General features: G+C 49.9%; 23 protein-coding genes and 3 long non-coding RNA genes across 71 annotated transcripts; 12 read left to right on the forward strand and 14 right to left on the reverse strand.

Annotated features, from left to right (window-relative positions):
• Positions 1-16558: 16558 nt before the first annotated feature.
• On the reverse strand, positions 16559-19213 carry LOC125337132. Its single transcript, XR_007207982.1, has 3 exons — positions 18845-19213; positions 17992-18080; positions 16559-17861 (listed from the first exon to the last, which is right to left on the reverse strand). It is a non-coding gene; the product is annotated as an uncharacterized LOC125337132 (long non-coding RNA).
• A 9646-nt stretch (positions 19214-28859) lies between these two features.
• Positions 28860-51660, reverse strand: NPHP4 (nephrocystin 4). 5 transcript variants are annotated; one of them, XM_048326498.1, is made up of 29 exons: positions 51563-51660; positions 51085-51299; positions 50091-50222; positions 48159-48331; positions 47769-47833; positions 47337-47492; positions 46490-46626; positions 45600-45766; positions 45391-45517; positions 43809-43991; positions 43557-43686; positions 41300-41346; positions 40431-40621; positions 40136-40327; positions 39338-39525; positions 38931-39091; positions 38345-38525; positions 37376-37492; positions 37106-37185; positions 36729-36946; positions 36448-36637; positions 36213-36296; positions 35961-36117; positions 35557-35642; positions 34602-34687; positions 34349-34520; positions 33605-33784; positions 32649-32792; positions 28860-32483 (listed from the first exon to the last, which is right to left on the reverse strand). In XM_048326498.1, the coding sequence occupies exons 2-29, from the start codon at positions 51220-51222 to the stop codon at positions 32343-32345; spliced, it is 4023 nt and encodes a 1340-aa protein (XP_048182455.1). In that variant the 5' UTR covers positions 51223-51299; positions 51563-51660; the 3' UTR covers positions 28860-32342. The 5 variants fall into 5 exon arrangements, with proteins under 5 accessions (XP_048182455.1, XP_048182458.1, XP_048182456.1 ...); XM_048326501.1 differs by lacking the exons at positions 48159-48331; positions 51563-51660 and having other exon boundaries at positions 51085-51156; XM_048326499.1 differs by lacking the exons at positions 51085-51299; positions 51563-51660 and having other exon boundaries at positions 48159-49961; positions 50091-50146.
• Positions 51661-52014: 354 nt separating this feature from the next.
• Positions 52015-70747, forward strand: KCNAB2 (potassium voltage-gated channel subfamily A regulatory beta subunit 2). 5 transcript variants are annotated; one of them, XM_048326103.1, is made up of 16 exons: positions 52015-52045; positions 57479-57597; positions 57971-58012; positions 65952-65995; positions 66357-66394; positions 66584-66663; positions 67120-67164; positions 67325-67369; positions 67453-67496; positions 67622-67708; positions 68863-68948; positions 69165-69285; positions 69422-69516; positions 69707-69827; positions 69908-69996; positions 70305-70747. In XM_048326103.1, the coding sequence occupies exons 2-16, from the start codon at positions 57521-57523 to the stop codon at positions 70392-70394; spliced, it is 1104 nt and encodes a 367-aa protein (XP_048182060.1). In that variant the 5' UTR covers positions 52015-52045; positions 57479-57520; the 3' UTR covers positions 70395-70747. The 5 variants fall into 5 exon arrangements, with proteins under 5 accessions (XP_048182060.1, XP_048182061.1, XP_048182059.1 ...); XM_048326102.1 differs by lacking the exon at positions 52015-52045 and adding an exon at positions 54004-54368; XM_048326104.1 differs by lacking the exons at positions 52015-52045; positions 57971-58012 and adding an exon at positions 54003-54368.
• A 2743-nt stretch (positions 70748-73490) lies between these two features.
• Positions 73491-97350, reverse strand: CHD5 (chromodomain helicase DNA binding protein 5). Of its 4 annotated transcripts, none has more exons than XM_048326098.1 (42): positions 97245-97350; positions 96022-96152; positions 93092-93271; positions 92524-92642; positions 91781-92019; positions 91298-91422; positions 90049-90172; positions 88487-88653; positions 88188-88406; positions 87468-87677; positions 87169-87380; positions 86067-86198; positions 85434-85542; positions 84945-85136; positions 84659-84859; positions 84148-84285; positions 83620-83741; positions 83260-83433; positions 82433-82574; positions 82101-82232; positions 81497-81614; positions 80924-81048; positions 80334-80565; positions 80131-80256; positions 79825-79997; positions 79493-79667; positions 78992-79084; positions 78507-78595; positions 78180-78313; positions 77821-77965; positions 77479-77638; positions 77274-77353; positions 77030-77156; positions 76608-76715; positions 76154-76291; positions 75796-75904; positions 75483-75615; positions 75099-75294; positions 74757-74917; positions 74552-74666; positions 74391-74441; positions 73491-74141 (listed from the first exon to the last, which is right to left on the reverse strand). In XM_048326098.1, the coding sequence occupies exons 1-41, from the start codon at positions 97306-97308 to the stop codon at positions 74434-74436; spliced, it is 5877 nt and encodes a 1958-aa protein (XP_048182055.1). In that variant the 5' UTR covers positions 97309-97350; the 3' UTR covers positions 73491-74141; positions 74391-74433. The 4 variants fall into 4 exon arrangements, with proteins under 4 accessions (XP_048182055.1, XP_048182054.1, XP_048182056.1 ...); XM_048326097.1 differs by having other exon boundaries at positions 73491-74144; XM_048326099.1 differs by having other exon boundaries at positions 73491-74144; positions 96022-96149; positions 97245-97345.
• A 189-nt stretch (positions 97351-97539) lies between these two features.
• RPL22 (ribosomal protein L22) lies at positions 97540-100105 on the reverse strand. The gene is made up of 4 exons (XM_048326664.1): positions 99999-100105; positions 99476-99583; positions 98696-98820; positions 97540-97756 (listed from the first exon to the last, which is right to left on the reverse strand). Exons 1-4 carry the CDS (start codon positions 100008-100010, stop codon positions 97612-97614), a joined length of 390 nt encoding a protein of 129 aa, XP_048182621.1. The 5' UTR covers positions 100011-100105; the 3' UTR covers positions 97540-97611.
• A 2095-nt stretch (positions 100106-102200) lies between these two features.
• Positions 102201-107349, forward strand: RNF207 (ring finger protein 207). 2 transcript variants are annotated; one of them, XM_048326556.1, is made up of 18 exons: positions 102201-102289; positions 102794-102986; positions 103132-103264; positions 103349-103493; positions 103577-103658; positions 103729-103804; positions 103888-104013; positions 104123-104169; positions 104296-104368; positions 104442-104510; positions 104617-104685; positions 104774-104895; positions 105941-106130; positions 106220-106405; positions 106488-106539; positions 106628-106745; positions 106814-106894; positions 106970-107349. In XM_048326556.1, exons 2-18 carry the CDS (start codon positions 102796-102798, stop codon positions 107130-107132), a joined length of 1923 nt encoding a protein of 640 aa, XP_048182513.1. In that variant the 5' UTR covers positions 102201-102289; positions 102794-102795; the 3' UTR covers positions 107133-107349. The 2 variants fall into 2 exon arrangements, with proteins under 2 accessions (XP_048182513.1, XP_048182514.1); XM_048326557.1 differs by lacking the exon at positions 102201-102289 and having other exon boundaries at positions 102613-102986.
• A 1137-nt stretch (positions 107350-108486) lies between these two features.
• Positions 108487-112171, reverse strand: ICMT (isoprenylcysteine carboxyl methyltransferase). Its single transcript, XM_048326558.1, has 5 exons — positions 111945-112171; positions 111718-111806; positions 111459-111628; positions 110577-110794; positions 108487-109861 (listed from the first exon to the last, which is right to left on the reverse strand). The coding sequence occupies exons 1-5, from the start codon at positions 112164-112166 to the stop codon at positions 109679-109681; spliced, it is 882 nt and encodes a 293-aa protein (XP_048182515.1). The 5' UTR covers positions 112167-112171; the 3' UTR covers positions 108487-109678.
• A 650-nt stretch (positions 112172-112821) lies between these two features.
• ACOT7 (acyl-CoA thioesterase 7) lies at positions 112822-120623 on the reverse strand. 5 transcript variants are annotated; one of them, XM_048326518.1, is made up of 10 exons: positions 120106-120623; positions 118656-118773; positions 118083-118239; positions 117482-117573; positions 117233-117347; positions 116758-116772; positions 116063-116149; positions 114428-114544; positions 114049-114233; positions 112822-113431 (listed from the first exon to the last, which is right to left on the reverse strand). In XM_048326518.1, the coding sequence occupies exons 2-10, from the start codon at positions 118767-118769 to the stop codon at positions 113327-113329; spliced, it is 987 nt and encodes a 328-aa protein (XP_048182475.1). In that variant the 5' UTR covers positions 118770-118773; positions 120106-120623; the 3' UTR covers positions 112822-113326. The 5 variants fall into 5 exon arrangements, with proteins under 5 accessions (XP_048182475.1, XP_048182471.1, XP_048182473.1 ...); XM_048326514.1 differs by lacking the exon at positions 120106-120623 and adding an exon at positions 119435-119541; XM_048326516.1 differs by lacking the exon at positions 120106-120623 and adding an exon at positions 118864-118968.
• Positions 120624-120955: 332 nt separating this feature from the next.
• Positions 120956-132723, forward strand: ESPN (espin). Of its 9 annotated transcripts, XM_048326349.1 has the most exons (15): positions 120956-121264; positions 122073-122266; positions 124501-124687; positions 124776-124958; positions 125043-125174; positions 125276-125495; positions 125568-125845; positions 127366-127527; positions 127605-127779; positions 128067-128093; positions 129331-129476; positions 129565-129846; positions 131883-131962; positions 132044-132055; positions 132150-132723. In XM_048326349.1, the coding sequence occupies exons 1-15, from the start codon at positions 120971-120973 to the stop codon at positions 132295-132297; spliced, it is 2520 nt and encodes an 839-aa protein (XP_048182306.1). In that variant the 5' UTR covers positions 120956-120970; the 3' UTR covers positions 132298-132723. The 9 variants fall into 9 exon arrangements, with proteins under 9 accessions (XP_048182306.1, XP_048182309.1, XP_048182308.1 ...); XM_048326352.1 differs by lacking the exon at positions 128067-128093 and having other exon boundaries at positions 125276-125450; positions 125541-125845; XM_048326351.1 differs by lacking the exons at positions 125568-125845; positions 128067-128093 and having other exon boundaries at positions 125276-125392.
• A 245-nt stretch (positions 132724-132968) lies between these two features.
• Positions 132969-137032, reverse strand: TNFRSF25 (TNF receptor superfamily member 25). The gene is made up of 7 exons (XM_048326360.1): positions 136559-137032; positions 134785-134980; positions 134551-134682; positions 134323-134475; positions 134148-134232; positions 133992-134053; positions 132969-133907 (listed from the first exon to the last, which is right to left on the reverse strand). The coding sequence occupies exons 1-7, from the start codon at positions 136586-136588 to the stop codon at positions 133297-133299; spliced, it is 1269 nt and encodes a 422-aa protein (XP_048182317.1). The 5' UTR covers positions 136589-137032; the 3' UTR covers positions 132969-133296.
• Positions 137033-137123: 91 nt separating this feature from the next.
• On the reverse strand, positions 137124-148251 carry PLEKHG5 (pleckstrin homology and RhoGEF domain containing G5). 5 transcript variants are annotated; one of them, XM_048326353.1, is made up of 23 exons: positions 148013-148251; positions 146178-146254; positions 144028-144157; positions 143742-143844; positions 143601-143661; positions 143400-143491; positions 143187-143323; positions 142962-143110; positions 142140-142208; positions 141195-141380; positions 140850-141020; positions 140681-140776; positions 140549-140599; positions 140288-140437; positions 140100-140210; positions 139883-140032; positions 139671-139808; positions 139351-139470; positions 139117-139249; positions 138934-139046; positions 138702-138853; positions 137833-138627; positions 137124-137725 (listed from the first exon to the last, which is right to left on the reverse strand). In XM_048326353.1, exons 1-23 carry the CDS (start codon positions 148143-148145, stop codon positions 137716-137718), a joined length of 3327 nt encoding a protein of 1108 aa, XP_048182310.1. In that variant the 5' UTR covers positions 148146-148251; the 3' UTR covers positions 137124-137715. The 5 variants fall into 5 exon arrangements, with proteins under 5 accessions (XP_048182310.1, XP_048182312.1, XP_048182314.1 ...); XM_048326355.1 differs by lacking the exon at positions 148013-148251 and adding an exon at positions 147411-147429; XM_048326357.1 differs by lacking the exon at positions 148013-148251 and adding an exon at positions 146496-146510.
• Positions 148252-150665: 2414 nt separating this feature from the next.
• NOL9 (nucleolar protein 9) lies at positions 150666-156084 on the reverse strand. The gene is made up of 12 exons (XM_048326358.1): positions 155665-156084; positions 155369-155594; positions 155069-155196; positions 154826-154964; positions 154501-154597; positions 153948-154045; positions 153038-153199; positions 152595-152880; positions 152400-152511; positions 151862-152039; positions 151296-151429; positions 150666-150972 (listed from the first exon to the last, which is right to left on the reverse strand). The coding sequence occupies exons 1-12, from the start codon at positions 155986-155988 to the stop codon at positions 150841-150843; spliced, it is 2016 nt and encodes a 671-aa protein (XP_048182315.1). The 5' UTR covers positions 155989-156084; the 3' UTR covers positions 150666-150840.
• TAS1R1 (taste 1 receptor member 1) lies at positions 155969-160408 on the forward strand. Its single transcript, XM_048326361.1, has 6 exons — positions 155969-156144; positions 156214-156520; positions 156848-157624; positions 157970-158182; positions 158375-158495; positions 159379-160408. Exons 1-6 carry the CDS (start codon positions 155987-155989, stop codon positions 160302-160304), a joined length of 2502 nt encoding a protein of 833 aa, XP_048182318.1. The 5' UTR covers positions 155969-155986; the 3' UTR covers positions 160305-160408.
• Positions 160409-160464: 56 nt separating this feature from the next.
• Positions 160465-165591, forward strand: ZBTB48 (zinc finger and BTB domain containing 48). Its single transcript, XM_048326362.1, has 10 exons — positions 160465-160948; positions 160998-161194; positions 161885-161996; positions 162372-162464; positions 162781-162867; positions 163204-163358; positions 163514-163650; positions 163974-164138; positions 164267-164355; positions 164443-165591. The coding sequence occupies exons 1-10, from the start codon at positions 160481-160483 to the stop codon at positions 164728-164730; spliced, it is 1791 nt and encodes a 596-aa protein (XP_048182319.1). The 5' UTR covers positions 160465-160480; the 3' UTR covers positions 164731-165591.
• On the reverse strand, positions 165488-172348 carry KLHL21 (kelch like family member 21). Its single transcript, XM_048326359.1, has 5 exons — positions 172297-172348; positions 170714-171762; positions 169113-169518; positions 167568-167640; positions 165488-167218 (listed from the first exon to the last, which is right to left on the reverse strand). The coding sequence occupies exons 2-5, from the start codon at positions 171753-171755 to the stop codon at positions 166925-166927; spliced, it is 1815 nt and encodes a 604-aa protein (XP_048182316.1). The 5' UTR covers positions 171756-171762; positions 172297-172348; the 3' UTR covers positions 165488-166924.
• Positions 172349-172420: 72 nt separating this feature from the next.
• On the forward strand, positions 172421-177062 carry PHF13 (PHD finger protein 13). The gene is made up of 4 exons (XM_048326096.1): positions 172421-172568; positions 172982-173083; positions 173647-174199; positions 174600-177062. Exons 1-4 carry the CDS (start codon positions 172530-172532, stop codon positions 174824-174826), a joined length of 921 nt encoding a protein of 306 aa, XP_048182053.1. The 5' UTR covers positions 172421-172529; the 3' UTR covers positions 174827-177062.
• Positions 177063-179554: 2492 nt separating this feature from the next.
• DNAJC11 (DnaJ heat shock protein family (Hsp40) member C11) lies at positions 179555-198176 on the reverse strand. 2 transcript variants are annotated; one of them, XM_048326093.1, is made up of 16 exons: positions 198067-198176; positions 194663-194792; positions 192562-192635; positions 191271-191372; positions 187094-187222; positions 186396-186518; positions 185432-185505; positions 184251-184440; positions 183822-183907; positions 183280-183396; positions 182175-182330; positions 181953-182022; positions 181772-181829; positions 180999-181141; positions 180425-180554; positions 179555-179805 (listed from the first exon to the last, which is right to left on the reverse strand). In XM_048326093.1, the coding sequence occupies exons 1-16, from the start codon at positions 198136-198138 to the stop codon at positions 179780-179782; spliced, it is 1680 nt and encodes a 559-aa protein (XP_048182050.1). In that variant the 5' UTR covers positions 198139-198176; the 3' UTR covers positions 179555-179779. The 2 variants fall into 2 exon arrangements, with proteins under 2 accessions (XP_048182050.1, XP_048182052.1); XM_048326095.1 differs by lacking the exons at positions 192562-192635; positions 198067-198176 and having other exon boundaries at positions 194663-194755.
• A 144-nt stretch (positions 198177-198320) lies between these two features.
• Positions 198321-433645, forward strand: CAMTA1 (calmodulin binding transcription activator 1). 13 transcript variants are annotated; one of them, XM_048326078.1, is made up of 25 exons: positions 198321-198354; positions 201766-201859; positions 222245-222363; positions 260445-260512; positions 279932-280067; positions 324142-324213; positions 377512-377665; positions 387739-387879; positions 390172-392027; positions 393010-393136; positions 393865-393999; positions 406626-406765; positions 407014-407210; positions 407555-407633; positions 408454-408769; positions 409134-409657; positions 410794-410981; positions 411354-411600; positions 412068-412139; positions 413122-413142; positions 415546-415739; positions 415931-416005; positions 420717-420747; positions 424020-424201; positions 430148-433645. In XM_048326078.1, exons 2-25 carry the CDS (start codon positions 201793-201795, stop codon positions 430209-430211), a joined length of 5205 nt encoding a protein of 1734 aa, XP_048182035.1. In that variant the 5' UTR covers positions 198321-198354; positions 201766-201792; the 3' UTR covers positions 430212-433645. The 13 variants fall into 13 exon arrangements, with proteins under 13 accessions (XP_048182035.1, XP_048182045.1, XP_048182037.1 ...); XM_048326079.1 differs by lacking the exon at positions 198321-198354 and adding an exon at positions 216339-216491 and having other exon boundaries at positions 201792-201859; positions 424131-424201; XM_048326080.1 differs by lacking the exons at positions 198321-198354; positions 413122-413142 and adding an exon at positions 216339-216491 and having other exon boundaries at positions 201791-201859; positions 424131-424201.
• Positions 231460-235583, forward strand: LOC125336943. The gene is made up of 2 exons (XR_007207890.1): positions 231460-233578; positions 235212-235583. It is a non-coding gene; the product is annotated as an uncharacterized LOC125336943 (long non-coding RNA).
• Positions 433646-437095: 3450 nt separating the features above from the next.
• Positions 437096-440886, forward strand: VAMP3 (vesicle associated membrane protein 3). The gene is made up of 5 exons (XM_048326049.1): positions 437096-437212; positions 438428-438509; positions 439107-439265; positions 439869-439920; positions 440674-440886. Coding segments are annotated over exons 1-5 (315 nt in total). The 5' UTR covers positions 437096-437210; the 3' UTR covers positions 440694-440886.
• Positions 440887-441944: 1058 nt separating this feature from the next.
• Positions 441945-464437, forward strand: PER3 (period circadian regulator 3). 2 transcript variants are annotated; one of them, XM_048326046.1, is made up of 20 exons: positions 441945-443109; positions 443676-443791; positions 444645-444846; positions 445883-445931; positions 447665-447807; positions 448169-448247; positions 448841-448947; positions 449186-449342; positions 450275-450380; positions 450771-450896; positions 451429-451555; positions 452568-452712; positions 453321-453448; positions 453889-454092; positions 454705-454956; positions 455477-456213; positions 457323-457488; positions 458054-458234; positions 458857-459007; positions 460524-464437. In XM_048326046.1, exons 1-20 carry the CDS (start codon positions 442992-442994, stop codon positions 460623-460625), a joined length of 3396 nt encoding a protein of 1131 aa, XP_048182003.1. In that variant the 5' UTR covers positions 441945-442991; the 3' UTR covers positions 460626-464437. The 2 variants fall into 2 exon arrangements, with proteins under 2 accessions (XP_048182003.1, XP_048182004.1); XM_048326047.1 differs by lacking the exons at positions 441945-443109; positions 443676-443791; positions 444645-444846; positions 445883-445931 and having other exon boundaries at positions 447778-447860.
• Positions 464438-467946: 3509 nt separating this feature from the next.
• Positions 467947-471674, reverse strand: UTS2 (urotensin 2). The gene is made up of 4 exons (XM_048326686.1): positions 471572-471674; positions 469274-469384; positions 468746-468789; positions 467947-468123 (listed from the first exon to the last, which is right to left on the reverse strand). The coding sequence occupies exons 1-4, from the start codon at positions 471672-471674 to the stop codon at positions 468007-468009; spliced, it is 375 nt and encodes a 124-aa protein (XP_048182643.1). The 3' UTR covers positions 467947-468006.
• Positions 471675-488251: 16577 nt separating this feature from the next.
• On the reverse strand, positions 488252-491752 carry TNFRSF9 (TNF receptor superfamily member 9). The gene is made up of 7 exons (XM_048326340.1): positions 491638-491752; positions 491458-491565; positions 491116-491253; positions 490550-490616; positions 490317-490453; positions 489963-490097; positions 488252-488557 (listed from the first exon to the last, which is right to left on the reverse strand). Exons 1-7 carry the CDS (start codon positions 491735-491737, stop codon positions 488433-488435), a joined length of 810 nt encoding a protein of 269 aa, XP_048182297.1. The 5' UTR covers positions 491738-491752; the 3' UTR covers positions 488252-488432.
• Positions 491753-491873: 121 nt separating this feature from the next.
• Positions 491874-500544, forward strand: PARK7 (Parkinsonism associated deglycase). Of its 3 annotated transcripts, none has more exons than XM_048326342.1 (7): positions 491874-491977; positions 495142-495275; positions 495995-496096; positions 496720-496779; positions 497704-497773; positions 499279-499365; positions 500093-500544. In XM_048326342.1, the coding sequence occupies exons 2-7, from the start codon at positions 495186-495188 to the stop codon at positions 500251-500253; spliced, it is 570 nt and encodes a 189-aa protein (XP_048182299.1). In that variant the 5' UTR covers positions 491874-491977; positions 495142-495185; the 3' UTR covers positions 500254-500544. The 3 variants fall into 3 exon arrangements, with proteins under 3 accessions (XP_048182299.1, XP_048182300.1, XP_048182298.1); XM_048326343.1 differs by lacking the exon at positions 491874-491977 and adding an exon at positions 493032-493050; XM_048326341.1 differs by lacking the exon at positions 491874-491977 and adding an exon at positions 493222-493385.
• A 12796-nt stretch (positions 500545-513340) lies between these two features.
• On the reverse strand, positions 513341-523444 carry ERRFI1 (ERBB receptor feedback inhibitor 1). Of its 2 annotated transcripts, none has more exons than XM_048326385.1 (4): positions 523351-523444; positions 516673-516869; positions 516470-516546; positions 513341-515885 (listed from the first exon to the last, which is right to left on the reverse strand). In XM_048326385.1, the coding sequence occupies exons 2-4, from the start codon at positions 516792-516794 to the stop codon at positions 514690-514692; spliced, it is 1395 nt and encodes a 464-aa protein (XP_048182342.1). In that variant the 5' UTR covers positions 516795-516869; positions 523351-523444; the 3' UTR covers positions 513341-514689. The 2 variants fall into 2 exon arrangements, with proteins under 2 accessions (XP_048182342.1, XP_048182343.1); XM_048326386.1 differs by lacking the exon at positions 523351-523444 and adding an exon at positions 522775-523021.
• LOC125337084 lies at positions 515806-516553 on the forward strand. The gene is made up of 2 exons (XR_007207941.1): positions 515806-515893; positions 516334-516553. It is a non-coding gene; the product is annotated as an uncharacterized LOC125337084 (long non-coding RNA).
• Positions 523445-557192: the final 33748 nt, after the last annotated feature.

Below are 557192 nucleotides of genomic sequence, written 5' to 3' on the forward strand. Positions count from 1 at the left end.
CCAAGTGGAATTGCTGACTCTATTACCCTGGTCAGAGAAAACCGTCTGTCTTCATCCTCCCTCTGGTCCATCAGGAAGGGGATAGCAGTTCAGTGGCCTGCTGTACTGCGCATCCCAGATCTGCAGCTGGTGCTGACCAAGATGAGTTCAGTGGAAACCCTTTGGGGGTGCAGGACACGAGGCCGCGGCTCCTCTCCATGTGCTGCAGAGGTCAGATTGACACATAAGATTATTTAAACCTATGGGAGGGATGCAGGTACAGCCCCTGTGCTGAGATCACAGCCATCCAAGGCAAAGGCACCAGGGCAGGTGCTGCTTTAACGCACCTGAGGAAGGATGGAGAGGCTCTGCATCCCAGGCTGATCCCTCCTGGCCTCTGGCTGCTCTCCTGCAGCCCCTCTCCCAAAGGTCACATTGCTGCCTCAAGGCAAAGGCAGAGATGTTTCATTCCAGCCAAGGCAGCTCCAGAGTTGTCGTACTAAACTCCAGACCTGTTCATCCGTGGGATGGCATTTTTCCCCTTGCTGGCTCTGGAATAGCCACAGAGAAGCCATTTATCAGCCTGGTGTGCACATCCAATCTCCGGGGCGCTCTGCTTCGCCTCCCATTATCAGCCGTCTCCGCGGTGCTTAACGAGGCAGCTATTTTGAGGCCTAATGAATTTGAAAAGTTTTTGACCCTTCTATTGCAGTGTCTCCAGTAGCAGGAACCTGGAAAATAGCCTTAATGTCACACAGAGCATTATGAGCCTGTGCAGTTATTGCAGGTGTTCTGCTCAGGTGTTTCACAGGGCTTTGGGAGAGCTGCCAGCAAACAGGAGCTGTGGGAGGTTCAGCAGAGAGGGATTTTCCTTTGGAAAAAAGCTTTTCCTTCCTCCCACGGGGAAGCCAAGCGTTTGGTGACTTAGAGATGACAGGAGCTGTCAAGGACAAGGCAGTAAATTGTCCCTCGGTCGCAGCCCTGCTCCAGAGAGACTCGGCTGTGTCACTGCTCCCAGGCCAGGGCGTGCTTGTTGAATCATTGCAAGCATGTCTCAATAAATCCAGAACCCAGCTCCCATCGGCTCAGCACGCAGTCCCCTTGCCTGGGCTTGCAGGTCAGGGACATCCCAGGTGCTTTCTGGGTGCTGCATCCCTTCCCTTCACACCAGTGGGTCAGGAAGCACGGAGCTTCTCCAGGGTTCGTCTTTCCAACTTTCTTCTTTTCCCCATCTACTTTCCCAAAGGACTTTGTTCCTCAGTCATTTATTTTTTAAAGGAAAACCAAGATGAAAATCCCCAGCCCTCCAAGGGCTGTTAATTGCTGCTACTTCAGAGTGCACAGGGCTGGGAATTACTTTTTTTTTTTTTTTGCTCAGCAGCTGATGGAGTTGGAAACTTCCTCCAGGGCAGCAGGATCCTGTAACAAGGGCTGGGAGTGGGGAATAGAAGGCCAAAAGCAGCCCTTCAAGGAATGTGGCCTCTTCCCATTCCCCTCCAGAACACTCCAGCAAATCCTCCTGGACTCCCCTCGCTGTTGCCTTGTGCCAGACATTTGTTTTGTCAGCCCCAGGGAACAACCCCAGCCTAAGCCATCATCAGCCCACAGAGACATCAGCCATAATTGTAAGGTCCGTTAAATATGATTTAAATATTTTTTTACTCATTAACAACAATTTAGACTGATTCTCTCTTTTTTTTTTCCGGAAACTTCAAGTATGACTGTAATAGCTTTGTAATTTTGGGCTCTATCATTAAAATTAATGATATCCTAATGCTCTATGTGCACTAGAAAAGTCTGATCAGTTTTTTCCCCTTTATATATCATTACTAATAGAACATTTTAATGGCTGTAATTTCCAGCCCTGTAGATGGAAACCTAAAAATAGGAAGAAAGCCTATTTCATCACGCCATGCCAGCCCCTAAATAATTCAATTACATAGACTGGAATATCTGAAGCTGGGTGTGTTCCCAGCTGCAGATAACCAAAAGTACTCGATACTGCTTTTAAAGTGGGTTGGTTATTACAGGGTCTCATTCTCTGGTCCTGGGGAGGCCAGCACCAGGGATGCTGGGGTGCAGCCCCCTGGGTGCAGAGCTCCAGCAGCTTCCCCTGCTGGAGCCAGGGCTGGAGTCCCTGCTGGGGTCCAGGTGGATCCAGGGCAGCAGCAGAGCTTCAGAGACTCAGCCCGACCTGTAGTAAGTACAACCCACCCACGGCTGGCAGGCAATGCCTGCAGCCAGCATCAGCAAAGGCTCCTCTGCGGATGCCTCCAGAACCCTCAGATCCCTCTTGCCGTGTTTTCCCTGCAAGCAAAGTCTGTCTCTCCGGGCTCTGCTCCTCCGCAGGGAGAGGCAAGAGCATCACCACAACCGAAGCCTAAAGCTCCCCTAAACCTTTGCTAAGCACCCTGTTTATTACTCCCCACGGTCTTTCTCCTGCTGTAGGTACTTCCAAAGCCTTTCATCATCCCACACACTCCCACGCGCAGCCAGCACACTTCTCATCTTCACCTCACATCGTTTATCAGACACATTTCTTCCATTTATTGGTTTATGCTTCACTTCCACCAGCAAGAGTCCACAATTAAATGATCACTCTGGATATATTTTTTTACATCTCTCTTTTTTTCCTTGCCTAAGGCTGAGGAATGGCTCTGGTGAGCTCGTTACAGAGCTGGTCTGTCCCTGTGGTGGCTGGACCCAGCCGTGGGCGGGAGGGGAGGGATGTTGCGGGTCAGCTTCCAGCCCACGCATTTTCTCACCTCAATAACTCACCGTTTTGCTCCAGAGCAGCAGGGTTTCGCTTGGCTCCAAGCAAACAAAACACAGCCGTATCATCTGCTGTTTGTTAAATACTGAGCTGAGATTTTCCCTTTTTTCTATCCCTTTTCTAGGTTAGCTTTGCCCGGGCTCCTCATCCCAACGCAGCTGCGTGGGCAGCCCCAGCCAGGTAGGACTGCACCAAGACCCAGGTGAGATGCTGAATATTGACTGTTGGATGCTGATGCTGAGTGTTCGTTTTATAATCATGGCCTGGTCTGAGCTTTTCAGGCATTTGGCTTTTCTGTGGTACCCCTTGGGTGCCATACCTCAAACATCACCTTGTGCCACTGAACAGGGAGGGACAGCCAGGCTTGGAAAGGACAGGGCAATGCTGGCACCAACACACCTAAACCAGCAAGAAGCCCTGTGCCAGTGCAGGGATGGCAATGAGGCACCGAACAGGCGGTTTTTGTAAGACCTCAGAGCTGGCCACATGTTCAGGAGAGAAAGAAAATTTATTCCACCTCATCCTTGGGTTCCTAGTGTGGTGATTCCACAGCACCAGTCCACGGTTTGGTTTGCTGTTCAGGTTGTTGTTATCACCCAGAGAGCTGCTTCCCCAGCAGCCAGTGGTAGAATTATACATGAATTTCAACCTGACGAGAGCAGGCTGAGTAAAACAAGGTGCTGTTCCATCAAGGCGCTGATTTACAATGCATCAGCCCTGACCCTGCTGACACTTCCCATGGAAGGAAGGAAGCGATTGCCTGCTCCACGTCCTCCACTGGAGCATGGCACAAGGAGTCTGAGCCGTGATGTTCTGACCATAATATTTAAGTGTTTGGACTTGTTCCCAAACAATTGCAACATTAAAAGATATTTAATCCATTATGGATGCAGATTTAAGGGCACGGTTACTGAAAGGCACCAGGGTTGTCTCCTTTGTCATTTAAATGACACAGGTCTGAAAATGTGGTGCTTTGGCTGTGGGAGAGGAAGGATTTTCCTTTATCATGCCCACACTGGGATACCCTGGTGCTCTTGCCTACCTGCTCTGGTGTCAGCTGAGCTCCTCCCTACAGGAGGCTTATCCCATGAAACTGGGATACCCTGCTCCCCCTGGGTGCTGCCCACATATCTCACCCAGGCCAGGATGCCCGGGCTACCCCTCGGCCCATCACTGCTGCCCTGCCAGTGGCCAGCAGCCACACGACAGAATCACCCTCAGCACTCCCACCAGCGTGTGGGAAACAGCTTCAGATACACAGCCCTCTCTCAAGGCTCAGGGGGCTGAGCTGCCTGTTTCTGAAGCAGGTCCTCGAGTGTTTGCAGCCCTGTTCCTGTGTACAAGGACCAGCATTTCCACAAGAACATAAGAATTTCTCATCACACTTCTCTGTTCCTTTTGCAGTGGGAGGTTTTCCTGCCTGGCATGGGGGGAGTGTGGAGAAGACTCGTGAAGTGGTGCTGACCCCGCTGAGCTCTGCAGGTTCTGGGAGCACGCACAGGATGGTCAGGTTGTGAGTATAACACTTCTCTGCAGTGATGAATCCAGCGCCTGCATTCGGAATTGATGCGGTTTTCTATCTTAAAAATCCTGATCGGTTTTTATCAGTGGCATCACGCTTGTCAGTGTGAGAGCTGCTCCGCTATCAGCTGGAGGAGTGCTACAGTGCGGTAAAAGATACTGGAACATGTTCAAAGGTGTGTTTGGCTGCTCCTCTCCCCCTTGGAAGCTCCATTCCCAGTGGGTTGTTGCCTGCAGTTGTTGTCCGCAGGCACTGTGACACGGAGCCAGGCACAGATCAGGCAGAGATCCGCTCCCTTCTGAACATCCCCAGCTCTCAGCCAAGCTCTGTGAAGGCGATTCCCAGGCGCAGGGGTAGGTGCTGGCTGTGACCTGCAGCAGCTGTCCCTGTGCTCTCTGTCACTCTCCAAAACTTCTCCTCTCACAAGGGTTTTTCCTTGTGCCCTGGGTGGCGATTAAAGTGTGATCAATCATTGTCAAATAAAAGTCGTCGGAATATGGCTGTGAGGCTGATTGCCTGTAACCAGTGTAATTAGACAGCAAGGATTTTCTTCCTTTTCTCTTTCTGCAAGAGGACTAAAAGCCTCCCACATTGGAGCTCCTGTGTCTGCAGCAAGGTGAATTCACATCTGACCTATTGTTCAAATAAGAATTCTCCTCAAATCCCACCAAAGACCTCTCCAAAGAACAGCAGAGAGACATAATCCCTGAAGTTTATTGCCATTTCAGTACGTGTGGTCAGGTTGATTTTGGGGATGATGGGCAGGAGAGCAGGTCTGGGTCTCCTCAACCCTGGTGCGGTGCTGGCACTGCTGTCCCCAGCCTGGGTGTCCCCAATGTCCCATACCATAGCTGTCTTCTTTGCATCTCCAGTAACTCTGTACTGATTTCCTCAGGCTGACAAAAGTCGGCTGTTTCCGTATTCCCTGTCACTGCTGATCTGTCCCTCCTCACTCTCCAAATCCTCTTTCCATTTCTATTGGCATTAATGAACTGCTGCTGTCCCCTAGCGCCGCTGCCCCCTCACCCACCCAGAGCAGGCTCATGCTCCAGCCAGCTTCACCAGCTCCTCAGGCCTCAGCATCCCCCCAAAAAGTCCTTGGTATCAACAAAAGGTCCCCGGCATTACCCGCCACGGGCCCCTGCCTGCGCCAAGCATCAGTGGGCTGCCACAGCCCATGCACTGAGATACTTTCCTAAGCACTGGATAATTAAAAAATAAAACAGCAAATGGAAGTAATTCCCACTTAGGAGGAAGGACCTGCTGGAATTCATGCTGGGAAGGAGGATTCAACAGCTGTGCATTAGCATAATGTGGAAATGGCATGGAGAGCAGAGCTGAGTGGAGCTGCCCCCCTCTTCCTCAGGTTTCCCAGCAAGAGGGGAAGGCAGGAGAGAGCCCAGGAATGGGGGGGTGGCTGGGAACCCCCTCAAGCAAGCACCAGCCTTTCTCCCAGGTCTCTCCAGCTCAGCATGTGCCAGGAGAAGTTTCCTTCGGAAAGGTGAGCTGGGATGTGGGAGCCCTCCCTGGGGCTCCCAGCCCCCCACTCCTGCCTCTCCCTGCCAGCTGCTGACATTTCTCCTTGGGCTCTGGCATTTATTTTAATCCATCTTGGGTTTGCACTTCCCTCTCAGGATTAACAGGCAAAGTGGCAAGATGTTGATACAGAAAGGTGAACTCACCCAAAACCAGAGCCCCTGCATTAGCCACAGCCCGTGGGGTGAGAGGGAAACTGAGGCAGCTTCAGCATCCCATGGGAGGGATGGTAAGCCCAAAATCCCTGTGGGGCAGCGTTCTGTGCCCTCTGAATGCAGGCAGAAGTCACCATGCCTGGCACTGACTTACCCTGAGATGGCATCCCTGGCCTTAGGGTCCCCTCTCTCCATCACTGCCTGGCACCACATGGGAGACAGACAGATGGACAGACAGACAGACTGCTCTGTATCGCTCTCAGGGCACCACATGGGAGATGGACAGACGGACAGACAGACCACTCTGCATCGCTCTCCGGGCGTCACCTGGGTGACAGATGGACGGACAAACCCCTGTGTGTCGGGGCGGCCGGATGGACAGCCAGCCTCTCGCTGTCCAGCGTCCTCCCGGCCGCACATCGTTTGCCCACAGGCTCCATCTTGTGGAAGATGCTCCCTCGAGGAGCTGAAGTGGGAAGCCACCCCCTGGCACGGGAGCCGGCGTGCGTGGATCCACTCGGCGCTGCCAGCGTGGGAGTCCTCACGGGGGGGCCGTGCTCGCACCTGCAGGCACCCCGGTTACCCCGCACTGCCTCCATCGGCTTAATACCACGTTCCGCCCCTGTACAGCTAATGAGAGAAGCAAATGTGGTGGAATTTATTTCAACAGATGGAGGACAATTTTCTTCTCATAATTTATCCGACGCACCGCGCCGTACCAGCTTGCGGAGCCTCGGGCTGTGACGTGGAGCCACCAGGGCTCTGCTGGCAGTGCCACCGGCAGCTCCCACCATCCAGGCAGAGCAGCCTTTCCCCGTTGTACCTCTCAGCTGTGGGATAAAACCAGGCGGTTTTCAGGCTGCTGGATGTGCCGCCTTAGCCAGGTTTATTTACCATATAATGTGACACAGTGATTTCACTGTATGCAATTTAATGACACATTAGGAAGGAGTTAATCATGGGAAGCAGAGCTCGTGCTGAGTGTTTGGCCACAGCCTGGCACGAGAAGCCTCTCTCCCAGCCCTCGTTCCCTGACCCAGAGTGGTGCAGACCCGCAGGAGCAGCAGGTGGAAGCTCTGTCAGCACCATCATCACCAGCTTTCTGTCCCCAAGTGGCCCTTGGCAATCCTGCTGTACCCCTAGGCTGGGGACACGGCTGGAGGGACGCAGTTGGAGACTGATGCTTGTAGGAAAACAAGACACGCAAAACTCTGAAGAGCACATCCAATTTCCACTCATTAGGCCATAATTTCCATCATTTTAATTACATAAAAGGCAGATAAATGGCGAGTATGCTCCTACTTGTGCCTTTTCTCTTAATTATTGGTCCTTTGCACGGGCCAGTTTGCAATGAATCAGCCTTTAAGCAGCGCTCACTCGGAACATGCTCGGCTTTATTTGAATTATCTTGTTGGACGATCATTCCCCAGAACATAATAAAACAAACATTAATTACTACTTCAGCGAGTGTAATCTTCTTGAAAGCACTCGACGCTACTCGAATGCCACTGTAGCCTCACGCTCCGCACTTTGAGGCACGCGGGTAAACGTACTCATCCTGCAGGTCTGAGTGCACAAGGCTGTGGCTTCGGGAAAGGATGGTTAGAAAACGTGCAGGTGTTCAAAGGAAAAAGCTGAGCCTGCTCTCCAGAGAGCGTGGAAGATCTGGTGGCTCAGTGGGATGCAGCAGGGCAGACCATGCCGCGTTGGACTGTGCCGCGTTTTGCAGCACTCGGCGCATTCGTGAGCGTGTAAATGGCAACTCCCAACCTCCCCTCCATTCCCGATGGCATTTCCAGCCCTGTCACTAGAACGCCCTGGATGCCATGGGATGGGTGCTGCTCTGGTGAGTGCCAGTTCACCCACCAGCAGGATTGGCATTGCTGCTGGCCGTTTGGGCTCGTCCGCAGGCAAGAAGAGATTCAGCTGGATGCAGCCCAGCCATGTTTTAGCCAGGAGAGGGAAGAGACGCAGCTGCAGCCAGGCAGCAGTAGGACATTCTTCCAGCCAGTTGAAGTTCAGCATCATTAGACATTCCTCATACATGCATGTATTGTGCATGGAAACCCCTGGCAAGGTCTTTCCCTGGCAGTTCTCCCTCCTGCTCCTCCACCTGCACAAACCCAGCCCTTGGGTTTGCTCCTGGAGTTACCCAAAGCTTTAGAGGCAAGGATGGTTCCCCTTGCCCATGGCCCCACTGTCTCCACGGTGTATTTCCAAGAGCATCCCTGTGTTTCACTAGATGCAGAGCTGCTGTTGGGGAGAAGGCAGCTGCAGCCTTAAAGAAAAAAATCAATTGAGGAAAGGGGAGCCCTTTCCAAGTGTTGGCCCATATGCACACAGAGACTGTAGCATCCAGCAGCCCTGGCTCTGGAGGGTCTCTACTCAAATCCAGGTCCATGTCAAAAAGAAAACAGCTTTCAGTGTCTTAAATATTCACTACTGGCACTTTTAAAGACTGATTTTGCATCCGTGAAAGGGAAAGGAATTGAAATACACTTTTAATAAAAATGTTGTTTCATGTCATTTTGTTACCATCCCACCCACCTTTAAAGGGCTGTTTTCCCAAGGATGAGCACATCCAGCATGAAGGGCACAGGGAGCCAGTGAGAGCCCTGGTCCAGCCCCAGCATTCTGGGGAGGAGAAGGAGGAGCAGGAAGAGGAGGAGGAGGTGGAGGAGATGCTCTGAGGATAGAGCCATATGTTGCCAAGTTAATAAAAGACCTTGAAAAGCATAAATCCTCGGCATCCTGGCTGCTGGCCCAGGTGCATAATTTCCTTGCCATTGGGGGGGAGCAGGCAGCATCTGTGCAACTCCAGCACGGAACACTAATGAAAAAGCCCAGGATGAAACGCTCAGTCCCCGGGGACAGCGAGGGAACCCAGCTCTCTCCGGCAGAGCCACTGTTTGTGTTGGAGAGCCTGGCAGGCTGGAGTGAGGCTTCTCCCCTCTTTCCGTGCCAGGGAGAGACCATCCACCCCGAATCCACTTTCCCCGAGCACCTGGGGCCCGGGGAGGTGCAGCATGGTGGGAGCATCGCCAGGGTGTCCCCTGAGAGCACGGCCAAAGACCTTGCCTGTGGCACAGAGGGAAAGGACAGCCCCTGCAAAGGGGGAAAAGCTGTGTTCCCGCTGCACAGAGCTGAGCTGCAAACCTCCCTGCTCAGAAAGGGAATACTGGGATGTGTTCAGTGGGGTAAGTGGGGACGGGAGCCAGCAGTGAGGGGTGCAGGACCCTGCAGCTCTGCCTCTGCCGAGTCCAGTGCAGCGTCAGGAGGCCCCAGGATCTGCCAGCTGTGGGACATTTTCCAAGAAACAGTTTTTTCTCAGTAAAGCAAATACTCCTTGACCCACATGAGGCTGAGAAGGAGTAGTGAAGCGATTGTGTGTATGACTCAACACAATGCAAAGCTATTTGCCTCCGCATTTGCCAACCTGAACATCCAGATGTACACAAATTAATGAGCATTATGATGAGCCTCATTAAAAGAACTGTTCTTCAGGGGGAAGCATCTTCCCCAGTACCAGTGCTGTGTTCTGTTTGCTCAGCTATTAGCTGATGGCAAACTGTGAAATTCTCGGTTTCATTCTGATGCTTTGGTGCAGTCGGTCCCTTGCTGGAGCAGGAGGTGACAGTGCTGGATGCCACGAGTTGTGGTGGTGGCAGAGCTGGCTCCAGCTCCTGGCCATTCCATAGGGGACATGTCCCCCACGACTGCAGCTCCTCTTTGCCCAAAAAGAGCCCCTCACATCTGATGCTGGGTGAATCCATTTTGTATCCCACAGTGCAATCAAAGATGCCAGGCTTTTTCAGGGAAAAAAATACCACAGTGGTATCTTTTTGCCTTTTGTGGACCGATCCAAGGTAAATGTTCATCCTTGCCTTAAGTAGAGAACCAGAGCCACTTCTCGAAGCCTCATTTTGCCTTTTGCCATTAAATTATATTAAAAGGGTTTTCAGGTTATCTCTTAAGTAGGTGCTTCTTATTCCAGCCACATTCCCTCCCTTCCAGCCAGGCTGCTCTCCCCAGAGCAGGAGCTTCCCTTGCCTGTGCAGAAACATCTCAGCTGTTTCTCTTGTGGAGATTTCAGGCACATTGAGCATGACGGCGTGTTGTAACAACCCCATTCCTGGGGGCACCCCTTGCTGAGCCCAGGTCCCCCTTGCCTCCTGGCCCCACCTCTGTCCTCTGGGAATGCACAGTGGTGGAGAAAGGAGCTGGATGCTGGTGCGGCTGCAGCCCTGCTCACCTGCTGAGGCTGAGATCCATGTTTTCTGTGAGGGAGCAGTGAGACTGGGACCAGTGTTGATGAAATCTGCAGCTGAGCTGCTGAAGAGGAGAAGAAGGAGAAGGAGGGAATCCAGCTCATGACCCAGCAGTGGAGAAACCACCGAGCCAGCCTCACTGGCTCCTCAGTGCCGAGAACACCACTGACTAACTGGAAGCAATCCCTGGCCCGGGCCCCATTTGAAACCTGAAGCAGGTTTTTTTCTTTCAATGGATGAAAAAAATACTCAGTTTCCAAGAAGAGCATCAAGCCCTTAATTAGGATTTCAATTCTGAAATGGCAGTGGGTGCAGCAGAGCTGGTTATTTGGAGAGCAGATGCCCCCAGCCCAGGGAGTGCAACCATGGCCACGTGGCAATGAGGCATCTGGCAGCCCCCAGAGCCAGCACTGATTCTCTCCTGCATCTAAAAGCAGACATGAGTGGTGCTTATTAATTTGAGTCCACCTCTGAATGCACTTAACGATTCAAGTCCAATTAGTTTTCAGAGTGCCCAGGTAGGAAGTAATCATTAAAAACATGTAAATTAAGTTACTGGGGAGCTTAATAGATTAGCCATTGACTTTCTAGCTTATGTTGGCTCTTAACCTTCAGCTTAAATTCATCACGAACAATTTCTCTGAGCTGGCTACGCAAGGTTAGAGCTGGGGGCTGTGGCTTTGCTGAAAGGAGAGCTGGCCATGCCGTGGCACCTCCCTTGGGAGAAGGAGCCCGTGCCAGAGCCCCTCTGTCCTTCCAAAAGGGAAGACCTTAGCTGCTGCAAGTGCTTCATCTGCAGGCAATGTGCCCAAACTGGGGAGCTGCCTTCTGGTGGGGGGTGGCCCCTGGGCACAAAGCCACCTGGGGGTGTCCCACTCCCCTCTTGCCCCACTCTGCCAGGATCCAGAGTCCAAACCCCTTTGCTGTGTGGGAATGAGCATTTGATTAACTCCCAGAATGATGTGTATCTGGAACGGGTGCCTCAGTGATGAGCTGCGGGAAGGGCAGGTCCCTGCTCAGCTCTCCCACTGCCATCTCTCCTGCCAGGCTTCTTTCTGTCTGAGCAGCCCCATCCCCCAGTAACCGAATTTTAGTTGCAACTGGAATTAATAGGAGTTAATCTGAGATTATAAGTGGACTCCTAACTAATGCCCTAGTAGATTAGGAGGGCAGCCTAATGGAAAGACAGAGTCTCCTGGGGCAACACAAACCTCTTGATCAGTGGTGAGAGGCACCTGCAGAGCCCCCACTGCCCTGGGGCACCCCCTGACCTAGACCCACTCCCCATCCCAGGAAGGAGCTTTATTACAGAAGGGAAAATGAAGGAAAGATATCAAAAAAGATCTCAGGCTGGGAGCATTTGGAAAAGCTATTTCTAAAATTGCAATTACCAGGAAGGAGAACAAATTGCCACTTCAGGGACCGTCGCACATGGAGAATCAGAGCTTTGGGAAATAATCAGAAGAATATATTCACAGAAGTGCATTATTTATATTGAAACATTTTGAAGTAAAGGTCACAAGGAGAAGCTGAAAATTAGTAAATAGGAGAACGCGAGGATCGCTTTGCTGCCATAATGATTACGGTCCATTTTGATTATGACTGCATTAGTCACCGAGGTGTGTAAATCACCGCAGAGCAGCCACGGGTGTGGCTTTTGAGGAGTTAAGGAGTGGGGGATCCTCCTGCACCCCTCAGCTCCAGACCAGGCCATTGGCTTCCTCTGCAGGTGCCCCCTTGGCAGAGCCACGTGGTGCTCTCCTTGAGCCCTTCCAGGAGTCGGTTCCCCATTCCCTCAACCCTTGTGCTCAGCTCCTGGGACCTCAGGGGTCCCACAGCTCCAGCGCTCACAGTGACACTCAGGGACCTCACGTGCATCACCATCCTGCTGCTCAGCTCACCAGGTGCCAGGTCCTGGAAGGTACTGAAGGCACCAAACACCTGCACAGAGGAATCCCAAGCACAGAGTTTTTCTCCCCAAACCCAAGAGCGCGTGTGCGATGCAGCAGCGCTGCTAATCTTCCGTGCCTTCAGAGATGACTCCTTGTAAGGCAGCGGCCTCTTTTCCTCCCCTTTTATTATCGTAGATCATTTTTAATACTGCGCCGACCTGTCAAGCTTCCCCCAGCTCCATGTCAGCTATTACAAGGGACTTAGAAGAGATACACGGAGGGAGGTCTCACTGGGTGGTGCAAAAGCCCAGGTGAGGCAGGAGATAATGGTGCTGGGATGTCTCCTGAGCCTCCAGGGTGCTGAGCAGCCCAGGCAACAGCCACTGCCCCTCACGCATCCTTCATGGGATGAGGAATGAGCCAAGCTGGACCATGAGGCTAACCAGGCCGTGCTCATCTTTGGAGACAGCCCCTGGCTCCTGGAACCCTCCCTCCTCAGCAGCCCTGAGAAAATATTTGCAGCTTATAAAAGCAGCGAAAATGGGATTGATTTACTGTAGTGACATCTCAAAGCATGAAGTGGCACTTTTACACTCGCATCACCCATTAGACATCTGAAGGCATCAGCACAGCCCATTTCATTTTTAAAGACATACAAAATGCTCGGAGGAAGCCATTTGACATCCCCATTCTGGGAGCTGTGATAGCGTGCTGGGAATAATACAGATGCATCACGAGTCTCACATCTCGTCGTTCCGGTCCCCGTTGTGTCAATATGCTGCTGAAGAGCTGGCGAGTGTCGTTCCTGTGTGTCACAGCTGCTGAAGGAGCTGCCCATGGACAGTGCCTCTAAATCAAAGTGGCAGCCACAGCCATGTCTGGTGGGTGCTCCAGCCCTGCACGCCAGGAGCAGCTTGCAGAGGTGGCAGCAGCATCCCATGGGAGATGCTGGAGCACCTTATGGGAGGTGCAGCGGCTCCCTCCATCCCAGCCATTTCCAGAGGCAGTGTATTGGAGCAATGCCTCTTGCCCAAGAGAAGGAAAAGGCACTTTGGGCAAGGAGCTTCCCTAAAGATGGGCTGTGCTGGCCACCGAAATCGCTGCCTTGCACTGGGTATCCCATCTGCATCCAGGAGTCGGGAGCACAGGGTACACCACCCCGGCCTTGGGTACCTCAGCACTCACCCTCCAGCTCCACGGCTCTTCCCCAGAGACAACTCCGTGTTGGAAACATTCATAACTTTTAATGGGATTAGTCCATTTCTGATGCCAGGGGAAGGAGCCTGACCATGTCCTGCACTGCAATCGCTGTGCACCAATAGCGCCAAGCCCTGATTTATTAGCCCAGAGATTTCACTGCCTGGCCACTGACAAATGGCCACAATTTTACCCGCCCCTGTCCTCCCAATCAATAGCTTTTAATCAAATCCAATCTCACCATATTAAATTAAGTGTCCAGAATAACCCCGAAGTGCTGAGGGTGCTGGTGCTGGCACAAGCCGGTGTCAGGAGCTGTGGGAATTAATCACCTCTGTGCTGCCGGCACAGGGAGCCCAGGGGGAGAAAGGGAGGTTGGGCATACAGGAACTGTCTCAGGATACTTCTAACCGTGGATTAGAACCATGGAAGCTCCTGGATTGCTCCCATACTTCCTCCGAATTTGTGCCGTTTCCTTACGGCTCCTTGGGGTTTGCGCTATTCAGCTCTCACGCTTCCAGTTAGTTTTAGAGCTATTTCTGCGTATGAATTATTCCCTGACACAATTTTGCAGCCCTGGTTATATTTAGAGAGAGCTCATTCATTGGGTGAGGCTCCTTGTTTTCTGTTTCGTTGAGTGAGATCCTCCGGTTTCTCTATCCCATCTTTCAGGCTCCGGTTGATCTGAGCTCACTAATTACGTTGTGGGACAGCAGATGAGGTCGAGCCCCCATGTTCTGCAGCAATATTTATTTGTGATAAGACAGAAGGCAGCCGTGGGGAGACGTCCCCCTGTGAGCGTGCCATGGCTGCATCAGCTTTCCCCATATCAGCTGCGGAATAAATTTCCACCACGGAAAGAGAAAAGCTGCTGCAGTGGGACCTGGAGTACTTTGTGATGTTTCTGTGTATTAAGAGCTCGGTTCTCTGCTGCCACGTCTTCTCCGAGGCTCTCCAGATGGCTTTGTGGGACAGCCAGAGCCTCGTGGTCCCCAGGGGGTTCCCTGGGGGCTGTGGCAGTTTGTTTATCCATCCTCACCTGGCTGAATGACCCCCTCCACCTTCCTCTCCTTTGTACCCACCCCTCCTCAGCCAGGCTCTCATTTCCCAGCCACCTCTCTCACCTCTGTACCTTGAGATGTGTTTAATGCAGCTCTGGGTTTTCCTCCTCGTTCATCTGCCTTCTGGAAAACATTTGACTTTTCACTACATCGTCGGCATTTTCCAGGTACTCCTCTTGCAGGTGTCCCAGCAGCTCTTTGGAGAATCCCAGCAGCCCCCAGCTGCTCACCCAGCTCTGGGTGCTGCTGACGTGCCCTCATGGGCAGCACGACCTTGGTTCTGTCACTGGCTTTGGTGACAAGCCCTCTCCTGCAGCTCCTCACCCGTGCCCAGCGTCCCCACACTGCCTTCGGAGAGGACGGCGGTGCCGCTGGAGCTGCGCCAGCTGTGGCAGCTGGAGCCTGGCAGATCGAAAGTCTTCATTGCCTGTGATAATTAAAAATCTGAGAAAGTTTCCCCAAAGCACGGAGCTGTCCCAGCCCAGCCACGGCTCTGCCCTCCCATCAGCCCAGCCACACATTGGGGAGTTCAGGGTGCATTTGGTTCCACTCCTGCAGCTGACAGTGAGGCAGAGCTGACTGAGCCCTTTTCCCAGGCAGGAATTTGATCCAAGCCCTGGACTAGGGATACTGAACAGGCACCTTCTGCAATCTGCATCACCATCCCACCACTCATCCCATTGCAGGGAGGGCAATGCCGGGGAGCACAGGATCCATTTTGGGATCTATGTGTGGTTGTGCCACAGGGAAGGTGCCATGAGGAATGAGCTTGACCAGCCAGCAGCTGGGGAGGAAGAGCCAAGACAGGGACAGGGTCTGCCTCTGTCCTTGCCTGTGTGCACCAGAACCAGTGATGGCCACCAGTCAGGGAGGCAGAAAGACTTTAATATCCATCTCCAGTCCTGTGTGAGCAGTAACTGCAGCTGCAGATTTAAGGTTCCAATTAATTGTGCGAGTAAATTAGAGGCACCCAGGTGAAACCACAGAGAGAGGCCATTTCCTGCGTGCTGCTCCTTCCGTGGTACCGGCCCATCCCTGCCCACCCTGGGAGGTAAGGGGGGCTCTGGCAGAGCTTGCTCCCCTCACCAAGAAAGGTGTCAGGGACTGGTGTTTGTCCCCAAAGGCTGGTGCTGCTTCCCTGTGTGAGTGGTCTTTCCCAGCATCACTTCCCCCCTTGAATCCTGCACTTCTCCTGTCCTGGTCCCCACACTCTGGCCACCCATCCCATCCTTGTTTGGATGCATGGCTCTCCGAGCACCCTCTAAATGGCACAGGGGGCTGCAGACTCCTGCCCGCAGCCCTCCTGGGAGGGAGTTGTGTCTTGTGCTGGGGGCTCCACACTCCTTCACTGCATCGCTTCACCAGCCCTCCAAACCACAGGCAAGCCACTGCTTCCCCAGGGAGTGCTCCATCACCCCTGCCGACAGCACACCCCAACTCCCTGTCATCAAGCAAATCTTATCACACTCCCTCCTAACCTTTGTGCAAAGGTTGTGAGAAATGCCAGGGCCATATTTCAAAGGAAATACGAGTCCGAGCAGTCCTGAGCTTGTACCATCTCCAGAGGGGCTGAGCGGGGCTGCCGGCTCTGCCTGCAGCGGGCATTCCCAGCCCCCGGCCAGTGCCGCCGCAGCCGCCTGGAGACGGCTCGTGGGGAAGGGACCGGCACTCTGAGGCTGGCTGGGATGAATCAGGAGAGCCGGGCTTGCCTGTGCTTCCTTATCTGCCCAATAATTGAACGGAATAAGCTCTCTTATCTCTCTGGCCCGGCTTTTCCCTGACAGCCCCCTTATCTCTCAGCCCTTGAAGATTGCGAGCAGCCGTCAGGGTGCTGCATCCATCCACTCCTGACGGGATTGGGCGTTTCGGGGCACGGCCCCTCCTCTGCCCCTCGTCCTGCCGGAGGGGCTGTCTGGGAGGATGCTCCAGCCAGCAATCGAGTCTGCCGCAGGTTACCCGCATGGGAGGGTGGGTGCCTCTCCCCTTGGTGAAGGTGGAAATGACCCCCCGGTAACAAATACAGAGAACTGGTGCACCTCTGCTTTGCACCCTTCAGCACGGGCACCCCAGACCCCTCCGTCAAGCGCAAAGATTATGGGGAAAAACATGGAACATTTGCGCTTGGTTATTTTATTTATTCTGGATTGGGTGAAAAAATAAGTATAAAAGCATCTGTGAGTGCATGCCACTAGATGGCAATGAGAATGGCAGAGGTCCAGGGGGCTCGAGGCCAGGCCACCAGTGGCACGGCCTCTGGCTTTTGGGAAAACCCCTCGGAGAGTGAGCTTGGCCCCTCGGTCAGGGCACCCCAGTGCCCCACAACCTCCTGCCGTTCCCAAGCCTTCCTGGGTAACCCAGGGAAGCAGAACACGAGCTGTTCTGCTGTTCTCCTCCTTGTTTTTCTACCCAAGCCCTCGGGGTGTTTCTCCTGGCCCAGGCGAGGCCAGAGGAAGCTCTGGTGCGGCCGCGGGGCGGGCAGGGGCTGCTCTGCAATGCTGCGCGTCAGCCCGCGCCGAGCCGAGCAGTAATTGGGTCTCTTAGGTAAAACACGGCGGATTGCAGGCGGCTGCAGCTGCACGACTGATGGACCACGGAGGAGACATTAGCATGTAAAATGATGACCATTAACTTGATTAAAGAAAGGACACAACACGCATCTTGTTCTCGTATCGGAGCCACTTCTTCCCACGAATCGTTGGTTGGGGATTTTGATTTCCTTATGCCGGAGACAAAACACCTCGGAAGTGCTGGGTAATTGCTTGTGGGCTGAGTTTTTCTAGGCTAACCTAATCTTGCCAGGGATTTGCTTTTAGCCCTCAAATGTGAGGATGGATTTTCTTTAAGATCAGGATGAAAAACACTGTCATAATTTAGCAGCAGAATAAACGACTTCTGAGTGCTGGATTCATGCAGGATTTTCCTAAGCAATGGCTAACTCGAAAATGCAAGCCCCAGTCCTATTCACAGGACGCAAGGACCAGCTGGGACAGTGCAATCCTGACCACACCTGCTCCTGGGAAACCGACTGTACTTGTGGGAAAATAGTTGGGCAATGCAGCACAGGAGTACAGCACAGGAGAGTTGGCATGCAGAAACCTCTCCTCGGGGATGTCTGGACAGCATCTGGGACCAGAGGGATGTCCACAGGTCCTTAGAGATCGAGTCCTGCTGTCCATCCCTCCTCCGTCTCTTCACCAGCCCAGATGCCAGCACAGGTCAGCCGGAAAGCCACAGGAGCGGGCAGATGTGCTCGTAATTAGGATGCATCGAACCAGTTAAAGCTGAAGACAAAGAAAATTAGAGAAAATGAAGAGGAAATGAAACGGCTCGAGCAGATGCAGGGGAAATATTTTTAGGCCTTCTAAGTCCATGGCGTCTGTTGTTTGGAAGAGTCCGTGCTGAATCCTCCCGGGACTTGCTTCCTTTCAAATGAGGTTGCCATCTCCCAGCGCTGCAATTAGTCGTGTCCGCGCAGCTTCTGTGGAGTACAACCAAAGCACTTAATTTTCATTAAAAAGATGACATTGGGAGCAGTTATGAAGGACAGGCACAGGAACTGGTAACCACGTTCCTGAGGACGGAATGGGACACGCAAATGCATAAATTACCGGGCTCCTTTTCCATGTTCAGTCTTCTGCTTTTCTGCAAAGAAGATTGGCTTGATTGTAGGTGCTTCTCTGATATCTCTTTGTAAATCCTACTCACATTTGCATTAGATAATTCAGTATATCCATAAATTAGTGTCGAACATCAGTTGTTTTTACGGAAGCCTTGCATAATCCCCGCCTCATAGGTGTTCACAGCCCATCCCAGAATCCCAGCAGAGGCTGGTGAGTGTTGGCAGCAAGGACTCATCCTTCTGCCATCCCCCAGGGCTCCTATCAATTTATGGCTGACCTATCACACACTGGGCACTGCTCAAATCCAAAGGGGCATCAGCAGCTCCACTTGATTTAAGTCTCCATAAGGTGGGAAGTGATGGGGCAGTGTGCACCTCCCTCAGCATCGTGCTGGGGCAAGCATTGCCCTTGCTCCAGGAGCAATTCCCTGCACTGGAGCAAGCCAGGGATGCTTCCAGAGCCTGAACACCACGCTCTGCGTCCCACTCCATCCCATCCCATCCTGCCACTGTGCTCCAGCATGAGCCCTGTCCTTGAAACCAGGGCTGGATAAAATAGGGTCATTTTTATTTTTCAAGTTTTCCCTGTTCATGAAAGCAAAGATTCGTGTGGCTGAGCCTGAAGACAAACTGCTTCAAAGAGCAATTTTAATTGAAATGATAATGATGAAAATTTTGCCTCCAAAATTGAAGAGTGTGTTACCGTATCCTTTCCCTCCTCCCGTGACACATGCAGGCAAAGCAGCAACAAAAATAGGGGCCTTTTGTGAGAGTCTCTGTATGACTCAGTTTCTTCAGTCCACAGATTATATTTTTCTCTGTAAAAGACACTAAAGCACTACCTTGTCCCTCTTCTGTGCAGCTTTCCTCACGTTCCTCCTCTTCCTGCGCTCCGTGCTCAGTGCGGGGTCCTGCTGATGCTTGGGGAGCCCCTCGACAGAGGCTGCATGGCTTGAAAGGGTGAAATTAAAGAAGGAAATTTAAGAAATTTTAGGAAAAAAAAGGCAGAGGTGTCCTGGGATATATCCCCAGGATGGGCTGGATGCCAGCGGGGTTGGGATGGAGCCCTGAGGCCGTGTCCCCGGCTGGAGTGCTGCCAGCTCCCGGCAGGAGCACAGAGCCCCAGGGAGCAAAAAGCTCATCCGCTACCCAAACAGAAAACGGCTGCTGGTTCCCCTCTCCTCGGCATTAATCTCTGTCCCTCCTGGGAAATTACGCCACGATAAATCTTTATTTCTCATGATGGCTTGCCAGCTTTAATAACGATTTTGCGGGGGATGGGAGATGCTGGCAAATCGGAGCATGGGCTGGAGAATGCTCCTCTCCCCCAGCACACACTGATGGGTTGGGACTGATTTATCCTCCTTTCCCGAGCCCTGTTTGTCCAGCTGCCAGATAGGGCCAAGTGAGTAACTGTTTCCTCAGTAAATTTAGTCACCTCTTAATCCTCAGGTTGCCTTGCTTTCCTGGAATTTATTCAGTACCCACACAGAGCTGTATGGCATGAAAATGTGGGTATTCAGACCCTCCCCTCAAAAGGGCTGCCTGGTCGCTCCATGTGCTGGAATGCAGGAATTGAGCAGCACTGGGGAGTTACTGTAATACTGTTTGTGTTACTCAATACAAACCATTTGTAGAACTGTGCTTAAGAACAATGGAATTTGTGCTTAGCTCCTGTGGCATCCAACTGGCAAATGTGAACAATTGAGTTTTCTGTTATTTGTGGAAATAACTGAATGGTCAAATCCAATTACTCCTGGAAATTCTGCTGTGATGCAGAGAGCAGCCTGAGCTCCAAGTGCTTCTTTCTGAGCCAGAGTGGCTGTTGCTCCTGGGTAGCTTCAGGATGCTCACGAGCCTGCACTAGGCCATCCCACTCTGCTCCTACTCCTCTCCTGCTCTGAGGAGGGAGTTGAGAATACACATTAAACGCCCAGTGAAAATGTGACCTACAGCTGAGGAAGATGAGAAGAAGACACTGCAGGGAGAGAGAAGAGCTGCTGGGTTTCACCCCGGGGACTGTGACAGCCGGTCCGTGGGGCTGCTACATGTACCCTTACTGAGCAACCCAGCATCAGGCTGGCAGGATCCCACCTTCTGTCCCACCTGCTCAATGGGGTTTCTCAGGGAAATGTTGACAAATAAACCCCAAAATGACACTGCTGCGGCTCCTGCATCCTCTTACATAGACCCTGTCATACGGGTCCTGTAAGGGATGAAGAAAGGGGAGCGCAGGGCTCCATGGTCAGACCTGAGCTGGGGCAGCTCTGCTCGCCTGGCAGTCGGGGCAGCAGAACAGCTTTGGACGGTTGAGCACCAAATGTTTTCACAGGGAGTTACTATAGAAACTATCTCAACACCTTTTTCTGTGCAGCCTCGTTGCTGCTAATAAATAGCCTCATTATTTTGTAAAAAGTGCTCGGGAAACCAGGGGCAGCACGGCTCAGGCCGAGACAGAATTAATGGTCGAAAATAGTGGGACCATTTTTCCCTGTGCCATGGAAAGCAGAGAGGCCGGAGCTCCATTAGGGAGAGTTATGGCTCATTTCTCTTCTTTTGCTGTATTTATGTTTTATGTATTCAAAAGTGATTTCAGCCACAATCCCAAATTACCAATTCTCACATTACATTAAACGGCTGTGAACAGGAATGGCTCCTGCCTATCAAAATAAACCAGTGAGTGCCATGCAGGGAGCTGGCTCCTCCCTGGCACTTGCAGCCAGCCCTGCTTTCAGTGAAATGCTCCAGGGCCTGCTGAGGGGCTGCTGTCCCAGCTGGTACCAGGGTCATCACCAGTGCCCAAGGCAGAGTATCCCTAATTTCCGTAATTAATTTCTCCCTCTCTGCCCCACCAGCCCCAGCCACCTTCACTTCCCTGCCCAGTGCCTTAAGCCAAGCCATATTCATTTCCCTTCAAGCCCCAGTGCCCCTGAGCAGGAGCAGATTGTTAAAAATATTAACAGGAGTAACACAATAGCAGGAATAACACAGTAACAGGAATAACATCCCTGTGGCGAGAAGCTAAAATACACATTGCTCTTAATGTATTCACAGGTCCTGTTGATACTCTGTGTTAGTGCCCTGCCTCTCCCAGACAGAAACGTGATCCATCCAGGCAGGGCTGGGCTCCAGAATGTGCTGGGAAGCACATGGGCTTGTAGGATCTGCACTGGGTCTTGGATCTTCGTGGACATCAGCTTGACTCTGACTGCTTGGCACCATCATCATCCCATGGTTCACACCCAGACCTCACTCAGCACAGTGGTTCCTTGCTGATCCCGTCAGTGCTAGAGACGCTCACAGCTTCCATGAATCTGGATGATCTTGTCTGACTCGGGTCCAAAATCAAGCTTCCTTGTGTCATCTGAAAAACTTCTGGATTTGGATATAGGCTACATTACAAATATCACTCTCATCCTCCAACCTGAGTGCAGTCCTACTCACAGTCCTACTTACAGTGCTACTCACAGTCCTACTTACAGTCCTACTCACAGTCCTACTCACAGTCCTACTCACAGTCCTATGTGCAGTTCAGTGGTGGGTCGCCCTGGTGAGTGAAAACGGAGCAATTTTAGCCAAAAGCTCTGCCACCAGCTCTCAGACCATGGTTTCCTGACAGATCCCTGTCTGCCTCTTGCTGTGGGGAGCATGACACTCAGCTGGGATGCAGTTTGCACCACCCTGCCTGCAGCTGCCTGACTCTGGCTAAATTGAATACCATCATCCATGGATCTGAGAGGCAAATACCGCCCAGGAGAAGATGAGTTGGATATTTACCTTCAGGGAGGCTGGAAGCTGGCAGTGCCCACATCAAACCCTCAGTGTGGGCAGCAGGTGGCTGTGACCGTCCCCGTCATGACTGTGGGCAGGGGCATCTTCCCCATCCACCCACTTACAAAACCTCTTGCAGCCACAGTTTCCTCTGCTTTGCCCAGGAAAAGCTGGGCATCGCTATGATATGCTCATGCCACATCCCTGTGCGTTGGCATTTTTGTGAAGATCTGAAGGAAAACTAGAACTGATCACGCTGGTTTGCCCCTGGCAGGAGCCACCACAGACAAATAGAGAACACGGCTCTCCACGGCTCTTCTTGGGGATCACGCTAACGACTTGCATGGCGCAGACCCAACATCTCGACGGGAGGCAGCCAGGCATCAGCGAAATGATGGGGAATATAATGAATCATTTGTCTTCCCTGAGAAGGAAGAGTGGCGGTGGAAAACACAGACCCTTAACTCTTCCACAGCCGCCTGCCGCTGCTGTCAGCGTTCACAGAGTCTCCAGTGGACTGGCAGGAAAGGAAAAAGGAGATGAAAGAGGACATCACCATGCTGGCATGTCCCAGTTTCTAGGATGGATGTGGGCTTGCTCTCCAGAGCAGCCTGGCTGTCAGCAGTGGATTATTTTGCTGTTAATGATATAGAACCCCTTATGGAAAAGGATTTCACTTCCTCGGTAAGGCTAATAAAGTGGATTTGGCTCCGTGCACTGCATCCTTTGTCTGAGGGGCCAAAGACACCAGAGGCTTTTGGGGAGCTGCTCCTCCAGCACACAGTGATGGCGGAATCCAGATGTGTTGGGAGGCAGCTGAGCAATCCAGAAGGGAGCCCGAACCCGGAATGCTTCGGACCACGACGCTGCTTCTCCCTGGAATGTCCCTGTTGTGACAGGCTTCCTCACCCAGCTTCTTGGACAGGGAGGGATTCATGGAGAACAAGGAGCCACCCCATCAGCCATGACCACAAACACATTCTTAACCCCAAACCAGTCCCAGAGGGGCAGAACTGCTGTGGCTGCCCCAAGGTTCCAGACTCCCTGAGGGTGCTGGAACTGTTGACAACTGGGAATAAATTACAGTTCCCATCTAATCAACTCTTCTCATCATTTCCAGTTGAACGAATTAAAAATCTTCCAGCAGCACAGATGAACTGCGGCCCAACCTCGCGTCTGATAAATGTTCCTTTTGAAATCACGCCCAATGGGGGAGCCGATTAAACTTCTAACTTTTTTAATCCTATAATTTATTTAAAACGCATTTGCTGAAAGAAAATAATGTAGAAGATTTTTTTCTTTGTGATTTCTTTGTGATTTTTTTTTAGGGGGAGCTGATGTGAGAGGCAGATAACACGGTGCAGCAAGCTCGCCTCTGATGTTATCGCTCAAACCAAGTCCTGCAGCTCAGGCTGAAATTCCCAACTTTCAGTGAAATCTGAGATTCAGCTGGGGCAGGAGCTTCCCTGAAAAAGTCCAGCAGTGTAACCCCAATTGGAGCAGGCAGGACCAGAGGAGCTACCAACAACCATCTCTGCTCCCAGTGCCGTCACAGTGCTCTGCCTTGCCAGCCCACCAGCGCAGCACTCACTATCCCACAGGAGTTTCCCAGCCATGCAGACAGGTCCCATTAACTGCCACACTTCCCAAGGGGAATTTGCATGGAATAGCACAGCATATACATGCTCTGCAGCCCAACAAGCTTCCTGGGATTATTATTATTGCTGTAATTACCAAAGGAATTAGTAATGCTAAACTATCAAGAGGTTAACTGCACCAGAGGCTAACGAGCCATGCGACACATCAAAATGCTGGGAAGCATTTTCCCAGCTCAGAGTCACACCATATTTACCTGGTCTACTCATCCCTGGAAGTGGTCAAGGCCAGGTAGGATGGGACTTGGAAAAACCTGGTCTATTGGAAGGTGTCCCTGCCCATGCCAGGGGCATGGAACTGGATGATTTTTAAGGTGTCTCCCTACACAAAACATTCCGGAATTCCATGATTCCATGCTTTCCCCAGGAAGCAGTGCTCAGGTTTGCTTTTTTCCAGCCCCATTGCTTGGCACACAGTGCTGAGCTGGCAGGGTCGTTTTGACAGTCCAGCTCTGGCCAAAGCAGGGGCACATCTTCCCTCCAGGAACTCCCCCTCTCCGTACGGCTCCTGCCAGGGGCAGCAGCCTTAACCTGGGTTTTGACAACCTCCTCTTTATCTGCTACTGACAACAAAGCTGTAATTGCAGCCCTCAGCAGAGCAGATAGAAGGAGCTCTCCAGGCCCCACAAGGAATAAAGGGCATTGCATGATCCAAGACTTGTCCTGAGATAACTGTGACTCTGCTCCAACAGTGGTGGGTGACAGAGAGTGATGCTCCTGGCCCCTCAGTCCCTGAGCCCAGCCCCCTCCTCAGTGCTGACCTTCCAGAGCCACAGAAAACTCATATGACATCCCGTGGTCACACCAGATCCCTGCACATCCCTTTAGTTCCAGCAGATACAGGGACGGGGGGTTCCATGTGTTCCCATTTGTGGGATGAGGAGCGGGCATGCTGCGGATGCGGAGCAGTTACCGCCTCCTGCAAGCCTCAGTGCCATCTCAGAATCAATACTCTGCCAACAATGATGGCAATAAGTTTAATTCTTGATGAATGGCAGACATAAAACTGAGCTATTGTGTTGCTGAAAGAAATTGAATTAAGGGTGAGCAGAAGGGACGCATCACTTGGCAGTGTGGCTGATAACGCTGCCTGCTTGGCCAGCTGCCACCAGCAGCCCTTTGGCTCCTGACGCGGCTCCTGACGGTCCTGGCAGGTCCCTGGGTGCCCAATACTCCCTAAAACCAACCCATTCCATGGTTCAATTGTTGCTGTACAGGGAAGCAGGTCTCCAGCCCCCTCAACATTCCCCTCATCATGCCCTCCCCAGCATCCCTCCCAACATTACCTGCATTAGGGCACATCCTGGCACTGGGGACTTGGTGGCCCCTTCACCCCACCCCGTGGACATGCAGGAAAGGGAGTTTGGTCTTGGCCAAGTGTTTTGGTTTGGACAACCTTTCCCTTGGGATGGACACTTACTTATGTCTGATTATTTTTCCCAGCGCGTCTGTGACAGACTCCAGGTTTCCTCTGCACGCACAGGAAGACTTTCTTCATTAGCTGCTAGACTCCAGCTCCCGAAGAGCAAATTAGGGGACATGAATATGCAAATTAATGCTTCTAAACTGATAGCAGCATTGCTGCCTCCAAGGGGATCAAAGCTGGGTGACATTTGGCTTCCAGCTCTTCACATTCGGGAGTGGGGTTTGACACTTTCTTTAATTGTTTTTTGCACTGGAGACAGCTAAAAATAAACCTTCCACAAAGTTGTTTTCCCATTCACTCTGTTGGGCTTGAGTTGGGGTTTTTCAAATTGTTTTTGCCCCGTGTTGCCCAAGCTGGCAGCATTCCACCGGATGGGCTGAGGCTTTTCCAGTCTGCAGGGGCCATCCCAGTGATGCCCTGCCCAGTCCCCACGTGGGCCACAGCAGTGGCACGGACACAATGGCCATGGTGAGATGGTGTGGCACCAGGGACAGTTTGGGGACATGCTGGATGGCAGGAACTGCATGGGGTCACAGATAGCTGAATTTGGGCTGCAATTCCCCCAAAGAAGCCATTCCCTACCTTCAAAGGTGCTTTCCAACAACATCTGAGCCCATCAGCTTTCCATCCCTGCAGCCAGCCATGAAGACCCAGGAGTACATCCTGTGGCCACCACCAGCACCCAGATGTTGCAGGCTGACAAAAGTGCCCATGCCTGGGGCTTTGAGAGGCAGAGAAGGCTCCACACCCTCACATCCTGCATCCCCACAGGGCATCTCCATCCTGGGGCACTGCTCAGGTAACTTGTCAATAAGTATTGGGAATTGGGAGGAATAATAAGGAATTCCAACAAATTCCCTGCCAGAAGCAGCTGTCGGTCCATGTCCCACTGCCCTGGGCTGTAAATGCCCTTGGCTGGCTCTCTCCCTGCTCTCTGCCAGCCCAGCCTCTACTTAGAAGTAATTAGGAGATAATTAACATTTGTAGCAAACAGCAGGAAACATCTGGGCCTGATAATGTACGAGGAGCCCTCGAGGGTGATTAATGGGGCTGGAGGAAGGAGAGTGGCAGGTGGCGTGGCAGAGCATCGTGCTGGTGGGGTTGGGATGGGATGGGATGGGATGGGATGGGATGGGATGGGATGGGATGGGATGGGGATGGGGATGTCTCTAGGGGATGCTCCAAGGATGGGGATGCCTCCTTTCATCCTCCTCTCAAGCAAAGGTGGGAAAGCAGCACCGTCCTCCCAGGAAGTTTTTCAGTCAGGAGCCAATCACTTGGAAGCAAGCTGGACTCAGAGGAAGAACAGAGGGCAATTTGGTGGAGCTGTAATTTATTTTGTCTGACTCCTACTTAATTAAGTACTTCATTTGCATAACCCTATGCAGTAAGTCACTTCTGTCATCATGAAATTCAGCCATGTGCAAACAGTCTGCAAAAATAACACACATAATTCAAACTTACGTTTGTTGTAAGAACGAGTTTACATGATGCGATTAAACAGGCCTCACAGGCAGCCCAGAACACCCTTCCCTTTCTCCTTCCTCTCCCTTTCCCCTTTCCTTTCTCGTTCCCTTTTCCTTTCCCTTTCCCACCCCTTTTACCCCTTCCCCTTCTTCTCTAAAGAGAGGAATGAACCTTTGCATTGATTTCTGGAGAAATATTTGGGGTGTTGCTGGGCTTCACTTGCTCCTCTCCAGCAATTCTCTTTCTGACCTCCCTGCTGCAGAGGTCTGCAGTGCAGAGGGAGCCTTGGGTTCCCCTGAGCCACTCACACATTATTTCCCTGTAAATCAGCAAAAGGCCAAGCCAAGGGGTCCTCAAGGCCTCCCATAACCTTATTAAACCTTTCCCTCACTCGTGCCCTGGCCTCTCCGGCCTTTCACTAGCAGTGTGTGTGTTGGACACTGAAGAAGCCGAAAATGCAGCTGTGCGCAGGCAGAGGTATATTTTTAGGGCTGCGCTGACCTTCCGCATCTTGCTGCTGTCCTCCCCATGTGACACCAGCAGAAATATCCCCGGTGACACTCGGTGGCCGTGCACGGCTGGCCTGCGAGCGAGCAGCTCCACGTGCACGGGCTCGGCAGCCGGTGCAGCCGGGAGCGCTTAGCGCCGTGGGATGCTCAGCAAACCCTGCTGACATTTCCCAGTGTGACATTAATAAAGGTGGGCTGGAGCAGGGCAGGGAGCTCCCGAGGCGCTGGGGAGAAGCCAGAACATCCCTGAGGAGGGGGACTTTGAGGTCTGTCCGGTCCTGCCCTGCTTGTTCCTTATTCACACCCGTGCCAGAGCAATGCTCAGCACTGTGGCAGCAGCCCCTGGGCTCCCCCACCCAGTGCCGTGCGGGTGAGCAGCCCTGCTCCAGCCTGGCATTTCTGGGGCACCCGTGTCCACAGCAGCTTGAGCAGCGACTGCCAAAGGACACACATGGACCTGGCGTGGGGAACAGCATCCTCACAGGCAGAGGCTTTTTGCCAGTATTGGAAAGTTTCTGAGGTGTTTGTAAAGTTCTGATTTGCTAAGCACAAACAGGTCAGCTTTGCTGGTCCCTCTGCCAGCCTGGATGGCTGCTGCAGCACTGCTGAGCCCAAAGGTTGGGAGGATTTCCAGACAGCCGAATGCCAGATGCTGGTGGCCCCCAGGACAGTTTCCCTCAGATATACACATCACAGAAAATTCGTTTGGCCGTGATCGAAGAGGCTCCAGGAAGAAGCTGAACACATCCCCTCTGGTGAGCGTCCCCTGGGATTCCCCAGGGCCACACAGCCAGGGTTGTTGCTGTCCCAAATCCCCCTCTGAGCAATATTAGCAAAGAGCAACAAACCTCCCCATGCCCCCTTCGGCTGCCAGACCCACATGGCCAGGAACATGCACATGTGGTTTTCACAGAGAGAACAATCCCAAGTGCCTATAAATACCTAGAAAGGTAAATGCATTAACCTTATCATGATCCCAGAGTGTAATTACATACAGCCTGGCTCCCAGGTAAATTAGTACATTAATAACAATTTTGTTCCATAATTACTGTGGTATCTTGATCTTGCAGCTATTTGCCCACTCACTTCCACGTGCAAGGGCATTCCCACCACCATTCCCACTGCTGGAGCAGCCTTGGCCAAACAGCTCCAGGCAGTGCTTGGGAAATCTGTGTGCAGACTACCAAAGTCTACTCGTAGTTTAGATGAAGATGCCACAAATAAACCAGCCTGGTCCTCTGTCCAGCTGTAGGGCTGATTCCCACCAGAGAAGATTTTCTGCTGGCCAAGCTCCCTGGGGAGTCAGGTGGGATCAGTTCCAACATGGGAGGAAAACTTTTACTGGGAACCTGTTCCTGGCATGTGTGGGATGCTCCACTGTGGAGTGGGGCACTGGGACAGGGTGACCACCACACCAGGACTGAAGCTACCAGTGGATGCTCGGACACTCCCAGACCCCTCGAGGGCCATCCCCAGGAGGGGCTTCTCCATCGGCTCAAGAGGAAGAAGGAAGGGAGCATCCACTCGGATCTCCATGGAAACCAGGGAGCGGTGGGGAAGACTTTAATTTGAAGTGCTGATTTGGCGGAGGCCCTGGGAGCCATAGACAGGAGATGAGCTGCATTAAGGAGCAGCAGGGGGGGGGAATGCAGCTCTGAAAATGGGTGCCAAAAGGGTATCTGATACCATTAGGATTGAAAAGTTGCTGTGAAAGGCAGGGAGTCAAATGGGACCAGTGTAGCAGCAAAGGATGTATTTAATTCATTTGGCCCCTTTTCTGGGCACAAATTATCCATGTAGAGAGTTTTTCTTTTTTTTTTTTTCTGAATTTGCTCATTAATTTGCAGCAAGGGGGCAGATGGCTGATGCAGGCAGAGCTCAGAGCATCCTCCTGCCTGCACCCTGGGCGAAGGCAAACCCTGACACCATCCCCACGCCGCAGGGACTGCATCCACCGGCACCATCTCCCAGCTCCCTCCACGCATACTTCATATTTTGGAGATAAACAGAAGACTGGAGCCTCCAAGGCTTTGATTCCAGGACTTTTCATTTACTGTAATTACTGAAGGATGTTTCCCCTGAGATAAGATCTGTGTGACATTTGCGCAGCCGAACCTCTTGGCACAGCCCGCTCTGCTCACACCTGCCAAACAGATTCACAGCCGCAAACAACCAGGTCCTGCAGCAGGAGACAAGGCCAGCGTCTCTGGGGAAGCCGTGGGGCAGCTCCCTCCACCTTCCCAGGGACGAGTGCGGGGTTCGGCGAGCCAGGGGAAAGCAGGATGAGAACCCGATGCTAATCTGGGCTGGGAGGTGAGGAGCAGCTGTCAGTGCCCAGATCGCTGTGCCCCTAAAATCAAGTGCTCTCTAAGCATGAATTTGGGGTGCACTCTGATGTACCCTTATGCTGACAAGCCAAGTGATCCACTCTTGCTCCCACAAACCCTTTCTCACCACCCAGCAGGATCCACTGCAGCATCAGCCTTGCCAGAGCGGCCTTCGTTGCCTACAGCACCCACACGGTTTATTTAAAAACCTTAATAGTATTTGGAAATTACAGGCAAATGCTCCATGTTGACCTTCACTAAGGTGGCTGCAGTTTCCCACCTCCGTACAGTAAATCAGTGGGGTAAATGAACACGGAGACTCAATTCATCATCAAATGTCAAGCCTGAGACAGAAAGACGGGAAATGATTTAAAAGCAACTGGCAGTTTAGAACTGCTGCAAATTTCTCATTATGGAGCTGCGAATTGTTATGAAAAACTAATCTGTGTTTTAAGCTTTGGTCTGCCCAGAGCTGACAAGGCTCCTTCCTTCACCCCTCCCTTCAGTTGGGGTGAGTCCCATCTGACACCCCCAAAAGCCTTTGAGCATCACCCCCCCTTGGATGCCCCACTCTCCACAGACCCTGCAGGAGCTGAGCTCCATAGGGTGGATATTGAGGTGTGTTTTTGAGCAGCATCCCCAGCTGAGCATCCTTCCCTGGGAGTTCTCCCCCAGGCCAGCTCCTGTCCCGGGCAGAGGCCACAGCCATGCAATGTCACCATCCTGCAATGTCACCAAGGTGCCCATCACCCTCCTCCCTGCGGGACCAACCAGGGAGTGAGGATGTGCTTTGCAAAGTCCTCCACACCCCATCCATTGTGGCTGAACGGGAGCACAGCCACTGCAGCTCGGAGGCTCCTCATCCCTCCTGCCTGACTCCTTTCTCCGGAGACACTAATAAAATGCATTTCCTCCAGCCAGCGTCTCGCTTAGGGAACCTTCGCCTGGGCGTGATTGAGTGCACTTAATATAGTCGCTCTCACCGTAGAAAGGATTCTGAGCCTCCTATTTGACAGCCTTGATCTTAAAGAAATCCATTAAGAGCAGCTTTATCTCTGGGTTTTGTAACCATTAAATCAGGTTTTATCAAGTCGGTGATGTGCTTTCAGAGAGACAAGTGGGAGAAACGGGGAATAAACCTCCCAAACTCCCACGCTGGGGCTGCTGGGCTGGATTTGAGTGACATGGAAATAACCAAGAGAGGGTTTGTCTTAGTGGGAAGCCCCTCAGGGTGATGCTGCCTCTCCAGCAGGTCACAGGAGCCTTTGCTGGATGCTGCTGTGCTGCTTCCACGCGTCCCAATCAGCTTTCAGTTTGGCAGAGGCGCTAAATACTCATTTCAGCTAATAAAGATGCCCGGTAATGTCATATTACAGGGCTGGCAAGCTCCCAGCAAATATTATGGTGAGGCTTTGTTTAATTAGAGGGTTCTCAGGCAGTCGCAATTTCCTTCTCATAACGGGGAAAACAAGCTGGGTTTAAAAGTTTGGGCTGGCGGCAAACCCTGCTGAGGCTCAGGCAGCCTGAGAGCTGGTTTCCCAAAGGGCCTTCAGCTGCTGCAGGGAGCTTCGCCCCCAACTCCTATGTTGGTTTTACTTTTCTTTTTACCTTATTTTCTCATTACTAGTTGCCATTTTTTAGTTGCCCCTCCCTAGCCCAGGTGCTGGGGGCCAGGTCTCCCTGCTCTCCTTATTCCTCTGGTGCCATTCCACCAATGCCTTTGCCAAGGCAGTGACACTCCAGTCCCCAAAAGGTCTCATTTGCATCTACTCCAAGAGGGACAACACCACAGAAAATTACTGAACCCATGGCAAGGGCTTCTCAATCCTTCCCTCTCTGTACACCTCGGTGATGAGACACAAACCGAGATTTTTAGAGCAAATTAATTCCGTCATTACTGGAATCCAGTTTCCTTCCTGACATGAATGCAAATGGGAAGAGCACACCAAGCTGCATGCCAGGCACGGGTGCTCGAGTTCATTGTCATCAGCAGGGATGACTTTATTAACAAGTGGGAACCCAGGAAGCTGCCCCCACGCTCATTGTGAGTTTGAGAGGCAGCAGCAGCAGCAATTCCAAGGGCCATGGCCATAATGCCAAGCAGCTGGGACACAAGGCATTTGTATTTCCTACAGGAAAAGTTTTATCAACTTTTCTTAATGACAGTTCTGTAGCTCTTGGGCCACAGATGTGTGCTTCAGGGCAGCAGGCAGCACTATTCAAGCACCAGCTCAGCTCGAGTCCCTGTGCTGGCATCCCCTGAACGTTGGCACATCATTCACCACTCGAGCTGCCTGTGCTGCAGGTACAGCACCAGCTCATTCATAAGCCTCAAGAAATATCGTTGTGTGAAAATGTAATAAAAATTATTCAGCTAATCTACTTTAATAACCCAACTCCGGGGCCTCTCTGTGCTGCAGACAGTATAATCAGTTCTAAAATATGAGCTGTCATTTCCCATCAGTTCAAGGGAGGCAGAGGAACTCGGCACCCGACTTCATCGGGGCCACTAATTCACCAGCCTCAAGCCTGTGGAGAGTGAGGCAGCATTTCCAGAGCTGGTGGGCTGCTCTTCCCTCCCAGTCCCATTTACAGTCCCTGCCCTGACCCCCAGGATGCTCCAGGGGATGGGGGTGACACAGGGGACCTCCAGCACTCATCTCCACAGGACAAGGATGCTGAGGATTTCCAACTCCCCGAGAAGAAAATGCTGCCACACTCTGACAGTTACGTACAGCAATTTTTATGGTTCAAGGATGAGTAAGAAGTATCAAAAATCCCATAGAACTGCCTTAGTGTGTACAAAACTCTCCGTAGAATATAAAATATACTTTAAAAATACTCCGCAGAATCAAATCTGCAAACTTTTTAAGTTAAAAAAAGATTCAAAGTGCCTAAAATATCGTCACCCTTAACAAAAATACAGATCCTGCAGTCACAAAGTGCCGTAACAAACACATCCACTCGTCTCGATTGGGGCGGATGGAGCCACTCGGCACCACCGGCACTCACAGCACTGCCCAGGGACCCCAGTGACAGAGAGACCTCCTGGCCTGGCAAGGTGACAGTGAGGGGCTGAGGGTCATGACCACGCTCAGACAGACACGGGTACCCCCGAGGCGGTGCTGACGAAGCCGCTGGGCTGGCGCAGGAACCAGCAGCTTTGCAGTGGCAGGTGGGCAGCCTCACTGGTACAGGACCTTCACGCAGAAGGTCTCCTCGTTCTTGTCCTCGTGGTCGTTGATGTGAATCAGGATCTCCTCCTCCCCCACGGTCGGGCTCGGGGCGAAGCGCAGGCCAATGGTGTACACCTCCCCTCCGGCCACCTGCGGGAGAGAGGGCCGGAGGAGGTGGCAGCACCTGGCCAGGGCCCTTCAGGTGCCCACTCTCCCCAGGCCAGGGTGGCCCTCGTGCCGGGCACCCACCCAGCATCGCCTGGCCTGGCCAGATGAGGGGCCTGAAGAGGGGGGAGTGTTGGCAGCAGGACGTACCTCGAAGGAGTCCTCCTTGAACTGCAGCAGGTCGGGGCGGTTGGTGCATAAGAAGTAGAGCCGGGGTGAGGGGTAGGGGTTGGTGTAGGTGATGCGCTTGTTGCAGCCTCTCCCACCTCCCGCGGGCAGCGAGATCTCAAAGGCCTGTGGGGCAAGCAGGGGCCGTGGCAAGGCGGCACAGATGGCAAGGTGGGCAGCAGCCACAACGGGCACTCCCCCAAACCCACCACAGAGAATTGCCTCCCACACGCTGCCTTCCCTTCCCTCCCCTCCCACACCTCACATCTGCTCTGCCAGCCAGCAGAAAGAACCCACCCTTGATCAAAAGCAGCAACAATTAATTACGAGTGTGAAGGACAAAGGGCTGGCAGAGCAGTGGAGACTAGCCAGCTCCTTCTCATTCCCAGGGAGAGTTGTGGTGCTCCCTCAGATAACTAGATGGACTTGATGACCCTGAACAGCACCTTCCAACCCCAACTACTCTGTGATTCTCTTAACACCCCACAGCACAAGCAGCATGTGGCAGGACAATGGGGTATCAGTGCAAATGCCAATCTGAACCTTTCCCAGTACCAAGGGGTTCAGGAAAACATTTTTAGAAGGAACACATTAGCCAGGAAAACTAATTTTCTGTCTTTGAGGCAAGGCCTCCGCCAGCACAGCGCTAATCGAAAGCAGCATGCTGCAGCTCTAATTTCACAACCGGGAATACTTCCGAGCTGCCGCTCCTCAGCATGGGGCTGCCTCCAAAACAGCCTAAAAGACATTTTACCAGGGGCTTCAGTGAGATTAGTCAAATATCCCAAGGGCTAAATGTGTGTTTATGGTGGCAAGTGCCAAAAAAACCACAGATGGAAAGAGAGGAAGAAGCAGAAGATGGCCCCAGGTTATTGGCTGAACTGAGACCACTGATCCGGCGCCATCACCACATTTCTCAGTCGCGAGAGCTGCCATACCTTGGAGATGAGAGGCTGCCTGCAGGACAGGCAGAGCAGCCAGGAGGACACCAGCTGGTGGGACTCCACATCCACCAGGTTGAGGTAGATGAACTTGCTGCCAGCCCGCCGTGGCCTCACACCGATGTACAGGTCCTGGATGCCATTGGCAGGGAGGAGGAAGGCACCGTTTGGATCCACCTGTGGAACGACACCTGGAGGTACAGCCACCCACAACAGCTGATCCCAGCCCTGAAAAGTCCAGCTTGGAGCATCAATTAGACCAAAATGCTCTTAAAAGCCTGTACCCCTACTCCACCACTATTGAATCCCGTCCCTCCCATCCCCAGGAATACTCTGGGACTAATTTGTGTCAGGAAGGACAAGAGCCACTTGGGAACAGCCAGGGCCTCCCCAGCCCAGGGGTTCCCCCACATAGGCTTTGCCTGAGGAGCCTTTGCCTTTCCCTTACGGGACAGCAATGGAGGTTTTCTCCCTTTTTATTATTCACATTTCCAATTACGGACGAACAAATTCTAAAGAAATTGTGAGTCTTCAGACAGTCTCATTAACGTAGATAATTTGCCCTCCGGGGTTTCGCGCCAATGATCCTACACAAGACAGCTCTAATCAAAAGATAATTATCACAAACGCTTTACGGCTCTCAGTTGTTCACAACTCCGAGTGGGTTGCCTTTTGCTTTCTGGAGGGGGTTTCTCTGGGCTGGCCCAGGCCAGCCAGCCCCCAGCCCGCCACAAGGGTTACCTCCAGCTCCTGGGGGTGGGAGGTGAAGGCCTGCACCCTCCGTGGGGCCGCGGTGCCGCGCAGCAGCAGGGAGAGGCGGGTGAGCTGCCCGGCCGTGCAGGCGACGTCCAGGCGCTGCAGCGAGTGCAGGTAGAACTGCCAGATCTGGACAGGCGCTGCCAGCCAGGTGTCCCTGCGCACGGACAGATGGACAGGGCTCGCCACACACCACGGGAGTCAACGTTCCCCACCCTTTTGGGGTCCTGCTACTTACGTATAAATAGCAACAAAGAACTTTTTGATCTGAGGGCTTGGTCCTCCAGCTACTTTGAGGAAGATGTCCTGTGGCTCGCCAGGCCCCTGCATAGACACCAGAGCATTGTCCCAGCAGTTGACCAGCTAATGAGGACCCCAAAAGTGTCTTCCCCTTAATGGGGAAACCACCACCTCCCTTATGAAAGCAGATGCTTTCAGCACCTCGTTAAACTATGTTATTAAGTTATTATACAGCTTGGCTGAGCTCCCCCAGTATTTTTAATTACAAAAGAGGATACAAATGACTATCACATTCCAGGTCTGTATCTGTAATCAAATTTTGGCAAATTTTCTGCAAGTTTTCTAACAAGCCCTAACCCAATTACCATACTAACACATTTCCGCAACAGCAATTAGCAACTATCCCTCGTCGCCATTTGCATGGACATGCCCAAGCTTATTTTTCCCTTCCATCCCCTCCTGCTGTGGAGCCAGCCCAGGAGAACCTTCTGCTCAGGGAGAGAGCGGGATGGTGCAGGGCTGGGCACGGAGCTGCCCCACTGCCCCAGCATCCTTCAGCAGGGACAGGCTTTGCTGTGCACCCCAAGGACACACCGTCCCACCACACGCTGCCGGCGGCTGCGGATACCCTGAGCAGCAGGAAGGTCTATCCCAGTCCAACAAAAGGCTGCTTTTCCCCAGCATCTGAATCATCTGGTACTTGCTCAAAAGAACAAGCGAGCACAGGCTGCTGCATGATGCGATAAGGGGCAATGCTCAGCCTCCCCCGCCAAAACAATGCAGCTCCTTTTAATTGGGAATAAAAAGCAATTCCAGCTTCATCGCTGCCACTGTGTCAGTGCCACGGGCTGGTACACAGCTCTGTGGTTGCACCCACATCGGCAGCTCTCTGCCAACCAAAATAAACTGCAGGAGAAGGACGCGAAGAACAGCGATGGCGAAGTGTAACATACCAAGGATTTGGTTTCACAAATGATGTCAGGGTCACTGCAGCGAACAAACATCTCGGGCTGCCCGCCTGGCACCCCCACCGGCGTGCCTGTGGACAGGGACCGAGGAAACCACCTTCAGCTTCTCCTCTGCCTGTGCCTCTCCTCTGCACCCCACACAGCTGCACACAGAACCCCTCCTGCTGGACTGCCAGCAAACCACACGGGTGTGCAGGTGCAGGGAATTTGGGTTGAAGTTAACGGAGAAAGATGGAAGGAGAGCAAGTGAGGAGCCCAGGGCCATGAAGGGGTGAGGAAGCAGCAATGTACTCCCTGAATGCTCCTGTGCCTCCAGAAAGGCTCCATGAACCACAGACGATGACTAACAGGGAAGACCCCAAACCCTGCCAGACATGTCATGGACTCACCAGGGAGGGTGTGCCAGGGAGGCAGCCGAATGGTTTTCTTCAGGAAAGTGAGCTCTGGGTGGTAGAAGCGGAAGGTCTGGTCCACCACATGGGGCTGCGGCTCCACCTTCACCCGCAGGAGCGCAATGGGCTTCCCCCCGCTCACCTGGAAGGAGACCTGTCCCGGGGGCCAGCGGGAGAGGGATGGGGTTTTCTAGTGATTCTGCTCCTCCCATGCAGCCCCTCAAGCACTGTTTCACCTGGCTCCCTAACCTGGATGAGCTTTGTCTGCTTGGCCCCGCTCTTCCCAAGGGAGTGAGTGTCTGCATTGGCACCGGTGCCCAGCCCAGCTGGCCCCTGCGGGATGCAAGAGTGAGTTCCCTGAGGGTGCAGCATCGCTGCAGCTGCGTGGTGCTCCCCATGACTGTACCAGCCTGCTCTGCATCGGCAAACACAGCCGAGGGGAACACTTCCTACCAGGAACAGCTCAAAACGGGCCCATGCCTACCTGTGCCGCAACCACGGCGGGGTCTGCAGAGAAGGTCTGGTATTTGAAGGGGATGCGGACAGTCTCACTGGGGCGCAGGTAGACCTGAGGCTTGAGGTCATCACGGAGATGGAACATATCCTCCTCCACCGGTGTAACACTCTTGGTCAGCTCTTTGAAGTGGCGCCACTCCCTCGGGTCCAGTATGACACTGGGGCAGTGAGCAGCAGAGGTGCCGGTGACGACTGGGTGGGAGCTGATGCCACCCTGGCATCTCCCCAGGCACACACAGGAGCCCCCACCTGAGCTCAGGGTGGTCGACCTCAATGGTCACGGTGTGCTGGACGCTGTATGGATTCTTCAGGGCGAACTCAAAGAACTCAGCTGTCCCCAGCACGGCGTGGACAGTGCGGGTGGCTGTGATGGCCTGGCTGAGCATCTGGTAGATGCTCTCTCCCTTGATGTGATCCCGGTAGGCATTGATGACCTGCAGGTCCCAGGTACGCTGCTTCGGCCAACCCTGCCAGGAGAGAAGGAACCATAAGCCCGGAGCCACCACAGGGGCTCCAGCCCGCGCCCTCCTGCCACCAGCACCCTCGTGCAGCCACACCAGCACCATGTGCTGCAGCCAGTGGGTGGACACGGCCTCACTGAGGGTGGCCAGGGTGTCCAGGCTCACTTCTGGCCGGCGACTGCGCAGTGCGGCCTCCAGCTCATTGTCCACATCCACCAGCCTCCGTGCCCACGCCGTCCTCCCACCTGTGGGGAGAGAGCACTGTGGCACCAAGGAAGGACCCCAAGATACTGCAGTCCCCAAGACCCCCACAAAGCTGCAGGGATGGGAAGGGGAGCAGCAGAGGGGGCAGCTGATGCACAGGTGACACTGCAGCAGCAGAGACCCTGCCCACCTCAACCCATGGTGGACAGGCCAAGCCCCAGCAGGACTCACCACCAGCAGTGTTCGGGGAGCGCCAGCTGCCACGTGGGGTGGTGACAGTGCTGTCTGGTGCAGTGACAATATGAGTTTGGGATGGCAACTGCCCTGGGGTCTCCTCACACGGGTGACCTGCCACGAGCAGAGACAGGAGTGGAAACCATCCGTTTGCATTGTTATAAAATCTACTGCCAATTTTTACCTCCCTGCAGCTCTGTTCAGCCAATTTACACAAGCAGGAGGGAATATCTGGAAGCCAGTGATGCCCTAAGAGCCTCATGTTCTCCCCAGGGCCTGTTCTATCACACAGCCACCTGCCCAGTGATGGAGCAGCACGGACAGCACACACCATCCTGAGCCCCTCACCGGCTCCTGCTTCCATTTCTGTGTTCTGCCTCCCACAGCATGGCCACACGCTGCTGCATCTCCCCACTCCCACAAAGGCTGTGCCAAGTGCAGCCACACAAGGCTCTAAACCCACCGGCTATTTGCCCAGCCTACACATCCCATCCCCATCCTTCAGGAAAGGGCACCAAGCTTTGCCATCCTATTTCTAAAAATATTTTGAAATTTAAAAAAAAAAGAGGATGGGAAAAACACCAAAGGGCAGCTGCTGTCCTGGCACAGCAGCTCTACTTCTTCCCTTGGTCCTTCTTCTTTGTCAGGGTGTGAGTTAAACCACTCCCTGGGTTGTGGATCTCAGATTCTCTTTCCCAGGAGCTTATCGGCCCTTTGCAGGCAAAGTATGGAAATGACGATTGAAGATATCCTATATGGAGCTAATCTCTCCTCTGAAGATAAGATTTTAAAACCTGGAGTCACTGCACATTTATAGGACACAGAATTAAATACATAAAATAAAAGCAGCCAGCAGGTTCTGGGAAGGATGACATCCCCATCAGCCTGGGTCTCACTCAGGTACAGCCCTGCACATGCTGCGTGCCCCACCCAAGCCTTTGGGTCGCATGAGCAGTGGGTTCTCACCAACATTGGCCAGGCAGAGGTGGAGGCGGCCCCTCACAGCCACACGGACACCGAGGGGCCGCAGGGCACCGTGCCGCAGAGCCTCGCGGCCCATCACCGTCCCGTCCGGCTCGTACTCAGTCGTGGCCACCTCCAGCTCATGGTAGGTCCTGACAGCCCTCTGGCCCTGGCGCAGCAGGGGCTGGGGAAAAGGCAAGGACAGAAAAGGTGCAACGAGTTACTAGGGAGTCTGGTCCGGAAGGGTCAAGGGGTCTGGGTACGAATGACACTGGATGTCCTGGCTCTGCAGGGCTTAGTGCTAAAATACTGCCAGAGTTCCAGGGAAGGGCAAGGAAAGTTAATGCTTTGTCATCACTTTGGAGGAAAAGATAACAAATCCTGTGATTAAGGGCTTGTCAAGCTGACACCAGACTTGGCTACACAGAGGGGCTGACAGCATCTCCATTACTGAAGACACAAGGACAACGCAACAGCATCTCAACAGAGGACCAAAGGGAGAGCTGGGCTCCTCCCAAGCACTCCACACAGGCAGGGGGGTCCTTCAGCACTCCCAGCCATGGGAAAAGACCTTCAACCTAACCAATACCTCCAGTTTAACAGCAGCAGACCCAACATGGAGCAGGGAGTCTCCATCCCAGACATCAATCTGGAGGCTATGCTCGGCCAGGTACCGCAGGAACCAGCGCTGCTCCCCGGGCCGCAGGAAAGCCGGATCCACCATGTACTTCAGCTGCAAGCCCGGTGGTCCTGCAAGACACCACACTGTCACACACATGGCATTTGCCGTGGTGGGCAGCCTCAACGTGCACCTCACGCAACTGACACTCAGTGCTTTACTTCAAACATTTGACGTTTTGAATGTTTTTCATGATGTGCAAACCAGCAGAGGTTTGCTATTAACAGACACCAGCCCATCCCTCAGGCTAGAGGCAAGCCCTAACCCACTCAACAGAATAGGAGCAGCCACACACAGATGCTAAAAGCAGAGCTTACTGGTGCTGAGGGTCCCGTCCTCGTTGACCCGGACAAGGAGCTGCGCCAGCACAGCCAGCCCGGTTGCCGGCCCCCTGTCCGTGCTGACCAGCTGCAGCCGGGGCGTGGTGACCGGTGGGAAACGGTAGAACTGGAAGGTGAGGAAGACAGTCCTCGGCCACGGCCCCTCCGTGCTACCCTGGGCATCCCTTGAGGAGAGAAAGGGGTTTGAGTTACTTGTGGCACAGCACTGCCACTCTATCACAAGCTCCTCGTGCATTTGGCACATGCCAAGAGGCGGAAGAACAAGAGAAGATTGGCAGCACCACAAGTATTTGGACTTTTCTGAAGACAGCGGCCATACGGTTTGCCTTAACTTTCCAAAAAGCTTTGTAATTCCAGCTGTCTCCTGCCATATGCTGTGATGGAGGCGCCCAGCAAAGGCAGCGTGTTACCTTCCCACAGCACACTGCCAGCCATGGAAAAAACAGAAGCGGGGCCTTATCCAGCCAAAGCCACTCCCTGGGTGCCAACTTTCCCAACTCCATTTGCATTTCTGGAGAAACCCTGCATTAATGAGCTCTGACATCACATTGTGGCTCATGGATCCAACTAAAAAAAACTGGATTATGACTTAAAAGTGCCTGGGAAGGACAAAAGCATCATCACAAAAACCCTCTAGGGCCTTGCCTCCATGGCAGGTGCTAGAAGAGGCACCTCTGCAAGGACAGCGAAGTGGGTTGGGGGAATCTGGGGAAAGGACTCTGCCCAGGAGGCCTTTGGGATCTGCCCACACAAGACCCCAAGCTGCCATCCCACCTGCCAAACGCCAGGAACTGCAGGACTATTTCATTGCCTTGTAGAGGGTCAGCTTCCTCCAGCCGCAGGTTGAAACTGCCCAGCTCCACTGGCTCCGAGATTTCCACTGGCTCCTGGTTACAGTCCAGGATGTCCGGAAAGCCGGCGGCGTGCAGGCGCGCCAGCGAGGCGCGAGACAGGGACACACGGGAACTGATGGAGGAATAGCAGTGAGCTCCACAGAAGGGGCCACGGGAACCCTGGTAGGCCGGGTGATGGGGCCACAGGAACCTGGGGAGGGGCAGCCGAGCATCACCTGCATGCCTGCAGCCCCACAGCAGCCATGGGCAGCTGCAGCGGGGTGAAGGGCAGCGCCCGCAGCTGGTCGCTGGCACAGGGCTCCGCATCCGGTGAGCCAAGGTCGGCCTCCAGGTGGGTGATGCCCGCATCCTGCTGCAGGGTCTGGCCTGTGCCCCGTGGCGAGGCCACGAGCTGTGACACCGAGAGCTGGTGGGAGAGTGGTGAGTGTGAGCACCCGCAGCCCCCTGAGGCAGCCTCTGTGGCAAGGTCGGCCAGCAGCCCCTCTTTGCTAAAGGAGCTCGGCCACTGCGTGCCCCAGTGCTGTCATTCCACCAGGAAGTGGCACAGCTTGGCCACACAAGGGTTTGCACCTCCGCTGCCATTTCCCTGCTGCTCGCTCCCTTGGCAAGAGGAGGGATGAGCACATGCAGCAGGAAGATCAAACTGTTTAATGTGGCCTTATGAGGCATTTCATTTCATCAAAAATATTTGTGTGCATTGATTCCTGCATCAAGATATAAAACAGCATAAAGAGGGCTCTCAGTATTCATAGCTCTCCTTAAATCCTGGGAGCTCTGCATGAACAAACTGTGTGTCACTGTCAGCACATACCGGGGACGACAGCACCCAGCAAATCTGGACTGTCAAAAACCAGAGCTGCCCTCACTCCTGGGGTGTGAAAAGAGCACAGGGAACCTCACTCAGCACATCACAGGCAGGAGCTGTTTTGCTGCCTGGAGGAGGTGGATTTGAGGACACTTGGTGCCTCTTGGCCGCAGCAGAAAGGAAAACAGGCAGAGGATGGGTCCAGAAGCACATCCTACATATGGGCCATCCCCTGGGGAATGCCCACCACCCACCCCCACTGGTGCATGTGGCACTTACCCCTGGTCCCCGTGGGGAGACTGGCACTTGCCGTGGGGTTGGCACTCCTGTGGAGAGGGATAGGAGAGATGCTGTAGAGGAGCCATCACCCCCAGGCCCCGTAACTGCAGCTGCACCCACCACCACCAAACCTGCCCTGTCCTCCCACCAGCCCTTTTCAATTCTAGGGGTGAAGGCAGCACAGCAAAGCAGCTTACCCAAGCTTACCCAAGCAGCATTTCACTTTACTTATTTCCCAGTAAGACTGCTGCTTGGGGGTTAACACAGCACGTCTCCAGATCCATCCGTTATTTTGCCGGGAATCAGGCTAACTCTGCCACAAACAGCAGCTCCCCCATCCCCTGACAGCGCCGCGGTGCCCCACGGCCACATGGTGCTGCCTAAGTGGGATGCTTAATGAGACGTGAAAGTTTTAGGATACTTAAGGTTTTCATTGCTTCTCTGTTATTTTTTGTCACTCCCTTCATCTGCTCGAGCATTTGTGCCCCGAAACGGTGGGAGCTTTATCCTGTTTATATTTGGCTGCTCCCTGCGCCGGCACAGCTGAGCTCGCTGCGCCGTGGAGCCGCGGGTCCTTCGCGGCAGAGCAGGGGCACAGATGTTCCATCTCTGCATCCACGTGATGCTGAGACCTTAATTTGCTTTCCCCACCACGTATATCCCAGCTATTCCGTGCTGGCTGCTGTGTGAAGGAAACCACCCCGTCTCCCTCGTGCCTGAAATACTGTTTCCTTCCAGTTAGGATGGCTTTGGCTGGCGTTAAGAAGAGGATGGACAGATACAGCAGCAGTACCAGCATCTGAGCTGACAGAAGAAGCTCTCAGCCTCCCCTGGGCCAGACAGCAGCACGTTTCTCAACAGAGCTCTACAAAAAGTTAACCCAATAGTCCCTTCAGCACCTTGGGATACAGGCTGGAGGGGCACAGCTCTGGGACCACCGCTGCACTTTGCAAGCTCTCCCTGGTGCCATAAGCCCCCAGGAGCCGGGAAAATGCCATGGAGTTTGTCCCTGAAAATCACCTTGATGGGGATCTCCCCTCACTAGGGACACAGCCCACAGCCCAGCACACTCCCCCAAGCTGGAGCACACCAGACCAGCACCAGGATGGAAACTCAGCGTCAGCATTTGCTTCCCTCTCCCTTCACCACAACTCCATCAGCATCCCAGCCACCTACAGCTGAAAGGCACTAGGAAAAACTTTTCAGGCAGCACCAGGAAGGTATCTGCATGATGCAGCCTGTGCTGCAGGGAGATGAACCCCACATAACCCAATATCACCAGACTCCTTCATCCTTCCCTAAAGCTCTCTTCTCCAAGGCCCCTCCCAGCAGCAGTGCTGGCTCCTCACTGGCAGAAACACAGGATTTGTCACAGCAAAGCCATGGTGCCACTGCCATCGTGTGGAAGACACCACAGCACTGAAGCCGGCATGGAACAGCAACCCACTGGTAGACCATGGACTGGCTCATCAGAGAGCCGGGGAGATGTGACACACACTGAAACACTGCCTGCTGCCTGGAGCATCACCCTGAGACACAGCTGGGACCCCAGCAGGAGCAGCACTGCAAAGAAAGGGGAGTTTGCTTCCCACCAATCCCAAAAGGGGGATGAGAGAGAAACCAGCCAGAGAGGATTTTCAGGAGCACAGTGCATGGACACAACTTTGTGCCCAAACCCAAGCCCACAGCATTTTTCCTTCCATCTCCAACAGACCAGAGGGGTGCTGGAATCCTGACCACACAGCTCCAAACTGTAGACAGATGCATCGGTGTACACACACACAGATGCTGCCTGCTCTTCCCTGGCCAGGCACCAGCACGTCCTGCACACATCAATCCAACCCACACTGCTGTCAGGCTCCCTCAGCAGTGGCACAACCAGATTATTTTTCCTCAGCTTATGACTGACATCTCTCTTGCCCCCGTGTCTGGAGAGACTCTGAATCCAGAGAGAGGAGCAGCAGTACCTGCAGTGAGAATGTGCTGCTGGTGTGGCCACTGCGCCCGGTGACCTGGAATGGGAGCGGGCTGGGGCAGTGCTGGCAGTCCCTGGGGATTTTGCACATGGCTCAGCAATACTACCACATGGGAACTTAACAAGTTAAAAGGAGCTGAATTCAACTTGACAAAAACTTGCTTCACTCCAGTAATTCATAACTAGCTCGCTGAAACTCACTGAAAGTCTTGTTTTCTCTCCCAAGCAGACACCAGTGCCACACTCTATATTTTAAATGTCAGCGATCTGGAAAACACTCACTCAGCGATGGCGTAGGAGGCTGCTTCGACTCGTCCCTGTCTTTACATAGGATCTCCGCAGCAGTTACAAGATGTTCTTCCGAAACAGTGGAAACATGGAATTGGACAGTCCCAGACTCCACGTGCTTCCCCTGAAATCGGCAACAAAAATGCTTTCAGACAGTGTGTTACACGCAGCCTCCCTCGTGCCTCCGACAGCGGCTCCCTCGCCCTGACGCAGAGGCAGAGCTGCCAGGGGCCAGCACACCCTTACCTGCCGGGAGCTCCTGCTGCTCAGCGGGGTCTGGTAGACCAAGGCTCGGCAGGGGCCACGGCGGGCACCACCATGCAGGGGCAGGACCACCTCGGTGTCACCGGTGCCCGGGACAGGGCTCCAGACAGCCCAGCGCACCGAGCGCATGTCGGCCGCCTCACCGCGGGCACTGCCAGACAGGGCCTGGGGATGGGGGAGCACAGTGAGCACCAAGCAGCCCCACCTCGCTACCAGACAGGCACTGGCTCTCGTCCCCCACCATGCCTCCTCACACCTGCCTCTGGCATCACAGAAGCCACTGCTCTTCATCCTGTTCTGGAGACATTTCACTTTCCAGGACCTTATGCATCTGCAACCCCTCCCTCAAGCAGCTGCATGAAGGGATATGCGTTGGACCCCCATCCCTGGCAGAGGGGAAAGGTTTCCACTTACCCAGCACATCCACAGCCTCCCTCACTCAGAAGGAGAGGCACAGAAACAAGAGAGGGCTCTGCCAGCACCCACCATCCCCCTCACAGCTAATTATGGCACCGAGGACAAGGACAAGGTGATCAGCTTTGCAAGCAGCTTTGGGATTAACCACTCTGGCCCAGGGCTGCACCACAGGAACTGGCTCCACCACTGCACCAGCCAGCACTCCCCACACAGCCATCTGCCTCTGGAACCCCAGATCTCTGTGGGACCTTGGGCTTTAGCTTTCCAACAGAGCTGGACCCAACAACAACTTCCAACAGCTTAGATCAGTGTCTCCTTCCTTCTCAGGACAAATCTCTCTGGTCTGGCACACACATCCTGCTTTATAAATGCCCATTTCCCCTACTTTGACTCTGGACAGCTTAACAAGAGGCGTTTGCTACATTTTCAATGAACATCTTAGTGGGACGATTAAAGCCTCCTAACAAATGCTTGGCCATCGATTCAGCCAGCCAAGAGCTGATGGCTCCAACAGCACAAGGTCTCTGGAGGGGATACGTAGTACTCATTGAGCTGGGTTTAACTTGCAGAAAGGTTAAACTAAGATGTGAGTAAACGAATCAGTAAGTAGGTGAGAGTGTATTGACTGCAGAGACCACCCTCAGAGATTTCTCCCACCTTTACAGTTTGAGAACATCAGGCTGAAGCACCCAGAAAAACCTCAGCATTCAGGGCAAAAACAAAAAAAAGAAGCAGGAGGGGTTAACCTCTTTTCAGCATAAATGCCAAATTCTAAAGAAAAGCCTTTTTTATATTAGAAAAAAAGCTGAAAGTTTCCAAATTAGCTTGCCAGAACACTATGGGAATGCTGCAGGCTACATTCCTCCATCTACATATAAACAGTGGAGAAATGCAACCACATGTAATTAAAATAATTCACCGAGCCCGTATGCAGGTGGTTTTGTGCAGTGCTGTGGAAGGCACCCGCACACTTTGCAGGGCCCTGCATTACAGCACAGCCATGCAACAAGGAGCTACTGCGACTTGGAGGAGCAGGATGGTGAAACAGGGGCAGAGGAAGGAGTTCCTCAGCAGGACTCACTCCTCCAGCACGGATCCCTGCTCTTCCATACGCACAGAGACAAGGAGCAGGCACTCTCAGCCCTACCTTCCCACCGGCTCTCCCCATGCTGCAGAAGACATATTCCAGCTGGAAGCAGACCCCAAATGCCGGGTGAGGGACCATTTCACTCAGCTGGATGCGGCTCCTCAGCGCTAGGGCTTGACCTGCATCCCTGTGCAGGATGGAGAAGCGGCTGTGGCAGGCATCTGAGGCAGGAGGGAAGCGGCACTGTCAGCAGAGGGGCTCCCCCTTACCTGGCTCCAGAGCTGGGCACCCCCCGGCTGCCACCCGGTGACAATTCCGCCTCTGGCACCAGCACCGTGACCTGTGGTGCCCGGACAAAGCGCAGGCCATTGTGGACGCCAACGTGCAGCCGCCGCTCCCGAACCACCACCTCTTCACCGTCCGGCGTGGTGTTAGCCTGAGACAGGAATGTTTTCCACCTTGGGCAGCGAGGTGGCACGGGGTGGCACAGCATCACTCCCCGTGCTGACCACAGTGAGAAGAATTAAGGTAACCCTTCAGAAACTCAAAAAGCAGGACCCATTCCCCCAGCAGTTGATAGATACTAAAATCTTTTGTCTTTATGGCAGAGTTGGTCCATATCTGGCAAGAAAGGACCTGGCCACTCCAAAGAGATGGGCTCAATACCCACTGCATCTGATCTCTGCATTCCCCACAGCAAAGCAAACCCAAATTCTGCTTATGAGTGTCTGGATGTTCAAAACAAAGCCCACGCAGAGCACCCACGTGCTAATCCAATAGGGACGCAAATTAAAGGCTTCCACAGCAAAAAAAAATTGGAGACTCCAAGGGAATCAAATGCATGAACATCATTTATCTGACACTTTTCACCCCACCCACAAAGGAGACACTAGAATTACTGCTCTACACTGTGCCTTCCCCTGCCCCAACCACATTGGCAGTACCTAGAATCATGGAATCACAGAATGGTTGGGGTTGGAAGGGACCTTGAGCTTTTTCTTGTTCCACACCCTACCATGGGCAGGGATACCTTCCACTATCCCAGGTTGCTTCAAGCCCCATCCAACCTGGGCTTGGACACTTGGACACAGGGATGGGGCAACCACAGCTTCTCTGGGCCCCCTGAGCCAGGGCTGCACCCTCACAGCACTCCACTTACCTGAAGTAAGCGATCGCTGTTCAGTAAATCCAGCAGTTCCTCCTCAAACTCCTCCAGGGAAGGGTACAACCGGATGAAAAGCCGCTCCAGATAGCAGGTGACCGTCTTCATCAGCCGGGGCTTCTGCAAGCAGTCGCCTGAACAACAAGGGGGTGGCCACAGGTTTCCCAAGCCACCACTGCTGGGGTGCCCTGCAGTGTCAGCAGTGGCTCTGCCCACTCAGCTTCTGAGCACGGGCCTGAACACCTACAGGGACTCAGCTGCTTTCGAAACTTGCTCAGCTTCAGTACCAACAGTTACAACCCCAAAGCCATCAGCAGTAGGTTTTCCAGGCAGGAAGGTGAAGAATAATTCAGCTGCAGAACTCTGAAGAATTTTTTACCTTCTGAATCTTCAGCTCACGTATTTTAATTGCAGAAGCTCGAAGGGCAATGTGCCATAGGGAGAGATTAACAAAGGCCAAGTGGGCAAGAGCTCATCCCCCCAAACCTTCGATGATGCACCCACCTCCGAGGAGTTTAAACAAGCTGCAAAAGCTGTTTCCAAGACTCTGCTGAACGACTGCAATTAAACCATTACTTATGCCTAGCAGCTTCCCAGGAGCAAATCAATTAACGGACAGGGAACTGACTGAGCCATTTGATGGATTCCAGACTGAGCTCTGAGCATGAGGGCTGCGGCCCCACACAGAGGAGATGCTCTTGACAAGGGGAGACACTGCAGGGAAACCACTGTGCTCCCAGAAATCCCATCCCAGTGCCCTGCCTGCCCTGCCCACAGCCTCCCAGGGACCCGCTGCCTTAAAGCAGGAGCAGCACAGGCAGAGGGAAAGGGAAGGAGCCCTTACCTGTGTCTCCACGTGCCGGCAGCAAGCCAGGAACAGTCTGCAGCCCAGATATCAGCAGGTTTTCAGGCAGGAGGTGAAATATCGCTTCCAGGGGCTGGTGGGACTTCAGGGCATACTGCAGGTGGCTCTTCTCCATCACTGTCATGTATTTGTTCTCTAAAGAAAAGAAAACATCCCAAAATGACCAAAACTGGGGAGACAGCTTCACAGTCCCAATGTTGAATGAATCATTATCTGTGAAGACACGTGCTAGGAGCAAAGGAAAACCCGAGTGTGCCCAGCCAGGCCATTCCCAGTTGGCAGTAAGGCACGTCCACTGAGCAATACCAGGACACGGACCACGTCCCACATCAAGCAGACACTCACAACACACATTTGGGTAAGAGAAGCCACCAAGAAGGGACCGAGATGCCATGACTGGCTGCTGCTTACTTTCCACAGGGTCCTGGAAGCGTGGGTGCAGTAGGGCACGCGGCGTCCCATGGTACAGTTTCAGCCTGAAAGCAAAGAGCACATGTGCAGCGGCCAGTAAATCCACCCTGAAGCACTTCTCCATCTTCCACTACATCTCCATCTTCCACAAAGTCCCTGCTCAGCAGCAAAACCCACCCAACCCATTCCGGAAAAGCCGTGTCCTTTAGGGAAGGGACAGGAATCCCTTCCAAACCCATCATTGCTTCCCCAGAGTGAAGAATTCCAGGCTTCTAAATGCCAGCTCTGTTTCTGCAGCCCCAGGACCACCCTTTCTCCCCCCAAAGCAGCTGTGCACGTTGCCACCTCAATTCCTAGTGTGACATGTCACACAGCAGCAGGAGAACCTACGCTCTGTCCTCAGTGGCCGGGTCTGTCACCTCTGATCCACCGTGGAAGAGGGGGATGATTCCAAACCCACAGGAAAGATGCTGAGAGCCCCCATCCCCTTTCCCACCCATCACTACCACTTCCACGACAGCAGCGATGCCAGGGTGGTTCAAGGAGGTGTGGAAATAAACGACCTGGAATGGAAAGGAGAGAGATGGGCTATTTCAGAGCTGGCATGGGCAGCCACAGGCAGAGCAGTGCCTGTTGTGCTGGGACAGTCAGTGGCACAACCAGAACATCCATTAAAACTTCCAGACAGAAGCTAATGGCAAATGACTTCCGGCACTGCTATGAAATCTCAGCCCTTAAATCTCAAACATCATCTCTTTTTTTTCTAACTTTTTTTTTGTTGCCAACACCTGTTTTCCAGGGTAACTAGCAGGCTGCAGACCCTGAATGAGCAGGGCTTTGATGCACCCCAGACCTACAGTATTAGAGCAGGAAAAATTAGCTGGAAACCACCCTGCAGCAGAGAGGGACATGGGAGTATCCTGGACCTAAGGGCAGGAGGGGATGGGACACAGGTCACCTCCCCAGGATAGAATTTAAAGCTAGGTTAACCTTTCTATTAAAAACTCATTATCTCAGTGTTCCAGGGAAAACGTTTACTGCAATATGGGCTGTCAGGAAGGAATAACAGAGAGAGACATTCCTGCATCAACCCCGGGACATAAATCGTTATTCCATTAGCCTTTATCGCAAGGTGCTGGATTAACGACCTGATCACGGTGCCTACAGAGCAAGGCTCACCCTGCAAAGGCACAGGGAGCCCTTACAGGGGATCCCCTGTGCCACTGAGCTCAAGGGCCCCTCCTGAATGCACACAGCAGTTTCTGTCACTGCATTCCTCTCCCCTAGACCCTGAGGACAAAACCCACCACACACGCAGACTCTGATCCCTGTCCCCATGCCTTCCTGCTCTGGTGAGGCCGGCGAGCACACGCAGGCAGAGGAGCAAGGACGTTCCTCCTTCCCTCACCTGTCACAAATCAATTCCAGCTCCACCTGAACTGTTCACAACAATGAGCTGCTGACTACTGCACAGTTAGAAGATCCCACCTCGCACGCAGACCACCCCTCCTCTGCCAGACCCCAAGCCCTTCAGCTGCAGGAACAGGCAACGCAATTCAGCCACCACAGAGAGGCTGCAACACAGTCCCCCAACACCCCAAAACTCCTGCCAACTGCTCCCAACCGCATGGCAAACACCCAGGAAGCCTGCAGACATTGGGAATGTATTTGGAAAGGCAGCTCTTCCCAGCATTCAGCTCTCTCTGCAGCACTCTCTGCCCTAGTTTTAATCCATCCGTCTTCAAAACAAGCCAGGGTGGGACGGTACTGAAACACTCAGGAGAGAGACGCACGCATCAACGCCCCTCAATGTCACTGTCAATGTAAAGGAAGGAAAAGCACAGGGCCAAGCTGTGCTCCACTTCACCTCCAGCCCTGAGGAGGTGGAAACAGGAGCTATGAATTGGAAAACATGGATCATGCTACCGGGCAGCAGGATCTCCCCTTTAAGGGACACCCTGGTTTGCCGGTATCAGCAGCGGATGGAAGCATGGCCTCGGGAGAGTTCAGTCCCCAGATAAGGGGAGAGAAGCGCCGTGCAGGAGGGTGGGCAGCTGCTCCTTCCCTTCCTTCCCACTTGTGGGGAAACACTGCTCTCTGCCGCCAGCTCTGAACACAGCAGGTGGCACACGGTGGCACATCGCTGCTCCCGCGGTGGCACCAGCCTCAGAGGAAACCCAGCAGCCCAGTTTCCTCAATAAAACGTACAGAAAGCTTAATAAATGGGCAGTGTCTGGGATGCACTCTGGGCAAAAGGTCAGGAAGCGCTGGGAGGGAAAAGGGTTTGGTGCTGTGTTTCTCCAGACCCTCGGCAGCCCCTACCTCATTGAATGCCGCCCTGGCCGAGCGCGGTGGGGCAGCGCCGGCAGCTCGCCAGCTGCTCCTCCACGTCCTCCCAAAGAAGTGGTGGTAGGTGGCATCGAAAAGGGAGAGGCGCAGCTGGTACTCCGCTCTCTGCAAGGCACAACACACCAGCTTTGGGGATGCTCAAGGACAGGCCAGCTCTGTGTCCCCAAAGCTCAGAACACACTTTGGTAAGAGATATAATTCCCGTTTTCTAAGGGATGCCCAAATCAGGCACATGGCCACAGACAGCTTCGTGCATTGCTGCAGAACCTCCCTCCAAGCCAGAGGCTGACGGAGCAAAGGAGAAGCGGGAAAACTGAACATTAAGCATAAAATAAAGAGGCAGCTGATGTTAAAGTGCTTTCCAGAAATTTTAATTCAAATACACTTACCTAAACTAACAAAAACCTAAATGAAAAATTAATTAAATGCTAAGTCAGATTTGCAGGTAATAAGGCATGGGATTGAAACACAGCTTTGTGCTTCCAGGAGATTTCCAGCTAGTTCCCCCCAAAACCACCTTGTTTTAAAAGACACTGCTGGGACCTCACGCCCACACACACAGACAGGAATGCTGAAAAGGGGCTTAGAAAAACGATGGAGAGTGACTTTGTACATCCACAGAAAGTGACAGAATAAGGAGGAGGGGGGCTAAACTCAAAGAGGAGCAATTTTGGTTTGATCTTAGGGAGAAAATCTTCCCTGTGAGGTTGGTGAGGCACTGGCACAGGCCACCCAGAGAAGCTGTGGCTGCTCCATCTCTGGAAGTGTTCAAAGCCAGCAGGTTGGAAAAGGCAACCTGATCTAGTGGAAGGTAGCCCTGCCCATGGCAGGGGAGTGGAAGGAGATAATCTGTAAGGTCCCTTCCAACCCAAACTATTTCATGATTCTATGAATAGTGAGACTCAGCAGAAACAACGGGCGCAGCAAGACACTTGCGGGGTCCCCTCGCGGAGCCGATCTCCCCTACCTGGGAGAGGGCAGCGCCGTGCAGGTACTTGAGGACGCAGCGGAAGGCGGTGGAACGGGGCGGGGGACGGGCCCGGCCCCGCTGCGGGTGCGGCGGCAGCGCCAGGTGCTGCCGGAACACCCGGTCCCACTCGCCCATCGCCTCCCGAGGGTCGCCGCTGCCTCCCGGCGCCAGCTACGGCGGGCGCGGGGCTGGAGCACCAGGGGACACGCAGCCTGCGGGAGGGAACACAGCCACACGGACCGCGCACGGTCAGCACACACAGCCGCACGCACCGACCGAACGTGGGTGGGGACGGCCGCTGCCCACGCCCGCCCCGCCCCGCCCCGCCCCGCACCCGGCTGGGTATGCACACGGGTACCGCCAGGGCAGCGCCGGCCCGCGGCCGCCCGCCCACGCCCCCACAGGATCCCCGTGCGTGGGAGCGGGACCGCCACCGGCCCCGTCCGGCAGCGCCCGCACCCCCCCACTCACTCACCGCGCCCCGACGCCATCTTCTCGGGCCCGACCAACCGCGCGCCGGCCCGAGGGGGGGACGGATGCACCGCCGCCGCTCACCGCCCCGCCGCCCTCCTCCCGCGCCCCATCAGCGGCGGGAAGTGGAGACAGTCCGCGGCGAGGCGATCCCGAAGCGATTCCGCCCCAGCGCGGGATGCGGCAGCAGGAGAGAAGCGGCGGCAGCAGCGGCGGCCTCCCCTCTCCAGCGCGGGTGGTCGCGCCCGGCTCAGCATCGGGTTACTAGGGCGATGGTGCCGCACCGGGCGGGGCGGGTCCTTGCGCTGGGCCCGGCCAGCTCCGCAACCAATGGGAGCGGCGCAGCGCCCTCGTCATTTGCATGCGGCGCGAGAGGCGGGCGGCGCGGCCAATGGGCGGTGGGAGGGGCGGGGCGAGGCGCAGCGGGGCGGGGCCGCCCCCCACGAGGGCGCGCGGCGGAGCGGCGGGAGCGGCGGACGCGGGGCAGGTGCGGGGGCGCGGGCGGAGCGGGGCCGGGAGCGGGGCCGGGGCCGGGGCCGGGGCCGGGGCCGGGGGATTGTGGGGGCGATGGAACCGGGCAGGGCCGCGGGCAGAGCTACGGGCGAGGCCACTCCGCCGCACGCCCCTCCCGACGCTCCCTGGTGCGGAGAGCGGGGCCCTCGCTCCGCCGCCTGCTCTCGGCCCAGTGGGAGCCTGGGCCGTGCGGGGACGGGGGGAGAGGTTGGCTGTCCCTTCGTTCCCACAGCAAGGCGAGGTGAACACTGTTCGTGATGTGCCTGCGGCCTGTCACCGTACACCGGGAGCGGCAGGGCACGAGCCCCGGTGACACGGTGAGCCGCCGGCGAAGCCCCAGTGACACGGGGGTGGCAATATTGGATTTTCTCCCGAGCCGATTTGTGCACAGCGAGTCAAACGTCGCGGTTCCTTCAGTTTCCTGCCGTTCCTTAGTCCGTTCCTTGTCTCCCTTTGCCGCCGTGACCGGGGGGCTGCGGGTGGAAGGAGCCCCGAGCCCTGTGGCGGGTCCCCGCTCCCCTCACAGCCCAGCTGTTGCTGCCGCTGCTGCCTCACCATCTCTTCTGCCACGCCGGAAGCTGGCGGGCCTCTGTCTCGCCAGCCTCCATTTTTTTGGGGCTGTTTTCTTCGTGGTGGGCATCCCTGTAGCCCCTTGCCTGTTCAGCCTGCGGCCGGCACGGGACTGCTCATGCCGGCGCCGCAGGCTCTCGTCCAGGTGAGACGTGGTCTGTGCCACTGGCAGGGCACCCAGCCTGCTTCCCAAAACCGCAGGTTTCTTCCCCAAGCATTGCTGGGAGCCGCGGCGCAGCACCGTGGGTGAGTGCCAGAGCAGGCTGGGCGAGATGTATCCAGTCTGTATCACATCCCTTATACAGGCCTGTTGCATATATGCAGTGATTTTCCAGCTGGTGAGCAGAAAATGCCTCTCTACGCAGCTGCCAACAGCAGATTCAAGAGAGTTGCTGGTTTTTATTAGTTATTACTATTATTGTTTTGATGAGGAGGGTGGCAGGGCCAGCTGTCACCTCCTGCTCATGGCCTGTGGGTCTGTGGGTCAGACGCATCACGGAGCAGGAGCAGATCGACTTGGCACTTGGTTCCCACCATCTGTGGGGGTAGCAAAGCTACTGATGGGCTCGTGCTGGGAGCATCCCCAAATGGGACAGGGTTTATGACCTTCCCCGCCTGTTATGGGCTTTTCCTGGAGCTGCTGTGGCATGGAAAGAGGGCAGCCTGCTGGGATCACCCACCCTGGCAGTGCTGAGTGGTCCCTGTCAGCATCAGCATGGTTTGGAGCAGGCAGTGTGTTTATTGGCCCCATCGCTGCCAGGACCGTGCTGAAATGGCAGAGGAAGTGCCAAGATGCTGCCATGAAGCTGAACAGGACCCGGCTGAGGGAGAGGAACCAGGTTTTCCTAGTTTATAGCTGCCAGAGCACCACTGCGTGAGCAGCCTGTCCCAAACCCTGACCCCTTTTTGCTGGCTTGGCCTCTAATTTTCCTGTTAGATCCAGCTGCGTTGGTGTTGTTATCACTGTGGCATCGCTGAGCCGCGCTGCCACAGGGACCAGCCTGCTCCAGTTACCAGGGTGTCTCCAAGCCACACGCTCCGGGGTGGGTTTTTGCCCAAGATAGCCAAAAAGCCAAAGGCGCTGAGAAGGCGTGATGAGCGCGAGCAGAGGAGGATGGGTGGCCAGTGGCAAAACGCGCCAGCCGGGTGACCCTGGTGCTGGAGGCAGCCCCGCAGCATCACTGCCGACGCTGTATTTGATTTTTTTAGGAGAAACACACCCGGCGCGGTTTAAGGCAGCGGTGATGCAGCTCTTGCCCAGGCTCCCTGTCGCCCCAGACGAGCCTCCCCCCCGCCTGAGCTGCGCAGGGGCGGCTGGTGGCAGCCGCTCGCTCGCCCACGCGCTGCCGGTGCCGGGCTGCGGCGCCGACACGGTTAAGGCACCGGCGGGATCGGGAGCCGGCTGCAGCCACCGGCGGAGCCAAAGTTGCCGAGTCAGGATGTGAGAGCGGCAGGGACGGCTCTGCAGCATCCTTGGGTGCTGTCGCGTCGGGGCGCGGAGGGCTCGGCTTCCCCCTCCGCCAGACGCCTTTTCCCGGGGACAGAGCGGGCATGGGGTAGGAACCGTCATCCGCTGCGTTTGCCGCCGGCTGTAGCAGCTGCTCTGCGCCGGCACCGGCGCCGCTTCCCGAGACCCGCGGAGCCTGCAGCCCGCCGGCAGCCGGGTTTGACTCATTTCCTTGTGCCTCCCGACCGCGCATCGCCCTCCGTCCGAGCACCGGAGACAGGTAGGTGCCGTGCTGGGTGCCGGCGGGGCCGCGGCGGTGGCTCAGCCGTGCCTGGCGGGCAGCCACGGCGAAGCAGGGACCTGGCAGTGTCACACACCGGGGACCCGCGGGCAGCCCGGTGGACCCCGTTACTTTGGAACTGGTGTACGTGACGGCAAAGCCGGAATAACCCCCGGCCGACGCGCCGCGTGTGCTTTTGGGCTGTGTCATTGACTCGGGCAGCTGAGCAGCGCCGATGCCGGCGCTTCGGCGGTCACGGGCGACCTCACGTGTCGCAGCTGAGTCCCCAGCGCCCGCCTGCCGCGTTGTCGTGATGATGGGCTGGGGAAGGCGCCGGAGCCCACCCGGGCGGTCGGAGGGGCCCGGTGGGCTGGGGGATGCTGCGCCGCAACAGAGGCTCCCGGGCCGAAGGAAGGGGCAGGGCTGCCGCTCTGCGGATCCCTGCGGCGCCGGTGCAGCCGGGGGAGGGGGGGGCACGGGACCAGCACGGGGCATGAGCGCAGAGGTGACGGCAGGAGGTGGCAGGAGGTGCCGAGGCGACAGAGCAGGGCAGCGTGAGTCATTGAGCTAAAGTCACCTTCCCCTTGGCGTGGAGGAGAGCATTTGCTGCAAACACATTGAAAAAGGGGAAGAAATATAGGCACAGGCACCTGGCATGGGGAGATGCTCCCTGCAACGTTACCTGCATCCCTCACCTGACTTGGGCAGGATGCTGGGGTACCCAGGGCAGGGGTCCCGTAGCTCTCCTTGCCCCAGAGCCTCACCCTTGGAGGATCAGGCTCACCAGAAGCAGCAGTTTCATCCCTACATTTGCATTAATTCCATGTCCAGTTCCACCCGGTCCTGCCCTGATGGCAGCATGTCTGGCGGGCTGCAGTGTGTAGTACCCCCCATGCTGGCCCAGCTCCCGGGGGCTTCCCAGCCATAAACTATCCATGTCACAGCACCCACACTCCTATACCCCGTTGTGCTGCCAGGGATGGCAATGGACCTTGGTGGGAGCACAGATCATGAGGGCATCCTTCACCTGGCTCCTGGGTGCATCCTGCAGAAGAAAACACTTTTCTTCCCTCTCGGGCCATTGCTGAAACTCCCACAGTTGCAGACTCACAGCTGAGTTGTGCCGTGAGGAAGCTGGAGGTGCAGGAGCAGTCTCAGGGAAGCACCAAGCTGCCGACACAGAGGGGATTGGGCTTTTGGTGGTGCCTTTGGCTCAGAGAGCTCAGAGGGATGAATTGGCCCTAAAGGCTGGGACACTTTGGCTTCTCAGGGTGCAGAGCCCTGGCCCGTGTGCCCGTGGTCCAGCCGTTCTTGCCAACAAAGTCCCTCCAGCACTGCCAAAGACTTGCCAGCCACTGCGCTTGGTACCCGCAGCACTGCTGGGAGGCAGCAGGGAAGGGGCATCAGGTCCTGCTGAAAATCGCAGAGATCTGAGCTCCTGGCACCACAGCCCCCTGGGATACAGAATCGGCCGGTCCTGAGCCACGCAGGAGTCCGGCACTGGGGCCGTGCAAGCAAGGAGCTGCACGGCTGCGCTGGGACACGGGCGTCCGGCTGTCCCCCCCCGCAGGCGTCCTCCAGCTTCCCTCAGCTTTGTTAAGCCGCCGCTAACGAAGTGACGTTGAGCTGGCATGAGCGGGCAGGACAGTGCCCGGCCGGTGGCTGCTGCTGACCCGGCGGCGCTGCTGCTCCCTGCCCACTGCCAGGCGAGGCCGCGGGAGCTGCGGAGCCAACACCCGCAGCACCCGGGAGAAGCCGGGGGGTCACAAGGGCTCGGGGGCCTCAGCCGGGTCTTGGTTGTAGGGCTCGGCAGGGTCCCGCTCCGGGCTCAGGTCAGTGCTGCGGGTTCGGGAGAGAGCGGCTCCCTCCTGACTTCTCGAAAATAAACCCGGTTTTACTGAGGCTGTCTGGGCTCCGGCTCCAGCGCGACTGTGGCCAAGGGAGACGCACTCCTGCAGCGCTCAGGAGGAGGGCGATGGGGATCTGTGCCGGGGGCTGCAGCCCGGCTGGGAGCTGCGGTGGGTGGGTGGGCGGCTCCGCGGGGATGGGCTCGGCTGCCGCAGCTGCTGCCATTGGGCTGCGTGGGCTGCAGGGGCTGCGCCGGGATGCAGGCACGCCGGGCCGGGATGCCGGAGGGATGCAGGATGCGGGAGGGATGCAGGATGCTGGCACACTATGCTGGGATGCAGGATGTGGATGCAGGATGCAAGCATGCCCTGCTGGGATGCAGGCAGGATGTGATATGCAGGCACACCGTGCCGGGATGCAGGATGCAGGCATACTGTGCCAGAATGCGGGAGGGATGCAGGATGCAGGCGTGCTGTGCCAGGATGCAGGCGGGATGCATGCCAGGACATGAGCACACTGTGTAAGGCCATGCTCCTGCTGAGCCCAGGGCAGCTGGGAAGGAGCCCAGAGATCTCTCGAGTCCCCATCTCGGAAAAAGGGCAGCTTGTGACCTGCAGCGTAAAGATGGCATCTCACCGGCCTAAAGAAAGATGGGATAAATTTAAATCCCAGCCCCAGTTCTGTAGGAAGTGTCACTGTTTTCTGTGATACTGGAAACTGCTGACAGTGTTGCAGGAGCAGGAGCACAGCTCCCAGGGAGTCATGCTGGATGCCCCTGGCATGGGGACAGGGAGGGTCTCCAGGGACACCCAGGAGGGTGCCTGGGGTTGAGCCCTCCCTTCCCTCGAAGCTCCCTCACCTCTGTGCACACAGTCACATGTGGGCTGCAGAAAAAGCCAGACTGTTTTCTTCGCTTGTCCCTTTCAGAGGAACCCCCAGGGACAGCTTCAGGGTTTTCAGAATGTTTCGGTTTTCAGGACTGTGTTTCCTCACCATTTCCTGGAATCTCAGGACCCCCACAAGTTTGGAGGGAACAGCCAAGCTGGGAAGTCAGGGGAACAGGGCTGGGGCAAGATGGTTTTGGGATCAGTGGTGGGTCAGGGGGTGAGCCCCAGGGTCTGGGGCTGGCAGGGCTGCCGTGCCCACGCTGCTGCCCGTGCCACATGCCCATCCGGCTTGAGATCTTCTGCAACAGGAAGCGCCGTCATGCGCGTGCCCCAAAAAAATTCATTTCTTCCTCTTTTCCTCTTCCCCTGTGGCAGGGGTGAGGCGGCGAGTGGCTCCGGGGAGCCCAGGCTGGCTCCATGTATCCCGAATCCACCACTGACTCCCCAGCGCGACTCTCGCTGCGGCAGACGGGCTCCCCAGGGATGATTTACAGGTAAGGGTGCAGGGCAGTGTTGGTGGGACTCTGTGGGGCTTCAAACCCAAGCCTGTGGCAACCCAGAACCACCACACTCCCTGAAACTGCTCTGATGCTCCTGAACCACCTCGGCACACTTTGTGTAAAAGCTTCCAGCACAAAATCCCCACACAGCAGCAGCAGCGTTTTGGGGTGCTGGTGCCTGTTATGGGCATAGGGAGCACTTTCAGGGTCGTGCCAGTGCCTACTGCTCAGTGCCCAGTGTGATGTGACATGGGTGGGTGCCACTGACTCTTCCCACAGCCACTGACTCTGCCACTCAGTCCCTCTCCTCCTTTCTAACGGGGTTTGTGGGACTTTCTTTCTTCTTTCTCCCCTTTGCTGTCGGAAGTGCGAGGTACGGGAGCCCCAAGCGCCAGCTCCAGTTCTACAGGTAACCAGGCCCTTCCTCCTCCCCAAAATCCCCCTGGCAAGTGGCTGTGGCCCCTCCCCCTGCCCAGATAATGCCAGCACAGCACTGCCCTCCCTGCCCACTCTGCCAGGGTCCCTCTGTGTGGGATGGGCATCACAGGTGTGGCATCCCCTCATCACCTGCTCGCGGATTCGGAAGCGCGGTGCGGGGATCCTGGGGTTTGGCTGGATGGGGGGGACCGTCTTCACGGGCTGTCCACGTAGCAGAGTGTGGCCACACAGCTGCAGGGGGCAGCCACTGTGGGGTGTGGGGCTCGGCTCGGCTCGGCTCAGCTTGGGGGGAGTGTCCCATGCCAATGCTGTGCCTGGAGGAGCCCCTGGCTTTTCCGAAGAGCAGCTCTGGGAAACCAGCCAGCTGCTCCCCAGCTCCTGCCATTAGGAGCAGTCTCATTAAGTGGTTCAGGAGGTAACATTCGCCCCCACCATCCTTTTACCGTCTGAAGTGAGGGCAGTGCTTTCCCCACACGCTGTGCCAGCAGCTGCTCCAGTGCTCCCAGGGCCACAGCAGCCTGGTGGTGTGAGACTGGGTCTGGCCTGGCTGCTGTGGGGTGGGGGACCAGGGGCTTCCCCTCGACAGAACCGCGGCCCCCCCCACTCCATCCCGCACATGACAGGAGGAGGTGAGGCCGGCCAGCACTGGGGTGGCTCAGTGGCACTGACAGTGTCCATCCCAGTGCTGCCACCAGCACTGCCGAGCCCCAGCCACGGGCAAGTTTTGGCTGCCAAACTGGCCTGAACCACTGGACACATCTGGTGCAAAAGGCTCCCAAGGCCAACAGGCAGGAGCTTGTCCTTAGGCTGCCTTCAGGCAGCAGCCACCTGTGTCCACCACCCAGTTCCGTTTTGGGAATCCTTCCCGGGGGAGGCTGCCTTTCAGTCCTGCCACAGCCCAGCTCCGACTCCACTGCCGCGGGTACCACAGGAGGGCTGTGTCTGCCGCCAGGCACCGTCTCCGCTCCCCGATGGCCCCAGTGTCCAGCTGTCCCCACCGCCCTGTGTGCTGGTGATGGGGGACCTGTCACCGCAGGGCGAGGGGCGGCGGTGCCAGCGTTGATAAAGCAGCGGCACATCCTCGGGCTTTTAGCAAGGCGCCATGAATAATTTAGCTCCCCTTCGCATGGAAGAAAATCCCCTAATAGGGCTAATGGACCGCGGCGAGAAGCCGGGCGCTGGGGGCCCGGCGCAGCCGCCAAGTGCTTTGGATGCCAAGCGCCGACACTCCCCTAATGCAAAACAACGCGGCGGCCGCGGCTCTTATACCTGCCCCGGGGCAGCCCGGCCGCCCAGAGCTGCGCGGCTGCTGAGCAGCTTCCCCGGCGCGGTGAGTCGGGGCCAGCAGCGCGGGCGGCGAGCGGGGCTGGGCATGGTGGGTGATGAGCAGGGATGGGCACTGCCATGGGGCAGCCGCTGCGGGCAGCAGGGAAGATTTTCCGTGCACGGTAACTTGGGATTTGATGGCTTAGGGTGGTTTTCTTTTGGAGTTTGGGGTTTTCCTGGCTTTAGGCAGGCTGGTGGCTGTCAACTTCCCGGCTTGGCAAGCCAGGCTGGCCAGACATCTTTCCAGGCAGCTGCCCTGCCTGACACCCACTTGTTGTGCCCCTGACGCTGCTAACAGTGCCATTATCCTGCAGAGCCTGCGCTCTGTCCCCCATCGCTGCTCCTTCCTCGCAAAACAGCCTCTCCCGCTTGGGCATGGCACAGCTTATCCTTGGCAGCTCCTGCAGCCCTGCTGCCGCTTGTCCCAGGAGCACCGGGATTTCTGCTTTCAAACAGCCGTGACTGCACCCGCCATCTCCGCGCTCTCTCTGCCATCCAATACTGTTCTGCCGAAAATCAGGGAAGTGTCCAGATAGGGCGGCTGGTGGGTTCCCACCCCATTCCTCAGAGCAGCCCAGATCAACCCCCCAGCTCTGCTTGCTGCAGCCGTTTCACTGCTGTAGAGCAGCAGTGCAGCCAATTCAGGCTTCTCCCTGCTGCTGTCAGGTGAGGGGATCCTATCAGGGAAAGGGGATCCCACTGGAAACAAGGAGATCCCACCACGTACCCGTACCCAGCAGGAGCCACTGGCGCTGCCGTAATTAAAGCTACCAGCCACAGAGAAGTGCTGGTGCTGGAAGTGCCGGCTCCAGTCTCCAGCTTTGAGGTGTGGCTCTTTGAGGAAGAGGCTGGTGACCAGGATTTGGTTTGGCTTTGCCACAGCAGAGGGAAAGGTTCCCTTTCCATGTCTCCCTGCTTTCCCAAAGCCTTGCTACAGAGCAGGAGCACAGAGTGGTCTCTGGCAGCACGGGATGTCAAAGGAGACCCTCAGGGTTTTGGTCATACCTGGCCAGCTGCTACTCCATATCCTCTGGGTTTCCTTCTCCTTTCCTCTAGAGGTCACACCTCAATGGCAGAGAGCATTTCACTTTTGCCTCCTGCAGCTGTCAAGGTGAGCTTCGCAGGGAAAGAAAAAACCACCAGTGGGAGCCTGGCTGGAGCCTGATGCCGGGGTAGATCTGTCACAGTGCATCCCCAGTGGCCACCCCGGCACCAGCACCGCAGTTTTGGCCCCAGTCCCTGCTCCTTGCAGACACTGAGAACAAGAGAAGTTGCAGAGAGAGGCACAGAAATCGATGCCAGTGCCACCACCAGTGAGGTCCCAGCCATAGAGGCAGCAAGGGCTCGGGTGTGTGAGGAGCCCACCCTGCGGCAGGCTATTCTCGGCAGCCGCACCTGCTGGGAGGTTGCTGCCGCGGTGGTGGGGAAGGTGTTGGCTGGTGGCACACATTGCGGCAGCGTGACGCAGGCACAGTGAGCACCCAGTGCCCACAGATCCTCTGCCGATGTCCACCCTTTCCGGGGAGCCCCACGGGGACCCCTTTCCCGTCCTGATTTTCCTTGCCCGCTGGCACACATTGCCAGATTCTCACCAGCAGTACTTGCGCCACTGCTCACCATGCCTCGGCCAGCTCCTGCGACCCACTGCATCCCTCGCAGGGTTGCAAACCAGTGCAGCCCAAATGGTGCGAGCTGGGAGCCAGTGCAGCCAGGGCACAGGCCACACTGCTGCATCATGGCTTGGGGCAGCTGTGGCAGGTACCACTGCAGCCTCAGATACGGACTGTGCCGCATCCCTGTCCTGCTGCTTCTCCCATTGTGCTTCAGCTCCCACAGCAAGGCTTTGCTCTGCTGAAGAGACTGGCTTTGCTAGGGTCCCCCACATGTCCTGGCAAGGGCGGGTGCCACCACTCCGGCATGGCAGTGCGGGCAGGGCTGTGCCCTGTGTAGCGATGGAGCCCACGTTGTGCTTTCCCAGCTCTCTCCGTAGCACCACAGAGTGTTTGGCGGCGTGGCTAGCCGGCAGAGCCCACGCTCGGGTGGCAGGATGCTCTCCATGACCTACAGTGAGAGCCTGCGCAGCGTGGCCAGCCGGCACAGCCCCGAGTGGGGGCTGCCCCCAGCCCCCCGGGCGGCCGACGGGCTGGAGCTGCGGCGGCTGCGGGACGTGCGGGCGGCGGCGCGGGCGAAGACTCTGGAGGAATTCCTGCGGATGCACGGGCTCTCCCTGGCCGACAGTACCGCCCGCGCCACTGGCATGAAGTACAGGTAAGGCAGCGCCGCGAGGGCCGAGGTGAGGGGATGACACAGGGGACGCTGCTCGGTGCTGGTTTGACACCTCGTCAGGAGAACGGCTCTCACCTACGCTCACCTCGGCTCCCCTGTGCCGCGCCGAGGCTGGGAGGAGCCGATGATGCCCTTGGAACGGCATGCGCCGGAGAGGTGGCAGCCGATCAGCGCCGTTAGCACTTTCCTACTTGGTGATCTTTGAGCTTCTCACTTGACATTCCTGTTTGCTATTTGGGCATTTGCAGATGCAAACACCCTTTGAGCTTTAAAGATTAGGCACCTGGAGCAAACAGCCGCCAAAGGGCTGTTTCTGCCACAGAGGTGTAAATCTCCATCTGATGGGGATACATCCCTGCCTGACTGGGGGGTACATCTCCGCCTGACAGGGGTTCATCTCCATCTGATGGGTGTAAATCTCCATTTGACGGGGTACATCTCCGCCTGACGGGTGTGCGTCTCCTCCTGACTGAGGGGTGTGCATCACAGAGCGGGTGCATCATTAATTTTGTATGTGGGTCCTGGTGCAGGGTGTATCAGGATTTCAGCCAATGTCCTTCTCAGGCGGAGAAGGACAGCTGGAGAGGCAGCCACAGCCCCTCAGAGGGATGGGGCTGCTCTGCTCCGCACTCTCACCTGGTATTGCGGGTGGGGCAATGGGGTGCAGGGCCCAGCACCCCCAGTAGCCCAGGTCAGGCTTTGGGGGCACCAGGGCTGAGGACAGTGGCTGTTCTCCAGTGAGAATGCAGGGGTGCCCCTTGTCCCCCACTGCAGCGAAGCCCCCAGGAGCTGGCAGCTCTGCCGGCTCCTGCCGTGCTGCGCTGTGCCGTGCCGCGCCGCGGGTCAGGTTCCCCTCCGCTCACAATGACCGCGGTAACATTTACACAGTGGCAAGAGCCCATCTAATATTCATGGGGACATTATTTATTCATGGGAGCAGCTGGCACCCCAAAGGTGCTCCTTCTTTGGGCATGTCCCCGCTGCCCCCAAAATTTGCGGGGTTTCTCGTCCTCTGGGGGCTGACAACTGCTGCCAGGTCCCCCCCGCAGCGGAGCCGGCGCTGGTGCTCCGGATTACCAGCTAAGGAGCTTTGCGACAGAGGGAAGCGGAGGAGATTACAAGAATTTTCATTAGGTTTGGGGCAAATGTGCATAATTTCCTGCAAGCCCCGTCGCTGCATCTCGCTCCATCCTGAGGGGCACGGCAGGTGCTGGCAGCCGGCCCGTGGCCCCAGCCGCAGAATGGTGCTGTAGTGTGGTGGCTTGTGTCCCTGCTTCGGCACGAGGTGCTGGGCTGGAGTTCACCTCACTCGACTTCGCTTGCACTGGGAAAAATACGGGGAATGTGCTGCTGGGGCTGTGGCCCCGAGGGCGACAACTTTGGCAAACAGCTGGGCTCTGCCGCGGGAGAGCCATCAGCATCGCCGCCACCTGCGCTGTCGCCCAGCCGTGGGGTTGGCGATGCACACGCCTTGCTGCCAGAGGGTTTGGTTTCGGACCCGTGCGGGGGAATCTGTGCTGCTGTGCGTGGCCGGAGGGAGGCAAGAAAGGACCTCTTCACTCCGCAGCCTCGGCCCTCGCTGCGCCCCAAACCGGGGCTCGGCCAGCAGCCGCGCCCGCGGGGGGATGCTCAGCGGGGCGCGGGGGAGTCCCGCCCCGCCACGGCCACTCTGGGGGGTACCGGCAGCGGCTCTGCCCCTCCTGCCCCCACCTGCCCGCGTGCCGCTCGCTCGCTTCCTGAGCTCATCAAATATTGAGGGCAGGAGGGCTGACGGGAGCGCTCCGCGCCCGCCGCCTCGCAGCCCCCCGCCGTCACGTTGGCGGCGCGCGGGAGGAGCTCCCCGCCTCGCCCGGGGCGCCGGCTAAATTTAGGCAGCTGGCGCTGCTGCCCGCCGGAGCAGCATGCAGGTCTCCTTTGTGTGCTCCGAGCACAGCATCAAGAGCCGGAGCGCGGAGGACCGGCTGAACCGACAGAATGCCGGCAGCCCCAGCCTCGGCACCCGCGGCAAGTTCCGCGCGGTGGCCATGGTGGCCCGCAGCCTGGGGCAGCTCTCGGTGCAGAACGCCCCCTCCTCCAGCGAGTCCAGCGTCAAGCAGCCGGGGATGAAATACCGGTAGGAAACGGGCACTCCTGGGGCTTTCCCTGCTCCTCACTGCGATCGGGGTGGCGGCGGGGGACTGGGGGCCGGGGGCGCCGCACTCCCCTCATCTCCGGTTCGCGTCCGGCTCTGTCGGTTTCTCGTCGCTAAAAGTGCTGACCGTGCGCCTCCGTGCGCTTCCTCGCTGTTTGCTCCCGTCCCCTCAGGGCAGCTTTGATCCACCGCGCGTAAAATCTTCAGGATGGGGGAGAGAAGGGACCCTAAAATTCAGGGCAGGATTAGTAGTATCCTCAGTGTCTGCCAAGCCGGGCTGGCTGCCCAGCCGGGGGGGTCTGGGAGTCACGGTAGCGTTAATCCGGGATGCCATGGCATCCTTTCGGTGCTGCCGGAGACTCAGTGCCCTGCGAAGCAAATGCAGAGCTGTAAGCAGCTCTGGCTGCCCATGGTGGTTCTGGAAACGGGGCGGTGATGTGGGGCCCCCCTGGCCAGCACCCACAGGGCTCACGCACTCCATGTCCTGGCTCTGGGGCAGAGTGCTGGGGGCTTCCCCCATTGAGGCTGAGTGTGCACCCAGGTGTGGGGCTGGGGCTCCCCCCAGAAGAGCAGGGACCCCAGGACAGGGTAGGGCCCCCCCACAGATGAGCTTGCACGCCACGGTCCGGCTGCCAGCGGCCGTGTGCCTCCACTGCAGCCCAGATGTGCCAGCATTAGGCACAAAGTGTGTCAGGCCAGCAGAGCGCTGGGGTGAGCCTGGCCGTCACCCACCAGTGATGTCCAAATCAGCCGAGTCCCCTCAGCTGGACACTGGGGAGGGGGCTGGTCCGGTTCTGTCCATCTCTTGAACACCAAACCCTTGTGGTGCTGACAGCAGTACTGGGACAATGCACAGTGGCATCCTCAGGGTGCCGTGCTCCTGCCCCGCAGTCGTGTCCTCATCCAGAGGAGGAGCATACCAGCAACACCCTCTCCCAGGCAATGGGTGATTAGCTCGGGGGTCCCCACTGGTGGCTGCTGGAGGGACGGTGGCACAGGGGGATGCTCCAAGCAAATGGATGGGATAGGAAAGCCATAGCACAGTGTGGGGGGATGCTTGGCCTTCCCAAAGTCTGTCAGTATCTCCATTGGGCAGCCGGTCAACACACTTCAGGGCTGGGAAGCCGAGAGCAGTGATGGCCACCTGCCCAGGGGAACCCCAGCGATGCTCTTGGAATGGCCAGGATGAGGTGGATGCTGTGCACTCCCTGTATCAACCCCCCATCACAGGGCCTTGAGCCACTGCTGCCCCACAGCCATGGCCTCTCCCCACCGCGAAATGCTCTAAAAACACCGCGGGACAGGGGACCACCGGTTCCTCCAGACGTTGGGCAATAACATGGCAGCACAGAAGGATGCTGCCCTGACTCGGTGCAGCCCACGGTTGCCCGCGGCCGGGCCACAGCCGCTCCCTGCCCGGCTGCGGGTGCCCGTGTCGGCGGTGCCGGCGGTGGCGGTGCCTCTGGTTGCTATGCGACACCCGCGCGGGCGAGCTGCCGCGGCTCACCTACACTTTATTTATTTTAACGCTCATTTCTTGAGCCTTTGTCATTTTTAACAAGTAACTGGCTCTCCATCACCACAGCGAAGGCGTCTGCCAGCCTGGCCCCCTTCCCGAAAGCTGTTCTCCAGTTCCTTGTGCCGGTCGATTTTCTGGGGTGCTCCATTTCTCCAGGATGTTGCTCCACTCCTGAGCACCCTCGCCTGGTGCAAGCCCTGTGCTTCCCTGTGCCACAATGCAGAGAACAGGCACAACTCATGCCATGTATGGGATGCTTCAGTCCTGACCACCAGCATGCCGGCTCCTCTTCCTCCAGTCTCATTCCCCAGTGCCAACGGCACTCTCAGGACAGCCGGACACCCCGGCCTCATCACAGGGAGCTGCTTTAACGAGGTCACTGCTCTCCCAATAGCCCTGCCAGGCACAGCATCACTGCGCAGATGCAGGCAGTGCCACTACCAAGCTGTGGGATGCCCAGCCTGGGATGGCTCGTTGATCAGATGAGAGGGGACTCCCATTGTGGAACCATCCCGGGTGGGGATGGGGACCAGGGGCCACCACCACACCTCCCTGTCCTCACACCCAGTGTGTTTGGTGGCATGCAGGATGCATGATACAGCATTTTGAGGCTTTCTGGCACATTTCCTAATGGTCTCTGTCTTCCAGGAACCTCGGGAAGTCTGGGCTGCGTGTGTCCTGCCTGGGTCTGGGTAAGTGCCAGGGTTTGCCACAGTCCCTCGGCATCCCCTCAGTCCCGCAGCAGCTGCCAGAGCTCCCTGGCCAGGGCAGCGCTTGCTTGCCCCAGCAATGTTTGCAAAGGGAAGGAAAGGGTTTTCCTCAGCCCTGCGGCTGTTTTGAGTCACGGCCCAGAAATTGCCAAATTATTTTCTCTTTTTCTGACGCGATAAGAAGCGACTGGGCCGTGCTGGGAGCACCACAGTGCACGCGGCAGGGCCAGCTGTGGTGACCACGTGCCAGGGCTGTGCTGAGGGAGCCAGGGTGGGTGGCTTGGGGTGGCAGAGCTCGTTGCTCACCACATTCACCATGCACACATCTCTCTCTCCCCTGCAGGAACATGGGTGACTTTTGGAGGGCAGATCACAGATGAGGTAAAGCTGCACCCCTTCACCCCATCCCTCCCCAGCCTTTCCCTGGTGAGCGGGGAGGGTTTGGGGCCAGCACAGCCGCGGCTGTGGCCTGGGTGCGTGCGGCATGCGGGAGCTCACCAGCGCTCTGCGCACGCGCCCGTGTGCCGGCTCTCGGCCACCCCCTTCACCGACCCCGCTCTCTCCTCGCAGATGGCAGAGCAGCTGATGACTTTAGCTTATGACAACGGCATTAATCTCTTCGACACGGCAGAAGTCTACGCTGCTGGCAAGTAGGTACCCCACTTTGGCAGTGCCACAGGCGTCTCACCCCACACCCAGTGGCACTGGGAATCTCCCAGGTTTGCCAGCTGCAAAGCAGCTTCCAGGACGGGGCTGTGAGCACTTGCTCACAGGGGAGTCATGGTTCTGGCAGTCCCATGCTTCCCGTGGTGGCCTGTATCACCCTCCTGGCCGTGCACCCTCCTGGCACAGTGAGCAGCAGCTGTACCCAGGGCACGCTGGCCCAGGGCATTGGCGTGTGCCCATGCATTCACTTAAAATTAGCAAGTTCGTGCACTGGGGGTAGCTCAGCTGTGGACACTGCAGCTAAGGGCCAAACAGCATCCCCACAGCCACTGCATTTGCCTCTTATTCTCCCGGGGTCTGGGGCCGTCGCTGCCGGCTGCCACCACTCCCCATGGCCGCAGCAGCCAGGTGTCAATGGCTGATGTCCCCTTCCCTTGTAGGGCCGAGGTGGTGCTGGGGAACATCATCAAGAAAAAAGGGTGGAGGTAAGCCGGACACCATCCCTGTTTGGCAAAGCCATCGTCATGGTGCCGATGGACCGGGGAAAGCTGGCAGAGCAACCCTGGGCAGGAATGTGCCATCCCAGGCAGGGTGTACGGGGCTTTGCACGTGCCACCACCAGTGACTCTCTGTTTGTCCCTGCAGACGGTCCAGCCTGGTCATCACCACCAAAATCTTCTGGGGAGGAAAGTAGGTAACACCTGCCCTTCAGCAGAGCAGCCGGCACGGGTCAGGCTCTCACCCCGCGCTCTCACCCACCTTTCCTTTTCCAGGGCTGAGACGGAGAGGGGCCTGTCCCGAAAACACATCATAGAAGGTAGGGGTAGGGGTGAGGGCAATCGCCAGGCGCTGCTGTCCCCGGTGCCAGGCTGTACCTCACCATCTGCCTCGCTGCCGGCAGCACGGGGCCCAGCACACCTGACAGCCCCGTCCGTGCCACAGGTCTGAAGGCATCGCTGGAGCGGCTGCAGCTGGAGTACGTGGACGTGGTGTTCGCCAACCGGCCCGACCCCAACACGCCCATGGAAGGTGGGTGCGCGCCGCGGTGCCACACTCCTTCCTGCTGCCTTTCATCGCCGTCGCGGTTGGTTTGCGCCAGGCTTGTGTTTCAAGGGCATCTTCCCTCCCGAGCAGAATCCACTCCTCCGCCACCACGGTCGGCCCGCGCCACAGTCACACTTCGGCCGCCCCCTGCCCAGTGCCAGGGCCCTCTCGGGCCGCAGCGGGGCGGGTTGGCGGTGCGGTGGCAGGTCACTGCCCCCGTCCCAGCAGCGGTGACTCCACTTTCTCTAAATCTCTCTTTTATCACCAGGGGACCCATTTAGTTCCTCCAAGTCCAGGACTTTCATCGTAGAAGGTACTCCCTGCCCGCACTCTGCCCGCCAGCCGCTGCCTGTCCCAGCGGCGTTTCCCGGGGCAGAGTCCCCACTCCTCTGTGATCCCCCATCCCTGTTCCTCCCTCTCAAGCAAACCCCGCCATGAGATGCAGAGGCAGCGGCAGCACAACACAGACACCCCCCGGCCCTTCAGACTGTACTGCAGTTTAAAGGACAAAAAGCAGAGAAGCTCCCACCCCCCAGGGTCCTGCCATGGGGTGCCCTTGGCACATGCCAGGGTCTCCGGCAGGGTCCCTCCTCACCGGGGCGGCTGTGAGCAGGCTGGGATGTGTGCCCTGGTGCCGGCCGGGAGAGCCTCGTGCCCCTTGCCCTCCCCGCTGCCCGCCTTTGGCTGCAGGAGCACGCCTTGGCTTGGCCCCAGCCCGCATGGCTCAGGGCTGGCTCCCCCCAAGACCCCTGAACACCTTACACAGGGTCCAGGCTTCCCTCCCTGGGTCTGTGTGTGTGGGCAATGCATCAGTCCCTCCCCTGCAGCAGTGCCAGTGCTGGTAACCCCACAGGGCATGGGGCCGCTGGCAGAAGCCTCAGGCTGCTCTCCATGCTGGGAGAGCCCGGCACTGGCACGTGGCATGTCAGGTCAGCTGTGGTCCCCGGCACGTCCTGAGTGGCTGCTCCCTCTGTCCCCATCCTGCTCTTCTGAAAGCATCCCCCAGACACAACCCCGGACAGCTCCCGCCGCAGCATTGGGCAGGGACGCTCGCCAGCCATCAGCACGGTGCGAGCCCCGTTCTATCAGTGCAGCCCCTGCTAAACCCCACCTGCCACTCTCTCCTTCCTTCCCGGCAGAGACGGTGCGAGCCATGACCCACGTCATCAACCAGGGGATGGCCATGTACTGGGGGACCTCGCGCTGGAGCTCCATGGAGATCATGGTAGGGGCCCAGGGGACCAGGGCAGCTGCAGCAGAGCAGCCCCAGTGACGCATCTGACGTTGATTTAATTAGACAGCAGCTGTTGGGAGCCAAGCTTGTGCAGATGCACTTAAGCCTTAATTATTTTTCGGGGCAGCCGCTCAGGACTTGGCTGGGGGGCTCTGCAGGGGGCTTGGGGGGAGCAGCGGGGCGCTGAGGGTCCTGGCTCTTCCGCAGGAGGCATACTCGGTGGCCCGGCAGTTCAACCTGATTCCACCGATCTGCGAGCAGGCTGAGTACCACATGTTCCAGCGGGAAAAGGTGGAGGTGCAGCTCCCTGAGCTCTTCCACAAGATAGGTATGACAGTGGGGGTTCCTCCCCAGCCCCCCAAAGCACAGTGCTCCTCAAGCCCAGTGATGCTAAGGCCAGGCACCACGGTCCCTGGGAGAGCTGGGAGCAGCAGTGTCATCCCCCTGTTCTGCTCTGTCCCCAGGCGTTGGAGCCATGACCTGGTCCCCACTGGCCTGTGGCATTGTCTCGGGGAAGTACGATGGGGGCATCCCCCCCTACTCCCGTGCCTCGCTGAAGGTGAGCTGCACCAGGGCTGGGAAGGCACGTGGGGATGGACAGAGCTGGGGGAGCAGGGCCAGGGGCCTTGCAAAGTCCCCAGGGGAACAGGAACTCCAGGAGCCACAACCCAGGGAGTTTGGGGATGCCCTGCCTGTGCAAGGTGCTGGTGCACCCTGATCCCTCCACAACACCCCTTCCTGCTCCCCAGGGATACCAGTGGCTGAAGGACAAGATCCTGAGTGAGGAGGGCCGGCGGCAGCAGGCAAAGCTGAAGGAGCTGCAGGCCATCGCTGAGCGCCTGGGCTGCACCCTGCCCCAGCTCGCCATCGGTAAGGGGATGGGGGACAGCTGAGGGGGACACCAGGGGTATCTGGGCCATGCTCAAGCTCTGCTCTCCCTCCTGTCCCAGCCTGGTGCCTGCGCAATGAGGGTGTCAGCTCTGTCTTACTGGGGGCCTCCAACGCCGACCAGCTGATGGAGAATATCGGAGCAATACAGGTCAGTGCTCCCAGCAGGAGCAACATTTGCCCGCAGCACTCATTGCTGTGCTGCACTGTGTGGGGAAAGAGGGTTGCAAACCCAGCTCCATGACAGGTTTTGCTTGTCATGAAGGCGAGAAGCAGAGACGAGGCTTTGCTGGGCTGAGGGGGCAGGGTCGGGCCTGACTCAGGCTCTCCCTAACTGGGTCACCCAGCCGGCAGGCTGGGGCTTGTGGCACGAATGTGGCGGGGTGGAGGCGGTGAGCACCCTCCCGCGCGCACCAGGGTCACAATCCCAACTCCCAGCTTTTTCCCCGCCCCCCGCAGGTCCTTCCAAAGCTGTCGTCTTCCATCGTCCACGAGATCGATAGCATCCTGGGCAACAAACCATACAGCAAGAAGGACTACAGATCCTAAGCGCGCCCGAGCGCGCCGCCCGCCGCGCAGCCCTCGCCGCCCGTTCGCTTGCTTACGCTTTGTTGGAGCAAAGTGGAGAGTGTGGTTTGCACCGCGAGCGCCGAGAGCCAGCGCTCCCGCCCGCGCTGCCCCGGACACGGCGCCGCAGCCGCCCGGCCCGGCTCTGCGGCGCGGGGGACGGCCGGCGGGAGGCGAGCCCGGGCTGCCCGGCCGCCCTGCCCGCAGCCGGAGCCGCCGCGGGGACCCGTTGCATGCGTGGCTCCTGCCCCCGCGTTGCCGGAGGCGGTGGGCGCGGGGTGCACGCGGTGCTGTACGCCCACGAGGCCGACAACACGAAGCTGTTCCCCAGCCTGCGCCCGGCCCTCGCCTCTGCCCTGCGCCGCCGGCACCTCCAGCGCCGCACCGGCACCGCGGATCCCGGCGAGCGCCTGCTCCCGGGGAAGGGGGTGGGTGGGACGGGGACAGGGAGGGAGTTGGCTGCGGGAAGAGCCTGCGGTGCCCCGGCCGAGCACGGGGCAGGGCTCTGCTGCGGGGAGGGGCCGGGCCGGGCCGGGCCGGGGGAGTGTGTGTGGGCACGTGTGCGAGTGTGTGTGTGTGTGTGTGTGTGTGCATGGACACGTGCAGACGCAGGACATACAGACGCGTGCATTTGCAGACAGCAGCTGTGGAGGTGAACGCAGCCCACACGCGCCTTCAGCTGTACCTGCACAAAGCTACTGAAAGCCTCTACACATGCGCCCACACACACCCATTACAGGGGTGTGTACAGACGCAAACACAGTCACACACGGACAGATAAAGATACGGGTGTAGCTCTACCTCCACCTCTATCCCTGACATCAGTCTCTGAGAGATCAATACGTATTTACATATATAGATACCTGTATGTAGATGCGTACCCACACCTCCGAAAATTACATATATAATGTATATAAACACACACGTGTGGACACGTGTGTGCCTGTGTATATACAGACATACATAGCTCTATGTACTGATCCATATATGTAATATATAGATGTGTACATATCCATGTAAATATATTGCTACAGCAGCATCCATGTTTGTATGGATATATGCACACATGAAAATTACAGGTATGTACATAAATGTGTGTATATGCAGATAGATGTGTATATACAGATATGTGTGTAGATGTATCTATATCCATACCCAGCTCTATAACTATACACTCATCTCCGTACATCTATAAACACATGCCATATATACATATGGACACAGAGGTATTTGTAATTTAGTTATAGCTACATATATATAGCTGTATGTCTAGCTATAGCTATATATATATATGGATACATGTATGATAGATACAGAGAGATAGATGATACATAAAGCTATAGAGAGAACAATAGAACTATAGCTACATATCTCCATCTCTTTATAGCTCTGTGTACTCTGTGCAGAACAAACTTTTTTGCCAATACCTACATATGTATCCATATCCACATGCATTATACCCAGTTTCCTCTCTCTGTACATACATAAAAACTGTAAATGTATGTATATATTGCAAACCCTCAGCTCTGTACAGTGTGTGAGCTCTGTGCACTGTATGTGAGCTCTGCACAGTGAGCTCTGCAGTGTGTGAGCTCTGTGCACTGTGCGAGCTCTGTACCCTGTGTATGAGAGTTCTGTGCGCTCTGTGTGTGTGAACTGTGCACTCTGGGCATGCCTATGAGCTCTGCACTGTGTGTGTTTGAGCTCTGTATTACTTGTGTGTGAGGACTGCACTGTGTGAGAGCTCTTTGCACTCTGTGAGCTCTGCACCGTGCGTGTGAGCCCTGCTCACTGTGAGAGCTCTGTGCACTTCATGTGTGAGCTGTGTGCGCTGTGAGAGCACTGTGAGAGGTCTGTGAATGTGTGTGTGCTCTGTGCACAGTGCACGTGTGTTTATCTGCTCTGTAGCCATGGCTGCAGCTACAGCCCCACCATAAACATGTGTGTACAAACACGGGAGGGTCTCTCCTGACCCACTCATGACATCAGAGCTCCCCTCTGTATATGGTTCAGTGTGCACACCTCCCACATCCACACCCCTACACCTTTAGGTACATGGATTTACCTGCAGCTATACCTATACAGCTTTATCTATACATGTACATCTGTCTACAGAACATCAATGTTTGTAAGCAAACAGAAACATATACACTCATCTGTATGTGTGAAATGACAAATACGTATGTGTCTGTGTGTATATACACATGTATACTGTCTAGGACAGCTATACACCTTTACCTACATCTACCCTTATGTATAAATATATAAACATTACAAATACATACGTGTCTGTACATATACACACAGACCAATACACCTATATAGCCATACAGAGATACAGATATATAGAGATGTGTAGATATATAGATATATCTACACATGTATGTGTATGCATGTGCATATGTTCAAATTACAAATACACATTTATGTGTATTTGTACATACACAGATACATGTATGTGTATATACACCTCTGTAAATATATATCTATACACCCATACCACATATAGACCTATATATCTGTTATCTACCCAGAGCTGTGTCTACATACACACAAGTATGAATGTACATAAATACACGCGTATTAAAACTGCAAATACATTATACAGACGTATAATATACAGATGTGTATGCAGATACACACCCACATAGCAGTACCTAAATAAATCGGTATTTATAGCCATGTATACTCACATAAAGATTTATATGCACACATATAGATCTAAAACTTACAGTTCTGTGCATATCTACACATGTGTGTACACAGATCTACACATGCTATAGATGAAGAGGTACATACATGTATGGGGGTGACAGACATATGCACATGTATGTGCACTCATGCAGAGATTACAGTATCTGTGCAGATACACACAACATTCTCATGTCTGTGTCCGTGTGTGCGTGGACACGTGTGTGGACACGCACACATCTGCGTACGTGTGTGTGTAGACATCTGTGTCTGTGGACACATCTGTGTGTGTGTGGACACGTGTGCAGGACAACAGGGGTACCAAGACCGTGGCCAGGCCCCACCAAGGCCGCCCCACCATCCCTTCCCCTGCCAGACTCCACTGCATCCTTCCCAAAGGATTTATTAAAACACAGAACAGAAACCGGGACGCACAGAGCACGAAGCGGATGCAGGGGCGTTGCTTACAGCTGCCGGTGTCACCACGCTCGAGGTATCCCCATCCCAGTTCCAGCTGTCCCCTCTGTCCCACCCACGTCCCCTCCATCTGCCTGCCCCAAGCCCGGCACATGTGGACCCCCAGCCACACCACAGCAGTGCCCGGGATTCCAGCGGGGCAGCAGCAGGCGTGGGCTTGCTCCAACACCACGAGGATGCAGAGACAGCCCTTAGGGGGAAGCTGGGGAGCACAGCCGGCTGGGACACGGCAGCAGTGGCTTCCCCTCACCCCCAAACGTGCCAACACAACCAGACAAACACCGCAACTCCAGCCCTCCCTCCCTCCCTCCCCTCCACCCACCTTGCCCAAACTCTTCAAGTCTTCAATAAGAAAGTGCAAAAAATGTACACGGACACAAAACCCCGGCCCCACCGCTCCCACAGGGGCCGCAGCAGGCGAAGCACACTTGAAGCGGGAGCGGGACAGCCCGGCAGCGCCGGCGGCAGCTTGTCTTCCACGCAGGCAACACTGGCACAATTTCCCCACCGACCTCTGGCGACAGCGGCTCATGGCCAGGGACAGGGGACTGTCCCCCAGGGCTGCTGGGAGAAGAGGGGAGGGCTACCCATCAGCCAAATCTGGACCCTCCCCACATGCCAACCCCTCGGGCACCTGGGAAGGGCTGCAGGAAGGATCTGCTCCCACCTCCACTGCGGCTGCTCGAGTCAGAGGCCACAGCCAGACACTGGCACTGGAGGGGCAGTGCAAAATGGAGCCTCCAATTTACCCCCCCACCCCTTCACGTTCCCCAGCAAATGGAGCACAGAGAGCGGGAAGCACAGCCTTACCTCGGCTAGGAGTGGGAGCTGCAGGGGAAAATCGTGGGAACTGCTAAATATCTGTGGTGACAGAGGAAACACCTTGCTCACTACTGTCCTTTGGCAGCACTTCTGGACAGCCCAAATCCACCCTCTGAATTTCTCTGCCCAAGAGTAAAACCCCAACCTACCAGTCACATAGGGTCCCAGAGGCATCTGGCTGTAGTTGACAATCCCACCTGGCCCAGGACCACGGAAATTTGGCCCAAAGTTGTTGCTGAAGATCTGGGAGGAGCCAAAGGAGCCCTGGGGAGGCAAGGAGGGAGAAAAGACATGGACCTGCAGCCCTGACCTGACCATGACCATCACAGTGAGGGGCTCTGTGCCCCCACAGACCTGGGCAGCTGGATCCCCTCCACGGGTGGCCAGGCGGCTGAGGATGCTCCGCTCTGACATCTGCAGCCGGGCGGCCACGGGCGGGATGCGGGACAGCATAGAGGGCAAGCGTGTCACATCAGCCTTCATGTCACTCAGCAGCTCCTCGAGCTGGTTCAGCACTGCAAGTAAAGCAGGAGGTACTTGGGGGGATGCCTGCCAGACCCAGCAAGCTGAGAGGAGCAGGCAGCTCCTGGCTGAGGGAACACAAAATGGGGACACCTCCAGGCCAGGCTCCCCAGGTCAGGGTGGGGAACCCTTCCTAGCCTCAGGGCAGACTCCCCCAGCCCTGCAGGCACGCACCCTTGTGCAGGACAGCGTTGGCAGGCTTGTTCCCAGCCAGGGACTCTTTGGAGAGGTGCTGGTGGCTCTCGGCAAGGCACTCCACTTCTGCCAGCCGCGCGTTGAGCGCCATGGCCGGGTGACTGGGGTCTTGGGTCATGTTGAGGTACGCCGCCCTCCGCAGCTGCTCCTCGATCACCAGGGCCTGCTCCAGCAACTGGGAGGTGCAGGAAGGGAAGGACTCAGGACCAGACCCCGCCCCACTATAAACCAATAAACCACGGAGCCCCTCACAAAGTCCACTCCCCACTTCACTCACAGAAGGCGCTAGCAAACCCCCTCCAGGCTTCGGGGCACCGCTCTGGTCCTCCCACCAGTAAGGACTCACCTTCACCTGCCACTCACCTTGAACCGCCGGGCAAGGAACTTGTTCTTCATCTCGAGGTAGTTCCCCTTGTGTATCTCCGACTTGAAGGGCTCATTGAGGATCACGTAGCGTGGGTCATTCTGGATGTCCTGCCAGCGGGCATAGCCGTGACTGGTGTGGGGGAAGTGTCAAGGGCAGAACCAGCCAGCCAACAGCCTGCCCACCACCCCACAGCGACACCATGGCCCCAAGCCCCCTCCCTGCTCATTACTGCAGCGCCAGCCCAGCTCCCACACCCCAGAGAGGCCTCTCTCGCTTCACTGCCTCCTGCTCTGCCGGGTCAAAGGGTACGTGACAATTCCTGCCAACAGCCAGTAGTCGTGTCGGCGGTGCCAGATGTCATAGATCTTGCCAGAGGACATGGCAGCCCTCTCCTCGTTCTGCCACAGCGTGTGCAGCTCTGTGGAAGCAGAAGCAGAAGGGAGACAGCCTGATCAGGCAGCCGGGCTGCGGGTCAACGCACAGCATGCGGGCAGGGCGAGCGATGGAACCTCCCAGGGCCACAGGCACAGCGCAGACCCAGCTCTGCTGCTGCCAGCAAAGCACCAGCCCATCCATGGCCCATGATAAGGGTCACATTCCTTGGACAGGTTCAGAGCCTCTGCAGCAGCTTTGCAGGAGAGGCCAACACCTCATCTCTCTCTCTTACCTGTGAAGCCACCGTCGGCAATGTTGAACATGAATCTGAAGTTCATGTTTCTGTCATCCTTCTTTCCTTCCTCCTCTTCCTCTTTGTCACCATTTTGCTGGGCATCACTTTGCTCCTTCTCCTCCTCCTTGCCATCCTCTGCTTGGCAAACACAAGGAATTGGCCCTGTCTAACTGTGCTCCACCACCAGACACACTGGTGCCACCCCTGCCCCATCAACAGCCAGTCACTGCTGCAAAAGCCACCAACCCCTCCCAGCAGGTCCCATTGTTAGCACAGGCAGGGCCCACCCCAAGAGGGTCTTGTTCCCACTCACGGCTCCTGAGCACAAGCGCTGCTGCTGCTGATGGCATCACTGCCACCATCCTGTGGGCACACTCTGTCACTGTGCCAGGCACCAGCCTCATTCCCGGAATTCTTCCCACTCTTCTCTCTCCAAAGCCTCATGCCTCACCTGGTTTGACTTCTTTATCCTCCCCCTTCCCTGGGCTGCTGCTCAACTCCGCCTTCTCCAAAGGCTTCTCTTGCTCTTGAATCCCCTCGTCGGCAGGAGGGAACAGGCCTACAAGAAATGCTTGACATGGAAAATGCTCTGCAGGGAACAACCTACTTATCCAGACAGACTTTCCCTTTTAGGGTAAAGTAACTGTATTGTTTGTATGTCCAAGGCGCTAAAAAACTTCAAACAGAACATTCTTCTGCATTTTATCAAATAAATGTATTTAGTTTTCACTCTTCCTTGAGACATCTGGAGAAACGAATGCCCCCCAAGATCACCATTTCATGCAATTTACAACCTGTTTTTTCAAGAATTTCTGCAGGACTTTGTAACATTCAGGTTTCCCATAGCGACACAGAGAAGAGCCACAGCCTCACCTTTCACCAGGGGCTCAGAAGAAGGCTCAGCCTTTTCACAATCCTCTTGCTTCTCTTCCCTTGGCCTCTCCTTGCTGTCACAGCTCTCCGGGTGCTCTTCGCTCTCCACCTCGGCACTTGCAGGCACCTAAATGCCAAGCACCCATTCCAGATCAGCAGCCCTCCCTTCCCTAGGGAGCACCCCAAGTTCCCAGGCAGACCAGGGGAAGCTTCCTGGAGGAGATGCTGAACAAAGCCACCTCACCTGGCTGTCAATCACCTTTCTGGGCTTCTGCTCCACCGGGTCCTTTTCCTCATGGAACCCCAGTTGTGCTTCTATTTTGTCTGTAGGAAGAGCAAAGCCAAGAAGTTGTTGAACAGGGCCTGATGGGCCAAGCACCTGCAAAACCTTCTAGTGTCTTCATCCAGCTCCCTCCCAAGCCAGACCCCAGCCACAACCCCCTGGATACCTGCAAGGGCCCCTGGTCCCGTGTGTGTGTGTGCTGGGCTGGCCGGGACAGGCGTGTTGGGATCTGAAGACACAACCTCACTGGATCTCTTGCTCTCCGGGCCCTCAAGAACCAGGTCTGGGGTGCTGTACTTCCCATTGACATGCTCGAACTCCTGGACCTGGGCCAGACACACATCATCAGGTCAAACAGAGCAGGGACATTCCCAGCTGCTGCCATGGAGTGGGCATGTCCAGGCTGCTCATCCAGAGTGACCAAGTGGCAGGACTGCTGCACCCACCCAACTGGGAAAAGTCTCCAGAACATTCCTGAAATGGCCCATTCATAATCTTACTCACCCACCTTCTTCCTTACTAGTGACATGACCCCGATGCGAGTCAGCACGTGCTGGCGCGACAGCCCTTCCCGGGGAACGCCGTCCGCAAAGGTTTCGGCACCGTCTGCCCCAGGCTCACACAAGTGTCTCATGAAGAGAGAGACGTACGCCCTGCCAGGGAAGCCAGACTTCAGTCCTGGCCCGCGGCCTCCCTGCTCAACCCAGCACGCCCATGGTCCCTGTCACCCATGGGTGAGGGAAGTCTCACACCCAGGAAGAGAACGAGAGACGCCATCTCGATGAAACAGACACTGCCTCCTCAAAAAGAGCCCACAGTGAAGGGGTGCAGGCTCCCCACCCTGCCTGCCTGCCAGGACCTCCATACCTGAACTCCTTCTCGCTCTTCCCTCGCAGATCCCGGACCAGCCAGTGGGAGTTGAAGGCATCCTGGGGCGGCATTCCCCAGCGCATGATGGCATTCAGGAACGCCTTGCGCTGCCGGGCGTTGAAGCCCAGAACCTGCAGGAAGCGAAGGTTATCACTGGGATCACAGAGTGGCCTCAGCAGCATGTGGCATCCTGGAGCCTCACAGCTGTGATAGGCATTGCTGGACCAGGACTAACATCCCAGTGATTCAGCACAGATGGATCCAGCCAGCAGGCAGCCCAGACAGGACAGCATTGGACATGCTCTGGCTGAGGCTGGGGCTCACCTCGATGTTCCCCCCAACTCTTGCCAGCAAAGGAGGGAGAGGTTTGTCTCTGTCAGTCTTCAGCTGTCTCCGGGATTGTCTTCTGCCACCTACAGCCAAGCAGCCTCAGTGATGGAAGGGCCAGGCAGCAAGGAAAGACACCTCATGTGCCCCAGGCTTCCTGCCCTCCCTCCCGATGGGAGCAGAACCTGCCAGAGCCACCTGCCCAGGCTGCAGGGTCCCTTCCAGCCACTCCCTAGGCGAGGACACTCCTCTGCCCTTCCCAGGCAGGGGGGGAACCATGCCTGGTCCTCGTGGCGGACCAGACCACAGTCCTGCAGAGGCCAAGGAAGAAGCTGGCTGCCTTCCCTGCCCTGGAAAGCTCCTCACCTGATAGAAAGCAGGGACACAGTCCCCTCAACAGAGGCCCTGGGCACACCAGTCCCTCCAACCCAGACATTCCTGATGCTTCCAAATCCCAGGGAGTATCAAACACATCAACTCACTCTGGCCTTCTGGCCTCTCTTCAAAGTCTTCGTCCTCATCCTCAGAGCCAATGGAATACTCTGACTGGTTGTCAGAGAGCTCGTCCTGCCACTCTGCAGAGCACAAGGGAGGCCAGGTTAGAAGACCCTGCCTGGGAGGGATGTGCTAGACAGGTCAGAGCCTGCTTGTGGGTATGACACGCATTCACTGCCAGGCAGCAGGAGAGGGGGACAGAGCAACAGGAAATCATGTCCTCAGGTTTTATAGAATTAGCATTCTGTTATGCAGCAAAAACCCAATTTGAAGTATTTTGCCCACAGACATCTCTTTCCTAGATTCTTCCAGCAAAACCAGAGTTTACAGACCAACAAAGGAAAAGAAAAAATCTTTGAAAATTTCTACATTGGAAAGTTTAGGAATCTGGGAAGTACAGATCCAGGCAATCTACCAGCTGCAGAGAGACACCAAGTGACAGCTCTGTCCCATGAGCCTAGCCAGGAGCTGAGCATCTGTGGCCATACCTTGGTCCTCCTGTGATGTGTCATTGTAGTTGACCTGCTTGCGGATTCTCTTCCCTTTCCCCAGGTTCCTGGCCAGATCTTCCTGCTGCTGCTCGTAGTGGTGCCGCAGCAGCTTCTCCCAGTAGTCAGGGTCCACATTCTCCTCTTGCTTGATGATCTCACGTTCCACCTCCTCCTGCAGAGCCAGAGACAAGGGGCTCGAGCAGTCACAGAGAGAGAGCAGGGAGGGTCCTGCCCCGTGCCAAGCGCTCGCAGGGACAGGAGAGGCAGCAGAGGGAACACGGAGGGATGTACAAAGGGGTGATTGTAAGACGTGATACTGATCACATTACCACACCGTCCTCTTCTCTCACAACATACTGAGCCACTTTAAAGGAGCTGAGATACTCATTCATGTTCTGCAGCTCCGTGTCGTCAGTCGCATCCTGGTTTCGGTCCAAAAGCTTAGAGATGGCAGCATCATCGTAGTGGATCACACTGCTGTCATCCACATCCTTATTGTCACCTGGAGACCAAAGCGAGGGGAATGGCAGCGCAGATCAGGGTGCTGGACAGTGCACTCCTGAGCCAGGCAAGCTCAGGTGAGGTGAGGGGACAGGGAGGGGGACGAGTCATCCCAGCAAGGAAGAGTTACACACCTGGTGGGGTGCCACCATGCTTTTTTTTCATGCCAGGAGTTGCTGCACCCCCTTTTGTTGAGAGCGTGTCCGAGAAAGGGGTAACAGCATCTGGCACGGCAATCCGCTGTCCCTGAGACACCATGCCTGTGGCACAGGGAGAGGAGAGTGAGCCCCAACAGATCAGAGAGGGCCCTGCCTCACACAGAGCATTCCCACCTCACCCTCCACATCATCCTTGAAGAGTTCTTCTGTCCCAAACTTGAGGATGTCGTCCAGCTCTTGCTTGGTCATGGAGCCCGACTTGGAGCCGAGCCCCGGGCGGACCACCAGGTGGGTGAGCATCATCTTCCTTTTGGCCACCTGGGTGATGCGCTCCTCCACAGAGGCCCTGGTCACGAAGCGGTAAATCATCACCTTCTTGTTCTGCCCGATGCGGTGAGCTCTGCTGAACGCCTGTGGGCAGAGGATGGAGCTGGCGAGGGTGGCACCGGGCCAGCTGGACAAGAGGGCCATGCTTCTCACCCTCCAAGCTGCATGAGGGGCACCCATTTGAGGACAAGTATGAGGAAGAAGTGAGAATGTCACAGGGAGAGCCAGTTTTATGTGTCAGGTCTCCCCTAGACTGCAGAGTGGCTGGGGTGAGGCCACAGGGTGCAGGAAGGGGGCTGCTGAGCAGAAACACCCACAAACACAGCAGAAAGTGTCAGCAGCTCTCCAGAGAAGATACTGAAATCCCAGTAAGGGTGTGCAAAGAGAGGGCAGAGCCAGAGAGGTACTTACTACACAGGAAGGAAAAGGGAAAGTCAGAAACCTGGATGTCATTGTGGGGATTCCAGTCAGAATCATAAATAATGACAGTGTCGGCCGTAGCAAGGTTTATGCCCAGACCACCGGCGCGGGTGGAGAGGAGGAAGCAGAACTGCTGAGCCCCAGGAGCTGAGAACGACAAACCCAGAGGTGGGAACAGGTGAGACAGAAAGGAGCACGGCTCACAGAGAGGAGCAGCACCGTTTTGGAGGGACAGAATGGCACTCGAAGCTGACAAGCAGGAGGCAGGGGTGGCAAGGAGTGAAAACACATCGCTCCCTGGGAACCAAGCACTGCAGAACCCAGCTGCAGAGCAAAGGGGAAGCTCTGTCATCTGCTGAAGTCTTGAAGGGAAAGGCAGGAGCCCCTCCAGCTGAACAGCTGCTGGCACACTCAGGGTTCCTTGTGGGAACCAACTCAAGGGCTTAACAGCACAATATGAGCAGCCCCCACTGTGCCCAGGAAGCCAAACCTGTGAGTGTTCCACAAGCTCTGGCCACTGGCAGACAACCTGCTGCTGGCCACACACTGCCATCCCCCCCATGCCCACCCCTCAGAAAGGCAGGAAGGCAAGTACCATTGAACCTGTCGATGGCCTCCTGGCGCAGGCCGCCGGTGATGCCCCCATCGATCCGCTCGTACTTGTAGCCTTCATACTCCAGGAAATCCTCCAGCAAATCCAGCATCTTTGTCATCTACAGGACAAGGCAACCTCGGCATGAGAGGGTCTGCATGGCCAAACCCCCCTGTCTCCCCTGGGGACCTGCCCTGCCCTGGCATGGTCCTTGCCTGCAGCCACGGTGGTGGTGGCACAGCGTGGTCAGCAAAGCAAGCACAGCCAACAGGCAGCTGCCAGAGGAGCAACACTGGCATCTCGTCTTCTACAGGCAACTCTGCCAGCAGGAAGGAATCGTGTCTGACTGTCCCTCCCCAAAGAGAAGCCTCGTGACTGTTGTCTCCTTTCTATCCCCAGCTAACAGAGCTCTTAAACACGACAGGCATTCCCTCAGGAGCGAGCTGGGACACGGCCCTTCCACCGTTACTGCCATGGCTGCCTGGGGGAGAAGCTGCCACCAGCTATTCCACCTATCTCTCTCTGTTCCCAGCACAAATTTCCCATACATAATTTTAAAAAATTCCTTAAAAAAAATGTATTTTTTATTCTCTCTCCCTGCTCTCACCTGCGAGAAGATCAGAACTCTGTGACCCCCATCCCGTAACTTCTTCAGCATCTTTTGGAGCAGCATCAGTTTCCCAGAAGATTTGACCAAAGAATTCCCATCATAAGATCCATTGGGCAGCACCGGGGCCTCCTGTGAAGGCAGCGTGGTCAGTGCCCACAAGGACAACCCATGTTAACCTCATGGAGAACTTCACTTGCATTTCCAAAACAAAGCCCTTGTATGAAACCGCTCTCACGGAAACCCACAGCATTAATCAAAGCAGGGTCATGGAAGCAGCCACCACCCAACAGCCTGAGACATGTCCCAGGGTGCAAAGGCAGGGGACGTACCACAGCTGCCACAGGGAACAGGTATGGGTGATTGCAGCACTTCTTCAGGTCCATCATGATGTTGAGCAGTGAGACCTGGTTCCCACCACCTTTCGAATTCAGGGCTTCGAAGTTCCTCGTCAGTATGAATTTGTAGTACTTCCTGCAGGAGAGGGGATGGGACAGACACCGTGCCAGCTGGGGCAGGTGTGGGACTGGCACAAACAGGAGGGCACTGAATTAAACCCCCCTAGCGTCACTGGAGATGCAAAAGGGACATTTGGAGGGTTTTAAAAGCAATTCAGCACCCAGGGCTATGTGCTCTGGGGGAATCACAGCCCTAACAGGGGGATGGAGTGGGGGGCACAGCACCTCCACCACGCACCTCTGCTGGGTGCCAGCCAAGCCCTCCTGCCCACCACACTGGGAAGAAGCGACAGGCCCTTCCTGCAGGTGCCCTGAGCTGCAGGAGATGCCGCTGAAGCTGAACAGGTCAGCCTGGCACAACCAGAGCTGGGGCAGCAGCGACACTCCAGGCTGACCCAGGCACACGAGCAGCACAGGCCATGTCCTGGTGCCGGGAATGGGAGAAGGGGGTTCAGCCCCAGTGTTTTCTCCGTGCCCCCAGAACCAGCAGAGCCACACTGCCAGCCTGCAATGTCCCCAGGACTGCACAGAGCCCTGTTTAACCACGTGGAACACACTCCTTGGTGAGACACAAAGCACTCCCACTCTTCCTGCAGCAGGCCCCAAGCCAGCAGGGTGCCTCTGACCCCTCAATCCCCACTAACACCTCACCATGTCAGGGGAAGCCAGACACCCCTGGGGAATGCACTGGAATCACTCACTTCTGCATCTGGCTCAGCTCCACTCGCACGATCAGCTCCGTCTTGGCCGGCATGTTCTTGAACACATCGGCCTTGAGCCGCCGCAGCATGTGGGGACCCAGCAGGTCATGGAGCTTTTTGATCTGGTCCTCCTTTGAGATGTCTGCAAACTCCTCCAGGAACCCCTCCAGGTTGCTGTGGAAGCAGCCAGACCCCCATGGCGCTGAGCGACAGGGGCACGTGAGAGCGAAGGGATCTGCTGCTTTATGACTTAAAAACCAGGGCAGAGCTCTCGAGGCACATGAGGAGATAATGCTCATGTGCCTGCACCAAAGCCAGAACGAGGAGCCACCCCGATGGCCCAGGTTAAGTGCAACTTACTTAAACCTCTCTGGAGTCAGGAAATTGAGCAGGTGGAAGAGCTCTTCCAGGTTGTTCTGAAGCGGAGTCCCTGTGAGAAGCAGCTTGTAATCGATCTTGTAGCTATTCAGTACTCTAAAGAACTGGAAAAGAAATGAATTTGGGTGACAAGGACTGCAAGGAACCAACGTGTCACTGTGGAACTCTGCAGGCTGCACATGGAGACTGAGCAGTGACCCCCACGCTGGGCATGCAGGACAGGGTGCAGCATGTCCTGCTCCCAGCCACTCCCACTGAGCACAGGCAGCAATCCTGGGTGTCCCTGGGTCACACCACTTGCCTCCTCCTGCACCAGGGACAGTGTGAATGTCCCAGGGGCTGGAAGCTGCATTGAGCCTCAGGTAAAGGGGAGAGGAAGGAGAGGGATCAATTCCCTTCCACAACAGCCTGTCCAAGGACTGTCTGCCTCTCCTGCTGCTGAAGGGCTTGTAATGCCAGAGAATGTTAAAGAGAGAAAAAAAAAATCACTCACAAATGCCTGCCACCTACTTTGGACTGGTTGTTCTTCAGCCTGTGTGCTTCATCCACCACCAGACAGGCCCACTCTATGGAGCCCAGCACAGCCTGGTCAATGGTGATCAGCTCATATGACGTGAGCAAGACATGGAACTTGATCTGGGCTTCCTTCTGGAGGAGCAGAGGGAGAGAAAAGCTGGGATAAGAGAGCAGGGAACAGGACAGCCTCCACCTTCACTGCTGCTGCACATGACCCAAGGTGAGAGGGGCTGCACTGTCTGGCACAGAGCCCACAGCAGGGCCAAGTCATGCCAGCAGAACACCCAAACACAAGAACCAAGCAGGAGACTACAGAAATTAGAAAGCTCTGGCAGAAATCTGTAAAGCTCATCACAAATCTCATGCATTTGTAAACAATGCCAGCTTCCCTCCGTGGGACACAGCTGAGCAGGGACCTAACCAGCCTCCCTCTCCAGGTCAAATTCTCCTCTCCCCTTCTTACTGACAGGTAAAGCAATGGGGCAGGCACAGACTCAGCTCCCACCTTCATCCGGAAGACCTTCTTCCCACTCCGTATGGCGTTGTCTTCAAAAGAAAACTCATTTTCCCGGATCACCGACCGGCTCTCCTTGTCCCCCGTGTAGGTCACGACGTAGAAATCAGGTGCCCACATCTCAAACTCACGCTCCCAGTTGATGATGGTGGAGAGGGGGGCACTGACTAGGTACGGCCCTTTCGAGTGGCCCTGCTCAGGGAGACAGAGCCCAGGCTGCTCTCCCCGTGCCCAGCAGCTCTCAGCCACCTCGGGGACTGCCGGGCGCTCCACTCACCTCCTTGTACAGGGAGTACAAGAACACAATGGTCTGCACCGTCTTCCCCAGCCCCATCTCATCAGCCAGGATTGTATCTGTCCCTTGTGCCCAGGAGAACCTCAGCCAGTTCAGCCCTTCCAGCTGGTAAGGGTGCAGCGTGCCTCCTGTGGCATCGATGTACCACGGCTGCTTGTCAAACTTCACCGTAGGCTGAAAGGAGAGCCACGGCACAGAGCACTGAGAACCACCTGCCCCTCCTTCCCCTGCACCCAAGCACATCCCTCTTTAGCTTTGTAACATCCAACAGCTCCAAAGGAGACACAGACACGGTCCCTGGCACAGCCCAGCCCCACGGGCTCCTCACAGTAACTCCACCCCAGAATTTTCAGTGAAAACAAACTGGGTCCCCAAAGGAACCAGAGGAGGAAAACATCACAGGACAACAGCAGACAGCCCACCCTCCCTCTGGGGTCCCATGCTGCCATGCTGTCCCCACCACTCACTCACATCCACAAGAGGTGTTTCTGGAGGCTTTTCCAGCTTCTCCTCTTTCAGCTTTTTCCCTTTCTTGTTCAGCTTCTTCAGAGGGCGTGTGTCCTCCCCCAGCATCAGCTCCCTGGGACAGCCAGCACACGTCAGGGAGGGCAGGAGGTGACTGTTCTCTCAGCTCCGAGCCAAGGGACAGAAACACCTCCCACACTCCACTGCCCCTCTCCCCACAGGAGCTCTTCTGGCCCATTTAGCACGGGCATTCACAGGGCATTGAATTTCCCCTCCCAACAGTCCACACAACCGTCTCCAGAATGAAGAACAGCAAACTCAGAGTACTGTGGCTTTCCCCCAAAGCAGACAGGCAGCAGGGCCATGGAGACCATGAATGTCACAGCAGTGCACACACAAGGGAAGGGGAGCACAGGCTGGAAAAGAGCAGGTGGGATTGCCTAGCAGCCCTGAAATGGCACATCAGGAGGGCCAGCCTTCCTCAGTGCTGGGCCACTGCTCTTTGAAGAGAAGTCGCTGCGAGCAGTGCCAGTGTGCTCAAAAAGGGGGGCACCTCTGTGTCCCCCTTGTCCCAAACACCCACTCAGGCTGCCCTGGCTCTGCCCGGCTCCCCCAGCTCCACTGCCCATGGGCTCATACCTGTGGTTCCAGTAGAGGAGTTTGAGGTTCTCGTAGTAGGGGATGTCTATGTCATCGATCTCCCAGGTGCACTGGTCATAGGGCAGGTCCTTCCACTTGATCAGGTAATGGATGTCTCCCTTTTTATCAAAGCTGTAACGCAGGGCACAGAAAGCTGATCAGTGAATGCCACACCAGCCCCCAGGAGCAGCTCACCATGACCTGCTTCCACAGAGCTGGATGCTTCATCCTCTGCTTTCACCTACAGGCCAGGACATCCAAGCCGAGGTAGAAAACATGAAGTATCGACACTTCCAGCAGAAATGCCTATTCATCTGTGAGTGTGTCAAACCATTAAGCTTTACAGGCTGCTTTTCCATTCCACTGGACAAACCTCATTTCCCTGTTTCACCAGGCCTGGATGGATACCAGTGCTTCCCCTCTCGCCTGCAGCATTCACCACTCTAGGAAGTTCTGCTTACACTACAATCAGAATAAACCCACTTCCAAGTCTGACTATGTGCCTACAGGGAAACCTGCTGCCTTGTTAGTGGACAAGCTAAAGCTCACACGAAAATCAGACAGGCAGCTTTAGTTCTTTCCTGCCACGCAGCCTTCAAGCAGAGCTGCTGCTACTGCTTGATACTTCAAGCAAGCTGCCATTTGAAATGAAGAAATTCAAAAAAACATGTCTCCAGCCACTCGATGCACAGCCCATCTGCGCAGCACACTTCATTCACAGGGAATTTCTTCCACAGCAAAGAAACGTCAGTGTAAAGGTTCTGTAAGGGAGTTGGCCACATGCTCCAACTCTTCCCCTCAGCACCGTCCCCATCAGCATCAGAATTTACAGAATAATTAGGCTCTAACGGGACCCAAACAGTATGACTGGGAAGAGTGGAACAACACTGTGCATCTACCTTTGGGAAAATTGGCTATAACTCTATTTTTAATGTGCAACATAGCAGAAATGAAAACAAGGCAGCATGGATCCCCTTCCAGCCTGAGCTTCGCCCCTGGAGCAAACCTCCAAGGCAACAGAGACCTCAGCACAAGCCAGAGGCTGAAATTCCACCAGCCCAAGGTTTTGGCCCTGCAGAAGGCTGGCTCACAGGCTCCTCACCTGTGGTTCAGGATGCGGTGGATCATCATCCACTCAGGCTTGATGCCATAGCGGTAGAACCGCTCCTCCATCTTGGCATACTGGGGGTCCTTGTTCTTCCGCTTCTCCCTCTGGCTGTCCTCGTCCCCAGAGCCGTAGTCGAAGGCTGGTGGCTCATCCATGTCATTCTTCCGTTGGTAGTTGCGGTACATCACGGTGTGGTACAGCTCCAGCTGCAGCAGGAGGCAGCCACGCTCAGCCCGTGGGCGGTGGGGCAGAGGGCCAGGCAGGGGCTCTACACCGATGCCACGTGGGCTCACCTGCAGCTCCTTGACCCAGGAGCAGTGCCAGTAGGAGAGGCCTGCCCACTTCACAAAGAACTCGCGCTCCGGGATCCCCTCCAGCACCTTGGGCGGGGGCAGAGCCAGCTCCGGGTCCGCGGCAGGCAGCACAGGTGGGAGCGGGGCGGCCGGTGGCTCCTTCCAGGCCCAGTGCAGGATGCGTTGGACTTTGCCCTTCAAGGGAGGGCACTGGGGATACAGAAGCAAACAGGCAAGAGTACCGAGTTTAAGGTGAGACCCTGTCAGGGGCCAGGGGAGCTAGAGCAGGGAACTGGGGGGCAGAAGGGGCCCCTCAATGCCGAGTAGACGGCAGCCAGCACAGGGTGCCCGAGAAGTGTCTGTGACACTTCTGCATCCCCCATGGGGACAGGTCTTGCCACCAGGCAGAAAAGGCCCCTCTCCTTAGGCCACATATCAAACAAGGCTTGAGGTCCCATCAGGAACCAGGCCAGGAAGCTGCCAGCCAGCAATACCCACAGGGAGACCACAGTGGCAGCAGAGCCTACCAGAGACACCCTGGGACCTCAGGCACAAGCGCCTGTCAGCGACACTCCTCAGGGAGGGGTTTGGAACAGAGGGCAGGAGGCCAACCCTGGGGCAAGGCTGTGAGGGGCAGCAGCAGCCACAAGAGCCACTGGCAGGCCAGGCAGGTGTGGGAGCAGGGACAGAGCAAGGAATGGGAATGCTAGTAACACTCACTGTACAGCGTGGGCAGAGCCATTCACCGTTTGGGATCTCTGGCAGCGGCGGGTTCAGGCAGTGGAGGTGGTAGGAGGATGGGCAGGTGTCACAGCACAGCAGCTCCCCTCCGTCCTTACAGACCCGGCAGAACTCCATGTGGTCATCCTCCTCCTCCTCGCCACCATCCTCTTCCTCCTCCTCCTCCTCCTTTGGCTCCCACTGGATGCCCTCCTTCTCCTGGAGAAGCATAGCCAGTGTAACACCGAGAGTTTCCACCAGCAGGCCACCCACTCCCACGGGGCCCCGACCCCACTCACACAGTGGGGGCAGCTCCACTTGCCCTCAGGGGCCTTCTCCAGCTCGGGGTCCAGGCAGACCAGGTGGTAGGCACGGGGGCAGGTGTCGCACAGGATGATCTCCCCGCCCTGCTGGCACACCTCACAGTAGTCCTGGTGGTCCGTCTCGTACCCGTCTCCCTCTTCGCCTGCAAGCAAGGGACAGGTGACAGTCAGAGGGGTGGCAGAGCAGCAGGCTCTCCCGGAGGGAATGCGACACTTGCTCCTCTACCATACAGTTAAGGAAATAAGGACAGCGTTTCACCTCAGGCCCCTCCTGTTAATTCCCACTACCTCTCTGTCCCTCAGCACCACAGTTCACCTTTGCACACAGCATCATCTCACCTCTGTCTCTCTTTCTCTCTCCACACTGTATCATCCTTTGGTTCCTTCAGGCTCTCAATGGAGAATGCCAGAACCTGGAGAGGTTGCAAGGGAGGCCGGTCAGAGAAACCTCCCCAGGCACCAGCACCAGCTGCAAACGCACCATGCAAGGGTGACACGGCCAAGGACAGGACTCCTCTCCTGGGACTACTCTGCTCTTCCTCGGGGCTCCTGGCACAGAGGCAGGAGCACTCTCAACACAGCATGGATGGGACAAGGAGGAGAGGAACAAGGCCTTGCAAGTGCCGGAATGGCTCATCTCAATTCCCAGCTCTGCCACAAACTCCTGGCACGGAACTCCGACCTTCCACTCCTCCAGCACGCAGCAGGAGCTGCCTACCTCCAGCACTAGGGCCCTCACAAGGGCAACAAGCCACAAGCAGTGCCCTTCACACACAAGACATGGGGCCAGCCAGCCAACCCAGCCTCGCTGACCAATGGGGAGGCTGGCCAGTGTCACACCCTAGCTCTCAACCCCAGCCCAGAAGCCACCCTTCCATTTCTTGGAAGCAAAAATCCATCAGAAAAGCTAGGAAGCCAAAGGATGCGCCTGGATCTGAAACATCTCATCCCAAACAAGGACACAAGACAGAAAGGCAACGTGCTCAGCACAGGGGGCTGCTCTCCAGAGCAGCACGAGGACAGAGGTGCCATGGTACAGCATCCACCCGAGAAGGGATGAAGGGACACACACACAAATGTGGTCACACAGCCGCTGGCAGATCCTGACAGATCCTTTCCACCATGGTTCACATGCCTCCCTGTCCCTGCATCACTACCACAGCTCTGCCACCTGCCTCTGCCTGACTGCACACCTCACCCAGACAAAACATTCCCATCTTCACACGGTCTCACCCACAGCCTGCCCTGCTCTGCTGGGAGCTTGCCACAAGCCACAGCTCTCCAGGGGCTGTTCCTCAGAAAATCACTTCCCTGGAAACCCCACAAATTCTGAAACTTCCTTGCAGGCACAAGCGCACCAGCAGCAGGGCCTGGACACCAAGAGAGCACCTCACATGCCACTCACACAGACAGGCACAGGCACATCCTGTCCCACCGAGCCAGTGCCAGACACAGCCCGGAGCTGCACGGGCCAGGGAAGCACCATCTGAACAGGCAAATCCAAAGAGAATAGGAACAGAGTACAAAGGATGGCCTACTCCTCTTTTTCTTTTTCCTCTTCTTCCCTCTCTTCCCCAGGCCAGCCGAGCACTCAGAGCGCATGGAGGAGCTGTTGATGCTGGCGCTGTCAAAGTCAGATTCTTCCCGTTCCTCCTCTTCGCTCTGCAGAGGGAAAAAGCAAAGCACACCCAGTCCAAGTGCTGGCATCCCAGCTGTCATTCCACTGCTGGGACTGTGTTCTCCTGGATAGGAACAACCCTATACTCCCATCCAGTGCATCCAAAGGCCCCTTTTTCCAGTACTTGGCAGAACTCTGCTCCCTCTCTCTCTCTCTCGACACCCATTTCAGCTATGCCCGCCCTCCTGCGTCCATGCGTGCAGGCCTTCATACTTGGCATTCCCAAAACGTGAAAGGAGTCAAACAGGCCCAGCATTCCATGGAGTCAAAACAAAATAATACATCTGAATTCTTATTCAGGAGACTCAAGCATGCAAATTCCCAGCCTGCACACTCCTAACCAGGTGCTCAGGCTCCAGCTGCAGGAGGCAGCCCAAGCTCTTTGTGACTCTCTGGAAGGTGAATGTGTGGATCTAGAGCACGGGATGAATTTTTTGTGATACATGATTGAAAACCTGCAGCAACGAGTGGCTCCTGCACTTCAGCCTTCAATGCAGAGAGGTGCTTGCAAACAGGTTGTGTTATGGGAACTAGAGCAGGAGCTGCAACACAGTGAACTAAGGGGGTTTGACCAATATTATCAACACCTAGAAGAGCCCCACCCCTAGCCACTAGTTATCTAAGGAAATTATTCTTTAAAATGCTGTTAATTCCTTGAAACATGCCCCATACTGGTGCGTTGAGAAGAGCTCGGTGCGTTCTGGCTGGGCAGCTCCAGCATCCCGGGCGATGCCACGGGACTCCAGCTGCCCATGGGCAGGCCCTGCTAATGCAATTAGAGCATCCCAGAATTCTCTGTGATGTACGGTTCAGCTGCAGTGCAAGCCCTGAAGAATTCCTTTGCTAATGAAATCTGAAATGATGGCATTACCACCCGCACTGCTGAAAGTAAACAGGGTCATGTGATTGTAGCAAAAATTGTGGCCAGACACGAGTCTCACAAATCTGAGCCGGGACACGGCTGCAAGTGAACGTGCTGATCAGGGCCTGGTGCCCCACAGAGGGGCACGAATGAGGCTGTGATACCCCCGACACAGGGTGGCTGTGCCATCCCCAACAAGGGCTTATCCCAGCACTTCCTTCCCAGACCCAAAGCCCCGCAAACTTACAGAGGAGCCCTTTTTCCTTTTGCTGGGGATTCCTCCAAATCGGAATTTCAAGCCTGCCATCTTTTTCCCCTTCCCTTTTTTCTTCCCATCTTTGGAGCCCTTGATTTTCTTCCGCACACCTGGACCTGGACAAATTGAAAACTTGCTTGGTACTCTACAAACAATCGCCACCCAAATCACCCCCCAGCACAGCGAAACCGCAACTTCCCAAGGCAGAACATGGCACAAAGGGAGATCCCTCCCTTTCCCACTACTGCTCAGCTGAATTAATTGCCACAAACTGCCAAACATCCAGCAAACCCAGAGGCTCAATCTGCCATGGTTCATGAACCACATGCCTCTCAAGGACCTCTGCAAGGGCAACGGGAGCTGCAGACACCCCTCTGGCACCCCCTTTCCCCCTAGTTTGCTAAAGTTTGCTCTGCTGGCAAAGCAGCAGCCGCACATCGCTGGCAAGAGCAGCCCCCCAAAAGTGGCACCCACCCTTCCCCTCCTTGGTCTTGGCCTTCCTGACGACGGTGGGCAGGGCAGAGTGCTGGGGGCTGGCGGGGAGCGCCGGGACGATGGTGACAGTCTCCACAGCTGCAGCCACAGCTGCCGCAGCCGCCGCCGCCGAGCTGCCCTTGAAGGGGTTGTTGGCACTGAACTCTCGCCACTTGGCACCGAGCACCGTCATCATCTTGGACATGGGGATCTTGGGGTTCTTCTTGGCAATCAGAGGCCTGCAGGGCAGGGGAGAGGGAGAACCACGTGTTAACAGCAGCGTTGTGTTGTGTGTCTGCTCCTGCCCTCCCTTGCTGGTGCTTCAGCCCAAGAGACGTGGCAGCAGTGCCTCCCAGCAGCAGTTTCATGGGGAGGAAGCAGAAACCAGAGCTTCCTTAAGCAAACATATGCAAGGGGGGGCACACCTAAACCTCCTCAGAGACTGCCCTTCCCTGAAATACCTGCTGTGCTCTGAAAGGCTCATGGTACAAGCAGAAATTCATTAACACTCTGTTTTTCTCATCAAACTTTTCAAATAAGCACACACAAAATATTGGGCTTTGAAGAGCAGGAGAGACAAATGCTTCAGCTGTTTCCAGTTAATCCTGCAAGTAAATGGAGTTCTGAGGACTGAGCTGGGAGGAAGAAGCAACAAGGAGCTGGCGATGCAGAATTGACTTCACAACTTCATCTCCTGACTGAGCAATGCCCAAACCTCAACCACCAGGTCCACAGTCCCCTACCTGAGGAACTGGCTGAAAGCCTTGTAATTCGTCAGAGTATGATAATCCTCTTCTGAGAAAACGTAATCTACGTCATCGAGGCCCCATTCCTCCATGAGCTGGGCTGAGCTCTTGGGCTCCTGGAGATTCAGAGAGTCATCATTAACGCAAACAGCCACGGCTCTGCAGATGAGCAGCACAAGGCTGGGTCTCTCACGTGTTCCATATCTCCCTAGTCAGTGATATGCAGGGATTTGTTTCTGGGATTTATGAAACACCACATGCAAGTGCTTAACAAACTAATGCTTCATGCAGTCCCAAGAAACAAATTAACGTGGCACCATGCAAATGCTCCCCACCATGTAGCACTATACAAGGCCTTGGCAGGTTTCACAGCTCCAAGAGACTCAATTTCTCCCTGCACATGAGATAAGCACCAAGGAAACACAACTTCTCCTCTCCCAGTCATTCACCTGCAATCTCATCCTTGCCAAACCTAGGGCAAGCTTCTCATGAAACTCCCAATTCCTCTTGTCCAAGCCTGGCTTTAGGCACTAGCACCAGCTCAGAGTAAAGGAGTAATTTGTACCTTTAGACTTCCATCCTCATTGTCATCCTCCTCTTCATCCTTCTTCTTCCGTTTTGGCTTTTTCTCCTTCTTGTCTTTCAGTTTTTTCTTCTTCTTTTTGTTGGGAGAATAGTCACTCCCTTCACTTTCTGATTTCTCCACGATCTCCTCTTCATTTTCTGACATTTCATCATTGCTCCCCTAAAACAGGAAGGGGCAGTGAAGAACAAGCCTGCCCCCACTTCGCTCTCCTCTCACAAACCCTCCCTGCCACATGAAACCTCCCATCTCCAGCAGATGGATGCACTCTGCTTCCCGACAGTCAGAAAGGAGCAGGCTCCGATGGCTATACGGTGCTGGAAGAGCCGGGACTGCTCAGGGGGTATTTCTGTTTATTTCTGGGAGAGATCATGACCACAACACTGACGGTAACAGAATTACCATCCCAGGGAACGTGGCCGCCTGCTGGGCAGCGCACTCAGGTGACTTCCCGGGCTGCCAACATACATGGCCAGGGCATGTCCAGCCTCTCACCAACCAGCACCCCCAAGTCCTTTCAGCCGGTCTGCTCTCGATCTGCTCATCCCCAGCCGGGATTGATACCGGGGGTTGCCGCTATCCAGGTGCAGCACCTGCACTTGGTTTTGTTGAACCGCATGAGGTTCCCCTCCTCGCGCTTGTCCAGGTCCCTCTAGATGCCATCCCGTCCCTCGGGAATACCGAGAAGCACGCGGGCTCGGCGGGAGGGACGGACCCCCGCCAGCACAGCGGACAGCGCCCGGCCCCGCCAGCCCTTCCCGGGCCCGATCCCGGCTCCCTCCGCCCCTCCTGCCCCCGGCCCCTCCTGCCCGGAGCCACCGCCCCGGCCCCGGGCGCTGATCCCCAGGGCTGCCGGGGCTCGGCGGCCATCGCGGCCGGCCGGTCCCTCCCGGCTCGGAGCAGCCCGCGCCTCTCCTTCAGCGGGGTTAGGAACAGCTGGAATTGGGCACAGGATAATTGGTTTCCATGGGAACTGCTGCAGTACAGGTTGAATCTCCCTCTCCGCTGCCTTCCCTGCCAAGGACCTTCATCTGCCTGCGCTGAGGTTCCAACCACAGCCCGGCTGTTCCGCGCGGATTTTTTTCCGGGGGGTTGCAGCACCGATTCCTGCGGCGCCGCGAGCTCCACTGCGGCTGGAGCCGGCGAATTCCCGCGGCAGTGCGGCGTGGCACCGCTCCTGCCCCGCGCCCCCATAGCGCCCGGCGACTGCAGCGGGCACAGGCACTGGCCTCACACCAAGGCTTGCACGTCACTCCCACCCGCCTCTAGCAGGGGGAAGGTTCATCTGCCCCCAAAACTCTTGAGAAGTTCAGGAAAAGGAAGCCCCATTCAAGGTCCTCTATCTTTTACCCTCTGACCCCAAGGGCAGCCTAGGTGCTGCTTCGTGCCAACAGCTCCAGCACCAGCTTCTCCCTGGATTTGACAGATGAGGGGACAGTCGGCCACAGGTGGAACCGAGGTTGGTTAGAGCTGCCCACATAAGGCATTAATTAATAAACAGGAGTGCTCTCAGCCTGTTATTTCCTCCCCACCCCCAGCGCAGCAGCAGCCAAGCTCAGCACAAGCTGCACACACAGCTGCAGGGCTCAGGCAGGTCAGCAGTGACAGCAAAGGGGCAGAGGTGAAAACACCTTGGAGTTGTGTTTTATTTTTATTTTCCCCCTCTCAGAAAACAGTAAAGGGAAAAAACTGTGCCTAACGATGGGAGAAGTAGAGGGAGCAGAGAGCCCCAGCCAGCTTTGTGTGGTAGCTGCAGAAAGAGAACATCACCATGGCCACGATGGAAACAAGCTTCCTCAGGGCCACGACTTCTGCAAGAGACAGTGCAGGATGGAATCACCTGCCTTTAAACCAGCAGTTCATCACACTCCTACCCATACCACATGCACTTCAATGTGATACCTCATCCAGCAGATCTGTTTACAGCTCTCTTGGGGAGATCAGCAACACCCAGCCCCGCCTTGGCAAGAGGAGGGCATGCCCCGTTGTGCTGGATGAGCGACTTCTCCCCAGCCACAGCAGGGGAAGTAGGGGGCTGAGGAACCGTCACTACTCGCCCTTTCTTCCCAGCAGCCTGTCTGCATTTAGGCAGGAAAAGGGCCAGCACACAAGATGTCTGCTCCTGTCCTCACATCCAGCACTGTCTGGGCATAGGACAGTGAGAGGCAGAGCCCGTGTGGCACAACACGGCTCTGGGAGCAGTGCCAGTCAGCCTTCTCCACCCAGCAGCACACCTCCAGTGCAGCCTCAGGGCCTGACCCTCGAGGACACAAATCCTCACCTTTGTTTTCCTACAGAAGGCCCAAGAGTCCTTCCACGTGCCAAGCCCTGGAGGCCCCTGGACTATCTCACTTGCAAACACCTGGAATGAGTGTGGCCAATACCAGTATCCACAGAAACCTCCAAGCTCTGCCCCAATCATGTCCCAGCGTCGTGGTTTGCATCTCCTTCCTTGGGAACATGAGCCCCAGATGCTGTGTTGGTGCAGCACACGTCAGCAAGATTTACTGCTGTCCCCTGGATGCTGAACTGTGGTATGGGCAGGAGGAACTCAACACAAGGGGCTGGACAGTACCGCTGCAGGTACCAATGTACTCATGAGAGCCGAGCTGCTCCTGTGGGGCAGGCGCCTGCATCACTGCCAGGAGGCATGGAGGTCCCTTTTCTCCCCAGCTGTTCCCCAGAGACCACTGCCACCCCCGAGCAGTTAAGCTGGGCAAGAGGCACCATGCCCTGGTGCTGGGTCATCTCCCAGGGCTGGGAGAGTACCTGCACAGTGAGGGAAAACCCTGATAATGACCCTTCTTTCCATCCACAGAGACCCAAGAGGTGCTTGCCAGCAGCACTCTGAGCTGCTGCCTCTGCCCCACAGCTGAGGAGCCCCAGCCCAGTGTGAGAAAATGCAGTGTTACCTCCTTCTTCCTCCTCTTGATTTTGGCAGCCTTGCCATCTTTCAGCTTCTTGGATTTCTTCTTTTTCGGTACCACAACTTGGTCTTCTGTAAAAAACTCATCCAATCCTTCCAGCACCCCATCATCTTCTTCTGGGGACAAAAGGGACAGCTCACGTGGGCAGACTGCACAGGCACAGAACACTGTGCTCACCATCAGAGGAACACACCTGAGCAGCAGCTTCAGGCCACGAGACACGGAGCTCTGTGGCCTCTCCTGCAGACCCTCACGCTGGCAGCTGCCCCGCTGGTGCCCCTCGAGGGTCCTGCCCAGCAGCACCAGCCCCAGCTCTTCCCATGCCCAGATCCTCCTGCCACTCACAGCCAGCACGGAGGTGTGGTCAGCCTACACTGCGCGCTTGGGAGATGGGCACGGGCACACCCCGTGTGCTGCTGCTCCTGCTAACCTGGGCCTGCAGACACTGGGGGAGCACTCGGCTTTTACCTTTCCGATCCCCAGGCAGAGCTCACAAAAACGCAGTGAGTGGAGGAGAGGAAGGATCCATGTGGAAAATGGGTGCCAGGGTGCCACAGCTCCCAGGTTGTTCTGGGCTGCTCACACCAGCTCAGGGACCCGGCCCTGGGCAGAGGCACAGATGCTAGCACACACCTCCCCCTCCTGTCATTATCTCCCCAAACCCGGTGCATCCCAGCAGCCCAGCCAGTCTCCACACGGCTTTGGGCCTGTGTCTTTATTTTTAATTTCTGAGCTCATACAGCACCACCTCGGAGCCGTCAGGACATATCGCTCACTCGACTTTTGTGAGACCCTGGCACAGGCTGTCCAGAGAAGCTGTGGATGCTCCATCCCTGGAAGTGTTCAAGACCAGGCTGGCTGGGGCTTGAAGCAACCTGCTCTAGGGAAGGGTGTCCCTGCCCATTGCAGTGGGGTGGAACAGGATGGTCTTTAAGATCCCTCCCAACCAAAATCACCCTGTGATTCCATGATTCTCTGACTCACTCTGTGCTGGTTTAGGTCTGGCAGGGCGGGCATCGCTGCATCAAGCCCAGCCCGGGGGACCAGCCCGCCCCCAGGCACCGCTCGGGGGGAAAAAACCACCTACTGGGGAGGACCCGGCACAGCCCCCGCTGGTCCGGGGAGCGCGGATCGCCCGTGCAACGGCCGGACCGAGCCGGGCAGCGATGCCACTGCCCCGCCCGTGCCTCCCGCCCACCGCCGCCTACCCGACACGTCCTCCTCGTTGTCCGCGTCGTCCAGCAGCTCCCGGGCGGCCGCCGGGCCCCGCATGCCGGGCGGGGCAGCGCCCGCCCCGGGCCGAGCGCCGGGGCCGAGCCGGGCGCGGCCGCTCCGCGCCAAGATGGCGAGCGCCGGCCCCGCCCCCTGCGGGGGGCACGCCCCCGGCCACGCCCCCCGCGACACGGGCCACGCCCCGGACACGCCCCCCGCCCGCCGCTCCCCGAAAACCCCCAAATCCCCCCAAACCGCCCCCCGGGGCCGCAGCCGCCACCGAGCACGGGCTATGAACAACTCTGCCGCTGTTTATTCCAGAAAAGTGAAACTGTACAAAATGGCCGTCAGCGGCGGTGGGGCTCAATCCTCCTCTTCCTCCTCCTCTTCATCCTGGTTGATCTGGAAGTAGCGCAGCTCGTAGCTCTCCTTGCTGTTGGCCACCACGCGCAGCCAGTCCCGCAGGTTGTTCTTCTTCAGGTACTTCTTGGTCAGGTATTTGAGGTACCTGTGGGAGAACCATGGCTGACAGTGGTGCCCCTCTGCCCCCTGCCAGCTATTTTGGCCATGAAATCCTTATTTCTGTGGGCTCCCACCTCCAGAAGGACCAACACATCCCACCGGCCACCTCCTGGCAAAGTTCCTGCCAGGAAACACTGCAACCAGGGGAATCGCATCACAATGCCATGACGCAGATCCTGGAGGATCATTCCCGCCCCAACAAGGCTGCGACCCCAGTGCCTTGTACCCACCCCACAGGGAATCTGCACTGGGATGGTGAATACCCGCTGCTGGGATGTGCCAGGTGCGGCACCGACGTGGACCAACAGCGTTGGGAGAAAGGCGGGTGCTCACAGGGCAGGGCACGCCCACCGCCCACACAGCTCTGCTCTTCCCACGGCTCTGTACGCCCAGCCAGCCCCTGAGCCACCTCTGCCATGGCACAACCCCAGTTTGTTGATGCTGGTCCCCAGGACATGCAGCCAGGACAAGTGGGAAAAGGGCCAGAGCACCATGGGACGAGGGGAACAATCTGGGACACCCTGGCACAACCACATTTTGCCAATGCCAGCCCAAAGACAGGCAGCCAGGAGAAGGTGGCAGAGGACCGGAGCCCCACAAGATGGGGGGGGAACAAGCCGAGAGACCTCGGCTGCAGACACCCCTAAATTCTCCACTGAGCACTTTTTGGCTGCAGCTCCCCCCACCGCCCAGCCCAGCAGCCTTCCCAGGTGGAGTATCGAACACATTCCTCTCTCATACATCATTTGGGGAGACAGCCACTCAGCGAGTGCCAGGTAGCACAAATCCCAGCACAACTTCGACACTGAGACATCTCTTCCCTGCTAGCCCTCTCTCAGTGCACACTGACCATCTCCTGCCGAAAGCCATCTGTGGCCACACTGACCAACTGGCCCCAGCGGTACATGGGCCTGCCCCACCTCACCTCTTGGAGAACGGCACCTCTGACGTGACCGTGATCTTGCTCTTGCTCCTCTCGATGGTCACCACGCCCCCACCCAGGTTTCCTGCTTTGCCATTCACCTTGATCCGTTCCTGCAGGAACTGCTCCTGCAAGAGGAACACAGCTGTGAGCCAGTGCCACAGCTCCCACTGGACACAGCCCCCCAGCTGGCTTGTGCCTGGTGCTTTGGAGCTGGGGAAGAGACAACAGTGCCCCCATAGCCCAGGAGAGCAGCGGAGAGCCCCTTCCTCAGGCCAGGCTAATCCACCCCATCAAAGCCACACCTGGGTGAGGTGCTCAGGCCTGAACATATCAGACTGGCATGGTGGGGATGTTCCCGACCCTCCAAGGGGACAGTCAGGACAGTGGGGTCAGGTTCCTCTGAGCTCCCCTCAGCCCCATCCTCACCCAGGCCCACGCTGGAACATGGTTAGGACGGCCATAGGTTCATGATCTCAAACTGCAGCATCCCTGACCTCGCAACATCCCTGGCATGATGGGAACTCACCGAGCAAAGATGGACAGGAAAACTGTCCATGGACAGGGACAACACTCGTGCTTTAACCACGAAGTGTCCCAAATCCAGCCTCATGCCCAGCCTCAGCACTCCCTGCTCCTCTGCCCACGGGACGGCGTCAGGGGCACGGGGCAGGGCCAGGGGATAGCCGGGGATGTGTGAGGCCGCCGGGAGCGGAGCATCACCCTGGGAAGGCCCCCCGAGGCGGCGGAGCCATCGCGGCTCCCCGGGGACCCCGCACTCACGAAGTTGGCGGCGTCCATGATGCCATCCTCCACGGGGTGCGTGCAGTCCAGCGTGAACTTCAGAACCTGCTTCTTCTTCTTGCCACCTTTCGCCGCGGGCTTTTTCTGCTGTAGTGGGAAAGAGAGTGAGGGAGAGTGAGAGAGAATGAGAGAGAAAGGGAGAGGGAGCGCTCTGAGGGACCGACCCCGGGTGGCGGGGAGGGGCCGGGCCGAGCTCCGGGCGGGCGGACAGGGGAAGGGCCCAGGCACGGATCGGGTTCGGGGACAGCGCGGTGGGGATGGGACTCACCCGCCGCCCGCCTCCACGACCCGCATGGGCGGCGGGCGTCGCGTGGGGCCCCGGGAAGGCGCGGGCTGGGCCCGGCCGCACGCGGAGAAGAGCGGGCGGGGGCAGGCGGCGTGGCTCGGCAGGCGGCGGGGCCGCGGGGGGTGGCGGGGGCTCGGGGCGGGGCGGGGGTGCCCCGGTGGCGGCGGGGGGAGGCTCGGGGGGGCCGCGGCCGGTGCCGGTCTCGCGCTCACTCACCGCGGGCGCCATGGCGGCTCCGCGCGGGGCAGAAAGGGAGCGCGCGCCGTGCGCCTGCGCACAACCACGCTCGGGCCGCCCCAGCCGAGCGCCGACAGCGTCGATCGCTTCCGGTCCCACCCGCGCACGGCGCCTGAGAGCGGACAGTGCTGCCTGGCCGGGCTCTGAGGGGGCGGGGCCTGCGGGGCGCGGGCGGGCCCGGCCGGGAGCGGGGGCGGAGCCTCGGGGGGCGGGGAGCAGCACGTGGGGTGCGCGTGCGCTGCGCCCCTGCACCGCCCGCGGGGAGACCCCGCCCCCGCCTCAGCGTGCGCGGAGTGACCCCCCGGCACCCCGGAGATCCTCACTGTGCCCGGAGTGACCCCCCCGGCACCCCGGAGATCCTCACTGTGCCCGGAGTGACCCCCCCGGCACCCCGGAGATCCTCACTGTGCCCGGAGTGACCCCCCCCGGCACCCCGGAGATCCTCACTGTGCCCGGAGTGACCCCCCCGGCACCCCGGAGATCCTCACTGTGCCCGGAGTGACCGCCCGGCACCCCGGAGATCCTCACTGTGCCCGGAGTGACCCCCCCGGCACCCCGGAGATCCTCACTGTGCCCAAAGTGACCGCCCGGCACCCCGGAGATCCTCACTGTGCCCGGAGTGACCGCCCGGCACCCCGGGGCTCCTCACTGTGCCCGGAGTGACCCCCGGCACCCCGGAGATCCTCACTGTGCCCGGAGTGACCGCCCGGCACCCCGGAGATCCTCACTGTGCCCAAAGTGACCCCCGGCACCCCGGAGATCCTCACTGTGCCCGGGGTGACCCCCCCGGCACCCCGGAGATCCTCACTGTGCCCGGAGTGACCGCCCGGCACCCCGGAGATCCTCACTGTGCCCGGAGTGACCGTCCGGCACCCCGGAGATCCTCAGCGTGCGCGGAGTGACCTCCTGGCACCCCGGGGCTCCTCACTGTGCCCAGAGTGACCCCCGGCACCCCGGGGCTCCTCACTGTGCCCAGAGTGACCGCCCGGCACCCCAGAGATCCTCACTGTGCCCGGAGTGACCCCCCCCGGCACCCCGGGGCTCCTCAGCATGCCCGGAGTGACCCCCTAGCACCCTGGGAGCCTCAGTGTGCGTGGAGTGACCCCCCCGCACCCCGGGGCTCCTCAGCGTGCCCGAAGTGACCCCCTGGCATCCCGGGACTCCTCAGTGTTCCCGGAGTGACCCCCTGGCACCCCAGGGATCTTCACTGTGCCCGGAGTGACCCCCCAACACCCCGAGACTCCTCACTGTGCCCGGAGTGACCCCCTGGCACCCCGGGGCTCCTCAGTGTTCCCAGAGTGACCCCCTGGCACCCCGAGACTCCTCACTGTGCCCGGAGTGACCCCCTGGCACCCCGGAGATCCTCACTGTGCCCGGAGTGACCCCCTGGCACCCCGGGGCTCCTCAGCATGCACGGAGTGACCCCCTGGCACCCTGGAGATCCTCACTGTGCCCGGAGTGACCCCCTGGCACCCCGGGGCTCCTCAGTGTTCCCGGAGTGACCCCCTGGCACCCCAGGGCTCCTCAGTGTGCCCAGACTGACTCCCACTCCCCGGAAGCTTCACTGTGTGCAGAGTGATCCCCTGGCACCCCGGGGCTTCTCACTGTGTGCAGAGTGACCCCCTGGCACCCCGGGAGCCTCAGTGTGCGCGGAGTGACCCCCTCGCATCCTGGGAGCCTCAGCGTGTGCGGAATGACCCCCTGGCATCCTGGGACTCCTCACTGTGCCCGGAGTCACCCCCTGGCACCCCAGGACTCCTCACTGTTCGCAGAGTGACCCCCTGGCACCCCGAGGCTCCTCACTGTGCCCTGAGTGACCCCCCTGGCACCCCGGGGAGCCTCACTGCACATGGGGTGAGCCAGCACCACGGGAAGCCTCGGTACGCACCGAGTGACCCCAGGGCTCTCACTGTGCACAGGGTGACTGACACCCGCGGCCCAGGGCTCCTCACTGTGCATAGGGTGACCCCCGCTCCTCCTGCGGGCTATCACCAGGCCATGCATATGGCCATGTCCCCGCAGCCTGGGTGATCCCGTGGCTATGCAGTCCCGTGTCCCCACACGCCGAGGGCCGTCCCTGCCGCAGGGCCCCGAGGAGCGCACGGGGCTATTTTTGGGCCGTGGCGTGGCAGCCGATCGCCAGTGCCAGGGGGCCCCACGTCACAGGGTCGGCCAGGCCCTGCCGCCTCGGCATCGCTCTCATTCCTGCCAGCACACAGTGAGCAGCAGCACAGCTCGGCTCGGATCCCCCGGCCTACAGACAGGGAGAGGTAAAGCCTTCACCTGGCCAGGACACACCTGTGCCCAGAACGGGGACTCCCGGCATGTGGGGCACCTGACTGCCTTCAGTGCCAGGCTGCCATCGTAGGGCACATGCCTGGGCAGGGCTCACCCCATTGTAGGGAATGCTTCCTCTGGGGGGACATCCTGTCCTGAAGGAACCCCCGGCCCCGTCCTGTGGGATGCTCTGCTGCAGGGGATGCTCCTTTGTTGGGGACAGCCCATCCCAGGGGATACTCCTGCTCTGGGGAACACACACCAGGGGGACAGCTCGCTGCGGGAACTATCCCACCCGGCCCTGCAGCCCTCAGCCTGTGATACCAGGGGAAGGGGCACGCTGGGGGCAGCCTCGTGCCACGCAGCTCATAACCTAAAAATAGTCAGCAGCTCACAGGCCCTGGGGCTGGATTAGTCCTTTCTGTGGCAGCCACAGTGCTCGCACAAACTGGTGCCACACAGGGTCTCTGGGCACAGTGCTTGGCTCTCAACCCCAGAGATGGCGGGCGGCATTTTCTCCCCACTGGGGAGCTGCTCGGAGCTGGAGAAGGCCAACTGCCACCCGCTGGTGTGCCTGCTCTGCCACGAGCCCTACCAGCACCCCTGCCTGCTCGACTGCTACCACAACTTCTGCGCCAGCTGCCTGCGAGGCCGCGCCAGCGATGGCCGCCTGCGTTGCCCACTCTGCGGGTAAGGGACAGCCCTGTCTGGGGCACGCCAGGATTAGGGGCACAGCACAGGGCTGGAAGCTTGGCACAGCACTGCTCCCTGCATCCCCAAAACTGGCCTGGGTGGGTGTTCCTATTCTTGTCCCCATCCCATCCCATCCCTGCAGGCACCCCTCAGTGGTGAGGGGAGGCACGGGGCTGCCCCCCGTGGACCGGCTCCTGCAGTTCCTGGTGGACAGCTCAGCCGACAGCGAGGAGGACGTGCAGTGTGCCAACTGTGACCGGTGCTGCACCAAGGCGGTGAGGGCAGCGGGGTGAACAGGCGGGTGGGCAGAGCTCCCCTGCCAGGGCCATGCCTGCCACCAGCTGTGTCCCCTCACACAGGAGCTGGACACCATGTACTTCTGCAACACCTGTGGGCAGCCCCTCTGTGCCCCGTGCCGTGAGGAGACCCACCGTGCCAGGATGTTCGCCCGCCACGAGATCGTCTCCCTCTCCAAGCGCACCAAAGACATCCACAAGAAGTGCCGTGAGTGCCATGCCAGGCTGCCCCATGCCATGCTATGCTGCACTGCGCCATGCCAGGCTATGCCATGTCCCTGTTCCCTGCAGCGCTGCACGAGGAGCCCTACATCATGTTCTCCACTGAGAAGAAGTCCATGCTCTGCATCAACTGCTTCAGGGACATGCAGGGGTGAGTAGCCCCAGCCCCCTCCTTGCTGTGTGCCCCATCCTGTGCTTTGCCTTGATGTCTGTGCCTGCAGGGAGAGCCGGGCACACTGCATCGACATTGAGACGGCGTACATGCAGGGCTGCCAGCGGCTGGACCAGGCAGTGATGGTGGGCAGGGCTGGGGGGTGGGGGGGTGTGGTGGAGGTGCAGTGCTGTCTCCCGTGCTGCAGCCACCCCGCCACCCCGGGCAGGCTGTGAAGGAACTGCAGACATCCACGCGCGAGGCCATTGTCCTGCTCAAGGCCATGATCGAGGAGGTTCGCAACAGTGCAAGTGAGGAGGAGGCGGCCATCAACTCCCTCTTCAGCCGCATGCAGGTGCGAGGCAGCCACCTGCACATCAAGCCTTGTGCCTGCGGGACAGTGCTGGGGCAGTGGGAAGGGACTGGGGTGGCTGCAGGACACAGGGCAGCTGTGCCATTTGCAGGAGCAGCTCTCAGAGAGGAAGAAGACACTCCTGAAAGCTGTGCAGAGGTGAGGGACCACAGGCTGAGCCCTGTTCCAGGGCTGTCCCTGCTTCCCAAGGTGTTTTGGGATGCCTGGGGCTGGATGGCTCCCTGGGATCCTGCAAAGGCTGTGCCATGCTCTGCTCTGCTGCAGCCAGCACGAGGAAAAGGAGAAGGCATTCAAGGAGCAGCTCGCCCACCTTGCCTCCCTGCTGCCCACACTGCAGGTAGGGCCTCACACCAGGCAAGGACATCCTGACACCAAAGCCAGGCAGTGACAGACCCCCTCCACACACACAGGTCCATCTGGTGACCTGCTCGGCCTTCCTGAGCTCTGCCAACAAAGCCGAGTTCCTGGACCTGGGCTATGTGAGTGTTGACAGCACTGCAGGGTGGTCGGAGCATCCTGCAGCAGTGCTGAGTTCATGGGCAAGGTGCCGGGCACCCCTCACCACGCTTCATCGCTGCCTTTCAGCAACTGATGGAGAGGCTGCAGAGGATTGTCAAGCTGCCGCACCGCCTGCGGCCGGCCCAGACCAGCAAGGTAGAGCCCTGCCTGCAGTGCCTGTGGGCAGTGCCAGCTGCCAGCTCTGCCCCAGCCCCAGCCACAACTCTCCTCTCTTGCCCCCCAGATCAACAGCGAGTACCGGGCAGAGTTTGCCCGCTGCCTGGAGCCCCTCCTGATGCTCAGCCCCCGCCGCTCCGTGGTGGGCAGCGCTGGCGGCATCGGTCCTGGCATCACCGGCACGAACATGTGAGGTGCTAGGATCACACCCAGGGCACATGTGCTACTGTGTCCCCTGCCACGTGCCACACTGCACAGCCCCCTCAGCATCTCGCCATGCCAAGCTTGCCCCTGCTGCTGCCCTTGAGCCTGTCACCTCAGTAGTGGTACCAGGACAGCACAGGCACAGCTGCACTGATGAACAACAGGCTTCAAGTGACACTTCTGGGAAGTGGGGTGGGTAGCTGCGGGGCGGGCAGCAGCAGGGCTGGCACCCAGGGGCCTGATTGAGCCTCACTCTGTTCCCCAGCCCAGCCCCTGCCACGGTCCCTGGAGGGCTCTGCCCCCCTCTCATGGGTGCTCCACCTGGGCCAGCTCCTGCTCGCCCACATGCCCGTGATGCTGCAGCCTCTTTGCCCGCCACTATTTTTATCAGAATTTCAGGGAAGTGCTCGGCCATTCTTCACCCAGGATATATTTAGGCCTATTGATGTCACGGCAGCACCAGCCCTGCCAGGCCCTCCTGGCCAGAGAGGACAAACAGGCACTGCCGCCCCATGGGGACCGCTCCTCGCCCCCAGCCAGCCTTGGCACTGCAAGGTGGCTGAGCTCCTGGGGGCTGCTGGCCCCAGCACAGGCAGGGGGAGCACAGCGCTGCACGGTAGGACCAATGGTGGTGGTGGTGGTTAGCATGGGGAGACCATGGGATGGGGGGAAACACGGGCAGTAGGGCCTGCCAAGGGGCCAGGAGATACCAGCAGTGAGGGAGCGAGCTGTATCCCGCCCTTTACTAACTGGAGGGTGCCGAGCTCAGCTCTTGGCTTCTCACTGCTGCAGCTGATTCCAAAGCTGCAGGAATCAGGAGAGCAGCCCACAGAAATTTAATTTTTGGGGCAACAGAAGGCACCTCTGACTGAAGCTCTGTGCTCGGGTAAGGGAAGGGACATGTGGGACTGGTGCATCCCCAGGCTCACCGGAGCCAAGGGGCAGTGGGGCTGAGCAGGCGGCATGGTCTCTAGCACCTCACCCCCACTGCTGCTCACCTGCAGCATTTCACTGTCGCCTCTCCATGCAGGCTCCCCGGTGGCCAATGCTCCAAGACCCTCATGGTGCCCAGCTGTCCCCCCACCAGTGATAAAATGTCCACTGGCCCCATGGTGAAGAAGCCAACGATGCACCGGTACATCAGCACCAAGGTGCTGCTGGCCGAGGGGCGTGAGACCCCCTTTGCCGAGCACTGCCGCAACTACGAGAACACCTACCGGGTAGGGAGCGTGGGTCAAAGCGGGATGGGGCGGGACATGATGGGCCAGGTTGGTGCTGCTCATATGGCTGTGCCCCCCGGTCCCCACAGATGCTGCAGATGGAGATCCAGGGTCTGAAGGACCAGGTGCAGGAACTGCACCGTGACCTCACCAAGCACCACTCACTCATCAAGTCGGAGATCATGAGCGAGATCCTGCAGAAGTCGCTGCAGATGGACGTGCAGATCGCAGCTCACTACTCCGCCGTGGAGATGATGCGCAGCGTCTTTGAGGAGGTACAGCTGGCACATGCTGGCGGAGCAGGGCCCCTCTGTGCCATACTGCCACACACTGCCCGTCTCCCTCTCCTCCTTCCAGGTTTGGGAGGAGACCTACCAGCGGGTAGCAAATGAGCAGGAGATCTATGAAGGTACTCGTGACCCCGCGCTCCCTCCCCGTGCCCCCTGTGCCTGCACTGTGAGGGTGGCTGTGCCCCAGCCCACTCCTCCTGCCCCCAGCCCAGCTCCACGACTTGCTGCAGCTGCGGCAGGAGAACAGCTGCCTGAGCACCATCACCAAGCAAATCGCACCCTACGTCCGCTCCATCGCCAAAGTGAAGGAGCGGCTGGAGCCTAGGTGAGGAGTGCAGGGGCTTTCAGGGCCAAGGGGGATGTAGCTCATGGCTCACACCTGTCCCACCACAGGCTGCAGGAGCCCCAGGAGCCCAAAGAAGAACAGGCCCAGATGCTGCTCAAGATCTGTGACAACAATGAAATGCTGCCAAGGTAGGTGACAACAAGTACCTGAATGCCAAGCTCCTCCCATGCCCTTTCCCAGACATTGACCTTTCCCTTCTCCAGGGATGCCTCGCCTGGCAGCAACAAGGGGGCTTCAGCCAGCCCCAGGGAGGGCTTCATGCCCAGGGACACCCCTGGAGACCCCTCCCCAAAAAACAAAGACTGCTGCAGGGGCCAGCAGAAGAGTGGAGCAGAGAGTGCTGCCCCTAAACAGCCAGCACCATAGAGCCCAGTGCCAGGCATGTGGCAGAGCTGCTGGGCAGAGCTGTGCCCCAGTCACTGAGCAGCTCCTCTCACCCTGTGCCATGAGCCAAGGCAGGAAACAGCCTGGGCAGCCACGTCTGCAGCACATACAAAGACCTCAGGTGGACTTGCTCCTGAAAAACTGCCTTTGTGCTCTCCCTTGCATGTGTCAGAGTGAAATAAAAGGGTGCAGTTGTCCATGTCTGCGTGGTTCTGCAGTGCTGACAAAAGGGATCTGCTGGCTCAGGGTGCCTAGCTGCTCCTAAATCCACAACATCTGCAAATTATGGCAAAAAGTAACAACCCCCGGTGCAGGGCAGAGCCAGGGGTACATGGCCGGGTGTTGGAGCATCCTGTGAAGTGCCGGGCAACAACACAGCAATGTGGGCTGGGTGCCAGGAACAGCTGCTCCAGAGGTTCCCTGCATACCTGGGCTAGCTAAGAACTCACCAATCACTGCAGCACAGAGGGCAGGGTTTCATGGATTACTCCAGCTTTTCCCTAAAGCTTCACATGCCTTCCCCACACCCAGTAAGCTGCTGCCTCCTCACAGAGCTTCTGGTTACAGGGTTTGGGAAAAGGAAAGGTTAAGAGAAGCTGCTGGTCTCAAAAGCGCCAAGAGACGCTGAAGGTTTTGCTCAGGACGAAGTTTACCCCTTCCTTTCGGTGCCAACGCAGCCTGCTTGGACAGAGTCTACACAGCTGGAACTGGCACTTGTGGAATTAGGATCATAGTGCATTTACTATGAAGAATAATCTGGGAATGAGGCTTTGTTTCTGTTGTCAGCACATCAAACTCAAGTGACAACTGCTTGTTTCAAAGTTCCTCTGATCAAGGGCACAGCAGGAACATTACTGCCTACAAAAAAATTAGTTACAGGTTAACCTGCCCGAGGCACCACTGGCTGCAACATCAGATTGAGCTTCCCTGAGACACGAACAGCCCAAGCAGGAGCCTCTGAGTGCCCAGCACAGATCAGCACTCTCCAGCTGGTGTGTTTTCACCTTTGTTCTTTTCTCCCAAGCCAAAAACCCGCTCAGCAAAGGACAAGTCACCAGCAAGGGCATCAGGCAGATCCTCTGTGATCAAGCAAACCCAGTGCAGGATGAACTCTGCATCAGTTTGGATGAAAGGAGAAATGGAGGGTCGGGATTAGGGTTAAGGTCAGGGTCAGGCTCATCCCTGTGGCTGCACAGCCCCACAAGTCACTAAGTCAAAATCGTGCCTCAATGCAGCACTGGAGTGTTCTGAGAACCCACCAGGAATTATAAAGGATTCCAGTTTCCATGATGGCATCAGTACCGAGAGAGACCTTCAAATAACCAGACAAAAGTTGGCAATGTTTTCTCATGGTTTTTTTTTTATAAAAAAAGAAAACCTAAACCCAAACCCAAGCCATTCTCACCAAGTGCCCCTTCCTGAGCCGTACCGCAGCACCTTCCCCATGGAACACCACAAGCTCCAAGCATGAACTGACAAGCAACTCATTTCCATTCCAGCAAGGAAGAATAATGTAGAACTCAAGAAAACAGTGAACCTCTTTGGTATATAACAACAAAGTTATATCACACAGCTCAGTGGGAACCATTTCCAAATGGTCACTACAAAAGAGCGTTAGCTAGCCCAACTCTTCTACTGGTTGGAGATTTCCCTAAAAGCATCTCCTATTTGCCCTGACATCACAGCTTTTGCCCAAAAAAGCAGGGGAGGATCTCAGGGACTAAAGCCCTTAGCAAGCCTGGCAGCTGTGGTTCTTTCACAACCCAAAATCCTGGGATCTCTGCAAGACAGAGGCAGCCTGGCAGGATAGGAAGCAGCGTGATTTGGAAGCAGGAAGAAGGAACAGAGGTGGCAGCGGGAGGCAGCAGTTGGAGCAGTGACACTGCATCCGCAGCAGCATCCGAGGGAGGAGGAGCGGACCCAGAGGCGCTCGGATCCAGCAGTACAAGGGGAGCAGCAGAACCCTCTCTGCAGACCCCAAGGCCTAGAGAGAGCCAAGCGGTGTCATACTGCAGGTATTCTGGTGCATCGAGGGCAGGCAGAGCCAGAGGCTGCTCCCACGGCCGCTCCAGCTCCAGCTCAAGGAGTTGGGCCTGAGCAGATTAAAGCTGTGTCACCAGGCTCACGAGGTCAGAAAGCTTTAAAATCGAATTACGCAACAGGAACAATCTGCTGCCCAGCACCTTCCCCACCCAGGAGGGCAGTGCCGTTTTCTGGTAGAATCAGTTCCAGAGGCATTCCAAGACAATTCAGCTGCTGCAGGCAGTAGGATTCATTCTCTTTAGGGTTGCTACAGGCTAAGTTATCTGGAAGATCCCTGAATGTGCAACGAAGGACTGATCTCAAGGAGGAGGAACAAGCTTCTGATCTGTGAGTGACCCAGCAGGCTGCCCAACGCCGCAGCCCTCCACCAGCTCCTCCAGGGTGGCCGGGAAATACCAACAGGCACCTCCCAATGCCAGTACCACACAGGCACTGGGCGCAGCAGGAGCCGGGCGTTTGCTCAGCCAGTCTGGTTTTCGCCCATGTTACAGTTCCAATTTGACTCCTTTAATAAAAGGGAGACCTGACGGCACCTTCCTTTTGTACTCCAGGTACTCTTCTCCAAAGAAGTGAATGAGTGTGATCTCCTCCTCCTCGATCCGCTCCCTGAAGAAGCGCCAGGACGCCAGCGCGTAGCCCACCACACAGATGGGATTGCAGAGCAACACCTGCAACAGATGCTGCTGGTGAGCGTCCCCTCAAGAATCCAAGGCTGCCCCAGCCCCACAGCTCATCCCCCTCCAGTAACATTGACACAGAAAAAGAAAAGATCCCAACGCTCCCTGTGAAACTTCATTAGTAGTTTCTCCCCAGAATGAAGAAAGCAGCGCGCAGGCAGCACTGGCTCCACCCAGCTCTCAAAAGCTCCATGTGCCACGCTTATGGACTCTCTCCAGAGAAATACAATGCAATGCCAACCCCCACCCAGCTACAAGAACACACAGCTCAGCCGCAGCTGGCCAGAGCTGACCCTCTAGTCAGGGAGTTTCCTTGCCCTCCAGCACAGGACTGGTGTTTGGAAGGAGCCAGGTTGAGTCTGATCACTCATGAAAGGCATTTTCACCACAGGGATACAGAAAACTCTGGACACCAGCTTTAGACCAGCAGCAAATCACACCCCAAGCCTCCGAGGAGATTCTGGCTCAAACTCTGTCTCCACCACCTCTCCTTACAGCACAGAGAAAACTAAGGCAACAGGATCTTCCCAAAGATCAGATGGGGCAGAACGCTCAGGCATTCCTGATTTCCTGTGTGCCAGTGGGAGGCAGCAGAATCCATGCCCAGGCCATAGAGTGCTGTCTGCACCCCATCACAGCGCCGGCAGCACTGAGAGCAAAGACTAGGGTCATGACACAAAGTATCTGAGCACGTTGGATACAGTACCTGTGTTCCAATACTCCAGTAAAACCATCCCACGTAGGACGGGTGCCGGAACCACCCATACACTCCACTTGTCACCAAAGTGTGGGTGTCAGATTTCTCGTTCTGAACGATGTGGTTGAAGTTGGAGCCGGCCGTGAGCATGGCCGCCTTCCTCAGGCAGTCCCCGAAGATTACCATCAGCAGCCCCACGGTGCTCAGCCAGGTGATCTGCTTCAGCTCTGCATGGACAGGGAGGGGCACAATGGGTTTGCACAGGTCTCGAGGGGGTGCAGGGGGCTGCTGGGCGAGTGGGCTTTGCCCCCCATCTCAAAGCAAAATGTGTGACGGCAGCAGCCATGCGCTGCCATTCCACACCAAACAGATAAAACCAGCAGCTCCTGCCTGGTGTTAGCACGATTAGCCCATAGGGCCCAGCCACAGGGGCTGAGCAAAGCCAGCACGAAGCACAGCCAAGGATATGCTCAGGCTGCTACAAAACAAGAGTGGGGAACAGCTTCCCTCTCTCAAGAATGAACAGAAGAGCAAGCACAGCCAGTTTGCCCCAGACTGGGCAAACAGCAACAGATTTTGATGACTTGATTTTATCCCTGTCAAAAGATGACACCCAGGTGTACCTGACGCGTCATTCCTGTACCACCAAGGCAGGAAAGGGCTGAAGATCCGCTGGCACAGCATATCAGAGTGGGGGGGGGCTCCCCCCTGCCCTCCCAAGATCCAACCCAAGAGGCTTTGAGCACAGAGGGATTATGACCATGGCAAAGCTGCTGCAAGGCTGTCACGGGGCAGCAAGCTGAGGGTCACCTGCACTTTGCTATCAGAGAGATGGACCCCAGGCGAGCCATGTGCAGCTGGGCAGAGTCAGGGAGGGACAGGGTGGCCGACCTGGGAAGAAGAGCTTCTCCAGCGTGAACTCCACCCAGGAGGAGAGGGCAGCCAGGTTGTACTCGAAACTGTGGTTGAGTAGGAAGGAGTCCAGCGAGAGGCTGCGCGGGTTATTGATGGCTGTCACCAGATACTCCGAGTAGTGAAAGAGGGAGAGGGAGCACATGTACCTGCGGCGGGAGGAAAGGAGAGCAGGTTTAATAGAGCGGGGGGCACGACGCCCGCCCGGCGGCCCGGCCCGGCCCGGCCCTGCCGTTACCATCCGAAGTGGCGCCAGGCGGAGCGGCCGGCGCTCAGCAGCAGCCCGCAGCCGAAGGCGAAGCCCAGGAAGCAGGCCCGGACGGCGATCTGCAAGCACAGGGAGGGGAGAACACGCTGCCACCGCCACTCCGCGGGCCCGGGGTATCTCGACCGCCGCACCCCGGGCCCGGGACCGTTGTCCACAGCCGCATTTCACCCCGCCGCCCGCCGGGGCCACCCCCGTACCTTGTAGAGCGGCCGCGGGTAGAGGAGCAGCAGTGCCGCGTTCACGCCCGCCACGTGCAAGGCGAGAGCTAGGCGGCCGCGCAGGCCGGGACCGGCCAGCAGGGCGGGGGACGAGCCGAGTAGCAGCGGCAGGGCCGCTACCGAGGCGCCGAGCAGGAAGGAGCAAAGGCTGGCGCGGCCCTCCCGGCCCAGCCTCCCCCTCCGCGCCGCCGCCGCCATCATGGCGGCCCCGCCCCGCCCGCGTCGCCCGGGAAACGGCCCCGCCGCTCTCGCGAGAGCCCCGCCCCGCGCAGCTGCGGTAGCAGAGGAGCGGCGCCGTTCTCGCGAGAGTCGCGCGGCGGGTGCCGTGGGGCCGGCTCGGGCCGTAGCCGCCGGGGCCGCTTTCGGTCACGGAGCCGTCGGGGTTGGCAACCTTTGCGACCGTCCTGTCCCACCGCCCGCCCGGCACCGCCATCGCCAGCGTCACCCCTAAACCACATCACCCAGCGGCAGGTGCAGGCGCTCCTGAAGAGCTCCAGGCGTGCTGGCCTACACCACCTTCCTGCTGCCTAAGCACCTGAACAGGGAAAACATTTTCTATTATCTGTCCTGAATTTCCATTCTTGCAGCCTAAGGCCATTAACCCTTGTCCTCTCACTGCAGGCACGGCAGAAGAAACCAGGCCTCACCTCACTACAACCTCCTGTCAGGTAGTTTATTGTTTACTATCTCACACCCGGAACCCGTTCCAGCAGGAACTGCTCTGGGGGTGCCGCTCAAACAGCCAGACTTCCTTAAAAACACGGTCGGGAGAGCCCGGCGCCACTTGGGGAGCATGGGCGGATCTGGGGGAGGGAGAAAAAGCACAATTGTTTGAAATAAAGGTGTCAGCCTTTCATTCCAGTCAATGAAACAGACTTTATTTATGCCACAGGATTCCTTAAATAACTTAGATGTGCACAGAGAACTACCTAGAGATGTCACAGACATTCAGTGCGGCCCTGGCGCGGCACGACACGTACAAAAGCTTTGGTGTGCATGGTAGGACAAACCAGCGAGTCGCACACAGCAGCACAAAGACTCACGGCCTCACACGCCCCTCAAGCCACCACACGCCTCCGTCCTGGCTCTGACACAGGCAGGAGCGTCACCAACGGGATCAAACAGTGACAACGGCTCTGGAGGCGGATGGCAAGTGCCTGGGAAGACTCCTGGAGGCTTTCAGGGAGCTTCAGCCACCCTGAAGCACAAGGTCTACGGTGCTGAGCCCATCAGCAGCAAAGCAGCGACGGCGGCAGCAGGCTGGGGCGGGCAGAGGCATGGGGCTGGCGCAGACTGGACACAAAACGAATGGGAACAACCTGGATGTTCGGCGGGCGCTGGTGGCGAGGGTGCCGGACAGGTCACTGCTGGGCAGCCTCCTGCATCTGCGCCTGCCGCTTGGCTTTGGTCTGCAGGTACCTGCCCTTCCCTTCCTCGAAGCGACGCTTCTCATCCTCTGTCTCCGTCTGAGGCCACAGAACAAATGCAAAGCCGAGGCATCAGTGTGCTGCGAGTGTGTGCAGGAGGGAAACGCGCCTCCCCTCACAGAGGGGGAAGCTGCCCTCTGTCAAACACACAACTGCCAGTGTGCTCCTGCATCGAGCAGGAGACCTGTGCCACATCAAATATTAACCAACAAACAGCCCCAGTCAGGAGCGCCACATCAGCAAAGCCCTGCCAGGATTAGGGGAGCTAAAATAGGCAGGAGGCTGGAATAGGGATACCACGGGGAGCAGAAATTAGGGATGTGGGGGGCTCCATTGCCACTCAGGGTCCCCAGGTGCAGGGCCCGCATGCAGCCTGTCCTCAACCATGAGAAAGGAGAAAATCCCCAACCTCCCCATCAGCAATTTTCAAAAGAAAGAAAAAATAAAACCAAACCAAACAAACCCAAAACAATAACAAAAACAAACATAAACCCCTGCAGCCTGCCCTGGAAAGTCTCATTCGTGCTCATATTTTTCTGCTGAGTAATTCAAGGGAAGAGGATTTCTTGGACAAAAAGGCCAGCTGGGCTCTGCCCCAGGAGGAGCAGGAGAGGTGATGGCTCTGCTGGCTCCAGTCCAGAGAGAAAAGCTCTTACCAGCAGCTGCGGGACGGGCAGGGGCTTCCCCTCCTTGCTCAGGGACACATAGGTGAAGAAGGCGCTGACAGCACGGTACCGCTCCCGAGGCTCATCCACAAATGGGTCAGCATCAACAAAGACTTCTATTTCCATGGATTTATTGCTTGTGAATGTCATGCGTCCTGAGACAGTGATGACGCAGCCTGTGAAGCAGAGAGGAGCTGGTGAAGGGAGCAAGGGGTCCCGCATGTTTTATGCTTAAGCTGTGTCTTAAGCGGAGCACGGGACAAACCAAACAGGGATTAAACTTCTCTGCCAGTATGTCCTGAGCGCACACCCAAGGGAGCCAGGGTGTGGCAACACAGAAGACCACTGTGCCTGCCACCACCCTTGGTACCTTTTTTGATCTTCTCATGGAAGTTGATGGCATCCACTGAGGCAGTGACGATGTTGGTCTTGCAGTGGCGGGCAGCCACGATGCCAGCAACTTCATCCATGAGCTTCATGGTGACACCTGTGAGGGGAAGGAGAGGGTCCTGTCTCAGGGAAATCAGTGGGATTTGGGGAAAACCACACAAAAGTCAGTAAGGCCTTAGCATGGACAAAGCTATGCTGAGGAATTGGACCGGAGACTGAGTCCCAACTTCAGGAAAACCCAGTACCAGCACAAGGATTCCTGTCGGTGCCACAGCGACATCCTCACAGACCTGTGATTAAGATTTCAGTCAGCTCTGTCTCTCTCAAATTTCTCTGAGCAAACCTCACCCTTGCAAGGCAATATCAGTCCCTGTCAGAGACTGAAACAGTTCGTGCCTCAAACATTGATATAAAGTTTTAAAGAAGCTGCAGCTACAGAAACCTCACTGAAGAACTTTGGACTGTAAGTCGAACTGCTGATTAGATAAAAGGAAACCCATTGTTCAGTCACCTCGGGCTGAGGGAAAGGTATGCATCCACAATAGGCCAAAGCCTCCAGCTGAGTTTGGGGGGGAGAGCACAGCTCACAGAAGCCAGGTTTACACAGACTCCCCCCAACTGGGGTGGGAGGAGGAGATTTTGGGTGCATGGTGCAACCTCTGGTGAGAGGCAATAAACACCCATCCTCTGATTACACAAACTGGCCCAGCTGTGGAACCCCCAACCCCACAGGGCACATCCACGGGACATTCACGTGAGAGGCTTGGCCTCACAGGACTGCATGCGATGCAACAAGACCCAGAGTCTGCTGTGAGAGACTGCCCCCCATGCCCGGACATGCCTACCTAGCCTGAGCATATATACCCATGGGATTCTATGCTTTCTGGGGGGACCTTCACCACCAAGATGACCAGCTGGAGAGGATCAATGAACATAGCTGGGATCCACAGAGTGGTGATATTTTCCTTATTCTGTCCCTGTCACTCTATCTGTCCCCCCCACCTATTTTCTACTTCTTTCTTTCCTTCTTTCTCTCTCATATTTACCATCAAATAAAACCCTTACTATTGTCACTGGCATATGGTCTCGTTTGCACCTTAATTCAGGCAGAGGCATTTCTAAGAACCTTAAATCTGGATCGTAACAGTCCCACAAACCTCCAAACAGCTCTGAGCCATGTTGGTTGTTTTTTAATGGACATAATTAGGTGTGTTATCCCAGCCCTCAGAAAACACACCTCTCCCTAGGCTTATACCACACGTGCCGGCCCTGCAGGTGATGGGCACTGCCTGCCAAGAGGAAATGACTTCAGCTAATTGCAGCCACACGCTGGGTGTTTGTACTCCGGAATTTGCAATCTCAGAGGCAATGACAAAACTGTAGGATTTACAGGTCGAGTGCATGAGTTTTTGGGGCACAGAAAAAGATGAAGCTTTCATCTCAGCTGAAGCAACTCTGGCCCTGACAGTCAAGGCAAAGGGGCCTGTGTGCCTCCAGAGGCAGAGCCCACCAAAAACACTGAGCCTACCAAAAACACTCTCCTACCACACTTTGCTCCATGGAAAAGCCACCTGGACCTGCCACCCAGCTGCTGCGCAGGGCAGTGCTCACTCACCTCCGTGCACAAAGCCCAGCAGCGTGCAGTCCGACGGGCCCACCAGGTGGATCAGGCTGGACTGGCTGTAGCCAACAGTGTGTGGCTCTGGTTAGAGAGCAAAGCAAGGTGAGAACTGCTCAGCTGGCACCCATACACCCCCGTATACCCCCATCTAAAGTTGTCCAAAGGAAGAAAATATGGAGCTGGCTTGTACAAAGCTAAACTATTTTGAAACCAGTGGTTAAACCAGGCTGGAGAAGTTCCAAGAGCAGAGCAGAGACTGTTCACCACCTGATGGGTTGCTGCCTCCCTCTAATCCCCACCCATCCACTTTATTCTAGCTCAGCTCATTTCTTTCTTTTCAAGCTTTCAAAGAGCATGAAAGCAAACAGGAGCGAACTGGGTCACACGGCTGCCTGCTTCCCCCTCAGCTGAACCTGCCAAACCCTGCTGCACAGAGCCCTGTTCTCCCCTTGGTGGGAAGACCGTCACCTTCATCCCCCCCAACCCTGGCACATAATGGTGACCCCTGTCCCACCACAACCTCCAGGTGACAGAAGTCACACCCCCGAACTCCCAGCAGAGGAAATCCTCTCTCAGAAGTGGCTGTGTTTTCTATCTAATGGGAGGTGTTAAAGAAGCTCAGAGGAGGGAAAAGCAGCCAAGTCCCACTCAGGGTGACCACCCATGCAGCAGTGCCCACCAAGCCTTACCTTTTGTCTGCCTATCTGTGAGCAGGGAGGACAGAGGGGAAAAAAGCATTTGAGCAACTTTCATCCCCCATCACCTCCCCCAACATTCCCCACGTGCCACCTCTCCACCTCTGCCTGAAGACCCCAGCCAGGCCTAGAGGCCACCTTTGCCCAGCACTTGCCTTTACCCCTTGCTGAGCAAAACCACCTCTAGCTGCACACAAGCACACAAGGGATGCAAGGAGTGATACAGGAACCGGGTTTTGGAGAGGAGATCTCACCCACCAGCCCCTGCAGGGCATTACAGGTACCCATTCAGCTCCCCTTCCACTCACACACTGTGGCTCCAAAATCCCGTCCCCATCCCTGGTGTGGTGTTTCAGAACGCACACTTGCAGCTACAGGGCCCTGGGGATGGCTGGAGTTGCCCTGGGGACCAGTATGGCCTCCCAGTACTGCTGGGCAATTTGCATTGGCTACACACTGCCCGTGTTACCTGGGTTGATGACAGGTAAGATCACATCACCATTTCTCTGCTTAGTTTCCAGCCGATCCAGCTTTTGCTCCTCATAACGCTTCTTCCCCTCGTCCTCCTGCTCCTTTCTCACATACTGGAATAGAAGGCTGGTAAGAAGGGGGTTGGCAAAGCCACTGGCACAGCTGGGAGTGCCAGCAGGGCCAGGTTAGTGCCATTCCCCAGAGAGGACAAGTTCCAGTTTTGAGGGACCCAAGCGAGCTGTCCTACCTGGATGGGGGGAACCTCAAGGACCTTATTCACATTCTTCAGGGACAGTGGCACATACCACAGTGTCGCCTTGTTCGTCACCTTCTTTGCCCCTGGAGGAGAAGGGGGCAGCAGGTGATGTTGCCAAGGCCAGCGGTGCTGTACCTGCCATCGGTCTGGGGTCGGGCACACACCAGCAATGCCACTGGCATTGGTGGCCCCTTGCCCTGCTGGCTGCTGCCAGGCTATAGCTTGCAGCAGATGCGATAATGCACTTTTGGGAAGGTGTCCCAGCAAGCGGAACTGGTTGTCACAGCAACAGCAGGAAAAGGGACTTTTTCAGGCCAAAGAAAGCCACAGGCAGCAAATCAAGCAGGAAGAGCTACCAGCAGATTTTGCTGTTCTTCACTACAATGGAGCCATAAACCCCAGGGAGCCTGCCTGGCCTCCCCCCTCAGCACCAGCCCTCCCTGCACCCCCAGCTCTGTCAATAAACACGCTAGTTCTCCCCTCTGCCGAATGCTGCCAGTGACAGAGCAGAGGATGGGGTCACCGCCGCGAGCTCTCAGCTTAACACCATTATTCCTGGAGTTTTGGAACACAGCCACCAGCAGCCACCCACCTGTTAAAATGTTTTCAGACATCACATTGACCTGAACCTCCACAGAGTGCCGGGAGGTGTAGGTGATCTCAGCACTGACGTTGGCGACCTCGCCGATGCACATGGGCGAGAGGAAGTCCGTCCGCTCCACCCGTGCCAGTGCAGCCACACAGGGCTCCTGGGGAGGGTGAGACAGCCAAAGTACTGATCACAGCCACGCCACGCAGGACCACAGCTGGCGGCTCCCTGAGACCAGCCAAACTGGCCATGCCATGTGCGGCTCCGATTCTTCAACCGCCACCTTATCAGCCACTGGCCACGCTTCCTTCCCCATCTGTAACCAACACCAGCGCTGCCCCGACTCGCCTTTCTCGGGAGTTAAAACATTTACAGCAATAATGAGCAATAATGTCTCTGCTGGTAAACCACAATTTCAGCAGAATGCTTCTAGCTACTGGGACCGTGCCCCAGCTGCAGCCAGAGACACCAGTGGTTTGCATGCAGGAGCAAACAAACACTCCCAGTGCGGGACTCCTGCTGCCCCTGAGATGCGGTGGGGGGCCAAGGCTGGCAGGCACTCTGGCACCTACTCACCCCGGCCTGGGAGTTGCAGTGGCGGGTGCTGATGATGGCTCCTGCCTCCTCGATCATCTTCAGGATGGTTCCCCCGTGGACATTCCCCGCGATATTGGCATCATCTGGGCGCATAATCCTGCCGAAGGAGGCACATGAGACCTCACAACCCCTGCCGCGCCCCCAGCCCGGTCCCGGTGCGGCTGGCCGGAGGCAGCGCATCGCCCACCGGCTGAGCTGCCGGGCCATCGCTGCTCGCACGCGGCCTCCTGTGAGCGGCAATGGAAACTGCTCCGAATTACCGCTGGGAGCGGAAGGAAGCAGGGCGCCTCTGCCGGGGCAGCCGGCGCCTCACCGGGGCCGCACCCCGCCGGGCCCCGCTGCGGCACAGACCGAACCGGGCACGTGCCGCTGCTCCACGCGGCCTCCCGGCAGCAGCCGCCCTTTCTGCCAACGGCGAATAACGGCCCCGGGCGGAGCTGAGGCAGCGGCTGCTCGCCGGCCCGGACAGGAGCTGCTGTTTCAGGGCGACCGTGCCCGGGAGCCGCGGGGACACAGGCGGGAGAACGGCGGCTGCCCTTCCCGCTCCCAGCCCCCGCAGAACGGAGCACGGGCGCGGCGCTCCTGCGCTCTGCCCGCGGCCGGTGTCACTGGCAGCGTAACCAAGGCGGGCGGTGCCGCCGATGCCGGCAGCAGGGCGGGCAACATCTCGGTTGGAGACCGGCACCCGCCCGCGGCCCCCAGCGCGCCCGCCTCCCTGCCCAGCCCTGCCCGGGCCCCCGGCCGTGACAGGGCCGTACCTGGACACCTGGATGGCGGCTGGGCTCGGGCCCGCGGCCCCCAGCTCCGACATGGCGGCACCGGCGCCCCGCCCGCAGCGGCGCTGCGGCACGGCCGTGCTTGGCCACGCCCCGCCGCGCCCCGGACACCGCCCCGGACACCGCCCCGCCATTGGCGGGCAGCACGCGCCTCGCCCCCGCGCGGGGAGGAGCGCCGGGGCCGCGGGGAGCCGGGGCAGGGGGCGGCTCCGGTGCTGCCCGCGGAGTCGTGTGACCCCACCGGGACTGGGGTCCCTCCGCCGCCCCGGGAGTGCCCTGTCAGCGCGGGGACTCGTGGGAGCCAGGGTCTTCGGGTCGGCACGGGCAGCACTCCCCCCCGCCCGCGTTCCCGGCGCCGTCGGTTCTCTCCGGTTGGGACACAGCTCCCCCGGTCACCCACGGATTTTGGGTCGGGTTGTGGCGACGGTCCCGAGCAGGCAGTGACAACTCGCAGTGGAACGCACGCAGGGTCCGGAGGGGTTCCATGATGCGGCCCGGGGGACACGGGGGTGCCGGGAGCCGCGGCACTCACGGCTTCGCCGACGGCGAGCTCTCGGCTCTCATTGATGCGAGAGCGGCGGCGCGTCTTCGTGAGGGACCGGAGGGTCGGCGGGCAGAGGGGCGCGAGGGTCAGGGAATGCCGAAGCTCTCACCTTGCACGGCTCGGCAGAGGCAGCAGGGAGGCGCAGGAGCCGGGGTGCCTGCAGCGCGACGCCCGGCGGGGACATGGTGCTCCCGCGCTCCGGGCCACTACCGGCTTTATGAGCCGCCGGCGGGGCAGGGCGGGAGGACTGGGCCGGGAGGGCGGGGGGCAGGCAGGGAAGGAGGTGGGCAGGGCGGCCTCGCCGCTGTCCTCGGTGCTGATCGAGAGGCACCGCCGCTGACCGCGGTCCTGACTGCGGGGTGGTCCCCGCCTGCCCGCCCACGCCGCCCGCTGTATGTCCCCATTCCCGCGGTAGCGGTCGCCGCTGCCCGCGCTGCCCACGGACCCGCCGTCGGTTCCCGTGGTGCCGACACCCCGCGGCCGGCTGAGGCGGGGCAGCTGCCCGCCCAGCGCCCCCCGTTCTGCCTGCCCTGCCAGGACCGGCAGCGCACGTCGGGCCGGCCGGAGGAGCCCATCTTTGCCGCGCCTCTCGCGTGGGCGGGCGGCGGGCGGGGACACCCGTGGATCCGCTGCTCAGGGCGGCGGACAGCGGCGCCGGCAGCCGGGCACGGTCCGCTTTGGGGTTCCCCCGGACCTTCACCGGTCCCGGTCCCGGTCCCGGCCGTCACTCGGCAAAGTGCGGCTGCCCAGCTGAGGCCAGGGGGAGCGGTGCGGGGGTCCCGAGCAGCGGGCAATCGCCGCGCCGCGCCGTCGGGCGGGGCGGGCAGAGGGGCGGCCCCGGGGGCGGGAGAGGAGGAGCCGGCGGGGCCGGGGGGCGGCGGGGCGGGTGCGCCGTGCAGTGCCAAGCGGCGGCCGGGGCCGCCGGGGCCGGGGCCGCCGCCGGGGCCGCCGCCGGGGCCAGGGCCGCCGCCGGGATGGCGCTGGAGCGTGTGCTGCTGGCGGCGCGACAGGGCGACGTGGAGGCGCTGCGGGGGCTGCGGGCGGCCGGGCTACTCCGGCCGGGGCTGCGGGACGCCCTGGGTGCGTCCCCCGCGCACCACGCCGCCCGCGCCGGCCGCCTCGCCTGCCTCCGGTACCTGGCGGCCGAGGCCGCGCTCCGTGGGGACGCGCGGGCGCGAAACGGGGCCACGCCGGCCCACGACGCCGCCGCCACCGGCAACCTCGCCTGTCTCCAGTGGCTGCTCACGCAGGGGGGCTGCGGCGTGCAGGTGCGAGCGGGGTCGCGGGGGGCGGCGGAGGGGCTCTCGGTGGCGCGGGAGGCCGGGGACACGTTCCGCGGTCCCGTGTGGGTGGCTGTGGCCGTGGGAGACGGTCACGCGTGGTGCTCCCAACTCTGCCGACGGCGAGCCGGGGTCCGTCTCAGCCGGCACGGGCAGGGCTCCACTGTGCCTAGCGGGCGGCATCCGACGGACCCGGAGAGTCCCCGGCATCCCGGAGGGGTTCAGCCGCGAGGGCAGCACATATTCCCCGGGGCTGCCGCCCCCTCCCGGGGTTACACAACGGCGGGACCGAGGCGGTAAGCGGCTTGCCCCGGGGCCGGCCGAGGGTTAAAGACATGTGACGGCCGAAGGAAGAGGAGGCGGCGGCGGGGCTGGAAGCGGGGATTAATCGGGAAGTAAGGGGTCAACACATCGGCGACCTCCTGGCCAGGGGCCAGCCCTACCCGCGCCCCACCGAGCGTCAAGGGCGGACGGGCCGGCGGCACAGCGGGGCTCGGCGGCGAGTCCCTGCGGTTAGCGGCTCCGCGGCCGGTAGAACAAGGAGGGCATTGTGCTGCACTCACTGTGCGGACGCAGGCCCTGACGGAGGGCAGACACGCTGGCCCATGGTCCCTCCAATGCCCTGTGCTCCTGCTCCAGCCCCGCTCGGTACGGACAGGAACTTCATCCTGGCCATCCCATCCGCCCGGAAGCAGGTCCGGGCTGGGGGATGCCCCACGGCTGCCTGCGGTCCCCAGCCCCCTTGTCGGAAGGGCTTGGTCCCTCGTACTGACAGCCGTCCCACTTCCTCCTGCAGGATATAGACAACTCTGGTGCCACCATCCTGCACCTGGCAGCCCGCTTTGGTCACCATGAGGTGATCGACTGGCTCCTCCGCTTTGGAGGCAGCGACCCCACGGCGGCCACCAACACGGGAGCACTGCCCGTCCACTACGCTGCGGTCAAAGGGGATTTCCCTTCCCTGCGACTCCTCTTGGGACACTGCCCCAGGTAACGGCCCCCACTGCTGGCAGCGAGACAGGGTCTGCCGGAAACTTGGCATCCACCAGCAGGAGAGGGGCTAGTGGGAGAACAGGGTGCCTGCTGTGGCCCTAACCCTCCCTCCAGCCACTGGCAAGGTGCCAGCACTGGGGACGAATGCTGCAGCCACCCTGATCCCCCAGCTCCAAGGGCAACGCGGCCACGTTATCAGGCTGGGCAGCCAGCTGCACCTTCTTTATGGCCCAGAAAGAAAGGGCGAGGAAGAGAGGGGCGAGCGCTGGCAGAAATATTGTCACTGGCCGCTGAGTCGGCTCCTGGCGCGGGGCGATAACACAGCCGCCTTTGTCCGCCCGCTGTTATGTAAATGGATTAGGCTGACCGCCGAGGAGAGGCTGCTCCCCGCGCCGGAGACGACCTTTCCGTTTGCCCAGGTCCGTGGGCATTGCTGGACATGGCAGCCTCTCTCAGACGGCTCGGTCGCGGCAGCATCCTCGCTTTGCCTCCTGAGCGGTACCTGGGCCGGGCTGGTCCCCGGGTTACATGACATAGCAGCCCACAGGGCCCGCGATGCCGGACCTCGCCACGAGGCTGCAGCAGGCGATTAGGTGGCCCTTAATCCGATTTCCCGTGGTGGGCAGAGGCCACTAGAAATAACCCACAGACCCGACCAAAGAGAAGCCGGGGGAATGCGCTATTGCTCCACATTGTCCCTGGAAGGCTCCAGGGCTGTAGATGAGAGGGGTTGCACAGCTCTCCCACATCCAGGGAGTCCTGAGGCAACGGGATGTGAACCGGGGCTCGGCACCCCTCTGTCTCTGGGTGCCACAACCCCAGACCCCTGCATCCTTTCCCCCAGGCAGGGCCACAGAGCTCATTGCAGGACCCCTGCATCCCATGGCACTCACTGGCCACAGCTGTCCCAGCCCCAGTTCTTTATCTCCTTGCCCCAGGTGGGGCTCATTTTAGCCCTGAGCACCTCTGGGATTAACCTCTGCAGCCCGAGCCCAGCCCCAAATCAGTCACTGCTCCTGCTCGATGCCCACTGTGTCGGCCCAGGTGTGGCACGGCGTTCGCATTGCCTTTCACGCTGCTTGCCGGGGCTGCTCCGCTGCTGTCACCGCCTTCCCCCTGAATTATTTAGGGCTGGCCCTGTTCCCAGCCCCGCGCCTGCCCGGAGGCTCTGTTACAGCTGCGAAATCCAATCCCTGGTGCCGCTGCGGGATGCTGGCGCTCCCAGCCCACCTTCGCACAGGCCCGCGGGGCCCCCGGCAGCCGGTGGCCCAGCATGGGGTCCCAGCCATCTGGCAAAGCAGTTTACTGGTGCTGCCCAAGTGGCTTAACCCCTTCCCAGTTACTGGGAAATGGGAATCAGGGGCTGACCCTGTGCCTGTGCTCCCGCTGTCCCCCATGCCCCAAGCCCCATCCCCAGCCCCTGCTCAGGGAGCACCCAGCGCTGTGCCAGCCTGGCACTGCTGGACCGCGGGGCAGGCACTCTGTGGCACGGCACACCAGGCACAGCGGGAAGGGAGCTCTGGCCACAACCTGTCTCACAGTTACAGGGATCAATTATTAAGGGCCTGCGATCATTGCGATAACAGAGCAGAGTATTTATTGCTCTTCCTTTTTTAAATATTCAACAGGTTTTTTTATGGAGCACTTAATAAAACAGCTTCCTGTGGGGTGGGGAGGCAGGATGCAGGATGTGGGATGCAGGATATGGGTCTGTGGGGGATGTGGGGTAAAAGATATGGGATTCAGGATTTGGGTTGCACAATTTGGGATACACAATTCAGGACGAGAGACACAAGGATGCCAAGGCCTTTTGGGGCAGTGAGGGGACTCTGATACCCGGCAGCTGGGCTGGGCAGTGCCATGGTGAAGGTTGACCTTTCCCCACCGGCTCCACGTCTGGTGCTGTGTAAGCAGCTTACTTTAAAATACGACTAAATTGCAGTGTCCAAAAACAGCCGGAGGAAAGAGCTTAGCCTAAGCAGGCTGATTAACTTAGTGACCTCCCGCTGCAGCTGCAGCCACCGCCACCGCATGGGGACCTATGGGAAGCCATGGGGTGGACAGCTCCCAGCCCTGGTACTGCCCTGCCTGCCCGCAGCTGTGTCCCTTGCACCTCCCCATGTTCCTTGTGTCCCTCAAATCCTCATGTCCCTATATCCTGCCTGCCCCCTGTCCCAGCACTGGCAGTAGCAGTGGCCACAGGTGACAGGCGCTGTGCCCCCCACTTGCAGTACCCTGAGTGCCCAGACCAAGACGGGGGCCACCCCGCTGTACCTCGCCTGCCAGGAGGGCCACCTGGAGATCATCCAGTACCTGGTTCAGGACTGTGGGGCTGACCCCCACGCGCGCGCTTATGACGGCATGACCCCACTGCACGCCGCCGCCCAGATGGGCCACAACACTGTCATCGTATGGCTGGTAAGCGCTGTGCAGGCACAGCATGGCACGGCGTGGTGGCACAGCACGGGGCGCACAGCCTCAGTGCTCAGCCCACCTGCCCACACAGATGAGCTTCACGACGGTGAGCCTGTCGGAGCGGGACGCCGAGGGGGCCACAGCCATGCACTTCGCTGCCAGCCGCGGCCATGCCAAGGTGCTGAGCTGGCTGCTGCTGCACGGCGGGGAGATCACTGCTGACAGCTGGGGCGGCACACCGCTGCATGATGCCGCCGAGAATGGCGAGCTGGAGGTGGGTGCTGGTAGCCAACAGGGTGTCAGGGCGAGGGGGGGGGGGCTTTCCTCCAGCCCTGCCATGCACCCCCACTCTCCCCAGTGCTGCCAGATCCTGGTGGTGAACGGTGCCGACCTCAGCATCTGTGACCAGGATGGCTACACAGCAGCCGACCTCGCTGACTACAATGGCCACAGCCACTGCGCGCAGTACCTGCGCACCGTGGAGAACATGGTACGGCAGTGCCCGGGGACGAGCGCATGGGGAGCACACAGGGAGCACGCAGGGCCTCGCCACCCCTGCCCTGCTGCCTGACCCCATGGCTGTGCCAGCAGAGCGTGGAGCACCGCGTGCTGTCACGAGACCCCTCGGTGGATGGGGAATGCCGACAGCCCGACTCGGGCATGTCATCGCCCAACACCACGGCGTCGGTGCCCCAGGCGCGCTTCGAGGTGGGCTCCCCTGCCAGCACCCTCTCCAACTACGACTCCTGCCACTCCAGCCAGTGCAGCACCGGGGAGAAGAGGGGCGGCCCCCCAGGGGCCCCCGCCGCCCGTGAGTGCGGGGCCAGGGGGCGCGGGGCGGGGGGTGCGGGTTCAGCCCCCCCTGACCCCCTGCCCTGCGCAGGGGTGCCTGAGCCGGCGCTGGCGGACATGCAGGCGTACATGGACATGCTGGACCCCGAGATGCAGCCACGGGGCCGGGGCCCAGCAGGCGAGGGCCCTCCACCGCCACCACCCCCTGCCTTCCCCCCACCACCACCCCCACCCCCCGCCACCCGGCCACCCCCGCCACCCCCCGGCTACCCTGCACCTGCGCCCCCCAGTGCCCCCCACACCGCTGACATCTACGTGCGGGCCAAGAACAACCTACGGCATGTGGAGAGCCAAGCACTGCGCCGAGAGGTACGGCCCCATGCACCGCGTCCCCTGCACCAATCCCCATGCACAGCTCAAGGGACATACCACCCGGGAGGGACATGCCACGGGGCACCATTCCCTTTTGAGGAGTTTTTGCCTGCACTGGGAGGGGACAGTCCCAGCTGGAGGCCACATGCCTTGCCTGCAACGCTGGCTGGGGGGGGCTGGGGCTCAACCTGCAACGAGAATGCAGCAAGCTGGGGCCAGTGATGCTCTGGTGGCTCCATGGCACTGGGTGGGCCCACTGCACCGGCTGGGGCACCCGGCAGCACCATGCCATGGCAGCCGCGCCCATGTGGCCCCGGCGATGCCACCGGCACCATGCCGAGCTGGGCGTGGGCAGCTGCGCAGGCGGTAACCCGAGCGGCCGGCTCCGGTGTCGCCCGCACCACAGGTGTCGGGTGGCACAGCCAGCACTGCCAGGAGCTGAGAGGGCTCAGCCAGGCGTGCACAGGTAAGAGGGGTGCAGCCCCCCATGGCGGGCTGGGGGAGCATAAGGATGCAGTAGGTTTGGGGTCGCCCTGACCCCCTACCATGGCTCTCGCCACCCCACCGGGGACAGGATTCTGGCCACGGTCAGGGCACTGGCAGAGCCCAGCACTCTGGGGGATGGGGCACATGGGGTGGGGGGCTCGGTAGAACAGTGTGTGCCAGGCACGTGGCGGGCTCGGGACCCCACAGCGCTCGATGCGCAGGGCCTTGGCTCTTTAATGCTTACCGCAGTAACGGGCTGTCCTGGGGAGATGTGGGCATGTGGCAGAGCGGTGCCACAGTGGTGTGGGTACCGCATGAAATGGGGCTCAGCGACACGGACCCTAGCGCCAGACCGGGGCTTGGACTGCCGGAGCTGGAGCCAGGCTTGGCACAACTCCCATGGCAGCCGGAGCAGGAAGCACCGAGCTGACGTTTGTTGACTTAGCTGGGGCTGGCGGCGGCGGCGAGCACCCGGGCTCACTGTGAAAATGCCATGGGTGGAGGTGGCATACGGAGAAATACAAATAGCGGGGCCCCCAGCAAGGGGAGCAGGGCTGTGCCGCGGTGGCACCCCAAACCCGGGGAGCAGGCACAGCCCCCTGCAGCGCGGCTCTCGGCAGCACAACTCGCAAAGCCGCTGTGGAATGCGCCGGGGTGAGCTGAGGCTGCGCTGCCTGAGAGCCCTGTTCAGAGGGAGGTTTGGAACCGGGCCCCAGCCCCGCGCGGGATAAGCTTCCGGTAATCTGCGGGGCTGGGGCTCGGCGCTCCTGTTCCCAGGGGGTTATCCCGGGGGAGGCTTGGCCAGGATCCTGGGCACAGGCTATGGGGTCACAGTGCCAGGCACTGATGCCGCACGCTGCCACCGTGGCACGCAGCCCCGTTTGCCGAACAGACCCCAGGGCATGCACCTGTTGTCCCTCCTGGCTCTGCATCTGGCCCAAGGCAAACCGCTGGCACGGTCCTACTCCACCACGGCCCTGCGCCACGGTCATAGCCAGGCACGGCGGTGCTGAGGTGGACTCCCCTTGCAGCTGGCATCGCGTGACAGCAGTCCCGAGGGCCTGCGCCGGGCCGACTCCAGCAGGCGGTCAAGGAATTTCGGCAAGCAGCCGAGCACCGGTGACTACTACAAGCACCTGGGGCACGTTGTGGCCGAGCAGCCAGGCCCCCAGCGAATGGCGCACACCGAGGAGGTGAGACCCGTGCCGCGAGCCTGTGCACAGCTCAGCGGCACCGGCACCGAGCAACGCCTGCCCATGCTCTCTTCCAGGCATCACCCATCTCGGCGGACACCATGAGCAATGGGGAGAGCAAGCCTGGTGCCGAGCTGCCGCCCCCACCCCCGCCCCCCCCACTGCCCGACACCTCCTGCCCGACGCCCCCACCGCCGCCCCCGCTCGCCGAGACTCCCGCCGGGCCCCGCCGCTCCTCCTCCTCTACGGGAAGTAAGTGGCAGGGTGCCGGGTGGGCACGGGGGGTGATCCTGGGCACTGTCCCATTGGCTGCACTGTGGCATTGACCGCCTTGGCTCGTCTCCTCCCGCGGCACTTCGGCCGCGCGGCTCCTGACAGCCTTTCTGTCCTTCTCTCCTCCGGTGTCGGCGCGGGGGCCCCCACGCCCGCTCGCCCCTGCCTGCTCTCACTGCTGGCCGCTTCTCTTCTCTCTTGTCTCGCGGTGGCCAAATCCTTCCTCTGCCGCGCGCCCTGCGCCGCCTCTCTGCTTCTCTCCCTAGGAGGAAAGGCGCTCAGGCAGATGAAGAGTAAGTACCGCGGTCCCACGCTCCTCCCTGCTCAGGGGGTGCCCTGGCGCGGGGCACAGCCGGAGGGGCCCGTCCCGGCGCCGTCCTGTGCTGCAGCCACGGGCCACCGATGGCTGCTGGGGCTGCCACCTGCCCGCGGCGCTCCCGCGGCCGAGCCCTCGCTGCGCGTCGCCGGCCGGCGGTGCCACGCGGGAGTCCAAGCGCTGGTGCGGGGCTACCGAAGCCGCCAGGCAGGGCTGGCAGGGCTGGGCAGGCAGCCGGGCCCCACGGCCCCGCGGCCCCGCACACAGAGAGCCTTTGTTCGCGCTCAGCCGGCCGGCGTGACCCCGCCACGTGAGCGCACCGGCCGCTCCCCCGCCGCTGACTGCAGCCGGGCTTGGCCGCTGCTCGGCGCCCGCTTTATTAGCGCCGGTCCCGGGACCGGGGGGTCTCAGCCGGCGCTGGATGGCAGCGCCCGCGTCCCGCTGGGCCCTCAGCACCCGCAGCCCTCTGGCTCCGGCGTGGCGCAGCCGAGCGGAGCGAGCTGCGGGCGCCGGCCGCGGGGAGGGGGCTCTGCCTTGGCACGGTACCATGGGCCATTAGGGACTCACGCATGGCTGGCACGGACGGTGGGTGCTCGCGGGGCGGGTGGCACGAGCAGTGGGCAAAGCAACCCCGGGGTGCCGGTGCCACGCAGCCCTTTGGGCACCGGGCTGGCAGGGGGTCTGGCTCAGGGTATCGGTGCATCGCTGCCGGGAGCTGCCAGGGGAGCGTAGGGGCCGTCCTGCAGTGCCGGCGCTGTCACCGGCCATGGAGCCATCCCTCCAGAGACACGCTTCTGTTGCAGCATAGTGCCTCGGGGGCATGGGGTGACATTCGGGGCTGGGGCCAGCCTGGGACCCTTGCAGCTGAGTGTTGGGGTGCTGCTCCGGCAGGGTGCCATGGACCCTGTAAACTGCTGTTGGAGTGCTGGTCTTATGGATCTGCGGAGCTGGGGTGCCAGGTTGTTGAGTGCTGGGGGGTTGCTCCACTGGGGTCTGATGGACCCAGGAGTTGGGTGATGTGCTGTTCCTGTGGACCGGTGAGCTGGGTGTCAGGACGCTGCTTCAGGGGCATTCCAGGGACTCCTGGATGGCGGGGAGGGGGGCAGTCAGCCAGCCACCCCTCCACCCCACTACCCTGCAAGCTGATGGAGGATTCACAGAGGCAGGGAGATGGTGCTGGCGGGGTGCTTACTGCCCCTCCTGCCTCCCTCCAGGCACCAAGTCCTTCAACATGATGTCCCCCACCGGCGACAACTCGGAGCTGCTGGCCGAGATCAAAGCTGGGAAGAGCCTCAAGCCGACGCCACAGAGCAAAGGCTTCACCACCGTCTTCTCCGGCAGCGGCCAGGCAGGGGCCAACGTAGGTGGTGATGGGGGCCAGGGGAGCCGGTGGCGCGGCGCAGCACAACACGGCAAGTGCCCACCGCCCTCCCTCCCTCCTTCCACAGGCAGAGTCGCCACTGTCGTCCCCGTCACCCACCAGGACGCCCACCCCGCCGGCCACCCCCGAGGCTGCTGGGCCACCACGCTGCCTGGCAGGGGGCTCACCAGAGCCAGTGCTGAACGGAAGCTCACCGGTGCCAGCAGTAGGCGCTGGGGCAGCGGTGGAGGTGGAGGCGCTGGTGCCGAGCCAGGACGAGCAGGGCCGACCCATCCCCGAGTGGAAGCGGCAGGTGATGGTGCGCAAGCTGCAGCTCCGCATGCAGGAGGAAGAGGAGCAGCGGCGCAAGGTAGGGGGGTCCCACGTGCTGCGGCGGCGAGCGCGGCGCGGGCATGGCCCAAGCAGCTCAGGACCTGGCGAGATGGCGTGCGCGGCATTGCCTCCGGCTCCCAGTTGGGCTGGGGGACCACCCTACCTGCATGCAGGGGCGTCACACCCCGGGGATGCCACACACGGCGGCAGTGGCACGAGGTGCGTGCGGCACGGCCTCAAGAGCCCCTTTGCCCTCTTTCCCGCCGCAGCCTGGGAGCCGCTCGCCGCCCCTGTGCCGGCGCGGGCCACCTGCCCGCGGGGGCATGCCGGGACCCGCCGGGCAGCCGATGCGGGAGGAGGACATGCAGCACCTGGAGAGGCAGCTGGGGAGCCTGCGGGTGATGCACGAGGCGCAGCCGGGGCAGCCGCTTCCAGGGGCGCCGGACGAGGAGCTGCCACCACTCGTGCCGCTCTCCGCGCCCCCGGCACCCCGGCGCTTCGCCCTCGCCCAGGAGGACGTGCCTGCCCGCGGCAGCCAGTCCCCCACACTGCCGAGGAGCCCGGCCACACCACCAGCCACGCTGAGGGACCGGGAGGGCCCTGGGGCGGGGGGAGCGGTGGGCAGCCCCGGTGCCCAGCACGACGCCCGGCGCGAGATCCTGGGTTGCGGTGTCTCCGTCCGCAGCCTCAAGGCCAACTACGAGGGGCCAGGGGGGCCCCCTGCACCTCCCCCCAGGGTCACCAAGCGCAAGCGGGTGCAACCCCCTGGTAGCACCCGCCGACCCATCCTGGAGGAGGAATACGGGGATGGGGCACTGCGGCGGAGCAGGCCAGAGCTGCCAGAGCCAAGCAGCCCACATGAAGGCACCAAGGGGTGCAAGGAGCGCGCCGTTTTCCTCTTCCTGGAGCACTGGAAGAAGCGAGCACTCGCGGCGGTGCCTGGGGAGGAGCGGCCGCGGCGGCCGGGGAGGCGGCGGCCGGCAGCGGGGCGCCTGCTGGCCCGCTGGAGGAGTGTTGCCCGCCGGGTCCCAGGGCGTCAGATCCGGCGGCTGAGCCGCACCACAGTGCTGTACTGGCCCCAACACTTCCTGCCCCACGTCGGCGGCTCGCCCATGCCCCACGACAGCCTCCCGCTCGACCTCTTCATGCTGGGCTACTTCCAGCTGCTGGAGATGCCCCTCAGCCCCGAGGAGCGGCGCTTCCGCCACCTCCTCTGCTACGAGATGTTTGACCGCCTGGGCAGCCACAGCTGGCACCGCGTCCGCTGTTTCCACCGCACCGTGCTGGAGCAGGTCGAGGCTGGCCACCGCCACTGGCTTGACGGCTTTGAGGACCTCGTGCAGGAGTTTTTTGGGGATGACCCTGTGGCAGTGGCAGAGAGCCTACCAGAGCCCCCCACCATGGCCCCAGAAGGGCAGGGGGCAGCAGTGCCAGTGCCGGAGCTGGGGGAGTTCAGCGAGGAGGACGTCTGCCGCTTCATTGACCGCAGCTTCTCCTTCTGGAAGGAGAAGGAGGCAGAGATGTTCGACACCTGATCCCGGCGGGATGCTGCAGGCTGTGCCAGTGGTGTGGCATGGGGCGATAGCAAGCTCAGGGGACAGCTATGGCCTGGTGCCCGGCTGCGCTGGCCTGCCTCTGTGGCTCGTGGTGCAGCTCAGCTTGGCAGAGGGCTGGGTGTTGTTCTGCGCGGCCCCCGGCCGAGGTTGCAGTGTGTGCCGCTTGCCGTGGCTGTGTGTTGTGTGGGAGGTGCAGCGGCGGGGCTGCGCTCTCCTCTGGTGTGGCGTTTGCGGTGCCGGGGCAGCGTGGGCCCCCGCGTGTCATGCAATAAAGCTGTGGTGTGCTTGCAAGGGCTGGCCACGCCACGCGCTCCTTCCTCCTCCCGGCGCCGGCGGAAGGCGGGCAGTGAGGGGCGCGTCGGCGAGCCATGTGCTGGTGAACCCCACCAGTACCGTGCCAAGGAGGGCGGCTGCCAGAAGGATGTGATGCCACGCACCAGGACGATGCTGCGGCCCCATGGTGCCGGCAGTGAGGGCGGGCTCCCGGCAGTGCCGGTAACACGGCTGTCTGTTGCAGGAGAAAGAAGAGGAGGCGCGCCTGGCCAGCATGCCGGCCTGGAGGAGGGACATCCTGCGCAAGAAGCTGGAGGAAGAGAGGTGAGCCAGGGTCGGGGGATGCCACACCAGCCGGTCACTCCCGAGGCTCTGCTAACCCCACTCTCCCCTTTGCCTTCGCAGGGAGCAGAAACGGTGAGTGCCGCAAGCCCCTTCCTTGGGTGGGCGGGCACGGCGGCTCCCGCGGCTCTGGTGACCGCGGCGCCCTGTGCCCTCTGCTGCTGAGCAGGAAAGAGCAGGAGAAGCTGAAGCGGGAGGAGGAGGAGAAGGAGAAGGAGCAGTCGGAAAAGCTAAGGACTCTCGGGTACGATGAGACAAAGCTGGCGCCCTGGCAGCGACAGATCATCCTTAAGAAGGGGGACATAGCCAAGCACTAGCCACGCCACACCGCATCCTGGCTCTTCGCAGCAGGAGGAGGCTGGCAGGTCCTCCCATGGACCGCGACATGCCTCGGCACCCTCCTCCTGCCGTGGATGGCCACATAGCCCAACCCAGAGAAGCCCCCACCACCGCCCCAGGCACCCGTAGCCCTCCCCACGCCCCCATCCCGCTGCCGCCAGCCCACCGCCACTTTGTGCTGCCCGTTGCAAAGCGAGCTGCCGCGGCGTGGGACATGCGGCTCCGTGCGCACTGCCCGGCTCGGCCGCTGCGGCTGGGCTCGCCGCACGCCCCGCTGGCACCACTCGCCGATGCAGCGCGCTCGCCCTCACTCCTGCCCCTCCAGAGCCGCTCACGGCCAGCTTCCGGCTCACCTGCGCCCAGACCGCCTGCCTTTCCAGAGATTAAAACGATAAACCCCGCCAGCAGTGCCCCGCGCCTTCCTGGGGCTGCTCACACCTTCCCCCACCCACACCATGCTCGCCGACAGCGGTGCCCCCCTCACCCACATCACCACAATCACCCCCATCACCCACACCGCCTGCATCTCTGCCAGCACCCACGTTGCCTGTCACCTGTGGTGGCCACATCACCAGTGGTGGCCCTGAGGCCAGCAGTGCCCTGGTGCCCGGCCGACGCAGCCTTGTGAAGAAGGGCCAGGGCTGGCGGATGGAGAGCACACCACTTTATTGGGGCGGGGGAAGGAGCGCCCGGCAGTGGGCAGCCTTGAGAACTATCCCATGGGTTCGCGGTGGGCTCGGTGCCCGCTCGTCCCGCGAGTGGCTGGGCAGCCGACGTGCTGGGGCATGGGGTCCTCCCCGGCCCTGGGAGCAGGGGGACATAAATAGAGGGGACAGGCAGGTGGGAAGGGGACATAAAACTGACATAAAATGTCTACACGGCATAAGTAACAATACTTAGGGTATGGCTGGGATGAGGTGCCCAGTGACATGTGGAGGTGTCGGGACCTCCCTGTGCCAGGGTGCTGATGCTGGGGATCAGGGTCCCGCAGACAGGCTCTGGCGCAGTGCCTCGGCGCAGCCGGCCAGCTCCATGCGCTCCAGGGCGGCAAAGACGTGGTCCAGTGTGGCACTGGTCTGCTGGCACCAGCGCTTCAGCATCTCGTACTGCTGGTCACGGATGTGGGCCACCTCCAGCTCCACCAGCTCAATCTCTGCCTCCCGCAGCTCCAGCATCCGCATGAACTCCTTCCAACGCCGTACTGGCACCACATCGATGACGGCATAGAGCTGGCTGCCCTGCAGCAGGGCACTGCGGGGCTCCGGGGGTGCAGAGATCTCCCCTTCGTCACTGGGGGGCTCACACGGCAGAGCCTGGTGTTTGAGGCTCTGCCTTGCTGTGCCAGTGGCACGCTCTGTCGCCTGTGGGGAGCACGGCTGGATCCAGCACAGGTTGTCCCACCTCCGGGCATTGAACTGGCACCATGGTGTGGCTGCAGCCCCAGCCATGGAGGTGGTGGCCTGTGCCGTGGGGAGGGGACCACCTGCCAGGGCATCATGCCAGAGCCTCTTCCTCTTGTGGTAAATGGCAAGGGCACCCAGGAAGAGGGGCCCGGTGAGTCCCAGCAGGATGTACTCCAGACCTGAGCCTGCAAGGAGAAGTAGGAGCATTCCCAGCAGCTGGCCGGCAGGGTGACTGCACACCACCGCCCCTGGCCCCCTTGTCCCCATACCTTGGTCGTTGTTGCTGCCGCACACCTGCTGGCACTCTTTCCCACACGTGTCCAGGGTACTCCTGCAAGGAGATAAGACGCGTGGGTGCCATGCTGTGCCATGCCATGAGCCCTACATGTGTTCCTGGCTGGGACACAGGGAGGGTCAATGCTTACGTGTGGCATGGCCGGCACTCGTCACCCTCTCTGTAGAAGTCGGGCTTGCAGCTGCTGTCGCAAAGTGTGTCCTGCACGTCCGAGCCTGGGAAGAGGGTAGGCATGAGGCAGGGTGGCACAGCCAGAGGTGGCATAGCTAGGCAGGTTGAGCCGTGGGGCAGCTGGCAGCACTCACAGGGTCGCTGGATAAGGCGTCCAGTGCAGGGCTGGCATTTCCGGCAAGAGAACTCGCTGCAGGGCTCGTCAAGGCAGACACGGAAGTGGCCGGGCTCACAGCCACAGGCGACGTTGCTGGTGGCCGAGCAGTTGCTCAGCACACTCTGGAAAGCTGCAGAAAGCAGGCGGTGAGCAGCATGGCACCACGCTGCATGGCACAGCACAGCGTGGTGTGGTGCCAGCTCACCTTGTCGGTCACACTCGTAGCAAGCCTGGCACTCGCTGAGGGTGTTGGGCTGGGTGCGGAAGGTGCCGGCGGGACAGGCGAGGCACACGCTGCCATTCTCAGGGCTTGTGCAGGGCTTGGACAGGAATGTCCCTGCAGGGACAGTGGGGTGACAGGGAGCACGGCCACCTGGAGCAATGCACCTGCTGTGCCATGGTGTGCTGTGCCCTGCCGCACGGACCGGGCAGCGCTCACCTGCGGGACACTGGGGGCAGCACTGGTGAGCAGTCTCTATCCAGTTCATGCCGGCGGGGCAGGGGGACCTGGTGGCACGTCTCCGCAGGCGAAGGAGTGGCTGCACCAGGACCCGCTGCCTTCGCGGCACGGCGTGGTCCCGCCACCCTGGGGGCTGCGATTCGCTGGCCACCAGCCACAGCGCTGCCAAGATCACCTGCAAGCAGGGAGAGAGCAGGGCTGCAGGCAGCCGAGGTGCTCCAGGAGCCGTGCACCCGTGGGGACGGCCCTCACACCAGCTCCTGCTGGGCTACCGGAGACAGAGTCGTACCTGGAACTGTGTGGACACCGGTGCCTGCACGGGGCAGAACGGCTGAAGCCGTGTCCCTCTGCCCCACAGCTGCGTGGGTGTGCTGCCCCAGGCCCGGGAATGCCCCGCGGCAGTCCCTGTGCTCTGCTTTCCCCGCAGTACACGGGCAAGCAACTTCCTCCTGGCACTGCGGGGGCCACTGTGCCACAGCCTGTGCCCAGGGGGCTGTCAGGTGCCCCCGTGTGCTCTGCAAATTGTGCTTCCAGGCTGGCTGGGGAGCGGCCCTGGGATGCTCGATCGCCTGTGCCAACAGGACCCCTGCCATATCCCCAGGGACGGCGCCGAGTGAGTCAGGCACACGGACTGCTGGTGGTGCCAGAGATCGCCAGCACAGGGAGGTGTCGGCAGGCGGGCGCGTAGGGGTTAAGGCTGTCAGCTTTGACTTTCCTGGGGTTTATCTCCCTCAGAGAGGAGGTGATTTCCTCCCCGAAAGGAAGCCGTGCCTGGCTCACGCTCTCCCCGATGCTATCGCGCCTCGTTACGCGCGTCCCAAAGTAGGTCACTGCTCCCCCGCAGGGTGCCAGGTGCTGTCCGCAGGGCAGCCCCGCTCCCCTGGAAGCCCCGGTGGGTGCAGCGAGCAGTGCCCACGCTGACACCCCTTCTACAGGCCGGGCCGGGGGCTGAGAGGACCGTGGCGCTGACAGCGTGGGCAGGGAGCCAGGGGATTCCTCGCTGGGGGCTGGATTTCCCAGCCGTGATGGCCCCGATTACGGCAGTTGAATCATTTTCTACTAAACCCGCCGCCACCGGCAGACTGGAAACCGCTCTGGGCCGCCCCGCACGCAGAGCGCTGCCGGCAGATCCGGGCGGCTGCCTCAGCCCCGGCTGCCAGCGGCACATCTGAGTCACCGCTGAGGCACGACCGTCCCGCAGCGGGGCCCTGCCCGCGCACCCCGCCTGCAGACGGGCAGCTGCTCCTGCCCAGCGCGGGGAGCAGATGCCCGATGGACAGGGGAGCCGTGGGCACGGGGCAGTCCCAGGGCTGGCTGCGCGGTGAGGACAGCCACCGCCGCTTGTGCCCTGCAAGCGCCTCTCCCGCCCGTAACGCAGCCGCCGCTCCCGGCGCCCGTGCGCCGGGGCCGCCACCCGTGTGCCCAGCCCCGCAGGCCGTCGGCATAGCCAGTCCCCGTGGCTCTGCCCTTCCTGTACCTTCCTGTGACCCCCCACGCTCCCCATGGCCGCATCCTGTCTGCAGCCGAGATTTCACGGCTTGTGGCCCCCGTGGTCATGCCACACCGTGAGTGTTTTGGTGCAGCAGAGCCCAGCCCCAGCTGTTAGCCAGCGGGGTAAACGGTTTTGGCACGCTTGGCACTGGAGTTAATCCAACTTCCTCCCTCCCTCCTCCAGACCCGCTACGGCCACAGCCGTGGGACACCCCACAATTGGTGCCAGGGCTCCATGGGACCCCCACGCCACCGCACTCACCCAAGCCACCCCAGGGCAGCAACACTTCATCCTTGTGGCCGATGCGGCTGGGTCATGCCGGGGCGGTGAGGGGAGCGGGCAGCAGGTGCAGTGGGGTGTCGGGGCAGCTCAGTGCCCGGGCAGGGTGCCCCGGCACCCCATGGCTGCCGTCAGCAGCACGCGACACGTGGTGAGTGAGCGCCAACCCTCCCCAGACAGGCTTTTACGCCCAACCGCAGCAGGAGGAAATGCTTTTTTGGATATGAGTCCAGGGGGTAAGAAACCACATGACGGGAGTGCTGGGCGCGGGAGGGACTTGCACTGCCTCGCCGCGGGCCCGGCCACCGCCCTCCCTTGCCCGTTGGCACAGACCCACGGTAGCGGGGGGAGGCAGGGTGTGGGGGGGAGCAGTGCTGACCCCCCACCCCAGGGATCCATCCCCAGCCCGAGCTCCAGGACGGGAGGCTGGAACTGGCCACAGCCCCCTCTTTGTCTGTCCCGGTGGGGCTCCCTCAGCCGTGCAGCACCCACCCGGTGCTCCCCAGCCTTGGGTGCCGCTGAAGCCAAAGGAGAGGCGAGGCGGGCATGAGCGTGCACCAGCTGGGTTTATTGCTCAGCTGGGACGTGGAGTGCAGCCTGGCATGGGGGGGGCAGCCGGGGCTCTGGCCACCGCCATGTCCCACCGTGGCTCCCACACTCCGGCCCCAGGTGCTGCCATCCACTGCCACCCCTCAGGGCAAACCTGCCTCAGCCCTGCACCATCCTCTCCTGCCACCAGCCCCAGCCTCCTCCCTGCACTGTCCACAGCATCGTGCCACCGGCACCGCGTCCCTCTCAGCACCTTCCCCACTCACCACTGCCAACATCATCATCCCTTCCTCACCTGCAGGAGCTGACCCAGAGCCTCCCACAGCCCCCCACAGTTCCAGGGCCCCCTGCCCGACAACTCTCACGTCTGTGGACAAGGGTTCAGCACAAGCCACGTGCCATGTCCAGCCCCGCACCGCCATGCCCAGGACACATCCTCGCCAAGGGGACTGGTCTGCATCCCCATCCATGTCCCCGTCAGCGTGGCATCCCAGTGCCCGCTCTGCCCGGCCCCGGCATTACGCTACGGTTAGAAGCAGGAGAAGCTCCTTGGTACATCCATGCATCTGTCCTTTCCACGCCAGCGGCTCTCAGACCTCCCTGCAAGACACAGAGTGGGGAGAGATGCCCTCAGCACTGGGACTCGGCCCCTGGGAAGCCCCTGGAAGGGCTGGGGCATCCCCCGGCAGCAGGCGGTGTGTGCTTACGAGGCCGTCAGCGTGGAGTTGAGCAGCAGCGTGGTCCGGATCCGGTACAGCTGCGCCAGTGTCAGCTTGCGGTGCTGTGCCGACTGTGGGTCCGAGAGGGTCCGGCGGGCAGGAGCCGGGGGGTCGCGCCTGAGCTCCCCTGGGAGGGATGCCGGGCTCTCCACTGGCTCCTCTGGCTCTGAGAGCTCTGATGTGGAGCTGCCACTGCTGCCGGGGGCAGCCAGAGGTGCGGGGTCTTGGCTAGTCCGGGGGGAACCAGCACAAAGGTCGGAGAGGCTGCGGCTTTGGCTTAGGGGGCCTGGGGAAGTGGGGGAGAGGAGTTGGGGCAAGCTGGCCTCCGACTTGGACTTAAGCGCCCTGGCCGGGCAGGGCAGGAGCTGCACGGGGGTCCGGCGGCGCAGCCGGGGCGAGGCAGGCCGTGGAGCCGGAGGGGCCGGGGAGGGCTCCTGCCCCTCCTCGGCTGTCCCCTCTGGCTGCTGGCCGAAGTCCCGCAGGGAGGCAGGTGAGAGCGTGCCATAGGCGCTGTCGATGGAGGACGAGCGGCAGCCGCTGCCTGGGGAGGCCACGCCTTGGGGCAGGGGAACAGGCAAGGCGCCTGCAGGCAGCTCCTGGATGGGGGTCTCTGCGGAGGTGGGGGTCTCGGCAGAGGTGCCAGTGCCGATGGAGGTGCTGGTGCTGATGGAGGAGCCGTCTGAGGTTGAGCTGAAGGGTTCTGCGTCCCAGTCTGGGGAGGAGAGCTCGTCGCCACCGTCTGCTGCCACCATGGCGAGCGTCTCAGTGGAGCCGTCGGAGGGGCTGTGGAGGCAAGAAGATGAGGAGGGGCCTGTGCCAGGCTGAGGGTGTGCAGGTCCCCCCCTCCTGCTCCCTACCACTGCTGTGAGTCTGGGCTGGTGCTGCTGTGGCGCAGGATGGTAGGTGAACTGGCAGCTGAGGTGCCACTCTCACCGTCCTCCCCCTCCTCCTCCTCCTCCTCCTCCTCCTCCTCCATGCGCCGGCGCTGCCGCAGCCGCTGCAGCAGGTTCTGGGAAGGGGAAGGCATCAGTGAGGAATGGGGTGTGCACGGGGCACCCACGGGTCCTCCACCCACCCATGTGCCCTCACCTGGGCATTGCGCACTGCCTCGACCCAGCTGCGGCACAACTGCCCACTGGTCTGGAAGGTGTAGGCGGCCACAGCGCTCCCCAGCTCGTTCAGGTAGATGAGGAGGAAGGAGCCTGTGGGCAGGGGCTGTCAGCAGTGTCCAGGGACCTCCCTGTAGTCCCCTTTGCCCCCAGTGCTGCTCACCCGGGTCCCTGAGCTCCCGGCAAATGACTCTGTCCACCAGCAAGGGCTGCCGGATCACCTTGGTGCGCTCAGCCTTCTTGAAGGGCTTGGTGATGAGGAAGAGGTCGGTGAAGAGGAAGCAGTAGACGTCCATCTGGGGGGGAGAGTGGGGCCATGGGCACCAGTCAGTGCAGTGAGTGAGGCCAGGTGGGCAGGGGCCGGGGCCGAGACCTCCCTGTTCCCTGCAGTCCTCACCTTGCTGTCTTTACCTTCCCGCATCCTCAGGCTGCCCTCGAGGAGGAGCTGCCGGGTGTCCTCCGGGGAGGTGCCGGGGATGGGGGCCGTCAGGTCCAGCCGCAGGAACTCCTTAAGCAGCTGCCAGGAGCCCCCGGTGTCAGCATGGGGTGCATGGGGTTACATGGCATAGGTAGTATGGCATGACATAGCATGGGGTAGCTTGGCATGAAGTGACATAGGGTGGCACAGCAGGGTGACTTAGCAGTGTGGCAGAGGGTGGCATTGAGTGGCATGGCATGGCATGGCATGAGACAGCAGCTCCACCATGTCCACCCTACCTTGTCCACCTCGTCTGTGCTGCCCTCCACCACCTCATAGGCGTCGATGCGGCTGAGGATGGCATCCAGGCGCTGCCGCTCCTGCCGCTGGCGCATCCGCGAGTTGACATCGTTGATGAAGCGCTCCACAGAGCTGATCTGTGCCAGGACTGGTGGTGGGTTTGACGGGCCAGGGGCCACTGACCCTGCTGCCCACTCCCCTGATCCCTTACCATGGTGGTGATGGCGTCACGGGCGCGTGGGTCATCCGTCTTCTTCAGGATAGACTTGAGAAGCAGCGGGTACTTGGTGAGGCGCTGGTGAGGCTTCACCAGCATGTCGCTCAGCTTCAGGCGGCTGCACTGCTCCTGCTTCTCGGCCCACTGCGGCATGCAGGCGTTAGGACTGGCACAGCCCCGGCCCCGGCGCCGGCCCCTGCCCTCCCCTTACCGTCACATAGGTGCGGAAGAGCTCGCTGTCCCGCAGCAGCGCCCGCATGTACTCCATGCAGCCCTCCTCCTCCATGCAATACCGCACATAGGGCTTGAAGAGGGACCCGAACTGGGGGGCACAAGGGGGTCACCATGCAGCGCACAGCATGGCATGGCTCCCCACCATGGCATGGTGTCCCCACTCACCGTCTTGAAGCCATCAAGGAAGTCAGTGGGGTCAAGCAGTGCCCTGGTCTGTCGTGCCTTGGCCAGCACTGGGGCCATGACACTGCGCCACAGCTTGCAGTGCAGCCGGATGATCTCCCCAATGTTGCTGAAGAGCCGCTCAGCATCCACCTGTGGGGGTGAGGTGGGCAGTGCTGGGGAATGGCACCTCCACCCTGCGGCATGCTAAGGCTGAGGACCCATCCCCGAACATCCCTATCTCCTGCAGCCCCCTCCACTCACCTCACAGAGCAGCCCTGACTCCTGCAGGTTCACCAGGCAGGAGAGGAAGAGCTGTAGGGGGAGAGTGGGGAGCCGGTGAGCTGCAGCCACAGCCCCCAGCCCCAGCACGGTGCAGTAGCTGCCAACACTCACATCAGTGATGACTTTGAGGTTCCGGATGTAGGTGGCCTCGGTGTGCAGCAGCTCCCAGATGGCTTCCTGCTGGTGGCACTGCCGGCGTGACAGGGCCTGCCAGGCTGAGTGTCAGCGCTGTGCCGGGGCCTGGGCAGAGCCCCTGTGGCTCCCCAGGCCCTGTCCCTACCTCTGTGCCCTGGATGATCTGCTGCCAGCTGTCCTCCATTGTCAGCCCAGCCTCATCCCCGTCCTCCTCCCAGGAGTCGCGATCAAAGCGGAGCTGGGGCGGCAGCTTGGGCAGCCCGAAGGTGCTGTAGGCATGCAGCCTGTTCACCAGCTGCTCCAGCTTCTCAGTCTCCTGGCCGAAAGTGGGGGACAGAGTGGCTGGGTGGGGGCCAGTGGGCGTTTGCCACGGACCCCATCGCCCTGCCTGTGGAACTAGGGTCTCGAGCCCCAGGGAGACCCATCCCAGCTCCCCAGCATAACCACAGGCAGTTCCCACACCCCCTCCCCATGCCTGCAGCCCACCTACCCGCCCGAAGGAGCCTGTGCTAGTGCCGGAGCCGAAGAAGCCGCTGAAGCGGCTGGCGGCGCGGTTCTTCCAGGTGTCAGTGCCATTGGTGGGCAGAGAGCTGCTGCTGTGCAGGGCTGCCTCAGGGCTGGGGATGCTGGTGTCCCCCAGGAACTCTGTTATGTTCTTTCTTCGCCGTCCCGGGGCCTGCAGCGGGGACAGCCAGTGTCCCCGGGGTCAGTGCCCAGCACTGCAGCCACAGCACTGGGATGGGGACAGCCAGCATGGCTGACCTCGAGCACCGTGGGACAGACAGACAGACAGCAGCCCCGGGCAGTGGGGTCCCCCGGCCATGCTCCCCTGCCCGCACTGACCTGCCTACCTGCATCCCGGGGGTGCAGGGCCCCGGGGGTGCAGGACCCCGGGTGCTGCCTGACCAAGCCCGGCCGGCCATGGACAAGCGGCCCCAGCAGCGCGGGGGCTCAGGGCATCCCGAGGGTCGCAGCACCCGGCCGAGCCGCCCGTCCAGCCGTACTCCCGGCTCAGACCGCAGAGCCGGGGCCGGGCAGGCTGTGGCCGGGCTCCTCCGAAACAAAAGGAGGTGGGGCCAGCGCCGAAAACCTAATTTCCCTCCTCGGCAGATAAGCTACCAGAGCTGAACAATTCACCGGCGGAGATCAAAGCCCCCCGGCTGGTCGCGAGAGCTGGGTCACGGCCAAGCGGCTCCCGCCGCCCCGAACACCGCTGTACCGGCTGCTCCCTGTGTGTCCCTGGGCCGTGCCGGGATGTGGTCGCTGCCATCTCCTCACCGTGGCACAAAGGGCAACAGGGCCGGGGCTCCGTGCCTGCCACCAAGCCCTGGCAAGTGGCTCGCTGTTGCCACCGCCGCCGGCACGGCCCCACACCCTGCCACGTCCCCAGACCCAGGCGGGAAGAGCTGCCGCGGGCACCATCCCCATTACTCACTGTGCTGCCGTATCTCCAGGCGCCCCGGCTGCCGCCAGCCCCATCGCTCCTGTGCCACTTAGGGCCCACCTGCCCCCAGGAAGGCAGTCGGGACGGAGACCCCCGCAAAGGTGGCTGGTTGCCCGCTTGTCCCCTGGCCCTGCTAGAGCCTTGCCGCTCCCGCAGCCAGGCATCGTAGTGCTGGACACGGGCAGCCACTAGCCCTGGCCACGCAGCCAGTTTGCTGCCCTCAGGGCCTGCTGGCACAGGACCAAGCACTGTGTCCCCCTGGCCGGACCCTGCAGTGCTGTTCCCCGCGGCCTGGCACCCTGCTCCCACGGGACCGACGCCCAACCCGGTCCCACGCCTTATCTGGGGCCAGGGTCCACGGGGCAGGACAGAGCTGTGCTCAGCAGCTGCCAGACGCCACAGTGAGAGGAGGGCCAGCGGCCAGGGCGAGTCCTGGGGCCAGGGCGAGTCCCAGGGCCGGGGGTGGCACCGAGTGGCAGCCGTTTCTGGGGCCCCCAGGGTTCCTGTTTGCCTTTGCTTTGGTGCCAGCCTGTACCTGGCACAGCCAAAGGGCTGGTGCCACTGCTTGAGCTGCTACACTACCATGGTGTAGCCAGCATAGCACAGCACAGCCAGCAAGGCTCAGCCAGGAAACAAAGGGGCTCTTGAGGACTCTAGGGGGATCTTCAGCCCATACCACACGAGACCATGGAGAAGACACCATGCTGCTGCCCCATGACCCATCTTCACCAGAAAGAACGGCTATGGGGGCATCACACATGCTGTCATCCCATCCCCAATTCCTCCCTCCCCAGAGCTGGCACTGGCACTCACCACGCTCTCAGTGCCCTCCCGGCGTCCTGGCAGTGGCTCCAGCACTGGCCCCAGGAATGCAGCACTGCTGGCAGGGTGCAGGATGGGCAGGCTGGCTGACCTGGCGTCCCGCACTGCCTGCTCCACCTTCAGCTCATCCCCGGGCTTGGCTGTGGGAGTATCAGGTTGTCAGTGTCCCCTGGGAGCTTTGGAGCAGCCAAGCCTCCCTCTGGGGCCCCGCAGCACCTTTCACCCGCAGGTAGTGTCCCCCGAAGCGATACGCCTCGAACTGCAGGGACAGTGGCGTGTGGGACTGGTCCAGGTAGATGTCCACCTTGCCCAGCTCGATCGCCTTCCTCTCGAAGACTGGCAGCAGCACTTCCCTGAAGGACATGAGCCCCACATTTGTCTTTACACCTGTACCCACACTGTCCCTGTGCCTGTCTCCAGTAGACTCACCCCAGCGACTTCTTCTTCACAGCTGGCACGATCTCTGCCTCGATGTCGATGCTGAGGTCGAACTTCAAGGTGAAGCACTCCTTGCTGGGGTCCTGGGGGGAGGTGGCAGCTGCTTGCCCAGGGGTCCCTCCCTCCCTCTCTCCCACCAGGGCCATGCTGCTGCCCTGCCGAGTGCCCCAGGGAGAGGAGCCTGTGCCTTACGTCCGTGTGCCTGCGCCAAGCCTTCTTCTTGGGCAGCTTCAGCGCTGAGCTCCTGCGCTCCCTGTGGGCACAGGGAGGGAAGGGTGACGGGAATGCCGCGGGCTGGGGCTGCACAGGGGCTGTGCAGGGCTGGGGGCTCACCCTCTGCTCTCTGCCGGACCCTCCTCCTCCTCCTCCACATCAGAGGCAGGGCTGGTGCGCGGGGGACAAGAGCGTGTCGACATGTTGCGGGCCAGGATAGAGCCTGCAAACGGGCATCGAGCTGGGCTGTGGCAGCTCCCCCAGCCCCGAGCTGGCTCCCACTGCATCCCACTCCCGTCCCTGAGCTGCACCAGCCCCAAGCGCACTCCATCACTCCCATCCCTGTGCCGCAGCACTGCCGCAGAGCCGCGGGAGGAGCGGTGCCACAGCTCCGCGCCTGGCTCACCTTGCGGGGACAGGTCGAAGCGGATGTGGCCATCGAAGTGCATGGCGCCATGGAGGCTGCCGTCACAGAGCTCACACAGGCTGAGGGGGCCGCTGCGGCTCAGCTGCCGGCACTTTGCGTGGTGGCATTCCTGCGGGGACACGAGTCCATCAGGCAGGGCCTGCCCGCGGCTGCCAGCTGTGGCATGTTGACAGCAGGAATGGCCAGCACCACGAGCAGCAGGGTCCCCTGTCCCATCCCCAGCTGCAGCCGGCACATTGTTCACAGGGAATGCTGGGGCCAGAGCGAGCGCAGGGAAAGCAGCATGAGCAGGACGTGGCCATGTGGCAGTGGGTGCTGTAGGAGCATGGGGATGACACAGGGGCTTCTGCACCACAGAGCCCCTCCCGGCTCCACTGCAATGAGCAGAGACCCTGGGACACCTGCACATGCTGAGGCTTGGACAAGGAGCTGAGGGACAGCTGCACCGTGGCACCAGCACCTCACCAGCGGCCCAGGAGGCCGCCCTGGCACCCCACAGCCCCTTTGTGCTGACGAGAGCCATGTCCCCGCGGCAGGACGGAGGAAGCGAGCGTCTGCAGCCAAACAATGCTCGAAGCCGGCGCGTTTCCTCCGATTGTGTGCGGCCACGGCCGCGGCCCCAGCCCCTCCAGGCATTCACAGCAGGTTATTTTTAAACCCCCGGCCAGGCCCCCCAGCGCAGTGTACAGCTTGTGTTCCCTGGCCAATGCCCATCTCACTGGGGCTCCTACTGGCCCCACTCCTGGGGATTGTGGTGCCACCAGCCACCGCCAGCAAGTCCTGCTGCACCGCTGACACATGCCCGTCCCCGTGTGGGACCCCCATGGCCACCCTGCACGCGGAGGGGTGCGAAGGGCTGCTGGCAGGAGCCAGCCCTGCCCGGGCTTGCCTGTAGTACACGCGCTGCTGCGGGGAGGAAGCGCCTGTGCAGCTCCAGCCGCCCCCACTTCCTGCCCTCCTTCCTCCCGGCGCTGCTGAGGTCAGAGCTGACGTGCTCCCACCACCCGCGCGCTCTCCGAGGGGTCGTTGGCCCCTCTGCAGCACCCCCCGCCATCCACGAGTGACCTATCCCAGGCCTCGAGACAGCCTCAGCCCCAGGACACCCTGTACCACTCAGCCCTCCTCCTCTTCCACCATGTGTCCCACAGCGTTGCTGCCATTGTGGCCATCGTGACACCTGCATGTGGGAGTATGGCCGTGGGCTCCGGGCAGTGCCCGCAGCTGGTACTCATTCAGTGAGATCCCCTGGGACTCTGGGCAGCCGCCCCAGAGGGATGCGGGGCCCCTCATCCACCCTGTGCCAGCAGCTCATCCCTGGGCTCATGTTCGGGCTAATCCCCACAGGAGGGGCCAGGCGGGATGGCCAAACCCCTCTGCCCACCCCAGGAATCAGCTCCCGATCTGAGCCCCACCCCACTCCCCGCACACGGCAGCTCCCCCGCCCCTCAGCAGGTGCCTCACAAAGCAAGGGGGATCACGATCCTGCGCCGTGACACGGCAGGATGAGCCCCCAGCCTGACCAGACCCCCTCTCCCGCTACTTGCCAGGCACCATCAAGGGTCTGGTGACAGCAGCGGGGTGGCCTCAATTGCTCCCGGCAGTCCCAGCTGCACTCCTGGGCAGCTACAGCCCAGTGCCACGTGTGCCCCAGCAGCACCGGCCCTGCCACCCCGGCGTGCAAACAGAGCACCGCGGCACACCCCCGGTACGCCCGGGCCGTCCTGCCTGCTGCGCCGGAGACACCGCCCGTGGCCGCGCACAGCAACCGCGGGGACTCGCTGAGAGCTAGGGCGTGGGTCCGGCCCGGGCCCGCATACCCGGAGGGAGAGAGGGACCCTAAATCCGCCCTGGCTTCACGTTAGCGAGCAGGAGAACAGACGGACTGTAGTGGATTAGCCCAAATCACGGCAGCTCGGGGAAACGGGTAAGCCGCTGCCGTGCCGTTAAGGGCCAGCAGGACCCTGACAGCAGCAGGGAATGCACACCCGGCACAGCAGGCCAGGGGCTGCCGACCAAGGCAGGGGCCTTTCAGGGAGCGGCAGGTTGGTCAGAGCCGTCCACTGCCCCTTCTCACCCCAAAGACCCCAGGCAGCAGCTGCCCGGGGCTGCCGCCACCTCCCAGGACTCACCTTGGCCGCCCTCCTCTCTCCAGCGCAGTCGGGGTTCTGGCAGTGTAGCACTGTCTCCTCTTCGGGGCACGGCTCGGCTGTGGAGAGAGCTGGGTCAGTGCCTGGGTGCCCCACACCACGAATCCCGGGTTTCAGAGCTCGGCAAAGCACTCAGGCTCAGCCCGCTCCCGCCCACCCCACAGCTCATCCAGGGGAATGAAGCCCCGTGCCCAAGAGCCAGTGATGCATCCCCGCCGGGGAAACGCACTGTGTGCTCCGCAGTGACAGAATCCGGCAACTCCTGCTCAGCACCCCGGGATACAGGATGAGGACACGGACCTGCCCCAGCTCCCCCGGGGCTGGCACGGCCTGGGGCTGCAGCAGCAACACTAAATCTGCAGCTGTCAGCCCCCAGCGGGGCTTAGGAGCCACTTTAAGCTTTGACAGTTAAATCGGCCTTAGGGACAAATCCTATTTTGAAGGCTTTTGTTATGTGTCGAACCTAATCGTTTAAAAATAACAGACTCCGGGCTGCTCGCGGCGGCAAACGAGCAGTACAGACACCCTCTGGCAGGACTGCCCCGCTGCAGGCAGGGATGCACCGTTGGGAAGCTGCCTGCTGGGCAAGGAGCCGATGCCAGGGATGTGGAGCAGCCAGGTGGCATGGCTCTACCAGAGTGGCACGGCTCTACCAGGTGGCACGGCTATCATGCCAGCCCAGCGGCACAGGGACTTCCCCGCCGCACCGCTTCCGTCTCCCGCATCCTTCCTGCCAACAAAAACAGCGTCCACGCCGACCCGAGCCAGACCGCGGCCAAGGCCGGGGTTAGAAATAGTCTGCGGGACAAAACAGTCTGCCTTTTGAGGCAGCACTGAAAAAACTGTTGCTTCTGCCTGGAGAGGGGGAAGCAACTCGGAATGGTGTTGGTTTCTCAAGCTCCCATCTGGGAGGCGATCCCGGGGCTCGCTCTGGCGCCATGGACGCTGCTGGATGACGGTGCAGGAGCAGCCGGGCAGGGCTCAGCTCGTCGGCCTCCAGGAGCAGAGCTAGGAGCCGGGCTGGGAGCCGGGACCCGGCGCTGCCCCCGCGGCAGGAGCACAATGAGGCCTCTGTCCCCGCGGCCGCCCCGCAGCGCCCGCCGGGCTGAGCCGGCCCCCGCCCCCCGCCGCTGCCGTTTCACTTGACCTATCGGGAATAATAACGGAAACAAATAAATTCTTTCATGCACCCAAGGGAAAGTTTTCCAAACTCACCAAAAACTAGAGGCTGGCCGCAGCGGCCGGCGGTGCCAGGGATCAGCCCCACGCCGCAGCCGCCGGCACGGCCAGAGCCGCGTGGCCGTTCCCAAAATCCTACCCTGCCCGCGGTTCACACATGCACCAGGGCCTGGGACGCGCGGACTGGAAGGTCCTCGCAGGGGGCCCCGCTTTGTGGCAGAGGCAGGAGAGCGTCCGGGTCCCCACCAGACACTTCGGGGGCTGCAGGAGAGACCCTGTCCCCATCAGCTCCTGTCCCCGCCCGGTCACCTCCTCCTCCTCCTGCTGCCGGCTGTGCTATCACACCCGGCGCTCCCGGTGACGGTAAACGAGTTTTGAAACCGGATCGTCCTTGCGGCAGGGCGCACGGCAGCGGCGGCCGGCTGCTTCAAACGCCTGCCGGGGCCGGGGGGAGCGGCGCCGGTGGCACGGGGCGGTTTGCTGAGCGCTCCCCAGCTGCACCTGCCGCATTCCCGCGGCGTCCCGGCGGCACCCAGGAGCTTCTCCCAAACCCTCACCCTCGTTGCCAGGGCTGGAGCATTTGGGCGGCCACGCTCAGCCATAGCCTGCCAGTTGCCCAAAGCCCCCCAGCCACCTACCCCCGAGCTCCTCGCTGACGTCCAGGCTGGAGCTCCAGGAGAAGCGCTCCACTGCCCCGTACTCCAGCCCCGCCAGGCCGGGCGGCAAAGCCTCCAGCTCGTAGGCACCCCGCTTCCTCCAGTACAGAAACATCCTGGGGTTGCGGCCGGGAGGCCCCCCGGAGCCGTGCCCGCCCCGACGGGGCCACCGGTGGGACTAACTGGGGGAGACCAGCTCCGGCTTTAAGAGTGGGTCCCGGTCTCTGGACAAGCGGTGCATTGACGCCGCCGGCGGGAGCCGCGGGGCGGCCGAGGGTGCTGCTGGAGGCTGCCCAGCGCCCGCGCGGGGGGCGCACAAAGGGCCTTTCTTCAGCCTCCTACAGACATTGCACAAATTTCACTTTCCACCGTCTATGGAAGACATTCGGCCACGGAGACAAGACGCGCTTGTGATGGAAAGAATCAGCATGAAGAAGGGGGCTGTTTGGCGGCTCTGTCGTCCGTCCGGCTTTTGAGGGGGCAGGAATGCACCGCCCCGAGCTCCGGTTGTATCCCTGCACCCGTGGGCACACGGGGCCCCCAGCCTGCATAGGGAAAACCAGGGATCTTCAGGGGGATTTTCCTCCTGCTAAATCCAAGCAAATAAGAAAGCACCAGATAGGGCTTAAACCCCCCAAAGACAGCAAAAGATGGCACCTTCATCCTGCTCCATGCAAAACTCCCAGGCCAAGACCATCCCAGCCCCTAAACTCATTCACAGCATCTCCTCCCAGAGGCACCAGGTGCTTCTCAGAGTTATGTTGCTTCTAGGCAACCTTTGCCAGAAATTCCAACAGAAATCGATGCTGCAAAGGTAACAGATGCCAACATATTGCAAAATTAATCCTGCTTGATTTAGTGCATCCTTACTGTTTGAAGTGCTGTCACAGATTTCCCATTGATCACAGAACAGTGTCCCCACCTTGTTGGTGGGATGCTTCACCGAGGTTTATGCTCCAAAGCCCCCAGCCATCCCGTTGTCTCTCTTCCCCTCAGGGAGCACCAGAAGCCAGTGAGATTCCCCTTTCCCAAGGCTGCAGCACCCACCTCTGGGCCCCAGCAGGCACTGGCACCTTGCATCCCCCCTGAAACGCCCCAAACCAGACACTTGCAGCTGGGCACACAGGAGTTACTCACTTGTCCCCCAGGTCCAAGGGATGGAGCCAGCACAGGATCCATCGCCCTCAGCCAGGTGAGGTGGATGTGTGGGGCTGGTAACAACACCAAGGGGGATGCTTGGCCACGGTGCTTTTAGTGTTGCCTGTTTCTCTCATGTCCTTTGCCTATCTCACCTTTCCTGAAGCTTTTTCCACCCTCTCCCTCATGACTTGAACTCCCGTTTCACCCTGCCTGGGATGTTCCCCCTGGCTGCACCATGGCCCCTTTATTTACTTTAGCCACTGTTCAGGCCCACAATGCTGGCCAACTTCTTCCTTTGCTGCCAGATCCAGCCATATGGGGATAATTAGGCCTGGATTAAATTTAACTCTTTACAAGGCTGCAACACGGCCCAGCCCCTTGCAGCTCTTCTCCAGCTCTGTCCCCTCCCCACCTCTCATCCCAGTTTGTTTGTTTACAGCTGCTCGTTCCTGGGGTTCTAGGAAATCTCTTCCCAAACCAAATAAAAGCAATTTTGCAGATTACTCACACCCACAGCAGCCACCAGCTAAAAAGCTCTGGCCCCAAGTGGTACACCACATTCCTCCTTCCTCTGCATTCCTCCTTCCTTTGCAGGAGACCTGGCCCAGGAGATTTGAACAGGCACTGGGCTTGGGGGGCTGCAGACTCCAGGGCTGGACTGTTCCCCAGTCTGGGCCGAGGCAGAGCCATGCCTCATTTTGCAGGAGCTGCTGTTAGAAGCCAGGTTATTTTTGCAGTCACAGATCCAGTTAAGAGCCCAGCATGGTGGTATTACCCATAAAGAATCGGTTTTACCAAAAATGTCCTCAACTTGACCCAAGGCGCTCACCTCTGTGCGACTCCCACCAACCCTGGCTTCCCTTGGGAGCAAATTGCTAATTGACAAAAGGCTGGGAAGAAAAAAAGTTGGTGTCCCAGTGGGGCAGAGCAGGTGGGGTCAGGTAAAGCCACGCAGCCCAGTGCTACACACAGCACCTGGGTGACAAGTTCCTCCCCACTCCCATCCTGCTCCAGCCCCTATCCGCAGCAGTCTGTTAGAGCCAGGGACATGTCAAAGCCAGCCCAAGCTGGTCCCAGACTGCGCTCAGGGCACTGAGCTCACCCCGCAGCACGGGATATGCAGCTGGGACAGCATAGGGCAGGAGGCAGCAGTCCCAGCAGATACAGGGCAGGCTGTGACAGCGCAGCACTGAGTGGCTCCACCTTTGTCATTCAGGGGGACAGGGACTCCCTCTGGTGCTCCTTCCTCCCCCTCTCCTCGACCAGCAGGACAACCAGAGCCATGGGCCAGCCACAGTGCCAGAACCCTGACATGGGCCCTTCCACAAAGCCAGGGGACGGTGAAGTTCCGCTCAGGGCACTGCGGATTGCTCTGACACCCAGAGCTCCCTGCACAGGCAATGGGAACATGTCCTGACCAGAGGCAGAGTGTGTGTGCAACAGCAGCTGCCCCCAGCTGTGTCAGCCACAGCCTAGGAAAATTTCCAAACCAGTCCAATGTTTATCATAGATATTTATTACAAAACACCAAAAATACAAACTGAACATACAAAACATTATCAAAACACGGCCCCACTGTAGCATCTATGTGCCCAGGGCCTCTGCAGCACCCAGGGCTCCTGCAACATGAGGTCCCACATGAACAACCCCTGGCTGAGTACCCCGAGCCTTCAAGTGTAATCACACTCAAAGGGGAACTCCCTCCTCTTCAAATGCTGCTTCTTCTTCCTCAGTTTCCCTGAGCCCATGATGCTGTAGTTGTAATCGGATGTGACATAGGGGATCTCTCCCTCAATTCCTTGCTGGAAAACAGAAAAATTAAACCAGAAACAACTTTAAGAACTCATATCTTCAGCAGAGGGGGAAGCACTTCCCTCCCCAGGCTGATGGAGCTGATGGTGGGAAGGACCCAGCAATCACCAAACCCCACTTTGGCATCTGAAACATGAGCAGAACATTCTGTTCTTCCAAGGTTTCTGTGCTTAAGGACAATTTCAGAGAGAGAGAACCATCTGCTGATGCCCAGGCACCTCCCAGCACACATCAGCCTCAGGAGTAAGGAAATGGAAAACCTGACAGGCAGCTGCAGCTCAGCTAGCTTCCACCCCCTCCTATGAGCTCCTACCTGGCCCACAAGCACACAGTTAGGGATAGCAATGTTCCCAAGCAGCAGACAATTCACTAGTCTCAGATTCTCTGGAGGCACTGGTGTCAGGATGTGGTAAAGCTTCTTTTCCATATCAACCCCTCGGACAATTCCTAATAAAAACACATGCAAAGCTCAGTCACCAGGCATCCCTGCTCATTGGCACATCCCTACAGATGATCGAGCACCGAAGTCCAAACTGGAACATTAAATTTAAGTCACAGAAGGAAACTGAGAAACTACTGGAATTTTGCAAAAGCCAAATGGAATCTGCTTTTGAGAACGTGAACCAGAAAGTGAGTCACTGTGGAGTTCTGAGAGAAGCTCCGAGTGGCACTGTGCAAGGACACTCCCCACAGCTCTTACCACCTGTTAACCAAAGTCCAAGGACTTCGCAGTACAGTCTCTAACAGCAGAGAATACACCACTACTCCTGTATCTCATCCCACTTCTCCAGCTGGTTTTAGAAGAGCAGGTAATTCTGTCACTCTGCAACCTGTCTGCCAAAACACAGCAGGTAAGAGCAGAGCTCCAGGTGTGCTCACCGAAGCCCAGGCAGTCGCAGACCGGTGTCTGTGTCAGCAGGACTGGCCCGTCGGTCTGGCACCGGACTTCCTCCGGAATGCAGCAGAGCCCGACCCAGCTGGCGTTCACTGCGTACATGATGTTGCTGGGAGCAACATCCGTGTGAATAACCCTGAGTGCGACAGCATTGAAAGGTACCTGAGAGAAACAGAGAAAAGTGTTCATCAGCTCCACATGGATTGAGTTTGAGTCCAGAGAGAAGACACTGCTGAGTACGCAGACCCTGCATGATCCCACACCACACTCACATAGAGGCACTAGGAGGGCACACAAGGCAGCTTCTGCACCAATACCTGCACATGCAGAACACAGAGCACACGTGTGCCACACCGGCACCTCGACAGAAGCCTCGCTTCCAGACACCCTGAACACAGTCACTCTGCAGATTAGAGTGTTTATCCCTCTTCTGAGAAATACATGCAGCAGGAACAGAAATGCCCATCACTTTCAGCTGGGCTCTCTGCACCACCCACAAGCCATCCCAAAAAGCTCCTTTACCTGATACGGCACCAGGCTGTGCAGCGGGAGCACCGCCCCGATGTCAGGGCTCTGCAGGTGCCCCAGATATCCCAGGATGGACATGTCGCGCAGGATGCCGCTGTGCACTCGCCTGCCAGAACAACCCCGTGTCAAGGACGATGTGTGGCTTTGTTCAGCCCACAGACCCCACAGAGCACTCAACGTTCTACTTACGCTTCACCTGCCACCCCTGCCCGAGGGAATTCCGGGTGGACATACAGCAGCTTGTGCTGCGGAGCTGACATGTCCTCCCCTTCGGAGTACTTCCAGCTCTCCGTGCTGCCCACTCCCAGCTGCTTGCACTTGGATTGCTGCTTGCCCTTGGTGTGCAGCCCGGCACTAAAGTGGACATGCTCAGGGGTCAGCGGGGGCATGGCCTTCCAGTCACACACATCCATCTGAACAATGTGGCTGGGTGCCAACAGCCGGATGATATCAATGAGGAGCAGCAGTCCTTCACCTTCAGGAGCACAGGAAACACACAGTTGCTGCTACTACTGCAACAGGTGGGACAGCAGCGTAGCTCAGGGCAGACGCGCTGTGTTCTTGCTCCGCGTGGTGCTGCGCCACCGTTACCTCCCTCCCACGCCTCTCCAGAGCAGATTGACCCCGCTTACCTTTCACCCAGCCCATGGTGTTGATGACTAGAGGCACTTCCTTCTTGTAGCAGCTGAACACATACTTCACAACATCAAGGTACCTCTCTGTGTCCTGCTCGCAGCTGGTCTGGCCGTAATACACCATCTTACGGGGCATCTGCTGGTGAGTGAAGGGGGGACCTGGCAAAGAGAGCACCAAACATCCAGTGCCTTCGCCGAGTCAAACCAAAACACTCCCATCCCTGTAAGCACCCACATGCCTCTTCTCCTGAAATAACCCGTGCTCTTCCTATATGGTAATTGTCCTCCTTGCACAGCCTACACATAGGGGAAACTGGTCTGTCACTTGCAGGCTGGGAGTTTTGTTTGTTTTGGGTTAATATTGGGTTTGTTTCTTTGTCTGAAATCACTGCTTACGCATTTGCAAATCTTTGAAGAATGGTCTACGACAAACCGGTTAAAGAGCAAACCGGCCTGGCCACGTCCTTTTAAACCAAATCTGCAAACCACAAATACCAGCACTTTCCTAGGCTCTGCTTTTTACACGCATCACAACAGCCCCGATTTGTGTGGATCCACTTCGGATTTCTCAAGTTAGTGTTACCCATGGATACATATTTTCCCAAGGAGACCTTTCAAATCAGAAAGGCTGAACATCCCCTTTGATACACCTTAGCTTGTACTACCACCTCTACAACATCATCTCTCTTTAAAGCAGACAAAATGAGCAGGAGAACAGCTCTGTGTTACTCAGGGAGCTTAAATGTCCCTACAAGAAAACTCAAACAGCCTTTGGTTTATTCTCTCCAGGAAACTCTGACAGCTGTGGCAGCAGCTTCCCCTCAAACAGAGCCTCTGCCTAGAACACCCTGTTCATCTCAGAAACCAAACAGGTCTCTGGTAACCGCAGGAGCAGCAGAACACATACCCAGCACAGGCTCTGTGATGCTGCTCAGGGACACGCACCCGGGCGGCGTGAATTCCGTCTGGCCGATGTCACATTCCATGTACTCGACTACAGGAAGGCTGCAGGGAGAGAGACTGTGTGGTAGCATCCACCAAAAGAAGAACTACGGTATGACCTGAACATATCAGAAAGACCACCTGATTTTGTTACAGGTTGCAAAGCTAAAATTCATGAATAAAATCTCTCCTTCACTCAACCACACTCATGGTGCATTTTTAAGCATTATAACTCCCCTATTGAACCCAAACTGCTTAGTGCCCAATGTGCTCACACACTCCAAGGAAGTAATTTAACACTATTTCAATAGAAATGTTCAGGAAGCAACTTTTCTGAAATCAGCTCAAGACAAGAATGCCTGTCTTGATTTTCTGATTTTTTGTTTGTGTTTAAAAGCTATCCACCTTCCAGTTCTGATGGCTCTTCTGAGAGTCCTGTCAAACACTCTTCTTTTCTTTTTTCCTTCTCCTAAATCTCACACAGCACTTAAAAGACTGCAGAACGTAGAAGGACTCACCGGTTCAGTAACAGGTTAATTAGGTATCTGTTGAATGTCGATTTCCCAGTGTTTTTTGGGCCACACACCAGCACCAAAGGGACACCTTCATCTTCCGCTAGAAAGACAAGCGGAAGGACAAGTGAACTGGACTGATGCTGGCATCACTGACTCACCCCAGACAATGCCTAAGCTCTAGACGCACACTCTTTATACAGAAAAACATGACCCTCAATCACTGTGTGCTGGCCAGGGCACTCTCTCAACCTTAACTCATGAAAAGCCTCACGAATTTTCTTTTTTTCAGGCTATCAAAGCCCTAACCTGGTCAAAGGCCCGCACTCACCACAGCAGGCCTGGATCAGCTCCTCCAGCGCCAGGCACATGCTCTCCGACACCAGCAGCCCGCGGTCGGAGCTGCACTTCACGATGCCCACAGACGCCAGGACCGCGTCCTCTGGCGTGAAGCTGGACTCCTCCTTTTTCTAGGCGAGAGGGTGAGCACTCAGCACGGGGTGCGCGAGGCCACGGCCTGGGCGCTGACAGGGGCGGCCGCCGCTAGCTCTGCACGGGCACCGCGCCGCCTCACCTGGGGCTCGAAAAGCCGCGACAGCGGTGGGTGGCTCAGCAGGAACCGCGTCACCGGCGTGTCCAGGTGCTCCAGCAGCACCACGGCGCAGTCGGGCGAGAACCGCGCCATCAGCTTCACCCGCGCCTCTGCAATTAGCGAGTGCCGCCATCACTCTCAGCCCCGCGCCCGCCCGGCCGCGCCGCCCCGCACGCGAAATGGCGCCCGCCCGCCCCGCACCGCTCCGCGCTCAAAATGGCCGCTCCCCGCACCGCCTGTGAAATGGCGCCCGCCCGCGCCCCCGTCCCAGCCCGCACTCACGGCGGCGGACGCGGTGCGAGCGCATGGCGGCGCGGGCGGCGGCGCGCAGCTGGCGGAGGGTGGCGGCGGGCGGGCGGGCGCCGGGCAGCGCCTCCAGGCTGAGCGCGCAGTGCGTGGCCGGCGAGAAGACCGGCAGTCCCGGGTGGTGCGAAGCCACGGCGAAGCCCAGGAGGCGGACGGCACCGTAGAGGCAGCGCAGGCGGCACTTGCCTGTGAAAGTCAGCGCCTGCAGGACAGAGCGGGCGGTCAGGCGGTGCGGAGCGCGGCGGGGCCGGCGCGCTGTGGGCGCTGCTCACCTGCCGCGGCGCCAGCAGCAGCACGGCCGTACCCTCCGCCGCCTCCACGGCCACCAGCCCGGGCTCAGCCGGCGGCACCATCCCGGTGCGAGTGAAGGAAGCGGCGAACTCCCGCCAGGCCGCCTCTGCCCGGCTCGCGCGGGCCAGAGCACGGGCCGCAGCCCGGCGGGGGCGGCCGCGCCGTGCGGGCATGACCGCCGAGCCTCCTCCGCCTCCCAGGGCCGCCCCTCGGCCGGCACCGCCCCGCCCCGCCCGGCGCGGGGCCCCGCCCGCTGCCACCGCTCCGTTAAGAGCCGCCCGCGCGGTGCGGGGCCGCCTCGCCATGCCGCCGCTCGCCCTGCTCCGCCTCTGCCTCTGCGCGGCCGCCGCCGCCGCCGCCTCCTTCACCCTCCGCGGCGATCACCGCCTGGCTGGGCTGTTTCCGCTACACTCTGCGGCGCACCGGGACGCCGCCAGCATGCTGGTGCGCGGCTGCGACGAGTGAGTGCCCGCGCTGCCCGTGCCCCCAACGCGCTCGGTCCTCCTTAACAACCACTCTCGATTCCATAGCGCTGCCGTCTTCAAGAGCCACGGCTACTGCCTGTCCCAGGCTCTGCGCTTTGCCGTAGAGGAGATCAACAATTCCAGCACGCTGCTCCCCAATGTCACCCTGGGCTACGACATCTATGACACCTGCTCTGAGCCTGCCAACTTCCACGCCACACTGTGTGCCCTCGCCCGCAAAGGCAGGCAGGATGTCCAGGTGCTCCCCAGTTTCCAACACTACGAACCCCAAGCCGTGGCTGTCATTGGTCCTGACAGCACCCAGCTGGCCCTCACCACAGCTGCTCTCCTCAGTCTCTTTCTTGTACCGGAGGTAAGTGCAGTTCCTGCGGCTGATGAAGAACAAGGCTTCCCAGGAGTGAGGGTTTCAGAGAGGGTGGGCTCGGAGCTGAGGAGCCTGGCAGACCTGGAAATGCAGCCCCTCTGTGTGTGCTGTCCCAGGATCCTTCCCAGGCAGTCAGTGGCTGGCTTGCCATCCATCACAGCTTTCTGCTGCTGCAGCACACTTGGCACTGGGTCCACTGCCTGCCCAGCTCCAAGTCTTCCCTGGACAGGCTGCCTGTGCCATTAGCTTTTCACCCATTAGCAGGGGTGCTGCTGCCAGGCCAGTGCATCCCCCTTCTGCTGGCTCTCTTTGCAGATCAGCTACGAAGCCTCCACAGAGACACTGAGCCTGAAGCGGCTGTACCCCTCTTTCCTGCGCACCATCCCCAGTGACAGGCAGCAGGTGAAGGCCATCTTCTTGCTGCTGCAGCACTTTGGCTGGACCTGGGTGGCACTGCTGGGCAGCAACAATGCCTACGGCAGGGCTGGCCTGGATGCTCTGCACGAGCTGCTGACCGCAAGCAATGTGTGTGTGGCCTACCGAGGCACCATCCCTGCCAACTCGGACGCCAGCAACCCAGAGCTCCACAACCTGGTCCGAATCCTCACAGACATCAAGGTCAATGTCACCGTCGTGTTCTCCACCAGACGAAGCACCCTCCCATTCTTCGAGGTCGTGGTCCAGAGGAACATCACGGGCATGGTGTGGGTGGCCTCTGAAGACTGGGCATTGGCTCAAATCATCTGGCAGGTGCCTGGCATCCAGACCATCGGTTCGGTGATTGGGATGGCAGTTGAGAAGCCGGAGTCCACGATGCTGGAACGCTTTGAAGCTTGGAAGATGTCACAGGAAGGCACTGTGGCTGAGTGTGCCAGCAGTGCAGAGGCAGGTGGGGAATCTGTGGGGAGCACGCGGCTGGACTGCACCCAGTGCTGCACCAGCTGCCGTGCCCTTGCTGCCATCTCCGACATGTATGATGCTCAAGGCTCCTTCAGTGTGTACTCGGCTGTGTATGCCGTGGCCCATGGCCTCCATGACCTGCTGGGCTGCGCCTCGGGGGCCTGCAGCAAAGGCACTGTCTATCCCTGGCAGGTAAGAGCAACCTTGTGGAAGAAGACCTATGAGGATCCCTTCCCACAGGGAAGGATTTTTCCATTGTGCCCAGAGGTTTCCTGTCCAAAGGCTCAAATCCCAGCTGAAGACCCTTGTGGGCTTCAGCTGTCCCTCACAGTCAGAGCAGCCAAGACCTAAACCTAGACTCCATCCTAGGTCACTTGTTCCTCTACCACCAGCCCCTCACTGGATGGGATTTCCTGCAGATGTTGGGGGGCTGGAAAGTGGCTGCAGCACAGAGGAAGGGTCCTCCAGCACATCTCCCTCCCAGTGGCAGGAGTCATGCCATTGGAAGGGCTCCTCTCTTACTCTTCTGTTTTACAGCTCCTACAAAAGATAAGGCAAGTAAACTTCACCCTGTACAAGAGCCAAATCTCTTTTGATACCAATGGGGACATTCGTAAAGGCTATGACATTGTCATGTGGAAGTGGAATGGCCCAAACTGGACTTCTGATGTGATAGGAACCTTCCGTGTGAACCCTGACAGGCTGAGCATTGACCCAGGCAAAGTCCTGTGGCACACAGAAGATGGCCAGGTACTGTTCTGCACCCAGGTCTTATTTATTGCTCACTTCTGAGCTGACTGCATCCCAATGCCACCAGTTCTGGGGTGTTTTCTCATAGCAGGGCAAAACTGAGGGCAGAGGCAGTGTGAGGGGTGCCAGAGTGCTGCTGAGCCTGAACTCTGCCGCTGCCTGCCAGCCTGATCCTGTCTGTGCTCCCGGCAGGCTCCCATCTCAGTGTGCTCTGAGGCCTGTCAGCCAGGGGAGAAGCAGCTGCAGCAGAGCCACCACAGGTGCTGCTTCAGCTGCATGGCCTGTCCACCGGGAACCTTCCTGAACACATCAGGTCAGTACATCCTGGGGGCCGCTCCTGCCCCTTCCTCCCCTGCCCACATCCTGCCTCCTGCTCCCATCTCACCATTCCCAGCCTCTCACCTCCTGCGGTCAGCAAAACCTCTGAGCTGACCTGAAGGCAGTGGGTCTGGCTCCTGATTGCTCACCAGTGGGTATGCAAAGCCCATGCCCTGTGCTTTCCGGGCACCACCTGGTGAGCCCACCTGGGCAAACAGAGCCCTTCTCCTGTGGCCAGGGGATGGGGATGTCCGGCCCGATAGCTGTTCCCTACACCGCATCCTCTGCCAGGGAAATTCAACCTAGTGGTTGCCTTTGTGCCCCAGATGGCACTCAGGGCTTCCCCACTGTGTGGTCACCAGCACCTGGCATATGGAAATGTCTCCCGCCTGGGACAGGCACCAGTAGTATCCTGCCTCAAGAGTCACCAGCCACAACGACAAACCCCTTCCTGGCAGCTGGTACCTCAACACCTTTGGCCTGTGGAGTGGGCAGGGGCAGCTCTGGGGATGGTGGGAGCAGAAAGCCCCCCTATATGGTCCTGTCCCATTCAACAGCAGCTGCTGCTTCCCAGGTTACTGCTGGATCCACGGGCCCCTTCCCACCCACAGCCCCCATGGCCCTGAGCTTCACACAGCTGAGCCCCTGTTGAATGGGACAAACCCCCATGGATTTTGGTAGAGTCCATGGGGTAAACTTCAGGTGGGGGGGGTCTTTTGGGAAAAGAGCCCCCTCTGTGCCCCCAGGCCTGGGAGCAGGAAAAGGAAAGAGCAGGACGCAATGGGTGAGCAGAGTCCAGGGGGCTGCGGGCCGGGCCCCGCACCGCCGCAGAGCACTTACCGGGTCCGAGGTGTGCGAGGTGTCCGTGTCCTCCACAGACCCCTTTGACTGCCAGGCCTGTGGCCTGGGCGAGTGGGCCCCAGCAGGGAGCGAGGTCTGCTTCAACCGCACCGTCGAGTTCCTGTCCTGGTCCGAGCCCCTCTCCTGGGTGCTGCTGGCCCTGGCTGTTCTTCTCATGCTGCTCATAGCAGCGCTGGTCGTCCTCTTCGCCCTCAACGCCTCCACGCCTGTGGTCAAGTCTGCGGGCGGGAAGACGTGCTTCCTCATGCTGGGCTCCCTGGCCTGCACCTGCAGCAGCCTCTTCTGCTACTTCGGGGAGCCCTCGCGGGCGGCGTGCCTGCTGCGCGTGCCGCTCTTCACCATCAGCTTCACCGTGTTCCTCTCGTGCGTGGCGACCCGCTCCTTCCAGATCCTTTGCATATTCAAGCTGAACGCGCGCTGCCCGGCGCTCTACGAGGCCTGCATGCGGCACCGGGGGCCGGTGCTGTTCGTGGCCGCCAGCACGGCGGCACAAGTGGCGCTGTGCCTGCTCGCCGAGGTCGCCAGCCCCTCGGTGCCGCGCCGGGACTATGGCGCGCGGGCCGAGTGGGTGGTGCTGGAGTGCACCCAGAGCGCCGCGGCCGACGCCGCCATCGCCTACACGGTGCTACTCAGCGCCGCCTGCTTCGCGCTCAGCTACGGGGGCACGGACCTGCCCGCCGCCTACAACGAGGCCAAGAGCCTGACCGTGAGCCTGCTGCTACACCTGAGCTGCTCGGCCGCCGTGCTCTGCTCGCAGGGCGCGCTGCGCGGCCGGGCCGAGCTGGCGGCGCGGGTGCTCGGCACGCTGGGCACGCTCGCAGCGCTGCTGGGCGGGTACTTCGTGCCGCGGGCCTTCGTCATCGTGCTGCGGCCGCACCAAAACACGGCCGAACACTTCCAGATGGTCATCCAGGAGTACACGCGGCGCCAGGCCGCCGCTTGATCCGCGGGCACCGAGCCTGGGCTGCGGGGCTCGACCCGCACCACGCCTCCCCCACCGCGCACACAGCCCCGCGGCCCCGAGCCTGCCCCGGCTGCGCGCTCGCGCAGCGTCACTGCCGGTGTCCGGTGACGCCACGTCCGGCGCTGCCGGATGCCGGCGGGCTCCGGTGGGCGGCCATGGCGGCGGCGGCGGCGCACAGCGTGAGGGTGCTGCGGGAGCTGAACCGGCAGCGCGCGGCCGGGCAGTTCTGCGACGCCACGCTCGGCGTGGGCGGCCGCGAGTTCCGCGCGCACTGGCCGGTGCTCGCCAGCTGCTCCCGCTTCTTCCGCGCGCGCGGCCCCGGCGGGCCCGTGGCGCTGCCCGACGGCCTCGCCGACACCTTCCAGCTGCTGCTCGACTTCTTCTACACCGGGCATCTGGCGCTCACGGCGCACAACCGTGCCCGCCTGCTGGCGGCCGCCGAGCAGCTCGGCGTGCCCGACGCCGTGGCGCTGTGCCGCGCCTTCCGCCCGCGGCCCCGCCGCGCCGCCGCCGCCACCGTCCGCCCGGAGCCCGCGGCAGCCCCGCAGCCCGGCGGGCAGGCGGTGCGTGAAGGGGGCGGGAGGGGGGCGGCGGGGCCGGGGCCCGGCGGGGAGGCGGCGGCGGCGCGGTGACGCCGCTGTTCCCTCGCAGGGCTCCCCCTCAGCCGCGGAGGAGGCGGCGGTGGGTGGCGGCGGGCGGGGGGACGGCGACGCCGAGCCCCTTCCCGAGAAAAAGGTGCTGCGGAGCAAAAAGAGCCCCCCCGCTCCGGGAAAGGCGCCGGGGAGCAGAAAAGGTACAGCGGTGCCGGTCGAGTGCCCCACATGTCATAAAACCTTTCTCAGCAAATATTACCTTAAAGTGCACAACAGGTAAACGCTCCGGCTTCTCCTTCCCCTTGCGCGCGGGGGGACGCGCCGCCCCCACGGCTCGGCCCCTTCCCGGGGAGAAAAAAGGGCGGCCCCATTTCTGCCAGCTGATCCCAGCACCTCGGCATCCCCCGGGGTGGTAAAGGAGGGTCCCCTCTGCCCCTGGGGGTGCTCTGGCCTGGGGGAGGGTTATATGTCTATGAAGGGCGTCCCAGAGCTGCATCGACTGTCCTGGGCTGTGGCTCAGGAAGGCCATGTGAGGGGCTCCTCGGGGGCTGCGCTGGCTGCAGGTGGGCAATGGCAAATCCTCCTGGGCTTTGAGATTCGCCCGGGCTGGGGGAAGTTTCCGGGGTTGCGGGGGACACATGGCTGGGCTCTGTGAGGAGCTCCAGGGTGGATCACCGAGAGCAGGGCAGGGCCCTGCAGTGAGGGCTCAAGCTTTGCTTCACTGGTGTTGGGGGAGAATCTTGGCCCTGCAGAATTGGTGTTCCGTGGAGTGCAGTGGGCACCAACAGCTGTGCTGTTGAGGGGATACGAAAGTGGCATAAAAGCAGCTTTAGGGCAACTGTGAATAGTAGCACTGTGGGGGTGGGGGGGAAGTACCCACCTCACCCTTCCCTGTGACCTCCTGAGCCTGTCTGCACAGATGCTGTTGACAGGCAGTGATGGGATTCTGTATTTGCATCCCCCCAGGAAACACACTGGAGAGAAGCCATTTGAGTGTTCCAAGTGTGGCAAATGTTACTTTAGAAAAGAGAATCTCCTGGAACACGAAGCCAGGAACTGCATGAACCGATCGGAACAGGTATGCCCAGGAGCTGCCCTGCTGGGCTGGAGCGTGGCTGCCATGTGGCAGGAGGGGAACTGGAGCCTTTTCCCAGCCTCAGCCCATGCTCAGCTCCAAACAGACCCCTGTCAGCACTGTGTGGCATGTGTTCCATGGCTGGGACCACCATAGCCAGGGCCCCTGTGGCTGGGACTCAACGCGTGATACACAGCGCAGCCCTCACTCCTGTTTCAGCACACCAGGACACTGTGCTGTACGAGATCCTGCTCCTGGGGGTGTGGGCTGAACGCTGTAGCTGGGTGGCAGTGCCATGTGCTGGGCAGGGGGCTGAGCTGTGGGCTCCAGGTTGGGCTCTGGGTCCTGCAGAAGCTGACACCACCCCATCTCTCACAGGTGTTCACGTGTTCGGCCTGCCCCGAGGTGTTCAAGCGGCGGATGGAGCTGCGGCTGCACATGGTGTCACACACTGGGGAGATGCCGTACAAGGTCAGCAGGGCCTGCATCTAACATCTCTATGGGTGCTGCTGGACACTGGCATGGAGCAGGGGCAAGACTTTCCCTTCTAGAGCAGCCCAGCCCATCAAGAGCTGAGCGCACCAGTTCCCTTCTCTGGTCCGTGATAGCCCACTGAGGGTTGTTCCCTCATCTCTGAGCCAAAATATGATCCAGGGAGGCACCACAGCCAGAGGCTTCCTGTGGCTGTACCAGGAATCCGTGTTCTACTCCCCCACCGGTCCTCTCCTTGCTCTGAAACCACTCTTTGGGGGCAGCTGGAAGCTGACCCCATTCTCCTGTCTCGCAGTGCTCCTCCTGCTCACAGCAGTTCATGCAGAAGAAGGACCTGCAGAGCCACATGATAAAGCTGCACGGCGCACCCAAGCCCCACGCGGTAGGGATCAGGGGCTTTGGGGAGGGTGTGATCCTGAGTGTGGACCTGGCCTAAGGAATGGCACAATGTTCTGTCTGGCTCTGTCAGTGAGGGGGTGGGGCACAGAGCTACTGGAAATGGACTCGTTTGGGTACAGGAGCAGCCCACAGCCCCAAGCACTGACCAGCATTTCATCTCTGTTGGGCTGTCCCATCTCACTGGGTGTCTCTGAGCCAGGGGTGCTGCCGTGGCTTCTGCAGGGAGGTCCCTGGAGCAGCTGGGGAAAAGCCGGGTCTGAGTGGGGTCTGGTGAGGGTGTACCCCAATCCTAACCCCCTCCTCTCCTGTGGCCTTGCAGTGCTCAACCTGCTCCAAGTGCTTTCTGTCCCGGACAGAGCTGCGCCTGCACGAGGCCTTCAAGCACCGCGGAGAGAAGCTGTTTGTGTGCGAAGAGTGCGGGCACAGGGCCTCGAGCCGCAATGGCCTCCAGATGCACATCAAGGCCAAGCACAGGTACAGTGTGACCCGTGTCCTCCATTATGTCACCCTGGCTCTCCTGGCTGCACTCCCTGCCCCGCAGGCCTGGGGGTTGGCTGGAAGTCACCCTCTTCCCAGAGGAGCTGAAGCTGACGGAGGCAGAGGTGACGGTGATGTTTCCCTGCCCACAGGAATGAGCGGCCCTACGTGTGTGAGTTCTGCCACCATGCCTTCACGCAGAAAGCCAACCTCAACATGCACCTGCGCACGCACACTGGCGAGAAGCCCTTCCAGTGCCATCTCTGTGGCAAGACCTTCCGGACACAAGGTACCCCTGGGTGTGGCTGGAGCAGGTCATGCCAAGTGCTGTGCTCCAGCATCCAGGACCTCCAGAAAGCAGCTTCCCCAGGAGCAAAGCCATGCTCTTGTGAGTGCAGGCCGATAGTAAGGAAAGCATGTTTTTGTCACCTGCACCGCCCTTGTGGCACAGAAAGGGAGCAAGCTGGCGTTCCTCATGACCCTTAGCTGGAACAGGCAGCTACTGCTTGTGCTGCTCTTGCCTTCCTGGCCAGCCTGACAGCCCCTGAGATGGGGTGCACGGGCTGTGCTTCTGACTGATCACTCTCCCTGTCTCTCCCCCACTGACGGCAGCGAGTCTGGACAAGCACAACCGGACACACACTGGGGAGCGGCCGTTCAGCTGCGAGTTCTGTGAGCAGCGCTTCACAGAGAAGGGGCCGCTGCTGAGGCACGTCGCCAGCCGGCACCAGGAGGGGCGGCCCCACTTCTGCCACATCTGTGGGAAGACATTCAAAGGTAACGCTGGAGCTCCAGCTCTCAATGGGGCTCTGCAGGAGCTGCCTCCTTCCCGTGGGTGGGTTGGCATTGCTGTGAGCCTGTATGACATGGAGCTGCTGCCTACGGCCTCCCGCTTCCCTTCCCAGCGGTAGAACAGCTGCGTGTCCATGTCCGCCGGCACAAGGGAGTGAGGAAGTTTGAGTGCACTGAGTGTGGCTACAAGTTCACACGGCAGGTGAGGCCTTCCCCGGCTCCAGGGCCGCCGCTCTGCGCTGGGGAGCCAGCCCTCACTGGGTGTCTCCACATGCCCCTTCTTTTGCAGGCTCACTTGAGACGCCACATGGAGATCCACGACCGAGTGGAGAACTACAACCCTCGGCAGCGGAAGCTGCGGAACCTGATCATCGAGGATGAGAAGGACGTGATGGTGGTGCTGCAGCCGCCACCAGAGCTGGAGGTGGGCTCAGCCGAGGTGATTGTGGAGTCGCTGGCCCGTGGGCCACTGCCCGAGGAGGTCCCTGTGCAGAAACTCTGCTCAAACACGAACTTCTCCCCAGCGGACGTGATTGAGCAATCGCTGATTATAACAACAACGATTCCTGAAGACTGAGACGTAGTGTGGCCACCCATCCCCTTCTACTGAAACACAGTAAAGTGTTAAGCTGAGCCACTTTCTGCCACACTTGTTATTTTGAGCCCCCACCCCTCCTTTTCTGCCAATCTCCTATCTCAGGCTGCAGGGAAAGGAAGTCACCATGACATTGTTATTGAGTATCAAATGAAGAAATGCCTCAGAATGGTCGCTCCAGTCGGTGTCCATGCGCGGTGTGCAGTGGGATGGGACTTATCTCCATGTCATACTGTGACTCACTTTCTGACGCTGGAGGAGCTGGTGCTGCCCCCCCCCTTTCCTCCAGCCCTCTCACCCTGCTTGTGATTAAAGCTCACCTTCCCCCACAGAGAGCGGCTCTGCCCTTTCCTTAACTCCTCCGTTTAACTTGTGCCTTATTTCTCCTTTGTTTTGTTAAGCTTCTGTCAGTTGCTGTTTCTTTCCCCTATTATAGGCAGGGCATGACCCGTGTCTGCTCAGCACTGGGATGACAGAGCTCTGAGTTCACTTGAAACACACTCCAGCAGCCACAAAGTGCCTGTGCTCACTAATAACCCGATCCAGGGTTGCTGGGAGAGTGAGAACCGTGGCCTGAGTGGTGCCAGGGTGGGGGAGATCTCTGCGTGTACCCTCCACACCCCAGAGTCGCAGCCATGCTCTCTCCCCTTTCCCCCTCTACTCACCAAGGAGGCAGAGAGGCTCCAGTTCAAGCATATCTGGAATGAGAAACTCCCAATAAAATCTCACTCCAGGTCCCTTCCCCTCAGAGAATTGTGTAACAGGTTTTATTTAACTTGACTGCTGCAAGTAAATTTAAAAACAAACTATGAGAATAAAAATACATTATCTGCAAATGTAAAATGCCTTTGTTTCAAAGGATGGAGTTCAACTGTACTTGAAGATTCAACACAATGAATTCTACAAAAAATAAATACAGATCTGTAGCTGCTCAGCGGGTGGGACTGGGGGTCCAGCAGCGAGCATGGCCGCGTGCACCGGGGTGCGTTATTTATAGCTCAGCAGAAATGCCTCAGGCTGCGGCGCCGTCGGGAATTGGCCATTGCTCCCAAAAAAGCAGCAGCTGCCCCGAATCACCAGCCCCTGCACCCCCCGGCCGGGCTCTGCCCGCGGGTTTGACACCAAGGGGACGCCGCGCCAGGCCCTGGGGCCTCCCTGCTGGCACACGGCGGTCTCAAGGCACTGTCAGTGTTCCAGACTGGAGAACAGCTCGGGTTCCCCGTGGCTGAGGGGTGCAGCAGCGTCAGACAGCACTGGGGCAAACCACGTTTCTGTAAAGCTGTGAAGATGCCGATGCTGCGGAAATGGGGCTCGGATGCTCCTCAATCCAGGGGCAAGCCTGGAGGCGAGAGATTGAGTACACGGGGTTTCCATCTCTGGATTCAGTTTAAATGCAAATTTTTCCTCTATTGGCTAAAATTTAAAGACCAAAAAAGAAATGCATCCAGCCACACCTTAGCTTCTGCCACACTTCGGGGTTCTCCTGAAGGTGCAGCACTTGCTCCCAGGGAGCCATGCTGCAGGTTCAGCTGTTTGCTTCTTCCAGAAACATTCCACAAGTAAACTGCACGCAGCTGTTCTTCAGCAAAGGTAGATAAACAGAGCCCACCTGGCCAGGGCACTTGGGCAAGTATAAAGGCAAATCTTACACAGGCCAAAATAAAACTGCAAACCTCAAATAAAAAGAGGAAAAAACCACTAAAATAACTACCGTTCAATTCCAACACGTGCACAGGAAGCCTGTCTCCCTCCGAGGCACAGAATATAGGGGGGTGTCCAGACCACTGCCCTACCAGACAGACCCCTCCCAAGAAAGAAACTGAAGGAAGGAGTTTGTTGGCAAATGAAGCATTACAGGGTGAAGGAGCTCCCAGTGAAAGCTGTCCGGTCACAAGCCATAAGCAGCGGTGCTGTGGCGTGGTTCAGCACAAGTGCTTTCCCCAGGGATCAGCTCTTGGGTCCCTGTGGGCAGCGCAGTGCTGTCTCCTGCCCTGAAGGGCTGAGGGAAGCAGTGGAGGCCTCGCTGCCTGCAGGCCCACAGCATCACGTCCAACAGCCAGAGTTCTTGCTCCCTCTGTGATCAGCATGGTTTTGTTTCCAAGCACTGGTTTGCCTCAGCCTTCTCCCAAAGCAGTCCAGGTTCTGGATGAGGGACTCTGTCAAGCCGCTTCCTGTGCTAAGGCAGCTCGTTGAGGTTCTGGTTGTGGAGGTTTTGGTTCTGCCTGCTCAAGCTGATGGTGTTGTCCAGTGTGATGCTGTCATCCTCCTGTGTGGTTTCTGGCATGAACTGCCGAAATATGCTGACACTGCCGTGCCAGAAGATGGGCTCGGGGAGCTGGCCCACGATGCTCCACGTTCGCGTCTCAGGGTCGTAGGCTTCCAGGACGTCCGAGAGTTCAAATGTGTTATCGTAGCCCCCTGAGACATAGAGCTTCCCGCCAAGCACAGCCACGCTCCCTCCAACATGAACCTGCAATGTAACAATAAACACACACTGCGATCAGGGGGTGTTTGCCTGATCCCACAGCTGATCGAGGGGGTGGGTGGGATCTGGGAGCTGTTCCTTGGAGGGAGCTTCACGCCCACCAGCTGCAGGTTGGGCTCTGAACCAGTGCTGCCCACAGCTCTCACATGCTGGGCTGCACACTCTGACATGCCACCACATCTGGGACTTGTCTTCCCAGTGACTCCAACACGCTTAAACCAGCTCCACATGCAAGGGGTTCTGATTCTAAAAAGCTCTTGGTTTTCCAAAGGAAAACCCAAAAGAAACTCATTTGTAACACTTAAGACATCCTAGAGGCAGGCAAATGTCCTACCTGAAGCATGGCAGGGATTTTATCCCACTCGTTCTTCGATGGATTGTAAACATCCACTTCAGCCGAGTCGTCTCTGGGGGACAGAACACAAAATTACTCTTCTGCATTCTAGAAACGCCGCTCGAGTTCTTCGCCAAAGCCAAATTTAGGCGGGCAGGGGAGAGAAGAGCCGGGGAGGCAGCGTAATCCCCCCGGACTTCTCTCACCCACCCTGCTCGCCAGACAGGAGGGCGACAGTGACAGGTGAGGGACGTTTGTGCCTTAGAGACACGCGCTGCTAACACAAGAATGTGTGGAGGACAAGGTCAGGGCAGCTGGAGAGAAGCTGTCAGTTCTTCCAAGACAGTTCTGGTACAGATGGGATCAAGATGCTGCAAGGCAGCTCGAGGCAGGGCCAGCAGCCAGACCAGGGCCTCCTCTCTCCACTCTGGGTCAGCTTTGGGGCAACTGCAGAGAACACCTGAACCTCACTGCTGTGCATTATTTACAGGTATGAAACTAGTCCCAGCATGAGGGATTGTCAGGGCCTTTAGCCTGAGCTATTAAACCAATCTGCCACTTCTACTTGCAACCCGCTCCTCTGCCCTCCAAAGATTATCCCACAGCTCTAAACAGAGCAGCAGCCCGGGCACAGCACGTGAAGTGAGGAAAGAACACCTAACCCTGATCATCTCCCCACTGACTCTTGCAGATGCAAAGTGATCTGAAATCCTGAAGTGCCAATCATTGGTACTTTAAAATGGGTAAGAAAAAGGAAATTCTATAGAATCAGTTTGTGACAAGGAGCTGAGCAGCTGCAACACCCTGGCAGGATGGACTGAAACCAGCTGACCAGAACAGCCACCAGCAAGACACTTGGCTGGACCTGAAAGGATCAAATAAAAAGTCTTGGGCCAAAGCTGCTACTTTATGCAAAGCCAAGAGGAGATTAAAAGAAGATAAGTGCCTGGAGGCCATCACAGAAGTCTCTGTTTGCTCAGAGTCAACACAGGGAAATGAAATGCTCCAGCCCTAGCATGCCTTCCCGTTTATTTTTAATTAAGCGGATAACTGAAGTATTTGCGCCACCAGGACAGCTTCAGATGGGTAATTAAGTCCCAATTTGGAAAGGTGCTTAAAAATAGTGACCAATCACTTCATCTTCAGCCCTCTTATCTCTGCTGAGACGCAAGATGTCCTCTCCTGCACTAGAGTTTAACGTTTTCTAGGAGCTTATATGCTTATTTATAGTAACGAGGGGGGCTGAACCAGGAGCTGAAGAAACCGAGAAGCCAATTTCCAAGCAGCGCTGCTGACTTCAGACGGATTTACACCTGCCTGTTCCCCAGCCCTGGGTTACACTCAGACATTTTCACACTATTTTATGGGCAGCTCTTTGAGGCCCACCAGCACAAGCAAGGAGGTGTTACAGCCCTCCCTGCACCATCAGGTGCTGTCCCAACCCAGTGTTCTCCCTCCACCACCTGCAAAATCCACCTTCCCAGGGAAGCTCTGGGCTCTCCTCATGGGGAGGGAGGGAGGGAAGTGATTGCTCCCACTACTCACCGTATGAAGTACATGAGGCCGTTGAGCGTGACGGTCTTCGGGGCGAAGGACCAGGGGGGCAGGTGGCCGCAGTTGACAAGGGACCAGAGGTCACTGTCTGGGTCATAGCACTGCATGACCATGGACTCTTTACCAGCCAGGGAGCCGATGGCAAAGAGCTTCCCACGGCACGAGGTGGTGGAGCAGTTGTCCATGGGGTACAGCATGGGCTGCAGGGCCTCCCAGCTGTCCAGTGTGTGGTCATAGCGCTCCGTGCTGTCGGAGGCAACCACGTAGAGCAGCCCGTCCAGGACCGTGGAGCTGTGGTATTCCCTGGCTTTCAGCATGGGCGACACCTCCGTCCACTCGTTCACGCTGGAATTGTACCTCCAGACGCAGTCGTACAGCCTGGACCCATCCGAGCCCCCTGTGGCACAGCACAACACACGTCAGAGCCGGGCTCCGCAAAGGGAAGGGCGACAGAGGAGAGGGCTTTCGCTCGGCACGTGTGCCACAAGGATTCTAACGGAAGTTTTGCACTGTTTCTTTCCCAGCAAGCCAGGGAGGATTTCTCCCACGTCATTCCTAGTCCATATCCAGCTGTGACTCAAAATGAGTCTTTCACATTTTACTACCTCTGTCCTCCAACCCCAGCTTCTCTCTTTTGCAGCCTGCCCTCCATTGCTACCCAGAAGCTGCCAAGGCAGTGGTGCTGCTGGCAGATCGGGAACCTCCCAGCCCTAACACCGACCACAACAACCCAAGATCCCCAGCAGCAGCCTGCACACGGCTCCCAGCAGGATTGACCTGCCTGGATTCACTCCAGGAAACTCCCAGGGGTCATAAGGGCTTCTGTAAAAACAAGCCACATCCATGTGGTAACCCATCATTTTTACAACCCTGCCCTTAAACCAGGGCCTTGTTTTCTGCTTGTGACTAGAGAACACACAGCTTTTCTGTTCACCTGCACAAGACTTGCTCTTCAAAGCTCTGCCAGGGTGTCTTACACACCCAGGGCACACTGTTCCACAGCAGTCAGTGTCCTGGGCCTCAGTTTGTTACAGCTGTCACAGGGATGTAGTTCAAAGGAGGCATCTGCATACAGCTTAACAGCCAAACTTACATATTGGTGTCACCTTGACAGAAGTAATTGCAGCCCCAGCAAGAAGGCAGGATTTGTGCAGGGGAAGGTACTGTGACTCACAGGGGCTGGCAAAGGAACCTGGGGCTTCCTCACATGCCTCTGCCTCAAGCATGCGCCTAGCTTGTGATTCAGGGGGCTCTGAACCTGAACATCTTCTTCAGAGAGAAACTCAAAACCTTCTTACATCACCCCTGTCCTCAGTGACGGTTAAAAAGTTCTAACTACAAGATCTGTGACTTCTCCCAGCGTGCTCAGCAGCATTAGTCACGACAAAATAGCTCCTGGACTGAGACCAGCTGCTAAATCCAGCACCGACTCCAGGAGTCTCCATGCCTGCTGGCAGGCTGCAGGCACCCAAGCCAAGTCCCAAACTCTCTACTACCCAGGAAAAGCCAAGTGCCACTGCTACAAAGCACATATTTTCAACAGAACTCTCCAGCCCTGAGGGGTGGTTCCCCTCATTCCCTGTATGCCTTACCAGTGACATAGATGTCGTTGCCCAGCGCAGCAACACTGTAGCCCCCTCCCAGGTGCTCGGGGAACTCGGCCAGGTAGCGCCAGTGGCCGGTGCGTGGGTTGTAGCAGTCGACGGTGACAAGCTCATCGCAGTCACGGTCACAGCCACCGACGAGGACAAGGATCTCAGCGAGGCCGGTGGAGGGCCGCGGGCGCATGCGAGCACAGGGCCCCCGGTCGTGGCGGTCGAGGCGGGCAGCCTGAAAGTCGCGGGCCTCACGCAGGAGGCGCAGGCAGGGAGGGCAACGGGCCACCAGCGGCTCGCTCTCCACGTGGGCCAGAAGGTAGAAGCGGCGCACAAAGGGCAGGCGGACGTGGGCCAGGAGCTGGGGCAGCAGCGGGGCACGGGTGGCGGGGTCAGCGCGCACCCAGCGCAGCGCCAGCTGAAAGGCAGCCTCCTCCTTGGGGATGCAGAGCCCGTCGTCCCGCAGGTAGGAGAGGAGGCGTGGCAGCGGCAGCCGCTCCAGCTGGGCGCCCAGCTCTCCCACGTGCCGCAGCACGAAGCGGTGGGCGGCAGCCGCCAGCTCCGGGCAGGCGAAGGCCTCCGCAAAGTCCTGCATGTCCAGGGCGTTGGCGGGCTCCAGCTGCCGCGCCAGCCAGGCGCCGCAGGCCTCCTTGACAGCGGGGAACTGCAGCAGGTCGGCGGCGCGCAGCAGGCGCTCGGCGATGTCGGGGCCCAGCCGCCCTACGCGGCCGGTGTAGGCGAAGTCGAGCAGCCGCCCCAGGCACTCGGGCTCGACGCCGTGCAGCCGCACACGCTCGGCCCGCGACTCGCGCAGGGCCCCGCCGAACATAGCGCGGAAGTATCCCGAGGCAGCGGCCAGAACGGCGCGGTGAGCCCCGAACTCTCGCCCGCCAGCCACCACCGTCACGTCCAGCAGGCTCCGCTCGGCCCGCAGAGCGCTCAGACCCCGTAGCAGCGACACCGCGTGTGCCGGTTCTCCCGTCGCCGCCGCCGCCGTCGTTGAGGCAGCCGCTGCCGTCCCGCCGGTGCCGGTCGCCATGCCGTGCCTGCGGGGAGGGCACCTGGGTCACGTCCTGCGCGGACCCGCTGGGACCGACCCCCGAGCGATTCCCGCGGCGGGAAAGGGAGGCGGAGATCAGGCAAGGAAGCGGCGGGCGGGCTCGGGAAGCCCGTCCCGGCCGGGATCTCCCGGGAGCGGCCGCTGCGTAACGCGGCGGCGCTGGAAGCGCGGCCCCGCTCGGGCCGGTCCCAGGGCCCCGTAGCTACCGCGCCCAGCCCCGCGCCCTCGGCCCCAGGCTGGCGCTCAGCAGGAGCCGCCCAAGGGTACCGGGAGAACACAAGGCCGGCCCCGAGCGCAGACAGCGCTGAGGGAGCCCCGCTCTGAGTCCGGCTCCGGGTACCGCCGTTAGCGCGGGCGGAGGGGCTCGGCTCGGGGTTGAGGGTCCGGCTCAGGGTAGACCCTCCGGCGCCCTGCCTGGCCTACCACCACCACCAACCAGGCCCCGCAGTGAGCCCAGGGCCACCCCCTCCCGCCCGGGCCCGCAGCCACCCGGTAAGAGCCACCATCGGACCCGGCTCACCGCCCTGCTCCGCTCCCCACTCCGTTCACCGCTCCCGGCGCCGCCCCCGCCCCTCCGCCGCTCCCAGCGCGCCCCGCGCCCGGCACTGCGCACGCCCGGACTACGGCTCCCGGCGGCCCCGCGCGGGCGGCCGCCCCTTCACCGCCTCCCGCCGGCACCGAGCGGCTCGCGGTGTCGGCACTGCCCGGCTGCCGCCGCCGCCCCGGCCCCGCCCGCGCCACCCGTGCCGGGACATGGACTCCGACTCCTGCGCTTCGCCGTTCGCCCCGGAGGTGAGCTGGAGTCCCGGGGGGAAAAAGGAAGGGAAGGGAGGAGCGGGGCAGGAACAGAAGGGGAGGGGGTGCATCTCCCACCGCCCGGCCCGGTCCGGTCCGGCCGCCGGTGCCTGCTGTCTGCCCCCCGCCTCGGGGCCGGGCCCGGGGCCCGGGGCCGGGGCCATCTTGTGCCGCCGGGGCGAGGAATGGCGGCGGCGCCGCCCCGCCGTGCCCGCCGCGGGGGGGCTGCCTGGGGGCCCGGTACCGACGCCTAGGGGCGATGGGGGGGGGGGGGGGGGGGGGGGGGGGACACTGCCCGGTTCCGCCGCTGTGGGGGTGGGGGGGCGGTGCGGGGCGCGGCGGGAGCGGCGGCGCCGCCTCCCACTGGCGGGCCCGACCCCGCGGCCGCCGCTCACTCCCGCTCCCCGCAGGACTTCTCCCCCGGCTCCCGGCGGCACCGCACCGTGGAGGACTTCAATAAGTTCTGCACCTTTGTCTTGGCCTACGCCGGCTACATCCCGTACCCGCAGGAGGTGAGTTGCACCGGGGGGCCCTGGGGGCACCGGGGGGCCCTGGGGGCACCGGGCTGGTCTGTCAGACCAGCCGCTCCAGCGGTCACGGCCCCGCGCCGGGCCTGAACAAAAGGGGAACCGTGGCGGCTGGAGGCTCTGGGGACGGGGCGGGTGGTGCCCGGCGTGGGCGGGGTGAAAAACGTTGGATCCGGTATCTCTCCTGCTGCTCCCCGGTCCCGGGAGCTCTGGCCGGAGAAACCCCGAAGCGGCGGGTGGTGAGAATGGAAGCGTCAGCGCCCCGGGGCACGGGAAACAGTGCTCAGCTGCCCCGGGGGATAGGGCACAGCACTCCGGGGGACAGCACCCCTGGGGACAGGGGACAGCGCACTGAGGACAGGGAGCAGGGCACAGCACTCTGGGGGACAGCACCCCTGGGGACAGGGGACAGCGCACTGAGAACAGGGGACAGGGCACAGCACCTCAGGGATGGGGCAGAGTGCCCTGGGGGACAGGCGACAGCGCCTTGCGCCACACGTGTGTCTGCTTCGAGTCAAGCTGTTACCTGCTTCCTAAACGTATTCCAGGAAACACCGCTGAGGAACAGCCCCAGCCCTCCCAACAGCACCGGAGGCACGATTGACAGTGATAGCTGGGATCCCCGCTTCAATGACACCCCCTCCTCTGTCTCCCTGCCCTCCAAGAACAGAAAGAACTTTAGTCAGCTTAAGCGAGCAAAACCATACAGTTCCCTGTTCCAGCGGGCAAAGGCCAGCAACTTCCTGCCAGATCGAAAGCAAATCGATAAGATCAGGAAGAAGAAAAAGCTGAAAAGGAGGGAAACAGAGGTGTCTGCAGAGGAGGACTATGAGGAGAAGCTGCTGGATCTGGAGGCGGAGGACTCTTACGCAGAGACGCCGATGAGCCCCTCGTCGGAGGGCGACCCTCAGTCTGTGACTGAGCACTGCTCGGTGTGGGACTCTGACACCCCGTCCAGCGTCTCCTACCCTGCTGTGACGGCCGAGCAGACAGTGGAGATCCAGAGCGTGGGCAAACGAACAGTCATTCGGCAGGGCAAGCAGGTGGTGTTCCGGGATGAGGATGGCACTGGTGATGACGAGGACATCATGGTGGATTCAGGTAGGTGGCCTGGCTGTCCAAGAGGATTGGCCAGGTGGAAGTAGTGGTGCTGTGCCATTCTCTTTGATGCTTTTGGTAGGGTGAGGATAATGCTGAGGAGCACTGCCTGGGTGGAATTCAGGAGCAGTTGGGTTTTTGGCGGGAGGGATCTGGGTTGGCTCCTTTTGCAATAAATTGAGTGAAAAGCTGCGACTTTATAGAAGCAGCTGGTTCTCCTCTTCTGGATTACCGTCTCCCCGGTACTGCTGAGAGTCTCTTCCTGTGCAAGAGAGACCTGGACAAAGCAGCAAAGTGCCTGTCTTTGAAACCCAAGTAGTTAATTTAGCACGAAAGGAGAGAAAATTCCTGGTGTGAGAGGCATCAGCCGCTAAAAATGTATCTCTGACATTTGTCTTTGCAGATGACGACTCGTGGGACCTGGTCACTTGCTTCTGCATGAAGCCTTTCGCCGGGCGGCCGATGATCGAGTGCAACGAGTGCCACACCTGGATCCACCTCTCCTGCGCCAAAATCCGCAAGTCGAACGTCCCAGAGATCTACATCTGCCAGAAGTGCCGGGACTCCAAGTTTGACATTCGCCGTTCGAACCGCTCCCGGACGGGCTCGCGCAGGCGCTTTCTGGACTAGGGGAGAGGCGCGTGCTGGTGCGCTGAGTGGGCGGGTGAGTCGTGGGTGCCGGCCGGGAGGCCGGGGAGGGCTCCCCTGAACTGCTGCTGCTCAGGCAGGAGGGCTGCCCAGCCGGCCTGTGGCCCAGGAACAAGGAATCGCCGAGCCGTGGGCAGCCGGGGCTGGGAGAGGCCACTGGGCAGAACTGCGGCGAGATACCGACTGTCTCGAGGGACAGACAAAGCTCTCTGAGCTCAGTGGAGTTCTGTCTGGTTACGATGACTGGGTGATGTACAATACCTTTGCCACGCAGGTTTTCTCATCTCATTGGGAAACTGCAAATCTTCCCTGTGCTAGGAAACTCCTCCTCCTCCCAAAGAAGGAGGGGAGGGGGAGTCTGTGTGAAGAGTCTGAAAAGTAAATGGCCCTGTGTTTTAAATTCAATGTGATATTATACCTGCCCATTTGTCCATGTAGATCAATCTTAGATATCCTAAGGCTCCGTAGGAGTCAGCATCAGTACTACCGGCCTCTGTGCGATCTGCTTCCGCTTCCACGGGCCTGAGCATAGGGGGGTTCTGTCATTTGGCATCATCCAAGTGCAAACGAGACTCGGGGCTCCCTCCTGTGCCAAGGGACAGCGCCCTGGCAGGAAAGAGCAGCCCTTTTCCTGGACAGGCAGCGTGGGGGATTAACGGCATCAGATTCCTTCCTAGAAGGTCTCTTCTTACCCTGATTTTTTTTGTGATTTATTTGCATGATCAGCTCAAATGTGTGTATGGGGGGAAACTGCTCCATTTCCTGTCCCTTCATTAACCTCTACGGTGCTGTTTTAAGAAGATGACTCTCCCTTTTCTCAGCCCAGAGTTCAAACATGGACTGTAAAAGGGGCCAAAGGAAATGTAGAACCTGGCAGGTCTGGTTTGGGATTTGATCATGTCCAACCAAGTATGACTGCTGAGTTGATTTTTGTTTTTGCTATTTGTTTTTTGAAACTGGACTGTAACCAAAAAGCCAGAATCTTTACTCTATTGGTAGCAATGACACAGATCAGAGTGAAGGCAGGCAATGCAGCTACAGGATGAAGTGCAATGAGGATCCGTCTGGTGTGGAGTGGACAGGAGAGCGCTGAGGCCCTGGCGAGCACTGCAGACAGGACCTCCTGGGCCTCAGCCCATGGGAAAGCCCTTCAGGACCATGGTGGGAAGTCACAGCTCGTACACAAGGCCAGGGAGATGCTGGTATTGTTCCTCTATGACCAGACAGATCCACATGGATCACAAATTGGGTTGATGTTTCAAGGTGTTTCTCTGAAGCTATCCCTGAGGAGCAGTGTGTGCTCTGTCCAGTCAGAGGCTCAGAGAAGCACTGGCTGGTACAGCAGCTGCAGCCAGACCAGCTGTGCCGGCAGGAACTGTCCCCATGAGTTCTGCAGTCACAGCATTGGAGCACTGCCTTGTCTGAGCACTGGCTCACTGGGAGATGCATCCTGGTGATGACTGAGGGTCTTGCCAGGACACAGGGTCAGGAGCCCTCCTTCAGACATCAGCCCTGGGGCTGCCAAAGCCGTAGGCAGCCCAATACCACAGGGCCTTGGGCCTCCACAGTGTGGGGCAGGGTGACAGAACTGCACGACATGCAACTGTTCCCTCCTGGTTCTTGATAAAAATCCTGTTCCACCAAGCTGTAACAGCTGACTGGGTTCAGAAAACTAACTCCAGCTTCTGTGAAATCTCACAACCACGACTGTGCTGTGCTGCCTTCAGAAGCTACGTGGAACCACCAAGGAGTTTGCCAAAGACTCGCCCCCAACGGCTGCCTGACTGTCCTTTGCAGCCAGAAAAATAACCAAAGTTCTCCAGTGCTGCCATTTCCCCAGAAATGCTTGGGAAGATCCTGGCCACAACTGCACAAGAGTTGGACCTGGTCTGAAATTGGTATCTCTTTGTTTACAGTGTGTCTGCAGTTCAGCTGGATCTCTGTGGAGTGTGTTCCTGAAGCTTTTGTGGAAGAAATGGTGCACTGTCAAGTGAACTGGCTCTTTTTGACAGAGGTTCAACACTAATCAATGTGACTGACTCTTGTTCTGTTTCCTTTTTGGATTTATCCCAGTGGATGGTGTCCAGCACGTTACAGTATCAGCAGAGAGAAATAAAAAAGTAACATCTCCATTCTTTTAGTTCATCACTTTCAGCCATGTATAATTAGAGTTTAATTCAGAACTTTATTTTTTCATTAAAACTTTTAATGAACCATGTTTTTTTTCTTAAATGTGAGACAAATGAACAATGAGTTCGTTTTATTCCAAACTCAGGAGTCTGCTGTTATGATTTACTGGTTTGTGAGCTGTTGTGCCAGACAGCAGGAAGACTTGACACTTCAAGTGCTCTTCCTGAAACAATACACTCAGGAAGGGACAGGAGGAGCTGGCAGGTATCCCCACCTTTCTCTGGAGCAGCTGCTCCTTGCTAGCCTCTGCTGAGAGTGTGGGACATGGTGATGGAGCCGGGTGGCTGGGCAGGGTGGAGGGACAGGAGGCAGGCACTGCCCAGTGTGGCTGAAGGCAGCAGGGACACTGTGCTGGGCTTGTGCCAGGGGCCTGCTGAAGGGTGCAGTGACTGAGCTGGGGGACAGGGCTCAGGCCAGGATGCCGATGGTGCTGGAGCGCACAGTCCTGGCACCAGGTCCCTGCAGCCTCAGGGACAGCTGCAGAAACAGCCCTGGGGCAGCACTGCAACCCCTTGCAAGGACCGGAGATCTGGCTTGACCCAAACCAAGCCCTTGTGACCCCTCTGAGAGCTGCGCTGAAAGAGAGCTCCCTCCCTCCCTCGCTCCCCACCACCAGGCAGCATGGAGGACTCCAAACCACCCAAGGGCTGCCAGAGCCTTGGTGTCACCTTGCAGCTCCTGTATGTGCCCCAATCCCGTAGGCACTGCTGCTCAGCCAGCTGCCATCAAAGCAGCAGCCTGAACACTTTGGCAAACTGAAAAGGTGGCTCAGCCTTTTGGAAGTGGCACTAGGTCACACTGGAAGCTAAGCTGGAAGCTCAGCTCTGCTTGCTTAGAGCTTCTGTTTTAATTCTGTTGGTAATTCTGAATTACAGAGTGATAAAGAGAAGTCTCAGGGGAGTAGTGGCTGTAAAATGGCAGCTGCTCACAGCAAGAATATGGTGGTGAAGGCTGTGGTTCTGCAGTGGGGCTGTTGTTAAGAGTCTTGGCAAAACTTGGCACTGACAAAAAACAAGGAAGAAAGGAGGAGGTGGGCTGGGGAGACCGACCGAGCATCTGGCTCTCAGGGATGCTCTTGTGGGAGTATTCTTGCCATGTCCTAGTCTCTACAGGCTGGCTCCTCACTTCTGACCGTACACCTCACACAGTGACATCAAAAAGGAACTGGAGGAGATTCAGATTTCTGCCCAGTCCCACGGAGAGTGCTGTTACGTTTGCAAAACCTGCAACCCTTGCTTTCCAGGGGTTTCATCTCAGGAGCGTCCTACAGATGCAAAGGGAATGGCAGCTGCTTTTCAGCTGAATATAATTTATTGCACATTTTACATTTAATTTCAGATCGACAGAATGCTGGCCCTAAGTGAAATTGAGCCCTGCACCAGGAACTGGTCACAACTGGAACGTTTTGGTTTTAATAAAAACAAATTAACACCCCTTCATAATATGAACTTGTTTTTTAGAGGGGAGAGCATCTCTTTTGGAAACCTCATTCTCCTCTCAGGTGCAGTGACCTGAGCACAGAGAACCAAAGCTGCCCAGAACAGGGGCCAAGTCCACATCAGGAAAGGAGTTACAGCAGTTGTCAAAAGCAACTCTGCACTGCCAACACATGGGTGTTTTCCCCTCTGCTCTCACCCATGAGCAGCAAGGGCTGGTCTGGACTTAGCCAGAGCAAAACTATGACCAAGCCACGGTGATTCCTTGTTTCTCTGTAAAAGCCTCAGTGATGCTGATGTACCCAGTGTGTAGCAGATTCTACAAGGTGCCGTTTCCAGCTGCTGTGTCACCAGGCCAGGACTGCCCTTCTGCTGGAAATCCCTGGCAGGGCTTCTAGGCAAGATAAAGTCAATGGATTTATGCCGTAACTGCTGCTTTTCAGAAAGGGCAGATGAGTGTTACATTTTCAGCTTTTTATCCATTTGGCCTCCCTCCTCACTTTGGTATGGTTTACTTCATGAACTACATTTATTCTTACTAGAAATAAATTAGATGTGAAGAGATAGTTGCAGCATCTGAATCAAATGAAATTAATTGCTGTCCTTCTCCCTCACTTGCTTTCCTCTTTTTCTGGAAATCCTTGACAATACATGGTTGTGGGTGGCAGAAAAATTAATAAAACTATGATACACTGTGTCCTTGTCTGGAAGAGCAGTGTTGGAAATGAGCAGCTGGATGGACTGGTGCTGAAGAGGTCCATGTTACTACAAAAGGCAAATTCATTCATACTTAAGCACATACTTTTCTTAACAAGTGCATTTCAAACACAGATTTGAGATTGAAACAATCACTGACCTCTCTCCAAAGTATTTGCACAGGGGACTTCCAGGAGGTGGCCAGAGAACTGAAATTCCCCTCATGAGCAGGAGAAGGTGTGTTACCTACCCCAGGAAGTATGTGGAGAAGTGAGAACAGGTCTTCGTCCCTGCTGAGCGCCAGGAGGGAGGTGTGAGTGCACGAACGGGCCGTGGCCAGCTGGGAGCAGGATGCCCGCTCAGCCCCTCGGCAGAAAGCACTGTGCACTCAGAGTCACACTGCTTTATTGGGTACCGAGCCACAACTCAGATATTGCCTGGGAGCCGCCTGGAGCAGCAGGGTCTGTCCTTTTGTCCCTAACAGAACCGGCAGGACACCGCCTGCTATACAGACAGTAAAAATAAAAGTGTCTCTGTTCAAACTCGCAGCGTCCGGGGGAGGTTTTGCAGTTTCCGTTGACCCAGGTACCATGAGAGACACGTGTTCCCCGGATTAGCCATCGGCATCGATCCTGTGAGCTGTGGGGGAGAACAAGGAATGGACACGTGCTGGAGCCCACCATTGTACCACAGACAGGCAGGAACATTTCTGGCCACTAACGAGACACAACTCCAGTATTTGGAGACATTGCCTCCAATGCACTTCTGGAAGCTCTGTCAGTTGGATGTGCTGCTCACACTGGGCAGGGCGCTGGTCTAGGGCAAACAAAGGTCTGTGCCCTTGACAGGGGTGTCAGTAAAAGTTGTCACAAGCAGATACTGGTTTCACAGAGCTATTCCACCAGGGAAAATATTTTGGCAGGTAAGATAAATGGGGACAAGGAAGAAATCTGGCTCAGGCCTCCATACATTAAATTCAGTCCCCAGATCGCCACCCAGTGCTGTGAACTGCACAGAAGGATGCTGGCACCTGTGGGAAGTCTCTGCTTCCAGCCCCAGTTAGAGATACAGACTGGCTGGTACAAACAGCTGCAGAGTTGCTGCTGAGTTCTTTTGGGCCTTACTGCAGAAGCAAGTCATGGTCAGTCCATACCAGTAACCCCAGTTCTGAACCCCAGTTCTGTGTGCTTCACCACAGAGCTGAAGTAGTCCATTACTGGTTCCCCAAGGAAGATGCTGGGCAGCCTGTACTACTTACATTGCTTTGGTATCCTTAGGGCCTCATTGTCAGCTGACATCACTTGGTGCAGAACTCCTCGGAACTGATAAAGCACTTTCAAACTCTTCTCCTCACCCACACAGGGGTCGTAGAAGCCTGGAAGCCCAGCCTTGAACCAGAGAAGGACAGACTGAGCATTAGGGAATAGACTTTCACAGCTCTCCAGCTGGCCAAAAACATTTATTAGTGCCAAGACAAGGTGTCATAAAAAAAAAAAAAAAAAAGGAGTTTTGTTGCCAGCAAGGTGAGACACTGCGGAATCACCTCTGCAAGTTTTCGGTGCATAGAAGTAAACCAGGGGGTTGGGAAGTTCCTGGTGTACAGCCCCAAGGTCTGTAACACCCACTGTCCCACAGTGCAGACACTGGCACTGGAAAAGCCCCGAGAAACAGAAGCTCCTGGAAGTTTGTAATACTTGGTATGTAAATGGCATCTGTGAATTGATCCAGAGCCACTGGAGAGATCCCCTGGCAGGACACCATATGGTTCAACCAAAATTCTGAGCCACACATTTGAGTCCCTGAATCTGGGCTTTGACAGAACAGCTACGTACCTTGGAGGCCTCTGTAAGGATGAGTTTAGAATCCTTCACCAAGCACTGCAGAGGCACAGTCACATCTATAACCTTCACCTTCTCATTCTTCCTGCTGTTGTCGTTAACAAACTTCCCATACCAGGCGTTCACTACAATCAGACCTGCATTTCCCAGGAAATCACAGCTGTGGTGGAAGGCTTCCACTGACAAAAAGACCATCCCAGCATTTTGTGTTGCTTTCAGTGAGACTTAATTCTCCTGGCCTGGACCCATGCTTCCCAACAAAGAACAACATTTTTAGTTGGGTGTTTGTTAGCAACCTTCAGCACTAGAATGGAGTGACAGGACTTCAGTGCCACACTGATGTGACAGTCCACGTGGATTTCAGTTCACTTTGGAACATTCTGTGGAAAATTGCTAGTAACCATCAGAGATCAGATTCCCAGTACAATCCAGGAGCAAACCATGTAAGGGAGCAATCAGTGAAAGCTGAACTTCAGACTACAACTTTTGCACCTATTTATACACACACCTCTCTCTAGTGGAGAGGTGAATCCAGACTGTTGCCTTCAGTCTGTTGATCCACTTCACACCATGTCCCAAGATAATATTCTGTGATCCCTCTTAAGCTCAGGTACCTGGAGCTGAGTCATAGTGGGGCTCCCCCACTACGTGTGCAGCAGCAACTACACTGCACTTCATCAGTAGTGGGAATGAAGAAACAACGTGTTTGCATTGTTTCTTCTTCTCTTCAAATTTATAGAACAAGTAAATGATACAATAATCTTTACCCATTCTGGCTTCCTCTGCTTCAATTATCCTTCGGACTGACTCCTGCATTAACCGGACCTGTCACAACACAAGTGGCAGAGGAGAAATCATGCAGGGTCAGACACCATGGCCAGAAGAGAATGGTCCAGAGTGAAAAGAGTTTTCTTTCACTAAGAGGACCGAGTTACAAGAAAGACTCACTGCAGCTTCAGCCTCCTGCTTCTTCTGTAGGATGTCGCTGGCTGTGCTCTCCCGCTGCTTCTCCAGCTCTCTGGCAGAAGGAAGACAACATCTCATCAGGAACACATGGCTGGGATTCAGGCAGAAACTGGCAGGGTCTGCTTACCCACCCCAATTACAACTGACCCACAACCTCACACAAATGAGCCTGAGTGAGACTTCCTCAGGAAAGTGCAAACTCACCTCTCCTTCTGTGCCCTGAGGTAGGGTTTGATGACCAGTCTGTGCATGGCAAAGTAGATAACGAGAGGTCCCACGGTGGCATAGAACACGGCGCTGGGAAGCAGCTGATCTGTTAGGTGGACAGGGAAGAAGTAGGTCTGGCTGGCCCTATTCAGCCTGCAACAAAGAAGAGCAGAGGGACGGTAAGAGGAAAAGCAGAGCAGGATGTGCTTGATGAAGCACATTTAGCAGCAGTGTGTGCTGCTGAACCAAGGGGAGATGAATGAGGAGCTCGAAAAGGTGAAAGCCCAACAAACTGAAAAAGCCAACGGTAGGAAAGGCAGCTGACACCAGCCAGAGCCAGACTTTGAAGCAGCAGCTTGTGATAGTACCTGACCATTCTAAAGTTCTTTTTTTAATCTTAGGAGAATTTGCTTGGTCATTAATTTCAACAGAAAAAGGGACAAATGCTTCTAGAGAAGGCCTGTGTTCATAACAATGGCATGGGCCTTCAGGGCAGGTGTACATGAATATTTTTCTGATGTTTATAACAATATTTATTTTAGAAAACATGAGTTTCCTTGGGCCTGAGTTCTTTAGGCCCTTCAGCAGTTTCACACCCTGCCTGTATTTGGCCCCAATCCAAGTGCACCACAGCACAGGGACACTTAATGAGCTCTGTCCCTCTGTGAACTGCACCTTATTAATGGTAAAATCATCTGCATTTGGTAATGGTAGTTCCCTAATTCAAGCATACACTTGTGTACAGCATAATACACATGGAATCCAGCTCTACTAATATTTTCAGAAATCTTCCATTCACTTACCAGAATGCTCCAAATCTCACTTTAAGCTGTATTCCAGAATATTCTGATGCCCACACACACACACACACACACACACACTGAGGGGGCTCAGGCTGTGAGTCACACCTGTGGAAGGCACCTGCTGCTTACGGTGGGCTTACAGCTTGCCTTAGAGCTGAGGGCAGCTGCACCCCCTCCAAGTGATGTATCAATACACCTGTATTGCCCTGGGACTGGGACTTTCCCACCTGAATATTGGAAATAGAATCATGGAGGTTATGGTCAGCCTCTGTAATTAAGAGTTGTGATCTTGAACTGACTTGATTTTCAAGGAGACTCCTTGAGGAACACCAACGCTGACAGTGGCTCCTAAAACACTGTGTCTGGAAATCTTCCTCTCTGCTCCATACTCCACTATGGTCCCAAAGAAACCCGCCCTAGAATGACAGAACCAAGAACTGTTAAGACAGGGAAGACACTTGAATTTCTCTTGTAATTCCCAAACAAGTAAAGCATGGAAATGCATCTGACTGCAGCAGATGTTGGCCTCTGGAAGATTCACTGTGTATCTCCAAGGTGAGATTAGCCCTTCCAGCTTGCCAAGTAGTAAACAAGAACTTCTGGCTTTCTTGTTGGGGATGATACAGAGATATCATACACAAGTATTTTAAGTTCCACTTAACTCCAGAGGCACAAAGGGCCAAGCCTCCAAGACATTCACTTCAGCCTTTTAAAGGGTGAAAAGCAGATTCCCAAAAGCCACAGAAGCATTTGGTTTGTGTGGAACCTGGAGGCCTACAGCAGCAGGAGAGGTCAGAGTCCTCAGGCTGCGAGCAACATGAATTCCCTCTTGAGCACTTACTTGAGAGAACCTTTCACTCGTGTTTGATCCTCATCCTGAAACTTATGCTGGTAACTGACCATCATGAAAGAATGGGGGATTCCCAGCTGAAACACAAGAGGGACAAATGTATGAAAATTGGCCACTGCTGAACTTTCCCCACAATTTCCTTTCTCACCCTTGAAGTAGCACAGAACACAGAGCAGTGCTTGCCACTTACAACCTCTGCTGTCCGTGTTGTCCTGACCTTACTCTAAGCTGACCCATGTCAGCTATGACAATGCCAAGAGCTGTGCTCTGCCAAACAGCTGGTTACCTACATTAGGTCTAACGTGGGATATACCAGCTGCTCCTTTAACCTCTAATCCCAAAGCAAAATACTGGTGGGACAGGAAGGTGAGGCCCCTGTCTCCCACAGGGCAGGATCACCGTCCCACCTGTGGCTCTCACCTGCATTGCCACAGTGAAGTGGCTGGTTTTGGTGTCCCGGACAATACTGGTGTTCATGGCTGACTGGATGCCCCACCGCCACTGCAAGTAGCCCATCGTGTTCTTGTCCAGGTTGCGGGCCAGAACTGTGGTGAGGCCGGGGCGGACTCCGCGGGATGAGAACTGCAGGGCACAGTTTGTGGTGATGAAACTAGACAAATGAGGAAAAACTTGTCAGTGAAAAAAAACACAGGCTCCCAGGTGGCCTCAAATTCCTTCTTGCCCAGGAACTTTGCTGCATGCCCAGAGACTGTCCTGCAAACAGCATGGTGCTTGAGGCTTTCAGGGAAAAATCAAAATTAACTTAGACTGCCCTGACCACAGTGGCGCTCAGGAGAGCAGGCTGTGCCCTGGTTTATTGTCTGCACACAGCGCTGCCCAGGCAGCCGTTTGCATCCAGCCTTCCCCTTCCTGCCCTGTGCAGGTAACATCCTGGTCTCTGAAGAAGAACACACTGGGCTATTGGCACAGAGCAACCCTGCTATTTAATAATCCTTGGGCATCAGCTCTAAAAGCCAGCGCTAAAGCACTCTTCGGGGAACAAGAACCCTGTACAAGCTCTAAGGAATGGTATATTTACTGAATTCAAAAATATAAACAGAGGGAACCTACATGAGCTCCTGTGATGCTCTGACATGTGGCTCCAATCACAGCCCTTACCTTGTATTCTCCTTTGCAACCTGAGACCTCTATTCATTTGTAAACAGACATGACACTAGTTGCAAATTTGGCATTATTTCTCTAAAATATGACACATCATCTCCTGTTTTCTGTCAGAAACTCCCTCTCACACATGGAAGCATCAAAAGAGCTCCCCATTTTTTGTTCTGCTCCCAGCGCAAACAGCTGTTGCTCTGATTGGAAATCCTGCCTCAAGTACCACGATTAATGAGAAGATCAAGTACAAATCTTAGGATGTGGAACACAGACCTTCCTTAAACTGGAAATATGGAAAGGGAGAGCACCAACACCCAGAAATAATGCAAGTATTTTGACAATACAAGTATGACCTTAAGTCTAAAGCGAAAATACCTTATTTTGTAGGACAGAAAACAAATCCAAAATTAATGTGGAAGAGAATTCAAGTCATTTAGTTCCTTATTGTGGAATATTAACCACTAGGCCATTTCTCTAATATTTACCATCTTGGTGTAAGATTACGAAATATCTTCAGCCCAAAGAGAGGTCCGTGAAGGTCTCCAGCTCCAAACTCCAACTGTTGGAATGCACAATGCCAGAGTGTTAGAAGAAAACATCCTTTACAACTGTGACAAAGTATGTCACAAGCATCATTTTCATCACAGCTGTTTTACACGCCTGGTAACATGGCAACATTTACCACCTCTTTCAGCACCCTCCCTTTTCTGCAGCTTTGCATTCAGAAGAAAAGGTGTCTCGCTGAGTTGGAGCTCATGGGTAAAACAAAGCCACTTTTGTAAGCTACAGGTGACTGCTGTTGGCACCTGCTTTGGTCACTCCGGGAAACGTGGAGAAAACTCCTCCCTCACAAAATCCTGACACAAATCAAAAGCCTCCAGTCTGTGAATCTCAAATGAGAAGAAGACTCCTCCTGAGCTGAGGAAGCAGGCTAGCAGGAGCTGGTGTGCAAGAAGGAAGGCGCAGACAGCTTCCAGCTATACCAGTGACACCACAAGCATCTCAAACACAGCCCAGCTTTCAGGTGCAACATGGGACCTTCCAGCTGCTCAGACCATATCTGCTGGGGGGGTCAAATTATTTTCCCCATAACTTCCTACCATGCAAGCAAAGCAGTTTTGGAAGCAAAGGCCAACTACTGCACTGCCCTAAAGTGCCTGCTCACAGCACTGTGCCTTCAGATGGAGAAATTAGAAAGACTAGAGACATCAGGTAACAATTCTGTCTGCACAAGTGAAGTCCAAATTGCATGGCCAAATGGAGGGGGGAGAAAAATAAGAAAAAACAAGGTTTGGTCTTCCCTTTGTCTCATATTCCTTTAAGAATTCCTTTTTCTACACTTTATAGAACATGAGAGATGAACCACAGCTAAAGTCTCCCCCTGCCCCCCCCAAATAGAACACTGGGTAATAGATTGAATATAACGTTGTATAACAGGTGTACTCTTACCTCTCCCCATCCCTTGGCAGATGTCACTCGTCTCAGTGCAAGATTAATTGATCCCCCTCCATTCCCATTCTGGGTGGAAAGGTTACCAGACAGTATTGCTGTATCTGTGGAAGTCAGGGGTGCCTGAAAAATGAATATATTGTTACTAGTAACTCTGATCCCAATTCACGCATTTAGTGCATGTTCTGCAAAGACATAATCACCACTGAAAAGTGTAAATGGTTTTGTAGTCAAACATCAAGCATGGCAAAAAGTCAGATAATTCTTACCGTACCAGACACTTGTGACACCTGTAATGTACCACCTTGAAGTCCTGACCTTGAGCTGTAAACCCTTCTCATCTCTCTAGCAGACTAAATTCTCTGAAACAGGAAATGCTTCCCATTCTTTTCCTTATGCACATCCTCAAGACTGGGTGCCATTTGCTTTCATCCACTGAACACACCCCTTTCAGTGAGAACTGGGCACTGAGCATCCCCATTGGCAGGAGGGCAGGACCACTGCAGCCCACAGACCAGTCACCCGAACACTACAGAGCCAACCCAGCACTTGGCTGGCTCCAAGCTGCCTCCTCCCACCCGTGCTGGCCACCACGTCCCCCCCAAATCCTGTTGAGAACCCCTGAGCAGCATGTTCTGTGTTCCGTGGTGCCTCATTCGCTCACGCCCTGCTCACACGGCATCATCTGCCCTCCTCACCTCGATGGACTGGGATATGTGCATTTTGTTTATCTCAATCTGGGGAAAGTTGCTCCCAGGCACATCTTCATACTCCTCGTCGTAACGATCAAACAGGTCAGTGGCATCTATTCCCACACTAATTGTTCCCTGAGGGATGACAAGTGAAACAGGCATTTAGCATTAGCAAACATCTGGCGTACACAGGATGAGTGGCTGAACCATTCCTGGCATGATTACATTTTTGTGCAGTTTTCCATTGTCCTGCAATTACTTTTACCACTCTAAAATGCATTTCCTAATGCACAAGGCAAAAGTGAATGATGAAAATATTTCAAAACAGCAATATAAATCATCAAACAGACTGGAGAAAAGGCAGTTTTTCAGCACAAACTCCACTTGCAATCCCGGGAGGTCATTTTTCTGTTGTGACACATTACAGAAGCAGGTAGAACACCTTTACACAGCAGGTTTCTTCTTTCCCCACAACTGACTGTGCCCTGTCAGTATTTGAAAGTTGAAATAATATATTCTAGAAATTGATTTTCTTCAATGGAACTTAGTCAGAAAACCTCTACAGACTTCTTCTTACAAGTTACCTAAACCAACTTAGGACTGAACTGTATCATTCACTTGCAATTGACCTTGTTAGTCAAATATTTTGATTTCTTTTTCTAGTTTATGTTTAGTGATCAGAAGGAAAGCTTGACAAAGACATACTTTTAGCAAGTGGTAAACATTTCCTTTCTCAGACCATAGAAAAACTTATTCCTATGGAAAACTAGGCCACAGCTCAATAGTCTGGCTACCTGCTGCTGTGCTCCCTCAGACTAACTGCAGGAGTGTGTTTCTTTGAAAAGAGCACAATTAGATCCTTGTCTGGGTCATATAACTTCAAGATGCTTTGGAAACCTTCCCTGTGGACCCATTTGACAGCATCCCAGCTCCTATAAAACGTACGGATTGCAATAAAAAACCCCCCTCTGTGTGCAAGCACAGACTGAACTCTGAGCAGTTTGTGTATGGAAACTATATAGCTGGGTAGGTACAAACCCCACTCACACTGAGGCCAAGCACAGATGGAATAAATCCTTATTTCAGTCTGAAAGAGCGTTTTTCCTTGATCGTTCCTCTCTAATCAAATGCTGGACCATAAATAAAGGAAGAATTGCAGAGTCTGGCAGGACTTGAACCTACTCTCTGCCTGGGCTCCCAGGCTATCTATTTGCTGCAGAGATTCCTAACCTCTTCTCAGTGTTTATCTTCTGATTACTTATGAAGCAAAAATTGGATAAATATTTTAAAACTGAAAGGTGTGGTTATTTCCAGTAGAACCCTGGAACAGGGGCTGTGGCCCAGCTGTTTACTAACCACCCTTGGCAGATGGTGAATTTCAGAGCAATTGCACTCATTGTTCTGAGTGGTGACACCAACAACCAGCTCCTGCCCTTTCAGGAACTATCTGCAAAGTCACCTTCAAGGGACTCCAGACTCTACAGCTTCTCCAGTTTCAGCCCTCTCCTATGCCATGCTGTTCCTTGAGACGAGGCCAAAAGAAGAGGGAAGCAATGGAAAACCTCTAACCACCCTGGAAGGGTGCAGTCCTGTACTAGCAAAGACCCACTGGAGACCATCTTGCTGTACTTGGCTTACTGGTGCCACAATGCTGCACCCTTTGGAAAGATGCACCAAGATGCACACACATTCCTGAAATTCACTGCACCTCGTATCTCTAAAACACGCTCAAAATATTACGATTTTCTTTTTCACACATATGAATTGTACAGCAAATATCCCTCCCAAGGAAAAAGGAAACCACCTGAACCTCTCCATGAAAATCCACAAGATCTGTTCAGAGAGAAGGAGCATCTTGCCGTTCCCTCCCCGGCTCCCCAGCAGACCTCCTACTCCTCTGCCTTTCCCTCAGGTGAGAGGTGGACCCTGGGCAGACCCTCCACCTCCTGCCAAGCAGGTGAAGTCACCCTCGGAGGTCTGTGGATCCTGGCAAGGAAACTGGTTCAGGCGCAAGCACAGGAAAAGCAGCAGATGGTAAAGTTAAAAATATTCCCAGAGAACGAGAGCACCCCTATGCCACCGGATAATGGAGGGGACTGCTGCTGCTCCCAGCTCCCATCAGCCACCTGCTCCGACCATGGGAAAGGAAGAGCACAGGAGAGAGCTGTAATGCCTGCTCAAAGTCAGCGGTGCCTGCACTGTGCTGCAGAGCAGCAGCTCGGCAGGGCAGGAAGCAGGAGTGGCACTACAGACTCGTCGGAGCTGGGATCAGCTTTTAAAGTCACCTTTATTTGCCACCCTGCCAATAGGAAACAGGCTTCACTGATGGAATTCGCAGATGTGCCAGAGGATATATACTTCCTCCTTACTTTTTTCTTAGCGATTTACCTTCAACCAATCTGGAAGTTGTGCCATGCTTTGCCTTGAGGGACCTGCATTCCTTAGATATTGGCCTTCCACAGCAGGAAAATAACTGGATTTAATTTCTCCTAACAGGAAGTTGTTCTTCTTAAACCTAGTAACGAACTTTTCAACCCTTCTGCACGTCTTTGAAAGGAAAAACAAAGCTCTAAAAGCAAATAGGAGACTCAATTTCAACCCTCCAAATTGCCTACATCTGGTTATTGCTCAACATTTCTGGTTAAAATGCTTTATTTTTGTGGAACTGTTTTATAGAACCAACAAAATGTTGGAAATTTTAAAATAACTTGCGCTCGTGTATGAAATGATCACAGCTGCGCTCCCCAATTCCACGGGAACACTGCCTGGAGAGGCATTTCCATCGGCTGCCAGCCGGCAATTGCTGTAAACACCCAGATGGCTAATTTTATCCCAGGACACAGGCTGAGGCTCACAGTGCAGCTCGCAGCCACGGCGAGGCGCCCAGGGAAAATGTCACATTCCTGAAGCAGGGAGCAGCAGAGTGGGAGATAACCGTGCCCCTCTCCGAGAGCATCTCTCTGACTCCACTCACCCACACCTCCAGCAGGGATAGTTTGCCTGGCTCGTGGCACCCAGAAATCCCTTCCTGCCTGGAATAAAGCTGTCAATAGATACTCACACAACACTTTATGCTTGTTTAGCCTTCCAGTACAAACCAGTTCTTAGTGTCTATGCCCTACCCACAGCCTGGGGATCTGTACAGTCCACTTGCTTTGCTAAGAGCAGTGCAAATCCAAAGGCAGTGCCAAGGTAAATGCCTCAAAATATTACAGCTCTGCTTAGATGGATGCTTTCCTTAGGATCCAGTCCTAAGCACCACTGCAATCCCACATCTGTCCACTCAGAGGACACTGTGATTTTACACTAACATATGAATTCATTCAGTTAATTGATGCAGCTCTTGGTAACGTTAGTCGCTGCATAAGAACCATGATTTTTGTAATTCAACAAGCTTTGAAACTTCAGTCAGGGACCATCCTGACAAAGCCCAGGTTTGCCTCACACACTCATTAAGCCAAGAGCCAGCAAAGCCACCATGAATCTGAGCTATGGATACGCTGGCCAATCGCCACGTCCATCTTTCCCTGCCATCCCAATGGTATTCCTGAGCACCTCTGACCAGCCAAGGTTAGCTGTGAGGTGAGTCACTCGGGGTCAGAGTCTGCTGCTCAAACAGACCAAGATGGGAACAGCAGCTGGGATGATTCTCATCCTGAGGGCATGATCACGCTTTCCAAAAACAGGCACTAACCGTGACACTGGCAGGACCCCAATCCTGTTCAGGTTGACTTTGCTCACAGTGCTGCTGCCCAGCTGGCTCAGGGCTGCCTCAGATTTGTTGCTGGTTTCATTTGAATAGCTCCCTGCATTGTTGTGACACTGCAGCAGTGCCAAAGGGAAAAACTGTCAGGTAACTGCAGTGAGTTACATTTTATTTAGAAAACTTGGAAAGAAATCATAAATATTTCAGTGTTAGGTCTATTTTCTGAAAATTGCTGAAAAAGGTATTATGTCCCAACATGTTTCTCTAAGAAAAGAAGAACATTCAGTAGGGGATTGTTCAAAGAGTGAGCTGTTCTCCCTATATTATGCAGAGAAACTGCAAAGACAGAAAGTCATGCAGCAAGTATAGACACATGAGGGGCTCTTCCCTACAGGCCCTCACCTAGGCTCCGCACACCCTGCACACTGGTGATAATTACAGATCCACTCTTGAGACCAGGATTAAGTCTTTGCTTACCTTTGGATTAGTTCGCTGCTGCAGTCTCCTCTCTTCCCTCTCTCTCTGCAAACGCTCAAATTCTTCCCTGATTTCAGCTGCAGTTCTCTTTCGTTCCACAACCTGCTCAAAAAGAAATGAAAACCAAACGATTACCAGGCAGAGGCTGCTCAGGGCATTGTGGTGCTGGAGGGTCAGAGGCCCATGGATGCAGGATGCACTACCACGCTGCCCTGGCTGCTGAAACCACCCTGCACAAATTTCAATAGGCAGAGTTTGGAACAAAGCACCCGGGCCAGATTAAAGGGCAGGCATGAGAGAAAACCCCATGCCTTGTGAGAAGGGAAAATGGTTTTGTTATTTCTATTCCCTTGACAAAACCAGGGCAAAGATCTTTCCAAGCAAAACTACAAGACACTGCAGTGCAGCTGTTACCCTCAGCGATCCATTAACTGCTCTACCAAGTGTGGACACAAAAATGAAAATGACTGAAAGTCTCCAGCCTGAAGTAAACTGATTCAATGAGAGTTGTGTGATTGTAGGCTATGCTGGTTCACAGCTGCTTACCTGACAAGGCTCAGGGAATTTTTTACACAGGCCCAGTTTTGGAATGGATAGAAGGAGTATTTGATTTGGCTTTTCAAAATAAGATCAAGTCTGCCAAAAGCAGTTCAAAAACATCTGTTACATCCTGGATCTGCTCCACATTTCTAGCAACTGACTCCAAGTTTGACCTTGGTGCTGACCTGACCCAACACCATAGGATTCTGCTTCAAGCAGCACAATGCAATCAACTAGGGCTGGCAGAGGCCAGCAAGGGACTCAAGAGCTGGACAGACATGAATGGAGAAGTTCTGTTCCAAAGCCCATAAAACCCAACGAAAACTAAACCAAACCAAAACCACAAAAAACCCCACCCCAACAAGCCCAGGAAGAAAAAGTAATTTCAAACTCAGAAACTAGTTGATGCTGAAAAAAACAAGTTTCAGATGAAAAAGATGGGATTAGATGGACAATAATGACACATTTGTCTCAGATAAAGATGTTGCCTGTCATGGTAATATCCTACCAGGGAACTCTGAATGTCAGGTTTATTGTTCTCTTGTCAAGTGCAAAACCAAAAGGTTCTTTGAAAATCCATCATGGTGTTTCAGCAGGGACAGAGAGAGACAGAAATAACTAACCAAGGATGCCTTCAAACCAACAGGCATTTATTACCAGCCAGGTGTCAGTGTAGCTGATAGAACAACAATGGCAGATAAAGGTGGGCTTAGTCAAAGCCACTGGCCATAACGTGCTCAATTTCTCTCACCTCCCAGCCTTCCATCTCCAGTCCTCTCCTCCCATATATGTCATAGATGGCTCTGGTCTGTGGATCACTAAGCACTGTAAATTGAAACCAAAAGAGAGGAGAGAACTCAGTTTTTGGTCTTCTCCTCTGATTTTGGACCAAAACACTCATGATATTTGGAATTCAAGCACAGATCCTGGAAACATCTTGTTCTACAGTTGCACATTAACCCCTTTGAGGCTTCCACATGCTTTACTGAGAGGACATACTGACTTTTCCCCCCAACAAATCCAATTTTTTTCTTCTTCTTTTTCTGAAACAAGAAAGTGGAAAGAACACAAGAGACAGGCAGCCTAAGTGAATGTGTAGGGGGGTTTCTAACACCGCTTTCTTTGACTGAAGGTGACGCAAGCCCTCTAACAACCATGCAGATTATGAGTAATTTGGCCAGAGCAGTCCCTGGGCCCTACCTGGAAATGGCACCCACCTCTGTCTGGCTTTCAAAGCTCTATGGTGCTTCCTTTGATCTTCCTCACCATCCATGTCCACTGATCCTTTCCCACCTAGTTCCCCACGCGTGGTACATGCCAAGCACCAACAGAGCAATTTCCACGAGGCAGTTCACACCTTGCCAAACATTAACTAAGAGATAATGGCAAAGGTGTGTGTAGAATCTGAACCTCCCAAAACCTCACCCAATGCAATGGACAACACAAAACACAACAGGAGACTGCAGAACAGTTACTTTAGAAAAAGGGTGGGCACAGAATTAGGAAGAATCTTTAAAGGGTAAGGCATATTTAAATGCATAAGTTCCTATAACACACCTTTCTGTAAGAAAAAAATAAATCAAAAAATCACTATTTCCTCTTCCAGGGTTTCAAGACCAGGTTTATCATTATCATGTATTTCTTGTGGCTGTGGGGAAACTGACGTGTCCCCAGGGAGCTAGGGGAGTACAGTAAGGCAAAAAGAGGCTTATACTGGTAATTAAGTTTTGGTCTGAACTAGTGGAATATTATTGGACTTGCTAAATGTCACAGGCAGACACTGCTTTTTATGAATTCTGATAAAATGAATCTTTTGTCATGTGGTATTAAGAGATGGAAGAGGAGAAACAGAAAATAGGCAGGAGGTAGAATGGCTCATTTCCAAGATGTCAAAATTTTTGCTTGTAACATACTACACTCACATTTGGTAGTAAACCCAATTTCCATGTTCATTGCAAGGCAGAGCCAAGAGGAGCCAGAAAATTCAAAGGGAAGCTGCTGCCTCTAATGTAAGGCCACTCACCACACTAAAATGAAATTACTGAAGCACTGTGAGTTTTTGTTCCCCACATCATCAAGGTCAGACCTTCCCTGCTCTCCCAGCAAAAGCTTCCACATGTCCTAACACCTAACCTAGGGACAACAGGAAAGACTCCACACATGCTCAAGTCCAACTGGAAGGAACAAATGCTTATCAGTCAAATCTAGGGGAGTAAAAAATATTCACTCATATTTGATGTTGAATGGGGGAATATTTATTCATAATTTTGCTTTAGTTTGTCTTTAGGCTCCAGGACTGGGTGCACCAGGTTTGTAACATGGATGACTCCTATCAGCTTCTAATCCACCTGCACTCCAGGTGCAACTTGCACACCAGGATTTAAGTAAATTTCAGTTTAATTCAGTGTATTTGAAAAGGGCTTTGGCACAAGAATAAACTCTAACTGCTATGAATCAGTTGTCCTTTCAGTCTGAGCATACAGAAGAACTTGCTGGAAATGGAGACCACAGTGAACAGAACCCAGGGATGCAGCAGTTCATCAGTACAATATGAAACTGCCTCTCTGTTTGAAGCTTTTCAGTCTTTATTCTCCTATGGAAGAGGTCTTCAGAAGTAAAGGAAGTGATAAGAAGATCATTTACAACATGCAGGAGGTAAGACGGACACTCCACATCTCATTCCCTGCAGTATTTATATGGCATTTCTCCTCTGACTTATGGGACAGAAGCAGGAAACAGCATTGATAAGTACCAGAAAATTTAATTATTACTCTGTAATAATAAATAGCTTCAAAAAGCATGAAGACACAGCTCTCCCAGAAACCCCCTGCAAAGTTCAGCCTCCCCCTGACCTTCATACGCTTGGTGGACAAGGTTGAAGAGCCGCTCAGCCTGGGTTTTGAGTTCGGGGTCGCGGTGCTTGTCGGGGTGGTACAGCATGCATAGCCGGCGGTACGCAGCCTTCAGCTCCTCCTGGGAGGCCTGTAAAAACCACCAAAAATGAACTCAAGGACAGCCAATGCCCCTTCCAAAAGGCCACTCTCAAGATCAGCCCTGAAAGGAAAGTCTGTCAGCTGTTTTGGCCCAAAATCAAGAATGGACTATTGCTTCATTACATAAGTTAATAAAATATTCAGTAAACACACCAGGATTGTCCACACTATCTGTAGTGCAACAAGGGACCTCAACAGCTCATCAGTGTATACCCAGGTATGAAAAACTGTGTAAAAACCCCACCACCCAAGCAACCCATGGTCAGATGTTAGTTGTATTATGCAACTACTATCCCCTCCAAATCAGAAGAGCAAGAAAAAGCAGAGTTGCATCAGATAAAAATACATAAATCCAGAGATGTACAACAAATTCTACACATATTTCAATCTTAACCCTCAAGGAGACGCCTTAGCTATTCAAAAGCACTGACTTTCCACAGCTGTAAAGGTAAGAAATGTAAACCCACGGTTCTACACTCATCCCAGCACCTGCCTTGTGCTCCCCAGTACCCCTTTCTGCTCCCCAGGAGGGTCTGTATTGTGCTGCAAGGGAGGAAGCTGCATCATCTGCCCACAAAGCCACAGACAGATAACCATGAGAACAGAGTGCCACCAAATGCATCAAGAACGAACCCGCCTTGTCCTTTACTGCAACCACTCTGGGACCTCAGATGGCACCTGGCCTCGTTCCAAGGACACGGATGGCTCTCTCAGAATCAATACAGAAAAACCCCTGGTCCTTCCATTATCATCTCCCAGCAATGTTATTTTTGGACTCTTACCAGAGTCCTGGTAATCTCCCCTCTCTCACCTCACCCTGCTACATCCCTTGCATTGCAGGTCCTGCCCATTCCTTGGCGATTGCTTAACACCTACTTTTTAGAAGTACAGTTGCTAAAATCAACCAGAGCTTCCCCCAGGCAGAGCTTGAAAGAGCCCAACCATCCAGTTCCCAAACTGTCTGGGCAGGAACCAGTTCCTGGGTACAGGAAGCCATTCCTGGAAGAACACCCAGAGTAAAAGAACCAAAACCTGATGGTCCAGGCTGTCCCCAGGGGCTGCCACAGTCAGGACCCAGTGCAGTCAGTGACGGGGGCACTCAGACAGGAGTGGATTTACAGACACAAATTCCATTTACTCTTGACACCCTTCAGGAAGCAAAGCTGCCACAGGTTCCTAGCTTTCACTGGGGAAATAAAGGTCCTAAAAGGTAATTTCTTAAAGTAGTATCTTTTTTACCACTTGTGGCAAGGAGGGTTTCCATCACAGAAACACACTCACTTCTGTCTCAATGCCAGGAATCCGTTTGGATTTGAGGACAGATCAGAATGTTTTTTCTGCATGTTTGTACTGTTTCATGTTAATGTTTTGAAATGATACAGCAAAAGGGGAGCTGCCAAATTTGCTGGTCCCAAGACATTAAGGACAGCTACAATTAGCTTTTTTCTTTCTACTACCTTGTGCTTTCTTTGATATCAAATTTAAACTTGACTGGGAAGAGAGGGGAACATACAGGCCCAAAATAGCATTTTAAAATCAAATTAATGATAAATGGTTTAATGTGCTATTGATTATGTAATAGAAATGAGCAGGTTCGTTTTTCATAAATGCCATGTTCAATAAAATGTTAGATTGGGCATTTCATCATCACTGAGTAGTTTGGGTCATTGGTTCAATATTCCATGAGCAACAGTCTCTTTGAAACCGCTAAAGAAACCCTGACATCATTTTTAGACTGCCAGGAAATGCAGTCACAAATAATTGTATGTAAGTTACATTTTTATTATCAAAACCCTACTCAATATTAAAAGGCCTCCCATCTCCCTACTTGAGGTTTAAATGGCCTCATTTAAGGTCTCAAACACAGCACCACCTTTTTAGCAGACTAACATCTCTAAAAGATGAACCATTCACACACACAGAGAGCAATTCCTGCTCACAGGATCCTGCCTCCATGAGGTCACTACAGTTCCAAGCTCAGCTGTCACATCACCCTGTGCTCAGTACCCAGACATGCTGTTCACCGCATCCACTACAGGACAGTATTGCTGAAGATAATTAGCAAGGGGCAATTAACAAAGCACACACTCCTCTCTGTTGGAATTACTCCCTTGCAGACCCCTTTAACTCAGTTTCCAGCTCCCCACTGCACAAAACCCGAATGTCCTGCTCTGGAAGCCTGGCTAAGTTAACCATTAAACTTTCCCCAGCAGTCACAACCCTTGCGCGGTTCCCACCTCACCGTTTTAACCTCTGCACGCTGCTGACGTTTTGGAGGGGAATTACGAAAGCTCCCAAGGAATGTACAAGCATGGCCCCGTCGGCTTTGAACCAGATGTGGGCTCGAGTCACACAGAATTTTTTTTAAAAGTAGCTCAGCATCAGGGAGTTCTGCAAACAGCGTGGCCATCACATGCTGTTCCTTCAGGAATGCAGCAGATTCCCACATATGAGACACAGGAGACTGGCCCCGTAGCTCAGGGACTGACAGCAGTCCCAAAGGGAACTCTTCCAAGCTATCAGACTGAATCGCTTCCAAATCTGGATCTCCCATTGCACGCAGTGGTGGTTCAGCACGAGCCTCGTCCAACTACAGCGGCCACACCCAGGCTGGCGGGCCTGATGAGCTGTCTATACATATATACACACATGCACATATATATAATAGATCGATATTGCTGCTGCACTTGCTGAAACAAACTACAGCACAGTTCCTACATCCAGATCTTTGGGGATCTGCCTAATAATTACTATAAAAAAAGCAGTTGCCTCCCATTAAGTTCCAAACTGTGCCGGTGTAACAAACCTGCACCAATTAATAGCCATCTATTCTTAAAAGTGAAATCAAGGACTCTCGACCCTCCTTTCTTTGGCAGGAAAGATGTTTTGCAAAACAGTAGGTGTTTCCAAATTGGAAACGTTCGGGAAGTCTCCACAGCCGTGCCCGAGCCCGCGACCGAGGGGACGCGGGTGTGCCCCGCGTGCGCGGAGTTGCATCAGGAGCGCCTCGGGAGAGCCCAAACCGCCACAATTCTGAACAAACCACGCATTTCTCGGTCCCAGCCGCCGCTCACCCGGCGCACTCAACCGGGAGCCCCGCGGCCTGGCCCGAGCTCTCCCGCCCCGCCGTCGGCGGCAGCAGCAGCAGCCCGGCCCGGGCGGAGGACACGCCGCAGGGGCGCCGCTCCCGCCGCGGCGAGCACGAGGGTCTCGTCCCGCCCCGCCCCGCGCGGCCCCAGCCCCGCGCGGCCCCGCGGCCGCACCTCGCGGCGCACGTTCAGCAGCCCGTAGTAGTCCTCGTTGTCCGGCGCCTCCTCGCCCAAGGCCGCCGCCATCGTCCCGACCTCTCACCCCGCGCCGCGCGCTGCGGCGCCACCTGCCGGCCCGGCGGTCCGGCCGCCCCCCCGGCGCACGCGCGCGGGCGCCGCCCCCCCGCGCTCTCGCGGCCCGGGCGCGTGCGTGTGCGCGTGCGTGTGCGCGTGCGTGTGCGCGTGCGTGTGCGCGGCGCGCGAGCCGGGAGGCGGTGGCGGCGGTGGAGGCGGCGGCGAGGGGTGAGTGAGGGAGGGACTGAGGGAGGAAGCGCGGACCGGCACCGGCACGGACCGGCACCGGCACCGGCCTGTTCTGCCGCGCTCCGCTCTGACCACGTTCCCCTCGTTCTTCGCCCCGGCACTCTGACGCGTCTTTGCCGGCGCGGTCGCTCCGTCCCCCAGCGGCGGCTGTGGCAGTGCCGTGGGTGCTCAGGGCCTCCGTCCGCCCGCTCCCGGGGGATAGCGAGAGGGAGGGCAACCGCGACCGCGGGTGCCCGTCCCCGGTTGCTCTCCCGGTGCCCGTCTCGGTGTCGCCGGGCCCTCGGTACCTGCCTGAAGGGCAGTCGCTCACTCCGGTCATTGACGGGACCTGTAGGTGCAGGCGGTGCCACGAGGCCTCTCTCTCCCGTGACAAGAGGGCAGTTTCCAAACCGTGCTGTCACCATCGAGTCGCTATTCCGTGAGCTACTCCCGGCTCCGGCGGGGCTGGCGGAGGGCAGCGGGGAAGTCCGGCAGCCCGGTACCGCGGAGGGTCCCGGGGCAGGTCTGACTGCACGGCACCCGAAGGGGAGCACAGCTGAGCTCGGCGATGTCAGACCCGCGGGCACAGCACGGCTGGCAGGGGCACACCGTGGGCAGAGCGTGTGCTCGTTTGTCACCAGTAGATCTGGAACAGTTTCCCTTGCATCATTAGCGCTGCTTTGGCTTTTGGCGTAGAGAACACCGCCCTGGGGTTCACGCCGTGCTGCCCTCCCCGATGGTGGGTTAACCACGAGCGGGCATTCCCCAGGCCCGACCAGTACCGAAATGGAATGAAATGCCCCCAAAGTGTGCAGAGCTCAGAGCGTTTAGCAAAAGGGCTGCCCAGCCGGTCCGCTAACCTGAACTTCGTTTAAGGTGTGCTGGTGGACAGACTGGATATTAATGCTGTGATAAGGCTGTCAGGAAGAAAAATAAGGCCTTTCCTTGCTCATGTGTAGATGTTGCCCAGTGGCTGGATCTGACGTGTGTGGGGATGCTGGAATGGTTTTTGGGTACCGCTGTCTGTAAAGAAGAATGTTTGAAAGACCACTCATTAACACCAGTGCAGCCCAGCATGAAGCTGGAACCACATTCCGGTTTCAAAACTCAGCTAGTCTGCTTTGGATTTTATCTTCAAGTAATTTTTATTTGAAAGCAGAAACATTTTAATATTTAATAAGTTTTTTTTCTTCCTGATACAAGGGTAGTTAACAAGGAAGTATTGATCGTGTTACAGCAGTTCCTCTGCACTCCTGGTGAGTGAGATGCAATGCTTGGAACAAGAGGTGCACAAAGACTCCCTTTCTGAGAGACCGTGTGGAAATGGGTCGGGAAGTACCTCTAGCACTGCTTTTCCTCAATGAACCCACCTGCTAGACAGATTTTTTTCCACGTGGTTTAGGAGTCATTGAGTCTGTGCTAGAATGCAAAGGAGATTCGAGTTGTGAGGATGTCAGTTGCCATGGCAACACTATTTCCCCTGGATTTTGGTCCTGTCGTAATTACGCTCTTTTTCTAACTGATTTGGGAGCTTTGTGGTCCCTGGGGATCTTAGTGCCAGAGTTACTGGGGATCCTTCCCCTCACCAGATTGATCTAATGCTTTCCTAAAAGACCCAGCTGCTCGTTGCCAACGCTGGCTGCTGTTCCCTTGCATCACAGATGATTCAGGGGAATTTTTTGGGAACGTTCCACAGGTGTCACATCTTGGCAGGGAAATATAGGAAGAGAGAAATACGACTTTAGGGAGCTAAATATGAACTGTGCTTTCTAAGCATGTAGAGAGAGCTCTTTAAAACCCTGCATTATAACAGAGGAAATGTAACATCTATGGCAAAAAGCAATCTGATGGGAAAAAGGAAGAAAAAAAAGAAAAGTACTCGTTTGTGCTTTACTGACTTGCCAGGGTTTGGCTTGGGGTGCAGTATTCCTCTTCCCACATTGGTACTTGCAGGTGTAAGCTTTGTGGTGCTGTGTGGATCACAGTCCCTGCAGCCAGAGAAGCAGCCTCCAGGACTCAGGTCCTGGGTTCAGCTGAGCGTGCGGTGTCAGACCTGTGACACCCTGGCTGCTGCTTCAGTGCTCTCTAGTAAGCTGTGAGTAGCCTTACTAGCGGTGATTCACCTCTGCTGTGATAGAGCCAGAGACACCAGAGACCTTCATCATGGAATCTGCTCTCACAAGTGGGCTGGATGGAGCTGCCCCCCTGTGTCCGTGAGGGTGGCAGGGGACACTGTGAGGGGCCCAGTGTAGCAGATTCTCTCAGTGACTGGGATCACAGAGTCAGCGCTGGGAACCTGCCCCCACGCAGAGTGCTTTTGCTAATATTAACTTTAGTTCCACCGCAGCTCAATGGAGGGAAAAACTAGAAAGTGCCATAAATTCAGCTGGGCTTGTCAAAGCTGTCAAATTACCCCCTGACAAAGCTCCTGCCTGTAATGACTACAGCATCAGCTGGAGGGGATGTCTGCGATGGGGTGACAGTGCCGGGGCTCAGCACTGTTAGACTTGTGATGGATTGTCATTGGGGGCTCCTGGGCGCCAGTCGAGGGTGACGCTCTGAGCAGAGTTAGTTTTAAAAAAAAAAAAATCTAAAAATCTAAGGATGTAGACCAGCATCCTGCCCTCTGTTCTCAGCCAGAGTAATGCTGACTGCTAGATTCTAGTAAAGGTGTTTCTTGGCCCCATTTGTTAGTATTAGGAGTCCAGAGAGATAATGTCTTTACACGTATAAAAGGTGCTATTGATTTCCTGTTACTGTTGTCCTGAAATGTGCACAGGGTGTCTATGAAGCAGTGACAATTCTCCATCACTAGCTTTATGGGAAAAGAATGCTTATTGAATCTCCTCCCATAAATATAATCTCTTTCTCCCTTCCAGAATTTGCTGGCCCCTGTGGGAGTCCCTCATGTTATGTCTTTGAGAAAATTGATTTTTGTTGTCTCCGCTTTGTACACTTGTGTTTAGTATTATTTTTAATTTGGCTCATGTGATGTGAAGGCTTCTCTAACATTAAACATGCTTTCTCAGTCTTGTATTGCTTCTCCTTCATATAGATTAACATTTTCAGAATGTTTTAAAGTAAAATAAAGATATCTGCCTGGATAGTCTCTCTTCTTGTTGTTGGGAATTTTTTTAGTCTGAGCAAATCATTGCCCTGCTCCTTCTCTCCAGACAGGGCTGAGGCACTGACAGCTTTTCAGCTGCTTACAGGTAAATTCAGGGTAAGTTTCTGAAGTGAACACACACTGATTGATTATGGCTGAATGACACCATAGCCAAGAGCACAACTTGCAGTGTTGTCTGGTCAAGGAGCAAGGTGGTCTTTGAACTTTAAGAGTGGCAAAAATACTGTCAGATTTGTCCTTTCCTCTGTGTAGCAAATGACTGACTATGGGATTTTTCCTTTCAGGGAGGAAACGGCAACATGAATTCATAGATGATGAGTAGGATGCCAAAGCCAGAGATGACAGTGCTCTTGAAGAAATGCTGGGTAGAACAAAAAGGTAAAAGGAACAGCTAATTGAGTGCATTTCAGAGCCTGTGGGACTTTGTGGGGTACCTTTCCTCACGAGGCAAACGGCACACCCCCTCAAACTGGAGCTCAGTGTTCTGAATTCCCTCCTCCTCTGTTTTGCATGAAGTCCCAGTGCCACCTCTCACTCCTGACCTGCTCTCTCTTTGCTCGGGTTTGCCCCAAAGTGGCATCATTCTGTACCTAAAACCCGTGTGAGTTGTCCTTTCCACCCTGTCCCTGCATGCGTCCGCTGGCAGGTGCAGCAGTTCTCCCTGCCCCACCAGCCCAGCCGTCACTCCAGGCCTCTGCTGCCATGGTTGTGCTGAGAGCAAAAACAGAAATGAGAGCTGCACTGGACCAGTCCATTTGCAGCCAGTGTTGTGCTCCAGAGGGTCGGTCAGTCAGCCATGGCCTGTTCCTGCTGTGGCCATGCCCCTGGGCAGGTGCACACAGCTGTAGTGTTGGGAGTGTTCTGCAAACAGGTGCTTCTGACAGGGCCGATTTGCTCTCTGCTACTCTGGTGCCTGTTACTGCATTTTGTGATAATGCTGTTGAGATGCCCAGAGGAAACACTTCTTATTGCCTCTTTCATTCTCAGAAATTCTCTCTGAGAGTCCACCTGGGGACTTGGGGAGGTAAGAGGCAGATTTACCTGCAGAGCACCACGCAGTAGAAAGGCCTTGTTACGCTCATCCAGTGGCAGCAGAAGTGGCTGAAGCAACTGATGAGAAGCAAGAAAATCTTCATTAGTCATGTAGCTCTCTTTGGGATATTTTCATGCTTGTTTGTGCAGGCTGACTTAAATCCCTCAAAAGTCAAAAGCAAATGTTCTCCTTGTAACTGTTCCAGGTTTGCAGTGATGATCTGCTTGTTGCCCCTGCCTCTCGTCTCTCTCTGGCAGCAGCTGTGTGGGACACAGGGTATTTCTGGGGCAAGCCAAGGAGCTTGTCAGTACTGTGTAAAGGGTTGATATATATAAATAATAGTTTCTGCTGGAAGTGTTGTTTTCAAAACAGCAATCAGGGAAGAAGTCCCTGTAGTTCAGGTGTTTGTGCCATTTGGCCAACCAGAGCTCTTGGTCTCCTTGGAGCCTTCCAGCCCAATATGACAAGAGCCTGTCAGGGACAGAGCTCTTTGCTCTGCCCGTGTTCAAAATATCTGCTAAATATACTCTGAAACACTGATTGACTCTTTTGGAATGGTCCTAACTTGTATAAGCTGTCCTACAGTTCAAATACATGATTATATAATTTTTAGTTTAATAACACCAGAGATGAGAATTCAAGGATAGTTAAAATAGTAATTAGCAAGTTTCTGTTGTTGTCAATCCGTATTTTGGGAGATCTGATAGTTTTGTTTGTTGTTTTTCTGGATATGTGTATGTGAAGGCTGTTGATGTATTTTTCAGCTATTTCCATAAACTTGGATGTGAATCTGTTATACTCTTTGGGTTTCAAAATTCTTCACCATCAGTCTGGAGAGCTTTGAGTCTGTAAAATTGGAGAACAGCCAGTGCTGGCAGGACCCATGTCCCTACAGGAGTGCTGATTCCCCAGAGCCAGGTCGTGTAGCCATTCCTTGTTCCTCCTAGTCCCTGTTTGAGGTCCTGGAGCCCAGCCAGCACAGAGCAGTGGTGGCTACAGCACCCACAAGGCCAGGTGAAATGTGGAACAGGGAGGCTTTTCACTATTTGCTGCAGTTTTGAGAGCTCAATAGATGTGTTATTTTACCGCTCATGCCGTTAAATGTTGGCTCAGGGCAGGTGCACGGTGCTGGTGCTTTAAGGTGGCCAGTGGCCACTAGCTGTGCTCAGCACTGCCATTGCCAGCCCCAGCATTGCAAGACGTGCTGTCCGCTCAGCAGTGGCTGGAAAGCTCCGAAAGGACCAGATTTGGCATCAGCACAATCACTTCTGCAGGCGTTGTGCTTCGGGCACTGCCAAGTCCTCGCTGCTTCTGCTTCCTTCCAGCACATGGTATTTGGTGTGACCCTGGGGACAGACAGTTGCCTGCTGGGCTAGCTTGTGGTTTTTTGGTTTTTCCCGCAGTTGTGTCAGCATTCAGGTTTTCAGTTGTAGGGAAGCAACGGGCAATGCCTGTTCTGATCTGCTGGTTGTCCTGCATACACTGGCATCGATGAGCACTGGCAGCAGTGGGAGGTGGTATGTGTCACCCCTCTGGTGACATGGGCTGACAGACAGAGCTCTTGAGCGAGGGAGCCTGTCTAAGGGAGACTCACATTGTTTGGGGTCCTGTAGCCTCACTGCTGATGCAAGTTCTCTTACTGAGGTGGAGCTTTTCAGAGCACCTGAGTGTTCGTGTTTAGCCCACGTCTCGCAAGCAGTCAGGCAAGGAAGGTGAATCACTGCCTCGTATCCTTTGATCTGAAAGTTCAGCGCTAGTCCTTTTCTGTAATTTCTTAGTCACTGTATTTGAAGCTCTTGCCCTCAGAGTTGGGGGCAAGGCAGGAGGAGGAGATGCACTTACAATTCCTCCATTTTTGAAATACTTGATTTGAGGTAGAATATTGCATGGACCCACCAAAGCATTTTAGCAAGGCTGTGTCATGTATCAATGGCTTTTACTAGAAGTTGGGGCTCCGAGGTTTTCTGATTTTGTCTGTGGGGTTTTATTTGGTTTCCTTTGGGTTTTTCCCCAAGAAATTGTGGATGTTTTTGAATAGTACAGGTTACTTCCTCCGATGAGCTATGAACAACCTTTCACTGCAACCCTGGGAGTTTTAGTCCAGATACTTGCTTTCAACAAACTTGCTATAAACCATACAAGAGCTTTTGTGTGGATAAACTTCTGATATTGCTACTGAGAACATAAATTGGAATTTTGATTGTGAAAATTATTGGCAAAGTTTGGTCACGTGGAGCAGGTTTTACAGCGTGTGTGACAGGCTATTGATGACACAAGCACAGATCCAGGAGAAGATCCTGGGCTTCCTGTAAATATTCAGGTGAAGTTATGCTGACTTACTGTACACTGTTTCCCTGGCAGAGGTGGCCCTTTAGATAAATGTTAAATAAACACTAAATACAGACTGACACTGTCAAAAGCAGGATATAGCTCACTTAACACTGAAAGTGGCACTTCATAGAGACCTTTTGCAATTTGTAGTTCAATAAAAAGGGTAATCTGTGTAGAAATATTCTGTGCTTGCCTATTCTGTCCTTGTCTGCCAGTGCTGACAGGATCGTGTTCCTGGTTTTACCTTCGTGGTGTCCCAGGCTGAAATACTTCATATTTCACACTCTGGGTTCTATAAATAATTGATGTGCCTGTCTTAGCAACTGAGGATCAGCAGCAAATTGTATTATTCTGGAGTAATAGGGGTTTTCTGCATTCTTTACTCTTTTTCATCTTAATTTTCACTTTGCTACTGAGATTGAGGAACTGATTTACTCCACTTCAGGAGAGAAAGTATTACTGTACTGGTATTACTGTTCCAGTCCTTCAGGGGAGAAAGTTCAGGGGAAAGTCAGAACTCACAAATGAACCCATCTCAGTGAAAACGAGTTATTTCTGTGTATTTTCTGCAGCTACTGTTTGGATATATTTCTCATTTCGCGCAACTCTCATGGGTCACATGGGAAAGAATTGTCTTAAAGGTTAGACAAGGTTTAGGCAGACCTAGAAAGAAACTGCTCTGTGGCTAAAACTAGTGAGAAAATATTAAACCAATCATTTTTGCTTATAAGAACTGTTGTGTACCCTTGCTGACAGAGCAGAAGGGTTTTGGTATGATAAGGCACCCTTGGGCCACCCCAAGAGCACTGGAGCAGCTCCTCTGCCATGGTGCCACTGGGAGCAAAGCACGAGTGACTCTAGTTTGTGACACTGGGTTTACTCTTCCATTTGGTTTGCCTATTCATAAATAATGATGGGAAAAAAAGTCAGGGAAGTTCCCCCTCATTGTGAATTTATAACGTGGCAGAGCCCAATTGGGATGGAGTCCTTGAAAGATTTGGGATAATGCTTTCAGCAATGATGCTTTTTAATTGAAAGCTTGAGTGCTCTGTATGTTAATGATGCTCCCTGAGGGAATCACAGGAGAGACTTGGTTCAGAAGTGCCAGGATGGGTTTTTGGGCAAAGGGCAGTGCTGGGGCAGTGCTGTCTGAGCAAACTGACTCAGGTAAATTTGACTTTGCCTCTGGCTTCTAGTTCTGGAATCCACATGACTTTGAGCACCTTCTGTCTCTGTTACCATCACCAATTCTACTTCCTTTGGTTCTGTTGTTCTTCCATCGTCGTCTTCCATTACTCATTCTTCTGTTCTCAGTGCCTGAGGCTGACAGTTTCATACCTTGGTGACTGGTTTGGCTCCCAGATCCCTATTTATTCAGTTAATGTAGACAGCAGTCCAGTTCTAGAGGAGTTGGAAGAGATACTTATTTAAAAACAGGAACACAACTTTAGGAGTATAACTTTAGGGATCTTAAACATCCTTCCCCATTTGTTCCAGCTGTGGCTAGAGATCCAATCCCAAACTCACTTGTACTGAGCTGGGAGCTGTGCATCCACTGCAGAGCCAACACTGCATGATGGCTTCTGGCACTGAGAGTTTGCAGGATGTACACTTTCTCCCTGGGAAGAAAGGTTAGGATGTGGGTTAAACCATTCCCAGAGAGCAGGCAGGCTATACAGCTTGTTACAGGAGGATGACAGCTTAAAAAAAATTAAAAATCTAATCTTTCCATGACCCTCATTGAAGACTGCACTAAAATTCCAACCGAGGAGGCCACAGATGACAATCATATTCCCTCCTTACACAGAACAACTTGCTTGTCTTATTAGAACAGAAAGCAGAGAGAAATGTCCTGGATGTAGTGTAGGAAATTGTCTTTACTAAATCTAGCCCAGCGTTTATGAGTACTGTATATATTATTTGATTTTGCCAGAATTACATAAACATGGGGGAAAATTGTTAATGTAAGCTGACTACCGGAGTAAATCACAGCCTAATTATTCTTTTTTTCCCTGGCTAAAATTAGAATTTGATATAGTGGTCAATAGACATTTTCTTTAATTTTTGAGACATAATTTCTAATAGCTAATCCAAATGAATTGGAGAAAGTTGCCGCAGAATTGAAAAAATAAATTATCTGAATTTTATGGTGACTTACTGGTAAATCCCCTTAGTTGGAAGCTTTAATTTACCTCATATCTCATTTTTTTTCTCCTCTAACTGGCTTATGGGTGTATATTAGGGCAAAATGATTGTTACTTTCTTAGTGTCACTGGGGTGCTGGGAGCAGGAGCCAAAGTGAAGGCAGACCCCAGGCTGGCTGCAGGGGCAGTGTGTAGGGCATGGTGGCACAGCGCTCCCTGGCACTGCTGCCTGCAGCAAAGGCTAGCCCTTGGCACCCATGTCAGTCCTTCTGGAGCTGTGTGACGCTGTACTGGAATGATCGAGGCTCCAGCACTGCAACCCCTTGGGTGGCCACGTGTTTCCCACCCGGAGCTGGTGCCCCTGTAGAGGAGCTACATTGTTGGTCCTGTTCTTGGTTAAACAGGTAAATGGCTGTGTTGAGACTACTGGTTTAAATATCCACAAACTTTTTATGGGGCTTTGCACAGCAAAACCATCTTTCCTCAGGGCCCATTAAAAGGGCTGAGGCTTTGGAGTTGTACTTCATTTTAGCCTGGGGTGAACTCCCTGTAGCCAGGAGAGTTTAACTGGAGAGAATTTGACTGTAGTCTTCATATTTCTGAGGGAAACAAATGGGCTCAGAACTGCAGAAGGAACGGCAAGAATGATGGACCCAAAGCCCATAGTGTAGAAGGTGACTGAGCTTGATCTCCTGCTAGGGTAGTATGTGCTTTTGTCCATTCTGAGGGAGTCCAGTATTCTTAGTTCCTGGTAATGTATATTCTCTTCAACTTCCCCACATAATATCAGACAAGTTACTTGGATGGCTGAGCATTAGGTGGAGTATACTTTTTCAGAGAACCTTTTGGAAGAAATGCATGTTTTGGAATGTTTACCTGGTTTTGCTAAGCCTAGGAATTGGCAGTTGTACATCACAAATGCAGTGACATGTTGTAACAGTGGGTTTGTCCACGCACCTTGTCTTGGTTAAGTCTTGGGTTTATTCCTTGAAGAAACACCTTTAGATTCCATAAGTGGAGAAAGTAAAGGGCAAAACCATTTAATTTCTACCATGTGAAGTTTTTTTAATTATCTCTTTTCACACTTGTGAGAGTATTTTTGTGAAAACACTTGGCATTCCTTGCTTCTAAATCATGAAATAACTTTTTGCAAACAATTTACAAGAAATGGGATTCCAACATTGTCATTATGGCTATTAAACCTGTCTGAACTGTTTTCCTTTGTGCTGCTTGCCATAGCAACGGTGATGTGTAATTTGCTGAATATCCATAACAGGATATTTGAATATATTCTTTACAGTTTTACTTCTGCATATAGCTCAGTATGCCAAATCATCACATTAACCCAATTAACCAAGCCAGACCCACATCTGCCATGTATTGACAATTAAGAATTTTAAAAGAACTTGGTATTTCACCTCCCTTTTAATGAAACCAACCCAGACACCAATCACCAGCATAGCAGCAGCTTTTATCAGTGTGCTGATAAAAATTATTCATGATTCAGACTGCACAAACTCCTGGCACATCTCCTCTCTTGCTGCTTATCAGCTGGAGGTGGCTCTGTGCGTGTGCCCCTGGAAAGGTAAGAGCGAGCCAGTTTATCCCACGCCATCCATGCACGAAATCTTGTGCAGTTCAGTACCTCTGTGCCTTAACAGCAATTGGACCGAGTTTTAAACAGTGGGAGCTGGGAAACTTCAAAGATACCAGCAGCACTTCAGTTCAAATGGCTTCTTTCTTATCATTTCATTGCACACGAATTAAATGAAAATATTTGGGGCTTTGCTGGCACTCTGGATGAAAAATCCCCATTTAGTATGTGTGGTATTACACAGGTCATATTGCTGTAGTAACCTGTGTGTACACATTACCTATGTAATGCTGTAGTAACCTATGTGTACAGAATCACACCTAACATTAGGTAATTTCAGGTGTGGGAGATTCAGTTCATGAGGGGTTTGTGTCTCCTGGTAGAAAACCTCATGTTGATGAGGAGAATGAGTTCAGTAGCTAGATGGAGCAGAGTTCATACACTGCTTCAGTAACCCCTTAAAAATGCTTTATTCATCCTCATCCATGCAAATTCTTATTGTGTCTTTATGGACCAGGAAGGATCTAGAAAGCCAGGCAGTGCTCCCAAAGACACGTGATAGAGCAGGGTACACACTGCTGTGGAGTCAGGGTGGTTGTGTTAGTTGGGGCAGCGGAGCTGTTCCCAACTGGTGCAATGGCAGTTCCTATGTTCCCAGGCTGTGCAGCCAGGAGAAGGCAGCCAGTGTCCTGAACAACCTTGTCCCTCAGAGCATGGACCTCGTTACTTTAATGAGCCAGAGAGGTGCAGAAAGAACTGCTCAAGCTTTGGAGGGAAGAGACAGATGTACACTCGTGTGTGCGCAGAGCTGACTTGGCATTTCATGTAGTTTGTGGGTGATGTCAGGGTGATGTGACCCATGTAGAGTCCCCATGGTTACCTGTCCATAGGGTGTCAGTGAATACTGCAGCAAGGGCTGTGACTGGAATGAACGGTTGTGCCAGTCTCCCTGGCAAGAATGGGAAGGCTGTTTGTGGCAGCAGTTGCTGTGTGTTTGCAGGGAGCAGCCTGAGTTCCTGCCACGAGCATGAGAGGCTGCGAAAACAAACCCAACAGCTCTCCAGCATCCCTGTGTTTGGTACCAGAGTGAGGAGCTGTGTTAATCGGAGGAGCTGTGTTAGCCCCATCATTTCTCCCATCTCCTTTTCATTACTTGGTCTTGCCTGGATACCCACATGGAAACTGAAGCTGTCTGGGAATGCCGGCCTGACGTTGCTGGGGCAGGAGAGCAATGTGGCTGGAGGTGAGCTGGCTCAAGGCAGAAGCCCTGCAGGCTGTGCTCCTCGGCTAAGCCAGGTGCCCATTTCTTGCTGAAGAAGAGGTGGCAAGGCAGGTCTGTCCATTGGGGCTCCATCACCTGCCACCCCGAGAGGAGCACTGGGGAGGAGTTCAGCATGGACTGGCCCTCCACACCTCAGTGAAGTGTCAACCAAAGGTTTGGGACTTGCATCAGGAAGTTGCTTCCCCCCTCAGCCCTGAGGGATGCATCTGTTAGTCTGATACTATTTTTTGCAATAATGCAAACTCTGAGCTACAACAACGGTATGGCTACCTCATGTCTCTGCTAAGCATATGGACCGCCTTGGAAGAATAACCAAAGAGAGACATAAATTCCCTAGAATTCATCAAGAAAATGGTAGCTCTTTGCCAATGTGGCAACTAGAAAAGTTTTCATTTCCAGCATATTTTGAAGCACTGAAGGAAACAACTGTCTTAACTGATCCTGTGGCTGCATTAGTATTTGTGGGTATTTATAGGACACTGTACCAGATGAGCTTTCTGACCGTCGGGAGTGAGCCTGTCATTCTGGAGCCTCTTCATCAATGTGCCTTTCACGCTCCACAAGATTAGCAGCTGCTGAAAATAGGAAAAAGGAATTTTCCTTTCTTCTGTCTTAGAAGAGGCCCATCACACCATCCTCCTTTCGTCTGGGCTTGGAAACGGCTTCGGTCCTTAGCAAAGCCAAAGCACCAACAGGTCTTTTTAAAGAAGTTCTGCTCCCAGGAGGATATAAGGGAAAATATCCTTTTTGTGAGTTTAGTCACACACATCAAAGGAAACAACCGTTCCAGTCTTGGTTTGCATTGTGCAGGCATTAGCTGTGGTCCAGTTCCACAGGGATCTGCTTGAAGAGGCTGAAGTGCCCGTGCTCATCAAGCTTTCACGGAGATGGGGCAGACTCAACCAAGCCAGACCATGCTCCTCCTTGGGGCACGTCAGTTTTGAGAAGGACAGAGCGATTTCTTTGGTGTCGTGGGAGCCCCTTCACAGCCCCACCCCCCGGCCCCCTGCAGTGTGTGCTGAGTGGGATCTGTGACACTGTCTCACAAACCGTGCCCGAGAGATGGGCAGGACTCTCTCAAACCTTTAACGTCTCGTTGGCCACCGTAACTTGGTTCTCTCTGGAAATCACAAATCTTCACCTCCCTGCATAGTGCCAAGAACGCCCGTTTCACCCGAGCATCGTGCTGTGCACCCCGGAACGCTGCGGCTGGGGAAGAGGGCCTACAGCACCCCGACTGTTCAGCAGTACTGAAAAATGGGGAAATAACCTTTGCAGCGTCGGGGCCGCCGATCAGGGCAGGGAAACAGCTCCGGGCTTCGTCCGTCAGTTAGAAACGGGGTAGAGCCCGGGAGCTGCTCCCTGCCCGGAGGGTTCTTCTCCGCTCTAGGGGCTCGGCACCTCTCCCTCCCGGCAGCGCTGGGACCAGCCCAGCCGGGCAGACCTGACCAGGACACGCCGGTTCGGCACCGGCGTTATCGAGGGCGGTGACAAACACGGTTCGCAGGTGCCGCCTCTCACAAAACGGCCCCGGGGCGTCCCGGCGGGGGGTCATTTCGCTCTCTCAGTGTAGCCTCGGCTCCGGTGCCCGGCGCGGGGCGGCCCCGCCGGGCGGGGACTGGCGGCCGCGCCAATCGCCGCCTTTGTTTGGGGTCACCGGGCGCGGGAGGGGGCGGTGCCCGCCGGGGCCGCGCGCAGCCAATGGGCGGGGCCGGGGGCTCGGCCGGCCGGCTGACTGCGCGCCCCATTGGTGCCGCGCGCCGTCATTCTGGCGGACGGCGCTGCTCGTTGGCCGCTTGCGCGCGCCGAGCCGTGCGTCAGCGGCTTAGTCCCGCCTCCCCCGCGGGGCGATTGGCCCCGGCGGCCGTCACTCGCGCGCCCTCGGCCCTTCAGTGGCTGCCGCGGCCGTCGATCACGCGTTCCGTCCCCGCTCCCTTCGTCCGCCCAGCGCTGCCGCTGAGTGGTTGAGGCGCGTGCCACTGAAGCGCTGCCGCACTGCCATTGGCGGGGCGTGCTGTCCATCGCGCCCATCCCCTCCGGGCGCCCGCCCCCTGCCGGCCACGATTGGCCGCCGGGGATGTCAGTGCGGCGGATCGACCAATGGGCGGCGCGGGGCGTGCGCGGTGCGCGCGGGGCGGCCGGGCCGGCGGCGGCGCGGGAGGAGGCGGCGCGCGCCTGGTCCCGGTCGCGAGGAGGCGGAGGAGGATGTGGCGCGCGGAGGGGAAATGGCCGCCGAAAACAAGCCGGAAGGTGAGAACGCGGCCGGGCCGCCCCCGCCCCGCGCCGGGCCTCGCGCCGGGCCTGCCCGCCGGGCCGCCCCCGCCCCCCGCCGCGGGGCGGTGGCGGCGGCACAGGCCGGGCCGCGCGGCGCGAAGTTTGCGGCGGCGGCGCCCCCGCGGGGCCGGGCTGGGCCGGGCCGGGGCGGCGGGCGGGCCATGTGCAGCAGGAAGGCCGCGTGGCGCGGGGGCTGCGGCGGCCGGGCCGGGCCGGGCACGGTCCCGCCTCCCGCCGCCCGCCGGCACGTGCCCGCCCGCCGCCAACATGGAGGCCCCGGCGGCGCGGCCGGCGCGGGGCTGCTGCTCGCCACGGACGGGCCGGGCCGCCCCCGCCACCCCCCCCGCGGCGGCGGCGGCGCACGTGCATCGCGGGCGCGCGCCCGTCGGAAGCTGGGTGGCCTTGGCCGCGGCCCCGCCAGACCGGGGCCTCCGCGCCGCGGGCCGGCCGGGGGCGGGCGGAGCGGCGGGCGCGAAGGTGAGCGCGGCGCGGGCCCGGCCCCGCCGGGGGCCCCGGGGCGCCCGACTCAGGCCGAAAGTTGCCGGCGCGGCGGGAGCGGGGCCGGCGCGTCCGCAAGGGGGAAGCGCCGCTCCGCCACCGCTCCTGCCCCCGGGCAGGCGGGAGCTGGGCCGTGGCCCGGGTTCGGCGGGAGGCGGGTTGGATATTTCGCGTTATTTGAGCTTAGTTTGTCTCGGCCGCCTCGGCCAGCGCTGCGACCCCATACCCTGCCGGCCGGGTGGTCGCGGCCGGTACCCGTATCGGCGCCTCCATCTTACAGGGGTGGGAGGAGAGGGCGGAGGGCAGTTCATATCCCCTGCCTAAATCCGGTTGAGCGTGCCAACACCCCAGGGATTGCGCTGGTCGTAGCTGGGCACCTCAAGGAATGGTGTTTAGTTAAGTAATAGGGATTTTTTTTTTTTCCTTATCCGCCACAGCAGATGTACGTCCTCTCCTGGAACCCATTTGCATTCTTTACTGGGAAACTCCTTCATATAATACAAGGGTTCTTATCCCACCTTTTGTCTGGATTTTTTTCTCAGATTGCTTCGGGAATATATTTTTAGTGGGTTGTTTCTTGTGACTTGGTGGCTGTAGAGCCCCCTTGGGCATAGGTTTGAGTTTTGCTTGCGCCGTGTCCAGCGCCGTGAAATCCAGAGGCTCTGCAAAAATCTAATATTTAAGTAGTAGACATGATTTTGAGTGTCGTTGGCTTCATCTTTTACTGATCTCTTTGATGCTTCCAAATCCATTAGTTCGATCTTTCCTTTGGTCTGGAAAACGTCGGTCTTCATTCTTTTCTCACTTGCGTTGAAGCACACGATTAACTGCACTGAAGTAGTGAAATGCCACCTGCCTAACAGGGGTTTAAGCGAGGAGAGAGCGAGCGTTCACCTGGACTTCCTAGCTCAGATTGTGACGTTTTGGTTCTCTTGAGGGTGACAGTATTCTCATCAAAGCACAGTTGGGTTCGATTCACTTTTCGGGCTTCCTGTGCCAACGTTCGATGGATTTTTCCTGTGTAAAGCACAGGTTTCCGTGTGCGCAGCCCTGTGAGGCTGCGGCTCTACGGACCAGGCAGGTCAGTGCTCCCTGACTGGGAGGGTAATTTGTCCTTTCCGCTTGTTATTTACTGCAACTTTTGTCATGTTTGGTCTTGGTAACTGGCTTCAGGGGGCGGCTGAGGTGTGTCTTTGCTGAGGAGATGGGTCGGCGGCGTGTCTGCTGTGTCGGGTAGGGCTGTGCAGGAGCTGCCAGCGAGGCGCCCGCTGTGCCCGGCGCTGCCGTCCGGCGTCTCCGCTGCTGGGCCGGCGCTGTCTCTGCTCTGTGCCCGTGCAGAGCACGGCAGCGTCGCGGAGGTGGGAGCGGAGCAACCCCGGCTCAGCACCGGCGCCCGGAGTGTTCTCGTACGAAGTCACAGAGCTGCTCCCCCGCTGACCTACTTTTGCGGTGGATTTTCAAGGAGACGAGATATAAACCATTCATTCCGTAAACCTAAACTCCACCTGTCAGAAACTTAAATGGGAATGCTTTTAAGGCATGATTCAAGCAGAGTGTTCCACCAGTAGTGCAGGTGCTGAAGGAGAGAGCACAAGTTACTTTAGATTTTTGTTACTTCAATGAGTTAAAAGCGGATGTAAATGGCAGCTCGCGGGCCGAGCGCTGCTTTCATTGGGGAGCCGCCTGCTCCATCCCCCCAGCGCGGTGCAGCAGCAACGAGCCTCTGAGCAGCAGCACACGGCTCTGCAGACCTGCCTGGCCTTGGAGCACCCTGCCGAGCTGCCGTCGGGGCTTCTTGTACCCCGCGAGCAGCGGGAGATCCCCGGCGGGAGGTGAGGTTTGGAATGAGGCTGGCGCCACTGTCCCCTGCCTGCAGGAGAGAGTTCCACGGCTTGGAGAACTCGGGTGAGTTCCCTCTTTCCTGGTTTCCTCGGGCAGGATGAGGCTGGTTCGGTGACCGAGCGGCTCTTGCCATCCTGCAGCAGAGGGTTTGTGGGTTTTGTAGTTTCTGCTGTGTTCTGTGTATCTGAGCTGAGTCGGGAGGACTGACCCTCGGCGGTGCCATCTTGGCATCTGTGACAGCTCTGAACTTGGTCAGGGGGTGCTAAGGGGGGTGTCTTTTGAAAAACTTCCTTTTTCTAATTTAATGTTCAAAAGGGAAAGAATGTACATGGACAGCCTTTTTAATTCTGTGTTCTCACAGCCAGGTACCTCTAAACCGAGAGCTTTGCAGAGAGTAGTGCCTGTGTGTTTGGCGTGTGGCTGGCGCAGGGGCCCAAAATTTTGCTGTGCGCTGACTTCGGTTACGTGCAGTTGAATTTTCTGTCTGTTCTTTGAGGCAGGGTCATAGGTGGGATAGCAGGAGGAGGTGGTGTTTCTCCCTGCAGCTCCTGAGCTGAGGGTGCCAGTGGCATGGGCTCACCGAAGAGGGCAAGTGAAGCCTCCTGGCTTTGGAGGGACTGTTTGGGGAACAGCAGCCTTTTGAAAACAAAGCATTCCCGATTTGGTTGTTAAACAGCAAATATTTACTTCCCTCTACGGAAGTGTTGCCTAAGGTTTTATTACTTAAACAAACCCGAACTTACAGTGTGCTGATGGTCGGGGTTGTGTGCTGCAGGATCGGACTGTTGCGGGGAGGAGGCAGCATTTGACGCTCAGCTCAGTCCACTCCTTGTCCCAGAATTTTTGCTGAATCTCAGCATTGGGATTTTACCAACATTTCTGTTGTCAGAATCGAAAGCAAATTGTGTCCTGGTGAAGTTTCTAGACCCTCTCTGTGGACTGTCAGCCAGCAGGACAGGTTCAGGGAGTGGGCTTCATTCTTTTTTTCCGAACAGTAGGAACTATATGTTTGTGAGGTCAGTTTTTTGCGTACTTTTGGTATTACATTCGTGTTATTCCCGATGTAAGGCTTAGGACTTGTTTAAAGCTCTGGATTTTAAATTTAATTCTGCATCTCTTCTTGTTAGTGATTTTCACAAGTACTTTGGCTTAAAGGTTTTTTGGTTTATTTGTGTCAGTTTTAAAGCTACATATGTAGGAAACCTTCCTGGAGATGTATTAACTCAGATTCCATTTTCTGTATCAGAAAATGATGTAGTGAAACAATGATGTACAAGTATGGTTAAACCAGATACCTTTAAATTTAGTATTTAAAGATTCAGTGCTGACTTTACATTACTAGTGGTCTTAAATAGCTCTTATAAAGACCTCCTTACAAAGGTGGATGTTGTTGGAGGAAGGGCCCATAGCTATCCTCCCTCTGTCCGGACAGCCTTCAGAAAGAGGAGGCTGGAATGTGACCTTTCTTTTTCAGTGTCCCTCTGTCTCTGCTTCAATAAGCCACATATATCTGAAAGAAAAAAATACCCCAACCAACAAACCCAAATATTGCCAGGGAGTGAAACAAGGCTGGGTGGAGTGCTTGTGGAATACTGGCCTGGTTAATTGAAATGCAGTGCTTCCAGCAGCTTCCTGCAGCTTCGGTGTTCCCTGGCTTCCTCTTCCACACCTTGCTGAGTTTTCGCTTTGTAGTTTTCTCCCCTCAGTCTCTTGTTTTCACCTTCTGTGGCTCCTGGCAGTGCTGTGTTGTGTTTGTGCCGTGTTAAACCCCGTGGGTTTGGAAAGGCAGGTTTGCCTGTGGCTACTGGTGCCTGTCTTAGCCCCAGTTCTTTGGAGTACAGCACCCACCCTATTCCCAGGGCAATGCTGAAGGGCCACTCTGTGCTGAGGAGCAGTCATGGCACTGACCACGAGAGCAAACTACTCTCACTGGACATGGAGCGCTCGCCGTCCTTCTGCTCACATCGCACGCTTTGGTTCAGGGGACTGGGTTTTTCCAGTCGACTCTCCAGGTAGGTTTCCAAACTCAAACTGTTTGTGGTGTAAAAAGAAAGAACTGAAAATATCTGTGACTGGTGGCTGCCAGCATGTAGGGTCAGAGTAAGTGACTGCCCTGGCCTTAGCCACTACCTTGGGACTTCTGGGAAATGTGTTTTAGTGTTGAGAACATCTGTAGTATTGGAAGCTGAATAAAGAGATAGTTTATTTGCTAAACCTGGCTAATAATATCCACCACCACTCCTTGGCTCCATTGCTATTGAAGTTGATGATGTAATTTTAGTGAAAACCAAGGGATGAAGGAATTGATGACATGTCTCAACCAAAGAGTTGTTGATGATGGTAAGGAATGGTTTCATCGTTCTGGTGCACTTCTCAGATTTAGCAGCCAAGCAGTGGAAGTCAGGCATGAACACGAGGAGCTGCAAGGAGAGGCTGAAGTGACTGTACTGTTTGAACACTCCCAAAGTTTGCTTTGAGAGAGGTACTTCCGTGCACCTTCTGACTGTAAAGGAATTCTCTTACTCCATTAGCAAGTGCTTGGAAGCCACCAAGGTGGGAAAGAGGAGCTTGTTTTGCTGGTGGGAGAAAGTAGACTCCAAGTGTTGTGCAGGTCGATACGCATATGGCACAAGAAATAAACAGCTCGTGTCACCTAGCCCTCAGCCAGTGTGTGGGCCTTCATTAGGGAAAATTTGGCTCTCAACTCTTCCCCAAAATGCACTATTTGCAGTTTTACCTAACTGGTGTTCACACTGAATTTAGTTACAAAATGTCAAGAAACTTTCTGCTATGTGAAAAGGACAAAGGGACTTGAGAGTAGCACGTTACTGGTAGGAAGAACTGGGCCACTGATGCACAGCAGCAGCTTCAGCTATATTTGTGTTTCTTATGGTCTTAGAATTGTTTTTAGAGCTTGTCATAGCAACAAAGTATTTATCACAAATATTCCAAGACACTGAAGCTAGATTCAGTAACTTCTAGAGGAAAATTGTTCTGTTGCTCATCTTTCATACTGCCACCATTCCTGTGATTCCTTCCTCATCCTTTTTGGGTTTTTTTCTTCCTTGCTTATTCCATGTAGGCAGCAGTCATGGCCATACACATGCTGGTTTGTGTTGGCCTCTTGCTCTTGTTGTTTTTACCTTTGCTTGAGCTGCTTAGGCTTACTTTGCAGCCTCCTCTCAGCCCTGGGTTGCATCCCATGCTGGAGGACTGGGAATGCCTTTGCTCAGCCAGTGTCTGACCAAATGCTGGCATCCAGCGGAGCCGTGCTGAGACAGCAGCACTGCAGAGCTGAACCTGGTTATCTTCTCTTAGCCACCCTTGATTGATATTTAGAAATCTGCTTTTGTTGCCAAGAGATTTACAATTGTAATCATACAAATATTTCTAGCAAACAGACCAAGAGCTGTTGGGTTTGCTTCTATTGCTGCTTGTTTATGGATGGAAGATGCCAGGATTGAAGTTTAACTGTGAGAAATAGCGTGGCAGTCCTGCAGTTGTTTGGATCTGGAGTCTTTCTTTGCATTTATTTCTTCCAGATGGAGTTTGTTGGATTTGTCTGTGTCTGGAGGTCAGCAAGTGACCGGGTGACTATGGTGGCCTCTGTGTATTGTGTTTTTGTGGTGCCACTTACACGCTGTAGGGCCGCGGCTCTGCCACCTCAGTGGGTGGTCAGTGGTGGTGGGATCAGCTGGATGCTTGCCCCATTCCCAGATAAGGATGACATTGGGATTTTAGTCGTTTGTTTTGTACTAAAGTGCCCATTTGTAATGTTTAAACACCTCTTCCCTCTCTTGAGGTAGTTAAGGAGATGGCCAGTTCTAAGTTATTATTTCATAATAATGGGCTTATAAAACTTGTGTTTGTGAGTTTATAGCTTACTTGTGATATTTATTTCCAGTATAGACTTGTCTACAGATCAGTAGCTGATCAACACCCTTTTGGCCATTTCTGTATTCTCCAATTACATGTTATATAGACAAACTGTGGTAGTTAATGGGGCTGCAGGTCTAAATTCACCTCCTGGATCACCAAAGATTTAAGAACCAGTTAAAGAAAAAAAAAAGGAGGTAGGGGGTTGTTTGGAGAGTGGGGGTAGAGCACAGGCTCTCTGTGATTTGCTGTTGTGCACTTTAAAGTTTTATGGCCCATGGTGCATCCCTTGGGAGGATAAAGTGCAAGGAGCATGAAGAAACCCATAAAATGACGAAGGGTTTATGTGGTATAATTAATATGGAACTTTCCATGAACTTTATAATACTTACACTTTTTAAATTCTACATGAGTTTCTGGTTTGCTAATAAGTAATCTTGAAGATTGCTAATGGAACTTAAATTTTGCATTTTCATCCTGAATTATAACAGGACACATTGTAGGCTGCTATATTTTAGTCTGTAGCTTCCTTACTCGAGTTCTCAGCTGTGGCTGTGCCTGCCTTGGGAAACATTTTTGAGCTGTGGCCAGCTCTGCACTAAAAACCCCCGTGTCGATAGAGCTTTACTGGCAAATCCTCCCCGTGCCAGTGTGGCTCTGCTTGCACAGACACTTTTTATTGACACTGGATGGATTTGCAGATCTCGGTGGTGTTAGTCGCACCCGTGGCAAAAATAAACGAGGAGAAAGTTCAAGTAAAAATCTGGATTTGCACAGTAAAACCAAATCAGTGCTGGGAGGTTGCAGCTCCTGTTTTTAGCTACCGAGGAAATTTTAGATGGCGATAAATGGAGGAATTTGCCTGCTGGCTGCTCTGGCTGTGCCGTCGGGTGAGCGGGGCTGCAGAGCAATGTGGACTCTTGTTCCTCTGCCTTCACCAGGAGCCCCCGTGGTGGTGGATGGGCTCGTCAGCTGCACAAGCAATGGCAGATTTTATTCAAGCCAAGGGATAGCACGGGGCGGGGGGGGTTTGCTCCACCTCCCTAAAGATGTCATGGTGTTATTTGTGAGGAACAGGAGCAGGAAAATGGTGGTTCGTTTGGAAGAATGGGAACTCTTGTTCCACCAGTACCCTCAGTGCCACTGAGTGAGCAATCCTCCTCTCCTCCTCGCCTGTTCCCAGCTTCCCTGGACTTTCCTCCCTGTGGGAATACATTGTGAGTGATTCCAGAGGGCTGAGAAGCAAGTTGGAAGGCAAGTGTGTGTGCATCATTTGGGGCTATGGGTTCTTCACCCTCATAGCTGGTTGGCTGATTTAATCCTTTTCCAAGGTCAAACCTGGTTTAGAGGTCACTGGATTTAGGATTTGCATCCCGTATCGTGGTGGTTGTGTGTTGTTCTGACCACACGGCTTGAGGAGTCCATAATGAAAAGCCTGTTGGATCCAGGCAGGAGCAGTTGTTTTCCACATTGGGGATTTTTTGGAGTGAAGAAATGCCATTGCTAAATGCAGAAAAGGGGGGCATCCGTGAGATGTAGTTGTGTTACAGGATGGTGAGAATGACCTTCCATTGCTGTTATAACAGAAGGTGGGAGATACTAACAACAGGAATTGGAAGGTTTAGTGTCAGCAAGTTCTGACAACTTCTACCAAAACATTTTAAAGGGCTCTGTTATCCATAGGCACTTTCTGGATTAATAATACTGATAATTGATGACAATGGAAGAAAGTTAATAAAACGAGCTGAATAATTAGAGGTCTGCCAGCCCTGCAAAATAATGGAATGAATGATAGAGGGCCTGACTGATACGGAGGTAAGGGGAAGTAATACAATTAATGTCAATTAAAATGTGCCCATGGAAAATAAGCTGATGAGATGTAACTGGGATGTAGTTTGGCTGATAAAAGCAATAATGTGTGCTGTAAAATATTCTGTGCCTTAATGAATTGAATGTAGAGCAATGCAGTGTTTTGAATGAGAAATGGAAATGGTGTAAAATGAATGCAGGGAGTGTGAAGTGAGTATTGTCTGCATTGGCTGGTGGACCTGGAAGTGGCTGGGGGATGCTGGCATGGCAGGCCTTGCCCGGCTCTGGTCTTTGCTGCAGGCAAGTTGTGTCTTTGTGGATAACCCCAGGTTATCACAACTTGGGTGTCTGTGAGGCTTTGAGTGGCCTGAGTGCAGGGAAATAGCAGTGACAGTCACACGTGCAGAACACTGGCTGGGGAAAGGATGTGGCCAAAAAGCCCTGTAGAGTAATGGTCTAAAATAACTCAATAACCAAACAGAAATCCTGGAATGGCGTAATGGAGAGCACCCTCTCCCTGATTTCTTTAGCAGTCCAGCAGAGATCGATCTACCCATCTGCTCCTTGCCCAGGAAGAAGTTGGGAAGTGGCAGCCCTGTTGATTTAGTCCGACACAGTCGCACAGTAAAGTTCCCAATAACTCAGGGAGCGTGCAGGACTTGTAAATTACAGAGCAGCTCACGTTTATCATACACATCGCTGCTTATCGTGTAAACTCATCTGCTGGGCTTGCACGAGCAGTTGATTTAACAGCATGTATATTGTTGAACTTGACACATCCAAGAGTCTAATCAAGCTTTAAGAATACCGGGGATGTCTGACTGCTGGTGTGAAGTCTCTGCAATTCCTAAGTCATTTCTAAGAGTGATCGTGGGCCAGGCTCTGTTGGGTTCACTGCAGGTCACGGGGAATGTCTGTGTCGTACAGAATTGCAGAGGAGTTTTATCATAGTGCTGGCATGTGTTTTATGACATAAAATGATTAGATGTGTAAAGTTAATACCCTTTTTCTGTACATTTCCAAGTGGGAAATTACTATAAATTAATTTTGTAGGGTAAAATGCGAGTGAGTAACTGTACTGCTTGTGTAGCACTGCCCAGGATCTGTCATGGGACACGAGGCTGGTAGAAGGCAACAGAGATATGGTGTGTTTGGAGGGAGAACTGGTAAAGTTCTGCATTGTGGCTGGTCTCTCTTACCCTGCTGCTCCATTTCCCTTTCCTGTGGGGACTGATTTACTTGATAAACACGTGCATTTCATGGATGCTCTGATTCTTTTGGTGGTGTTAGAGGGTGATAGAGAGACATCTTCAAGGTGCTGCTGCTGGGACTGCTGCAGGCTGGTGTAGGATTGCAGGGCTTTTTGGGACCCCAATCTTTGAAGGGGAATTGATGCACCTTCTACATATTTAGCAATAAAAAAGAATAGTTGTGTATTATTTAGTATTTCTCCTTTTGAGACCCTTGGGCATGGTGAGGTAGGAAAACTTCCATCCCTCTTCCTCACTCTCATGTTGAGGAACTACATTCACTTTTTAGCTAACAGAAGTAGAAGTAACCTGGGATTGATCATGTGTGGTGTGTTTTAGTTTTAAATGAACTAATAGACCTTGAGTTGCATTTCTGCTGCAGCTTGACAAAATTATAGCAGGTGCTGGGGCTCTGTGCTTATTTACTTGCAAATCCTGTCAAGTGTGAACTTCATTTATGACTTCCCTGGCAGGTTGGGCCGCTGTGGTCACAGCTTCTACAGTGTTTCGTTGCTATTGCTTGTAAAATTTGCCACTGAGGGAAATAATGAGCTAAAATAGGCACAGGTAAGCGCACACAGGCTGCTTGTGCCCAAATCCATCAAAGCTCTTTTAAAACTTTGCAACCAGAAAGAATTAAACTGTATTTGTATTTCTGAAATAAACTTGTAGTTTCAGCAGAAAGCTGTTATTTGTCTTACTGCCATGGCAAATTGCTCTTTTTGGACAGGGGAACTGGGGGGTTTCCCAAGTCTTGTCCTCACTTGAGTCTCCTGATTGCAACCACCCATTCTCCTGTGTGTACATCATGTGTCTCCTCTTCTTTCTAGATGATCATGGGAACAGCAATGGCAGTCATGTAAAAATCTTTTTACCGAAGAAGCTGCTTGAATGTCTACCAAAATGTTCAAGTTTACCGAAAGAGAGGCACCGCTGGAACACTAACGAGGTAGTTAAATGTCTTATTTATTCTTAAATGTATCAACTTACTTAATGCTTATGGACTGTTTTGTGAGAGCATGCCATGCAAGTTGCAGGATATGAATTCTCTGGCTCTGGAACCTGTTCCATAAATAATAAGTCCTAGTACATGCTGAAAGTGAGCTTTAAGTGGGAGTTGAAGGCAAATGTGTAAATTGACTGCTAGTACAGTAGGAGTCTATTGCTCATGTGTGTGTGACTTGTCTCAGAGTCAAATCTTATATCACCTTAATGACCCGTTTCAAAATGGTTTAAAATTAGATAGGTGTGTTTGTACTGTGCTGAATAAAGTGTTACCTTCCTGTGCATGAAGACTTCCGAACAAAAAAGTGGTGTATGTTCTTTCCTGACACACAGGGTCCTGGGAGATAAACCAGCTTACCTCTGTCTGAGTAATCTTGTTAAGAACAAGAGAAACACAGAACTGGGTGTTTTTTACTGGAATCCAGTTACCCTGAGTATGCTGGTTCACAGGTCACCTGTTAATGTGTTAAGGTTGGGGTCATTTAAATAAAAAAGAAGTATTTAAAATTCTTTGGGCTAAGGTGAAGTTAAAAAGCAGCCCAGGTAGCTCTACAATCCCTAGGCTGTATTCCTGCTGTGCAGCAATGCTGGAAGTCCCATAGCAATATGCACAATGTGTAGTTTTAGTTTTTAGTAGCTCTGTCTTAGTGTAGCTTTGCCTTATTTGTGGGAATCACTTAATAATAGAGGCAATCCACTTGGAGAAATGACTGTAGAACTCCAGTTAGCATCTGCTTGTTGGGAGCTGACTGGTCCTGTTCCTCTGCTCCCTCATTTGTAGATCTAAACTTGTTAACAGAACCTGTGCTCACGAGTTTAACACCTGCAAGTGGCAGCTGAGTGCAGGATCAAACACGGCTCACTTGTGTGTGTGTGTTTGCTGAGCGTAGAATCAATCACAGAGCAGTTCCTGTGTGTATTTTTCAAAATTGGAGCCTTTACCCCCCTTCCTTCTGGTGTCTGGAAGTCACAATCGGGTACCTATTTTTAACATACCCAGTACTGTGATAGAATGAATCGGGTCTTTGGGGGAGTTGCTGGCCTTGGCTTTTTTGTGTAGATTATTTTTTCTTGGGTCATTTAAATTGAAATGTAAATCTTAGAAAATGTGGATTGCAGTTTATTCTGTGATAGTGTTTGTACTAGTGGGTACAGGACATGGAGCAGTGGCAATTCCAGTGGCTCTGACCGATGATGTTTGGACAAAGACAGTTGGGGAAAGCAAGCTCTGCACAGGTTTGTGACAGAAGGATGCTCTTCCCTCTTACTGGAAAGAGCTGCTTGGGGTGGGGTTTAGTCACTTCAGTATTTGTGCTTTGTGCACACACTTGCACATGTGGCTTTGGGCAGGGTTGGTGTGTGGAGCCTCCTGTGGGTACAGGATGTGGCAGAGTTCATCATGCAGCTGAAAACAGAGGAGAATTTGGGAGTGTGGCCGTTCTCCTAAGGGTTGTGTCAGTGTTCTGGGGAGCGGGGAGTGAGCGGCTCTGCCAGTGCTCACCAGTGTATTGCTGGGCTGGGTTTGTCTGGTGCTGTAATTCTGGTTGGATTGTTTGCTAATGGACACAGGTCATCAGCTGGAACATTAAAACCAGACCCAGCCCTTGTCTTTTTGAATATCAGGCTCCTCACTCTCATTTGTATCCCCTCTTCACAAATCTCTCACTGTGGCTGTTATGCCATGGGGATGTGGAGCTGGGTCTGTCCATGGGTTATAGCTTGTGCTGACTCTGCCAGCCTGTGTGGTGTGGCTGGTAAAGTATCCATGTTGCATGATTTAAATGAAAGAGCTTTTCTTGTGGCCAGAGATTTTTTGGCCTCATTAGCTAAGAGGGGAGGAAAAAATAGAAAAAGCCAGAGTCTTATGCCTAGATGAAGTCTTGGAAATTTGTGTTAATTATGGGGGAGGAAGGAGCTGAGCTTCCAGATTTTATTGCCTTCCCCACCCCCAATCTGAAAGTTTAATTTTGTGCACTGTTATAAAACTTGAATTTTTCTTAGGGTATAATTGAATAATAATGTTGGACTACATTTCTGAGGCATTCCTAAGGGAATAAATTTTTTCATCTGAGTACACAGGTGTTCTGCCTGTGCTAGTGAAGACACAAATTGTAAAGTACAGAAGAAAAAGATGTATTTTATATGGTGGTATTTCCAGAATTTTTGTACTGATTTCAGAATCCCTGGTCCTGTGTGTGAGGTGTCTCCTGGACAGGGAGGTTTAGTAAAAGATGGAAAAGAAATGAAATGCCTAAACAGTTTACAGATCTGAACGTGTGTGACAATGCTGTCCTCCCTCAAATGGTGTGTGTCGGGCAGTCACGGGTGTCGAGTCTCACCATGAGCTGCAGAATGTGAGCGTAGCAGGCATTGGTATGGGATTCCTCCCCAGGGGTGATGGGGGCCAAGCCCCCTAACCCAGCTGTGACCTGACTCCTTTCCAAAATCCTTAAGTGTTCCTTTTGTGCTCCTTTGCATGGGCATGGTTCATGGAAACTTGAACACGGCTCTTGCCTGTCTCTTAGGGCCCTGAAGCCCAGCACACAGATGTTCCCAGCTGTGGAGGTGGTGGGTGGCCGGATGGGCACGTGCAGTCTCTGGGCCTGGACTCCATCGAGTCCTCGGTGCTGCCGGTGCAGAGGTCAGGAAGCAGCCAGGGTAGAGCATCGCCGTGGGAACACTGCAAATAACTTTTTCTGAGCACTTGTGTCTGCAGCTTGGGAATAACGGTCAGATGTTACTCTGGATTGGGTAGTTGGGATGGAGAAACTGTGTCCTCTGAGAGCTGGATGAGTTGTGGTTGACTTTACACTTAGTAAAATCACGTGATGAGTAGCAAGAGAAATGGAGCGCTTAAAAATGGTTCAAACACGTTATTGAGGTGCTTGCTTTCCATCCGATCGTGCATTTGCAACTGCAGTGTTTGATGGAAATACATTTCCATACCAAGATGTCATCTTGTCTTAAATCAAGTTTATAGCGGTTTTATATTTCCTACTGAAGGAAGTGTTCCTTCTAATTCAATTTTTTTTTACCAGAGATAGAAAATCTTAAGTTAAGCCTAGCAATTTAATTACAGATTTACATTTTTGAAATGCTTGTAAAGGTGCATTGTGCTTATTTCTCCGGCTCTGGGAGAGTATTGAGATGGGGCTTTCATGCAATTTCTCACATTAAGACAAATGAGTTAGTTGCCAGAAAGTTCTGCAGTGCTTTGTGCTTGTGAGAGAGTTCCTCACTCTAAGGATTTAGTTGTTGTTCACTATGAACCATTTTAGGGTTTGTGAAATGCAGGTCCAGTTTGGTTTCAGTGAGTGGATGGAGCAGAGGCTTCTGGCTCGGCATGCTGGCAGTGCGCTTCGAGCAAGAATTTCGGAAGCACTGGATCTTAGCTCCTTTCCATGGCGTGGGGCTAGGCTCCCCAAGCAGGGCTGCACAGAGCCACCCTCCAGGTGCCCCAGCTGAACTCCCGTGTCCCCTGACAGAGGTGGCAAAGGTGGGGCCTCATTACCTGCTAGTCACTTTGGACAGCAAGATGCATTGTCTGCAGGAGATGCATCCCACTGCTTTCTGTCTAGGAAGCGGGGGCTTCCTGGGGTGCTGGGGCTCAAGGATGTTGGAGTAACCTTGTCTCTGCACAGCGCTTGCCAGGCACTGGATTGCAGCTCTGAACAGAGATGCCATTCGTTAACAGTTGGCAGCCGCAGTCATTAATCATCCTTGTAAACACTTAATGACACGGTGCGAGAAAGAAGAAAAAGTTAAACATTGGAAATGTAAAATGCTATCTTGGGCTTTGGTTCCAACAGGATTCTCTATTTACAATCTGTTGGGAGAAGCCCAGAACTTCCATGGTAGAAAAAGCCAGCAGCAATTGCTCCGTGTGCTTGGGCTTGTCTGGAGGGGCATGGCAGAACTGCCCTGCTCTCTAGAGTCAGCCAGCATCCACATTTTGCAGATTCCAGGCTCAGGTACTGCTTGGGAGAGTATTCAAATAATGCAATTATGAAACTCTGTATTTGAGCATTATTTAGCATAGGAAGAAACTCTTTGTGTCTGCAGCCTGGGGGCCTGAGTCGCGTGTTCACTGACATCTCGATGTGCTCTGGCGTTCCTGCTTTGCTCGCATGACACTGACATTCTCCTTTTCGCTTGACAACGAGTTATTTGCCGTCTTTTCTCTAAAGTGTAGAGAAGATCTTGAAGGTTTGGAGAATTGCCTGAGGGACGTGAGGAGCCCAGACTGATAAGGGGGAGCGAGTCTGGAGCCTTCGGGCTGGCTGTGATGCTCTGAAATGCTGGCAGGGAGGAAGTGAAAGCAATAGGTCTCTGCTGCCTGCTTCTCCAGTTCCCCTCGGCCGCCGGCAGCTGAGTGTTGGGCAGCTGGTTACCGCACGGCTCCTGTCGCCACACGTTTGTTCATCAAAGCCCTGCTCTGCTACAGACCCGGCAGCATGGCTACTGCTACTGCTTTTTTTTTTTTCTTTTAAGGTTTCTAACTGCCTTTTAGAATTGACTCTTATATCAGAAAACTTTAAAAACCTTCTTGTTTTAAGGCTGCCTGGGGTGGTGCGGTGTATTGTAACTCTGCACTGCATGTTCCAGTTCATTCCTTATTCACTAAAGTAGCTGAATGTGTTATAAATTTGTAGTGTTGAGCAAGTGTGTGGGACCAGTTTATGTCACCAGCACAGTTGGAGCAGGGAAGGGGTGTTGGTCCAGATCACAGTGTCCCCTCAAGATGGCAAAACTCTATAGAAAAGGAGCAGTGCTCGGTACAGTTCCCTGTGGACTCTGAAGTCCAGCATATTTTTTTTAATGCTCTACATCAATTCATTCAGGTGTGTTCAGCTGGAGCACGGAGTTCCCAAAGTCAGAGGCCGCTGGGAGCTGTTGCGAGAGCCCTGTGCCTGCTTAGGAGCACTCACAGGGCTGGGGCATCCTCGCAGTCTGTGTCAGCTCTGGGGTTTCTCAAAAGCAGTAAGAATATTGAATTTAGACTAATTGCCTGCTGCCCACGTGATCGCAGTATAAAATACTCCGATGGTAATGGCAAATGCTGTTACTAGGAAGTGCTGTTGGTTTCTGTTCTGCCTGATGATCCCGCCCTGGAGAAGCAGCAAGGAGGTGGTTGCAGACCAGCTCGTGTGCGCTCCCATATAGCGGCTCCTCCCGCCCCAGCTGCTCTGGCACTTGGGGGTGTGCTTAGCATGGTGCTGAGCTGGGGATTGAGGCACGTTATGACACGGGTTTGGGAATGGCAGGCAGTTGGGGGCAAAGTGTTTGCTAAGTGCTGGAGCAGCCAGAGCATCCATAAAATCCAGAGTGCCAGTGTCAATTCTCACCCTTCATTTCAGTGGTGGTGGTCTGCAGTGCCCTGTGCCTCAGAGAGACCTGTCCCACCTTGCTTTGTCACCAGTGAGCTGGGTGCCTGCGCTGCCAGCTGGTGGGACCGTGCGTCCAGAGCCTGCCCCTCCTCTTGGCCACCAGCAGGAATGTGAGGAACCCCACTTGCTTTAGAGAAGAAAGAGCTTGGCAAGTGAAATGCAAGGGAAACTGTTTGTAGTGTGAGGAAAGCAGAGTGGTGGTAAAGTGTTGGTACACCTGACTGGGGCTGTCTGGCACGTGGGGGCGGCTCCTCCCGCTGCGCGTGTGGTTGGGGTTTGAGGCTGATCGGTGAACGAGATGGCAATTTCTCTAACAGAAGCACTTAATTGTGGGTTTATTTTGTGAAATTAATGAAATTTAGTGCTTTGCTTAATGTGCAAAGCAGGAATGTGGTGCTGGCATTCTGCTTGCAGTTCCTCAGTTGTGTTTACAGCCCTAGTGACTGCTGTGAGCGGGCTGGGGATTGAGCAAAATTAGGAGGTTACCTACCAATCCTGGTAATTTTGAACAAGGGCAGTAATACCTGCTATGCTGTTTATGCTCAGACACAGAGAGGATCCTCATCTTCCTCTTAGGAAAACCTAGCTTTTTTCCCTTCCCTTTGGTTCATGTTAGGATGAACCTAGTGAAAAAGGGCTGATCTAGTAATGCTGGGCAGTTAGTATGTCAGAGTGCTGGAACTGGAATGGCTCCTGTAAAGCAGAGCAAACAGAGGGAGGGTTGGGAGTAATGCACTGCCCTCCTGATTTTTTTTTTTTTTTTTTTTTTTTACTCCAAGTGAACTTTTTTGAATAAATTAACTTTATTACACTTAATGATACCCTAAATAAAAAAATTACTTCATCATTAGTTTTAGCATATTGTACACAAACTATAAAATGGTGATGGTATTTAACCGCCTGACTGTTTGTCCTTAGTAACCTGTCAAAGTACTGCTGAATATTGGTCAGTGGTATTAGGTTTTTTTGCTGTTTGACACTTCCAGGTTCCTCCACAGAGAGTGGGGTGTTATAGATGACCGTAGTTCAGCAGCAACAAATATGTGTCCAGACACTTGGACAGTGGCTGTACTGTGGCTCCAAATCCTTTGTCTGTCTTGTGGGAAAATAGGATGAAATATTATTTCCTCCAGTTGATGGACCTGATGTGCTTTTCCTAATCTGTGTAATCGTCCTTGTTAACTGTATATGGTTATCCTGAAGTGTAGTGTCAAAAGCAAAAGTGGAATCCGGTGTGTGGGGAATAAAAAGTTGGAATTACCAGTTATGGAAACCCTTCTTGAAACATGAGGGAGTCAGGAAAGTGGATTAATTCAGTTAATATTTACCTGTTTATTTGCAGGAATGCCAGAAGTAGTGGTAGGTATCACTGCATTGTGTATCTGAGTCTCTGGCTTGCGCAGCACTGAGTAAAATACTCACTGGTGTTGCACAATTTGTACTTCCAAGTTTGCAAGGAAAATGTTACAACAAAGTCAATTTAGAAAGTCAGTCTCTCTGCCAGGGCCCGGCATGTACACACACGAAGGAATTGGTTTACTTGGCAAATGAATGGGAACTGAGGAGATTATATTTTGTAAGGGATTGCAGTCCTGTCGTCTTGGTCTGCTGCTTCTCAGGTTTGCTGCTTCTAAGGGTGGCTGTTTCATTTGGAACAGAAAAATCAGAGAATTTAGATGGGAAAGAAAAACTAGATATGAGGGAAAAATTAGTGCCAGTGAAAGCAAAGGTTTTCTGCAGAGGCAGTGCCTAAGGAAAAGAGGGAAAGAAGCAGTGATCTTTGCGGGGAACAGGGTCCTAGGGAGGGCAGGAGAGGGCGTAGTCTGCTGCAAAGGGGAGAAAGTAAAACCAAGTCTCATTCCTTTGATTCTGGTGTCTGTGTCCCGTTGACAGACCACAGGAGCTGGGAGCTGTTTGCAGCATGCAGCCCTGGACCGAGCCAGGCACTGGAGAACCCTGTGGAGCTGCCCCACCTTGGGGTTGTGCCCCATCATTGTTGTCCCAGGGCTAAAATGTTCCTGGAGTTACCTAAAACTTATCTTTGTGCAAACTTTTTGTTACCTGAGAAGCTGTGAGGGAGCCCCACGACGTTGGTCTGTCCTGCAGGCATGTCCCTGTCATGCAGCTCTGAGATTCCTGAGCTCTGGGGTCTTCCTGGTGGCACAAGTCATGTTCATGCATTCAGACTTAATTACCTGATGAGTCACTGCAAGTCTGTGTCCATGCTGTTGAGTTATTGCAAAGTTTCTGGGTTCCCAAACTGCTTTCTTTCATATCGAGGTCGTACAGTGTGAGCTGTGGTGAGAGGAGGCAGCCCAGCACACCAGTGAGGGAACAGCGGAAATGTGGGCTTACTGGTTTGGCTCACAGAAATTGGAATTGATAAATGTTAGAAATAATGGCAGGAACTGAGTTTTAAGGTCAACAAGCAATAGCTTTAGCAGGAGGGTTTGCCAGACACTGTTGCTGAGGGAGAATATGGACTTACTTGCATTCTCCAGCAGGTTCCTGACTGTGACACGCATGAAGCAGGAATGACGTGGAAAGATGAGACATGTTTTCTGGAAAAACATCCAGGCAGACTAGATCCTTGTGCTACGTGTCATTGTTACATACGGTGATTCTCTTGACACTGGGGGCTTCTTTGCCTTGCAAAGGCAGGGTTTTGTGCAGGGAGTTTGTTTCTTGGCTTCAAGCACAGAGCTGGTTTGGTCCCGATAAGAGTCTCCCAAAACTTAATGCCTTTCCAGGCAGGGGGAGGGATGCTGGAATGAAGAGGGATGCAATGCCCTTGGTGGTTGTCTTTCTCCAAAAGTTATCTGATGTAAATATTACATTCTCTGCATAAATTTAGTATAGATAATTGACTGCATCTTGCTTGGAAATGGGTACCAAAGGTTGTTTTATAGCTTCTGTGTAATTGAAATTCCAGGAGGAGAGGCCTTTGTCTTGGAAACCACATTTGAATTACTTTTTTATTGGAGTGTTAAAGCAATACGTTACGATGTGAGGGGTTCTGTGTGCATGTGTGTCAATAATTACCAGATTTCCACAGTTACAGTGAATAAAGCAAACTGTTGAAAAAGCATGTCAAGCTTTCCCTGAAAAGCAACGGTCTGACAGTCGTGTTGACAGCCAGGAGTGTTCTGACCTAAACAGAGCCTCCTTGGCACAGGGAGCAGTCAGTGCCAATGCAGGACCTGCAACTGATGCTTGGGCTGTGCTGCCTCATACTCTCAGTGCTGAAAACAGTTTGTGAAACAAGGAACCAGTGCTCCAGCATGGAAATGGGAAAACTTGTAGGAGCCTGTCTACAGGGAGGTTAATAATAACAGCAAGCCAACGTGGCTGGAAACAGGAGTTGCTCAGTGTGGCCAGGGCAGTGTGGCCACAGGAATGGTTGGTTGTCCACAGGAGGGTCAGTGGCTGAAGGAGGGTCAGTGGCTGCAGGAGGGTCGGCAGCCACCGGCACAGGAGAGCGGTGCTGCCGCGGGCTGTGTGTGGAGTGCGAGAGCTTTGATGTGCTTCCATAGAAGGTTCTAGTTTTACTCACTGAAGCTCCTTTGTTTTGCAGAGATCTTGATGCAGACGCCCTTTTGGATTTCTTTTTAATAGTGTGTGACCCTTCACCTTTGATCCCTTGACCTGCATTACTTTGGTAACCATTTCATTTTTTAATTTCATTTCATTTTTAATTTTGGTGTGTAAGCTGTAACATTTCATCATTTTAAACTGTAGCGTTCTTTGACCTCCCCAGATGTCTTTTTTCTTTTCTATGAGGATGCGCAATGTTGGTTTTTCTTGAATAAACATTATTTCACTTGTTAATAAAATATGTAATTTTCGTTGTTTTTTGCTTCTTTCAAGTTTAACTGTGCGTATGTTGCCTGTATAATACTTTACTTTTTTTGATCTGTGTTCTCCCACTTAATCTATTTTGATATTTATGTACATCTTTGCTTTTAATTTACATTTTCTCTTTTGTTAGTAAAACCCATGCTCGTGGCCTGTCCGGGGCCCATCTGTGTCCCCTTCTAGTCAACTTTCATAGTTTAAAGTAACCTTGGGAGCATTTCCGATACACTTAAGAGTAAGAACTATTCTGTGCTGTTAAAATTTTCTTCCCTGTCCTGAAGTTAACTTTTCCTAACCATCAGCTCCAAACTGATAGCTGTTTTAATAAAAGATTAGGCTTTAGACCAAAATGAAAATCTCACTTGAAACTCAATTTGCATTTATTTTTCTGTTATCATTGGAGCCCAAAGGGAAGTTATCAATGCTTGGAGCTGTGCTTTAGGCACGGCTGTGCTTAGGGAAGCAGCGTTCTGTGTACGTGGGATGGCAAAGCCCCCAAAGCTTAGTTGCTTCTTTCCATTTTCCTGTTGAAAGGGAAGCAGTGGATAAGACAGATTTTGGCCAGATTCTATTTTTATCTGGTAAATGATCATACGAAATCCACTGAGCACAGCCCACTGAAGTACAGATTACTTTTTAAGTGTCTCATTATTTTATTCTCTAACATTTAATGCTGAAGTTTTAATTGCACACAGATGAAGCTGCTAAATGAGCACTGAAATGGATTTAGGTCTTCTCAGAGCCTTGTTGATGCTTATAAAACTTTATATCGTTCTTAGGACTACAGATTAAAATTGTAGCAAGCTCTTCACATAGTGCCACTGGGCTCTGCCCGTGCCTGGCCTCTGGAGGAGCCTGAAGCTCACCCGAACACCCTCCTGCTGACCCTTTCCCCAGGGAAACTGGGCGGCATCAGGCTCTGCTCCCCTATCTGGGGGTCCTGTTGACCTCCAGGGCTGAGCCTGAGTTGTCTCCTTCCCCTGAGTCCTCTGTGAGTTCTGAGGGATTCAGCCCTAGCAGGTCCTACCTGAGCAGTGGGGATGCACCGTCAACATCAGAACCTGGTTCAGGAAACAGCTGGTTTGAATTGGCATCCCTGCTTGAGAAAGGTATTTCACTGATCTCTGTGCTTAACCACAAGATCCCTGTTTTTAAACTGCCCTTGTGTGGCAGAATTGCCTGTTAAAGTAGTGGCAGATGCAGTATTCACAGAACTCCGTGCCCAGCACCTCTGTGTTACTGTGTGAGTTTCTCTGACTTTGTGGCTATGAGCTGTGCTGGACTGTCACAGCCTCCATAAATGCTTGAAGCATTCAGGTGGATTTTCCTTTCCCCTCCTGTTCCAAATTTTAGCTGTAATAGTTTTTGTAGACCTGGAGTTGTCAGTTCAGGTACACAGACTGCTGCTCCTCACTGAGCCTGTTTGGGATAGCTGGGATTTGGCTTTGGCTTGGGTTTAATGCTACCTGTCAGCCTGAGAAGAGGAATCCTCCAGAAACCATCTTACGCCATTTCTCCAGTCTCCAGAACAGGGTTTTTAAAACTCAGCGGGGAAAAATACTTATTTTGCCTAAGAAAACTCCTCAAAGACTTTTTCTCCTTGTAACACATATTTTATGTTGGCAGCAGTTACATGTGAATGCCTTGACTTTCCAGGGCAGCAAGTCTTAAAAACATTTATTTAAATGTCTGGAAACTGAAGGAATCTCCCTCCCTGTGCAGAGGGCTGGCTGTTGGCTGCCTCCTGCTAGAACAAATAGCAGGGAAAAAGAAGAAATGGAATAAAAATGTCTGATGTTGGGAATTGGAGTCAATAATATAAAATCAGAGCTTAAAAGACGGTTAGAATGTCTTGTTTCTTTTTTTTTTTTGTCTCATTTCATGTTTTGTCATGTCCATCCTGCCGTCTTTCATAAGGTAAGCGCTCTGACCCATGGTATTCTCTGGGTGTAGCTCCCAAGGTGGTGGGATGACAGAGTGGTGCATGCTTTGTTGTGATATTTCCACATATTGTGTTAGATGCAGATGGTTATTCAGAGAAATCGGCGTTAATAATATGGGTTATGCCTGTTCAGCTATTGCATGGGCTTCCAGGATGCTAGAGCTGCTGAGGGAGGAAGGAGGTACAGCCCTTGGGAAGGGAGGAGATAGGAATTTTTCAGTATAAAACCCAGTAAATTTTGGTAAGAAAATCTGCTTTGTTGACCCAGCAATAGCACTGTCATTTGCCCCAGTGTAAAATCTGTCCCCAGGTTTTTGCTGCAGTGCTGCTGGATACAGCAGGAACAGCAACAGCTGACCCTTGGATGGCAAGAGATGATGGAACTTAATTCACTTTACTGAGCTTGTTTTTCACTGAGCAGGAACTCAAATACATGTTTTCGTCAAACACTTAATCAAAGAACTACACAAATGCTGCAGAATGTTTACAAAGCAAAACATTTGTCTATTTAAATATTGAGAGAATACTCTATTGAGAGATTTGTTCCTGCTTACAAGATTTTTCTGTTACTCAAAGCCAGAGTGTTGATAACATCCACTCCTGAAACAAGTCTTAATTTTGAAATCTATGCAGTATGTTCTGCTGCTGAAGGCTTTTATATTTTAACCTTAACAGAAGGCTGAAGGGCTGAAATGAAATCCTTGGCACACGTACAAGATTCAGAGTGTTGCATGTCTTGCAGTTCAGGTGATGCAGCTGGGGTTGGATATACCTAATCTGCTTTATTCAACCTAATAGACACCTGTGTGTCATCTGCATGTGCTGCTCATTTAATAAAACATAGGCAGCAGCAAATTGCTCACTTTGGTCTGACTACTTCTGAAAATCAGATGTATTGGTCAGCACAAACACACCATTTTCTGTTAACACTGAAACTCATCCAGAGGTGCAGGATGAAAGTACAGGACAGGTCTGTATGCCTCGCCCAAGACTGTACCTGGGAAAACACAGATTTCCGTGCAGCACCTGACCGTATGCAATAAACTGAGCAAGTGCCAGCTAACCCTACTCATGTTTCAGGGCTGGTGGGTTCTAGGCATGGATCCCACTGCTCCCACTGCTCTTGTGCTCAGAGGGGAAGGGAATTCCCCCTTTCTGGAGCAGAGCCCGAGCGCTGTTCTGACCTCGCACTGGGGCACCGCTGTTGGGCAAGACTGGGATCCTTGGCAGCCACTCTGCAGGGAGGTTGTCTTCAGGGTGGGGGTGAATTTCTCAGGCTTGTCACCCTGCTTGCTGCTCTGGGTGTGCGTTGGTTTGCAAAGTCCTTAAATAATTTAATTATTGCTCCTGCTTTAGTTTCTAACTTCTCGACTTGCATTAAGGACTCTGATGGCTGAGGGGTTGAGTTGGCACCATTGGGCAGCCAGCCCTGACCCTCTCCTGTGCTTCTGCTTTTCCTCTGCTTCAGAAGTAGAACTGTAGCCCTTGACACCCTGCATTGGCTTTGTGTCTGCTAGAGCAGGGTCCTCTGCCTGTCCCCTGCTCGTAGCTGCACATCCAGCTCAGAAAATGCTCAGTGATAAACATGTGTTTTTATTTCTCCTTCAGGTTTGGCTTGTCTGCTTTTCAGCTCTTCTAGACATTGGAAATTCCAGTTTGTGTTTATTTTCTCTGGATTCCTTCCCACAAGACAGAAGTGAATTCAGCATGGATTGTTGGGGAAAGCCTTGGCTGGGAATAAGGATAATTGCAGCCTCTGGCTGTGCCACAGTTTCACTGATTATTTCTTTTAAGTTACTCACCTGCACTGTATCTGTTTCCTCAGCTGTAAAATGTGGGTAATTACCTCCATTGTAAAATGTTACAGGGTCTGCTGGTAATTATATGAACGAAGTGCTAATTACAGTGATTATCCCTTGGACCTAGTCTAGATATGGATGATGTTCCTGTTGTGATGAACGTATGAAACAAATACTGCAACTTGCCTTTCTCCGTTCTTTGCGAGGGGCCTGGAAGGTGCTGCGTCACGCGATGCGTTCCCAGTGAGAAGCTCTGCTGCCCTGTCATCCAGGTCCCTCTGTTAATTTCTCGTCCCCCTCCACCCTCATGTGTTACAGGGCTGTGGGCTGAGGAGGGGCTGAGGAATTACTGATTCAGTAGTTGGATCCACATATGATCTGATAGCCAGGGTTTATGCTGTGGCTTTGCTTTTCCTCTTGGGATATGTAGAAGGTGGCAGCCAGGGAACAGTGCTCCTGAGGTACAGGTTGGGTTGGGGCCAGTCTGCGCTGCCTTGTGGCCTCTGTTCCTTAAGAAGTTCTGACCTTGATGCCAGGAGAGGTGTCCTTCCAGCTGTGGAGATTATTTCCCTCCTGTAAAAGCCTACAGCTTGCAAGACTTTATTATCAAACATTTTATTTGCCTTTCTCTTCTCCATTTATTTAGGACACATTTTCTTTGTAGCTGGGAATAGCTCTGCTGTCCCCTGAGCAGGGCTGGGTAGTGGAGGAAGAATTGATATTCTTCAAGGTAGAAATGAAGTGTTCTCATCCAGAAAATCCTGCTGCTGCCACTGGGAAGGTGCTGTAGTTTTTGATGGTAGTAATAAGTCACGTCGTACATCCAGTAACAATGAGAATCTCCTTTCCTACCCAATCTCTGCCTTCCCTGGACACAGACCTCATGGCACAGTAACAACAAAAATCATGTGCTTGGTTCATCTTGCTGCAGCTCTGCCTGCTCTGTTCTGCCACATCTGATTCCCTGCCTTCCTGGGTTCTGCTGAACAGATTTTCAGCCTTTGCCTCCAGCTTCCATACACCTGCTTCCCATCAGCCTCAGTCTTTCTTTGCCCTGGAAGAGCAGGCTCAGTTATGTCTTCAGAATTTGGTAGCTGAGGAGCTCTTCCTTTCTCAGAGTTTGATGAGTGCAATGAATTTTGAACTTTCCAGAGAAGGTTTTAGTTACAGTCCAGGATGATGGTTTGGAAAGGCTTTGTGGCAATGGAAAGACAGTCTTTAATTTTTTATTTTTTTAATTTTTTATCTTTTAATTTTTTAGTTTTGCACCTCAATTTTCCAGACTAGATGCTCTTCTCTGACAGCTTCTGATTGATTCTATAGCCTTTTCTTTTCCATGACAGGATGCTTGAGTGCTCCAAGGATGGGAGCAACGCGCCACTCCTGATAGGTGAAAGCGGTCATTGCCAGGCAATGAGGGTATGGAAAGAACTTGCCTTGTTAGGTGGAAGAAAAAGTAAATGAGGGATTATCGTCCCTCCCACGATTTGTTCTTGCCTTGCTTTAGAGCATCTAAACTAGAGATGTGTGTCTGTAGTGTGTCTGCACTTCACCTAATGCTCATCTGCCAGACTTGTTTAAAAATCTTTCATTTGGGAAGGAAAAAATTCGGTTTGTTCCTGCAGGAGCATCATCTATTAAGATGAATTAATTTGGTGTGAGAGGCTTCAAAAGTGAATGATGCCATATCCATGTTCTTATTGCCTGTTGCACAAGTGAACTGATTTGTGTGCTCTCTGCAAGTCACATATTGAAGGATGTTAAATTACTGTGTAACCTGGAGGGTAATCCGTGATTCAGATTTGAGATTTATCCAAGTCTAATTTTGCAGCATTCTTGCAAAAAGTGGGAAGGTGTACAATATCTGGGGTTTCTGTATCTTGGCACCACTCTGAATGCCGTACATTAACAGTGTAGATAACACACAAATTTTTTAAAAAAACTTAAATGTTTAGTAACATAATAATTATAAACTTTCTCAAGTCTTCCTTCTCTTAAAAATGAGTGCACTGTTTGGTTTTCATTGAGGTGCAAAGTGTTGCATAAAATCACTGCAACTTGTGACAAAAATGCTTTCAAGTATTTGAATGAAAATGCAGCATCACCATGAAAACAAAAGTGTTACTGCAAAAGTGGTTCCAAACGAGGTGCTGCTAAATGAAGGTTTTCCTGGTTTTGAGAGCAGGTTTTAAGCACTGATGTACCCCGTGGGGGGCAGCTGCACACCCCAGAGAAGGAGCTGAGCACTTTGTATTTGTCAGAGGTTGCTACAAAGAAATCTATTCATTTTTACTTCTTTCTGTAATTACCTGTCCCTGCTTGGCTTTGTGAGTCAGTAGGTTATAGACAAACACGCTGGCTGGTTGCGAGCCGAGCAGAGCAGCGCGGCAGTGCCGCTGGCCGCAGCCCCCACGGTTGCCTGTCCTGTCCGGGCTGTGCCAGTGGCCGTGGTGCTTTTGGCATCGCCTCGTCACCCAGCCCCGCTCGGTACCGGGGACGTGGCGCGTGCCGGCGGCACGGCCTGGTGCCCCGGAGCCGCCGGCCGAGGAGGCTGGAGCTGCCTGTCCCCGCGGCCGCGCCGGAGGAGGAGGAAGAGGAGGGTTTCCATCGCGCCCCGTTTCCAGCTGCCCCCGTGTCTGTACGGACGCGGAATCCCCACAGGAGGGTGCTGCGAAGGCACTGAATGTGCAGGTTTGCAGGGAAGATCAGGGCTTGGAGGAGACGGCGATTGTAGGGCAGCCAGCGCCGTGGCTCTGGCAAGGGCAGCGCCTCAGCCGTCCCCGAGGAGGGGCGTGGAGGGAGGTCGGTGTTGGGGCTCGCAGCACCCCGCTGCCGTGCTGGTGGGCTCCCGTGTCCGGGTGTCGGAGTGGGAGCGACGGCAGTGGAACACTGACATTCGGGTGCTACTGGGTCAAGGGCTTGGTAGCTTCAAAGCATCCCCGGGCTGTTCCCCTGCCTCCTGCTCGTGGCTGGTGTTGGGACCCTTCCCCTGTGAGCATCGTCCGTGGCCAACGGGTCGTGTGGCTTCTCTGCAGCGAGCCTTGGGGCCACCCAGCTACTTTCCTGTCTGCATGTAGTATGTTTAGTCTGCACAAGTGGCAGAATGCATTTGCTTGCAAGTAGAGACAGCCTCCAAGTTCTGTCCTAAAATACTTTGTAGGTTGGACCATTTTATTCAGCGTGATCAGATGAGAAATAATGACAAAACCTCCCTTTGGTTCCTGGTTGTGTAACCCTCTTCCAAATATTTTCATTAAAGGGATTATTCATTTTGCATAATACATGCTCATGCCAGAAAACTTGTCTGACAAGGCCAGTTAAGCAGCACTTTCACGTGATTGTCCCTTTAGCTGTGTGCTGCTTCACCCTGAAATAGTGTGATCATTTAAGAGTGAACAGCCCTCTACCCCAGGGGCTGCACACATCTGCTCTGCCCCTCACTTCCTTCTGCTGCTTTTCACTTTTTAAATAAACTTTTGAAACTGAAGATTATATAACTGAAGTAGAGTTAACTGAACTGACTTCTCTTTGGGATGACCTCTAGGATGTGCAGGGGGATTCCGTCTAATTCTGTTGTATGGGAGTGTGGGAGCTCTGATTCCTTCCCTTTAATGGCAGCAGGATCAACTGAAGGAGCTGTGTTAGAGAGGGGGTGTAAAATCAGCTGCTCTTTGCATCACAGCACCTCACTTGGAAACCTGGGACTGAGATCCATGTGCGAGTCCCTGTGGGGTTCCCTGCTGGCCCCGGGGGCATCACGCCATGTGCCGGTTCAGTACCTGGGTTTGGATCCCAGGTGTTTGGATGGAGGACAGTGTCCAGAAGTGATGGTGCTTTGTGTTACTCTGTGGGTTTGACACTCATCTGAAATTGCATCACCAAAAAACCCTTTTGGTGGGATGGGTGATCCTGAAGTTTGGCTAATACACACTGTGGAAGAGGTGCCTGACAGTAGTGGGGGCTCTGCCTCAGCACCCACATGGCAGGATGGGAGCTGGTCTCATGTCCAAATGGTGTTAGATCAGCTGCAGGCAAATACAAATAGACTTGGATTTTGGCCCTGTAAAGGGAGACTTTCAGCTTCCCCCGGGAATTCTGCCTTGGCAGAAACCAGCTGTAGTTCAGTGGTTTCTGTTACCAGGCAGAGTCTGTTTGGATGTTAGAAAATTAGAGCAGAAATTCCTGCAGCAGTCAGCTGTGTCTGCATCACCTCTGTGACCTCTAACTGCTACTCCTGCAAACAGTTGCCATTAAACACAGTCAATAACCCCCTTCTGCATTCCATCGGATCGTCTCTTCCTGCCATCTCAAATGAAAAATAAACAAAAGAGCTTAAGCGTGCAACGTGCTAAATAGACTAATCAGCTGTGAAAATATTTTATGGGGGAATCTGGGGCAAGAGCTGTCAGTGGGAGCGAGCTGATTGGAGCTGCAGCAAAACAGCTCCGGGAGGCGGGCATGGGGACAGAGAAGGGAAAGGTTTGTTCAAATGTATGTGTGCTATGTTTTTTACCCCTTTCTGAGTAGTTTTAGGAAATCCTTCCCTCTGTAAATTGATTACCTCTGCACATCAGAAGGCCTTGGCTCTAAGTACGTGTTAAGCTGCTGCTGTGCTGATTTGACTTTGCCTGTTAAATGTAAAACAGGTTTTAATCTTCTCATTTAGATGTTTTAATAGAAAGTAAATGTTTAACTTGCTTTGCTGTGGCCTCCAAATCTTTAATCCGTGGGAACATTTTTAATGAAAGGAAAACGTGCTTTTGTTTAAAGCACGGGGTGATGCTGTGGGCAGCAGTGCTGGTGGGGGGAATTGCAAACCCACATCACATATTTTTGGCACTGGTGGATCCCGTATTTGGGGATTATGGGTTTAGGAATATGTTGGGGAGAGTGGCAAGGACCACGTCTTGGGACAGTCTGTGGCTGGGAAGGGGTTTGTAACCATGCTGTAAGTTCAGTGTTAGTGATTCCTGCCCCAGAGTTCAGAATTGTCCCTGTGTTCTGATGGTGTTACAGGGCTGTTGCTGCTCCAGCAAGGGAGAGCTGAGCAGAGCCGTGCGCTTGCCAAGGAAACCGCAAAGCAGGCAGCACCGGGTTTTGTTCTGCACACAAAAGGGGGGGGTTCTGCTCTTCTGTAGCCACTCAGCTTATTTATGATTTAGTTTAATGTAATTTGTTAAAAAAGACGTGTGGCTCCAGGACACACAGACGGCTGGCAAAGTACCATGACAAAGTCAAAACTGAGCAAGGAGTGGAACACACAGTGAATGTGGATAGAAACCGCCTGGGGGCAAGCCCAGGCACCTGTGCCCACTTCGGGGCAGGACCCACAGCCATTTGCCCCTTCAGATGCATTTTCTGCCTCAAATTAGAATTGGGACTTTACTAGGTTAAAAGTGCAGCAAGTCTTGGAAGATGGAGAGTGTTGCCAAAGGATTTACCTGCGTGTTTCCCACCAGCCTGTGCTGCCAGAACGGAGACGCTGTTCAGGACTGCTGAAGGCAGACAGGCACCTACATGGAAGGGCTTCATAAACACCACTTCCCTCATTGGAAAGCCAACTGCAGTGATAAAGCTTTGGCTGGGTAAATAAAGTGCTCTGATTTCCAGGCCTGCATTGTAAGTTGTCAAGCTGTAATTGTGTAAGTGCCAGGGTTATAAATAGCGGGTACAGCTGGCAAGCCCCAGCCATGGCACACCGAGGCACCGGTGCTCCGTAGTGAGAATTGGGAGGATTGTTCTTTTTGGGGTTTTGGCTTCTCCCTTCGCACTCCATGCTTTTCCCACCTGGGCTTGCAGGGACTGGTTCCTGCAGCCAGGCCTGGCTATCCTTCCTGGGACAGGGGCCAGCTTGGAGGCAGGAGCATCCTGCGGCACCTGGATTTGTACTTGATCTGTGCATCAACCGGGCCACGCGCAGAAGGCGAGGAGAAGAAAACTGTTGGTAAAATAATAAATCTACTTCAAACTAAAACAGTTCATTACTGCAGCATCAATACACTTAAGGGGCTGGTGCTGCATCACAGGTATGTGAATGCCTATGGAAAATGGTGTCATATGGTGTGTCCCAGCAGTATCTGCAGTGAAGGATTCACTGTTCTCCACAAGATGACTGGGGAGCAGTTTGCATACATCCATGGGGAAACAGAGCTGCTCCTTCACTGTGCACCAGAGGGATGAGTTAGGTTTACAACATAGTAACTTAAATGTTTAATTTTCTGAGTTGTTGTTCTAATTAAATTAATTCGCAATTGTTTTTCTGTTTGCCTTTTTCCTTTGACTTTTTTTCCTCTTCGACCAAAATCTTAATAACCCTAACAAGTCACGGGCACACCAAGATCCTGGGACAGTGCTGGGGGCTGAGGAGAGCAGAGCCGGGGCTGTGTGTGGAGGGTTGCGGTGTGACAGGAAGACGGTGGTGGAAATGTTTGCCTTCCCTGTGGGAGTGGGTTGAAATGCTACATCAGACACGTGTCACCAAAATAATAAAAGTACTATGAAAGCAATCAAGTATGCGTTAGCCACTTGGCGTGTTATAGGTGGCTCCTCCCCGTGCAAGGCCAAGCCGTTCTGAATTCATCCCCCGGGATTTGGCGTTAAAACATGTTCGCTGCCAGCTGACAGAAGAGTCAAGCTCGGATTTATTACCGGCACCTGCAGTAAAAAATGACAGATGATGCGAATGTATTTAATTATCATTCAGCGCCACGTCTCTGCCTGCTCCGGTCGCGGGGCTGCAGCTGGCACACACTTTAACTTAAGTCAGTGTGCTTAGCTGGAGAGGGGCCCGGAGGAAGCGGCCGGGGGAGCCGGGAGCTCCTCCGGGGCCCGGCTGAGCGAACGCGGGTCTCGCCACACGCTCGCTCAAACGCGTTGCCCCATCCCCGGCCCTCCCGCAGCTCCGCTCCGCCAGGGAACGCGTTATCCGAGCACAGTGCAGGAATTCCCCGGAGCGCCGGCCCGTGTCTCTGCCTCGCCGGTCCCTGCGATGGGGGGTCCCCGCTGGCATCCCCCGTCCCGGCGTGCGGGCACGTCCTCTCCCACAGCCGTGCGGCTGCCATGCCGCGTCCCAAAGGCCGCTGCGGTTTGCAGCAAGGTCAGGGGAACACGCCGGGACTGCCGCAGCGGCGCCGGGGACGAACCGCGGCTCCGCCGGCGTTCACGTGTGCCGGTGTTACACGGAGCTGCGGTGCTCTGGGCAGCTCTGCTGTGTGTGTGTGTGGTGTGTGCAGTTACATGGACATGCAGGCGTAGAGATACATGCCAGAACATAGATACACACGTGCATGCACAGATAAACACATGCATACACACATACACATGCATACGCAGATACACACGTGCGTGCTTGGCGTGTGGGAGGTGGCCCAGGTGCTGCTGCCCAGCTGCCTCAGCCCCAGGTGCCGCGGCCTCTCCCAGCTGCTGTCAGTGAGCACTGATGAGGCTGCCGGGGGAACTGGGACAAGCCAGGAGCCTGCCCGAGATGCTCTCCCTTTCCTGGGGCAGCCCTGTGGTGCAGAGCCTGCTGTCCCCTTGGCCCTCGGTCCCCTGCCATCACCCCCATGTCCCCCTGGCTGCCAGTGAGTGCTCCTGGTCAGGCAGACCTGTGGGCTGCCACCATCTGGCCCAGTCTTTTGAGGGGAGATGGGGGGAAGGCAATCCGAGGGTGAGCTAGGCAACTCCTGCCTCCTGAGGGATGAGGATTTGGGGTTGTTGAGGGAGGTGTCCTGCTTACCTCCCTGCTTTGTAAGAGAAAAAGCTGCTGTTGGGGTTTTGTTACCACTTGTTTGTTGCCTGTGCTCACCAAACCATGCAGCGAAAAGGGGATTTGGGGAGGATTAAAATATCTGATTCTTGCTGGTTACTGAGCCTTTTGGACATGAGCTCCAGCAGCTTTATGCTGCATGGAGGAAACAGCAGTCCATGAGGAGAGTTGGTCGAAGGAATTAACTATAAAGGATCAGAAGAATCTAATTTTTTGCAAAGTAAGAGGAAAACTGAAGAATTTTGATCTTGCCAAAATGCTTTTGACATTGGAGTTTCCCTTGTTTTTAATAATGATTAAAAAAAACCCACTTAGTTGAAAGCAAAAAATAGAAGCCATCTGGAAGTGAGGGGTTTTCCTCAGTGCCCTGTCACAGGGTGTCCTCACTGCTGTGCAGAACAGGGAGATGTTTGCTTTTGGGGGACACTTCTGGCGCGAGTATCTTGCACACCAAAACCCATTTGTTTTGGTGGATGGCGTTTACCCCAGGGGTTTTGGCCGGAGGAGCTGGGCAGGTGCATAGAGGTGTGCTTGTGGGTGCTGCTCTCTCTTAACCACACCAAACCCCACACTCAGAAGTGGAGCTATCAGCTGGGGATATTTCGGAGCGGGTGGTGAAACGAGGCAGTTTTTAGTATTCATGAAAAATGCTTGTGACAGCCTTACCCCAAGTAATGAGCAGCCACCTGCAGTTCGGAGCAGTGCTTGATAATGCTGTAATTAGATTGGAGATGCAAAAAAGCTCATTAAAATTAAATAACATATTTGTCACTGTTTTAAGAGGTGCAGATTGCCTCGAACCATGCTGGTCTCTTGACCTTGAATATTTTGGCATAGTCCTCGCTGTGGAGCGCATGAAAATAACGTTGGAGCATCCCACGGGCAGGTTCGTGGTGGGGGTTTCAGTGCAGGGTTGCAGGTGCTCACCTGCCCTGGTCACATTGTTTGGCACCTCACCTTATAGGGCCATGCTGCCAGCACTGGGATGGCACAGGGGAACACAGGCTTCCAAAGGCATGGGTATCTACCTCTTCAGTTTTTGAAATACGGTAAAATGTGTTTTGAGTCCCCTTCCTCCCTCCTGCCTGAAAAGGAACATGCAAAGTCACGACAGTGTCTATTAGCAAGACTGTAATTTTCCAAAATTAATTTTTAATGACTAATTTGTCTTGTTTTCAGATGTTTTATACAACACCTATTGTTTAAACCCCTTTTGTTTCTCTGCATGTCACCACAGTGGAGGCGGGTGTTGGGTCAGGATCTCCAGCTGGGACATCTACTGCTGACTTGGCTCTGTCCTCGGGAGGGCTGCATCTGCCAAGGAAAGGCAGCTCTGGGGAAGGGCAGAGGTCATCCTTTACAGAAGGGATTTCCCTTTTTCCTGCCCCAAAATGGCACTGCTGTCAAAACACTGTTGCCCTTAGTCCAGCTGTTGAGGCCACATGCTGCTCTTCCCCTCCAGAGATGCTGGCTGGCCAGGGCTTCTCTTGCAAATAGCTTCTATGCACAGAGAAGAGTAAAACAAAAAGGGGGTTTTTCTTCCTCCTCCTCACTCGTCGTGAGTAATTACACGTAGGTGTCTCGGAACGGGAGTGTTTACAGACGCTCTGTATTTTCGGCATGTGGGATTTTCCCACTCTAGCACTTTTGTTGTGAGCAGCAGCAAAAGCTGCACTCAGCCTGGTGCCTGGATCACCATTGGTTTGTTTGGGAACTGGGGAAGAGAAGGGAGTGCGCCTGAACATGGAGTATCCTTGTGGGATCATGGCCCTTCGGTGCCCACAGGAAGGGAGTTTGTAGCACAACTTCTGGCGCCTTACAGAGAAACTTTTTATCATACTTTTTTATCCCGCTTATGAATGATCTTGGAAGGGCTCAGATTTGGGTGGCAGCAGCTTGTGCTGCCTTGCGCTGGGCACACTGCTTGGCTTTGCTTGCTGCCATTCATGTCAATGTTTTCTGTTATATTCCTGGCACCAAATGGGAATTTTCTCAGAGCTTGTTCTGACTAATGTTGATGAAAGGGCAGAAATTCATTATTAGAGTGGAATAGCTGGTGATAGACTGGGGTTCCCAGGTGGATGAGTGAATATCAGCAAATGTCTGTAGTGAAATTTTTTCTGCAGATCCTCGCCTGTGACTGCCCCCGCTCTGGCTGCGTGGGCTGAGCTGCGAATGCGACACAGCCCTGGGAGTTGGGAACAGCACTTGTACACGGCTACCCAGGTCCATGCCAAGGGGCTCCCCACAGCCAGGGCACCCACAGCTTCTCTGGGCAGAGGTGGCTGGCACGGGGTCCCCAAAACCAGTGCGAGAACCTGTGATGGGCAGACAGAGCCTAACCTTAAAAGAATTAAATCAAATAAAGTGTTTTCAAGGCCCAGATTGAGATGGGACCCATCCACCTCTTCCTCTCATCTGGGTACTTGATTATTGGCGGAGTAATCTTTGTTCTTTGTCTGGGGTGAGGTGGTTGGGAGGGAGTGAGCTGTGAGTGAACAGTTTCATCACCAGTAAGTATTTCCACATAAAACAGAATGTGTGATTCCCGTTGTGCTTGGAGCAGAGTGAAGGGCTGTGTCTCGGGCTTCTCATCAGATCCAGGTGGGTCCTCTAGGCTAGTCTTAGGCAACTTCAGAGGAAAAGAACCCCTCAAAAACATTTGGCCTTTGTGGTTATGCTGAGGAGTCTGCTGGCAGAGTAAATCCCGGGTAAACATCCTCAATTTGCTGCCTCCTGAAATGGAGCGGCTTTTAGAGTTTGGAGCCACAATTTGTATTCAAATGAAGGTCATTTGAAAGGTGTAACACAGTAAACAGCCATTATTTCATTTTGATAGTGGTACTAAAATTATAGTGTTGGTTGAATTATTTTAGTATAGGACCATTACCATCTCCCTAAAACACTTAGAGGGGTTTTATATCAGTGCTGCAGTCCTGAAATTAGAGGAAAATTAAAAATCACACGACTGTGGTAGAAAAGTAATTTATTTGCGAGAATGCCTTCATTTTATCATGGAGTCTCTTTCCGTTCTGCTCTGCCAGGAGAGAGATGTACTCCCGACACCCAGACAGGCTCCCAGGGTTCGCCTTGCTGAACCAGGAAGGCATCAGCTTCCCACGAGCCAGGGCTGCCATAAGCCACCCCCAAAACTTAATTTAAAAATTTTTTTTTCTTTCTCAGTAAAAGCGGCTGCCATGGTATTGCCTGACTCAGTGCTGTCAGCGTGTTGATATTTCAAACATACTCATGTAGGGGAGTAGGTACACGCTTAAAGTCTCACTGCGTTCATTTTCTTCTAGGAATATATGCAATAGAAGTTGGAGTTAATAGAGTGGCAGTGATTTCCCTCATCGGGGTGGCTGGGTGAGGGTGCCTGGATGGAGCCCGGCAATTATGGCTGCTGTTGGGTGGAAGGGGGGATGCTCAAGGGCTGCGCTGGAGCGGGAGCTGGTGGACGTGAACGAAATCTTAATTGGGAAATTCCCGTAGATTATTACAGCTGCCTTCATTAACATTTTCACACTTGGCTGGTAACAAATGAGGAGAAGGGCTGTGTGTGCCACTGAATTTATAGTGTTCTGAATCTGCTTCGTACCTGGGGTGTGCCTTTGAGCAGAAGGGATCCTAGCTTTTTGTGGAGAGGTGTTCTGTGAGGATTTCTGTGAAAATCTTTACTAGTAAGGAGCTGGTTTTCAGTAAAAGGAACGAATACCATGCAAATAAAATTCCTACCTGCATCTCTGGCAAAGTTCAGTTTGGATTTGGATCTGGTTTTTATGGGGTTTTTGATCCGTTTGTGCTTAAACTCCGGGGTTTATTAGTTGCACAAGGAGGATATCAAGTATACGTCCACTGGAAAAGAGCATAAACTCCTAGGCACTGTAAGTTGAGCTGCTTTAACAGTACCACAATTGACATAAATGAAGCATCAGCCATGAAAGATGTTGGCCATGGAAGGCCACCACATCATGTTGAAGGAAAAGGACATGCCTTGTGTCTCTTCCCCAGCCTCAGCAGGCCCTGGCTTGCTCCTGCTCACACTTCACTGCTGGAGCATGCAATGTTGGCAGTGTCAAAATACATCTTCATTATGAAATCACAGGATGCTCACACACTGGGCAACGTTGGGGTGGATGGTCCCATCCTGGGGTGAAGGCTGCTCTCACAGAGGAGCTTCTTGGCAGCTCCTTCAAATTGAGGGGAAAACCTACAGCTGGATTAGGATGCCCTCGGAGATGAGCGTAGCAACCTGTTCCATATTTATTACGGGCAACAATTTGACTAAGGGAGAATTTAGATTAATAACATTCAGCCCAGAGAAGTAATTTCCTTTGAGAAAGCGATTTACATGCACTCTGCCAAAAAGAGCCGTCACCGTGTGCTCTCCCTGTGTCAGCTCCAATAATGAAGTTGGAAATAACATGGGAGGTTAATAGGTCCTACTTATCTCCTTAGCGCCACAAAGGAAGATTTACAGTGCGGAGCCTGGTTTGCATATTCCCGTTGGAAATGGAACGGTTTTTCCCAGCCGAGATTGATGAGACATTGCAGGGTGTCTGCTCAGCTGAGGCTGTAAACCTCCGTCCCAGGGACACGCTTCTGCCAGAGGGAGCTGCCTTTCCCGGGTCACTGGCCAGGGACTGACTTAGATACTGGAGCCACCATTCCAGTGATAATTATTTTTATCCATCTGTCTCCTCTAAGCCTGGAAGTTTGTATAGACGTGGCTGCCACACCGTGTTAGGAGCTGGATTGAAGCCCAGTGGGTTTTCCCTGGGAGCTGCCCATGGCGTGCGAAAGGGAAAGTCATCTGGAGACGTGGTGGGAGGCGGTGCCATGGAGGGTGGTGGAGGATGCCTGTGTTACTCCTCAGCTGCCTGTGTGGTGCCAGTCTTCTGGGCATGTGTTGGGGTATGTTGTGTACTGCCCTCGCCCCAAGGAGCGGGGGTCTGTGTGCTGGGCCATGGGGCTGGGAACTGCTGGAATGTGCTGGGGGGTTAATTGGGACCTGCTCCCCTAACTGGAACTGGTGATGACCTTGCTGCCATGGGTGAGGACGCTGCTGCCTGGGCTGTTGGTGAGGCTGGAAGCAGCTGGGGCCACCTGTAGTGGCCCTTTCCCCCTTGTCTGGCTGGCCCGGGGATGGTGGGGACTGGGGATGGCGGGAGCCAGAGCCCTGTCACTTCACATTACTCGTACGAAATCCCGGAGGACCCGTGGCACGTTATGGGCTATTGCAGGAGCTGTTTCCCTGCAAACAGTGGAGCTCTCTGACTGGGCTCAGAGTAAGGAAAATCTCCAAATTCTGTGGCTACTTTCCTCTCCCCCAGCTCCTCCCACTGACTTTTGGGAAAGAGCTCTGTGGCTGTTCCTCTCTCCCAGGAGGATTGTGTTTAGGTCTTCCTAGGTTGTTGGACTCTTCCAAACTGGGAATAAACCAAACTTTTAAAAATAAACCAAAATTCATTCCCTCTGGATTATTTAAATCACACGGTGCCTGAAACCTGCTTAGGAGTGGGACTCTGAGAGGGAAGGAATTGTTAATAAATGTTCTGTCTGCACAAACTGTAAAATATTCATCTCAGTCAGTTATTTCACGTTACTGAGCAAGTGCAAGAAGAATGAACTTTCTGAACAGCTTAAGGTACAATTCAGTAATAACCGGAGCCATTTAATGAATGAAATATTTAACATAATTTGCATACATTAAGCGATGGGATGACGTTTTTCTACTTCTGTGTACTCTTTGTGTATCTGGAACAGCGCAGCCTTTCCTCTTCACCTGTGCTCCAGGGTAGGCACTGAGGCAATGGCATTTTTCCTCCCCATTTGGAGCCAAGCAAACAGGAGCCACACCAGCTGAAGGCAAGGGCATGTGCAGGCACAGCCGAAGTGTTTTCAGCTTGGCAGCGTGGGTCGGGCGAGCGTCGCTTCTGCTGCCATTTCTGCTCTTGATGCGCCCAGTCCCACAAAACACTATTTGTTTCCTTTTTCTTTTTTCTTTTTTTTTTTTAATCAAATAGTATTTTAAGTGCAGACAAGAAGCTGTCTGCACATGCCAGAGACGCCTCTTGGCAGCACGATGCGCAGGGCCTGGGAGCTGCCCTGTTCCGAAATACTCCCAGAGTATAGCTGGGACTGGCACAAAGCCCATCCCTGGGATGGGCCTGCCAGGCTGTCCCTTGTGGCATGCTGGTGTCTGGATGCCATCCCTGTACGCCCAGCACGTTCAGCACTGCTGGCCCCTCCAGAGTTGTGGCTGGGCTGCTCTCGGGGAGGCTGAGCCTGCCTGTGGTGTCCTCGAGAGAGGCATCCCTGAGCTGGCACTGATTGGATGGTTGCTGGGTAAATCAGGGCCAAGTAAGGCAGTGAAAGCCTCAGGAATGGGAAATAAGGGGGGAACCTTGGTGCTTTCCCCCTTAGAAACAGAGAGAGCTGAAATGAAACAGGTGTTGGGTGACCAGCACTTCATTCTCAGCAGGTTGCCGTGGGAGGAGGTAGCTGCTAATTTCCATGTGACCCGAAATTGCAGTTCATAATCCAAACAGTGGCAGTGCTGGATTCTCAATTATACCCAATTAAGGTGTGACTTCATTAGTGTTCCCTAACTTTAGTGCACTTTAATTCATTAAACTCTTTTTCTTCTGCTCTGTAAGTGGTCGCCCTTCAGGAAACTGTAGAGGGAGATGAAGTGTCCCAAGGAGTGCGTGTTTGAGTATCTGTATATAGATTTATAGATTTACAGATGTATAGGTCTTTCTGTATCCTGTGGGTGGGGTTTGGGTGGTTGCCCAGAGTAGCAGCCCTGGGGAGCACAGAGGGGATCTGGAGTGACTGGTGTGGCTCACAGTGATGCAGGTACATCCAAGGTGTCCCATCGTGCTGTGCCCTGATGCCCTGATGCCCTCACTTACCCAGTGGTGATGCCATTAACACTGACCCTCACAGATTGGATGAATAATGCATCTTGCTCTTCCAGTCCCCATTACTTCGTGGTTTTTGCATCCCACGCATTCTGTGTTGTGTCAATCATTTGCCCAGTTTGCAGTTTGTTCAGGGCTCTGGGCTGGTTTTCCAGCCTGTCTGAGCCTCACTCAGAAATGCCTTCTGTCATGTTCAAGTGGCACCTTCACACTGCTCGCTTCCAGGTCATTGGTAAATATGAAGCAATAAAGGAAATATAAAAGGAGTTCGACCAGGAATCCCCATCTGTCTGGGGCTGCAAAGCTCCTGGATGTCAAAATTGCCTCTCCAGAACTTTAAAGGCTTAAAACCAGAGAAGAGCAGAGTAATTCTGAAACACATCCCTTTCTTTGATATGCAAGATTTTAATTATTTTAGAGGTATATATTTTTAAACTAATATGAAATTATCCCACTCCTGGGGATGTGAAGCACAGCCTGGCACAAGTGTTCAGGGTCCCCTTTCAGCAGCTGGATTTGGGCTGCCTGAGCAGAGGGAGGGCTGTTTTCATCCTGCTGTCAATGTGCCTTGACAGAGCGTTAAAGTCAATATTACCCCAAAAATGTTCTGCTTTCATAACAGGCAATTTTGTTGGTGTTGAAAATGCTTTGTTTGATTTCGGGAGCCATTCATTACAGGATCAGGGCTTCAAAGTGAAGCCAATTAGTTATAGAGCTGTTTTTAAAAAGCTTTTTCCAAACACCAGCTTGAAGGTTAGAATGTGGTGAATGGGGAGCCTATGCTGGGGCGGCCCCACTGTGGTGTCAGGTACCACTGGGGCCACATCCCCCTCGCTGAGGCCAGCTCCTGGCGGGAGCGGAAAGCTGCAGCCACGCTACGTGTGGTGGCTCGCCCCCTTTCCTATATTTAGTAAGAAATGCATCAGCATCCCTTTTACTCCCTGAATTCCCTCTGGGAATGGAGCTGGTAAATAGCTGTCTCACTAAAAATAACATCTGCAGCAGCCACTAGCAGCCACGTTCCCTTCCCTGGCTGAGCACAGAGCCAAAGGGCTCCCGCCCTGGGAGCAGATGTTGGGATTTATGATTATTTAAAAAAAACAACCAAATATCAACCACTTAGAAATATAAAGAGCATGAAATTGCCTGTGATGCTTAACCTTTGGAAAGCAGCATCCATGCTCTCTGTCGGCTCTTTTCTGTGAGAAAGGACACAGCAGCCCCAGCACAGCCTGTAGCAATGTTCCGTGTTGCTGGCAGTCCAGAGGTCACAGGAGTGACATGGCATTGGCTCTGCCTTTCACCAGCCTTCTGGTCAACCCCTTTCCAAGGAGAAATGCAGGGAATCCGGGACAGTTTGGGCAGTTTGCTGGTCTGGCACTGCTCAGAATGGGAAATGGCTTTTTCACACAAGCAACATCCTTTTTTCTGGTCATTTTTTTTCCCTTGTCCTTTTTTTTAAAATGTATTTTCTCAAAAGCGAGGATTAACTAAACTTTCAGAAGTCTGAAAATAACTCACAAAGAATTTACAGTTCCCTCATGCTGCTCTGTTTTTATGGTTGTTTCCTTTCAGTGCCAACACATGATAATTCCAGGTCAGAGGGGCAGTTTCCACAGATGGGAGCCAGCTGGCAACTGCCAACCACTCTGAGGGCAGATCTGCTGTGCCCCCCAGGCCACAGGCCCTGGTTAATTGTCATGGCTGGATCCTGATGTGGGGCAGAAATATTTCCCCTTTCATGCCCCCATGGAAGAGAGGATGGTTTGATGACAGCTGTGAGCATCATGAGTTCACTGGAGCTGATCAACACTTGGGAGCTGCCTCCAGAAACTGGGCTTGTTCCCGATTTTGTGAAGAATCCATCAAAGTGACCCTGAGATCAGCTCATTTGGTTAAAGCATGCTGTGAATAATGCCAGGCTCACAGGCTCAATCCCCAGTTGGTCATACAGTTATGAATTTGATTTGATGATCCTTGTGGGTCTCTTCCAACTCAGAATATTCTGTGACTCTGAATTTACCAGGGAAGATTTGGGGAGGAAAACCCCCCCCCAAAAAACCCTCACCAAAACCAACCAATCCAGCAGCAGCAGCCAGGAGCTGGGAACATCAGAACGACTGGCTTGGGCCTGAGCTGGGCCTGGGACAGAACCACTCTCTGAGGTGTCAGAGTCATCTCCCGCAGAACAGTGCAGAATGTCCTGGCTTTCAGAAGCTCTATGGCTTCTGAATAATGAACAATTAATTATATAAATAGCTGAATAATGCTTTTTCTGGCTGCTTCTGCTTGTTTACTCTTGTATTTGATATTGGTCCTTCCATTTAGATTTTTTATTTCAGTGGAGCAGCATGAGGTTAGGGACTCCTGTACAGGTCAGGCAATGTGCCTCCAGGAAAGACAGCCAGAAGCCATGAGCCTCTCATAGGCTGTGGTTCTTTTGGCATCTTGAATGCTTAAAACCTCTTCGTGAATTGTACTGGTGCTGCACAGGTTCATTCCAAACACTGAGTTTTCATCAGCTTGGCCATGCTTGGGTACAGGGCTGTGCTGTGCGGCTCAAGGCTCTGCCATGTTCTCTGTTCACGAATGCAAAACATGAACAATTCTTATAGGAATGATGATAATGAGTAGCATTGGTAATTTTTTTTAATGCTAAATGTTGTTTGCACAATGATACAGGACACTTGTGTGGTATTGACAGAGCTGGGAGAGCCTTCAGTGTAAACAATGGGAAACGAATAAACCCGTTCAGTAATGACTTCAGGTGCAGCAGCTCCTCTGTTCAACTGGATCTTCAGGAAAAGAGATTCTTGTGCTTGGGCCGAAGTGCGGTTGATGGAGCATGGAAGCAGCAGCATCCAGGACGGACTCCCTTTTACACTAATTAAGATGTGAGACTGAGGTGGTGGCATGATAGCAGAGCATTGGTCGAACCAGTAAAAATGTCCCAGGCCCTGCTGTTCCTGGATTCCCCTGCTATTCCCAGATTTCTGTGCTTTGTGGCTCTCAGTCTGACCAGCAGCATCATTTGAATGTAGCTTTTATCATGGTTGAATATGTATCTTTTAAGAAGGATTTTAATTCTGTTTGAAATAAGAAAATGCCATAAATCAGCAATAGAATATTTTAACATTTACAGTTTTAAATGAATTCCTGGTGAGAGTCTCTTAAGCCAGATTTATATCTGACTCTGCATTGAGCTGTTGTTACGCAGGAGTGAAAAACTCTGACAGAATTAGGCATAATGCAAAAACATGCTGAAAAGACAGTTCTGCAGGACTGTGGCACATAATAATGTCAGGGCATATGGGAGTGAGGAATATGCATGAAGGGGCAATTTCTAGGGATATTGCCCTTTTAATGATCGTTGTGTTGGAAGGGCTTTGGAAGGGCTTGCTGCTGTCTCCGTGCAAGAGAAAGGGAATGGAGCAGGCACTGGTGTTCTCACCTCGTTGGGCCCACCGGCCCCGCTGCTGAGGTCGGGGCTGGTGTGTCCCCCCCCAGCGGGAGGGATCGGCCGGGCTGTGGGGAGGTCACGGCATGGGCAGCTTCACAGGGGATCTGCTCCATTCCCCATCTTGCAGTTGGACTTTGCCACTTGGAGGAGAGCTGCAGAAAATTCCATGTTCCTCTTGGTTTCTGTGGGAGTTGAGAGCAGGGCAGCATCTCTGGTGGCGCATGCCCACTCTGGAGCAGGGGAATGTGCTTCGGCATCTTCAAGCCACGTGAGTGTTTGAATTGTGTAAAATAATTGAGGTTTTTGCTATTATGCTGTAATTAATGCATTGTAAACACAGGGATCTTAGTGAATTTTTTTTTTCCCCACTGCATATTTGCCTTTTTCAGGCTGCAGAGGACAAGTGAACTGAACCAGCAGTGCCAGCAGGATGCCAGTGTTCATGGTTCTTTAAATCACAGGGTTTAGTCCAAGGTCATTTCAAAGGAAAAAAAAAAAATCACATAATGACCTATGGGTGTTTTCCAGTAACTCAAGATTGGGCATTATTTGTTACTGCTCTGTTTTACTAACTGTCCCTCAGTGTGGGGCCTAAATGGAAGATAAAATCCATCCTAATCCTATTAGGCACAGACTGATGCGAGGGCTGACTTTGCTCTTACTTGTGACTGAGTGGTTCAGGGCAGCCATGGCTAGGGGGGTTGTGCCCAAGTGTGCTCTTGCTGTTCTAAAGACCCACTGCGTGTCTCAGTTTGCTCTTGTCTGTGTGTTTGGCAGGTGAAGGAGCTGAGCAGATCTCATTCAGCTCCGGTGCCTGTTAGTCACTACTTGTGCTCTTGATTGGGGTTTTTTTCCTTCTCCTTTTCATGTGTTCTAGAGCAAATTATTTCATGTCCAAATCTAGTTTTTTCATACCAGGTTTAACCCTGAAAATAAAGTGTTTGAGTTGGCCATTTGCTACTTTTCTTTTTTTCCCTTTGTTTACTTTTCCCCCTTTCTTCTGCCCCTCTCTGTAAGTTTGCAGCTGTTTTTTTGTTGAGCCCAGGCTGCCATGGGTTTCACCCTTGCGCTTCTTTAACCCCAGGAGTGTGTCTGAGCTGCTCGAGCCCTGGAATCTGAGGACAGACAGCTCTCCTGACGGTGCTGGGTGCGCGAGGCCCCAGCAGTGCTGCGGAACACCGTCGCAGTCAAGTGACTTGATCAACCATCACAGCTCAGGATTCCTAAATGTCACCCTATAATATCTAATTAAGGTTGCAGTTTGAAGGCATCATGTACTTTTAATTGAAAACTGTAGAGTAATCTATTCCTTTTTTTTCCTGTTAAATTAATAGTGTGGACCTTTAGCAGATGGTTGGTGAGACACCATTATTAATGAAAACATCCCCCCTCCTGCGATCCCACCGCTTACTGCCATGCAGGGAACCAAGGCGAGCATCTCCCAAACCGCAGGCATTTCCCACTCGGTGGCTTTAGTGTCCTGTGGCATCAGACAGTGCTGCCAGGGCTGCCCTCAGGCCTTTTCCTCTAGAGATGAGCTCAGCCAGGCTGGCTGGGCAAGGGGGACAGCAACAGCCAGTGGGCTGTGGGCTGTCTCCTGCTCTCTGCAAACCAAGGGAAGGCAACGTTTTGGGCCCCAAAATGGTGGGTTTTTCATCCATTAGGGTAACAGACCAGGGGTCTGGCTTAAGCTAGTCTGTGGTATTTTCACAGGTATGAATAAATGCCTCTTCACTTGGCAGGAAATTCATGGCATGAGTTGGAAAACCAAATCCATGCAAGTCTGTCCTGACACGTGCTCTGGCTGGGCAGCCCTGGGCAACCTCTGACCCCTAGTCACAGCTTGTGCTGCTGATGCAGATTGTCAGCAAAACAGCAGAAATATTTGAGCTTTATCCGCTTCTCAGCCTCAGCATAGTCAGATCAATGTTTCTGCTTTGAGAAGTTGTGGACAGGTAACGCCTCAAGACCAAACCAAGTCCTGCCTGCAATGGCAGTGAAACATTTTGGTGTAGGAGTGTTTTGTCGCTGACAGGTGTTGTCAGCCCGCAGTCACCTTCCTGTCCCTGCTGGACACTTGCGGGCTTGCTTTGCCCTTCTCCTGCTCCTTGTTTCACCCAGCTCATGAGCAGTATCCCTCTGATAGTGTTGCTGGTTTAGGCCAAACAACTGGACAAATGCAATGGGATTGGGATTTTTGTTTCCGTGATGCCGAACAAGGTGGTGTGAGCCCGCTCTGTGTGGTGTTTGGAGCAGTTTGTAGTTGCGATATTCAGGATATTAATGGCTTTGAGAGCAGGGATGGGTAGAAAATGAAAATGGCTCAATCTCAGCTGAGAAGATGGTCCATAGTCAACATGCATTTTGATTTTCATTTCAGAGCAGAAGGATGATAAGGAAGTGATGGGCTGGAATTTGTCTTTATAGCAGAGAGGATGTGGTGAATTCCTAAGAGAATAAACGTGCTTGCTTAAGAGATCGCAGCTTTATTAGCTCTGTGGTCTAAATCTAGGGATGAGTACAAACTCTTCTGCTTTCTCCTAACTCATGCATAGATTCAGGCTTATTAATTCGGGTGTGTATAATTCATACGAAGTAATAACTTGAAATTCAGACTGGTTTTTTTTTAAATGAATTACATGTTGCTTTGAGACCAGATGGTGACCAGAGATGCTTGACCCAGGGAATCCTTCAATCCTTCTCCCTTGCAGTTTCTCTTTTTCTATTGAGAGGTCAGGTGGGAATTGTTGATAACCTTGTGATGATGCAGGATGACCTGGAGGGAGTTGATCTGGGAGGAAGGAGCTAGCGCTCAATCTGTGGCTTTAGGGAACCCATTGATTGTCAGTTTCGGAGTTTTTTATTACTTAATCTTTTTCTTCCAAAAAAATGTGTGTGTTCACTGCAAACACTTCAGCTCAGAGCAGAGCTGGCAGCTTTCCTGTGTGCACGATGGGTCACGGGCCTCTCTGACACCACCGGTGTCGGATCCCTGCCCGTCGGTCTGTTCTGTGCTTTGTGGCCATGTCCTCTCCAGCTCCTGTGCACGAAGACGAGCAGCTTTGCAGCAGCTGCTGGGCAGCACTGAGTGCTCTGAGTGAGCTTCTTCTGCCCTGCTGTCCCTGTCCCCGCACCACTGGCTGCGGCGCTGCCACTCGTCCTCACCGTGGCAGCTGGGACATGGCGGGTGAGATCAGGTCGCCCATGTGCCACAGCTCTGGGCCGTTAACGTGCTGACATTAAATATTGAAGTGTCTGAGGAGCTGCAGTCATGTAGCATTGGGTGGGGAGCGTGTGGTGGCTCTGCCATGGTGCCTGAGCTGGGAACAGCAGGCTGAGCGGTGCCACAACTGGCATGAGGCTGAGGGAGCAATGGGAACATCCTTGGTGGCAGTTGTCTGGAGACGGTGGAGCTGCGTGTGTCCTGTCTCACGCAGCTTGCTGGGCTTCCCAGCTGGTGGCTCCCTGGTGCCAAACAAACAGGGAAGTGCCAAATAAAAATAAATGCGCACTTAGATAAAATGCTTTCAGCCCGAGCAACCAAGTCTAAACTAAACCGCAGAATTATCTGACCAAGTTTAGGATAAAGCATAACTCGAGTGATTTGAATGTTCAGTAATCTCACTGCTTTATGGGTGATTCCCTGAGCTGGTCAGTCAAGCCTGTTTTTCTCAGCAGTGTCCTGTGGGTGTTTGGCTCAGTCCTGCAGGCGCTGTCGGGATTGGCCGACACACTCAGAAGTGGAGCTGGATCCACACAGCTTTCAGTGGTTCACCCTTTCCCAGCAGTGCTTGCTCATTTTATGCTGATGCTAATTTCAAAGCTGGAATAGAGGGGATGTGGGTCTGGGTGGGACAACCTGGTTCAGGGGCTGCTTCCCATGGTGTGTGGTGCCCTTGCCCATGGAGATTAACTTGGGTGGCCTTGGGGTCCACCTAGTGCCACCTGGCCTGAGTGGTGCTGCGGGGGGACAGAGCGTTTGTGTTGCATGCACGCATCCCTTGATTTCTGTCACTTGCTGTGCAATCACAGAGGAGTCAGGACCAGCCGGGGTTTCAGAGCCGGCTCTGTCTCATCTGACCTTGCTGGTGCCATGCTGCCTTTTGTTTGTAGTCTCGGGCAAGAAGCAATGGGAAAAGGGTTTGATAGGAGACAAAAGCAAACAATAGCCTTGCTCCAAAGAGACGATGAATGGGATGTAATTGGATTTTTTTGTGAGGACATTGATTTGACCCTGTGAGACACAGAAAGAATCATTAGGGGAATTAACATGCATTAAAATGCAGGGTTTTATCAGAGGGCTTTTATTGTGCCATAGTTTTGTTTTTAATTATTTAATGACTTTGTGTCTTCTGGTGATAAATCTATTTCTTCCCTGTTTTTTCAAACGGAAAAAGGGTGTTGGTGTGACAGCAGGGTGCTCAACCCATGCAGCTGCTGAGCCCCAGCCCTTCGTCAGCAGCCCTGCCCGTGCCCCACCATGCTGACAGGGAGCCACTGGGCAGAGGCATCTCCTGGAAACTTCTGATCAACCACCAGTGCTGGGCTGAGCACTTTCCTCTGCACAGCTTACACAAAGTTGTAGTTACAGAAAGCAGAACATACAAGGAATGGGGTTTAAGTGGGTTTGGCAGCAGAGAAGCACGTCCTCCTTCCCCAGTGTGTATCTGTGGCACTGACTGGCTGCTTGGCCTTTCCTCTGCCCAAACGTGAGCAGGCTGGGCCAGGCCAGCAGCGTGGAAACCCATGTTCTGCCTCACGTGGGAGCCTCTCGTTGCTGCAGCTCCTCCAGTTGGTGACGGTTTGGGATTAGGATTTCCCATGTGCCTGGCATGGGCCATCAGGAAGGAACAGAGTGAATGAGCCGTGGGTAAGGCTGAGTTCCTTCACATGAAATGCTTTGGGTTTCTGTGCCATAGCAATGTATTTGTTCAGCCACAAAAGTTAAACATGGCTTATTTCTCCTTACAGCAGTTGATTTTTAGTAGGAATAGGCAAAATCCCAGACTAATCTGAATCCCCGAAACTGTCTCGGCATTGAAGGGGTTGGTTTCTGTAAATGCCTGCTTGCCTGGTGCTGGGGAGGATGTGCAGGGAGCTCTCGAGTGTTCCTCAGTCTCTCTAGAGCTCATCTTGCTGTACAGCATGAGGTGAAACTGGTTCGTAGCATAGTGAGCTGAGGACACATAATGTGGGATGGGTTGGGAATAGAGCTCTGCTGATTGCAGCACTTTTGGTGGAATTACTGCACTGGCTTTAAAATACCCCAGAGATATTTTTTCATATTTTCTGAAGAATTTTAGTTACAGAGTTCTTTGGTGGTTTTGGCCTGTTGGGAATCTGGGGTTAGACCTTTTTGGCCATGCAGCGTCCAGATTTCAGCACTTGGATCTGATTCAGCTGCAGCTGCTATGAAAGTGTGAGGATTGGGAAAGGTCATCAGTGTCGGTGGTGGAGGTCTGCATTGGCTTACTTTGATACTGAATTTTATTCAGCCATTAGCCATTAGCCAGAAATTAAAAAGAGGAGTGTTTGGAGCTTTGTGCCACTGCTTCATCATCTGCTTGTATGGGGATCCCTTAAACCTGCAGAGACTGGCTTGGGAAACAAGGGGTGCATCGATGGATTCCAGGAGAATTTATTTGCAGTGTAAACATGTTGGTCAGGAGTCATTAATATGACATTCACACAGCTCTAATAAAGTACATAACACGGAGATCTGGCACCGCCGCAATGCCCAGAGGACATTAAGTATGAGTCTTAAAACCAAGAGTATTGGAAACAAGATATTTTTACGTCTCGTTTGGGAGTAATATAATTGCATTTTGTGGCTCTAGCAGATGCTTGGGCCAGCTGGTTGGAGAGCATTGTGGGGGTTTTTAGCTTTGGTACTGTAAGCGACAGCCCTTATATAGAGCTAGCTAAAAAAAAAATAATAAAAATCCTTCTCCTGGTGGAAAGCCCTGGTGCTGGCGTGTGTTCTGCTCTTGGGAGGTACAGCCTGGGGACACTTCTGCTATGGTGGCTGTGGAGATGATACTGCACCTGGTTTGGGGGTCTGATTTGAGGCATTTGTACATTGAAGGCAGCTTCACTGACCTCACTTGTGCAGCTTTTGTTATTCAGGTCCCTCTGAGAGGGCCGGGAGGCAATTTCTGGAAGACAACCATCAACCCCCTACATTTTTCTGAGTATATCGGAGGGGCTTATTTTCAGCACAGTCGCAGGAATCTGTGGCCATCTCTAGATGTCGGGACACTGCTGGTATGGTGACAGTTGCCACCTTGCGACCACCCCGGGTTTGTACCCAGGAAACGGATGAAGGTCTGTCCCGCGTTCCTCAGGCCTGTTTACAGGCACTGTCGTGAATTATCTCGCCGGCGCCGATAATTTCCTGCAAACAAATCAGTTCTGATCTGGAAGTAATCGCCCGTATCATTCTTGCAAGTGGGAGCAATGACTTACGTTGATGTCACCCGCTGGCTTTTTATGGCAACGATTAATAATTCAGTAATTCTCTCTGCAGTGATGCTGTTCTATTTATAAATATTTCATTTAGCTCCCCGTGTCCATATTGTCGCTACCCTCCCCTTTGCTTCCTGACGTCACGCCGGGCTTGCGGTGATGCCGTGGTCACCACAGTTACCAGCAAATTCTCTGTGCTGGAAAATGTTAATGCCTTTCCTCATTTGCAACTCTTCATTGTCCTGTTTAAGCCTGGCCTTGGTGGCGTGGATGTGAACATTTACCGAGCGCGCTCTGTCAGTCAAAACCTGATTTCAGCTGCAGCCTGGCCCGGGGTAGGCGGCTCCGTGTCTCTGTTATAAAACTTTCCAGTTCCCAACACAGCCATGCAAGTAACTCTGTTTTCTTTCTGCATTTCTCTTTCAGGAAATTGCAGCTTATTTAATAACGTTTGAAAAGCATGAGGAGTGGCTAACAACCTCCCCCAAAACCAGGTAATGTTCTCCTGCTCAGCACATTGACTCTCTCGCGCTGATGACTTGACTCACTGATCAATGCCTTGACCACCAAGTGGAAACTCCCAGTCATGTTTGATGGCTTGTGACACCAAACTCTCATTAATTGCCTTAATGAGCATTTTATTGAATGAAATCAGATTGATTAAAAATGGAACAGCTACAGTCTTGGCAGGTTAAAGTTTTAACCCGATTGCTCAGGATTTAATTGTATCCGTTCAGATGAGCGGATCTGAAGCCTCTGAGCAAGGTCGCGGGCTGTTTATCTTGACAGAGCTCCCTTGCCTCTAACTTTAAATAAATAAAAAAGCACCAGCCCCACCATGTGCTGCCTGTTCACAGGCAGGCATGGGGATTGTTTGTGTTCTGGTGTTTCCCTTGGTGGGGTTAAGTGTTTGATGGTGAGGAGGTCCCAAAAAGCTGCATTAACAGACATGTTTGCAGTTTATTATTCAGTAAATGTCATGTCTTCTTCGTGCTGCCATAAATGTTTAACTTCTCGCTCCCCTGGGAACCCAGACGTGGAGTTTTGGCTGTGGATGTTTTCCTGCTGTTTCAGCTATGTTCTGGCTCCATACTAACGCAGAGAACGACTCTTGCTTTCTGGTCTTGCTGGGCTTTTGCTGTTTTTCTTTTTCCCAATCCACCCCTTTCCTATTGCAGAGGGCTGGGTCATTGGAGGGAGCCTGCTGGGACCCAGGTGAGAGAAAAGCTTATTCTGGCATCCTGCATCCCAGCACCATCCATTGCAGGGGCCAGTGCCGCAGGTGCCCGGAGCAGCGTGCTCCACGTTTGGCATCACCTCCTGCTGCCATGAGCAGGGACAGAGGTCACAGTGGGACACAGGGAGCGGTGCCATCCTAACAAACAGCACAGATTGATTCCAGGTGTTCCACAGCACCCAGCTGAGGAGAGGATGGACGTGGAGGCCTTCTCTGCACCTCTGCAGTGTAGCTGCAGGTGGGGCGCACAGAGGAACTGCTTTCCATGAAACATGGGGAAAAAAGAGCTGTGTTGTTTTACTTCTTGGGTTTTTTTCCTCCCAGACTGTATATTTTTGTGACATCTGTAAGTAATGCATTTGCTTGTCGTATTAAAATGTGTAGCACCGGGGAAGGAGATGTGGCAAAGCCAATTGCTTTCTCAGTGGTTCTCCAAGACCTGGAGCTGCCACTCCAGGTGGTGGAAGGGCCCTGAATGGATCTTTCCTGCCGGTGGCAGCTGTGAGGCTCTCCTTGGCTGCAGAACAGCAGGTAATTCAGTTAATAATAGGGAAGTTCTTTTCTGGGTTGGTAATCTCAGTTTCAGAATTAATTCAAAACAATTTCTGGCTGAGCCTTTGCCAGAGAAGCCTTTTAAGGGGTCAGAAAACACATTAACTAGTCTGGCGCTGCATCGTATCATTAAAGATACGAGATTATAAATGTTTTTGTAGCACCATCTTATGATCTTAAGAGTTTGGTTTGCTAAAGGCAATGCATGAAAACAATTTTCTGATTAACATATCCTTACCTTCCTCTTGTGTGTTTACACTTGGAAGAAAGAATGTCCCAGGAGAAGGAAAGTTGTGACAGGAGTTCAAGGTCCTTCTGAAATTGTTGAGTTAGTTTTCTATTTTTTTTTTTTTAATATAAAAATTAATTGGAAGAGTTAAATGCTGAGTTGCTACAATCAGGGCTCCTGGTATTACAGAATTAATGACATCGATTTGGCACTGAACTGGAACACTCCCCGTTCTTTGTTTGCTGCTGTGAGTGCTACTAATTTCATCTCACAAAATTAATAAAAATTAATTGCACCACTGACACACACGGAGTTTCCTAATACGATGATGTATAGTGTGCTCTGAGGAGCCACTGCTGGATGGATGCCGTGGGGGCTCCGGGCACGGCTGGACGGTGCCCGTGGGAGCTGGTGCTGCTGCAGCTGTCGGCAGAGGGTTGATATTGGTGACGGGGTTTTGGTGCTGCCCAGCTCAGCCACCATCGAAGGAACTGCTGCAGATGGTCAGGCCAGGCTGGGCTGTGATGCCTCCTCACAGGTCACTGAGCTGAGGCAGAGGGTGGCAATGAGGGACAAGCTGGTTTAGAGCTGGTTTAGAGCCAAGCTTGCTGTTCTGAATGTTTTCATCTCTTTCCTGAACAGAGGAACATGTTTACAGCGCAGTTGGGTATTGCTTTAGTCGTGGACATAGAGGGGGAGCCTTCTTGCCATTGTGGTGGCCTTGAAGGAGCTATGACAAACCATTGGAAAGTCCCTAAAATCACTTTTTTATGAAACTTCTTGGTGAATGACTCCAGTTGATTGAATACGCTGATATAAATGTACTGGAGCATTATTACAATAGTCTTTTGAGCACTCCAGTTGATCAACATAAATTAGCGAGTACACCTTGCAAGCATCGACCTTGAGGCTCCCTTGGAATGGTGTTTGGTTACTTGATGATGTGCTGGGTAATCCGCAGCGGGTGTTCCGTCAGCGGGGCGGGGGAAGCATTCTGCTAATGCAGCAGGGCCAAGTGTCTGACATTTCCAAGTTTAAATGCAAATCACGATGACAAAAAAAAAATTACTTGACATTTATATATCAAGTAGAACTTAATTATTATTTATTTTGGAATTTCAATGCCAAAGTTAATTTTCTGAGTCCAGAAACATCCTGCCAGAGGAAGATGCGTTGCTTCTCTGTTTCCAGGTGCCTTCTGTCATTAGCATTTGCACAGTATTTTAACAATATTCTTGAGTGATCCGAGGTGGCTTCACTACTTCACAAGTGGGCCTCAGGCAATGGAAAAGCCTTGGCTGTGCCCAGAAGCTGCAAGGTCACTTTTCCAGATGAGAATGTGGTTCAGCTGTGTTCCTGCTCCTTCCTGCTTCATGTCTCGGAAAGAACACGAGGGGATTGCTGGGGGACCAGCCCTGCTCCATGGCGAGAGCACGATGGGTGCAGTCCCTGGAGTCTCTCCACCTCCTGTCCGGCTGCCCGTTGCCCAGGAAGCACACCCTGTGCCTTACCTGTCCATCAGTCCAGCGTAAGGAACATCCCCTCTCTGGGATATCTTTATCAGCGGCATCTTAAAGGAAAGTTAGGATCTTGCAGTATATTAATTCTGTATTAAATAATTAATAGTAAAATTAATTGAATTACTCCGTTTTCAGGTAAAAAATAGGGTAATAAATATTCATAACTTATATTATTAAGGGAATTTCCATTTCCTATGTCGTTAAAGTGAGATTAGCTAAGGTTGGGTTTAAATGAAGATTGAAAACAATTGTGCTTTGGAATTAATTCACTGTGTTAGGCCATTACCTTGCGAGCCTTCTTTCCAGTGTGCTCTCTGTGAGAGCTGTCCCACTGCATGGAGTGGATGCTGCTGCCAGGATGTCCTGGCCCTTGGGAAATGAGACAGGGGCTCACTGTGGAGGAGAAGCTCATGGGAGCTGGAGGCTGTGAAAAAGCAGCTGCCCAGAGCTGTGATTGGTGGCAAAAGTTCTGTCCATCTCCCATTGTGCTTGTTGCAAATAAAAGTCCTCTCGAGACCTTGTTTAGACTTTCAAGGCATGTTTTAAAGGTCCTGCTCTCTCACGTGGTTCGTACTCTCCATAGGATCCAGGACCATTAACCTTGCCCGTGGGCAGTGCTGATACTTGGGTTTTCTGCTCGTGCTGCTGGGAGCTCTGCCAGCATGTTTGGGGTCGTGTACGACCTCTTTGCCTCTGTCGAAGGCAATGTGTGTGTGCTGTCAGCACTCCTGGCTCGGGATGCTGCTTGACATAATCCCTACTAAATGTGGCACATCTCTCTTTACACTTTATAGATTTCATGAGTCTCAACACTTTCTTCTCGCTGCTTTCAGTATTTCCTTCTCTTTATTTTCCCTGCAGAGAATAAACAGTGCAGAGATGATTTTAAGAGCCCCTAGTTCATATAGATTTTTAGCTGCTGTAGTCCAGGGGTGTTGAGACACCAGTAATGAATTCTTTTAACAGCTCACCATGTTGATTGTAAAGTGACCTAAGGGCAGAGTTGCTGGGAGCCATCCGGATGCCTGGCCTGACTCAGGTGATGGTCTTCAAGTATTCCTTCCAAATTCTTCCCATGACAAATCCAGCCTGGTGTGTGCTGGTGCTCTGGGAGAGCTGGTTTCCCTCTGTATTTAGCTGGCAGCTCAGAAGAGCTGTCTCACAACAGAAGATGCCATTGGTCAACCTGGACAACCAAGGCAAGAGGTCTGTGTTTTTGTTGTGGATTCACCTGACACAGAGGCTGCAGGTTGGCTTTTCCAGCCCACCAATGGCTCTGCAGCCCCTGTGTGTGGTCACCAGGCTTGGGCTTTCCCACATGTCGGAGGGATACGTGTCAGAGATGATGGCTCCACAGCTGGTCCGTGCACAGGAACACCTGCCCCCACTGCCCAGCTTTGCAGGCACACAGGGCTGGGGTGCAAAGGCTCCTTCTCCTCTTCATGTGGGCTCATGAGAGCCCTGCAGCATTGCCCCTTGGAGGAGAAGAGAACTGTGGAAAACATGGAATCATGAGAAAAAGCAATTATCTGATAACAAAGCAGTGAAATTATTCAGTAAACCCATCTGCCTGCAGTGAGGATTGGTAGGTTTTTCTGTCAATGGATATGGCCAAGGAAAACAACATGGCTTTGGACTGACATTCAGTGTTTGACCGGCTCTGACTGTTCTTGATCTCATGTTACAGGGTGGGAGGATGCTCAGGGTTGAGGAGGTGTGTGTGATCTCCCTGTACTGGCCCTGTGATTGGGGATTAACAAGCTACGAGGCAGATCAATGAGGAGCTACCGTTGTCCTGGGTAGAACAGAGGAAAGGGTGCTGGAAGAGGTGTTGGGTTGGGGCTTCTGATGTTCACACCCAGACCTGGCAGACCATTCCCTATTGTCCAGCATTCTGTGCTTCCCATCGAAGGGGACCGTGAAGGACAGGGCTTAATGGCCATTGTGGAACCACCTTGGGCCTGCCCTTTCCTACATCATATGTGCAGGCTGCAGAGGGGCAAGAGACCTGCTGTTTGCTCTTCAGGCTGTTTTAAACGGCAACAAAATGAAAGTCTTTGTCACATTTTAAAGACTTATGCAACTTAATTTATATTTATATGGCACCGAAGAATCATCTTTTGTCCAGGAGGTGAGATATGCAAAAATAACCTTTAAGTTGCTCCTAATTGACCCTTAATGATATTCTCTTGTTTCTTCCAATACAGTCTCTGCATCAAAAACACCATCCAGCAACTGCTTGTTGCATCTTAATGGCTGCAAATAGCAACTGCTGAAAAAGAAACTGTTTATTTGGGTTCTTTATTTATTGACAGGGATTTTTGCCTCTAAGAAACCTGGCCCTGAGGTTGGAGTGCAGGGCTGAAGCAATGCACCGTGACCATCTTGGGCTGGCAGGGATTGGGGTGCCTGAGCCCTGGAGAGAGGGCTGCTCTGTGTTCAAGGGGTGGATGCTTTGATTTCCAGATGGGGACAGTGTCTTACGTATGACAAGCACAGTGTGAGTTAAGTTGCCCAGTGGAATGTTAGCCAGCGTGTGCTGGTAACATGGAACTGGGGAGAGGATGTTTGTGCCTGTGTGTATGCAAAGCAGCTGGAAGCATCCCAGAGGACCTGCTCCTCAGCCTGGAGAGGGCAGATTGGTTTGTGTCGTGGTTGTTGGAAGATGAGGAGCTGCCTGCAGAGCCTGGGCTTTTTCTTTTGGTGCTGAATAAGTGTGTGTAGGCAGTGAGCAGGCTTTGCTTTCACTGTGGTGTGAGGAGTAATTGCTTGGCAGGCACAGGTACTGTAGGTGTGCATTGACATTGTAGTGAAACACTGGGCAAGTGTGTGATCCTGCTCAGCTCAAATGCGGAGCAGTTGGTGGGTGAGCGGTAATGAAGCTGACAGCACCGATACAGGTGTTCAGGTTTGAATTTTTCTTTTTTTTCCTTTCTAGTTCTGAAAACACAGATTTACAACAATCTGGCATAGATTCTCCTCAAGTTACACTCGGTTGGCGTTCTTGCTACGCACACTGTAACAATACTTTAATATAATTAAATTTTAAATTCCGTGTAGAATCTTGTGGGTAGGCAGATGTACCGGTATGTTAAACTTTATGTCACTTAAAAATGGTTCTCAAGTACATCAGAGGGAGCCCAGCCAGCTGTAAAATGATCTGCTTTATGGCGCTGCTTCGCAGCTTTGGTGTCTGTGTTTTAATTACAGATGTACCTTAAGTCTCACACCCTCGGATAACTCCACCAGGCCGTTTTGTTTCCTGTAAGTTACTGACAGGATGTAAAGTGACATGAGGGAAGGTGCTGCTGGGGTTTTCCAGAGCTGCTGTTTGTGGGAGCGTTGAGTTTCTGACTCGTGCTGCTGCAGCTTTGTTTCCTGTAAACAGACAGTACAGTCTCCTGCCTGGGGCTGCTGCACCTGAAGCGACATCACCAGTATGACAAGTGGTAAAAGGGGTTTTAGGAGCCACTTTGCAGCCCTGGGCAGGCAGGCATGTGTTGGGACTGGTGTGAGGAGTGGCTTTGTGGCCCCAGGCAGGCGGGCACACGTTGGGACTGGTGTCAGGGCGGGTGGGCATCTGTCCCTCCGTAGCCCCTCTGCCTCCCTGGCTCATTCTCAGCACCAACACCCGCCAGCCACCCACGAGCTGAGATGAGCTTTGCCCATGTTTGCTCCACAGTAAGTGGAGCCAGTGGCTGGGCTCAGTGCAAGATGGAGGTTTCCAGTGCTGTGAAGTGGGAATCTTGTTGCTTGGCAGGCAGAAACCATTAATGGTGCTGTTTCTGGAAATAAAGAAGTGGCTTTGTCCCGAGGCATCCCACGTGATGATTTGCTGAGTTGTGCGGCATGATTTATGCCTAGACGTGGGATTATTGTTATCTATTGATTCTGAGGGAGATGAAACATCAGTAAAAGCCCATCAGAAGCCTCCTGGTGGAGTGTGAAAGGTTGAAGCTTTCCTGACAGAAATCCTGTTGCCTCTTTGGTGGTGACTCGAAATCCTCTGCCCAGCCAATCTCAAAGCATCACCTTGCAGTCCTCCTTTTTCTCCTTTCAGCATTGCCTGTCTCTGTCCAGCGAGGATGTGCGTGGTGCTGCAGGGAGGTGTTGAGGTGAGAGGTACTGGTGGGTCCCTTGGGGATCCTCTGGCCTCCTCTGCTCTGCTTCCAGCAGGCAGCAGCTGTGTCACTCCCTGTCCTTTGTCAGAGCTTGTGTGATTCCTGCTGCCATCAGTGAGAGTGAATTGTGAATACAGGAGAGTATTATTTCTGTATTTATTTTGTAAATGTCAAGGATGAACTAAATTAAGATAAATAAGGCTGTTCCGTCTCACTGTTCAATTTACAAAATTTTGATGAGACCAATAACATCTGTCCTGGTTCCATCTTTTGGCCAGCTGAAGGCAGCTGCAGGTCTGACAGCTCTGCTCCACCTGTCCCCCCGCAATATTTACAGACAGGAGATCTATAAGTGAAGCATTAAGCCATTTGGTTCTGCCTCTGCTCTGACTCCAGTGGAGAAGCTGAGAGGGTGATGCGGCTGACAAAGAGCTCCACCCTCACAAGTGGAATTGTTGTGTTGCTTTAAGTGCTGTTGTAAAAGGCGAGTGATGGGTGAACACATTGCTGTGAGTCGCAGCGATGAAGCTGGGTGGAAGTAAAGCCTTAGTGAGGGTGCCTTATCTGCAGCCTTCCCTTCTCCTGCTTGTCCTGGGAGGGGGAACTGTGGTCTCCTGCTTTCCTCTGGAGAACCTGGACACCAACACTCACCCTGCTTATGTGGTGTTAGGTTATGGGTGCATTCCTCTCCTTGTATGTGGGTCTGAGGACCAGAGCAGCATATGGAACGTCCCTGCTGTCCCTCCATGCCCTCTGGAAGGTGACCATTTATTTCTCATCAGTCGAGCCTCTTGCACAGCAAATGGGTCATGCAGGGGAGATCTTCTTGCTGGATAAGCAATTAACTAAAATAAACTACTCAGAGGACAAATTATGCAGGACTCTTGCTCTGTAACAAATGAATTAATTGACTTTGGTATTTGTGGGATGTTCCCACTATTTTATTTAATTCTCTCTGGCTAAAGGGCTCCTGTGTTTCCCCCTGCTCTTATGCTGCTGCAGTGAGCAAACAAGGTATTAGGGGTTGATTTACATGGTTACAAGCAAAGGAAGCAAAGTGATAATTGTGGAAACCTTTCCACATTTCTTAAGAGAGACAAAACCTCTTTTAGCAGCGTGTCCAAGAGCCTCTGTTTGACCTGTTTCTCTGGGATGCCATCAGTTCTCTCTGCAACCTCATGAAGCCCATTCACAGCAGCAGGGCAGCGCGGCATTGGCTGGAATTGTGATCCACACACACTTGCAAGGGCTTTGGAAGCACCAGCGCTGCAGGGCTCTGATGGGGCTGCTCCTAGAACCACAGTACAGTCAGGAGCCACGGTGGGCTGGTGCAGGGATGGGGACAGCCATCTCTGTGGCAGTAACCCCAAGTTGTTTTGAAGGCTTTGTCTGGATCTTTGCAAGCGGCAGATGCTGTAGCAGTGCGTTACCTGGGATATTGCGTGGAGCAGCACTGCAAAAGGATTACAGCTTCTGGCCCTCGGCTGGGCCGGTAACTCATGAAACCATTTGGCCAAGTTGCTGGGTTTATTTACAGTAATTAAATTAAAGCCCTGGTACAAATCTTTGCTGTGTAACAGGATTTGTCAACAGCTAAGAAAGGGTGACACTCTTGGACCAGTTGCCAAGTAAATACTCCATGCGTAAGGGGACGTTGAGTTCACCAAGTAGTGCACAGTCCCAGCTCCCAATGCCAAGGTGAAACACAGCTCTTCCACTCTTCAGCTTCTTGTTTCTACTTTGCAGTATTCAGGCAAGATGCCTAAGGCCAGGGATGGTGACACTGGCAGTGGCATGGCCTGGGGACCCATCTCCCTGCTCAATGGCATTTGTAATTCCAGACAGCTTTAGAAGACCCAACCAGTCTGTGCAGCAAACTTTTTCTGATAAACTGTGCCCTTTGAGAACAGCATTAGCCAAGAGCAGGGCAGTATTTTGTGCTCTGTTTTAAATTTAGGATATGAAAGATTTGGAGGATTTTATAATCGCAGCTTTGTGTGCTTGCTCTGCCTCCTCTTCTCCCTCTAGTTTTACTCCCAGGCTTTTCTAACTGCTGCTCTGTCTGGTTTCTTTTCCTCTTCAGTCCTTCATCTCATCTCATCTCATCTCATCTCATCTCATCTCATCTCATCTCATCTCATCTCTTCAACTCCTGAAATTTATAGAGAGGTCACTTCTAATCCTGCACAGATCCCAGATCTGGAGGGACTGTTACATCTGTTATGGCTTCCTTTAGCCTGCCCACCTGCCCCTACCAAAATCCCTAGTATTGGGTGAGATGGCACAGCCAGAGGCATGTGCAGGTGGGAAACCAACCAAAGCAGGTGATGTATGGGCACAGTCCCACTGTTGTAGTCTTGATGTGCCAGAGTGGGCAGTGGTTAGAGAGGGGGTTCTGCCCTTAGGAAGGACATGAGGGCACTCTAGGTAACATATGAGAAGGATCAAATGAGTAGGGTTGGAGTTTTTTTCTTCAGATTATATTGTTCATAGGGGAGCTAACATTTAATCTTAGTTTCTTGCTGATACTAAAAATTTGGCGAAGTTCTGGAAAGTGAAAGTCTTGCATGGCATTAACACAATTGCAGCATCTGACTCGTTGCAGGGATTAGATGAGTCTCCACTTGGCGCCTGAACAAGTAGGTTTCAAACATGCCGAGGATTTGACAGTTGCATCAGATCACAACTGGTGGGAGGGAGGTGAGAGGAAAGCTGTGGAGGCCGTGCTTGGATTCAGGCAGCCTGGGGAGAGGCCGGGATTCCCGGCACGATGCTGGCAGGGCGATCCTGTGGGAAGCATCAAGTGTCCGTCAGGGAGTGTTTCATGTCCTGGCAGGGTTCTGCTGAGCAGAGCGGGATTTGGTTTGGGAGAAGCCGAGTGCCAGGCCCGCTTTGGGCCCGTGTTCCCATCTTGTGCTTCTCCTGTGACGGCCGAGCTGAAACGTCCTTGTGAGAACATTGCCCTTGGATTTTAACTAAACAGAAAAGGTCATGCCTTCCCTGCACCAGTGTGTAGGGAACAGTCACCCCTTGACTGATCTGTGTCAACCTGAGCTCAGAAAATAACAGAGGCAAGAGGAAAAGGAAGGTTTTGATCAAAGGAAATTGGGCAGACATTGACCCAGTGATGCTGGATGCTGTGCTGGGTTTGGGGACAGTGAGTGTGGGGTGACACGAGGTTTAAAAGAGCAATTCATGCTGACTTGTAGTGTCACAAATTAGGGCACAATAGAAAAAGGATTGGCTGTTATCAAAAGTCGGTTCAGGCTAAATTAATCTGAAAATGTGTAATTTCATCTGAACTCAGAATACTGGAATGTAATTAAATTCCAAAGTAGGATGAGCTGAGAGGGTGTAAGAAAAGATAAGCATCAGAATAAGACAATAATTGAGTTTGTATTGTAAACACATTCCTGTAGGAATTTGGGATTTTTTAAGCTGCTTCATTAGAAATTTTAAGTCGAGAGTACTTAACAGCTTGGGCATATTTTGGAGAAGTGGTTGACTACTTTTGTATTTGTCTGTGTTCTTTGTTTGCAGGATTTTCTGTATTTGGGGTTTATTCTCCCTTATCATCTACTAGTTTATTAATAAGTTTGAAGGGGAGTAAGGCTTAAAATTGGAAAATGTGTATTTCCATATAAAGCTGATTGTTTTGTGGACTCATGTTTTTCGTCTTAATTTTCCCTAAAATGGAATCTTTAATATATGCAATTGATGAATTAGGTTAGTACTAAAAACACTCTTAATTCTGACGTGCCTCACATGAAATACTGAAGCAAATATGTTGTCTTTGTTCTGTGCACAAGTTACTTGCTCAGTCCGTCAGGTAGGAAATGAGCCAGCTCAGGTCACGCCGTGCCATTCTCCTGTCACTCATGGCAGTCGTGGAGCCAATGTGTGAAGGAGAGCTCATGGCTAGGATGAATGGTGTACTGCGTCGTCATTTAAATAGAGCTGTGAACACTGATTTGAACACTAATCAGCCCAAAACCTCCTTGTCAGGCTTTTTTTGAAGATGACTACAATTGGCGGTTTGAGACTCCTTTCTCTGGTGCCAGCATCTGTGCAGTGAGTGTTGGATGGAAAAAATGGGCGCTGCCATGCTCTCAGCTTGATCCAGACCCCAAACGGTGTGGGCAGAGGAGGTGATGATGGGAATTTAGTGCCTTTTTGGTGGTCCTGCACAGCCTGCTTGGTACCGGTACCTTACATTATGGACTTGGGTAGTTTTTCACAAAAAAGTTTTTGCAGAAAAATTGCGGACAGGCTTTCTTCCTATTGACTAAAAATACCCTTAATTCTGAAAAATTACTTTGCGGATCTTCATATTTCACAGACTATAACTAGATTACTACCTTTTACTGGAATACTTTGTGTTAATGAAGACCGATTGGAATTACATAATAGATTTCCTCTAAAGAAGGCATTATGTGGTTATTTTTTACTGTCTGGCATTCTAGTTAATTGCCTTGTCATCATTAATTGATGGGACCAAATTGATATAAATAAACAGATTATATTTGTGAGGTTCATTTGAAAGAGAGGAAGGGCTGAGAACAGGCTGCCACGGGTGTTCCAGCATGTGCCAGTGACTGTTAAAGAGAGCTCAGGCTTGGTCAGTGCCACTACTTGTGAACCCATTTGGAGGATGAACTGTGAGCTCTGCCCTCCTGCCTTGGGGATGCTCACTTTGCTTGAACAAGGCTGGGGTTGCTTGCATTGCCCCATCTTAAAACTGACCTCAATAGCTTGCTCAGTCCTAAGCTTCAGGCCTACAAAGAGCTGATGGTCCTGGCTGAGGGCTGAGGACAGGCAGCCCAATCAGCCCAGCTTCCGGGACAGTTTGAGCATCTCTGGTTTCCAGGTTAATCCAGATTTATATACATAGTTACTATTAATCAGCAATCAATGGAGTCCAAGGCAAATTGACATTTTTAAGTCAATTGCAATATTGCATACAATGCTTTTGCCTGGACAGACCAAGCCGGTGGTGGCTGTCTCCAGCCCTTTCCATAGTGTTCTGCCCATCTTCTGCTGGGCCTGGCTGTGCTGATGGGGGACAGATGTAATGCTGGAGCACAGCTGGGGAGTTGCTCCCTCCCATACCAGCATTGCCAGTTCCTCCGGCGTTTGCTGTTTTGCTGCCTGCAGTGTTGGAAGTTCATCAGCTGTTGAACTGCATTTACAATTTGAAGTGGTTCTGAATTAAAATTTATAATTAATTTATTATTACTCAATTTTCAAATATTTACAGATTTTTATAGTGTCTCAAGTCATGAGTCAAGCTGCATGCTGATAGCAGAGGGAGAGCCCTTTTCCTTCCTCAGACCTCTGCTCTCCTCCTGTCCCCAGTGAGATTTTTCCCAATCCCCGGCAAAGCCGACGTGGCTCCCACCAGCCCGTGTGCTGGGGAGGTGACCCCTGCCAGAGCCCAAGGACATGGTTCACGTGCATCCTGGCAAATTTCCCTGGTGCATGGTGTTTTGGACGAAACCAAGGTACGGCCCCGCTTTGACACAGTTGTGAAAACCTTGTTAGCCTGGAGCTGGTGGTTGTTACAAGTGGGGAAATTGAACAGGAAATAAGTTAACTAAATAAATAGAATTTTTCTTCCATTTTCTTCATTCCCCATAAGAATGCAGCAGTGTTTGCACACACATGTGTTGCTGCTGTGCTGGGAAGCGACCAGAACTGAAGTACCACCCAGAGGAGGAGGCCATCTCCAAATAAGTCTTTTAAAAGTTAATTGGAGCCCTTGGTCCTCACCTTAGCAATCTGTGTTCATGGAGAAAGCAATTGGTAAGGCAGAACAGCTGCTGGCACCTGGGGGCCAGCCCTTTGGTCTGTGTGAGCACAGAGAGGGAACTGGGCTCTCCTCGGTGCACCAGTGGAGATGGTGGTGATTAATCTGAAAATAGTTTAAAGCATTCATGAATTGTAAGAATTAATTCCCAATAAATCAAATGGTTTCCCCATGGGAGTAGGGAAGAGAAATAAATGAGGGCTAAAGAAATTGATAAAAAACCTTGAGCAATAAAGAGATGAATGCCAGTTCTTTTAAAATTATATTTAAATGAACAAAGTTGATTTAACTGTCTTTTTTCATACCTTGTACTAAGATTTAGTTCTACAGCATGACATTATATCAAGAAATAATTTGCAGAAAGACTTTTTAGCATTTCATGTGCATTCTACTTAATGACAATTTTAATATTCTGTCTTTGGTCCTACATCGTTACGAGGAGGCTTCAATTGCTCGGTGTGCCAAGGACTTCATAAAGATTGTTTTTAATTTCTTTTTCAAGTCTGTTACAGAGTTCAGAGCCATCAACATGTGAATTATCATGTTGCTGAGTAAAATGTAACTGTTGTTAACTGCTTGAACTAAATATGCAGCTTTGGGACAGTGCTGTTTCCAGAAGGATCTTCCTGCCTAGGGAGGTCCAGACGAGGTGCTGAACTGAGTTCTGACCTGCTATGTCACTGGGAGAGCAGAGCTCACCCACCTGATTGTGCTTATGAATTACATAGATCTTTGTTTTTAATCTGGTTTTTTTTGGTTTTTTTTTTAATTGGCTCTAAAAGGAAAATTGTAATGGTGGAGTTCATCAGGCTGAGTAGCCATGATAGGCAGAGATGGTGTGTGAGTCTTCCGTGGAGTTCGCACTTTGGGGACGGCTGCAATACACTTAAACATAAAGGGCAGCAGAGTAAATGGCTACTGAGAAGTCAGATCCTGTTGTTATTTGTATCACTGTTCTTAGTGCTGGTAGCACTGTTACCTGTTTTGTAGCTGTGTCAAGAGCAAGGACACGGAGCAAAGACATTCATTTCCGAGGCATTCATGAGTACAGGTCTGAGCACGGGAGGAGCGGTGCTGGTCAGAGTTGTTGTTGTTGTTGTACAGGGGTGCCTGGAGCTGTCCCGTTGCTCTCGGCCTCTGCAGCCTGACGGGGACACCCACGGGGGCACGGGCAAGGCTGTGCTTCCCCGTCACTTGCAGCTGAAGCTGCTGTGCTTGGCACCTGCCTGCACTGTGCTGCAGGGACATCACTGCTGGGAGAACAGTTGGGTCCTGCTTCCATCAACAGAGCCCCAGATGTTCCAGGGATTAACTTCTGTACCAATGCACCATGCAAACAGAGTATCTTCCCGATGTGTTTCTGTGGCACCAACATCCTGATCACACCTTAAATAGCCCCAAGGAGCTGCTTTTGGGGTAGGACTTGTCAATGGGTATCCCAGCCCACACCAAAGAGGTGCCCAGCAGCTGTGTAGTGGTCTGCAGCTTGTGTTGCAGCCATCAGCATTTACCCTGATCTTGCAGAAAGGCTTTCCTTGGCAGCCCCTGGCAGTCCTGTGTGACGGCATGAAAGCCAACTTGGCACTGGCATGGCTCGTTCAGTCCTGTTTGTTGGAGCCGCAGGTAATTATTCCCATACTTAATGAATCACATTACTTTTATTGATGAACACGGAGGCTACATGCTGGAAAGAGGAGGTAAGGATTAAGTTTTATGGCCTACTGCTGCTATGAGAAAGAGCATCTAGACGCCAATTAATGCCCCTTGATGGGATTAGCCATTGCGTTAACTACAACTCTGGATAAAATTGCTAAGTCTGTGACTTTAGACTTCAACTTCTTAAATATTGTAGATATTAAGTTCACTTACATCGTAAATGCAAATGACATTTAATTCTAGATACAAAAAACTTGCAGCGTATTTACATTTCCTTGTGATTTATACCTCCTACTACATGGATAAGAAGACTTTCCTGAAGTTTTTATTTCATCCTTGCAGAGTTCAAAGACAAATTTCAAACACATAGTCTGTGATTCCTTCAGTTGCTGTGCCAATAATCCCAACCTGTAGTGAGGAGAGTGGAGGTTTTAACGGCAGCAGCTTCTCCCCATGACGTGCCACAGTGCTGGCTTTCCAGCAGTTATGGTGAAGTCTGAATATCTACATTAAGGTCTTGAGGGGCTTTTCTTTAGTTTCTGGTCCCGCTGGTGCAGGCTGGGCACATGCTGGGGTTTCTTTTCTTTCAGGGCAAGTGTGAGTCATTGCCTGAAGGTCAAAGCCAAGCGTTTATTTAGGAGGGGGGAAAAAAGTGTTTGTCAAATTTTTGTGTGATCTGCCAGTGTTACAGCTATGATGGACAAAGTCCCCACAGTCTTGAAAACATTTGCCTGTGTAAATATTATTTTAAAGCTTTCTGTCAGTACAGAAGAGAGCTACCTGTTGGTCCTCTAGGTGTCTCCCTGGGCCAGTGGGGCGATGCCCTTGACACAGGGGTTATGGCTTTGCCTTGGCCTTGGGTGACTCCATCCTTAATGAGTCTGGGTGACCTCCTAAACCAACAGTGAGTGGCCAGGTATCTGTGTGGGCAAGGGCGGGTGAGATGTCCAGGGCTGCAACTGCTTGAGATTCCTCTTTCGGTTTTCCATTTGGGCTTTAATCTTCTGATAAGCCACAGGTACAGTGGGGGGAAGTGTCAAGGTAAATGAAGACTTGAAGAGCAGCATTCCTCAGGGGGGAAATAACTTCAGTCATCAGATTTTTTTCCTTGGGCAGAAACAAGAAATAAGAGATGAGAGCATGATGGCAGTCAGGAGGCACTCCTGACTGACAGTCCCTGTCCATCACTGCTGCAATGTGAGGGCTGTGCAGCTGAACACAGTGCTGAGAGGAAGGACAGAGGAATAGATGGTCACCTGGAGTTCATCACCTGCAGTGTTTGCTAGCCCCAGAGCTCTGCCTGCTCTGCTGCATGGCAGGGCATTAGCTGAGTGGGAGGCACCTTGTCACACTCACGCTTGGCACTTCTCCCCATTCCCAAACTGGCCTGGATGAAGACAGATTCAAGGACTTGGTCTTCTTTGTATTCCTAAGGAAATGAGGACAAGGATTTGGTGCAATATTTTCTTGAAAGGCTGTCTCCTTTCATGGCTTCCTCCAGGACTCCAGCTTTTCCCAGCCAGTTTCTGCATCAGTAGGTTGCTCCTTTGGGAAAGTGGAAGTTAATTTCTCATTATTATCATGCATAGATGCAGAAGGTGGAAGATAGTCCCTTCCTGTTGTCCCTTGGCTCCATGATAACTTCATAGCCAGAGAAAATATCATGTAGGTGAAAAACAGCATCATCCAGACTGTTTGCAGGAGCCATTTCTCAGTGTGGTGGGCGGCAGGGATGGAGGGGGCTTGTCACCCAGGCCCTGAGGGCAGCTTCTGCTTGTGCACTGGTGAGGTACAGGAAGGGTCTGGTGTGTGGTACCTCTGCTTTATGGCAGCTGCGTTAAACATCCATATTCCTGTATAAAATATCCTCCTTGGATTGGAATTGGAATAAATACAGATGATAAAATAAAAATTAACTTTCAGAGCCATGGACCTTTTCAAGGAGTGGTTCTGGCTGATCTTGCTCTGTTATCCTGAAAAAGAGACTCTTCTGGATTTGCAGTATTTGCAATTCCCTTTTGGCACCCCCAGCTCCTGAGGCAGTAAAACGTAGTTTTCATTAAGTGATATGTCTGACATTTACCACATCTCGATGTGACAGTTTAGAGGGAACTGGTTAAACTGAACAGCATTTTTAATATTGCAGTAATGTAATTAAGGGGAAATCTCGGTCCTTCAGGCCAGAGGGACCTAAATTTGTGCACAAATGGAGAGGCAGATATGAAGCATCAGTTGACCAAAATATCCTAATCTTAACTTGCTTTCTGTTTATTCCCTCTTTTCATCTGGTTCCTGTTAACAAGAAGGTAAGTAGCTTTAGATTCCTGTGACCCAGGTAAGCGACTTAATCCAAAAGAAACACTGGACTTAGAGCCAGAGGTCAGCATGCGCAGCTGAGCTGGGTGTCAGATCCAAGATTACATCTCTGGAAAATCTTCCCTGGAAATCCCATTTCCTCCGTTCCCCCTCTCCTTGTCTTACTGAGGGACACTCCGGTCTATCCAGTGGCCCAGATTGCTCCTGAGCACTGTCTGGAGCCCTGGGTCACCCCAAGCAATGACCAGGTTCCCAGACCCATCAGCCCCAGGGGATGATTGTTCGTGTTAAAAATAAGTAGGAAAATAAAATTTAGGATCTTCTTCCTGGCTGTAGCAGGAACAATTTGGGCAAAAGTAGCTCTTAGGCTGTTGTGGCAATTTGTGGGAGACTTGGCAGTGGATAGCAGGGTGAGAGGGGGGAAAGCATCCAGATCTCATCAATACTTGAGACAAAAGGCTTTCTGCTTTGCAATTACTCTTCCTGTCCTTCCCCCTCCTTCCTTCAGGCCACAGGCACAAAACCAAAATAGAGATTAGGCAGCTTTTAAATGCCACAGGCTCATAAAGGAGAGGAAATCCAGAGCTGATCAAGGATTGCAGCCCGTGCTCAGGCTTGTGACTTTGTCCCTCTCATCTGCAAAGGGAAAAAGGAAATCCCCAAATTCAGGCTGAGTGGCAAAACCCCCAGAGATTTGGGCTGGAGTCACATCTGTCACATGCCCTGGGAATCCCTGGCAGGCCTCGCCTGCTGCATCTTCCCACACCATCAATTGGCTGCTCTGGGCTATGTCTGAATGCTGAGGGATGAGCAGGGCAGAGCTTTCCTCTCTTCTTCCTTACAGCGGGTGAAATACAGCAGCAACGTAGATCAGGTTAAAATTGCGTCTCGTCTCATGAAGTTATCTTTAAAAACCAGCTGCTTTCTGTGAGCCTTAAAGCAGCTCAATACCCTCTTATCAAAATCGAAAACCGCTCCAGAGATCCTTAAGAGATTTTGTTTCATTGGGCTCTATTTTCTATAAATCTCGTTAACTGCTTTGCCAGTTCCCTCTCACTGTGTTCCTTTTTCATTGCAGAAATCAACCAACAAACCTGGTTCCAGCCCCGCAGAGCAGCAGTGAGGCTGCGGAGCTCAGCTCTGCCCTCCCTGTGCCCATGTGGTGCTGGTGGCGAGGGAAGCAGGATTTCCCTGGCATCAGAAACCTCCAGGTCCTTTGAGCGTGTGTTTCGTGCAGCGCCGTGTGTGTGAGTGCGGAGGCACCAGGCAGGAGATCGGCTCGCGCTGCTTTGCCATTGCCTGCCCGGACCACGCGCGTGGCGCGTCAGCCACGGGGCGCAGCCCGACAGTGGCTGGGGGGTCTCTGGTGTTGTGAGAAGGGTTTGAGCTGACACGTGCAGGGACTGGGGTTTTATGGAATGAACACTGAAATGAGATACATAATACCTCTGCTGAATTAATGCACTAGCTACAGTGCTGTCAAACAGACACCGTGGCTGCGCTGACACCCGAGTGTTTAGTTTCAGTGTGATGCTTAGGAGGAGGAGAGGAGGAGCAGCCTCCCTGACCCCTGGGTCCAGGCTGCTGGGACCTGGAGGATAGGAGGAGGTGTAGCTTGGGAGGATGAGGCTTGGGTTTCTGGTCACAAGCAATAAATATTTGTGTGTATGTGGGAAAAATGCTCACTGCCCCTGCTGCCGGTGCAGGATGCTCACTGCCTCCCAGCTAGGAGGGTATTTGTTATTTCTCAGTGTTACAACAGACTTGTGATTCGGCTCAGCAAACAGCAAAATCTCTCTACACCCAAACTTCTACTGGGCATCACCGTGCTTTTAAAGACACTTCAAATTGCTGTTGTAGTTTTTAAGTGGAAAATGTTTTCCTGTGTCTTTGAAGTTGAGAAGGTGCTCAGAAGGAAGCAGGTTACTCCCTGTCTAGCACTGATCTAAGCAGAACAGTGAAACCATTGTATAAGCTCGTGCTTTTATCCTTCCCTTCTTTTTTGCTTGTTTATTGTCATTTTAAGCCAACATCCATGTCCCAGTGCAGCCTTAGAGGTGGTTGGCATCTCATTCTGCTGATGTGTTAGCCAAAGAGAGAGATTGTCTAATTAAATAACAACAATCCTTTTTTTTTTCTAAATTTTCTTTCCTTCTAATTTTCAGCATGTAGCAGTCAAAATACATCCAATGAAAATTTTAAATGTTGGCTATTTTATCAGACTTGCCCTTTTTTTTCTTTAACCTATCACTAGCACTTCCCACATTAGGTACAAGATCCTCAACGGAAGAGTTTGCAGATTGCAGACATCACTTCAGCCAGGTAACAGCAGCAAAAGGGGAACATTTATTCGATGCCAAATCCTGACTGTTGCTGTTCTGTGGAGCCTTTTGCTGGTCTGTGGGACATGGTTCTGTAGACACTTTCAGTCTGGTTTTGTTTCTTTATGTAATCCAAACCTGTTTCTTGCTTTCAGACCACAGAATGGTTCTATGATCCTGTACAACAGAAAGAAAGTGAAATACAGGAAAGATGGGTATTGCTGGAAAAAAAGGAAAGACGGGAAGACCACCAGAGAGGATCACATGAAGCTGAAGGTGCAAGGAGTGGAGGTAGGAGCGTGGGCTGTGCTGGGCTGGGAGGTGATGGCTCCCCAAGACACCTCAACCCAAGGCTGTCCATACCTTCAGAAAATTACTCCTATTTGCTGAATTCCATCTGCTCCCCCTGGCCTGGGGCTTAGTTGCTGGCTGGGGTTAAACCACAACTGCCCCCACCCCCAGCAAATACACTTGTTCTTTATCCCTCCTTTGGGCAAACTGTGAGTACAGCTTCCCCGTCTGCCTGTGTGGCTGCTGGCTGGGCTGTGTGACTGTAGAGTGTCTCCACACTGAGCATCTTCTGGTAGACTCTGTGGTTTTTGTGACAGGCACTGCCCGAGGGCAACCCGGCACCCCAGCTTGGGCTGCACAGCACTCTGTAACCATGGTAGCTTGAACGGGTCTGGTTTGATTCTCACAAATCTCGGCTAGGTTTTGGTAGCAATTGCTGTAATTTCTGTGTGCTGATGGAGTGTTGGTCTTGCAGTATGCAGGGGTAGAATTTCTGTTGAATTTGGCCCGAATCCATGTGTGTTTTGAGAGAATCTTTGCTCTGCTGATGGTATTCAGCCACTCAGACACATTCAGACAAGTGATTTCACCTGAGGCATTATTTCTGGAATAAGCCTGTTTGTTCTATAATATGTCATTGTTTGACACCACTTTTCTTTCTTAACCTCCATCTGCATGAGGAAAGAGCTATTTTCATCACCCTGATCACTTCTGATGTTAAAGGTTTGCACAGGTGTTGATAACAAGTACATTTATCCAAGTTTTATATTTATTAAATGTCAGTAACTTGTTCTGGTAGCAGAAGCCCACCCGCAGAGCTGTGCCCAGCCCGTTCCTAAGGCAGCAGGGCTATATTCCCGACATTGGATACCAAACTTGGGGCCAAAGTGGTCAAAGGCTGTTAAAATGTGTAATTGCAGTGTTCAGCTGTCTCATTTTGGCCAAGGAGCGTGAGGCTGCCGGGTGTGTGTTTGTGTAGGCCGGGTTGATTTTACAGCTGACAGCCTGTGAGCCTGGCTGGGGTCAGGGTAACTGGGGTGTCCATGACAGGCAGTGCTTCACCTGTGTCTCTAGGCCTGTCTGGCAGCTTCCACGCTGGACTTTGGGCTAAGCTGAGCTTTCCAGCTTCACCCCCAGGCCTGCCTTGGCAGATGCTTTGCAAGGCGCTAACCTCCCTCCTGTTGGGGTGACGGGCACCCTGCGCTCCCCACGTGGTGCTGGTGGTTGACACTCCCCCGGCATCCCCGAAGCCAGTGCCAGCAGTGGGAAAGGGACGAGTGCCCAGAATTCATCTCGTGCTCCAGCTTCCTCCTAGCCCATTTGTCATTCTTACATTCTGTCTGCTCTAATGAGGTTTTGGGGTTTAAAATAGTATTAAATGGATTGCATTATATTACACCAGAGAGGCATAACTTTGTTCCATAATTTTTACATCCAATAACAATGTTTTATTATGACAAGCACAAGAAAAAAAAAATCATCATCACAGAAATGGTGCCTTGTTTTTGTTTCGGGTTTGCAGAGTGTGATTTAATTAACTTCTGTAAACTTTCACGATGCAGAACACCAGACCCTGTGCGGTCCCTTTACCTGTAGCAAGAGGTTGTTGATGACTCTTGGCTGCCACATGAGCACATGAGGAAATAAATGGGACTTTCAGGAGGGCTGTTCCAGAGATGGAGCTATCCAGCCCTTTAGTGCCTGACTGCATGGATGTGGTGGTGATTGTGTTTAGCTCAAAGAGCCCTGCACTGAACCCATTAATTTTTGTTTTACTGAAGTGTGTCTTCTGGAAAGTAACAAATACAGATGGGCACATCATGGGAGCTGGAGGAAGCGCAGCTTTGAGGGTTTCTCCTTGTGGCTGGTCACATTTGATACTCAGGAAAATATGTTTTAAACTATTTGCTTTGTGATTTGGATGTACCAGGGTTTGGCCATTCATTCCCACATCCTTTTCCAGCTTGAGAGCCCTTTAGTACCTGATTTTCTATCTTCAAGAAGGTACTTGTACTCTCTCATCCACAGGCAGCACCTGGGTGGTCACTGCCAGTCTCTGTTCTGAATGATGCAGAAAAAGTCTGTTTTCTTGACCTCCAGGTGTTTCTTGGGCAGAATGATGTAGTTCTAACCTTATTAATTACTTGATCAGTACTCCATTGTACTTCACAGCAGCATTTGGGGTTTAGGCTTCTGATACCATTCTAAAAGGAAGCAATGTTCTCAACTAGGACACGTAGGCAGCAGATTTAAAATAACAAAAAAAGGCTTTTTTCAAATTTGGAGTGATACCGTAGTTAGCTGCATTAGGGTTTAACAGGGCATGAAATAACTGTCTGCCTTGTGGCACTGCCAGATCATCTCAGCGACTCTTGCAGCCAGAAGATAAATAGGGATCATTGTCGCACTGATGGAAAAGTACTTGCAGAGCCGACAGCCAAGAGCATCAATAGCATCCAAACATTGCTCTGGAAATGGCAGCTCGGAGGCAGCTCAGAGGAACACACTGGCCTGTGAAACTACTGACCAGCCAGTTCTGAACAGGGCTTTGTATTAGAAGATTTAATAATTAATTCCTTCCTGAGTGTTGTCGATGTGATGGCTCCTTTGTCTTTCCAAGTTCTGGGTAAAGAGAAAAATGCATTTTGAAACAAAAAGTCTACACCAGATGCTCAGGGATGTTGACATCTATCAGAACCATATAGAAGGATTTGGTGAGCATGGGTGAGGCAGCTAAAGCAAATTTAGGACATAAATGAGGAATAAACTAATTAGAGTAGGAATACACTCAAATAAGGATTAGGAGGAATAAACTGTTTAACCAAGCGGATGTTAAATGAAAACAGCCTGAAATCCTCAAGCTGTTGCCCTGGTTAGCATTGCTGTGCAGGAGGGGTTTGGGTATTACTTGGTTAATCTGATCACAGTCCTGTTAGAAAAGGCTGGATAAACCAGAAAGGAGAAGTTAATTTGGCCTTTCCCTTAATACACCTCTTTGTGCAATTCTTTGTGGAATCTCCGGTCTGTGATCCTTTTTAAAATTCTAATTAATTAGGATCCCTGGTGATGTGTTCCTAATCAATTCACATAATTAAAAATTTTAACTAATAAATAATAGTAAGGGGAGTGTTGGAATAGCTTTGCCGTGATTCCGGGCGGTGCTGCTCCACGTCGCAGGCGGCTGGCTCAGCGGATGGGTTTCTGCCTTTTCTTGTGCGTGAACTTTTCCAGGAGAGTGTAACTGCGCCTTCACGTGAATTCGTAGTAAACTGCTGCTAAAATTAAAACGAGGTCATGTTTTTATAGTGAATTTCCCTCTTGTCATCTGCGTTTTGGAAGGTCGACGCTGATCCTGCTGCTCTTTATCCTGTGTTGAGGATATTTTAGTCTCTTCAAACCCCAGTGCCTGAGAAGTGGTTATGGAGAAGGGCTGTCCCACGGCTGGGGCAGAGCTCTCTATGCCCACAGTCCCATTCCAAGCACCAGAGCTTCCGTGTTTGAAAAACCTTGTTCTCTTGTAGATTGGGTGTATGTTATCTTGGTACAATATAATAATCTTTATGAATTCCTTAAAAAAAACCCCCAAAAAAGTAAAACTTGATTTTAGTCTTATTAAGAGAAAAACTCCCTTGTGGAGATGGAGATGCAAAGTATCAATTTTGCATGCAGGACTTGTATTTAATTAATATCGTAACAGTCCCTTAACACTATTGCAGATTAGTCCATGAGGACAGGAATGAAAATTTTAGATTATTCAATTACTGCATAAACCCTGGGACATCACCATCAAAACTTCACACAGGTTTCCAGAGTATTTGGGTTTTGGCAGCATCCCTGTGCCTGCCCAGGGCTGCTGGAGTGGGGATGGCATCAGTGGCCTCTGCAGCCTGGAGCTGGGGGCACCTGTGAAGGACCAGACTTTTCCTTTTGGTAAATGACCAAATGGGCTCCTCTGCATTGTGGAAAATAACCCACCATGGAATATTGAACTGCAAAGTAGTTTTACATCTCTCCATTCCCTGCTGTCATGGGTGAAATCTACTTGGTTGTCACGGGAGAGTGGGAGCAGCCTTGGAGGAAGCACGTTGGAGCAGCCCTAATCTGGAGAGGGATTCCTTGGGCAGCCTCAGCCAATTCACTCCAATTCGCTTTAATTTACACGGGCTTTGCTCGCCCTCAGAGGTGATCTGTGTGGTTTGCAAACTAATTAGGATCACATTGTTCAGTCAGTCTGCTTAATGCATTCCAGAGAAATACTGTGGAATGGCTTCGGAGGAGGAAGGAGAGTTTAATGTGAGAGGCTTTCTGGAAATACGACACACACGTGTGCATGCATTAACACAAACACACGGCTCTGAAAAAGGGAGAAACTGCTCACAAGGAGGGGCAGTTTTCTGTTCTTCATCACTGCCGCAAATAGCATTGTCCTGACATCTCTCCTGAGATTTGACTGATTCCCTTCATAACCAGCCTCTCCGTTAACCCCCTGTAGCTCATCAGAGACCATGGAGTCCAACAGCATGTCCCTGCTTTTGCTGTGGCACACTCATCTTTGCCATGGCACTCAGCTTTGCTGTGGCACGCTCACCTTTGCGATGTGCACATCTCCACAATGGGCACCAGAGGCAGATGCTGGTGCAGAAATGTGGAAGTGTTGACTGCTCATGAGCTGTGGTTGGGATTTATTCCTGTTCCAGCTGGTGTTTACGGCACCTGGAATGCAGGGTTATGACGGCATCTTAATGATTCCTGTGTTGGAGGCAGTCCTGGGAAATGGGAGCATTGTTTTGCCATTTCTGAAGGGGAGTATGGATTATTGTTAAATCCGGAATGGATCTCCTGGGAGTCTCTTCAGAAGGAAACATACATACCAGTAATCCTTTTGTGTATCAGGGTCCTGATGTGTTCTCCCACAGTAATATAAAGTCACAACAAATTCTCTTGAGTTCATCTTTTCCTAACGCCCTGTACACGTCCAGGAGATTTTATTCTTCACAAGACCCATAACGTTCCTAATCCTTTAATTGTCATGGCTTATTTAACTTCATCAGTAAAAGTTTTCCTAGTATCTGGGTGTTTCAGAATGAAGGTTCAGCTGAGATCAGGGCCTTGGGGGATGCTCCGCCTGGCAGGTGCCCTGTAGGCAAGTTCCGCCCAAGTCAAGGGCAACCACCGTCCCTGCAGTGCAAGGCAACAGGTTTGCAGCAGCGCTCAGGTAATTGTTCTGTAATTGACTGCATCACAATTTTTCCCCCTGTTTAATAAATAGCGTGAATACAGCTGAGACACATGTGGTAGGGTTGTAATTCAAATCCCATTCACTGAAGTCTGAGCATTTTTCATTTAGCATGCAAAAAGACAGTTTCGATGTAAATGATTCCAAAAGGATCTCTGTGGACTAATGACATTAACATCAGGCTAGATTGGAATTGTTGAGTAATTGGTGCTGCAACTACACCCCGTGCTGGGGGGCGGAGAGGAAACCAGGACCTGCAATAGTGGAAGTGACCCTGCCCATGGCAGGGTGTCCTTGAGGTCCCTTCCAATCCAGACCATTCTGTGACGGGTCTGTGGGGGTGTCAGTTTGCAGAATCCTCTGCTCATAGGGAATCTTGCCTCTTGACTTGCCTGCAAAGCAGTGCTAGACATCGTACTGCTTTTTGCACCCCTGAAACAAAACAGCAAAACAAAAATTTTAATAAATGTATATACACTTTTAGGCATCCTTATGAAAGGAAGCATTAGAACAAGTATACAGACACAAAACAAGCTGGCAGGCCCCCCGTACCCCTCTGAAATGTGAGGCTTGTGTCGCCTCACGGGCTGCATGGCACAAACTCACATTGACATTTATATTGACTATTTCAGTTTAGAGAAATTCGAAATTAAATCTATTTTTCTGCCAGCTCTGTGGGAAAATCCATTTATGAAAACAAAATCCAATAGGAGATCTAAAGATCGGTGGCCAGAAATGAAATATATTGAGAATAAAATATATGGAGATTGGATTGCTGGCTCTGTGGCCTGGGTTTAACGTGCCGGGAACTGGGATGGGAATGGAGGGGTACTGGTACAGACTTAATCCCTGGGTTTGCAATGTAGATGAGACAGTTTACAGCAAACCAAAATAAACATCAGTGCTTTTTGGACCAGAGTCGGTGGTCAGCATTTACCTTTTTGACCACACAGTTCCTTTCTATGCTTGTGTGGACAAATATGAACTCCAGACAATGTCTGTCCCTGGAGGTCGCCCCTGGAGAGGGGTCAGTGGGAGCCGTGCTGCGAGGAGAATCCATGCCGTTCCTCACAAGATTAAGAGGTTTCCTAGTTCTGTAGGGATCCCTGTGATTGCACGGAGGATCCAGATGCTGGAGCAGCGTGTGCCTTGTAATCTTGTAATTGCATTGTGGGCTGTGACGGAGATAAGGGCTTCCGTGGGAAGCGAGGAGCCTCGGTGGCTCTGCCTTCCCTGCCTGGCTTTTAGTGAGCTCCTCTTTATTTATTTATTTCACCGTGTGTTGAGCAGGAAGGCAAACCTCGTTTGCTGTATTGCTGCTAATCTGTATGTGTCAGGGGTGCACGAAACATCTTAATTTCCCGAGTTCCTGTTGGAAGGTGGGGTATTGCTCACCAAGGTGTGTGTGGGGAGGGGGAGCAGGGAGAGCAGAGTCTTGTTTGAAGGTGTGAAGGTGCTGGAATTCCTAAACACAATCTGGTATTGTCCCCAGCAAGCAACACAGACACAGAACCTGGCAAAAGGGGATTTTAGAGTGTGGATGCTATTTACTTCCCTTCTTTATAGGCAAGGGATAAGGATTAATTAGACGGTGTTTAGATACTTTTTGGACATAAAAAGCATTAATTTCCCCTTAGAACCCTGGGGTGAAGTGAAAGGGAGGCACGATGGAGGGGAGCAGGGAAGGGCTTGGCAGCGCCAGCAGCAAGGGGTTCTCTTGGTTCCCAGCCGGGATCTGAGCCAGGAATTGGTGTGAAGCAGGAGCTATGCTCTGAATCCTGCTGTGTCTGCTGTAGGTCAGATTGAAGTTGCCGGGGGAGGCGGCTGTACTGTGTCGGTGCTACAGCAGGGAAGCCCGAGTGACCCTGTTGGCAATATCAGGAATGCAGAAAGTGTGAATTATTGTATTTCGGGGAGGGAAACTGTTTTTCTACTCTGTGCTTGTTCCTAAAACCATCGCAGACGTTGGCTTACATGTAGCAGCAGTTGCCCCGTCTTTGCAGAATACCTTTTCCTTGGAGCGGTGGGATAATGTGTTCGTCCGCTCCGGTGTTCCCATATTTCTGCTGCCATCGCGTGGCTGCCGAGGATCAGCAGCGTGCTCCGTGCGGGAGACCCCGCTGCCGTCCCGGAGGGCTGCCGGCGGCCCCGCTGCAGCCGGCCCCGGACCCCCAACCCTCTGCTGCCCCCCTGCTCAGTGTTGTGGTGATGCTCCCTCCGCAGCAGGAGTTCCTCCGTCCTCCGAGGACAGGAGCTGGACACAGGGAGGGCTCGATGTCCATCTGTAACTGCAGCGCTTGGCAGAGCTGCACTTGGTTTAATGTTCTGAGTTCCTCAGAATAAGGTACAGTAGCTCTGAACTCTTCTAAGGTGAAGAGTTCAGGCACCCAAATTAATCAATAAAGATTCCTCTCTCCCAGTGCAAAGCCTGAGGGCTGTTGGGGCATGTCCTGGTGCCTCTGCGGGGTGATGTGTTGGTGGTAGCAGGGCTGGGTGCCCCAGCACCTCTTTGCTCCAGCCAGCACTGGCCCGCTGCAGCCCCCAGCACGGCATTCCCTCTGCACTCTACGCTGGACACCACCATGCTGCCGGAGTGGCTCCTTGTCACTTGCCATGACAAATACGTGGTGTTTTTCCATTAAAAGGCCCCGTGCTCCAGAGGACTGCAGCATCTTAGAGCACTATAAATATGTTTGTGAAGATTCTGCCTTCCGTCTGACCCCAGACACTCTCTGATACTGTGTGGGTGTTTCTGTTGATGGTTACACTTTGCCTGCAGTTTTTGTGTGCTTGTTGCCATGAAGAAATTTTGAATAAAAGCAGGATGCGGCAACACCAGCATGCTGGAGCGCTGTGACGGGGATTTGCAACGCCTGTGACTGCTGCACTGCCTAATCCTCCTGCAGCGCTTCCTTCTGTGCATGATGGGAGCAATGGCTTGGCCCTTCCTCGTCCATCCATTGGTCAGGCTCACTGTTGTCCTTAGGGGCAGGTTTCCATTGTGTGTGTAATGTCCTACCATAGCCAGGACAATTTTTTTTAGTGTCTTCCTACTAACAGGAAGCATGTTTTTGAGCTTAAAAAGGTGAAATGCCATCTCCTTTCCTGCCTTCTGTGTACTTCCCTTCATGCCCGTGAAGAAGAGACATGGTTAGAGCTCAGTGACTCTTTAATCTCTCCATGTTGGAATTATGAAAGGTACATTTATAATGACAAAAACATGATCAATTTTTGTGTTAAATCATGAACTTCCCTGTGAACACTTGCTGAGGTTTCTGCCCCTGGCTCCAAGCCTGGTGGTCTAGACCCACCACCCTACGCTGTCTCCATTCCTAGGGCAGGCAGAGGGAGCTCCCGGACCCCAAAAGCCCTTCCTGCCTTGTTTATCCCACATTTGAATTAACACTTCTTGAACTATCGTAGCTGTATAAAATACACAGAAGGGTTTCAGTCACAAACCCAAAATCTAATGGTTTATTAATAACTGGAGGGAACTGGAATTTAATATTTGCCTGTTGTCTTGTCAATTCTCAGCATTTAGAAGCCCAGCAGCATGGGGATGATTCTATATATAGCAACTTTATATGAATAGACTGCATAGCTTCAAAGTAAATATTAATTCCATTATGCTATAAACTGTTATTTATCATGACAGAAAGCCATAAAGTTATTTTACTGGAATATAGCCAGTAAATTACATCTCCTAGATGAGATACAGCACATGTTGAATTCCAGAAGCAATTACCCAACATACTTTATACATGTTGGTGTGAAACATGCTCCAACAGGAGCCAAGCTGAGGCTTCTGTGGAAAACCCTTTGCAGCCATCATGGACTCACAATGATGTGTTGGAAGGAGATGGCACTGGTGCCATCAGGAGCACCGTGCCACAGAGCCATGACGCACTGATGCTTCCTCTTGAGTATTGTATATTTGACTTTCTAATTACCTAAATTACTCATTAAAAGGCCTCTTAACTGCCTGACTCCAAGTTAAGGCAAGAAGTCCAGGTTTTAGTTATGCTTTTGTTCTAAAAGATGTTGTGCATTTAGAGTTGATCACTGAAAGGATTGATTTTCTCCTGCTATTGCCCTAAGTGCAAGTGTGCGTCCCCAGCAGAGGTGGGGGCCACTGGGGAACACGGGCAGGGCTTTATCCTTCTTTGCAAAGTGTGTGTGGGGTTATACTGCCTGTGCCAGCAGCTTTCACATGCTCTGGTTTGATCTATGGATCAGTTTTTCTGCGTGCATAAGGAGTGGTGCAGAAGTGGGGGCACTTCCAGCTCTGCACATCCTTGGCAGAGGACACATCGATGGAGCCACTGCTGTGACAGGGCAGAGGATGTTGCACAATATTACAAATTTCAGTGAGTTTATGAAGGCTATCACTGATTGCAGTCTTTGGTGGGGACTGACCTTCAGCATAGATTAGATCTTCCATTTTATAGCAGAAAACAATATCAGGGAAACATTAAGGCTCATCAGCAGTTAGATGCACTTGTGCTAGCAGAACAGTGAAGGCTGTCTGCCAAACATTATTGACTTCTTGTTGTCTTTTATCCACAAAAATAACTCTTCTTATATATAACCTGTGAGAGCTGTGCAGTGACTGCTGTTGGAGGAAAACCCCAATAGAGTATTGAAGAAAATAGTTTTAAAGAATTTTAGGTTTAGTTTCTTTAATGACTAAGAAATGTCAGCCACCTGTGCACCAAGCGTTGCTCTAAGCAGAAGAACATAAAGTTCATTGTATCACATTTGTAAATATTTTATATATTTTTGTGAGAACTGGAGAGAGAAAAAAGCTCATTTAATCAGAATCATCTGTAAGATCAACTACATTGCCTTCAATACCAGGAAGATTAAAACTGTGAGGCTGGCATTTGAGAACTTTTCAGATATCAAAGGATTGGCTCAGCGTGCAACCATCCAGTATTTGAATTGTAAAAACACCTTTGAAATTGCTCAACTCTTGATTAAACAAACAAAATCTGAAGTGGATAGGGGATAGGTTGTGATTTTAACATTAGATTGTCAAAATCAAAGAAAAATATGTAACATTTGTTGAAAGTCCACAGTAGGAGGAAAACCCCAAGCACAAGATCTGTAGCTGTAATGTTCCTTGATATCCTGTAACCAGGAGGACACATTAATTAAAATACAGATTGCAAGGTGAAGATCATCTGGCCAGCTGGGATCATCCGGCCTGCACAGCAAACTTTGGAAAATTCCACCTACTGATGCCTGATTTCAGTTGTTGTGCCTTTATCTTCCAAAAAGACGTTGGTCGTGATTTAGGGATGGGCAAAGGTGGAGAGCTTGCTGCATGCTTGGGAATGATGTTCCAAGGGGCTGATCACTTGTACTGGTCAAACACTTTGTGTATGGCCATGCTGGTTCTACCCCCTCTCTTTTAGGAGTCCACAGCTGGGTCTCTTCCACCTGGCTGAGAGTGCCATGACAGGTTCTTCCAAGCCCTGTAGAGTCTGGGACAGATGGCATGTCCCTCTCTGCTGGGCAGGTGCCGACTGGGGTTGAATGTACGTTCCACCTAACCACCGATGGGATGGGAAGGAAGCGTGGTTGAATCATTGAGCCAATTCCCAGCCCAGATGACAAGGAGTTGTGTGACAGGCTGTGCTTCAACATAAGCGTGGTTGGTACAAACAAGCCCAGATGCCCTGGACATGGGGACAAGGCAGGGGGAAGACTGGGGTGTCAGAGGGCTCTGACAGATGGCCTTCGTCGGGAGCACAGGTCTGAGTCAGCACAGCTGGGGACCTCAGTGCCAGCCAGGACATGAGTCAAGGCCATGCCCTCTCCAGTTCCCTCGGCGAGAGGCACTCAGAAACAGAACCTGAATTTTAATGTGTATTTATAAAATGCTTCTGGTGGCATCATATGACAGGCAGATCAGTTCTCTGCTTTCCACTGTGCCACATTACTTTTTGCCTTGTATTTCTGATCAGGGCAGTTCTGCCTTTTCTCTTGTGTGACTTGTTTTAAAACAACATTTTTGTGGCTCTTTCCAGAGGAATACAGATGTTGCCCCGTTTTCTTTAGCTGCTGTTGCTGAAAGCCTTCCCATGCTCTGATAATGCCCTTCTCCTTCCAGCAGCTCCCCTTGAACCACTGATGCACTCAGAACTCTCTTTGCCTGCCATCCCAATTGTCACCTTTTCTTTGGAACCCATTAGTGGTGCCTTGGCTCTTCCTGCCTCTGTTTCCAGACCCTCTTCTTCACCATAAAGTTTTTTGAGTTTTGTCTTGTTGACATGTTCTTGTCCTGATTTCACCGTTGTTTCTCTAGTTCCCTTTGTCCCTTCCAATTGTGTCTCCTTGTCCATCATCTCCTGTCTCTCCAGCTCCGTCCATCAGAGGTTGTATCCAAGGTGTTTCTTCCTCTGTCCTTGTTCACCTTGCCTGTACTTTGCTGCATGTGCTTTGGGGCACACAGTGGGCCTTGGCATTTCTCAGTGAGTACCACGTGCCTCTGCATGGTGTATACATGATTAACTGCAATGATGGTAAGTGTAGGGCGTGGCGAGTTTTTTGACAGGAGCTACATTGCTGTGGAGGATACATTTTGCTTCCAGTGACGTAAATGTCTTTCACCAAGTAAAAGGAGCATCTAGGACCTTCACAAAAGTTGTATTTTTATAGCATGAGGCTCAGGGTAACAAGCAAGACCTTGAAATGCTTCATCTGTATGGGCAAAGGGGTATTGTTACTGTAAATAAATAGAAGTACCTCTGTATCTCTGACTCCGGATTTTGGAATTTTGCTCCTCAAGATCTTGGAGGAACTTATTCAAGAAATGGGCTCTTGGGAGCGCACAGCCCTTTTCTGATCTTCACTTTTTTGGGGGTAATAATTTGAGTTATTACTCAGGTAACCATCATGCATTGGGTCTGCCTTGACTTTGGGTCATTTATGGTCATTTTTTGAGTTTGGTGTCATCAAAACATCCTGAAAAAGCATGGACAAATCCCAAGTGAAGAATCACAAAAACTCCCCCTCTCTTCATACTTTGGTGCCCAGGTAAAGTGTTTTCTCTCCAGGCTCTTGGAGGAGCATCCTTATATGACTTCAAGGAGAGGAGCAATCCCCACCAGGAAGCCATCAAGAAAGTGGATTTTATTATATTTTGCCAGTAAAAAATAATGCAGCACAGTTAATACTTCTTCAAGTCCTGTGGGATCTTGCTGACTAATGTGAAATGACAGTTGTCACAATATTCCATATAAATACCTGTCTATTTGCAGATGTCTGTTCTATTTTTAATGTGATCCCACCTTTCTTGCTGTGAGGGAGAAGGGGATGATCGATGGACCCTGCACCTATGTCTGTCATTTATGGTCTTCTGTTGTTTATATGAATTCCAGGGTTTTAATGCACTTGCTGGCCTACCATGGTAATGGTTTTTCATAGAATTTCACTGCCAAGTATGGACGAGGTGGTGCTGAGCTGATGGCTTGAGGTGATGTGGGCGGTGGGGGCCTGCAGCCGGTGTGCCAGAGCAGTGTCAGACCACAGTGATGGGTTGGGAGAGTAAAACTTGATCTGAGGGAAAAAAACCAAATATAAATAAATGAGGAGGATTTGTAATGTCACGAGTGAGCAGGTACGAGGACAGCTTCACACCATGGTTTGATAAATTTCAGGCTGTTTCTTTAGTTACAGTTTGACATGTCAGAGCTATCTGAAGCAAACATCCTCAGGTCACTGGTATTTTTCCATGTGGGTAACTTGAGCCCTTCCCGTGTTAATTTGCATATATATATATATATACTGTTTGTAGCCATACATATATTTACACTGCTATAGCTTACTTGCACATGTTCAGTGAATTATTCATGAGGGACATTTCGAATTTTGATTCATCAGCATCTTGCTTCATGCAGGCTGTAGATGCACCTCTGACCTAAGAGGTAGGAAAGTTTGTCACAACATGGGACACACTTGCTTCCCCACAGCTCTGGCAGGGGCTTCTTTCGAGCCTGGCCAAGGGGAAGCACCCGGTGCCACTGTTCTCCCCTCAGTCCAGCAGAACACGGGACTGGTGCACCCATCAAACTGATGTCCTGCTCCCATGGCAACTCCTGATTTCTGTAGCCTGAGTAGGGAAAGTCCCAGCACCGGTGCTCCCAGTCTGACCCCTGTGGCACTGTCCCACTGACTGGTGGAAGGCGCTGTCTGACGAATGGACACGCTGTGCCAGGTTTTGGCAGCCTCAGACAGCCTTTTGCTTTTGAATAAAGCATTTCTGTAGCCTGCTCAAAATCTTCCAGTGGTGTTTACATTTTAATAGGCACTGCTGTAGAATGGAACATATTTTTATTGCTTACATTTATCAGCTGGAGCAAAAGCCGAGTGCCTGGGTACAGCTTTGCAGGGAATTCGCTCTTCTAAGTAATCAGTACATAAGACTATTTAGGAGAAAATACTGTAGGATTTTAACTTGTCAGAAAACCATGCTGTGCCTGCGTTTGATTGCCAATATACATCATCAGAAAGAAATTCTATTTAAAAATAGAATTTTCAGCAATGTCAGCATGGAATAAAATGAGTGGGAAGTGGAAAGTCACATTTCTTTGTTTCATGTTGAAAGGGAGACCACTAATACCGTTGGTTTAAAAAGCAAAATGAAGAAAAGTAGGTAAGCTTTGAGAGTGTTTGTCCAAACACATCTACAGTGGAAGGCTGGTTCACCTCCATGACTGCCCTCATGGCGGTTTGGTACTGGGGGGTCTGGCAGGGGAGGCAGTGGTGCCCAGTGAAGGGGTTTTGGTGTCATTCCTCCCTTGTAGTGGGAGCACCTCCCTGCTCCCATAGCTGAAGAGGTGGTTTGCAGTCAGAGGGCAGTTCCTGTGCCGTGCCCCTATAGCCATGGAGTGAGCAGCAGGGGCTGCCAGTCCCCTCCTTGGCAAGGATGTGCAGCACAGGGCGATGGCCACATGCCACATGGTACAGAGTGAACAGCCAGATTCCCCAGGGAAGCCTCTGCATCCTCTCCTGACCTTCCCAGGAGGCAGCTCCTTCAAACCTTGGATGCAATTTAAAAATACGCTTGCCAGGTGTTTGTTGAAAAACGAGTACTGCTGGTGGGAGCGGCAGCACAGGCTGAGGGTGGGAATGCCATGCCATGCCCGTTCCACAGGCTGTCGCTCCTGCTGCTGATGGGGCACAGCTGAATTTCAGAGCTGCCTTCCTTGCAGGCTGTAGCAAATGGCTCTGGAGGCAGCAACACGTCGGCACTTCTCATCCCCCGGCATCTGGAGTGCCGGTGAGAGCCGGCTCTCCAACCAGGACATGGCGTGGCATGATTTAGGAGGAAGCTCGGCTTTTGCAATCTGCAGGCAATTTGGGCTGATGGATCTGCTCACTGGAGCTGATGCAGGTCTGCTCAGGACAAACAGCTTTGTCTGCAGAGCTCCTGCTTGGGAACATTTCGGCAGTGATTTGATGGGAAGTGCGGTGGTGATGGATGGGCAGTGTCCCACCAGCCATGGGTTGCTTTAAAAAGTTAATCAGGTGCTTTAAAAAGTTATTCAGGTACTTTAAAAAGTTAAACTAAAGATTTGTTTTGGGGTAGAATATCGGGTCATTACTCAGACCCTGTTTTCAGCTGGAAAAAGGGAATGCTGATGAATCTAATGCTCTCAAATCAATTTCTTTTAAAACAAATTGACTTGATGTTTTGCTTAGTGTGACAATCTGCAAGCTGCAAACACCTATCGGCACATTTACCAAAGAAAAGTATGGATTAAATTGTAGTTAAAATAGAAGTTAATGTTCAATACATAGCAATTCCAAGCTGTTTCAGTCGTCTGTGTTGATTTCCCCCTCTCATCGCCTGCGGGAACATTTCTCCTGTTCCAAATGCAGACAAGGCCCCAGGTCTTCTGGCAGAGGCGGAAGGCAGCTCAGAAGCCACGGCTGGCTGTGACAAAGGGAGACGGGAAGGGAAGGGAAGGGAAGGGAAGGGAAGGGAAGGGAAGGGAAGGGAAGGGAAGGGAAGGGAAGGGAAGGGAAGGGAAGGGAAGGGAAGGGAAGGGAAGGGAAGGGAAGGGAAGGGAAGGGAAGGGAAGGGAAGGGAAGGGAAGGGAAGGGAAGGGAAGGGAAGGGAAGGGAAGGGAAGGGAAGGGAAGGGAAGGGAAGGGAAGGGAAAGAGGCCCAGCATGCAGCTCCCTTGGTGTCCCTGGCCAGTCCCTGCTGCAGTTCCAGCACCTTGGGTGGATGGCTCACCACCTGCCCTCGGACCAAAGTACTGCCTGCGGAGACCTAGAATTGGAAAGACATGAAATTAGGGAATAGTAGGGAAATAAAAGTGTAACTTAATGGGGGTTTAAAACAGAAGTTAGTTTTGACCTCAGCTAAATGACCTCTCAATAAGCCATTCCCTTCCTGAGTGACATTTTCAAGGCTGTAGAGCATTAAAGACGGGGAGTTGGCAGCAGCCAACTGGGATGGGCTCAGAATAGCTGAGGGATCCTTCTGCCCTTCTCTACCCACCAGCATGATCCACAGGTGTTACCTGCCTACACTGGGGCAGTTTGGTCAGTGTCCAGCAGCTCCTCCATGCTGCTCCATCATGGCTGTCTGCCTGGGCATCCTGCCTTCTCCAGGGAATAAATAAAGCTCCAAAAGGGATAACTGTGGTGGCTCATGCAGAAAAATGAACATAAAACGCAGTAGTGATAACAGAAGTGGTTATTATAATCTGCATGCTCTCTAAAATGGGAAGGGATGTTTGATTATTGAGGTTAAGAAGTCTCTGTGTCACTACTAATGAGTATGGTGTCACAGGGATTTCTTCTTGCACTACTTTTGCTTTTTTTTGTCTGCATTTCTGAGTGTTTTTCACATGTTTCATCTGCTTGTTGGCCTTTTGGATGGTATCTTCCCACTTCAGTAGGGATAATCCATCAAATTCCAGAGTGTCATATTATTAAGGCTGTGTGGTGCCCTTTGAGCCTGGCAGTGCTGGCCTTGCTGGCTAAAACGTGCATGATGTGCCAAGAGCCTTGTGGATCTGTTTCTTTTGACCTCTCTCACTGCTAAAATATTGTCCTGTGGATATCAGATGAAAAGGGTACAACCCTATTTCTTCAAAGATCAGCCAATCTAGCCCAGAGGTGTAATAAAATTCCAAACTTTGCTTTTAGGAATCATCTTGTGTAAGTAATATTTTTCACAGTTAAGTGGTAGGTACACAGCTGAGAAATAAAATACCAAGGCTTCATGCCTTGGAGCTGTTTAGGGTTTATGTTGTGGTTGTGGCTCAGTTTCATTAAAAGTTACATGATGTAAAGAGTGTCCTCTGTTGTGAGGAAGGTGCTTCAGCACCGACTTAGTCCATCCTGCTGCTGCTTCTCTTGTAACAAGAAGTGGTGTGCCGTCTGCCCACAAAAACCTTCAAACATTTGGCCTGAAGCTCTTGGCCTTGGGGGAGAAGCTTTCAAGTTGCTCACATGAATCTCAAGAACTCTGAAATAACTGGATTTGTTGTTAGAGTTGAAGTAAGGGCAGAGGCACTGGAGAGCCCCTGGTCAGCAGGACCCAGCTTGGTCATGCAGGCCCTGGCCACAAACATCCTGGTCCATGAGCACCCTGGTCTGCACTGGACGGGGAATTCCCACAGAGGGCAGGGAGTACAGAGCTGCTGGACCAGAGCCTGGATCTTGTCAGGTTGTTGGGTAAATGGAGAAAGCCTCACTTCAGGTTCCAGCAGTAGGACTCTGCTGGTTTCATGCACAAAATGGGTTGTCTGTTGCTAAAACAGACTCTTGCCGTCTGCCTGTGGGTCTTGTGCCATCAGCAGCTGCGTTCATGGGGAGGTTTTACGGCCACGTGGTGTCAGACAACAAATCCAGGCTGCCATGCGAACCTGGTCATTAAGATTCTGTGCTTTTGCCTGTTAATGGTACCACAGAATAGTGATAATTATACGAAGCATCATTTAACATCATTGCCAGTGTGCTCTTTGTTTATTTATACACATTCACATTGGCAGTCAGCAGAACCCGGGCTCTAAAAAGCTCGCAGTAAGAGGAACATCCCATGGCTATCGCTCTGTTAGGTGGCTGCAAGGATTGTCACTCGTCTCGTTATACCTTGGTCCATTTTCTGAGTTGCCCAAGGGACCCTCTGTTTTTATTTCTTGGTTCACCCTTGCACTACATGAGGACCAGTTCCCGTAGATAATGCCTGCCACTACTCCCTCCTTCCCAGGAATCCTTTCATTAAAGTTCATTAAACTTTTTACGGACATAAATTCAAAGTGCTGAAAATTGCTGGAGTTTAGTATGGGGAGAATATGAAAGGTTTTTCCATTCCTGATTAAGTGATCTGACTTTATTTTAGTAAAACAATCTGGATGGCCAAAGCAGGGCTCCTGTGAGGAGGGCACTGGGTTCAGAAAACACAGTGTGTTGGCTGCCAGCACCATGTCATTGTTCCAGAGTCAGTCACATTGAGTGTATCACATCACAGAGGCAGTGCCAGCAGCTCCCTCTGGATTTGGGTGGGAGAATTCTGCAGGTTTTTTGTCTGCATCTATAGTGCAAATGTTAAATCACCGTTTTGAAATTGTCAAAGTAAGTGGTTGCGTACTTGAGTCACTGATGTGAATCCCCACCCTGCTTGTAGCTCTGATTCCCAAACTGCTGCCAACATCAGTACCTGATTTGCATTTATTTTTTGCTGGTGCTTGCTCCTGTTGTTCTTGGATAAAAACCTAAATATCCTAAATATTTTAGGACTTTATAAATCCTGTAGATGTGTATGTAGAACTTACCCTGTCTCTACAATGAACTTCAGTTGGTATTTACTGATAGGCCACATTAAGGAGGATCAAACACAGTCATGCTCACTTCAGTTCTGTGGGATACAGGAGCCTTTGGTGGTTTTGCTGCATGGGATTGAAACTCTTGACATGTTAAACAAGGTACGACCTTGCAAGTAAATGTGTCTGTTATCTGGAAGTCATGGAAGCAGATAGTAAAAATGGACTGTATTTTATTTTACAAGGAGTCAGGGCATGACATGCTGTTCATAATTAGTCATAAGCTTATCTCTGCCTGACTACTTTTTATGATGTTTTTATTTTTTATTGATATAATCATGCTTATGCTGATCATTCCTCAGAGGCAGTAGTGGGCTCACTCCAACAGAATTAATTGTCTCTTACTTTGCCAGTGGGATCTTTCTGGGTTCTCTTGGGCTGGGCAGTTTGTAGCAGTGACATGTTGAGCTCCTTTTCCTGAGTGCTCACACGTGAAGCTGGGAAAAAGCCAGTTGCATGTTCTTTCCTCCAGTAAAGAGGGGGCTGTTGTTGGGGAGCACAGAACTCTCCTGGTGCGTTCATCGCATGACAAGGACTGTTCCCAGGTACGGATGGGAGGAGGTTATCCCACTCTGCTGCATTGCTGTGCCTGCTTACTCCCTCTCCCCCTGCTGCCGTTGCGGCTGCTGTGGAAGGAGAAGTGCAGTCCCTGTTAATGTCCTCAGGTGTCGGGAAGCTGGATAGGGAAGGTTTCCTGTCAGACTCTGGCAGACGCAACCTGTGAGCTGTTACAGCCAGTAAAGACTGTGGCATACGTGACTTTGGCTGTCTTATTCTGGGTGAGATGTGGGAAATGGTGGTGAAAAGTCTGGGTAAATGAGAGGCCAGGCAGGTGAGCCATGAAACTTTTCCATTTCATCTTTACTTTGCGGGCTGGCTGTGCTCTCCTGGCTCAGGCATCCTCAAAAGTGCCCTGCAACACTGAAATCACTTTGCAAACTTTTTGCTGTACCTGCAGGAGACCTTGGACTATAAAATAGCGTTTTATTATCTGCATAACGCTGGACTCTTGCAGTAATGCCAATGTCAGAAAGATTGTTAATAAATAATGAGCAGCAGAATGAGCCAAGGGTTGACCTTTTGTGGAGCACCATCTGTCACTGGAGCAGCACTTGATCTTTCCTTCCAGCACTGATTTCTTTTTCCATCCCCCTTGGGGGATATTGTAGGTTTCACACTTTATTAATAGCTTTTGTCTGACTTGTAACAACTCTTGTAAAATTGAGAGGTTCCCGACTTTCATGGGAGACAAATATTTGGGGAACTAAATCATGGATGTTTGTGGAACTGCCAGTGACTATAAACAACCTTCCTCAAGCCAACTGTGTGTGGCTAAGGAGAGCTGCTTGGAATCATCCCCAGTTCCCACGAGGTGGAAGAGTGTCTCAGACCATCCCTGGGATGCTGGATCATAACCTGGATTTATAGGTGCTGTGTTTCCCACTTTCTATATTGTCTGGAAGTGGGAAGGTTGAGAAAGGGGGCAAAATCCAGGGAAAGAATTTCCTGAGTATTTTAAGCAAGGGCTTGCTTGTGCACTCTATAGAAGCCAATCCAGCACACAGCAGGAGGCTGCCTGCAGGTGAGCAAATAAGTCACAGCAAGCACATGCTCTGGTCACTGTGGGGTAAGCATTGTGTCTGGCTGGTCACCTGCTTTGGGAGGAAATTACTGGAAGATAAATGCCCCAGGTTTTCAGGCTGTTCATAAATAAGTACCTGTGGAAAGCACGCAGGCTGGGTGTAAGTGGCCCGCTGGGCAGTGCAGTTCCAGTTTGCTCCCACCACCCTCTGTGGCACCGGTGCCATCAGCTGACGGAAATGATAGTCAAATGTGATCTGTGCAACATTTTCTTCCTCACTTCTTTGTAATTCCAAAGCCTTGAATCATAGAAACCAGAGGCAGGGAAAATCTATCAGGTGATTCCTCCTGCTACTAGAGCCAAAGATGGGTTATGCCCTGGGGTGTGTTCCCTAATGTTGTGCAGAACCTCCAGTGTTCCAAATGATGAAACTTTCATCACTGGGCTGGCAGGTGAGTCTGACACATGATAAATCATCCTGCCACTGAGGTTTCCGTCATGTTCTGCCTGAGTTGAGGAAGAGTTTTCTTCTTTCTATCTACTGTAAATTTCCTGCAGTCTACGTAAGTCCTAGTCCCAATGTCTGATGGTTTCTTCTCTGCAGCTTTCCAGCCATATCCTCCTTCCACCCACATGGGTAGTGGGACACGGCCCAGCTCCTAGCAGGGGTGGGTGGTGGGGTTTTTTTTCCATCCTCCGTGTTGGTTATTTTGAAGGTAACTCAGATTTGGCTCATTTTAGCCTCTGCATCCTGACTCAGCTGGAAAGAGGAGCTCCTAGCATGACTCCCTACATATCATCTGAAACTTTAAATGGCAGGATTTACTAGCTCAGTGCCTTGCTGGGTCCTTTTTCAGAAGCATCTTCTGCTTTGACTTGGCTGCAGTTTGGATGCAAATCATTCCCCTTCCCACTCGTTAGCACAGGCTGATGGTTGTAATTATATTTGTAATGTTAGAGACAGAGTCCAATAGCTCCAGTTGAAGAGTACTCCCTGAGTGACATTCCTTCAGAATTATTTGCCTTTTGGGCAACACAGTGTGGTTAAATGTAAAAGTGTTTGAAACCAGACTAGGGCAGTGCTCAGCACTCTGGATGAAGTGGGAGCACGGGGTCCCGCTGGGTGAGACAGGGGTCCCTGACCCTGCTGTCTGGTTCCCTTCCCTTAGTGCACCAGAGTTCATATTTCCAGGAGTTATTTTTGGTCCCAACCACGCATCAGTTCCCCTCCGGTTTATGTGAGAAGTGACCCTTGCCTGCATCCTCCTGCTCCTGTCCTCCCTGCACAGTCTCCCTCCCCTGAGAATACGCTGACAGGAGCTTTCTGCGTTCCCCGCCACTCTGGAGTAATCTAATAGCTGGAAAAGACAGAAAATGTAGAACTTCTCTACTTTGTCTCCACTGGCCACTGGCAGTTTTATTTGGTTATCCAGAATTTTGCTCATGGAACTGCTGCTCATCAAGATGAGCCACATCTTTCTCCTCCTGAGCTGCAGAAACAACTTTATTTGATTCAAAGTATGTGGAATGATAAAACTTGAAAGTCAATTGACTTAAATGTGGAAAAAAATGCAGCTTGGTTATTATGGCGTATGCTAAATTTTAATAGCATTTAGAAAGTGTTTTGTGGGGTAGAAAGAAGCAGCATACCCATCAAAGCTCAGCTGTGTTCTGGTTTATAGTGCAGAACACTTTGCTGCTGCCATCCAAAGGCTTTAAAATGTAATAAGGCTCAGTTGAACCCAAGGGTTCCAGGATCTCTGTAAAGGCACATGCACACACAGAGTGGAATAAAAGGTTCCAGTGCAGAGCAGGTGGGATCAAGGCAGAGATGCTTTTAATGGAAAAGCCTCTTTGACTTTTCTGTTTCGTAGAAAATTATCTACTAATGCGTACAACTACTTAAAAAGTCATTTTTCAAAAAATTTTGAAGGCTTGGAGTATCAGTAATGTATTATGCCTCATCCATTTAAAAAACCCCACCACAATTGCAGTAATGTACTAATCTATTTTTAAATATGCTGAAAAAATCAATGAGAAGCTGCAGTTCTTTGGTTAAAAAAGTAAACCCGAAGAGTGAATTATTGCACCAGTTTGACATCCTGGTTGTTGTTTCTGACTCGAGCAAGCACTGTCACAGCTGATGCCTAGTTTTTATCTGTAATTTTGTTTTTCATTGTATTTCTTTTGTAGAGATTCTGGGCTCTCTTGTACAGATTTATAGGCCTTTCATCTTTATATGCTAATAATATGTTGTTATGCACTTTCTGCCAAGTACTGCAGAGAACGAAGCCCGTAAGTCTCTCCCTGGGTTCATTTAGGTGTTCTGTCCTGTTAGTGAATGCATGGCTTTCTGGGAATTCTACCAGAATGGCTTTCTGGGAATTCTCCAGTCACTGGCCCCATCGTGGTTCCCACTGGGGAGTGGCTGGCAACCACTTGGGTGCTTTTCTTTTTTCATTTGGGCAAAGATGCAGATGCCAGATAGCTGGGGAGTGGAATAAAGAGGTTACACAGCCAGTGGTGCCAGGAGTTTCAAGTAAAAATGGTGAACAGTGTAACATGCTGACTGGCATCACCAGAATTAGATGCTAGAGATGAGATACTTTGGTGTGTTTGTTGCAGCATAATTCATGAAAATGTAAATTATAATTGTGTAGATAAATCATGCTCCTCATAGATTTCATTCTCTCTGCCAGTGGAGTAGCTACAGCAAGGAAGGTTGTTTAGGATTTTCTATAATGCCCTCAGGAGTTCCTGATGTCTCATGTAAAAGCCATTCACCTCTTTCCAGGGCATCTCATGCTGGTGGCTGTCAGGAGCAGGAGCTGAGGCTAAACTGAGGGGATGGATCCAGTATGGTAATGGCTCTATTTCATGTCTGCCAGTGGCTAATAGCCCCAGATTAAATACAGAATGCATTCCTGTGAATATTTGTTTACCAGTGTGTTCTAAGGATCCTCCCTCCCACACACACAGACCCCTCAGAAACACAGCAGTGCCTGAGGGGGAGACATGGGTAAGAGCCGCTTGTCCTTCAGCTTCTCTGGGGTCTGGCTGGGGAAACCTGTGCATGGTGAGGAGCAGAATTAATCCTCAGCTCTGAACAGCAATGCTGCTTTTGTTAAAGCTGGCTGTGAAACACAACTCCTGGAGTTGTACAAATGCCCCATCAATAGTGTGGTGGCTCATTGCCTTGGCCCCGGCGCGTGCAATCTCCATTATTTGCACTGCTGGTAAAGGCAGCATTTCCAGCAGATTCGCACTACTCCATTTAGCTGGGAACAATGATTTATTCCCCCCTTGCCATCGGACATCCTCTGCTTCCCCAGCTAATAACGAGCCTGGCTGTGAGGAGGGACACGGGAGGGATGGCTCTGCTGTGAGGAGGGGATGGAAGGGATGGCTCTGCTGTGAGGAGGGGACAGAAGGGGTGGCTCTGCTGCAAGGAGGGCCACAGGAAGGATGGCTCTGCTGTGAGGAGAGGCATCACACCAGACGTCAGGAAGACAAGCTCTCACTCCCCATTGGATGGCGTTAAAACCTGTATGTTACTTACAGCCACAGCTCCTTACAGTGAGTTATCAGCTGCTGTAGACATTACTAAAGCAGGCTTGATTTCTGAGCAGTCTGGCACCCTGAACAGGGCTATGGGTGGGAGATCTTGTCTCAGTGCTGGCGCTTTGGGGCCACACAACCCCGTCGTTGGACCTTTGGGGCTTCCTCTTTCTTTCTTTCTTTCTTTCTGTCTTCTGGCTGATGTTGGGGCCTGAGCAGACATGGCAAGTCTTGCCTCAGAGCATCAGTCCTTCTTATCTCCCAGGGATCCCCTGCCCTGCACTCCCTCCCCACCCGTGTTCCCTTCAGACAGTTCTTCAAGCAGATAAGAAAGCCAGTGACTTGCTGGCAGGTGAGCACAGGGACGTTTTTGTGCCTTTGTTTGTTGTTGAGGTGTAGAGATCACATTAGACTTCCCTGACTCAGCACTTTGGGCATTTAGAGTAACCTGCCTAGAAGAAAGGCAGGCTGTGGTCAGAGTCACTACGCAGGGCAGGGATGGGGCAGGGCACGGGTCAGCTGCAGGCAGAACAGCTCTTCCAGCTCTCACGAATCCTGAGTGTCTGCTGCTGGTGGCAGAAGGAACCAGACCCAGGAGACCTCTTACTGCTGGGTGTCTCTGCCTTTTTGACTCCCCCCATTGAGCTCACAGGTGGGCTGATGGATGAAGTGCCTGCACACAGTCAGTGGGTGAAGGCTGAGGTGCCCTCAGTCATGCATGGCTGGTCTGCATCTTCTGCTGTGAGTTAACAGCTCATGTGTGATGGATGGGTGCAAGGAGTATCCATATCCTGGGAAAAGGACAGGGAAAGGCATCCTTGCTGTGCCACTTTAGATGTTTCCCCTCTTTAAAACTGTTCTAACTGGGCAAACCAGTGTGACAGAGCCAGGCAGTTGCTACTCAGGCAAAGGAAGAGATCTGTGGGTCTCTCTGTCCAGCTGTGCTGCAGGTACCTTCACCAACCACATCTCCACCGTTAGTGCCGACACAACAGCAATTGGGTTTCACAGCTGCCTGCGCGTGTGGGCTGAGCCATTTGTCCATTCCAAAGCCTGAGCTCTTCCAGGGTCATTGCTTCCCAGGGTGCAGCCTCCTCTCCGGAAGCTCACCATTCAATTACAGGTCCCAACTGACCACTGCTTTCAAGATCTGTCTGCTAGACAGCTTTAAATCCATTAAATGTGTGTGTGGTTTTAACATTTGAATGCTGTTTGGTACGGAGTCAAATGCCATACAAAATTTTAAGTGCCTTCCAAATATGCGGCCTTTGTCAACCAGAATTTGAACCTCCTGAAGGAATGAAATCATGTTTGCTTGACGAGCTATTTCCCGTGGAACCAGGTTGGTGAGCATTAAGTACATTAAAACATCCTTTAATTCCTTATTAATTGAATCTCGTATCAATTTTTCCACTGCTTTGCCCAGGACTGATATTAGACCAGTCAGCCCAACGTGAAAGAATGAAGGGTTCGTTCTGCTTGACCTTTTTGGATATTGATTAAAAGAGAAATTATACAGAACTTGCATATTACATCCTGCAAATGATCAACATGGCATTGTTACCTCTGTGTTTGAATTAAAAGTCTGTAAAATTGGGCAGGTGACAAAACCCGAGCGTGACTGGAACCAGTGGTTGGGATGCTGGGTCCCTGGCACGTGGGGGGGAGTTGGTAGTGAAAGGGCATTTGGGCTGGGCCTGGTGGAAGATGTATCAGGTACATCAAGGCTGATAACATGACTGTGGTTTTGACCTAGGTCATCAGGGGAACAAAAAGAGTGACAATTTTTTGCTTTATCCAGTAATATAGTAGAAGAAGCCAGCTGAGAAGCCTGCAAGTTTCCTTAATCCTGGAAAAAACTGTGGAGGGTTTTTTTATATTTAAACATTCTTGCTTCAAGCTTAAGAGTGTTCTTATTTGGGAATCTGTTTCCAGTTATTTGCAATGTGCTAATTACCCAGTGGCAGAACCTAAGTGGGTGTAAATTGTCATATCTCTGCTGACTTCAGTGGAACTGTGGCAATTTGCACTTCAGGAGGATCTGTTGCCTAGATTCTTGCCAAATTTGAAATCCCTTTGCTCTAACTTGGCTGGGGAGCCTCGGGCTCGAGGGAATACAGAAGAAAACAAGCATTTTGCAGGGCTTAAAATCCTGCTCGTCTCATTGATTTGTTGGCGTTCATGTTTGTTATTCAACCCGCCGCGGAACGTAATGGATACTTGAGCCATCTCAGTGATGAGAAAGGAATCCTGCCTCAGATCGCGCCGTTGCCTTGGAAACGACTGCGGCGGTTCCCACGCGGGCTCCCCGCGGGCTGGGGGCACCCGGGATAATTCGGCGCAGAGCCGGCAGCAGCACGCACGGCCCTCCAGGCGGGAGCCTTTTGTCGCAGCCGCTGCCGTGACCTGCATCTGGCCAGGACCTCGGAGCGCCGGCCATGTGGCTGGGGGCGGCCAAAATCCCCTTCCTCCCCAAAGCCCGTGGTTTGTCAGACAGCTCACCCCTCCTTCCAGAGCAGGCTGCTTGGGATAAGCCTCGGTGTGTGTGGGTGTGTAAATTGCTGGTGGGGGATTCCAGGCAGCAGGGCATAAATACAGGTCTTGTTGGCCATTGAGCATCGTGACGGTTCCTGCTGTAATGGCCACTTAATTGATTAATCCTAATATAGAAGATTCATGCTGTTATCTCCCTCCATGTCTTTTTCAGCTCAGTGTCATCTTGGAAGACAACAGAAATGGCTCTTGCATGGATGAGAGCCACGGGGAAGCTGGTGACGATGGCAGAGCCTTGAAGGCGTCAGTGTTTGGCATTCGTTTGAGTCAGTGGTTCAGGCGATGCAGCCCTTTCTGCATCTCTTTTACTGCTGCACGTACGTGGCAGAGAGCTTAATAACCCTCCAGCGAGCGGGCTGACCTTCTTAAAGGAGATAAATCCACAGGCATTGAGAGATTTTTCCAGAATCTTATTTATAGACCATCTGCTTGTATGTCTTATCCCTTTCCCCTTCAGGGGAGTTTGAAGACTGTGAGACCCCATTTCCAGCTGAAAGGGGGCAAAGACTGGGGTGTGGGAAGCAGAGTGGGTTGCAGAGATGGCCTCTTGCCAACACCCTTGCATTGACCCTGCCTGCCCATCCCGTGTTTATGAACTACTAAATGTTAAGGCAAATACAAGCATTGATTTCATAAACAGGTGTAATGGACCAGGTAGCAGATTTTTATGTACTTTGGGCCTAATTCATTAACATTTTGCCTGTATAGGCATATCGTTATCTTTATGTGGCTCCTCTGGTTGGCCATATGGGTTTGTTGGCTGCATAGTATTTTTCAGCAAAGATACAGCAAACTTGCCATCTGGGTGATGTTTGCCTGACTACTTGAAATAGTTTGGGGTTTTTTTTTTAAATATGGATGGTAAGAAGTCTGTTACCCAGGATTTTACCATGGGTAAGTTAATTACCCATGCACAGTTTGCCCCCCATAGTGCTGATGCCCAGAACAGCACAGGGTGTGAGGAGCTGGCTGGGGGCCTGTGAACAACCTCTCCGTGCTGGGCAGAGTCACCTCTGTCCTGTTCTGTGCTCAGCTCTGCAGAACTGGGGGAGGTGGCTGGGGAGCTCATGGAAAAAAACCTGTTTCTTTGCAAACATAGTTGATATTCCAATAATACAGGTGTATTTTATTGCACTGCTCCTGAACTGGTGCATTCCATAAAGTTGATTTATGGATGCAGAGATGACAGCAGCTGAAGTGCAGGAGCCATTGGTGTGGGGGGGATGTACTGGAGTATGGCTCAGCTGTGGGGCTGGGATGATGCTCCTGGTGCTGGGGGATTGTCACCTGGGAGCTTGTTTCCAAGCTTCCTTCCAGGGCAGGAAGGATGTGCCTGCTCTTGGTGACAGGACCCTGACCAGTGTGGCCAGGGAGCCTGGTGAGCATCACAGCTCTGGTCAGTATGGCTCTCCTTGCCTCACTGGTAGGAAAAGAGGGAATGTGCAATACCGTGTTACTGAGCAGCATCTGGAAAATTGCCCTTAGGCCTTGCATTCCTGCTTGTAACCTTTGTAAAAATACTATTTCCCATTGCTGCTTGGGTTTTATAATGTCAATATCCTAAGCTCTGCCTCCCAGTATTTCACCGTGCATATGGCACTGCCTTCCCTATCCCCTGGAGCACATCAGCTTGCTAAGTGGGCTTTCAAAAATAGTTTTCAAAAAAAAAGAGAATTCATGGTAGACTTTGTTGTTGGCAGGGAAAGAAGTTTTTATCACGGTCTGGAGCAAAATGCACAGCAGATTTGTAATTGAAGTTCACCTTTAGCATTCCAGGTTGTTGTGGCTCTGACAGAAAGCCATTGTGGTGGATCATTATCTGCAAAGATTCCTCTCCTTTGGGACTCTCTGACTCCCAGAGCCATTGCAGTGGTGGTTAAGGCAGTGATGTGAGGTGGTGTGGGGCAGCCAGTTCCACCAGTGCTCCAGTTCTTGTGGTGCTCCTGTCTCCAGACCTTCCCTCCTCTTTGGGAAACACGAGTTCCCTACTGTTAATTTTTCAGATTTTATCCCACCTAATGCTTCACTGTCACCTTGCTTTTCCCCCGTGAAGAGCCCAATTAAGCAGCTGTATTTAGATTATGGGAGTGATTGCCCCAAAACACATGTAGCCCAAATGTGCAGTTCCTGCTCAGCGTTGTACCCTCAGTAAATGCAACAGATCTGCAGTTGGTCCTGCAGTGCCACTGGCGGGGATGGGATTCAGTGGAGTTGTTCTGGAATTCAGGGAAACTAATACAAATCATGTATAATACTTTGAGCTGGAATACCGAGTCCTCGCATCTTACATTTTGACATGTCTGTTATGTATATGCAAATTCAGCCTTTTCTGCAGAATTTCCTTGGAGATAAACGTTTTATTAGTTAAAGAAGAGGACACAATACGTTAATGGAAGATAATGAACACGTAGCTTGTGACTGGGAATACAGCGATGAGAAAGAGAGAGATTAGGTTTTACATCACTTTTATTCTCAGAGGTGTGTTCTAATTTCCCGCTGCCCAGCCTGGGGAGGTCCTGCTTGCAGGCCAGGTAAGGCCACACTCAGTTAAATTTCTGTGTTTACCAATACTTTGCACATTGGAGCAGCTAAAATGGACGTCTCATCTGTCGATTTAGGGTGGCTTGCACACACTGCTGAATGTTAGTTGCAGTTCCTTAGCCTCAGACAGCATGTGCTAAGGAATGGCTCTTACTGCATGTGCAATCCTTTGGGCGATTCAGAGGGAATAGCAGCAGCAGTGGGGCATGATGGGGCCATGAGCAAGGTGGCACTGTGTCATTTACAACTCTATACAATGGAGGAGGGCAGTGTTCAGGGGACATCGGTGCAGAGCAGAACAGAAAACGACAGGTCGGATCAGGAAAATGGGCTGTTATATGAGCAGAAATAAAAAGCTTGTTTAATCTGGCAAAACCAGGGCTGGGAAGTGATGCAGTTGTTCCATCTACAAATGTCAAAGAAATAAAGTGGGGAGGTGAAAATCATATAAAGTGAGGGCTGGCTTTGGCTCAGGAATGACCAGAGCAAGAGTGGCTGCAGGTAAATGCACATTCAAGATGGTCCCTGTTTGTCTTGGAGTCTTGAGTCTTTGTCCAAGCCTTCTCACCGGAGTCAGGTGCCAGCTGCAGGGCTCATGAGGACAGAAGCAGGCAGGAACCCATCACTGAGGGTGCCCATGGTGTTCACACGTGGGAGTGCTGGGCTCGGTGGCCAGGAGTCGTTGGTGCTGCTGAATGCCACAGCAGGGCTGCTCTGGGCAGGAGAGGTCCTTTTTCTTCCTACTTTTTTTTTTTTTTCCTCCTCTCCAGAACATAATTAGATTTCTGTTGTGTGTTAGGATGGGCTGAAATGTTATTTGAGGTTAAGCCTTGTGGCAGAGTCATCATAGGACCCTGGAAAAGCCCCACCCCATTCTGAAGTGACACAATCTGTACTCTTGAGACTCCAAACACCACCGTGCTGTGCAAATACCTGTCTGCATTATTCTCCAAACGACTCCATTTCACATGCTGCTGTTGTCATCGTGATGAACCGTTTCACGTACAGCTTTGGGATGATGATTTCTAAATTTAGGGCTTGGCTTCGTGGAGCCTCCCTGGCTGTGGGTGTATGACAAAGAGCAGTTCTGCTCGTGGGTGCCAGCAGTGGAGCTGGATGGCTCGCGCTGCCATGTGCTCGTCCCCCTCACACAGCTGAGCTTTGGCTCGTGTTTAAATAAACACTCTGCAGTTGTATAAACGGGGGATAACACGTACTCCACTGGAAAGCCCGATCTTGCAAAGTCAGCACCTTCTGCAACTGAAAATGCCTCTTTTTGTATGTTAAGGGGAAAGAGGATGATGAGGATGATCACAACAAAACACATAACCTGCAGAAAAAAAGCGCTTTCCTAAAGCTGCCTATGCTGTTGTGCAAGCACAGGTCTTTGGGTGGGTTGTATTGCGCTTGGTAAGTTTTAGTGGCCTGAGGACCCTTCAAATACTCTGTTTCCTTGCACCATTTATTGTGTGTCTTTAAAGTTACCTGAGGGGAGTTTCAAAACTGGGTTTGTGCCGTTGGCAGTAATAGTAATGGAATTAATAATTACGTTTCTGTAGAATTAATAATCACATTTTAATAGAATTTTCATTTGCAAAGTGCATTACAGCTGGTCTGTAATTAATTGCATACCTGTAGCAGCACCGAGCTGTATCAGAGACTCCACTGCGAGAGCATTAGAGAAGTGCATCAGTTTTTAGGGGCTGTGTTTCACTCTCGCTCGCTGGAGCAGCCAGTTTGGTGCAGAACTCGCTTGGGGCTATGCATCTTGCCAGTTGCTCATGCTCTTGCTGCTTTTCTGCTTAACCAGTTTTTTCCTTAGTTCTTTGTACGTGTCCACTCGCTCAGTATCTGGGTGATGCTGAGGATGGTTCCTCTGAGCTCGTTAGTTTGTTATTGTTTGAACTGCACTCATGGTAGATGTATTTACTGCCAATGTAAACAGCAAAGTTACCAGGCTCCAGTGGAGTACACCTTCCTTTGCTTTAGGTAGTAGAACCTGAAGAAGATTGTTTCAGTGGCAGAAAATAAGACCTGTGGTCCACCAAAGGTCACGTAGGGACCATGTCATGTGCTGAGCCTGGAGTCTGCAGCAGCTCCCCTGACACGGGGAGGTGAGTGCTGCCCCATGCAGCACGGGCAGCAGCCACAGATCAGAGATCCCTTCCCACGCGGGATTTGGCTGTTTTCTCCTCTACAGTCACAAAACAGTTCCAATATTTCGCGAGAAGTCTGTCCACTTAGAATAAAGTAATTGATACAAGCAATTTCAGTCCCCTTTAATATAACAGATCTCAAGTGTGAAACCTCCTTAGTTAATGATCAGCATAAAATAAAAGTCTTTTTTAATGTAAGTTCTCAGTTAATTTTACAGTTCGGTTGAAGTGAAAATATCATTAAACAGGGTAGCATTAAACTTTATACTTACTGGGCCTCCCCTACTCTGCAAGGGAGAGGTGAGTTGGTGTCTTGACAGTCACGGTCAGATCCAGCCTTAGCCCGGGTCCATCCCTCTCTTTTCCTTGACGTCATTAGAGATACACCTTTTTATTACAAACTAGACTTGCAAGCAAACCTTGACATAGAGCGACGATATTTTAATTTTATAAAGCCTGCGCTGGCATGGTGAAGTGGCATCCCTCATATTAAACAGGTAATGGCTAATTTGTGAGAGGTGCGCACTGAATTTAAACACCAAAAAGGTTTGAAGGTCACCTTTGCTAACGTTACGTTCAGCTGTCGTCCTGTTTATTTCAGTTCTGAGCTGGCACGAGCCCTCGGTGCGGGTCCGAAGGCTGTGCGGGCGGCAGAGGAGGAGGATGAGTGAGCTGCCGGGAGGAAGCACCCGCAGCGCCTCAGCAGTGGTTCAGCACCCGCCTGCAAGGAGCTTTGAAGGGTAGGGAGTGCGCAGCTTTGTGCTGCTGACAAAGGACAGGGGATGTGGTTTCGGCTTCTCCTCCCACTGCCTTCCCATCCTTCCATTAAGTGCAGGTTTGACTGATTCTGTAGTGAGCCAGGGAGGAGCGCGCTCCCTTCCCTGAGGCAAGGCACGTAAAGGGACACGTTTACTCCTCCTGAACCCAGACCAGGCTCTAAGCTAGATTGCATCAAAATGCAACATTGTCACCGATGAGCTTGGAAAAATAAGGGCAGAATTGCATTTTTCCATTTAAAAGAGGGTTAATGCTGTAAAAGAAAATATAATGAGGAAAGAAACTGTTGTTTGCTTGAACTGCAGGAGACACAGTTGTTAGAGAAAGAAACATGAAACATTCTCTGTTAATTTGGGGAAATACAGGGGTTCTGGGAGTCAAAAAGTCCAGCTTCAGGAAGGTAGGTGCACTCAATCCTCTTTCCAGAGCCATCATTCATGAGCTCTGCAGTGACCATGGGCTCCTTTCAGGGGCAGATTTGCTCTGCAGGATAGTCTTTGTGTTAGTTTCAGACTCTTTATCCAATTCAGTTAATCATCCCTTTGAGATTTGTGTGTGGCAGAGAAAAGTTCTGTAGAAAAGGAGCCTCCCAGTCCTAAGGGTAAACTTTCAACCAGAAGTAGCATTTGCTGTTGGTGGATTTGGAGGGACTGAAGGTTTTTAAATGTGTTTATCTGTGCTCCTGTTGTGGAACTTGGAAGCTGTTGATTGTGGGGGTTCGTGACGATTGCGGTTCTTGGGCAGTTCCCTCCTCTGAGCTGCCCTTCAGCACATGGGTAGGACCCAGTCAGTGTTTTGGGGCAGCCTGAGTCATTGCTCTGTGGAATTTGCAGTGTAGTGGGACATGTGGTGACAGAGCTGCTCATGGTGCCTGGGAGAACAGCCCTGTCCTCCCTGCCTGCTCTCACCTTAACGAGCCGATGTCTTCATTAGCCGCCCTGCTGGTAATCTGCTGCTGATGAAGATTAATAGGGAAAATATTTTCTAAACACTTCTGCCTGCGTTTTCATTAATCTGTGCTTGGAAAATTAATCTTGTGGGGTGACCTGCAAAAGGTGTTAATTGCCATTTCAGGGGAGGATTTATCAAAAGTTTGAGGAGGTGCTGCAGCCACTGCACAGCAGTGGCAGGAGGTCCAGAGGGACTGTTCCTGTCCTTCAGATCCTTGAGCTTAATGCAAGTAAAACCAGTTGTTTTCAAAAGCTCTTTAGGTCAAAGTGCAGCCTTGGCTCTGGTGAGGGCCAAGTTCCTGCCCTTTCAGGTTCAGCATGGAATTAGAGAAGAAAGAACAGGTGAATAATTGAATTAATGTCCATCCTTAATACTGTATCATTATTTTTGAAGACTGCCCAGATGAGGAAGTTTTGTTGGTTTTGTGGTTTTTTACGGTTACCAATTATGAAATTCGGCATGAAAATGAAGCTGTGTGTTACATGAGTGGCTTTGGTGTGATGATGATTTATTGTCCACTTTTCCTTATGAAAGCCACTTGGTAAATTCCTTGTGATTTGTAAACCTACAGGCAGCATATTGGATAGAGATGATGGATTGTGTGGCCGAGGGAACAGATTTCTGCCTGCCCGTGGGACTCATTTCTAATGACAGTTTTGTGGTGTCAGTGGGAGGTTGGGAAGCAAGCAGCCCAGAATTTTGTGTTTTCTTCTGCTTTTCCTTCAATCTTGAACTTGGTTTCAGTGACTCTTACTGTTCAGTTTTGTGCTGCAGCCAGTGCTCAGTCTCAGCAAAGCATTTGCACTTGGCAATGAACAAGCACGAGTGTCTGTCCGCACCTTTCTTCCAAATGCTGAAAAACTTCTGCTTGCAAAAATGAAACAAACACTGTTTAAATTGACACGTGTCTCTGTGAATCTTCTTGTGATCTGTCAGCACTGTGAACCTGTGGATACTGCGAGTTACCCGTGAGAGCACTGATCTCCTTTTTTAGCTGGATTCAGCCAGTGAACCATTTTGGAAAGTGTTTCAAGTTTCCATGTATGGGTCCAGGTTTTATAAGAGGGGACTCCTTTCAAGGGATGGCATTTCACCATTTCAGTCTTGAAAAAAGCTGAAATAGTCAGTCATTTCATGTTCAAATAACATTTCAGTTCTTGCTCAGCACCATTCTCCAGCAGTTCTCTTTCCTGAGCCAGCTGTGTCCTTCTCTGCGGAAGGACAGAGAATTTCCAGGATGCTGTTTTCTACAGGAGGAGGGACAGGGCTCAGAGCCACGGTTCCACACCCCAGACATGCCCCTGCTGCTTTGAGGGAAAACCAACTTTTCTGTTGACATCAGCAAAGCTACACTTTGTACTCACAGTCAAGGAAAAAATTGTTTGGGTTGAGCAAAATGCTGCTCTGCCATTGCCAGTAAAACACCCGGAAACCAGGAGGATGGAGAGAACAGATCTAATGACATAAAGTGTGGAGTTCTCTCTTATGAGTCTCATGATCTTTTCCAATCACTGTCAGCCTTGAAGAAATGTTGTGAATGCTCTAATTGGCTGTGATGGGGAAGACGGAAGATTCCCTCTGCATGAGAAGAGGTGATGTACTAAAAATGATTCAGCGTTCTGTTTTGTCATATAGCTCATCAGCGCTGTCTTGCTTTTATTGAGAAAATATGCAGAAAGCACTTTAGAAGCAAAACTGTTGAACCTGCCAGCTAATCATTTGACTTTCATTTGTCAGTGCTGCCACGTGCCCTTCTCTGTGTGCTGCCACCAGAGGCTGTGGCATGGTGGGACCCTGCAGCTGGGGTAGAGTTGGAGGAGGCTGTGCTGGAGCCGGGCACTGCCCTGCTGCCACCATCACTCTCCATGCAGCGAGGCCTGGGTGACCTCCAGTGATGCAGATGTGGGAGACTTTTCAACCCTCATCAACCGCTAAAGAACCTGCAATTCCACTCATGTCCTTTGTGAGCATTTTCAGCCTCTTAGCTAAAGAGTACCAAAGATTGTAGGGGGACGTGTGAAGTGCCACTAAGATTCGTTTGTGTGAAGCCTTGCATCTAATTAATGAGCAAAGCCCCACCGTCTGTTATTGAATGCTGGTGACAAGTCAGTGAAAGTGAAGGTAAATCCCTTTGGGTCAGTTTGTGTGCAGGAGACGTGGCACGTGATGTCCCCAGGGGCTGCACCTTTGCAGTGGTGTCCGGGCGCTGTGGTTACAGCTGAGGAGGTGCAGGAGCAGGTACAGGGTCCTGGCACGGTGGAGTCAAAGGTCTCGGGGCCAGGTGGTGCCTGGTGTCCTGTACATGGCAGGACTCCAGCTGTCTCTTGGAGGACAGTCCACGCAGATGAGTGCAGGAACAGCTCTTGGCAGGGCAGCCTGTAGCCTTTCTGCCCCAGGTGGAGTGACCCAAAAGGCAGGAGGAGTGGGATGGTCCAAACCCAAGGTCCATGATGCCACCGCCTCCTAGTCCCATTCCTGAAAGAATGCAAATGTTGTTGGCAACGTGTAGACAGATCCTCTTTGGACAGCTGTACTTGAATGCCAGTGATAGAAATCACTATTATTTTACAAGAAGAAAATTTGCTCTTAGCTTGCCATCTCTGCTTTTACCCTCCAGAATGTCTCAGGGCATATGGGAGATATTTGCTTTTGTGTTTAGAGTTGTATTTTCCTTCCTCAGCTGTCCAAGTCACATAACTGTTAAATAGCCCTGAAGGGCTCTTCAGAAGGTGAAGTCCCAGCGATAATGTCACTTCAGGTAAATCCCAGTGATAATGTCACCTCAGGTAGGCACCAGGAAGGGCTCTGAGGTTCCACAACTGCTCATATGGGGAGTACCCCCCGATTTTGTGTATCCTGCCATAGCAGACCTCTTCCAATGTTCATTATCTGTCATGAAAACTAGATTTCCCTTCTCTGATAAAAAATTAATGCAAGTAAAAGTTGACCTTTTCACTGCTTATTGAACGTCAGAAACACTCAGCTGTTTGCTGGTAGTGAACTTCAGTAAATTTTGGTGCAGTAATCTTGAGAAATTAATGCTTTTCTGTTTGGGTTTTTGGGACAGGAATGAAATATTGATAAGTTGGTTGTAAGCAGTATAAACTTAGTATCTACAACAGCTTGTCCAGAAAGACATTCTTAAATGCCTGCTTACTGTAGCTCCTGTCACTGCTTGTGAGCACTAGTGAAGCTGTAAGGATTTTAAATCAGAATGGGAAGATTTAGTACTTGCATACATAATAATTTGTTTTAGGTTGTGTAAATGCTTTTTAATAAAGGGATTCTCTGGAAGGAGGCTTGAAAGTCAGGTCCTTCTGAGTTTTCTATGCACTTCGATTCAATTTTCAGAATTCAGGAGCTGCTGAAGACCTTAAATGGCCTCCTGAAATGGAAAGGGAGTATCAGCTTCCACTGGCAGCTCCCTGTCTGGAGCATCCAGCCACTCCACAGCCTGTGCTCTCCGCTCAGGCTGTGTGGAGCTGCAGTGGAACTGTGTCACCTTTGCAAAGAGCCTGAAATGAGGGATGGACATGGGATGGAGTCACTCACTGCAGCACCTACTGCTCTTAATTGTAAGCAAGTGGAACAAAGAGAACAGGACCCAGAACCTGAGCCCTTTGCAGTGTGGGATGTCTGCAGATAGCTTCAGGGCTGATTTTGCCCAAGGGAGGTTGCCAAAAAAAGATCCCAGCAAAGGCTTCTTGTCCATTCCAGCACAAAATTAATCCAAGATAAAACTGCGTGTATAATTAATAGCTCCCAAAAGTTCTCTTAGATATTTATATATTTCCTATAAGTTGGATTTGTTAGACTTGTCTTTATTTGCCCGTATCAGACAGACAGTGAACACGTCAGACAAACGTCCCTCGCGCGATGTGCTCATGCCCTGCACGCTGTGGGATCGTTCCAGATGTGGCTTGTTTCTGTCTTGTGTCTGCAAAACTACCATCTCAGCCTGCATTTCCCCAGGGCACTGTCACATTTTGTCTGGTTCCCCCATGCTGTGATGGTCTTTTTTCTTTCCCAAAAAAGAGAATCAGACGGATAATAACCAGATTTCCCACTTGGGTGCAAGCCTCCCTGTGATGACCATCGTGGAGGCAGCTGGGCTGGAGATGTGGTGCTGCTCTTATCACAGTATCTGCTACCTTAATCAAGTCTCCACCAAGACCAGCTCAGTGTGTTTTTTGTGTGCAAAGCTTCCCCGGATACAAAGGTATTTTGACCTCAACCTATCTTCATTAGCCTCTGCCTGATCCGTTCAGTCTCAGCCCCCCAGCAGCTGAGGCAACCAACACAGACATTAATGGTTCGTGCAGCTTTGTATCTGATTTTCCATTGATGTTGTAGGAGACATGATTAAAGCCTTCAAGTAAAGTTGCAGCTAAATCCTTGTTATAGCCCAACCCATTATTTTTTTGTTCTCCTATTAGGATTTTAGGCATTTCTTTGACATTTTTATTGCCAGATTAGGAGGAAAACGCTTGACTTGTTTGCAGTGTTCTCATTATATCGTCTTTCTAACATTTCTAAAAGAGAATAAATATAAAGTACTTCTGTGGATTGTGTCATATTTCAGTGTGACATTAATATGCTTCACGATTTTCCAGCTCACGGTTCTTCTTACCGTGTGGTGACAGTCAGGGAGCCCTTGCACAGGGGTGGCATGGGTGGCACAGGCTGCGGAGGCTGCGGGGGTTGGTGGTGTCCTGTAGGTTGGTTGTATCCCACTGGAGAACCACCCAGGCAGTGCTGGTTTAGAACACGGGCCTGTGGAGTTGGAGCAGCCTCTTGTACCACTTTCCCCCTTACTAACTGCCCACTCACATCAGAGATGTTGGGAATGCTCTTCCCTTATCTGAAGGTATGGGAGCCTGGCTCTCATGTGGAGCATGTGTCACCCAGATCTGCTCTCAGTGATCCCTTGCACACAGGTGTCATCAGGCGGTCTGTCCGCAGAGCTCGTGCTGCCCTGTTTGTGCCCAGGTCCAAACAGGTCACCTGCCTCCGAGTCCCTCTGAGTATAGGTAGGGGAGGTGAATGTGGGAATCCTTCCCAGGGAAAATTCCCGTATCTTGCATACCTGGCTGAGCACAGCCTGCTAGGAGCTGAGTTTCCAGGTTTTTTTGGGTTTATCGTGTCATTCACAGTATCCGCAAGAGCGCCTACAGGCAGTGCTCACATTGTGTGGCCTCTCTCCTACAAATCAGTGATTTTGCTCCTATCAGTCACATGAAATATCTCCCAGGTCTCCAGAAAACTCTGGAGATTATTCTGGAGTATTCAAGCTGGTGACACAGCCAGGCTGTGAGAGTCTTTGAGGTACAGAAAAGCGATGGGCAGGAGTAATGGGGATTGGGATGCTGCGGGATGCCCAGGTGTGTTATCCTGGTCATCACCCTGCAGGGGGTTTTATGATTGACAGGTTTTGGGTTCAGTTTGAGCAACACGAGTAGCAGGGAGTGAGGTGGATAGTGTGAAGCCTTTTGTGTCAGATCAGGAGGTGGGTTGAAAAGGATATTTCATTACTAATTGGCCATGACTGCTGGCCCTAAGGAAATTTTGAGCTCTTGGAAAGCTCGTAATCCCGTCAAGGATCCAGTGCACACTCCTGGCTCGAGTTGTTCCCAAGGGAAAGTGATGATGTTTTCCTCCTACATCTCACAACTTTGCCCCTATCCAGACAGCATCCCTCCAGTACGCTTTTCACCCAGGCCAGGGTGATTAAGCACTTAAATTGATTAATCAAATTTCTTGTGATGAGAACTACTGTCATTCATTAATCTGAATGGGATTATAAATAAGAGCTGGCAGAGAAGGGAGACAAACATGTTGACAGATAGACCTGCTGCTTTGAATACAAATCACACCACTGCATCTGGAGGGTCTGAGCTCTTGGCAGTCTTGGGATAGAGCTTCCCTAAAGGTAAAATTAGACTGAGATTAAAGTATCCCCGTATTAATAAAGAAATATGCATTTATGAAGAGGCAGGCACTGCAGTGGGGGTGTGGGGATGCATACCAATGATCCTGCAGTGGGCCGGGCAGTGGGTGTTGCTGCCTGTGGAAGCATCAGTCCCCATGTACACCGATTTCTGCCGTTAAGCCAATGTCATTAGAGGATTCATTTCTAACAGTGAGAAAGTTAAAACCTTGCAATCCTTGCAGAGACTTCAGAATCCCACAGAGGGAAAACAGGGTTTGAAAAAGAACCCATTAAACATTTAAATATTTCATTAAATATTGAACATTTCAAAAATTGCTTTCTAACGAGTCCCGAGGTAAACAGAACAATATTTGTTAACAAAAGCCACCAGAAGTGACAAAGTCCTGCAATGCACAGGCTGTGTAACCTCTCCTCCCTTGATCAGCCATCACATGAGAGCTCTGGGCTCGGTCCAGGAACTATCATCTGGGTATGGCTGCCAGTGGCATTGAGGGCATATGGGGGGTTTGAAATGTGTCAGCAAAAGAGCTGACAGGACTAAACCCAAAATCCCTGCACCAGGCTGAGTGCCTGCGCAGTGGGCAGTGCCCGGGGCTGCACAGCGCTGTGATGCCACAGCTGAAAAGTGAAGGGTCAGGTTCTCTGGGTTTTGCAGCTGCCTAGAAGTGTTAAGAAGTGTTTTGGAATCTGCTGTCAGTACCAGGGACTCCTTGCCCAACCTGGCAAACCGTAAGCAATTGCTTAAGTTGTGTCGACATCGATAAAAGGCGAACCTTGCCAGCAGCGCAGCTCAGCCCAGGCTGAGATATGAGCACGTGGTTTTGTGCTGTGCTGAATCAAAGTTGCTCTTTATGAACGTCAGAGGAAAATCCAAACCTGTCTAATATCTGTGTTTCTCCAAGATGAGTGAGAAAACACGTTTAGCAGCGTTTTACTTTTGATTTGCAGCAGTAATGGGAAATTTTGGATGCCTTCGTATATTATGACAATTCTTAAGTCAAAATAAGAGCTCTTGCGGCAGCCTCCTGGCCCTGGGATTCCCCAGGGTTCAGACGTGGTTTCCCCTCCCTGTTTAGTGTTTTAAGAAGCTGAACTGGGGCCAGTCTGCACGGGGAAATGTTGAGATCTCTTGTCGCCTCCCTGTCTGCTCAGCGTGCCTGTGCCTTGCTGTGCCCTCCGAGAGTTGCCACAGGGCTGCTGCTCCGCCCGCCTGCCGAGCCCCCGTCAGTCCCCCCCGGCTGCGTCTCGCTGCTGCGGGAGGACAAGGGAAGATTGATGGCACGTGGCTCCCTGCGCGTGGTGCTGGCATCGAGTCAGGGGGTTTATAGCAGCACATTGGCTTTTCTCGCTGAATCCTGATTAATGGAGTGGGCGGGAGCCGCCGCTGTCTCCCAGCTCCCGCAGCTCCCGCAGCTGACAGGGACGAGCCTCATCTGACGTTTGAATGGATTTGGAATGTGGCTTTGGCTTCAGCATCCCTGTCCTGAAGGAAGGATTATCTCTTGCAAGATAACCCAGTCTCAGAAGGCGCTCACTTCTGGTCTGTTTGAGAAGAGAGGTGACACACAAAACATGAGGGGTTTCCCCAGTGGTTGCTAATTTGGTGGCCAAGAAGCCCAGTTTTCAGCTGCCTCGCTTTTCTAGCTGGGCTTTGCCCTCTCAGAGATCAGCAGAGGTTTTTGTGGGTGCTGGTTACAGAAACAGATAGACAATCGCTCCTACATGTAAACAAATGTATCACTGCAAATAGCTGACAAATTCCTCTGGTCATGATTTGTATGACATCCAGAAGAATAGGTTTCAGGAAGATTGGGTAGCGTCTCTGCTGGATATGGAAAAGTTGGTGAAAAGAATGGGATAGCAGTGGTACCTGTAAGAACAGATTATGGAAATGTCTGTGATAAAATCACAGAATGATTCTATATATCATGATAGGGATGGGAGAGTAGGGCTTATAATTGCATTCTGACTGTATCGCCAAAACAGAGGTTGCTGCATTGAAGGATGCTCATCTGAGCACTTACAGGCTGCTTTTCCAGTTTCCCTTCCATGCCTGTGAATCCATATGTGCTGCACGGCCGCTGCTCCTTCCCAGCGCGTGCTGATTACAGCAGGCGAGTGTGAGAGCCGAGCGTGGTTGGGCTCAGATACAGCCACTGCTTCAGGAGACCTGTGCCCTGTCATCTGGATGATGAGAGGAGTGAAGCCAACGCCTCTTTTGGCTTCCTATGGAGGTTTGATCCATGGCAGCAGTGCTGCTACTGCCAGCACTGTGCTGCTCCCTCATGGATATTGGTGAGGAAGCTCTGAAATGGTCAGTAATTACAGAGGGAGATCCCAGCAGCACGGGGATGTACCAGGGAGCTGATCAGCTGCTGGGCTGAGCACATTGCCCAACACCACTACAGAGCCAAGAGCAGAGGGCACGGTCCTTTTCCCCCAATAACCTGCACAGATCCTGCTCCTGGTATCCAGAGGCTGCCAGGGTGTTGGAAGTTGAAGCCTTACCACCAGAAAATTACTCAAGTATATTTTAATAATGTACAGCCATAGGTCTTACGTGATTTGTTCTCTAAAGATTGATTTAGCTTCTTATTAAGGGAATTGGGAATTCAGTGTGAAAATCTGAACAAAATCTAGGCGGTTTTTAGGTTTTTTTAAATATCCACTCGTGTAACTCACTGGGGAGAAGAATTTCAAAGCCTGTCCAACCCTATCTTGAATTTTTGATTCTCCTGCTTTCTTGTTTCCATTCCCAAGGTATGCTTGTTAAGGAAGAACACCTCAGCGTTATTGCATTATTTTTAAATAAGCCACAATCACTTTAAGGAGCTCAGGATAAAAAAAATCCACTAATAATTTGATTTTATATTCCTCCTCCCTTCCCCCAGTTTTCAGAAGTTTGGTAATGCCAGATGTGCACTGCATACAAATGGCAGGGCAGGCAGCTGTAATTGCACACTCTCCCCTGCTGCCCAGAGAAGGCTTTTCTCTTTAATTACCCCTGGAATTGTAAAGGGATGAGCTGCAGCAGAGCTGGCAGGGCTGGACCCTCCAGCACCAGTGTGGGGGCTGCACAGAAGGTGCCTGCAGCTGGCTCCTGGGGCAGGTGTGGGGGTCTCATCCCAGGGAGCTGTGCAGGAGGGATCCCCCACGGCGGCAGGACACGGTCTGTGCTCAGGACATCCTTGGCCACACACACAGGGTCATCTCCAGGGCCAAGGACGCACTCCTTGATAGGAATGGGACCACAGGGCCACCACCATGGGCACCCAGCAGCAGGTCAGAGCATCCCCACAGCCTGGTGTCCCTCGGCCAGTGCCGCCCGGGGCTCCTCTGGGGTCAGGCTGATGCCGGCCCCCTCCGTGTTCTCCACACAGCAGTCAATGAGCTGCTGAGGTGGCGTTTCTCCTCAGACAGCTCAGAAGTGCCTTTTCTCTTCTCCTGGAGGTTTTGTAAACTTAAAAGAGAATCATGAAAAAAAATGTTCTCCCCTGTCCAGCCCATTAATTCAGCCTGCTCAGGACAGAATTAACCTTGGCAAGCCTTGCAGAGGAGAGAGTCATTCTAACCTTAAAAATCTGCTGATTAAAGCTGGTTTCAGGAATTCGATTTCACTTAATGCATTGGCTGAGTGCCCAGCCTGGCATTAACATCTCCACAGACACACAGGCCTCCGCAGCTTTTACCTTCCCACTAAAAAAATAATTAGAAAAATAAAAGAAAACCCAGCCAATGAAACTCCCTTTGCCTGTTTTGAGCAAGAATTCATTTTAAAGACTGCTTTAGCTAAAGGCATTACTCTTGCCCTGGTTACCTGTCTGCTCTGGCCAGGCAGGGTGGTAATTCCACTCTCCTCATTAGTTTCAGGGAGGTGTTGAGCCGGCCAGGTGCTCGGCAGCCCTGGGCCATCCCGGGGCCAGAGGCAGGGGTCAGCAGATCCAAGTATAGGAACATCCTACACTCCCCCTCCCCACAGCCCCCATGTGCTGAGCCATCAGGCTGCAGATTTTGTGTCATCCACAGTGCTTAACCCATTAATCTTGAAAATCCTCCAAAACAATGACACACAGATTTCCTAGGTTTCTATTTATATCAACTTTTTCTTTTTATCCAAAAATTAATGTAGTTTTTATTGCTGTCATCACTCATTTTGCCTGCACTCCACGTGCTGGGCTCCCAGGGTCTGTTTCACCCCTGCAGTGTTTCTGTGCTGCTGTGGTACCTCTCAGTGCCCGTGGGGACAGTCTCTGCTATCTCTCCGAGGCCAGGAGCTTGTTCAGTATGTGGGTCCTCTTCATCCCAGCTGTCCAAGTTAGGACATCCAGCCTCAAAACATCCATCCAGAGTCCGATTCCCATGTTCTGCCGGCATGGGGAAAAAAAAAAAAAAAGAAAAATTTAAGAAATCCCTTCTGTGTTCTGTGTGCTTTTTGAATTCTGTGAACTGTTAGGATTTTTTTAACAGTTTGCTGAAATGTCGAGAACCAGTTTCATGGAGGTGGGAGGCTTTTGTGTGATTCATTATTGACAGCTCTAGAATTATCTGCGAGACAGCTCTGGAGAGGGAGGGCAGCACTCCTGCCTGCTGTGCACCATAAGCTGCACAGAGCCCAGTGCTGGGGTTTGTTTTAATCAGGGTGAAGTTTCGATCGACTCCACTGCAAATTGGGGCGGGAGGCAAGTCAGGGGGTGCTGAAATAGATTGATGCATATCTCACAAGGTGCTATGGATGTCCCTGGCTGCTCTGAAGGCTGCTCCAGTGGCTCCAGATCAGCTTTCCCATCCTCATTGGGAAGCAGGTTGGACTGGGAGATGCTGCACCTCCCAAAATGCTTTCTGGAGTGGGGGGACCAGCTCTGAGTCAGCAGAACTGAACACTGCAGACCTTTCTGTGCAGCCCTTGGTGCCATGTGCCAGGAGTCACTGTCAGGGCGGCTGTTCCCCAACCCTGGGGAGGGATTTAAATGTTAAGCTTTTCTTTGGATTATTTCTGCAGGGCTTTTTTCCTCCTCTATTTTTCCTCCCTGCATTTCAGTGTGTAGAATGTACCCTTGACACATTTTAAAAACATTATTAATCTTTGTCATTTGTGTTTTAAAAATAACTCGGTGATAGCAGCCAGTCCTTAAATCCTGTTTAATTCAGGCCGACCTTGTGAGCAGTGATCCTGGGGAGGGGGGACTGCCGCAGCCTCCCATGTGCTCACCAAATGCGCATGTCCAGCAGCATGGGCACCCCTCTGCACTCGGAATCTTTTCAATTAAAACCAGTTTTGTGTGTTTGGGTTGGCACTGGGCTTGGTTTCCAACCAAAAAGTTTTAACGTACTGGAAATGCAGTGTTTTTCCTGAAGAAAGATTTTCTCGGTCTTGCTGATTTCAGTTAATCAGAGAAGCAGAATTCATTAGGAAAAAAAAAAAAAGAAGAAGAAGAAAAGAAACAAACTGTATTTTGCTGTCTAAAATACCTGACAGCAGTTTTTTCAGTTTACAAACACAACATTTTCAGTTGAAATACCCAGGAGATAAACCATGGAAAAAGAGATGAACGTGTTGTATTTGCCAAAAAATAAAAACACAATGGAGCAAAGATTCGAAGGCAGCCCCCAGACCAGCTCTGTCTGTGTCGGGGTGCTGAGCACCATGGGAGCCCCTGTTTGCTCTGGCCAATCCAGGGTGGCCACCCTTGGGCAAAGGTAGCATAGCAGGGGCTGTTAGGGAGGGGGTTCTGTGACCTGTAGCAATGCTTACAGTGCTACACTGGGGTGCCACAGTGCTGTGTTGTGTGTCACCAGCCCCAGACCAACAGCAGAACAATGTCCTCATTCATGGGTCACGCGCTGATGCCCCATCCCCAGTGCAGCCTCTTGGGATGGTTCCTCCACTAACCTGACTCTGCTTTCTCTCTTTCTGTGTCCCCAGTGCCTGTATGGCTGCTACGTCCATTCCTCCATCATCCCCACGTTTCACAGAAGGTGCTACTGGCTTCTGCAGGTAGGATGACAATGAGTTCTCTCTCTGGGGTCACCTGGTGGAGCCGCTGTGGCCACATTCAGCTGCTGCCGGGGGGATCAGCGTTCCATGTTTTACTGCCTGGGGGATTTTGTTCGCCTGTGAAGGCAAAATGGGTCTTCTTAGTTGTATGTCTCTGTTTGGACAGATTATATATTTTCTGTAGCAATACAGAGCTGATGCCAGCTCAGACATTTCCTAAACATGGAATTGGCTCAAGTGAGACTTTCTGGAGGTTTCTGGTTGTGTTGTTCCATCCTGAAGCAAGGCAGGAGCGTGAATGCTGCACAGGCATGCCATGGTGTGGGAGAGAGATCAGCCCTGGGCTGTGCTTGACTTTGAGGAGAACCCTGGGGCTGTGTTTGAATTTGGGGTGAACTTTGGAGCTGGCCCTGCAGTGGATCTGCTTTCCTCCGGTGAGATGTTTAGTTTCCAGGGAGTATTTTGGAGTCACCCAATGATTTTTCTTCTGGCTGTTGTGGGAACAGCAAAGTCCCAGGAGGAGTCAAGCTAAGTTTTCCTCTTATTTACACAGGGTTTGGGCAGCTCCCCCGGGGCTGCGGGGGTGTTCGCAGGACCAAGTGTGGGAGTTTGCCCGGGGGGGGTGTTTGCTGACCCCACCTTTGAGGAGCTGTTCACATTCTTGACTGGTTACCATGGTGTACAAAGTGGAAGCAATTTGTTTTCTTTTGTTAGGAAATAGCACTTGACACATATTGTAATAATATTGTTTCAAAGATTAAACTCCCATGGTCCTGAAAACAAACAAGTTTGAGGAAAGTGACATCTGTTTCTAGAAGCAAATGGAAAATAATTCCTGTTTCTCCCTGGTTTTGCAATTCCAACTTCCATATTAAAAAAGGAGACACTGCTGCTGTCACTGGGGCAGGACTGACCCCTCACAACCCACAGAGGATGGTGCCCACACCACGGACATGCACCAGATGTCCCCCTCCTCTGTGATATCTGTGTGCTCTCAGCTCCATTTGCATCCACGGCATATAAATGTTGTGTGCAAGGAAAGAGGAGACGCTTGGCTGCAGTGGTGGGAGCAGCACTGCACCTCACAGAGAATTGTGGCTCCTCTGAAAACGCAGCGTGACTGCATCGATCCTGTTCTCTTACGGGCTGCCCAGGCTGTGCTTGTCCCCCTTGAGAGCTCCTGCCCCCATAGGTCACTTCTCTCCATTTGTGAGCTTTGTGTTACTTTTTCTTGTTGTGATGTGCTCTCTAGACGTGTTGCTAGCCCTGGCTGCTATGGCACTTAGCTGGCATCTCCCTGATGGGTTGCACTGCAGCACTGTAGGATCTCTGAGCTGTTCCCCAAGGTCCCCATCACGTTCACAGGATGTGCATCGATGTTTAGTCCTTTTCTTTGCTCTGGTAATCACTTCTTATCAAGAGGAGTGGATGGGAAGTACATTTCTTAGAAGCCTATTTATATAAAATGTGCTGCAGGACGTCTCACTGTGGCTGTGGTAGACTGGTATTCCTCAACAAGGACATGCTGTGCCTTCGCTGTGGGAGGAGGAGGGGTCTGTGATTCATGGCAGCATCTCCCAGGCATAAACGGGCATCCTTCAGTCATGCGCTCAAGGTTATGCAGTTGGCAGAAAGGAGCTGGCCAAGAATATTTTCTGTCGTCTGCGCAGTGTTTGTGTTCAGCTCCATGGTGAATTCAGGAGCAGTGACACCAGAGAGAGAGAAGGTGTTTTGTGCATCTCCTTCGGAAGCTTTCATTTCAACAGCCGTGGTAAATGAGTTTGATATTGAAAAGTAGGTACAGCCAGGGCAATGTGTAACATTAACCTCCAGCAACATGTTTGGCTTTATAGTTCACAGAGCCACATGGGTGACTTTCCCTGTTCTGGGGAGGCATTCAGCACCTTCCTGGGACAGGCGGTGCTCTGTCTGTGAGTCTCTGCTCAATGGGGAGTAAATACAATTAGTCTGCAATGCCACCCATGTTTTATGGGATGATCCTCCTCCAAATCCTATTGTCAGGTTAGATATCGATTAAAATTCCCCGTGCAATTTTTCTTGATCTTTTCCGCCTTGCCTTTGTGGCATAAAGGCCAGGACTCAAAGCAGCCACAGGGACTCACAGCCTTTCTCATGCATTTACACGGTGCCATAGCCGTTAATTATATGGTGGCATCTGATTTCTTACTTAAACAACTTTGTGTTGTCATTTATGATTGACATGATGTGCCTGCTCCCTGCAGACCGGTCAGAGGGATGAGAAATGAGAACCAGTCAGCTGGAGCTGCACAATGCGGTTTTCTGGATCTCTGTTAGAAGTTCTTGTGCTGTCAGCAGAGCCCATGGTGGTGGTGGCTGTGGCTGGGGTCTGCTGCATGGGGCCTGCACCTCCTCTCTCTTCTGAAGGGGTTTCACATTTTTGAGACATTCCAAGCTTTCTTGATAATGGATTTTAAATGCTGCATTACGCCAAAGACCTTTCATGTTTGTAATAGGTGTTGCAATTGTCAAGCTAGCATTGGTGTGTTCCTGCCGGAGATGGTCCAGCCCTGGGTGCTGGCAGCCCCTTCCATGGATGCTGCCTTGGACACTCACTCTTGGGCCTGAGTGAAGGAAGCATGCCCAAGGTGGTGGTTTCCTATGTTTGGTTCTCATATTTTTCTTTTGATTTTCTGATCTCTAGAAATACGAGATCATGCTGTGAGTGACAGGCAGAGAAGATGGGGATGAGGACCCGGGTGGCCTCTTCACAGGTTGCTGGGGAGGACTCCTCAGCAGTACTTCAGTTTTTGTTGTTTTGCATTATCTGTTCACTTCTGAGAAGATGCAGAGCCCTGGCTGTCCACAGTTCACTGAGTGTGGAGCAGAGCTGCTGAAACCTTTTTTGGAATGTGGGTGATGGCAGATCCCAGCCTCCTGCAGAGGCTTTGGCGCAGCTGTGACCCTGAGTGCATTGGTTTGTCACTGGCAGGACTCAGGCTGCCCCTGTTAGACCTTCAGCATAGTACCAGATTTTGTGTCAATGGAAAAAGAAGAAAACCCCCTGTTTGTACTCATACTGACTAATGGAGGGAAAATATGGATTCTCAGACACGGATGAAATTCAAACATTGGCACAGCTGAGCAGGAAAATGCAATGTTCCTTCTGTGCACTGGAAATTGGCACCCCAGGAACTGAAAATTAATCTGGCTGCCAGGCTTCCGGACGGGCTGTGGCTTGCCAGGGTTATGGAGGCAGGCTTTGCCTTCACCCATCGGCAGCGATGGGCCCCTTGCTCACTCCCACTCCGGTGCTGTGCAGCTGGAGATGCTGAGCTCGTTGGATGCTCATCGTGTCCTACCCTGCCTGTAGCAGGTGCTGATGTCTTCTTTAGTGCTGGTGTTCAGGTGCTATGGGGATGGGAGGCAATACATTTTTAAAAAGTGTTGCCCTTTTTCTTAATTAAGAAGTACATAAACTATAGGATCATGCTATAGGATCATGCTAAAAACTTGTAAATTTAGACCTCTTGGCCAGTCGCACAAATTAAGACTAACAAGCCTTGGAGAGAGGTCTGTCGGCAGAGGGCTGTTTCACATTGCACATGCATTAACTGCTCACTGAATAATTCAGAATTGGTGCAGAAGAGTGTCAGTGGCACTGTTCTGGCAGGTGAGCCAAGGAAGCAGAGTGGGATGCAGGCTGAGCTAGGCAGGCACGGGGACACACCAGAGCCCCACAGAGCCCTGTTGTAAATCCAGTGTTTGCAGTAATTGCTGAAATGTGATAATCTAGTTCTCTGGGAGCCTGCGGGAAAAGTGCATTTCATCTTTATTGCTCACACACTCACAGGATGCTCCCAGCAGCCATGGCAATCGTGGGATGCTTTCCTGTGGGGTAGGAGATGGCAGGGGAAGGTCAGGGACATCAGCAGTCATGCCAGGTGTAATATCCAGGCAGGATGTCTGTCACGGAAGGAGCAAGTGGGAGATGCTGTGGGGGCACTGGTGGTGGGCAGTATTTGGGCAGTGGTCTTTAATTACCGTTCCTGCGGGTCTGTGTGCACCAGCCGTGCCTTGCAGAGTATGTGTAAGCACTGATGGAATGTCAAAGGTTTTGGCAATATTCTCTTTACTCTGTTTTTTCCCGAATTCTTCCTTCTGATACGCTTGAATATTCAGCAGTTTGTTACTATGAATGTCTGCACTGATGCTTGATGCCCCCTGAGTGTTCCCTTCCTAAAATACATCTTGTCTGAAAGCTGTGGGCAGAAAATATCGAGACCTAAAAAATCATTTAAAACATTTTACATGACATCTGTCACTGTCCTGCAGAAATTTAGTGTTTGTTCTGTATTTTTTTGCCTCGGTTTTCCATTATGTCCTAAACAAGGGGAAACCCTTCCCATTTCTTTTTGATAGCACCCCATCAGAGTAGCATTTCTCTCTCTGATCGCTTGTGCTCCGCTGCGTCAGCAGCATCTCCTGTGTCCCTGGCTGGAGCAGCGACAGACAGCTTGAGGATTTGGGGCTTTTTCAGCATAAATTGGAAGCATTACAATCTCATAAAAATTCTCAAGACTTTTGCTTAGTAATGGGTTTTTATTTTTCATTTGGGTGAAATAAAAGTGGCTGGGCAATAAAGCACAGAGGATGCTGTGCTGCACATGGGCACTTAGCTGGGTCCTGTATGTTGGGGGGTGGGGTACGAGTGAGGCCCCGGCACAAGGAGCCTGTGCATTTTTGCTAACGGGATTATAAACTGTTGCTGCTGTGCTGGCACGTTTTCCCAAAGTGAGTTTTAAGCCATGTGATGAAATCAAGTGGTGTAGAAGTCCAGTAGAGCATGGTATGTGGTGCCAAACTATCACCAGTGTGGCTTTGCGTCCCAAGCATGCTCAGGATACAGGTGGGTGTTCACAGAGCAGACTTGTGCAGCAGCTGTGCTTTAGCTGCCTCAGTTCCTGTTCCCAGTGCCCTGCATGCATGTGGAGCTGTGCTGGAGAGGAGACAGTAAGTGTGGGGGGAGCAAACACCAGTTCCAGGAGAGCAAAATTGTCTTCTGTGTTGATGTAGCTCTGAGCTGCAGCAGCAGAGGTGCTGTTGGTATCAGACGTTGGCAGGATGCAGCAGTCAGTCCTCTCGTGTCGTCATTGGGCTTCACGATGTACAAGCATTTTCAGAGGATGAGGAAGTTGTGGATACCCTTTTCGTGCTTCCTTAAGATGCCTTTGACTTGATCTCTCTAAAGGATGCTCTCTTCTTTCCCTCCTTTCATCTTCTCAACAGCTCTTCTGAAGGCACTGTACTCGTTGCTGTGTCTCTGCTGCCTTGCAGTCACTGGAACAGCTGTGTCTCAAGACTTCCCATCATGTTTTTCAGGGTTCATTAAAGATCTGAAATACTCATGGAATCGGTGGAGCTGTGTGAAAACTATTGCTCAGTCCAACTGAAATTCCAGGGGTTCTGTGAACTCTTTTGTACTAATTGTCCAGTTTCATTATTTTGACTTTTTTTTATTTGGTCACGTGTCTAACATACTGACTCCTGAAAGTGAATTTCAGAGCAAACATGTAAGAGAAGCAAAGTGTCCTGTGCATGTGCTCCCAGTCACCCTGTGAGTGTCACAGAGAGCACAGCCTGTGTGCTGCTGGAGAAAGGACAAACCCTGGAGCCCTGTTTGTTGGGACAGCCGCCTGCATTTGCAGCCATCCTCACACGTGAGACTGCGAAAATAAATCAGGATGTTGTTTCTGTGAAAAACATTTTCCATGACAGAAATCTACAGTAGATAACATAGAGCTGTGGCTTGGGCTGGACTGTGCCCTGTATCTGCCTGGATCCCTATGAACCAGAGATTCTGCAGGGTGGGTGAAGTGGGGCTGCGAGAGCGGCAGCACGAACCCTCTGCTGATGTTCCAGTGAAGGGGAGGCAAAGAGGATTACAAATGAACTGGTGTGTCAAAGGCTAGAAACATTTTAGCAGGAGTGCTTTATCTTTTGTAATGTTTTTATAAATTATTTATTAACACACTTGCTGCATTTTCCTGAGAAATTGGGTGGAAGAGCAGAATGTATAGATGGTGGATTATATTCCAGAAGAAAGACGCCTGTGATTAAAAAACAATTTCCAACCCTTTCAAACACATAACTTTATTTTAGACAAGCAGGCTTCTATTTTTGTACCGCTCTCCACCATTTTAAAGAAAATCCCGGATTCATTCCCTAGATATATGAGACTGATGTTAATGCGAGCAAACTAAAAAGCAGTCAGAGTGCTTTAGTTGTTGCTTAAATAATCTGTTGTCATTTATAGAAGAGATGCATTTCCCAAACTGCTGGGAGATGTGCCTGGGTTGCTGATCGAGAGAAGTTCTGGCAGGGGTGACGGAGAAAAGGCCAAAACATGTCCAACTCCCACAGAAAGGGAGAGCAGGTTTTGTGCTTTTGGCTCTTGGTGGAAATGATGCCCCATTTGCCCTGGATGCCTGACCTGGGGGAGGGAAAGCATTGGCTCTGTCCCTTCTCGGGGGCTGCAGCCCTGCCATGCGCCATGGCACGGCCGGGGGGCAGCCACAGAGTGGCTTTTTGTGCCTTATCCAGCAGCTCAGCTTGAACAGCAGCCCCTGCCGTACCTAAAATGGGTTTTGCCCCTGTGGTTGCAAAGGGACCCGACAGCACAATTGGGTCAGGGGCTCCTGGGGACCCTGCAAGAGGCCTGCTGTCACTGGGGAACATCAGCATCTCAGCAGGGACACCAAGAAGTGACACGACTGGAAGCAGGATTACTTTTGCTCCAGTGCCCACCCCCGTGTTCTCCCAGGACGGCCCCACAGAGCGGGACTGTCATCCCTGTGATTCTGCTCTGGTTCAGGCCAGTGATGCTGTCACCGAGACATCCTCGCGGCAGGGATCGCAGCCATGCGGCAGCACAACTCAGCTGGAAATGAAATCAAACCACGGGCTTCAAGACACTTATTAATATGCTCTGTATACTGAGGATTAGGCTTTTGGTGACACTTAAATTGAATTCTAATGCTATTTTGAAATATATAATATGCTGAATTTACTTCACCTCAGGTTTGAGTTAATGGTTTATTAAATTATGCACCTTGCAGTAGTGAAGCTCTTTCCCAGTGTAGGACACTGAGCCTTGCCAGGAGCAATGCAGCGATTCTGCTGAGCTCATCCACATCCTCCCTGGTCAATTCTTAGGTCTGCAGGTGTCGGTGAATGTATTATACTGTTGGCTGGAATTTCACCCTCACTGGAGAGTTACAGTTGGGGCTTGAGTTGGGAATTCTGTAATGCAGCAAATTACAATTTGAGTTTAGAGATCTGGAGTTCGTTCTGGCGTGGGCAGTAGACAACTTGGAGCAGATGCTGCCAAGGCTGAAGTCTCTCTTTCTAATGTGGGATATTTCTTCCTTTAATACGCAGTGTTTTGGCCTGCAGTGAGTTACCCTCTGTATTTTTTCTGTTAAGGAACACTTTTGTAAGTGTTTTGGATAAATCACTTCCCAGGTGCCTGCAGGTTTGAATGCTCTTCTTTCTCTCCTCTGCCTTTGTAAGCATCTTGCTTATTACCCTGGTTGCTTTTATTCTCAAAATAATCTTTCATTTCTGAAGGAGTCTCTACTCCCTTTCTATCAACTGGCTGCCTCAGCTGTCACTGACGTCTGCGCTGCCCTGGGTTAATGAAGCTGTGATGCCTCTTCTGTCTCGCACTGCCTCAGTGATGTGAAGACTCTCCGTCCCTGTCACCTCCCGCAGCTGCCACCTGCATCCTGCCACCTGCATCCCACCTCGGATGCATCACTGCATCCCTCTTGCCACACCCATGGTGATGTCTCGGGTCAGACCAATGGATGGGAAAGTGGCTCTTAGACCCATGAATATATATACATGGTGCACTACCCTTAGTGGAAGGCAGTAAAGGTTGTTAAAAGCAGCCCCAAATTCATGGTGTGCACTTTAAAATGCTGTGCTCACCTCTGAGGCCGTGGAAATGGTGTGTAGGGACCACAGCCTTAGTCCTCTGTGAGATCATTCAATGGTCTTCATTAGCATATTAGTGAAGGGGCAAAAGCCAGAGGAGAAGGACCAACCTAAATGGCTTTTGCTTCTGAACAGGCGTTGTTCCTAAGGGGATCATTTTCTGTGTCAAGGAAAAAGTGCACAATTTTTATCACCGTACATTTTTTTCCATTAAATGTCAGCTTTGCCTCTGCTCCTCGTGCTGCCGTGGGGCGTGTATCGTTTGACTGTCTGCTGGCTCACTCTGGGTATTGGCCATGGGCAGCAAAGAAAGCATGACAGAGTAAAATAGAGGTTGAAGTTTTTATCAGTCTAAGTCGCTGTAAAATCTCTTCTTCCCAGGAAGGTAGATTTCCCAGTAATGTAACCAGGACAAAATAAGTCTGTTGAATTCGATGTGTCTTCCTATTGTTCTTGTTGTCGTATGGCAGGAGGGAATGGCTGCTCCCAGTCATCCCCACGGTACCTGGTGCTGCCTGGCCAGAGCGACGGCACACACACCACTGCTCTTCTGCTGAGCTGTCATGACAATCACTATCTATAACTCAGTTGAGCCATCACAGGCGCTTTCTGCTGGAGAAGGGAGGGAGGAGGCTGCTGGGATTTTCACCATTCTTCAGTTATCTTTGTTTGTGGCACTCTTCAAAAGCTGGCGTCAACAGCTCTGTAATCGCAGCCTTTATTTCTGAATGCAGAACACTGGTGTTTATTCCTCTCTATAACTTAGACTTCAGCCACTTTCTGTAGGGATTTTGCTGTTTTCAAGACACAGCACTGGTGTCTTGAGTGTTTTGGAGTCCAAGGACCTTGTCAAGTTGGTTCAGCCAAGCATCTCAGAGTCTTTCAACCACTGTTGACCAGCACAGAGGCCTGTGTCTGTCTGGTTTTACAGTGCCCCCATACAGATATTTAATGACTTTCTGAAACATAATCAGTCAAATTTTGCGCATCTCATGCTTTTGCACTTCCTGCACCTGTCCTGCTGGGAATTTGCTTTACATGCCTAGTGTAAAACTTCATAGGAAAAGGAATCCTAGTGGAAGGTCCATCCCCTCCTTGGCCTGCAGTGGAGAATGGAGCCACAACATCAGTTCTGCTATGAACAGTCTGAGCGAGGTGCAGATCCAGCCCCAGCTCCTCCCACAGCGCTTGGCACTGGCACAAAGAGCTCCGGTGTCAAATGCTGCTGTTCTTTTGGGTTTATTGAACGATAAATTCACCACAAAAATATGCAGAAAGAAAAATGAATGCAACATCTCTCGAGGTCACTGGTTCCACGGAGGAGATGTGAGTGTGTGGCACATCCTGTGACACAGCAGACACACATGTCATGAGATCGACTCTGAGTCCTGTATTGTGTCCTCTTTTCACGGAAAAATACAGCAGATACATCCTGTAACCTGCTACCTGTGCAGTGCAGCACTCCGATAAACAGTAATTACAACTATTATGGGATGTCATCTCCTCTCTGCCATTTATTGACCTTTTCTTCCGTGTAATTTTCTTCTCAGGGGTCCAGATAGCTCAATATCCTGGGAAGAACAGCCATGTGAGCATCTGGGCAACACAGCCACCATGACTTGCTCAAGTGCTGAAAGGTGCTGGATTTTAGACTTGTTTGAAGTTCACATTATGGCGACAAATCTGGAAACCTCTGAGAGAAGAAGGTTTTCTGAGTTCACCTTGTAGTTGTTGGGGGATAGGCAAGTTAAAAGTGTTGGGTGCTGGGATGCTGCTAAAAGAAGTTGACTAAAATAGCTTTTCTGTCTGTAATAGCATTTCAGATCCTCGAGCCTTTTCAAGTTCAAAGTCACCTGAAATCACTTGTATGGTGAGAAACATTGTCCTTCCAGGGAACCAGCCCCTCATTTTTGGGTTTTGTAGAATCCAACAGGAAATCCATAGCAGACTGAGAAAATAATGTGACCAAGTAAGTTTTGGAGGGGCAACTCTGAATTTGGGAGAAGAGGCAGTGTCACGTTTGGGTTTTAACAACAGTTTGCTGAGATTATGTGAATTCACATTGTCAGCTAAGAATATAAATTGCTTTAAAATGTCACCTTATTCACAGCTTTACTCTATGCGAAGCAGACCTAGGCATTGCCTTTGGGCATGGCAAAGGGGAGATAATGTGTCCCTGTCCCCATAACCTTCAGGCAGAGCATCCCTCCCCAGAGCTCCCCACTGCCCCAGTGCTGCAGCGACTGGGGCTGCCTGGGCTCCAGTTCCCACCCGCCCACGTGGATTCCATGGGAGGAGGGAGAGGATGTGCTGCGGGCTTGATTAGAAAGTGCTTTTGCTTTTTCTCTTGAAGGATGTTTGCAGTGAAAACTGTACATGAAATTTATACTCCTCTCATATGATTCTGACTGGTTTTAGTGCACAAATTCTCAGAAGAAAATGTATTCAATAAAAATTTGATGTGGAACTATAGCTCAGCAGAATCTTTTTTAAGAAATCCAGCTCTGGGATATTTATTTTGTATCTAGTTTCAGTTTTAGTGCCTATTCCTTCTGCAGATGCCCTCGTTAGCCTGCTAACAGCTCATGAAGAGCTCAGCCCCTCTCCTGCCCTCATCCTGGGCATTCCTGCAGCACCTGTGGGGAAGGTTTGGGGGGGAAGCACAGCTCTGTGGATTGTTACTTAGGGCTGCTGCTGTTGGCTTTTTCCACAAGCAAATCCCGCTTTTTGTTCATAAGGAACACAGAGGGCTCAGGGCTCAGTCAAGTGGGGGGCTGAGCCTGAAGTAGGTCAATGTTGCCAGGTTGGTGGACAATGATGTGGCCGACAAGAACGTGGTGTGCTTGGTTTGTAACAAGTTTGCTGGGAAATAGTTTTAGCAGGAAAAGCGTGATAAATCTGAATTTATTCTCCTTTGATGCTCAGCTTGCAAAAGGAGATAGTTTAGGGGAAGTAGGAAAGGAAGGCCAGGATGGCCACAATGAAAATTGCAGGGTAGACCTGTGAACCCCCAAAGCATCATTCCTTGCTGGGGAATAATGTCCCTTTGGACTGTATCAGGATGTGATCCCAGTATCTGGGATGGGTTAGTGCTGGTGTGTAGGGGAGAAGAGACAGAATTCTTTCCAGGCTTTGGAGCAAGTGACAGTGATGAGTGAAATCCTCACTGGCCTCTTAATTTCCAACCCTTGTTCCAAAAGGTTCCTGTTTGTTGCCCAAAATTGCAAGCGAGCAGCACTTCCTGAGACAGGCATTTGTCCCACTGCCTCCTCCCACCTGGCGCTGGGAGTGGTGTCCCAGGGTTGTGGTGCCCGAGGAGGCACAAAGTCACTCTCCAAACAGAAATCCCGAGGCTGAATCCTTTGCTCAGTGTTTCAGGGGCACCAGAAGTATCTCAAGCAGATTTCTGGTCCACTGCCCCCTGAATCACCGCCTCCTCAATGCATTTTAATGCAAAGCTTGAGCCTCAAGGCAACCAAGAGCTTTTTCCTAAGGTTTAGTGATAAACTTGTGTCTCCTGTGAGTGAGCAATCTGCTGCTTCACCACTTCTTTCAATTTAGAACGGAGTGCACTGAAGCCCTCTTGCAAAAACATTTATTATATCAAGCAAAACTGAAGGGTTTGGGTTCTATTTCTCTAGTAATTTTTTTTTCTTTACTTCTAGTGTTCTCATATCAGATTCTCACTGGAAAAATACTACCCAGAAGTATGGAAAATGGCATATGGCTCTATGAAGTATACCCCCATCCTAGGATACACCATGTTTCTATTTTGTGACAGTCCAAGATTCAGTGTGTGGCCTAAATACTGTGGCATCCTATTTTATTTTTGAATTGTTGGATGGACTAGACACTATAGCTCATGGACAACACTACCATTTTTTCCTGTGGTTTACCCTTTTTCTAGATTACTCTCTCTAAGTTTCAAAATGGAACAGGATTTCTCCCTGGTTTATAAATTAGGGCCATATTCCAGCAGCACCCAGTAGTGCTGCCATATTTTAGGTGGTGTCAGGGTTTCTATTATAAACCTTATTTTTCAGAGGTTTAGAGCTGAGCCATAAAAATTGGCTGTGTGTATGTATAACAGCTGCAGCTCTGCCATGCAGAGGGGGTGCTCACATGTAGTTCCTGCAAGCAGACCAAACCACACTTCCTACTTGCAGTTGTACATAGAGCTCTGCATACTTGTATTAAAACTCAGTGTAAGATTGTGCTAAGTTTTTATTTCAAAGTTAATTGCTTGGAAGTCAGGAAATGCCCCTTTTGGCAGGGGTGTGGGAGAGTTGCCAGAGGGATGCTGGGTCCTGGGGGATTCTGATCTGCTGGGGCAGGGTCAGGTTTCCTTGAACCAGAGCTATGAGATGGGGATACAGCCTTTCTTGGGGCTGGCTAACAGATCTGCTGATGGTTTTTGTGTACTTGGAGTGATTAGCTTACTCACCGAGGTATATCTGGCCCACACAATAAAAATCAGCCATAAATATCTGTGCTCTACCAAAAGAGACCCTGAGAATGGATTTGCACACAGGCTGTACCTCCGATAATAGCTCCAAGCCTAACGCGGCTGTGAATGTATATCACCGGTGGGTTTTCTTCTGTTGACGTATGAGTAAGATACCAACAGCCTCCTTTTAATAGCCCTGCATAATGCTCGCACCTGCTGCAGTATAATTTGCTGCATTTCGGCAAATAAGCTGGCTGAAGGGAGTGAAGAATATCATCCCACAGTGCCCTGAGCTCCTGTCAGAGGAGACAAACTGGGGCTGTTTGTGGCCTGGCACCGTGTGCAGCCATCGCACAACTGTGAGGGTGTCTTTCTGCTGCAGCTCCAGCAGCCACCAGCACAGGGGTGCTTCAGGTTTGCAAACACCCAGATAAGGAAGGACACAGATTCGAGCCGAATGTCAAAAACTAAAAAAATAAGCCCCACACAATCTGCAAGTTGTTGAGAACCTCACTGCAGCTAGATGAGTCTTCTGTGACATTTTGGCTCTCGTTGGCTTTCCATCTGCAGGAGTTTTATGTCAGTGTCAGACAGGCCTGTCTTTAAGCTCGTGTTTTTCTGTGTGATAAGGCATTCTGACCTTAAGTGCTGTTGGTCCGCGTTAATTCTCACCTCGAAATTCTGCCTGGTCAGATCTCTCAGGTGCTGTGGTGGAGCATGGGCTGGTTCTGCTTTAAAAGTCTCATTGAATTCCTGCCAGGAGCACATTTTTATCATCTTCTCTGCAGGTGCTCCATGGTTTTTCCCATCTGAATTCAAACCTGAGCAGCAGCATTGTGTTGGCTGTGCAAGGTGTCACGACAGGGTGTGTGGCATTGCATGGCCATGGGGTGTTATGCCACAGCTGACCCCAGCTCCATCTCCCTTCAGTGTGAACAGAGCTCGGCCACGTTCATGAACACACCTGCACAGCCTCGTTAATTAATATCATGTTTTACATTCTATTTTAATAAAGCCTTTTCATTACAGAGCTTGTTCCCATGGTAGGATAAATTGAAATTCTTTGTGAGAGCATTATAATTAAGCTGTAGCGCAGTGGGGAGGGATGTGTGTATGGGTACAAATTGAGAGAGGAGAAATTTAGGTTAATGGAGGAAATTGTTTCCTGGAGGCGTGGTGAGACACTGGAACTGGCTGCCCAGGGAGGTAGTGGGTGTCCCAATCCTGGAGGTGTTCAAGGCCTGGTTGGACAGGGATTGGAACAACCTGGGATAGTGGGTGCTGACCCTGCCCATGACAAGGGAGAGTTGGGACTGGATGGTCTTTAAAGGACCCTTCCAAGCACTTAACATTCTGTGGTTGCATGTGTCTTGCTTAGGAAGTGTCTGTCTAAAATGTCTCAACAGCAGGCAGTGCCAGCGGGCTCGGCAGTGCTCCTCTGCCTTGTGCCTCAGGGGACTGCTGCCCCCGAGGTACTGTTTCAGCCTCAGGTCATATTTCACAGGCTGGAGAGATGGAAAACAACCTCTCCAACAAGGCAGCAGTTCCCAGTTTTCAGCTCACTGGACAATTGCAGCTCTCAGACATGCCCGTGGTGGCTGGGGCAGCAACAGGAAGCAGGTTTCAATGCTGAGGTTGGTTCTGCAGGGGATTTATTTACCATAGGCTGGAGCTGGGGGCTGTTTCCAGGTGACACCGCAGCAGAGATGGAGCAGTGAGGGGTCTGCCATAGGGAACAACTTCGAAGTGTTTCTTCAGTTTAGTGTAAAATACCAGGAGTGGCAATACAGGAGGTGAAATACTTTGTTATTTTAGGTCTGTTGTGGCTTGCTCCTGCAGTTTAAAAATCAATACACCTAGTGCATCCACAGCTGTTCATAATGGGAAGAGTTGCTTTGATGAGCGCAAGGAAACAGGGGTTCACCATGGGGTTAGAGCATCCCTGTTCAAGAAATGCAGTTCAGTGAGAGGAGGCGATGGAATTGTGTCAGAATTACTTATGAATTTGGGAACAGATTTTTATTTTCTCTTTGACAAAACCCAGGGTTTATAAAAAGAGAAAAAGCCTGCCCAGGAGGGGTGGTTGAGTTCCTGCCGCCAACCTCAGGCATGCTTATTTACGAGCTGTGCAGCAAGGAGATGGAAATGCTTCATTAGCAAGCAGCAGTGCATGCTAGCTGGAGAAGATCCTAATGGAGTAAATTAGGAGGGAAACATCTGTTGCTTTCTGCTTTGGTTTTGTGTTCAATCTGGTGCTAATCCTGGCCTTTTGTGACCTTTTTATAGGTCCCCTCATCCTAAATATGAGACACGTTTTGTTCATTAGCTGTGGATGTGTGTTGCAGCTTTGAAGAGAGTTCATCTCTACCCTTGTGGAGAGATTTGCTTCCTTCTTGTTTTCCTTCCTTCTCAAGACCTTGCAGGCAAAATGTTAGAGATGGAGGGAAAGGAGGGGTAGTAAAAGCCTGAGCCAGGCAGAGAAAGATGTGTGTATACATGTGCACAGATATATAAGATGCAGAGTTCTGTCTTCTTCCCCCATTTGTATAATGATTTTATCATTAAAAAATGACAACTTACAATGGAAATTTTAAGTCTTGGTGGTTTATAGCAAATTCATGGCATGTTCAGGAAAAAGTATTTCTCACAGCTTCATGTATAAATATCCAGGTTTGGTGCAAAGATAGAGGTGGCATGCAGAAATTTCCTTCCTAAATCCTAGTTTTTCCACCAGCTAATATGGTAGTGGCAGACACAGATTTGCTCTGCTGCTCCACGAATTCTGAGGAGCTCCCTTGTTAGCAGGGAAGGGGATAGGAGCTGGTGTGTGCTCTCCAAGGAGCTCCCCTGTTTCCAGGGAAGGGGGCAGGAACCAGTGGGTGGTCTCTGTCTGGCACAGGGAGCATCGATGCTGCAGATCTGAGCCACTCAGCACCAAGTTTGCAGTCACAGAGTTTTGTTCAAGGCTTAAAACACTTGCTCAGATTAATGACCAAAAATGTCAAATGTGTCCACAGCTAATTATTCATTAGATGCGTAATTAGTGTGAGATGATCATGACATTTTACTGTTATTAATTTTTATACCCCAATAGGAATTAAATCAGGCTGTGCTCACAAAACAACAGTTGGAACTGGCACTGGAGATGCTGTTGTGGAGCTGGAGGATGCTCCCGCAGTGCTGCCCGGCTCTCTAAGGAAGCATTGGTGCTGCTGGGTTTCCTGAGATCAGTTCTTAACTTCCTGTTGTATCTTTGCTCTCAATGGAAGGCTGCAGGATGCAGGCAGCCAGGCTGAGCCTCTGAAATATTAAGCCTAGTTGGCTCCATTAAAGTAATGATAAACTCAAAAAAAGCAAAGCCAAACGTTTTGGGTTCTGTTCATCAGAGACTGGCGGGTTTCTGGCTTTGTTGTCTTTTAATACCCCAAGAACAGATGCAGGTTGACAAGTGGCATCAGCCAAGGGAGTCAGCTTTATAAGTTTGTGTTGAAGCAGGCTCCGAAGTAGCCAGCTGAAATCTAATTTGTAGCCAAGTGGAATAAATTGGAACTGATAGTTATTCAATTAATGGCATGGGCAGTAAGGTGAGGTCTCCTCTCAAAATAGCAGAATAAGGTTTCTTGTCAGGGAGGTTTGGAAAAACGGGGCATGGCAGCAGGTTTTCTATCAAATCCAGCCATTAATCATCTGAGTAGCGGGAGGGAGATGTGATTATTATAGAGAGGCTCAGCAAAACAGTTGGAGTGAGCACTTCCCAAAAGGGTGATGGAATCCAAGCCTGAGCCAGTGGACATGCCCTGGAGCTGAGGATTCCCTGGGCAGTGAGGCATGCACCAGTGCCTCAGTCCTGCAGGAAGCAGCAGGAGCAGGGGTGGGCTGTCTTCTGCTCCTGGGTTCCTCCAGGCACCTGTGGCATCCTGGGCATGGAGACTCAACCTCTTCTGTCACTCACCTGCTAAAGCAGAGCTCCTTTCACATCTGAAAATGTTGTCTTTGCATGCTGAAGAGTTCAGTAAGAACAGGCAATTTGGGTGTCTTTTTAGTGTTTTTTGTGCATCTGGAGATGCAGAGTAGAGGGTTGACTCATGCATTCACCAGACTTCCTGCAAACTCTGTGGTGTGATAGCTCAGATCTTGGGATAACTGCACAGATCTTTGGGTAACTGCACAGTCATGAAGCTGCCACAGTTGTCTCTACCACAAGCAGACCAAGAAATATAGAAAGGCTTTTTTGTCTTTAATCAAAAGAAAAATTTCTCCCTATGCAAATGATGTCTGCAATAATATCAGCGTTGCCTCAGGTTTGCACAAGCTGAATGAAAGAGAAGCTGAGTTCACGGTTTTCAGAGAATGGTTTTATCAGTTCAATATATAAGTAGGAAAGGAAAACTCATTTTACTTGGAATATTGGAATCCTTTGGTTGCCAAAGGAATTTGGCAGGCCAACAGGCCAAACAAATAATTTAACTGAAAAGTTCACGTCAGTTGAAAGCTGACTGGATCTGTGTGAACCACGGCTATCGTAGTGGAGCTGTGGGACCTGTGCTGGGCCCTGAGCAGCCTAAAGCAGCAGCAGGACACAAGAGCTTGTGTGAGAATGTGGTCAATCAGACTTGTCTGGGTTTTGGCACAGAAACTGTCCTGGCCACTGGGAATGGGTACAAGGGGAAATTTATGCAGATTAGCTCAGATATGGAGCTAATAGAATCACATAGATGAGGTCTAAACTATGAAACATTTCTCAAGTTGTAATGCAAATATAGTCCAACATCTGTGGCCTTTCATTAAAAGCGAAGTTACAGGAGTGAGATTTCACTCAGCAACACTAATTTGTGCCTATGAAATTATTAACAATTTGATATTGTGGCTTTCTCATTATAAACTTCTGTGGGAAAGGGGAATTAATTTTTCTGTGCTGTTAGAAGTTGTCAGAGGAGATCCCTCCCTTCCTGTGTAACCGGATCAGAAATTCCTCATGTACGTGGGTTGACCCTTTCCCTCTGGGGAACACATTAATTGAAGCTGCACTCTCATTAAACTGGTGCTGCAGGAGAGGAGTGTAAAAATAATGCAGAATAACAGTAGCAGGCCTGGAGGAATTTGTAGGGATGTTAAGCAAGGAAGAGGGTAATACATCAGGCGCTTCTGGATGGGGACGGTGAAGAGGAGGCTGCTGGCAGCAAATCTTTTCCACTTGTATGTAGGACGTTTTTCTGTGATCAGGACTATAAGGACAGTCATAGAATCTTCTTATTGCAGCAACATCTCAGCCAGCTCTAGGTATGCAAGCTCTTTATCATCCTGCTAGGAAGCAGAAGGTGCACCAGAATGAAGAGTGGCTCTCTCTCTGTGCCATACCTTCTGGTCCCTTTGGAGCCTATTACCATGGAGCACCTTCCCTGCTCCCACTTTTCCCCCAGCAGTGCCAGCACACACCTGACAGCACACCAGGGATGAGTGGAACGTAGACCAGTTCTCCTTTTCCCATTGCACGGCAACCTGTTATCTTTGACTTAGATAAATGTCTGCTGAGGGAGAGGTCTGAGTTCAGCTCACCAGACCCGTCTGACAAACCCACCGTGTTTCTGGCTATTTTGGGTTTTGCTGATGAGTGCTTCTCCCCACTTCCCTTACATCACACGCAGAGCCAGCACCTCCAGTGTTGTTTTCCTGTTGAAAACTGCCATGGCAAGGGGAGAAGCAGGTGGTGCAGGAGGGATGGGGCTTTGGGTGCTCATGGCTGTTCCGTCTGTGACACAGGTGACCTGCTGAAGCCAGCTTGCACATCCTTTCCCCCAAGCCATTTTCACTTAGTTTGGATGCCTTCTGGAACTTCTGTGAAAAAAATGTGCAACTCCATTGTGAAAAAAACACCTTTCATAAATGGGGAAATGAGAAAAGATGCAAGAGAGCTTCCCTGGCACTGATAGCTCATATCACCATGGCTGATGGCAGAGACCTGTAAAGATGATGAGGGGTCTGGAGCATCTCTCTTACGAGGTGAGACTTAGGAAGCTGGACCTGTTTAAGCTAGAGAAGAGAAAACTGAGAGGGGATTGCATTAATGTCTGTGAATGTCTCAAAGGTGAATGTCAAAGAATGGTGCCAGACCTCTTTTCAGTGATGCCCAGAGGACAGGACAAGGTGTAATGGCCATAAACTAAAGCACAAAAAGTTCCACCTCAACATGAGGAAGTACTTCTTTCCATGGAGGATGGCAGAGCACTGGAACAGCTGCCCAAGGGAGGGTGTGGAGTCTCCCTCTCTGGAGACATTCCAAACCCACCTGGACGTTTTCCTGTGTCACCTGCTCCAAGTGACCCTTCCTTGGCAGGGGGTTTGGACTGAATGATCCCTAGAGGGCCCTTCCAACCCCAACTATTCTGTGATTGAGTCTGAGATTTACAAGTTAGACAGGACCTGTGTTCTCAACAGTGCTCCATCCTACCTGAAGCAGTAATGATGAATGGTTCTCTTTGGCAGTGCAATATTGACAGGGCAATTCACTCTGCCATGGTTGTGCTCACACAAAAGCTCAGGAGAGCTCCAGGTGTTCTCTCTTTAATATTGCATTTATGGCCTGATGGTTTCTTGCTGACAAAACTGCCACAGTTCTTAATATCAGCCTGTCTGCATTCATCACATGCAACGGTTTGCCATCCTGTTGGGCTCCAGAATAGCATTAGAGGCAAATGGAGAAAGCATAGGAAGCCAGGATGATAATTTTTTAATCTAATCCCCCGTACCAGGGAGTCGCTGGTGCTCTGATGACTGGGAGTTGTGATGCAAAGCGGAGAAATGCTGGATGTCGTTTTAGTGACGCATGTGGAAATGTATTTTTCAATACTTGTGTCCAGCTGCAGTGCTAAAAAACCCCTCACGGCCTGCACAGCTCTCCTGTCCAGTCCTGCATGAACCCTGGAACTTCAGGAACATGGAACAGTCCTTGGAGGGAGCCTCAGGTCCCATTGAGCATCCTTTGTGTGGATTCAAAGGCAGGGAATGTCCATGCTCTGCTCTGCCACCCCTCAGGAGTTACTGTGTGCAAGAGCATCTGTTGATCCTTGTAGAGACTGTCCTGTCACTCATCGAGGCAATACTGTGTGACACTGTCAGTGTCTGAGTGTGATATTCCTGCCACACACACAGGCCTGTCCTGCTGGGAACCTCAGGCTGGGAGAGAATTAGGCATTTGACTTGTAGCCATGGTCTTCTTTGGCATAAACATAATCTCATGGCATAAACATCAACCCCATGTGCAAGGACTGTTGGTGGATCTTGCCACTTCCTTGCTAATGGGAAGCTTATCAGTTTTTCACAGCAGTTCTGGCAGCGTCCCTTTGAGGTTGCTTTGGAGTAGTATTCAATATTTTATCAATCATCTGAAAGGAATTATAAAATCATTACCTGCAAGTTTCATCACCACTTTGATTTGTGAAGTTTTGCAGGGTAATAAATATTGATGAACATTGGTCACAGAAATTAATCCGAACATGGTGATTAGAGATGGGAAGAGCTGTCAGCACATGTTTGAGTTGAAAAGCAAGCTTTTGCATGAAAAGAAGGTGAGAGAAGAAGGCTTGCAGGGTAATGGATGTCCCAATCTGGGGACAGGGGGACACTGTTCAGTTCTGTGATGAGCAGTGCTAGCCTGCAGCCAGCCATGGTCCTTTTGCTTTAAAGATGGGAAATGACAGAGGTTTAGAGGAGAGATTCTGGTGAGAGGACAAAGCAGCTCAGAGGCAGCCACACCGTGATTTGGTCACAGCCTATTAACTGCACTTGCATTGAGGCAGCTGCAGTGGATAAAAGCTCAACAAGAGATAGACCTCAGAGGGCCCGAGTCAGCAAAATGAAAACTTGCACGTGTGTTTGCTGTGTGAATGGTGAATGAACGTAGTTACCAAGAGAGCGAGAGCTGTTCTGGGACTGCCCCTCTGGAATGTGCTGTGTTTGGGGAGGTGTGTGTCCTGCTCAGCCAGGGTCCCTGCTGAGGACTGGAGTACACCATCTGTGTCACTGTGCTGGGCAGCAGGATCAGTGTGAGCACTGCCATCCCCTGGCCTTAAAAGCTAGGAAAACAGGAAAAGAGAGGCATTTGTAGGATGAACTCTGCAGCTCTTGGACCCTGCAAGTCTGCAGGGCCTCTGCCCAAAGATCCTGCATGGCAGGAGGGGCCTTTGTGTAAGAAAGAAAACTGCTGGAATTGCACATCTGGGATGCTGGTGGAGGTGGGGGTGGGTTTGAGGCAGCTGTGCTGGTGACCCTGCCAGTCCTGGCATCAGGGAGTCCAGGAGATGTACACATGCTGCCTACTTCCAAAAAAAAAAAAAAAAAAAAAAAGAAGTAAAAATCCATATCCCAGCCCAATGGAAGCCTGTCTCTGGAGGCAGGGCTGCCATGATGGTTCAGGACTTTGTGGGGTGGGGGCCAGATTTGGGAGGCAGCGAGAATTGGCACTGCCAGTCAGCAGGCAGGACAGTGGCTCTGTCATGAACAGGGGGGAAGCAGGGCTGAGAGGATATTTATGTGCACAAGGCTGTCAGGGCTGGAAAGATGAAAATCTATTGTGCTCTCCCAGGGCTCCTAACTTTCTCCCCTCCAGGCAGCTGGCAGGATTCCTCTAAATATTTGAGACGGTAAAGGGCTTAAACTGGATTACTCCTGGACATGAGCAATTATAATTGTAAATGCACCATTATCTGAGCACTCTCCTGATGCTATTTTGGCACTGATGTGTGACACAGTGACAGGAGGGTGCGAGGGTCAAGTGCAAGGTAAGGAGGGCCCTTCCCTGGGACCTCGCTGGCTGGTTTGCAGCAGACCCGACTTCCCAGCACACATCCTTTGCAAGGCCTTTTGTTCTCCTTGTCCCAGACTTGCAGGAGGGGCTCCCAGATGCCTCAGGCTTCAATAACTTCATTGAGTAGCAACTGTATTTATTAAATGGCTAAATACCCATTAGGAACAAGGATAAACCCAGTGCATTTTGCTGTGTATGAGTTTCAGCTGGAGCTTTCTGGACTTGAATGTAGTTCTAAGAAGCCTTGGGTGGCTCTTTGGAACAAAGCTCAGCGTTCTGTTTTTTTCTGATGAATCTCAGAAAACTCTGAGGGTGCTGGTCCAAGGGCTTTTCCAGGTGGAAGAAACACAGGACAGACATGGCTGCACAGACAAACCCATGCAGACAGAGTTGCTGGGGAGGAACGTGGCAGGTTGAACTGTGAATCAAAAGCAGAAGGAAAGTGTGAGACCCAGCATGGAGTGCCCCTCCCTCTAGAGGGGGACATGCTGGCATGGGGGGCAGCTCCCAGCTGAGTCTGTCAGGGGCAGGGGCCTGGGCTGGGGCTGCCAGCATGGGGAGGACACCGTGCCCATGGAGCCTGGTGTCAGCCTCAGGCGAGGGTTGAGGGGCTCAGCAGGGCATGTGCTGCAGCAGCAGCAGCAGGTGCCCCAGAAGCACTTTGCCTTTATGGTTTCGTATTTGAAGGATATGAGGTGTTAAAAGAAGCTGATGTTTTTAAAAGTGTTCGTATTTCCTTGTTGAATTTAACTGGTCTGAGTGATTGGCAGTGTATTGTTAACTGGGAAATCAGTCTGTTGGGGACAAAGCAAGATCCCTGATCCTGGCAGCACAGGTTGTACTGGGGGGAAGCATGCCACACAAAATCATTCCCCTTCCTGGTGCCAAGAGGTCATGAATTTACCTCCAGCCTGGCTTCTAGAGAGATCCCCGTGTTCCTGTCATGCAGAGGAGAACAGATCAGAGGATGTTCAGCGGGAGCTTGGGAGACTGGTGATATATGAGCCTCTTAAATGAAGTGTTTGCATATTGTGGTGTGGGAAGCAGGTAGCCAGTAATCACCCCCCCACACTCAGCATCCTCAGCATCTCTCTAGCCCGTGGGAAAACAACTGCCTTCCATTTCCAGCAGTACCAGCCTTGCATCTTCCATGTTCCCTGCCTGAAAAGCCAGGAAAAAGATGACATGGGCGAGCATCCGGCATGTTAGGAGAGACCATCTACTTGTCTGGAAAGCTGGGCAAAATCAGCTGATGCAATTTTTGCTATGACTTCTGTTGGGGAAATGAGGTCAGGGTTTAGCCTTGTGATGAAATAGCTTTCAGGACCATGTGAGGCTTAATTGCAGATCTTTAATTAGCTATCCAGCGTGGCTCATCCCTCAGCAAAGGGTGTCACTGGCGTGGGCAGCACAGCAGGAGAGCAGCACCATGGGGCCACCAGTATTTAGGTTAAAGCTCAGCACATGTGCAAGATAGAGTTCCCTTCACAGGAAGGGTTGATGGGAACAAAGACAAGACACCTTCAGCATGTCCCTTGAATATCTGCTGATCTCTGGTGCCTTGCTGGGTGTTTGAAAATGGTTTGAAGTTAAGGTGTCGATAAAAGGAAAGCTTCATAAAACAATGCCAACAAAAATAAATGAAATCCTTTTATCTGATTCCTCGCTGGTCCCCTGAGGTTCATGAAACATGGGATAGGGGGACTGCAAGGTCATCTGCAGAGTAAGCTGGAAAGGCTTTCTTTCTCTCTGCATGAGCAGCTAACTGGAGCATGCCAGAGAGTGTTTACGGCAGGATTTTGGCTTCACAATGGATTAAAAGATTTCAAAATCCATCTGCAGAATATCTTGAACTTTAGGGTTGTTGTGTACTCAAAATAACGTTAGTTCTTTAATGTTTGATGTGCTGGAAGCCTGGAGGGGAATCAAAGGGTTTGAAATGGTGGGAGAAGGGGAGATAGAGGAGGCAAAGTTTGCTCTGTATCTGGATGGAGCTATTGCTCCATCTTTTCGGGGATTCATTTGAATTTGAGGAGTCTCTTTTTAATTCCATACTTCAGCTGATTCTCATAATTTTTCAGAAATATCATCAGAATTCATTTCAAAGTCCCAAATGTGTCGCTCCCTGGAAGAGTTAAGTAGTGGGTAAGAGTGTGAGTCAGCATCTTCCAAAGGCTCAGGGTCCTGCTGCCATGGGTGCATCTCGCTGTGGTGACCTGGGGTGTGGAGGTGTCCGGTGCTGTCACCCAGACGCACTCCAGGCCAAGTCCACTCCAGCCGGCAGCTCCAGCAGGTGGGGAGCACAAAGCTGGGCATCTTGGCCTGAACCAAATCACTTTTTAATTGCCTCAAGGAAGAAATTGACTGGTCTTCCCTTTTGTGAGAATCACAGCAAAATTCTGCTCAATACGTGCAGGTGATGGATGGGCTCCCACCAACCTGGCTCTGCCACTGGTTTTGGTTTGTGCCGCTGTCCAGTTCAGAGCATTAATTTTCAATCCAATAAGACTGAACTGTCTGAGCCCCCTCCTGCCCCTCCAAGCAGCTGCTGAAGAAAGCTCTACTGACACAGGGAATGCCATCACAGTAATTCATTAATAGTCAAAGAAATTTATCTTCTCTTAGTCTCCACTTACTCTGTTTGTTTTTCTTAAAGCAAATGGCAGGTCTTGATTTTCTTTGATGTGCAAGCCAGTAAGGCCTGGAGGACTTTGACCCTTCTGGCAGAACAACCCTGAGTTTCCCCATGTCTCAGTGAACAGGCAGAAACCTCTGAGCATGTTGTTATGGCAGATTATTGCCCTGTCATCTTCATTTAAGTCTCACTGCTACAAAAAAAGCTTTCAGAAATACCTCTGAGCTGTAGCAATGGCAGGCAGCTTTTGCTGTGGCTGGTGGCCATTTCAGACAGGTTTGTTGCTATTTTTAGATAGTTTTTATAGGAAATAATCCAGTTAATGGCAGAATCTGAATCTTACCAGTCCCAGATGGTTTTTTTTCTCTCTGGGCTTTTTCCATTTTTGTGAAGTTTGCTGCATCCTGGTACAAGTTTTCAGCAAGATAGCAAGAAGAAAATCCAGGATGTGGGACCACCTGTAATCTCAGGTGGAGCAGCAGCATTCAGTATTGCTTCATACTGTACAGCCAGGGCAGAAAATGCAAGGAGGATCATTTTTACTGACTAGGAATACCACAGTTGGATATGTCATTGTAAAAAGTGAGATCAGAAAAGGCAACTATAATTGAAATTTGCTGTGTAGAAAAGTATTGGTGCTCCAAGGAAGAATTGAGGGTCAACACAGGTGGTTTGCCAAGCCTCTGCAAATTGCACTCTATTGACTCTTTTGCTTAACTTTATTTCTAAGTTAATTCTGTAGAAACAAATCTCTTGATGTTCACGTGTTTGCTCCGCTCTTATAAGGAATATGTGTCTTTAAAATTGCAGGCAATGTTATGGTAAAATTCATTATTACAATGTGCACAGGGAAATTATACTAATATAAACATTTATGTTGGAGTGTAATTGTTGAAATTTCAGCAAGTCATTCCAGTTTAGTGCCCAACCTGTAACATGAAACACTTCTCTGGTCACAGCTCTTTCTTGCTTATGGGACCAATAAATGAATTCACATTTGCAAGTTAGATAAACCCTTTGAATGTATTATTGATGCAAACAAATGAGGATTTGGGCTCTAGACAATACCTAATGAAGCTGACTCGACACAAGGCTGTTCCTGTTGAAGGGTGCCACAGCTCAGGGCAGGAAGAGCGGTGCCTGTTTCATCCCAGAAGTATCCTGTGGCTAACACTCACTTTGTATGTTCCTTGGCTAGGCATAAAGCTGGGGGCATCGTGATAAGGAATTAATTGCTGGGGATCCACTGGCAACGATTAAAGAAAGTTCACAATCAGCTGATGGTTTGTGACTGTATCTGCACTTTGATCTCCTTGTAGACTCAGGGTGTTGACTGTCCCAATTATTTTCTCTGGTAAATATTGCTAATCAGAAGGTCTTTTAGAAAAGGTTTTCCCCTTTTCTGGAGATGGTTGCTTTTTTCAACTGCAGGCCCAAATTGGTGCTAAATAACCTTAGTTAAGCCCTGCTCTGTAAAGCTGAATTGTAAATGAAGTGTGCAGCATTGAGTCAAACACCAGTGGAAAAGCTGCAGCAGGACATGATGGGAAGCACCTTCAACCTGCTGGGGAACTGAACATTTCCCTTCTTGACAAGAGAAAACCTGGGAGGCAGAGGTTACTCTCCTCTTAGGCTGAGGAGGAAGGCGTTCCCAAGCTTAGGACTCACTCCAGGAAACAGATCAGATGCTTTGCAGTGCAGTGTGGGGTGAAGCTGCTACAGGTGCTTCAGCACTTCCTGGTACAGCTCAGCATCAGGTACAGAATGGAAAGGGATGCTTGGATTAGGATTTTGGAGTAGCTCATTACCAGTACTTGCCCTGTTACAATGAGTTTCCATGTACATTTTTTACCAAAAGGCAACTGTGAAAAAGCCCGTGGACTAAACTCCCTCTGGGGGGGGTAAAGCAACCTCCAGTAGATTTTAATGGGTTCTTGTCAAATTACTGAAGAAATAAATCCAAGTGCTCTTGGAGACTGAATGTTTCTTGTTAAACTCTCCAAAAAAGAATAGGATTGATTTGGAAATGTCACTTGTGATTTAAAAGCTTGAAGGTGAGAACATCAAGATGTAATTAGCAGCAGCTGATTTTTCTTCTGTTTACTCCTTGTGGTCTGTGTGAAAATGTGATGCCCCAAGTGACTACTCCCACGTGCAGCACTGACCCTGTCCTTGGGACTGAGACTGTGCAGCCAGGAGAGAGGGGTTGTGCTGTGCCAATTTCCAATATTAGGAAATAGGAATGTGAAATACCGTTGTCATATCCACCCCAAAGCCAAGGGGACAGCAGTCTCCAAAGGGAAGGAGCAAGGTGTCTTTGCTGGAGAAGCAGAGAAGGAGAGGATGCTCTGTGTGTTTCCCTGTCTGATGAAGATGAGCAGACATGTGACAGGCCCTTTGCTGAGAATCCCTGGAACAGGAGATGGGGCTTCGCACGCTTCTGTGTTTTTGGATCCTCCCTCTCAGTTTTGCCTTCCCAGCTGTGCTTTGAGTATTGACCTTCTGCTTTCCTGGGCTCTTTCTTTCTGGGGAGAATGCACATGTTATTGTTCCTTGTTATATTAGCATTTGCCAGTGTCGTTGGTGCTTTCCAAAATTAGATGTGCTACAATAAAAAGTCCAGAGTTACTGCCCTGATTTGAAGAGACTTTTTAAAGAGGTCTTCTGCTGTTGGGAGGCAGTCTTGCAGCAATTAGTTGTAAAATTACATTTCAGGTGAACAGAGCTCCTCATTTTAGAGATTAATTCTTCTGGAAATACCATCTTTCATCACACTAGGTATTACTTTTGAAATAAACTCCTCTTTTTTTCAAAAATAGAATGTGAGCCTATAAATAGAAATCATATTGTGAATTCAGATTTAAACTGAAATCACTGATATAAAGTACTCAAGATACCGTCTTTGAAAAACGTCTGATTGTGATAATCCCATGGTATTAGAATTATATTGTGCAGCCCAAGGTTTGAAAAGACCCAGGCTCTCCTTTTTCAGCTGCACTAAGTGCAGCCATTGATCAGGTTCACCCGGTCCATTCTCCGTCCACTGTGCCCTGATGATGTGCATTTCTTCCGCTCCCATTATCTTTGTCGAATTTGAATAAGATTCAATTTCCTGATGTGGAAAGCTCTTTGTACCTTGCAAATCGTTATCCTTACTTGTAAAAGAGGACACGTTCATTCTGTCGTGGGTAACTGGACAAAGGGACAAGCCAAGGGTGCCACCTTGTTGTTGGCAGAAGGCAGATGAGGTGTGCTGGGTGCTTGGCAGGTCACCTGCACGTGTCCAGCAGCTGTAGCTGCTCCTGGGACACCTGGGACTACAGTGTAGTGTCTGGAGTGTGCTGGAGGGCTCTGCTCAGGTCACAGAGGACAGAAGGGGATGCTTGCATGTGGTGCCCAACGCAGCTCGGGTTCTTTGAGTGGGCTAAGGAAGATCTGCACTGGGCGTTCCCTGTGTCTGGAGTAAGAGGTCCCAGGCTTCCTGAACTTCATCTCAATGCTTTCACCTCAATTGCCATTTCTGTTGTGATACTGTGAATGTGTGTGAATCCCACAATAATTTATGGCAACTGAGGTCAAGGAAGTGTTGGTTGCTGTGCCCAGAGCAAAAGGGAGAAACTTCTCAGTTTTGCTGCTGCTACCAGAGCCTGATCCCTACCTGTGGCTCCTTACCTGGCGAGCTTGTGCTGGCAGAGTCAGGTACAGCCAGGCCGAGGAAGAAGGGCAGTGAAGGAGGCAGCCCAGGGCTGATGGCTGCAGCACAGCAGCTGAGACATTGCTGGATCTGGAACTGGGGAAGGCAGTGTGATGTAGGCTCCTGCTTGCTGGAGCTGTGGGCCCTCAGTGCCAGCCCTTCGGTGCCAAACTGGAGAGATTCCTAGAAACCACTTCCCAGTTTGAATTCTTTTTTTTTAAGGGAAAACCCCATCTTGAAACACGTGAGAGTGAGTGTAAGCCGCAGCGGGAGAATGCTGATGTTCCTCTGATGGGAGCAACGCAGCATATGGGCAGCACAAGGCTCAGTGCACCTGCAGGGAGCAGACAGCAATATTAATGCCTTCTATGTCTGCTGAGGAAATTGCTGGAAAAATCCTTCCGTGAGTCCTTGCTTATTGGCAGGGCGAGGAGGATTTTTGGAGCAGGAGGGTGTCGTGCTTGGCAGCGTGCCCCACTTGTGTGCCCGCAGGTGCTGCCTTCCCTGGGCAGAAGTGCTGTGTCTCACCTGTGCTTGGCCCTTGGTGCTGGCACTGCAGCACTGGGGACAACGCTGGGGACAATCTCACATGACAACAGGCCTGAACAACTGGGCTGTGCTGTGTCATGCCAGCCACTGTGCACAGCCCTGTGTGCCCTTTTCCCTGCAGTGCCACGCAGGAGAGTCAAGGGTGCATCTCTACTGGAACCAGCAGCTTTTTGCATGGCAGAGCTGCAGATCACACGGAAGAGTCTCTGGGCTGGGGCAGGGTACGCTCAGCCCTGTGCTGCAGATTCTTGCATCCCTTCATCCCTGTGGCACGTCACCCTCCTGTCTCCTTCCCGGGCCTGGCAGCTTCCTGTGAACGCTCTGAGAGTGTCCTTGCAGAGTCCTTCATCCATCAGTGTTTTTCTGGTGCTGCTCTGGTGACATAATGAGCCTTTGTCAAGGAGTAAATCAGTTCAGAGGAGGAATGGCTTGACCCAGGTGATCAGCGGTGAGTGATGCTGCCTGGGGCGGAGCAGCAGGTGCCCAGAGGTGCCAAACAGGGCTGGCATTTCCAGAATCCTAACGCCCTGGCCAGTCTTTCACTGCCACGGCTGGGAAGCAAGCAGTCAGTGCAGGAAGAGGATGGGAGTCAGGGAATTGCTGCAGCCTTTTCTTGCTAAATACATGTTGAAGTGATTAACAGGGAGAAGCATCTTCAGTTCCCCTGGATAAAGCTAGGCTTCTCTGTTTCCCAGCTGCTGACATCTGGTTTCCCTCTGGTGTCCTTGCAGCTACTGTGATCTCAAGAGAGGCTGCAGAGATGATGTTGCAAAGAGGGACCAGGTCTGCCACAGCTACAGAGGACATAAACTCTTGGTGCTTGCCTTCTTAGTTTCTGCTGCCTTAGCCATTTTTAAGAAAGAAATCTACATTAGGCAGCCATTGTTCAGTATATTTGATGGTATTTTGCCCTGGTTTGAGTGTGTAAACTGTTTAATTCAGGACTTTTCCTTTGTATCTGGGTGACATAACTAAATTTGAGTTCAGCTTCTGTAGCAGCAGAGTGAAAAAGGGGACCCCAGGTTAGGGAAACTTGATCTTTGGTTGGTACCACAGAACTCCTGACAGCTTTGCTCAGCCGCTCTGGCATGTTGTGCTGTAGCAAACCTGAGACTGGGCCTTCTCCAGCTCCTTTCTGGTACCCAACCTGTGCTCACCTGAAGAGCAGCTTGGGGTGTGCCAGGTGTTTGTTCCTCTGATCTGTTCTCAGGTTACAGTTTAGGTTAGGTTAGGTTAGGTTGTTAGTTGTCTCTAATGTCTTTATTTTTTACCTCCTCCCCATGACAAGCGATGAAGCCACCTTCAAGAGTGTGAGTCACTGACTGTGTTACATCCACCATGCTGTGCCAGTGTGCAGATATTTTGCAAGGAAGGGATTTTTTTACTCACCCACCTCTGTATTCTCAGGTGTTTCCAGCCCTTGGGTTAAAGGCACGAATGTGTCCAGGTGAATGCGTGTAGCTTGCCCATGAGTGAATCCCAGTGCCCGTGGCTCCCAGTTGGGAAGACGATGGTGACAGTGCTGTCCCTGAGTTGTACAGAGGTGTTGAGCACTGACAAAATCTGCCCTAATGCAGCTCAGAGCTCAACTTTGAAGCCAAAGCCCTTTATGGTATTGCTCAAAGCAGAAATACAGTTTTGCTGGTTCCTGTAAGACCCTGTAGGACAGACCTGCCTTTTGTGTGGGATCCCCTGAGAGGAGGGGCAGTGGTGTGATGAAGCAGGAGGGTCAGAGTAATGCCAGTGCCACATCTCAGAGCAGCAGCCTGTCTCCTCCAGGTGTGGTGGGCAGAGCGACAGTGGTGGGTCTTTGGGAAGGCTCTTCCCAAGGTGTTCCCCTGCCCCGTTGGAGGCTCCACATCTCATCCCCTCCCTTGCAACGCCTTGGTGTTTGAAGAGGGAGTGTGAGGCTGCCCTGATTAAAATTTAATGAGCCTTGGTATTATTGAGGGCCCTTTAGTGTCATTTCTGCACTCATTGGCAAATAAATACATTATCTGGCGGTATGGGGGCGAGCCCTGTCCCTGCCAGCTGCCTGGGTGGCCGTGGGGCTGCTTCTGCTGGAGATGATGGGTTGAGGAGAGAGCAGCTCGGGGCAAGGTGGGCAGCTGGGCCACCCGTTCATTTTCTCTCCAGCAGCTGCTGGAGCAGTGGTTCCCTTTTATTTGTTATTTGCATACTTTAGCCATTGGAATTGAATTTGTGCCCATTAAAACTAAATTAGTGCTGCCTGGAATTCTAAATAGGCTCTGACAGAGCAGCCCATTAACTCTATCGGAGCAGGTTCTGCAGATGCCTCCTCCATAGGCGCACGATGTGGCTGGGAACCACTGCAAATCGGGGATTGTTTGCATGTTCCCAGCGATAATTGGAGTGCTGCTACTAGAGTCAGTGTATTAAAATTTTCAAAGTCATCAACATGGCTCAGAGCTGGGCTTAACTTCCTCTGCTTCAACAAAAGGTGTGGTGCAAACATCTCACCAAATTGTTTTGCAATTGCTTGGGCTTAATTGCCATGGGCTTAATTGTCTTATTACCATGACCTCCCATGGGGCCCCTGTGCCCCATGTCCCTCGTGTGAGCCTCTGGCTCTGCTCTGGCAAGCCCACTGGCACCTTTCGAGGTTGCTCTGCTCCATCCCTGGCAGGTCCACTGGCGCCTCTGATCACAGCCATTTCTTCCTCATCCTCCTGATATCCCTTCTGCTCTTGGGGTTCTCATTGGTGTGCCTAAGACTTTGGCTGCTTTGACTTTCGGTGTGGAGCTCTTGGCAGGGACCTCAGGAGCAGCCCTGGCCCTTTGCCTCCTCAAGGATTGCTTTGTGCTTTCTTCCCAGCCCTCATCCCCTTCCCATGCACTGGGTCAGTCCCAGCCCTTTCCTGGAAGAAGTTCAGGAGACTCAGGTAGCCTTGCCAGGGCTGGCAGCATGGCTTGCCCGGCAGGTCTGGGAGTAAATGGACACTATGTGTTGAACTTGCTATTAAAATAATCTCTGTTGTTCGGTAGTCTCTAATGAGAAAAGAGAAAATACTCCTGAGCAAAGTGGTGCATCTTGTTTACACATAGGGGAATTGAATTTAAAGCTTGTATTTTGCAGGAAAAAAAACCCAACATGTTCAACCAGACAGAGATTCTACAGCAGAGTTTATGAGACCAGGCTTGGCTGCTTGGTCCTGATTCCAGCCAGGATCCTCAAATTCTGTTGAATTATGTATTGGTTATCTTAAATGATTATGAAATAAGTGAATCACACTGGTGTTTTTCCAGTGTTAGTCATTTCTCAGCAGTTTTTGCTCAAGACACTTCCTCGGCATGCCTCCATCAGGCCCTTGGGTTCAGTTTATTTTGCTTGTCTGCATGTGTGGGTCTGTGCAGGATAAAACAGCCAAGAAACTTCCTTGTTTGAGCCCAGGGAGATGGGTCAGCACTGCACAGACACAGACATCCCTTTCAGGTTTTTTCTTTCTGGAGCCTCATCTGTTCCTGGGGTGTCCACAGAGACTTTGGGGCCTTCCAGGCCAAGGGATTTCTCACAAATGTAGCATAGTGCCACCGCAGCCCCTCTGTCCCCGTGCCCCACCAAGGTGGGATGACCCACCATCGCCTCAGGTGACCAGTCTCCATCTCGTGGTCCTTCCTCATGTAGTAATAAAACCCACTCCAGGCACTGCTCTGCAGTCAGTAAATTCAGCTGTCGTGCTCTGCAGAGCCAAAGCACGACCTGCCCAGTGCTCTGTGCTGGTGCCACCGGGCACTGGAGGGGGAGAGACTGGGAACTGGCACCGTGGCTCAGAGCAGCCCAAAGCAAAATTTCTTCAAGAATTTGATATAAAGTGGCCAATCTGACTCCTTTGTAATTGCTTTGAATCCAATTAATGCTTTCTGAGTAGATGTTAGGAATCATAAAGAGGAATCCAAGTCTGAGCTTGTCACCTAAACTACGATAATATTCCTTCAAAGGAGGCACATTTGCAAACATTATTAATTACCTGGGGAACAGCTCAGGGTTTCAACTGAATTAAGGGGGGAATGTATTTTTGTGATTTTATGTTTGATTGAGAGCAAGAGATTACCTTATTCTGGAACAGTGGAGCAGTTCTTTGTCACAGACCTGGCAGCAAAACACAGGGAATTAGTCTGCACCAAGTCCCCCGCCCCCAAAACCAATTTACTGGGAAGGACATTATGCCAGGAATTACCTGGGGCCAAAAGAGCTTTTAAAAGTGTTTAGCATGGGCTCCTCTAATCAGAAAAATCGAGGAGCACAGAGCTAAAATTCGGCTTTTTTTGTTTTCCATGAAGTGTTGTTTGGCTTTGAGATGTGCTGAAGCTGTTTGGGTTGTGTTGTTCTCTGGGTGGGCTGTGGGTGCCATCTTGGGGTCCTCCAGAAAAATAATTAAAAAAAAAAAAAATTCAGGTGCTGACACAGGGCAGGAACCTGTTCTGAAGTGCGAGACTTTGTGCGTGATCACTGGAAATCTTTTATGGAAATTATCTACCCACACAAATGTGTGAATTTGCATGTCATGTAGGCAAAACACAGCAGGCTTACTTGTACAGAAGTGCATGAGAGCTCGGTGGCAGCAGCGTGTGAATTCCCAAGGCACTGCTTGCCAGGTGTCCTGAGCCTGGTTTTGCAGAGTAGGGTTGAGTTTTAGGGAGAGGAGGGGTGGTCTGTGGCAGAGCAACTCCTGATCCTTTGCCTGCTGGCTGTCTCTTGGCTGGTCAGAGCAGTGAAGGTCTCAGTGTTGGCTTGCTGCAGGGGGGAACCGAGATGAGGTTGGCGTTTGCCCCTCCTGAGCCAACAGGCACTGGCAGTGTGAGAGCTGCTCTGGTGGCACTGACAAGCACCCCCTCACGCAGACAGCAGTGTCTGCTTCCACTCTGTTAAAAGACTGGCAAAATGGGAACACACACCTATGAATTGGATGATCTCCTTCGGGCCAAAAGGAAATGGAAGTATATGAGAAATAGGAAGATGAGGACGCTAAGAACATCGGTAGAGTCTGGTATAATAAATTACCAGATTACAGGCTATCAATTCACCTGTCTAGGTCTTGCCTGTGTCTAAAGCACAAACATGTTTGATCATTAAGCCCAAATCATGCTCACAATTATTTTTCAAAGCATTTTCAGGAAAGTAACAGTAATTAATAATCTTTAAAGTCTGTACAAGTGCCAGTTGTGCTGAGGTTTCCTGTTGGAGTAGGTGTGCATTGCAGGCCCCAGCCCTGCTCTGGATGGATGTTCCTCACACGTGGAATGCATTACTGACCCCCTCTTGGGCAAAGCACAGCACACACTCCCCCCCAGAGGAGCAGGGCTGGCTGCTGTGGCCTGTGCCAGCGACAGCACACTCCCAGGGAGCAGAGATGATGAGGTAGGAGGCTATTTATGGCTCTGTCTGCCTCGGCGGAGTGTGCTTGAAATTAAGATGGTGCTGATAAATGGACAAAGGAGAGAGAGAGGCTCAGAAGGCCCTGGGCCAGGGCACTGGCTGGCAACGTGGAGGTGTTCTTTGAAAATCTCTTTAGCCAGTGATTAAATGGTGTCCAGCACTTCATTCATCTGTCTCAGGGCAGGGGAGGGCAGGAGATTGTAACACAAGACTGAGGGTGTCCCATGCCATGATTTTCTTGGCTGAGGCATCCAGCAACACCTGCAAAGTTACATGTCACCATTTTGCTGTATTCAGTCTAAACATAAAGGACATTACTACTTAATATTATTCAAGTAAAGTTAGGACTGTTCCCTGGGTTTGCTGACAGTCTTGCCATGCACCCTGTAGGAAAGCTGGGCTCACTTCCACTGCCTCCATGCACCCACCATCAAGGAACCATAAACAGTTATTCCATAGTGGCAATTAACCACCCATGTTCTGTGTGATGTTGTGTCCTGTCAGTACACAAGTATTACACGTGTCACAGGACAGCCCTGAGAAACTGATAAATGGTGACATCCATGTGTTTGCTTTCCTTTCCCATGAGGATGCTCTAATCTTGCTGTGCTTTCATCACAGCATCTGGGATCTTGCCTGCCCCAAGGGCGCAGCTCCAAGCCACCAGCAGGGCATGAAACAGCCACGCAGCACATGGAGCTGGCAGTGCAAGGCACTGCCTCCCCTCTCCAAAAACAGAACCAGAGAACACAGACTGCTTTCCCTGTGCATGGAGTCAGTTATCTGGTTTAATTCCAGCTGAGAAACCAGGGCAAGGAATATACATCAACACTGTACACATTCTAAATCACCACAATCAAGCTTAAATTCTTTTTATTCTTCCCTGTAAACCTGTCCTGAAGTAGGTTAGTGGATCAGAGCAGATCTGCTCTATATTATTTATAGGTTTCCTTGTGGTTCTTGCTGCTTGGCTGGATGCTGCTAGAGGACTCCATGTTCCAGCAGTCTTTCTCTTTGCTGCAGCTTTAAAACTTTCTATTTTTGTCTGCAGGAATCCCATCTCCCCAGCTCCCTTCTCTGCTAAATTCAGCACACTGGCAGTGCTGAAAGTCTTTCATCGCATGCTGTGCCAAGATCTGACTACGGCGAAAAGCGCTGCACTGTTGTGCTCGTGTGTGAGCACAGGTAGCACAGGCAGTGCCCGGCACTGGCACAGGTGTTCCCTGCTGTGCTCCTGGGGCCAGTGTCCTTCAGAGGATGTCTTCAGGGAAAGCTGCTGTCCGGTGTGAGGAGGATGCTTTGGCTGGGATGTTCCTGCCCAAGTGTGGTTGCCCCTCTGAGCCAGATACCCTTATGTTCAGGAGCATTTGCAGCAAAAGCAGTCACTGTCTTTGGCTATGAGATTATTCAGCAGCTCAGGCAGCAGCCCAGCACCGGGCTGCCCTCCCACAGCCTGAAGCAGGAGCCCTCAGCATTTTCACCAACTCTCGTAATTCAAACCCACTGAGAAAGTGAAGAGACTACGCATCAGCTGAATGTGATAGGCAGGGTAGGGCTGCATAATTTATAGACCTGCACTCCTTTTTGATGAGATTTTTGAGTCTAAAAGCTCTGGGAAGGGAGTGCTATTTTTTATTGCATCTCTGAACTCAAATTATGTCAGATTCTGTGGGCACAGTCTGTGGTTGTTAAAAAAAACCCCCACCAAAGTGCAGCCTCAGATTGCTCTGGCTCATGAGCACTGCTGGTCCTGCTCCATGCAGAGTAAACCAGCTCCTTGCAGATCTGCACCAAGCACTCCCAAGGATTAGCTCCTCCATATCCAGAGGAAGCATAGGCATTCACAGCGTGCCAGGGATTATACCACATCACCAGGTGCTGGTCCTGCTCAGCTGCAGGATGTCTGGGTGGCCAGGGGCCAGTTGCTCCCTGCTGTATACAGAATTACAGGATCCAACTGTGTGCTTTTAAATGATTTGGCTGGGATTGCCCTTGTGCTTGGTATCTCTCTGTCCCAGGCCCCTTTTCTGTGTATTGCATGATCTGCCTGGACCTTGGTCTGTGACAGCTTCTTGGAGCAGCCACCAGCACCTTCCTTCCAGGTGCTTGGTGGCCCGTGCCTGGTGCAGTGGTGTGACACTCATCACACATTCATTCCCACCCATACTGTAACCTCTGAAAGGATGGAAATTCAGGATCACACTCTGCTGTTCTGCACATCGAAGGTAGTTGTGTGGCAGGTGCAGGTACACTTGGTGCTTTGAGTAAACAGCAGCACATCATCCCAAACAATTCTGGTCTCACTGCAAAGGTGGGTGCCTGGTGGTTGGAGTGCTGGAGGCAGAGGCTTTTGGAACAAGGGCTCCCTTTTTGAGCCGATTATTCAGAGTGAATCATTGCAGGCAGTACTGACTGAGGTCGGAGAGGCTGATATTGCCAGCTGCACTGATTTGTAAGGATTTGGGAGACATACTGATATTTTCTGGAGATAAACCACTAGGAATAGGGAAAATGTTATAAAACTGTGGCCCAAGTTCCTGTTCCCTTATCTCTCTGTGAGTGTTGTCAAGAGTTTAAAATACATGTGTGATAAAGCACTTCCTGGAGCAGTTGCAGTGACGGTGTGTCCTGAAAAGCATCTCCTTCTTCATTGGGAGTGGGAAGCCAGAAAAGCCATGCCACTGGGATGGGAGTGTCACTGGGATTGGTCAGACTGGTGTTGGAGCACAGGGTGCTCTGGATAATGAGCCAGCAAGAATCAAAACCTTTTATAATGTATGTTTTTAATGGAGCTGGGAAACAGGGAAAAAATAGGAAAGCTGTTTCTGAGTCCTGCAGGTATTTGGGGGGTGGTTACGATACCATTAGAGGGAGTCATGGGCTGTCAATGTTTCTCTTAATATGGAACTGAAGTCAAGAGCAGAAACTTTATGTAAGAATAAAGAACAGAGGGATTGGTTAAAACCAAGTGCATCCTAACCCTGTTACAGAGTCCTGTCTGAGATGCTGCGGGTGGTGCTGGATGGTCCCATTCAACAGGGGCAGGATGGGGAGAAATCACTTCTGGAAAGGTCCTATTTAAAGGAAATAGAAAAGGTCAATATTAACAGACTAGGAAAAGACAAATGACAGTGTTGTACAAATACTGTGTCAGATGAGGAATTGTTCCCAAAATTGTAGATAAGACAGTTCTGTCCTTTTTATCTTGTAATACTGAATAAGAGGACAATGAATTTTGCTAAAGAGCAGCACAAGTTCAATCTGATTTAAGGAAAGGAAATACAGTGACACTGCTGCAAGATGTCATTCCCTTGTTGAGTGTGGTAAACTCAAAAATGGAATGAAAATGTGTGGATGGTGAGAGAATCCAGGGAAATAACAAGCAGCCTTGTATGGGGGACTGCCAGAAGGGATATCAAAACTTGGACCTTTCTGGGACTGCCTGCACTTCTGGGGCCCTTCACAGCTTTTTGTCTGTGTTCTGCTGTGTGACCACCTTCTTCCCTCCCATTCCACAACGCTGTTTTGGCTCCATGGATGAACTTCCTTCCTGTCTCAGGTCTAACCTGCTGCCACCCATCATTTCTACTTCGCTTGAAATTCACCTGTCAGGACCCATGGCAGCTGTGACGTGGATGTGTGGAGGAGCATCCCTGATGGGACAGTGTGGGCTTGCACTGAAGGGCAGGCAGTGTGCTCCCAACACAGCCTGCCAGTCCTCCCCAATTAGGGTGATGGCTTTCCATGTGAGGCTGGGGCACCCATGGAGACCTGACTGAGTTCCCTGCAGTGAGCCATGCAAAGATAATTGAAGGCAGCAGCTAAAGATTCATCAGCGATGCTGGAATCCTTCCAGGGGTGCTGAGCAGACAGCGGTGCTGGGCTGGAGCAGGCTCTGTCGTGAGCCTATGTGGAGTGGGACCCCCACACTGTTCCATCCTTGGTGGCAGGGGTCTGCTCTGTGCTGGGGATGTCCTGGGGTGTCCTCCCTCTGCTCTTCATATTCATCCTGTTAACAAAGGGCATCCCTTATCATCGAAATATTTTCCATAGGCCCTCTGGTGATCGCATGAGCAGTATCAGAAGTCATTAATTCTGAAATGTGGGCTCCAGGGGACACTTTCAGCAAGTTCAGCTGGCAAATAAACCTTTAAACCTTTCCTTGTCAATGCTTCCCCTTTCAGGCAGGTGCTGAGCTGTCATTCACCAGCCTACAGCCCTCCTCAACAAGCCAGCTGCAGCATTCCTCCTCTGCATGTCCTGGTGAAGCCAAAAGGGCAGAAGATTCCCTAAGCCCCCCAGCAAAGCTCTTGTTTTCCCCGAGATAAGTATTTCTTCAAAGGACTGTGGCAAGGTGGCTGTAGTTTATACTCTTTTAAATAAAAATCCTAACAGCTGGTATGTGAGCAGTGAGTTTTGGGTTTTTTTAAGTTTATTTCTGCTGATGCATCCTCTAAGGTCTTTCTAATGTAATTTGGGATTATTTGTGACTTCCAAGGTGTCAAAGGGTTCACACTGCCTGGTTGAGCCTATTACTCTGAGCAGCAGTTGGAGAAGGGCTTTCCCATCAGATGACTTTTGCTTATCAAGCAGGGAGGCAATACCTAATACTCAGTGAAAAGCCTAAATCTGGCCTATGGAAAGGAGTGAGCTCTTTCTGAAGTGCTTCAGTGCTGAGACATGTCTAAATCAAGTTCTGGGGCAAGGGGTGGTTCTGTGCCATGGGGCAAGCAGCTTCCTGTGAACACTAACTGTGTGTGATGCCTGAGCCGAATACCTTTCAGAGCTGCTTAACAGCTTCTCTTTTCCATTTTGGTGATATCTTTCTAAATTATACATTAAACTGATCAGGCTGAGTAATGCATCACAGCTTCCCCGTGTCAGACTTAATGTTCCTTATTCAGCTGCAGCTTTGTGTTTGCCTTTCCCTTCCGTTTATAATCAGGCAAACCCTGGCTCCTCCTGCAGAGCATCTCTGCTGCAGGCAGCTCCTGGAGAGGAGGAGCCAGGTACAGGGGGCTGCCCCATCCCAGGGCAAGGCTGGCTCATGAGAGCATGACCTGCCATGCTGCAAAAGGGTCCTGGAGAATGCTGAGTCCATGGAACTCATGCTGTTGTCCTGTGGGATGTGGGTGCTTTGCTGTAGGTGGGGGATTGTGTTTGTGAATAAATTTAAAAAACACCCAGAGAATCTGGGCGAGCAGCACATGGGGAGAGTGGCCACAGCAGTGTGGTGGCACTGGAGGTTGTGGGTGGCAAGGGACTGACACCAAGGCTGTTGGGATTTTAGGTGCTACAGGAAAAACAAGTAATTTGCTACTTTTCCTTGCCAATATGTCTGAAGACAGATAGTACTTGGTTAAGTGCAGCTCTAAAATGGAAACTCAAGCAATTTTCTTTCAGTGGCTTCTCAGATCATTGCACAGCAAGATGCAGCTAAGGAGAAAGGCATGTCTCTAGTTTTTAAGTGCTCTGTGTTAATGCTGGTGTCTTCTGTGAAATTACCAGGCTTTGTTGCTGTAATTCAGTGCAAGGAGGAATTCCTAATTTTAGGGGTTTTTTTTCCTTGTGTTGTGAGGCCTTTTATATTTCTTCTATTGTCTGTTAATACCTCACTCCCAGGAGACGGACTGAGTTCCTTCTCTTTCCTTGCTGCCTGTCCCCTGAGCTCCCTCTGTATCACCCCCCTGTTTGAACCCCAGGTCCTTTGGCCACATCAGGCCCTTCAATGTGCAGATGCTCTTCAGGACTGCTGCTGTTTGAAGCAGTCCTTTTTTATTGTTCCGTTTCATTTTATTCTGATGTATAGATAAATAATTGGATGCCTTTAGGAGGCTGCAACTGTACTCCTGGGTCATGTATCCACCAGTTTTCTTCTGCTTTTTTTTTTTTTCCCCCTCAGAAGTCAGGAGGCAGCTGTGGGAATCAGTGCTGCTCTTTTAATAAATGCAGTCGCACCACTGCCTGTAGCACCTGAGTGGGTTTTTCTGAACAGCGCAGCTTTTTCTTTTTGTAACACACTTTCACCTTATTATGTTTACATTCTATAGGAAAACAATGTATGTTTTCAGCAGAATTAATCAGTATAATTATATGTGATTTCCAGTGTCAGGTTCAGCCGAAGCACCGATTCAGGGTAGTGATTAGCCCTCTCAGCAGCAACGGGGATGGAGAGCTAATCTGTGCCAAAAACTCTGATTTTGAAAGATGCCATTTTATACATAAATTGAGTATTTCCTCTGAACGCCCCCAACCAATTTGAATAAAAATGTATTTATACCTGATGGCAGTGCACCCTGTTTGTTTTAGATTGCAGCTTTGCTTCTGTTTGCAGAGGCTGCCATTACTCAGACAGATGGGGCCTGAGTCTTCATGAACAGGTCTGCCCCTTTGCATTTGCCTGAAGTTATACCAAATGAGCTGCATTCGTTTAAATCTGCATAGTCTTCATCTTCTCTGATCCCTAAAAAAATAATAAAGTCCTTGAATATTCTGTGATTCTGTAATACTCTTTTTGGACAGTGCAGCAAGAGCTCCCACATGAGCTGTCTGCATGTGGCTTGTGGTGTGTCCCTCCACACAGAAAATTCCTTGACTCCTTATAAGGTTCATGAGGCAGGTTCAAGGTTCATTGCAAAAATGGAAGAGTGGTTGATTTCTTTATTTTCTGTAATTTCAGCCTTTCAGAATAGGGAGCGTTTTACAGACACAAAGCTCCAAGAGAGCTTTCATTTGCTGTTTCAGTCTTTTAGAAAGTACAATTACACGGGAAGGAAGCTCCTGCACTGCAAAAAAGTTCAAATCAATTAAAACTATTTACTTTGTTGCTAATGATTCCAGACCATTGTAATTTATGGGTAAATAAGTGGCTTCAAAAGCATGTTCATTCAGTGAGTACACAGAGGAAATGTTAACGAGTTCTTGGGTAAATTAGGTCTTGGTTTGGTCACAGACTCTCCCTGCAAACCTTTCCGGGCCGGCTTGCCACACAGCCTGAGGGATTCCAGCTTTTGGAGGAAACTGCAGTTTCTGATGGGTTTTCAGCATTCAGAGAAACACAGGTAATGGGGGTGGCACAGGCTGGTGCAGCCAGAGCGGACAATCAGTGTTAACAAGGTGAGGTGCATCCCTTTATGGGTGTTACAGTCCACTTGGGTTCGTGCTGATGCTCAGCAGGGGTGAGACGATAAACAGCAATTACTGGGCAGTTTTTATGTTGGCCACAAATGTATTTTGCAGAACCTTTTGAATGTTCTTTCAAAATGGACCTTTTTTTAGCAGAACTTAACAGCGTTAAAAAACAGGAGTCGGTGCTGTTCTTGTCAGGGTCTCACTTATCCTGTGGACAAGTTTGCTGCAGCTTCAATTTGCCTGCTTGGAAAATTGGCTGTCACATGCCAGGGACAGCCAGATCTGTCAAGCTCCACAGTTTTCCTTTATTAGCTCTATTGGGTTTATTGCTTTTCGTATGCTCTGAGGGATGATAGTTGTTTAGTGACAAGAACCTGAAAAATCATTCAAGTTGACAATGCTTTTTAGATTTCATTTTTTCCTTGTGTCTCTATCTATAAAACAGAATGACTTGAGGACACGCTGAACATAGTGGGGAGTTTGCTCTATTGCTGGGAACATGCCTTCAAGCTCTGAGCTCTACTGTTGTTACCATCCCCACATCAGCCAAACTGCAAGAATGGGCATTTTACCTGTCCTGCTGCAGCTTCTGGTGTGGCAGGGATGTGCTTTGGTTTTCAGCAAACTGGCTTTAATCTCCTTAGGCATGATGGTTGCTCCAGTCATTTCCAAATTGTGTGTGCAAGTTGGGATGGAAGATTTTTGTGATGTTTTCCAGGTTCTTGCAGTACTGAGCCAACTGAAACTTTTCTGACATAACACCAAAGCATCAGGAAACCTGGAGAAGACAGCATTCAAAATAGTGTTGATGGAGGATCTCCTCTGGCTGTGCATGGGTGTTTCTGCCTTAAGAGGGGGATGCCACGTTCCTCAGAGCACAGAGTCGAAAGGCTCTGCAGGGAATCCCTGTGTTCACCCACGCTGGTTTTGCTGCCTCTCATCTCATTACACGTTCCTTTGCAGGTTCTTTAGTGCTCCCTGGTGTGGCAGGCAGACAGCACAAACCATGTGAGGTACCTGCCCCTCAGGGGGGCCCAGCAGGACATGGTCTCCCTCATGCTTTCACATCACAGCATCTCCAGCACCCTGGGAGGGGCAGCACTGTTGTTCCAGTCCCAGGGTTTGGGAATAGCATAATCAGCTTCTGCATGTGTAATGAGAACAGAATCCCCTTGGCTGTTCTCTGCTCCATCTCTCGCTGTGAACACGTAGTGGAGGAGGAAGGATGGCAGTGCTGTAGCCACTTCACAGGGGCGATGGGCACTGGTGGTCCTGGCAGACACTGTGAGTGTGTCCAGCCCTGCACAGGGCACCTGCACTTCTGGGGTGTGTCCTGAGAGTGAGAAGGAATAACATGGGGAATCCTGGTGACTTGAATTCCTGCCATAGCTGCCGTTCCCTTGCTCTCTGCAGCTGTGGCAGGTGACGGAAATGCCTCTGATGGCAATAGAAATGTTCCTGATGAAGGGGAGAAGGCAGCTGCAGCTCCTGTGTCTGTGCCAAGATGAAAATCTTCATCGTTGAGTGGTTTGCGAAGGCACGACTGCAGTCACCTCAAATCGTGCTGTTGCTGAGCGAGCACCAGCTCTCCATTCCAGCAGTATCAGAGAGAAACGATCTGTGGCTGGATGAGTGAAGTCACTCGTCTCTAGCAACAAATAGGAGGCATCTGGGCAGGGTCTCTGACTCAGGCAATCTTTGCTGGTGGAATAAAAGGCAGAAAAACTATGTGGGATATGTACAAAAGCTAAAATGTGTGTGGGCGTGTAAGACTCTCAATACTCCACTCAAAAACAACCCTACCAGCAGTCATGTGTGGCACACTTAACAACAGACCCTCAGATAATTCTCACACTGTCTGATGAATTTCAAATCTGAGAGGTCCAAGCTGAAGAACAAAACCTGGTGTGTCCTTCATTTGAAGGACAGCAAGATGAGGGTCTCCATTCCTCTTCCATGATCTGTGCAGGCTGGAAAAAAAATGAAAAAGCAGTAAATCAGAAAATGTACAGAGCACTCCTGAGCCTGGATAGTGCAGAGTATTGCTGTTTCTGGGATTTCAAGGACTCTTGTCATAAGCTGTTCGTTCCTCAGCGTTACCTCTCTCTTAGATGCTTCTTCAGATGCGTCGATGCCTAAGCTCAAAACCCCCTTTGATCTGTGCTTACTTTGCCGAGCATTTACCAACTTAAAAGTGCCTGTGTTAAACTTTAATGTTCCCGTGTCTGGCACTGGATGTTCCAACTACTGCTGCTTTTTTGGGATGTCTCAGAAGATACCAGTGTATGTAGCTGGGTCAAGTAGCTGATGGGTGAAATGAGCAGTGACTGGCTGCGTGTAATAGTCTGCCCCTGTTACTGAAATTCAGAAGCTTTCCTGCCTTTTTATATTTTGTAAGGTGTACCATGTCATGGGCGTTGTGTGTTCTTCTCTCTTGCTGATGTGAATGTAGACCACAGGCACCAGCACTCAGTGTATAAAATATCTCAGCTTCATACTCACATTTGGCAAGTAGATTAAAAAAATGGGGGGGGGGGGGGGAATTTCTGCATATAACAGCAACTGCTTTGCTATTTGTTGTATTCTTCAGAAGGCATTGCCAAAACTTCACTGTTTTTTCTTGGAGCATACTGTGAAATAAAAAGATGAGGGAGACTCTCCAGGAGAGATGCAGCCATGGAATTACCAAAGAAATTGATAACTCTCATGTGCCACATCTCCAAACGCTCGCCTGATAAATTTGCTCTCACTACTTAAAAATCTAATTGGATGAAGTGTCAGCATCTGTCATCGGCTCAGCCTGAGCCCAAGGGCTAAACAAAGCTCACCTTTCTCTGCTTAAATAACACAGCTTTGGAGGTTATCAGGGCACTGTCACGTGCTGGGAGATTGCCAGGCTGCTCCTGTGCAGCGAATTTGAGACTGATGGATCAGGCTGAAGGGCAGTTTGCTTTGCTGTAGCTGGGCTGTAGCACCTTCTGCTCATCCCTGATAACATCTCCGTTAGCAGCCAGGTCACTTGCTCTGGCTTGGCAGTTTGAGGCAGGATGGGTCCACTGTCCAATTTACCATTCTTTTCTCTTACTGTGTGAGAGGGAGAGCTATTTGGGGCAAAAAGGAGCCAGGAAGGAATGTGTGCCCCTCCCTTGTGTTCAGAGTTGTGCTGGCACTGACCAGAAGAGCTGTTTGTCCACCCTGGGAATGGTTCTGTCCTTGCTCTGATGTAGTGAAACAGAGAAACAAAATCCATTTGTCAGATCTCCCCAAGAGAAACCTGAATGTCTCCATGGCCAGAAAGGAGTCAGAGTCCTTGAAAAGGTCTGATAAGAGATAATTCCACTCTTATCAGCAGTTCAGAAACCCCTCTGAGCTACACAGAAGCACTGGTGGGGTCACATTTCCTTTTAGGATTCCAAGGCATCCACGTGCGAGTCTCCAAGTGTATGTGCAGGAGGCCCAGAGGGCAGGACTGTCTCCCAGCCTATAACAGGAGTGCTGAGATGCTAATCCCTGTTTGTTAATCCCGTTATATGGGGGAGACTTCTGAGTGGTAGTGAAGAAAAAAGAAGGTTGTCTAGTAATCTTTTTCTTGCAGTTCAGAAGAAATTCAAATCTGATACTCTTTTTTTTTTTTTGCTTTAGGATTTGATGTTTCTGGTTTAAGGTGCTGCCTCAGTTCCCAGCTGGCTGCTGTGGATCCCTTTCAGGATGCCATGGCTAATGAGTCACAGCCAGCAGCTGTATAGAGAATGGAGCGAGGCTGGCATGTCCTTGACGTGGCAGTTTGGGGTGTCCCTGGTACCTGCCCATCTCTTCCTCTGGGCACAGCCCCATGTTGCTCAGCTTTTATGCATCTTTTGTTTGGACCCTCCACTTCATGAGCCCTCTCATGCAATTCAAAAGTAAAGTTGGACTCCAAAAGGAGGAGAACTTTGGATTCCCTGGCACCGGGGTTCCTCATGTCTGGAAGGGTTATCCAGGCACAACAAAACCTTCAGTGAATAACCTGTGTGCTGTATAGCAGTGTCATAAGGGTTTTGCCATAGGAACAAATGTGTTGCAAGACTATCAAAGGCAACATTATGAAAGTGTTTTGAAGGTTATTGATGTTATTCCTCCGGGAATTGTATTACCAGCCACTGATATCAAAAGTAACAAATTTAAAGAAGCTATAAATGATAGAACCCTCGGAGCAAGAGCAAAGAAGAGAAATAAAAAGGACTTGTTGGCTTACCATGTACTGTATAGGCTGTGTGGAACATTAAATAGCATTTATCTGCTGTTCCTTCAGGCAGGCATCAGGCCATGCATCCAACATGTCCTCTTTTCCAGGCACCTGGAGCCTTGTGCCCCTGCACTGTGTCTGTGCGGGTGTAGGGAAAGGGGTCAGGGCTGGTGAGCACAGCTCCAGCCCCTGGGATGCTGCTGGAGCTGCCATCACCTTCCAGCACTGCAGAGAGCTCCCTTCCTGGTGGGCAGGTGGGATGTGTGGGGCTGTGAAGTGCTGAGCTGCGGCTCTGCTGCCTCGTGCAGATCAGCCAACCCTTAGACACATCCTTAGTCCATCGTGCCCCTGCTGTGGGGAGTGTACACTGGGTGTGAGGGGCAATCTTCTTCCAAATGATTTAAAATCATTTTTATATGTACAAAAGTAGCTTGGAGCTTGGTGAAGCTTTAAGAGCAGTGCTGAAGGACAGCGTGTCTCTGGAGGGAAAGCTTATCATGAGCTCTCAGTACATTCTCCTGGGCTTTTCTTGTTTAGTTTTTGGAAATGTCAGCTTTCTATTACTTGGTCCACCTACAACAATACCAATTAAAAAAGTAAGAAGTGAAGTATCTGCCGGTGCACATAGAACTGTTTTTAATTCACAGAAATGCATTAATATTTAACAGATAATAGTGTTATTGAGGCAAACTAGGCCATCAGCTTGAGAGAAAAACTTGCACCATCTTCATTCCAACTAGAATTGGAAGCAGTGCATTCTGTTGATAGAAACTTTGAAAGCACTTGGTGAATGTCAGTGGAGCTTTGAAATTAAAATTTCTTCTTACTTCAGACCAACTATTATTGTATCTCTGGCTTGGGTGAGCTGGGAAAGGGCAGAAGCCACTTGGGGCATGATTTATAATGCTGGCATTTCTGGCCGATGATGGGGATGGAAGTGTTCCGAGCTGAGCTCTGCCTGAGCTCGTTTGAAATGCAATGACAGAATTCCCATGTAAAGGTTGCAATAAAAACAGAAAGAGGGAGAAGAGATTCTGTACTTCAGAACGAAAAGAAAATAAAGAGTCCTCACAAATGTCAGCTGAGGGATCTCTGGCTCACACTTGTGGGGAAAAATAGTCCAAATGCAGTAGCAAATCTTTTACAGAGCAGCAGCCTGCAAAGAGAGCAGCACTGTTACAGCATATGCAGTACTTCAATATTTACATTTGTGTCTGTGATTTGTTGGGACTTTGCCCATGTGTGCATGGGCAGCATAACATGATTTCAAAGTATTCATGCAGCTGCAGGGCAAAACTCTGCTCCACATCTGCAGTTTTGGTGGCCAGGAGGTTCCTCACTGGTGCTTTATGGGCAATCAAGCATTTGCTTTGTGTTACCCCACAAAGATTTGTGTTTTGCTGTTAAATCAGGTAAGCCCGATGTATAAATTGGGCTGTATCAGTTAGCAAATTTTTTGAGATTTGAATTTTTGAGATTTCTGAGTTTTGAAAATGAAAAACACAATTCAAGTGTAGGACACTGAAACATCATGTGGCTTTGATGTTCTCCTGTGCACCACTTTGCTTGCAGAAGAAATTCCACTATTCTGGAAATGATTGCAATATACAAGTGTAACATAGGAAAACATAGAGGCACTGTGCAAATGTAAGTCTTCAAAGGTGGAGAGCTGGAGTAGCAGAATATACTCAGTATAGCAAGGGATGTGTGTGCTATAATAAGCCTCATTTGTCAGGAAGAGTATCTCAAAGGAGTTCAAACCCAAAGAAACCTTTGCTTTGCCCTCAGTGCTATTGTTTGAAAATCCTCCAGGCTTTTGCAGAATGAATTGTAAAACTGCAGAGAGCAAGTGACAGGGAGGAGGAGGAGATGCCTTGGTGATTTCCATGGCAAATCTGTCTCCCTGTAGAGGCAGTCGGTGCTGGATGCAGCAGCTGGGTTAAAGGCAGCTGTTGCTGCTGTTTCACACTTTTCCTGCGCGGGGGTGTTAAGAAGGAGTATCTCTGAGCAAGCTGAAGTAGGGCACGTTGCTTTCTCTTAAGTTTTCTCTGCATGCTTTAATCATGGTTGTGTTTTTCTACACAAGCAGTGGCATAGCTGTAGAAGGCTATTAACTGAGTCAGACAGCTGCCCTGGCATCTCTTCTGACCAACGGCTCAAAGCTATGAAAGTCTCGGGCTGGTCTTTCAAGAATCCAGAGAAACAGTGAAAACCACGGGTTTGAAAAAGAGCCTTACTCTGTGGGTGGCAGCCTGGAGCCCACCGTGCTTCTTGGAGAAAACCCTTTGGGGACATGGGTGGGAGCCAGGCTGTGCTGAGCGATGCGCTGCTGTTGATGCCCTGCGTGCTGGGCGGTACCAACACCACAGGTGCTCAGGTTCCACAGACTCGGGTCTCCTTAGACCTTCCCATGAAACCACTTTCATGGTCTCTGGGGCAAAAGGCAGGACAGGAGCCTTCCCTGCTGCCTCGCTGTCCCTGGGACCTCTGCGTCAGCACCAAAGCTCCCTGCATGTGCCTAGATAAACACAGTACCAGCTCATGGCAGAATTATCTTGTCCCTGTCAGCTGCCTGTGTAAGTTAAAGCTTCCAGCTGGGAGAGGTGACACAGATGAAAAGAAATTTCCACTGTCCAGAAGAACAATACCTGTGTGAGAAAGAGAAGTACCTTCTGTTTTATTTTGCTGCATGTTTCTGGTTGTGCAGCATCATTCTCCTGTTACACCTTTTACTAGCACTAGAGGTATTGCTATGAAAGATAAAAAGCATCTCAGAAATCAATTTCTTTTGGAACTTTGGAGACCAGGAATTACTGCATGTTATTACTCTGTGTCTTTCAAAGTGTACGTTAAGTAAACATGATCCTCAGGAGTATTCATCGGCAGCTCTTTCTATATAAAATACCTTCAAATCACATTTGATGACGTATTAGTGAGTGTTTGGTATTTGTTCTGTATTAAGACTCTCTTATTTTGCTTCTCACACTATTTAAATGCTGCCTGATGATGCCCACACTGCTCTGTGTGCTGTGCCCTTACCAAGGTATTGAAGAGGAACCGGGGAACATGTTATAAAGTATACAGCCAGATTAAATCCTGATTCTCTTTAAAACAATTGCAGGAAATCTCGTCATCTCAAAATAATTTTTTGCTTTCCAAGCCTTTCAATATTTGCAGTACGTGGAGCTGTATCGTCCTGTAGCCAGTCTCTTGTCTCAAAAATTATTCAACTTAAACAAAAAAACTCAAAAGAATTTGGGCTGAAAAACTGGGAAAATGACTCTATGTTGGAGTTGTGGGCTGGCTGACCTTTTGAGACAAGCACTGTATCCATAGGGTATAAATCTTGAGGCCCCAGTCATGGCTGGGATGCAGCTGTGGTGAGGATGGTGGGGGTTGCCCCCACCCCAGAGGGGACCCAAAGTTCCTGTGCCCAGGCAAGGACAGTGACAACTGGCACCAGTTCCTGAGCAAGTGCATGTCAGGATGCTGATTAAAACCACACATGCACCAGTGTCTCTCTGCCTGGCTGCCTCCAAGCATCCTCTCTTCCTGAGGAAGCTATTGAAGGACCAGAAGTTCCAGCAGTGCTTTTGTCAGCTGGAGCCATAGGGACAAGGTTAATTCAAGGTGCTCTGCTAGCTAAAAGGGATTTCCCAGCAGAAGGAGTCCTGCTCTGCAGCACAACAACTGCTTTTGTGTCTGGCTCTGGGGTCCCACTCTCTCCCCCGTGCTCCAGTGCCTCAGCTCGGGTGCCAGGGCTGTGCTATATCTCTGGTAATTGTCTCGTTCTCCCTAATTAAACATGTCCAGCTCTAGATAAATTAAGGCAGTAGGTTGTGCGCTCAAAGGCAGTGGATTATTTTTTTTTTGTTTTCACATTTAGTGTGGAAGATTAATATATTCTAATGCATCAGCCACCAGGTTACCTTCCATAGCATGACCTCAATTAGAAATTAGTTCAAGGATAAAGAAAATGCTGGGATTCAAACCAATAATCTTGCCCAAAGCTAGCATTTGGTCCCTGAAAAAATTCCATTACTTCAGTGTCTGTGTTATGTATTTGTGCCTTTTTCTTGGGGTATCCCAGACTCTGCTCTCAAACCTTTGAAAATCCAAAGGAAACCCTCCAGAAAGACACTGCTATAAATAGTAGAAGATTCTGTCATCCATGTGTCTGGGAATAGTTTCATTCACTGGTTTGATTTTTAGATAACGTATAGATAATACACAGGCACTCCCAGTACCTGTTCCTGAGTTACCTGTGGGTACTGAAGCATCACGTAATGGTAGCCCCTCAAAACCACAAAAACCCCTTTATATTCTCTTTTTTTGGGACATCTTTACATTATCTTTTTTGGGGGGTGATAAGCTGTCAGATATTAATCCTGTCACCCCACAGCGATGGATGTGAATTATCTTCCCAGAAAGCTGAGATTCCTTTTCAGCCTTTTGGATTGAGAAATACAAAGTAAACCTTGTAAATGAATAGCTGCCAGAAAAGAAAAACCTGTTACAATTTTGGGGGTGAACAGGGACAGAGGGGGGCACAGGACCTGCCTCTGCATCCCACTGTCATACTCCTCTCCTCCTACCCTTCTGCTTCGTGGTGTAGCCTTTAGAGCTGGAACAGGCTGGTTTCACCACGTGTAGAACTTCACAGGTTTGACACAACAGAACTGACACAGGTGTCCAGTGCTAACCAGGGCAAGTGGCTGCGTTTGGGGGTAATTCCTTGGCTGAGATGAGATTCACTGACGCTCGTCACCCCTGAGGATAATTTACTTCCTTTCATCCTTCCAGCAGGGAGTACAAATGCAAAACTTTCAGCTCAGAGGTATTTTTCCAAATAAAATTATCTTCAGCTGTGGTCATCGGTGATTTGGGAGCCCCTGCCAGTGAGATTTTGCCTTGAGCTGATTGCCTTGGCTGAGCAACTGAAGAGCAGCTGGAAGCTGGCCAGAAATGGCTTTTGATTTTTGCTTTTAAAAGAAAAAGGAATAGAAGAAGAGAACCAAACCAGCATGCTTTGAGAAGGCAGAGGTTTTTGCAGACTTCTCCTTGGAGGGGACTGACTCTGGGAAGTGAAGAAGAAGCAAAAGGTGGTTGCTGAAATGAGAGTTTTCCCTGTGGCTGAGCCGTCGTGGAGCTCTGGAGGAACTGACCATTCCTTCACCCCAACATTGGTCAGCCCTTTGCTGGCTGCCCATGCCCCCGCTCCCCCCCCCCCCCCCATCCCAGAACTGTTCCAGTTTTGTGTTTCTGCTCCTGTGAAAAATCCCCACATGGAGCAGGCTGGTGGAACAAACAATCCCTGTTTTAGTCAGATAGTTTCCATGGTGTGTGGTGGGCAGCAGAGGAGGCTGCCAGGCTGTTCCAGCCACTGGGATGGAGGGCTGCAGCACCATTATGTGCCATTATCACTTTCTGGATAATGTGTACACTTTCACCATCACATAGTTTTTCTCCCTCATTTTTCATGAGAACTGGCATTAGATTAATGGTTAAGCCATGGAAGAAATGTAATGCCACGCCAGTCTGATTTATTGACCACTTAGGGCTGATGAAGCTTCAAACAAGAGTCAGGCAGATGTTGCAGTTGCATTTTTCTTCATCAAAACCAACGACTTTTTGTGTTTAACCACTTGTTGTACCATCTCCTGCTTACCCCCCAGCAGCAGTGGAGGCAGTTCCTCTGCCACACTGAGGAGGCATGAGAAGCCAAGCAGCCTTGTCCAGGTCAGGGACAGATGGCAGCGCCTTCAATTCGGGTGTGGGGGAAGCAGAGCAACTCTGCTGAGGCTCCAGGCACTGGAACGATGGGCAGATTTCCAGCAGGAGTGTTTCCAGAGCCATCTGCAGCCCAGTCCAGGGCTCCCCTTGTTCCCCCCTGCCACACCAGTGAAGGGCCTCTGCCATGGCGTGTCCACTGTCCTGACACCTTTCCTGCATGGAAGTTACATTTGTAATTTTTCTTTCAGTCTTTCACATCTCTCTTGCTCTCCTGGTAGGTCACCACAGATAGTGATTCGCTGCTGATCATGAGTTTTCCAAAACATTTGTATTCTCTTCATTTGTGTCAAAACATTTCAGTTACCAAGTGGATTGGCATTCATGAGGTTTGTCAACCTATCAGCTTTTAGATGTAGCCATAAGGAACAAACCTGTTTGGTCTGTGTTTATTTTGTATGCTTTTATATATAAAAAGTCTAAGTTCCAGTGCCAGTCCACTGCTGAGGTCCACTTGTTTGTGTTGCACTGAAGCCAGGAAGCCCCATAATCCTGACCTGCTTGGTGACAAACAGGCACTGTCAGGCTGTGAAAAACACAGTTTACCTGAGAGGAAGGTAGAAGCACCTGCAGAACTGCCACATCATCCACAGCTGTGTCTTTGCTCCCTTCTTTGAAACTTCCCTGAGAGCAAGAGGTGTATTTACATGAAATCTCTGAAGCATATTACTTTTTATTACTTCATCATCTAGATCACTAATTATGTTAAATTAGCTGATGGAGACTATTTGGGTGTATGGGTAATCATTTTTACTATCTGAACCTCTTCTGAATTATGCACGAGGACTGTGATGTTTCAGATGTACTTTTTGTAGAATGAGAAGTTGTGATGGTTTTCCGTGTCCTCTGGCTGCCTCTGTCTGCCTTCCTGTGAGAAGGAAGGTTTTGAACACCTCACAGTTGAACACAAAAGGTCCAGTTGTTTGTCTACAGAAGAATCTCAGGAATAGAAGAGCCAACCGTTTTCTTTGCTTTAGCACTTTCCAAAACCACTCTGAAATAAATTACTAGCTGTTTTTTACAGGGTTTCTTTGCCACTTCCCTGTGCAGTACAACTCTTTTAGCACTGGCTGCAAGAATTTGATACTGCTTTCTCACAGAATCTTCACTGAGAAATCCCCTGCTTGCAGTTCTGACCATAGAGGGGGAAAATGCAAGTTCCTACTGGCACGTCTTCCTAACTTGAAAGAGCTTCTCCAGACAGAGGGATGTATCTGCTTACCAAGCAGATGCTCTGCAGGGCTGCTCTGCTTGTCACAGTGCTGTACATGGGTACCAGTGGCCCTCCCCCCTGCCAGCACCTTCTTAACCAGCCTGGAGGAGCTGGGAGACACGACCAGCTCCCCCTGATCTTGGGGATGCGCAGGATGCTCCCTATGTGCGGGGTGCACGAGGGAGTCACGGTCACCCCACACCCAGCAGTGCTGAGTGCCACCCTGCCCCTGCCCTGGGCTGCTCCGGGTGCAGCTCCAGCGTGCTGGGCCTCGGTACTGTGCTTTGCCCATGAGAAGTTCCCTTCCACAGGTCTCCTTGGTGCAGGTGTCCGTGTCCTGTTCCAGCTCTCCCCTGGTTTCATAAGCAAGTGCTGCCATCAGCACAACCTTTGCAAGCGGATGATGGGTTGTGTTCCCACTCCCCCCCAGAACAGGGCTCTAACAGCATTAATGAAACATTAGAGTTTTAATTACACCATTATCCTGTTTATTCTTATAAATAATTCCAAAGCAGTCATTAAAGTTTGCGAACTTAGGAGTAAATGACTTAAGGGAAAGAAATCATCTCCTCAATCTTGTTATTATCTATTGAACAATCTCCCTGGGACGCTGTTGGGGAGCTGGCGGAGTTGTTGCTGTTGTTAAGATGATTCATTTACTCGCAGGGTGGTGACACAGAGCTCAGCTCCTGCTCCAGGTGTCGGTGGGACGGCACCGCAGTGCGTCAGAGCAGGGTCCTCCCCCCGCAGCCCCGCGGGAAGGGAGAGGAGAGCGGGATCAGCTGCGGGATCAGCCTGCAGGAGCCGGCCCCTCTCTGTCCGCCTGCAGCTGTCCTGCAAAGCGCTCTTCCAGTCCCAACCGTCTGCAGCTTGCAAACATCTTCAAAAGACAAGGAATTCTCCGGGCTTGTCTGTAAAGAGCCCGTCTTTGGGGCTCTCTGTAATACTGTTTGTGAGCCTCCTCGGCTCTTCCCTCCTGCTTTCTCTCACTGTATGGAGAGTGTGGCTGTTCCTGGTGTTCTCAGGTGACTTTCTCTATATTCAAAAAAGCTTGATGTGGACCAGAACTGATGGAAGCATTGTCTCAAAGGAACAAAAGGTCCCTTAAACCAAAGCATATTACCTGGTGTGCATTGTCAGTGGTGTTTGAAGGACTCTTGCAACTATTTGGTGTTGTAAGGGTTGAAAAAGAGGTTCATGCTGAGCATACAAGTGGAGCAGGAGAGTTGCAAGCAGAGGCCATCAGGATGGGGGAAGCCTTGTGCAAACTCAGGTGCTGTCTTCTGCCACCTCTCTTAAAGAACAGCTCTTATCTCTGGGAAATCCAGTACAGTCTGGGGTCTGATCACGCCGCTTTCTGTCACAGTTTTAATTAGGAAGTTAAATGCAGAGAGTGCTGGCCCCAACGATGTAACTCTTGCTCGCTGTCCCTGCAGAACCCAGACATCGTGTTGGTGCACTACCTGAACGTCCCGGCCATCGAGGACTGCGGGAAACCGTGCGGCCCCATCCTGTGCTCAATAAACACCGACAAGAAGGAATGGGCAAAGTGGACAAAAGAGGAACTCATCGGGCAGCTCAAACCGATGTGTGAGTATCTGGAGCTGGTTTTGCTTCTTTGCTGTATATTTAGAGTCCAGCGTCTCTCACAGCCAACAGCCATCCTGTGAAGGAGTCATTTGTCCATCCAACTCAGCTTGCATCTGCACACGCTTTCTTTCCAATATTCAACACTTCTGGGATGTATGGTATGAGAGCGGCCCAGATTGTCCCCAAAAAGGTCCCCTCTGCACACTGGGGGAAAATGGTACCTGTGTTCTTGCATAGGGTTCAAGGCCTCACTTGCAAAGAGCCTATGCAGTACTGGCAGGTGGATTCCCCCAAGGGCACTCCGTGTTTGGGTGGCCATTGTCAGGTCACAATGGGTTGCTGTAGCTTACAGGTGGCCCCATGGAACTGAGTGTTTTGAGTTGAGCATAATTTCCTACAGTTTTGAACTTTGCAGCCTAAAGAGAAGGCTGCTCAGGTATGCAGAGGGATGGGGAAGTTTGCCCTCAGACAGGCAGTTCTTTGAACCTCTCTGCATCTGCCTTGGTGTATAATATTTTCCTTTGCATCAGTTATATTGTATGTCTTCCCCTGGAGAGCACATTCCAATGTGCACAAAAACATCTTTTGGCAGTGAAAGAAAAATGAGACATAAAGTGGGTCTATAACCAAGAGAAAATTAACTGCAGGAGCCACAATACCAAATCTGAGTCAACAAATACCAGGTCTGCTTCTGTGCCTGCCCCCTGCCCCTGCCTGGATGCTGGTGTCATGCCCAGCTTCCTGTAATTGGAGGTCACAGTCACGGAGTGCATCCTGATGTGTCTCTGCCATCCATGAAGGATCAGCCTCGTGCTGACCGCAGCATTGGTAATCTGAGTTTGCAGTCCTTTGTTGCATCCTGAGCTGTGCAGGCCCTTGTATTCCTTTTCCACACAAAGCTGGAGGGCAGAGGAGAACAGGGAAAATGACACATTTGCCCCTAGGGCTGATAAACTTAGAAATCCAGGATGTTGGTGTAGCTGAGACTGGACAAATACCTTAACATTAAACAGGAAAGGAAGCAGCAGCCTGTTAAAAAATCTGCAGTGCATCAAGAAAATTATGTGAAAACTATGACGAACTCGCCGTAAATTTAATAACACTTGGCTCTTTTATGTCTCAGGAGGGAAGAGTGAAATTCTGCGCAATTATTCAGAGTATATATGCATGTACACGTCTCTGTTTATGGGTACATATCCTGGGAAACACATCCTTAGAAATGTAGCTACAATAAAAGCTTTGGATTCTGATCAGACCTAGAAAACAAAGAGGACACGGATAACCGTGTTCGGGGAACGCAGAGGGGCACCGCTCGCCAAGAAGCCATCAGATTTGGTTCCAGTGTAGGGTGTGCCATGAAATTCTGGAGCCAAGCACATTAGTTTCATCACATTTTTGCATTAATCACATTCTTTCACAGACTTCACAGTTTGATTGCCTGATGTTTCCAAATTTCTCTGCCCTAAAGCAGATTTGTCAATGGCTTAATCAAAGCGTTGTGCACGGTGTCGCTGGTGCAGTGACAGTCTTCACCTTTTACCTGTTCTGTGCTGGGGTTTGTTATGTTTTATTCCTCTGGACTTGGAAGCTCTGTAGGGGTTTTGTTTTCTTGGTTGCTGTTTTCCATGAGAATTTCACATTTAAGACAAGTTAGTGATGAGTACAGCCAGGGTGTGTGTGGAGGTCCAAGAGCTCTGTACCTGCAGGGGGGTTTCCCATTTCAGACCACTGATGTCATTCAGGGTTAAGGAAGAGAAGCTGATAGAAGTTCTGCCTTTGGGGCAAATGCTTCCTCCTGGTCAGAGGCTGGTGGCAGTGTCCAGCTCTTGACTCACTGACAAGTGCTGTTTGTTGAACTCCTACTCAGCCTGGGCTGGAGTCAGGTGTTAAAGCTGTTGACCTCTGTCAGGTATTAAAGCTTTCCTATCAGAATGGAGGGTAGCAGACAGGCAGTGGTGTGGCAGCCAGCGGTGTGGGAGCATGTTCTCTTGGCCATGTGTGCCTGGAGAACTAAAAGCCATGTGGCAGATGGCTGGCAGGGTGAGCGGCATCGGTCCTGGAGTCCAAGCCAGGCAAATACATCAAACTGTTTTTCCTGAAATGCAGAGAGACCCTGGCTGGGATGATCAGGGAGTTTGTTTACATTTCTTGCATCCATAATTCGCTCAGCTCCCTCTTCCTTCCCCGCTGCATCATCCCAAAGTCAGTCCAGGCTTCAGCAAGTCTTCAGTAGCGTCAGGGACAGGCACCAGCTCCTGGTACCAGCCTTGTCATCCCCGTGAGCAGAGCAGGGCACTGAAGTCTGGGTTCTTGAGAGGTGGCTTCTGCCCTGCTCCTGAAGGAGACCTCTGAATGCAGAGAGAGCTTCTTGGCTGGCTGCTGTTCGCTCATTCTGTGACTGTGCTTACACTGGTGGTTATGGATTAAAATCCACCTTTTTGGAGTGGCCACAGAGCTCTGAGAGCTTTGTGGAAACAGCATTAACTTGTTCTAACATAGCTGGTGTGTGAACTAATTAAGAGACTGAAATGAACCCATCTGAACATCCGTGAAAGGTAAATGCTGCTCTAAGGAGTTGAGGTTTTCTTAACACCTCCAGCTGAGTTGAGACTGTAAATAATTAATTAATCAGCCTGACTTCAGCTTTCATGGCTTTGGAATTTTGCTTTAGTTCTGATCTGTTTGTCACCTGCCTTCAAGCTGGGATGTTCATGACCTCCTGGTTGCCTTCTCTGGACCATCGCTGTTGGCTTATCAGACCTCAATTTGGCTGTCCTCAAGACTGAAGCATATGAGCCTGGAAGGCCTGATACACATTCATGACCTCCCACAGGATGATTCCTTTTTCCTTGCAGGCTTGGAGATGAGGCCCCTTATCTCAGTGGTGTAAGCAAGGTCAGGGAGCCCAGGGAAGGCTGTGACACCTCCAGTGATGGCAGACCTGGGATTACCCAGCAGTTGGGAGCATCTCAGCTGGGTGTCTCAATCAAAAGGGTTGTTGTGTGTGTGTGTGTTGCTTTGGTGTGAATGCAACTTTTGAGTACATTTGTGCAAAGTGAATAGCTATAATACATGGAAATTCTGCAGGAATGTTGTCCGAGACACCTGTAAGTCATTTCAGGATGCCTGGTGTGAAGAATGAGCCTCAATTTGGCATTGCTTTCAGTTCCCCCCCCCCCCCCCCCCCCCCCCCGTGGCCTGTTACAGTCTTGCTTTGAGATTTCTCTGAACAGATTAGCAGATGTCCTTAGAGGCATCTGGTGGTAAAAGCAAATTCAGTGGCAGAATCCATCACAGCAGAATTCTGTATATAAACTCCATATGATCAGCAAATTGTGGGCCAGCTCATGTTGGGGGTTTCTCCAAATCATCCCCTTTTGGCTCTCTCATCCTTCAGCTGGCATGTATGACTTACAAGCTCACAGCTGGTGCTACGTTGCAATCTTTGTTCCAGGTCCACTATAATTGAGAGCTATCTTCCTTTCAGAGGAAAAGCTTTTTGCATTCCTCTGCTGCGTAGGAACTGAGGGCTCCTGTTTGTGCCGCCTGCACGCAGCCACAGCTGGGGAAGCTGCAAGTTCCACGTGTGCCCATCAGTCAATGGGCATGGGCTGCTCTTGCCTTTTCCCAGAGTCCCTAACTCTGTGTCAGTGAAGCCATCAGGCCTCCTGGAGGTGACCTCAACCTGCATCCCTGCATTGTCATCACTGGAGAAGGCATCAGACGCCTGTAGCTCAGAACAAAACTCAAATAGCAGCAATCGGCATTAATGCGGTTTGAAGAATTGAGTTGTTGGGAGTTTCGTCTTGACTTGAATTTATATTCAATTTCAGTAGCTCTGTTTAAGGAGTGGGGTTATATTTCATCTTAAAAGATCAGTTGTAGAAAAATGCTATATGGGATGATTTTTACAATTCCCCAAGCAGTTTGTCAGAGCTCCAAAGTGCCCCTCAAAACTGAAGCTTGCCAGCTTAGCTCAGCTGGCCACGTAAAAAGCAACGTGGATTCTTCAAAAAGACATTGGGTTTAATAATGCTGACATCCAGTTTTACTGCAATAGTCTGAGTTTTTATTAAAAAGATAACATGATAGAAGGTGCTACATAGGTTCTTATATCCCACCCACCACTTGGACTTAGAGTACCCCGTTCACATTGTCTGCATGGCCAGCATCAGCTTCCTGCTCATCAGCCACCTGCTCGGCTTCTCATCTTCCCGCCAACCCTTTGACTACTGCAGGTGTGCAGCTCTAAAAACGAGTCCCATGCAAGAATACACTTTTCCTCTCCCTCTGAGATCTGTGGTGGGCTTTATGTCCCCAGAGGAAGCTTGCTCCCATGCCTATATGGGCCACTTTGTAGGGAAACATGGTTTCCCTTGTGGTCAAATTTTACCTGATGTATAAAGTCCCACTTTGCCAAAAGATCAAAATTAGAAACTGTGTTTTAGCTGGTGCCTTTCAGCTGTGTTTGGAGACACCAAAGTGAAATAATCCCACCGAGTGCTGACAGCAGGCCAGCAGGAGGAACCCACTGTTAGCAGTAATGGAAACTAACTTGAGGAAACCTAAACCAAATAGTTTCCTGACCCCTTAAAACTTGGGTATTAAACCAGATGCAGCAATTGCCGAACCTCTCTGAGGAGGCTGCGGGCACACCAGCCTTTGTTTCCTGTTCTTCCGTAGTATTTTATGTCCCCTGTTAACATTTGGCTGTAGTTACTGGCAGACTCAGTCCTAGAGCATCCGCAAAGGTGTCAGTCTGCGTGTTCCTGGCAGTGCCACCGAGATGTGAAAGCCTGGGGAAGGAGGGCTGGGAGCCTTGGGAAAGGCTCAAGGCCCTCTCTGTGCGGGCCGTGCTTATGAGGAATTTTTTCCCCAAAATGGCCAAGCAGGATTTTTGCTTAAAAAAAAATCCTGGAGAAAAAAGAAAATTAAAAAATAACACTAGAGAAATGGAGAGGCTTTGCCGAGCTTCTGTGGGTCCGGGGCGCCGGGACACGCCGTCCCGATCCCAGTCCTGATCCCAGTGCCGATCCCAGTGCCGATCCCAGTCCTGATCCCAGTGCCGATCCCAGTGCCGATCCCAGTGCCGATCCCAGTGCCGATCCCAGTCCTGATCCCAGTCCTGATCCCAGTGCCGATCCCAGTGCCGATCCCAGTGCCGATCCCGGTCCTGATCCCAGTGCCGATCCCAGTCCTGATCCCAGTCCTGATCCCAGTGCCGATCCCAGTGCCGATCCCAGTCCTGATCCCAGTGCCGATCCCAGTCCCGGCCCGCTCCCGCCGCCCGTTCCTTATCCGCTGGCGCCACCTGGCGGCCGCCGGGCGCTGCTCCCGGCGCTCTTCGCAGAGGAGGAGGAGGGGGAGGAAGGATGCTGATGGTGCCCTTGAGCCGCAGCCGGGGGAGGGCGAGGACCGCACGGGACGAATGGGAGAGATGGCTTCCACTCTGCTCGTCCACGTGCGAACAGCATTGGACTTCACGCGTCTGTGAACAGTGGCAGGAGTGCTGCTCCGAGCAGCTTCGGAAGAGTCGTGTCCTGCTACTCCCCTTCAAGGGACATTGGACTGCACGTCTGCCCACTCTCTATGAGCATCCCACTGCATCTCAGCAAACCTTCAAGGAAAGGTGTTGCTTTGGAAGACAGACATCCCTTTAAAGAACGGCTCCGAGCAAAAAACCCGTGAGAGTCCGTGCAGGACATTAGCATTCAGGGGGTGTCACTGCTGTCCCCAGCAGTGAGGCTCAGGTAAACCTGTCCTTCACAACCAGTAATGAGTGGAAACGGAAGGCTGGAAAATCAGAGCCAAACTGTGTGTGGGCGTCTGAGCACGAAAGGATAAATCGAATGGAAATATCCTTCAGCCAAACTGAGAAATCAGAGCAAGGCCTGTACTTCTGTCAACAGAAACGCAGTGGAAATTGGAGGGACAAGGCTGCCATTTCCAATTGACCATCGCCATGGAAACACCTCTCTGTGTCAACACTTGGTGGAGAAGAATGGGGGCAGCAAGGCAGGAATGGGCACTTGGACAAAGGACCCGCTCACGCTCCCAGCAGCACTTTGGGGATTTTTAAAACACTTTGTGTGGGTCAGGAGTGGCTGAGGGCAGGACTTCTGACACCAGGGCTTGCAGCAGGCTGTCAAGATACATCAGGAGGGAGAGGCAAACAGAAACCTGACCTTGATGATTCTAGATATTCCAGCTTTATCAGTCTATCCAACTTACCAGTTTCATGTGGGAGAGCTCATTGTTGTTACTCAAGTAACAAAAGACTTATCAAATTGGGGTAGAGGAGTAGCACATAGGGTATAGGGAATGGCTTCCTCATGTACTGTACATGTACATGTATGTGTAAGCTGTGTCCTGGGTGGGTGGTATGGAAGAGCAAGGTCTTTGGAACAAAACCAGGAAGGTAAAATGTTTGAAGGGGCAAAGAGAAATGTCTAAGAGCATTCAGAAAGGGTGAAATGATCAGATTTAAATGTGGGAGGATATTTTAGGGACAAGTTTTACTTAGAGTAGAGAAACCGGAGGGAGGGAAACAGGTAAACAGCTGTTGATGGTGTTAGGTCTAGAGTGATGATGAGACAGTGATGTAGAGTTCAGGTGATGGGGAGGAGGAAGATATCTGCAAGACAGGAGGACTGCAGGCCTGGAAATTGTGGAGGACTGAATACCACCAGCAGCAGAAGGCAGCAGAAGTAGCTGGGGTATTGTAAGAAACTTGGACAGTCATATATTTCTGTGTGCAAGTTTCCCTTGGATTCTGAGCAGCCTTTCTGCTGATAATTCAGATCATCTTTCATCCCTTTACTCCTGATGGTCGAAGTCCTGGCAGTGCTAATGAATGAGGAGCTGCTGGGCACTATCAGGAGGTCGTTTTCATTGCCTTTTCTTCAAAAGAGAAGAAGGAGAAGAAAAGTGAGAGCCCAAGCTCACAGAAAGAGATTGGAGCAGCATTTGCACTCTGAGTCGTGGACCTTCCCCCAGCCTCACTTCTCTCCTTTGAGCACCCAGTGAAGCACCAGTAACTGCCTGGCTGCGCTGCCTCTGCCTCGTGCTGCAGGCACTGTTCAGAGGCTGTGTGGCAGGAGGAATGTGCTGCTGCTGTAATGCAGCAGCTTTTAGACCCCTCCATGCTATCACTGAAAAGGAAAGTGTTGAAGCAGTTAACAGCTTTCATTTTAAGTTATCAGGAAATGCAGTGGGAGTCTAAACAGGAATCCGGATTAAAATCCTTTCCAGAATTTCTGCTAAGCTTCAGACTTTTTTTTCCTTTTGTGTTCATATATTAGGGCTATATTTAATCAAACATAGTTCTACAGTGGTTTCACTTTTTGAACCACTAAGAAGCAGGAAGAGTATGTGTGTATGCTTTTTATTAGCCTTCCTTTCATAATGCACTTTCTTCCCTATAGAAATCTCCTTTCCTGCTGATTCATTATGTGTCAGGAAACCAAGCGTGACATGTTAAAAGCCATCTTGATAGTGTTTGGTATTCAGTACTAACAATTCACCAGGCACAGGAGTCTTTCTTTAAAAGAGGGAGGAAGAAAATCTGCATATTGGATGTGCCAAGATAGTGGATAATTTGCATTAAGCATCCAGACATTCTTTTTCTGCAATCTGTCACCCTTCACTGGCTTTTTATTTTATAACCTTCATAGCATACGGGGAACATAAGTACTAAAAAAAAGTGGCACCACGTGGACAGAAACTGGAGCTGGAGCCCTGTAGGATCAGCTGGAGTAAGGCTACAGAAGGACCTTTCCTCAGCAGCAGTTGATCCTCAGTGGGACTTTGCTATGCTGGAAGGACCTGAAAATAATAGGCATGGTCCTCTAAGTACCCAGCTATAAAGCTGTCCATTATGCCTTAGCTCCTAGCTCACAGCTTGATTCAGACTTAAGAACCATCATCATGAATACACAAACCCCAAGTCATGATTCAATTCCCAGACTTGCCCCCACGATGCACTGCTCATCCCAGGATTCAGCAGCAGTAGGGAGCAGTGCTGCCATCCTGCTGTAGAGCAGACTTTCTGTACCCAACAACACGGCCTAAAGCTCACTTCTTTAGCAAAGTGTTTCTAAAGTAACCAGAAATGACTTAATGCAAAGTTTCTCAATAATAATTACAGTTCGGCAACTTCGTGTTGTATAGCTGAAAGCATCCAAAATACCTGACTGCATTCTAATCTCACTGACAATGTATTTTTTGTAAAACTGCTATTTGAACATCACTTATTAGACATAATATCACAGGTGACAGAATACTGTAAGAAATGAATGTGAGCAGAGGTAGTGAAGTGGCAAGCGTGTCTAACTTAGGTGTAAAAACAGAGACTGAGTGTTAAGAGGAAATTCAAAACTGCGAATGTACTAGAAAGCAAAATCTGTTGGGTACGATAACAATAAATGTGGTCATCAAACAAACATAGAGGGACTTATTACTAAGCTATCTGCAGCACTTTAAATAGTGTTATGGGGAAAAATACTTGTAAACCTTATTTACAGTATTTCTGCAGGTTATCCAGCATGGCCAATAGAAATGTGAATTCTGCAGTATAAAACTAGACCAAGATGAGATGCTGTTAGGCAAAGTGACATTAGTGGGTGATGAGGCAATACAGCAACAGGTTACCAAAAAAGCAATAAAACTGCTTCACAGAGCAGATCCAGAAGCTCTGTTCCACCAGCTGCGTGTGACACACTCAGTGAGCAGCATCAAAGAGGAGAACAGGAGACTGTTCCCAGGATATGCCGCCCCTGTGACCACAGTCATTAGATGTCACACACATTCCTTCATTTGCTTCTGATCTCTTTGCACGATGCTGCTTTTGGCTTGTGCCCCAGCCTCTGGCTGTACAGAAGCATCAGCCCAACCTGCTGTTGCCAGGATTTCACCCCATCACATTGGGGGCCTTCACCATGCAGGGATCTGTGTATTTGCTACAAAGCCTAAGTCCATGGGACTTTTAGCTTTGGTTTTGTATATTCTGGTTAAGGATTTTAGAACACAACATGCAAGGAATGTGCCTTGATAGACTATGGCAAAGACACTCCTGAAAAGAAGCTGCCAGGCATGAGGACACCTTGGAAATTATGTTGTCACTTATCAGCACTTTCCAAAATCTGCACATGAGCTCTGGTGCGTTTAAAGGATAAATAAATAATATACACATATAAGTTGCTCAGAGAACCATTAAAGGAGACAGAAAATGCTTTGAGTCATTTATTACGGATAAAATATTCTGTGCTATTTCCATTAAAAGTCAGGTTGCAAATATCACTGTTATAGGAAATTCTGCAACTAAAATATTCTGAGACGGAGCCTTTATTCAAATCATGTATCTGCATGCAGTCTAGCATTCTTATTTAAATAGCTAACAGGCCCAGAGAGTTCCCAAGAAAAGAGCTTCAGTTTGCAACATGTTCTGTAACATCACCCACCTGTCCGTTTTCCCAAATTACTGAAAGGTCGTCCAAGTCTGGGGAGGAACTCACACAGTGTCTGTTAGTCACTCCCAAAAAATGAGTCAGCCTTCACTGCTGCCACCCGGGATCTGACAATGAAGACCTGGCAGAAGGCTTGCATTCGCTGTTACCCTGATGTATTTTTGGCTGCTGATTTTACTATAAAGCTGATCTTGTTTTCATATTAGACAGAAAAAGATTCCAAAACACTTTTTGGAATTACACTGCTTTACTTCAATGAAACCAAGTCTTTTGTTGTTTTTGGGTTTTCAGTGAAGGTTGCAGAGACTACAGAGAGTCATTGCAGGTGCACAGTCCCTGTTAGCAGCAGACTGAAATAGAGCCAGATGCTCTACTGAGGAGTTTTTCCTCTGTATGTACCTAATTCAGGAATTGCATTTGGAAGCCTGTTGATACCAAGGAGCAGAGAATAGTAAAGCAGTAACCATTACTATTGCTTTTTATAGGTCTCCTTTCAGTTCTGACAGAAAGCAGCAGGAATGGATTTCTGCTGGTCATTTGGAGTGGCTTTTGATGGTTTTGGCGTGGTTTTGCAGTTTCTGATGGGAAATTTTACTGTTCTCTTTGCAGTTCATGGCATCAAGTGGACATGCAGCAATGGCAACAGCAGTTCAGGGTTCTCAGTGGAACAGCTCGTGCAGCAGATCCTCGATAGCCACCAGACCAAGCCCCAGCCTCGAACACACAACTGTCTCTGCACTGGTACCTTGGGTGAGTACCTCGGGAGGGCACAGAGTGACTCAGCTTCATCCAGTCTGGGAGCAGGGTTTGTAGTACTAAGGTGATAAAAATGCTGTCTCATGAAACACCAGGACACAATGAACTCAGGGTTGACAGGAGAAGTCTCAAGCATAGAAAGATGCAGCTGGAACTTCTGGGAAAAATGGCAACGCTTTCTAATAAATGCAGTCTATATATGACCTTCTCAAAAACGTATATTCTCTTCTACATGTGCAAATTCTGTTACCAAAGCCTCAAAACCTAATGTTCTTCCAACTTCACTCTCTGAATTCCTTGCCCTGCGCCTCACTTTTTTGGAGAAGTGCTCAGATGGTTAACTACAAGGTATCACTGAGATAAGACAGGTCTTATTTAGGTATCATGAAAATACAGATCTCTTTCCTGTTAAAGGAGATTACTTTGTTTTGGATGACACTACAGCAGCAAGAAACAGCATCCTTAGTGTTAGCATTTCCCACAGACAGTGGGGAGCTAAGTGATTCACTTTCCAGCTCATCTGCTTTATGGCTGCTCCTTTCTAGCACTTTGGTCAAGTAAAGTATATGACACAGTGACTAGTCTTTAGCAAAACTTATAAAGGAAAGTTGTCGGTGCTTCACAGGGTTTATTTTTTTCTTTTCTTGAGCAGTTGCATTATACAATCAAGGCTTAAATAAGAATGATGACCTCTGAAATACCTGAGTTTGGATTAAAATTCACCCCTTAAGGCTCAGCATTTGATCCAGGCTTGCAGATCAGAACATGAATCCTTTTATTCTTCCCTTTGATGTTTTGTCTTGTGCTAAGTCTGCTCAGTGCTTTTTTAATATAACAGTATTGCTTTGTTTTGTAACTGGTTTGCACACTGACACACACATTCTCAATTCCTCACTGTCATCCACAAATACAGCAGCATGAAAGTCTTTCCCTTGTTCCTGTTCATTTCTATACCTAGGAGAATAGAGAGATTTAACATTGTATTTAGTCTCAAAAGCACTGTCTTGAACTACTTTAAGTGACCTCATTCAAATCTTGAACACATAATACAGAAGTTCCCCTTCAAGGGCAAGGAACAAAAGATTTAGCAAATTGCAGTGGCTACATGGATGCTTTATGTTGCCCGGAAGATGGCATTTGTAATTGTAGCCATGAGCTATAGGGAGGAGGCTTCTTTCCCCCTTCAGTCATTTTATAGTTCTGTAATTAATGTTCTTACCTCATTCTAGGGAGAATTAATCAATTTAGGAAAGAAACATCAAAAATTCCTGGGCTGCTGTTCTTTAAACAGCAAAAGCAGTCCCTGTACCGGAGTTTGTGACTAAGGTTCCTTTGCAGACAGAATTGTTTGCTTCATCCTGCTTGATTACAAGCTCTCAGGAATGTAGGTGATGTTACCTTCTGTCAGGCCAGTAAAGGTGCTGGCTGGCTTAATTCATGGAGGATTGTCTTCTGGTGGCCCTTGCTTGAACATTCTTCAGCAGCTCCAGTGCTGACCATGTGCTCTGTGTGCTCCTCTCAGAGTACAACATCTCTGTTTGTCAGCACAGGAATGGCTGAGAGTCAGAGAAACGCATCACCATTCTTATGGGAGAGCAAGAATGCTTTGTATGGCTCATGGGTTACTTCTTTAATAATTCGATTGGCACCTGTAAGACACAGTGATGACAGGAAGATGTGGGTTACAGTCTAGGCAGCAGGGTGATGCCAGGGACAGGGGCATGATGTGGCACCCATCACCTCCAGATTACTGGGCAGCATCCATGCCCCAGCAGTGGGTGTCAAACTTCCCAATGTCGCCCAGCGTAGAGAGCCGAGCATCTGTGTTCAGGGGCTGAGACATTGTCCGTGGGGCAGATGGAACAGGGCCCTGTGCCACAGCTGACAACAGCAGCACTTGCTCTGCAGACTCTGCACTGAGATTTGGCACATTTAAATAACTCTGAAACTTGTCATAGATGCCAGTTCCTCTCCGCCTGATTGGGGCACGGAGGAAGGGGGCAGGTGCTACACGGGGTGAGGGTAGGGGTGACTGTGTGCCTGTTGTGAGGTTGCTGTCGTTGCACGCAGTGGATCTGTGCATCAGACAGGAGCTGTACTTCTGGCACTGGTGAGAAATTTGTTTTATTTCCAAGGTCTCTCCTGCTCTCTCATGCATGTGGTCTATCACTCTCGCACATGTATGCATAAGCATAGCTGTCCCTTGCTACAGCCATGAGACACACAGCTAACATTGTCCTAATTTTGTATTTACTGAACGGCAGATGTTGTTGTTTTCTGGCACAGGGGCAGGAAGCAGTGTGCATCACAAGTGTAACAGTGCCAAACACCGCATCATATCACCAAAGGTTGAACCAAGGACAGGTGGGTACAGCGCTCATTCAGAGGTACAAAATAACGATGTCTCTGAAGGCAAGAACGAGCACAGTCATGGCAAGGCCTCCAGCCGAGAGAAGAGGAACGGCAAAGTGGCGAAACCAGTGTTGCTCCATCAAAACAGCACTGAGGTTTCTTCCACCAACCAGGTGGAGGTCCCTGACACGACCCAGAATTCTCCTGTGTCCATCAGCAGTGGGTTAAACAGTGACCCAGATATGGCAGATAGCCCAGCTGTCACTGGTGTGTCCAGTATGGCTGTAGCATCAGTTATGGGAAGTTTGTCACAAAGTGCCACCGTATTTATGTCAGAAGTCACCAGTGAAGCTGTGTACACCATGTCACCCACCTCTGGCCCAAATCAACACCTTCTGTCCTCAGATGCAGCTGCACAAGGACTGGTACTTGCTGTGAGTTCAGATGGACACAAATTTGCTTTTCCAACAACTGGCAGTTCAGAGAGCTTGTCAATGCTACCCAGCACTGTCTCCGAGGAACTTGTGCTCTCCACAACTTTAGAAGGAAATAGAAAAATTCCAGAAACCACCATGAATTTTGACCCAGACTGTTTTCTTAACAATCCCAAGCAAGGGCAGACTTATGGTGGAGGAGGTATGAAAAGTGAAAGCATCAATACCAACATAAGGCAGTCACCCACAACAGAACGTAGCTTCAACTTCAATACAACCCTCACAAAAGAAATTAAAACCGAGGACACATCTTTCGAACAACAGATGTCCAAAGAAGCATTTTCCTCCACTTCTGCATCTAACACTCTCACACTCAGTACTGGTTCAGGTTTACTTCCATCTGGAGGAGGTCTGAGCCCAAGTACCACCCTGGAGCAGATGGACTTCAGTGCCATTGACTCCAACAAAGACTATTCTTCCAGCTTCAATCAGACCGTCCAGAGCCCTCACGTCCATCAGACCCCTTCCCCCAGCTTCTTTCTGCAGGATGCCAGCAAACCTCTTCCCCTTGAGCAAAACACTCACAACAATTTGAATGACACAAGTAGCTCATTTGTGAACACGTTAGGAATCTCCAGTGTGAAAACAGAGCCCTCGTCCCAATCCACTTCCAACTGTAATGGCACAGTGGAAACCAGAATAGAGTCCACCTCTTCTCTCCAGCTCATGCAGTTCCAAGCAAACTTCCAGGCTATGACTGCAGAAGCTGAAGTTCCCATGGAGACCTCCCAGCAGGCAGAAGGAAATGAAAATCTACTTAAATCAGGGGATCTTCAAGCCTGCAACACAGAACACTACTTGCAGCCTGAGGCCAACGGGGGTATCAGGAATGGGAACAACCTCCCTATTCTCCAAGGAAACATGGTACAAGGACTCTATCCTGTGGCCCATCCTAGCTTAAATAACTCCTCCAACATGGAGCTTAACTTAGACCACTTTGACATCTCCTTCAGCAACCAGTTTTCTGATCTAATTAATGATTTCATATCAGTAGAAGGTGGGAGCAATGCTCTGTATGGACACCAGCTGGTGTCAGGTGACAATGCTGGACTGTCTCAGCCTGAAGACAGTAACAGAGCGACGTACAACCAGGCTGAAATGTGCATTCCTTGCTGCAGCCCTCAGCAAGCCAACATGCAGCTCAGCAGCACGGAGAACGGAGCCAGCACCATGGCATACATGCACGTGGCTGAGGTGGTCTCGGCAGCTGCGGCACAAGGCACTTTGGGGTTGCTGCAGCAGAGTGGGCGCTTGTTCATGGTGACAGATTATTCGCCAGAATGGTCTTACCCTGAGGTAAGTCCAGGGCTTTTACTCACTGATGTTTACTGCTTTATCTTTCATTGCTTTGTTAATAAGGGAACTGTTTTGTTAAAGCTTTGAAAAGGCTTTTAAAATATTTCTCTTCAAGTCAGAGCGTTCAAGGCCGTTTGCATGTCTGAGTGTATTTTTAATTAAGCACTTCATTATCCTGACAGGACTCTTTCTTCGCTTAGGAAGCATCTGAACAGAAAGGTATTGTTTCATTGAAAACAAAGTCTTTCCCACATGATGGCTTCATGGTGCTACCTACCACCAGTAGAGCAATAGAGTTTGCAGACTGGAGCTGTTCCTTAAATTTGTCACTGATGTTCTTAGAATAACTCAAGGCCTGCACAGCCTTAATGAGTTCAGCATTTCCCTCCATCTCAATCGCTTCCAAAATCAATCACATGCCCCATAAGCTGAAAATGGCAGCAGCACAGACCTTACTGATGTGAAGGAATGCGTGAGAAAAGAGGCTGTTTGAGCCACTAATGGGAAGAGAAGGTTGTTTTGAATTTTAAAAAAAGTTCTTGTTTTCGTAAGTCTGGCCTTGAAGCACTGTTGTGTCTGTGTACGGAGGTGTGCAGTAACTGCTCAGGGCCGGTCTCCCTGTCCCCGCTGCGCAGCGCTGTCCGGTTCGCAGTGGGATGCGGCCCCGCGAGGCTGATGGGGACATTCCCGGCCTTCGCCGAGCGGCTGCGGGCGGGGCGAGCGCGGCAGCCCCGGGCCGGGACCGGGGCCGGGAGGGGCCGCAGCGGGCTGGGAGAGGCATCGGGGGCCTCGTCCCCCCGGGGCGCCGCCGCCGCCCGGGCCCGGCTGTGTCGCTGCCGGCGGCGGCCGCCCGAGGGCAGCACGGCCGCGGGGAAGGGGCGGCGGGCCCGGGGCCGCTCGGGGCCGGTCGCCGTTCGGCCGCGCTCTTCCCCGCCATGGCCTCTCCTGTCATGCTTGAGTCTCTCCCTTTTTTCCCTCACAGGGAGGAGTAAAAGTCCTGATTACCGGCCCGTGGCAGGAAGCCAGCAATAATTACAGCTGTCTGTTTGATCAGATCTCAGTGCCTGCATCTTTAATTCAGCCAGGGGTACTGCGCTGCTACTGCCCAGGTAAGGAGCACTGCTCTCCTGCATCTGGTGGTTTCAGAGCCTCATCATGTCATATACGTGTACAAAAGTGCAAAGGCATCAAGAAGCTTCTCCTTTGACCAATTTAGTGTGAGAAGAGCAATTTGGTATCTTGATACATCACAGCAGATCACAACAAATATTATTTAGAATCTCTGAATTAACTTTAAAATAATTATTTGAAATAATTTAAAATAATTCTAAGCATTCCTTTCATTTTGAAAGAGCAGATTAAAGAATAGCTGTTATTCAGGGGTGCACTCACTGCTCTGCTGACTGAATTTGCCTACATTTTCCCCCTTGCTACTTACAGCATGAGAACACCTCTAACCTCCCCACAGCGCTTTTCAGTAGTGATGGCCCTCAGTATGTGACTTTAAGTGGATGCAGAATAACTTGGCTTCATTGCTGGGCCCCAGCTTCCCACTGGAAATGCAGTGAGGCTGCTCAATCTTCAGAAACACATGTGATTCTGCCTCCTGCCAGAACAACCCATTAGATGACTCTTAAGCTTAAAACCTCCATCTTTGAAAATACTAACTGGTATTTTTGACTTTTGAATCGTCTAGTCACAAAAATACTGTTCAGCACCCCATCTCTTTACCTGTTCTCAGCTCAATACTTAGCACACGGGGATATCCACAGGGTAATTCCTAGCTGTGGGTTTCTGCTGGGAGTTCTCTGTCTTACAACATGCACTTTCCTTTTAGCTCATGACACTGGGCTCGTGACTTTGCAAGTTGCCTTCAACAATCAGATCATCTCCAATTCTGTGGTATTTGAATATAAAGCCAGAGCTCTGCCAACCCTGCCTTCCTCCCAGCATGACTGGCTGTCCTTGGACGGTAAGAAGCATGTGATATTCCTTAAGAAAGTTGGCCAAATGTAGGACTGTGAATGATAGAGCAGTTCCTGGTGGGGGAGGGATGTAGCAGGGCAAGTTTGTCCTTACAGGAAGGGCTGTGGCAATGTTAATCAAAGTCCTCTCACTGAAATGTCTTACTAGTTCTGTTGATGTGAAAAAAATGTTGCTGCCTTTTTTACAAGGTGACAAAGGGGAGGGGGGTTTTGTCTGAATGGAAAGCTGATCATACTGCCCAGTTTCTAGAAGGAGAGAAGCAGTTACCCTGGAATTGTCTTTCCTGAGAACTCTGAAACTTGAGATTGTCTAGAAAAATGTGTATTTATGTAAGCAGAAAATGGGGAGATAGTGAGGCATGTACAAGAGGGACATTCCTTAGAAGTTGGGATGGTACCACTTCTTCCAAAGAGCAGCATGGATACAGAGCACTGTGGGTATTGCAGAGTGAAGAGAGGTTTGTGGTGTGGCTGCAGAGGCACAGTTGCAAACAGAAATAGAACTGTCTCTTAATGAGGAGGTGCACATAGTCTTATGTTCAGCATCAAAATCAAATTTGCTTGAGAGGATTGTAAGAGTCCATAGGTGCTTTTCATGTGCTGCCGAGGCCTCCCGCTGCCTGTGGAATGCAGCTGATAGCATGTGATGGTGACTGATACTCAGCCGTTAGCAGTCTCTCCAGGGTGGCATGCCAGGTGGGTAGGTTTTGAATCCCTTGTCTGACAGTTCTCTCAGTGTTGCTGAACTCGGAGGAGCTGAGAAGGCAGCTGTGAGTGCCGTCTCTGGTGCCCCTGCAGTTTCTCTGGGTGCTGTTGGTTAGCAGCCCGGCTCTCAATTAGAGGTTGTTATGCTGTGGTGATGGTGGAAGGGAGGGGGACTGCAGCAGTGAACAAACTAGGGCATTGCTAACAGGGAGGGGAAAAAAAAAGTAAGAGGACCGCTGCATTGCAGAGGCCCTTCAGGGAGAAAGACTGAATAATTATACTAACCATGACTTATCAGAAGCCTCTGCCTTGATGCACGGTGCTCCAAAGGGAGCAAATTACACTCTTTTTAAAGGACCAGCAACATCTTCTCATTTATTGTTAGAGAACAAATGTTAGCTTAGCCTAGCCAAGGTAAAAGCTAATGTGAGTTGATTCTATCAATTGAATGAATACACAAATCCCTGACTTCTCTGTTTGCTTTAATTTCCCTGCTTAAAATCCTTCCCCTACTGACTGTTACGTAGTCTTGAGGGAAGATTTTCAAGGAGTATTTGTAGTCACAAAATATTGACAAGAATTTTAAAATTCTTTTTAATTAACTCAGTGGAACACTTTGAGTTCCTTTGCGCACTGCATTGTTCAAACACAATTCATGATTCCAGCTGGAATGACCACTGCCAGAGAGATAGGATTAACAGCTATACCCCAGGAACACCCTAGGAAAAGAACAAGCAATTTCCATCTCATCTAAGTTTAGATAAACAATTCCCTTCCACAAATCTCTTTAAAATAGTGTCACTCTGTATGTGAACTCTATGTTTTCAGTTACATTAAGACAAAAATCACTATTTTTTTTGAGCACAGCACAAGTACTGGCCTTTGGGATTGGGGACCAGTTCTGCTAATGACTGGGAAAGGTTGTGAGACCATCTCCCACCATGCTCCTGCTTCTAGGACTGAATTGAAACAAGTGTAGGAATGCACAGAGAAGGAGTTTGAAGGCAGCATGTTCTGTGCCATCCTCTGAAAGGCTCCTTCCATTGTCAGTGTCTGCTGTGCCATGAAGGATTGTGCACCCTGTTCTGAACTATATACAGAGATGCTTGTTTTATTATGAGTTTTTGACACCATGGATGAGTTAGATCTTTTACAAATGGACAGCTGGCACCAGCAGCTGATGTAATTCCATTTTTTTTCTAGTTAATTAGAATAGTGGTGTTCCTTCTTTTCAAAGCAAACCTTTTTCTCATAAAGGAAGCACTCTCATGTGATCCTGATCTCTGTAGATAAACTTGGCAGCCTTTTCTGTTTTCTATGTAAAACTCAGTTCTCAGAAGCCATTGTTTGCTTTTATAGCCATTTGGCCTCACTTTTCATTCACTGTCTGCAGAGAGGTTCTTTTAAGAAAAAAACAAGAAGCAAATGAGGCTTGAAAAACAAAAGGCTGAACTGAAGGGCAGGGATCCTCTCATGGCAGATGCATAACAAATTATAAAGGCATTTCAGTACAGATTCCCAATGGAAAGCAAGTGTGTTTACCCTGCACTGAAGCCTTTGCTGCTTTCATAAAGTGTCTGTAGAGATGGTGTTTCCTTGGCATGGGACGTGATCAGAAATTCCAGGGAAATGGCTGTGAGTGCTGCTGGCATTACACTATGCATCTGCAGGAAAGAGGACAGAACCTAAAAATAGGGGTAGGCCATGTGTGTACTGATGAGTCAAGTGTGTATGGGTTGGACCAAGGGTGTGACTGGTACTGAATGTAAATGGCACTGACGCAAGAGCACCTGACAGGCAGCCTTTCAGCTGCTGCTGGGTTCTCAGTTTATGATCTGGCTCTCTTTCCCGGCCGGAGAACGTAAAAAGACGGGGGGGGGGGGGGGGAGCAGTTTGGTGGCTCACTTGTGTTAGCATGACGTGGCCATACCAGTGGTATCCAAACTCTCATTTTGGTGTGGAATCATCTGTAACCAGTGTGTGTGTGCTGCCTGTGGCATTCCACAGTTTGACAGGTACATGATTTCTGTATGGTGGTAATGTTCATCACCAAAACCCACGGCATGTGTCTATTTAGCGGGACCAGTTGCCCTTCTTAGCATGTGATGAGATGCAGAACGCCGGAGTCAGGTAGGAGATGTGTTCAGTATCGGCAAATGTTGTTTAGCAGCCGTAAGAGACTTTTGGTGGTGAAAAAGTCTGTGTTGATAAGCAGTATCACTGTTCTTCACTCCTCTTTCCATCTGGGTAGAGGTGACTGGTGTTTACATCTTGGATGTTACCATAAAAGATTTGGGTTCTCTCTGGGAAGAGGGATGAATGTTTTTGTACCGTGTTACAGGGCTGTGGTGCAGCTTGCTGGGATGTGTGAGCATTGGTAGAGGACACAGTTACCTTGTTCCTTGCTAGGAGCTATCCAGTAAACTTTACAAGTTTCTATTCATCCTCCCCTCTACTGATTCCTCTGCAGTGTGGAGGCTTTATTCTGTTTATATTCATGCTGAGATTTGTTTGGAGATTTTTTCCTTTCACACACTGTTATTAAGGACACTGTTTCAGGATGCCGGTCTCCTACTGCTCTGACTGCATTTCCCAGATTGTCCTTTTCCGTTTTGAACATAATGTGATTGAATTGAGGCAAGGAGTATTTCATTTCCTATGCTAAGTGTTGTCTTCTGAGCCAGCCTGCCTTCATGGTCACACATCGGATTCCTCTGGGAAGCCGTGTCTGTTCTCAGCCCGATAGCTGAACGTGCCCTGCTGCCCCGAGGAGTCTATCCTGGGGCCCGCGGCTCCTCTGTGGATCGTGGGACCACAGAGACAATCTCCGGAATTCTATGTCAGGTTTTAACGCTCCGCAAATTTGCCTTATTAGAGCCATAAGTACAAATATTGCGTGTGTAGCCAAGTGAGGAGAACTGTGCGTGTGAGCGGGAAGGTGACCCAGGGATGTCGCGTCCCGGGCCTGAGTCGCTCGTGTGGCGGCACGCTCCGGGAGCGGCGGGCGCTCGGTGCCCGCTGCGGGGACGCTGTAAACACGGCGGCGGCCGCCAATGGGGCCCGGTGACGTCAGGGCGGGGCGGGCCCGGCGGCGGGCTCGGAGCGGAGCGGGAGCCGGGCAGGGCCCGCCCCGCCGCGCCGCGCAGACAATGGGAGGCGGCGGCAGCCGCCGCCCGCCCACAGCCGCACCGGGCCGGGGCTGAGCGCGGGGCGGGGAGCCCGTCGGACGCGGCCGGCGTCCCGCGATGGGGGCGGCGGGGGGTCCCGGCGTGGGCTGAGGGCGGCGGCGGCGGGACCTAGCGCCCCTGCTCTCCGCCCGGGCAGCCGGAGCGCCCTACGGCACGGTCTCGGCGCTCCCCCCTTTGCGAAGTGCCCGGGTGCCCCGGGGCGGGTGCCGGCCCTCCGGGACTTGCGGGTGCGAGAGGGTGTCGGGCGCGGCGATGGCTCCGTGGGCACGCCCGGGGTGATCGGGGCGGCCGTCGGTTCCCAGCCCCTGCCTAACCCTCCGCTCAGGTCGCCGCTGCCTTCGCTGGCCGCCGCCGCTGCCCGCGGAGTGTTTGTCACGGCGCGGGGCGAGCCGGGGGGCGGGCGGCAGCCGTGGACCGGCCGCGGGCTCTGAGGCGGCGCTGGCCCCGGGGCGGGCGCGGGGCGGCGGGCACGGGGCGAAGAGCGGCCCGCCTGTCCCCGCATGCCGGCCCCTGCCCCCCGGAGCCCGCTGCCGACCCCGGCCCCGCGGCCCCAGCGCTCCGGCTGCGATGCTCGCGGCCGCTGAAGGGCGCCCGGGCTCGTCCTCCGCCGCGGCCGGCCGGGCCGCCCCGAGCCCCAGCTATGCCGGCCAGCATTAGCCCGTCCGCTGCGGCTGCCGGCGCGCGGGGGGGGCACCGCTGAGACCCGCCGGTGCTGCGACAGGACGGCGGAGCTCCAGTTGGCTGCGAGGATGCGAGAGACGACAAGCAGGTCTGGGGGGAGCCTGCTCTGCCCGCCCCTGCTGCGGGGTCTGCGCCAGATGCTGGCTGGAGTCTTCGCTGATGCCGTGTAGACTCCCAGGTCAGTCCTCTGGTGGCAGGTCTTGTCACATTATTTGCCTGGAAGCAGGTAGAGGGACTGCAGAGGGGTCCGGGACCCCCAGCCCTTGCAGGTGGACGTGCGCATGTGACAGAGTACTGCTTTCAGTAAGTATTGCAGGATAAAGTGTCGCGCAGTGCTTGTTTGGTTTAAATCTGCATGCTTCTGTGTTGTGCCTCACTCTGCTACACTTCCACGATAACTGCACGCCTTGCTGCTCGTTGTGCCCCCCTTCAGTGTGCCCCCAGCCGTGGGACGCAGTCGTGTTTTCATGTACTCTCCCTCCCGTGTTGGTCCTCAGCCCCTCCCGGGTGATGTTGCGATGCGGGCTCCGAGTTGTGACAGCACTTTAATTGTAGCATCACGTGTGCAGCAGGACAGATTACATCGGAGTGCCTCCAGCTCACAGCCTCGTGTTCTGGGCTGGTACGGCACAGGAGGAGGTCGGTAGCCCAGACCTTCTTGGGGATCTTAGGGATGCTGGAGGCACACGCCTGCTTCGCACCGCGTTATTGGAAAACTTGTTTAGCAGTGTGCTTTGCCAGAAAGAGCAGGACTAGGAAGAGGGCTTCAGGAGACTGTGTAGACCACTTGCAGTTTAGACGGGGTAAACATGACTGATGTCAGACTTTCTGAAAGCTTCCAGGAAAGGTGATCTCTGTCTCTCTTGCTGACCTGTTCCAGTGCTTCACAGTTTTGCAGCTTGCAGCAATTCCTATTTATCTACCTTTGCAGCAAATAAGAGGCCATTTTATAGCATGCTGCTCTTCAGTCTGATGATTTCAGAGTGACTATTTTGACTCTTGAGGTTGCAGATTTTAGGATAGAAAGCTTGGGTCAGAATTGTTACTATATGCATACATACATGCTATATACAGTACTTCAAGCACAGATACTGCATAGTGTGGCATGTGATGCTTTTTTCCTGTTTATAGCTCCTTTAGTATGTAGCCCTTGGAAGAGGAGGTCTCTAGAGCCCTGGGTTAGTAGAACTGGGCAAGTGAGCAGCAGCACAGCATGTCCTCCCAGGCTGTTGCTCTTTGTACACATCCAAGAGCATTTTTCATGTACATTTCTCATAGTATTGGCACATACAGGAAGCACAGCCAATTTCTGACCTGAGATGTGGAGACTGACCTTAGGCAGCCAAATCTTTATACAAATTACAAAATAGCACAGGAAGTGTTATCTTTAGCAGTGTTCCCTACCTCTAAAATATATAAAGTACATGTTTAACACCTTCCTTTGTTTCCTGAAGCAGCTGTTCCTGGATAGCATTAAAATCTTGCCCTCCCAAAGCCCTGGGGAAGAGAAGCCTGAAAAATAGGGCAGCAAGTGCTTTATTGCTGTTGGTATAGAGACTGCCACTTGGGGAACAGTCAGCCTGAGCAGCCCTCCTGCTTCTCTTCTCTAGTAATGGCATGATAAAGTAGAGAAGTACCCTATTTTGAGGGAGCACTGGCTACTGGGGATGACAGAGAGGAGCAGAGTAATCCCAGATGGCATGGCAGTAATAGCTGAAGTCCTACAGCACTGGAAGAACTATGGGCAAAGTGTTGACAGTAAGGAATCATGCCCTGGCAGGTGGATTACTGGCTTAAAATCACTGCCAGTACCTGTGTGTGCAGGTCTGGATGACCTCATGATTCCTGCCCATGCCCAGTAGTGTTCATTGCTTGGGTGAAAGCGTGGGGTTTCTTCAGTTGCTGCTTAGGCTCAGAGTGTACAATACAGTGTTCTCCTCATCTCGTGCCTCAGTAGTTGTGGCATTTCTCACTGATCAAAAGCCCTGGAAGTGACCTGCCTCAATAGCATTTGTCCTAGAATATGAATTTTGAATGCTTTCATTTGCTGGTAGAGACCATGACCTGTAATAACTTACTGCTAAAGAGAGGTTTTCGTAGGGTGCGTTGAGGATGTCACTGCAGTTTGCTTCCAGAAACAGCTGTTCCTGCAACAATGACACCTCAGAAATCAGCATTAAATGATCAGATTGATACTGCAACATGGAAGATGTTCAGGATTTGTACTGTACAGAAGAATTGAGCAAGATTTTATTGACCAGTGACAAATGATTTGCAAAATAGAAACAGAGCAGTGGCATTGTGAGTGACGTGGCCTTAGACTGCTTCCATCCCCACCCACAGTTTGTGCTGGATGAGAGAATATGGTGTGTCTGGGTTGCTCTGCAAAACAGAAAAATGTCTTCATGCTGCATGGCTTTTTTTACAGTGCTCAGCTGTCACACTTGCTCAGTTCAGTCTGTGTGCGCTCGTGCAGGGGATGATTTAATGCAGAAGCCCCTGGTAAAGAAACAGCGCAGGCTGGGAAGCCAAAGCCCTCAGTGTGGCTCCTCCACACCAGAGTATTTAAGCAGAGTGCTTGGGAACACATGCACATGCAGATCTAGCACACCACTGTTAGCTCAGTGTTTAGAATTCTGTGGGGGGAATAATTATATGCTGGGCAGATGCAGCCCCAGTGGAATGTGCAGGAGGTCACGAACCCTCATCCTGTAGTCCTTCCAGGCAGATACCGTCTGTCATTTGGTTGTGCAGCATGGCAAAAATCTCCAGACCTCCAGGTGAGAGTGTGAAAAAAGAGCAAATGGTGTAAACACCACTGGCTCCTAAGAACTGCCAGTTTATTTTTCATGTGTATTTTTCAGCAATATTTCCCCTGTAGTAGTTCTGGCTGCACTGCCAAGTCATGTGTGGCACAGACAGCTTCTTGCTGTTTGAAGCTTGCTTGGCAAAAGGACTGAAGATCCTGTGGGATGTGTTCTTGTCCAGTACAGCAGTGTGCAGAGATCAGAAAAGCAGCTCTCTGTGCTCATTTCTTGGCCTGTTAAGCAAAGGAGGGCTTGTCACTTACTGCTGTGCCTTGGTATCTTCTTGCCCTTGGCCATGGTGGTGTTTTGGGTACCACACAAAGGAAGTGCAGAACTGATGCTTGATGAAGGTGTGCCTTTACTACCTGTTGTAATAAAGTGTGGGCAGAGGCAATGCTCTGAGCTGTGCCTGCCCGTGGGGGACACTGTGTGCACAGCTCAAAAACACAAATCCTGCTGTTGGAAGAGGCCTTCGGGTTAGGCAGCAGTGGGGAGAGCTGCGTGGAGGAGGGGCTGTCGTGGGGGTGTAGGTGAAGTGTTTGCAAGTGCTGTGTTTTGGCTCCCCTGTCAATACAGGGTCTGTGCAGTCAGGAGCTGTTACCAGGCTGCACGAGGCACGTGCTTCTGCAGCCTCCAGTGAAAACTTGGGTCACGTAAATGGCTGGCATCTGTTCAGATTCTTACTGAGGAAATGTAGTGTTTATTGGAGGACACCAATGGAGAAAATGGAGGTGTGGCTTCCAGAATCTTGGAGATGAAATTAACTCCTTTGCTCGCTGCATTTTCCACTCACCGTGCCTGCTGTTGGTACAGGTGTGCTTTAATTTAAATTGTGAAGGGATCTGGGTTAAGAAAACAGCACTGGATTAAACCAACCCTGCAAACAAACAAAAAAAAGGTAATGTGAAACAATATCCAGGTTGTCTGGGTGTAACTGTGCAAGCATACAGGCTGTAACTCTGTAAGATGCTAGCTGATGTAAACAACCATGTATCCTTAGAGGATTTGTACCAGAATAGTTTTGCATCTTTAGAAATGTTCAGTGCATAGCCTGCTATCATTATTGTGATCAGTAGTAGGCTCTCTTACAGTGCAGATGAAAATGAAGCTTGTTCTGCACTTAAAAGATGGTTTGTGTTTTAGAGAAATGAGTACAAGACTCAAACCAGCTGCTTAGTGCTGGTCAAAATCTGACCAGGCAGCTCCTCCCAGTCCCTCCCTGCTGGGACAGTTCAGCTCTCCTCGGGTAGCCACCACCTCTCCTTGTTATGCTAGGGGGAAGATAGTGAGAAGTAATTTTGGTGTGACATTGATATTGTCAAATTGGAAGATGAATAATTTCCAGGAAAGATAGAGTGTTCACAATATTTTCTGTGAGATTATTCTGTGTCTTGGAGATACAGAAATGTGGTTATTTTCATCACCTTTGGTGGAGGAAGCCTTGAAGAAGGCTGCAGAAACAGTCTCTGTAGCTTCCTAAAGAATATTAAAACATTTTTTCGATTAATATGTAATGGAAAAAATAAATGCACAGATTTGCATGTTTAACTTTTTAGCTCACAAAAAGATATTAAATTCTATCACCAAAAGCAGAATTTTTGGGCAAAACCATAAAATTGTGAATGTGTTTGTATCCACATGGATTTTTGTTGCATTTGGACAGAGTGAGGGTGCTTCCAGTGCAAAACATCTCCTTGGGCTCGGGCTGTTTAGATTTCCTGTACAATGTAGCCGGAGAAAAGCTTATTTGGACAGTGATTTTTTTATGCTGTTGAGCTCTCATCTCTCATCTCATCAGTGCACTGCAAGAGACTTGCTTGTCATGAGATCCTCTGTTCGCTGTAAAAGACAAGAATGTGGAAACTGTTCCTGTAACTTCAGTGCCTTCTAAGCAGGCGGCCCTGAAATGAGCAAGACAGAAAAGATTGTGACTAAAAACATGAGAAATAATACAGGATAAAAGGTCTTGAACTTCTCAGAGTGATACCTGTAATGTTCAGCAGTGTGGCTCTTGTAGCCCTTCTCTCAGTTATTGCAAGGTACATCTGTTGGCTCATCAGCAGTGTCTGAACTGGCTGGACATGGTCCAAAATGCTGCTAATTCGATGTGGGAGAAGAGCGTTTCACCTCATTGCTGAGGTCAGGAGAAACCTTGGGTGAAGGTGGTCTCTCTCCTACTCCCCCCTGCCTCTCCCCCCCCCCCATGTTTTTGCTTTTTGTGGTTTGGTTTGGGTTTTTTTGGTTGGTTTGTTGTTTTTGTTGTAGGTGGTGTTGCTATTTTGTTGTGGTGTTTCATTTGGTTTTTTGGTAGACTAGCATGGTGCGTGCACTTGAAGTGACCAGTCCCTTTTGAAAGGGCATCTTGGTGTAATTGATACTACAGAATCATGAAAACACTATACATAAATAATTTTGGAACTGTCATCAGTTGTGGCTTGCTTAGGCCGCAATTTTGGTCACCTGGAAAATGGGCAGCATAGAGATACCTTCTCTGCACTGCTACCCCACTTACCTCATTTGCTGCCTGGAGCTTCCTGATTTGGGGGCACACCCTGCTCTGGGTGAATTCTGGTGGTCTCTGCTAGACACAGACGGGGCTCTGGCTCTGTCCACGCTGTGCTGGCGCTCCGGAATGTTTGTTTCTACTTCCATTTTACCAATAGCAGCATATTTCTAAAATGCCTGATCCAGTCAGAATCAGTTAGTCCTGCTCTTAGTATTTTCCAGGAGCACTGCCAGTTGTCTGAATAGGAATACCTGGGAGTACCAGATGCTGTTTCAAATTCTGTTTCCTAAGAAGAATTCCCTGCTTTCTTTTCTTTGGCTTACAGTTTCTCTCCGGGGATGTTGGTGGACGACAGATGTACCTTTGGTAACTTCACTCTTCTGACAAAAGCTGACAGGAAGTTTGCAGTGTCTTTAGTTTGGGATTAGGAAAGGTGGAGGCTTCACATGTTACAGATCATAAAGCCCAGAGAGAAGAGCTTGGAAAATAGTCACAAACAGAGGACCCTCCATTTCTGTTCCACAGTGGTTTCAGGTTGGAAAAAACCCAAAGGGGGTGAAAATAGTAATCTGTACTACTGCATTTCACTGGAATAGTTCTCCTTCTGTTTCCAAATGTACAGAATTATTCTCTCTTGACCCCTAAATGAGAAGGAGCAAATCCCCAGAATCTTGCAGTCCTGAGCTTGTTGGTCTATTACACTGGTTCAAGCCAAATTTCTTCTTTTACAAAGATGCTACTTCTGCCTGTACAAGGCTGAGGGCTCAGATGCGATACCCGGCGTGGCTTGCTGCTCTCGGCTCTAATAAATGCAAGTGCTGGTACCCAGCTAGGGAGAGTGGCATTACCTGTGTGGAACAGGGCCGTTCCCTGCAGGGCAAGTGTGGCCACTTTTCCAGGTGCCTGAGCTGTTGCAGCTGTGTTTGCACAGGCCGTAGGCGGGAGGGACGGCTCAGCAGGGCCAGGTCTCTGTCAGTCTCTGCAGTGGACGTGCTCTGCCTGGCAATGGGGAGGGAGGAGACAGCGGTGTGGACTGCACTGCAGCACACTGCAGCACTCCTGGAACAAAGATTTGCTGGGCAAACAGGGCTTGTGTTGCTGCCGTGTGCTGACCGCAGCTTGGGGACGGGGCCCTGACACCGCATCAGCGCCATGAGTGTTTGGTCACGTAACTGCCAGTCCTTTCCCAGGGGCTTTGCAGTTAACAGGACAACTGAAGGATTGGTAAGGCACTAATAATAAATGTTTTGGACTAGTGAGCTCACCTCTGAGATGAGGCTGGATGGGAGGTGCTGGCCACAGTCCTTTGTCCCTGGCTCTTGAGCAGCCAGGGTGGGATGCTGAAGCTGGCCAGAAGGACATGGAGCTCTTGCCTGCTGTCAGACCACAGCAGCCTCTTGGTGAGAAGGGAATGTCTCCCGCCAGTGAACCCGAGCTGTCTTGTACCAGTGATCTGCAATATAGTCCTTAGTGCAGTACAACAGAGATCCACATCTCTCCAGTACCCTCTAGTGAGAGCTGTAACTTGGAGTGTAGCATACAAGTACTCCTACAGCCTTCCAGGGAGGGCTCTGTGTTCTTCTTGGAGAAGACTGACTTGTTTAAAACTTGATCAGAGCTTGTTCATTTTGGTGCTGTCAGTGGGCTAGCTTCTGGGTTTATGGGTGTTCTGCACCACCACACCATCTCCATGGATGCATGACACTGACCAGGACAAGGGCTGTCTCTCCCCCCCAGTTTACTGCACGTGCTGTTAGCATGATACCAAGATTCATTAAATGCTCACTATCCACAAAACAGTCCTGCCCAGCTTCACATGAGCTGCATGAAACTTATCCCTTATGGGTCACAGGACAGAAGGAGTTCTGCATCTGCAGCCACTCCCTCTGCACTGACTGGCTCTATCCAGACAATCATTGCCTCAGTTGATCTCTACGGCATCAGGTTCAGCAGTGATCTGTTAACCTGTCTGAACCTCCCTGCTCCACCATTCAAGCCTTAGCAGCTGTAGGATAGTGTTATGTTACAATGCAGCAAGGGGAAAATCAGTAACACAGCCCTGAGACTGTTGCAGGGACCAGAGGGCTCCAGAGTCCCATGGCTTTCCAGAATGGTGTTACAGGATTGTCAGCGTCCATATGCTGATTCTGGTAGTTCTGTTTCTGGCACTTGGCTGAAGCTGTTTTCCAAAAATGGGAGCCTGCCAGGGAAGGAGCAAGTGCCCTGTTACAGGCTCCTTTTCCTAAGCACAGAAGGAAGCAGAGGAGTCTTTTTTTTCTCCAGGTACCATTATTGCATGATTCCAGGAGGCAAGCCAAGCTGAATTCAGGACTCTTGTAAAGTAGGGGGGGTGTCTAAAATGGCAGATATGATCCTACTGAAATGCTCTCTGAATAGGTATATTTTCTTAGTTTGTGTTTGAAAGACTTTGCATTACCCCCTAGTATTGTGTGCATACAGCTGGACTCAAAAGGAAAGGGATTTGTCTTCTGCCTGCATTTTTCTGTTTTCTGTAAGGAAGTTCTCTGAAATTGCAGTCAAAGGAAGTTGAAGTTGCTGCAGGAAGTTGAAGAGCTAGGATACTGCAGGGCAAGTGTGCGTGTGCAAGCAGCGCAAATCTCCTCCATCATTTCCAGGACAGCTATTTGTGACTTTCTGCAGTTGTCTGTCAAAACCTGAGCTTCCTTTCCATGGAAATGTCCTTACTCTGGCTTTCTCCAAACTAGATAACCAGTTCAGGATGTCCATATTGGAACGACTTGAGCAGATGGAGAGGAGAATGGCTGAAATGACAGGCTCCCAGCAACACAAACAAGGAGTAGGAGGCGGGAGCAATGGGAATGGGAACAGTGGAACACAGGTGCAGGTATGAACCCTGCTGTGTCCAGACACGACAGCTTTATGCTTTCTTACCAGAGGTTTTTTTGGGGGGTGGGGTTTGGAAAGGGTTATAGTTTGTCCTAAATAACAAGTCTAGTTTGTGGGTGTCTAACAGCAATTGGTTTTTGGTCGCATTTGTCACTGTCTCAGTACTTGTAGAAGCTGAAGGCTGCCTGTTCAGGGCAAGCTGCAGCTCCTCTCCATGGTTAAACTGGGATGTGTGTGGTGTTTCAGTGCGTTTCTGGGACTGGGACCCTGGGCAGCTGCTTTGAGAGCCGCGTGGTGGTGGTGTGCGAGAAGATGATGAGTCGTGCGTGCTGGGCAAAGTCCAAACACTTGATCCATTCAAAGACCTTCCGAGGAATGACACTGCTCCATCTAGCCGCTGCCCAGGGCTATGCTACTCTCATCCAGACCCTCATCAAATGGCGGTAAGACCCAGCCCACTGGACTCTAGGATGTCAATAAAGGCATGGCAGGAGCATGTATAAACTCTGCCCTGTCCACATTTCTGGTTGTCATGTACAAAGAGTCAAGCCCCTGAACTTGTTTCCATCTCCTGATCTGATGGGACCTGTCTCTTGAGAGCGAGTCCAGTCACTGGGTGTATCATGCTCTTCGTGTGTCTGTGGTGGGGGCACTGTAGTAAGTACATGTGTTTGTGGGCATGTGCATGGTCACTTCTCTGTGGTACAGTGCTTTGGATAAATCTGTGCTTAGACAATGATCCTGACATGGCTACAGAGCATCATTCCTTCTGTTGTTTCCCCTGCAGCACCAAACACGCAGACAGCATTGATCTGGAGCTGGAAGTTGACCCTTTGAATGTGGATCATTTCTCCTGCACTCCTCTGGTAAGAGCAGAGTCTGAAACTTCTGAGAGAGTCTGAGGGCCCTTTGTGGAGTTCTTTCTGATGTGTTATTTTCCTTAAGTGTTTTGCTCTCTGGAATGTAGATGTTCCTTGTGTGTCCCTGCTGTGTGCATGGTAAGACATGGTACTGTCAGCTTCCTGGTGTTTTGTTGAGAGAGAACACACAGAACAAAACCTCATCATTGAGAAACATGAGGAAAGGGGACAGACAGATGGTTCTGGTTAGTGTTTTACACAGAATCTAGTCTCCACTCTCATGCTGGGAAAAGAACTTTACATGCTTTCTTTCGCATTGTCCTCTGTGACTGTTTAACTGTAGAGGTTGTAAAGTTATAAACTGTCATGGTCACTGGAATCATGAAATCATGACTGAGAACTTAGACAAGCAAAAAAGCCAAAGCAGATGGAACGAGAACTGCCAGTTTACAACACAGAGTATTGGTTTTATTGTTCTCAACCTTTGGTCCTGTCTGCATGTTTCTGACCTGAGAGATTCCTTTGTGTATGAGGCTGTTCTGTCTCTGCAGTGATGTCAATGTCACAAAAACCCCCAAAACAAAACTGTCAGCTTGATTTGTCAGTTGGAGGTTTCTCTGTTGTAGGAGAGAATAGCATGTATTCAGTCCTCTATATTGGCCTTTTGTCAGGCTGGGACATTTATAAAAGTTATTTGCTGGCTTTGGGCGTGTCATGGTTTTGTTTATCAGAATAGTTTTTCCTTGAGCTGGGACTAGATTCCACTGCATTAGCAAGAAAGGAGAAGGCAAGTCACCCGGTGGGTCAATTACGTTTTCTTCTTTAGATGTGGGCATGTGCCCTGGGCCACATGGATGCAGCTGTTGTGCTGTACAAGTGGGACCGCCGAGCCATCTCCATTCCTGACTCCCTCGGGAGACTGCCACTGGCCATTGCTCGGTCTCGGGGCCACGTGAAGTTGGCGGAGTGCTTGGAGCAGCTACAGCGAGATGAGCAAACTCAGCTCGGGCAAAACCCCAGGATTCAGTGCCCCTCCAGCACAGACTCCAGCACAGACAACTGGGTGTCCCAATGGCACAGTGAGCTTGTTGCTTCTCAGGAGCCTCAGAAGGGAGTCACAGTGATTTCCAGTACAAACACAGGTAAAACATCCTGGAGGGCATGCACGGTTTTGCTGACATTTAACATGAGAAACTGTGGGGACAAGGTGCTCACCTGGGCAGCAGGTGCCACCTGTAGCCCTGCTGTCCATGCTTAATTATTTTCTTGTGCTCCATACCCTTGCATAAGCATCAGGAGGAGGGGCGAATGCCTGCTTTGGAAAGACTTGTGTATCTTAGGAGTGGTTGAGCCAGTATCCTCCCTGGGTGTTTGTTATTCCCTTTGCACATCCTCTCAGGTGTCAATAGAGCACAGCACAAACTTTGGCCCGAGGCAGAAGTTGTTGTTTCTATAGGAATCATGGGTTGCATGTTTAGTTTTGACTATTGATCTATTTGTTTACAGAGCTGAGGCGGCCAAGATCAGAACCTTCCAGCTATTACAGCAGTGAGACTCAGAAAGATTACCCTGCACCCAAAAAGCATAAGCTGAGCCCTGAGTATTTTCAAGCCCGGCAAGAGAAGCTGCTTTCCACTGCACTGAGCCTGGAACAGCCAAGCATTAGGAAGCAGAACTCCAGCTCCAAGCAATCCTCCACTGAGACAATCAGCCCCAGTGAAGGGCTGAGGGACTATGGCCGGGAGCTCTCCCAGCACATCCCAGAAGTTACTGGGTACCGGGGCTCTGGCAGCCAAGCAGGCATCAAATGGAACCCAAAAGACATTTATATTGGTGTGTCTGCAGTGCAGGTGGCAGGGAGCCAGAAGGGCACTGCCCTGGGGAAGGACGTTGTGGCCCATCGGCTGCGCCAGCGGGAGCAGATGAATGTGTTGATGATGGCCGACAGGGAGATGGTGGATGCAGAACTCTTGTCCTACAGGGACAACGCAGGGGATGAGGACTGTTTACACCACATGGATGAACTGCAGGTAAACACACCCACAGCACCAAGATCTGCAGTCTCATAGAGCATGGAGGCTGCACAGAGGATCCTGGCTGTGAGAAACTCCCATGGAGGCCTCTAGAGAATCTGAATTGTGCTTTGAGGAAGGAGGTGGTCACACAGTCAATGTATATTTTCTTCCAATTTCAGCCCAAACATAAAGGCTAATGGTTAGGGTTGTGCACTGGCATACACTTCAACAATGTACAGAATGCACAAAATTGTTTGCAGTTCTGCAAGGAAAAATGAAGATGTGGCGCCTCCTGATCACAGCAGTGCATGTGACTCAGGTGACCCAATAGTCCTGTGGGAACAGGGCAGCAGTCCCTACAAAGACAAGATGTGAGAGATGTAGTGCTGTGGTTGCAGGCCAAGCCACTGCACTTCAGAGGGAAGGAAATAAGAGTGGAGAATGGGAGGGACAGTGGGTTTGGGGGAGGAAGAATCCCACTAGGTATGGAATAGAGGAAATAAAAATAGAAGCAGGAGAGACATATGAGAAGTAGTCACTGGGAGAAAGGTACTGTGGTTGTCTGAGCAAATGGATAATGGGAACACAGCTTTAACTGTTCTGCCTTGGCATCTCTGAATGTTTTCCTCTGGCATTGCAAAACAAGAAGAGTTTTCTGTTCTCTTGAGTTGAAAATTCCTATGAAACTTGCTGAGCTCTAAGGGATATCGTTCAGAAGGATTCCTGACAATGTTTTATCCCAAGATTTTTAACTTCTCTTGATATGCCTTTATTGTTCTGTCATGCTGTACTTTACATCTTGGCAAAAGAGTGGCAAAGTCACTTTTCCTTTGGAAATAACATACTAGTGACAGCTGTCAATACTGTAGAGGGAGGGAACAGAGACCTTTCACCAGATCTCTTGGGCTCCCCATAAAGGAAAATAAGAGGTCTGGGGAATATGAAACCCTACAGTGCTTGGTCTGAAGAGGCAGAAAAGCAAATGAGCGCTGGTTAATGGATTTCTCTCCACTCCTGCAACAAACAGTAGACTCCAGCTTCCACAGGTTTGGGGAAAATGGGGCATTCTGTCTAAAGCTGGGCTGTAACGTGGAAGCACAAGGCACCTTCTACCAGGCAGCAAAGGTTTGCTGTTCTTTCCCCCTTGACAGGTGAACATGATGACACTTGCAGAGCACATTATTGAAGCTACGCCTGACAGGATCAAGCGGGAGAATTTTGTGCCAATGGAATCACTGCTGGTGGAGAGGACAGACAGTGCTGCCATGAGCACCACCATGAGCTGGCTGGCCAGTTACCTTGCTGATGTCGATCACTTGCCCAGTGCTGCACAGATCAGGTCAGTGAGAGCTGTGAGGTTGCTCTGGGTTTTGGTGTGGTGTGAATGCTGGGCGGGCAGCATGTTCTGACTCTTCAGCCTGCAGATGCCAGGTCTCAGTGAGACTCAGTTCTGGTCTGGCAGGCCCAGGCACACTCTTGGGCTCAGGTGTATTGTTGCCAGCACAGCTACAAATTCATGGAATGGGGGTTTCACTCCAGTCCACATGCGTGCAGTGCAGTACAGGCAGGCTCAGCCGTGTGGGATGTTGCTTGGAGAGATGGAGGGGAGCATAAACTTCTGTCTTGAACTCAGAAATGCTGTTGTCCTTATCTGTGATGTCAGCCCAAGTGCTTTGTAAGCCAGTAATTCCTACTGTGATTGGTATTTCAGAAGTCTGTATAGTGAACCCCTGACCCCTTCTTCGAACACCAGCTTGAGCCCTGCAGGCTCACCAATCAGTGAAATAGCTTTTGAGAAACCCAGCCTTCCCTCGGCAGCAGACTGGTCCGAATTTCTGAGTGCATCCACCAGCGAGAAGGTAGAAAATGAGTTTGCACAGTTAACTCTGTCTGATCATGAGCAGAGAGAACTCTATGAAGCTGCCAAACTCGTCCAGACAGTATTCAGGAAATACAAGGTATGTGGCCCAAACGTCCAGTGTCTTCCTTGTCAGGTGTGTGAGAGAGAGTATAATTTGTCACAAACCAAAATGTGGGTAGTACCCACTTTGGGGACAAAAATACAGTGTCTGTTGTAACCTTTTCAATGCTTCTGGCATTTGCTTGTTGATGTTTGCCCAACTGTATGGGGAGTGCATGCCATGCCATGGCACACCTGCTGTGCCAGAGCAGCACTCACACAGCACATCCTCAAAATGTAGCCCAGAGGTTCTGCTTAGTTGTCCACTTGGCGTAAAGATGCATTTTGAAGGTTTGTTCCTTACGTGAGTTGACAGTAGGGACAGCTCCAGGAAATGCCTAGGCCTGAGTTGGACTAGGTAGCGTTGATAGGAGAGGTTTGCCCTGCGAGCAGCCGAGAGCCACATCACCTGTCGTGGGTTTTGGTGCACTCTGACTGATGCTGCTCCTTTCCTTCTCCACACAGGGTCGTCCTCTCCGGGAACAGCAGGAGGTGGCCGCTGCTGTTATTCAGCGTTGCTACCGAAAGTACAAACAGGTAATCAAGAAAGTGAAATTTTATGAAGCGCATGTAAGTGCCCTGAACATACCCCTTTGTAGTGGGAATTATCCTCCTGTTCCTCTTGTATGCTTTTCAGCATGCAGTAATGAAGTATGTTGCTCAGGCAAAATTGAAAAAGGAAGAAAATTCGTGTTCTGAATCTTAATTTTGGAGGGAATCCTTGAAATTATTTTGTGATAATGCCTGTGTTTTTGCTGTGAGATGGAGGACAGTGATGTATTCCATATTGGCCTTTATGCATGCTGTAGCCTGAGGAGACTATTCTCTGACTAGTTGCTTGCCAAATTTCATTGTGAAATTGAAGTTGGTTTTGCCTTTGATAAAGGTGAAGATGAAAAACAGGTTGTTTTATTTTGTACATACTAAACTTTTAAACTATGAGAAGTCACATGTTGTAGCTTGATGCAAGTTTTTCCAGGACTGAGACTGTTCTCCAAACGCTGGTTGGAGACATGTTTCCAGGCTGAGTTCTCAACCCCAGAAAAAGAAGATACCTTTCCTTTTTGGTTTTTGGTTGGGTTTTTTGTTTTGGTTTTTTGTTGTTTGTTTGTTTCGATGAGGGCTAGAGCCCACATCCCTCTTTGCACTCTACCCTGCTAGACACAGTCTGTCTAATGCCTGGCAACATGTTACAGAAAGCGAGGCAAGACTTGTGCTCTTTTACAACCCTCAAAAACATTTATTTGGGAAGCCTTCCTAGTGTTAGGTGACTACATTGTGGTTCACATCCAACCCATCACATGGCTTTCATTCTGGAGTGGTGCTTCCTGTAGTAAGGGAAGCTTAATTCCTTTCAAAAACTGCTTGACAAATTGCTTTGTCTTGGATTCTGGAATTGCTTCTTTTTGAAAGAGGAGAGGATTGTTTGGGTCTTTTTGTTTTGGTTAGTTGGTTTTTTTTTTTCATGCTTTATTTGCAGAACTAACATTAACTATGTATTTTTCTGTTTCTCCCCAAGCTTACTTGGATAGCCTTGAAGGTAATACAAATACAAACACTATTTTGGAAACAGTTGCCCATGGGTCACTAACTTTCCCACTCAGTATAAACAAGGAGAACCTGGCATTTTGGAGAAATGTTTTAATAGTGTCCACTATTAAATGCCTGTGGTTGAGAAATCACTGACAAACCAGACCTTCTGGGAGTTGTGTATGGACTGCTGTGCCACAGTTGCATCAGCTCCGATGAGCAGGGATGGGCTGAGCTGCTGGGAGCGCTTTGCAGCCAGTTTCCAGAGGACAGGCTTTCCTTTAGTGCTCCTGATCAGCTGTCTCTTGGTGACCTTTGCCTTGGCATTTGGGGAGCACAAAACATTTATCCCACCCGTGCAGCCAATGTCCTCTGCATTGTGCTTGCCTGTTGAAGTATTTTGACCATTCATCTTTGAAATGCCTGTGTGCTGAATTCCTAAGGTCAGCATCTCAGTGCATTGCTGCTCATGCTGGAGGCACAACTGTTGATGCCAGTCTTAAACTGTTCACAGTCAATAATTTCCTTCTGTAAAGATGGGTTTCCCAGCTGTGCAACATCTTGCTCTTGTCAGATTCTAGAATCAGCTGAGCTTTTCTCAGGGCTACCCGGAGGCAAGGCGTGCTTTTCCTGGAGAGAATATGTCCTTGGGGTGATCTTCCATCCACCGCTTCCCCCTGCCCTGTGGTTTTGTGTCTGGAGGACTGTTCTGTCAGCACAAGTGGGTTGGGCTCTGGGACACTGAGCTCACCACGGCTTTCCCCTTTGGGGAGGAGTTTAGGTGACATCTCCACTGATCCCCTTCCCAGAAGAAGGGAACAAGAGGAGGACAGGGGCAGCTACTCAGGTCTTAGAGTTGAATGCAAACATATTGGGGTCTGGTCTATCCAGTGACTGCTGATTTCTCTTTCACATGCCTTATTCCTCTGATCTGTTACCGCACTGATCAGCGCAGGCTTGTGACTGGATTGGAACAGTCACAGCTCATGGCACGGTTTTGTATTTGAACCCTTCTGTTCAGGGGTTTGTAACTCAGCCACAGAAATCCCATCTGGGCTAAAAATTCGAAGGAAAACCATGACCAGCTCATGAATTTAAAATCACAATCTGATCCATTAATTTAAAAATGTTAAAAAGAAGAACGAAGGAAACAACCCAATAGAAATTAATAATGGCAAAATATAACTGCTCCTAATGACTGCTTCAATTCCAAAAAGTGAAATTTGGTAAATGGTGGTCTGTGATGATACTGGAGGGGTTTTTGCTTCGCGGTTTGTTGGGAGGGATGTTTGTTTGCTTTTGGGGTTTTTGGTCCCAGCAGAGTGGAAAATACTGAGATGTGTTAGGATGTTACCCTGTACAGGGCAGTAGCTGCTACTCATCTGTCTGATAAAGTGACCAGAAGTCAAAGGTGATAAAATACCCAGGAACAATAGACACATCAGCTTTGAAAGTATTAAAACATATCAAAATAATATTAGCAAACACTGAAAACCTCTGTTACAGTAATATGAGTGCAACTTCTATACATTATTCTACATTTCTGTCTTAGAAAGGACTTAAAAATATGCATGAACGCACATGGTTTCTGTTAAGTGGTTATCGCCTTGCATGCTGTGAGAGGAAAAGAATGTAGAATGAAGATTTTATTTTAAAAGAGTTTGTGCCTGCTTTACTTGGGATCACAGGGCTAGAAATAATACAGTGCTAGATGTAACTTGGGAAGTGTGTGACCGCTCATGCAGATTTGTGAGTTCAGTAGATGCTTGTTGTGGATTTCTGATGAGATTTAGTTTTGCCTGTGTCTTAGGCTCAGTATTAGACTTGTAACTGTTGTGGTTTTGGGGATTTTTTGGGGTTGTTTGGTTTTTAAGAAAGATGGGACTTTTTAGTAGGGCCTGTTGCAATAGGACAACTAGTAATGGTTTCAAACTGAAAAAGGGTAGGTTCAGATTAGATACAAGGAAGAAGGTTTTTACAGTGGGGTTGGTGAGTCACTGGCACAGGTTGCCCAGAGATGTGGTCAATGCCCTATCCCTGGATGGGGCTCTGAGCAGTCTGATCTACTTGAAGATGTCCCTGTTCCTGTTGGGGGGTTGGACTAGATGACCTGTAAAGATTCCTCTCAACGCAAACTGTTCTATGATTCCATTAATCCAGACAGACTATTCCAGAGGTGGCAAAACAGATAGTTTTTTGGTTTTTTTTTTTTCTTGATGCAGACAAAGTTCTGCCCCTAATCTTACGGTTGTTCCAGTTCGCTGTCACCATTTTCTCATACAATTCCCAGTCAGGGAATAGATACTCGTTTACTTCGCATCATGTCTTAGTGGCTCAAGAGTCTTTCACTGTAGGAACCTGCTTCTTGCTGGTCTTACTGGGATGCCTCAGCTTCTCTTTGTTTCTGTTGTAGTATGCACTTTATAAAAAGATGACGCAAGCTGCCATTCTTATCCAGAGCAAATTCCGAAGTTATTATGAGCAGAAAAAATTCCAGCAGAGCCGACGAGCCGCGATGCTGATCCAGCAGTACTATCGCAGCTACAAAGAGTGTGGCAAGAGGAGGCAAAACCGTCGGGCGGCCACCATCGTACAACAGAAACTCAGGTGAGCCCCGGGGGTGTTGATGCTACTGGAATCTTTGTATGTTGTTTTTATGCTCTTCGAGGCTGTGCTGTGCTTCACAGACAAAGGCCAGTGGGAAAAGGACTGTGGTTCATAGGGTAATTATTCTTGCATTTAGTAGTATTCTTCCCCAGTTTTGCCTACACTTCAGTGTTGGGGTTTTTTGTGTTTAGAAGCAGTCTGCTTACCAAGAAGCAGGATCAAGCTGCTCGCAAGATTATGCGGTTTTTACGACGCTGCCGCCACAGGTATGACACTATCTTTTGGTATCTGCCCTTCCTTAGAGCAATGTGACAGTATTCAAGTGTGTCTGCAATGAACGCAATGTAAATATAGTGGAACCAGCTCACTGCAGATCTTCTAATCAAAGAACAAAGCCAAGCTGTTTCCAGGATGCACTGTCAAAAGTGAAATCTTTAATTTAGGACTGTTGCTGAAAGAGAATTGTGTACAGCTCCATTGCTTACAATGTAAAGCAGTCCAGGTGGTTTGACTTGGGGAAGTCTAAAAAAAAGTTTGTTAAATCATAGCTACAGCTTCTGAGTGCTGCACAGAACATTCATGGTATGTGGGAAAGTGCAAAATGTGATGACATCTGGTGTGTGCTGGAAATGCTTTTAGTTTGGTCACAGAATCATTTGGTTGGTTCTCCTCAAGTGCGTGTTCTCTTCCATGTGGGTAGGTGGGATGTGGCAGCAGAGCAGCACAGGTTAGTTCACATCAGCCACTCCACAGACATGAAGATGAACCAGCTCCTGCCAGTGTGGGAACAACACAGGCTTTCCAGAGTGCTCCCCTGTGGCAGCCAGCCCTGCCATATCAGCAGGGTGTTTGCTTTGGTTTTTAGCTGAAAGGATCCCTTATATGATCAAGTTGCAAAGTGGGACTTTGCCTAGACAGCGGTGAATTCCAGTGTTTCTGACTCTGCCCGCTCCATTCTCACTCCCCATGCATTTCATCCCCTCAGGAGCTGGTCACACCTGATGCATTTTGAAGCATGTTTAGTTCAGCCCAGTGACATTTAACAAGGAGAGCTCTTAGAGAGGCATGTGATAGCCTCTTGATTTTATAAACAGACACAGTCCTTATTGCAGGATTTCAAAGCTGCACTTTGCAGAAGGTCAGTGTGGCTTATGCTATGGAAGTACATTTTACCTGCAGGTTCAGTGGGAAGTAACATGTATGGACAAGAAAGAGGGCTTTGTAGTTCCCAGGCTGATTCCAAGTGCACTTGAAACAGCCACAGTTACTGATGAAGAAGCACAAGCGACTTCTTGCTTTCATCAGGGCATATGGAAGAGACCAAAGGGTTTGTTCTGTTGCGTTTGTTGTGCAGCATGTCCTGGAGGTTCAGAACTTCTGTATCCTCTCAGATCTGCTTGAGATCCAGGCAGTCCCTGGGGGAGCCAAGTTTCCATCCAGGGAGTTTCTGGGGTCAGCCTGACAGAGGCTCTTACAGCCGACTCAGGCACAGGCCCAGAGAATGCCGCCGGTCTGGCTGTGTCCCTGGGGTTCCCACCAACATCCAGGATGTGCCGTGCACTCCCAACTGGGCTCAGTTAAGACTCCAGCTGTTGAGTAACACAGACTCTGCAGGGCTTAAATTGCCCATGATTCCAACAGTTCTTGACTTCAGCTCATTGCCTTCCTCTTTCTCAGTGTTTCCTCTTCCCTTTGTAGAGAGACTCTGCTCATTTGCACCACTAAAGTTTCCAGGCCAGACCCAGGGTCAGTTTCCTCTCTCCAGCAGTGTGGTCACTGCTCTGGGCATCCCTGCAGGCTGGGTTTAGCTCTTGGGGTGTTCCAGACAGAAGTTCAGGAGCAGGGGAGATTTACTGTCATTAGGCTCTCTCTGGCTCACATCACATTGCGCAGCGCTTGAATTTCTGCAGCAGTGCAGTCCTGTCTGTGTCCACGGGCACTTTGGTTGCTTGGTAATTCATCCATGATTCTTGGCTAGGATGCAACAAAGTGAAGAAGTGACTTGTTTCCACTGAAGATGTTAACAATGTTTCAAAACTGCCTTGCTTTTCCTTCTAAAATAGAAATGGTAACAGGGTTATGGTCACATACTTTCTCCAAGCAATCATAAGAGTTTAAAACTGTGTTAATGTAACTATCATTAGTAATTAATAAATCTGAACAGGAGCATTGTGGCATTGGTAAATGATAAAAGTGAAAGTAAGACTTACCAAAATGACAAAAGCAGCATTCAGAATCTGCTTGAAAAATACATAAGATTACCAGATTTATGGAACTGATTAGAAATGTGACAGATTTGGGTCTCGTTCCCCATTTTCCTCCTGCTTGGCAAAAAAGCTCTAGCAAGCAGGAAGACGTTTTCCAACAGCGTGTACACTTCATGCTCTGCTCACTTGAGCTGCATCTGTGTTCTGGGGTCACACTGCTTTTGTATCTCGCTGAGCCTTGGGTTCCTCAGGCTGCTGTAACCACACAGGGATCTCGTCCCTCTGCTCTCTGCAGTCAGTGACAAACTCTGAGCAAATCGAGTTCTTAGAACTTTACTGCCGTGCAGGATTTTAAAGACAAATTGGAAGCCTTTTGCTTGTGTAAACAACTGTAAAGGGAAATATAATACTGGAAACTATACAGATCATCTGCTTAATAGAACAGAGCTTCACTTGCTCCAGCATCTCAGCTGACTCAGACTGATCTGTTTGCTTCTTTGCTCCCTGTCCTGATGGGCAGATCCCTGCGCTTCCCCTGGCACAGCCATATCCTGGCAACAGCACCTGCATCCCTTCCTTCCCAAACCTGGCTCTGCAACCCTCTTTCTGAGCTGCCTTGTGGTGCAGGTACACTGGGGTACCAGGTAGAATTGCTTCCTTCTCACCTGCTCTTCCTCAAGCTTTCTGAGTTTTCTTTGTGTCTTAATAATGACATTATTCCTCCCTGCTTGACTTTTCTTGCCTACCTCTTTCTAAGGGTAGAGTAATAAAGCCTAGGATGCTAAGTAAGTTTCAGATCACCTCTGTGTAAGCCTCCTGATTATATCCCTTCAGTTTCCCATGTGTCCAGTGTGACACTCAGGGCACAGCTGATGAGGATGGCACAGGAACTTGGGCTAAGAGCCTCACATACTCTTTTCTGCTTGTTGGAATCCCATTGCAGTCTCTTCTTGTATTGCTCAAAATTAGCACACTGCTGCTATAAACAAGAAATTAAGAAAGCCCCAGTCTCCAGAAGGAAGCACTTCAGCCATCCAAGCTTCTGAACATCCAGGGGTGAGCCATAACAGCTAATACCTAATGTTAGTTAATGCTCTGTAGTATAAAAATGGCACTGTGAAGCCACTTGTTAAACCACAGTGCCTTGTCAGTGCAAGGGATAGAAATGACAACTATTTTTGGAAAATCTGAGGGAGTGAAAGAAAAGAGAGCATGCACAGGAGCATCAAACAAACAGGGTCTTATAGCAGATTTCTGTCATTTGATAGAGCTGGGGGAAGAGGCTGCAAATGCCAGTTGCAGTCTGTTGTAAGGAGAGTGAGCTAAGTGAGAAGACAGTAAATTCTTAAAATTCAGAAATTCAACCTTCAAAAAATGGAATTGTTTACCTAGATTTTTGTCCATGAGCAAATTCTGTTGCTGGGCCAAAAAATTACTCTCAAGAGCTTATTCTGTAGCCTTGAGGTGAGATTTATTCAGGGTTTCCCCTGGCAACCGTCTGCTTGGTGGGGTTTTTTTCCTGTTTAAAATTGATCCAAGTCTACTTTAAGCCACTTATGAGAACTCTTTCTCTGCTTGCATTCAGAAGAGCTCAAATGGTCATCTTGTCCTATTTTGCTTAGTAACTTTTTGGCACAAAGGCTTAATATCTCAAATGTCATTCTGATCACCTCAGGGATCTGATCTCTTGAACTGAATGTTTGTTTCCTGAGCAGAAGGTATTTCAGGTGTTTTGGGAGAGTTAGTGGGAGGTTCTGCAGTTGGAGCTCTCAGTAGTGGATACATAGATGTTGATGAAAATCAGAAAAGGTGTAAGTTTTAGCTGACTATACTCTTAGAGAAGATGTTGGAGTTGTAGTAGCCAAATATTCTTCGGTGTCATGGAGACAAAAGGGATCGTTCATCAGCAGGAGTCATTCTGACCGTCAGACATGTATTGTTTCCTTTTGACTTTGAACAAAACCCCCATATTTATCCATCTGTTGTCATATTCTCAAAAATCCAGTAAAGAACATGCATCAGCATAACACGGTATCAACATGATTTGTCACAGTTGTTTGTTGAGAATGAGAAACAGAAACTTCCTGGCCTCCTAGGAGAGCTTCACCCATCTTCCCATGGTGCCCAAACCTGTCAGCTTGTACTTGACTAACTTCCAGCCTGAAGCTGGCCGCTAACACATCCTGAGGCCGAACCAAAGCTTTGCACAGTTAATGATTTTGGGAAGACTCCCCCTACTTAGTGATCCCCAGATGTGACACATCTAGAGCTGCAAGGAAATCCAGGAGTTCCAAATGGTTTTGGATTTGGTGAGCTGAATTCATGTATGGTACAGTCAGCTTGCACTGGGAAGGTAACCTCATATCCCCTATTCTTTCTCTGATTTGTTGGAAACTTTTACTCTTCTGGGGGTATCTAAAGCATTGCTAAGCTAGGATTATGATCTGCAGTGTTTTCTATGGAGTAGCATTTGGAATGAGATAGAAAAGAGATGATTGCTGCAAGGGAAGGCAGGATGCAGCTAGCAATGCCACGAGGATGAGAGTGTTGGGTTTTTTCTACTTGCTTATAACTTTCTGCCCTAAAGCACCTAAACACAGGACTACTTTTCCCTGGTAAAGAGGAGTCCCGTAGGCAGGAGTGGGAAGGGTTCTTTCTCTCCAGGCAAGCAGAAGTGCTGTCTCCTCCTCCCTGAAGTGAAGCTCTGGGTAAGGTACGGTTGTTGCCATGTGTGTCTAATGGCTCTTTGGTATTGTTTTGCACTCTGAAGCCCTCTGGTGGACCATAGGCTGTACAAAAGGGTGAGTGTAGCTGCCTGCTAGCCAGTTCCTCTCTTCCATTTTAAATATATTTGCTTTCTGCTTGCTTGCATGGGGCTGCGGCCGAGATATGCCAGTAAGTTTCACCTCCATTAATTATATGAAAGAATCCTGTCTAAACTAACCCTACTGCAATGACTAACACTGCTGCTTTTGTAACAGGACAGAGCTCTGCAGTAGATGTTACCAATGCATGAATGTGTGAAAAAGGACATGTATATTCATCATGGGCATGCTTAGATGGCGTTGTCGGTGGGGTATTTTTTCAGTATCCAAAAGGGCTGTGAGTAGATGTTGGAATTTGACAGGGTCTGCACTCAGACACACTCAGTGAGTTCTGTTGTCATGGTCTGCAGCAGCATTCAGGGTAGATCATAGGAAGCTGCACTACAGGTGCAGCCTGCTCTAAATGGGTGTTTATTTCTGCCTGAGCCAGATGGAAGCAGAAGAGCTCCTCACACTGCTTTTTACTCCCAAAGGTGGTTAAGCACCAGTGCTTATCTTCTAGAAGTTGGTCTTTGGTAAGTGACACATCTGGTTGCCTTATAGGGCCAGCTTTTTGACAGCTGTTTCTCTCGTTTGTTAATCCACATATTGGGAAGGAAAACAAAAAAAAAAAAGACATGAAGATGCTGTAACTGTGTTGTAGTAAGTGCCAAGAGAGCTTCTGTTGGGAGTCTCATTCTCAGCATGAAGAGCCCACTCACCTGTGTGTTCAGTCATGTTAGTGGCTGGTTGGCTGCATGACAGCAGGGTGGCAAGGGGTGGTGCTGCCTGGAATCAAAAGAAAAGCTTTCCAAACAATATTAAAATGGTAATATAAAGAGCAGTTCTTTAATGAAAGTGTTCAGATGTGGAAAATGTAGGTATGGGCACATGTGGTATAGGATTTTTACAATTTTTATAAGGTTAATTAATTAGTCTGTCTAGCAGGTGCATCCAGTAGGAGGCTATGGTGACCCGCCCTTGGGCCTGCCCCTTGGAGTGTCTCCAGTTCTTTGCCCCGAATCTTGTTTTCATTCTCACTGGTGCAAAACAAGATGTCCTTGTTAGAAATTCTTTTCTTGAAAATAAGACTAAATAGAATTTCAAGAATGTGACATAATGTGTTCAAAAGGATTAGCTATTGTTTTAAAGTGTGAAAAAGGGTAAGAAGGTGCTAGAAACCATAAAACTCTATATTAAAAATCTGCAAAGCTACAAATACATGAAAAAGCTAAAAATCTTCAGGTATCAGTGAGAGAATTCCATGGCAGATCTCTCAAGGCATGTGCCTCAGCTGCCAGCAGGCTGCTCTGTTCCGTCTCGCACCTGAGAGGTCATTAGGGCAGCAGGGTTTTTGTCAAAAACTGCCGTCAGAAACATCACTGTTTGTGTGCTTATTGCTCCTGTTTTCAGCAAGGGAGGGGTGGCCTGGACCCCTGCTTCCATGTAATGTTCTGTAAAGAAAACTTTGTTGTTGATCACGGGGTTTTATTGACTTGGAATTGCAGAGATCATTTTCAAGGCTCAAGAGTGAGAGCATGAGCTGGGCTAAAGCCTGCTGGAGCCACCATTATTTGTTTAACTATTTAGGCTAACAAAGAAGCAGCAGCTGATGACATTTGTTTCCAGACTGTGACTTCTATGCTACCATTTTTTGTTGTGTGTCCTTGTTTCTTTACAAGTTAAAATTTGGAGTTTTTACTAATAACAGGTGAAGTAGGAATTGGATTAAATGAGGGCAAAGGCCTAGACGTGCCCTGAGGGCAGGGGTTGCTGTCAGCAGAGTCTGGTATTGGAGGAGAAACAGTTGTTGCACTTTTAAGGCTTTGCGTGTGGAACAGCATATGAGAAATTAGCAGGAAGCAAATTCTGGAAGTTTGGTAGCATTTCCAGGTTTTGCCTGGAGTGACCACTGATGTGTGATTGATGGGGAAATGGGGCAGCTCTCTGTCTGGAAAAAGTAAACTGTGAGCTATCTCAAAATGTACTGACTACTGTTCTGCCAAAGTAAGTCTGTAATAGCAAAACATTCTTTGCTGCTCTGCATTCTGGTAACACCCTGTGTGTCTGCTGCTGGCGTGCACACACATGAAGAGCATTCCCAGGCCTGCTGATGTGCACAGGCTGACACAGCCCCTTGTGCTGAGGGCATGCCTGCAGACGTCTCTGTCTGTAATACACGAACAGGGTGTTTTCTGTACTCGTGCTGTTGGAGATAATGGTCGCAGCATTTGCTCCTGGGTTTCAGTTTTAAAACCTTTCCAAATTGATTGGGGTTTTTTTTTTCTGGATTTATTTGGGTGACATTACACCAGGATCAGGAAGGAAGGAGAGGCAGGAGATTTTACTGGCCAACTCTTGTGAGACAAGACTTGTTATCCTTCTGCAGTAGAAATTAAAATACCTTTTAGGGGGAAAAAAAGCCCATCCAGTTGCTGTTGCCTTTAAGTAACAGTTAAGGAAACCTGCTTCAGTGGAGGGATTTCAGCTACTCACCATGCCCCACTACACAAATGTTTGCCTGCGTATCAGTCAGACTATCCACTGTAGCCTCCTGCAGAAGAGAGCTTTGCTCCCAGTCTGGGTGTAGAGTTGAACAAATAGCACAGCTGCTTGCAGCGTGACCCTCTCTGCCCTACCCTTGGCAGGAGATGATCTGGAGCAGATCACAAGGAGTGAGTCTTTCCCATCACTAGGTGGTGACCAGTGAGGCACCTTCTGCCTACAGCAAAAGTTGCTCCCTGGGGCGGAACAAGTGCACTTGTTACCTGTGACCATGAGTAATAAAAACTGTCTTCATTCACCTTCCATGTACAAATAAACCCCCTTACCCTGCCGTGTTCTCATGGTTTGATTAAATGCTGCTCTCCAGTTTTGGGGGAGCAAGTGTGTAGCATCTGAAGTCAGTTCTCTGGTAAGTACAGCTGCATTTCATACCTGAATAAACAACATCTGCCATGTTTTGTTGTTCTCTGCATACTCTTCCCTCTTTTGGCATTTTAGCAACAAACCTTTTCCTACTCCTGTGCATCTGGGACTTGTATATTTTATGTGGTTTTAATCTGTGCCGTGCAGCAGGCATTGTATTGAGGTACCTGGTTTCTCACATCTCTTAGTAAGATTGAGAACGGGGGAAAATTTCAAGGGGTAGGAAAGTCCCATTTGTTTGAGTTCAGGACGATGTGTGAAAATGTCATATTGGGATATGCGTCACTGTACCTGCAACAAGAGTTTTCAAAGTAATTTCTTTTTTCATTAACCTCTTGCAGGGGCTGAATGTATTTGGAGCTCAGATGTGTGTATTAAATTGCAGACCGCGTGCTCTCGGGTGTCGTTCTTATTGGGCCTTTCTGTCTTTTTTGTTTTGCTGCCTAAATGAGGTATCTGGAAAAAGGCAAGATCTCCCTTGTCTTAAATATCCCACAGACCATTTCAGCTCTCAGAGCAACAGGTAACTCGCCAGCCAGCCTTCTCTGGCTCTTGCACCCTGTCCTGTAAACTGATCTTCAGCATTCGGACTCATTCAGCATTTCCCTGGCTGGGCATTACGGAGTCACTCTGATGAAGCAGCTTTGTGTTACGCTTTACCCATGAAGCCATCGTTTGCTGTGACTTTTCCTGAGTAGGGCTGGTTCATTTGCTGACACCTCGTACAGGACTGGGGAGGGCACGGGGAGAGGAGCTGCCACTCGCTGGGGCTGTTGCTTTCTACATTGCTTCAGCACATACTGATGCACCCTCTGTATGGTGTCCAAATGAGCAACACAGTGTGAAAGGCAGAAACTTGGGCTGGCTGGAGCAGTTTGGGAACCAGGATGTATCTCCCAAGAGTCAGGGTTCAAAGCTCATGTTTGAAATCATCTTCTCTTCTTTCAGTATGTCAGCACCATGGCTGTGATTTCAGACACCTTAGCAGTGGTCATCTCTATTGCACGTGCTTTTTCCTTCCATCTGCTCTTCCGCACTTGCAGAGGGAGTAACTTTGTGCCTTAGAAGTGCTTACTGTCTAGAGAATATGTTATTGAGGAGGTGTTTGTTCAAGGCTTCATCGGTGCGAAATCAGATGTACGGTCCTTGCAGTTTTGTGCATGGTTTCAGAGCTGCTGGAATAGGATGGTGCTTTTTTGTTTGGAGACCTGCAAAAGCCAGGTCCTGTTTCCCATTCTGGGGTGTTCCACTTGCAGCTGGGTGTTACTTGAGCTGTCCTCACTCCAGCCCCCATTCAGCTCGGGGAGGTGCTCCCAGAAGTGATCCAAGCCAGCGTGACAGTGCTTGTAGACTCCTGGAGAGGTTTGCACACCATCCAGCAGCACCTGGCCTGCTGCTATCACTTCCAGTGCCCTCATTTCCTCTGTTGTTTAAAAAAATAAGAGTCTCACTGCAAGTCTACCAATCTTCTCTAAGAACATTCTTTCTGCTGTTCAATTCTATAAATCCCAGTAGTGTTCTTTTTTCTTAGAGCAGTCTATTAATGCTTGTAACCGCAAACGCTACGCTTTGGTTCTCTTCCCCTGCCTCAATTTAAGAGTGGAAAAATGTTAACCAAAGAAGATTGCCTTGTAGCATGAAGGCAGTGCTATATTGTTCACTTACAATCTCTTGTAGCAGCACGTACTCAGAAGATTTCTATTTTCAAGGGTCCTAATTTGTCCAAAATTCTTCCCTCTATTTTTTAACTGCAGTTAAAAATTTGGAGGGTTTATTACGCTGAGTATTAATGAAGAGGAAATACCAGCCCCTGCTATCGAGACTTTATATTGCTGTAATCAAATCAAAGTGCCACTGAGTGAGGAACTCAAGAGAAGAAGAGTTAACAAAAGACTGAAAGGACTTCAAAGACACAGGAAAGGCTGCAGTACAGACTATCCAAGAAAGAATTAATTGGTTGAAGACAATTAGTTTTAGATTCTCTTGACAAAATGTTTTAGATAAAGCATTACCTTAGTGCATGCGCTGGTTCTGGCACCTCCTGTTTATCATGGTTTGAGGAAGCAGCATGGTGTTCACAATAGCACCTCAGTGCTTCCCCAGTGACACTCTGGCCATGGATTGGTTCCATTTTTGGTAACGTTTGGAGGTATTTCAGTTCACTGTGGCTGTGCCTGCTGCAGAGCCTGTGGTGAGCAGGACTGCCCTGCACCAGCTGCCAGGAGAAGGAAGAACTTCCCTGGCATCCCAGGGCCAACTCTGGAGAGAGGAGGAGAGACTGACAGCTGCAGACTGCAAGTTTCCATCTGTACCAGGCAGTCTGTTAGTGGAATAAAGGACTCACAGTACCTACCTGCACTTCCCCTGCAGTGAGACACATGCACTATTGCATATATTGAACAAAGAGATCCACTAATTAAAAAAATATGGTAGCTTAGTGAATTTGGATGGTCATCATCTTGAGGCCCACGTGTGTAAATGCTGTGGAATGCAGGGTTTGTTTTAAGCCATTACATGCTAAATAGCATCTTTCACTAATGTACCTCTGGCAGATTTCAGTTTATACCCTTAGGGAAATTCTCTACTATTTTGTGTCTGTGTTTTTCAGCAGTAATTATTACACCTGCATGTAAATGATGTAAATCACACCTGACCAAGGAACGTGTTGCAAATGTAAAGTGTTCAACACTGTCCCATATGCCATCCTTGTCTCTAAATTGGAGAGACATGGTTTTAAGGATGGACCACTGGCTGGATGAAGATTTGGCTGGATGGCCACGTGCAAAAAGCTGTGGTCAGTGGCTTGTGGTCCACGTGGGGGCCAGTAGTGGGGCCACTACTGTTCCACATCTTTATCAGTGCCATGGGTGGTGGCATCAAGGGCACCCACAGCAAGTTTGCTGACACCACGGAGCTATGTGGTGCAGTCACACGCTGCAGGGCAGGGATGGATCCAGAGGGACCTGGACAGGCTGGAGAGGTGGGACTGTGTGAACCTCAGGAAGTTCAACAAAATAAAGTGCAAGGTCCTACACCAGGGTCAGGGCAATCCCCCCCACACAGGCAGGTTGGGAGAAGTGATAGAGAACAGCCCTGTGGAGAAGGACTTGGGTCATGGTTGATGAAAAACTCACCCTGAGCTGGCACTGAGTGCTCCCAGCCCAGAAACCAGTTGTGTCCTGGGCAGCATCCAAAGGAGTGTGGGCAGCAGGGGAGGAGGGAATTCTCCCCCTCTACTCTGCTCTTTTCAGAATCCTGCACACAGTTCTGGTGTCCCCAGCATAAGAGGGATGTGGAACTGTTGGAGCAAGTCCAAAGGATGCCATGAAGCTGATAAGAGGACTGGAGCACCTCTCCTATGAAGACAGGCTGAGAAAGTTGGGGCTGCTCAGCCTGGAAAAGAAAAGGTGGTGGAGACCTCACAGCACCTTCCAGTGTCTGAAGGGTGCTACAGGGAAGCTGAAAAGGGACTCTTCATCCAGAACTGTAGTGATAGGATGAGGAGTAATTGATACAAATTGAAAGAGGAGAACTTAAGGTTAGATATTAGGAAGAAATTCTTTTCTGTGAGGATTAAGAGACAGTGGAACAGGTTGCCCAGAGAAGCTGTGGCTGCCCCATCCCTGGAAGTGTTCAAGGCCAGGTTGGATGTGGCCTTGAGCAACCTGCTGTAGGGCAATGTGTCCCTGCCCATGGCAGGGGAGTTGGGCCTAGATGATCTTTAAGGTCCCTTCCAACCCTTTACATTCTGTTTCTGTGATTCTCTGTTTCTGAACAGGACCTGTATTAGTGCAAACGCTGAGTGCTGCAGTAATTAACTTCTGTTGGCATGTGTGTTCCAGGCAAACAGATGGGATAGTTCTGCACCAGTACAGATATTGCATGCTGTAGGTTGAAGTTTGCAGCAAAGCATGTCTTGCATTCTTCCAGCAAAAGTGCTTCATTAGTGTAGCGCTTGCATGTGAAGTGCTAAAGTAAGGAATAGCATGTCTCAGTGGAAGAGCCACCAGCTTACTTAATGTGCATGTTCTCAGTGAGATAATAACAGGTTAATTTTACATTACAGTACTGAAGTGCAACAGAAAACACTTGGAAGTTGCACTGCAAATCATGCATTAATTGATGGTATCTTAAACACAGTTAATCTAAGCCTTAAAAACTGTCCATTGCACAGAGGCACAACACCTTTTCTAGCACAGCACCAGGGATTTTGGCTCTCCTGCTTCTAAATGGTGCACTACTAGAAATATTGGTTATAAATTCAAGTGAGAGGCTGCTTTTCTGCTCCAATAAAATAAAACTAGATAGACTGAAGATGAGTAGCTTGTAATTTGTGACTGGTTTTGGCTTACTGTGCCAGCCCTCCTGTTTCTTGCAATGAGAAGGGGATCTAGCTGTACTCAGCATGAAGAACCCCAATGAACTTAGATAGAACTCAGGCTGTCAGCCTGAGTAGAGGCTTGTTGCTGCCTTCTGTGCAGTGCTGGAGTCTCCACTCTCTTGATGTCAACAGGCTCTTTTAGACACCATCTTGTGTAGAGCCAAAATCTTCTGTAGAAGATTTCTCTGTGAAGTTGTAGCAGGCAGTCAGGCTCGGCATAGCACTGTCCAAGTAGGAACTGAGAACCCCTGGTGCTGCCTTGTGCCTTCCTCAGCCTGGGGACCAGAGCACTGCTTGGCACCTGGGAGAGCCTTCTGGGCTCCTGTTCTGGGCTTGGATTTCAGGAATGCTGGGGCCCCTTCAGCAGTGGCCATCAGACTCTGAACACACTGTGTGCATTTGGACTAGCAGAGCCCTCTGTCTTTCCATACATGATACTCTCCAACAGTGGAATTAAGATAATTAGCAAAGGTCTAACCTGCATACAGGTTAGTCTGATTTGACCCCTGTTGGCCACATTTCACAAATACTGAGAATGCATTTGAGTGCTAGAGCTTTAAGTCAGCTAAAACAGAGGTAAAAGCAGCCAGCTCCCTTTTCACTGTGGTTCTGACTAACAGTACATGCAGAAAAATGACTAAATAAAACGTGAAATGGAGGTGTATTTATAGAGATCAATTTATAGCCTTCATTGTATCCTTATATTAGCAGGCTGGTGCAAGAGCCAGAAGAAGATGTGTGGGTGTAAGTCTACGCACAGTAGCTACAAACTGTCACTGCTGCTTCTCAGCTCTCCTGACATGTTTTATTACTTTTATTTACTTGGGCTTTGTTAAATGCTTTCACTTGTAGCTGGTTGCATTACACAGATTTGCATCTCTTACACTATTTTTTTGTATTACACCTTTGTTACTTGTCCTTTCAAGTTTTTGCAACATCACATGAGCACTTGAGCCTGTACATGCTTAGCTAGATCGCCTTTCATTTTGAGCTGTAAACTGCTCCTTTTGTGGGGGACTTCCCCTTGCAGGAGCAGAGGGAGGACATGTAGAGGCACGTGGCAAAGGGACCTCACTGCAGAGGAAATCCCTGCAAGCGGAGGCAGAGCCAGCCCCAAGCACAGCTGGGCACCTTTTGTTTTAGGGGCAGCATGGAAATACCTCTGGATTTGGTCTGGCTCCTCTGCAGGGAGCCTGCACTGACACACAGCCAGGTTCTCAGCCTGAGCAGAGGTTTTGCTGCTGCCCAGCTCCAGTGCAGAGCTGTTTCACTCAATGGGATTGAAATGATTCCCTTTTCTTCATCCTTTAATTTAATTTTTAACTTTCTTGGCTTTCAGTGATGGTTTAGTTCTTGTGCTGACAGGTTAGAGGAGGTAAGGTATGGCATGCATTTGAGAGAATTGAGAACTGGGGCATGAGGCCACATCTAGGAGGAGTGACTTCCACACTGTAGGTTCATCTCCCTTGGCACACAGCATCCTGCACTGCTGGGAAAATACACCAACATGCTACCAGCAACATAAAACGTACAGGCACCAGCAGCTGGAGTACTTGTGAAACAAAGTACCTTTCTTCACACCCATACCGGTTCTTCTGCTTGCACATAAATACTTTCTTACGTTAAATTCTTGTATCAGCACCAGGCTTCCTTTCCAAGCTGGACAGACTGATTTTCCCCCACTGTGCTGTCGCTGCCTCAGCACTGTGTGGAGAAAAGGGCTCAGCACTGAACAGCCCCTTTGCCACGACAAATAGGAAGCAGCTGCAGGGTCAGGCAGTGAACAGCAGTCCGGGAAACCTCAAGCAATCAGGCCAACACCAGAACAAAACCCAGCTGTAGTTGCCACTACTGGGGGAAAACATTAACTGGAACCAAGTGTCTCTCCAAACGTGTTTGTCTGGGATCTCCAGTGGTCCATTCTTGCACTTCCAACTGTTTATGGTGTTGGGAAGGCGTTACCCTCCTGCCATATCTCTGGGAGCTGCCTCTTCTGCACGGGAGGTTGGAGTGATGAATCCTTGTGATTGTTCTGTCTTCAAGAGATTTGTAATAGAAGTGTTACATAGCTCCTCTTTGTTTTTTCAGAGTGAAAGAATTGAAAAAGGCCAAGGAACTTGAAGATACGCAGCAGCATCCCGTAGCAATGTGACATTGCTTTTCAGACTGTTTTCATTTTCTGTTTTTAGCAGAGACATGCAACAACAACAAAAATACCCACTGCAGTTCTGGAAATACCAGCTGCAGGATTTTAACAGTAATGTTTTGGTCATTGCATTTGCACTTTCATGGACAACTTTTAATTTGTTCAGCAAGACATCTTGGAACTCAATCTTCTGTTGGATCGTGGGGAAAACAAGACACCAGGAGGAAATCGTGAGTTGCTTCATTCTCCGAGAAGGAAGGAAGAAGCGATTAATTATCCTTTTCATATAGGGCTGTATTAAACAACATGTGGAACTGTACAAATATTATACCAAAAATATTGTTCAGAAAAGGTGGGAATGCACAAGCAACACAAGAATGCTGTTCCTGCACCTGTCAGTCATCTCCAAGAAACTGAAGCTTTGAGAGTCTCAGTGGAGGGGCTTAGATCAGTACATCTTTATTGGGTCCATGCATCCTCATTTCCTTCGCACTCCTGTCTTTTGTGTTTTATTTAAACCTCTACAGCACACTTAATGCAACTTTTTAAATCTGCAGGTTTTTAATACATCCCGTGGGAACTTACAGGAGGGGTTGGTGTATGAGAGACACGGGTATTGCATGAGGAACAGAGAGAGCAGCTTAAGCAAGTTTTACACATTTTTTTTTTGTATTTTTACTAGAACCTGCAAACATATCAGCTGTCATGTACTTTCTCTCATGTTCAGCACTTTATTTTCTAGCCTTACCTTCATGTACTATTGTTTTAATTAAGTTCTTAAATAATTTGTAAAACATGTAGCTTTTTCTCTTATGTACTTGTCAAACCTCTTGTCATTTTGCAGTCACGTACATATGTTGCCTGGACATTTTATGCCACCTAAAGATCAGTGGTGCTGCATTCTGGCCAGTAAATTTCTTATTTTGGCTACTTCATCAAAATCTGGGCAGTTTCTGTATATATAGAAGGTAGAAATGGAAAATGAGAAAAAAATATTTGAAAGGGAATATATTGATTAATTACTAAATATTTTATTCACAAAGGGTCAATAACTTGGCAAGATAAAATTATTATTTGTATAGTTTTGTCTGAATGAACGAGAAGAGTGTGGATGTATTGTTTGTACATATTGTATATATTAAAGAGATATGTGCATGAACTCAAGAAAAAGAAATGAACAAAGCAAAGCATTAGTGGCTATGGTCTGTAAAATGAAACAAAAACTTTATTTCACTATAAGAAACTTTATTTTAAATGTTCTTTAGAAGAACATTTTTGCTAAAGCATGACTAAATGGCAAAAAAAGAGCTACTGTATTTAGACTTAGGAAAAAAAGGCAGAGCAACATTACTTTAAAAAAAAAAAAAAAAAAAAAGAAAAAAAGGATATGTTTACATTTGATTTTGGCTACCAGGAGTTTGGTTCAGTTGGGTTTAATTTATGTATTCCTTCCTTTTTTTTTTTTACCCCCGTCTTTTTTTTTTCCTTTTTTTTTTGCCAATGGTGCCAAGTAATGTGAATGCTAATATTGCTTAAGAAAATTAAGTTACTTTTGCAAAGCAGATAATCATAAGAGTACAAAAACCGTATTTAGCTTAACACCATACACTCACTCCAATAAAGAACACTTAGAATGAACATAAAATGAAAAAAAAATAAATAGTACGAAAGTAGAAAATATGTTTCACATTTTCATATCTCCTGCTGGAAGTCAGAAAATGTAATAAAAATTGCACAAAAAATTTTAAAAAATTAAGTAAAACTTAAAAAAAAGATGCAAACTGATCCTGTAGGGGTGTCATGGTATATTGCTATTTCCACATAGTGAGGAGCCAAAGAAATTAGATTTTTTTTAAATTGAACTACTAATTTAAAACTGTCACAGATTCTCAACAATGGGAACCAGTTCTGATCTTCATTACACAGGAATGTAAGGGAAGAAACTCCTGAAGTCCGTGTCATTACTTGTGGGTCACGTACATGTGTCTGAGATCAGAAACTGCTCCTGTCTGTCTCGCTCATGGCAGTTTGAAATTTCTGAATGAACTTGTGTAAATTTGAGATTGTTAGTTTTGGAATAGTTGTTCTTGCTTGATCCCGGCCACCAACTGCAATGTTTAAACGCAAGGCTTGTTGTGAAGCCAAAAAATATTCACACATAAGAAGCTTTGAAACTGGTGTCTTTAAAAGAAGAGTAAAAACAAAGATTGTGGCAAAAAAAACTGGGGTCAGTGCTCTTGGTGCCTTTTCTATAATTGTACCTGTTTTTAATTACTTCTTTTCACTGCCAGCATTGAATTACAGTAGATGTGCTATAGCTCATTACCAGAATTCTCTTGTACATTTCTGAACTGCTGCTTTATGACCTGATTCAATTTTAAAAAAAAGGGAAAAAGGCGAAACAAATGGCCTGGCGCTCGCACTGTGCCTGTGGGCAGCCTCGAAGCCTCGATTTACTGTCTGCAATTGGAATCTTAACCATCAAATTTTCCTCTCACGCCAAAACAGAACAGGAGACGCTGAAGAATCTCCTTTGGAATGAATTGGAAATGCTCTGTATTAGTACTGGAAGAACTCTTGACATTTTGAAACTGAAATATTGCACCCATTAACGAGTACGTAACAATATAGAATTGATCTGTTCCTAACAAGAGTAGTGACCTCAGTGGAAATGTTTTAACTCCTTGTCTTTACAGAAAATGATTCAGTAATATACAGAGCTATTTCAAATTACTCTTCCAGATCCATGGGCCTGGTGGTGTATCTACTAATCTAGATCCTGCTTCAGCCAAACGTTTAAGCCTGTACTGGCTGTTAAACATGCAGGCAGTTCTGCAGCACAGCTCCAGGACTCCCGGCATGCTTGAAGCCAGGTACAGCTCCCAAGTGCTTTGTTGTGTCGGGCCGTAACCCTTCAGTGTGTCACTGGGGAGGGAGGAGCACTCCCCCACAGTGAAGTGATTCTTCAAACCCTCTTCGTGGTTGTGGAACTTAACATTTTCACCTAAGATAAGTAAGTGCAGCTTTCTAGGAAAATTCAAATTCCCAAGTGCCAGGAGCCAGATCTTCTGTCTTCTGATAATAGAATCGCTCCTTTGTGAAACACATTCGACAGCAGTAATACTGTGTGAAAGAAATACAGAATATAACATGAACCCCCTCTCTGGTTGCACGCTTATGGCAGTTCCACACAATAGCTGGTGCCCAATGGGGGGTCCCCAAGACTTGCATGTAAAACTAGTATAGATGTCTTCTCTTTTGTAAGTTTTATTTTTGTAACTGTGCATGTAAAGCATCACTGAATCAATGGATCTGTTGAAGAACTCAGCTGCTGGAACCATGCAAAATGTTTTGAATTGCCCTTAAAATATGGAAAATGTTTTCTGAATGCTTTATATTCTTTCTGCTGTAAATTAAAAAAGAAAATTTCCCCATACAAAGTGTGTGCCTTCTTCTGAATACATCTCTTCCATCCTACTTTGAGAGCGAAGTAATCCTTTAGTCACTGTAAGGAACCACAAAAAAAATGTTTCTGCTCTACATGACCTGCTTGTAAGTATATTGCATCTGATTTTTTAGAGGTTGTAGTGTGACAGTCCACAGCCTGCCCATGAGCAGGTGCAGCCCCCAGAGCTTGCTTTGTAGTTCCTCTTCAGTGGACAATCCCATCCAGGGTTTTCATGAGAAACCATGTAGACCTGGAAGCAAAATGCTTAATCCTACAGTGTACACAAAGCAGAGTCAAATGGCAGAATTGAAGAGGGCTGCTGATGCAGAAACCTAAGAGATGCAGTCATTACTGCACTAATCAAATACGCAGCTTACATGAACTGGTCCTCAAGAATGAAACTTGCACCAGACTACAAGGCTGGCCCAGCAGACAAAACGCAAAACCAGGTTTAGTAAATTAATCGTCTGGTCAGTCTGAGACTATGTTAGTACCATTATGAGCAAGCTCTTCCAAAACTCAGCTCCACAACAGCAGATGAGATTTCATTAAGAGAGTTTCTTGACTGCAGAGAAAGTTCAATTATGTTTCTCTTTAAGAATAAATCAGCATTTAACTCTCCAAATTGCTCTCTCATTTCCCCCCATTTTTCCATTTTACATGGCTGTTAATTGCTGGGTTCTTTACTATCGCGGCGGGTTGACCATCCTGAAAGCAGACAGAAACCGACCAGCTGTGTCCACTCCCGCACTTCCTCCCTTATCCCCAGGGGTATGGCGGGAAAGAACTGGAAGACTAAACATGAGGGAAAAGAATGCTTGGGGTGAGATAAAGTTTAATAAGGGGAAAAAGAGAAATCACAACACGTGGTGCAAAGGCAGCCAGTGCCTCCCTCCCACCAGTGCCTTGCGGAGGGCGATGTTCCCTGGCGGAGTAGCCCCGGGACTCCCACGGGAGCACCGCCAGCAGCAGCCGAACCCCGGCGTGTGACCGGCCCTGCTCTGGTCACCGACAGCGGCGTGCGGGTGCCGGGGCAGCATCGGCTCCAGCCCCGCCGGCACCCGGGGCAGCGAGCGCGGGGGCCCCGCCGGGCGTCCCTGGAGCCAGGGCGGGGACGAGGACAAGGAGAGCCCCGGGCCGCCCGCGGACACCAGTGACAGCACCACGAAATGCACGTGTCTCTGTGTCCGTGTGTGTGTGTACGTCTGTCTGTCCGTGTGTGTGTCCGTGTCTGCGTGTGTATCTGTGTGTCCGTGTCTGTCCGTGTCTGTGTGTGTGTGTGTGTGTCCGTGTCCGTGTCTGTCCGTGTGTCCGTGTGTGTGTCCGTGTCTGTGTGTGTATCTGTGTGTCCGTGTCCGTGTCTGTGTGTGTGTGTGTGTGTGTGTCCGTGTCCGTGTCCGTGTCTGTGTGTGTATCTGCGTGTCCGTGTCCGTGTCTGTCCGTGTGTCCGTGTGTGTGTCCGTTTGTGTGTATCTATCTGTGTGTCCGTGTCTGTCCGTGTGTCCGTGTGTGTGTCCGTGTCTGTGTGTGTATCTGTGTGTCCGTGTGTGTATCTGTGTGTCCGTGTCTGTCCGTGTGTCTGTCTCCGCGGCCGTGTCTGTGTGTGTATCTGTGTGTCCGTGTCTGTCCGTGTGTCTGTCCCCGTGTCTGTGTATCTATGTGTCCGTGTGTCTGTCCCCGTGTCTGTGTGTGTATCTGGGTGTCCGTGTCTGTCCGTGTGTCTGTCCCCGTGTCTGTGTGTGTATCTGTGTGTCCGTGTCTGTCCGTGTGTGTGTCCGTGTCTGTGTGTGTATCTGTGTGTCCGTGTCTGTCCGTGTCTGTCCCCGTGTCTGTGTATCTGTGTGTCCGTGTCTGTCCGTGTGTCTGTCCCCGTGTGTGTGTGTGTATCTGTGTGTCCGTGTCTGTCCGTGTGTCTGTCCCCGTGTCTATCTGTGTGTCCGTGTCTGTCCGTGTGTGTGTCCCCGTGTGTGTGTGTGTATCTGTGTGTCCGTGTCTGTCCGTGTGTCTGTCCCCGTGTCTGTGTATCTGTGTCCCCGTGTCTGTGTATCTGTGTGTCCGTGTCTGTCCGTGTGTCTGTCCCCGTGTCTGTGTGTGTATCTGTGTGTCCGTGTCTGTCCGTGTGTGTGTCCGTGTCCGTGTGTGTATCTGTGTGTCCGTGTCTGTCCGTGTGTCTGTCCCCGTGTCTGTGTATCTGTGTGTCCGTGTGTCTGTCCGTGTCCGTGTGTGTATCTGGGTGTCCGTGTCTGTCCGTGTGTCTGTCCCCGTGTGTGTGTGTGTATCTGTGTGTCCGTGTCTGTCCCCGTGTCCGTGTGTGTATCTGTGTGTCCGTGTCTGTCCGTGTGTCTGTCCCCGTGTCTGTGTATCTGTGTGTCCGTGTCTGTCCGTGTGTGTGTCCGTGTGTGTGTGTGTATCTGTGTGTCCGTGTCTGTCCGTGTGTCTGTCCCCGTGTCTGTGTATCTGTGTGTCCGTGTCTGTCCGTGTCTGTCCCCGTGTGTGTGTGTGTATCTGTGTGTCCGTGTCTGTCCGTGTGTCTGTCCCCGTGTCTGTGTGTCCGTGTCTGTCCGTGTGTCTGTCCCCGTGTCTGTGTGTCCGTGTCTGTCCGTGTGTCTGTCCCCGTGTCTGTATATCTGTGTGTCCGTGTGTCTGTCCGTGTGTGTGTCCGTGTCTGTGTGTGTATCTGTGTGTCCGTGTCTGTCCGTGTGTCTGTCCCCGTGTCTGTGTATCTGTGTGTCCGTGTGTCTGTCCGTGTCCGTGTGTGTATCTGTGTGTCCGTGTCTGTCCGTGTGTCTGTCCCCGTGTCTGTGTATCTGTGTGTCCGTGTCTGTCCGTGTGTGTGTCCGTGTCCGTGTGTGTATCTGTGTGTCCGTGTCTGTCCGTGTGTCTGTCCCCGTGTCTGTGTATCTGTGTGTCCGTGTGTCTGTCCGTGTCCGTGTGTGTATCTGTGTGTCCGTGTCTGTCCGTGTGTGTGTCCGTGTCTGTGTGTGTATCTGTGTGTCCGTGTCTGTCCGTGTGTCTGTCCCCGTGTCTGTGTATCTGTGTGTCCGTGTCTGTCCGTGTGTGTGTCCGTGTCTGTGTGTGTATCTGTGTGTCCGTGTCTGTCCGTGTGTCTGTCCCCGTGTCTGTGTATCTGTGTGTCCGTGTCTGTCCGTGTGTCTGTCCCCGCGCCCGCTCGCGCCGCTCCGTTGTTGCCGTTGCCGTTCCCGTCACCGCCCGGGGCGGGCAGGGTCGGCACAGCGCCCCCCAGCGGCCGCAGCCCGCGGACAGCGGCCTGCGGGGGCACGGCCATGGCCCGGCCCCGCCCCAGCCCCCGCCCCGGGGCCGGCCCGGCCCCGCTCCCGAGCCCCGTCCCAGGCTCCGCCCCGATCCCGCCCCGATCCCGCCCTGGGCCCCGCCCATCGCCTCCGCCCCGATCCCGCCCCGGGCTCCGCCCATCGCCCCCGCCCCGATCCCGCCCCGGGTCCCGCCCCGTGAGTCGTCAGCGCGGGGCGCCGCGCGCAGTTCCCGCTGGACCCGCCCGGGTGCTCCCGCTGTGGCCCCGTTCCCGTCCCGCCGTCAGGATGTGAGTGCGGGGCGAGCGGGGGCAGCTGGGGAGCGGGGCGGGAGCAGGGCCCGGTCCGGCGCCGCGGGCGGGGGCTCCGGCAGGGGCTGCGCGGAGGGGCGGTCGCGGCCGGCGGCGGAGGCGAGGCCCGGCCCGGCCGTGCCTTGGGGCGCGCCCCCTGCGCCGCTGCTCGGGCCGGTACCGGGGCGCTGGCCTGGGCTGCGCTGGCCTGGGCTGCGCTGGCCGGGCTGTCCCGCCAGCCCCGGGCGCGTCTCAGAGCGGGGCCCGCCCTGCCGGGAGAGCGCCTGCTGGGCACCGGGGCGTTGCTCTGTTCGGAACCTCGCAGGAAGCCAGTGTCATTTCCGAGGCTGTTCACCTGGAACTGGCCCTGAAGCAGCACCGAAGGGTGGCGGCAGTGCCAAAACAGTGATACTGTATTGTACAGGGCCGGCTCTGAGCCTTGTCCTGGGTCACGCGTTGTGCCTGTACTCACTAGATGCAAGTTAGAAGCTAACGTGCAAACGTATAAATACAGGAAACAGTAAGACTGGGCTGTTTGGAGTGCCAGGATGCTCTAAGCAAGCATCTGATGTGGAAGAACATGGACGAGGAAATTGAGTACAGATAGTTCCAGAGAGACGCATTAAAAACCGGGCAGGTGGTGAAAAAGTAACGAGGAGTATGTGCAGAAGCTCTTGCATCCATTACAGAGTGTTGTAGCTGGTGTAAAGAACTCTGTTATGAATTCAAAGCTTACCAAAGGTAAATTCTTGTATTTGCCAAATACTTGTTTCTTCTGGTGCTTTCTCTTGCTCTTTACCAACCATTTCAAAAGAATAGAGAAGCATTGCTGGAAAATCACATAGTTAGTATAAGTATTAAGGTTTTGCATTTAATTTTTTGTAAACTACTGTTGCTTGAAACTTAGTACTTGTGTTCATATGGGAAAGCAAGGACACCCCTGAGCCCAAACTTCTCACTCTTTGAGCCCTATGGACCACTGTTGGAGCTGTCCCCTGCCTCATTGCAAAGTGTGGTATTAGCAAGCCACTGCTGCCTCTTAGCACAGCAGGCAATTTGTTGACAAGATGTTTGGGACAGTGTGTGACTTGTGCCCATTGTCAGCTGTTAAATCACCATTTCTCCAGTAAGAAACTGCCCTGTTTTTTTTCCAATGATACAAGTTCCCTGCTTTCAGGACTGTCAGAGGTATAATGATGACTTTCTTTACTGCAGGTCAGCCAACGTCCCCGGAAGCTCAAATATGGCTGCTGGAGGCAATCGCCGGCTTCAGCAGACTCAACACCAAGTAGATGAGGTAAAAGTCTGGTCTGATAGTAGTGTCATCCTCTTCCTGCAGGAAACCTATGTAATTAGAAGGGATATTTTTGCTAAAGCAGTTTCCCCTTCATTATATGAAGGGGAAGCAGCGAGAAGTTCCCAGTGTCCAAACACTAGCTGCAGTCTTGGTGCTTGAGGATTTGACATAAGTAAAGATAAAAACCTTTGCTTACAGAGAATTAAGTTTCTTCCTCGTCAGTAGCCATGAGAGCTGACTGCCAAATGTGATTTTTGTGGAGTCCGAAAGCCAGGCTGGCTGGCAGGTTTTTTTTTGATGTGGTTTACTGTCATGTTTATATGCCTCAACTCCTTCTGAGGCAAATCAGGAATTATTTCCCACGTTTGAAGGAATGCCAGCACTACTGACTTTTTAAAGTAGGCACTAGGGGCTTCTAGCCACAGGTGAATTTCATAGTTTTCTTTAAGCTTATGACTGCATATACTAAAAGGCAGTAGCTCCTGCTTCTGTGACAAGAAAACGCTGAGTACCACGTGTTGCTGTCTGTTGGCTGCAAGTATGTTCCACTGTGTGTCACACAACTGGTAACTTACTGTAAGCATTGAACTGCTCTAGGTTGTTGACATCATGAGAGTGAATGTGGACAAGGTATTAGAGCGAGATCAGAAGCTGTCAGAGCTGGATGACCGCGCTGATGCCCTGCAAGCAGGAGCTTCCCAGTTTGAGACCAGCGCGGCCAAGCTGAAGAGGAAGTATTGGTGGAAGAACTGCAAGGTAACCTTGGCTTGTGTGCTTACACTGTGCAGTATTGCAGGTCAGCATCTCAAAAGGCAGAAAAAGTTTAGCCAATGTTATTTAAGTTAAAGCATGGCTCAGTGGCTGGGTGAAGTAACAACAAGCTGCATTACTGGCCATGTTGCCCTATGCAGGATCTTGTCTAAGATGGTAATGGCCAGAGGGGAAGCATGTCAGTAATCTGAGGCTTTGAGAAACAGGAAGAAAAGGCTAAAAATGCATAGCTTGAATTAGTGTGCAGGAAGTATTAGAAAGTGGAAGAAGCTCACTCAGACTCCTGTACTTGTAGCTGTTGCCAAAGGTTGGAGTCGTCTTTGGTGAGTAACTAAACAGCTTGTGTATTCCCTCGGGACAGTGTTTATGGGGAGAAAACCATATTGCTCTGTTTGCCTGTATGCATGGCCTGCCATCCCTGAGTGCTAGTAGTGGACTGAGCTTGCTGACTGAAGAACTTTTGCTTGCCATGTTAGATCTGACAAACAGTGCTAAGTGTCCCTTGCAGGGGCTGTTTTCCTGTACCCTGAGGGGCAGTTGATGCTGTTGCATGGTGTGTAGTAAGTGTTGTATGGCTTTTTTTCACAGATGTGGGCAATATTGATAGCTGTTGTTGTCATTATCATCATCATCATTATTGGTAAGTTTGACCAAAATGGGGATTTCTCCTAGATTTGGAATGGATGGTGTTAATTTGCTGACTGGTACAGTTTAAGCAAAGCCAGGATATTCAGGTGGAAGTATATCCAACATGAATTTGAAATAGCAGTGAGGGATTTAATAATTGCATGCAGTGAGTGGCAAACTGTGATAACGTGGGAGCTCCAGTACCAGAATCTCAACCACGAGTGAGGGTGACAAAGGTGAAAGTGGAAATAGCAAGGACTTGGAAACCAGGAACAGACTTGGGGTTTTTTTTTAAAGGTGCCTGTTGCGGAAGTGTAACATGAGATTCCACACGCCTTCCTTGTCTGAGAACCGTTATCATCTGCCTTGGCTTCCTGCTAGAGGAACCTTTTTTGGTGTGGCTTTGTGTAGAGGTTTTGCTGCCGGGTGAAATGAGAGACTACCGTTGGGTTAGGATAGAGAGCCAGGGCCTGTATGGTTCAGTCTTTTGAGTCTTCATGTAATCGCCAAGTATTTAATGGGAAGACAAAGTTTTTAAGTTTGTGCTATAACAGTAACAAACACAGCAGTAACCATTGACATCAGAGACGTAGTCCTGGTGTGCAAGCACAAGGGAAAACTACAACTAAGAAAACCAACATGGGCAAATTCTTAGATTTAAGGGATTTAAGAGGGATTTATCTCTATTATCTTAAATTCTTAAAATGCACGATTATTATGGTGAGGTGCTGAAGGACATCGTCCAACCTTTTTCTTCTCTTTGTAGTCTGGAGTGTGTATTCATGAGTTACAAGAAGAAACTCAGATCAACTGAACGTGCCTTTGAGAATCTTCTTCAGCCTCTCCACTTCAAACCTGCTGCCTTCTCAGCCCGTTTACTGCTGTTTAAAGCAAAACTATTTTGATTACTGAGATGTTAACTAACTTTACTGGTCGCCTTAAGACACTCCTGTCATTAATTACTAACCAGCACAGCTCACCACTCGCACAGTGCCTTAATGAACCGGGGCGCGGAGCTGCCGGGGCGGGCCCGGCTCCGGGGTCCCGCTCTGGATCCCGCCGGGCCACGCCCCCCCGGGCCACGCCCGCCGGGCCACGCCCCCCCGGGCCACGCCCCCCCCCCCGGGCCACGCCCAGGGGCGGGGCGGCCCTGCACGTGGCGGCGGGGCATGCGCGCGCACGGGGGCCGCGTGCGGCGCCGCGTGAGGGGCGGGGCGGTGCCCCCGCCCGCGCCGGCCCCGCCCCCCGCGCGCGTTCTCCTCCAATAAAGCGGCTCTGACCCCGCCCCCGCCTCCTCCTCTGTCCGCGGGGCGCGGCGCACGTGGCGCGGGTGTGTGGGAGCGGGGCCGCCGCGTGCGCCGCGTTACGTAACGGCGCGGGGCGGGGGCGCGGCCCCTCAGGGCGCTCCCGGCCCGGAGCGGGGACAGGCCGGGGTCGGCGGGAGAGGCGCGGCCTCGACGGGGCTCGGAGGGGCGGGAAGGCGAAGCGAAGGCCGCCAAGGCCCTTTGCGAGGCATCCGCGCTGGCAGCTACGAGCTGAGGGGAGCGGCGCGGGAGCGCAGAACCGGCCCCGGTGGCCACTCGGCTCGGCGGAGAGGGGGGCGCACCGCTCCTCCCACCGTCCCGTGAGGCGGCGCGTGCTCTCCCTGCAGCACCGGCGCCCCTACCGCAGGCGGAGGGTCCGGCCGTGCCGAGGGGCCGTGGCAGCCGATGCCCCCCGCGCTGTGGCGTTCAGCGGATCCGGGATGGACGCGGGCGAGCGCCGAGGCGGCAGCGCGGAGCACGGCGCGGGTCGGGCCGCGGCTGCCTGGGCTGGGGCCGGGCGGGAGGCGGCGGCGGCCGGGGGGGCTGCGGGCGCTCGGTGCGCGGGAAGCGGCCCCGGCGGGACGGGGCGCTCCGGGCCGGGCGAGACCGAGCCGCACAGCCCCGAGTCCAGCGGCGGCTCGGGCGCCGGCAAAACCAACAGGTACTTGGGCAGCGCGCGGGGGAGTGCTCGTGGGGGCGGCCGGGCGGGAAGCGGGGACCCGGAGCGCTGCTCGGGCCCTGTCACTGCGGGATCCCGGGGGGTCACGGGCCGCGGCGTGTGCAGGTGAGGCGAGCGTGGAGCTGCTCGCGGCTCCGATAAGCTGTGCCTCATTCTGAGATCGGCTGAGCCGCACACGTCAGCGACCCTTGGGTAGCTTGTATGTGTACTACAGCTAAAAACTATTTAGCGGTACCAAAACAGAAATTACTGAAACAACGTTTTTCGTCAGAGGTCAGAAATACAGTAATTTATTTTTTAATTATAAAATTTATAATGTACGCAGCGTTGGACAGGCATGTAAACTTACCACGCAATACTTACACTTATGTAATGGTTTATATAGTAAGAGTACAATACTAGTAACAGTGTCAAATGGACAAAAGTTAGCATAAAAAACGGTGTTCGTATGTCATCTGCAGGATTAAAATCTGTGGATTGAGGATACTGACAGCTTATTTTTTTAGTCAGTGAAATAAGCAAACGTAAAGAGAGGGAGATTTTGTCTGTTAACAGTTCTTCAGCTGTTGAAGTCAACAGCTGAAAAGTATGATGAAGACGCTGAAGTCACGAGGAATGAAATCTTTGTGTCAGGTGTATTCTGAGGGCATCATGGTTCTCTGAGATACTCATAACCAGGGGCAGCCTTCAAGGCTAGAAAAACTTAGATCAAGAATCAGCGTTTATTAATGATTTTAATACCAGTGATACTAGAAAATCTAGAGTAAACATCAGCTTATTTTTAGTTGCTAAGCATCTTAGCAAGCAGAGTGGTTTTGATGTGATTTTGCCATCTATGACATTGGAGTTGGGAAGGAGGAAGGTAGAGGAGAAAAGCTTCAATTGCAAAGATGTGAGAAAGATAGAAGAGAAAATTTAATGAATGAGCATTAGGACATTTCTGGATACTGTGTGACTCTGCAGCCATTCTCATAAAATGTTAATTTAGGGAATAATTTTAATTGGGTGATAGGAAAAAAATCTCCTATACCAGAATTCTCTGGTAAAGTTTAACCTGTGTTCTACAGTGAGCAGCTGAATTGGAGTCAATCCCACAGAGATATGATGATGATGATCCAAGAAATGAAAAGGTGTTTGCCTGAAGAGAAAAGGAGTTCCAACAAGCCCAGTACCATCAGTGCTCTCAACTATGCCTTGCAGTGTGTCCAGCAGGTCCAAGGTATGTGTAGAGAAAATTTGGAAGAACAGCAGCATGGTTTCAGTAGATGTGTCTGGCAACAGGTAGCATTAAAATAATGCATTCCAGTTATCCTGAAAAGAGTTGACTTTCTGAAGCATTGTGGTTTTGTTGCCATTTTTTTTGGTAAACAGTCATATTATCTTTTGTATTGAGATACCTCCCTACTGCTTCTATTTTTTTCAGAGTCCCATAGCTAAGAGGTGCCTAATAGTAACTTTCTATGTATATTGAGAAAATAGTAGTCCCATCCCACTCTGAAAAATTATTGGATAGTTTGTGTTTTTCAACAGAACTAAGTAGCTAAAATTGTACTACTTCCTTATGCTTGTTTTCTGTAACAAAATGAGGTTACTCCAGTAGTATAATCAGTATTCCTTTTCCCTTTGTCACTACACAGACCTTCCTCATCTCACCTTGGACTTCACCAAAAAGATGACAAAAGTACAAGGGCTGTAAGAAACACTTTCAAAGTAGTCTCCTTACTGACTTCTTTATGTTTGTTTTGCTTTTTCTGTTTTGTTTTTTTTTTTTTTTTTTTCAATTAGCAAACAATGACTTTTTCCAGGCTCTGAATGACCGAAGAGTGTTTCAGACAGATGTGGTGACATACAGCATAGAAGAGTTGGTGGCAGTTGCATCTGAACACACTCCAAAAAACACTGTAAGAATTCAGGAACAATCAAGGAGTTAACTCAATTTCACTAAATTTAGTCTCCCAGCATTGTTTTGTGGAAATAGAATGTGTAAAATTGAAAGGCCTTTAAATTTTAGCCAGACAGACCTTCAAGTATTTAAAGATAAATCAAAACTACTTCTTATCTGTGCTGTGTTAGAGTACCCAATGATAGTGAGTGAAGAAATACTAATTTTTCTTCTTTTTTTCTTTTTTTTCTTTTCTTTTTCTTTTTTTGGCCAGAAGCAGCAAATAGCTCTTTGAGAATTCATTTACAGCAGAGTAATCACTTGAGACAGCAGAAAGTTTTTGAAACCAATCAGATCCATAGTTGTGAGGGACTTTTGGTTTCTATTTGTAATCTGCATTTAATATTTTTTTCTGGTTTTGCAATATATGTCATGCTTTCTGGCACTGCTTTAAAGTAAAGAGTGTTTCTTGAATTCAGTACTGCTAGTTGCTATATCAAAAATATTGCAAATGCTTGAAAAAATAAAAAATTGGAAAGCTCTCAGAATTTTTTGTGTGGAATTGTGATGAATCCTCTGAAATTTGTGGAGGAGTGTGTGGAGTGATAACCATTCATTCTGAGCAAAGGCAAGCATTAATTTGTTTTGAAAAGACTAATGCAGTCTTACTAGCATTTGTAAATCTTGAGTACACTGCTGTAGCACTGGAGAGTGTAGTAGATCACACACTACCAAACTCATTTTTGAACCTCACCCTGAGGGTTGTAGTGGTTTGGGGTTGGTTGGTTTGTTTTGGGGTTGTTTAGCTTTTTATCCATACATTATCACTACTATGTTTGAAGCAACGATTGCCTTTAATGTTTGTTTTCCAGGACACGTTTGTGGCTGTATTTTCCTTGCTGTCTGGACGCATAGTGCATATTTCTGAGCAGGCAGCATCTATTCTGAACTGTAAGAAGAAAGTGTTGGACTCTTCCCGGTTTGTGGAGTTGCTTGTCCCGCAGGATGTGAGTGTGTTCTACACACACACCGATCAGTCTCACTTGCCTCTTTGGAACATGGAAAGTCAAACAGGTGGGACTGGACAATGCTCTTAAATGCTCTGTGTGTCCTTCTGTTTTTGCAGAATGAGGACAGAGTAGTAGTTAGTTTTAAATGCTTATGCTAGCAATATGCATCAGCATCATTTGTTCCTTTCCACTTTGAAAACTGGAGTGGCTGTGGGACCAGTACTAGCTAGTGTCGTAAAGACTTAACTCTTACTTGGGGTAAATAAAAGGCAGATACTTCATTGTTTTGTGTACCCTCTTACTCATTCCAAATACTGCTGCTTTTTGAAAAGAAAATAAGTCTGACTGTGATTTTAAAGTTGTTTAGTCTACACCTTATGGTTGCTTAGGTGCTTTGTCTTTATGGTCCGCTCGCTGCCTGCTGTCAACATAGCTCACCAAACCCAAGTTTTAAGCTATTTTCTATTTAGTGCTGGATGTGTCTGAACTGAGACTTTTGAGTCCTGTGTTATTTGTGAGCAGTTCAAACATAGCTTGCAGGCCAAGGCTGTGTCTTTTGCCCACCTTGACACTGGGCTGTTGTGGCGTCAGTTCTGAGAAGTCCGAAGTCCTTGGTGTCAAAGGATGTGAGACATCTGGAGGTTTTGAATGCCAGGGATTCCACAACTTGGATGCCAGTGATGTGCTGCACCCCAGTGGAGTTGTGGTTTTCTTGTCCGTATATGGTTTTTGGAACTTGGCTCATAAAGGAAATACCACCTTTCCTTTGCACAGTGATGCACTGGAGAAAGTTTTTTTGGTTGGTTTGGGTTTTTTTGTTTTTGTTTTTGTTTTGTTTTTTTTTAAATCATATGGATTTCCTCTGAATTTAGTCCAGGTCAGCCACTTCTCTAAGAATGAGTGCACTAGAGAGGAGAGATAACACTTGAGGTGGGAGCAGACTGTTGAACAGACAATTGAGTAGCTAATAAAGGAGTAGGTTGTGAGAGTAGGTTCAGTCTTGCTCAGTCAGTCTAGAGAATGCATAGTTTAACATAGTTCTAATAGGTGTGACTTTTTAAAGATGTTAACTGATACTTTCAATGTGTTCATCTTACTAGCTTCTCCATATGAATATGCACAGGTGAAGTCCTTTTTCTGCAGGATCAGGTAAGTGCATTATTACAGTTTTATTTCTGTGAAGGCTGACAGGGGGTACAGTACTAGGCAGAAACTGTTCTATTGTTACAGCTGACCAGTGTGAGCTCTGGAAGCTCTGTCACGAAATGGGCTTACTGTGTTTAATATTGGCATCCAGTAGGATATTTTGGACATCTTTCCCAGAGTGATGCACAAACTTGCACGGGGACAGAAGGAAAACTGTTGATAGATTCTTCTCTTGGACCTATCAGTTTCCTTTAGTACTGTCATGCAGGAGAATAATCTTGTGAAAAATTGCTGCTCCCCCTTTTACTGTTTGAAAGTGGAGGCAAAGAGTGTTTTGCTTGAGATTAAGATTGCTTGAGAGTTTGTGACAGAAGCCTTAAGAGAAGCTCAGGTCACCTGAGTCCCAATGTGAAGCCTGACTCCTGAGACTTGTGAGGCCTGACTTGCTGCTGCTATGGATGCTGTTTGTTGCTTAGTACCCAGCTAATCATAGAGCTAAAAGAGGAAAAAAAAATTGAGATTGGCCTTCAGTCTTCAGTGCAGTTCTGTTCCAGGCTCGGGTGATCTCTTGATTTCAGTAAGAACTGTTTGCTTCTGAGCAGATATGACACTTACTCCGTCTTTCAGTTCATCATTGATTAATAATTTGTGTTTCAAAAATCTGAGCTCTTAAATCACCTTTGTCTCTCAAATTGTGGAAGGGTACCTGAAATAAATATAGCAGGACAGATAGCAGTGTTAGGTTGGGGGAACTGTTTGTTGGATATATAAACATTTTACAACAGTTTTTCTCCATGTTTTTATACAACATCGGTCTCTACTTCCCTTATGTAACTGATCTTTTGATTATGTTGGCTTTATGACTAAAAATATTTTCTCACAAGCACACACACTAGGCTTAAGTAAGAAAATGGTTTTTTATGAGTTAGACTTCAGCTATATCCAATTTCCATTTCTATCTTTTGTTTTCCCAAAGGCAGAAGTGTCAGAAGTAATTTTTATGACATTTGCTTCCCTCTAGAAACATTTTACAAAACTAAGTGTGGAGTAAGAAAGTAACTTTTAGGGTAGGTGATAATATCCCAAAATTTCTCTCAATTCTTTCTGTAAGAGCTGGGTGAGATACTGAAATTATAACAGGTGAGAAAGCACTTGCAATAGAAAGTGCCAATTGTTATTGCAGCTATTGCAAAGCCTTGGTTAAGATCTCATAAAGAATGTTTTGTGCTGCTACTGTTCACACATGTTTTAGGAAGACAAATTATGGAGGACAATCAAAAAACAGCAACAGTGAACCAAGGCTGGAGGAGTCTTACTTATGTAGGTCTGTGAAACTAAACTTGAGGGAGACAGATTTTTTTTTTCCCCTAAAATGGTACAGAGTAAACAACAAACAGAAAAAGAACTGTTTATGTTGGAGAACACAAAACCAAATGAGTGGTTCTTGTGAATATGCTTGGACTGAGAATTAGAATGTAGTCTTTAACCATTAGAGTAAGAGTATCTCTAGACAGCCTCTGAATGTAAGTGTTGGAGACAAAACACCTACTTGACTCTGACAGGAGGGAGGTCAGTGTTGCTGAGTGTGTTGACCTTGGATCTCAAGGGAGTGTGCATAGGACCTGATTATTTGGGTTTGTGTGCTCAGCATAACTTCTCTGGGCAGGGCTCTTGGCCCTGGCACATAGTATGTGAGTCTTGAAACCAGTGTGTTAATCCCTTTTGCATTTCCTCAGGGGTGGCAAAGATCAAGACCAAGAAGCGCGTTGTTACCCCTTCCGAATCACCCCGTACTTGGTCCACGTGTGTACTTCTGGCCGTGTGGATGCAGAGTCCTGCTGCCTAGCTTTGGCTGAAAAAATCCACTCTGGATATGAAGGCAAGTCAGGAGGCTCCAATGGAAAAAAGCCCAAGCTAATAGAAAAAGGCAGGGTATGAAAGTCGTCTTCCTCTGTTCAGAACCTGTGCTTGGGTAGTCTCACCTGTGTAAGTTGCAGCTTGTGTGTGCATGCATGTGAATCCAGAACGTCTGTGCTGCCTTTGCCAGGCCCCAGAGCATTTGACCTCTACTCATTATTTTTATTGTTGAGAGAAGCCTGTAGTAGCTAAAAATCTATAATATTTCTATGAGTTATCAATCAGAAAGCATTGAACAATTATAAAGTTCAGGAGCCAGGAAATACCATGAGCTAAAGTAATGCCCAAGTTTTCTGTCTTAGTGCATATTTTGTTTCTATTAGCTCCTCGAATTCCTATGGATAAAAGAATATTCACCACCACTCACACCCCTGGATGTGTTTTTCTGGACATAGATGACAGGTGAGAGATTTGAGTTCTTAAGACCTGTGAGGTATGTATGGAGAGGTAGAAAAAAATCCCTTGGTGTGATACAGCTGGAGACCCAAGTAAAGTAGCTGAACTGTGCAATTGGCAATATTTAATTAAACAAAACAGTTTTGTTAGTCCACTCATGGAAAATGTCTCTCACTCCACAGATGCCATCTCCTTTGTTGGTTTAAAACACACGTTAAACAGAACTGCAGTCAGTTTTCCTTACCCAAGGCAATGGGGAGCTGTGGTAGCACCAACAGTGGAAAATGGGCATAACTGCTGACATTTGCCTATGATCTGTTGTCTTCAAGATCCCTTTTTTTTTCCCTTTGCATGTAGACAAGCACAAAACTGCCTGCAAATGTGAATATCTGTTAAATCTCCAGGCACAGAAATGTTTGTTGTGGGCATTTATGTGTCAGTATTACAGTGCAGGATTATGAGATGGATTGGGAAGTGTTCTGTAGCCTTAGTTCATTTCACTGTACATCGTGCATGGGCACTTCAATGACTAGCAAAGGGTTAAGGATGTAAGTAGTCAAAACTATATTATAACCTGTGATAATGTGTTTGGGTTTCAGAGCAGTGCCTTTGTTGGGTTACTTACCTCAGGATTTGATTGGAACATCCATGCTGATGTATTTGCACCCAGAAGATCGTCCTTTGATGATCACTATTCACCGGAAAAGTAAGAGCTGCTTTTAGAGGAATTTCTGTTGGTTTTGATTCCTTCCTTATCATATTGCTTGACATGCGACTGATCTGTGGTCTAGACAAAAATTAACTAATTAATTAATGAAGTCAGTTTGAGATCAAAGCAAATTCAGTCCCAAAGTTCTAGGAACCCCAGTCATTAGTGTTTGTACTTGCACTACTGTGTCATAATGTAAGCTAAACCTTGTTTCTTCATTGTGTTTTTCTTTCAGTACTGAAATTTGCTGGCCAATCCCCTTTTGAACATTTACCTATCAGATTTTGTACTCAAAATGGGGATTATGTCATATTGGACACCAGCTGGTCCAGTTTTGTGAATCCTTGGAGCAGGAAAGTTGTGTTCATCATTGGCCGACATAAAGTCCGGACGTAAGTTGGTTGTAGAATTGATCAAATAAAGTGCTTTTCATTGATTACTCTGCAAAACAAAACAGTCTAAGTACCGAACTAGAGATGTAATGTTGCTCTTGCAGATGTGACAGCTGCCTAGCATCTGTCTTCAGCCCATTCCTTCAGAACAGCATTAGTCTTGTTTATTAAGTGTGAAAATAAATGAATTACTTTGAAGTAAAAGGTAAAGCCAACTTTTTATTTTAGCAGGTTTTTGCATATAGTTGATGTCCAAATACTGTGACAATGGACATGTCTAAATCAAAGTACCAGTTTTAGATGAGTAAAAGCGAAAAAGCAGCATAAAATTAGATCACTTTAAAAAACAATTACCTATAATTCATTCATGGTTGGCTCACCAGGAAAATCCAGTTAACTGACCTTCTGGCATGTTTTCTTTTGGCATATTTACTTGATACAGCATTTAAATATTTACCAAGGTAATGTCTTTTTAAAATATACTTAGTATTGAATGTACAAGTTAATTTTTCGGATGTTTCTCCTTAGTTTTCAAGAAATTTGAAAATATGACTGACTGCCTTCTTACCTCGTTTCTCTTATAGGAAATGGCTTTTGGGGATGGCCTTCTGGCTTTTCAAAATGATCTTTTATACAAGATTTTATGGGGTATGAGTTTGTCTTCTGAGTGAAGGAGACAGAGGGGTAGATGCTTGTCAGCCTTAACTGGTGTCTGTGCTGGTGTATTGACTTCCCTGGAGCTTCCCTGCTCTCATAGCACTGCCCCACTACCCCAGCAGAGCAACTGCTGGGACAGATGACATTTGTGTTGACTCAGCAGAACAGTCAAAATAAAATAATAATAATAAATTACGAATCTGTTCTAACTGTTTATAGCTATCTTTTCTTCATCAAATGACAATGAATACTGAAATATTGTTGGCTCTCTCCAGAAGCCCTCTGAATGAAGATGTCTTTGCCCCAAGAAGTAAAGAAATGAGCACTGTGGAGAAAGAGATAAGAGAATTACAAGGACAAATTTACAAACTGCTTCTGCAGGTAAAGAAGACAAAAGAATTTCAGAACACAGGCTGGCCTTCTGAAGGAGAGACTAAAAAACTTGAGTCTGATTGGGAGGCTGTTTTGAGAATGTTTTTTTAAAAGGTCTGAAAGGAAAGTTCTACATGGACACAGGCCTGCCTCATTGCAAAAAAAAAAAATCTGTTTATTTTTGCCCAGTCTTTATGTTGAAAGATAAATCAGCATCTTGAAACAGTTTGAAGCATGGTAGAGAACTCTTCGTAAGCAAGTGGTAGAGCCCAGACAAATACTGACTTTTCACTTGATTTTCTTTGTTTACTTGAAGTTCTGTGTTGCAAAGTATGTTGTTTCCTGCATTTTGTTCTCTCAGAGGATGATTTTTTAGATTTTTTTTTTCCTTTCATACAGCCAGTTCACAGCAATGTTTCCAGTGGTTATGGGAGCCTTGGAAGCAGTGGCTCTTATGAGCACTATATCAGCATAGCATCTTCAAGTGACTCCAATGGGAACTGTGCAGAAGAAATACAGGAACCAGTAAGTCTGTAAATGTGTCACTGCCTGCAGGGTAGTGAAAATACACCTGTAAAAATGAAAGTGTTTACTGTGTACCTATGTACTTCTCATCATGAGTTCTACTGAAGTGGGAAGAATAAAGCCATATTCAATCTAAATTGGTCAGTTACAGAGTGCTGTCTTTTGGTTTTTGCCCTTAATTTTGCTGACTGCTGTAGAAGAGAGTGGAAGCAGTGCTGTCATAAAACAAGCATTGCAATTACCTAATTTCTTTGTGAGGCTCCTGGGTAAGTCATCAGCTTATTCCCACTCTCAAGGCTTGGCATGGGTATTAAAATATTCAAATGCTGAGGCTGTTTGAGCTTTATCATAGTTAATTTACTTAGATTAACCATGATAATTGGATTAATTAAGTTTACAAATACCGATAGATACTGGGCTTAGGCTGATAGTCTACTCCCTTGCAATTGGAAGAATACAAGAACCCAAGTCAGCTCCTATGGCCTCTTTGTACTCATTTTATTCTGACTTCACGTTTTTTGCGTGTCTCAAGGTGACATTGCAACAAGTTTGTGCAGATGTCAACCGAATAAAGAACCTGGGGCAGCAGCTGTACATTGCATCAAGGAGCAAGCCACAGAATGCAAATGAACAGGCTGTGAGCTCAGAAGTGCTGGGAGGTAAGTTAATGTAGTTATGATCCTTAAGGTAACATGAACTCCTGTAGATCTGTAGCCATGAGTTTGGCTACCTGGTGTTATGCTGAAGAACTTCAGATAGGATTTTTTTAGCATGGCTTAGACGTGGGAAGAGGTTTGTTTTGTTTAAAACCCAAACAAACAAGTCCCGCCCCCCCAACTCACCCGTAAAAATGACCTCAGCAGATCCAATAACTTTTTAACTCCTCCTTGAAATAGGGAGGAACATATCTGTCTCTTCCTGGGTTAACAGACTTGTCCTTTTTCATATTTTAACATTTTCTAGTGAAAATGCACGTGTCTTGTAGCACATAGTGTGGAAGCTCCCCTTAATTACTTTGTGGACTCTTAGAAACGATCATAAGCTGGACAATATGGCCCCACTTCCCACTGAAATAGGGGCTTAGTTACTGAATGCTTAATATTATACTAGTGCACATCATTTACAGTTTGTACATAGCACAAATACATGGAGAAACCTGGATGCTCCCTCAAATATCATAGGAATCTGTATTAAAACATTTTGCACTGTGATACTCTATTAACTGCTGATCTTGTCTTAGAGGACTCTACTGTCCATATTGATAGGACTCTGGCCAGCATATCCATGGTATACAAAGCTGTGAATTACTGTTAAATAATAGGTTGGATTCTGTGATGTATAAATTGAAAAAAGATTAATATTAATTGCAGCTTTATTTACAATTTAAATGCTTTGTGTTTGCTTGCATTTTTGAATGGATGTTTAAGGTGGTGGTGGGGGTTGTGGTTTTTTCAGGCATACTTTTCCCTTCTCCTTCCCTTGCCTCAAAACATATAAATTGAGACGAAAATGCAGAATAACTTCATAATGAGAGCTATGCTGTCATAAGCCATATGTCCTTGTATCATTATATGGATTCCAGTGTATATTTATCTGAGTGTGTATATATCTGTGTGAGGGTAGTGTTTAGATGCCCTTGAGAGGAATCTTTAAAGGTTTCCTCTGTTCCAGGGAAGAGGCACACTGCTTCCTGTTTTCTTCAGACACTGAGAGGTGATAGCACAGAAGAACCAGGCAACACATTTTATGATGATCCAAAGAAGACTCCACACCTTCCTTCCTATCAGCAGATTAATTGTGTTGATAGTATCATCAGGTAATAAACTATGAAACAATTCTAGTGATACAAGTTTTAAGATTAATTGGTGGAAAGTAAATATCCAAGCAGTTTGCATTGGCCTTAAACTGTCTGGGATTTGAGTTGTGAGATAAATTTGGGATTGTTTGTAATGTTTTCTGCCTCTCTGAGCATTGGGATGGCTTGCCTAATCTGAATTACACAGTACTGAAAAGTTTAGGTCCTAAGATTCTGTTTGCAATTGTTTGTTGGCATTTGTCGTTGGTGCAATAGGAATTTAATTTTGATGGTTGTAATATGTCAGTGTCTTCTCATGACACACTCAGAGAACAGCCATATAAAACAGAAAGTTGATACAATTTATAAAATGTCAGTATTTTTTAACCCAGTGGATAATGTAGTCTTTTTTCTTTTTTTTTTTTTCCTTTCCCCTCAAAGAGTGATAGATTTTATTTAAAATACTCCTTGGAAAGCAGATACGTATCCAGAACTTCCTGCAGTGAATTTAAAATACTAGTTAACAACCTCTGGATCTCCAGTTTGGATTGTTCAAATGTTTGTATCTCCAAATGGAGAAAAAACCCCCCAAAGTAGAGAGAGCTTCCTGTGATATGCTTTCATTTCAGATATCTAGAGAGCTGCAGTATTCCAGCATTGAAAAGGAAATGTAAGTCTTCTGCAAATACATCATCGTCATCTTCAGAAGATGACAAACAAGTCCAGCAAAGTCAGCAGGAAGTCAGGGCATTGGAAGGTAACACAAAGTGTACTGACAATCATATTAGAACCACAAACTGATGTGGGTTTTTTTTAATATGTCTCTGTTGTGTGTTCCAAGGTTTGTCCACTTTTAAACTGTTGTGTTGCTAACAGTATTTTAGTAAATATTTGCTTAACTTGCCTAGATCTCCCAGTTAAACATAAGCTAAAATGTTAAGTCTTTGAATGTAGAATGCATCAAAAGAACTTTTGTTTATTGTTGTTAAATGAACCTTCTGTTGCTCACTCATTTTATGCCACATTTAGTATGTGCTGACATTGCACTGGCATGTAAATGTTTTTTTAGTATATAAGACTGTCTTACTTAATAGTCTGCATAGTTGCTGGTTATTTCTGAACCAGTGAGACTTGGTGAATCGGGAGCATAGTGCTTGGAGTGGAATTCCATGTAGAAACTTTGTCATTTGCCAATAGATACTGCTATGCTGTCAGCAGTTGAGTCCCACACGCCAATATCTGCTGGTCTGGAAGAGACGCTGAAAGACCAGACAACTGCAGGCATGGTGGGAGCTCCTCTGGCAGACCTGACCCTGTCCAACAAGGCTCCAAGTGTCATGTCTGTCACCAGCCAGTGCAGCTACAGCAGCACTATAGTGCATGTCCCACACCCTGAATCAGGTACTGTTCACACTCACAAAACACTGACTGGTATTTAAATTTACACAATGTTCCCAGCCTGAAGTACATGGTGAGGAAGTTTTGTCCTTTTAAGATACATCCTCAATGAATGAGAATTCTGAAATGCTAAGGTACTTCTCAGGGCACTGTGAAGAAAAATTTGAGCCTGGAAGTTTTGAGAGTATTTTAGTAAAATAGTTTTAACAGACTGCACTGTTTCCTTTCCCCTTGAACTTCATTGCATATACCTCAGACACAACAATGTGCTTTTAGCCATTGAGGATTCAAATAAAAATTACCATTGAGCCAATGTTACTTCATTTTAATGCAGAAAGAAGCAAAAAAATGAGTATGTAGCTGCTATTGCACTAAGAAAATATGAAGAAAAGTGCCTCTAACTTCAAAGGGAATTTGAAGTTTTCCAGACCATGCACAGTAATTTGCTCAGTTGATTTTAGTGTAACTGTATTTGAGTGTAAAGGGTGTTTTCTCCCCATGCCTCTGGTCAGTAGCTCAGACAAGGTTGTTTTCTCTGTAACACTCTGGGTGTTGTGGGAGTTGACACCAGAAGGGCAGAGAAGAGAGTGATTTTATTTTCTTCCCTCTTCAAAGAAGTGACTACGATGGAGGATGCTGCCGTTGGAAGTGAACAAATTGAGCTGCCTCCTGTGAATGCTCAGAGTCTTGCAGTGCTGCCTGAGGACTTAAAGCCAGTTGGGCTGACAAAAGAGACATTGTCAGCCCACACTCAAAAGGAGGAGCAGAACTATGTTGACAAGTTCCGACAGAGGGTCTTGCTCTCTCCGTTTAGGACTTACCTTCAACAAGGAAGCAGAAGTAACAACAGACATTCCTGTGGCCAAGGTAGGAAGCAGCTTTGAGAAATAAAGACTTGTTAGATGACTTACAAAGACCAACCTAGCCATGGAGTTTGGTTCTCCTTTGTATAATTTAATGAGTGTCTTATTGTGGCTGCGAACAGAATGCTTCCTTTGGATTGCCAAGATTTGACAGCAGCATTGCCCACTCAGAAGGCCTGCTCCATCTTGGATCTTGTTACCTTACACTTTTCACAAAGCAGATAGTTACTGTAATAAACCCTGCAAATCCCAGGTAGTTTGTTGCCTCCCCTTGAAAGAATGTAAAAGATCTGATTGGGATAAGCCAAAGTGATCTATAAGAAAATTGATGACATGAAGGAAAATATTGTAGGTATGTCAGCAAATCCATCACTGGCATTTGGAAGAATTATCCAGAAGAAAGTCAGCTCTCTGAATAAGCCACAGTCATTTATCTAGGTGTTTTTCTCTTTTTTTTCCCCCTCTTTTTTTTTTTCCCTAGGCCTATCATTTCAGTGAGTATGTTTATTTTTCTTCCTCCTTAGGCGATTCCCCTTCAAAGCAGATGAGCCCAGCTAGCTGTAAAAAAGGAAAGCATGGAAAATTCAAGCGCCAGAAACCTCAGAGACAATGCTCAGATAGCCACTCTTCTAGTAAAAATAGAAATAGTCTTCCATGTGAGAAGAGAACAAATCAGAAACAGTTGTTCTCTCCCTCGGAAGTGTCCTATCTGAGCTCCTCCAGTCGTAGTGTCCATCCTCCTGTGGGATTTCCTGTCTATTCGGATCCAGTGTCTACTTTTCCAGCCTCTTCCGGAGGAGAGCAGCTTGCCCTTCGCTCGTTACAACCTCAGTCCATGTCTTCATCACAGCTATGCTGTGGAACACAGTCATACCCAGTCTTTTATCCCCCAAACATAGGCACATTTATGGCTGTATTTTTTCAGGGTTTCCCCATGTATGCTCAGATGCCTCAACATGTCTTTCTCCCTAGCCCTCAGTGTGTTTATCCCCCCTCTTCATACCCATGCACCACACTACCCCCAGCCCCCGCTCCTTGTGCTCCATCACCAGTAGCACCACACTCTGTGGATCAGCCCTTTCCAGCCTCTCCTCACTCATCCGTGGAGGACCAGCAAGAGGGCCAGTGTGACCAGGCCCTACTGCTGAGCAGCTCACGGAGCAGCTCCCCACTTCAGCTGAATTTGCTTCAAGAAGAGCTGCCAAAACCTATGGAGCTTTCCATTAGTGCTGATGTTAAGCCACATGCAGAAGATAAATGCGTAAGTAAAAAAGATTTTTCATGTAGAGAAGAAACTGATTTTCAGTGTTCTGTCACCAGAACCATTGGTGATGATCTGTGTGTCACGGACACAGATTTTGTTAGCTGCTTTTTCTGTTGGCTGTGCTATGTAGGCTGCAGATCACAAATAGCACAGGAGGTGGAGAAAGCAGTTTATACTTGTGCTTATGGGAACTTGTACCACTATAGTGTTGGCACTTAGTAAATGACAGAAATGTGAGATCTTCTGGTCTAGGCTGCCGCAAGCTGCTTCTGCTCAGCATTTTGGCAGCAGCCTCTTCATTGGAACTGTCAGCTAGAATTTGGGGTTTGGGGCTTTTATGCATGTGGAACTTGGTTAGTGCTGCACAATTTGCATCCTTTTTCACCCAGTCCCACAGTCTCTGTGGAGAACCAAAACAAAGGGAAGATACTCTTCTAATTACTCCCTCTGTCTCCCAGGGATGCAGCTAATGAAAGAAGAACAGGGATCCGTGTGGGTCGGTTTCCATACATGGGCATAGAAAAGGCCTCTCCAACTTCCGCGGTAAACTCAGAGGCAGGAATCTGAGCTCTGCAGGCAAGGAAAAAAATGTTGCCTCCTGAATCCAGATTGGGCTGGAAAGGCTGGATCAGCTGAAACTGCAGGGTAGGGTCCTGAAAGGGGAGCTGGTGTACCTGGAGCTGCTGAAGCCATTGCTTCACATAGTGAATCAGGGGAAGACTCTCTCATTTTCCCTGTAGTGCACCTTTGCTTGATGCGTATGGCTGCTTCATGCCATGTAACAGGATGTGAAGGGAACTGACTCCTTCTCTCTTGTCAGCAGAAAACGTTAACTTTATGTAACAGTACAATATCCTGACAAAGTGGGGAAGGATCTACAGCAGAAACCAGTAAACTAGAGTTCAGATGCTTGTTGATTTTCACCCATGCAGAGTGTTATCCTGAGTTCTAAACCACCACTCATTTTCAGAGCTAGAAACTCCAAACCTGTTGAATTGATATGAGAACTTGGTCAACGTGTGACAAATTCAATAGCTGCATGAATTTCCTTTTGCATACTTAAATGTAACTTCTGTGGATGTTTTGGATCTGCTTTTTGTCTCCAGGATAATGATCCAGAAGATAGTGGTAACAGTGCTGCTCTTGAATTTCCTGACCGCTTGTTGTACGACGACTCACAGTTGGTTTCAGGTTCAGCAGCATCAGGCACTGGATCAGCTTTGTCTGGTTCTTTAGGCTCTAGCTTCAACGAGGTTTCTGGTCATGGCACAGGTAGGGAAGTCCAAGATTTAGGTATTTGGTGCTAGATGGCTTGCTAACATAATAAATAGCAAGATACTCTATTGGGGATGGGAAATCCATGTAAGAAGATCTTTTACTTTTCACCAGCTTTCAGTGTTTGAAGCCAAGTTTTTTCAGTCTTTTTCCAACTGTAGTTGGAAATATGTGTCTAAGAAGCTAATGATTTAACCTGGAAGGCACTCTTTTCATTTTTCTCATTATCACTTTTCTCTGCATTAGATAATGGTTTAGATCTTACTTGACTGGAGGTAAATCTGCATAGAGCAGGACCTCTCAGAAACAGAAGTTTAGCCAATTAATTTTGAGAAAAGCGAATAGAGCTTTGGAGATCTCGAATAACTTAAGAGAATGCACTTTATCTTTGAATTCTCAATAGGTAGTAATTGCTAGAGAATAATCTGGGAATACCTGTGTTTGTATTACAGAAGTAACTTGCAAGAATACACTGGTGGTGTTGTACTTTTTGTGCTGAATTACTGGGATTTTCCAGGCATCTGCTTCTTTTTTTTTTTTTTCCTTCCATGGTCATTCTCAGCAGGTAGTGGGAAAAGCGGCAAGTATTTTGCCAGTAATTGTTCTTCTGAAACTTCCAAAGAAGAGAAGAATCAGGAAGCAGAAGAAAAAGGGACAGCTTATAAATCGAAACATGAGTCAGCCTGGGTGATGATGGATCACACACCTGAACGAGTTCAAATGAATTACCAAATGCCAAACAGGTTGGAAAACATCAACAATTTCTGACGTGTAGTTTGGAATTGTGCATGGAACGATAGGATTAAAGTGAGACTGTCAAAACAGCACACATACCAGTGAAACTTCAAGAAGTTGTATTGCATTATTTTTGTGCAGTTTAGGCTTGGTTATGTACTTACTTTTGTCTATTTTTTTCCTGTTCCCCCCACCAGTTACAATAAGGTAACATGTAACCTTTTTTGCTGAAGTATTAATGGAATCGGTTATTGTTCTGCACTTTGAATGCATAAGGGGGTAAAAGTACAGGTTATTTGCAAGTTGCTTGCAATTAGCTTACGTATAATTTGTAATTGGATTCCATATTAAAAAAAGCACCATATAAGGCCATAAAGCAAAACAAACATCCCCCCACCCTCCAAACAACCAAAAGCTCCCAACAAAGCCAACAGCAAACAAACCCCAGACTGTTAGCCCAGTGTTGAAAGCAGCCTTACAAAGCAAATAAGGTACAAAGTACAGTCCCCTTTCAACACTCAATGCTGTCTGGGCTTTAGCCATAGATTGTGGTCAAGAGACTCTCACAACGTCAGTGCCTGTCTTGCTTCATGTAGTAAAGCTGTGTTCATAGGTGTCTCTTCCCTACAGAATCAAAGAGGAGGTTCTAAAGCAGGATCTGGAGAAGCTGGCAGTCATGCAAAAGCAGCAGCCTTGGTTTACAGACGGGCAGAAGAAGGAGCTTGCAGAGGTGCACACTTGGATCCGGACCCAGACTGTCCCCCTGCAAATCAGCACACAGGTGAGCAGTGGGAAAGGACTCTGGAGATCATCCCTGCCTTGGCCAGCCCAGGCATTTCCAACCAGTGCTGGGTTATGGATGTCAGTATAAGCAGGAAATGAGCTTGAGTATGCTAGCCAGATGAGAAATGCCAACATACAGGTCTTGCCATTGTATTTTTTTTTTTTTTCCCCAAAACATGCAAATTCTGTACAGGAACCACCAGTAGCAAAGTTCTTTCAGTCACAGTGTTGGATGAATGGGAATAGTGTCATGATCTCATGTAAGGCATCTAGAGTTGTTTTTGCTGTTGGTATTAAGTCTTTTGCTCTTTTTCTTTTAAAATTTTTGCTATAATTGAGTAGTATATAATGCTGGGATATCAGTAAAAATTAGAGCAAGTGTGTTCAGGAAGCTGAAAAATGCTCAGTCACAGAGGAGGGTCAGGTGTATTGTAAGAAACACAAAAATAGCCAGGTTTTGGTAGGTGTATTCATTCATTTAATCTTATACTTGATTATTTTAGCTGGTATAACTCTTGGGCACTCTGCTAAACTGCTTCTGATTTGTATTAAAGTGTATCAGAGAATGTCCTAATCAGTTTAAAGTGCTCCCAGGTGCTATGGAGAACGGCAAGACAGATCCAGTCCCACAAAGAACTAGAGCTTCAGTGTTGAATTGAACAGAAAATGTTAAGGCTGTGTTCATGTACTTGTGCAGCAGAAAAATCTCGTGTCTGTTTTAGCACTGCATGCTGGGCTAGGGTTGTCAAATGTGGCGTTCTGAGATGTGGTATTTATTCTTAGAGAAGGAAACCTAAGACATGTATGTCCTTGGCTATGGAACAAGACCAGAAAATTAGTCTTTGTTTTCCTAATACCTCATTGATCAAAATCATGTGTCCTGTTGTGGTTAGGAACACTGTGTTTGATTCAGATAGCAAAATTACGTCCAGTGATCTTGTAGAAAATTCTGTTGAATGTTTATAATCTCAAATATTAGGAAATGTATTGATATGCAAGCAGAAAGTCATGTTTCCAGTGCAGATTGTGAATTTGCAAATACAACTAGGCTTCTGACAGTAGCAAGAAATACAGAACTTCTGTTTGGAAACTTTATTTCAATATTGTACCATTTCTCAAGAACAAGAAAAATGTGGTCTATCAATACACTCAGGCATTTGAGCTGTTTTATGTTGGTCAGTGTTGTTGCTGTTCAGGCTGCAGTCCAAATCTTCAATAAGGAGCTTGCTTATAAAGCTGAATGATAAGGTCTTCAAATTCAAGAAGGTCACATGCTTTTGTATCTCAAAGGTAGAACTGTATGTTCCACTAACTAAATTAATTAATCTCTGAGGCAAAGTAAATTGCAGGTGCAAGTATCTGCAAGATACCTGTATAATCTGTGCTCTCAGAGAGATCTCACCCCATTGGTGAGAAGTTTCAAGAGATTGTAATGTATCATTCCATAGGATTTGACCTTTTGAAATACACTCATAAGAAGAATTGAAATGACTATTACTTGCTCCTTTTCAAAGGGCTGTGTTACGTGTGACAGCAGGGAAGCGAGTTGTGAGGCTGCAGTGGCTGATGACAGCGTGGAAAACAAGGGAGAGCCACCCCCAGTCGTGCAGCGCTGAGGACATCAGCACCTGTGTCAGTGCAACTGCTTGGTGTAATTCCCATCCTCTTTCCCTCTGGCTTTGCTCCATACCAGCAGTGACTCTACATGGCCATCTCTTACCAACATGAGCAGTCACACATGAAACTCAATCTTCCTCCATTGCCCCTCCACTCCTGGCATGACTCTGAAGACAATCTTTCAGTGGGAGACTGTTTCACTTTCTGACCTCACAGACTTGACACAGAATGGGTTATGTTTGTAACCTTTAACTGCTCAATGATGAGCAAAATACAAAGATTTTTTTGGTTTGGGTGTTTGTTCTTTTGAAGTTGGCAAGTAAGTCTGAAAAGATGCAGTGTTTAAGAACCTATGGTGATGAACCTACTGATCAGAGCATGTTTACTCTCCAAGTAAGGTGGATGTATTGAAACCAAGCTACAGTAGAGTACTCTGCATTTTGTTCAATATTTAAAGGTCTAAACTAAAGATCCAAATATTGAGAGGCTCTGAAATTGCTGTAGCTGGTTTGAGAATCCAATAGGCTTTTTAAAGAGCAGCTGAAACTGGCCAGGTTATTCTGCATCAAATGCCTTTTGCCAGCTTGTGCCCATTGAAAAGAAGTAAACTGAAGTGAAAAGATGCAAATCTTTTCCCTATGTTTTTTGTGAGATGTGTTTTGGAGTCAAGTTATTTTACAGCTCTTGATTTTAAAGCTGTGTTTATCCAGACATATATAAATGAAGTGAGGATAACTGGTTTGTGACTATATCAGAGATGAAATTACACACAGCAGTTTAAAAAAACCCAGCCAACCTGAAAGTATCAATCCACAGGCTCTGCTTTTTAAAAACAGACCCATGGAAAATTTCCTCTATCAAGGCAAGTAGATATCAATTAAAGTAGTTACACGCAATCTTTTATTTTATGTTGGTAGTGCTTGGGAAGGTCGGTTTGTATCATAATGTTTTCTTTGTTGAGTGGTTAGAGTTGAATCCAGACATAACAAATAGGAAATTATTTAAGCAGTTTCTCTGATTTGTTTTTGTTGTGGTGATGCCAAAACCAAAAAGAATTTATTTCATTTCTTCTGCTTTCAAAACTCACATGTTGTGGAGCCAAATTTGAACATCAAACCCCATATTCATTATTTCTTAGCACTGTTGACTTCCTGCACAAGATTTAACCTCTTTCATTGTAATGGAGTCTCTGGCTGTTGAAATCCATGGATGAAAAAGGAGTTTGTGGTTCAGAAAATGGTAACCATTTTCAGTATGTAAAAGGACTTGTTCTCATGAATGTCTCAAAGTGCTCTTCAAACAGGACGTGCTTGGCTAAAACCTGGCAAATTTTGTCTGATTTCCCATCTGTTTATCAAAAGCTGGATGTAATCAGGTTTTCCTTGTGGGGTTATTAATCACCTTAGCTTTCTCAACAAAGAGTTTTAGAATGTAGCATGTTATTTACCCTTTTGTTCTGTGTAATCCTTTTGCTGCTGTGTGAAATATTTTCATTTCTCTAGTTTCAGTTACTAGTAAGCTTCAAGTTGTTGAATTAAAAATACTGTGATCTGCAGGTCATTGAAGGAAAACTATATTTATCTAAAGGTTTCTTTACCTGAAAAAGTCAATCCAGTGACAATCTTTCTTGTTAAAGTTTATTTTAAGGAAGGTTATTTTTACAGAATTTTGAGTTTTCAAGGCTAATTTGACTCAGGCAGCATTCTTTTTAGGGGCTTGGGTTTTTTTCAGTGTTTTTGCCTGCTCTGTTTATACCTATTGGTTTCTATTTATTCTTAAGCTGCATTTCTTTGTCTTTCAGTTTTTTCAGCTTGAACTTGTTTTTTTCTTGTGTTGTAAATCAGCAGAGGTCCACACACCCTCAGTACTGCTTGTGTTCAAACTTCAAACACCTCTTAAGAGACTTCAATAGGTGTTTACATGTAGCAGGTTATGTATTCAAGTAGGAAGATGTGGGCAATACCTTATACCTTCCTGTTCTTCTTACAGCATTTTCCAAATACACTATTCTGCTTTATAACCACACTGCCTAGAATATTTGCTCTGAAACATGTAATAAGATACTTTGTGTATAGGTTCTTTCTTGATTGGGGAGCTTCTTAATTAACTTATCTGTCAAATTAGACTTATGCACTAGAAACCATTCTACTTAGCTGTGCTTAAATTAAAATGATGGCTTCAATGCATTTTGAGACTTAGTGAAATAGATTAAATTGAATATTTCAGGTAAGGACAGCTGTCTCCTTCAAAATAGTTTGGAACCCTAAGCCAGAAGGAAAGTTAAGATAGCAGCCAACTCTTTCATGTACGTTATTTTTATTTCCTGCGTTTGAAAATGGTTGTTTATTTCCCAAGTATGAAAATGAGCTGATTTGCAATGTCTTAGCAGGCAGACATGTCATCTCTTTTGTTAAAACAGTGAGACGTAGTTCAGGAAAATGGCAGTATGTACCTAACACTTGAATAATGCTTTTCATCCATAGGTCTGTGAACATGTCAAAAAGATAACTATTATTATCCCAGCTGTATAAAAAGAGGCAGAAACACAAAGGTGCATACCCACAGTTCATTCCAAATTCAGGAGTAAAATTTTGGAATCTTCACTTGCTGTATCCTGCACTGTCTTTGCTACAAGTGACCAAAATTCTTTATGTAGAAACCTGATCATGTTTCCTGTGTTTCTTGTTTGGAGATGTTCTTGTACCCCCTAGTGCTGTGAATTTGTGCCCTAGAATCACTGAGCAACAGAAAGCCCAGACAGTTTTTGAATTGCTGTGAATACCATAGACTCTCTGGCCATATATAATGAAAATTCATGTGCCTAGGAGTTTGAATTCCAAGTTTGTAATCCTGGCTAAATCTTAGGTGCAGGATCCCTTTTCTGGGGCTGTGCAAGTCCTGGGTTATGGAAAAAATTTTGATGTGGGAGAATAATATAAGAGGAATGAAGAGATGAATCAGTGCCCTGTGTGATGGTGAGACAGTTATTTGCCCAAAAATCAAATGGTCTTGGCTACAAAATCAGCAGATTTTATCCCCTTAGGATAAAAAAAAAAAAAAAAAAAACCCAAACTTTCCCAAGGTACTCTTTACCCTGCTAGAACCACAACTTCATCTTGTCATGAAATGCCTTATCAAGCCTTTGATCTCATTTCCATAAGCTTTCAGGAACTGGCAGGTTTTACTTCAGCTTGTACTAATCTTTCAGTCCTTGTAGTGTGCTCGAGTGATCACAGTGAGATGCAGTTCTGATCAGAAAGGCCAATGGAGTAAGTGTTGCAGCCAGATTTGCACCTGCTGTTTTGTTTCTGTGGCTTTTGTTTTGCTTGGCAAAATGTTGCAGACAGTTTAGAGCTGCTTGGAAGGTCATTTATTTGGTGGTCAGAGGGAAAACATGCTGGAACAGCACTGATGCAGTTACTACCCCCCGTGGGGGTGTCAGCAGTTTGGAAACCCTTGGAGGATTTCGCTGGCAATTTTTTTTTGTTGTTGTTGTATTCATAAATGTAGAATTATGTTTTTAAGAGATGAGTTGTTGTGCAGATATTTTCATGGCATTGCTATGAACAGAAGGGACCCTCATGTATTTTTACAGTGTGGTAAATACTTGCTGAAGTAGTAATGTATTGATAAGTTTATCTCCCAGCTGAATCAAGTTTTGAATCACGATTGAATGAATTTTTACATCAGTTGGTAGGAGTATTTTATTGAACTAATATTCAGCTGTGGTTGAATTTGCAGTTGTGATTTTAACTGTACACTTTAAAGGAACATCTGATTTTATAAATAAAACTGAAAAATATGCTGCAAAGAACTGTTTCAAATGTGTGTTTACTTTTGTTCTTGGTAATGTGTAGAAAATAGACTTTTAACAGGACACTCAATATCTTTTTTGATTGTACATGGGTCAGGGTACAGTGTCCATGGGGTTGTGGGTACAGTGAAAATGGCCATGTAATGGCCATTTATGCAGTTTTGTTGAGGGGGTTTGTGGTTTTTTGGTTTCTTCAGTCACACCTTGCTCATTCCAGGATATGTTCTTTTCTTTTCTAACTCTATCCCACAAGGGCAAGCACTTTTTGTGTGTGAAATATTATATATGGATTTCTAAATGGGTGGGATTTGGCAAGCAGGCCTTAAAGCTTCTGTCTGTGCTGACTTTTTTAGAAAATTTTTGTTCTAGAGGAAACAGAATTTTTTCTGAATTTTACATAAAAAATTAATAGGTTTAATTCATAAGCATGTCTCATAGAGCAAGGAAGTTCTTAACTAATTGCAGAGCAACAATTTGTTCATCTTTTTCTGCTTTAAGGGACTTAACAGAGAGAAGTGATCGATAGTGCTTAAAGAAGCCTGCAGGAGAAAGGCAAAATCACTGCAGGGAGTACAAAGTACAGAACAAAAGTAGCATCATACTGAAATCAGAAAAGAAGGAAGTAATCTTAGATGAGTACATAACTGAAAGTGCTTCTGGTAAGGTAAGTGATGCAGTTCCTTGAAATACAGGCATCTTGAAAGTAACATTGGATATATCATTGCTGAAGGTTTATTGATTTTTTTTTTAAGGGTTAGTTGGTCATTTTAAGCATTCTTAAAAATGTGAGTCAAATTATCTATCTATTCCAAAAAATGAGGATAAATGAATAGGCTTGTGAAATGAAAAATGTTCAGGATGGTTCTATGTTTCTATTCAGAGATCTAGGCTCTGCCTGTCCATGTTTCTGCTTTGTCAATAGCACTCATCCTCCTGCCAAGTTCTGGCTCACAGCTGTAGCTGACACATTTGTGTGGATGTCAGAGGTGAGCTGCCTGCTGTACTGCTGTATTGTTGGCAGATGGTGAGAAATAAAAATTGGACCTGTGATGCTTAATCATCCCATTCTCAGAAGTAATGGGCCTGTGTTTTCCATCGTAGGTTTGCTCCACAGCAGCGTGGTCCCTGTCAGGATACCCATCACACGCTGCTGTGTGGCTCTGACCGGGGTCTGCCTGCTGGGCTCCCAGCTGGAGCTGCAGTTTGCCCTCTGGCACCGGTGCACGTGGGCTCAGGATGCTGCTGGCTGACTTCCCCAGCTACACTTTCCGATGGAAAGGCAAACCTGCCTGGCTTCCAGACCCTTTCTACAGTCTTGTTAGTTCTCTGTGACAGTTCCAGCCCTGTCTGTGGCCTGCAGGAGTGAGGAAAAGCTCCGATGTGAAAGCTGGCAGGAGCTGTATGTCTCAGCAGGGTGGGGGAGAAGCAGAGTTTGCCCTCCTGTGTCATGAACTGGCCAGGCTCTCTGCTTGTGGGCCCTGGACCTGAGTTTATCTGGCATCTGCCAGGAATGTCCTTCAGGAAGGAAGCACTTGGCTGCTCAGCAGTGTCTCAAACAGTTGTGTCTTTAAGAACTACCGGTGATGTCCAAAGACAGTCTGAACTCCTTCCTTTCCAGAGGCAAGGACTCTGACCGACAAAGTTTCAGGCTCTGATGGAATTCTGGTATATTAGAATTAGCTGAATTCCCCCTCAGCCCCTGCTGCTGTGAGCTGACCTAGCTGGAACAATAAATTGATTGGGCATTGCTTCTTTAGATGCCAGAAATGTTAGCAAGTATTTTGCAGTTTTAAAAGCTAAAGTTTCACTATTTATAGCTCAATTACCTTGTCTCAACCCCATCCTCAACACCTGACAGCTCTTCATTTCTTTACTCTCTTAGGTAGATGGCTAGTGAACTTTTTAATTCTTGTAATATTTTTTCTATTATCATTCACTCTGGTTTTATTTATTTAGCATTATGCTTGCAATTTTTGAAAATACATATATTTTTTTTCCCCCAGTCTTTTTAGGCTCTACACTTCTCCCTGGCTATATGTCTATCTTAGCTGGTTGTTCATTTAGATAAATTGGAAGTCTTTTCTAACAAGTTTTTATTGGCTGCTGAGGTAGCAGAAAAGGAGTAATTTCCAGAGAGGAACTGACTTGATGCCCTGTGTAAGAGAAGAGTGAAAGTTTAACAGATTTCAAATAGCTGCACAGTGCATCCTGCTGCTCTGACTTTGAGGACATTTTTCTCTATTACAGCTGGCATCGCCTGTCTATAATTCACATGAAGTGAACAAGCTGTTTTAAGCCTGTAGGCTTTGTTTAAACAGCACAGTCAGAGATTTATCATGTGTACTGTTGAGATCAGTGTAGCCTGTGTATCACTGTTAGGTGTTTACTTCAAGCTTCCTGTGAGCCTTGATTGGCGTGAGGTTTATATAAAGTATATATTGAGCAGGGGAGCGCAGCTCAGACAGTTTGTGCATATTACCAAAACTGGCATCCCCCAGAGACGATTCCTGACTGTTTAGCTCTATTTCTTGCAGTTAGTATCAGAAGGTACCCAGGAGTGAGAGAGTCTGGTGCTACTCTGCATACAAAGAAGTCAGGCTAGAAGCCTTTCGTAGCTGCTGTTTTGTCCTCTCCTTTATTTACCTTACATGCCAAGATATAGCAACGTTATCAGTGAGTGGTAGCTCAGGGGAACAAGTCTCACTGTACTTGTGTCCAAGCCAGGAGGTGGCTTGTCCTGGTAACACAGATTATCTATGTCCATGTATCACCTTCCTGCACCTGTGTGTGCAGGCACATAAGTGCAGGTCACAGACACAGAATCTTTCAAATGGCGTCATTCCTGCCTCCACTGACTGTCCAAATCTGGGTGTAAAGTCCTGACAATCATGTTTACCTTCTGTACTGTGCTTGATGATAATCATAGACAATTCTTAAAGCCCATGGTATGCACAGGCAGCCCTGTTGTCATGGGTAGCTGGGGGCTGGGAAAAGAGCAGAGAAATAGATTTGTGGGTCTTTTTACAAGTGACCGAGAGAAATAGTCATCTCCAGCAGCAGTGGGAGCAGATGCTTGATCCTGACGTGTGCTGATTGTTTTTGTGGTGCCTTGGGGATGGCAGGAGGGGACTGGGCACTGTTAAGCTGCCATCCCTTCCCTGCTCAACATCTTCAGGGAATGGAACAATGACCCTTTCTTCCTGGCACCCTAATCTACATCAAGTGACAAAGGAGAAAGTCCCCTTGCCTCTGGGCAGTTGAGCTCTTCTGGGAGTTTTCACAGAACCCCTCCAGAATCTTACTTCCCCTGCCCAAGTTCTCTTTGTGTTGTGTATTTATCTCTTTCTCCCATTACTTTCTTCCTGTTGTGCTGAGCTCTAAGAAAATACTACATTGGTCACAACATAATTGCAAAACATCAAGAATTTATTCATTTCCAAGTAGCGTAGAGTCTAAAGTTAGGCGCTGCCTTCATGTTTCTTCATTCTCATTTTAAATCAAGCGAATCTATATACATGTTTTCAGACATCTGTATAAATTATGCAGCCAGTCAGGGAGTTTCCTGTTTACACACAATATTTCCAGAAGCACTCAGAAAGATTCCCACGTTTCTTGTACTGTTTCCTGTCCTTGGTCAAGAAGCGTCCCAGCAAAGCAATTCGAGGATGATTCCCATAGAAAGTCTGAAATCAAACAGCATTAGAGAGGTTACTGGTGGATGATCATTGTTCTCAGTGGGAAAGTATACTCTGCACTACCCCCACCCTTCCTGGTCATCCAGCCCTGTGTTCTGACTGGAGAAGGAGGGGACTGCTCAGTGTAACCTCTGCTTTAAATGTTGCACTAAAACTCGTCTCTGTGTCCTGAGATTTACATTTGATTCAGCAGGAAGTGAACAGGGATTATGTTCTCCATGTACCTAACGGTTCATAACAAATCAGATAATACTGTGCAGCCTGTGCTTGGGGTGGGAGGGGGAAATACTGGTGCCTGGGCTGATGAAGCTGGAAATTGGCCTTTACTTAGCTGTTTTTCAGGGGGGGGGTATGCGGGGAGGGGAGTGGAGGGTTTAGAGTTAAATAGTCTGGATTACTTGCTCTTTTTTTTTTCCTTTTCCATTTTCTTCCCTCTCCCCTGTCTAACTGCTAAGTAATTCAAGCTTCAAGAACCCTTTGGTGTACAGCTTTAGTCTATACTGTTCATGAAGTCTAGGGGTCTGAAATGATGTCTTGGTAACAATTCTGTGTAGTTTAAAATGTAGAGTGTTATTTTCCTTGTTTCAGTGACAGATGGTCATTTACTTACCTCTTTGATACTTTCCCCTGGGTTGTAGTTGCTGGGGGTAAGACCTGTTAGAGGGGAGACACAATGAAATGTTTTACCATTTAGAAAACATGAATTTGGCAAGTAATTCTCATGTGCCAAAATGCTATAGCTGACAGAGGTCTTGGACTGGAATGTGCAAGGGTAACATCTGTTGCTTTCCAAACCATCCATTGCTATTGATTCTGCACTTTCTGCAAGTAGTGATGTTTTGTAGGACTGCTGTTTTGTTCTATCTGCCAGCTCCTCTTAGGCCAATATTCTCCTTGCCCTAGTTTTGCTGTCTGGAAGTTTTGCAAAATTAATTTGGAGACTTTATCAGGTAGTGTTGAGCTGCAGGCATGGCTGCTCAGCAGGTTTCCCCGACGTCCCAGTTAACTGAATGACAGCTGTTTGTTGCCTGTGCATCATGTTGTATTTCAGCAAGTACCTGGGAGCTGGGTTACGGTATCTGTGGAAGCTGGAAGTGCAGAACATGGGCACCCTCCCATTGCTGTGGTAAATCCTCACCTGCTTTGTTGTCCTCAGTCAGTGTGCCCAGGAGCTCTGGCAGGAACTGGAGCAGGGAGGTGCTTCTGAGGCTGCTCAACCTCTCCAGGTTTAACCTCGAATCTTCATCAGCTGCCAATGGAAGATGACAGAAACAGGCATAGGGTGAGTCTATTGCTTTGCATCCCTGTTTGTCTGTCTCAGGTGATTTTTGATCAGATCTGTTGGCCCCACCTGTTGAAGACTTTCATGAAAGCACCAATCATCCATCCTTATTTAATTATTATAATAGGGAATAATTGATTTTGTGTTGCTTTCCTTCCAAAGCTTTGAGAAAAGATACCTTCCTGGAGTTAAATCTCAGATTCTCATTTCTCTGGCAGATGTTTTGTTAAGAAAGTTTTTGACCAACAGCAGCCCCTCCTATCATTTGAGGTACTCAACCTTGTCCTTCCAGTATACAGCTGAGACTTGTATACAATTTTTAAAATTTTATTTTAGTTCATTTCTTTATCAACTAGTTCCTATGCTGGAGCTTTCCTATGAATAATGACAAAACTTCCTGTTTAAAACTTATTAACCTGCTCAGTTTTCTAAATGCAATAAAAGGTGTGGAAGGGCAGGAATAAAGGTAGGAAAACTTACAATTTATTTTGGCAGCTGTGCTTCTCATCACGTATCAGCCATCTCTCATTTAATGTGTGTACCAGTACAGATGTTACTACTTTTTCCAAAACAACAGCTTGCTAGTAGCTGATAGAATTAATTTATCTATGCATAGCGAATTTAGAATTCTGTGGCTAGCCTTTGCCCTGTGGCAGGTTGCCAACAGAAGCCCTTAACAGTGCTTTATTCCAAGTAGCTTGGGTTTTTGTAATCAGAGCAGTAAATTTCATCTTTGCTAATATATAGCAGACATCCAAACTTGTGGGCAACCAGAGGGTGTCACTATCAAGCACTATTTGTGTAGATGAATACAATTTTGTAGTTGTACATGTTGGTGACCCTGTGGAGTTTCAGTTGCTCTGACCTGCAGGGAGGAGTGTGACTGTGTAGCTCATCACATGGATATGTAAGAAAATAAACTGAAAACATTTGCACAAAACACTTCAAGAACTTGCCCAAAGATCAAGACCTTGAAGACCTTGGATGTGCATGTTATTAGCTTATTCACTGCATAAAAGGACATTTGCAAAGGACAGCAGGGATTTCATTGTAGGACACAGAATAAGAATATAAAAAATTCCCAGTGCCATGTGGAGATAATCCAGATTATTCTTTAAAGCAGGGCAGTGCTAGCAGGTAAATTTGCTTTAAGATTTAAAAGAACCCCCAACCCTCTTTAAGAGAGTTCTTCTTCTATCTTATCACTCCTAGACTCTTTGTATTAGTAAGGAGGATTTAAGAAGCACAGTGTCTTGAAACTAATGCAATAATGGTCAGAGCCAGCTATGATGTGACAGATATTACTCATATTGAGTCAGGGGTACCTGGAAATGCAAATTACATAGTGGAAGGCTTGAGAAGGTGCTGGCTTAGTGACTCCAAGATTTTCAAAGCAAACTGGGGACTGCTGATACCTATAAACCAGCACAACAGCTGTTGCAAAGCAGGTAAGAATAGCCACTTTTTAATAGTCAGCTTTATGCAATAACTTTTGGGTTGGTTTGCCTGTTCTTTCAGAGCTCATTTCAGGAAGTCTTCCAGTACCAGTCAGGTCTGATGACAGTAACCTTCCAGATTCTGCTATGCATTTTTGCTAAGCCATTTCAAACTTTGAGCATCTTTCTCAAGCAAAGATTTATTCTTTCCCTGAGCTGAATGGAATCTGAATTAGTGCAAACAGATAGCATTCTCAATATATAGGAGTGTAAGACAGACTTACCTGTTCTTGATGTTTGCAGTAGGTTTCCCCCTTTTTAAAAACAAAATAGCTCATTTCAAAGGGTAGAAACAGGAGAGACTGTACAGCCAAGTTTGTTTAAGTTACCCAATGCCTATGAATGCTCAGACAGACACTGAATACCAGCTCAAATTCAGTGCTGTAAGGCTCAGATACCTTTTTCTCCTCAATGAGTACCTTTGCTTCCTGGACCTCAAAGCAGCAGGGGGTAACTGCTTAGGGCACCCAACCTCCCCATTGTACAAGACCAGCACCCACTGATATGTCCCTTGTGCTGCTGGTGTCCTGAAGGCATTCCTGCTTTTCCTACAGCTGAGCAGCACAGATTGAGGCCCCTTGGAAAGCGCACCTTCTGCTTTTCTGGTTTTACTGCTCCAGGCCCTGCATTATAACCATTAAAATCAAAAGACTCTTACCTGAGTGTTGATATGACGTCTCACTGGCATTGATGATGGGGAGAGACAAGAGAGGACAGGAGAAGCTGACGATAATGAGACAGCAGAGTATCAGTTTATGCATCGTGGCTGTGTTGGATGTTTCGTTTTGTCTAACCCTGTAACTCAGAACTCCTGTCTGACTGTAGCCTCAGCTCCCAGTTTCACCCATTATATAGCCACTCATGATCTCATAAATACCATCATGTTCTCTTCCCCCTTCAAAAAAAATCCAATGAATTTATTGCCCATTGATTCTAAATGGAAACCACTTTGCATTGATGTAATTTTTCAAGGTAACAGTTCATAGACAATAAATTTACTGTCTTATAGCTTGGTGTACAAAATGGATATTATATCAAACCAAGCACAGTAAAGTTTATAAATCTGGCATTAAAAAAAAAGTAACTTTCAGTTATAAATCATGAGTTAACAAAAGGGTCAGACGTTGGTTGAAATGACCAGGGCAGTAAGACAGCTGATTTATGAGCCTTAGCAGCCTTGACGCAAAGCATCTGATATGAAATGCACTCTTTTTTTTCTCTTCTTTGTGAGATGGATGAATGTGTTGTGTTGTATTTGTTGTGCCAGAAAAAGTAAAAAAGAGGGGAGTTAAAAAATCTTGTTAACTTACAAAGATATGGGAAATTCAAATTTTTTTATTTGTTTTGCCCCCCTCCCCTTGCAGAATTTCACATCTTTTTATTTGGGAAGACCTCATCCAATGGTGCCCTAGAGAACTGTCTTGGCAGAGAAAGTACAGCTTCCATCTGGAGACTTCTTGGTACATATAAATTGCTTTGGTTGATATTAAACATAGGTCCCTCGGTAGACTGGAAGACCCTTTTCCATTTCACTTATCTTCTCTTTCAGTTGGAACTAACTACTTAATTCTGAGTATGTTAGCAAGGTTTTTCCCCTGTTTGCCTTTTGCTTTTGCCTAATGCTAACACAGGAGTTGCCTTATATAATCTCATCACCTTAGTCCTTGACTATTTCTCTCCATCTAGTGTATTTTGTCTTACTTACTTCCAATTTTATTTATCATATCACAGAGCAAGGACTGAGTGGACTGGTCCCTCACCTCCATTCTCTATGAAGTGTCATATCCAACTGTATAGAGCCTTGAAAATAATAAAAATATTTTTATTGCTTATGGCAATACTCTTTAATGGTGAGAAGATAATGCCTGTTCGTAACAAATTGAGGTTTGTTACTTTTCTGTCTCTCTACTCAAATGGTTTCATCTTCAAATGCTGTTCAAAATACTACAAAAACCAACTAATGTTACTAAAGTTGTTTCCTTATGCTGAATTTTGTGATAATTTTCAGTTGAAAAAGGGTGAGCTTACCTGCTTCTCATCTTTTTCCTTTATTAGCATTTCCTGTTGAAGATTAGTTTTTATATTGTACATCCCGTGGCTTCTAAGACTAATTTCAAATTGGCTACATCAGTCACATAGAACAGAAGTATTTCTGCTGCAGGTCTAACTCAAGGGGAGCAGTCCCCCCGTGGGTGGGCTAACAGGGTGTCCAGAAACACCCTGTGGGCTCTGAAAGAGGTTGAAGTTGGAAGGCACCTCTGGAAACCACATAGTCTAGTCCCCCTGCTCCAAGCAGGGTCAGCCAGAGCAGTTTGTCCAGGAGTGTGTCCAGTCAGGTTTGAACAGATCCAAGGATGGAATGGGACAGAATTCCAAAACTAAGCTCGGTAAGGTCCTTGGCATCCCCACCTAAGTTCAAATGCTCTGATCTGAGTGCACAGGTGGGGTGTGGGAGAGATGGGAAAGGACCTGCAGAGGTCCTGCCAGCCTAAACTTCTCTAAACTTCCCTGTTATGCACAGAGAGGGCTGGTATTTGACTTGCCTTGACTATTGAATATATGCTTCAGGTACCTGAACTACAAATCCTGTTTCTCTGGACTTCTCTTTGCTGAACTGAATGTTTATGACAAAAGAATTTCTCTACAGAATTAACCTAATGCATTTTATTCCTCTCTTTCCCTGTGCTTCCCTATGAGAGAAATAAGTAACAAGAGAGGAATTCTCTCTCCTCATCTGAGTCATGCAGCTCTTCGTTCCAAAACTGCAGACAGTAATTAGGTCTGATTTGATGCATGATCTCACTGTTGGTGCTGGATGCTCTGTACCAGTGCTTCTCCTTCAGTGAACTATCAATGACAATGGTATTATCAATATTCACTCTAAGCATCCTCCAAGGAAAGCTAATGAAGCACTCTTACCAGCAACTGCTGTCCTTTGTCTTTTCTCAAGGAAGACTCAGCCTCTTAGAGCCATCATGAAGTGCGTCATGCTCAAGTCGGGCAACTTGCCCGCAGCTTATTGCCTCTGCTCAGGTCTGAAGTTGTCACTTAGACACTCTTTCCTCTCCCAAAATGTCAAAGGCATCTCCCTCGGGCCACAGTGCCAACGTCATCATGCAAAGCGGAGAAACAGCTCATCCTAAACAAAGGTACAAAGGATCCATGGGAGAGGGAAGTCAATGGGAATGGCACTTTGAAAACTTGGAAATAGATTGGAAATTCTTTTGCAATATTTTGTGGTGAAAGTTTTCAGTTCTTATTTATGCTTATTTATTCTTTCAAGGGGCTCAGGGCAGCAGTAGATAGATAAATTACAGCAACAGGGTTAGATAAATTACTGAGCAAATTCTAAGCATTAAATATATGTTAACCTATCATAAAAGATTATCCTTCATTATCAGAAGAAACAGCAATTCTTGGTTTAATAGGATGGCTCATGAAGAACAAGTTGCTAGTGAAGCCAAGACAACTTCGAAAAAAAATAATGAAATGACACAACAAAATGAATCAAAAACGTCCCCAAAAGTTATCTACTACTGTGCAAAATAGTATGGATGAAATGTAATCTATAATGCAACAGTTCTTTCCCCTGTTGTTAAGTGCTTTATGGCAAGCAAACATGAGGTATTAGTCAAATACTGTAACAGCTGGCAAAACCAGGAATTCCAGACGGTGTGATTTACCAGTAGCATTTGTATGAGGGACTTCTTCAGAGGATGTAACTTCTGGTGTAAAACTTTGGCTTAAATTTAGTTTACAAGAAGAGAGGTGTGCAGTAGAATGATTTTGTACTGGCACTGTAATTGCAGATGAGCTCGTTATTGTATGAGCACCCATCTCTTGAATTTTACCGCCGTTTTTAACTTAGCATCTTGTTTCAATGAGTTATACGTGTTGGCTGGTATGACACAAAAACATTTGCACTGCTGTTTATTTTTCTGGTAAGGTCTAGTGTATGGGGGCCTGGGGGGTTTTTCTTTGCTGTTACTGCAGATATCTGTCCTCATTAACACCTAAAAAGTTTACTTTGATGTAAAATTTAACATTTTAGCTGATTATTCAGCTTTATAACATGATTATTAGATTCATTTTTCATACTGAAATAGCTACCCCGTGAGGTCATATATGTAATAAGGTGGTTTTTTCCTGCTACTGGATTGCATTGCCCTATTTATACTCTGCATATCTTGAAAGTAACATTGGATATATCATTGCTGAAGGTTTATTGATTTTTTTTTTTAAGGGTTAGTTGGTCATTTTAAGCATTCTTAAAAACGTGAGGTCAAATTATCTATTTACTGAGCCTGTTTGGAGAATAAGGAAACCAAAGGAAAAAGCTAACCATAACTTGGGTCCCTGCTGTTAACTTTCTTTTTGAAGATGCTTCCTCTTCTCACTGTGTGTGAGCTGCAATGCAGCACATTTGGGGTCTGTTCTCTATAACCACACAGCACTATTTGGGTATGCATGGGAGTATTTGATCTTTTGAATTTCTTTCAGTGCTTTGTAATACCTCTGACAGGTTCTTACCTAGGCTCTCTTGTTCTGAGGTGGGTTGAAGGTGTGTAGGTGAGTGTGTGCTTGCCTGGACACAGGGGTCTGTGTGATGAAGATGATGGGTCCTTAGGCCTCTCTGAAGATACTTTATTTTGCTACAGAGTTGGCAAGGTCTAAAAATTCTCGAGCATGGGATCACAGCTGCCCAAACACTGCTCCTTTGTAGTACAGTTTCCACCAGTTTGAGGGGAAAAAACCCTCTTGCTCTTTGGCCCTGCTGTGCTGGCCCACTATAGTCTGGGTATATTCTCCAAGTGAAGCTTGACAAACTGGTCCCTGATTCCCCTGTCCTCTCAGCACTGCAGAATTACCAACCTGAACCTTCATGCTGTTTGACGTGAAGGAAAGTAAATCTGGCGTGACTGAGGCTTGGAAATCCAGCACATCAGTATCTTACGGGAATTGAATTCTGGATAACACAGCCGCAAACAGAGGAGCAGAAACCAGATCTTGAAATAAGGCTTCTTTCACAAAAAAAAAAGTAATGGAACTAACTACGCAATTACAGCTTATTTTTAAAACTGAAATTATGACAGCAGAGTGTGTAAGGAAAGAGAGGAACACATCTGCAGCAAGGCTGGAACTTTCTCTGTACCTTTCTCCTGCTATCCCAAGGTATCCCAAATAATCTGTTCAACTCTAATAAGAAATTATAATCTGGGTAAAAGCAAAAAACCCCCTTCTTTGTTTCATTTTTCTGGTCATTACACTGGTCATCACAGAAAGGAGCACAAAGCAGTCTTGCTGAAAGGCATAGGCTCTTTGTTAGCTCTGTCCTTCTCCTCATTTCATCCGTCCCAGCTGTAGAGCAAGCAGGAGCCTTGGGCTCATCTCATGGGAAGTGCACAGGTTTCTGTAACACTGCTGCACTTGGAACCAGTAAAAGTTCCCAAGTTGGGCTTCTTTGTGGTAGAGAACTCCGTACTGAGACGAAAGGTAAAACTTTGCAAGGTAAAACTTTTAGAGTAGTCCAAATCAGCTCTGAGTTAGCCAGCGCTCCAGTCCTTCCTTCCCGAGGTGGGGGGTGTGGGGACAGAGAAGAGTTGGGAAGAACAGAGCCAGGTGAGCTGGGTTTCGTGCCGGGTTTGGGGGAGAACAGAGCCAGGTGAGCTGGGTTTCGTGCCGGGTTTGGGGGAGAACAGAGCCAGGTGAGCTGGGTTTCGTGCCGGGTTTGGGGGAGAACAGAGCCAGGTGAGCTGGGTTTCGTGCCGGGTTTGGGGGAGAACAGAGCCAGGTGAGCTGGGTTTCGTGCCGGGTTTGGGGGAGAACAGAGCCAGGTGAGCTGGGTTTCGTGCCGGGTTTGGGGGAGAACAGAGTCAGGAGAGCTGGGTTTCGTGCCGGGTTTGGGGGAGAACAGAGCCAGGTGAGCTGGGTTTCGTGCCGGGTTTGGGGGAGAACAGAGCCAGGAGAGCTGGGTTTCGTGCCGGGTTTGGGCCCGGGGCTGGCGGGGTTCGGGGGGCGCTGACCCCGGGAGGGCCCCGTGCCGGGAGGTGGCGCTGCGGAGCCTCCGCGGCCCGCGGGACCTGTGGGGCTTGGGGTCGGGGTGTGTGTGGGGGTGTGTGTTTGGGGGGGTGTGTGTGTGTGTTTGGCTGGAGTTGAGGGGTCGGGGTGTGTGTGTGTGTTTGGCTGGGGTCGGGTTCGGGGGGTGTGTGTGTGTTTGGCTGGGGTTGAGGGGTCGGGGTGTGTGTGTGTGTGTGTGTGTGTGTTTGGCTGGGGTTGAGGGGTCGAGGTGTGTGTGGGGGTGTGTGTGTGTTTGGCTGGGGTTGAGGGGTCGGGGTGTGTGTGTTTGGCTGGGGGATGTGTGTTTGGGTTTGAGGGGTCAGTTTGTGTGTCTTTGGTTTTGGGGAGGTTGGTGTGTGTGTGTTTTGGTTTGGGGAGGTCAGTATGTGTATGTGTTTGGTTGTGTTTGAGGCTGTTGGTGTGTTTGGCGGGTTCAGGGGTGTATTCAGATTTGGGGAGGTCGGGGTATGTGTTTGGCTGCGTTTGGGGGTGTCAGTGTGTTTGTGTTGGAGGGGTTGATGTGTGTTTTGGTTTGGGGCAGTTGGTGTGTTTGGTTGGGTTTGGGGGGGTGTTTGGGAGTGCTTGTGTGTTTGGCTAGATTTGGGGGGAGTCAGAGTATGTGTGTATTTATATTGGGGGGTCCATGTGTGTTTGGGTTGAGTTTGGGTGGGGTCAGTGTGTGTTTGATTGGGTTTGGGGATGCCAGTTTGTGTTTGGGGGAGTCAGTGCATTTGTGTGGTTGGGTTTGAGGGGGGTCAGTGTGTTTCTGTTTGGTTGGGTTTGGGTTTTTCTTCATTATTCTCTTCTGTTTCCTTCTTGCATATGCACATATTTCTCAGCTAAGTGACTCTTACCTGGTTTTTTGAAGAATGATTTAGCATGATCAAGAGACTTCTTACTGTGGAGGAAGTACCTATACTGTGTATTCCTCAGGCATTGGTTTTTCTTGAGTAGCTTTACTGGTAGGAGTCAGCATCAGTACAGGCACTGGTACTGTATTGGAGGCTCAGCCTACTAAGGAGCACCCCAACAATGTGTGGATCAAAGCAGAGCAGACAGGTCAGGACAGAGTCATTATCCAGGAATGGGTCTTGCATGGAGAGTGGTGTGATCTGCTCTGCTTTCCCCTGTGCTGCTTCCTTCTCCTATCGCCTTTGCTGTCTTGGCTTTTCTAGAAGCAGTCAAGGCTGGTTCTCATGATAAGAAGCTTGGAAGACCTGCCTTTTCTATGTCATTTAAATCTCTGAAATCAGAGTTAAAGCATTTTGTGCAGGCTTTTGGCCTTCATGGGGCTTTTATGTAGCAGACCCTTTGTTAGTCCTTTCTTATGCCTTGTGCCATTTAATGTACTATTTTACCTTTCCCCTCTCTTCCTCCTGAGCTCTTGTCTCATCTCTGGGTGTCTGGTCACCTGCACCACTGTTGCAAAGAGCTGGTGCCAGTTCACTGCCCATTGCCTTGGGCTCCCACTGCCCACAGCTCAACCTGCAGCTCACACTGCAGCTGCACACCAAGCTGTCTGCACTAAATGTATTTCTCAACAATATTATCAGCAGCCCAGGCTGTATTTCTTTTTAAAACAATAGCATAGTTTTTCTGAGGTTTAATTTAGGTTGTAATAAAAAATTATCAAGCTAATCCTGCTGCAGAGATAGGTGTGATTGCTGCATACTATGACATTTTTCTCCTGTTCTTAAACTTACACCATTCACTATTTTTTAAGTAGAGTATTGAGGGGTCTTCCAAACAAATTATTGTCCTGGAGGCTGCCTATGCAGACACCTATTCAGCTAAAGATTTAAAGGAATGAATTCCAGCTTAACATTTCTGTCTCCTAAGGCTTCAAATGCAATTTTTTAAAAAACTGGTACTACTAATGTCAAAAAGGGAAGCAGCAATTCCCTGCTGATTCTTTTCTTAGTAGTTTGGATGATGGGGTGGGCAGGCCAGGCTGTTGTCTTTTACTTTTTCTGGCCCAAAGTGAAGAAGTGCAGAAATAGTAAAGAAGCAAATTGCAAGAGATGGATGAGGCATAAGAATCGTCTTCCAGATTTCCCTGCATGAGACTACTTCATACTTTGTTAACTGCATGGTGCTCTGACTCATTGCTTTCTTACTAAAAACCATTTTATTGGAAACTTAGTAAAATTTTACTGTCTTTTAAGATTATGCCCCGTTTCATTGTCTAAAAGAGCTACAGGATAAGGACTTTAATCTACAGTGGTGATAGAACAAAACAATGTTGTCAGAGGTGTCCTTGTGCTTTTTAAAAAAATTTTTTCTATCTAGCTTTTCACAGTTGGTGTACACATGTTCTTCCTGTTTTTATCACAGAATCTTAGAATTACTTATCACTCCAATATTCATAGCTGATATCAGAGGACAAATTTCAGGTACTTCTGTAGAAGTTCAGTGTGTGGGCAGGAGCCACTGACTAATTAAGAGGAATGCTAATAATCGTTGGCATTTAGCTGTCGTCCACTTAGCGTAGGCAGTAAATGAATGGCGCACAAAAGCAGACTTTAATTTTTTTACTTTGCTTTCTGACTGCATAATCCCTTTAATCCTTTGCTATCAGAGTTTTTTTATTAATTAAATGGAATCTCTGCAGGCTCAGTGATTCACATTTCAGGGCAAATACGTGTATTTAATGGGGGAGGATTGGCATAGGTCTCATTGGGCAACTTGAGGTTTAAAACAGTTCTTTCAAGGTTATTTTGTAAATGAATGTGTGTTCTTTGGCAGTCAGCCGTGTAGGATCTTTACTGTTTAAGAGCTGAGTTCCAGTTTAGCAAAGAATTCCTGCTGCAAGTGTTAACTGATTTCTTTGTGATCACTGACTGGTGTTGACTGGGGTAGAAAGCTGTCCCTGGGAACGGGAGTGACCAACAGGAGTAGGAATTAACAAAGGTGAAGGAAGCAGATATCAGATCTTTGTCTTTTGATGTGGCAAGTTCAATGTTTCTTGGTCTAATGGGGTCAGAATCCTATTTCCTGCAAGAATTCCCAAGGCATATTTATGATATAAGAGGGTTCTGAAGAGCAGTGAGTCTTTAGTTGGGTACTCTTGTTCTTTTGCTACATATGCATCTTTTATGAGTGAGGGTTGTAACAGACAGGACCCCAACTGGTTACTTCTGAGCAGAATCTTCTGCAGAGATACGGAAACGAGGAATATCCATCTGTGCATGGTGCATGCATATGTTTCCTATGCTTGGAACAGTGGAATTAGGACCTGGATCACCAGGAAAGGATATATCTGATGAGCTTGTTCTAGCACAGTCCTGTATTTTCTCTTGATGCTCTTGCTGCCAGCTGTGCAGCTCCTGTCCTGTAATGTGCAGAAGAACTATATTCCGGTGAAGGAGGAAAAATGCTGCAGATCTTTGCAAAGAACAACACCCCAATTAGCTTTTAGATGCCATTTATGATCTTAAAGGTCTTTTCTCAACCTGAATGATTCAGTGGTTCCTACTCATGGCATCCATATCTCCACTAGTTCCTGTGACAATCCTCCTTCCTTAAGCTGAAGAGAGTGATGGGGAGGTGTTTCTGGCTGTTTGCTCAGCTCTATTCTTGGCCTTTTCAACTGGGGAAGTGAGTTGATTTTACAAAGCTTAGACCACATATTGTCCCATCCCAGCACCCATGTAGCTTTTCTAAAAATCCTCTACAAGACAATCAGGATTTGTCCTTAGAAAGAAATAATCCATTACCAACCACCATATGTGGAAATAGGATAAAGCGGGAAGCCTCCAAAACTACTTTCATTTAGTGCTTGTTTCTGCCACCATATTCATGTTTTATTTATATGATGATCTCTTTATGTGTCCTTAGGAATGACTGGAAGAAGGTGCAGAAAGTTATATAAGGTCACCTAATTAGCACTGCCACAGCACAGTAAATCTTTTTCCTGTTCTGTAATTCCCTGAGGCAGATTTAATCACTCTTGAAAAGCACACAGTGTTACATGTTACAGCCTCACTGTTCCGTGTGAGAAGTGTTCTGATCACAGCCCACCCTACTGAGGAGTGCACGGTGAGATGCAATGACAAGAGAATATGTTACTGTCATATCCACTGGGTTCCTGAGCACAGTGCCTGTTCAGCTTCTGAAATCTTTTAACTCTCAAGTTAAAGAAGAGCAGCTTCCTTCTCTTATTAGAACTCTTAAGTTTGAGGGAACCATCAAGAATTTCCTGTGCTTACACTTCTACTTCTCTAAGGTAATACATGTACTGAGGTGTGCCACAGCAAGGCAAAAAGTTGCATTATTAAGGATGCCTGTAACAATAATAATGTGAATGGGGGTGTGGGATTTTGGATCTTTTGTGATGAGATTGTAGCTTGATAAGACAACTGTGGTGCTGAACTGCAACGTGCAGCTTCTTTGAAGTCAATAATGTATTCTTCCCACCACTCCTTTCAAATACCTGTTCACTGTATTTTCCATTCTAGTTTAAGAAAAATATATATTATCCTTTAAATACTCCAGTAAATATTGGTTTAGGCATGTCTGTACGTTTATGTTAGAATTGTATTCTTTTTCAAAGTTGCTCTGAAGTTTGTATGAAGGCGCACTGACTAAAAGTAGTGCGATGCCTTGGTTTTTTCTTTTTGTCTTTTTGCTTTCTTGCAGACCTGCTTAGTGTTCTCTTCAGGTTAAATGGTTTATGCTTGTTCTAAGTTGACAGTATCAAAATATCAATGCTGTGAGTACTAGAAGGATTTTTTAATGTTAATATTTCTCAAGTCTATAGTGTTGTAACTAAAGGCAAATTGTCTCTCTTACCTCTCCACACACCTTCCTCTTCTTTTTTTTTTTTTTTTCTCCCAAAACTGGGTTTGTTCTAAACCTGCTGAAGTGTTTGTATGCAGGAGAAAAGTGAGCTAAAGTAACCTAAGATTTGGTTTAAAACTGACTTAAATGGGTAACTTGGATATTTTATTTCAGTTTTGAATGGCTTGTTTCAGTTTGGGTTATGTAAACTGAGAGTAGGCATAACAGGTTTAAGATGCACTATAAGTCATCCATTAATTGAAGTAGGTGTCTTTGTATGCAATTTTCCATTTTCTAAATCAAATAAAACTTGATTTATTTTCTTAAAGCAAATAGGTTGGAACAGGAGAGATCTTCCCTGGTTTCAGGATGTGTTCAGGTGGTGGTTTCTGTTTGTTAAAGTACAATCCACTTTGGTTCAGAGAATTGGAGGAATTGTCTGATGCTTGACCTGACAGGCACCCAGGATCTAGAAGGTAAAAGGAAACACCGTAGGTGATATCACAACAAACTTCTGCCAAATGGTGTTAGAGGGAAATTCCATTTTCTATGTAGATTATATTAAAATTTCTTATTACAGTGAGGGCAATGACAGTATCCAACAGCTGTTATGCTCAGCTCTCTGTTCCCGATGCACAGCTAACACAGAACCTGTGGGATGGAGAACCTCTTCTTACAGCCCCTGAAGCCTCCCTGTATCAGGGAAGGCTTGTGCATAGCTGAGAGAGGAACTGAGGGGACACTTGGTAATAAAATAAGACTTAGTATAATTTTAAGAATGAAACTTACCTTGACTTTAACAGGTGACAAAAAAGCCAAGTGGAGTGGTACAAGTTGCTTGTTAAATAATACATCCTCTGTGTTAAGTCTCATCAGAGTGGACCGTCTCCTAAGAAGGTTTTTGCATCATCTGTGTTAGAGTCAGAATGACTGTCAGAGAAAACTGTGCTTCTGTCCTGTGAAGGATCTGATAGAAAGACTGAAGATAAGAAATCATATTCTGCTTTAAAAAAATCATCTGACGTTTACATGTTTTAGAGGAGCCACTACAGTTTCAGAGTCTCTGTCATCCAGAAGTATCAGGCACAGACACACCTGTTTCTATATGTGGAGACGGAGGTGAGAAACAGAAACCCTTTCGCTAGGAACCTTCCACTTTCCTTAGCCACACAATTCTTGCAAGAAATTACGAAGCCAAGACATGTGACAAACACAATTTTAATTACTGATGCCACTAACTATGCCAGGAAATTGTGCTGGTTCTGGAAGCAATAAAAAAGCAGCAGGCTCCTCTGCTTATACTTATCTTTAAAGAGAATTCGTCTCCTCCTTCCAGGCCTTCAGAACTCTGCTGACATCACTTGGGCCTCTGCGCGTGGTCTGGCTAAGAGGGCACTTTCTGACTTCCAAGAAAAACAAATGGAAATTCAAAAAGCTTGCATCTGGCCTGTTACCTCATCCTCGGCCACCTGGGCTGCTTGAGAGTCATTGGGGCATTCCCAGTTCCATTTTGCTTGCTATATAATAAATTAAATGACTGTCAAAAAGAAGAGACATGCACAGAAAGCAGACAACATTTAGTGCCCAAAGAGTTATCCTAGAACTACCGAATGATTTGGGCTGGAAAGGACCTTAAAGATCATCTAGTTCTACTCCCCTGCCATGGGCAGGGATGTTACCAATAGCTCAGGATGCTCCAAGTCCTGTCCAGCCCAGCCTTGAGCAATTCCAGGGATGGGGCAGCCACAGCTTCTCTGGGCAACCTCTGCCAGGGCCTCACCACTTTTTTAAGTAAAGAATTTATTTCTTAACATCTAATCTAAATCTCTTCTCTTTTATCTAAATCTAAATCTCTCCTCTCTCTGTTGGTGTCCAAAGTCTCTCTCCCTCTTTTTTATAACTTCCCTTTAAGTCCTGAAAGGCTTCCATCCCCCTGGCGCCTTCTCTTCTCCAGGTGAACATCCCCATCTCTCCCAGCCTGGCTCCAGACCAGAGGTGCTCCAGCCCTTGGAGCATCTTTGTGATCTCCTTTGGACCTCCTCCAACAGGTTCATGTTTTCCTTGTGCTGAGGACCCCAGACTTGGACACAGCACTGTGGGGTCTCAAGGGCAGAGTGGAGGGGGGAGAATCACCTCCCTCAGCCTGCTGCCTGCTCCTCTTTTGGTGCAGCCCAGGATGTGGTTGGCCTTCTGGGCCAGCCAGGTAGAAGGACTGATCTGCATTACTTGTACATGAACGGGTGTGCTGATTTTAACACTAGCAAGGAATTAAACTCCAAATAAGCCACTTTCTTTTCCCCCATCCCTTCCAGTGAGGGAGAGACAATAAAGGAGAGATTATGGGTTGAAATAACAATTTCCTAAAATCACAAACCAGTGGACTGAGACACACAATAACACCAGCTGTATTAATAGCAAAAGTATACAAAAGAGAAGGTGTTTTACCCACAAAAGGGTATTCACCATCGGGAACAAAAAACCCATGGTGGCAGGTGCTTCCCATCGAGGAAGGCCTTTGTCCTGACCATTCCTCTGTCCTGTGCCACGTGGCATTTGGGAAACAAAGGCAATATGGGAAGAAGAGCTCCCATGGTGAATGTCCCCCCAGCCTGAAAACAACAAAAAACAGAGACAAACAATCCCCAGACGCTCTGTTGTCCAAATCAGAGTGGGGTAGCCACTTCACTGAGCTCGGTTTTCTGCAGATGCTTGTGCAGCCCCTTCTCTTCTGTGCGTTGGGGCAAAAAATGTCCCTGCTGTGGTGCTGACCTCGTGCCACGGGGCCCTGCTGGCTCTGCAGCACCTCAAAACTGTCCGTTCAGCACCACGGTCTCAGCCCAGAGAAAATGGGAGGAGGAAGTAGCAGGCAGCAGAGGAACTGAGGTCACCAGAGTTGATTTGGTGACAGTCCCTCTGCTCTGGTGAGCGAGGCAAGGTGGTGAACTTCCAGTTCCAGCCCCCCAGCTTCTCTTGCCAAAACCCCACACCCCAGTGCTGATGTGTGTGGTGTAGAATAAACAACTTGGTCACACCCATACAGTGCTAAACTCCACCTCCCTTCTCTCTAACTGGGACAACTGATAAGTTTCTTCAGATATTGAACAACGTGTGTGTTCAATAAAAGCTCCCTGTGAAGCCAAGATCTATCAACTATTTGTCATTGCCAAAAAATACTTCTTTTTCACAGCCCTTCTTCTGAATTATGGACAGCCAGGCTTTACTGCTTCCTTCTGCTTTAATTACCAGTAGTAAAAGATGCACAGTGCAGTTTCTTTCTGTTCACCCTTGCTGGATGAAAGATTTCTTAAGGTGCTCCACATGCAGGCAGGAAGGCTGCTGTCCTCTGTGTTAAGAAACAAATTCAGCCACAAATTCTATTCAGGAAAGCTAGTAGAAATTTGTGGATGCTAAAAAGCAGGACCAGAGGAATTTTCCAGTTGCTGAAGCATTTTGTGAAGTTTTTCTTTCTCATGCTTTAGCTGAGAAACAATGAAAGACGATTTTGTAAACTAATTCTCTATCTCTGCACCTGGGTTTGTTTTCCAGCCTTGTTTTGGTACTCTGGGAAAAAATATTCTGAATGGGTGTTAGAGAACCTCAGCTGATCCTTTTAGAGGGTGGTTGGTCACGGGACCAATAGTCTCCTACCGCTGTTGCGGACCACGTTATATAAACCGGTTTTTGTAATTAATTAAATTGAGCTTTTCTCCTTGGACATGTGTGGTGATTCTGGCTGTTTCTTGGTACAACACTGACAGAAATTTAATTGTGATTACAGCGTTTATTTTAATCTAGTCACTGAGGATCCCTAAACCTTACTATGTAACACTCTGTAAAAGCAAAGAACAAAGTATTTTAAAAAATTGCATGTGACACCCTGAATGATGTCAGATACTGACACCATTTCTGCTTCTGTGCTTTGCATAGTAGCCACTTGTCGTATTATCTAGCTTTGACTGAAGTTTTACTACCTGCTGTAGATTTTTTTTCAGAGGACAAAAGGGTAATTTGAAAAGGAAAAAAGGAAGGTACAAATATGTGGCTTTTTTGCAGATACAAGCTTCCTAACAAACTTAATTCATGAATCTGCTTATTGCATTTTCATAGCATACTGCTGGAAGTGGTTTTATAGCTGTCTGCTACAAGCATAACAAAAAGTAAGATTCAAGCAAGTTCTTTAGAACTTTTATATTAAATATCTGTTTATGAGGGGTCTAGAATGGGAGCAAGCTTCTAATACATTTGTTCTATGTGATCACAGTGAAGGCAAATTACACACCACACAAGAATGAATTATGTTCAAGGAAGTGCACGATTCTATGGCTGTAGTTTGAATTTTTTATAGAAAGCCACAATTCACAGAATTTGAATATTGTATAAATCTGTAAATGGCTAAACACTCCAACTGTATTGGTATTTGTAGTGGTGCTCTTGCTATGCATTGGAATGTCCTGTTTGGGTGCTTGGTGGCAAAACAGATGAATTCACCTGTATTTATTCTCAGTTCTGTGAGGACCACATGAAATACAGCTCTGCTGCCAAAGCTTTTGGGGAGTGAAGAAGCACTGCACACTGTGAAGTACCCTGACCTTCCCTTTGCAATTGTACCACGAATTACTTCACTTTTCAAAATATGGTTTCTTCCAGTCTTTCCTTGGTTCTTATTTATAAACGTGTTTGCTTTTAGGTGTATTTGGGGTATTTCACAGAAGTACAAATTAGCCAATCTCGTGCTGCTTCTGTGGCCAGGTGATGTGCATTGTTGTGAAATGCAAATGTATCATCTGCACACATTTGACAACAAATGTTTGTGCCAACAAAATCTGTTTATCATTAATTCAGGCCTCAGTACTCTCAAATGACAGAAGTCACAGGTAATATTACCCACATAGTTCTTTGATTGAAAGGAAGGGTGTTCCTAACATTTTCTTCAGAATGTACCTTCTTCTGTGAATGACTATTCCCTGAAACAGTCCAGAACTCCAGTTCTGGTGTAAATGTGTCCTCACTGGTCACTAAGTAGATTTATTTCTGCTTCAGGTACGGACAAGAAAAATAAGGGGTTTGCACTTTATTTGAAGCATTTCAAAATATATGCAGAATTTACTAGCTGGTATCTCTTTTCCCAAGGAGAAAACACCAGATGTTTTCTGAACATGTACATTAATTCTCTACCTTATGATTGGGCTAGAAATTAATCACAAGCAGAACTATTCTTTTTATCTTGTTCTAAGATACAGTCAACGTTGAGTACATATAGTCAGTGATGCAAAGGTCACTCTTTGATTTATAGATACATCTTAGATTTATAAATAGTTTGGTGGCTTTTCATGCGTCCTGTTCATGCCTTCAAGTTTGCGATCTTGACGTAATAGTCACTCAGTTCTCGTGGCTGAAAGTACTAATAGAAGACTTGAGCTAGGGATAAAAATAAAAACTTCACAGCTCAGGCTTTTTATGGTATTTATTTTCTCACTATATAAAACTATTTTATATTTACTTGTATGTAAATTTATCAAAACTTGTAAGTGTGGCTTGGTGAAAATAATCTGCTATTGTAACCTGCTGAATAAAGAGATGGCCTGTCATTGTTCAAATGCAAAATAGTTTTCCCTTGCATTGAACTCAAAGAGGGGAAAATCACTCTTAACCCCCATATTAGTGCATTTTCATTCTATTTTTTGAGTAACATTTACTGAATTAATAAAATAGGTGAGTTTTGTAAATGGTTAAAAATGGTGTTGCGAACGCCGTGACTCAAATATGCATTTTCTTTTTTCTCAAGACCAAAGTAACAGTATTTGATCAGAGAGACAGATAGTGTCTGGTGTTATAATCTTTCCAACCTCAGTTACAAAAATAGTACCACAAAGATACCACACGTTCAGCTGCAAGGTACATAAAAGTTTACATCACCTAAAAGATCAAAGCTGAATGATGTAGGACTGAAGGTGGTGCAGTTCAGCTGCAAAGTAACAGCTATTTCTAAGTTCAAGTCAACCACAGCTTCTCTCAGTGTTTCCACTGCCTCCCTCAAGCCAATCAGTGTAATACAACAGCAGATGCTGCTGTGGAACACTTTGCAGCTCAAGATTTTTATGGCTTCCTTTCCCCTATATGCAAGGGGTGCAGTGGTGAGGCCAGGGATGTTTCCAGGGCTGATGGGATCAAATGAGCTCCATCTGTGTTTGCACACAAACCCCAAAACTGCTGGGTTTGAGCCAGACTTTGGGAGGAGCTACAGCTCCAGACTCAAGAGGATGGCTGGTAGTAAGAGAGCATGTGTGTCACCAGTGACTCTACAATGTGTGACAGATCTCCTTTTTAGCTTCAAATACTTTTGGAATGTATGTAAATTATGGCTCAGGTACCATTAATGAGGGACCAGAAAACTACTCTGCACTTCTGTTAGAGCTTTTAAATGCAGTATTTCTTTCTACATGTAGATCAAGAACCACTTCTTAGAAATATTCTTACTCCTAGAGGAAAAAAGTCAGCAAACTGTTTTGGGGGTTTTTTTATTATTTTTTTAAGAAATACAAAAAAAGCACTTTTTCCTCAGTGGCTGGGCTATTTAGTGCTTTAACACTCAAATGCTGACACCCATTCTATTTACATAAACAGGTTCTTGTTCTGTATTCCAAATGAAAATTCAAATGTGGCTGACTTGGACAGTTCAATTTCTAGTTCACCAAAAGATCTCTGAATTCTGTGGATTTGCCACGGTCCTGATATTCACCTTGTTCTTCCTCAGGGAAGTGGCAGCTGCAGGCATCATCTTCCTGAATTGACTGTTCAGGTGTGTGCACTGAAGAACAGAATCACAGAAATCAATTAGGTTAGAAAAGACCTCTGAAATCACTTAGTCCAACCTTTGACCACACACGTTGTAAACCAGACCAGAGCTCTGAGTGCCATGTCCAGTTGTTTCTTGAACACCTCCAGAGACAGTGACTCCACCACCTCCCTGGGTAGCCTGTTCCAATCTTTAACAACCCTTTTTGGGAAGAAATTCCTCCTGATCTCCAACCTGGACCTCCCCTGATGTAGCTTAAGGATGTGTCCACTTGTCCTGTCACTGGTTGCCTGGGAGAAAAAACTGACCCCCATCTGGCTGCAGCCACATTTCAGGGAGTTGTAGAGGGCAAGAAGGTCTCCCCTGAGCCTCCTTTTCCCCAGGCTAAACAACCCCAGCTCCCTCAGCTGCTCCTCAAAGACTTACCCTTCAGATCCTTCCTCAACTTTGCTGCCCTTCTCTGGACTCACTCCAGCACCTCACTGTTTCTTGAAGTGAGGGGCCAAGAACTGGACAAATTTCCCCTTTCTGTTTTATTTATTCAGCCATCTTATTTCGCCATTCCTCAGTCACAAGTGCACGAAGTTGGGAAGAAAAAAATCTTCCAAGTTATTCTACAATCTGAAATTATTCCTCTACAGCATGGATATCTGACAAAACTAATTTATCATACTTTGTTTTCCCTAATTCAGCAGGGCCTCTAGTGCTCTGTTTGTCATGGCAATGAAAGGAAGACCAACATGAAGGAAATAGATTTTTGGACTGCTATAGTCTTCTGTATTTAGAATTACACTAGAAGATTCAGCCCTTATCCTTAGGACAGGGGAAAAGAAGAGAAAGGGAGAGAGAACCCCCCAAAAAACCAAACAAACCAACTATAAACTTCATTGAATGGAATTAGCTTCATCTTTGTGCTGAACTCTTGAGTTTGCCCAGGGCTTAGCTCTTGGGGGGCAGTGCTGGATTCAGGCTGACTCTGCACCTGTGGAGCAGTACGTCCAGACTGATGTCCCCTCTTCTACTGCAGCCAGAGCTCCAAGACACTCACTCACTCCAGGCCATGGGTACTCTCTCCGAGCAGAGAGAACTGCAAAGTGTTACAGCCCCGCAGGCTTGGAAGTACTTCCCTGCTTGGAAGTATTAAACTGAACTGGCCTTTAACTGGAGCAGCAAAGCTCAGCTGAGCTTTTTCACCTCTCACGAATACTTCACTTCTAAGGATAAACAGGCACTTGACCTAACACCCACAGTGCTTTCTGCAATAAAAATTCCAAAACTGTTTCCCTTTCAGTTGCTTCTCACTTACAAGGCCAAAAAAAAATGAAGCCACTGCAACTATCTTTGAAAGACACTTAACCTGGATTCCTGATTTCTGTCTAGTTTCAAAAAGAAAAACTGAAGAGTGTATTTATCTTACTTTTCTTGAAGACAGTGTGTAGTTTCTTTTTCTGCCAGACACTGAAGCAGATGCACAAAGGCAGCAGAAACACTATGCACGACAGCCCAGCCACAGCAAGAGAAATCCTGATCATGTCTGTCTGGACATCATTCCCTAGGAAATAAACAACATTCTTTAAGAGTATTTACAGAACAAAATTCTACTGCCCCTGAAGTAGCGGAAAACTTTTGTCGCCCACCTTGCTTCTGGATAAGTCTGCAACACTGGAAATGCATAGAAAAAAGGACTTTTGCTTTAAATGGAAAATGAATGAGCTGTACTATGTTTAAGTAGATCATAATTCTTTATAAGCAATATTATACAATGACTCACCTGGCACAGTGATAGAAACTGGAATTTCAAGAGACGTGGTAGGTAGAGTAGTGACTAAAGTGGGATTAACTGAAGCATGTTTGCAAATGACATCTTTTGCTGGAGTTCCAGGCTCCAGGACTTGGTTTCCAGAGCACCTGAAAGACATTTACAGCAAACAGGGAAAAGAAAAAAAAAATTTAAAATCCAGTCAAGTGTAATAGCTGTAGCATTTTTTTTTTTAGCTTACTTACTTTGTCCAGTTTTTACAGGAGCCATTGGGCTGATCATTAAAGGTTCCATAGCGGCAAGTCCGGCAACCTTCAACAGACAAGGATAGGTAAAATTGTACAAGATAAGCATTTAAAACACAACATGTGAAACATTAATTTTGCCTGCTTGTACAGTGACAGAATTACTATTTCATAAGCCACTCTGAGTATGCAAGGCAAGTCTTTCCCTGTCAGCCACAGACCAGTACAGTACTTGGCTACAAAGCCAGTTGATTTGGCAGAAGATGCCACAAACCATGCCTAACTCCAGGGTTCCCAGTTCAGTTTCCCTCATGCTGGCAACCAAAGCACTGCCATGCAAAAGGAACTAACTGGTGCATGATTTGAGCTGTAGTAGGGCTCAGAGTGTGGTGAGTTTGTCTGCTCTTTAACTTACTCCACCACCACGCAAAGTGTTTAGCAGCAGTGGCAGCTTTTATCTTGAGAGGTCCTTCCTCTATCTGCTTCTGCACTGTGCAAGAGGCAGTGCAGTGTGTCTGGTGCAGGAAGCAGAGGGGCTTTCAGCTGCTGGGGAAAGGTGATCCTACCGTTCCCGGTGCTCTCCTGGCCCACGCCACAGCTTCGGGTGCAGAAGGTGCAGCCATCACCGCCACAGCGATAGCCCTCCTTGCACGTGCATTCAGCATCACTTGTTGAGGAACACTCTTTTAAATACCGGAATATTCCTGCAAGGGAAAAAACAAGTCTTAGGTTACAGCATGCACAGCGTGGAGCAGCAAAGGCTCGGACCTTTGCTCTCACAAAAATCAGGCTGGTGGCTTTAGCGTAGGCGCGTAGCGTTATTTGGCCAGTGGCGCGTCTCCCCCGGGCAGGTGCCGCGTCGTTGCCGCGGGAGGTCACAGAAGGGCTGGTGGCGTCGCCGCCGGTACCTTCGCACTTCCGACACATTCTGCAGTCGCCGCGTCCCGCCGCGCTGGAGAAGGTGCCGGCCGGGCAGGGCAGGCAGGACGCGCAGTCCGCGCTCGCCACGAACGTACCTGCGGGGCGAGACACAGCGGTCACCGAGGGCCGCGCCCGGCGCATCGCCCCCGCCCCGTCCCGGCCCTTACCCGCCGGGCAGTCAGCGATGCACGGCACCGCGGCCGCGGGCCCCGGGCTCAGCGCCAGCGCCAGCAGCGCCGCGGGCAGCAGCGCCCGGCCCGGAGCCATGGGTGGGAGCGCGGCGGCGCGGCCGGCGGGACTGCGCGCGTGGCGCCCGGCGCCGGCCCTTAGCGGCCGCCCCCGGGGGCTCTGGCTGCGTCATCCCGGGGGCGGCGGGGAAACCCCGGCCCGGCGGGGCTTTCCGGACCCTCCCAGAGGCGCGACCCCTCAGCTCTGCCTGGCAGCGCCCGCAGAGCTCTCTCACCGATGTCGGTCAGCGGCCGCCCTTTTCACCGCTGGGGCTTCCCGGTGAGTCCCGCGCGGAATCCCCGGGGGGCGAAAGGGGAGAGGCGGGGCTGGCAGGCCCCAGCAGAGAGGAGATGCCGAAACCACATGGGCATGACAGGGACACGCACGGAGAGCCGAGCGCCACGGTCTGGCCGGGAGGGCGTGGCGTCCCACCCGCCCGAGGGAGCGCGCACCGGCGGCACGGGAGCGGCGCGGGCCGGCCTCGCGGCCCCGCCCCCTGCGGCCCCCAGCAGCCAATCCCCGGGCTCGGCCCCGCCCCCTGCGCCTCCCCGCAGCCAATCCCCGGCCGCGGCCCTGTCCCTCAGCCGGGCCCGGGGAGCGTGGGCAGCAGCGGACGCGGACAGCGTTGCGAAGTTGATTGCGGAGTTGTAACTGAGGAGCGAACGCATCTGCCGCGTGTGCGTGCCCGGCACACGGGCAGGCACAGTAAGGACCAGCCTGTCCAGGGTTTTGGCGGAGCCCACTGTGGGCAGTACACCAAGCGCCCTGTACCGGGAGCTGAATCCTGCACCGATCCCAGGAGAGCGCTCAGCGAAGTCCTTCCCTATGACCGGCTCTCCTCACCTGGACTTGAGCTGCTCTGCCGGAGCTCTCGTGAGCCCGGCACCCTGGGGCCAGACCAGGTCTGCACCTGCGGGCAGGGTTTTACACAACAGGGTTTTGCAGTCCGAAAGGACCCCGTTAACAGCTCTGTCTCTCCTTCAAAACACCGGAACTCCTTAAAACCAGGGGCAACATTATCCCTGAGCCATGGCCATTCCCTGTGCCCCGTGAGCCTCGGGAAACAGAAGTGTCGGGCGGACGCTTCGGGCAGAGCGCGGAGAAGAGCAGGGCTCCGTTCTGCTCTGTTCGCGCGGGGCTGCCCGAGAAGGAGCAGCAGCAGCTCGGTTCGCGGTGCCGCCGTAGGAAGTGACTCTGTAAAGGTGGGGCCACCGGAGCGCTCTCTGCATTCCAAGCGACCGTGAGAAAAGCGGTGCGTGCGGGACACGGACACGCAGTACGGGCGGGCGGCGGGGCCGAGCGGGGGCGGGGCCGGGGCGGAGCGTCCCAGAGCCGCCCGCGGCCCCGCTGAGGTGAGTTGTGGCCGCCGCCGCTGCGGCCCCCGCGGGCCCGGCCCTGAGAGCCCCGCAGGCGGCGGGCGGGGGGTGTCGGCGTGGGCGCGGGTGCGGTGCCCGGGTGCGGTGCCCGGGTGGCTGCGCTCCGGGGCCGGGCTCCCCCGCCGCGCCCGGCAGGCGGCCTCGGCCCCGGCACGGCCTTGTGCCGTCTCTGCTGCGTGGAATGGCGCCGTGTCCCAAAACGAACAGATGAGATCGTCGGGATGCGGCCTTTCCACCCGGGCTGCCTGAGCTGGTGCACCTTCAGCTAGGCCCTGCCTCTGGTAGCGGCCTCTGTGGTTGGGGCACTGAAGGTGTGATTTTTTTTTAAAACCCGCCCTTCTTAAGAGTTTCTGATTCAGCGCAAATCACCATCTCCAGAAAGGCATGGGTACTCACGCCGGGAAATAGGTTTGGTTGATAGATTTGAGGCGGCTTTGGCTGGCACTGAGGAGCAAATGTCAAACTGGCCTTGTGTAGGTAGCTTGTTAAATGAAATGGCTGTTAGGTCTGTGTAACTTAGTTCTGCCTTCTCAAAAATCATCTTTCCATAGTAGTGGGACAGCTATTTACATATGCACCTGCATGAAGAACAGTACTAATGCTCAAGAATTTGGCAGTATTGTACAATAAATGTCTAAAGGCACTATGAAGAGACTGCATTTTGCTAAACTAGGAGAAAGAGTAAAGGTTTCAGGATCAGGTCCTTGTTTTCATCTAAAGAATTAATGAAATATATTTTTGTTAGTTAAAAAGGGATGCAAACCATTATCTAGACTATTTTTCTTCAATAAAAAGCAAATGCAGCATTTTTGTATTGTGGCAATTCAGGAGTCTTTTGCTAGTTAGTCAAATTCATATGAAAATTTTGCAGAATCAATGTGTACCCACAAGACAAGCTATTAAGAAGCTCTAAGTTGTCCTAAAGTTATTACTAATACCTGTGATTTGCATGTACTTGATCAGTGGGGTTTGCATTGACAGTACATAAGGCTGCTCTAAAAGTAGGATTTGATATAGTGAATTTTTCTGCTTGGGCTGGTTCAGCATGCTGCAGGATTTTGTGCTGGATATTTTTTAGAAGTAACGTCATTCTAAAGGCGGCTACCAATAGGGAGCAAACCTGAAAACAGGTGAAATTGCAGCAGGGTGAGGATGGTTTTCTTTTGTGTAGGCACCTAAATGTGTATCACATTTTATGAAGAGCTCTCAGGTACTACAGGCATTTCTAGATGGAAGATGCCTGCATAGGACAAAAATCTGTCTTTCTAGAGTAGTAAGCTGTGAAATACCTTCTCACGTCACAGATGCTTTCACAGACTTCTGACAGACCAGTATGAGTTAGTGAGTATTTTATATGATGTAAAGAAATTGTAACTTAACCTTCAAATGGAAATTTGGCCATTCACCTAACTTGAATTTAGAAGCTAAAAAAAAAAAAAGTCTTAAGCCTGGTTTGTTCCATTTGCTAAATCCTGTGGTCTGCTCCCCCATCACACATGTGCACATGTGTTTCTTCCCCCACAAAATTGTGAAATAACCCAGAAAATCTATTGGTGAGATTTTGCAGGGGCACTGGTCGAGTCATTATTAAGTCACAGGAAACTCTTCATGAAGCATGCTGTGTGGAAACTAAAAACCAGACATGAGGTCAAAGCTCATGCAAGCCCTTTTTGTAAGTGCTGACCTGGGTAGGAGTCAATCGTCTCGGAATGAATGAGGGTGTGCAAATTGAAAACAACTCTGCCACCCACCCTGAACCCCTTTCTGGCAGACACAGGTCATGTAAGCTCTTGATTAGGCCAAGCTCCTTCCTCTTCTGGTGCTGATGTGCTATGCCTCCCACTGCACAAGTGCCTTAATCTTTTAATATCATAATGCATTCTTTTTAAAATCTCCTTAGTTAAACAGGATTGCTATGAATATTGATTAAAGCTAGTGAACCATTTTGAGGTGGTTTAAATGAAAGAACATGCAAAAGTACAAATTACTGTTAAATTTCAACATGAGGATGGATTTGTAGGAGGGCATTTGCCTTCTAACCACATTGTATCTTTCTACCCCTCTCAGCCCTTTCCTTCACAACCATCTCCCTAATAGAAGCCCCTCAAGACATGGCCTCAAAGAGAGCATTGGTGATTCTGGCAAAAGGGGCAGAGGAGATGGAAACTGTAATCCCAACTGATGTTATGAGAAGAGCTGGGGTGAGTATGCAGACTGTGAAAAATCTCTGTGAGTGCATGGTCAATCATTGCCTCAAGTTGATGTTCATTGCCAGGAATTCAGTGTGTAGTCTGTTGTGTGAAATGAAAATTTACCCTCATCACCTTACTGGTTAGCAAATACTTGTGCTATGGACGTAATGAGCATGCCTGACAACTGACATTTGTTGGTAACCTTTCAAAAAAGGTGACCTTTCAAAATACAAGTCTAATGTGGACCAGAGCAAATGTTTCAAGTAAATCCTACTCTGTCAGAAAACACAGCTACTTCCATGTATAGTAACTGGAAGTACCTCTTTTTAGGGGTCTGAAAAGCTCAGTACATTACAGCTCATGACATTGAATAGCTTTTCTTGAGCTACTTTTGAAATTCGGTTATAAACTACAGTTCTGGCTGCTGGGATTCCTCACACTGTTTGTTACTCTTGCAGTTGTGGTAGCACACCGTTGTCATCTCATCAGGAATGAAAATAATACTTTAAATAAACACACCAACTTCCCTTGTATAGAAATGACTGAAATAAAAATTACCTTCTCCCACACCTTTGTCATTCCATCGCTGTGCTCCCCCAATTTCGGTGTCATAAGAGGAACAAACTTTCAGTAGTGCTTTGCTTTTCTGTGTACTACTTAAGAACTCACATAAAAGAAAAATGCCCCAGATCCTTGATTTGTAATAATAATATTTGTTCTCCTGTTAGATCAAGGTGACTGTTGCAGGCCTAACAGGAAAAGAACCAGTGCAGTGCAGTCGAGATGTCTTCATTTGTCCTGATGCCAGTCTTGAAGATGCCAGAAAAGAGGTTGGTCATCACCCTGCTCTGGTACAATGGCCAGCATAGTCTTTGTCACAGTTTCTGAGGTGAATTTGGAAAGCTTATGCATTACTGCTGGACACACGTTGCATGTTGTGTTTGCTCCATGTAGCAGTGAATTGGAGAACTGCACATCCCACCGTGCTCCCCTTCAGTATTGTCATAGCCTGCTAGGTTCAGACAGATTTCTTAATTCTGCCCAGGTATTTGTTTTTGCAAAGTGTCAGTCACAGAGCTTTATTCTTCCTGCTAGTTGACCCAACAAAATACTGTGATTTGGACCAACTCAAGAATTCTGAGGAGAAGCTAAATAACGTTATAGTTAGACCTGTACGTAAGGTTGGAGCAAAACCACTTGTCTTTACTACAGAAGAGCTGCCACTTGCTTGCTGAAGCTTTTAAGTGCCCTAGGCTTAAAAGTTAGTTCTGTGAGAGACTTTACTGATAATAGGCTTTTCCTGGAACAGGAAATTGTATTTTTCCTGTGATTAGAACTGATTCTCTGATCATAAAGTGTTGTTCACTTTGAATCAGCTGCAGTGGTCTTCAAACAGTGTAATGTATGTATCAGACTCTCTTCAACAGAACAGTTTTACCTTTTCTTTGTTTAGGGGCCTTATGATGTTGTGGTCCTTCCTGGGGGTAACCTTGGAGCTCAAAACTTGTCTGAGGTAAAGTTCTGGTATTTTAGGAACTCATGGGCATTCTCATGAGTAGTGGGGTGGTCAGCACTTGCTTAGTAATCCTGCAGATTCAGTTCAGCACCTAACTGTTAATGGTCTTAAGCCTTCTTGTGACTTTATAGGTGGGACAGCTGGGTAAATTCTTGGACTTGGGTACCTGGTAAAGGAGAATAAAAATGAAAGGGTGTTGTGCATTGTGGGAAGATCTCTGTTCATATTCATATGAAGATGAAACGGTTGCAAATGAAGATTTAATTGCCTGAGACACAAAACTGTCCAAACCCAAGGGACATGCTCCTTTACAGTATTCTGTCTCTGGTGCAAAACTGTTGCAGTGGTGGTATGAATTCCTTGTGGAAGGCAGGCAGGCAAACAAATTGATCTATCAAATAGGATTTAGGTGGTATCACAGAGTTTTTAAGGCCTGGAATATGAGACAAATATCCCATATAAATCTTGACAGAGACTGTCTGGTGGTATCTTATGAATACTCTTTCCTTGTGGTATCACAGAGTTTTTAAGGCCTGGAATATGAGACAAATATCCCATATAAATCTTGACAGAGACTGTCTGGTGGTATCTTATGAATACTCTTTCCTTGTGTCACAAGACACAATTCGTCTTGTGAATTTTCAAACAACTTTCTATGGCCATGGGTTAACCAGGGTCAAGTACTTGCTGCAGTTCCTTCTGATTTCCTTCCTCTTTCCTTCTGGGGCAAGTATATATTGGTTTCAGTTTTTCTCTTTCTTGATGTTCTCATTGCCCTCTGTCCTGAGGCAGAGTGGGGAGATGCCGGTTGGTTTTCTGTATAAAACATGTTCTGTTTCACAGAATTTTCAGTGAAAATTATTTCAACCATGCTTCAAATAACCAACTCCAAACAATGACTTGTGATGTTTCCTCGTACAGTCTGCTGCTGTGAAAGATATTTTAAAGGACCAGGAAAGCAGAAAAGGCCTGATTGCTGCAATATGTGCAGGTGGGTTACTGAAGTGTCTTGCTTTGTAAAGCATTTGAATATTTTGAAGGAGCATGAAGAGAGTTTCCTGTTGCAGAAATCTGTGTTCCTGTAATTTAGTAGCAGGAATTTATGAATTTATGAATATATATAATATATACACGTACCTTTCAGCATCCGAATTTTTTGTAAATTTAATAGCAGAGAAATCTCTAAAACAATTGTGAACACTTATCCTGCAAGTTCTGCGTATTACCTAGCTCCTTCCAATCAGTCATGTTGCTGTCTTTAAAATGAAAAGTTGTGGTAGGATGTTTTTTTAAGTATGTGCTTATTCTGGTGATCTCCCTGCAAGTACACAGCAGTGACAGAATGTCATTGCTGTAAATTTATCTCACATAACCACTCCTGCCCTTTAGCTTCAGAAAGGAGGCCAGAAATATAGAATTACAGTCTCACCCTTGCTGAGTTGCAGCAAAAAATGTACTTGGTTTGAGGAGAGGGTTGTCTGCTTATGTGTTCTACACAGCTTGGTATCCAGATCATGAACTTTTTAAGATTCATGTTTTAAAAAGCAAGGTGAAAAATTGCCAGTACTCGGGACTCAAAGCTGAGAGTGAGGAGAGAGATGATGAGTGCATAAAAGGCAGTCAGAGTGTGTTCTAGGAGGGGATTTTCACTTTTGTTTTCTGGTACATTGCTGGGGTTTTTTTTTGCTTTTCTTCTTCATTTAGGTGATAGTCACACAGAGCTGTGAACATTCCTCAACTTGGTGATGATAGTCTTCAGCTTCTTTATCTGTGTCTCTTACAGAACAATCCAAGTTCACCCTTGCCCAGTAGAGGCCTTTGCTTGTAAGCAGGATGATTCGTAGAGCTCATTCCAACTGAAAGCAAAAGAGGTTATTTCCTCTACTAAATCCAGAATTAAATGAATGCACGGAAATGAAACTCATGCCAGACAAATCCTGCCTTCAGTTTCTTTTGGAATTCCCATAAAGATTTTGTGTCTGATGACTTAGCACTTCTTGACACAAATTCCTTCCTCAATTCAGGCTAAGGAGGAAGTATGAAGAAACCAAAAACTGAACAGTTAGGCCATTATCTGTCCAAAATACTGTTTGGCACAGAACTGTAGCATGTAGAGACTTGCTCAAATGAAATTCTATCTGTTAAGTCTCTAATTTAGGGTTTAACAAGGTTGTAAAGTATTTGTAGGTAGTTAGCGTTCAGATTGAAGTGCAGACCTTTTGTTTCTTAATGTAAAGCAGTTTTAAATAAAGTGTATTATCTGGAAGTTGGTTGTTCCCCACTCCTTCAAAGGCACTACAGTCATGGGTAGGACATCAGTGTGAACTGTAATGTGAGAGCTTTTTGCTTCAGAGGTAGGGCTGGCATCAGTTTTTATAACAACTAGTCTGTCCATAGTGAGCTTTGGCCCCTGGAGGTCCTAATGCCCAAATGTCTGTTCTAGAAGTATTTGTAGCAGAGGCAGTTCCTCACTGGTGCAACTTTGTGTTCTTACAGGTCCTACTGCCCTTCTGGCACATGGGATAGGGTATGGAAGCAAAGTCACAACGCATCCTTTGGCCAAAGACAAAATGATGAATGGAGGTATGTTTCTGTCCAAACCCTTCTTAGGTTTTCTCTTTTTTTTTTTTACCTGAACCCACAGTTTAAAGATGGGAAAAGAGCTTTTTTATCTTACTTTGTCTCCCTGAATTGAGTCTGTATCACTGGCAAATAGAGGGCTGTATTAACATTGTCATCGTTGGGGGAATTCTGCTGCTGCTATCATATTAGGAGCATTTATTGCCTTAACCTCTTGGGGCTGAGCCACCTCTTTTTGGTTCTTTGCCTCAGTGGTCCCAACAGCAAACTCTGGGAGCACCTTTCCCACTCTCCTGTGAGTAGTGCTTTGGTTCTGTGGCAGCTGATAGCTCCACACCTTTTTCTCCTACCTAAGGGAAGTGGTGGTGAAATGCTAGGAAGGTCATTCTGTGAGCATTAATGAGTCTGGAGGTGAGCAGATGGGTTTCCCCAATTTCTTCTGCATGCATTTGGTAAAAAAGAAATTTGTGAACAGCTCCACAAAAGCAGTCTGACTTCTGAAAGTGACCCCATGGGAGCTGACAGGCTCAGTGAGTGTTTCTGGAGCTTTTGGAGTCAGAGGGGCATTCCCATACCTTGGGAATGAGCTCCCTCTGGGCCCTGTTCTTCCCTGAGGACGGCAGGCAGGGATGAGCTGCTAGGAGGCAGTGCTGAGGTCCTTGTGCCCTCTGTGGCAGCTGTGGGCACTGTGCTGGACACTGACCCTCTTCCTGTTGTGTATTCCCCCAAGCACACTACTCGTACTCGGAGAGCCGCGTGGAGAAGGATGGGAACATCCTCACCAGCCGTGGGCCTGGCACCAGCTTTGAGTTTGGGTTGGCCATTGTGGAAACGCTGCTGGGGAAAGAAGTGGCTGAACAGGTGAAGGCACCTCTAATACTGAAAGAGTGAAATGCTGGTGTGGGATAGGGACTAGGACAAATTTAGATAGAGAGTCTTACCCTTGTAGAATAACTGTAATGTGCACTGTTGTAAATACACTTTAATTGTGGGTGAATTTAGTAACTGTACTTACCTGAACTGGGATACCTTAACAAACCAAAGGTCTTCATTTCTGGAAAAAGATTCTGTTAGCAAAAATCAAAAAATAGCAGCCAGCATCTAATAATCCTGTTTAGTTCTTGGATGGCATTTAACAATCACATGGAAAACTGCTGAGTAAATAAAAATGAAGCATCCCTACTGGTGTGTTGTTCCTTTGTGTGTTTTCTCCCAACTCAGACCCATGAAACCTTTTCACCACCATGTACTATTCAAAACAACGTCTGTTTAGATTCTCACACAGTTCTTCTGAAGTCTGAGCTGAAATGAGAAGGTGGTCAAACACTGGAACAAGCTCCCTGGGGAGGTGGTCATGGCCCCAGGCCTGCCAGCATTCAAGAAGTGTTTGGACAACGCTTCTCAACAACACTTCTCTTGGCTGTATGGTTTAAGTTCTAGGTTGTCCTCTGTGGAGTCAGGAGTTGGTTTTAATGACCTTCATGAGTCTCTTCCAGCTCAGGATACTCTCTGATTTTATGACATAGATTATTAAGTTGTAACCTAGAATTAGTTAAAACAGTGTTTAATTCCTTGTGTACAAATAAGGCAAATAACTAGTATTAATTTTCAGACAGTGTGGAACTGAATTAAAAGTGTGAATATTCATACCTTGTCAAGCACCCCAGAGTTCTTGCAGGTTGAACATGATGCCTTGAAATTTGTCTTCTGCATTAAATGATTTGAGATCCATTGAGCTATTTGGACAGCTGATAATCAGCATAGAGCAGGAAGTTTGGATTTGGTAGCATGCCACCAGTAGGAGTGCTTGTTTCTCCTTACTATAAATTGGAAGTTGCTACAAGCCTGGCTTAAGTGAGCCTATGTCAGTTTAGAGGAGTTGCAGGACAGGTCTCTGGAGGAAGTAGTGGAGCTGTATTCCCATGAGAATTAAGAATTTGGCATCATTTTCCATCTTTGCTACCTTTCTTTCACCAAATAGTTCTGGTGTTACTTAGCTCTGTCAGCAGTCATGCTTAAGGATGGCACCTCACTGGACTCTGAAGTTACCACGGCATCTGGAGATCTGGTTCTGCGTACATCTGAACTGCATAGTCTGAACTTCAGAAAATTATTGCATAGGAGCTTTTATGATTGCTTATTTTAATGGGAAACAAGTTCATTCTCAATTACTGCATTTTCGTAATGAAATACATGGATACTTTTGCAAATTCAGAATTAAGAAATGTCTCTGTGTTGTTAATGTCTACTGGAAGAACTGCTTCAACTCTATTCTCTGTCTCTTAATTTGTTTAGGAAATATTTCATATGTTTCTCTAGCTTTGAAATATGCTCAAGATATGCAAAAGTTGTAATCTATGTAAGATTTGACATGTTTGTGTGGTAAATCTGCACGTCTAACTGGTATTGCCATGCAAATGCAAACCAAATGATGGAAAGATTCTTTGTCCTAGAATCTGGAATAATTACTTGGTTTGTAAATGGGCATGATTCAGAATACAGGAAAAGCTCTGCATTCCTGGGTGGCAGCACTGCTTTGTAACATTAAAAGGAAAATATTTCCATGTTTATATTGTTTTAGTCTTGCAGAAATATTTTAATACAGAGCATTAGCAAAGTGGCCATAAATTTGATTATAAATTTTTTTTTATTCCAAGTCTGAGGGAGTTCAGTTTACAGAAATGAGGTTTTCAGTGTGTATATTTGGGCTTTCCCACTCCCATTAAAATGGTAATAGGAAAAACACTCCGAAAAATGAGCCTAGAGCCCATGGATGTATCTGCTTGACTTGCAGATTCTTCCACCATGTTGAGCAAAGGACTTGGTAAATGAAATACTGTAGTGCTGCTTGCATCACAGTTACCTTCATACAGCTGACCCTGTTCTCAACCTTTTATGTTGCAGATGTCCAGCAAAACATGAATTTACTTGGGTTCTCTTTCTGCTAAGGTGTCATTAACTCGGTCTTTCAGTTAGGGTAAGTGTATGAACTAAGATTAGGCTGATTTTCCTCCTAGGGTAAGTGTTAAGAAGGAATTTGCTGATTTGAGGGAAAAAAAAGTTGCCTTCCAGTTAGAGAAATGCTTTTTTCCTCACTTTTCAGTATCTCTTTTCCTAAAATCCTCTTTTATCTGCTGCTGCAAGATGAGCTGAGGTACTTTTCTGCTCATTGTTTCATGTACACTAGAAACTTTGTGCCTTTTTATTATTGGCAAGCTTTAATTTTAGAACCTGTGGTAATTTGGTATCTGCTGCCACTGAACTCAGCTTAAACTGAAGGGAATGCATCTACTCTTCTCTAACATTTAGCATTTTGTTCCTGGCAGCTGGAGGGTTTGGGGGTTGGTTGTTTTCCTGAAGAGAAGGCAGTCAGTTGGCATCTGCTGTATACCTCAGATCATCTGTCAAGAATAATGTGGGGTTTTTTTCTCTTAATTCTGGTTATTCTGTGGGCTTGAATGCATCATTGATAATGAGTTCTCTTAGGGAATTGAAGAGTATTACATGGCTTAGGAGCAGGAATGTACACAAGATGGCATAGATGCTAGAGCCATCAGTGAATACTTGCAGTGCTGACAAATATTTTCATTCAGACTGACAAGCTTCTAAATGAAGAAGAGGCAGAAGAAACATGTGGAGAAGTGAACAGTCTGGTTTTGCTGCAGTTCTTTGCAAGTTCCTTTCCAAAAGAGGAAAGTGAAGTACACAGCACTGTACTGTGAACAGGAGCAAATCCTCTGAGCAGTATGAGCAACAGAGAAAGGATGCTTTTCTAGAGAGACCAAAGTTTTACTTTGAAAATGGGTGGAAGCGGAACCATAATGGATACAAACCAGCCTGCACACTAGTACTTAAAGCTGTAAAAGCACACAAGGGAATATGCTTCATCCAGTAATTACAAACCTTGTTAGCCATTTATGGCTAACAGCTTGCTGGTCATTTATGTTATGCTTACCATTTGGTATGAAACCTACAGCGACTGTCAGAGCAAAGAATGGTTACTTAATCAGATTATTTTGTTTGTTCTTTCAACAAAAAAATGTATCATGATGCAAACATAAGCAGTGATCCCAAAATGATAAAAAATACCTGTCTTCCAGCAGCCTGGATGACCCATGGCTTGGTTGGAAAGATAACTGTGTGACAGAGAAGTAGGAAGGTGCCAACTACAGAAGTAATTGCTAAGTAAAAGCACTGCATCCATACTGTCATTCATATTCTCATACTCTGCCTCCAGAAGAAAGGATGCATTGCTGTTCCATGGAGACTACATTTTAGTAGGGCATGGTATGCAACATTTGAAGTTTGAAAAATAAGCAAGAAAACACTGGGCAGACTAATGAATTGTTGCCCAAAATTGTAAATAATCTTTTAGCATGTTTAGAATGTGGTCTTGCATGTGGTATGAAAAGAAAGCAAACTATGTAAAATGAGAGCAGATGTGCCTCTCTGCTGCCCTGATTTGTCGGCTGACAGCCTGGCTCTGACAACATTCCCTAGCTCTGAACTTCCATGGATATTCTGCAGTTCTTGCAGCATTGTCACTTGGCAGGAAGTCAAAAGCTTTCTGGGATGAACAGCAAAAAGGGACAGACTGTCCTTGCTGACACAATTTATCTGGCCTTCAGCCTCTTCCTGCCATCTCTTGAGAAGCATCCAGGGAAGGGCAGGGGTGAGGAGCAGGTTTTGTGAATCCCTGCAGTGGTGCTGCCTCAGACACTGGCCCAGCTCCTTCACTCTCAGCATGTGTCCTGTGTGGAAGGCATCCTAGGGCAGACCTTGTCTTCCAGGGGCATCTGTGGATGCTTGGCAGAGCTCTGTGTGAAGAGCAGGCCCAGCCACACAGCCCAGATGGGAGGGAATTGAGCCCGGGTCTCTGTATCCTGAGTACACTCACAGTAGGTTATTATTTAAGGGACTAGGCAGCATTTCTGGCTTTTATTTTTATGGCCACTCTTTGAGAAGCAGCGCTGACACATGATAGGCTCCAGAATGAAGTCCAGACTTGGGAAAACCAGTATCCTGAGTTTTAGGTAACTTGGTTCTTCCATGTTGCCGAGGTGCATTGAGGGCTGCTCTGGGTGATGCAGCAGTTAAGGGTTGCAGTGCTCTGTGTCACACTCAGTCTTTGTAGCAGCTCTAGGAGCCTTTCTGCTCTCTACAAGACTGTTTTGTGTGCTAGAAGGCATCACAGATTGAGAGGAAGCTTTTATACTTGGGCTTGTTCGTTTGCTTTACTTCATTCAATAGCTTCTAATTGTACCCTTTGTACAACCTTAAATAATTCCTCCCTACATAGGGTTTATGGCCCTCCGAGTCATGGAGATACTTCTGTACTTTTACAATTTAATTCAAGGCCATTCCACTAATGGTAGAGGGAGGAAGAAGTAAAGTTGTCTGAGGATCTCATGCAAGCACTCATATTCTAAAGAGCAGAGTTGGATCTAGTGAGACTTGTGTAACATTGGTAACACTGAAGTCTTCCTCAGCTGATGGAAGTTTCCCAGCAGGACTAGGGACGTTTCTGTGCAAATCCTTCTGATTTCTAAATATTGATGGTGTAATTATTTTTACAGCTTACAGTGGCAGCACCTCTGAGGCACAGACATGCCTGCAGTTCAAGCATGTACTTGGTTCAGAAACAGCTTTAAAGTACTGCACCCATCCTCTCCTCATGGATGGTTATAGTAGAATTTCCTTTGGGATTCTCACTGTTCCTTGCAGTCTTGTAGAGCTGCTGTTCTGAATCAAAGGAATCTTCTGAATTCAAATGGCAGTTTCTGCAGCTGTTTCTTCAATTAAAATTTTGTCTTCTTTGTGTTGAACTGTGTAGTTTAACTCTGATTATGGCCCCAGGTACTTAAAGATCTTTGTTTTTCAGCAGAGTATAAATTGAAAGTGTAATTCTGTGACTTTGTCCATCCAGTCTTGTAGCAAATAGAATTTTCTTTAATTCTGTGCTTTTATTTGCTGTTCAAGACTTAGTGAAAAGCAAGGTGATTCCTTTCTAAGCATCAGTGACATTCCCCACTGGTAGCTGTCCTGTATTCTGACCAGGACTTCCCAGCATCAATTTTCAGGGTTTTGATAGGAGCTTTCAAAGTTAAATGCATCACATGCTCCAGACAAACTGCTTTCAGCTTCAGGACACTCAAAGTATTGGCCTAAATTTGCTGCCAGTTCCTAATGAAAATTTTCTTGAGCGGTGACCAGCATTCCTTCAAACAGCATGGAAACAGTTTTTTCCAGGGTTGAGCAGCAGCTTTGGCCACTGAGAGCCCATCATGGCTGGTCACACCTGGGCCTCCTCAGCACCCTCTGCCCATGGCCCAGGAGCTCTTGATAAGATGGGGCTTGGGTGTAACTTTGATCTTTGATGAGCCTGACTTGCTGAGGAGGCTTCCTAGTCTGATTTTGGACTTGCCCCTTTGCTTTAGAGCTGCTGGACGATTGATCACTGTTAACTGATCAATTAACTGTTACCAGCTGAAACTTTCCTTCCTCGATGATTCTATGGTCAGACACTGGAACAGGTTGCCCATGGAATTTGTGTATGGCCCATCTTTGGAAATAGAAGGAATGGAATGAAATGGCCTCAAGTTGTGCCACAGAAGGTCTAGATTAGGTATTAGGAATTTCTTTTTCACAGAAAAGGTTGTAAAGCAGTGGAAAAGACTTCCCATGGACTGTGGTGGAATCGCCACCCCTGGAAGTGTTCAAAAAATGTGTGGATATGGCACTTGAGGACATGGTTCAATGGTGAATGTGGTGGTGGGTTGACAGTTGGACTTGATGATCTTAAAGGTCTTTTCCAGCTTTAATGATTCCATGATTCTGTGAATCCACAAGACCTGCTCATCTGTCCTTGTTCAGGTCCTGCAGGGCTGTGCCTCTCAGTGGTGTAAGGTCCTGCTCTAGCTGACCATCACCAGTGCTTTTGGATCTCTTTGCCGTTGGGAAGAAGCTGCTGCTGTTGCCTCCTGACAGCCAGTCCCAGTGTTTGCTCCTGGAGAGTATGGGATTTGGTGCTGGGAAATACAGCATCATCTGCTGGCTCTAAACCTGGCAACAAGGGTAATTCCTGCACTGTAGTTGGAATCACTTTGATTCTTAAAGACTCTGTTCAGGGCTTTTGCTGCTAGAATTTAGGATTTTCAGAATTTCTGTACTCTGAAGAGGCATCCTTCTGTTGAGGTTCTTACAGTTACAGGTCTTCTCCTAAACAAGGCGTTTAGTTTCTCTGTGTTGTTGTTTCAATGAGTTATGCTGTCAGACTGGTCTCTATGTCATTTCAGAACCAATTTTTTAGGTTGCACACATTCTGCTCTAAGTTGTATCAACTCTGGGAGCTGCCTACTTTTGTGCATTGAAATATTTTCAAGTTTTAATGTGTTCTCCTAAGAAACATACTACTACTTCCACATATGTGCAGCTCTAGTCTGAGACTCATACTTTCTCCTGTATTATTTTGTATATAACTTGGAAAAAGCACTCTCACACTGAAGTCACCAGCTAGGCAAGATAGTGACTGGCAGATAGGCAGGAAGCAAGCTGCTACCTTGGGTGGTGATGAGTCTGATCACTGATGGGCACAGCACTGTCATTTGCATTTTTCACAGGAAATCTGCTCTTGGGTGGGGAATTGCAGTCTCTGAGAGAACCGGTAACAGATGATGCATTTATCTGTGCTGACTTTACTCATGACCATATCTGATATGTTACTCAGCTGTTCTTCCACGGTGTTTGCAAAGGAGTACTTTGCCTTCCTTTCAGTCATGTAGAAGGTAAATCAATGCTTGTACTAGGAAATCAGGAATAATGCAGCTCTGATCTCCTGGATGGGCTCACAGAGACAGACAAAGGCCTTGCTGTCAACTTTCAAATAAATCCCTTGCAGCAAATTCTTTTCTTTCCTCCTTCCTCTTTGGAAAACTACAGAGCATTAACAACTTTAATAATAATTTCAAAAAGAACTAAAGGACACTGAGGATGACATTCCCTGGCTGGTGCCCAGTGATGGTTCTGTCCCAATCACCCATAACGAGGAGAACAGATGAAGCCTCCCCTGCCCTGCCCTGCCCTCCCCTCCCCTGCTCTTGCTCTCCACAGGCATTTCCAAGATCACAAAGAGCAGCTGGGGGCTTTGGCCTCTCTACCTTTGGGTCTTGGCCACTTGTGTGTGACTATTTCTTGGGGAAATACTCAGTCTCATCAAATCCTGCAGGGCTGCAGGCAGTGAACCTGCCTGCCTCCAGTTGTGCTGCTGGAGAAAGCCAGGGTTCTGCAGTTGTGTTGCATTGGTTGCTCCCTTGCACGTGACTGACTAGCCCAACTAAAGCTCAGGTGTTAAATTGTGAACTGAAGTGCTTGTAAAACAGCCGCCTTACTCATCGTGCTGCTCCAGGGCATGCAATAACATCCTGTCTTATCATGGTGACTGCTTTTGATCAAGTTGGTCCAATTAAGCTCAGATGACGGGAGAAGCGTGGCCTGCGAGAGGCAGCCTGTCCAGAGCACCCTGCAATGGCCTGTGAGGTGTCAGCAGCCTGAGAGGCTGAGCAATCTCAAGCTCTCCTGTGCGCTGTGTTGCATCACCTCCAGCTCAGGTTGGACTGCTGGCTGTGCCTGCTGCCTCTGTCTTAGTGGAGAGGTCTGCTCCTCCAGAGAAAAGGTTCATTGTGGAGTGATGGGGTTCTTGGCTATTCCCATGGAACAATATTGTGTACTGCATCCAGCACTGGCCATGATATGACTGGTAAAACCTATAGAAGAAAATGTCCTCACATGGTCTCCTCACTCTTAACAACGTGTTTAGACTGTCAGCCTTTAACAAAACACTAGCACAAAATCATTTAACTTGAATTCAGGAACTAACCAGTTCATCCTTCCTTCTTCTTCAGAGCCCCATGACAGTTCTCCCTCAGCCCCTGTATAAGGCAGGAGCTCACTGGCACTCACCTCGCTGGCATCCATTTTTAAAAGTGTCTCAGACAGGGCTGTCTGTCCCCGTGGCTTTTATCGAAGCAATGACTTCAGTTCATTGGGTTTTTTTCACCATGATGAGAAATTACTCTGAAAAGACAGCCCTGCCTCCCACTAGCAATTGAATCGAATGAGCACAGAATGTGTCAGGGTGTGTAATCTCACCTCTGCCCTGCGTTGCTGGAGGCCTCTGCATTGCCACGTGCCTATTGCTGTGCTGGTGCTGTGTAGATTCTGCATCACAACAGCCCAGTCCCAATTCCAATTGCTTAAGATCTAAGTGCTGGGGTGTGCAACTGGGATGCAGGAAAACTTTTCTTGAATAACTTAGCAACATGACGTGTGGGACAAATGAAGTCACCAAGTGCAGCCTAATATGGTTCTTTCTTCTGGACCTTGCTTAATAGCCAGTAAATGACAATACAGGGATTGGGAGGCAATGAGTAACCTGTCAGAGACCCACTTGCTATTCACTGGTGTCTCCCTTGCACCTTGCCATGGAGCAGTTGGACTCAACATGGCAAGAGTTGATGTGGTCCTTTGTGTGAACTTCCTTGAAGCTGGTAAGTTCCTGGAGAGCCTTATACCTCACCACTGCAAAGTTTATAGGGTTGGTTGTGTGTTCCAGTTGCCTTCCATAGGGCACTCAGTAGTGCTGACCCTGCCCTTGAAGTGGTTGTGAAAATAACAAACAAATTAACAAAGGTAAAATAAATATTATAGGTAACAGGAACTTGTCTCTCTGTCACCTGGGTAGGTGGTGAGCAGGGGAGCTATTCTGTGTCAGGCCTGATAACCCCATGCTTGATTCAGAGACTTTGTGCATGGAAGGCCTCTTAGTATGTTACCATGATAGCTCAATGTGATTAGTAATTAGCATCCTTAAGCAGATTCAGAGTGGCTGTGGTGGGATAATCTGGCATGGTTTTCCTTCTGGTGTTTCATGGCACTGTATTTGCACTTCTCTTCCTTTGTGGCTTTCACATGCTAATAATTTGGGGACGACAGTTTTAATCTTCAGAAAGGAGCATGTCTTCCTCTGAATCACTTCGTAAGGAAATGAATAGCAGTCATGGTTCCCATGTTTCAGTGGCATGCCACTTAAAATTTGGAATACCTAACACCTTTTCCAAACTTAACCACAACTGGGATCAAGGTGCACACCAATATATAAATAATATAGCAACAGTCTATGAGCAATCACGGGTGTGGCTTCTATTTATGATTCAGAAAAAATAATGAGCTCTGTGGATGAAAATAGGCATTTGGGTGGGGATTATGCAAGGCCCGAATTACGATGCAGGATGGGTGGGGGTAACACCTCTTTCAGTTTACAAATGCTAATCACAAGCTCAGCAGCCAGAAATTTCTGCACTGCTATTTAACGAATATTAATAAGTATAATTAAATGTTGTGTGCTAGATTTTCAGTGCCAGGAAGCTGTGTGAAACAGAACATTTGCTGTATGTTTTCAGTTTTAAATGAATATAAACTGTTCTGAAAAGCAAGCTGACAGGAAATGAAAAGATTAGCCTACTTTAAAAACAAAAGTTTACCCTAGGAACGCTGAGTACACCCAAAGAAAATCAATAGGTTACCTAACTGCAGAGTGCCTACAAGCAGATAAAATGAGGGTTTACCTTCATCTCCAATTTCCTTCTTGACATAATCCAGAGAGTATGTATTTAACATACAGATTATAATAATATTAAAAGTGTTTATAAGGGCCACAGTCTGTAATCATGAGTTTGAAGGTTGGGAATTCCACCATGACTGATCTGGCCATCATCTTAACCCTGCATTCTTGACAAGACTTGGTTTGAACACCATCAGCAACTACTCTACTATAATAACTGCCCTTGCAAAATTGGTGTCTTTGTCCTGGACTAGAAGGATGCTTTCCTTTATCATGTCAAACGTAACATTTCACTCAGACTGCTTAAAAACAAAACCAAGGCTGCAGCAGGAGCAAATGTAATGTTGTTGAGTGCTCTTCTGCAGTTTCAGGACGGTAGTAATTGTGCCTGTTGCAGTCTGGGAGTGAATGGAAAACTTGATGACAGCAACAACAATCGGTACATTTAAATGACTGCAGATTTTAATTATGTCGTCAATCAGCATACTTCCGAATCAGGTTTATTTTCTGGTTTATCTCTTGTGATGCAAAAGAAGCTGATGATCAGCTACAGCTCTGTGTTACTTACAGACTTTATCTGTTTAACAGCAAGTTAATATGGTGAAGTTAAGTTAATGGGTTTTTCAAGTCACCTGGTACCAACACAGCCTCTTCTTTTCAGGAAAACGTATAGTGAGGCAAACATTCTTTCCATTAGTACCAGCCAGACTCAGCTCCTCTGGGTTGATTTGCCAGTCTGAGACTCGCTGAGTAAAGGGTGTTCTGCCAACACACAGCAGCCAAGCAGCACCAGGCAACACCAACCCTTACCCAGGGTGAATATGACAGATGCTTTTTGCTGTCACTCGTTACTCTGTGCTTTTGCTTGTGCTATCAACGGTTTTGAGCCTGGGTGAGAAGTCACCCAGGCACCCCCCTCCCATTCTCACCAGCTTTGCTGCCAGACACATCTCAATGATCCTGAGTTCACCTTAGGGCTGTGCTGGATCCAGCCCTCTGGAGTTTGTTGTGGTACAACCCCTTTGCCCCAGCACAGCTGCTGCCTCCTGACACCAGAGAGTCCTCAGTGATATGGCTGGGTGGTCACAACAGTGCTCCTGAGGCAAGAAGGAGAATGCTGAGGGCAGGGAGAGCAGTGTGGCTAACCTGCTCCTTGAATCAGGAGGCTGTGAGCAGCATTGCCTTTCCACACATGAACATCTTTCTTCCGTGCTTTAACACAAATTCCTTGACTCTCTGAACTTCAGTTTATCACGTTGATAACCGCTTTGAAGTGTGATTATTCCAGTCAAATCTAGCTGGCAAGGGGCTTACTTCTCAGAGGCAAGCTGTCAGGCCTTGCCCAGGTGAGTCCAAACTCTAAATATTCAAACGTGATCAGGCGGTTGCAAAAGCATGTTGTGTCCTGACAAGTCTTATCATGTGCCAGGGGATGAGCAGAGAAATGTCTTCTGGCCAGAACTTGCAAAGCTTCCCCCACAGCTCCTACAGCCTTAATTACTCACTTGGAAAACAAAATACAGTTTTTGGATCATGCAAAGAACAGGAATCTGATGTGTGAGAATATATGCAAGGCTTCCACCTGCTTTTGTCAGTGACCCCTTCACAGAAAGAACAACTGAATTGTGGACCAAGTCCTCAGGGAGACCTTGTTACTACAGAATTTAAAAGATAAAACAGCCAAGTTACTTAAACACCGTAAGACTTGCCTGTAGGTTACTTTCCTTGTACTCAAGAGGCATGTGAGCTCTGTAACCTGTTTGAATGTCTTGCTCACAGCCAAGGAGTTCCTTGCTTAACTTCTGAAATGTTAACTTCTTAACATTGTGCTGTAACTCAGCTGACACACAGCTCACAAGAGGGGAGCTAACATCATTACAGCAACTTTTTTTTTAATACTCAGGACTGAGTAGCCAATACCAATATCTCAGGAAAGGAGCATGCAATTTATTTTCCTAGGAGAGAAACAAATGGAGGTTAGGTTAAGTCTTAACTGTTTTAGGAATTTCACAAAAGGTCATGTAAGACCATTCAAAAGCACAAGTTTTATAACGGTTTTAAGCTTTTCAGCACTTAAATATGAAAATAAGCTTGTACACAGAAGCAGCTCAATTAAAAATCCTTCTGCTGCTATATTAGCTGGTTTATAGGGAACTATGTCTACTGCTAACAGAAGTGAAAACACACAGGTCTGGAGGTACTGTAACAAATACCCTATTTTATACCAGATATGTTTGGGCTAGAATGGGGAGGTTTGAGTATCAGGAATGGAGTGGGGCCCAGAGGCAAAAGCCAGGAGAGATTTGTAGGGCAGTTGCTTTGGTTTAGATGGAGTTCTACTCGAATGACAACTACTGAGTCTGTGCCAGCTCTAACAGTCTACAAGGCAAGAGCTGCAGCTTGGCAGCGTTGACCTGGTTGCTGCAGCAGTGATGGTGTAACTGAGAGGGTACGTTATTTTGGGGTCCTAGAGTTGCAACCTTGCCTTTAAATATGAGCAGTTTTAAGTATAAATTTTACCTTTTCCATGTGATAAAAATCCAGGGGGTGGAGGGAAAGCAGAGCTTTCTGTGGGCTGAATATGATAGCTGACAGCCTTGCACAGGATTAGGTAACTTGTTTACATTTTGAAGCCAATCTGCATGGGCTCTTAGTGCTGTGGCACAGCAGTAGGTGTTTAAGCACCTTCCTAAATGAAGCTCAGCAATCCTTCAAGGTATAAGAGCCAAGGGATTGGGCATTACTGAAAAACTGCATCTGACATTTTTCACATCCCGTAAAATGCCAAGGATGGTACCCTGTTTTATTCTGAAAAAAGCCCACTGACAGAAACATCCACACTGCCAGATCAAGGCAAGTATTTACCTGCAAAGTTGTGTGATGCTTTCTATCTTCAGTAACCTTATCCATGGCTTGCATACTATGGTGAAATGCACTTGCTTTGTGGTAAGTATTCACAATTTCTATCCCCTCTTAACCATGCTATTTTTTACCAGGTGAGAAATTGAAGACAGGAACACTACTGCCCTTTCCTTTCTGTACAATGGTGGCTAACATGCTATAGGTGACTCTAGAAAAAACCAAAATCATTAATAATGTTAGGCCAGATAACTTAATCTTACAGGATGTTTTATTGTCAGCACAAAACTATAGATACCATGCTTCCAGGTAGTAAGGTGGAATTAAAACTAATGGTGTGCAATGTGACCTATTGAACACTTCTACAAAAATCTTAATTCTAATTAAATGCAAGCTGAACATCTGTTGCACATTTAACACTACTGACTTCGAACTTTCCAGTAAATGCAGAACTAAAATGCACAATTGCATACACTATTCAATAAAGCAAAAACCAAAATGTATCATAAATAAGTATTTTATAACTTTATTAAACTCAAGACATGACAATATTCAAAATACAAAGTGAATTATTTTTTATTCAATACTGTACACAATGCAGAAATATCAGTGCATTTCTATAGCATGTATTTCACCTTCATTTAGTTTGTACTAAAACAAATAAAAAGTAAGCTTTAAAATAGCTCAAACATCTCATTCAGCAGTTTAAACTGTAAACACCTTGTTTACTTCTGTGAGGAGGAACACAATCTTCTGTACCCCTGTTAATGAGCACCCTTTCTCTTGTGCTTATCTGTAAGAGAATAAATGTAACCAAACTGAGCACAAGAAACTGCTAAGGTGGCACCTCAGTGAACTTCAGTGAATGGCTGAGGCACAGTGAGGAAAAATTAAACAGCAAGAAGCAGCATCTGAAGCAGCAAGAGATGGGACTGACACTGTTCATAAATGGAATCATGTTTTTTCCTCATGTTTTTTACCCTCCTCCTCCTCCCCTAAAATACTGAACAGGAACCACAACACAAGACCAGCTTGTGCTGTGTTTCTGTATTTAATACAGTCATAATTTCAGACTCTAGGTGAGCACATAGTTGTTACTGCCTACCTAATAGCAACCCTGTGGCTGCTCAGGACACATTCACACATTTCTAGGATCCAGCAGGAAAAGAGCAGCAGCAGAGGCTTAGCAATAGCTGGTCCAAGTCTCTTCTAGGAAAAACTGCAAAATTGAGCCAAGTGTGTCTAGCAAGTGAATTCACAAAACCTAACTCACTTTAAAAGTCTATTAGCATCAAATTAATTTGTAAGATAGATTAATCTTTCAAAATGCACTTCCAATATGCCTGCCAAGTCTTGAAGTGGGTATCAGATCTTGCAGTTACCTTCTTATCAGGCTGACATATCCTAGTAAAAGAAGACAGTCTGTTCTCAGTAGAATTACTGTGTAAAAAATTTTGGAAAATATCTGATACAAAAGCTGTACTGCATTACTTGGTCTGTTGTCTACTTTATAAGTGACTCTTAAGCAAAGACTGATTTTTTAAAATTTTTTTTTTAATAATGTGACTACCAAATACGTTCATCTAGGTAGCATACAACTGGCCAACTGTGACTATCCCTCCATGTCTCTTCAGGATCTTTGTAGGTTTTCAGCTTACATACCAAGACAAAAAAAAAAGTCTTAAGGAACATATCCAATATATGCAGCATAAGAGGACTTTACCATCCACTTTCCAGTTCTCAGAGGACAAACTGCTCCTACTTCATTATCTGTGAACCATAAGAACTTTGTAACATGATAAAGTTCAGCTCCATCCCAAACAACTGAGCTGAGACTGTGCTCCCAGACACTAAGGGGAAACCACGTAGGACAGGTGTTTTCGTTTCAGGGGACCACCTATGTCCATTCTGGGTTTTGAGTCCAGTTTTACTGGGGCTGAGGTGGCTGTGCAGTCACCAGACCAGGACTGAACCTCAGTGTTAGAGCTCCTCTCCTCTGCTTCTCTGAAGAATTTCTCATACTTGTCCAAATATGGAGGTCTCTCTGGTAGCAGATAGTAGTGCGTTGAACTGGCCTTCTTACCATTTTCAATAATTGGAAGAATGCAAGGGACCCTATTTGAAGATCCTTCACTATTTTGTCTTTGTAGAGCTTTGCTGCTGACATACTTAGGATCAGGTGCAAAGCTCTGGGTGGGGGGCATAACCCCATTGAGGTATGATGGAAGGCTTTTGGGACTGGGGGTACGGGAATTGCTGCGTGACAAAGGTTCTCGGGGGGGTACTTTGGGAGGCCTGTCTTCATCACTGTACGCACTGGAAGCGACTTCTGCTGACCACCTTCTGTAGTCTGGTTTGAGAGCCCTTGGGGGTATGGGAACCCTTGGTGGAATCTCTGGTTTATCTTCATCAGAAGTTGGAGATGACCTGTTTAAGTGTCCAGTTAGTCTTACTATGGGTTTATTGAGAGATCCAGCTGGCCCGGAATGGGACCTTCGCAGGCGTCGATGCAGCTGCTGTGGAGGAGGATAAATACTGGATATGTACACATTTAGGCTTTGTGTAGGGTTGGCATCTTCTGGTTTTGGTCCTGTTGGAGTATCGAAATATGCATAGTTGATTTGTCCACAGCCCCTAAAGCTCCGACGGCTTGGAGCACTGGATTTAAAAGGGGGAAGTTCATAATCTTCTAACAAAAAGTCAGTATCTGAGCTAGTCAGGAATTCTACCTCTTTGTCAACCTCATCTGGAGTAAAGTGTTCAGATATAGGCAGAGGGGGTAATGGCCTGGAGCTGCGATCATTAGAAGATGCAGGCAGAAATTGAATTGGTCCATTTTTTATTGGCATGTGAGGAGGTGTTTCTTCAGAAACACAGCCCATGGTTAATGACAGTTTACTAAAGCCAGGAACAAGATGGTCGTCGTATCTTGAAATTGACTGTTCATTTTTGGGACTTACAGGAGGTGGACTGGATTTCTGAGATGGGACTTGGATGCAACTTCCAGCAATGTGGTCATTCATGGAAGCCTGGTTGGAAGAGTGCCCTAAAAAGGTGAGGAATTCTTAGAGACAATTTTCTAAGTAACACTACAGCACATGACTTTGCCACTGTATATTTAGTTCCTTCTAATGCAACAGTAAATAATGTCTGTTTAATGTCTCCAGGTAGTGAAATGCAGGTATTACAGATCTTATCTGGTCATGTATTTATGCACTTAGTTAAGATAGCAGCAGAATATCTTATTGCTTTAGACCAGTGTTCCAGTTAAATGAGGTAGTTCAAGAGACTCCACGCATAAGCAAGAGAGCTACAAAGATCCCAGCATAGGACTACAACAGAACAACTGGTTTTTATACCAAGTATTTTTTCTGTCCAAAGTGTAATGGCAACTCAGAGGCCTCCTATGTACAAGGCGAATGGGAGTGTGTGTGTGTTTTTGTTTAACTCGATCGTGTTATTTTAAAGTGGTTTTGTTGGTTGGACCTGAACAGGAGCACTTTCCTGAGCTGCCAACAGGGGGCAGCGCGGCCCAGCCGGGAGCGCGTCGGTGTCAGCGAGGCCCGCAGGGTTTTCCCAAGACAAATCCCTTACACTTCCCAACACGTATGTGTCAGACTTTGTACTTACCAATGGATGGCAAATGTTGCTCGGTTGATGGGTTTAAATTATATGTCACTGCTATAGGGTCCACATTAAAGAAAGCACTAAAAATAAAAAGAAAAAAAAAAGCCTTCACTGTAAATAAACCATAGGTCTGTACTGGCACAAGTATTCCTAACATTCATTTCATATACTTGAAGATGCAGTAGATAAATTTTAGCCTCACTCACTTTTCAAATCCACTGTGGGTACCCCAGCAGGTTTTCAGACTGCCCATGCCTTGACTGGTGTGAAGAAATCCGGTTTTTAATGGGACTCTCATCTCCTGAGCAGCAACCCCTGCAGTTGACATCGTGCAGTGTTCTCTGAGGATGTCTCACAACCCTTGATATTCAGGACTTGGCAGGTTTCCTGCAGTTTTCATTCCCTTCAAGAGAGAGGACATAAATATCAGAAATGCAAACTTGATGTTCCATCTCTCATCGGAAATTTCATTATTCAAGGAATTAATATAGCTCTGTAGGAAGGCCTTCTGTCCTAATACTTCCCAACTGGAAAACTTGACCATACTGCTTGTTTTGAGTCTGATTGCAAAATTAAAGTACAGAACAGGCAAGTTCTCTCAAAAAGCTAAACTGCATAGAAAAAAAGCATAGGAAAAAAGGAAAAATATGTTAAGTAAAGGTATTGATATATGGCAATTGTGTATCCACAACTTCAGTTCTTGAACACAGACTACTAGTTATTTATGTACAAAAAGTTTTTAAAGTTTTTTAGAACAATCTAGCCTTCTAGTAGCTATCTTCAGTCGTATCTTTCTACTAAAGATTTTAGTTTCCAGTGTAGCCAACATGTAGTCTGCTGTTAAGTATTATCTTCCATAGCCTTTGCTCCAATAAACAGCATTATTGACTACTTGAATTAGAATTCTAAAACTTATTTTACATAAAACAGTAACTATTCTTAACAAACGTAAGTGTTAAGATACTTCAAAACAACCTCAAGTCTTGTAGCTATTTCAAAAAAATTGGAAATCTAGTGATTTGAAATAATCTCAGCTGAAACTGCCCTGCTGCATTCAAATCTATTTTGAATGTGAGAAGAATGCTTTATCTGGCCCATTTACAATAGAAAAAATGTGTTGGCAATTGCTATATATTGAGTAAGTAACCACAGTCTACAGAACAAATTGACTCACAGGACTTTGTTTAGAAAATTCATCAGGGAGGGGAAGGGGCAATGTAAAATTAGTCAGCATTCTGAAGGCAGGCTATAAAAAAGACAATAAAAAAGATGTTCTCTGGGTCTCTGCTTCATCTACACAAATATCCTAAATTCAGCAAGTGCAATACGGTCTGTTTAAAAAAAGACACAAAAAACCTACCAAACCAAACCTCACCCAAAACAGTTTAATTTGTATCTCTCTTGAGAATCAATACCATGACCATATAATATTAATGTGAATTTCTCCATATCCTTCCACCAAAAGAATTCCGTCTAAAGAAAAGTCAACCAACAACTGAGGGCTGGCTACATCAGTGCTCAGCAAACATGGCAAGAAAACCCCTTCAGAGTGTGGTACTGCAAAAAATGCGGTACAGACACAGGTAGTAGCTTATGGTTATGGTAAATCTGCCCAAACCAGGCATTCTATGCAGATGTGTAACCTTCCTTTTCCTTTAGGAGGAAAGATCCATTATACTTGTCTGCAGCATGAGGGATGGGCAGACTCCTAAGCAGGACTGTAAACCAGGTGCCTGAGGATTAGTTTGCAATCCAGCATCACTATTTGCAGTTTATAAACAACTGTTTGAGAAAAAACAACTCTGCTGTGCTCTTTCAATTTTGAATTGGGTCCAGTATTGATCATCTTAAGAAAACAGTAGCTTCTGACCATGTGTACATTTATGATATGTGAGATGTAATCCCATTCTCTTTAAGAGTGTGATGGTTTTCTTAATAATGACTGTCTGTGTCAACAGAAGTGGGATTGTTTTAGTCACTGCCAGATACCAAATATATTTTAGGCAGGCATTTCAGAATAACTCTAGACAGGAGACTTTAATAGAAGTGAACAGGGGCCAAACCAGTGTTCTATGTACTGCAGCACAGCCCTACTTCATTCAGCCCTCCTGATTTTAGTAAAGACCATGTTCTTCCTCTTCAGACAACCTCCTTAAAAAGCTAGCTTAACCCTGGAAATTTTTGCATAACACAGTTAAGTTGGACACCTCCCAGTAACAGGAACTGCAGATATTTCATAGCAAAATGAAATAAAAACACGGAGTCCCGGGAAGCAATAACATAGTCCTGTAAGTGCAAGCAGAAGCACTGTATACAGGGGAGCAGAACACTAGAGAGACCCACTTGTCAAAATGACTTAAGCAGCACAGTACACATACAGCACCAATTCTAAAATTACTTATCAACATAATTTCCAAATAAAACATCCATCTTATCAGCCCACACTGTATTGAGCAGTGATTTTTTGTGCCTCACAGATCCTATCCTATTAGCAGCAAATCTACAAAAGAAATTAAGAAAATTCATTACAGAACTTAAGAGAGCTTAAGGCTAATGCCTGCTGTCCATTTCAGTATTTCTGAAGTCAAACGCAAGTCACAAGTTAAAAAAGCACTGGTACAGAACACTGATTAGTCAGCAAATGATCATACTCCACCTCAGTCTGTGTACAAGATCTGGCAAGACCATGAGACATTGATTATGATATATAAAATGAGAGGAGGGGGAACAACTTCTGTAGTTTGAGAGCACATGTAACGTGCTAGCTGTGATAACATACAACCCTTGCAGGGCTTGTTAAGAAGCCCAACCTCCACCAAATCCCACGCCTAAACCACTACTAGTAATTACTGTGTCAGCTTTCTGAATGCTGTCTAAATCTCAGCTCTCAAGACTGATAGTTGCACAATCACCTCTCTGAAATCTCTCTGGAATGCTAAGCTCAACATCTGAAACAGACTTAAATATTTACATACTCTAGGAAAAGGTGATTTTCACTTGTTTCAATAAGTCTTTACTTTTTAAAAATAAAGCACAAATTATATAGCCATAAAACTTCCTTCATTCATCAATGACCTCTTTGCAAATTCACAGGTGATTTGCCTTGACATTTCAGAGAGTTATGAAACCGTCCTCTGTGCCTTTAAGCTAGGATATCAGGAGAGGTAGTGCTCTTTCACTAAACCACCTAGTTACTTTTTCAGTGGAGTCTAGAGTTGGTGCTTGTATTTTAAAACATGCATAAGCTTGTCTGAAGACAGTATCTTAAGAGGGAGACATAAGAACATGTAACTGAGTACAGACTTTGTATTTTAGACAGCATGCTCTTACTAAAGCTGAGTAGTACGTACTCTATTCTAGTAATTGGTTTAAAAAAATTACAAAAGTCAGTCATGAAGATATAAACAACAGTTTTCACTGTTAACTGCTGTCCCAATTCTGCGTCCTTAAAAGTTTAAGGATCTAGACTTAACCATAAATAACATCAAACTGTATTTGCTAAAGAAAATGGACACTACACAGTAATGAAACATTCTTGATCTCACATTTGTGTGCTGTTCATTTGCACTGAATGAGCTTTCAGTTACTCTGCTTGTCTGACCTAGTTATGCACAGTTTATGGCATTTAGGAAGGTCGAAGCACTTTTGAAGATGTTACAGTTTGTGTTATTCAAAAGAAACGGAGTACAAACAAAAACTATGGCTGGTAATTTCTACAGGGCATTTACAAGACAAGGCAATCTGAAGGTTTGTTGGTGCTTTAAGAAGCTACTGACACCATTGCCTGTAAAGGTAACAGTGCAAAGGAGTGTAATCATCCAGGTCTGCTTGTATTAACAAAGATGAATAACACCAAGTATTGGAGATTATATTGATTTTAAGATTTTTTTTTTTACAAAGACAAATATACCTTCAGACTTCAACTGGATGGCTATGTGTAAGCTGAAATTAGTCAAATGTATCTATAAACAGTTAGGGTATCTGCATAGTGAGAAATGTGGAAAGATTTTTGTGGTAAGATGAATTACAGCAAATATCCCAAACATACCATTTTCCTACAGATACATAATAAATACTTGTGTTATAACAATAGTAATCCTCTGTTTAGAAACTAAGAAGCATGTGCATATATTTTAGCTCAACACCTATCACTAATCACACACAGAATCTTGTTACTCTGTTCCCTGTTCTCCCAGCTCCAATGCAACCAAATATTTGAGGCAAGTCAAGTTCATAACAAAGAAAACCTTTCTGGTATGCACAGCAGACCAAAGCATGCTCTAGAATGTTTCACTTAATGGGTATGGAATACAGCAATTTGCTGTACAGATTTCTGAATGCCAGTACAGACTTCAGACAGGTTTTATAAAGGCAACACTCTTGACAAGGAGCTTACATACTTGTTGTAAGAAATGGGAAAGAGGGGAAGAAAAAAAATAAGACCTACTTACCCCTTTTGGGAGGGGAAGAAATGTGTCTACCTTAAATCCACAACCTATTTTTGCTCACCTTGCCACCACATTATCTTTAACAAATCTCAGGAGCAATTCACAGGAGGAGGGGCACATTTTTGCACTACAAGTCATCCACTCCAGCTAGCTGTTCCTTATTTGACAATGTGATGTAATTTCCTTCTTCTCCTCTGACTTTCTATTTAACATTAGTACCTGAGATAGAGCCACCCCTTTTAATACTTAAGTATTTCAGACTTCCAATTGGACTTTAAAAACATAAGTGCTGTTAATATACTTTCTGGAGCTCCAAATACTTTAAAAAATGTTAAAACTTCTGTTTCTCTAGATCTTATCCCTCAAGTACTTCTGTCTTTGTAGCTAGATGAATACTGAGTAACCAACACTTAGCAGAAACAGCCTCATAAGAAGGTTAGTTTAAATCTATTCATTTAATAAATAATTAGATCTTCTTTACTATGCACCAAACCTCCACAGTGCAGTTCAGTATCCCTCTGAGTCACAGACTAAAGCATGCTCAGATACAGGCCTCAGAAGATATTTCCATTCATAGGAATTATATTCTTTACAGTTACTGTATAAATTAATTACATTCTTAACTTTGAGATATTTTTCTACACATTCTGCCAGCCAGAACTGGACCATTCTGTGGCAAAGAATTTAAGACTATGATCACTTAGTAAACAGTCAAATCATGGGTGCTTGCAAATAAAACTAATCCTATGGGTATACAACAGACAAATCAACTGAACAGCAGACAAACTCTGTATTTAGATTGTAACAGTCAGCTATTTGGAATATATTCAAAGAACCCCAGTTCATCAAGGAGTTTAAGTTCAGTTAAAATTTGGGCTACCATTTCACAGTCCTACACAGCAAATGGGAGTAACTGGTAAACTGCCAGTAGAAAACTAATAATTAAATAGCAAGACAATTGCCTTGCCTCTGCTTGTCAGATTTCAGATGCATGCTTAAGGTATGGTACTTCACCCTCCTGAAAATTTTAATGTGAATATAGACAGCTTACATTCAGGAAATAAAAATTCCTTTATAGCTGACTCAGAATCATAACCATAGTGTAAGACACACTGTGATAAGTTTTAATTCTCTTTTCCACTACCGAGAACTGGAACTGTTTTTCTCCGGAGTAATTCCCATACTGGAGAGCAGGGCAGACGTAGGGCTTCATCAAGAATATATGCCCCCACCTCAACAGATAAGTTTCTATTTAAAAAAAAAAAAAAAATCAGAAATTTGTGCCATATAGGTAAATTGCTAAGGAAAGAAAACTAGGTTTGTGCATAAAGTAAATTGAGTGAATAATACGGGTGAATTGAGCAGTTTAACTGGATTACAAATACAATTCACAAATGCATTTATGACGCAGAGGCATCATTCACCTGCCATTCCCGTATAACACAGACTCAGGTATTCCCAAAATGACCAAAGAGACCTTGCCCCCAGAGCCTTTCTCATCCAGTTAATATGTAATGAGGTACTGTTATCTTTGGATCGAGCATAAGAAATTTTTTGCTTATTGCTTCAGAATACTACACAGGGCCCTTGGTCTATGCTCCAGTGACAGGAGACCACTGAAGTCGCCAAGTCCCCCGGGCTGCTCGCTCTGCTGTCACATTCTCCACTGCCAATACTGAAGGGTACAGCGGTGTCTCCAGATTTAACCACCACAGACTGGCTATTTTAGAAAATCGAGGATAAGTGCGTAATGAGGTATTAAGTCACAAAGAAATGTTTATTCTAAATTAAGCCATCCTAAATTAGCGTGCGAAGCGCAGAGCCTGAGCGAGCCCACAGTGCGGTCTCTTGTTTACTCACAGGAGCGAGAGGAGCAGCTCGGATGCGAGTGAGAGCACACTGATACTGTTTCGGGTCAGGAAGAAAACGCGTGGCACGCCACGTTGGTTTCCAAGAATGTGGCTGCGGGCTCCGCTGACCCCGGGCGAGTCCCGTCCCATTTAGATGGGCTCCCGCCGCGGCGAGCGGAGCGGGTGTCGCACCGAGATCCCCCGCCAGCTCTGGGGCGAGCGGCGCCGCGGCGGGTCCGGCCCTGCTGCCCCCCCCTCCCCTCAGCACAGCAGCACAAAACGCGCTCCCGGCTCCTCCCGGCGCGCGCCACCGGGCCCGGGGCCGCCGCCACCCCTTCCGCCCGCCGGTGTGAGCTGCGCCGCAGCTCCGAGCCACGGGCTCAGCCAACCCCGGCGCCGCGGCCCGACCAACGCGGGTGTGCCGCCCGATCCACCGGTCCCCGCTCCTCTCCCCAGCGGCAAGACCCAGCACAGCCGGAATGGGATGGCCCCGAGCCGCAGACAGGCAGCCCTGGTAAGCCGGCCGGGCCCGGGGGCCGCCATGGCCGCGAGGGGCGCGGGAGGTGCCGCCAGGGCCGTCACTCACCCCGACAGTGTCGCGCAGCTCCGCGCGGCCGTCGGCGCCACACGCATGCGCCACCCCAGCGCCCGGTCACTGCCGCGGCGCGCGCCGGCCGCCGCTCTTATGGAGGGGGACGGAACCGCGCGTGGCCCCGCCCCGCCTCCGCACGGCGGGCCCGTCACGGGAGGCCTTAAAGGGGCGGCGGCCGCGCGCGCTCGTGAGCGTGTTGTGGCGGTTTCCGGTTTTGCCGGGCGCGGGGGCCGCAGCGCTTCCCGGCGGGGGCCTGGGCGCTGGCGGTGCCGCAGCTGCTCCGCGCCCGCCAGCGGGAACGGCCCCCGGGGCGCCCTCCGGGCGGCGCCGCCCCCGCCTTGGCAGCCCCCCTCTGCCCGGGCCTGCGGGACCGGCCGCCTCCGGGCTCAGTGAGAGCGGCGTTCGCCAAGCGGGCTGCAGGCGGGGGTGAAGAACCGCGGGAGCCGAGGAGCTCGCGCTCGGCCGCTCACAGCGGCGGGACGGCAGCGCCTGCCTAGGGATGCTGAGGCAACGCTGCTCGGTTCGCCCGCGCTCGGCGTCCTGCCCTGGCCCTCTGTTTGGCGGTCCCTGGCCGGCGCGCTAATCCCTCAGGGGAACTGCCTGCTGCCTCCCGCTTCTTCTGTCCCTGGGTTTCCGTTTCCTCGGGCGGCAGTCATTCGTTCTGTCCTTCCCCGGCCTATCCCGGTCCTGTTCCCACCGCTGTCAGGGCACCTCGCTGCCCATCTCCGCGGGGAGCCTCCCTCCGCCTTCCCTGGGCTCGGAGCCGTTCCCCGCCGGCAGCAGGGAGCGCTCGCTCTCCCCGGCCCGGCTCCCGAGCGGGCGGGCCTGGGGCGCGGGGCTCGGGCCGGGAGGGAGGCGGCGGCCGTGGCTCCCCGCGCTTCTCCCCGTCGCTGCCGCATGGTATTCTCTCGTAAACGGGTCCGGGCGGTAAGGTGGGGCCAGGCCTTGCCCACGCGTGTGGTGACCGAGTATTTTGCAGTCACAGAATGTCCCTGTCCTTCAGTATTACCGTAAAGAGAGAAAACACCAAACCTTTCGTTGTCGTAGGAATTGGTCCTGCGAATGTCAGTTTTCTTGTAATAGGCATATTTGTGTTGAAATAAATCCACCTTCATGCGTAATGATTTATTTAGCATCTTGAGAAATTATGGGTGGGCTGTCACAGATTTGACAGAGTATTTTGTATCTAGACATAGATTTGTGGTGGTAAATAAACCGCAGTGGTCAGAACAGGAGGATTCATGGTGAAAGCTGCTGTTTAAAGACTTGTGAGTATTTATGGGTAATGCTGTTCGCTACAGCATAAACAATAAGAATCAGGCTTTTGATCAGTTTTGCTCTACAGTGCAGTCATTTCTTTGTAGGACAAAGAAATATCAATGTGGGACTCGTGAAACTCCCAGGAGTGAGAAGTGCTAACAATAGGATTAACAAAATGTGTCCTCTATCTACACCCTTTGAACTGGAATAGTTACTGATATTTTAAGAAAGAAGAATGCTTGATTTCACTGTATGATGTGGTGTATGTCTGCAGTTGACTTCTCTTTTCTCTTTGGTGTTTCTTTTGACCTCTGCTGAAAGTCCCCCAGCTGCCTTGTTCTTTTGGACAACAAGATATACTGCATATTTTTATCATAAGAACTGTTGTACTGCTGTAAAAATACAGGTGATTGAGAAGAAAAGGCATGGCTATAAACTAGGAGAGATTTTCAGTGTGAAAAATGATGAAGAGGTCATCTAAAGTTGACTGGACATGTTATGGAGGTGAGAGAAAGTGAAAAGGATATAAGGGGAGGTAGAAGCCATCAAAAGGAAGGAGGGGAACCAAGGATGGGTTTGTGATTTTGATGTATTGGGGTACATGTAACAGAGACTGCAGGATGTTTGTGTTCTGGACACATGCTGGTGGCAGTGGCTTGTGCTGAACTGTACGTGCTCAAAGACTGCTTCCGAGTATTTGCTGTACTTCTATTGTTCTGGACTTAAAGACTGTGACTAATTGTTCCTGTGGATAAGCTGGCCGTACAACATGAGTTATCTCAAGTTTAAATTGTCCTGGTTGCAGGAGGAGAGGAGAAAGTAATCTTTTTTTGGTTTTTTTTTTTAAAATTCTGGTGTGTTGATATACATACTGACTGATAGTGCAAACAGCCCTAAATGTTGTAATGAATGGATACAAAGGACAAACTTGTCTTTAAAATGTTTTTCACAGAGTATTGACATGACTTCAGCAGGACAAATTCCTGTAGTGCCTCTGTAGAGGAACACGAGGAATAATAGATGTTTGGCTTCTTTACTTGTTTATACCTGAGAATCTTTGATCCAGGAAAAGGTCTTCCTGGCATTCCTTGCAGGTGTTATCCTATGGCCTCTGTATTTCTATCTTCAGGTCTTGTTTTATTTTGTTAGATAATTTTGGAGTTAGTTCATGTGCATGTAATTGTATGGAGTTTTTGGGTCTTACTGTTAAATAAGTTTACCTATGGCCTTTGTTCACTAAAACTCCACACCTTAGATTTCTGATTGTTCTAATGAATAAAAAACGTTAGTAATGGTGTCACTTGCAATAGTTTCTGTGCTGACTTGAGGACAGAGGAAATTGAATTCTGCACCAACAGTTACATTCCCATTTCTCCACCTCATAGTTCTGTAGGCATGTGTAAACCACGTTTTGTAATTTGCTAAGTGCCCTAAAGACTAACTCCTAAGTAGTCTTCAACACTGTGGGTCATCAATACTAATAACAAGTCTGCTAAAAAAACGAGCTCAGGTAGTACTAGGAGAGGCCTTAAACCTCTCCTGTCTCCAGGTTTGGAGATGGATAGCAGACTTGTCTGTATTTAATAAATGAAATGTCTGAATTCTGTGAAAAAAAGAATAGCATGGACTTTCATTCATTATACTATCTTTCATTCAAGAATTCTCTTTGCAGAGGGAATCCCAGAGATACTGAATGTCCTTTGATCAGTTGTTATGTTTCTAGCTTGCTTTGCAGCCTATACCTTTCCGATGATCTTGGTCCCCTTGATATTTCCCATCTTCAACACTTAACATTTTCAGTTGCTACTTCTGTTTGTTTTGAGAGGAGAAAGGCATACATGTAAAGCAGCAGCTGGAGAAGCAAAAGGCAAAATCCTTTTAGGAAGCTAGAAAATTACAAAAAATTTCATACTGAAAGACTTAGTGGAAAATAATGATATTTATTTAAATACAGAATTTAGATAAAGCTCCTGTACAATCATTCTTTAGATGGTTGTGATTTTTTTTTAAGCCACCTTCCATATACAACAACTTTGTTTTACAGTAGCTGCTGCTGTATTATTGCTTAATCGTACTTATTTGTGGTAGATGCTCTTGAGCAAGAAGCTTGGGGTTTTTTTTCCATGCTCTCTGGTAAGCATGCCTCCTGTCTGGTTACCTGAAAGGGAATGAGTAGCTTAGACACTTTTCTTTTTGGCCTTGTTAATGACTAGAAAAGGTAATTGTGGTCAGTCATCAGAGAGGAAAAGCTTTCCTGAAGAGAGGTAAACAAAGTGCAAGTTGGATGCTGTGGTGTTAGTTTTTGCATGACTAGTTATGTGAGTGAGGGTGGTGTGGATACACTGCTGCTGCACTTCCAGAGGTGCTTCTGCAGAGCCAAGATCATGTGTCACAAGTTATTTCAAATGTAGCCTCTATGAACCCTTTAGTAAGATGTTGCCTCAGACAAGCAAACCTAGCAAAATGCAATGCAGAACGTGGTTTATGAATAAGTCTTTCCATCATGAGAAGTCCTGAATTCTGTCATTATTCACCAGATTAAAATTCAAGACACTGGCCTTGGCTTGGATGCTGACTTCCAAAAGAAATGAGTTATCATGTGGTTCTTAACCTCTTTCTTAAAAATCACAGCCTTTGCCTCAAGCAGAATGAAGATGTGCAGAGTAGGAGTTAAACTGTGCAATCCTTATGTGGTTGCATTTTATCTTACTCAGGTACTTATCTGTGGATCTACATATGAACGTTTAGGTTAAGGACTCTGGTGGTACTCTCTGACATGAAAATGTAAACAAGCTATGCAGATAATAAAATTCTTAGTTACCTACGTTTTGAACATGTGCTACCCTAAACTGAGTGAAAGCAACTTAAGCATGTTTATTCCAGGGGGGGGGAAAACCAATACATGTGGGACATGTTAGAATTGCTGTAGTCTCCCTGAACTGACAAGAAGTCAGAGACTGGTGCAGTGGCTGTAAACTGTTGTGCTGGTACATGAGTGGAAGAATATCGTCCAAATTACAAGCAGTTAACCTTTATACTTCTCTCCTTACTGTACTGGGGATGCTCTGTGGTGTCCTGTGGTGCTTCCGGTGGGATAGAGAAATGTAGGGAAGGGGCAGAGACAATGAGTTTAAGGCAGATCACAGATCAGCAGTGCAGACTCTCGCATAACAAGGGTAACATACTATACAACTGTACAGACCTGATGCTGAAATTCAGCTTTGAACAGGGGCCATTACTCAGTCTTTGTGTGAATTGTCCCTATACAAGACTTTAAAGCAATTGGATAATGCTAATTTGCCTCTTAAGCCATCTGTAGAAGCTGACACAGATAGCAAATCTTTTATGCTTCAGGCATGTGGAAGTGGTTTGTGATGCAAACATACTATCTAAAAGTGGAAATACAGCATGGCTTTTGTGAGTTCTTGTCTCTGTACCTTGATTATATCTCTCTCTGAATGCTGCAAATACCAGAAGTTTTACTTGCTTCAGAAACTAGTCACAGAAAGCCTGATGAAAGAAAAATCCATTAAGGCTCTAGGGAAAGTGCCTTGTATCTGACTGCTGGGAATTGTGGGAGGAAGTTGCCCACTGCCCTAAACATTTGTTTCCTTTTTTTAACCCGTGCTAGGGCAATATTGGGTTAGGTGGACCTTGGGATTTGGGGCAGTATAGCTGCTGTTGGAATGCATCGGTATTTTTCATTCCCTTTTATATTTCAGTCAGACTTTTCCATAATTTTCTGTTTACGTAACTGGGTATACAATGATATATTTCTGCTTACAAGATTCAGCTCAGGCCCTTGTGTCTGCAGTTGTGTCCTGAATCTTTTCAGGAAAGGACTGTGCTGTTCTTTGAGTCTAGAGACCATGAAGAAGGGAACAGGGTTAGGAGAGTGCTACAAAACTTTTTCAGTGTAAGGATTCCTTGTTGCTGTGAATGAGGAACATGTGCATACTTCACTGGTCAGATTTGTATGAATGCAGTTGCACCAGCCAGGTATAGGGCAGAATGAGTGTCTTGCATTTCCAGTTTAGCCAGAAGACCCACAGAAGGGAGGAAACGCATGGGTCAGTAAAGGAGGGCTAAATTAGAGGTTAGCATATTCAAGTGTCTAGACAGCGAATACAGACATACTGCAAAATTCAGTCTGTCAGGGAGTGGAGAGTCTAGATTAAAAAGCCATTTCAAAGGCATGTTCCCTGAATGGGGTAATCATGTGCTCAGACTTTTTCAGCGCATAAGCATAAGCCGAGTGAGGGAAGAGATCAAAAAAGGACACAAATATTGACACAGAGTCTGTAGCAGCTTAGACTGGAATGGAACTCGATAAATTAAAAATAGCTGGTTGTTCACACTTGTGTTTCCCAGAAATGGCCACAGCCACATCTGTTTTTTACCATCCATTCTCTGATACTTGAACAACTCGCAGAAATGTTGCCTCCTTCCTCCTGCTGTAGAGACATTGTTACACAGTCCTCCCAAACTGCGTTCATTCTTGCTCTCGGGCATGTAAACTCTGCATGTAAACTGGTCATCAGGAAGCCGAACTTTAGTCTGGTGAAATACCCGGAGCTCACTTAGACTGTGTGCTTTTAGGGCATTGTGTGCTTTTAGGGCAGTGTCGAGGGGTGTCCCACTGGAACAGGATGCTGGGCACATCAGCAGAGGAGCTGATTCAAATCCCAGTCTAACTACCCTGTTGCATCCCATCTCCTTCCTTACAGAGCCAGAGGGCTTGTTGTCAGCTGACGGGCTCAGCTGTGTTTTTATGCCCTTTAGGCACGGTTTCACACAACTGTAATGTTGTGCATAATGACAGTTTGGGGGAAGTTCTCAGAATCCACCTACGTGCAGTTTTAGGGTCTGCACTACCACTGAAGTTCCTTTCCAGCCTTCACAGGAACATGTTGTATTCTGTTACCTTTGTCTACTACACTATTTCTTTTTTGGTGTGCTTGTTTTGTCATGGTCATCTCACTGCGCTCAGTACATGGATAGACATTGTCTTTGTGGCAAAGCTGAGTGGCCTGACAGCTACTGGATGCATTCACACAGTATTTTGCAGGTAGAGGTGGTGTCTCTTCTTCAAAACAGCTGGAGCCTTGTTTTTGTGATCAAACAGGAGCTCTAGAAAAATACCTAAATGTTGGTAGCATCTATAACTGTTGTATATTTGTATTGGCAAGCCTAGAAGTCATCAGTCTTTTACAGTCATAATTAGACAGTAGGCTTCACCGGGACTGGAAACAATGGTAGGAGTCAGCTCTTTGTTTCTCTGTGCCTTTTTCTGTGCCTTGTTCTATCATTTTTAGCTATTAAAGACAAAATGCCATAGTCCATTCTTTTGATAGAATAGTTGATTTATAGAGTATGTTAAGTAAATTTCCCTGTCTGACCATCCAGGAGCCACTGTGGCAGTCACACTTGCACCACCTGAGCAGGGGCTGAGGCCCCTTTGCAGCTACACACCCACATTTCCACAGTCATACCAGGTTTCCCATCACAGAGTCTCAGACATCCTGATCCATGAAATAATTTAATCTTGGCAAAATAACTAAATAACAAAATAACAGCTTGAGCTGGTGCCTCTGAGAAGGGACCCCAAACAAAGGGGCTTTTATATCCTTACAGTCTAAGCATTCAAAAGTCAAGGGGGTTGTGCTGCTGTCTCTGAGTGTCCCTGCCCTGGCTGGAGGGTCCCCAGGCCCTTTGTTATGCAAAGGGCCAGCAGTTCACGACCTTTTGCTTGGTGCTCTGGCCACCCAGAACTCTACCTGAACTGTAGCTGCACCCTGAGCTACATACACTGAATGGATTCTCCCAAAAATACCATCAATATCCATGCTTGTGATCTCTACAGAGGAAAGAGTAAGCAAAACTGTCAGCCTTCTAGAAGTATAGCAGTCTGTTGAATAAAACCATAACCCAGGGAAGCTGGAGATGCCTTGTGTATCACATGGGTATTTTTGAGACCTCTGAAAGCAGGGCAAGGAGATTCCACAGATATTACAAGATTTGAAGGTGGAATAGTGAGTGTCTTTGGTGAGCGAGGGAGGTAAGAGCAGACTGAGCAGGAAGGACAGTGGGAGTAGAGCTCATCTGGTTCTCATTCTGAACCAGTAATTTCAGTGGAAAAGCTGTGTATATATAGAAGCAGTATTTGGAAATAGTTCTAAGTGTATCATTGTAGAAATTAATAGTTTGGTAACTTGATTCCCAGCTAGTATAAAGTTAATTTTATTCATATTTAAGATTCTGTCTGTATAGGGCATGTGGAAGGGGACACAACTGTCTGCAGAGCATTTGTATTTTGAGATGTGTTTGTATTTGCACTACTCATCCTGTACCACAGATACCCCCAAGAAATTGAGACAGTGCTGGTGAACTTGCTTCTGGGGGTTTTTTTTTGGCATGTCAAAATCTGACATGTGTTTTAATGTCTATTTATGAATGACATCTTTAATTCCAGAGCCTAATGCTCTACTCACCTGAGTGCATTTGTGCCTACTAATAAAACACTAGTTTTCTGAGAAGTGAATCTCTATAGAACCAAATGGTTTTGCTGGGGAAATAGGTTAATCAACATATCTGAATTTCGGCTCTTAGAATTAAATAGCTGATAGATATTTTAAATATTTATTTGAAGTATTTTAAAATGTTGTCTCTAGACTATAAAAATACAAATAAAGGGAACAATCTGATTCTGTATGTTTCTCCACTCCTCCCTTCAGCCCCCCCAAAAAATTCCACCAAAAAGTACTTTTTCCTCCTTTAATTACCACATCAAGCTATATCAATTGGTTTTTTTTTCAAATGCTGAACTGAACTCTCATCTGTGTTGAAATTTATGAGAGATAATTAATTTATGAAATTTCTTGGGTTTAAGTACATTGCAGAACAGTTCATGGGAATTTTGAGCAACTAAATATCTTGAGTTTTTAGCACATCTTTAACTACTTAAATTAAATGTTGTTTGTTCTGTCATAAGCATCACCTTCTAATTGTTAATCAAAATGGTGTAAGTACCTTACTCTAATATATAACCTTTAGTCAGTTTGGAGGCATCCGCTGTTTATATTTTTAGTAAGGATTTGTGGTAATGAGATGGAGACGTTGAAAGTAGGGATGAAGGTAAAGTATGATTGAACTGAATTTACTGTTGAGCTTAAAATATGGAGAGGAGAGAAATATTCCTGTTGCATGGCTGGAAATAGCTCTGCAGGGAGAGCAGTGGCGCAAGGTCTGGGTGGTGAGGCTGCACCTGTATGGCCAAAACCCTACACCCTCAATTCTAGAAATTGCTGTTGCTTTGAGACCTCATTCTCTTCCATCCTCTGTGGGATCACTGCAGTTTTGGGAGCTGTTATTTGTTGATGGAAATGTCTTCTCTTCCTCCTGAGATCTGCTGAATGTCTTTATGGGTTCAGGGCAGAGGAGACAGTCCCCAATGAGTCCCTACTGCATCTTGTGTGACCAACTTGTGCAGACTTTGCTGGGCAGGCGCTGCAAGGTGGTGGTGACAGTGGTGGCGGCCTTGGCATGGAAACTCCTGTCCTGTTCCTGGGTTTTTCTGTGTTTTGTTCTCCCTCCATTGCCTGTACTTCCTCCTTTGCCATTCCTATGAGCTTGTGAACGCAGAAAGAATAATTTTCTTTGTAATTTAGCACCTGGGAATCCTATCCCAGATAAATTTTAGCATTTCCAGGAAGTCATAGGTACTTCTCTTTAGAACGTAATTAGTTTGTCTTTGTTTTCTCCTTCTCTAATTGGCACTTTCCATTCTAATAAACCAACACCCACAAACTGTGCAGCCACATGATCTTTTCAGTTAATACAAATCGTCATTTCCAGTCCAATAGACTCAGTTAATTGTGCAAACCTGCAACACGCCCATAAAGTGGCTATCAGGTTTGTTATGCAACAATGACTCATGAAGGAAATGTGGAGTGTAATTAAATACAGTGATGCAAAGATAGAAGTATGAAGCCAAAATCAAAGTATAAGTGATAATCATCTGTATTAAATGTTTGTTTCTGCATGTTGTTTTCAGAAATAACTTAAATTATAAGTTATCTGGCTGCTGCACACATGCCTGGCATATGTTTTGACAAGTTAAAAGTGACCTGCAAACCTGTAAATAAGCTGAACCAAGTCTGCTATCAAAATAGTCTTTTGAGGAAGGAAAGGTATGTGGCTCAATCTCAGACTTGTCACACAGGCAGGCATTTTCTAATTCTGGTGTGATCTCCCAAGTTTTCTGGTCTTGTTGGAAGCAATAGTTTCAAAGTAAAGCCTCCATGAAGTTTTTGCTGTTAAATGGTTTCTAGTAATACAGGCCTATTCTCCAAGTTACTTTATTATTTCCACACTCTAGCAGGGAAAGATGCTGTCTGTGTATCAATGGAGAATTTTGGGCTTAGGCAGAGGACAGATATTTTGCTGATGGGTTGATTTCTCTTAAATGCTCTTTTTATAACTTTGAAAATAAGCTTCACATACAGAAATGTTCACATGCAGGAGGGTGGCTGCACAGCACTCTGCAATTATGTTATTTTTAGCTTTTCCCAAGCTGATTGCTGTATAAGAGAGCACTTTCTTGTCTAACACACACAACTTACACTGTGCTAACCTTTGGCACATTTGTGGTAAGTACGTTAAGAATTGTTTTTCTTGTCTGTCAGATGGTATTGTGTTCCAGTGCAGCAGCTGACAGCAGTTCAGCAGCATTGTCTCCTGAATGCAGCTGGCTGACTCCCAAAAGACAGCTCACATTTCAGTGGAAAAGAAAGATAATCCAGAAATATGTGTAATGAAAGTAACATCCATTCAGGATCTTGTGCATGTGTGTGAATACCGAAACAGTGCACTAACTGAAGTTCTGAATTTCAATCTTCTGCTTAGCTTTGGATCCAGTGAAAGCCAAGAGATTTGTGGGGGGGAATTAACATAGCATGAAAGATGCCCTAGTGGGTCAGACCAACAGTCCATCTGGGCCAGTAATTGAACTCCTGTGGGAGCAATAGCAAAGGCTACTTTGGGGAAAGCTTACAAGCTGGATGCTTTTGTGGTCCAGTCCTCCTGCGATTTCCCAGTGGCCATGGCAGTTTCTGCCATGTATTTTCTGGTTACAAATCAGTTTGTCCATGCCTTTGGTCCCATTCTGAACCTGCTGAGTGCAGCCACCTCCACAGCTGCTGCTGGTAGCAGAATCTGTGCATTTCTTGTTCACTTTGTGTAAAAAAGTTTTCTTTTATCTGCCTTAACCGAGTTTGCTGCTAGCTTCTGCTCTTACAATTACAGGGTCTGGCAAATTACACATGGTGAGAGCTACATGTTCAGCTTGTTTATTGCCTTTATGAGTTTTGTTAACCTCGGTTGTAATCCTTCCAATCTCCTGTAGCCTTTCTCTGCTCCTGATGGAAATCCCAGCCCCGTTGGTCTCTCCTCATGAGCTCCTGTTCCTTTCATCATTGTAGTTACCTTTCTCTCTGCATTGCCCTTGTGCAGAGATCAGAGCCACTGTGTCCTTCTACTTTTTGTTGTCTGTTTTTGGCAGCTGCCCCATTTTGAACCACTGGTTGTGGAGGGCTATGGGGCTGACTCACTGTTCTGAGTCGTAACTGCCAGTTCTTGGCTCATCATTGCATAGGCCTGGCTTAAACTGATTTTCCATAGATGCCTTAGTTTATGTTACCTGCACTGAAGCTCCTCTGCTTCCTAAAGCAAGCAGAGGCCATAGGAGTTACCTTCTCTGCACTGTAGAATAGTCCATGTAGTCAATGTATTGACTTTAAAATATTACATTTCCATCGAATTTATGTACATTGATAGTTTTGATGTATTTACACAGTTTTGCTCTTGCAGAAATTTCTCTGAGAAATGGCAACAGCCATTGCTTGTTTGTGATCACTGTGTTATTAGTTGGAAGGAAAGAAAATGAATTTGTTTACTTTTTTAGTTCAATTCCTTCAAGTATGAAAGTATATGCTTGTGTTAGTGGGAACAGCCATCTAATTACTCTAAGTACAGTGGGTTAGGATGCTCCTTTTGCTGGACTGGGGCACCAGCCCCATGTGAGTGCTAAGCAGGAACATAGGCAGAAGATTTCAGCAGTCAGCAAGTCAGATGTTTTCAGGCTTTTTTGTTTTTTTCTGGGCATTTTTCCAGGAGTTAGTGGAGGGTATGCTTCATGATTTAAGGCGTGGAGGTTCTTGATTCAGTTTGTAGAATGAGTTGGTTATGGGCTATTTTAAAACAAACACAGTCTAAGGAACACGTGGCTTTAAGCAGCACTTGTTTCAGTAGAGTCACCAGCAAAGGTGCCCCTTCAGGGCAGGGTGAGCTCATGGTGGCTGAGGGGCTGGTCCAGCATGCCTTTGTGTCCAAGAAAGAGGACAAGGAAGAGGGCTTGGAGCAGGAAGCCAACCATCAGCCTATCATCTGTGACAGGTCACGAGCCAACTGCTGAATCCCTAACAGACAATGGACAGAAGCTGAAGGTTCCTCTGCCCCATTTCTAGCATGTTTTGCTTTCATGTTCACTAGCGGCTTCTGTTGGAAGCAGAACACAGGGATGGAGTTGAGTAAGGTATTACGTGTTATATAAAACAAATCATGCTTTGTGTAAAATAAAATTTACAGTGGAATATTAGAACACATTGCCAGGGAGGGATAAACTGTTTTTTGATTAGGCAACTGCACTGTAGTGTGCTCGAGAAGAAGAATATTGGCAATTGTCCCAGGGATAGTGCCTTCCTTACCTGTTTGTTTGCCAAGTAATTGCTGTGTGATACCTGAGTGTAGGGGGTTGATCCTGGCTGCATGCCAAGCACCCACCAAAGCCTCTCTACCACTGTTCTCCACACCTGGACAGGGGAGAGAAAATATAACGAAGGGTTCATGAGTTAAGATAAGGACTGGGAGAGATCACTCACAAAGTACTGTCCCAGGCAAAACAGGCTTGAATTAGAGATATTAATTGAATTTATTACTTACAAAATGAAGAGCAGGATAATGAGAAGTAAAATAAAACCTTAAAAACACTTTCCTCCCACCCCTCTCTCCTTCTCAGCTCTACCACCTCCCCCAGTGGTGCAAGGAGACAGGTAATGGGGTTATGGTCAGTTAATTATTTTTTTCCTGCTGCTCAGAGAGAGGGAGTCCTTCCTCTGCTACTAAATGGAGATGCCTAATAACATTTTATGCCTTAAAAGTTATATAAAAGAAGATATCAACAAGGTTGTTTGGCAAGCAAATGAACAGGAAGAAGTGTCACGAGTGTCATTATTTCTTGGTGTCAGAGTGAAAGGGTTGATTTGATAATTTGTCCTGATAGCTGAGTAACCTTGAGTCACCAGAAGTAAGACTTGACTGCTCAAGTCAGATTTAAGGTAGCTGGGATATCCCAGTCTGCAATCTTTTTTGTTGTTGTTGAAATCCTTTTCCCCTTGGGTGGGGAAGCAATCTGTCAGGATTTTCCTCATGCTACTATTCACCTGGAATTCCTTCAGGGATGGTTTACACAGCTGGACCACATCTGCCATCTGCCTGAAGTTCTGTAGAAGTTAGCACATGGCACAGGAGTCACGATAGGTTTGTCTCACAGTAGAAGTTGTGGTTTCATCTGCACTGCTGTGTCTGGTGGTCTCCAGGGCAAGAGCTGAAGACAAGGTAGTTGCTATTCATCATGTCTGCTTATGAGAGATTTTTTGTGACACCCTGGGGAATGCTTTGGAATGAGGAAGGAGAGACTCCAGTGGATGCAGTTACCTGCAGAGTGGGAAAGTTCTGGCCATCCTTCATCTTGCACTGAGGAATTCAAGCAGAAAAGGTGGCATGGGATCTTTCTTTGCATGCACCTGCAGGTATTCTTATTGCTGAGAAGATTTAGTGAGTAAACTGATGAGAGGACAAGAGCAAGAAATCCCAGGACCATTTCTAAGCAAAAGGCAGGAAGATGTTTAAGGTGTGGGGGATGGTGTGGTGAAAGTGAGAAGTCAAGGGTGAGCAAAAGGAATGAGGGGGCAAGGAGGAGTCAGATGAGAGCAGGGATCTGAGTATGTTTCTTTGACAGCTAGGAAACTAAGGGAGGAAATTGTCAGAAGAATTTCTGTGGTTGAAAAGACACATTTCTGTGAGTATGTGTAAGGAGGGGACTTTCTCACAGTGGAGCACTGGAACAGGTAGCTCAGAGTTGTGCAGTCTCTGCCCGTAGAGGGTTTCAAGATCAGACTGAATCAAGCCCTGTGCAACTTGGTCTGACCTAATGGCTGGTGATCCTGCCTGCAGAAGGATGTTGGAATAGACACCTCCCGAGGTCTCTCCCACTGTAAATTGTCATACAATCCAGTGTGTACTAAGCACAGGAAAAGAGAAAGCTTTAGAAGCACCTTTGTCCAGATTGCTCAAATTCTGTTTTTCCAGATGTGACCCTACCCAGAATACATGTGCATTGTTTGCTTTCATGATATTTAAAACCAACACAGTGTTTAACTTTGGAAAAGTTGCCTTCTAAACTGTGTTAGCATGAGGGATTCCATGTATTATTTTAAGGGTTTTTTATGGCAAATGAAGCCTTCTTAAAATTTCTTCCTGAATATGAGAAGAAAATGTTTTCTCAAATCAGGGGCTAAGGACAGAAACTCCCGAACAGCTGCTGTGTTTAAAGACAATGAGTTTCACAACTGCCAGACCCAGCTGCTGATATTTCCCAGGAATTTGTTTGAACATTTAGTTTAACTTTTTTGGTTTTTTCCAGTCAGCTAGCTGTGGCATGGCTGAAGAAATGTTTATAAACACCTCGCAATGAAGTTGCAGGATTCTCTGAAAATAAGTCTGCTCAAAGAACCTGGATTCCATGTGTGTGTAATCCTACAGCCTCCTATTCAGACAAATAGTAAGAAAAGGACATTGTTCCCTTGGCTGTTCTTTGAGGTTGAGTCAGGAAGGGTGGAACAGAGCAAGCAGTTGGCCAAAGGTGAGGGTGCTGCTGAGTCCCTACCCTACCCGGCACGGGCTGGAGGCACTTGGCACAGCAGCCTCTGGCCCCGAGGCCTCTGGGGAGACTGAGCCCTTGCAAGACACAGCCTCTAACTCCGACCTTGGAATGGACTGCACTGACTGGGTAGTGGCTGCAGAGCAGTGCATTAGGCATGCTCAAATGGAAAGTGAAATAAAAAGCTGTATATGAAGTGATCTTTGTTGCTAAGATGTCAAAATAGCTGACATACATTCTGGCAATTTGGGAGGGAAAAGGTTAAGCAAAGGTATTGCATGTAGTGTCACAGTTACAGCCTCACCTGGGCCTCTGGCCAACAAAGCCAGTATTTCAGGTTGGATAGGATTCAGAAGAGGCTACTCCTCTTAAGTATGTTAGATCTGGCTGCTGTCTCTGAAGAAACTAGACTACAAAACAGAAATGAGAGAAAAGCTGAGCCAAGGTGTCACTTTCAGTGCTGCTTTTCTGTGTAAACTGGGAAAATGCAGTTGTACTTAATCTGTGTTTAATTGAGTGAGAAAGATCATGCTGTACAGATTCTTCAAGGCTGCTGCAAACTTGGCTTAGATGGGTTCAAGGGCACTGCCAGCCTTCTGAGGACCCTCAGTAACTCCTCGGAGTTGTATCAGAGGGGACAGTCCACAAGTGCTTGGTGTTGGTAGGAGTGATGTGCAGTCTGCCCACACTCTTTTCCAAAGGATTACTCCAGTCTCAGAAAGACCACCCGTGACTAGCAATTCTTACTTTTATTTGGCTAGGCTCTTGCAGTACTGTGTATTTAAAGCACCATTATAACTAGCCAGCATAATTCCTGGAGAAATCTCCTTCAGAGCAGGTAAGCCCTTGTGGATAGGAGGTCAGCTTGCTGAGCCATATATCGCACTTGTATCTTGCCTGTAGTTGAGAGATGCCGTTCTCTAAACCCCACATTAGAGAACTTCTTAAGTACTGAAATCTCCACTTTTGATTGATCCTGTCTCACCAGCAGTCCCCTCCTGTGGTCACCTGTTTATTCTTCTTGCTGAAGGATTAATTTTCCCTAGTCATAAAAGTACTAGCTCAGATATTGGCCAAGGTTATGAAGTGGGGGCTGGACCTCTAAGAGGCTCTGGTGGTGATTTTTCCACATCAGAGAGAGGCACTGGAGCCAGGGGGATCACTGAGAGTGCAGTGGGTGTTGGCCTTTTTGACTGAAAGTGATGGGGAATTGCACAAAGGAAATTCGATAACCAGGTTAGCTCTCTCTCTGTGGGGAAAGCTATTACCTGTAGTGCTCTTTTATTTTTTTTTTTTTTTTATTTTTTTTTATGTCTTTCTTTAAGGAAGTTGGTATTGGGACCGACCTCCCTTAGGCAAGACACAGAATTAGATGGATCCTTTTTTTTGGTCCAGAATATCTACTCCTCTATTGCTACTAGCAATGGAGAGACTCTCTCTTTCTGTTCTTAGGCAATTACCACCATTATTCATTGTGGTGCTGTTAGGAAGTTAGAGCAGTTATTTGCATTGGGCTCAGCAAAAAGCTCCGGGAGTTGTCACAGCAGGCAGTTCAAGTTTACTTTGCAGCTTTCCCTTGCTGTGATGAGTGTGTTAACTTCAGGAATGTCCTCACCTTGTGGCCTCTTTTGTAGTTTGTCTCCACAGAACCAATGAGGTGATTTCCATTGCTCCAGCCTCTGCTTGCCAGATGTTTCCTATTGTACCAAAATATGTGCAGTGCTTGCCATGTGCAAACTTCTGTATGAGTGTGTTAATCAGAGGAAAGGAAAAAACCCTCTGTGGCTGATTCCTCTGCTCGGAATGCTGAGTGGGAAAGCTGGAATGCTTACTGAGCCACTAGTGGTTCTGGCAGCAAACCATTTCTGCTGCTTACTGAGCAAAGAGACTAAGGGAATGGACAAGTTCTGTAAGAAACAGTCAGCGTGGGTTAATGAACATCTGTTTTGTTGAAAGTTGGCATGGCAGGGTGTACTTCTAATATTTGCCTTCTCCAATGCTTTCCAAAATGAAGTCATGCCCATAAAGGACCAGCAGTGCAAAGATCCTGAGCTGATTTTTATGAAGCTGAAACACTGTCAGGATACCTGACTATGTAAGGATAAGGAAATGGAAGTCCCTAAAGCTGCTGATGAAGAAGAGAAATAGATTCACACTAACACAAGGCAAAAACTGGAGATGCTCAGTGATGGAGGGCCTAGAGTTGTCCTGTCTGAGCAGGAGGCAATGCAGATGGCCCAGTGGGTACAGATCAGAGGAGAATTCATTGCTCAGCTGTTTGCCTTTCTCCCTTGTTAGTCTGCTCCCACAGCCCTGTTGCAAACACCGGATATCGGGGCTGTGCTGGAGCTGTAGCTTCACTTGTGACTCAGAGGATGTTGGGAACCACGGATGTGTCAGCCAAGATGTCACTGCCTGTTTACAAAGAGCACATGCAGTTAGTGAGGGTGCTTTATTCAGCAGTGTAAGAAACTGAGATTTTTACTCATTAATATATGTTCTTTTTTCATTTAAGCTTATTGATGACTCTGATGTAACTGTATAAATTGCAGAAGCTAGAGAAGCATTAACCAAGGTCTGCTGTCCAAATACACACAAATTCCCAGCTGCATAGATTACAGCAGGTTCTTTTTCTTAATTGAACATGCTAATTCCTTTTAATTCCACCTCAGATTTAAGAGACCTGGGCCTGTGTTGTTGAGAAGGTAACACTCTGGGCTTACTGGAGCTGGTGAGTAAAACAGCACAGCTTGCCCCGCATCCTGGTCTTGTCAGCTTCCAAGTATTTAGCTTTAAAATAAGTAAATGTGTTTTTATGTTAGAATTCAGCAAATACTAAGATGTTTTCTGTCAGGTGGCTTTTATGAAAGCTGTTTGTAATTTTGAGTTAAATTTTTAGTAATTAGAAGTTAAACATGTCTTGATTTTGGTATGGAGAAGAAAAAAAGAGTGTTCTTGGGAGTTCTTGTCTTTCTGCTTTTTTCATAAGAGCTTCTTGCATAGGATTACCTCACATAAACTTGCCTGTTGGGACTGTTGTGGGATTGCTGCAGTTTTAGTCTTTTTTTTTGTCTTGATGATCCATGCAGACTTATTCAGTGTCAGAAAACCAGGAAGGATGTCAAACCTTTGCTTTTGTGCTTTGTGTAGAGAGATAAAGTTTTATTAAATTGACATTTTAACAGCTATAAATCTTTATGCCTGTCCATTGAGATCTACTGTCTGTAGAGACTGAAACAAATACCAGCTTGCAGAGTGCTGCATTAGCAAGAGGCAAACATCTATTCTAGCTGGCATTGTTTTAGAGATGTTAACTCTCTTATGCTCAACTCTTGGACCAGTTCTGTCTTTATTAAAAAAAACTCCAAACAACAAAGGTCATACCAAACTGTCTTCACCTTTTCAGACCTTACCAGTGATACATTCAACTGAATGTTGACTGAATCCATTTTAGTCTGCATTTAAATACAATGGGTGATCCTACCTTATGTTTCTTGATACTATTTATGCCTTGCCTTCCTAGGCACTGCCAGATGTCTCTAGACTGCATTTAGTGCTTATATTAAGTAAGTTAAAAACTTTAAAAAGGTTGTTTTGTCAATTTCTGCAGGGAAAGGTCTGTAAGAGACAATTTGGTGGATGTTCATCCTTGACAAATACACAGATATTTTGAGTAGGTCTGCTGTTAATCTATAGTGCCTACTGCTTGAAGGACCAGCTTTCAGAAACATCTCTCAAGATGGTAGGTTTTGAAGTTTGCATTTTTCTGTCTAAGCTAGTGAAGACTGCATAAATGGACAAGTGCTGCTTGTAATTCCGTGGATTTCATGAGGAATTGGAAATCTGTGGACACAAAGCACCTAGAGGAAGCATAAGGCTAGACTGCTTAGACACTCAGATTGTCTTCAGGTGAAGGTCAGCTGGATAAGTATCCAAGGCAGAATGCACCGATTTTATTGGATAGGTGTATGTAAACACAGAGGAGCACAGACCAGGAACTCTGGTTGATTGGGGCACATGAGTGAGTCACTGGCAGGATCTAGCAGGGATGTAGCCAGCATCATAGATGCGCTCATGTTACGTGCCCAGTTTGGGAAACATTGGCTTGTCATGGAAGAACATGAGGAGGAGGGTAACACAAACCTGTAGGAGATGCCAAGTTTTTTTGTTCATGACTCACCAAGGCAGTAGCAAACTGTGCTTGCTGCTCCCTGACTAATGCAGAGGTTATTCCAGAGCATTCAAAGAATATTGGAGGTTACTAGTTCAAAGTTTTTATGCATTACATCATTTTGTTGCAATGACTGACTCATTTGGTCAGTTTAGTTGGTAAGTAGGCAGTGGTAAGAGGGAAGTGTTGGAGAGGGAAGTCTAACAGAGTATATCTGCCTTGGCTCAGCTGACAGTAGAGTTTGCTCTCTGTCCTAATTGCTTCTTGATAAGATTTATCACCTTTCCCAGAGGCAGAATGAGGACAGCAGTACCTGCAGGCAGTCTATGAGTCTCAAACAGAAAACAAGTTGGGGGGTGTGTTTGGGGTGTGGTATTTATTTTGTAGGTTAAAAAAAAAAATCCATTATTTCCTGAAATACCATGGCTTTGTGTATGGGAAGCAGTATTTCTTACCTGTAAAGCAGAATGCTGTTGGCTGCATGGAAAGGTAAGAGACTAACCTAGAAGAATTAGTCTTTAGGTGTAATACACATGTTCTGAGGCACATTTGTCCCTAAAAATCACAATTTTTTGAGAGCAAAATAAGCATAGCATTATCCAACAAAGACAGTTAACAGCAGTTGTAATGTCTTGTTTTCCCCTAGCTTTTTGTGAGTCTGTCAATCAGTAGCACCAGGAACAGAATGTTGCCTGTAGTATTAAGGAACACTTGCATTATCAGGGAGACAATAACCTGGATATATATTTCCTAAGAGATAGGATTCTTGTATCAGAAGGCATGCCTGAGAAAGTAGGAGAATGATACTCTGTTGTATTCCTCCAAATAAGTTACAGATATACTCGCTTTCTTGTATATTCTAATTATCTACCATCTAAATACTCAGAATGATGAAACTGTATGTTTACAGATTTTCAGTAAGACTTTTAAAAAAATATAAGTATATAATGCAGAATGCTTTTTTTTTTTTTTTTTTTTTTACCTTGGGCAGAGCTCTTTATGTAGCATACAGGTCCCAGGTTTTGAGTTTGTCCTGCATCCCCACAAAGGTGACAGCAGGCTGTAAACGTAAACAAAACCTTCTTTAAAGGGTTTTAATTTATTTATTTAATTTTAAGCTTGCCCATGGTGATACTACCAGTGTTTGAGTTGTGGCAGATCTCAAAGGATTCAAGACTCAGGACAGATAGATATCTCTCTTCCCTACACCATGTGTTAAATCAAGAGGAATACTCCCTATTCTGAAGCAAAGAAAACCTGCTTTCCTTTTAAGTTTCTTCAGGACATAACTGAATTTGATCTCGACACATATTCCAAATGGAAGATCTGTTTACTGTATTCTTGTGTAAATTACTTTGCATGTTTCTCTAGGTTACAATGTAAACATCATCTCTCAGCAAAGCAACTGTGGTTTCGAGCTGTTGTATTGGGGGAATAGAATGTAACAGAATATTTCTAAAAAGAGTTTATGCTAATGAGCTGGAATACATTAAACTGGTGTGGTCTTTTCGGTCAGTAGTCCTGGACTTCACTGTTTGCAAAACCCACCAAAGTGACCATGACTTTTCACACATGGTGCCATTTGTTATGAACGATGGTAAACTTGCCCATCTTTGCTTATCCTGCTCCTGCCCCTGCACAGTAACTGCCCAGTGTTGTGCAGAACTGCACTTGTTCAGGTGTCCTTGACACACTGCTGTGGGCACACGTTCTCATGTCACTTTTGGTGTTGTCAGGTCATGAGGTTATGGATGCTCTCAGCATCTGCAGCAGAAAGTTTCAATCTGGAAGGGTTTGCAAGTAGAGCATGGTGGGTTTATCACTCGGAGGAATAAGTCAGTGGAGTTAGGCCTTTATGAAAAGACAGCGTAGAGAGAAGACTGACAGTCTAGGGTATGTCTACGGGTCACCTGTATTAGGGAAAAGTCAGGCAAATAGCTTCCTTCAGTAGGAATGTGGTATTAGAACTATTTTAATGTGGATTCCAGGAACTGATTTAGTGTGAATTGATGTTACCAAGATGCTGTTAAGGAGCTGAAAGACCGTGGGCATTTAAGAGGGCTTATCTCTACTTGCCCCAGGACCTATCATGCCTTTTGTTGTGTGCCCGTTAGCTGCAGTAGTCAAAGTCCTGGAACTCCTTGATTTGCAGTTTAGAAGGTGATATAGAAAGCTACCGTTCCCTGCATGATTTTCGCTTTTGTCAGGCACAGGATCTGTTTCTCAGTGTGGAGAGAAATGCTGTTACAGCTGGAGCCCAAGGCTGATTCCTATACATTTATCTGTCTTTTGCAGTCTGAAATCATTCGGCACAAGCAAGATTCTCCTGCTGCAGTTTGCCCAATGCCTACCTAGGCCTTCTAGAAAATACCCTCTATAGTAACACAGAAGAGCCAGTTGCTTTTTGCTGAAGGATTTGAACATAGGCAGTGTTTCCTTTTATGACAGGAAAGCCCTCCCAGTTGTGAGAGTTGGGTTAAATGACTGGCATTTTTGGAGGATGGAATATTGAAGGCTCTGCGGACAGTATTGAACATGAGCTAATTTGCAGAAACATGCACACTGATCCTGCCTTTGTGGCAACAACCTTCATGAAACGTGAGACTGTTAAGACTCTGTGTTCACCTAAAGTGAAAACCTGTGTCCTGCTCTTACAATGAGCTGTGAGAATATCCTGAACTTTACACTAAAATCTATGGCAAACACTAAGTCCAGTGTTGATTTTCTTATTCCTCTCCTCTTCCTGTGTCAATTCTGTGAATACAAATGCAATAACCCTCATAGTTATGGACACAATCTTTGCTGCCTGGTTTTCTCTTATTCAAGATTGTCAGGAGCTGTGGGGAACAGTAGAGACGTGTGCTGATTGCTTAGGATGTAGAGATTTCAGTGAGAATAGGGAACAGTGCAGAGAAGCATCCCTGTTTGATGTGCAGCACAGATCAGATGCTGTGTCCAGACTAAGGAGCAGACACTCCAAAATCCTGCTTCTCCAGTTATCCAGGTCAGGTACCTAAAACAAAGCATGCTCTGTCTACCTGCTGTGTACATGCTTCTCTTCTGTCTATGGAAGTGAAGCAGAGAAGAAAAATGAATTGTTAGCACACACCAAACTCTTACTTCAGTGTAGGGTCAAGTCATGGCTGGAGCAAATGTGCACTGAGACTTAGCATATTATAGATTCTGCTTAAACAGAGTTTAAAATAAGACTATCTTGCAGACAGCACAGGGAAGAAAAAAGGGATTAATACTTGTGAAAAAGTTTTTGTGAATGTTTTGTCTTTTGCATATTCTTGCCTTTATTGCCTAGACGTCTGAGCAGGAAAAGAGAATTCACTGTTAACATGATCAGGCATATTGCATAAGTGTGAGTATCAGGGAACAGTTTGTGGCCTTTTCAATTGTTTGTTGTGTCTGTTTTCAACGTGGGAATGCTTGAATTATCTGCTTTCTCCTTAGAGGGACCTTTGAGCTTTTTCTTCCATTAACTAAGAGATTACAAGGCTAGTGGACTGGAGTGTAGGTAATTTTCTTTCAGCAAAGGTGATATCAAAGCACTGTTAAGCACCCAGTGTGCTTGAAGAGTGAGAGGAAAAACAGAGATTTGGTTTGGGTCATTCTCTGAGTTTATCTGGGTCTGCTCCTTAACTTGGTTAATCAGAGACATGTTCCCAAAAGCTCAGAATCTAACCAGCCACAGTGATGCAGAGGTGGGCATTGTTGTTTCAAGGCTGTGATTTTTGATGAGCAAATATTTCTTGCCTAAAAGGAAGACAGAGCGTAATCTAAACATGAAGCACTTTCTTAACAATTTTGCATTATGCTTTTGTCACTAGTACAGGAAGTGCCTGAGGGGAAGACAAGGCTTCTCCTGGACTTTCCCGTTTTGTGCTTCCTGTGGTCAACTTAAAATACAGTGCCAAATTATGTTTAGAAAGCTTTTAAAGAGGCAAGGTTAGCAAGAAATTACTTCGAATTTTACATAGGTAGTTGAGAATCACCCTCTGCATTTGTGTTATTGCTACCTTAGTGAAAGTCCTGGCTTCTTTTTGGGAGCAGGGAGTTTCATTGTAAAGAGCAAACTGATAACCATTATTGTTGGACAGACCCAAAAGCTTTAGTCCAAGATTGTAGCTAGATCAAACAGGCAGTGCCCTCTGACACTTCTGCCAACCTTTTCCCAGACTTGGCATGGCCGTGAGCTGGCAGCTTGCAGAGCTGGCCATGCGGTTGGACCTGTGTGCTATGAAAGAAAAGCACAGTGGGTAGAATTTGTGCTTTTGTGTACCACTTGGATATCCCTGCAGTTCTTCCTTTTGAGTTTCTGCAGGTGGTGTGAGAATGTTTAACACAACCCTGTACAGGCACAGAGCTTGCAGGATGGGCAGTGCAGAATGAGGCATCAGATGCCTTTCTCAGGTAAAGGTGGGTGAACAGGCTCTGCTCCAGACCTGACGGCACAGTCTGCAGAGTCATCTGGGAGTGCAGACCAAGCCAGTCTCGGTCTCTAGCACCGCACTGTGGTGTGCAGGACTCAGCATGTTGGAGCTACTCAAGCACTTCTCTTTCCTGCTCATTCATTGGGAGCCTTAATGCTTTGGGCTATTGGTTGCTGCAAACCACAAATGCTAAGAGACAGCTTTTCTAGAATCTGTTTCATGTCTGAAGAGCTGATTGACAAGATGGTTGGTATTTTCTATGTCACAATGTGTACTCCAGCTCACATTGCTTATTTTCAGTTCAGTTTGCCTTGAGCTGCAAACACACCTATTTAGAGTATGAAGGTACCTTTCAAAGGCATTGCTGATCTCTCAATATAGCTGTAATTGTAGCAGCTGCTTTTTAAAACAGGCATTCCCTGGAAATTCATGCCAAAAATGTAACCAGACTTGGCTATTATACTGTTAAACACCAGGGTTTTTTTATCGATATGGTCACAGTTTACTGCCCTCGTGCTGTGGTTACTAAAGATAAGTAAAAGCACACTATGTATAATAGTGTTGTAGTATGAACCTAGATTCCACAAACTTCAGAATTTGGAGCTCTACATTCTCCCTCTGGTTCCTAACCATCTTTTTACAGTCTGAAAAATTAATTCAAAAGTAGTTTCACTCTGATTTTGTCATAACGGGTGAATGGCCCCTTGATGGTTTCTGAGAGATTAATAAAGCTTTGCCTTCCTGCTGATGAGAAATAATCCCCATATGAAAGCTAGTACAGTGTGTGTTTTGTAGTTGTGCCCATGTCCTCCTGGCCTCTTCCGGGAATGCATGAATAATAAAGTTAACTTCTCAGCACACAGCATAACCATGATTGTGGAACAGCCTTTCATTTCCAGATTCCACCTACATACTATCATGAGCCACTTCCTATGAGGAAGAGGCATTAAAGACTGAGCAGGAATAAAGCTCTAGGAAAAATGAAGTTTACTTTTCACTTGCTTAGATTGTGCATTGCAGTATATAACTGTAGCATATGTCTGGAAATTATATCCTGTTTGGATGATATTCACTTTATAGCAGTACTTGGCATCCAGAAAGAAGTTTAACACTGACATGCCTGTATTAGTACTCAGTTAAGTTTCTGAGGGGGGGGGAAAAATCAAACCAGAAAAAACCCAAACTAAGGTGGCTGGAAGACATTTACAGATCTCAGTCCCTTGGCTAACACAGAATTTAAACAGGAACACCCACTGTGGTTCTTCGAACATACCAACACATGTTGGTATGTACCAACAAAGGTGTTTTAAAAATGTTTTGCCATATTCATTCCTAGGTGTTACCAAATGGTAGATAATGTTCATCTTTGTAACCAATAGTTTTGAGTATTTACGCTTTTAATCATAACAGTGTGGGGGTTTATTTGCTGTCACAACATCAGCTAACTGTTGTTTGCATTCAGTTGTGTGGCAATAGGCTGTTGGAAATATGTCCATCATGTGTGTGTAAAAGTAAATATGGCCAGTGAAACTGTGTGTGTTTGTCCTCAGTACCCTGAGCCTCACCTCTCTCCTTCTTACAGTATCTTTTTAATCAGCTGACAACAGAGCTTGTGTCACAAAGCAGTCAGTCTTAGAAATAGTTTTGGTCTTGTAGGAATCCTGACAAAAGTCTGTGAGGTCCACACAGATGGTATGGAAAACGAGTCACTTGCTAGTGCTCTGACTCACCCCCATAGATGAACAATTTTATAACTTTTAAATAATTGTTTATGAATCATGTGGAGGGCTGTAAAGGAAGATGTATGGCACTCATTTTCATGCCAGTGCATTTCTCTAACTCTGATAGGAATTTAGTGAATGGTAATCAAAGGAGAAGAGCACTTTCATGAACATCTGCAGGAGCACTGGGACCTCAACGAGAGTAGAAGTGGGAAAAAACATGAAATTTCTTTGCTCTCTCTTTCTTGTTAGGTTTTTTGGGCTTCATGTTACCTTTTCATGTCAGTATTTCCTTCCTTAATCATTGGACTGTTATTCATGTCTTGATTGTTACACTTTGTGCATGATTTTACCTTGTAAGGGTTGTACACTTTCTTATGTCTCAACAGCAGTCTCAGCACAAGGGAGTTGAGGCTGCACACCCAGGCTTTGGGTCACAGCCTAAATTGCCATGCTGAATCTTACAGAAAGCTAAAGTGGTGTCCCCACCACCCTCTTCATTTTAATGGGGTCTGCACTGTGAGATAAGCAGGAGATGTCTGTGCTCTACAGAGCACAGGGGTTTTTCAGGCTTTTCTCAAAATATATTTGATGTTTGTTCTGTGCTGCTGCTCCTGCATGCTCTCAAATTTCCCTTCTGAGAAGGTTCAAAGATGAGGGGCAGTTTCCTAATAGGGCACAGCTCATTTCTGTCTCTGACGTTCTACTTTTGCCCACTAGTTTGCATGAGAGCATGAGTCACTACCCTTTATTTGGTGTCATCAAACTGTAATGATTCAGCTCTGAAAAGCTGGATTTACAGTCAGCCAAATGGAACACACATGTACATGTAAGTTTGTAAAGCAGAGAGCTTGTCCTTGCGGTTTTTAGAATAAAATATGCTGGTATGTTCTAAAAACCACTGTGGGTGTTCCTGTTTAAATTCTGTGTCAGCCAAGAGACTGAGATACATGGAATTCTTGAGTAACATGGCAGATACACAATGTTCCAAGAAATCCTGCTGACAAATTTTTTATTGTATTATGGTCTTTCCTGAGTAATTGTGAAGAAAAGTGAAATACCTTTCACTTTATACCTGATCTAATGAAGAAAATTCTAAATCTACTTTCATTATTTCTGTGACCTGAAGTCAGTGCTTCTTTTATATAATATGAATTTATGGATGCAGAACAGTAATAGCCCTTTCACATCTGTTTCAAAATGTAACATGGAGTGATTTGGTGGAATTAGAATGGAGTAATCTTGCAGTAATATTGTTAAAGCACTCTGTATCATATTACACATTTGCAAGTTTTCAGTAGTGGTGTTTCAGTCTTCAAACATAGTTTAAAATGCTGTTTGACCAGGATAGTATGTGATATAAGATAGTTTGTATAGGAAACTACTTTCTTTGCTTCTGTAATAGTATTGACTTGGGAATGAAAATCCTACTTACTTGACAAAATATATCCATAGTCATACATGAACTTGAAGATTATTTGAAGACTTCTGACCACTGTGAAGTGAAGAGCCTGGTCTGGCTCATCAGGTCTGATCTGTAAAAACCTGATCTTTGCCTATGTCCTAGAGAAGTCAGGACTTTCCTGGTATGGGTTGCTGGGACTGACAAAGTTCTTATCCAGTGATGAGGATGGTACTTGTAGCCAGAATATCGGTCCCAGGAATGTTCCCATCAGCTTTATGAGGAAGAGTTTTGAGTCATGTCCAGGGATTTTCTGTGCATCACTGAGATATGTGGCTGACTGTTTGTAGACTGGACCATTTTCAAGAAATCTGTGCTTCTGCAGTCAGATCCTGCAGCCACCTTAGGTCAATGATGGATTTTTTAGCTTCTTTAATGAGTCTAGGAATCCGATACATGCTTGCCCTCTCAGAAGGGCACACAGGTTGCTTGTCAGTTTGATGGGGCTCACATGCTTTTAACCAGCTACAGAAAAAGTACTGCTTAATTTGTGTAAACAGCTCCAAAGGTGGAAGGTTTGGATAATTCACATCTGCTCAGTCAGCTGTGGTTGTGATTTTTGTGTCCCCTGTCATCTCCAAGCTCCTGCCCACACTCCCAGTTTGGGATTCTCCAGTGTATGCTGGAAATTGTATGAGATTTTTTTTTTGAGGTTATGGTCTTTCAGAAAGATGAAATCTCCCAGACTCTGCAGGCACAGCAGTCTCTTCAGGTCCTAGAGTTATTGTTTAATCTGTGGACTGCATGTTTGGCTCAGGAAGAGACAAAGCAGGAAGGATTTGCCTGTTCAAATACAGACTTCTGCTTTGGAGTGGTTATCTCGGTTTCCTCAGTAGCCAGTGGAAAGAAACAGGTGTTGCTGGGATGTGACTCATCCCATCCAAGGCCGTGCCCCAACAACCATCTGGCCACTCAGACCATCACGAACAATGTGGTACAAGTTTCATCAGAGTATGGCTTATTCATACCAGGAATAAATAATTTCCTGTACAAGCTCAGAGCATCTTTGCCATTAGTTGAGTTGCCATTTATTTGACCTGTGCATATTTCTCTTCACAATAATAGTTTGACTACTATTGTGACAGGTTTTCATTGTCTAATCTCTGTTCCTTGTGTTAATTGAACAGAGAAAGAAATATGCACAGGTTAAGAAAGATTTTGGCTGTTTTTAATGGAATATATGTCCAAGAGTTTGTCCACGTGCATTTATACTTCATCAATGGAGAGTGAAACTGCAGGTTTTCCATTCATAGCAAGTCAAGAATAACAGTCTAATTACTGTTAAACAGTTGTTCTTATTTTACCCTTGGGCTGGCAAATGCAACTTCTGGAGGACTCTGAATTTTAATAGGGTCTCCACTATTTCAAGGCAAGAGAAGTTTTGTGTCACAGGAAACTGCACACTTATGGTTCTATCTGTGCTGTAGCTCTCATTTCAAGTGTGCCAAAAAGGATGGTATTCATGGGTAGTCTCAAGAGATTAATCTTTCTCTGTTAGCCAGTCTTGATGAACAAATCCTGGCAATATTCCTCTTTCAGGATCTTTACAGAATAGTTTGACATCTAATGTTTCTTTTAGAATATGAAACCAGACTGGTAGAATTGCTGGAGTGTTAATTTACTACCTGGAGTCTGTCTCCTGGAGGAAGAGGAAAAAAACTGGAAAGCAGTAGTCTCCCACTGGAATCTTGGCCTGAGGTGAATAGATGAATGACAACATCTTTGTTCTGCAGTAGGGCCTGTCTGACCTTTCCTTTCCTGCTGAGTTGTGAAACAACAAAGTAAACATTTAACTGAATGTGGCAGCTTGAGACAATTGGCCCTATTGTAGAAGGAAAGCCAGTCCCTTTACTCTGCATAAATTCTCTTTGCTGGCAATGCTAATAGAGCTGCAGTGGAAGAAAGCCAGGCCTTTCTTTGGGCAAGACCCAAGTTTAAGCAGAAATACAAATAGTGTGTGGCTTGGTTGCTGGAAGTGTCTTGGATGTGGCAGGGCTGCTGAGGATCACCCATGAACAGAGCACTTTCAAAAGTATTTTGTTTGTAGCATTGGAAATCAATTTGCAATACTGAAGTTTTCAAAGTCCTGCCATGAGGGTTGTTGGGAGTGGTTGGATGTGATTTCTTTACTGATAGAGCAATGCCAGAGTGGAATTGCTGAGATGTATTCCTTGTACAAAGAGGAATAATTTCCAAACTTGTTTCTTTGATCTCATGGCACTGTCATGACATTGCATTCCCAGCTGAAGTGGGCTTCTGAGCATGAATAAACCCGTGAGTTCTAAAATGCTATAAATTTACCTGAGCTTAATGTTCATCCAACTCACATGTATGTAGTCTGTTCTCTTGTTCCAGGCTTAACAGTTCATACCAGCTTTCAGCTGTGTTTTGTGATGATTTGTCACAATATTGGAGTCTGCATGTTCTCCTGAGGAAGACCTTGCTAATATGGATGCACTACCCCTGACCTTGCATATTTCTAGTCCATGAGAACAATTTTGTCCTGCCTTTTTACTGTACATGTAGAAAATAAACCTTGCAAGTAGAAAGGGACAGCATGGAAATACCTTTATTTTCATGGTAGTTCTGCCTATCTGATGAATCTGCTGCCCTGCTCTGTTTATTGTGTGCTTTTTTCTTTTAGAGCAGACTGATAAACAAATTGCTTTTGAACAGATTAGATGTCAGTAAGGATGGTGCATCTTTAATGGATATATAATTCACTTATATTTACAAGGAGTATTACTTTCTCCTCTTAACTATGCTAGAATGCAGATGCCTGTTTCTTCTGACTTCCTGTAATTAATTTGATTGAATCATAGCTGCATTTGGAATATACTTGCTTTCAGAGAATATTGGTCTTGTACAAAAAAAAAAAAAAAAAAAAGGCAGTGTATCAGCTGCACAAAGATCTGCCTTGTATCGATCCCTTGGCCCCCAGAGAGCCTTTTTCTCTCTACAGCACCTGAATATTCTCAGTCTATTCAATCAGAAGGTTATGGAGCACCTCTGTCATGTATGCAGAATTAAAATATTTCAGGGAAAATGTCAAAAGAGCAATGAAATACGTGGTATATACACAGCTGACCACTGAGCCATGCCATTTTGTGAATAGGAAAGTCTTAGTTGTTTTGGACTCCCTTTCTGGGTCCACTTTCTTTTTTTCTGAGACTGTGGTCTGGACAGTTTTCACAAGGATGTATTTCCCAAGCTGTCTTTTAGAGGAACTTTCATCACACCTTTTGATTTGCCAAGCCCCTACCCTGGGAAGGCAATCTTGCCCCTTCTTTGTGAGAAAAATTAAGGGTATTAAAACTGACACTTCCCCAGTTTTTCAGACATGTTGCTCCTCTGTTTATTCTTTCTGCACAATGTAAATGTGTTCCTCTTGGTCACAGAAATTTTTTTTTATTAAAAATGTTTATATTCCAATATTCATTAAATTGCTGTACCTTTGAGTTCATAACGTCATTGTACATCAGTACTTTGCCAGATGGGCACCTACAAACTTCCTAGGAGATGTCTTTCTTAAAATTTTCATGACTTAGACTTATCAAAGTTCTCATGTCTTCTGTTTTGTGCAGCTCCATTTGAGTGAGGCTGGACTTCAAGAGCTGGACTTGTTGGATTGTAACTCAATGAGGTTTTTTGTTAGGTATTTTAAAGTGGGCTGTGCACAATTAATACAGTGTATAGAAACCATAATACCTGTTCTCCTCCGTGTCTTAAAATGGATCACAATGTTGTTTAAAGAGAAAAGGAGTCTAAACAGCTGAATCATTTGAGGTGTCCAATTTTTAGCAGTGAATGTTACAGCCTAAGGCTGGCCTTGCTGAAAGCACAGACAGGACAAAGCCACTCCTGTGTGTTTTTCTTCTTTGGAGCAAGGTGATTAATTGCTGAAGTAAAATATTGATCAGGACTGGGCATGGAAATACTATCTTGCCTTTGCTTGTGTGGATGAAGGATTATGGGGAAAGTTGGTATTGCCAATTAATGCCTAAATACTGCACCTTACAGTCTTCCTTTCCTGATTGCTCTATTTTGGGGTAACTCTCTAAACAGAGAACGTAAAAAGAAACTAGTGAACTGGCTTTAGGGGCTATAATGTAAGAGAGGAGTCATCTTACATGGAGGTAGTGAAGCAGTCTTTTGTGTCCTTGGGGAAATAGGCTCTTTGCTGTTCATGCTAGGGGTTACCTGAGTGCAGTGTGGCATTGTCTATCTGTGTGTGACCCTTCTGTGTGCTCAGCCCTGCAAGTCATGTTCAGTGGTTTTCCCTGATTCTTTCAGGGAGATCATCTCTGTGCTTTAGACTTTCATCTCCAAAAGATTATTTTAGCTTCTCAAAATGTAACAGAAGACTGTGTGGATGGGAGGCTTAAAAACTATTGTTCATCTCCTTCCCTTGTGGGAGGTCTTACTGGTGTCCTGTTGGCAAGCAAAACACACACTTCTTTTTCTATAGAAGCAAAATTTATGATCCTTCTGGCCTGTTTAAATTCACTCAGCCGTTCTGGAGTTCATCCAATCCTAAGTTTTCAGACTTGAAACAAAACACAGGCATTGGTTTGTTAACTCTATCTCAAGTATGGAAGTTTTAAAGCTGGGTTGGTTTTTTTTTTTTTTTTTTAATGATGTTTTGCTTCTCTAAATAAGGAGCTTTGTAAGGACTGACTCCAGGCTGCCTTTTTTTTTTTTTTTAATACACCATAGCATTAAAAAACTACTTGTACACTGTCAGGATCTAAGATAGAAAATATATATATATATATATATATATATACACATAAACCAATGAAAAAACCCCTTAAGCCTTTTCTTGAATAAAAGTATTTAATTCACTATTTCTAAAGGCAAGGTATTGGAAAAATGAGGATGATTTGTCACTAGTGCTTCTTACTGTGAGGTGATTGTTCAGTCATTTGAAATTTATCAACGCTGTCTGGGCTTCTTCCTGAGAATTTTATCCAGCTCACACTTGCTCCTTGCCTTCAGAAGTGACTGTGTAAAACTTTAGGTGTTTGTGGTGTCAGATCACAGCAGAGTATCCCATTAGTCTTCTCCAGATTAAAATTCTAATGATTTTCTTTTTCAAGGTCCACCTGCCCAACAAGTTTTGTTACTTTAAAAAGTCATCTCTATAGAAGTTTGATGTGTGTAGCATTTCAAGTGAAGGTGCAAAAACCTTTTGGAATCTCAAAACACTGAGGCAGGACAAGAGGCAGATAAAGGTCTTGCCTGCACAAGAACCCTGTACAGAGTCGCTGCAGGGGAAGGGGGTTTGGGTCGCAGAACTGTGTAGAGGTGGGAAGGAAATGACAGAGGGCCTGTCCTCTCCTGCACTGCTTCTCCTGGAGAGGACAGAAGGGATGTACAAACCCAGAAACCTCAGGTTAATTTTTTACTCCTGCCTTTTCCCAGTCTTCAGCAATTCAACCATCACTATGTATATCCAGCTTCTTGCCAGAAACATCTGCTCTGTACTGCCTGAGGAGCTCTGCTCCGCTTTTTGTGGAATTCTGACTGAAGCCATTTCTTTGTTCTGTCTCCCACAGTTGTAAAAGAGAATAGCAATTTAAACATGCTACAGGAGGTTTTATGCAAGCCTAAAAAATACTCTTATGGACAAGAGTATTGTGCTGTTATTTCTTCAGTTGGGTTTACTGTCATGAAATTTTCACAGCAGCTGCCGTCACACAGGCTCTGGATGGACAGCGTCTATCACACTGGATGTAACGACTTAAAACCCGATACAGACTGAAAGGTCTAGTTAGTAACTAAACTAACTGTTTAAAAAAGTGACTAACTGTTGCTTAGGCTTTGAGGGAAACACTGAGTTTTTGGGAGTGGGCTTTATACTGGTCTTTTACTCTTCAAAGGTGTACATATATGTCAGTGCTACCTGGATTTTCATGAAATGAAATTACAGGATGCCAAGGGAGAAAGGAAGGGGATGTTAGTTTCAGTTTTCTCTTGTTAGCAGGAGAAGATTTTTACTAGAAATGAGAACTCAGGTTGTATGAAGTAAATTTTTTTCCTCAGTGAATAGTGTTCCTTTAAAAAGTCCTGAGTTCTCAGACCACCTATTTAATATTTCTGCATGTCCTAATATTTGCCTAATAATTAGTGATTAAGGTGTAATAGTTCTATTTAATTCCTGTGTTAAGAGCATTTATTGGGAAAATAAGGTTAATGACAAAGTAAGATATTTGAGTGTCAGGATCTTGTGTTCTTGTTTGTCAAAACTGCCTTTTAGATGGGTATTTGAGTATTTGGTGAGGATGAGTACAGTCCCATCTATTAAAATTTCTGGCAAATTAAGAAGTAATGTAGTCTTAGATATTCTTATTTTCATATACCTTTTGGAAGATGGAGCTGTTGTGCAAGAATGCTCTGAATCAAACTTTGTCAAGTTTGTCTCTCCAGCCTTTTTGTCAGCTGGTTTCTGAGCAGGTGTGGTAGCTGGTGTGTTATTACACTGGGGTCTGTTGTGACAGGAAGTGGAGGAGAATTTTATTGACATGAGTTGAGGACAGCAGAGAACTGTAGATCAGGCAGGAGCTGCAAAATCCATTTAAATTTGGGTTCCACTAATTCAGCTACTCCCAGAGCTGCTTTCTCTGAAAGATCAGCAAACTCTGTTTTCTATGAAAATGGCAGCATAACAGGCTGCATGGTGTGTATTCAATATTTCCTCCTTGTTTAAAAGAGCATCCTTTTCCTGCAAGGACAGACCAGGTAGAAGTCAGTTTACAAAATCAAAGTGACACAAGTGTAGCATTAGCAGAACAAAATTAGGTGGTCAGGAGAGATGCCCACTCTTAGTAGCTGGTTCTAGTATATGCCTCTCTCTCTGTAGCTAAAAAAAAGAACATAAAATTAGAAATAACTTAATGTGCTTCATGAGTTCAGTTTGCAAACACACACACACACAAGTAACAAGAGTGTGTCTCAGGGTCACATCCAGTTGTGTCACTTTGAACAGCATTCATTCACATTCATTTGGCTCCAAATAATATAGTTTGATTCATGTTCATCCCAAGTGCAAAATTTTGGGATATATAAAATACTTTTGTTATTTCCATATGAAGTTGATGTCACCAAAGTGACACTGCAGTCAAGCAGATCCCCTTTCATTATTACCCCAGCATTTGACCAGCATTCTTACTGGATATGCAATGTGTGTTAATTAGCATTAACTTTTAAAAATATTTGTAAGAAATATTGTCTCCCACCAGAAATGCAAAAATTGTTGCTTAGAAAGCCAGTAATCAAATATTTGATTACTTTTATGTAGGACAAGTAGTCTCTTATTAGGATTATATGCTCATACTTCTACAAAGATGCAGATTTAATCTATTTTATGATGAAAGATTAAACCCACAAATCCCATTTAATAGTGAATCTCTAGCAATAAGTAGCTATGCCATTTTATGGCTAATATCCAACGTGAGAGTTAATAGCAAGGGCACACTTGTACCTGTTCCACAGTGAAGATGAACTTGAATGTTGCCTGCAAGGCAAGAATCAAACACTCGGTGGGGAACATGGCTAAACATTCTTGGAATGGATAAATTGTTTTGCAGTGATTTTGCTAATTATTGGTTAATTTATTTGCTTAGTTTCAGAATAGATCTCTTCAGACTAAAATGTCCATGTAAAATGTTTTATTGCAAATTCCTGATGGTCAGTTCCTTTACATTACAATATTTTTTTTTACAAATAATATGTGCATAATAGAATTGGTTTGAAATGGCATTTCTGAAATACATTTATTTGCTGG

The sequence above is a fragment of the Corvus hawaiiensis genome, chromosome 22 (genome assembly GCF_020740725.1).
Source record: "Corvus hawaiiensis isolate bCorHaw1 chromosome 22, bCorHaw1.pri.cur, whole genome shotgun sequence".
NCBI lineage: Eukaryota > Metazoa > Chordata > Aves > Passeriformes > Corvidae > Corvus > Corvus hawaiiensis.

Coding starts and splice junctions, on each gene's coding strand:
- NPHP4 (XM_048326498.1), bottom strand. CDS start 51,222: ATGGGCGAGTGGGACCGGGTGTTCCGGCAGCACCTGGCGCTGCCGCCG. Junction 39,092..39,337: donor GGACGGGACCCTCAGCACCA/GTAAGCTCTGCT, acceptor GGTGTCTTGCAG/GACCACCGGGCTTGCAGCTG. Junction 36,118..36,212: donor AGCAGACAAAGCTCATCCAG/GTTAGGGAGCCA, acceptor CCCCCGGGACAG/GTCTCCTTCCAGGTGAGCGG.
- KCNAB2 (XM_048326105.1), top strand. CDS start 61,415: ATGCTCTCCATGACCTACAGTGAGAGCCTGCGCAGCGTGGCCAGCCGG. Junction 67,370..67,452: donor AAAATCTTCTGGGGAGGAAA/GTAGGTAACACC, acceptor TTCCTTTTCCAG/GGCTGAGACGGAGAGGGGCC. Junction 67,709..68,862: donor CCCCAACACGCCCATGGAAG/GTGGGTGCGCGC, acceptor CCTTCCCGGCAG/AGACGGTGCGAGCCATGACC.
- CHD5 (XM_048326098.1), bottom strand. CDS start 97,308: ATGCGGGGCCCGGCGGCCGCCCGGGAGCTGCTGGACGACGCGGACAAC. Junction 92,020..92,523: donor GCTTTCAGCCAGTTCCTCAG/GTAGGGGACTGT, acceptor CCTGCCCTGCAG/GCCTCTGATTGCCAAGAAGA. Junction 87,381..87,467: donor CCTGGGTCAAGGAGCTGCAG/GTGAGCCCACGT, acceptor CTCCTGCTGCAG/CTGGAGCTGTACCACACCGT.
- RPL22 (XM_048326664.1), bottom strand. Junction 98,821..99,475: donor TCATGGACGCCGCCAACTTC/GTGAGTGCGGGG, acceptor TTCCTCTTGCAG/GAGCAGTTCCTGCAGGAACG. Junction 97,757..98,695: donor GAGGTGCCGTTCTCCAAGAG/GTGAGGTGGGGC, acceptor GTTCTCCCACAG/GTACCTCAAATACCTGACCA.
- RNF207 (XM_048326556.1), top strand. CDS start 102,796: ATGGCGGGCGGCATTTTCTCCCCACTGGGGAGCTGCTCGGAGCTGGAG. Junction 106,746..106,813: donor AAGGAGCGGCTGGAGCCTAG/GTGAGGAGTGCA, acceptor GTCCCACCACAG/GCTGCAGGAGCCCCAGGAGC. Junction 106,895..106,969: donor AACAATGAAATGCTGCCAAG/GTAGGTGACAAC, acceptor TCCCTTCTCCAG/GGATGCCTCGCCTGGCAGCA.
- ICMT (XM_048326558.1), bottom strand. CDS start 112,166: ATGATGGCGGCGGCGGCGCGGAGGGGGAGGCTGGGCCGGGAGGGCCGC. Junction 111,629..111,717: donor GCCTGGCGCCACTTCGGATG/GTAACGGCAGGG, acceptor CTCCCGCCGCAG/GTACATGTGCTCCCTCTCCC. Junction 110,795..111,458: donor GGAGAAGCTCTTCTTCCCAG/GTCGGCCACCCT, acceptor CTGTCCATGCAG/AGCTGAAGCAGATCACCTGG.
- ACOT7 (XM_048326514.1), bottom strand. CDS start 119,487: ATGTCGGAGCTGGGGGCCGCGGGCCCGAGCCCAGCCGCCATCCAGGTG. Junction 118,240..118,655: donor ACTGCAACTCCCAGGCCGGG/GTGAGTAGGTGC, acceptor CACCCTCCCCAG/GAGCCCTGTGTGGCTGCACT. Junction 113,432..114,048: donor TGCCCGTCCCGCAGCTGCTG/GTAAGAGCTTTT, acceptor CTGTGGCCTCAG/ACGGAGACAGAGGATGAGAA.
- ESPN (XM_048326344.1), top strand. CDS start 120,971: ATGGCGCTGGAGCGTGTGCTGCTGGCGGCGCGACAGGGCGACGTGGAG. Junction 121,265..122,072: donor AGGGGGGCTGCGGCGTGCAG/GTGCGAGCGGGG, acceptor TTCCTCCTGCAG/GATATAGACAACTCTGGTGC. Junction 122,267..124,500: donor CTCTTGGGACACTGCCCCAG/GTAACGGCCCCC, acceptor CCCCACTTGCAG/TACCCTGAGTGCCCAGACCA.
- TNFRSF25 (XM_048326360.1), bottom strand. CDS start 136,588: ATGAAGTGTTGCTGCCCTGGGGTGGCTTGG. Junction 134,683..134,784: donor CTGCCCCCAGTGTCCCGCAG/GTGAGCGCTGCC, acceptor CTGTCCCTGCAG/GGACATTCCTGTCCAAGCCC. Junction 133,908..133,991: donor CGGCAGCAACAACGACCAAG/GTATGGGGACAA, acceptor TTCTCCTTGCAG/GCTCAGGTCTGGAGTACATC.
- PLEKHG5 (XM_048326353.1), bottom strand. CDS start 148,145: ATGTTTCTGTACTGGAGGAAGCGGGGTGCCTACGAGCTGGAGGCTTTG. Junction 144,158..146,177: donor GAGAGAGGAGGGCGGCCAAG/GTGAGTCCTGGG, acceptor GTGTCCCCGCAG/GAATGCCACCACGCAAAGTG. Junction 143,845..144,027: donor CTTCGACCTGTCCCCGCAAG/GTGAGCCAGGCG, acceptor GCCCGTTTGCAG/GCTCTATCCTGGCCCGCAAC.
- TAS1R1 (XM_048326361.1), top strand. CDS start 155,987: ATGCCGCCGCTCGCCCTGCTCCGCCTCTGCCTCTGCGCGGCCGCCGCC. Junction 156,145..156,213: donor CTGGTGCGCGGCTGCGACGA/GTGAGTGCCCGC, acceptor TCGATTCCATAG/CGCTGCCGTCTTCAAGAGCC. Junction 157,625..157,969: donor GCACTGTCTATCCCTGGCAG/GTAAGAGCAACC, acceptor TCTGTTTTACAG/CTCCTACAAAAGATAAGGCA.
- NOL9 (XM_048326358.1), bottom strand. CDS start 155,988: ATGGCGAGGCGGCCCCGCACCGCGCGGGCGGCTCTTAACGGAGCGGTG. Junction 154,965..155,068: donor CGCGGCTTTTCGAGCCCCAG/GTGAGGCGGCGC, acceptor CCTCTCGCCTAG/AAAAAGGAGGAGTCCAGCTT. Junction 154,046..154,500: donor ATTAACCTGTTACTGAACCG/GTGAGTCCTTCT, acceptor CTCTCCCTGCAG/CCTTCCTGTAGTCGAGTACA.
- ZBTB48 (XM_048326362.1), top strand. CDS start 160,481: ATGGCGGCGGCGGCGGCGCACAGCGTGAGGGTGCTGCGGGAGCTGAAC. Junction 164,139..164,266: donor CTGTGGGAAGACATTCAAAG/GTAACGCTGGAG, acceptor TTCCCTTCCCAG/CGGTAGAACAGCTGCGTGTC. Junction 164,356..164,442: donor GCTACAAGTTCACACGGCAG/GTGAGGCCTTCC, acceptor CTTCTTTTGCAG/GCTCACTTGAGACGCCACAT.
- KLHL21 (XM_048326359.1), bottom strand. CDS start 171,755: ATGGCGACCGGCACCGGCGGGACGGCAGCGGCTGCCTCAACGACGGCG. Junction 167,641..169,112: donor GGCCTCATGTACTTCATACG/GTGAGTAGTGGG, acceptor TCTGTCCCCCAG/AGACGACTCGGCTGAAGTGG. Junction 167,219..167,567: donor AAATCCCTGCCATGCTTCAG/GTAGGACATTTG, acceptor GTTACATTGCAG/GTTCATGTTGGAGGGAGCGT.
- PHF13 (XM_048326096.1), top strand. CDS start 172,530: ATGGACTCCGACTCCTGCGCTTCGCCGTTCGCCCCGGAG. Junction 172,569..172,981: donor CTTCGCCGTTCGCCCCGGAG/GTGAGCTGGAGT, acceptor CGCTCCCCGCAG/GACTTCTCCCCCGGCTCCCG. Junction 173,084..173,646: donor ACATCCCGTACCCGCAGGAG/GTGAGTTGCACC, acceptor AACGTATTCCAG/GAAACACCGCTGAGGAACAG.
- DNAJC11 (XM_048326093.1), bottom strand. CDS start 198,138: ATGGCGGCGGCCTTGGGCGAGGAGGCGCCGGACAACGAGGACTACTAC. Junction 186,519..187,093: donor ACATATCCCAGTCCATCGAG/GTGAGGAGGGCA, acceptor TTCATTTTTCAG/GCACCCCTGACTTCCACAGA. Junction 185,506..186,395: donor CTGCCAAGGGATGGGGAGAG/GTAAGAGTACAC, acceptor GCATTCCAACAG/TTGGAGTTTGGAGCTGGAGA.
- CAMTA1 (XM_048326078.1), top strand. CDS start 201,793: ATGATGAGTAGGATGCCAAAGCCAGAGATGACAGTGCTCTTGAAGAAA. Junction 222,364..260,444: donor ACCGCTGGAACACTAACGAG/GTAGTTAAATGT, acceptor TTTCTCTTTCAG/GAAATTGCAGCTTATTTAAT. Junction 424,202..430,147: donor TTCAGCTCTCAGAGCAACAG/GTAACTCGCCAG, acceptor TTGTTTTTTCAG/AGTGAAAGAATTGAAAAAGG.
- VAMP3 (XM_048326049.1), top strand. Junction 438,510..439,106: donor CTCAACACCAAGTAGATGAG/GTAAAAGTCTGG, acceptor GAACTGCTCTAG/GTTGTTGACATCATGAGAGT. Junction 439,921..440,673: donor TATCATCATCATCATTATTG/GTAAGTTTGACC, acceptor TTCTCTTTGTAG/TCTGGAGTGTGTATTCATGA.
- PER3 (XM_048326046.1), top strand. CDS start 442,992: ATGATGATGATGATCCAAGAAATGAAAAGGTGTTTGCCTGAAGAGAAA. Junction 450,381..450,770: donor TTTACAAACTGCTTCTGCAG/GTAAAGAAGACA, acceptor CCTTTCATACAG/CCAGTTCACAGCAATGTTTC. Junction 454,957..455,476: donor CAGACATTCCTGTGGCCAAG/GTAGGAAGCAGC, acceptor CTTCCTCCTTAG/GCGATTCCCCTTCAAAGCAG.
- UTS2 (XM_048326686.1), bottom strand. CDS start 471,674: ATGCATAAACTGATACTCTGCTGTCTCATTATCGTCAGCTTCTCCTGT. Junction 469,385..471,571: donor GACGTCATATCAACACTCAG/GTAAGAGTCTTT, acceptor TTCCATTGGCAG/CTGATGAAGATTCGAGGTTA. Junction 468,124..468,745: donor CAGGGGAAAGTATCAAAGAG/GTAAGTAAATGA, acceptor GTTTGATTTCAG/ACTTTCTATGGGAATCATCC.
- TNFRSF9 (XM_048326340.1), bottom strand. CDS start 491,737: ATGGCTCCGGGCCGGGCGCTGCTGCCCGCGGCGCTGCTGGCGCTGGCG. Junction 490,098..490,316: donor AGTTTCTATCACTGTGCCAG/GTGAGTCATTGT, acceptor TTTATTTCCTAG/GGAATGATGTCCAGACAGAC. Junction 488,558..489,962: donor ACACACTGTCTTCAAGAAAA/GTAAGATAAATA, acceptor TCTGTTCTTCAG/TGCACACACCTGAACAGTCA.
- PARK7 (XM_048326342.1), top strand. CDS start 495,186: ATGGCCTCAAAGAGAGCATTGGTGATTCTGGCAAAAGGGGCAGAGGAG. Junction 496,780..497,703: donor GAGCTCAAAACTTGTCTGAG/GTAAAGTTCTGG, acceptor TTCCTCGTACAG/TCTGCTGCTGTGAAAGATAT. Junction 499,366..500,092: donor AGACAAAATGATGAATGGAG/GTATGTTTCTGT, acceptor TATTCCCCCAAG/CACACTACTCGTACTCGGAG.
- ERRFI1 (XM_048326385.1), bottom strand. CDS start 516,794: ATGTCAACTGCAGGGGTTGCTGCTCAGGAGATGAGAGTCCCATTAAAA. Junction 516,547..516,672: donor ACCCACAGTGGATTTGAAAA/GTGAGTGAGGCT, acceptor TTTTATTTTTAG/TGCTTTCTTTAATGTGGACC. Junction 515,886..516,469: donor GCAACATTTGCCATCCATTG/GTAAGTACAAAG, acceptor TCACCTTTTTAG/GGCACTCTTCCAACCAGGCT.